The sequence below is a fragment of the Schistocerca nitens genome, chromosome 4 (genome assembly GCF_023898315.1).
Source record: "Schistocerca nitens isolate TAMUIC-IGC-003100 chromosome 4, iqSchNite1.1, whole genome shotgun sequence".
NCBI lineage: Eukaryota > Metazoa > Arthropoda > Insecta > Orthoptera > Acrididae > Schistocerca > Schistocerca nitens.
Genome location: NC_064617.1, coordinates 711,748,546 through 712,325,261, shown reverse-complemented (window position 1 = coordinate 712,325,261; position 576,716 = coordinate 711,748,546). Strand labels below are relative to the sequence as shown.

General features: G+C 42.4%; 1 protein-coding gene and 1 pseudogene across 1 annotated transcript; both read right to left on the bottom strand.

Annotated features, from left to right (window-relative positions):
- Positions 1 to 158,606: 158,606 nt before the first annotated feature.
- Positions 158,607 to 517,546, bottom strand: LOC126252759 (uncharacterized). The gene is made up of 7 exons (XM_049953681.1): positions 517,433 to 517,546; positions 285,459 to 285,611; positions 204,941 to 205,098; positions 185,814 to 185,970; positions 181,398 to 181,544; positions 172,785 to 172,931; positions 158,607 to 160,809 (listed from the first exon to the last, which is right to left on the bottom strand). The coding sequence occupies exons 2-7, from the start codon at positions 285,604 to 285,606 to the stop codon at positions 159,068 to 159,070; spliced, it is 2,499 nt and encodes an 832-aa protein (XP_049809638.1). The 5' UTR covers positions 285,607 to 285,611; positions 517,433 to 517,546; the 3' UTR covers positions 158,607 to 159,067.
- LOC126254162 (5S ribosomal RNA) lies at positions 324,647 to 324,764 on the bottom strand (annotated as a pseudogene).
- Positions 517,547 to 576,716: the final 59,170 nt, after the last annotated feature.

The following is a 576,716-nucleotide window of genomic DNA, read 5'->3' as shown; positions in this document are numbered from 1 at the left end:
TTGGTGGGAGGATTGGGGGTGTGAGAGGAAATGCCATGGGAGATCTGTTTGCAGGCTAGGTCTGGGTGATAGTGCCTGTCAGCGAAGGCCTCTCAGCATTCTGAGCAAGGTAGTTTCTGTCACTACAGATATGCCATTCCTGGGTGGCCAGGCTGTGTGGGAGGGATTTTTTGCTGTGAAAGAGATGACAGCTATCAAAATGCAAAATGATGACAGCTGTCAAAATGCAAAATGTGGACAGAGGTGTCAATCGAGTCAATCGAGAGGAGGAGGTTAATATCTAAGAAGGTGGCATGCTGGAATGAGGAGGACCACGTGAAGTGGATGGGAGAGAAGGTATTGAGGTTGTGAAGGAATGAAGATAAGGTGTTTTGGCCCTGAGCCCAGATCATGAAGATATCATTAATAAACCTGAACCAGACTAGGGGTTTGGTGTTTTGGGAGGCTAAGAAGTTTTTCTCTACATGGACCATAAAATGTTGGCAATGGAGGGATCCATGTGGGTGCCCATGGCTGTGCTGTGGATTTTTTTATTTACCTTCTCTTCAAAGGAGAAATAGTTTCGGGTTAGGATAAAGTTAATAAGATGTGTGAGGCAGTGGCTTTGGAGTCTGAAGGATGTTGGGAAAGGTAGAATCAATAGCAGTAAGACCTTGGACATGAATGTATGGGGATGTGGCATCAACAGTGATAAGTAGGGATCCAGGAGGTAATGAGATGGGGATGGTGGAGAGTTGGTGAAGGAAGTGGTTTTTGTGTTTGATGTGGGAGGCTAGTTTTGGAGGTGTTGGTCAATGAGGGCCGAAATTCTTTCAGTGGGGGCACAATAACCAGCAACAATGGGGCATCCAGGATTGCTGGATTTGTGGATTCTGGGGAGCTTGTAGGAGGTGCGTGTGTGGGGTCTCATAGGGGTGAGGAGGGAAATGGATTCAGGGGAGATATTCTGGGAAGGGCCTAAGGCTTTAAACAAGGATTGGAGGTTGTGTTGGACTTCTGGAATGGGATCACTCTGGCAGAGTTAATAGGTAGAGGAGTCAGATAATAGGAGGCCTTCTGCCAGGCAATCACTGCGAACCATAACAACAATGGTGGAACCTTGGTCTACAGGAAGCATAATTAGGCCAGGATTTGTTTTGAGGTTGTGTATGGCTGTTCTTTCTTCTACTGAAAGGATTGTATTCTGAGGAAGGGACCTGGGGAAGGATGGTGATACTAAGTTGGAGGCAAGGAATTCCTGGAACATGACCAGTGGGTGGTTAGGTGGGAAGGGAGGTGGAAGGATGATGGTTGTATGGTGGTATGAACTGGAAGAGGCAGTGTTCAATGTTGTGATTAGGGCTGTTTTGGGTAGAGGGATTAGTGGCAAAGAAGTTCTTCCATTGCAGGAATCAGGAGAAGGAGAGTGGGTCTTTGACAGGTCCTGCGAGGTCAAATTTGTGCATAGGGCTAAAGATGAGGTCTTTGGACAGGACTGAAACTTCTGCAAAGCTAAAGGTTTTGATGGAAAGGTTAATAACAGTGTTGTGGGAATGGTTTAGCTCTGGATTTGGATTTGGTGCAGGGTTGGTAGGGAGTTTTTGGGGGTATGGCAAGGTGAAAAGATCAGCTAGGCAGGATGTAGCTGCTATGAGGGGTGGACGGGGAGAAATACTGTGAATAAGATAGGAGGTGGACAGTGGGGTGGTGAGGTGGCAACAGGATGTCAGAAGGTTGGATAAACTGGAATGCTCCTACAGGTGCTGGAGAGCAAGGGATGTTCCTACCTGTGGCTTCCATTGCTCAAGTTTTTAATAAGATATTTTAAACAGTTACTAACCATCAAACTCCTTCTTCCATGTTACTCGTGTTTATTTTCTGAACTCTTAGGGAAGTCGGAATTGTATGTAACCCTGATGGGCTAGGAACGTCTTCATCATCATTCATCACTAAATGCTTTATTAATTACTGGGTGTCAGGAGAAAGTTTTCCAGGGGCAGGGGTGAGGGGGGGGGGTGCTGGGAGGGTAAAACTCTAAAACTGCCATTATTATATTTCTGAGAACTAATGCTTATCCACTCCATATTTGTTATAGATAAATAATTGTTATAGATAGATTATTGCTTAAAATTTGAAAATGGCTCATGATTACAGTACCTTCAAAGAAAACCTTTTCGTATTATTAAAATGATTATAGATGTAATACATTTTCGAAACTGATGGTCCTATATTATATCCTTTTGCGATTATATTTGACTTGTTTCCAACAAAATGATCAATAAGCTAGGAAATAAAGCAGCAAAATATTTAGAAGAGATTTTTTTTCAAATAACAATAATGTTTATTGATACTGAATGTCAAAAATATGAAATAGGAAGCGAGAATATTGTTGGATTGTTGCTAACAAACAAAAATAACCAGTCAAACAGGTCCTTTGACTAATTTTCTTCAAAAGTGATAATGCTACAGTCAGCTGTTGTTGCTTACGTTAAGAATACTGTGATGGGGAATTATTCCATAACAGTTGGGAAACGCCTTCCAGCCAACACAACTACAATACTTCGAAGAAATCATTAAAGTAATTCGGCACAGTACACAAGACCAGCTTTTCTTTCGCCTTATTTTTATCCGCGTGCTCACCGTTACGGAAAGCAGAGCGGCTTACAACCGACTGATGCCAGTGCTCCATAATCAAATGTCTGACGGCACATTTTCTAAAGAGAAGATAGTGATGTGGAGGAGGCCCTGCCAGCGACTATTGAGCGCGCTGGGTGCAACCGGCTGCGTATAGTGGTACATGTCGGCACGAATCACGCCTGGCACTTGGGTTCGGAGGGCATCCACGGCTCCTTTCGGCGGCTGGATGATTTGCTGAAGGCAAATAGCAACGTACGCGGGGTGGAGGCTAAGCTGTCTATTTGTAGCATTGTACCCAAAGTTGATCATGGTCCTCTGGTTTGGAGCAGAGTGGAAGGTCTAAACGCCGGCCGAAGTGGCCGTGCGGTTAAAGGCTCTGCAGTCTGGAACCGCAAGACCGCTACGGTCGCAGTTTCGAATCCTGCCTCGGTCATGGATGTTTGTGATGTCCTAGGGTTAGTTAGGTTTAACTAGTTCTAAGTTCTAGTGGACTAATGACCTCAGCAGTTGAGTCCCATAGTGCTCAGAGCCATTTGATTTTGAAGGTCTAAACCAGAGGTTCAGACGACTCTGCGACGGTATCGGATGAGAATTTCTCGACCTCCGCTATCGAGTGCAGATAGAGGGTTCTCCTTAACAGGTCAGGCGTGCACTACACACAGGAAGTGGCTACCAGGGTAGCAGAGTACGTGTGGCATGCATATGTAGCTTTTTTAGGTTAGAGAACCCCTCCCTTGGGATCAAAGACGATTTCCGTGTTAAATCAGCCACAGTGACCTCAGAGAATCTTGGCCCTCGCAGATTACAGATAGAAAAGAGTAATGATACGTGGGGAGGCGCTGGAGCCAGTCGCTTTCTCCGTTCAATTCACCCGGATCGATTGTTTCCCTCTGGCATTACTTATCTTTGCGTCGTTGGCCGGTGGTGGTGCTGGTGGGCTGGCGGGCAGACAGGGTTTTGGCTTCGGAACGGCCGGTACGTGTCGCTGCTCAGAGAGTGAAACATGTGTTTCCGTGGAGTTAGCTGGATTTGACCGGTGTGTATGGCTCGGAGTGCGGATGCGGGCCTGTTATTGCAAGTTCTTGAGGTGTGACTAGGCCATGGTCTTGTACACAGGACGCTGAGCAATGTGGTATTCATTTTGGCTAGTGGAGTTGAACTATGTACCACGCACCTGTCTATTGAAGAAGTAGACATTCAAGCTTTCTAGTTTTGCACTTGGGCCTACCCGTGTTATCACTAGCTTCTACCTTTTCTTATGAGTGCCAATATTGTATTGGAACTGCGACGTACTGGTCTAATAATATTATGCTTTGTCTTATTGTTGCCCTTTTAAAACTAGTCTGTTTGTATTGGGGCAGTTTTACATATTTTGAAATTTGAGGTCTGCAGTTAATTCTTTTAACCATTTTTAATTTGCCTTTGTCTTGATGTGATCTATCTTTGCAGAATTTTATCTGACTGTATTCTGGGGCTGTTAACATTGTTTCTTTTGGCTGTTGCTGTGTGTTTGTGCTTTTCTGTTGCAGCACTGCAGCGGGCACTTAGTCCATGTCTAAATCGATGTCCTGGGTGCGGCACCTTGGCCGACCAGTACCAGAGGGATCGGGAGCTTCTTTTGGCCGTGGGGAAAATGGCAGCTGATAGGGTGGCCACTGAGTTCTTCGGGTTGAAGTGAGTGGGCATCTTGCATTAAGTCAAGTTTCCTCTGCATTGGGATGCCAAGGTGTCTGTTCCGTTTGCTATACTGCTTATATATTTACCTTCAAAACCATAAAGGAAGGAGACTAGTGTTCTGAATTATACCTTACGTGCAGCAGGAGTTGAACTTATGTACATGTTAAAGAGAAATACTTGATGGGTAGCGGAAATTGGAAATTATGTGAATTGTCCTATTGTGCTTGGCCAAGTGACCTATTTAAAAGAAACTTATTTTACCTTTATTATTCAAGTGCCCTTGTTAAATGAAACTGTTTGCACCTAATTCATTTAGAAAGGTATTGCGTAATGTATTTTTCTGCCTTGTGAATAAGAGACACTTGTAGAAAATTTTGGGTAAATACTGTGCCTTTGGGTTAAACTGTTGATCAGTTATAAATTAGTTGTATCTTGCAAGTCCTCTGTACTTGTTATTATTTCACTTGTCACCGGTTTGCACGTAAACACCACGTTGCAATTAATATGATTTTAGAAAACTGCAGGAACATCCAAGGAAAGGTCCCAGATTTAGTATCACTTGCTGAAGGTTATAATGCACAGATAGTGTTGGGAACAGACAGCTGGTTGAAACCAGACGTCAGTGACAACGAAATACGAAGTTCAGACGGGAATGTTTATCGTAAGGATAGGTTAGCCACAAACGGTGGAAAATCTAGCGAAGTTAACACGGATTCCGAATGTGAATTAATCTGGGTAAACCTGAGTGTCAAAGAATGGTCAAAAATGGCGATCAGATGCTTTTATAGACCATCTGGGTCAGGATCTGTAGTTGTAGAGCACTCCTGACAGAACTTACAGAATATCATTACATACACACATACATACATACATTAATCCTTGTTCCATAGATCATGAATACGACATTTCGTAATGATGTGGGGTGTGTTACTTTAACATAAGTGTTCTTTACACAAAATAATTAATTAATTTTTTAAAAGTTACTACTTTATATGTAAAAATTCATCTACTGCGTAGGAGTTGTCATTCAGAAACTTTTTTAATTTGCTTTTAACTGTTGGTTGGCTATCTGTCAGATTTTTAATGCTATTTGGCAAATGACCAAATATTTTTGTGGTAGCACAATTCATCCCTTTCTGGGCCAAAGTGACATTTAATCCAGAACGGTGACGATCATGCTTTCTTCTTGTGTTGTAGCTATGCACTTCGCTGTTATTATTGAACTGGGATTGGTTATTAATGACAAATTTCATAAGTGAATATACGTATTGCGAAGGTACTGTGGATATCCCGAGTTCCTTAAATGAATGTCTGCAAGATGATCTTGGGTGGGCTCCAGTTATTATTCTGATTACACACTTTTGTGCACTGAATAGTTTCTCTCTTAATGACGAATTGCCCCAAAATATGATGCCATATGAAAGCAGTGAATAAAAATAGGCATAGTGGGCTAAGTTACTGATATGTTTATCAGCAAAGTTTGTAAATACCCTAATAGCATAAGTAGCTGAACCTAACGGTTTCAGCAGATCATCGATGTGTTTTTTCCAATTCAATTTCTCATCAATGCACACAAACACAGAAATTTTGCATATTCTGCCTTAGCAACAGACTTGTGTTCATAGTCTACATTTATCAGTGGTGTTATGCCATTTACTGTACAGAATTGTATAAACTGTATTTTCTCAAAATTTAGTGAGAGTCCATTTGCAGAGAACCATTTAATAATTTCTGAAAGACATTATTTACAATTTCCTCAGCTGATTCTTGTTTGTTGGGTGTGATTATTATGCTTGTATCAGCTGCAAAAAGAACTAGTTTTGCATCTTCATGAATACAGAGAGGCAAGTCATTAATATATATTAATAACAATAAGGGACACATTCTTGATACCTCCCCAGTTAGAGGACTCTGCTGATTTTTGCAAACTATTGGTACTGTTAATTTCAACCTTCTGCATTCTTCCAGTTAAAAATGAATTAAGCCATTTGTGCACTGTCCCACTCATGCCACAATACTTAAGCTTATCTAGAAGAATTTAATGATTCACACAATCAAAAGCCTTTGAGAGATCACAAAATGTCGAAATGGGTGATGTTTGGTTGTTAAATGCATTTAATATTTTATCAGTGAAAGCAAATTTAGAATTTTCTGTTGAAAAGCCTTTCTGAAAACCAAACTGACATTTTGTTAGTACTTCATTTTTACAAACATGTGATGCTACTCCTGAATAAATTACTTTTTCAAGAATTTTGGATGAAGCTGTCAGAAGTTAGATTGGCCGGTAGTTGTTAGCATCAGATCTATCCCCTGGTTTAACTTTAGTGTACTTCAGCACATCTGAAAAAATGCCCAGTTTCAGTGAGCTACTACATATGTAGCTGAAAATCCTATTTATCTGTTAGGAACAAGCATTTAGTACTCTGTTAGAAATTCCATCAATTCCATTTGAAATGCCATCAAATCCATGTTGGCTTTTACTTTTCAGTAGGAACGCTGGATTGAATTACAGTTTTATCAAATTACATAGGTATTGCCTCTTCCATTTACCACCTTGTATTTTCTAATGAATAACTGGACCATATTTTCTCTACAGCACTTAAAAACTGATAATTAAAAATGTTTTCTACTTCTGACTTCTTGTTAAAAATCTTTTCATTGATTTTGATATAAATACAATCTTTCTGTGCTCTCAGTTGCCCTGCTTCCCTTTTAACAATATTCCAAATTGTTTTAATTTTTTTAGCAGATGTGCTAATTTCTGACATAATGCACATACTGATGGACTTTCATAACTTTTCTTAATACAATGCAGTAGTTTTTATGATGTTTCACTGTTTCAGGATCATTACTCCTCCTAGCTATAAGATACATTTCCCTTTTCTGTTTACAAGATATTTTTATCCCTTTAGTATGGCTTTTTACATTGTTTCTCACAATTATATTACGCTGTTTTCTTAGGGAAACTGTTTTCAAATATGCTCACAAAGGTATCATGAAATAGGTTAAATTTTAAATTAGCATGAGGTTCCCTGTACACCTCATCCCAGTCTGTTGCAAGCTTTCCCTAAAATTTTCAATTCTTAAATCGTTAATTGAACGCACTATTTTGGAGGACTGTTTTGCATTACTGTATGGATCTGTATCACATACTGTAACTAGCTGTGCATCATGATCAGACAGACCATTCTTAACTGGAAAATTTTTTATTTGATTAAATTTATCTTGGTCTATGAAAACATTACCTATCAGTGTGCTGCTTTCCTGTACCACCCGAGTAGGAAAATCAATAACTGACATCAAATTGAAAGAACGAAGTAATACTTCAAGGTCAAGCTTTCTATTGGACTCTTTCAGAACATCAACATTGAAATCCCGCCGGCCGCTGTGGCCGAGAGGTTCTGGAAACGCGCGACCGCTACGGTCGCAGGTTCGAATTCTGCCTCGGGCATGGATGTGTGTGATGTCCTTAGGTTAGTTAGGTTTAAGTAGTTCTAAGTTCTAGACGACTGATGACCTCAGCAGTTAAGTCCCATAGTGCTCAGAGCCATTTGAAACCCCACAAACAATAATCTGCTTCCCTTTGTCTGACAGATAGCACAACAAAGAATCGAAGTTTTTCAAAAATAGTTGAAAATTTCCCAATGGGGACCTATACATAGCTACAGTTATATCATTAGTAATTTTCCTGATCATGTTGTTGTAATAGAGGGTGACTTTAATTTGCCAGGTATAGATTCGGAGTGTTATGCCATCAAAACTGGTGCCAGAGACAGGGATTTGTGTGGCATTGTTCGGGATGTATTATCCGAAAATTACCTTGAGGAGATAGTTAGAGAACCAACTCGTGAGGTCAAGGTCTTACACCTCCTGACAACAAACAGACCTGAACTTACCGAATCAGTTAACTTAGAGGAAGGTATCACTGATCGTAATACTGTGACAGAATCTATGACGACGGGTCCTACAAGGAATATTAAGGCAAGAAGATATATTTCCACAGCAAGGGCCATAAGATACAAATTTCAGAATATCTCAGCAGTCAGCGTCAAATATTCGGTGATGAGGACAAAGATGTGGAGAACAAATGGAAAAAAAATTCAAAGGCTTCGTTCAATATGCCCTAGACAAATATGTTCCGAGCAAGGTTTTAAGGGATGGGAAAGATCCACCATGGTTTAATAACCGTGTTAAAAAAGCGCTACGTAAACAAAGAGCACTTCATCTCAGATTCAAGAGAAGTAAAAACCTAGCAGACAAACAAAAACTGAACAAAACGAAAATGAGCGTGAGGAGAACAATGAGAGAAGTGTTCAATGATTTTGCAAATAAGACGTTGTCAACCGACCTGAGTAAAAATCCTAAGAGATTGCGGTCATACGTAAAATCAATAAGTGGGTCAGAATCATCTATTCATATTCAACAGAGTGAAGGCCGAAATACTGAATTCGGTCTTCAGAAGTTGTTTCACCGCAGAAGATCGTAACACTGCCCCTCCTTTAAATCGCCGTCCGAACGTCGGAATGGCAGATATTGAGATAACCGATCGCGGAATTGAAAAGCAGCTACAATCGCTTAGTAGTGGAAAGGCTCAGGACCAGATGAGATACCTGTAAGATTATATACAGATTATGGTAAAGAACTTGCTCCCCTTCTAGCAGCAATTTATCGTAAATCGCTTCAGCAACGAAAGGTACCTAACGACTGGAAAAAGGCGCAGGTCATTCCCGTTTTTAAGAAAGGCTTTAAGACAGATCCACACAATTATAGACCTATATCGTTGACGTTAATTACGGAACATGTATTATGCTCAAGAATTATAATGTTTATGGAAAATGAACATCTCCGGTATAAAAATCGACATGGATTCCGCAAACAGAGATCCTGCAAAACTCAGCTCGCTCTGTTCCTCCAAGAGATCCGCAGCGCATTGGACAATAGCGCTCTGGCTATTAACTTCAGTTTGTTTTAATGTTTCTAGTTTGTCTTTGTGTGGTATACCATTTTTAGCAGGTTTTTATTCAAAGGATTTAATTCTTGAAATGGTTTGTTTAAGATGAATTAATTGTTTGATTTTTTTCTTTATTTCTTTTCTACTGGTTCAACTGCTTCTTATTCTTTTCGTCTTTTTTATTATTCAATATCTGGTGATAATAATTTTTATTCTAGATTTTATTTTGATGATAAGGGTTATTATATTTCTTTTGGTATAATTGGTTTATTGTTTGTTGCTGTTTTTGGTGGTAGTCTTTTGTCTTGGTTAATTTTTCCTGTTCCTCATGTGATTGCCTTGCCTTATTATTTAAAGTTTTTAACTATTACTGTAGTTGTTTTGGGTGGTTATTTGGGTTATCTTATTTCTAATTTTGATTTTTCTCAAAATTTATTTTCTTTAAGTATACTTTCTTTTGTCAGATTTGCTGGTTCTATGTGGTTTATACCTTTCATTTCAACTAAGTTTATTAGATATGTTCCTTTAAAATTAGGTTATTATTCATCTAAATCATTTGATTATGGTTGAGTTGAGTTATTTGGTGGCCAAGGTTTATATAGACTATTTATTTATTTAATTAGTTATATACAAGGTTGATATGATTCTAATTTTAAGATTTATCTTTTAACTTTTATTTTTTGAATATTTATTTTGGTGGTATTATTTTTCGTTTACTTAAATAGCTTATAATTAGAGCGTGACACTGAAGATGTTAAGGAAGTATTTTTACTTTTAGGTATTTATAAATATACATATATTATTTTTACAGTGAAAATGTAATGTTTTATTTAAACTATATAAATTTTAGAAATGTTAATGGAGTTTAACCGCTAATATAAAAAGTTAGCAGCTTTCATATTGGCTTTACATTTCCTTCATTGGAACTTTATAGTTCAATTATATTATTAACAGTAATACGCCTCTTTTTGGCTTCAATTAATAAGAATAAGGGTACTTTATTTACCAACCTTCCAGGTCGAAACTGACTGCAATATTTCGCTTCTTATTCTATTTAAGGTTGATTGATTATATCAATACTTTTTGAATGCAACCCAAATGTTATAGTTAACTACAACCATTTATTCTGCTCATTGTAAGGCTCCTTGATTTCATTCATGGTATAGTCCACCTAGTAATACTATAATAAAAAATATTGTTGATACTGTTCAGATTATAATGTCTGAAGTTTTAAAAATAATTACAATTGGGAGGATTAGTGCGATTTCCACATCAAAAATTAAGAAAATTACTGCAATTAAGAAAAATCGAAGTGAGAATGGTATTCGTGCTGATCTTTTTGGGTCAAATCCACACTCAAATGGTGATCTTTTTTCTCGGTCATTAATTAATTTTTTTGATAATGTTGTTGCAAGGATTATAACAATTATTGGAATAATAAATCTAATAAGAATTCTTGTAGATAAAATTAGGATTGTTTTTCTTGATTTATATCAAGCTTTTTGATTGGAAGTCAAATGTACTATTTATACTAGAAAAACAATTATCTACCTCATCAATAAATAGAGATGTATAACATTAATCATACTACGTCTACAAAGTGTCAGTATCATGCTGCTGCTTCAAATCCAAAGTGGTGTCTTGGTGAGAATTGATTTATTGAATGTCGAAGTAGACATGTTGATAAGAAAATTGTTCCGATAATTACATGTAGACCATGAAATCCTGTTGCAACAAAGAATGTTGATCCATAAACTGCGTCTGCAATGGTGAATGGTGCTTCTCAATATTCATATGCTTGAAGTATAGTGAAGTATAGTCCTAGTAGTACTGTGAAGAATAGTCCTTGTAATGCCTGAGTATGATTAGATTCTATTAAACTATGATGTGCTCATGTTACTGTTACTCCTGATGCCAAAAGAATAGCTGTATTAAGTAATGGAATTTGTATAGGATTAAAAGGTTGAATTCCTATTGGGGGTCATAATATCCCTAGTTCAATAGTAGGTGCTAGTCTTCTTCTAAAAAAATGCTCAGAAAAATGAAACAAAGAATAGTACTTCTGATGCAATAAATAAAATTATTCCTCATCGTAATCCAATTGATACAAATCCCGTATGTAGTCCTTGGTATGTTCCTTCTCGTACTACATCTCGTCATCATTGGATTATAGTTAATAAGGTAATTCCAAATCCGATTATAAATAAGTTAATGTTAAATAGGTGAAATCATTTTGCTAATCCTGATACTGGAACTATTGCTCCAATTGCTCCTGTTAATGGTCAAGGTCTGTAATCTACTAAGTGGAATGGGTGGTTTGAGTGAGTTGTTAACATAAGTTTAGTAAACTTCTCTAGAATATAAAGTTCTTAAAAGTGAGAAAACATAAGCTTGAATTATTGCTACTGCTGATTCTAGAATTAACAGAAGTATTTGTCCAATAATTAGTAGTGAAATAAAGTTTATTGCTATAGATGGTCCTGTATTTCCTAGTAATGTTAATAGTAAGTGTCCTGCAATTATATTTGCTGCTAGTCATACTGCTAGCGTACCTGGTCGAATGACATTTCTAATTGTTTCAATTAATACTATAAATGATATTAATGCAGGTGGTGTTCCTTGAGGAACAAGGTGTGTAAATATGTGATTTGTATGATTAATTCATCCAAATAACATAAATCTTAATCATATAGGTAGAGCGATTGCAAATGTTAATGCTAAATGTCTTGTTCTAGTAAAGATGTAAGGAAATAACCCTATGAAATTATTAAATAGTATTATAATAAAGATTGAAATGAAGATGAATGTTGTTCCATTAAATGATTTCGGTCCTAGTAATGTCTTAAATTCATTATGTAAGGTTAAGTTTAGTTTATTTCAAATAATATTAATTCGTGATGGTGTAAGTCAAAACATTGATGGGATTAATAATAATCCTAAGAATGTTCTAGTTCAATTTAATGATAAATTGAAGATATTAGTTGATGGATCAAATGTCGAAAATAAGTTTGTTATCATTTTCAATTTAAGTTTTTTATATCAATTGTTCTTTTTTCTGCTCTTTTAATAAGATTTGGTTTAAATGAGAAAAAGTTCATTTGGTTAAATAAAATTAATGTAGTCGAAAATATAATGAATAGGGAGAATCATATGAGAGGGGATATTTGAGGGATTTAGATTAAATTTCCCCATCAGAAGTAGTCGTTAATTTACTATTTTTTGGTTTAAGAGACCATTACTTTCAGTCATCTGATGTATTTCAAGGTGTACTAATTATTTAGTTATTTTAGATTGACACTCTAATGTTAAACATTTTAACTAACTCCTTAGATTAACTTAGATAATCATTTGATAAATAAGTTTACTGAAGTTCTTTCAATTACAATTGGTATGAATCTGTGGTTTGCTACACAGATTTCTGAGCATTGTCCAAAGAACAGTCCAGGCCGGTTTATTGTAAATGTTCCTTGGTTTAGTCGACCTGGCGTTGCGTCAATTTTAACTCCTAATGCAGGTACTGCTCATGAGTGTAGGACGTCTGATGCTCTTGTTAATACTCGTACTTCCGTATTTATTGGTAGAATTGTTCGGTTATCTACATCTAGAAGTCGAAATCCGTCGTTTTCTATTTCTTGTTCTGGTGTTATATAAGTGTCAAATTCTACGTCTATAAAGTCTGAATATTCATATCTTCAGTATCATTGTTGTCCAATTGTTTTAATTGTGATTATTGCGTCTACTGAATCTTCAAGTAAATATAGTAGTCGTAATGATGGGAGGGCAATAAAAATTAGTGTAATTGCTAGTAGTGCTGTTCAGATTGTTTCAATTAAATGTCCATGAAGTATGTTTCGGTTTGTATAGGCAATGAATAATATATAACTTAGGGCATAACCTACAATTACTGTAATTAATAATAATACGACCATAGTATGATCATGGAAGAACGATAGTTGCTCCATTAATGGTGAAGCTCCATCTTGAAGGGATAAATTTGATCATGTTGCCATTAATGATTTTTTCTAATAAAAGGTCAAACCTTTATTTGTAGAGCTTAAATCTACTGCACTAATCTGCCATATTAGAATCTAGAAATTAATGGTAGTTCTGAGTAACTGTGTTCTGCAGGCGGGTTATTTTGTAGTCATTCTGTTGATCTTCTTATATTAGCTCTAAATATGATTGCCCGGTTTGTAACCATTCTTTCTCATATAATTACAATGAATATAATGATTCCTACAATAGAAATTGTGGACCCAATTCTTGACACTACATTTCATGATGTACATGCATCCGGATAGTCTGAATATCGCCGTGGTATTCCTGCTAGTCCTAGGAAGTGTTGAGGGAAGAATGTTAAGTTTACTCCAATAAATATAATTGTAAATTGGATTTTTAATCATGTATTATTTATAGTTAATCCTGTAAATAATGGGTATCATTGAATAACACCTCCTATGATTGCAAATACTGCTCCTATGGATAATACATAATGGAAGTGGGCTACTACATAATATGTATCATGTAATACGATGTCAAGTGATGAATTTGCTAATACTAATCCTGTTAGTCCACCAATTGTGAATAAAAAAATAAATCCTAAAGCTCATAATAGCGGTGGATTGAATTTGAATTTAGTTCCATATAGTGTAGCTAATCATCTGAATACCTTAATTCCTGTAGGTACAGCAATAATTATTGTTGCTGATGTAAAATATGCTCATGTGTCAACATCTATTCCTACTGTGAATATGTGGTGTGCTCATACAATAAATCCTATTAGTCCAATTGATAATATAGCATAAATTATACCTGATGTTCCAAATGATTCAGTTTTTCCTCTTTCTTGACATACAATGTGAGAAATAATTCCAAATCCTGGTAGAATTAGAATGTAAACTTCTGGGTGCCCAAAGAATCAAAATAGGTGTTGATATAGAAATGGGTCACCTCCTCCTGCAGGGTCAAAGAATGATGTATTTAAATTTCGATCTGTTAATAGTATAGTAATAGCCCCTGCTAATACTGGAAGTGATAAAAGGAGGAGAAGGGCTGTAATAGCTACAGATCATACAAATAAAGGTGTTTGATCTAGAGTTATACTTTCTGATCGTATATTAATTGCTGTTGTAATGAAGTTTACTGCACCAAGAATAGATGATACACCTGCTAAGTGAAGTGAAAAAATAGCTAGGTCTACAGATGCCCCTCCATGTGCGATAGCTCCTGCAAGAGGAGGGTAAACTGTTCATCCTGTACCAGCACCGTTATCTACTATAGAAGATGTAAGAAGAAGGGTTAATGAAGGTGGTAGTAATCAAAAACTTATATTATTTATTCGTGGGAACGCTATATCTGGTGCACCAATTATTAATGGTACAAGTCAATTACCAAATCCACCAATTATAATAGGTATTACTATAAAAAAATTATTACAAATGCGTGGGCTGTAATAATAACATTATAAATTTGGTCATCTCCAATTAGAGATCCTGGTTGACCAAGTTCAGCACGAATAAGTATTCTTATTGATGTTCCTACTATTCCTGCCCACGCTCCAAATAAGAAGTATAAAGTACCAATATCCTTATGGTTTGTTGAGAATAATCATTTTTGTGGTAAGATGGCTGAATTTAAGGTGGTAGACTGTAAATCTACTTATGAGATGTTTCTCTCTTACCATGGGTTAGGCCTTATATTCAATCATGATTCTAGACTGCAATTCTAGAGGTGTAAAATTTACTAAGGCCTAAAAGATTATTCTTTTAATTATAACTTTGAAGGTTATTAGTTTTGTAAACTTAAGTAGTTAGTATAATGAGATTAAGGTTGATGTTGAGATTAATCCTATTGTTGAAATTATTACTGTTATAGGAAGAATAATTCTTGATTTTTGAGACTTTATTTTTATAGATCATGAATTTTCTTTGTATGACATAATTAGGGCTGAGAATCTAATACGTATATAATAATAAAGTGTAATTGTAGTTAATACAACCATAATGGTCATAATAGTTGTTATGTTATTTTCTATTAATGATTGTATTACAATTCATTTTGGTAGAAATCCAAGGAATGGTGGTAAACCACCTAGGGATGAAAGAGATAAAAATATTATGAATTTAATTTCAGTTTTTATCTTTCTGGCTGAATAAATTTGGTTTATAAAAAATAGATTTATTTGCTTGAATAATAAGACCATAATTAATCTTAATAGTGAGTAAATAATAAAGTATAGTTCTCAAATGTTTTCTCTAACTGTTAGGGATCTAATTATTCAACCTAAATGTCTAATTGATGAATATGGTAGAAGTTGTCGTAGAGATGTTTGATTTAAACCACCTATTGCCCCAATAATAATTCTTAAAATGAAAATTGTTCAAATGAAAGTTCTTAGTTGAATACAATAAGATAATACCATTATTGGGGCAATTTTTTGCCATGTTATTAGTGTTAAACAGTTATTTCATCTTGAAGCTCCTATTACTTCTGGAAATCAGAAATGAATGGGTGCAGCCCCGATCTTTAATAATAATCTAGATCTAATTATTATTGATGGAATAAATTCTGTTTCTCATCCTATTGGATGCTTTATTTGAATCAGAAAAATTGAAAATAATAGTATTGTCGATGCTATTGCTTGGACAATAAAATATTTCATTGATGAGTCATTTATTATTATATTTATATTTCTTGTTAGGAGCGGAATAAATGAAAGTAAGTTGATCTCAAGTCCTATTCAAACTCCAAATCAGGAGTTTGATGAAATGGACAGGATCGTTCCTATCATTAATGTTGATAGGAAGAGAAGTTTTGTAGAGCTGTTGGTCATTAAAAAGGAGAGGATTGATACCTCTATAAATGGGTTATGAACCCATTAGCTTGTTTAGCTTACCTTTTTACATTAAGGTGTATGATGCACGTTAGTTTTTGATACTAAAGGAGGTAGTTTAATTCTGTCTTATGTAATTTTTAATGAAGGTAATTTTATTTACTTGATTTACCCTATCAAGGTAACCCTTTAATCAGGCACATCATTTATATTTAATATATAAATTAAAAATTTTTTTAAAAATTTGTTTATGTATTATTTTGGTTATTTCTAATTAATTTATCTCGGTTAGGATAACTTAAATATATATATTATATATAATAAATAATTTATATTAATATATACATTTAATTAAATTTAAATACCTATAATGTTATTTTATTATTATTAAATGATTATTTTAATACATTTATTTACCTAGGATTATAGCTACTTATGTTTTTGTTTTAGAATAGGTTATTATATTATAAATTATATAATAATATGTAAATTAATATTAAATATTATTATAATTGGATATAATAAATATAATTAATATTATTATATATAAATTATTATATTAATATAAATAATTGTATTAATTATAATTATATAATTAAATATATTTTCTATAATTAGATCATTTAACAAATAGATATTTAAGTTAACTTAATATAAAGTTAATTTTATATTAATAACATATTACATTAATTTACATAATTGTATAAAGTATATTTATTATATTATTTAATCTTTCTTTATTATTACTGAAAAGTTAGATTAAATAAGAAAGAATATAATATATTTATCGGTATACATGTTCCATATTAATCTTTATTTATATATAATAGAGAAATTGTTGTGGTCATTCGAGGGTGCGTTTCTTTTTTTGTCATTTTGTGTGTTTTTTTCTTTTTTTCTTTAAATATTTGAATCTTCTATTTTTTTCTTAGTTTTTTTAATTTTTTAATTTCTTATTTTGTTTCCAAAAGTTTTATTCTTGCTTATTTATTTACTTTTTCTTTGTATTATATGTAAGTTTTGTTAAACTAAATGTTCTATTTTGCAGTAATTTGATTTAGAGTATCAAGTGATTTTGGATTTAGCAATTGATTTAGTATCGGCATAATTCGTGCCAGCAGCCGCGGTTATACGATTGCTACAAGTGAATATTATTGGTTAAACAGTTGTTTATATTTTTAGGGTTAAAATGTAAATTTGTAAGGTGAAATGTTAAAATTTATTTATAGCTCTTTTTATGAATCTGTGAAATTTAAATAATAAACTAGGATTAGATACCCTATTATTTTAAATGTTAATTATATTTATCAGGGTACTTTTAGTTAAGGTCTTTAAACCCAAAGAATTTGGCGGTATCTCATTCCATTCAGAGGAACCTACCCCATGATTGATAATACACGATTTACTCTACTTAATTTATTCGTTTGTATATCTCCGTTATCAGAGAATCTTTTTAGAGTTATAATTCTCAAGATTTATAATTATAAAATATTTCAGGTCAAGGTGCAGCTTATAGTTAAGAGGAGGTGGGTTACAATAGATTTTTGTTTATAACGGATTTGATGGTGAAATACTATTAATGAAGGTGGATTTGATAGTAATTTAATTTATTTAATTTAACTGATATTGGCTGAGGTGTGTACACATCGCCCGTCGCTCTCATTATTGATTATTATATTTTATTATTTTAATTTAGCTTCAATTTAGATGAGATAAGTCGTAACATAGTAGATGTACTGGAAAGTGTATCTAGTAAGAGTTTCAAGATATAACTTATTAGTAAAGTGTTTCATTTACACTGAAAATTTTTCTGTGCAAATCAGGATATCATGATTATTTATTTTATTATACTTATTTTTTGTTTATTTAATTATTTAATAAAAATAATTTTGTCGAATTTTGTCTTAGTATATTTTGTAGAATTGATTTTTTAGATTATAGTTTATTAGTAATGTAATTGTTTTATGAAATATTGTTTTAAATTTTTAAAAGTAAATTTTATTTATTGTACCTTTTGTATCAGGGTTTATCAAAATTTTAGTATTTACTTTACTTGTCTCGATTTGGGTTGATTTATAAGTAATTTATAGTTAATGTATCATAATTATTATTAAATTATTTATGGAAATGAGATGTTAGCCGTTTCCTAAGATATCTAGTTTCTTAAGAAAAAATTTAATTTTTTGAAGTTAATTGTTTTTATTTAATTTTTTAGATATAAATATTAACTTATTTATTCTTTAAGGGATAAGCTTTGAAGTTAATAACCTATAATTTGTTTTATAAAATATAATAGTAAGCTTTAAACCACCTATCTCTAAGATTACATTTTAGTTCATTATTTTTTATTTTGATTTTATAAGTATTTTAGATATTTTATTAACATTATTTATTTAATTTTAAAATTTTTGTAATAATGATAGAATTAGTATATTTATTTGTATATAATTTTTACCTTGTGAATTTATTATAAGGAACTAGGCAAAATTGATTTCCGCCTGTTTATCAAAAACATGTCCTCTTGAAAATACTTTGAGGTCTGCCTGCTCACTGAGCAGATTTTTAAAGAGCCGTGGTATTTTGACCGTGCAAAGGTAGCATATTCATTAGTCTCTTAATTAGTGGCTGGAATGAATGGCTTGACGAGAAATCAACTGTCTCTTAATAAATTTTTGAATTTCACTTTTGAGTCAAAAGGCTTAAATTTTTCTTTAGGACGAGAAGACCCTATAGGGCTTAACATTTATATTTTATATAGTTTTTTGTTTGTCTTTCTATATTTAATGATGATGTTTTGTTGGGGTGACATGAAGAATAAATAAACTCTTCATTATTATATCATTTATTTATGTTTGTTGTTTTGATCCATAATTTATGATCATAAGATTAAGTTACCTTAGGGATAACAGCGAATTGTTTTTGAGAGCTCATATCGACAAAGCAGATTGCGACCTCGATGTTGGATTAAGAAAAATGTTGGATGCAGTAGCTCAGTAATTAGGCCTGTTCGACCTTTAAATTCTTACATGATCTGAGTTCAGACCAGCGTGAGCCAGGTCGGTTTCTATCCTAAGATTATTAATTCATATTAGTACGAAAGGACCATATGGTTGAAATATTTTTTATTTTATTGATTAATACTAATTAAATTACTATTTTGCAGATTAATGTGTTGAATTTATATTTCATTTATGTAGATTTTTTCTACAAATAGTATTGATACTTTATGATTTATTTATGTTTATTTTGAATTTTTTTATTAGTTATTTGTGTTTTAATTAGTGTTGTTTTTTAACTTTATTGGAGCGTAAGGTTTTAGGTTACATCCAAATTCGAAAGGGTCCAAATAAAGTAGGTATTGTTGGAATTCCTCAACCCTTTAGTGATGCTATCAAGTTAATTTGTAAGGAGCAGCCAATTCCTATCATATCTAATTATTTACTTTATTATTTTTCTCCTGTTTTTAATTTAATAATTTCCTTGGCTGTTTGAGTGATTTTCCCTTACTGAACTTATATATGTTCTTTTTCTTATGGGTTTTTGTTTTTTTATGTTGTACTAGATTAGGTGTTTATACTGTTATAATTGCTGGCTGGTCTTCTAATTCAAATTATTCTTTACTAGGTTCTCTTCGTTCTGTTGCTCAAACAATTTCATATGAAGTTAGTTTGGCTTTAATTTTATTATCTTTAATTATTTTAATTGGTAGTTTTAACATATTTGATTTTATAAATTATCAGCTTTATTGTTGATTTATTATTATTTCTTTTCCTTTAGCTTTAGCTTGTTTTGCTTCTTATTTAGCTGAAACTAATCGTACCCCTTTTGACTTTGCCGAGGGTGAATCTGAGTTAGTTTCAGGTTTTAATATTGAATATGGTGCAGGCGGGTTTACTTTAATTTTTTTAGCTGAGTATACTAGAATTGTTTTTATAAGAATGTTACTAGCTTTAATTTTTTTAGGTGGTGACTTTTATTCTTTTATATTTTTTATTAAGCTTGCTGTTATGTCCTTTGGTTTTATTTGAGTTCGGGGGACATTGCCATGTTTTCGTTATGATAAGTTAATGTACTTAGCTTTAAAAAGTTTTTTCCCTTTATCTTTAATTTTTTTTATTTTCTTTGTTGGTTTAAAGATTTTATTTATTTCATTTATTTAGTGAAATTTTTTAAGAAAAGTAAATAGAAGAGTTAAACTTCTAGTTTTATATTTTCAAAACATATACTTTTCTTAAGCTAATAAACTTATTATTCCTTAATTAGTTTATCTCATGCGTTTGCAACATGAACATTAATTAAGAAGTATGTAAAGTAGATGATTGTTAAGATTTGTCCTGTTATAATGTAAGGTTCTTCAACAGGTCGTTTACCAATTCATGTTAATAAGCATACAACAACTACTATAATTCAGAATAAAATCTGATTAATAGGATAGAATTGAATACCTCGGAATGGTGTTTTATTATAAAATGGTAAAATTATTAAGATTCTAATTGGTAAGAATAATGCAATAACACCTCCTAGCTTATTGGGAATTGATCGTAGAATTGCGTATACAAATAAGAAGTATCATTCTGGTTGAATATGTTCAGGGGTTACTAATGGGTTAAGAGGTACAAAATTATCTGGATCTCCTAGTAGGTAAGGATTAATCAAGCACAGTATAATTAATAATGATGTTATTAATACAAATGTAATAGAGTCCTTGAAAGTAAAGTATGGGTGAAATGGGATTTTTTCAATATCTCCGTTTAGGCCTAAGGGGTTATTAGATCCTGTTTGGTGAAGAAAAAAATAAATGAATTGCTGCTATTGCAGCAATAATAAACGGTAGTACAAAATGGAATGTAAAGAATCGATTTAATGTTGCATTATCAACAGCAAACCCCCCTGATACTCATTGAACTAAATCTGTTCCTAAATATGGAATTGCTGATAATAAATTAGTAATTACTGTCGCACCTCAGAATGATATTTGACCTCAAGGTAAAACAGATCCTATAAATGCAGTTGCTATAACTAAGAATAGGATTAATGTACCAATTATTCAGGTGTGTATGTATATATAAGACCCATAGTAAATTCCTCGTCCGGCATGTAAATAAATACAAATAAAAAATATAGAAGCTCCATTTGCATGTAAGGTTCGAATAATTCAGCCATTATTTACGTCTCGGCAGATGTGAACTACACTACTAAATGCTATTTGAATATTTGATGTATAATGTATAGCTAAAAATAGTCCAGTTACAATTTGAATTACCAAACATAATCCTAGTAGGGACCCAAAATTCCATCAAAACGAAATATTTGTTGGTGCAGGTAAATCAACTAAAGAGTTATTAATGATTTTAATTAAAGGATGTCTCAATTGTAAGGGTTTATTCATTAGTAAATTATCTTATTTTACGAATAGGCCCCTGGTTAATATTGGTGATATTAACAACTGCTAATAGTGCTAAAAATAAATAAATAATTATTATTATTGTGATAATGAATGTTGTTCTATTATATAGTTTTTCTAAAGATATTGTTATTTCTTGATAATTGATTGAATTATCAATATTTATAGTTTCAGTAGTTTTGAAAAAGTCTATAAATATTGTTATATCTAAAATAATTAATGTTAATACGATAAATATTCATATTGTTAAGCTAATAATTATCGTAGTTGATTTAGGCTGAAATATTTCGTTTGATGCAATTCTCGTAATATAAATAAATAGAACTAATATACCACCAAGAAACGTTAAAAATAAAATATATGATAATCAATATCTTTCCATTATTTTTCCTGTTATTAGTCCAACTAGAAAAGTTAGAAGGATAATGAAAAGTATTATTGATATTGGGTGTCTTAATTTAATAAAATTAATATTTATTACGTTAGATAGCGATATAATTATTATTTTGATCATTTCAGGGGTTAGTTTTATTAAAAATATCGGTTTTGGGGACCGATGATGGAAAGCTTTTCCACCTCTGAAGTTTTAAAAGTGGGGCTGAACTTACTTCCGGTTTACAAGACCGGCGTTTTTTTTAAACTATTAAAACTAATGTTTATATTCTCTGTCTTTACTTCTTTATTGATTTATTTTGCTGGTGTTTATGTTTTTTCTTCTAAACGTAAGCATTTATTAATGGTTCTTTTGAGATTAGAATATATTGTTATTTCTTTATTTATATTGGTTAATGTTTTTCTTATTGAGTTTGATTATGATTATATTTTTCCTGTTATTTTTTGGTTTTTTCTGTTTGTGAAGGTGCTTTAGGTCTTTCTATGTTAGTTTCAATAATTCGTTCTCATGGGAATGATTTTTTTAATTCTTTTGGTTTATCTTTATGTTAAAGTATTTATTTATAACTATTTTTTGATCCCTCTTTGTTTGGTTAATAATTGTTGATGGTTGGTTCATTCTTTAATGTTTTTATCTAGTTTTGTTTTTATGATTTGTGTTTATTCATATGCAGATTTAAATATGATTAGATATTATTTTGGTATTGATTATTTTTCTTTTAGTTTGATTTTGCTTAGTTTTTGAATTTGTTATTTAATAATTACTGCTAGAGGTTCAGTTTATTTAAGTTCTTATCATTCTAAATTTTTTTTTCTTTATAGTCTTAATTTTAATGGTTATGCTTTATTGTTCATTTGCTAGATTGAGTCTTCTTTCTTTTTATATTTTTTTGAGGGTAGATTGGTTCCTACTTTACTTTTAATTTTGGGTTGAGGTTATCAACCTGAACGTTTACAGGCTGGTGTTTATTTAATTTTTTATACTCTGGTTGCTAGATTGCCTTTATTGTTAGTGTTATTTAGGGTTTATGATTTTTCTAATACTTTGTATTTTCCTTTATTGGTTGATTTTGGTTCTTATTATTTTATATTTTATGTGTTTATAATTCTTGCTTTTTTAGTTAAGATGCCGATATTTTTGGTTCATTTATGGCTTCCTAAGGCTCATGTTGAGGCCCCTATTTCAGGTAGAATGATTCTTGCTGGTGTTTTATTAAAGTTAGGTAGTTCAGACTTAGTAAATTTTACACCTCTAGAATTGCAGTCTAGAATCATAATTGAATATAAGGCCTAACCCATGGTAAGAGAGAAACATCTCATAAGTAGATTTACAGTCTACCACCTTAAATTCAGCCATCTTACCACAAAAATGATTATTCTCAACAAACCATAAGGATATTGGTACTTTATACTTCTTATTTGGAGCGTGGGCAGGAATAGTAGGAACATCAATAAGAATACTTATTCGTGCTGAACTTGGTCAACCAGGATCTCTAATTGGAGATGACCAAATTTATAATGTTATTATTACAGCCCACGCATTTGTAATAATTTTTTTATAGTAATACCTATTATAATTGGTGGATTTGGTAATTGACTTGTACCATTAATAATTGGTGCACCAGATATAGCGTTCCCACGAATAAATAATATAAGTTTTTGATTACTACCACCTTCATTAACCCTTCTTCTTACATCTTCTATAGTAGATAACGGTGCTGGTACAGGATGAACAGTTTACCCTCCTCTTGCAGGAGCTATCGCACATGGAGGGGCATCTGTAGACCTAGCTATTTTTTCACTTCACTTAGCAGGTGTATCATCTATTCTTGGTGCAGTAAACTTCATTACAACAGCAATTAATATACGATCAGAAAGTATAACTCTAGATCAAACACCTTTATTTGTATGATCTGTAGCTATTACAGCCCTTCTCCTCCTTTTATCACTTCCAGTATTAGCAGGGGCTATTACTATACTATTAACAGATCGAAATTTAAATACATCATTCTTTGACCCTGCAGGAGGAGGTGACCCATTTCTATATCAACACCTATTTTGATTCTTTGGGCACCCAGAAGTTTACATTCTAATTCTACCAGGATTTGGAATTATTTCTCACATTGTATGTCAAGAAAGAGGAAAAATTGAATCATTTGGAACATTAGGTATAATTTGTGCTATATTATCAATTGGACTAATAGGATTTATTGTATGAGCACACCACATATTCACAGTAGGAATAGATGTTGACACACGAGCATATTTTACATCAGCAACAATAATTATTGCTGTACCTACAGGAATTAAGGTATTCAGATGATTAGCTGCACTATATGGAACTAAATTCAAATTCAATCCACCGCTATTATGAGCTTTAGGATTTATTTTTTTATTCACAATTGGTGGACTAACAGGATTAGTATTAGCAAATTCATCACTTGACATCGTATTACATGATACATATTATGTAGTAGCCCACTTCCATTATGTATTATCCATAGGAGCAGTATTTGCAATCATAGGAGGTGTTATTCAATGATACCCATTATTTACAGGATTAACTATAAATAATACATGATTAAAAATCCAATTTACAATTATATTTATTGGAGTAAACTTAACATTCTTCCCTCAACACTTCCTAGGACTAGCAGGAATACCACGGCGATATTCAGACTATCCGGATGCATGTACATCATGAAATGTAGTGTCAAGAATTGGGTCCACAATTTCTATTGTAGGAATCATTATATTCATTGTAATTATATGAGAAAGAATGGTTACAAACCGGGCAATCATATTTAGAGCTAATATAAGAAGATCAACAGAATGACTACAAAATAACCCGCCTGCAGAACACAGTTACTCAGAACTACTATTAATTTCTAGATTCTAATATGGCAGATTAGTGCAGTAGATTTAAGCTCTACAAATAAAGGTTTGACCTTTTATTAGAAAAAATCATTAATGGCAACATGATCAAATTTATCCCTTCAAGATGGAGCGTCACCATTAATGGAGCAACTATCATTCTTCCATGATCATACTATGGTCGTATTATTATTAATTACAGTAATTGTAGGTTATGCCCTAAGTTATATATTATTCATTGCCTATACAAACCGAAACATACTTCACGGACATTTAATTGAAACAATCTGAACAGCACTACTAGCAATTACACTAATTTTTATTGCCCTCCCATCATTACGACTACTATATTTACTTGATGATTCAGTAGACGCAATAATCACAATTAAAACAATTGGACGACAATGATACTGAAGATATGAATATTCTGAATGATATGAATATCCTGGATTTCAGTAAGGTACACTACTGGCCATTAAAATTGCCACACCAAGAAGAAATGCAGAAGATAAACGGGTATTCATTGGACAAATATATTATACTAGAACTGACATGTGATTACATTTTCACGCAATTTGGGTGCATAGATCCTGACAAATCAGTACCCAGAACAACCACCTCTGGCCATAACAACGGCCGTGATACGCCTGGGCATTGAGTCAAACAGAGCTTGGATGGCGTGTACATTAAGAGTAGTGACTGGTGTATTGTGACGAGCCAGTTGCTCGGCCACCATTGACGAGACGTTTTCAATTGGTGAGAGATCTGGAGAATGCGCTGGCCAGGGCAGCAGTCGAACATTTTCTGTATCCAGAAAGGCCCGTACACGACCTGCAACATGCGGTCATGCATTATCCTGCTGAAATGTAGGGTTTCGAAGGGAGTGAATGAAGGGTAGAGCCACGGGTCGTAACACATCTGAAATGTAACGTCCACTGTTCAAAGTGCCGTCAATGCGAACAAGAAGTGACCGAGACGCGTAACCAATGGCACCCCATACCATCACGCCGGGTGATACTCCAGTATGGCGATGACGAATACACGCTTCCAATGTGCGTTCACCGCGATGTCGCCAAACACGTTTGCGGCCATCATGGTGCTGTAAACAGAACCTGTATTCATCCGAAAAATGACGTTTTGCCATTCGTGCACCCAGCTTCGTTGTTGAATACACCATCGCAGGGGCTCCTGTCTGTGATGCAAAGCTAATCATTTGCATATCACAGCATCTTCTTCCTGTCGGTTAAATTTCGCGTCTGTATTACGTCATCTTCATGGTGTAGCAATTTTAATGGCTAGTAGTGTATTTAACACCGTCCCACATTGCCGTTTAATGAAAAATATACGAGCTTGCGGGGTATCAGAGCAGACCTGCGATTGGATTTAAGACTTTCTTGCAGATGGAATTCAAGAAGTCGCTCGTAACGGAACTAAATCGGCAGATGTAACGGTAATATCAGGAGTACCACAGGGAAGTGGGATAGGACCGTTGCTGTTTACAGTATATATAAATGATCTAGCAGAAAGCGTCGGATACTCTTTAAAGCTATTCGCAGATGATAAAATTGTCTATACCAAAGTAGCAACACCAGAATATAGTAAGAACTTGCAGAACGACATGCAGAGAATTGATGAATGGTGCAGACTCTGGCAGTTGACCCTGAACGTAAATAAATGTAACATATTGCGCATACACAGGAAAAGAAATGTGTACTGTATAGCTACACTATTGATGACAAACAGCTAGAGACAGCGTCTGCCGTAAAATATCTAGGCATAACTATCCAGAGCGACCTTAAGTGGAATGACCACATAAAACAAACAGTAGGAAAAGCAGATACCAGACTCAGATTATCGGAAGAACCTTAAGGAAATGTAACTCATCCACCAAAGAAGTGGCTCATAAGGCGCTTGGTCGCCCGATTCTTGAGTACTGTTCATCTATCTGGGATCCCTATCAGATAGGACTGATAGAGGAGATAGAGAAGATCCAACGAAGAGTGGTGCGTTTCCTCACGGGATCGTTTACCAGGCGAGAGAGCGTTACGGAGATGCTAAACGAATTACACTTTCAGACGTTACAAGAGAGGTGTTGAGCATCACGGAGAGATTTACTATTGAAATTTTGGGACAGCACTTTTCGGGAGGAGTCAGACAACATATTACTTCGCCCCACATACATCTCTCGTATTGCCCACGAGGAAGAAATGCGAGAAATTAGAGCCAATACAGAGCCTTACCGACAATCATTCTTCCCACGCACTATTCGCAAGTGGAATAGGGTTGGAGGGATCAAATAGTGGTACCGAAAGTACCTACGCCACACACCATTAGGTGGCTTGTGGAGTATGATTTAGATGTAGATCTCACTGCGATCAGCCACAGAATGCTACAACTAGATAAACAGAAGTTTTGCGGAATCACGGAAATTACTTCTAGAAGGTTTTGGAAGTTCCGTGATGAATAAAAAACTCTGTACCTTTGATTCTGGGGGGCGGGAGGGATGACGTGTTAAGAGCCCCGTCTCGCCTTTTCCCCCGCTCCTTGTGGACGCCTATTTTGGTAATAACTGTCCGTGAAAATCTACATCTACATCAATACTCCGCAAACTGACGATTTGTGGCGGAGGGTACTTTTGATACCATTAACTGATGCCCCCTTCCCTGCTCCTCTTGCCAACAGTGCGTGGGAAGAATGATGGTAAGTAAGCCTATGTACGAGGGTCACTCCAAAAGAAATGGACACTATTTTTTTAAATCCATCTTTTATTCTACAAAAAATGATTCAATTGGCTCTGAGCACTATGGGACTCAACTGCTGTGGTCATCAGTCCCCTAGAACTTAGAACTACTTAAACCTAACTAACCTAAGGACATCACACACATCCATGCCCGAGGCAGGATTCGAACCTGCGACCGTTTTATTCTACATGTATGAAAGTTTTATAAATTGTAGATACATCTTTTAGGAACAATATTTTCATTTCTCCACATAATTTCCATCCCTCTCAACTGCCTTACTCCATCTTGGAACCAGCGCCTGTATCCCCGAACGGTAAAATTATGGACCAACCTGTTGGAGCTACAGTTTGGCAGCGTGCACAAGGGAGTCATCATGTTCAAACCTTGTTCCACGAAGAGAGTCTTTCAGTTTCCCAAAGAGATGATAATCACATGGAGCCAGGTCAGGACTGTAAGGCGGGTGTTTCAGTGTTGTCCATCCGAGTTTTGTGATCGCCTCCACGGTTTTTTGACTGACATGTGGCCGAGCATTGTTGTGCAACAGCAAAACATCCTGCTTTAGCCGATGTGGTCGAACACGACTTGTCGAGCTCGAAGTTTCTTCAGTGTCGTCACATATGCATCAGAATTTATGGTGGTTCCATTTGGCATGATGTCCACAAGCAAGAGTCCTTCGGAATCGAAAACACCGTAGCCATAACTTTTCCAGCAACAGGTTTGGTTTTGAATTTTTTTTTCTTGGGTGAATTTGCGTGATGCCACTCCATTGATTGCCTCTTCGTCTCTGGTTAAAATTAATGGAGCCATGTTTCATCACCTGTCACAATTCTTCCAAGAAATTCATCTCCACCCTTCTCGTACTGTTCCAAAAGTTCGCTGAACACCGTTTTTCTTGTTTCTTTGTGAGTCCTCAATATCGCTGTGCCCGCTTTCATCACGTAACCTGCTTGCCCACCGACTAACTGCACTGTGATCGACAGCAGCATCTCCATACACCTTTTTCAACCTCTTGTGGATGTTTCCCACTGTCTCGTTTTCACAGCACAGGAATTCTATGACAGCACGTTGCTTCTGACGAACTTCAAGTATAGCAGCCATCTTGAAGACATGCTGTGACGGTGCCACTCACGGGAACAGGTTGAACTAAGTTTGAAAACAAGCGGGAAGGATGTATCTACACTCTGTAAAACTTTCACACATGCAAAATGAAAACTGTATTTTTACGAAAATAGTGTGCATTTCTTTTGGAGTGACCCTCATATTATCTCTTATTTATCGAATTTTCTCATTTTTTTGCAAACGAAAAAATCATATATATAGTGATCGCCATAGGAATAGTATTTCCCGTCGGGCTAGCAATGCTAAACCTACAGGACAGTAGAGTCATTGATGACCATTGAGAGAATTACTAATGAACAAAAATCGTCTTTCCAGATTCCATGAGGGGACAAGTATATACTCTTGCCACGTCACCCTCCCCATCTGCTTGATGATGTATATGTACTGGACACCACTCACCTAGCTGCTATAATGCAACTATCTGAATGTTGCGTCTGGCAGCAGTTGCAAACATGACGTCGCAGTAGTCCCGGATTATAGTGGAGCGGATCAACAGCGCAGAGCGGAGTAGCGCGTCGGGCTGCTGCCGAGCTGCCGCTCCGCACCCGAGTTCAGTGTGGCGCATGAAATTATTCTTTAAACTTACACCCAAACCTCCAGATGTCAGACACTCAGATCGGCACCAAACGTTCTATGTCGATAGAGTATCAACTGAAACACAGATTTGGTTCATGCTATGTGCTGTAGTCCAGTAGAACACGCGTAAACGGTAATTAAAAGTGACACCAGAACTACGGAGCACAGGAAAGGGGTGTCTGGAAACAACGGTTTCTTCATCCAGCGTGGGTGAGTTGGTAGCGCGTAAGGTCGTGATAACGAAGGTCTCGCGTTCAAACCTCACTGATGACAGTCTTTTATCTGTTTACGCGTGAAACTATTATATGGGAGCGTTTTTCTGACATGTAAAGGGACTTTTCGGAATTTGTAGCAATGTTCTTTTGGCAGTCTGCCTTCGCTTCGTTAGCTCGAAGTAGCAAACCTGTTGAGTACATTTGCATTGATGGATGTGGTGTCTGTTCTGTCGCACACGTCTGACAGAACAGACACCATTCGTGATGAAGCAGCTGTAGTTTCACAGAATAAACAAACAGTCGGAATAGTAGAATAAAGAAACAATTGCATCAGACTTACGGAAGTATTAATAGTTCAAATGGCTCTGAGCACTATGGGACTTAACATCGAGGTCATCAGTCCCCTAGAACTTAGAACTACTTAAACCTAACTAACCTATGGACATCACACACATCCATGCCCGAAGCAGGATTCGAAGCTGCGACCGCAGCGGTCGCGCGGTTCCAGACTGAAGCGCCTAGAACCGCTCGGCCACACCGGCCGGCGTATTAATAGTGCCATATAACACTTTCTCGCATAACAAAGTATAAAAAAACTGTCATTATTGAGATATGAACTACGGGACCTTTGATACGACGATTTAACGCTCTTCCAACTTCCCCACGGAAGCTATACATATTAGTTACAGTTATGCTTTTCCTGTCTCCCGTAGTTCTGCCGTCATTTTTAATTAACGTTTACACTCGTTCTGCTGGACGACAGCACATAGTAGAACTAAAGCGGAGTTTTGGTTGATACTCTATCGATACAACATTTGTTACCGATCTGAGTGCCTGGCATCTGGAGGTTTGGGTGTTAGAAGGATATCGCTATCTATCATCAATCTCGCGAGACAGCGGATAAGCCAGAATGAATATTTGTAATATTCCTCATATCTCATTAAGGATTTGAGATATCGTAACAAAATTTTAATATACAAAGGAAAGAATATTTTGCCATGTGATTAATAAGTGTAACTTCCGTATTGTGGCGTGCGAGTATTGTGGTTTGATTGCGTGTGGTACAATTTCAGCAAAATTACGATAAAACTAGTTACTTATTATCATTGTAACATAAGGTTTTATTTAAACACCGCTTTTCCCGGGTAATAATCGTTATTTTGTTAAAGAAATCTCCACCTGGGAACGTGTAGCAATGTTGTCTGTCAAGCAGTGTAAATGGCACTAAGTTGCAGATCGTTTATCGAATTTAACGCTACTGTTATTCGAGGTGGCAGCACTTTTCTTTAAGCAAAATGAACAGTTTTGTCACGCATTACTACACGCACACAACACTTATGTATTTTTTCTGTCGAAATGTGTCATAAAAGTTATGAAATTACCAGGCTTCTTACATTAGCAATTAAGAATTTATATAACTTAAGATGCTATATGCACTATATTTAAATATTATTCACACTCTAAGTAGAATTTATTTCCTCAAAGTGGATTCTGGGCCACTAATACACGGTTATTATCACAATTATGACCAACAACATTTATGTCCGAATAGAAAATCAATTTAAAGCTGTCGCTGCAATATTTCACTAAGATGGCTGCTTCAGGCCCTAACAAATAATATACACTACTGGCCATTAAAATTGCTACACCACGAACATGGCGTGCTACAGACGCGAAATTTAACCGACAGGAAGAAGATGCTGTGACATGCAAATGATTAGCTTTTCAGAGCATTCACACAAGGTTGGCGCCGTTGGCGACACCTGCAACGTGCTGACATGAGGAAAGTTTCCAACCGATTTCTCATACACAAACAGCAGTCGACCGGCGTTGCCTGGTGAAACGTTGTTGTGATGCCTCGCGTAAGGAGGAGAAATACGTACCATCACGTTTCCGACTTTGATAAAGGTCAGATTGTAGCCTATCGCGATTGCGGTTTATCGTATCGCGACATTGCTGCTCGCGTTGGTCGAGATCCAATGACTGTTAGCAGAATATGCACTCGGTGGGTTCAGGAGGGTAATACGGAACGCTGTGCTGGATCCCAACGGCCTCGTATCACTAGCAGTAGAGATGACAGGCATCTTATCCGCATGGCTGTAACGGATCGTGCAGCCACGTCTCGATCCCTGAGTCAACAGATGGGGACGTTTGCAAGACAACAACCATCTGCACGAACAGTTCGACGACGTTTGCAGCAGCATGGACTATCAGCTCGGAGGCCATGGCTGCGGTTACCCTTGACGCTGCATCAGAGACAGGAGCGCCTGCGATGGTTTACTCAACGACGAAGCTGGGTGCGCGAATGGAAAACGTCATTTTTTCGGATGAATCCAGGTTCTGTTTACAGCATCATGATGGTCGCATCCGTGTTTGGCGACATCGCGGTGAACGCACATTGGAAGCGTGTATTCGTCATCGACATACTGGTGTATCACCTGGCGTGATGGTATGGGGTGCCATTAGTTACACGTCTCGGTCACCTCTTGTTCGCATTGACGGCACTTTGAACAGTGGACGTTACATTTCAGATGTGTTACGACCCGTGGCTCTACCCTTCAATCGATACCCGCGAAACCTGCATGGGGGCTTAATTAAAATACAATGAAAATAATTTTCATTTTTTGATTTAGTAGCTGTCTGTTCGGTTACGAAGTCTCGTAACGGTTGGCCCTGACTAGTATTATTACGCTATCTCACTGCATAGAACAATAACAAAGAATGAAATGGAAATTATCATTAACACAATTAATTAATTAAGTCCCCAGCAACTATAAAACCTACGAAACCAAAGCACAAGTGTAACTGTTCTGTGTGTGGAAGTATGACTCAACGTACGCATCTGGCACGGTTCTTCTTCAATAACACAAGAAATTTTAAATATCATTTATACTGAATTAATTAAAGAAAATAAAAATACCATAATTACTCAAGAAAACCAGAATTACACTCTAATACAAGAACACAAGCCAGATGCTTTGTTGACTGAACCTGTAATGACGCATTATTTAAAACATGGAAATAATGAAAAATAAATCAAGTTTCGTTACCTTCATATATTGACCAAAATCACTCTAATCATTACAATATATCTCCACACCGACTCGCTATTACCACATCTCAACAAGAACTTTTCAGTATCACATCTCAGCAAGCACTCCCTACTAGCACATCTCAACACGAACTGACTACTACGAGTCCTCGACAAGCACTGCCCACTACGAGTTCTCAATAATCACTGCCAGTGGAGGCGGCGGAACAATGCTCTCTAGCGATCTCTGGCGCTGTGGCTCAGTGTAGCCACCTTTCAAACCCTACATTTCAGCAGGATAATGCACGACTGCATGTTGCAGGTCCTGTACTGGCCTTTCTGCATACAGAAAATGTTCGACTGCTGCCCTGGCCAGCACATTCTCCAGATCTCTCACCAACTGAAAACGTCTGGTCAATGGTGGCTGAGCAACTGGTTCGTCACAATACGCCAGTGACTAATCTTGATGAACTGTGGTGTCGTGTTGAAGCTGCATGGGCAACTGTACCTGTACACGCCATCCAAGCTCTGGTTGACTCAATGCCCAGGCGTATCAAGGCCGTTATTACGGCCAGATGTGGTTGTTCTGGGTACTGATTTCTCAGGATCTATGCACTTAAATTGCGTGAAAATGTAATCACATGTCAGTTCTAGTATAATATATTTGTCCAATGAATACCCGCTTATCATCTGCATTTATTCTTGGTGTAGCAATTTTAATGGCCAGTAGTGTATATTTAATCTTTTTGTACCTTCACTATATGCATTAACATTTAAATATATTTCTTTATGTTAATCGCTTGTTATTCAGCATTTACCAGTAAACTCCGCTGTAGATCAATAGCGCTAATGGCTGGGCTCCTTTGTAGCTGATGAGAATTACAATAAAAAAACCTTAAACAAATAAAATTCATTTCAATCTCATAGAAACTCTATTTTTCGAATACTAATTAACAACATAAAACAGTTTTTACAGACCTCTGTTACGTGACATCAATCACTTCCGATCACTACAACAGTTCGAACAAGAAGAAAGATTATTCTAGAAGAATCATAGATAAGAAAAGATGAAGATTTCCATTATCTTTTTCCATGAGTATTGTCTAAGATATTATTTTCACATAAAATGAAATTACGTCACTGACAATAATTATTTATTATTATTTTAGTAGCGATGAAATCCTTTTTTATTAATATCACGAGAATGTTCGCTCAAATTCCACACACAATGCTGTCGTGAATATTGTCCTGAAAAAATTCAGTCGCGTATATTACATTGCCCCTAGGGCTGAGAAAAAAAAAATAGTTTTTGTGTATTATATTTTTTTATCAGACCATCATATCCATGTTGCTTATTGTTCACTTTCACATGATTAACATATTCTTCTCATCATGCAAGTGTTCAGATACAACATTGAGTACCGCATGACACAGGTAGCGTTGACGTGATTGTGTAAATGGCTGTAGTAACTGTACAGTCTTGGAAAATGCGACGGAGACTTCCCGGATTAACTTATCTCTCCCCCCCCCCCCCCCCCCATTTCGGTTCACTGGATCCGGAACACTCGGATCAAAACCGTCCGTATGGCTTCAAGAAAATACAGTTACCTACTCTTATTTGTCAGGCTTAACGTGAATACAAGATAATATTTTCAACACGCGAATATATATTTCTGTTTAGTCGCATCTGAGGTCAAGAGTCTTTTACGGAGGCTTAACATGAAGATTAAAAGTTCATGTAACTCAAATATCAAATTTCATATAATGATTCTCCGACGACGTCGCGTAGCCACCCCCGCGTCGAGCCGCTGGATCGCAGGCAGGTAGAGACCGCTGCTGGAACGCCCTCGACCGCGTGGATGGTCCGTCGTCTGCCGCACCTTGGTCTAGATCTGTTGCTGTCTGAAAGTATTACTGCAGCAGGTCCGTATTCTCTCTTTCCACGTCCCTCTCGTACAAGATGGGTACATGAAATGTCGAAAAGAATACGGCATCATTAACAACATAATTACGAGTATTATATTTATCCTGCGGAAGAAGTTCTAGCCTCAAATTCACTTTCATTCACACGGATTCATACAGATTGTTTTTGGACGATGTCCTGCGTCTTGACACTATTCATTTGAATTTAGTGATTCATAGTTAACTGTAGTTAACTATGCACATGTATGACACTGCACCGTTTTTCATTCTGGTGTCCATTGTGTGCTTTGTTTATCTCTTGCGGTAAGCAAACATTTCCGCGAGGCGCTGCGTAGCCAGCGTTGCATTATATTGTTCAAAAAAAAATTTCAAATGTGTGTGAAAACTTATGGGACTTAACTGCTAAGGTCATCAGTACCTAAGCTTACACCCTACTTTACCTAAATTATCCTAAGGAGAAACACACACACCCATGCCCGAGGGAGGACTCAAACCTCCGCCGGGATCAGTCCATGACTGCAGCGCCTTAGACCGCTCGGCTAATCTAGCACGGCCATTATATTGGTGCCATGCGGCTGGCTGTACAATCTGTCTCATAACATTTGGCACGCGAAGATGACTCATAACACCTTTCTTTGAGGTCAACAGTTTTAATCGATTTTAATACTTCGTGAGCGTGGGGTTGGTCTGAGATTCTGTTATTCTGCGCAACGGATTAATCTGAGATGTACCCTATACCCTGTGGCTCCTGCAAGATGCAATTCCCACCCCCACACTACTACAGAAGTCAGACAGACGCTCCTAACGTTCTAAAGAGAAATGCCTGAAAAACTTGCAGCAATAAATATTTTCTGGAGTCGTCCCCTGTAAGGAAATGACACAAAAATTCACAAAATTTCTTATGTTACTAGTGGGATACTTGGGTACTGGAGTAGCGCTAGTTAGTGTAAGAAAAAAATGAAACTAACGAAAGTTATTATTTATTTTGCAAAAATTCTGAGATTCACAATGGCACTTTTAGTTATGAATTGAACAAGTTATATCGTGGTTCTCAAATGGCTCTGAGCACTATGGGACTTAACATCTATGGTCATCAGTCCCCTAGAACTTAGAACTACTTAAACCTAACTAACCTAAGGACAGCACACAACACCCAGTCATCACGAGGCAGGGAAAATCCCTGACCCCGCCGGGAATCGAACCCGGGAACCCGGGCGTGGGAAGCGAGAACGCTACCGCACGACCACGAGATGCGGACATATCGTGGTTCTCTTCGGAATGTGAAGTTACCTCTCAAGGGTAGGATTCACTAATGAAATTTCTATACAAAGTTTAAGATGGTTGTTGACTTGGCAGAATGGCTGAGAGGCGCACCTACTGAACTTGAATAATTATTCTTTAGAATGTTGCTAGGTACGATCGAGACTGTCGCGTGTGAAATGCAGTGAAGTGTACTGTTGTGGAGGAAACATGGGGCTCGCAATAGCTGTAGCGCACAATACCGTAAGCTGCGATGACTGCTGTCTGCGCCGCTCGCTGCTGACAAATAAGATAACTCTCGTTCTATCTGGATTGACCTTCGCCAATCAAACTCTCCCTACGCCTTGATGAAGTCAAGGATTCCCATTCGCCCCTAGTCTGACTATTGGCGTGGTACACCGGTCAGATAACCAGTCCACCGCGATGCCACTCAAAAATTCGCTCACAGGCTTTTAACTATAACTGTGTCCGTTCACACCACACAATAAGTGTGTCGGCCAACACAGTGAACACTGCTTAATCGCAAGGACTCAATATAGAGTCGCCCTTTGATTCACTCTCGACAGAGGTGCTCTCCCAGTGAAGTACTGAGGAGAAACTTGTTCCTCGCTCCAAGAGCGACAACGGAACAGCGCCTCTCCACGCCAGACGTGAAGGGGTATATATTTCGGTCTCTTCCATTACTCCTTCAGCTCAAGGCATCAGAAATATCGTCTGCCAATCAGCATTGCTCTTCTAAAACGGGAGAATGACGTTTCGTTTAAGGCGACCAATCCGGAAAACTGTAGCATTAGTGTTTGGCGTTTGCTGTCTCCCTGTGAAAATCTCTGAAACTGCATGCTATGTGTAAAGAATGTGTTGGCTGGCCACTCCCACACAATGTAGCGGAATTTGCTTTTAAACCGAACACGGGGTCGTTCCCCCTTTTCACTCGGGCCCACGCTGTCCGCTCCACGGGCGGTCACCGGCCGACATAGACTGGGTCATCCTCTGAAGGGACCGGCGTCCCGTTGTGCAGTTTCTCTCCCGAACTAAAAGCTCCTGTGACCGTCGTGTCTGGAATGTATGTGTGTACACCAGCCTAGAGTATTTCAACCTCGGTGCGCTTACTTATTTGCATATTGTTTACATGAATTCATACAACATTGACTTTATTAAATCTTTTTGTACCTTCACTATATGCATCAACATTTGAAAATATTTCTTAATGTTAATAACTTATTATTCAGCATTTACCAATAAACCGCGATGTAGATCAATAGCGCTACAGCTGACGACAATCACAATAAAATAAAACTTTAAACAAAGAAAATTTATTTCAATCACACAGAAACTCTATTTTTCGAATATTCTGCTTCTTTGAAATCGATAACTCTGTTTACCTTCTTATCAAATGCCTTTTTTCGGAGGTTAGCATACATTGTCAATGATATGAGAGCTTGCCTGATTTTTGCGTCTAGGACCAATTCCTTGTCTTGTAACTTTGGAAGGGGGTCTATCCACTCATTCCTTTCTTTTGATCTTGACATTAACTCATGTGGCATGAATCCGGTCGACAGATGAGGAAGGTGGTTTACAATCTGTTCGAAAGGTGTTAGGAAGTCTACCCACTTAGATTGCTTTTTCGGAATGTACGTCCTTATAAATCTGTTAATTTCTTTGAAGATTCTTACTGTCGGATTCGATTGCGGTCGAAACCGGGATATCAAAATTTGTTTGATTCCATGGCGAGCAAGAAATGCACGCCACGGGCTTGATGTGAAATTTGAAGTGTTATTGGACAAGATTCATTCAGGAACCCCGAATCGTGGAAAATAATCATTTTCAATGCGACAAATTATCGGATTTGCACAAGAAGATTTCACTGTGTACAGTCTTATGTGCTTAGAAAAATTGTCCAGGATTGCTACTAAGTATTTAGCGCCTCCCATGCCGGTGGGTAGTGGACCTGCCAAATCAATACTAAGAAGCTGGTTTGGCCTTTCAGCAATTATTGGATTTAGTGGGACTGAAGTGGAAATGTTTAAGGATTTTGCCATTAGCCAGATGACACAGTTTCTCAATAATTTGTGGATTCTCTAATGTAGATTCGGAACATAACAGTAAGTCGAGATTTTCCTTTTACATTTCTCTGGTCCGTAGTGACCCCATGAAATGTGAGTCTACGACAGAAAAAGTTCAATGAAATTTCGAGGGATGCAAACACACCAGCTCTCAGATGACTGACGTCTTATCAAATAGCACTTGGTTATGAACTTTATAAAACTTTGACAACTTGTTGTTGTTGTGGTCTTCAGTTCTGAGACTGGTTTGATGCAGCTCTCCATGCTACTCCATCCTGTCCAAGCTTCTTCAGCTCCCAGTACCTACTGCAGCCTACATCCTTCTGAATCTTCTTAGTGTATTCATCTCTTGGTCTCCCTCTACAATTTTTACCCTCCACGCTGCCCTCCAATGCTAAATTTATCATCCCTTGATGCCTCAGAACATGTCCTACCAACCGATCCTTTCTTCTAGTCAATTTGTGCCACAAACTCCTCTTCTCCCCAATTCTATTCAATACCTCCTCATTAGTTATGTGATCTACCCATCTAATCTTCAGCATTCTTCTGTAGCACCACATTTCGAAAGCTTCTATTCTCCTCCTGTCTAAACTATTTATCGTCCATGTTTCACCTCCATACATGGCTACACTCCATACAAATACTTTCAGAAACGACTTCCTGACACTTAAATCTATACTCGATGTTAACAAATTTCTCTTCTTCACAAACGCTATCCTTGCCATTGCCAGTCTACATTTTATATCTTCTCTACTTCGACCATCATCAGTTATTTTGCTCCCCAAATAGCAAAACTCCTTTACTACTTTAAGTGTCACATTTCCTAATCTAATTCGCTCAGCATCACCCGAATTAATTCGACTACATTCCATTATCTTCGTTTTGCTTTTGTTGTTTTTCATCTTATACCCTCCATTCAAGACACTGTCTATTCCGTTCAACTGCTCTTCCAAGTCCTTTGCTGTCTCTAACAGAATTACAATGTCATCGGCGAACCTCAAAGTTTTTATTTCTTCTCCATGGATTTTAATACCTACTCCGAACTTTTCTTTTGTTTCCTTTATAGCTTGCTCAATATACAGATTGAATAGCATCAGGGAGAGGCTACAACCCTGTCTCACTCCCTTCCCAACCACTGCTTCCCTTTCATGTCCCTCGACTCTTGTAACTGCCATCTGCTTTCTGTAGAAATTGTGAATAGCCTTTCGCTCCCTGTATTTTAACCCAGCCACCTTTAGAATTTGAAAGAGAGTATTCCAGTCAACGTTGTCAAAAGATTTCACTAAGTCTATAAATGCTAGAAACGTAGGTTTGCCTTTCCTTAATCTTTCTTCTAAGATAAGTCGTAAGGTCAGTATTGCTTCACGTGTTCCAACATTTCTACGGAATACAAACTGATCTTCCCCGAGGTCGGCTTCTACCAGTTTTTCCATTCGTCTGTAATGAATTCGCATTAGTATTTTGCAGCTGTGACTTATTAAACTGATAGTTCGGTAATCTGTCAACACCTGCTTTCTTTGGGATTGGAATTATTATATTCTTCTTGAAGTCTGAGGAAATTTCGCCTGTCTCATACATCTGTCAACGCCTGCTTTCATTGGGATTGGAATTATTATATTCTTCTTGAAGTCTGAGGGAATTTCGCCTGTCTCATAGATCTCGCTCACCAGATGGTAGAGATGTGTCAGGACTGGCTCTCCCAAGGCTGTCAGTAGTTCTAATGGAATGTTGTCTACTCCCAGGGCCTTGTTTCGACGTAGGTCTTTCAGTGCTCTGTCAAACTCTTCACACAGTATAATATCTCCCATTTCATCTTCATCTACATCCTCTTCCATTTCCTTAATATTGTCCTCAAGAACATCGCCCCTGTATAGACCCTCTATATACTCCTTCCACCTTTCTGCTTTCCCTTCTTTGCTTAGAACTGGGTTTCCATCTGAGTTCTTGATATTCATGCAAGAGGTTCTCTGTTCTCCAAAGGTCTCTTTAATTTTCCTGTAGCAGTATCTATCTTACCCCTAGTGAGATAAGCCTCTACATCCTTACATTTGTCTTCTAGCCATCCTTGCTTAGCCATTTTGCACTTCCTGTCGATCTCATTTCTGAGACTTTTGTATTCCTTTTTGCCTGCTTCATTTACTGCATTTTTGTATTTTCTCCTTTCATCAATTAAATTCAGTATCTCTTCTGTTACCCATGGATTTCTACTAGCCCTCGTCTTTTTACCTACTTGACCCTCTGCTGTCTTCACTATTTCATACCTCAAAGCTACCCATTCTTCTTCTACTGTACTTCTTTCCCCCATTCCTGTCAATTGTTCCCTTATGCTCTCCCTGAAACTCTGTACAACCTCTGGTTCTTTTAGTTTATCCAGGTCCCATCTCCTCAAATTCCCAACTTTTTGCAGTTTCTTCAGTTTTAATCTACAGTTCATAACCAATAGATTGTGGTCAGAGTCCACATCTACCCCTGGAAATGTCTTGCAATTTAAAACCTGGTGCCTAAATCTCTGTCTTACCATTATATAATCTATCTGAAACCTTCTAGTATCTCCAGGGTTCTTCCATGTATACAACCTTCTTTCATGATTCTTGAACCAAGTGTTAGCTATGATTAAGTTATGCTCCGTGCAAAATTCTACCAGACGGCTTCCTCTTTCATTTCTAAGCCCCAATCCGTATTCACCTACTACGTTTGCTTCTCTTCCTTTTCCTACTGTCGAATTCCAGTCACCAATGACTATTAAATTTTCGTCTCCCTTCACTACCTGAATAATTTCTTTTATCTCATCATACATTTCATCAATTTCTTCATCATCTGCAGAGCTAGCTTGATTTTGTATTTATAACCCTGTATTCAGCTGACCAAAAGTCTTGTTCCTCCTGCCACCGAACTTCACTAATTCCCACTATATCTACCTTTAACCTATCCATTTCCCTTTTTAAATTTTCTAACCTACCTGCCCGATTACGGGATCTGACATTCCACGCTCCGATCCGTAGGACGCCAGTTTTCTTTCTCCTGATAACGACGTCCTCCTGAGTAGTCCCCGCCCGGAGATCCGAATGGGGGACTATTTTACCTCCGGAATATTTTACCCAAGAGGACGCCATCATCATTTAATCATACAGTAAAGTTGCATGCCCTTGGGAATAATGACGGCTGTAGTTTCTCCTTGCTTTCAGCCGTTCGCAGTACCACAACAGCAAGGCCGTTTTGGTTAGTGTTACAGGGCCAGATCAGTCAATCATCCAGACTTTTGCCCCTGCAACTACTGAAAAGACTGCTACCCCTCTTCAGGAACCACACGTTTGTGTGGCCTCTCAACAGATACCCCTCTGTTGTGGTTGCACCTACCGTACGGCTATCTGTATCGTTGAGGCACGCAAGGCTCCCCACCAACAGCAAGGGCCATGCTTCATGGGGGGGTTTGACAACTTGTGAGCTGGATTTTCTTGTCTAAGCTTTTTCCATTTTTGATCTGTATTTTGAAGAATCTGAATCTGCCTACATAACTGAAGAAAATACTTTCTGTGAAATGGATCTTTCATTAACAAAATTTTATAATTAATCATTTGTTCCACCAGTTCGCTGGTTTCTCGTAAGCCCTCAGGTGAGCGAGAAAGTGCGTGTGCTATAACATTATCTTTACCTTTTATATATACAATGTCAAAGTCATATTCCTGTAGGAATAAGCACCATCGAATAAGACAGGGATGTTGCAACTTGCATGTAAGGAGAAATGATAAGGCTTGATGGTCTGAATAGACTTTAATTTTTCTTCCATATATATAATAGTCAAATCGCCTAAAAGCCCATACAACGGCGAGTGCCTCCAACTCCGAAACCGAATAAGACTTTTCAGACTCAGATAACACTCGACTCGCAAAGCTAATCACGTGGATTTGCTCGTGTCCATCTACTAATTGAATCTGGAAAAAACAAGGGCCGATACCCACAAAGGAAGCGTCTACAGTAATGCAAAATTCCTTATTCATCTGAGGATGATGGAGAATGTTACTGTTAAGCAAACTGTCTTTAATTTTCTGAAATCCGTCTTGGCATTCCGGCGTCCAATTCCAATGTGAATTCTTTTTTAAAAGGTTGTGAAGAGCGGGATTGTTCAATACCTGATTGGGAACAAAACGTCTGAAGAATGACGTAAGACCGATAAATCCTTTCAGTTGCATTTTTGTAACAGGGGTTGGAAAGTTTTTTACAGCAGACAGTTTTTCGGGGTCAGGTTTAATTCCTTCAGGGGTGATGATGTGTCCTAAAAATTTTTTTCACTTTTTCCAAACTTGGATTTCTTAAGATTTGCTGTAACACCATACTCTTTGAATCGCTGAAATACCTTTTCTACATCTACATCTACATCCATACTCCGCAAGCCACCTGACGGTGTGTGGCGGAGGGTACCTTGAGTACCTCTAACGGTTCTCCCTTCTATTCCAGTCTCGTATTGTTCGTGGAAAGAAGGATTGTCGGTATGCTTCTGTGTGGGCTCTAATCTCTCTGATTTTATCCGCATGGTCTCTTCGCGAGATATACGTAGGAGGGAGCAATATACTGCTTGACTCTTCGGTGAAGGTATGTTCTCTAAACTTTAACAAAAGCCCATACCGAGCTACTGAGCGTCTCTCCTGCAGAGTCTTCCACTGGAATTTATCTATCATCTCCGTGACGCTTTCGTGATTACTAAATGATCCTCTAACGAAGCGCGCTGCTCTCCGTTGGATCTTCTCTATCTCTTCTATCAACCCTATCTGGTACGGATCCCACACCGGTGAACAGTATTCAAGCAGTGGGCGAACAAGCGTACTGTAACCTACTTCCTTTGTTTTCGGATTGCATTTCCTTAGGATTCTTCCAATGAATCTCAGTCTGGCATCTGCTTTACCAACGATCAACATTATATGATCATTCCATTTTAAATCACTGCTAATGCGTACTCCCAGATAATTTATGGAATTAACTGTTTCCAGTTGCTGACCTGCTATTTTGTAGCTAAATGATATGGGATCTTTCTTTCTATGTATTCGCAGCACAATACATTTGTCTGCATTGAGATTCAATTGCCATTCGCTGCACCATGCGTCAATTCGCTGCAGATCCTCCTGCATTTCAGTACAATTTTCCATTGTTACAACCTCTCGATACACCACAGCATCATCTGCAAAAAGCCTCAGTGAACTTCCGATGTCATCCACATGGTCATGTATGTATATTGTGAATAGCAACGGTCCTACGACACTCCCCTTCGGCACACCTGAAATCGCTCTTACTTCGTAAGACTTCTCTCCATTGAGAATGACATGCTGCGTTCTGTTATCTAGGAACTCTTCAATCCAATCAAAAAATTGGTCTGACAGTCCATATGCTCTTAATTTGTTCATTAAACGACTGTGGGGAACTGTATCGAACGCCTTGCGGAAGTCAAGAAACACGGCATCTACCTGTGAACCCGTGTCTATGGCCCTCTGAGTCTCGTGGACGAATAGCGCGAGCTGGGTTTCACACGACCGTCTTTTTCGAAACCCATGCTGATTCCTACAGAGTAGATTTCTAGTCTCCATTAAAGTCATTATACTCGAACATAATACGTGTTCCAAAATTCTACAACTGATCGACGTTAGAGACATAGGTCTATAGTTTTGCACATCTGTTCGACGTCCCTTCTTGAAAACGGGGCTGACCTGTGCCCTTTTCCAATCCTTTGGAACGCTACGCTCTTCTAGAGACCTACGGTACACCGCTGCAAGAAGGGGGCAAGTTCCTTCGCGTACTCTGTGTAAAATCGAACTGGTATCCCATCGGGTCCAGCGGCCTTTCCTCTTTTGAGCGATTTTAATTCTTTCTCTATCCCTCTGTCGTCTATTTCGATATCTACCATTTTGTCATCTGTGCGACAGTCTAGAGAAGGAACTACAGTGCAGTCTTCCTCTGTGAAACAGCTTTGGAAAAAGACATTTAGTATTTCGGCCTTTAGTCTGTCATCCTCTAATTCAGTACCATTTTGGTCACTGAGTGGACATTTTATTTTGATCCACCCACCGCTTTGACAGAAGGGCCACATGATCTTCCCAATTTTTCGATGCTACAAGAACGTCATCCACATAGACCGTTACCTCATCTAAAAGGTCAGGACCTAGTACATAGTCAAGGGCTGAAATAAAAATTCCGGAATTCACACTTAGTCCAAACGGTACAACTTTGAAATGGTAAGATCTACCTGCAAATACAGTGTAAACGCAGTGTACTTCCTAGACTCCTGTGCAAGTTTTACTTGCCAGTAACTGCTTTTCAAATCAAGGGTGCTCAAATACTTAACTCCATGAAACTTCTGCAGATGCTCTTCAAGAGCCACTGATCTCGTTCTTACGGGTACTATAATTTTATTGATTAATTTTGCATCTAGGACTAGACTTACGCGACCATCTGATTTTAGTACAGACAATAAAGGACTCGAATAAGGTGAATGAGATACTTCTATCACATTCCAGCGTAAAATTTTCATGATCTCGCACTTGATAGCTTCGCGTCTCGTATATGGAATGGAATAGCTTGTTCTACAGTAGGTTGAATGGGGCAGGACATCCATTCGGTATTCAAAGCCTTTTATTAGTCCAGGTTTCTTAGAAAATACTTGAACGTAATCTGTTAACAAATTGTAAAGCTCATTCTTCTGTTGTTTAGATAATTCAGTGGACTCACTAGCTTTACCGTATAATTCATTCTGACCGGGAATTAGGTCTTTATACTCATCGTCATTAACACTTTCAAGATCTGTCATGTCTTCTGTCTGACTGTACTGTTGTCTTTTAGCCCATGGCCGTACTGATAATTGAAACACACCAAAGTTTGTCTTCACCACACTTCTTAACAAATTTACTGTTACTTGTTGCTGCCCCGCTACTAGAGTACAGATTCCACACTCGATGTCAATTTTTAGCTTTCGTCTGTCTCAAGAATTCCATACTGATAGATTTTTAACAATAAGAAAAATGCATGTTACTGAAATAGACTCTATCTGGATTTGAAGCCGAGTCTGAAGATTTACACGTTGTGTTAAAAGGACCAATTGCTCCCGAAACGGTGCAACCTTGAATTGGAAGTGATAAAACTTTGCGTACAGAGGATATTTGCTTAAATAAACATAAAGATAAGACATTTATATTATCTCCTGTATCTACAATGGCTGTTACTGGTATGTTGGCCAATGATACTCTTATGGAAGCTTGAACTTGTTCGTCCCATGCACCATCATTGTCTTTCGTCTCAGCGTCTGCTACTAGGTCATCCCGTAAGTTTGTCTCTTTGTCATACCTAATTGTTTTAATTTCGTGTGGACTAAGGGACAGGGTGCCCCCATTCAAACCTGCAGCATCCTCTAGGAGGCTCAAAGGTGCTGCTTTTAATTTTCCGCTCGATGCTTACTTTCCTGCTGATTTATATTTATTAAAGTTTATATTTCTTAAAGTTTCCAATCCCAAAGAAAGCAGGTGTTGACAGATGTGAAAATTACCGAACCATCAGTTTAATAAATCACAGCTGCAAAATACTAACGCGAATTCTTTACAGACGAATGGAAAAACTAGTAGAAGCCGACCTCGGGGAAGATCAGTTTGGATTCCGTAGAAATATTGGAACACGTGAGGCAATACCGACCTTACGACTTATCTTAGAAGAAAGATTAAGGGAAGGTAAACCTACGTTTCTAGCATTTGTAGACTTAGATAAAGCTTTTGACAATGTTGACTGGAATACTCTCTTTCAAATTCTAAAGGTGGCAGGGGTAAAATACAGGGAGCGAAAGGCTATTTACAATTTGCACAGTAACCAGATGGTGGTTATAAGAGTCGAGGGGCATGAAAAGGAAGCAGTGGTTGGGAAGAGAGTGAGACAGGGTTGTAGCCTATCCCCGATGTTATTCAATCTGTATATTGAGCAAGCAGTAAAGGAAAGAAAAGAAATATGCGGAGTAGGTATTAAAATCCATGGAGAAGAATTAAAAACTTCGAGGTTCGCCGATGACATTGTAATTCTATCAGAGACAGCAAAGGACTTGGAAGAGCAGTTGAACGGAATGGACAGTGTCTTGAAAGGAGGGTATAAGATGAACAGCAACAAAAGCAAAACGAGGATAATGGAATGTAGTCCAATTAAGTTGGGTGATGCTGAGGGAAGTAGATTAGGAAATGAGGCACTTAAACTAGTAAAGGAGTTTCGCTATTTGAGGAGCAAAATAACTGATGATGGTCGAAGTAGAGAAGATATAAAATGTAGACTGGCAATGGCAAGGAAAGCGTTTGTGAAGAAGAGAAATTTGTTAACATCGAGTATAGATTTAAGTGTCAGGAAGTCTTTTCTGAAAGTATTTGTATGGAATGTAGCCATGTATGGAAGTGAAACATGGACGATAAATAGTTTGGACAAGAAGAGAATAGAAGCTTTCGAAATGTGGTGCTACAGATGAATGCTGAAGATTAGATGGGTAGATCACATAACTAATGATGAAGTATTGAATAGAATTGGGGAGAAGAGGAGTATGTGGCACAACTTGACAAAAAGAAGGGACCGGTTAGTAGGACATGTTCTGAGGCATCAAGGGATCACAAATTTAGCATTGGAGGGCAGCGTGGAGGATAAAAATCGTAGAGGGAGACCAAGAGATGAATACACTACGCAGATTCAGAAGGATGTGGGTTGCAGTAAGTACTGGGAGATGAAGAAGCTTGCACAGGATAGGGTAGCATGGAGAGCTGCATCAAACCAGTCTCAAGACTGAAGACCACAACAAAGTTTCTTCCGTCTCGAACTGGTGTTGGTTTTGTGGTACGAAGTCGGGTGGAAATGTATCTTGTTGTCCTGGCGTATTCGCTCGCGCATAATAAATTTCCGTATTATGCGGGCGTTTAGGCTTCAGACTTCTCAAAGGTCCGTTCGCTTGTTGCGTGAAGTGTATATTATGAGGCTGAAAAGTATTTTGCTGTGGCTTATGTTGACTGTAACCGTTACTGAAAGGTGTACGTTGGTCTCCACCTTGATTATGCCATTTATTTCCTTTCCACTGACGATGTGAATCGTAAGACTGATCGTTTTGATAATTACCGTTGGTCGGTTGCGTGTTTCCATATTGCTGGGGCTGTGTATTGTAATGTACATTTCCATACTGATGTGGTGACGAATTATATATTGGATTGTATCTCTGGCCGTTGTTGTACTTATTTTTGTATTTGCCGTTGGAGTACGTAGTGTGTTTATTTTTGAAACCGTTGTAGGGTTGGTACTGACCGTCATTGTGACGCGCTTTCGCTCGGCCATTGTTACCTGCGTATTCTGTATTGTGCTGGCCGCCTGCACTGAAGAGCCAACATCAAATCTAGCGTCCTCGTAAATCTGATCTAATGAGTCTAACACAGATACGAAGGTGTCCGCATCGTCCTCAGACACGTTTAGTAACTTTTCTCTGATAGCAATCGGTAGCTTAGTTTTTAGAATCATAATAACGTCTTTGGCGGTGATCGCCGAATCCCAGAACTTGATTTTCGCTAAATAATGGCTGAAAGCAAGGGGAAACTACAGCCGTAATTTTTCCAGAGGGCATGCAGCTTTACTGTATGATTAAATGATGATCGCGTCCTCTTGGGTAAAATATTCCGGAGGTAAAATAGTCCCCCATTCGGGTCTCTGGGCGGGGACTACTCAGGAGGACGGAGCGTGGAATGTCAGATCCCTTAATCGGGCAGGTAGGTTAGAAAATTTAAAAAGGGAAATGGATAGGTTAAAGTTAGATATAGTGGGAATTAGTGACGTTCGGTGGCAGGAGGAACAAGACTTTTTGTCAGGTGAATACAGGGTTATAAATACAAAATCAAATAGGGGTAATGCAGGAGTAGGTTTAATAATGAATAAAAAAATAGGAGTGCGGGTTAGCTACTACAAACAGCATAGTGAACGCATTATTGTGGCCAAGGTAGACACGAAGCCCACGCCTACTACAGCAGTACAAGTTTATATGCCAACTAGCTCTGCAGATAATGAAGAAATTGATGAAATGTATGATGAGATAAAAGAAATTACTCAGGTAGTGAAGGGAGACGAAAATTTAATAGTCATGGGTGACTGGAATTCGAGAGTAGGAAAAGGGAGAGAACGAAACATAGTAGGTGAATATGGATTGGCGGTAAGAAATGAAAGAGGAAGCCGTCTGGTAGAATTTTGCACAGAGCACAACTTAATCATAGTTAACACTTGGTTCAAGAATCATAAAAGAAGGTTGTATACCTGGAAGAAGCCTGGAGATACTAAAAGGTATCAGATAGATTATATAATGGTAAGACAGAGATTTAGGAACCAGATTTTAAATTGCAACACATTTCCAGGGGCAGATGTGGACTCTGACCACAATCTATTGGTTATGAACTGTAGATTAAAACTGAAGAAACTGCAAAAAGGTGGGAATTAAGGAGATGGGACCTGGATAAACTGAAAGAACCAGAGCTTGTACAGAGTTTCAGGGAGAGCATAAGGGAACAATTGACAGAAATGGGGGAAAGAAGTACAGTAGAAGAAGAATGGGTAGCTTTGAGGAATGAAATAGTGAAGGCACCAGAGGATCAAGTAGGTAAAAAAACGAGGGCTAGTAGAAATCCATGGGTAACAGAAGAGATGCTGAATTTAATTGATGAAAGGAGAAAATACAAAATTGCAGTAAATGAAGCAGGCAAAAAGGAATACAAACGTGTCAGAAATGAGATCGACAGGAAGTGCAAAATGGCTAAGCAAGGATGGCTAGAAGACAAATGTAAGGATGTAGAGGCTTATCTCACTAGGGGTAAGATAGATACTGCTACAGGAAAATTAAAGAGACCTTTGGAGAACAGAGAACCTCTTGCATGAATATCAAGAACTCAGATGGAAACCCAGTTCTAAGCAAAGAAGGGAAAGCAGAAAGGTGGAAGGAGTATATAGAGGGTCTATACAGGGGCGATGTTCTTGAGGACAATATTAAGGAAATGGAAGAGGATGTAGATGAAGATGAAATGGGAGATATTATACTGTGTGAAGAGTTTGACAGAGCACTGAAAGACCTACGTCGAAACAAGGCCCTGGGAGTAGACAACATTCCATTAGAACTACTGACAGCCTTGGGAGAGCCAGTCCTGACAAAACTCTACCATCTGGTGAGCAAGATGTATGAGACAGGCGAAATTCCCTCAGACTTCAAGAAGAATATAATAATTCCAATCCCAAAGAAAGCAGGTGTTGACAGATGTGAAAATTACCGAACTATCAGTTTAATAAGTCACAGCTGCAAAATACTAACATGAATTCTTTACAGACGAATGGAAAAACTGGTAGAAACCGACCTCGGGGAAGATGGATTCCGTAGAAATGTTGGAACACGTGAGGCAATACTGACCCTACGGCTTATCTTAGAAGCTAGATTAATAAATGGCAAACCTACGTTTCTAGCATTTGTAGACTTAGAGAAAGCTTTTGACAATGTTGACTGGAATACTCTTTTTCAAATTCTGAAGGTGGCAGGGGTAAAATACAGGGAGAGAAAAGCTATTTACAATTTGTACAGAAAATAGATGGCAGTTGCAAGAGTCGAGGGACATGAAACGGAAGCAGTGGTTGGGAAGGGACTGAGACAGGGTTGTAGCCTCTCCCCGATGCTATTCAATCTGTATATTGAGCAAGCAGCAAAGGAAACAAAAGAAAATTCTGAGTAGGAATTAAAATCCATGGAGAAGAAATAAAAACTTTGAGGTTCGCCGATGACATTGTAATTCTGTCAGAGACAGCAAATGACTTGGAAGAGCAGTTGAACGGAATGGACAGTGTTTTGAAAGGAGGGTATAAGATGAACATCAACAAAAGCAAAACGAGGATCATGGAATGTAGTCGGGTGATGCTGAGGGAATTAGATTAGGAAATGAGGCACTTAAAGTAGTAAAAGAGTTTTGCTATTTGGGGAGCAAAATAACTGATGATGGTCGAAGTAGGGAAGATATAAAATGTAGACTGGCAATGGCAAGGAAAGCGTTTGTGAAGAAGAGAAATTTGTTAACATCGAGTATAGATTTAAGTGTCAGGAAGTCGTTTCTGGAAGTATTTGTATGGAGTGTAGCCATGTATGGACGTGAAACATGGACGATAAATAGTTTAGACAAGAAGAGAATAGAAGCTTTCGAAATGTGGTGCTACAGAAGAATGTGAAGATTAGATGGGTAGATCACGTAACTAATGAGGAGGTATTGAATAGAATTTGGGAGTAGAGGAGTTTGTGGCACAACTTGACTACAAGAAGGGATCGGTTGGTAGGACATGTTCTGAGGCATCAAGGGGATCACCAATTTAGTACTGGACGGCAGCGTGGAGGGTAAAAATCGTAGAGGGAGACCAAGAGATGAATACACTAAGCAGATTCAGAAGGATGTAGGTTGCAGTAAGTACAGGGAGATGAAGAAGCTTGCACAGGATAGAGTAGCATGGAGAGCTGCAACAAACCAGTCTCAGGACTGAAGACCACAACAACAACAACTTTTCAAAATATCTCCTGACTACCGCGCTTACTGTTAAACACTTCGGCGTTGTAAATCTCTTTTCTCAGGCGCAGCTGCACACCAGAATTCCAGACTTTAGCTAAAAACATCTGTTCAAATTCTTTGTAAATTTTACAAGAGTCGACCATTTCAGTTACCCATAGGGCGGCATCGCCTATGATAAATGCAGTAATGAATTGAATTCGCTGGCGGTCACTCCAGCTATTCGGAAAAATTCCTGAAAAATGTCGGAAGAATACTATAGGACGAATTTCTCTTTTCTGTGGGTGAAAGGTCGAAAAACACGATGTTTGATCACGCTTTCCTCCTGCATCAAACTGACAAAAGTGGGTGGGCTGGTACTCTGGTTAAATTGTGCTTCTATAGAACTATGAATTTGAACGTTATCAAGTGGTGAACGGTAATATACCTGCTGTTGTTCATTACATCGTGGTGAATTATTCCACTCTCCTGACACGGGATGTGGGGATTTTTCAACGTGACATTTTAGTGTACGAACTTAATTAACTATCTGTTGACGCCAGTCAGGTAAATCTTGAGCTAACGTTCGTCTTATCTGGCCTAATTCTGACATGACCGTGTCTCCTGTTTTTCCAGGGGCTGCCAATATTTCAAAGGTTACATTTTTGACAAGTTCCCTGAGTTCGTTCTTGACCTTGTTTTCTATGAATCCGTCTTTGTTTTTAATCCACTCTTGGTAGTGGTCGGACAATGCTTCAGAACGTGCCTTAACAGTATTCTTTATTTGATTCTCTACATTAAGAAAATGGTTCAAATGGCTCTGAGCACTATGGGACTCAACTGCTGAGGTCATTAGTCCCCTAGAACTTAGAACTAGTTAAACCTAACTAACCTAAGGACATCACAAACAGCCATGCCCGAGGCAGGATTCGAACCTGCGACCGTAGCGGTCTTGCGGTTCCAGACTGCAGCGCCTTTAACCGCACGGCCACTTCGGCCGGCTCTACATTAAGAGTCTCAGTCTGTTTGTAAAGATCATCAACAACATTCTCGATCGTGTCTACTGCGGTTTTAACTCCCTTGACCTCATCAGAGATTGCATTATAATCTTCTTTTAAGGTCGCAGCTTGTTGATGATATCCCATCACTTTTGAATTTATCTCTTCCTTGGCTGCTTCGACTTTTTCATCTAACCGTTTTGTGATATCCTCTATTTTTGTCTCTACTTGTGTATCAATTTTTAACCTCATGGTCGTGATCTGACTACTGATTTGGTTTTGGACATTACCCAATTTAAATCAGTTGTTATGTCTGCCTTTATTTCGGCCTTTACCGAATTTAACCGTGTATTTAGGTCATTTATCTCCGTTTGCAGATCTGTTATTACTGAATTTATGTCTGCTTTTACTGAATTTATGTCTGCTTTTACTGAATTACACAGATTTGTAAGGACCTGATTTTTATTATGCCGTCTTTCGGCCTTCTCTTTTTCTTCGCGGGCCTTTTCATCTAATTTTTCCTGCTTTTCACGTTCCTGTCTGTGCGCTTCTCTTTGTCTTTGACTTTCGAACTTGCGTTCCATTATTGCTTCGATCATTGCGGCCAAGTCATTTTTTTCAAAAGTGGGAATAGTTTGCACACTAGGACCGGCTTCTAAAACTTCGGGCGAGGCTGCTTCTGCCTCCGCTCGTGTACCTATCGCGCGTGATCGTAATGGATAGTGAGGTCCATTCGCATCACCGCTGTCATCTGCTTTTGTCTGTGTCCGCTATTTACCGTCAGCCACCGAGCGAGGTGGCGCAGTGGTTAGCACACTGGACTCGCATTCGGAAGGACGACGGTTCAATCCCGCGTCTGGCCATGCTGATCTAGGTTATCCGTGATTTCCCTAAATCTCTTCAGGCAAATGCCGGGATGGTTCCGTTGAAAAGGGCGCGGCCGACTTCCTTTCCGATGACCTCGCAGTTTGGTCTCCTCCCCCAACACAACCCAACCCAACCGTCAGCCATGTTCATGAATTATTTGTCAAACGTCAAAATGCTACAGATATTGTTTGTCACTGCCGTCAGTCGTTTGTCTGTGACGTAGTACTATGGCTTACTGGGACCAAAGATCAAATTTTAACTCTGGGTAACAACTGACGTTCACGTACGCCAAGAAGACAAGATGGTTCCAACTAATTACAGACAAATGAAATATCACACGATTTTACCAGTTTTGAGCGTAATTATCCGCCATATTGTAAAAAAAATTTTTGAGGCACTGACAACAATGGGGTACACTTTCACTGAGTTTAACTACATACGAACGGACTACGGACAAATTGAAATAAAGCTGTTTCAAGGCAAGGAAAGACAGGTTTACGTTCTGATCGACTCGAAAAATGCAACGTCACTACGAAAGCTTGGCTACTGCGTATGAAAATTTCATTTACTATGGCTGTCTGATGGTGATACGGCTGTATAGTCGCGTTTTATGGTAATTGCATCAATCGTTCTTCTGAATTAATTAAAAGGTTTTCCCACTTCTCTTTCTCGGTTGAATTGCATCCTCATGAAAAATGAAACAATTATTAGAACAAGCACTGAAAAATTTTTAAACACATTCATTAAATGATTTTTTTGATCAAGTCCCTGTTCGGGCGCCAAGTGTAGCGTTGTTATTGGGGGCCAAAAAGAAAAAGAGTTGTTATTTTATATTTTTTTTTTTTAATGTCGAAGAAGTGAATATTTTGGTGGGCCAATTGGCAACAGAATCAGGGATTGATTACACTATTATAATAACATACGTTGAGCATTAAATACCCGAATAAGAGAAGCATTATCATTTCTGTGCATTTTTATATTCGCGATCTAGTCATACCCGGAACAACACTAAGGGACCAGAATATTTATAGACTTTAAAAGAAATGCAACACTACACAATTAACAAAAAAGTTGGTTCAGAGATACTAGGAAAACGATAATGTTCCTTCTGCCTCATGCTGCGTTCGGCCTATCAGCGTGATCGTAATTTCTGGTGATGAACTAACACAAAATAATTATCAATTCAGTAAATGGGGAGATGAAAACATCAAGGTTAATTTACTAAAATAATCACACTATCTTTAACACATTTTTTAATGCTACGTACCTTTTCATATTAAATTACAATAGATAACCATTGTGGTTAAATACTTTGTACATAACAGTCAAAATGTCCTCTTGATGCTGTCTGTTTGTAATCGATAACAAGAAACTACATGTTTTCTGATTGGAAAAATAACAATTAGCATATTCACTCAATATATTCACATGAAATATAAAATACCGTTGCGGAACGCAGCAAGTCCGCGTTCGCCTTTCATGGAGTACAAACAGTAAAAGGTGAGGCGCCAAATGCTTCATTTGTCTTGAAACAACAGAATTCTTTTTTATGTCATTAATCGATACATGTACATAGAGATTTACAGGCACCACGCAAGAACGGCAAAGATAAAGAATAATACACTCCTGGAAATGGAAAAAAGAACACATTGACACCGGTGTGTCAGACCCACCATACTTGCTCCGGACACTGCGAGAGGGCTGTACAAGCAATGATCACACGCACGGCACAGCGGACACACCAGGAACCGCGGTGTTGGCCGTCGAATGGCGCTAGCTGCGCAGCATTTGTGCACCGCCGCCGTCAGTGTCAGCGTTTGCCGTGGCATACGGAGCTCCATCGCAGTATTTAACACTGGTAGCATGCCGCGACAGCGTGGACGTGAACCGTATGTGCAGTTGACGGACTTTGAGCGAGGGCGTATAGTGGGCATGCGGGAGGCCGGGTGGACGTACCGCCGAATTGCTCAACACGTGGGGCGTGAGGTCTCCACAGTACATCGATGTTGTCGCCAGTGGTCGGCGGAAGGTGCACGTGCCCGTCGACCTGGGACCGGACCGCAGCGACGCACGGATGCACGCCAAGACCGTAGGATCCTACGCAGTGCCGTAGGGGACCGCACCGCCACTTCCCAGCAAATTAGGGACACTGTTGCTCCTGGGGTATCGGCGAGGACCAATCGCAACCGTCTCCATGAAGCTAGGCTACGGTCCCGCACACCGTTAGGCCGTCTTCCGCTCACGCCCCAACATCGTGCAGCCCGCCTCCAGTGGTGTCGCGACAGGCGTGAATGGAGGGACGAATGGAGACGTGTCGTCTTCAGCGATGAGAGTCGCTTCTGCCTTGGTGCCAATGTTGGTCGTATGCGTGTTTGGCGCCGTGAAGGTGAGCGCCACATCAGGACTGCATACGACCGAGGCATACAGGGCCAACACCCGGCATCATGGTGTGGGGAGCGATCTCCTACACTGGCCGTACACCACTGGTGATCGTCGAGGGGACACTGAATAGTGCACGGTACATCCAAACCGTCATCGAACCCATCGTTCTACCATTCCTAGACCGGCAAGGGAACTTGCTGTTCCAACAGGACAATGCACGTCCGCATGTATCCCGTGCCACCCAACGTGCTCTAGAAGGTGTAAGTCAACTACCCTGGCCAGCAAGATCTCCGGATCTGTCCCCCATTGAGCATGTTTGGGACTGGATGAAGCGTCGTCTCACGCGGTCTGCACGTCCAGTACGAACGCTGGTCCAACTGAGGCGCCAGGTGGAAATGGCATGGCAAGCCGTTCCACAGGACTACATCCAGCATCTCTACGATCGTCTCCATGGGAGAATAGCAGCCTGCATTGCTGCGAAAGGTGGATATACACTGTACTAGTGCCGACATTGTGCATGCTCTGTTGCCTGTGTCTATGTGCCTGTGGTTCTGTCAGTGTGATCGTGTGATGTATCTGACCCCAGGAATGTGTCAATAAAGTTTCCCCTTCCTGGGACAATGAATTCACGGTGTTCTTATTTCAATTTCCAGGAGTGTAGATTCTGTCGCTGCTATGCAGTGGTTCATTTCTTTTACTTTACAATTGTTCGATAACTTCAAGCCATCAGGCGTGTACTATTGAGCGTATATTAATGTTTGTGAGGCGAAAATTACTAATATTACATACAACAAAATAAATACAAGCGCCAGCAACAGTAGTGACGCTGCTACCCGCAGCGACAACACAACATGCTCATATCCGCTCTGCGCCGGGCTGTGCCGCACCGCTTGCTGCGTCACACTTGAATCACGCGTACTGCACAGTACTGGTTTGTTTAGCCATCGCTGCTCTGCTCGCCGCTCCACTCTACTATAAACGCAGCCTTAAGCCTAGTTTTACACGACGACATTGCGTTGCGCCACTCATTGCGTGGAATAAAAAAAGAAACGTCTTTAGATTCGTGACTGGATGAAGAAAAGACGTCAGCTCGGTTGCTCAGCATCCTTGCTGAAATAATTTATAATGGAAGACCCAAGAAGTTCTTTTAATTATCTTACAATGTTACCAGAACCGTTCACGTTTCTTCTAAATAGAGTTAATTATGCGATAAGGAATAAAGATACTGTAATGCATGAACCACTGCCACCAGAACTGAAATTACATATCGCATTGCGTGCATTGTAATCGAGAACACTCGGCATGCTATAAGATGCGGTTTTATTGCTGATGACGCTTTTTCGTTAACACCAATAATTATTAACATTAACAGTAACAATTATTAACATAGACAGCAGTAATTATTCGAAGCAGGCCGCATTAAGAAGAGAATGGTTTGCAAACTACTCTCTTGGAGATCTGTTCAGTGGAAATATTTCAAAATTCAAACATATGTCAATGGGGAGCACTGCTGCGACGTTTTAAATAGATAAATACTGAATAAAGAATGCAGCTTCTTGATTTTTGTAGCCTTCCCTCCTGGCAACAATTTCCCTTAAAAAACAAAAAAAAGTCGGCCAACTCCAACGATGGGATTTCCACATCTAGAACTACATTTGCTTGTATTTTTCGTAGTTCGGCTGTATATGTGCTCCTGATTCAATAAATTTTGCCCTGCAGCTCAGATACTGTGTTCTCATCGCACGTGATAGTCTCAGGAGCAGCAATATGTTGCTTATTTTTGTAATCAGCGTCACTGAAATAGCACAAACACCTATGCAAAGCATAGACCTCTATAAAGTGATCATTATTCTCCGTTCCCCACTTCATATTTCAGTTTGTCTACACTCTGGGAACACTTGTAACCTCAAAACTCACTAGACTCTAGCGACAGCGAAACACGGGAAGTGACGTAGCTCACAGAAGTTACCACATCCATTTGAAGGCGTTGCGAGTATTATCTTAGAAGACGAAATTATTGGTGGGCAGAAAGATCTGTGTTTGTTATTGTTTGCGTCGAGGTGGTGGATGCCGTGTGGAACTTTTTTAGTAACTCAGTAATAGGCTTTGTGGTATTGTGATTTCTAAGAGACGAAAAGCGGAACGCGAAATTCTTGGAGAGACAACAGGAAACGTAATATACATTCGCATTCTGGGAGGCAAACAAGCTGATCGGTTAAAATGATTGTGGTTAGAATATCGTATTTTCTCATAGAATATAAATGTATAAGATTTATTTAATACTGTGACGTATGTACTCAAGCTGCACGTGTAGTGCTGTACTCATGAATGTTATAAACGGCAGATTTAGTTGCATAGCTGTGTTGTATGCAACTTACTACTGTTGTAGTGGCTGTTGGAAGGCTTCTTCAAATGTAATTCTCGTTTAAACATGTTGAGATGTTAATTAATGGAGTTGTTGGACTTTATTTTTAGTCACTGAAGTATATAGCGATGAAACTCGCTAAAAACAGAGAAATGCAGCAAAACTGGAGATACTGTGGGAAATTCGCATTTACAAAATATGATGCTGAAATAGCAGGTAAGGGTTCAAATGAATGTCTCGTCTGACATTCAGAAAATTCGTAAATCAAATAAGTGTCTAATAAATTCACTCTTCATTATTAATCATAAGGACAATTAGGGAGTAAATGGTTTAGGATGTAAGTATTAGAATTTCAATGTTAGAATGGACAATTTTTAGATCTTAGCTGCGCTGCTTAGAAAGAAAGTGCTGTAGGACAGATTGAACAGAAGTATTCTGTTTGTGGGCCAGTACAGTGAGAAAGATCTCCTAAGTGCAAAGCAGGCAGTACTGGCCTTTTTGGGTTGTTCCAAAAAGATGTAAACTCTTAACAAATGTTCTGACAGTAATTGAGTTTCATTCTTGATAATTTAATCCTGTTTTCTTGTCAATTGGCAGTCATTGCCTCATCACCATTTCCTACCTGAGGCTAACGTGAGGTTATTTGCACAAGGTCAGATGCTGATGCTACAACCATCTGCTTTGACCTGTAATGTCATGGTGGGCCTTGATGTTTTTGAGTCTTTGTATTTGTAGATTGTGTGTTGTAGTATTTGGTGGCTCTCTGTTGTGCTGTATGTTGGTTAGTGAGTAGTGTGACATGAACTGAATGTTTCATGTTGGTACTGAAATAATTTGTGCTGGCTTTCTGGTGAGTTACTATGAATTTGCATATTTTAGCTGATGGATTCATTTTTATGTTTGGAAATATTAGTGCTGTGTGTTATGGTTGGAGATTTAATATTTGTCTTCTGTGGTGAAGAAAATATAGATATTTATGAGTAGCTCATTGCTTGTTGGGCGAAATTGTTTGTGTATATTGAAATTGGTGGTGGTGAAAGTTTTCATGAATTTTCGGGATTTCCTTGTTAGTGTTCGGTAATTGTTGGATTGTTATTGGTAGGTATCATGGGTACTGATGTACCATCGTTGTTTAGGATATTAGTCATGTGAACATGGTTTGGTTTGTTGTACTGAGAACTTTGGTTTAGACAGAGTAAGTGAAAGTGTTGTATCTAGGGCTTTGCTTGAGCTTTGTGGGTGAAGTGAAGTTTGCAACACCATGTTTTAGAGTGGTTGGTTTGTGGTATCGAGGGCTTTGTTGGAGCTGTGTAGCTCAAGTGAAAGTTGTGTTGAGTTTTTGAGTTCTGTAAGGGTTACTGGTATTGAGGTCTTCATTTGAGATGTATAAGTCACGTGAAATTTACAACACCAATAGTTTTCATATTTGTAACTTTTTTGTTAAATTTTGAGTATTTTGTGAGCTCGATTTTTGCGTGAATACTTGTGTGGCGCCGATGAAATCGACACCAACATCGATATGCATTCATCTTTGGACACTAAGCATTATCGTTGGCTGTTCTGCCATGTTCAAAAAATGGCTCTGAGCACTATGGGACTCAACTGCTGTGGTCATTAGTCCCCTAGAACTTAGAACTACTTAAACCTAACTAACCTAAGGACATCACACACATCCATGCCCGAGGCAGGATTCGAACCTGCCGTGTTCAGTTCAGTTCTTTGTGATACTTGTATGTGTGAAGGTTAATAAATGAACTACTGTTAAAGGGATGTGATTATTGGTGCGACCAACCCGAACACACCCGTCACTGGTGACCCCGAGTTGTAACGTCTTCTGTTTTTGCCGTTTTACTGTGTCTGCGACCTCCGCATCGGTTATTTTCGCGTGTATTACATCGACACAGAATTCGAACAATGACTGCGGCCCAGCGCCTAACGCCGGATTTTGTGATCAACATGCATCGTGTTGCGGGCGATGTACATCTGCCAGGACTGCAATACGATGCCTCTCACTCTATGATTCCGCCGATTTCGCCGGACGTATTCGAGCCTGCAACAATAAGTGACGTTAGAGTATGCATGACTCCGGCTATCAAACGCCTTTGTTCCCGCCACATCCGCCCTCCCTCAGCGACTGTGCAGTTACCTGTTACGGATCTCCGTGCAGTGCGGGACCAATGCCGATTTCTGCAACTGCTTCGTCGGACAACCTACTACCGCCAGGACAACGATTCGCCATTCTGAAATCTGTGCAGTACCATGCTGATACCTGCCACATGGCCAGAACTGCTTTGTTCACAGGTCAACCTCCTCAGCATCCAACCACACCCGCGCCAGCATCAGCACATGCCTTCCTACTTCGATACCTCAGCCTGCAACAGGAACAATAACTTGTCATCTGTGCCTGACCTCCACCTCCGTCCCACTGCTATGCCTCAGTGTTTTGTGCCACGACATTCTCCTTATTCGCACACCGTTTTGAGTGGAGTGACTATGAACAGTGAACATTCACACATTCCGTCCCACGTTGGACATCATTTCCCACACTGTGCTTCTGGACAGCCCGCATCTCCGCACCCTCCCTGCAACACAGGTGCCCATGGCTCTGATCATACGTCGAGCTTTCCGCGGATTAACACGCGTTCTCAAACTTTGAACTTTCTCTCACCTGTCGCCCCTGCCCCGGCTCCAGTTGAGCTTCCGCTGCAATTCTCGGCACTTCTCGGTGCCTCATCCGTGTCGGTCATCCGCGACACGTAAATCCGAACACACCTGCAACGTGTTGAGCTTCTGCAACTACAATCGACACATTACGGTGTCTCACCCGTGTTGGCCTTCTATGTTGTGACAGATCGCGCTCAACCACAACGTGTCACCTTCATGCTGCCACCCAAACAGCTGTCGTTGCCACATCCCCTGGAGGCACACTCTCCTGGAATACTACAGCAACAACAGCTCGATTCAGGCAGTGCCCCGGCGAACTCAACTCAACCTGTTCTTCCGAACATTCCACAATGCTTAGCGACGCTGCAGCCTTTTAATCCTGACAGAGCTACAACCTGGTTCAAAACTGTGGACGAAGTGTTCAACTATTACAAACCCAACGAGTCAACCAGGTTTCTGTGCCTCATCACCCACCTGCACGACCAGGACTTGATTGCTGACCTGGTTGACGCCCCGGACTCATCTACCCGGTACACTCTAGCCAAAAAGACAGTTCTACATCAGCTTGCATGCTCAACTGAGGCAGCAATATGGCAAGTGCTCCATGTCCAGCAACTAGGCAACGACAAACCTTCCCAGCTCTGGAGACGACTATGTGCCCTGGTCAGCGCCCATCTACTGTCTGACACAGCTCTCCTCGACATTTGGTCAGATAAACTATCTCCTCACATCCGCTTTGCTCTGGCTCAAAGGTCTCCCAAACCTGTCGAGCAAAGAATGACAATTGCTGACAAGCTACACGATGCATCACTGCTCTATTTCGCCAGCCACTGCCCCCTGACTAGTCTCAGGTTCAGGCTCATCATCCTGCGGGCGGGGCCGTACTGTGCCGATCATTCATCTCGCTCCAGGAAACAGTAAACAAGCAACTGGGACGTCATCGGCTCCGCCCACAGTCACACCCCCTCCTGCAACCGAACCTGCTGCGGCCACCGAACCTCGGCCACCGCCAACGGCAATGAATGTTCTGCAGGAAATGCAACCGCACTACCCGTGCTGTTACTTCCACACACGGTTTTGTGAGGTGGCACAGAACTGCAGACCACCCTGCTACTTTCCAAACACCAATCACAGGTAGGTCCGGGTGCCGCCTCCTGCGCACAACATGACAGGCACCCCCCAGTGCTTCATTCTGTTCGGGAACGACCGGATAATTGCGGACGACTTTACATGAAAGACATTTCGTCGGGAAACCTTTTCCTAGTGGACACAGGCGGCAATGTTTCACTGCTGCCTACCTCCTTAGCGTTGTCTAACATCCGCCCTCATCATACTTCACTGCAAACCGTGAATTCAACTAAACTACAATGCTCAGGTTCAACTTCCCACGTCGTCTCACTCTCTGCAAACTCGAGTGGACTTTTTTGGTGTGCGAAATTGACCAACATATACTAGGCATTGACTTCTTGTGACACCACAAACTTTCACAGGACCTAGTGCGAAACACCGTGTTTCATCATCCGTCCAAGACTCACTTCCCCTGTGCTCCGTTGAGCAACCCCCCCGTGACACATCAGTCAAATGCTTTGTTGAGCTTGAACATGTCGCTCACCTACACAAGGAAAACCCTGAACTCTCCCTCTGGCTCCACGAAACACAGCTCCAGCTCTCCGATGCAACAAAGGAATTACAGTCTCTACAGCAAGGACAAAGCAAGGTCAGTAAGTGCGCCGAATCTGCTTGCAGTCCCAGCAATCAAGCCTCCGTGTGTTTACCTCCTGCTACCACTCGCAACTGTGCTATCACGACTGCCATAACGTGTATTGACAGTTCCGCAGGGCCACACCCTCCTAAAACGGCAGCGTTTGACACTCGGCTGGACACAAGTGCTAATGCGCGATGAGCGTCACGTGTTCCCGAACTGACGGCTCCTACCCTGCCCCTCGCAGACAGCACCTCAAACTATGCAACTTCGGCTCCTGCGCGTCGCCGTGCAACTGTCACTGACAACACAAACAGTGCACTCGCGCCAAGCGTTTCGCCCGCGATCGTGCTGCCACACCCCGCGCCCTCGGACAGTGGACTCACTAACGGCTCATGAGCACTACTGAGCTCATCCGGCCACAGTGCCACTGCTTTGGGCCAGCGGCCATCTTGTCACGTTGACTCCTGGGATGCTTTGCCACCTCGGCTCCCGTCGGATCCGCCGAGTGGCTCCGAACACCACGACCACGCCTCGCCTGCCCTGCCTGCCACACATTGTAAATAAACCACCTCCCGTGCCGCCGGCAACATTTCCGTCATCATCAACGGCACGGTTCACAAGCTTCACCTCACACCAGGTCCCTCGATCTCCAGTAAACCATGTCGACTTTGTCCCAAGTGACTCTCCGACCTCAAAAATCATATTTCTGAACTACTAAGTTCCAGCGTTATTGAACCCTCTGCCAGTAGCTGGTCTATGCCCATACACATGACACCCAACAAAGACGGGTCGTGGCGCATGCACGGAGACTACCGTCGACTAAACGCATGAACAGTTATGGACACCCATCCCATAACCAACATTGCCAACTTTACCAGTTCCTTCGCAGGTGCGACCACGTTCTCTGTCATTGATTGCAAACAGGCCTACCACCAGATCCCCATGGCACCTGAAGACATCGAGCAGACAGCAATCACCACCCCGATCGTGTTATTTCAGTTTCGATTCATGCCCTTCGGTATCAAAAACGCATCCCAGACCTGGCAACGCTTCGTCAACCAAGTGCTATTCGAACTAAAATTCTGCTTTGCATATCTTGATGACATTCTTGTGTTCAGCTCCTCCGTCAAGGACAACATTCGACATGTGCAAACTGTTATGAACACTCTCGCGGCAGCAGCCATCGGGGCCAACCAGGACAAATTGCAGCTACATCAACCTACTGTCACTTTTCTTGTTTTTTTTGGGTCTCTGGCGACAGCATTTCATCACCCCCTGAGAAAGTACAAACAATACTAAACCTACCCACACCTTCGTCATTCAAAGAGCTTCAGTGCTTTCTGGGGACAGTTAATTATTATTGCCGACATCTACCTCGGGCTGTGGCGATTCAGGTTCCACTGATTGACGCCTTGGCAGGCACTAACACTCCTGGATCTTGACCCGTTCCATGGACCCCTGCTATGACTGACTATTTCACTGCCCTCAAAAATCTTCTTGCCGAGGCCTGCACCATCATGCATCCTCATCCCAATGTGCAGCTTTTCATCACCACAGATGCGAGCGATACTGCTATCAGCGCTGTCTTTGGCTAGACAATCGACAACCAAATTTCACCTCCGCAGTTCTTCTCGCGCAAGCTCACCAATGCACAACGGAAATATTCCGCGTTTGACAGGGAGTTGCTCATGGTCTAAGAAGCGATCAAGCATTTTAAGACTGATGTTGAGGGACGCCCTTTCTATGTTTTAATGGACCACAAACCTCTGGCTGCGGCCATTGCAAACTCGCCAGCTGACCCGCCTCCTCACCGCTTCAGCTACATGGACTTTATATCTCAGTTCACCACTGATGAAAGACACATAAAGGGTGCTGACAATATAGTTGCTGATTTCGTTTCATGAGTCGACGCCGTCCATTCGCTGTTAGATCTCTCTGAACTGCCTAACCTCCAACCCGCCAACGAGGAAACACAAAGCCTGATTTCACACTCTACTTCACTACACTTCATCTGCACCACCTTCCCTGGCATTTCTGGTGAGATCTGGTGCGACGACAGTACGGGCACGTTACGCCCCCTCATCCCAACCACACTCCGTCGAGCTGTCTTCAACGCATTGCATAATTTAGCCCACCCCGGTGTTCGTACGTCCGCCCGCCATGTAGTAGAGTGCTTTGTGTGGAGAAATGTCAACAAGGACTGCCAACAATGGGCATGCTCCTGCGTCGCATGCCAACGCTTCAGAGTACACAAGCACACTTCACCCCCTTCCCTCGGTGCCTTTTCGATCCCTCATGGGCGTTTCCAGCATATCCATAGTGACATTGTCAGTCCTCTCTCCCCCTCTAATGGCTTTCGTTATGTTCTCTCGTCTATCGACCAAACAACTTGCTGGGTCGAGGCTGTCCCCCTCCCCAATATTACGGCAGAATTTGTTGCTCGAGCTTACGTCGAGTCATGGGTATCGCGTTTCGGATGTCCAGCTATCTTCATGCTGACCAGGGCAGACAATTTGAGTTGGCCCTGTTCAACGGGATTTGTAACATTTGCGGCATCTGGTGCATCCATACCACAGCATATCACCCACAAAGTAACGGGCCAGTCGAGCACTGGCACCGCACTTTCAAGGCGGTTCTTCGATGCTACGACTCTCTATGGATGGAGGCCCTTCCCCTTGTGCTACTCAGTATTCGTGAGATCTATAAGGAAGACCTCAAAGGCACAAAAGCCGAGTTCGTATACGGCCAGAACATTGTTCTCCCTGCCGAACTTGTGAGCCCTTCCGCTTCTCTCCTTCAGTCTGACTTACCTTCCTTCGTGGACCGCGTCAGACGCCACTTCATCAACCTCCATATCCCTCCGCCTGCCAGCCATTCCCGCCCTAAGGTTTACATCATGAAATCTCTGGACAACTGCGAGTACGTCATGCTCCGAGCTGACACTGTCCGTGCTCCCCTCCAACCTCCGTATGCCGGCCTGTACCAAGTTCTCCACCGCTCAGCCAATATCTTTGACATCCAAATGAAAGATTCAAATGTTACGGTCTCTCTCAACAGACTTAAGCCTGCTCATGTCGAGCCTTCTTCTACCCCCTTTCAGGCCACAACCACGCCACTCACTATCGCGGCTCACAACACTCCAACCACTCCCTCCATGTCAGACTTACATACTCGATCGAGTGACTTCGAGCGCCAATCATTGAACCCTCCTCCGACCTTGCCCTCTACTCTGGTCTCATGCACTCCATCAAGTGACCACATGCTCCCTACATCAAGCTTACCTACGATCACGCCCTCGCCGCCGGCCCCTTCGACCTCTCCAACATTGCCTGCCTCACCCTGTCGAGGTTTCTCACCCCCCCCCCCCCCCCCATCTCGAACATGCCCTCACTCGAGGTGTTTGTGCCTGTCCACCCAGACATAATCCACAACATCTCAATAATACTGCACGATTATACACTGTTCGTCGTGTGTTTCTCTTCATCCAGTGGTCATGACACAACCTCCGCCATTCCCTGCCACCTGGTGAAATGTGTTCCCCCTCCTGCCCGACATCGACCTGAACATGCTTTGTGTGTTTGCCACGCCCTCCAGAGACACCATCGTTGTCGCTCCGTTCCACCCGCAAACCGCTGGTCTACCTGTCGCCGCACAACCAGTACACCCAGTACGACGCCCAGCTCCCTTCAACGACGTCCAGGTTCAGTGGCCGAAACTTCCTCCACGACATCTACCCACACAGCTCCCCGATGACGCTGTCGAGCTGACCGTGGTCCGTCTCCCGTGGACTACCCGTTGATGCCATAGTCACCCCCCCCCCCATCCCCGGCCTCTCAAGAGTACTGTACTGTGTACTGCGGTACTGCGGAGGAGGGGGGGGGGGGGCTATGTGGCGCCGATGAAATCGACACCAACATCGATATGCATTTATCTTTGGACTCTAAGCATTATCTTTGGCTGTTCTGCCATGTTCAGTTCAGTTCTTTGTGATCCTTGGATGTGTTAAGTTTAATAAATGAACTACTGCTAAAGGGGTGTGATTATTGGTGCAATCAACCCGAACACACCCCTCACTTGTTTTGCAGTGATGTCATTATTGCCAGTGTGTGGAAGACATTACTATTCTTTTGAAATTGTGGTTGTTTATTTATGTCATGCCACATTAGTAAATGTATATATTGTGGAGGTGCTGTGAGAATGCTTAATGCCTTGAAGATGCACCCAAAAAATGACAGTTGTTAAACATTAAAGTGCGCGTCATTTATGTTGGCGGCCGAGTTTAGGTTCGTTCTGCGCATCTGACGTCACAAAATACAGTCAGCCAATGAACAGAGAACGACGTTGCCAGATCTCGACTGCAGAGCAGAGCACGGACGAGTGTCTTCAGTTTTAGAAACGTACAGTCATAAATGAAGTAATAGAACAAAAGCAATGTCTTGATAGCAGACTTTGTTTTTTGAAAGTTTGGAAAAAGCATTCTTTATACCAATTGCTTCATTTTCTATTAATTAATTAAACCAAATAAGCAATGAGACTCTTAATTCAGGCGATAGCAAGGAAAAGTGTTTGTATCAATTTCATGAACCGCTTTTTCGCAATAAAGAACAGCGGTAATTGTTTATTTCCTATTGTACTTCGACGAAGTGCGAGTAATTCATAGGCATACTAAGTGTTTGTCAGAATTTTGTGTCACCTGTTAGAGTCCTTATGGAGTGACATTGTAGGACGAGCTGCGCTAGCGTAACGGTTAAGGCGTTGGGTTAGTGAGCGAAAGGTAAAGAGTTCATACCTTGTGCGATGCTAAATATTTTCTTTATTTAAAAACAATATCGAAGTGTCTTACTTCACGAATTTTATTCATTTGAATGCAATTTTTTGAAATTTCTACTGCTTTGTCTCTTCATTAATCCTTTCGCTGCTGCAGTCACGTGCTCCCCACATTCCGCGCTGTGCCCGATTTTGTCATCACTGCACTGCTCGCCTGTGCAGACACATGGTGTTCCCACTGCTTTGACACACTTATCATTCGATTTCACAAAAACTATTTGGCCCAAAAATTAGATTTTTACACATCTTCTTGACTGATACCTTCCCTCCATAAATGACTTAATTTTGTTTCGATGTTCAACCCAGTTATTGTGCAGCATTAAATGTAGTAAACCATTGCACGAAATTTTGAAGAGTTTGCAGAGGTAAAAGTCCATAGCGTATACTTTCCGTATGGTCGATTTTAGTTGCCACAATGTTGAGAATGAAATGTGGACAAGGTACCTAAATTTCATATAAAATTTACTGTATAACAATATCTCATTTAATTTAAGTACCACATAGGTGTCGTATGTAATATTGAGAAATATTCCGTCTTTCACGACTGTAATAAAAGTTTTATTTACACCGGGCGCGTTGGCTTTATTTTAAAGCACTTCAATCAGTCAAAGGAAGTGGGGGGGAAGGTATCCGTCAAGAAGATGTGTAAAAATCTAATTTTTGGGCCAAATAGTTTTTGTGGAATCGAACGATAAGTGTGTCAAAGCAGTCGGAAACACCATGTGTCAGCACAGGCGAGCAGTGCAGTGACAAAATCGTGCACAGCGCGTAATGCGGGGAGCACGTCTCTGTAGCAGCGAAAGGGTTAATGCGGCCGTGGTGGCTTTACTTCATAAACTGCGCGCTCCCCCCTAAACGTAAGCTTGCGAACTATATATACTATGGCGTTGCTTCTCTTGGCGCGTGCGTCGTGTGCAACTGGCAACGCAACAAACTCCCGCGTCTGGGCGGGCATGCGTGAGCTGCCAAGATAAAAAAATTCAACTATAGTATCTATCTCCAGCTTCTCACTTACAATTTTTATGCAATGTGTGATCAGATTAGCTGGATATGTGCTTCACCATTTGACAACTTAATATTTGTTCAGATGTAGAAGATTTTACTCATGGGTATCTCATTGGATGTTGATTTGTATATCACTGGCGGCAGCGTGGTGTACTCTACATACAAAATTCATGTTACCAATCAGTACGTACGTAATACTTTTCTAATTTGACATGTAGTGATGATATTCTACTTATGTTTGATGTTTTCTATACTGCCAGGTTCTACCAAAAAGTATTAGATAATTCAATCAGTATACCTTTGATTTATTTTCAGGAACACATCACAAATCCAGTACCACACCAGAACTACAGGATTGTACAACCAAATGTTCTCTGCCATAACCCTATATTTTTTGGGATGGTTACTAAGGATAGGCCACGGCGTATCCCGAAGATCATTATTTTATATTTTACCATCTGTGCCAAATTAATGTTATGGCACTGTCAATAGTAATATCAGAGATACACCTTAATAAAATAGAACAGTTTACATTCCACTGTGAAAATCCACTGTCATATAATTTTATTGAAGTGGATGACACTTGTATCTCTTGCGTTGGAGTTACTGTTGCAATGAATGTGATTTTTTTGGTATGACATGTTAAAAACAACTGCAGTAAAATAAGTTTGTTTATTGCAAGATGAGTTAGGTCTTTGACATATGTTGTATTGTCCCATTTTATATGTGTGTTGTTGACAATCCCTGCTCCCATCCCCACCCAGAGAAAGTAATTACAGAATCATTGCATAATGTTATATCATTTGTGTGTACCGGTCAGCCATCACTCCAGGGTGAATGGCGGACAGTGGTGGGCTCGCGCGTGCCTGGCCGAAAGGCGAAGGTGGGATCTGGCCGCGTGGCAGCTGCCTTACCCCTTTCCAACAGGTACGGGGTGCTTCCTAGTGGTGATGACATCGTTTCCGAGCCACCACAGGATGCCTCGCCTGTTGGGCCAGTGGCCGATTCTCCGGCAAGGTCCCGACAGTCACAGAGGGCGGGCCTATTAGTTATAGGGAGCTCCAACGTTAGGCGGGTTATGGAGCCCCTCAGGAAAATAGCGGGTAGGTCGGGGAAGAATGCCAGTGTGCACTCGGTGTGCTTGCCGGGGGGTCTCGTCCGTAATGTGGAGGAGGCCCTTCCGGCAGCTATTGAACGCACTGGGTGTGACCGGCTGCAGATAGTAGCACATGTCGGAACGAATGACGCCTGCCGCTTGGGTTCTGAGGCCATCCTTGGTTCCTTCCGGCGGCTGGCTGATTTGGTGAAGACAACCAGCATCGCACGCGGAGTGCAAGCTGAGCTTAATATCTGCAGCATAGTGCCCAGAGTCGATCGCGGTCCTCTGGTTTGGAGCCGTGTGGAGGGTCTAAACCAGAGGCTCAGACGACTCTGCGACTATAATGGTTGCAAATTCATCGACCTCCGTTATTGGGTGGAGAACTGTAGGGCCCCCCTAGACAGGTCAGGCGTGCACTACACACCGGAAGCAGCTACTAGGGTAGCAGAGTACGTGTGGCGTGCACACGAGGGTTTTTTAGGTTAGAGGGACCCCCCCTTGGGCGAAACGATAAAATACCTGACGGCTTACCAGAGAGAACATCAGCATCGTTGATAAAGAACGTCCGTCCTCAGAGACCAAAAACAGGAAAAGTTAACGTAATATTGGTAAACTGCAGGAGTATCCAGGGCAAGGTTCCTGAATTAGTATCGCTTATTGAAGGAAATAGTGCGCATATAGTATTAGGAACGGAAAGTTGGTTAAAACCGGAAGTGAACAGTAACGAAATCCTAGACACAGAATGGAATATATACCGCAAGGATAGGATAAACGCCAATGGTGGAGGAGTATTTATAGCAGTAAAGAATTCAATAATATCCAGTGAAGTTATTAGCGAATGCGAATGTGAAATAATCTGGGTTAAGTTAAGTATCAAAGGTGGGTCAGATATGATAGTCGGATGCTTCTATAGACCACCTGCATCAGCAACCGTAGTAGTTGAGCGCCTCAGAGAGAACCTGCAGAACGTCGTGAAGAAGTTTCGTGATCATACTATTGTAATAGGGGGAGACTTCAATCTACCAGGTATAGAATGGGATAGTCACACAATCAGAACTGAAGCCAGGGACAGAGACTCTTGTGACATTATCCTGACTGCCTTGTCCGAGAATTACTTCGAGCAGATAGTTAGAGAACCAACTCGTGAAGCTAACGTTTTAGACCTCATAGCAACAAATAGACCGGAACTTTTCGACTCCGTGAATGTAGAAGAGGGTATCAGTGATCATAAGTCAGTGGTTGCATCAATGACTACAAGTGTAATAAGAAATGCCAAGAAAGGAAGGAAAATATATTTGCTTAACAAGAGTGATAGGGCACAAATCGCAGAATATCTGAGTGACCACCATCAAACGTTCATTTCTGAGGAAGAGGATGTGGAACAAAAATGGAGAAAATTCAGAAACATCGTCCAGTACGCCTTAGATAAGTTCGTACCGACTAAGGTCCAAAGCGAGGGGAAAGATCCACCGTGGTATAACAATCATGTACGAAAGGTACTACGGAAACAAAGAAAGCTTCATCATAGGTTTAAGAGTAGTCGAATCATAGCTGATAAGGAAAAGCTGAACGAAGCGAAAAAGAGCGTAAAGAGAGCAATGAGAGAAGCATTCAACGAATTCGAACATAAAACATTGGCAAACAATCTAAACAAGAACCCTAAAAAGTTTTGGTCATATGTAAAATCGGTAAGCGGATCTAAATCCCCTATTCAGTCACTCGTTGACCACGATGGCACCGAAACAGAGGACGACCGAAGAAAGGCAGAAATACTGAATTCAGTGTTCCGAAACTGTTTCACTGCGGAAAATCGTAACACGGTCCCTGACTTCAGCCGTCGCACGGACGCCAAAATGGAAAATATTGAAATAAACGATATCGGAATTGAAAAACAACTGCTATCACTTAGTAGCGGAAAAGCATCCGGACCAGACGAGATACCCGTAAGATTCTACAGTGATTATGCTAAAGAACTTGCCCCCTTTCTATCAGCAATTTATCGTAGATCTCTGGAAGAACGTAAAGTACCTAGCGACTGGAAGAAAGCGCAGGTCGTTCCCATTTTCAAGAAGGGTCATAAATCAGATGCGAATAATTATAGGCCTATTTCGCTTACGTCAATCTGTTGTAGAATAATGGAACATGTTTTATGTTCTCGTATTATGACGTTCTTAGATAATACAAATCTCCTTCATCATAACCAACATGGATTCCGCAAACAGAGATCATGTGAAACTCAGCTCGCCCTATTTGTCCAAGAAATTCACAGTGCCGTAGACACTGGCGAGCAGATTGATGCCGTATTCCTGGACTTCAGGAAGGCATTTGATACGGTTCCGCACTTACGTTTAGTGAAAAAAATACGAGCTTACGGAATATCGGACCAGGTTTGTGATTGGATTCAGGATTTCCTAGAAGAAAGAACACAACATGTCATTCTTAACGGTTCAAAATCTGCAGATGTAGAGGTAATTTCGGGAGTACCGCAAGGAAGCGTGATAGGACCTTTATTGTTTACAATATACATAAATGACTTAGTTGACAACATCGGTAGCTCCGTGAGGCTATTTGCAGATGACACGGTTGTCTACAAGAAAGTAGCAACATCAGAAGACTCGTACGTACTCCAGGAAGACCTGCAGAGGATTAATGAATGGTGCGACAGCTGGCAGCTTTCCCTAAACGTAGATAAATGTAATATAATGCGCATACATAGGGGCAGAAATCCATTCCAGTACGATTATGCCATAGGTGGTAAATCATTGGAAGCGGTAACGACCGTAAAATACTTAGGAGTTACTATCCGGAGCGATCTGAAGTGGAATGATCACATAAAACAAATAGTGGGAAAAGCAGGCGCCAGGTTGAGATTCATAGGAAGAATTCTAAGAAAATGTGACTCATCGACGAAAGAAGTAGCTTACAAAACGCTTGTTCGTCCGATTCTTGAGTATTGCTCATCAGTATGGGACCCTTACCAGGTTGGATTAATAGAAGAGATAGACATGATCCAGCGAAAAGCAGCGCGATTCGTCATGGGGACATTTAGTCAGCGCGAGAGCGTTACGGAGATGCTGAACAAGCTCCAGTGGCGGACACTTCAAGAAAGGCGTTACGCAATACGGAGAGGTTTATTATCGAAATTACGAGAGAGCACATTCCGGGAAGAGATGGACAACATATTACTACCGCCCACATATATCTCGCGTAATGATCACAACGAAAAGATCCGAGAAATTAGAGCAAATACGGAGACTTACAAGCAGTCGTTCTTCCCACGCACAATTCGTGAATGGAACAGGGAAGGGGGGATCAGATAGTGGTACAATAAGTACCCTCCGCCACACACCGTAAGGTGGCTCGCGGAGTATAGATGTAGATGTAGATGTATGGTGAAAAATATGAATTTAAAATATTTTGTGATTGGCTCTGCATGGAATGTTGAATGTTTTGTTGTAATATGTTCAATTACTCTACATTCATTTGCTTACTGTGAACTGTTAGACATCAGCAGTATTAGGTACAAATGTAATACCTATTACTGACATGAAAATTTCTGCCAGACTGCGACTTGAACCTACATTTCTCTCTTGTTGTGAGGAAATATTCCATGAAGTTCTAGGTATGCAGTCAGATCTTACTGAACCAGTCCTTTGACTGCAAAACTTCCAGCAACGTGAATGGGATGAAAAAATACTGAATATTCATCTGTCCTAGAAACCTCAGCAAAGATTCACTGTATATGTTTAGAATAAGGTATAATGAGCCAATTGTAACACACTCAGCCAATGATACACAGCTTCTTATTTGTCATGTGTTCAGTTCTTTTCCTTTGATTCTTTCCACACATCACCTCTCCTCTGCTTGTAACTTCAGATTGATCAGCCTGTGAGAGTACATAATGGGCTCTGAAAATGAACACTTAGTTCTTCTAGATATGTTGTTTGGTTTGTCATTTTGGATATGACATGATCTTGAAGAAATAGAACAAGCAGAAGTAGCAACCATTATGACTAGTGCTTGATTTGTAAAAAGGTAGTAGTACCAGTACTGTGACCTACCATGGACTGTTTTTTTATTTATGTATTAAAACATCATTTTAATGGTTTTGTATCAGACGTATCAGTACGGTAATCCATCACAAATCAAGCACTTGTTATACTAATAAAAGCAATTGTCTGGTTTAAAATAGTCACACTGACTGAATCTGGATTGCTTTGTCATCTCACAGCAATAAAATAAGGAAGATTGTTTGACAATATTATAAAAAGGATAGGTGCTACCCATTATATAGGGTGTCCCAGCTATCTTGTCCACCCAAAATACACTCCTGGAAATTGAAATAAGAACACCGTGAATTCATTGTCCCAGGAAGGGGAAACTTTATTGACACATTCCTGGGGTCAGATACATCACATGATCACACTGACAGAACCACAGGCACATAGACACAGGCAACAGAGCATGCACAATGTCGGCACTAGTACAGTGTATATCCACCTTTCGCAGCAATGCAGGCTGCTATTCTCCCATGGAGACGATCGTAGAGATGCTGGATGTAGTCCTGTGGAACGGCTTGCCATGCCATTTCCACCTGGCGCCTCAGTTGGACCAGCGTTCGTGCTGGACGTGCAGACCGCGTGAGACGACGCTTCATCCAGTCCCAAACATGCTCAATGGGGGACAGATCCGGAGATCTTGCTGGCCAGGGTAGTTGACTTACACCTTCTGGAGCACGTTGGGTGGCACGGGATACATGCGGACGTGCATTGTCCTGTTGGAACAGCAAGTTCCCTTGCCGGTCTAGGAATGGTAGAACGATGGGTTCGATGACGGTTTGGATGTACCGTGCACTATTCAGTGTCCCCTCGACGATCACCAGTGGTGTACGGCCAGTGTAGGAGATCGCTCCCCACACCATGATGCCGGGTGTTGGCCCTGTGTGCCTCGGTCGTATGCAGTCCTGATTGTGGCGCTCACCTGCACGGCGCCAAACACGCATACGACCAACATTGGCACCAAGGCAGAAGCGACTCTCATCGCTGAAGACGACACGTCTCCATTCGTCCCTCCATTCACGCCTGTCGCGACACCACTGGAGGCGGGCTGCACGATGTTGGGGCGTGAGCGGAAGACGGCCTAACGGTGTGCGGGACCGTAGCCCAGCTTCATGGAGATGGTTGCGAATGGTCCTCGCCGATACCCCAGGAGCAACAGTGTCCCTAATTTGCTGGGAAGTGGCGGTGCGGTCCCCTACGGCACTGCGTAGGATCCTACGCTCTTGGCGAGCATCCGTGCGTCGCTGCGGTCCGGTCCCAGGTCGACGGGCACGTGCACCTTCCGCCGACCACTGGCGACAACATCGATGTACTATGGAGACCTCACGCCCCACGTGTTGAGCAATTCGGCGGTACGTCCACCCGGCCTCCCGCATGCCCACTATACGCCCTCGCTCAAAGTCCGTCAACTGCACATACGGTTCACGTCCACGCTGTCGCGGCATGCTACCAGTGTTAAAGACTGCGATGGAGCACCGTATGCCACGGCAAACTGGCTGACACTGACGGCGGCGGTGCACAAATGCTGCGCAGCTAGCGCCATTCGACGGCCAACACCGCGGTTCCTGGTGTGTCCGCTGTGCCGTGCGTGTGATCATTGCTTGTACAGCTCTCTCGCAGTGTCCGGAGCAAGTATGGTGGGTCTGACACACCGGTGTCAATGTGTTGTTTTTTCCATTTCCAGGAGTGTATAACTGACTGAAGTGGTTAATAAGAAAATCACCCCATTAACAATTAATGCAACTGCTGATAGTGTACTAAGCACACTGCTCAGCAGATTACTGAATACTGAGATGGTCACTCCTTTGTAACAAAAAGGTAGACACACCTGGGGCTGTGTGGCTGCCAAGCTGTTTGGGGCTAGATGTAATACATTGATCTGTAGAGCAGCATGATGTCTATGTTCATGCGATATTAAGTGAACTTTTTGTTATAAAAATGAACTGCGAGGTAAATTCAGAAAGCACATACAGGATAACGAACAAGTATTTCATGAGTGCACAACATACATTGTACGTAATCTACAAAAAAGTGCACTGGAGGAATGTCATACTGTCTTTTAACCACATACAATAAATAGTTCTAGTTTATTTCATGATAAATAGTTGAGAAGCCCTAACTGGTATTATTACATGACTTCAGTTTATCACTGTTTGTTTATATTCCATGCAATGACTAAAAATTTAAATATTACATTGATTGGTCATGTTTTCATATTTACTGTTACTGCTACAAATGCATAGACAGATCCATGAAAAAGAGAACAATTACATTTCTTTCATAGGACAGTATTACAAATGTTCAATTTTATTAGTAGAACACTGCAAAAAACAAATACGCAGAATTTGGGTGAAAACAAAGAAGTCATTGTATGAGAGTCTGCCAGAACAGTGATTTTTTATGGGTGGTTCTGAACAAATTACTTTGCTGGGAGCATCTGGATTCAATGCAATCAAGGAGCTAGCTGCTGTTGTATGAACGCAATGTCCTTATAACAGAAGAGTATGTATAAAATGAAGACAATGATGTGCTGCTGCCTAAGAATCCACCTTTACCCCTTTGTGGTGATGACTCATGACTACTCTTATATATAAGTGCCAGGTAATTAAAAAATAAAATTGGTATTCTTAGTATTTTGTTAGGTGTAAACAAGAAGACATAGTGTTAATAAACACTGGCAGTGACAATAAGCTACAACTGTACATATCACAGAGGATGGTCCTGGCATATTGCGGCATATCGAGCTGGCATCCACCACCTGCTCTAATTACACCGCAACTATTACCAATAATTTTTTCTCTCTTTTCTGTCTCTGGGTGTCTTCTAGTTCTGATTTGCAGTAATATTTGTATGTGATGTGGGCATAAATCTGCCCATGTATTATTTATTTCAGGTTTCATTGGTACAGTTGTAGTCTCCGTATCCGACAGCAAAAATACAATTAGTTTTGAAACTTCCTGGCAGATTAAAACTGTGTGCCAGACCAAGACTCGCACTCAGGACCTTTGCCTTTTGTGGGCAAGTGCTCTACCAACTGAGATGCTTGGGTAGCTTGCCCGCGAAAGGCAAGGTTCCCGAGTTTGAGTCTCGGTCCAGCACACAGTTTTAATCTGCCAGGAAGTTCCACATCAGCGCACACTCTGCTGCAGAGTGAAATTCTCATTCTGGAAACAATTCTATATACTATTCCAAAGTCCCAGATGACTACACATTTTACTAACCAAATTATTGTTAGTAATTATAGTCTATCCTGAGTAGTATTTTTTACATATGACGTTAAGAAATCTCTCTCTCTCTCTCTCTGATGATCCTCTGCGGAAAGAAATATGTATTCGAAAGAATTGTTTTTGTTGCCATCTCTGCTGCTGTATTTGTCACCGGCCTATCATTTGAAAAATGACTTATATGGTGTGAGACAAAACTTTAATACGAGATAGCAGTAAATCAATACTGTATCATCCCTAGTGTGACTGTGGCTCCCCTTACAGTATCTGCTAGTAGAGGAGCTAACTTACCTTTCCCCTTCCTGTTTAGGTTCAGGCCATGTGTAGTGTATCACCACTTAGCAATAGCATCAGCTGGAACAGCACTTATGTGAGGTTTTGCCGTTGTCTGGAGCATCCTGTTCAGCTCAGTGTTAACATGCCTTACAGCAGTGTTTACTCAGGGCCAATCATGGTGCTGAAAGAGCTCCACAAAGCCCACATTTGTGTGCCCATTTTCCAGTTACCAGTAACTTTCACTAATCCTTCCACATATATCATACCAATTTGTGTTAACACAGTATTCATTGCAGTACATTGCTTTAATAATACTATTCAAGTTGTGGTGTTTCCATCTGCTTTATTTACTTCGTCGTTTGTTGATGTTTGTCCTTGGTGTCAACATACTGCATTGCTACACTGGCAGGCTGAAAAATGGGTTGTGGATTCCGACACTGACTACTTTAAATGGTTTAGCCGATAGATGCACAGTTACGTTTTACAGTACTTTAATTTTCACTTTGCACAACCCCCAATATTACACAGTTATTTGGCCAGTGCACTATTATTTAGCTTTCGATAAGCCTTAATAATATTTAGCAGGCGAAACTCCACATACTACTACAATAGTTTACTGTTGAACATCTACGAGCAGGAAAACCAGGGTGTATATGTGGATGAGGAAAAAAAAATTCCCGGATTTTTCCCAGAATTCCCTGTTAAAAGTACACTTCCTCCTGGGTGAAAATACCCTTTTTCCGTGTTAAGTGAGAGTATACTTTTCCTCGGAACTGTAAAACTTATCAGTATTTTGAATGGTTATGGTTTTATACACAGGCGTAGAATTTCCCGGCACTTTAGAAAACGAAACTCAGGGAACAAAACACGTTTTCGGAAGATGTCTGACGTGCAGCAACATGTACATTGCATATTTTCATATTACGAAAGTATAAATTCTAATTCCATCAAACACCACATGTTACTTGCTGAAACATTGAAATCATGATTGCGATGCCCTTTAGTAAGCCTGTCACAGCTCACATCACGTGATCTCGCCAGTCGACGACAGCGGTTATTCAGAACATAGGACATGTGATGCAGCCAGCCAATAGATATATGTTCCTTGCCAATAGCAACATCACTGTTAAGTAATGAGAACACACAAATAGGAAAAGTTAAAGGTTTAAATTAATATGCCTAGTGCTGCTACAAGAAAAGAAAAGCTTTCACATATAATGTTGCCCCTTTTTGCGCGTGTTATACTTTAAGCTACACCACACAAATGTGTGCTTCACTAAACCGTAAATGAAACACCGGATACAAATTAAAAGCTCATTCGAAGTGTACAGTACGGAATAGGAGTTTGTCGTAAGTCGATTTCTTCGTTTTCACTAGCATTACTGTCCTGTTCTTCACTTGAACGATGTATCCTCCGCTTCAGTAAACCCTAAGTGGAACAAGGGATACAAATTGTAGATGTGTTGTTTATTTCGTCTCCGCTATTACTAACAGTACTACTGATGACAGAAGGACCTATGTATGTAATATATGTATACCAGACTTCCGTTGACCTCTATATATGTACACTGGTAACGAAAAGGTGGAAATAGACTTTAGTTACATTTGCAACCTGTACCTCAATTGAACTACACGGAGACAAGACGACGACACATGTACAATTTGTATCCCGTACTTCGCCGGCCGAAGTGGCCGTGCGGTTAAAGGCGCTGCAGTCTGGAACCGCAAGACCGCTACGGTCGCAGGTTCGAATCCTGCCTCGGGCATGGATGTTTGTGATGTCCTTAGGTTAGTTAGATTTAACTAGTTCTAAGTTCTAGGGGACTAATGACCTCAGCAGTTGAGTCCCATAGTGCTCAGAGCCATTTGAACCATTTTTTGTATCCCGTACTTCACTATGGGGTACAGTTTTCTTGTTGCCTTGGACGCTGCTAGTATCCCATTCGTTACTTGAGCTATATAGCTATATGCAACATTTGTATCTTGCTCGTCAATTGACATATATAGTGTCAGTGTAAAGGTGAAGTGAAGGACGGGATACAAATTTTAGTTGTGTCGTCAGTGTAAAGGCGAAGTGAAGGATGGGATACTAGTTGTAGTTGTGTCAGGGGTTTCACCCGTAATATAGCAAGTACACATTCGAAAATGTCGCGCCCAAAATTTTTAAGAACGACATAAATGTCAGGTCTTCTGAGCTCGAAATTATTCTGTATCATCGTAGTCAAAGAGTTGATTTTTAAGTGAGAGTCAAAAGCTGTGTGATTTAAGAAATTCATCGTACATTCTCGCACATAGTTCATCTTGCGTAAAAGGAAATTTACTTTGAAAGTAACGCTTTTCAAACCACCATTCGCAATGTTTTCCCGCGACCTGTTAGGAATAGGTTCGTTTCAGTAGTTGCCAGAGAGCGCCAGATAACAAGCGTCTTACATAATGTCACAAAAGAAACAAGATATTAAGAGGATACTCCAAGAGCACGGGAATTTCGTGAACCATACTAAAATGCATAATTCGGCTTAAAGTGCACATTCCTATGTCCAGATACGGATGTAAGTTTTCTTGGAGTACCAGTACTGTATTATTACATGTCTGGTTCTTTATTATGGCGTAATGCCATACGTTCTATAAGATGAAAAAATGGACCTGAAATTCAGCGATCAATTGAAATTAGCCAATAGTCTGGAACTAAACACTCCGTTTCAAATAAATTGGCTGGTTCAGCGGAAAAGGTTAATAAAAGCCAAATTTCTCTAGCAAATCGACAAAAATAAGTTCATTGTTCTGCAATGCGATAATGCTTGACTGTCAGAAAGGGAAAATAAAATAACATCTGAAACTAATAACATATTTTAGCCTTCCGTAATTATGTGAATGTATTTTAATTCACTTAATAACTCCCAGTCACAAAAATCAGTTTTGTTTTCATTTGACGTGAGAGCAATATACGAAAAGGAAACAGCAAAATTACTAAACGTAAAGAAGGGTCACGTGAGGCTACCCACCTCCCTATTACAACTTAAGACTGCTCTGTAGATCTGTCCCGCATCTACGATATTTCCGAACCGGAACAATACTAGAGAGTGGCGCCCCTCCTCCCTCGAGTGTTAGAGGTAGGACGCCAAAAATTAAAAAAAAAAAAAAAATCAACTTTTCAAAAGTATGTCCATTTTGCAGCGCACATCTTTCTCAAGAGTCTGGTACATAAAACATATGTGTTTGAGGAAATGTAATACATATTATTTGGTCTTAATTGTGCCAAAATGTAGTGCCGCGCCTCTTCACACAGCATTCTTCTATCACACGTCACTGTATTTTGTTCTGTGGAACTCAACCACGTAACATTTTGTAATGCTTTTGTGTGACATAAAATTAAATATAGTATACATAAAACCAGTAAAGACATTAGACAAGCAAGACAGTACACATTTCTTCAGTCCCTAAGTCCTTGCATTGCTTTTCTCACTAACCTTAGTGCAGCTTTACATGGCGTGCTTTCCTTTTGGGCAAGAATCTATTAGCTCATCAAAATTCGTCAAACGTTTTGCTACATGAAAAAAACAAATGTCGTTGTCTAATACAGAAAAAGGTATTAATACTAATAGTAACGAGGACAGGTGTGCTTTCTCGATCTGATTACGTGTAATTTGTCAGTGGGTGGATAAGGGACATTCTCTGTCATATTTTCAATGCTTCCCCTCAGAAATGTGTTGTTCCCAGTAGACTTAAGTATGCCTTGTGAAGCCCCTGTACAAAAAGGGCGATAAAGCTGGACTAACTAACTATCGACCTATCTCTTTGCTGACAGCTTTCTCCAAAATTCTAGAAAAGCTAATACATGCAAGAATTACTGATCATCTCATGAAGAATGGAGTTCTCAGCAAGAGCCAATTTGGCTTTCAAAAGGGCCATTCAACAGAAGACGCAGCCTATGCATTTGCAAATGAAGTCCTAGAAACCCTCAATGAAAAAATACTAGCACTTGGTGTCTTCTGTGATTTATCCAAAGCGTTTGACTGTGTTGATCACCAGATTCTCTTGCAAAAAGCAAAATTAGTAGGAATAAGTGGTGTTGCAGGCAATTGGCTAGTCATACCTCCAAGACAGAAAACAAAAGGTTATCTTTAATAGCTCGGGTGGAGTATGTGATGCTTCCTCAGATTCTGAATGGAGTTCCATTATATGTGGAGTGCCTCAGGGCTCAATTCTTGGGCCATTTATTCCTGATTTTTATAAATGGTCTACCATCATGTACAAGCCTGCCATGTAAATTTACATTATTTGCTGATGATACCACAATTTTTATGAGCAGTAGAACAGATAACAATCTTGAGGAACTCATTAATCACATACTTAAAGATGTGGTTAATTGGCTCAAGGTGAATGGTCGCTCATTAAATTCCAGTAAGAGTAGCTTTATTCAATTCTGTACAAAAACAGAAAAAGAGAGAGAGATAAGTGTGATATGGGGTAATCAACCAATAGAACGAATGGAAACAACAAAATTTCTTGGAGTGCACATTGACAAGAAAATGAACTGGTCCTCACATATTATTGATCTCTGTAAGAGGCTTAGCTCTGCTACCTACGCTTTACGGGTTGTCACTACAAGTGTTGAACCTAACACTGCAAAAGTGGCGTACTATGGCTATTTTCATTCTCTCATCGAGTACAGAATTATTTTTTGGGGCAACCAGCCATTAGCAAGGAAAGCGAGCTTTAAGAATTATATGTGGATTGCGTCCAAGAGACTCTTGTAGAAACAGCTTTCGAAACCTTAAAATATACACAACTACACTCCTGGAAATGGAAAAAAGAACACATTGACACCGGTGTGTCAGACCCACCATACTTGCTCCGGACACTGCGAAAGGGCTGTACAAGCAATGATCACACGCACGGCACAGCGGACACACCAGGAACCGCGGTGTTGGCCGTCGAATGGCGCTAGCTGCGCAGCATTTGTGCACCGCCGCCGTCAGTGTCAGCCAGTTTGCCGTGGCATAAGGAGCTCCATCGCAGTCTTTAACACTGGTAGCATGCCGCGACAGCGTGGACGTGAACCGTATGTGCAGTTGACGGACTTTGAGCGAGGGCGTATAGTGGGCATGCGGGAGGCCGGGTGAACGTACCGCCGAATTGCTCAACACGTGGGGCGTGAGGTCTCCACAGTACATCGATGTTGTCGCCAGTGGTCGGCGGAAGGTGCACGTGCCCGTCGACCTGGGACCGGACCGCAGCGACGCACGGATGCACGCCAAGACCGTAGGATCCTACGCAGTGCCGTAGGGGACCGCACCGCCACTTCCCAGCATATTAGGGACACTGTTGCTCCTGGGGTATCGGCGAGGACCATTCGCAACCGTCTCCATGAAGCTGGGCTACGGTCCCGCACACCGTTAGGCCGTCTTCCGCTCACGCCCCAACATCGTGCAGCCCGCCTCCAGTGGTGTCGCGACAGGCGTGAATGGAGGGACGAATGGAGACGTGTCGTCTTCAGCGATGAGAGTCGCTTCTGCCTTGGTGCCAATGATGGTCGTATGCGTGTTTGGCGCCGTGCAGGTGAGCGCCACAATCAGGACTGCATACGACCGAGGCACACAGGGCCAACACCCGGCATCATGGTGTGGGGAGCGATCTCCTACACTGGCCGTACACCACTGGTGATCGTCGAGGGGACACTGAATAGTGCACGGTACATCCAAACCGTCATCGAACCCATCGTTCTACCATTCCTAGACCGGCAAGGGAACTTGCTGTTCCAACAGGACAATGCACGTCCGCATGTATCCCGTGCCACCCAACGTGCTCTAGAAGGTGTAAGTCAACTACCCTGGCCAGCAAGATCTCCGGATCTGTCCCCCATTGAGCATGTTTGGGACTGGATGAAGCGTCGTCTCACGCGGTTCTGCATGTCCAGCACGAACGCTGGTCTAACTGAGGCGCCAGGTGGAAATGGCATGGCAAGCCGTTCCACAGGACTACATCCAGCATCTCTACGATCGTCTCCATGGGAGAATAGCAGCCTGCATTGCTGCGAAAGGAGGATATACACTGTACTAGTGCCGACATTGTGCATGCTCTGTTGCCTGTGTCTATGTGCCTGTGGTTCTGTCAGTGTGATCATGTGATGTATCTGACCCCAGGAATGTGTCAATAAAGTTTCCCCTTCCTGGGACAATGAATTCACGGTGTTCTTATTTCAATTTCCAGGAGTGTACATGCCAATATATTTTTTCTCTCATGTGTTTTGTTTGTAAAACTATAGAGATATTTCAACCAAACAGTAATTATCATGAGCATAACACAAACAAGAGTAAGTTTAAGAAAGCACTAAAAATATTTCTGCTAGAAAAAGCTTTTTACAGTTTAGATGAATTTTTAACTAAATAAATTGTAAAATTTTAATATTATATAATACAAGTTGACATAATGCCACTAAGAATGTTATTTATCCTGAGCTCTGTATCTGTGTGTGCTCTGTATCTGTTTTCTTTAGTGCTTTAATGATTCTAAGAAAATATGTATTTTCTTTTTCTGTATTGCTGCCCAAAGAATTTACTGTATAAATTTTTATATAATTATGTACTCAAATTTCTGTATATGCTATAAGAGTATCAGATTGTATTTGTAAAAAACTGACTTGTTCCATGTCCTTGTGAATCCAACACAGTTGGACCTATGGAACACGAAATAAATCAAATCAAATCAAATCAAATCAACAAACACCCTACTGATCAGCTGAACTGTGCTTACTGGCATCTATTTCGATAAGGCATCAGCAGTGAGAACTTCACAGTTATGTATGTGTTTGCTACAGCACAGCCATCCTATTTCTGAATAAGAAAAATATCCCTTTGAATCATATCAAACAGAAAGGTAGCTTTGAATGTCTAGATTGGTAAGTCTGATGTCAGCTGGCATTCCTGTCATCCAGACATGGCACGGTGACCACCATGCCATGAACTTGGCACGTTTTGCAAATGTTGGACATTTAGTGGGCTTTGCACCCAAAGACTACATGCAGTTAGCAGCTTTAGCAACCAAACACAATTTTCTACAGCCAATTTCAACGTTTATAGTGGGTTTTGCACCTGGAAACCTGTTCCACTGTGTCGACACTGAAAAAAATCTGTATAGTAGTGTGCTCAATTCAAAATTGACAAAAAATGCATTTAGCAGCTTTTGCATCTGGGTTACTCGATTTGTTTGTACTGACATTCATTAATAATGCTTTGTAATTCACGTAACTCAGGAATTATACAGTAATAATTCTATTCTTATTATATGTATGAGTTAATATTGTCACAGTAGCTTACATTTGATTATTTGTTTCCTAATTCTCACATGCTCATTGCTCCCTGCTTGTTACACTACATAACACAAAATGTATTTTGATGTGAGTTTCTGTGTTCCATTTTTCACAATTTGCCAGTACGCCCTTTTTTTGTATCACCAGTCTTTTGACTGGTTTGATGCAGTCCATCACAAATTCCTCTCTTGTGCCAACATTTTCATCTCGTAATAGCACTTCCACCAAACATTCTTACTTGCTTGTTGGATGTACAGGGTATTCCAAAGTCTGTCTTCCCCTGAAGTTTTTATCCTACACAGCTCCCTCTAGTACTACTGAAGATGTTCTTTGATGTCTTAACAGATGTCCTGTCATCCAGTCATTTGTTGTTGTCAGTGTTTTTCAAATCTTTCTCTCTTTGTCAAATCTGCAGAGAAGCACCTCGTTCCTTATCTTATCAGTCCATCTAATTTTCAACAGCCTTCTGTAGCACCAATTCTCAAATGCTCTGATTTACTTCTTGAACTATTTTCCCACAGTCTATGATTAACTACCACACAATGCTATGTGCAAATGTACCTTATGAGATATATCTTCTATAAATTAAGACCTATGTTTGATATCAGTAGTCTTCTTTTGGCCAGGATATGCTCTTCACTAGTGCTAGTCTGCCTTTTATGTCCTCTTTGCTTTGTCCATCGTGTGTTATTTTGCTTCCAAGGAAGCAGAATTCCTTTACTTTGCTTACTTCACGGTGTGGTGTTACACATCATTCTGGAATAGTGAAGCGTAGCTCTACATCTGCCTTGCAAAAAAATTATGCTCACAAACTATATAAATGGTGTAATAATTTAATATTTAAGAGACAGTAAATGTTGTGCAGTTTTTGGTATATGGAAATTAATCTGGAGCATGCTGCATGTCTTCCGGGGGGGGGATGACAACAGCATTAACTATGCGAGTGCCAATACCTGTTGGGCACATTTAATGATGCTCCATGAATCATTATTCCATGCTGGAGAAGTGCATTGGCCCTGAAGCAAGAGCCACTGACGATAATAGGGAAAGCAACTAATGTGAACAAAATGATTAGAAATATGTATTCATTCTGTTGTTGTATTTCAATCTGTCAACTTGACACTCACATTGCCATTGAGAGTTAATCAATTATTGTAATGTTCCACCTAAAGAAGTATTTTTTTTATGAAGAGTTAATTTATTTTACTTTAAGAGTATGTGGCACACAGATGTGAGAAGTGTTGTATTTATTTATGCATTTGGATATTGTGTTACATTCTGGGCTTCCAGCATTTATTGCTGGACCTGAAGACAAAGTCTGAGTTTTGTCCATGGTGATCTAATTCATAATCAGCAGTCACCACTCAAGAGAAGCCAAACTTCTACAAAATAAATCATTAACATCAAGTGTACACAACATTTATTACCAGATACCCAGAATTAAAATTTTTAACAAAACAACGACTAGCTGATCAGATCCGTGTAATAATCAAAAATAACAGGATACCCCAGTCAGAATTAGAAAACATCAAACAACAAGTACAACAAATACTGGAACAAAATAATGTGCAATCAGAAGAAGAAGAAAATACAGTAATGGACTCAAACATCCCAGAGCAAACAAACAAAGAACAACACGCATCAATTAAACAATCAGAGGAAAACGAAATCTTAAGACAGCCACCAGAACAAGTAAAAATAGAATACGAAGTGACACACATGTTAGATATAGAAGAAAAATTTCAGCTGACATATATAGAATACAAAGACACAAGTACAGACATTAGACCATTCTTGCATAGACCGCCAAATAACCCACAAGTCGAAACAACAATAAAAACTATCAACACAATCATACACAACAAAATAAATGAAAACACAACTATGGACGAGTTACAACTACTGGTTTATATAGGAGCACTCACTACACTAAATATACACACTAGGCAGAGATCAGAACCAACCAACACACAGAAGAAACCCACAAAACCAGTATGGCAACACAGGCTACAGATCAGAATAGAAAAACTGAGAAAAGACATCGGACAGCTAACAATTTATAAGAAATGAAATGTCGGAAAAAAACGAAAAAGGTTAGGTAAAATCTCACAACAAGAAGCGATAGAGCAATTAGATGAAAAGAAGCAGAAATTACAAGCATTGACCAAACGACTTAGAAGATACAAAAAAATTGAAAATAGAAGGAAACAACCAAACATTCAACACAAACCAAAAGAAATTTTACCAGACAATAGATAAGACACACATTAAAATAGACAACCCATCAAACATAACAGACATGGAACACTTCTGGAGCAACATATGGTCAAACCCAGTACAACATAACAGACATGCACGGTGGATACAAGCAGAAACAGACACATACAAGATGATACCACAAATGCCTGAAGTGATAATTTTGCAACATGAAGTCACCCAAGCAATTAATTCTACTCACAATTGGAAAGCCCCTGGAAAAGATAAAATAGCAAATTTCTGGCTAAAGAAGTTCACCTCAACACATTCACATCTAACTAAATTATTTAACAGTTACATTGCAGACCCATACACATTCCCTGATACAGTTATACAACGAATAACTTATCTGAAACCTAAAGATCAAGCAGACACAGCAAACCCAGATAAATATCGCCCCATAACATGCCTACCAACAATATACAAAATATTAACTTCAGTCATTACACAGAAATTAATGACATATACAACACAGAACAAAATTATAAATGAAGAACAAAAAATCTGTTGCAAAAGAGCACGAGGATGTAAAGAGCAACTGATAATAGATGCAGAGGTGACATATCAAGCTAAAACTTAACAAAGGTAGCTACACTACGCATACATTGATTACCAAAAAGCTTTAGATAGTGTACCCCACTCATGGTTACTACAAATATTGGAAATATACAAAGTAGATCCTAAACTGATACAGTTCCTAAACATAGTAATGAAAAATTGGAAAACCACACATAATATCCAAACAAATTCAAATAATATCACATCACAGCCAATACAGATTAAGTGTGGAATATACCAAGGAGACTCATTAAGTCCTTTCTGGTTCTGCCTTGCTCTGAACCCACTATCCAACATGCTAAATAATACAAATTATGGATACAATATTACTGGAACATACCCACACAAAATCACACATTTGCTATACATGGATGATCTAAAACTACTGGCAGCAACAAATCAGCAACTCAACCAATTACTAAAGATAACAGAAGTATTCAGCAATGACATAAATATGGCTTTTGGAACAGACAAATGTAAGAAAAATAGCATAGTCAAGGGAAAACACACTAAACAAGAAGATTACATATTGGATAACCACAGCGACTGCATAGAAGCGATGGAAAAAACAGATGCCTATAAATATCTAGGATACAGACAAAAAATAGGAATAGATAATACAAATATTAAAGAAGAACTAAAAGAAAAATGTAAACAAAGACTAACAAAAATACTGAAAACAGAATTGACAGCAAGAAACAAGACAAAAGCTATAAATACTTATGCTATACCAATATTGACCTACTCATTTGGAGTAGTGAAATGGAGTAACACAGACCTAGAAGCACTCAATACACTTACACGATCACAATGCCACAGATATAGAATACATCACATACATTCAGCAACAGAAAGATTCGCATTAAGCAGAAAGGAAGGAGGAAGGGGATTTATCGACATAAAAAACCTACATTATGGACAGGTAGACAATTTAAGAAAATTCTTTATAGAACGAGCAGAAACTAGCAAAATACACAAAGCAATCACGCATATAAATACACCAGCTACACCACTACAATTTCATAACCACCTCTACAACCCTTTAGATCACATAACTTCAACAGATACGAAGAAAGGAAATTGGAAAAAGAAAACACTAGAGGCAAGCACCCGTATCATCTAACACAGCCACACATCGATCAAGACGCATCCAACACATGGCTAAGAAAAGGCAATATATACAGTGAGACGGAAGGATTCATGATTGCAATACAGGATCAAACAATAAACACCAGATATTACAGCAAGCATATTATTAAAGATCCCAATACTACAACAGATAAATGCAGACTTTGCAAACAACAAATAGAAACAGTAGATCACATCACAAGCGGATGTACAATACTAGCACATACAGAATACCCCAAAAGACATGACAATGTAGCAAAAATAATACATCAACAGCTTGCCTTACAACATAAACTTATAAAACAACACGTTCCCACATACAAGTATGCACCACAAAATGTACTGGAAAATGATGAATACAAATTATACTGGAACAGAACCATTATAACAGATAAAACAACACCTTATAACAAACCTGACATCATACTCACCAATAAAAAGAAGAAATTAACACAACTAATCGAAATATCCATAGTCAATACAACAAATATACAAAAGAAAACAGGAGAAAAAATTGAAAAATACATCCAACTGGCTGAGGAAGTCAAGGACATGTGGCATCAGGATAAAGTTGACATTATACCAATTATACTATGAACTACAGGAGTCATACCACACAATATCCACCAGTACATCAATGCAATACAGCTACATCCAAACTTATACATACAACTACAGAAATCCGTAATTATTGATACATGTTCAACTACCCGAAAGTTCCTAAATGCAATATAACATATACCGTACAGTTAAAAGGAAGTCATGCTTGATCAAGGTCCACGTCACTTTCCATTTTCGACCAGGCATAACGTCTGAGAAAAGAAAGAAATAATAATAGTAATAATAATAATAATGATACATAGATCTTGCTGTTGGTGGGGAGGCTTGCCTGCCTCAGAGATACAGATAGCCGACCAGTAGGTGCAACCACAACGGAGGGGTATCTGTTGAGAGGCCAGACAAACATCTGGTTCCTAAAGAGAGGCAGCAGCCTTTTCAGTAGTTGCAGGAGCAACAGTCTTGATGATTGACTGATCTGGCCTTGTAACACTAATCAAAACGGACTTGCAGTGCTGGTACTGCGAATGGCTGAAAGCAAGGGGAAACTACGGCCATAATTTTTACCGAGGGCATGCAGCTTTACTGTATGGTTAAATGATGATGGCGTCCTCTTGGGTAAAATATTCCGGAGGTAAAATAGTCCCCCATTTGGATCTCCGGGCGGGGACTACTCAGGAGGACGTCGTTATCAGGAGAAAGAAAACTGGCGTTCTACATATCAGAGCATGGAATGTCAGATCCCTTAATCGGGCAGGTAGGTTAGAAAATCTAAATATGGAAATGGATAGGTTTAAAGTTAGATATAGTGGGAATTAGTGAAGTTCGGTGGCAGGAGGAACAAGAATTTTGGTCAGGTGAATACAGGGTTATAAATACAAATTCAAATAGGGGTAATGCAGGAGTAGGTTTAATAATGAATAAAAACATAGGATTGCGGGTAAGCTACTACAAACAGCATAGTGAATGTATTATAGTGGCCAAGATAGACACGAAGCCCACGCCTACTACAGTAGTACAAGTTTATATGCCAACTAGCTCTGCAGATGACGAAGAAATTGAAGAAATGTATGATGAGATAAAAGAAATTATACAGGTAGCGAAGGGAGACGAAAATTTAATAGTCATGGGTGACTGGAATTCGATAGTAGGAAAAGGGAGAGAACGAAACATAGTAGGTGAATATGGATTGGCGGTAAGAAATGAAAGAGGAAGCCATCTGGTAGAATTTTGCACAGAGCATAACTTAATCATAGCTAACACTTGGTTCAAGAATCATAAAAGAAGGTTGTATACCTGGAAGAATCCTGGAGATACTAAAAGTTATCAGATAGATTTTAAATTACAAGACATTTCCAGGGGCAGATGTGGACTCTGACCACAATCTATTGGTTCTGAACTGTAGATTAAAACTGAAGAAACTGCAAAAAGGTGGGAATTAAGGAGATGGGACCTGGATAAACTGAAAGAACCAGAGGTTGTACAGAGTTTCAGGGAGAGCATAAGGAAACAATTGACAGGACTGGGGGAAAGAAATACAGTAGAAGAAGAATGGGTAGCTCTGAGGGATGAAGTAGTGAAGGCAGCAGAGGATCAAGTAGGTAAAAAGACGAGGGCTATTAGAAATCCTTGGGTAACAGATGAAATATTGAATTTAATTGATGAAAGGAGAAAATATAAAAATGCAGTAAATGAAGCAGGCAAAAAGGAATACAAACGTCTCAAAAATGAGATCGACAGGTAGCGCAAAATTGCTAAGCAGGGATGACTAGAGGACAAATGTAAGGATGTAGAGGCTTATCTCTGCCCACAGGAAAGTTAAAGAGACCTTTGGAGAAAAGAGAACCACTTGTATGAATATCAAGAGCTCAGATGGAAACCCAGTTCTAAGCAAAGAAGGGAAAGCAGAAAGGTGGAAGGAGTATATAGTAGGTCTATACAAGGGCGATGTACTTGAGGGGAATATTATGGAAATGAAAGAGAATGTAGAAGAAGATGAAATGGGAGATACGATACTGTGTGAAGAGTTTGACAGAACACTGAAAGACCTGAGTCGAAACGAGGCCCCAGGAGTAGACAACATTCCATTAGAGCTACTGACGGCCTTGGGAAAGCCAGTCCTGACAAAACTCTACCATCTGGTGAGCAAGATGTATGAGACAGGCGAAATTCCCTCAGACTTCAAGAAGAATATAATAATTCCAATCCCAAAGAAAGCAGTTGTTGACAGATGTGAATATTACTGAACTATCAGTTTAATAAGTCACAGCTGCAAAATTCTAACACGAATTCCTTACAGATGAATGGAAAAACTGGGAGAAGCCATCCTCGGGGAAGGTCAGTTTGGATTCCGTAGAAATGTTGGAACACGTGAGGCAATACTGACCCTACGGCTTATCTTAGAAGCTAGATTAAGAAATGGCTAACCTACGTTTCTAGCATTTGTAGACTTAGAGAAAGCTTTTGACAATGTTGACTGGAATACTCTCTTTCAAATTCTAAAGGTGGCAGGGGTACAATACAAGAGCGAAGGGGTATCTAAATCTGTACAGAAACCAGGTGGCAGTTATAAGGGTTGAGGGACATGAAAGGGAAGCAGTGGTTGGGAAGGGAGTGAGACAGGGTTGTAGCCTCTCCCCGATCTTATTCAATCTGTATATTGAGCAAGCAGTAAAGGAAACATAAGAAAAATTCGGAGTAGGTATTAAAATCCATGGAGAAGAAATAAAAACTTTGATGTTTGCTGATCACATTGTAATTCTGTCAGAGACAGCAAAGGACTTGGAAGAGCAGTTGAACGGAATGGACAAGGTCTTGAAAGGAGGATGTAAAATGAACATCAACAAAAGCAAAGCTTGGATAATAGAATGTAGTTGAATTAAGTCGGGTGATGCTGAGGGAATTAGATTAGGAAATGAGACACTTAAAGTAGAAAAGGAGTTTTGCTATTTGGGGAGCAAAGTAACTGATGATGGTCGAAGTAGAGAGGATATAAAATGTAGACTGGCAATGGCAAGGAAAGCGTTTCTGAAGAAGAGGAATTTGTTAACATCAAGTATAGATTTAAGAGTCAGGAAGTCGTTTCTGAAAGTATTTGTATGGAGTGTAGCCATGTATAGAAGTGAAACATGGACGATAAATAGTTTGGACAAGAGAATAGAAATGTGGTGCTACAGAAGAATGCTGAAGATTAGATGGGTAGATCACATAACTAATGAGGAGGTATTGAATAGCATTGGGGAGAAGAGGAGTTTGTGGCAGAACCTGACTAGAAGAAGGGATCGGTTGGTAGGACATGTTCTGAGGCATCAAGGCATCACCCATTTAGCATTGGAGGGCAGCGTGGAGGATAAAAATCGTAGAGGGAGACCAGGAGATGTATACACTAAGCACATTCAGAAGGATGTAGGCTGCAGTACGTACTGGGAGATGAAGCAGCTTGCACAGGATAGAGTAGCATGGAGAGCTGCATCAAACCAGTCTCAGGACTGAAGACCACAACAACAACAACAAATTAAACAATTAATATTTAACAAAATAGGTTTTTTTGTACTGAAATCTAACATTTAGTGAATAATTCTCTGTTTTGAACATAACAAAGAATTTTTCCGTATTTCGGCGAAATACTTGGAAATTACAATAATCTTAGATCAACTCTGGAGCGAAAGAATGAAGTATTCATAATAAGATCCTACCAGTAGTTGCAATTGGTGATGATAATGGAATGATTAAATAAATTCCTAACAGGAATACAATTGTAGTTCATTTGAACAAAATGGAAGAAAATAGTTGCTTCATAGCGTAAGATGCTGTCGGAAAGGCGCACCATTAAAGAAGAAGAAGAGGAGAGAAAAAAATACAGGCGTGTACTCTTATATGGAAAAAACACAGATAATAATGATACACCACTCACATTATTGTGGGCTTACATATTTGCTGACTTAAGCGCAGTTCATTGACCTAGTGCTTAAATTATACCGTTAAATCTTAATATTTCGATAGAGAAAGAAAATAGTATGTTATTACGTCGCAGGCAGGGTACAATATTATAGATGCTAAATGCTTCATACAAACATGGTCCAAAGTTATGTGACTTCTATAACTTTCCTATCACCATTAACACACAACATATTTACAGTGTCCAATCATTCTTGAGCATGTATTCTGATGTTTCACCTAGTTGTGTGTTACAGGTGACATGCTTTTTATCTGAATTGCAACTAGACGTGGATTACTTTTGATAATGTACCCCTCTTTATGTGTCAGTTTGATTCCTCACATCAGCTTTAGATCTTCTTTTGTCTGAGGGAGGACAAAGCTATCCAAACAAGTCAGCCAAGAAGTGCAGCACTATTGCCATATACCACATGTGGGCTACAATAACATGATGTTCACGCTTTTTGTTATGATATAGCTCTCCATCTTTCACATCAGAGTAAGATGATGATGATTAGTGTCCTCAGTGTTACATATCTAACACACATCATTATTAAGAGCTTTTGCTATGAGCATGCCTCTCACCAGAACTGTATGGGATTCCTGAAATATACAAGTCAAAGCTTTCCTCTAACAGCAATGGTTAGTAATATCAGTGAACCTGTGAATCCAAATAATATTTGTGTGTGTGTGTGGGGGGGGGGGTAATCAGTTGGTGGAGAGTTCACAGAGTGTCACGGAATTCCTTACATGTTCCACTGTTTCACCCAAAGACACTCACTGGACAGTAAGAGAGAGCCTGTTTTCAGCTACAGTGGCAAAAACATACATAGAATGTTTTGACAAGAACACACAATAATCTGCCAAGTTCAAGTCAGCATGTATTTCTGGTATGGATCAACAAAAAAGGTGAAGTACTCAGAAGACATGGTCAAATGTAGATATAACTTCATACATACACACACCACTGGCAGGAATGTAAATGTTTAGAGTTGCAATTCTGGCCACCACAGTGCACTAGTGCCATTCATGTTAAGTGTTTTTACCAGGCCTAGTAGGACATATAAGGAATGTGAAAGTGTCAAATGTTGAGTGGTCAGTGAGAAGGACATGGAGATGCCATGATTTATGGGAAACATATTTTGAAATAAGCCTCACCGTGAGTCTTCATTTCGCTGGCTAATGAAATTTTGCAATATTCAGCTTTGGATGTGACAGTGGCCTGATGTTGCACTGGATTGGAACGTGAGAGCAGGCATACTTGTTGTCAAGGCTGCATTTAAACACATCTGATTATTATAAGAGATGATGATCATATTTTACACCAAGCACATCTAATACCTTCACGTGTGCCTGCCATTTGAGAGCAAGTTATGGTCTCCGTGCGACATTCTGTATCATCCTACACCATTTGTCATTGGCTAGCAGCAGCCAGACAAGGAAATTACCAACCAAAGTGCAGGTTGCTGTTAACATTTACAAAATTTCATCCATAAAGAAGAGTTTCTTAATACTCTGTGTGCGGATATGACTATAGATATGGACTCTGACCTGCAAGAACTGCCACGTACACAAGCAGTACGAGGTGGCATGTCAGCGAACACTATCAGAAATCAGTTCGCTAATTACTTTGTTTCTGAAAATAGGAAAATTTCGTGGCAAGATAAGTTCACCTAATGTATTCATATTTTATGTGAAACAAACACTAGTATAGAGAGAAGGAATGTAGTGTGTAATGAAAATGAAACAAAATAAATTTGAGATGAAGTTAAACAACATACCTATACAATTTCTTTCCTTATCTCCAAGCGTTTTAAAATCTTCTTTAAGTTGTGTACACATCCTTCCACGCTTCCAAAGTCCGTTGTCTATCCTTATATTCTTCGGTTGTCCTATCCCACAGGACTGGTCGTTCATCCACCAACGCAATAAAAACTTCACAATCAATATTCAGTTCAGCATTTTTCTTGAAACTCAACAGGTAGCACGTATGATGCCTCCCGGTGCGACCAAACTCTCCCGGTACCTGGCGAGCTGGACATGCAGACATGTTCCAACATGTCCAACTGAGAACCCAGCGCACAGTCCAGCTGCCAGCTTTGCAGTGGGCAACTGTAGGTGCATCCGGCAGCCGGGCTGGTTGTTTTGCCATGTCGTCCCGTGGACAAGCCCTCATAAGAAACAAAGTGTCACTACAAACCCGGCAAATCTGCCGGACTGGCGACCGGCGAGTGTTCTTGTCGTGGACAAGGGTCCTCATTGTAAAAACAACTCACTAGGAGTGTGACTATTAGATTAAGCCTAAAGCTCTATATATGGAGCTTTAGTTAAGCTACATATTGATTGACTGCAGCTGCCTAGGCCTCAAACACAGTTGCTACATAAGGCAGTTAAACATGCAACTACATGGCTTTAAATGACTGCATTTTTGGTTGATATGATGGAACATCTGTGCGGTAATATGGAGACAACAGCTTATATAAAAAAAGAAATGACAAAGAACCTTAGCCATTTTTTATGGCACTGAAAAAGCAAGAATTTTTCATTTTCTATTAAATAAAATTTTCTCTCTCTTCCATTAAAGTAGCAAATGGTTTGTCTGGGGTTCAAACTTTGTATTCAAAATCATAAATGCTTAAACAAGAAAAAAGAAACAGAAAGACGAACCGAACACTCTGCTCTATGGTTACTGTTGTTGTGGTCTTCAATCCAAAGACCGGTTTGATGCAGCTCTCCATACTACTCTATCCTGTGCAAGCCTCTTCACCTCTGAGTAACTACTGCAACCTACATCCTTCTGAATCTGCTTAGTGTATTCATCTCTTGGTCTCCCTCTATGATTTTTACCCTCCATGCTTCCCGCCAATACTAAATTCGTGATCCCTTGATGCCTCAAACTGTGTCCTACCAACCAATCCCTTCTTCTAGTCAACTTGTGCCACAAATACCTCATCTCCCCAATTCTATTCAGCATCTCCTCATTAGTTACATGATCTACCAATTTAATCTTCCATTCTTCTGTAACACCACATTTCAAAAGCTTCTATTCTCTTCTTGTCTAAATTGTTTTATCATCCATGTTTCACTTCCGTGCAGGGCTACAATCCATACAAATATTTTCAGAAACGACTTACTGACACTTAAATCTGTACTCAGTGTTAACAAATTTCTCTTCTTCAGAAATGCTTCCCTTGTCATCACCAGTCTACATTTTATAACCCCTCTACTTCGACCATCATCAGTTATTTTGCTGCCCAAACAGCAAAACTAATTTACTACTTTAAGTGTCTCATTTCCCAGTCTAATTCCCTCAGCATCACCTGATTTCATTTGATGTTGATCTTATATCCTCCTTTCAAGAGACGTCCATTCCGTTCAACTGCTCTTCCAAGTCCTTTGCCGCCTCTGACAGAATTTCAATGTCGTCAGCAAACCTCGAAGTTTTTATTTCTTCTCCCTGGATTTTATTTCCTACTCCAAATTTTTCTTTTGTTTCCTTTATTGCTTGCTTAATATACAGATTGAATAACATTTGGGGTGGGCTACAACCCTGTCTCACTCCCTTCCCAACCACTGCTTCCCTTTCATGTCCCTCGACCCTTATAAAAGCCTCTGGTTTCTGTACAAATTGAAAATAGTCTTTTGCTCCCTGTATTTTACCTCTACCAGCTCCAGAATTTGAAAGAGTATTCTAGTCATCATTGTCAAGAGCTTTCTCCAAGTCTACAAATGTTATAAACATAGGTTTGCCTTCCCTTAAACTATCTTCTGAGATAAGTCATAGAATCAGTATTGCCTCTTTTGTTCCTATATTTGTATGGCATCCAAACTGATCTTCCCTAAGGTTGGTATCTACCAGTTTTTCAATTTGTCTGTGAAGAATTCATGTCAGTATTTTGCATCCATAACTTTTTAAACTGATAGTTTTACACTTGTCGGCACCTGCTTTCTTTCGAATTGGAATAATTTATTCTTCTTGAAGTCTGAGGATATTTCAACTGTCTCGTATTCCTTGATCACCAGATGGAAGAATTTTATCATGGCTGGCTCTCCTAAGGCTATCAGTAGTTCTAAAGGAGCGTTGTCTTCTCCTGGAGCCTTGTTTTGACTTAGGTCTTTCAGTGCTGTGTATATTCCTCATGCAGTATTGCATCTCCAACTTCATCTTTATCTATGTCCTCTTCCATTTCCACAATTTTTCCCTCAAGTACATCACCCTAATATGGACCCTCTATATAATTCTTCCAGCTTTCTGCTTTTCCTTCTTTGCTTAGGACTGGTTTTCCATCTGAGCTCTTGGTATTCATATGGGTGGTTCTCTTTCTCCAAATGTCTTTTTAATATTCCTGTAGGCATCTATTATGCTCCTAGTGATATAACTTTCTACATCCTTAAATTTGTCCTCTAGCCATCCCTGCTTAGCCATTTTGCACTTCTTGCCGATCTCATTTTTGAGGTTAATAAGACCAAATAAAGTAAATAATGTTAAGACATAAATTTATTCAGTTCTAAATAATTTTTTCTTTTTAAAAGATTTTATTTGATTATTTTTAGTTTTTCAGCCAGCATTTAGAGAGATTTTCGAGCAATGTCAATCATAAAAGACAGAGGTAAGTCACTGCTTGCTTGAGCCTGCAAAATAAATTGCACTGGAATTGGAAGTCTGAATGTTATTTACAGAATAATGGGAAACACAACATGGTGGTATATAACAGGCAACCACATGCGAGTGGAAAAACTAGGCTGGGGATGGAAATGGTGTTCCTGAAATACTCTCTGCTGCATCCTGTACCATGTGTTAATGCTGTGAGGCTTTGTCAGCACTCTGATCAAACCCTGACCAATATGGCTGTGTATTCCTGTTGTTGCAATTCCAAACATTTTTGGCTTTCCAGCTGCTGTTGCAGTAAATTTTGAAGCACTATCTGCATAGACCTGTCTACTGTCATTGCGTGTTGGCAATGTTCACATGTGAAAGTCCAACTGCCCTCATAATCACTTGTGTAGTACCAGTAACTCGACACACAAATAAGAACATGCACAAAGTTCTAACCATATTACTGTGAATACAAATTTTCTGTTATTCCCTACAAGTCCAAGTTCAAGCCAGTCAGAGCCCAAGACACAATTCATCACGAGAGTGGAGTTATAATGTTCCTCTGCTTCTGGGAATAAACTTGAATATTTAAGTTTCATAGCTGTTTTTTGTCAGACAGGTGGTATCATGTTTCAGAAAATGAAACATGCCTAGTATCCAAATACTTGTGACTTTTGTGATACATTAAATATTAAAATGTTGCAGTCAACATAATGGAGTTAGTCCTTGACCAATTTATTTCTACAAAGGCATACAACAAATATTATCCACAACTAGCACAATACTGGTCTAATACTGCACCAAAACTGACGAAAAACTAACACATAACTAACTTACAATGGCTACTGCTGCTGCTCCTTATATAACATCCAACAATCACAGAATGTTCTACATATTGTTCAAACTGAACATAATTAAACTTACAAATGAAATTTATGTGTCATAAAACTGGTTACAGCTTTTAGCTTGACAAATTGCAACATTCTTGATGAAATTACTATGTTGAAATGATTCAGTTCTTGTATTGAAATTTCATGAAGCATACATTGGTAACAATACAGTGACTATTTGCATTAATTATTTCATAATTATGCCATTATGTTTGATGTTAACAGGATTTGGTGTCTTTACATTGGGTTCTATTGTTATTACTACTGGTCTTTTGTACACTGCTGGCCACCGTAAATGCAACACCAAGAAAGACAAGAGGTAGCACAACAAAATTTATTTTGTAGGTAACATGTTGACCAAGTATCAAATGATTACGTTTACAGACGTCTGTGACATGTGGTTCCTGCCAGAATCAGTAGCCAGAGTAGCCGCCATTGTTGGAGATCACAGCTGCCACACGTATCGGCATTGAGTCAAAGAGACGTTGGATGTGTTCCTGGGGTACAGCAGCCCAAGCAGCTTCCACACGTTGCCAAAGATCATCTGGTGTGGCAGCTGGGGATGTAATCTGGGTCACTCGTTGAGCAACCATGGACCACATGTTTTCTATCGGCGAAAGATCCGGAGAGCGAGCCGGCCAGGGAAGCACTTCAATCTGGTTATTGACGAAGAACCTTTGGACAATGCGTGCCATGTGTGGTCGTGCATTATCCTGTTGAAATATGGCTGTGGCCGAGCCCTGAAGGTAAGGAAGGACAACTGGCTCCAGCACCTCGGATATGTAGCGCCGGCTATTTAAAGTACCGGCAATGCGTACTAGAGGTGTGCGAGAGTAATATCCAATACCGCCCCATACCATAATACCCGGTGTAAGACCAGTGTGGCAGTGCATAATGCAGCTGTCCAGCATCCTCTCTCCACGGTGTCTCCACACTCGAATCCGACCATCGTGGTGCTGCAGACAGAAGCGTGCCTCGTCAGTAAAGACAATGTCATTCCATTCTGCCGTCCACATCCGTCTGTCATCACACCATTGACGACGGAGTGGTCTGTGGTTCTGCGTCAATGGTAGACGAAGCAACGGACGTCTTGCGGACAGACCACTCTGCTGTAAACGGCGTCGAATGGTACGCGCAGACACTGGATGATGCGTTACAGACGCAATGTGCTGTGCTATGGTTCGGGATGTCACTGAGCGATCCGTCACTGCCATGCGCACAATTTGCCTATCAGCGCGTGCAGTGGTGCACCGAGGTGAATGCGATCGACCACGTCGGTCCGTCGTACCCTCCTGCATCCAACGGTCACATATCCGCATTACAGTTGTTTGGTTTCGTCCAACACGACTAGCGATTTCTCTGTATGATAATCCACAATCTCGGTAAGCCACTATCCTTCCTCTGTCGAACTCTAATACTTGATCAAACGATGTTCGCTGTTGTCTACGAGGCATAAGTGATTGTCTTGTGAAACAACCACAATGTAAACACAAGTGCCGAACGTACACTCGTCGAAATCACCAAGCCTTAAATGGCGCTGTGAGGTGGCGCCACAGGCGCGCGTGATGTGCGTCTGCACTGAAATTCTAATCAGTTGCATATCTCATCGCTGCAAACCCATGGTGTAAATTTCACTTGATTCGGATGCTTCCTTCAGGGTGTTGCATTTACGGTGGCCAGCAGTGTATATTATTCTTTTAAAGAAGGTTCTCAGTTTTTTTCACACACTGGAACTCCATGGCGTACAGACTTGAACTAACTGGCTAAACTGGCCCTCTGGTCCGCAGCGGTGGTTGAGAGGGCATTGGCGGCGTGTTTCCAGTGAGTCTTGTCATTGGCCTCTATCGATTCTCTCATAATCTCTATATCACATGGTGCGCTGGCACCAGTGTACGCCAGCAGTGTTAATAAACACACTGCATTTTTATGTCCTTGACTTAGTTGTAACATTCAGTGAAGGAAATCTTACAATGTGTGAAGTCCAGAAAATACTGCTACAAACTGTTGGTTGTTTCACAATGAAACACAATTAATAAGCTATGCTGTGGTACAAGCTCTCTTCTGTATATTCCTCATAGCCTCAATGCTGCAGAAGTCTGCTACGTCCACTATAAGATTTCTATGTGCTGCGGCTCCAACTTGGTGACATGCTGGAACTCCACACAATACAGACTTGAACTAGGCGGTGTAGCAGGCTCTAACTGTTTAAACTGGCCTTCCAGTCTGCGACAGCGATTTAGGATCGTGGTGGCTGAGAAGGCATTGGCGGCATGTTTCTTGTGAGTATTGTCATTGGCCTCTATCGATACTCTTGTAACTTCTATGCCGCATGGTCTGCTGGCACCAGCACATTTCACCCCACCCCCCACGAAATGCCACACTGTTGTCGTGTAGTGAGGCTCCGAACAACAATGGGGAGGAGGGAGGCAGGATGCTGGACACTGTGATGCGCCAGGAGCCGTGACGGTGGAGGACAGCGGAATCCCGAACATACCCCACCATCCGGAAAACTGCTGCCAGGACACACGTCCAGACCCGAGGGCACGTGCTGGGGCGCTGACGGCGATGGCGATGGTGGGTCCAGGTCCACAGGGTCGGCAAGTGGGGACGGCGGAGGCAAGGATGCATCGTCCTCCTGGGGTGCCCTGGTGGCACCAGAGGCCAGCTGCAAAGGCTGCGTGCTCCCATTAGCCGTGAATCTGGGGGAAGAAAAGCAGCAGAGTTATGGGGCAAATGACACGTGCGAATTGGTTCTGGTGGTGGTGCAGCAAATGATCAGGACTCGCAATTAAGTACATGTATGAGCCAATGCGTTCCTGGATTACGCCTCTTTCCCAGTGCCCACGATTGCCATACACCCTGAAAAGAACAAGATCGTGTGACACAAAGCAATATTTATGGACCATTGTTGGCACTGTCCGCTGCTGTGGTAGTAGCAAGTGTTGCAGCGTCGAATGGCAGCAGCCATACAGAAGTTCCGCTGGTAATGGTCCATCTCGTGGGTGGGAGCGATAAGAGGTGAGAAAGAGTTGCAGCACCTGTTCCCGTGTGTGGGAGGTGCAAAGCTTGGCCATCTATTGCTTGAAAGTGTGTACAAATCGTTCTCCTTCTCTGCTGGACTGCACGTTTAATGGAGCACCCATTAAATGACGAATGCCATTGCATTGACAAAACTATTCAGAGTCATGTGAAGTGAACTGTGGTCCGTTGTCTGATACTTCTGGCAAACCTTCTATGCAAAATATTAAGGACAAAACTTGAATGGTGCTACGTGATGTGGTAGTGTTCATAGGCACCAAACATAGGAACTTGCTGAAAGAGTCTACTATGTTCCAAAACGGTCCTGCAAAGTCTATGTACATTTGCTGCCATGGTGATTAAGTCTTAGGCCAAGCTGCAAACGTCTGTGATGGAGCCGATTGGTTCTCTGCACATGCACGACACTGTGACATCATCTGTTCAATGTGTGGGCATCTAAGCCCTGCCAAGTACAGAGCCAGCGTGCTAATTGTTTAGTGCAAACAATTCCCCAATTTCCTTGATGGAGCAATCGCACCACATCCTTTTGCAACACTTTGGGAATAAGCACACGGGATTGTTCACTGTCATTCTGAATTATAATCATGCACTGTTCAACTGAAAGACTATGCCGATGTGCAAAATATGGGATTACAACTGAGTTCTGGGCACTGTTCAATGAACAAGGCCAAGATGTGCAAATATAATGCAACAAAATCTTGAGCTCTGGGCTGCTTCCATCGCCTGTGCTATTTTTCTGTAGTGCAAGGAAAGTGCAAGATGCGGCAGATGCATCAAAATCAGAGTGTGGGCCAATTGGAAGGGTAGATAGGGTGTCTGCATTGCCATGCTTTGCCATTGGTCTTTAAACAATTGCATACCGATACTGAGGAAGCAACAAAGCCCATCATTGCAATTTCTGAGCAGTGCCTGTAGGAACCGGCTATGATGGATGAAACAAGGACTGCAAAGGCTTGTGATCCGTCATTAAATAGAACTTGCGACCATACAAATAGACGGAATTTTTTCACGCCAAACACAATAGCAAGAGCTTCTTTCTCAATTTGAGAATAACTGCACTGAAATTGAGTTAACAACTTTGAGGCAAAAGCAATAGGTTTGTCTTGTGCACCAATTATGTGTGAATGCATAGTGCCGATTCCATGGGAAGAAGTGTCGATTTGCAAAACTACTGGAAATGCACTAAACATCTGTCACTAAGCAAAGATTTTTGAGTTTCTGAAACGCATCTTGACAATCTTTACACCACACAAAAGTCACATCTTTGCAACACGAACGACGCAATGGAGCCGCGGTCTGAGTGGCGTTCCGTATGAACTGAGTGTAGTATGTCATCTTGCCTAGTACTGACTGCAATTCAGACACATTGTGAGAACAGGCAGGTCACGGATTGCAAGCAAATGAGATTGGAGGGGATACACACCCTGACTGTTTATCACATGACCTAAGTATTGTTGTTCACTTTGAAAAAAGTCATACTTTTCGAGACGACACTTGAGTCCTGCTTCTGACAATACTCTCAAAGGAGCAAACAAATTGGCAATGCGTTCCTCTGGTGTACGACCTGAGACAACAATATCATCAAGATGATTGAGCAAAATGACACTTTTGCAGTCAGCTGTTCCAAGTAACATTGAAAAATGGCAGATGCGGAAGCACTGCTGAAGGGCAAATGCAAATACTTGAACAGTCCTAAGTGTGTTTTTACAACAAACACTTTTTGTGACTCTTCATCCAATGGAATTTGCAAATAGATATCATGCAAATCTATCTCAGAGAAGTAACATCCTGCACCAAGCCTGTCCACGAGTTCCTTAGGGTTAGGTAATGGATAATTGCGAACTACTGTCTGTGGGTTTTAGACTTGAGGTCAACACAAATGCAAATGTGACCAGAAGGCTTAGGCTGAATGGGAGCTATTGATCATTATCTTGCAATTCTTTCAATTCAGTGGAACCTTGTCTCAAAGCAATTTGAACGGGGTGGGCCCGAAAAAACTTAGGCTGTGCATTGTCTTTCAATGTAAGATGTACTACAAAGTTATTAGCTTTTCCCATTCCTTTGGAAAATAGTTCAGGAAATTCTGTAAGCAAGCTATCTACATTGGCTTTCGGATCAAAAGCCCGTAAGGAAAGTACATTGTCCTGGATGCTAGGGCCAAAGAAATCAAAGGCATATGAACCGAAAGTGTTCTCACTGTTTTTGACTTCGACACAGTAAAATTCACTGTCCTAATGTGAGATTTGTAAGAGGCAGGTAAACTACACTGTCCAAGCACTGGAATTTCCTGTCCATTGTAAGCAGTGAAGTGTTTACTGGATTTGTGTTTACATTTTGCGGTGTGCAGTTGCAGGTGTAACAGTTATAAAGCTAAGCACTGACAAAGTTATTTGTGCCCTGTTATACAGCCACTAAATTTTAATAGTTTTCAGCAGTGTTTCATGCTGTTTGTGGTGAAATAACGATTTAATAAACTTTTGGAAACGTTCGCTCACTGTGTGTGTGTGTGTGTGTGTGTGTGTGTGTGTGTGTGTGTGTGTGTGTGTGTGTGTGTGTGTGTTTTGAAGTCCTTTAGTAAATATTGTGTTTTAGTTTTCAGCTGACATTTCTTACAGTTTCTAGTGAAATGTTCCAGTAAAATTTTCATTCAGTGTTTTTACTTTGTTGAGTGTTCCAGTGGCTGCTTGAATTTTTGGTTTTAGCTAATAATTTTGTGAAGTTCAGTTGGTATTGGTATTAACTGTGGTGAAGTAGTATTAAAACAAGTAGTTGCTTTCTTAGTAGACAGAATTTTGAGAGCGCTATTGTTAGTTCTATAAATAGTTCTAGTGGTGTAACTGAACTCAGATAACATAGATTTACAGTTTTTTCTCCAGTAACTGTAAAATTTTACCATGAGTGAGAAGTGTGGACTCTGTCATAGGTTTGTGAATAGTGTAACCCAGTGTGGGATTTGTTCACAGTATTTTCATTGGGGGGGAATGCAGTGAGGAAGCCAGTGGGCATTCTAGTGAGATCCTCTCCTGGGAATGCAGCATCTGTAGTAGAAATAAGTTGATAGAGGAGCAGGAGCATAAGATCTGTGCCCTTCAGGTGCAGTTACAATGCGCAAAGGAGCAACTAAATAGGTTGAGGGTGAAGGGTGGTGGGAAATGGGAACTGGCAGTTGGCAAGAAGGCAGCTAGGAGGAGGAGGTATTCAGACAGTTATACTTTCTGTACGTGCAATAGATTAGACCAATTGTCAGAGCTGAGTGGAGAGGAGCCTCCTGTAGCTGTAGATGTAGGAAACATGCAGCAGTCCTCAGCAGTTAGGAGGCTTAGGTCAGTTACAAAGTCTAACAGAAAGAAGAAGGTTCTGCTGCTAGGTAGTTCGCACAGTAGAGGTGTGGGCCAGCAGTTGCAGGAAGTTTCGGGGAATGGTTACCAGGTCACCAGCATTGTGAAGCCTAGTGCAGGGTTGTCTCAGGTGACTGACAGCATAGGGGAATTATGTAGGAATTTTACGGAGGAAGGAGCAGTGAACAGTCTTGATAGGAATGGGGAATATGATGTAGATGGTGACCTGGTAAAGATAGCTACTCAAACTGGTGGCACTAACATGCATTTCGTGCAACTGTTTCAGCGCCATGATCAGCCGCATCTTAATGCAGCTGTTGGGCATGTTAACATGGGGCTGGAGAAGGCACTGGTGGCAGATGACATGGGTTACATTTCAGTGGTGCCAGTTGAGTTTATCAGTAGATCAAGTTTCACTTGGCATGGGCTGCACCTCAATAGGTATCAGAAGGGAAGGCTGGCAAAGCTTATAGGTGACAAGGTAGTGGGTGATGGTGGGATCACTAATGGAAAAATTCCTGTGGTAGTTGGTGTTAGAGCAACACCATTTTTAGATTGAAGTCAGCTGGTAGGTATGCCTGCTTCAAGGAAGTGCCTCTAACTAAGGGCTCATCTTCAGAGGACACCATCTTTCCAAGCAGAGAAGGAATTGGCATATTTCATCAAAATATAAGAGGTATTAAAGTTAGTGAACTGCTTACAGATGTTGACCCCCAAAATTATTAGTATATTGAAGCACCACGTAAATTATTTGACAGTTCAGAGGGTTCCTTTACCAGGATTCAGATTAGCTGGCTGTTTTTTCAAGGAGTTCCTTGCAGGGTGGGGGAGTGGTTATGCATAAAAAAGTATTCCATTTAAGCCTATAGACGTATCATGGCACTGCACTGAACAGATATTTAAATGTTGTGCAGGAGCAGTTGAATTTAGTGAAACTAAACCTCTTATTGTTGTTTATAGGTTCCTAACTCTGATTTCAAAGCATTTTTGCTCAAGCTAGAGAAGGTTCTTGATTCACGTTGTAGGAAGTACCAGAAATTAGTTATATGTGGTGACTTCAGTATAAATTTTATATATTATGGTGCAAGAAAAAGGATGTTGGTAGTCCTCCTAAATTCATATGATCTGATGCAGATTGTGTTTTTTCCAACTAGGGTGCGGGGGAACAACAGCACATCCATAGACAATAATTTTATTCATTCTTCATTACTAGGTGGGCATTCAGTTAGTAAAATGGTGAATGGCCCTTCAGACCATGGTGTACTTATATTAACACTAAAAGACTTTTGTACTCAAACAAGTGTCACATGTAATTACAAACTATGTAGGAAAGTTAATCCAGCATCAATAAAGTGTTTTTTAATCCTTGTCAAGGAACAAGAGTGGCAGGATGTTTATAGTGCCGATAAAATAGATGATAAATATAATGTTTCCCTTAACACATTTCTCATGCTCTTTCAGAGTTGCTTTCCAACAGAACATTCTAAATTGGGTACTAGCAGTAAAAGGCAACCCGGGTGGCTGACTAGTGGGATAAGGATATCATGTAGAACAAAGCGGGAGTTACATCAAAACGTTAGAAGTAGGGCCTAGTCACAATCAAGCTACAGTAGCCCATTGCAAACAGTATTGTAACGTGCTTAAAAATGTTATTAGGAAGGCAAAGAGTATGTGGTATACAAATTGAATAGCTAATTCACAGGGTAAAATTAAAACCATTTGGTCAGTTGTGAAGGAAGTGTGTGATCAGCAGCACAAGGTTGATGATATAAAGTGAGTTCGTAGTAAAAATATTTCAGTTACTGATACATCAGATATATGTACAGTATTTAACAATCATTTTCTGAGCATTGCTGTTGAATTAAATAAAAATTTGGTTTCTACAGAGGGTGATTGAGTCAATAATTAAATCACTGAAGAGTAAGGACTCTCATGGATCTGATGGTGTCCCTATCAGACTATTAAAGTACTGTGCTGCACATGTTAGCCCTGTATTTAGCCATATTTGTGATTTTTCCTTTAGGAATGGTCAGTTTCCTCAACGATTAAAGTACTAAGTAGTAAAGCTGCTTTATAAAAAGGGAGAAAAATATAATGGAGACAATTTTATACCTATTTCTATGCCATCAGTGTTTGCTAAAGTTATTGAAAAGGCTGTGTACAGAAGGATAATTGATCATTTTATATAACATAATTTGTTACCAAATGTACAGTTCAGCTTTAGAAGTCATTTAAGAACTGAAAATGCTGTATTCTCTTTCCTCTGTGAGGTACTGGATGGATTAAACAAACGTTTTTGAACACTAGACATATTTTTTGATTTAACTAAGGTGTTTGATTGGGTTGCTCACAAAACATTGCTCCAGTAGTTTGACCATTATGGAATATGGGGAGTAGCTCACAATTGGTTCACCTCTTCCTTTAGCAACAGACTGCAAAAGGTCATTATTCATAAGAGAGGTTTGATATGGAGTCTGAGTGGGGTACTGTCAAGTGGGGGTTGACACAGGGATCTTATTTATATAAATGATATGCCCTCTAGTATTATGGGTAACTAAAATATTTCTGTTTCCTGATTACACTAACTTGGTAGTAAAGGATTTGTGTACAACATTGGCTCAATTTCAAATAGTGGAGCTCATGACCTAAGTTGATGGCTTGTAGAAAATATACTAAAGCTAAATCAGAATAAGACTCAGTTTTTACAGCTTCCAACACATAATTCAACAAAACCTGGCATTTTAATTTCACAGAATGGGCATATGATTAGTGAAACTGAACAGTTCAGATTTCTAGGTGTTCAGATACATAGTAAACTGTCATGGAATGCCCATGTTCAGGATCTTGTTCAAAGACTTAATGCTGCCGTTTTTACTATTCGAACGGTATCTGAAACGAGTGATTGTTCAACACGAAAATTAGTCTACTTTGCTTATTTTCATTGGGTCATATGGTATTATTTTTTGTGGTTCCCATTCTAAAAGGATATTTTTGGCTCAAACTGGTGGTTCGGGCGATAAGTGGTGTAAGTTCACAAACCTCTTGTCAACCCCTGTTGATAGGGTTGCCATAATCCAAAGACAAAAATCAAGGACAAAATTCGGTGATTATAAAGATGTGGTTGAAACACAGACCGATATGTTGTGAGGGTGACCATTGGTATGCATTTCAGTTGAATCTTCATCATTAATTTACAGTGATAATTATGAAGATGTGGTTGAAACCTGGATCACACAATGTCCATTCACCTTTCTGCACGTCACCCAAATCTTCATAATTACCATAATTCAAACAGTAATTGTCACCAAAGAAGTTGTAATTAACAAGGAAAATTAATCCAAGCATTAATGGTGTCTATAAAGGAGTGGTCAATGATGAAGAAATTTAATTGCAATTGACATTAAATAAGTTTTTGATTAAAGCACTGAAAAGCACTGAACACAAATTATTAACATGTACACAATCATGCTGCTACAATTGATATATATTTTTCACTTTATGCTTTAAACCAGTCATAAGCCTATTTCTCTGAGCCTGGACAGAAGAAAGAAACTCGCTCTGTTTCTGAATCACTCTATGAAAATCTGTGCAATTTGTGTTTTTCACGTTATATTGGATTTGGAGCATTGCACTGACTGATGTTAAAGCTAGCCTGTTTCTTTCTTCTGTCCATTGTGCATTCACTAGTGAAAACACTCCCATTGGCATTATGCCCTGGAATGGAGAAATAGTACTGCACAATAGCAAGCAGTTCTGAATATGGCTCTTTACAAACACATTCCTCAAAAAATTTAACCCACTTTTTATGATGCATCATCACAAAATTCATTGTGATTCTTGAGTTTCTCCGGGCGTATTTGATAATCAAAATATCCACAGGTGTACTGCCGGTCTACAGTGTCCAACGGGCACAATATTTCGGCGATCATACATGTCGCCATCATCAGGTGAACTGACGGACTGAGCTCCTGTGAACGTGCCGGCACGGAGATCCGTACACTATGGCTGCTCAGGGGGAACTGGGTTCGGTCGCGGCGACCGAACCCAGTTCCCCCTGAGCAGCCATAGTGTACGGTAGAGGTGGGCCAAACGGTTATTCTGGAGTAACCGTTATCACAGTTCCAGTTATTCTTTGGTAACCATTACTTTTAACGGTTATTAATAACTGTCAAGTTATTTTTCGCTAGCGAATACCGATAACTCCGGCAGTTAAATAACGACATAGTTGGAATCCATCAGTTTAGTTATCAGTATAACTGCGAGTAGTGTGAAATAGCAGGAATGTCGTATGAATCGTGTCATAACCTTAGCTTATTAACTCCGGGTACATTTTAGTTGATGTTAGAACGATTATTAGTGTTTCATATTATATGTTTGTAGGTTATCGGTCGCTATTAGAAATATTATCTTCGCAGCTGCGACAGAAAGTACGTGGAACTTCGCCAAAGCACTGTTTAAGTAAAATGTTAACAACGTGCGTTTTTAAGTATGAAGTAATACGTAAACTGAGTACTGTAGGTTAAATTCGAAGCTTAATTTCTTGTGCTGCTCACATAATAGAATAAAGTGTACAACCTTGTAATACAACAAAAAATATACGTAATGTGACAGATTCGTTTACTCCTGTGCTGTAAAAGCTAGTCCTACTGGGGAAAGTGTGAGTACGCTAATCCAAGTTTTATGTCAGATTTGCAAACTGCTCGATTTCTCCAGCGACAGCATGTTTATAACATACAGGGTGTTTCAAAAATGACCGGTATATTTGAAACGGCAATAAAAACTAAACGAGCAGCGATAGAAATACACCGTTTGTTGCAATATGCTTGGGACAGCAGTACATTTTCTGGCAGACAAACTTTCGAAATTACAGTAGTTACAATTTTCAACAACAGATGGCGCTGCGGTCTGGGAACCTCTATAGTACGATATTTTCCACATATCCACCATGCGTAGCAATAATATGGCGTAGTCTCTGAATGAAATTACCCGAAACCTTTGACAACGTGTCTGGCGGAATGGCTTCACATGCAGATGAGATGTACTGCTTCAGCTGTTCAATTGTTTCTGGATTCTGGCGGTACACCTGGTCTTTCAAGTGTCCCCACAGAAAGAAGTCACAGGGGTTCATGTCTGGCGAATAGGGAGGCCAATCCACGCTGCCTCCTGTATGTTTCGGATAGCCCAAAGCAATCACACGATCATCGAAATATTCATTCTGGAAATTAAATACGTCGGCCGTGCGATGTGGCCGGGCACCATCTTGCATAAACCACGAGGTGTTCGCAGTGTCGTCTAAGGCAGTTTGTACCGCCACAAATTCACGAAGAATGTCCAGATAGCGTGATGCAGTAATTGTTTCGGATCTGAAAAATGGGCCAATGATTCCTTTGGAAGAAATGGCGGCCCAGACCAGTTCTTTTTGAGGATGCAGGGACGATGGGACTGCAACATGGGGCTTTTCGGTTCCCCATATGCTCCAGTTCTGTTTATTGACGAAGCTGTCCAGGTAAAAATAAGCTTCGTCAGTAAACCAAATGCTGCCCACATGCATATCACCGTCATCAATCCTGTGCACTATATCGTTAGCGAATGTCTCTCGTGCAGCAATGGTAGCGGCGCTGAGGGGTTGCCGCGTTTGAATTTTGTATGGATAGAGGTGTAAACTGTGGTGCATGAGACGATACGTGGACGTTGGCGTCATTTGGACCGCAGCTGCAACATGGCGAACGGAAACCCGAGGCCGCTGTTGGATCACCTGCTGCACTAGCTGCGCGTTGCCCTCTGTGGTTGCTGTACGCGGTCGCCCTACCTTTCCAGCACGTTCATCCGTCACGTTCCCAGTCCGTTGAAATTTTTCAAACAGATCCTTTATTGTATCGCTTTTCGGTCCTTTGGTTACATTAAACCTCCGTTGAAAACTTCGTCTTGTTGCAACAACACTGTGTTCTAGGTGGTGGAATTCCAACACCAGAAAAATCCTCTGTTCTAAGGAATAAACCATGTTGTCTACAGCACACTTGCACGTTGTGAACAGCACACGCTTACAGCAGAAAGACGACGTACAGAATGGCGCACCCACAGACTGCGTTGTCTTCTATATCTTTCACATCACTTGCAGCGCCTGTAATTTCGAAAGTTTGTCCGCCTGAAAATGTACTGTTGTCCCAAGCATATTGCAACAAACGGTGTATTTCTATCGCTGCTCGTTTATTTTTTATTGCCGTTTCAAATATACCGGTCATGTTTGAAACACCCTGTATGAAGACATGCAGATCGAAAAGGTTGACAGTGTTACATTCCTGGGACTACAACTCGATAATAAATTCAGTTGGGAAGGGCATACCACATTTTTTCATTCTATTATTTCATAAGGGAGCATATTCTGTGGTAACTTATCAAACGTGGCAAAGGTTTTTCGCATGTAAAAGCGTGTAATAAAAATCGTTTGTGGTATCAATTCAAGAACATCATGTAGGAACCTATTCAAGGAACTTTGTATTCTAACCACTGCTTCCTAGTATATTTATTCCTTAATGAAATTTGTTACAAGTATTTCCAACCAATAGCTTAATACATAATATCAGTACTAGAAATGGGAACAGCAATCTACATAAAAACCTAAAATTACTTACCTTGGTCCAAAAGGGGTCCAATATTCAGGAACATGAATTTTCAATAAACTGCCAGCAAGTCAGCAACCATTAAAAACTTGGTTTCAGAAAAGGCACGGTTTACAGTGTGTTTGAAAGACTATTTGATACAGAAGTGTCTGATTCCACCCGTCATCAATATGCCGAAAGTGTGTCTATGACGTCACTACATACACATGGCAACAAACCCGAAGATACATATAAATAATACAATAACATTTCCCACCAAAAATACAATCAAACCAATGGGACAACTGCGGGAAGTTGGGGGTTTTAGGGTGAGGACAAGCTAGTAAAAAAAACACACCATGATCCCAAAACACAAAATGAAGAACAAAAAGAAAAAAAATACAGCATTCTGCTACACCAACAAAAATCTGCAGGAATCGGGCACTTCCCTTAAACAATATAGGTCAACTATAGGTGACCATACCAAAACACCAATACCCGCAACTAAAAGTACGAAAATTGGAATCAGACATTTCCCTTGACCTACATAGGTCAACCTCAGATGACGATACTAAAACATCAACACACACAACTATGAAAATGGGAATCGGTCATTTCCGGTGATCTATATAGGTCCACCACAGCTACTGATGCCAAAAAACCAACACCTACAACTGCGAAAAATAAAACCACAATCCCAAAAGTCCACAAATCAATCATCCCTACATAAATTAAATCACATTCAATACTTCATAAATACACAAAACATCACAGCTAGAAAAAAAAAATTAATTACCACCAGCAAATTCCGGCACTGCAACCTAGATCGACAGCCCCCCCCCCCCCCACACACACACACAAAACAACTCATAAACACCGTGCCGTAATGACATTCACACACCACAACACCTTTACGTCGAAGCAGACGGGTGGAATCAGACGCTTCCATTGACCCCTCCTTCTACTCTGTAGATGAATATCGTAACAGAGACTGATAGACCAGCTTAGGTAAAAATTCTGCTATATTTCAATTTTGACAGAACTTGGTTGCAAAAGTCAAGATCGGGTATTCTGTGTACGATAAATTTATTAAAAGTACGTAACTGTGTTTTATTCTGTCAGTGTACCAATTCTGTAAATATTAGCAGTTACTGTGATATATTCACATATTTTGACAATCTCCTGACAAATGATGAGGATAATAATTATTATATTCCACTGTATTATGTTATACTTTCTGACATGTTATTTGTCATTCGCGATGGCCAGCGGCTATTTCCGTAGCAGTACGAAAATATTTGTTCGCTCCAGTTACTATCCTCTCTGGAAATATCACCTGGAACTACGACCTTTAACTGGGGTCACCGAGTCAGGAACGTCTAGACACACAGTTATTCCGTTACCAGCTTCCAGGTTATCTGTGGTGGTAGCCCGATAACTACCAGAGAACTAGAACTACGAGCCAATAACGATAACTGCCAGAGGAGAATACCGGTCTCTGACAGTTATTTCCATAGTCGCTCGAATTCCTTAGTAACTTTCCTTGTACTACCCGTCCAAGCTAAATTAACACGTAAGGCGGTGGCTTAAAGGAACGACCGTACTTGTTAATGCCTGTACTGCAGCTCCTATCAGCCACGGCTCGGACATTAACTTTATTTAATTGTTTATGCTAAAAGTAACGAAGGCCCACGAAATAGTACACAGTTCTTATCAACAGATGGCGCGCAGTCTCACAGTTATTCCCATGGTCTATAGAACGCCTTCCAAATGTGCAGTACGATCTTCGGTCAACAGATGGCGCGAGGCACTGTTGACACTAAACAGTTATTGAAATAACTGCCAGAATCAGAGGAACGGTTATCGCAGTAACCGTTACTTCTCAGTAACCGGTTATTTCTATCAGTTACGTTATTTTTTGCCACCTCTAGTGTACGGATCTCCGTGCTGGCACGTTTACAGGAGCTCAGTCCGTCAGTTCACCTGATGAGGGCGACATGTATGATTGCCGAAATATTGTGCCCGTTGGACACTGTAGACCGGCAGTACACCTGTGGATATTTTGATTACGAAATTCATTCACACACTCATTCAAATGTAATAAATTACTTTGAACACCTTGTGTAATTTCAAAGTATTGGATCAGAACAGGAAACATTTTTGTGATTACTGGCATCTGTACTGATCCCAACATAGTTAACTTTTGAGAGACTATTTTTAACATTGTCTTTCATGAAAGGTGCTATAACATTATTAACAATTGCTTCAGTTTTAGTTTTTGCACTTTAAAACTGAACTGCTACATTTGAATCACTAAAAATTTCACTAGGCCTACTGATTTTTTATGTACAAGGCAAAGAATTGTATGAAACGCGAATGTTGCTTCTGCTGCAGCAACCTTTTTAGATTCTGTCTGATTAGCACTTAAAAAAAAAAACTGGTCAACTGCTTGGAAGTTGAAGCAGAATTCACAGCTCTTGTGTGTTTCTTGCTTGTCATATGGTCATTGAAAGCTCGTTTCACTACGTTGGAGATTAAATTGTAGCAAAAAGCACGCAAATTAACATTTTAGTTTATGTACAGTATTGTGTAAACGTGCACAATCTATTAAGCTTTGTTTCGAAGTGTCACAACTACTAAATTCTTACGCCTCAATACACGATTTTCACAGCTCACCACGAAAACTAAATTTGATGGCACAGTGAAAATATTTTTTTCAATAACTGAAAACTATCGCCAGAAAATGAAATTGCGGGAGACTTAGTTCTTAAACAAGTACAGTTGAGTAATCTGATCAATTATAACACTCATTTGTATGCTTTCTACAAATGATCGGCATTGTTTAATGTTACATACCTACATTGCATTGTACTTACCCACACACTTTGCAAATAGCCTCATGTTCGTTTCTTCCACGTTTAATACTTGGAAACGCATCAATATATTTTTCTCGAAAAATCTACTTTTCGTTTCGACATAAGGTGCGTTTAGACTGATTTCGCAACACCGTTGGCGGACTACCGCAACCCAAAATCAATAATCAATGTTCCACAGAGACAGCGAAACACGGGAAGTAACGTAGTTCACAGAAGTTACCACATCCATTTGAACGTAGAGATGGGTCGAACTCGTTCATTCCCGTGAACTACTTCATTCATTTCACTCCTTGCCGTGAAGCGTTCAAATGAAGTAGTTCATTCATGAAGTACGGAAGCCTGGCGAAGTTGCCCAGTTCGCCGCTCAGCGGCGGCTGCGCTCGCTTCGCCTCGCTCGTACAATAAAGCTTCGTAATACTTCATAATTTTACCAACAGATGGCCGAACTATGCAGTAACGAGCACGCAACGTTTTACGCTTTTACAGCGTCTGAGTTAACTTAAATAGAGCATGGTCGAGGGGGACAAAGGAAAGGTACAGATGAGCCTGTCACATATGAAGAAGACATTACATTTAATCTTGCTCGACATTTTCTCATGAAGCGCCCAAAAAAGTCTTTATCTGCCAAATTAAACATTATTTGTTGTATTCATGGACTGAAAACTAGGGCTACCAACGAAATGCAGTCCAATTTTATGTTCCTTTTAAAACTTAATCCAAAATAGAATGAGTATGTTTACCACTGTCACAAAGTCTATATACCTACGTTAAGTAATTATTCAGAAGTTTTCCTGTAGATTTTATTTTTGTTGAGAATAATAACCCTCCAGATTCAAAACGTAAACTGTCACCTGTAGTCATTGGTACGATTTCACGTAAAATCTCTCTTTCAGTGTTACTAACAAACCTCTTATTTTCATGTTGGCTGTACATGCTCACACAGCCAGCCTCTTCGTTTGTATCTTTAATATTCATTTGTCTACAAGCGCTGCCAACGGTAGGCTACCCGTAGACGCGAAGTTTAACTGCACAAATAGTCACGGGTAATGATGTCAGCACTGCAGGAAGCAGCTTACGCTCCCTTCCTCTCGCCCCTCACCATCGCCACCCCACTTAAACCTATCGTTCCCCACAAACACCGCGCGATTCGTCGACAGGCAGTAGAGGGAGGACTGAAGTGAAGGGAGAATGAGTGACGTAGCGCCGATGTAGTGGGAGAGGGGGAGAGAGTGAGTGAACTAGAAAAAAGTGTGGAGTGTGCTATCTGTGAAGAGTTTGAAGTACCAGTTCATTGAAATTGAGTGGTTAGTTCAAGCTTCACTGGAGTGAAGCGTTCATTTGAACGACTCATTTACGAGCTCCCCATCACTAATTTGAAGGCGTTGCGAGTATTATCTTTGAGGACAAAATTTTTGGCGCGCAGAAAGATCTGTGTTTGTTATTGTTTTCGTCAAGGTGGTATATGCCGCATGGAACCTTTGTATGTAGTAATTCAGTAATATGCTTTGTGGTATTGTGATTTCTAAGAGACGAAAAGCAGAACGCAAAATTCTTGGAGAGACAACAGGAAACGTAATCTACATTCGCATTCTGGGAGGCAAACAAGCTGATCGGTTAAAATGATTGTAGTTAGAATATCGTATTTTCCCATAGAATATAAATGTATCTGTGGGAAATTCGCATTTGCAAAATAAGATGCTGAAATAGCAGGTAAGGGTTCATATGAATGTCTCGCCTGACATTCAGAAAATTCGTAAATCAAATCAGTGTCTAGTAAATTCACCCTTCATTATTAATCATAAGGACCACTAGGGAGTAAATGGTTTAGGATGTAAGTATTGAATTTTAATGTTAGAATGGACAATTTCTGGATCTTAACTGCGCTGCTTAGGAACGAAATGCTGTAGGACAGATTGAATAAAAGTATTGTGTTTGTGGGCCAGTACAGTGAGAAAGATCTCCTAAGTGCAAAGAATGCAGTACTGGCCTTTTTGGGTTGAACCAAAAAGATGCAGACTCTGAACAAATGTTCCAACAGTAATTAAGTTTCATTCTTGATAATTTAGTCCAGTTTTCTTATCAATTGACAGTCATTGCCTCATCACCTGAGGCTAACGTGAGGTTATTCGCACAAGGGCAGGTGGAAATACGGAAGCGTCCGATCCCGCCCATCTGCTTTGACCAATGACGTCACAAATATGGCGGAAACGACCATAAACCACGATTCCAATATGGCGCATATAAAGTCGTTACGTACACATTATGAAGACGAAAATACATCGAAAAACAAACACTCAAACGTTCCACAGAAAGCCTAATGACACTAACGGGACAAGCGCAGGAAATTGGGGGTTTTTGGGTGGGACAAACTAAATATAAATAAATTTAGACACCCACCCCCATACAAAACCACACAAAACGACGAAAATAACCGACATCACAAAACTACCCAAATACCACTAAACACAATATCATCTGGAATCGGACACTTCCCTTGACCTGTATAGCTCAACAGCAGCTCCCGATCCCATAAATTGGGATCGAACACTTTCCTTGACATATACAGCTCAACAGCAGCTCCAGATCACATAAATTAGTATCAAACATTTCCCTTGACCTATATAGCGCAAAAACATCTCCCGATACCAACATTCACAGCCACACATTGGGATCGAACACTTCCCTTGACCTATATAGCTCAGCAGCAGCTCCCGATCCCATAAATTAGGATCAAGCACTTCCCTTCACCTTTATAGCTCAAAAACATTTCCCGATTCCAATACCAACATTCCAGTCACACAAGTGAATAAAACACTTTCCTCGACCCCAACACACAACATACACTAAAAACAAAAAAATAAAAACTTACCACAAAACAGTTCCGGCACCACAAACTAGGTTGGCCACCACAATCACACACACAAACCAACGAAAAACACTCAACCAAAAGAAAGACCCGACCCATCCACACCTCACCCCCCCCCAACCAACCCAACCTCCCCCTCACCCCAAAATTAAAAACCCATAAATAAAAACCAAATGCAACATATAAAAATCTCAATCACACACTACAACTCTACAAAAACTTCAACAAAATAGATCCTCCACAAATAAAACACAAACCAACACCCCCCCCCCCACCTCACAAACACTCTAACACTAAATAAACCACCCACCCCACCCTGAGCCACAGCCACCCACCCACGTACCCAAACCACCCTAACCAACCACTTTCGGCCTATACATTTTACTAACAGTCCTTAAAAAAAAACCGAAAAACACAATAGCCCTCAGGGAAACTCTTCTGCCAACAGTACTCATTTAAATGAGACTGAAGGCTGGAAGAGCGCCTCTTACCCCTTCCAAGAACTGACTTAACAGCCCCCCACATCCCCTTTATTGTATTTGTGCAAGCCCCCTTCTCATAGTTTTTGAACTCTTAGCTATGGTTAACAACTAAATGATTGAATCCACTCTCACCCAACCCCCTATAAAAAGAAAATGCATCTGAAACTACTGTGGACCCCAGTTCTATGTACTCCTCAATTAACCCCACTAATTCCGCCTTAGACCTCCCTTCCACAACCCTAAAAACGCATTCAGAACACCCACCCCCCGGAACAATAGCCCCCCACACCCAGACACCAACCACAGACTTACCCCTTCCATACTTCCTTTTTCCAAACTGTGACTCGTCCACCTCCACAACAACCCCATGCCCCCCCCCCCCAGCTTACCCCTGTACTTAATAAACTCGGAACACACTTCATGGCAAAAAGAAAACCAATCAAGCACACTCCTCTCACTCACACCAGTCTCATGCGTGCAAAAACTGTGTGGGGATCTATAACAAAAATAATAAGTCACCAGTACAATCTCGCAATTGCCCAGCCTAGACTTCTCGAACCAGGAACCATGCCGAATGGAACGCCAATTGTCATCCTTTCGACAGCGCCACATATAACCTTCCCTGGTCTCAGACGCCGGAACATTAGCCAACTTCATTTCTTCGCCACAAATAGAGCTCTTCACGACCTCGGCAATTAAATCAAACAGCTGCAAAAACTTTATCAACTCCAAAGCAGTGTTCCCCATCATTTCCCTCAGACGCACGATATTAATTTTATCCGTCATATCCATTCCTGAACAAAAACAACAACTGATTAATTTACTAAAATTTCCACACGACCTACAGCGAACAATACTAAATTAACCTTCACACAAAACCACTAAATGGTTATCTCATTGAAATGAATTCCACTACAAACACACCCAACACTCGAACAATTCTGTATAATGAGCCAGAGCAAACTGAGCCAATTACACCACACACACGAAAGCCCTGAACATACCACCAGAGGGCACAACAAACCACAACATGACGACATCTACAAACACGCCACACTCACAAACCAAACTTCGCTATGTCATGACGTCACACACCACCACACTTACGTCAGGGGTCAAAGCCAACGCATGGGATCGGACGCTTCTGTCGACCTGGGCAGGTGCTGATGCAACACCCATCTGCTTTGACCTGTAATGGCATGTTGATCCTTGTGTTTCTGAGTCTTTGTGTTTGTAGATTGTGTGTTGTAGTATTTGGTGGTTCTCTGTTGTGCTGTATGTTTGTTAGTGAGTAGTTTGACATGAACTGAATGTTTCATGATGGTATTGAAAGAATTTGTGCTGGCTGTCTGGTGAGTTACTTTGAATTTGCATACTTTGGCTGATGGATTCGTTTTTATGTATGGAAATATTAGTGCGTGTGTTTCTTGTGGTCGGAGATTTAATATATTTTTTTTTTCTTCTGTGGTGAAGAAGACATAGATATTTATGAGTAGCTCATTGCTTGTTGCAACGTTCGAAGTTGTTAGTGTATATTGTAATTGGTGGTGGTGAAAGTTTACATGAATTTTCGGGAATTCCATGTTAGTGTTAGGTAATTGTTGGAATGTTATTGGTAGGTATCATGGGTACTGATGTGCCATCGTTGTTTAGGATACATTTCTGATATTAGTCAAGTGAACATGGTTTGGTTTGTTGCACTGAAAACTTTGGTTTAGATAGAGTAAGTGAAAGTGTTGTATCTAGGGCTTTGAGCCATGTGGGTGAAGTGAAATTTGCAAGACCATGTTTTAAAGGTGTTGGTTCGTGGTATCAAGGGCTTTGTTGGAGCTGTGTAGCTCAAGTGAAAATAGTGTTGAGTTTTTGAGTTCTGTATGGGTTATTGGTGTTGAGGTCTTCATTTGAGATGTATAGGTCACGTGAAATTTACAAAACCAATAGTTTTCATTTTTGTAATTTTTTTGTTAAATTTTGAGTATTTCGTGTGCTTGATTTTTGGGTGAATACTTGTTTTGCAGTGATGTCATTACTGCCAGTGAGTGGAAGAAATCACGATTCTTTTGAAATTGTGATTGTTTATTTATGTCATGCCACATTGGTAAATGTATATATTGTGAAGGTGCTGTGAGAATTCTTAATGCCATGAAGGTGCACCCACAAAATGACAATTGTTAAACACAAGTGTCTGTCTCCAGCTTCTCACTTACAATTTGATGCAATATGTGATCAGATTAGCTGGATATGTGCTTCAGCATTTGACAACTTAATATTTGTTCAGATGTAGAAGGTTTTACTCGTGGGTACTTCATTGGATGTTGATTTGTATCTCATTGGCGACAGAGTGGTGTACTCTACATACAAAATTCATGTTACTAATCAGTACATACTTAATACCAGTCTGTGCCCCCCCCCCCCCCCCCCCACTGGATGGGGGACTATACCACCGCTAGTCCACCATGCACAGACAGCATGGACTCTTTGCACACGCTGCTATCAAACAGCGAGCATCCCACAATACCACAACACAGGAAGATGCCCACGTTCCCCAGCGCTCCGCACTCGGAGGGAGGGCCTCTGTGGCAACCATCGACCAGACTGCCAGTAACTGCCAGCGGCAAAGTGCAGAGTAATGGTCCTTGTGGACTCGTTGTTCTTTGGCTCGGTCTCATGGACTGAGGTTACGAAGTGCGTGTTGTGAGTTTCTGTATTGTTTTTCTTGTGTTTTGTGTAATTATACAAACCTTAATAAAAGTGCCTGATTGTAATAAGTTGTAGTTTTCTGTGTGTGGTCAGTCGCTATAGCCAGAATATCCACAAACAGTTTTGTCCAAAGTATTGTTTGTGTAACTATATTTGTTAATTCCATGATTTAAACAAATAATTTGGCATAACCCTCATAGTAGAAGAAACTGCTAAAAAGAACCAATTTTTCGATGTATTCAGTTAATTTAATGAGTTAAGTTTTAATTGTAAGTTCTGTAAATTTAACTTTGAACAATGTGTAGTTTCAGAACCGATTATAGTAATGATATATAAGGGCCCAATTTTAGGTCACAAGACAGTCAGTCCACAGCCGAGTTTCAGATGAGTAACTTGTGCTGGTTAGAACAACAACAATGCTTCAAATTAACTGGGAACAAGTATTAAACAATTAGGCAGTGTGTAAAAACAGTGACAGTGTCTGCTCCATATGTAACTGATTATTCCTCAAGAACTGTGAACTTTGTGGTTAGGTTTTACTGCACGTTGATGTTCAACAAGAAACTATTGTATCAGTATGTGGAGTTTTGCTTGCAAACTATTAATGAGGCTTGTGGAAATTTTAAACAATAGTGCTCTGGCTGTATAACTGTGTAATGTTGGAGGTTGTGCAAAGTGAAATTAAAGTACTGTAAAACGTAATTGTGCATCTATTGGCTACATCATTTAAAGTAGTCAGTGTCGGAATCCACAACCCCTTTTTCAGCCAATGCAATATGAAGACACCGAGGACAACAATCAACAAACAATAACCGAATAAAAATAAAAGCATGTGGAACCGCCACAATGGGGAAGTGAAAATCTGCCCCCTGCAGCTGTGGTATTTATTGGGATTTATAAGATGAACCAAAAGATATTGGAGCCTCTGAGATGGCCGTCACTATACCATGGTGTGAGGAAATTGGTTAGCCAGTGTCAGCCTGTAAGGTGGCAAAACCCAATCCTGATGGCCGCAGAGGGGTGCTGCAGTCTGCCCAGGCTGAGGAACCCATGGCACATTTGTTCATCGATTACATAGGGCCTCTCCCTCACTACCAGGGTGGGCATCGGTATATTTTTATTGCGGTGAATGGGTTCCTGCAGTTAGTGCCTAGTGGAGGAGTAATGGTGGGACAAAGCATCCAACAGCATACCAAGATATTTTCCTTGTCTGGTCCTCCTAGGATGATGATTACAGACAATGTGCCTGCCTTCGTGTTGAGTGAATTTTGAATGTTTTGCTTTCAGAATGAAGTCATACATGCAACCACACCCCCTTATTACTCTCAATCCTTCTTCACAGAGTGTGTTAATACACTCCTGGAAATTGAAATAAGAACACCGTGAATTCATTGTCCCAGGAAGGGGAAACTTTATTGACACATTCCTGGGGTCAGATACATCACATGATCACACTGACAGAACCACAGGCACATAGACACAGGCAACAGAGCATGCACAATGTCGGCACTAGTACAGTGTATATCCACCTTTCGCAGCAATGCAGGCTGCTATTCTCCCATGGAGACGATCGTAGAGATGCTGGATGTAGTCCTGTGGAACGGCTTGCCATGCCATTTCCACCTGGCGCCTCAGTTGGACCAGCGTTCGTGCTGGACGTGCAGACCGCGTGAGACGACGCTTCATCCAGTCCCAAACATGCTCAATGGGGGACAGATCCGGAGATCTTGCTGGCCAGGGTAGTTGACTTACACCTTCTAGAGCACGTTGGGTGGCACGGGATACATGCGGATGTGCATTGTCCTGTTGGAACAGCAAGTTCCCTTGCCGGTCTAGGAATGGTAGAACGATGGGTTCGATGACGGTTTGGATGTACCGTGCACTATTCAGTGTCCCCTCGACGATCACCAGTGGTGTACGGCCAGTGTAGGAGATCGCTCCCCACACCATGATGCCGGGTGTTGGCCCTGTGTGCCTCGGTCGTATGCAGTCCTGATTGTGGCGCTCACCTGCACGGCGCCAAATACGCATACGACCATCATTGGCACCAAGGCAGAAGCGACTCTCATCGCTGAAGACGACACGTCTCCATTCGTCCCTCCATTCACACCTGTCGCGACACCACTGGAGGCGGGCTGCACGATGTTGGGGCGTGAGCGGAAGACGGCCTAACGGTGTGCGGGACCGTAGCCCAGCTTCATGGAGACGGTTGCGAATGGTCCTCGCCGATACCCCAGGAGCAACAGTGTCCCTAATTTGCTGGGAAGTGGCGGTGCGGTCCCCTACGGCACTGCGTAGGATCCTACGGTCTTGGCGTGCATCCGTGCGTCGCTGCGGTCCGGTCCCAGGTCGACGGGCACGTGCACCTTCCGCCGACCACTGGCGACAACATCGATGTACTGTGGAGACCTCACGCCCCACGTGTTGAGCAATTCGGCGGTACGTCCACCCGGCCTCCCGCATGCCCACTATACGCCCTCGCTCAAAGTCCGTCAACTGCACATACGGTTCACGTCCACGCTGTCGCGGCATGCTACCAGTGTTAAAGACTGTGATGGAGCTCCGTATGCCACGGCAAACTGGCTGACACTGACGGCGGCGGTGCACAAATGCTGCGCAGCTAGCGCCATTCGACGGCCAACACCGTGGTTCCTGGTGTGTCCGCTGTGCCGTGCGTGTGATCATTGCTTGTACAGCCCTCTCGCAGTGTCCAGAGCAAGTATGGTGGGTCTGACACACCGGTGTCAATGTGTTCTTTTTTCCATTTCCAGGAGTGTAGAAACCTAATGTTGGCCTTAGTCAGTTTTCATGCTGAGTCCCAGATGAAGTGGAATCATTCCTTCCCCTGGTTAAAACTCACATTTAACACTGCTAACCATGAGACATGTAATGGGACCCCACCTTTTATAACGTTGCATAACATGTCAAATCTCTGTTATCTAACACCTGGTCTATCCAAGATCTATTGCCTGAGAAAATCACTCTGAAGTCCCTGAGGGACGAATAAAGAGTGGGCTCATAAAACGGATGCAACACAGCATAACTGTGGCAGGCGTGATGGTAATTATAAGGTCAGTGGTTTGGTATACATAAAGGAATGTGGTGAGTGGGGGTAGGGAAGTTGACTCCAAGTTTTGTATGGTTCTGTGATGTGCTCCAGGTGCCCACTCCAATCCTGCTACAGGTTCGCCAAGAAGAGACCGAGTGTGATTGCTGAATTCACCTGAGGTAAATTACAGCTGGCATTTCTGGGTAATACACCTAGTGTTAGTGAACCCTTGCCCATGGAGTTGGAGTTTTGGGGAGGGGATGCTCAGCAGTTCTGCATTTGATATCTAACGTCATGCTCTTGCATCGTTATCTATTCCAAGAGAAGAGGGCATGATTCATGATGTGAGCCACAAGTGTGGCTGATATGATGCGCACAGAGAGAGAGAGAGAGAGGGGGGGGGAGAGGAAGTGGCTTAATGGAGACAGTAACTGTCGAGTTGGTCAGCATTGTGCCCACATCACACTCTTCTATCAATCCATGGTTTCGTTGTGTTGGCCCAAGTACGGAGGTTATGCTTCATTAGTGATTAATGAAAGCAACATAAATGTATTCAGTTGGGGCCATCCAGTCAGCAGGAGCGCATCTGCTGTTAGTCTGCAAAATTCTGGTGTGGGACATTGTTTTGAAAAGCAGTTTAATTCTGAGCAAATGGGAGCGTGTTTGACCTCTTCAAGCATCTTCATCTTTGTCATCACCTTTTTGCCTTATGGTTGGTGAGCAGCTTCAAGAACATTCTTCCTTATAAATATTCATGTTCAGCATTAAGCCATCTGACACTGTATCATTGTGTTTGTATTCTTTTGCAAGTGGTCATTTGCAGTACTATTATCATGGCCTCATTCCATTTAATTTTGAAACTGTTGATATCATGTTACCTGGAGTTTGAGAGTAACAACATCAATAGTCAAGTTCCAATCATTACTCAGCCTTCCTAAGTTGAAGTGGTATTGATATACATATTTACAGTGTGTTAGGTTTAGAGCTTCCTTTTTTAAAAGAGGAACCGTTGATATGTGGATTGCATATTTTGGCCAATTGTTTGATCTCAGGAGGTGTTTCCATTGTACCTTAAGTTTTGTGAGACCTAGCCGGCAATTATATTTTGGGAACAGTTCCATAAACATAACTCGGTCTTAATAATGAGTTGAGTGTGGCTACTTGAGTTCTGTTTGCTCATGTGAGAGCCCAAGTTTTGTAACTCTTTAATTGTCAAGCATGCCACCTTACACACATTTTATTAGATACTGACTCTAATTAGTCCTCTGTGAGATTATAAAGTTGACCTTTTAATCAAATACGCAATATCCATATTGCCAGGAACACACATTTTTAGAGACCATTTATTCAGCGATGTACATAACGAAGATCAAGGAGAAAACATAAACTACCATACGTATAACACATCAAAGAGTAAAATATGTAGGTTCCCAACACCTCCACAAGTTCTTGAGATGTCAATTCGTGAACTGAAAGTCCCAAAGCTTGACAGCACCACTGATGTTTACCTTTAGGCAGTGCCTTTGCGAAAAAATCAGCTTGCTGCTTATTGGTATTTACAGGTTTCACATTGAATTTTCCTGTTTTAATTAAATCACAAATATAGTGGTGCCTCACGTCAATGTGTTTTGTTTGAGCGTGATGCACACCTTTGTGACTCAGTGCAATGGCACCTCTATTATCACAGCATACACTTACTGGTTTTTCACTATGTGTAACATACAATCCACAAAGCAATTCTTGAAGGTGTACCGCTTCTTGCGCTGCTGCTGACAGAGCCATATACTCAGCTTCTGTAGTTAATAGAGCGACGGTTTGTTGTCGTTTTGAAGTCCAGGAAACTGCTGTCCCAACGAACTTGAAGATATAGCCGGTCGTTGATAGCCGCTGATGGAGGTCTGATGCATAATCAGCATCACAGAAACCTTCAATTTCAGTTGTTCCACTTTTTCGGAAAGTTAGTTATACATTGACTGTGTCTTTAATGCATCGCATAATTAGTTTGACCACTTCCCAGTGGATTTTCCGATAATTAGAACTGAATCTCCTTAGAACCCCCACAGCATATGCAATGTCCGGTCTTGTGCTTTGAGCTAAATACAATAGTGATCCTATGGCTTGCTGATAAGGAATGCGATGTAACACAAGGTTTTCCTCATCTGTCAATTTATTTTCACATTTTTGCAACTTTGAACCAGGTTCAAATGGATATGCAACCGGATTACAATGTTCCATACCAAATTTCTTGAGTATGTTTGCTGCATATTTGCTTTGATCAATACTAATCGTCCCTTGTTTCCTGTTTCATTTTATTCTCATGCCAAGACACCAACTATGTTCACCAAGATCTCTCATCTTAAACTGATTCATTAATCCTTTCTTCAATTCTTTCTTCCACCTATTATTTCTATTAGAGAAAATGATCAAGTAGTCTACATAAACAGCTATAATGAGCATATTTTGTTTCTCAATTCTGAAGTAAATGCAATAATCATATTCTGAATTCTTTAGGTTCATTTTATGTAATGTCACATCTAATTTCATATTCCAAATGCGTGACTCCTGTTTTAGACCATAAATTGCCTTCTTCAGCTTGCAAACCTTCATCTCCTCCCCCTTCTTCACGTAGACTTCCGGTTGACGAATGTAAACTTCTTCATTGAGATCACCATAAATTCAGCTGATAAAGCTAACAGGATGCGAAGTGAGAACGTTTCATCAAAGTCTATTACCGGTATTTGGGAATAGCCTTTCGCTACAAAACGAGCCTTATAACATTCAATTTCACCATTTGACGTTTCTTTCACCTTGAACAGCCATTTCGAATTAATTACCTTCCTGCCTGGTGGTAAATCAGTCAAAATCCATGTTTGATTTTCAAGTAAAGATTTATATTCATTATCTAAGGCTTCCTTCCATTTTTCACAGTCATCACAATTCCTTTGTTCTTCATACGAATTTAGTTCAAAAATACAAGAAAGAGAAGCAAAATCATCATTAAACTATTTAGTATTTGGTTTTCTTTCACCTGATGATTTTCTAATTTCTGGTTGCATTTGTGGCTGTGCAATTTCCGTGTGACTATGTACATTGCTATTTACTGTTTTCTCAGTCTCACTTTGTGCTAATTCAGGATAAACTGCATTTCTGTCAACTTCAGCAGGTTGTGTCAGTTCAGTTGCCTCTTCAATGATGTTAGGTGCTGGCGCTAGTTGACGACTGTCTACACGATTATCGTCAATTGGGTTACTGTTTGGAATACTGTTTCCACAAGTGCACTTTGAGTTCTCGATGAATTGCACATCATGGGCTTTCACAATTGTCTTTGGTGAATTTGGATCAATTAGACGATATGCTTTAGAATCTTCGCAATATCCAACAAAGATAAGTTCCTTAGATATGTCTTCTAATTTCGTCCTTGTTTTCTTTTGGTATATGTACAAATGCTCGACATCCAAAGATTCGTAAATGACTCAGATTTATTCGACGACCACTCCATAATTCCTCAGGAGTGACATTCTTAACAGCTTTTGTTGGAGATCGATTCTTCAAGTAAATTGCTGTGTTTACTGCTTCAGCCCAAAATTGTCTATTTAGACCTGCATCTGTTAACATTGATCTTGCTTTTTCAATGATTGTCCGATTTAAGCGTTCTGCAACACCATTCTGTTCTGGCGTGTAAGGAGTTGTTGTTTCATGTTGAATTCCGTTCGTCTTTAAAAATTACTTCATGCGCCGCTTGACGAACTCTTTTCCATTATCTGTTCGAAGTATTTTGATTTTTCGACCAGTTTCATTTTCTTCTCGTGCTTTGAATTCGATGAATGTGCCACAGACTTCTGTTGTTGATTTTAGCATATAACCAAAAGATTTTCTTGACAGATCATCCGTAAAAATGAGAAGATATCGTGATCCTCCCCACGAAGCCATGCTCATTGGTCCACAAACATCAGAATGCACAATGTCAAGTAGATATTTTGCTTTTCTACTTGATGTTTTAGGAAAAGGTTGTCGAGACTGTTTACCTTTTATGCACGGAATACACGGATCTAAATTGACGTTCGTCCAGTTCAGTCCATCAGCCATTTTTTCTTTTAATAAATGCATACTTACACGATTCCAATGTCCCAGTCTTCGATGCCACAATTCATAACTGTCATTTTCTGCAACATTTGCATAATGATGCACTTCATCTAATCGATACATACAATTTATTTGAGTTGCAGTTGCTACTGGTGTTCCAGAAACCGCAGTGCACATTGTCAAACAATACATACTATCCACGTCTTGTCATCTGACTAACCGACAGTAGGTTGTAAGCAAGGCTTGGAACATACGCAACATCATTAGCAGTTATCTGTTTATTCTTGTCGTCACAAGTAACTCGAAGATGAACATCGCCTTCTCCAATAGCCTGAAGATTGCTATTATCTGCTACTACAAGTCACTTTAGTAGCTGTGGTCGATTGGAAAGTTTTGAACGAGTCTCTTTCATCCGTCATGTGTCGTGAACACCCGGAATACACATACCAGCCATCACTATGATGCGAAGATGCAGTTAGAGTCATTAACACAGTTTTGTTTTCAGTTCTCGCTGCATGCGCAGCATTTGAAAATTTATTTGGTTTCTTCTTTGTTCTTCACTCATGCGCCTTGTGACCAGGTTTCTGACATTTGTAGCACTTAAAAGGCTTGATATTTCGCACATCACGTTGGATATTCGTCTTCTAGTGTTTACTGCCCTGCTTACTAGCCGCCAGCGCCGAATCTGTGGTCTCATTTGTGGATGCAAACTGACGTTTCGTCGATTCTTGAATTAATCGCTGACTTACTAAATCACTAATAATCTTGACACCCGAATTCTCAATTGCTAATGTGAAAGTAATTGATGTCAATTTATTCTTGCAAAGGCCTGATTACACTAATCATGGACTACACCTGAACAAAACAGGAAAGCTCAGACTGTGCAGGAACATTGCTTCATCAGTATCAAACCCATGGAAACGGTGTGATGTAGTAAAAACACTTACAACCAGCTCTGCAAGAAAGGTCAGATTTTGTACCGGTACTGTAGAAACCAATTCATGCCAAGATAGACAGGGAACCAATGTGAATACAAGAAACAGATGTATAGCTGTGTCTCACCCTGTCACTGCCAATGACATATTAATACCATATGATGAAGTTCCACCCAAAGAACCTCAAGGACTGGAAAATAATTCCGATGCAGTATCTCCAAGGATAAAAGGTAATCCCCGATTTTCTAAGAGAGAAAGAAGAATTCCAAAAAGAAACAGTGATTTTTTATGGCCAGCACCCACCCGACCTCGCCAACGACATCTAGTGAACAAATCTCCAGCTGCGACATAGGTCTTAATGTATCCAACACAGTTTTGAGTGCAACGGGGACTAACGGTGTTAATGGACAAGCAGACCAGCAGAAGGACAGTAGAGGTAGCTATAAGAATCTTATTATTCTTCATCAAAATATCAGAAGTCTCAAAAGTAAATTAGAGTTTTTATCTGTAAATTTAGGGGACATGGACACTGTTGACCGTCCTCATGTTTTATGCCTTACTGAGCATCATGTAACAGTTGGAATTGATGGGCTGCAGCTTGATGGGTATGATCTAGCTACTCATTACTGCAGAACAAGTAAGGAGAAAGGTGGTGCTGTAATTTATATAGACAGTAAAATCATTTATAAATCTTTAGATCTAAGTAAGTATTGTGTAGATCAACATTTTGAAGTTTGCGGGACTGAAATTTCTGCAAAGGACATGTTACTTACTGTGCTTGCAATTTACAGAGCTCCAGCAGGGAAGTTTTGCATCTTTATGAATAAGTTAGAATCTCTTTTGACCAAATTGTTCTCTAAAACTAGAAATTTAATAATTGTAGGTGACTTTAATGTCAACTTCTTAACTGATAACAACCTCAAAACTGACCTGGACCACTTAATGAATTCTTACAACTTGGCTGCGATGGTTACCTGGCCCACTAGAGTTACAGAAAATTGCAAGAGCCTTCTAGATAATATTTTCATTGACAAGAATAGAGTCAACAGTGCTAGTGTGAGCAAAGTAATTTATGGCCTGTCTGACCATGATGGACAACTTCTGAAAGTAAATAACATCAGTTTGTGCAATAAAATCTCCCACACCTATAGGTCCTATAGATGTATAAACACTGAAACTTTGTCTGCCTTTAACGACTATTTGTCACAGATAGATTGGGAGCCAGTGTACAGCACATCAGATGTTAATGATAAATTTAACCTTTTTTTAAATGAATTTATATCTGTATTTGAAATGGCTTTCCCAAAAAAAAACTGTCAGAAAGAACAATGAGGTTTCTTCCAGTAAACCATGGATTACTGGAGGTATAAAAATTTCTTGCAGGACTAAGAGGGAGTTACATGCCTCACTAAGAGTATCAAATGATCCCCTTGAAAGGTCTCATTTTAAGTTATATTGTAAAATTTTAAAAAGGGTGATAAACAAATCCAAGAGCCTGTATATTAAGTCTGAAATTGATAAATCTGAGAACAAAATAAAAGCAGTTTGGAATGTTATAAAGAGAGAGTGTGGCAAGAGTAACAAGAATGTTAATACCACAGAGATAAGCTATAAGGATGAGGTTATTCATAATCCTGTAACAGTTTCCAACATATTCAACAATCACTTCATAACTGCAGCAGAACAAGTAGGTTGTAACGGTTCCTTAAATGCTGCTACGCATTTATTACATAGAGCTAACCCTAACACGTATGACCCAATTTGTATTGCCCCAGTTACTATTACTGAAGTTAAAAATACCATCAAGGCCTTAAAAAATAAAAATTCCACTGGTATTGACAACATTTCACCAAAAATACTGAAGCATTGTAGTGACCACATATGTCAAGTCCTGTGTCACATTTTTAATGAGTCTATCCAGCAAGGTGTTGTCCCAGAGAGACTAAATCTTGCCGTTGTGAAACCACTTTTCAAGAAGGGTGACAAAACTAATTTATCTAACTACTGTCCAATATCACTACTAAGTAGTTTCTCAAAAGTATTAGAGAAACTAATGTATACAAGAATTGTAGAACATCTTAACAGCCACAACATACTCAACAGAAACCAGTTTGGTTTCCAAAAAGGTAGATCAACTGAGCAGGCTATTTTTTCTCTCACAAATGAAATTTTAGAGTCAATAAATAATAAAATGTCACCTATTGGAATTTTTTGTGACTTGTCTAAGGCCTTTGACTGTGTGGACCACAACATTCTCTTACATAAGGCTAATTTTTATGGCTTGCGAGGTAGCATTGGTAGATGGATAGAATCATATCTGCAAAACAGAAAACAGAAGGTGATAATTAATGGTGCCAATGATAGTCCCATTTCTTCTGATTGGGGCACATTAAAGTGTGGTGTGCCTCAGGGGTCCATCCTAGGACCTTTGCTTTTCCTTATCTTCATCAATGATCTCCCACTTTGCACAGACACCGAGTGTAAATTTATTCTTTTTGCCGATGACACCACTATTCTGCTTGAAAGTCGAACTAACAGTGACCTAGAAAATAAATGTAATGCTGTACTCGTTGACATCCTACACTGGTTTAAGTGCAATGGACTAACTCTAAACATTCAGAAAACTCAGTATATGCAATTTCACACATCTCAACAAGAAAATGAAGTATGCCACTTAAACTGTGGTAACCAAAATATACTACACTGTGAATCATCTAAGTTCTTGGGCATTCTAATTGATGGCAAGCTGAACTGGTCTGAGCATATCTTAGACCTACATAGAAGGCTCAGTGTGGCAACTTATGCTCTGCGTGTAATCACCCCCATTGGTGATGAGGACGCTACTAAAGCTGCCTACTTTGGTTATTTTCATTCTATCATGTCGTATGGCATAATATTTTGGGGCAACAAACCTTTAGCCAAAAAAATATTTACTGCACAGAAGAGAGCTGTTAGAATCATGAGTGGTGTTCATCCAAGATATTCTTGCAGAAGTCTGTTTCATAAGTTACAAATATTAACACTTACCTCTCAATTCATATTTTCTTTGATGATTTTTGTTTCTAACAACCTATCTCTTTTTAAAACTAATAGTGAATGTCATGATCATAATACTAGGTCTAAAAATGATCTACACAGGGATCTGAAACATTTAAGTCTTGTTCAGAAAGGTGTTCATTATTCAGCCACAAAAATTTTCAACTCCCTTCCATCAGGTATTAAAGATCACATTAATGTCTTACCTACTTTTAAATGTAAATTGAGAGAATACCTAATGGTAAATTCCTTCTATTCTCTTGATGAGTATCTACAGATAAAGCAATGATTTTTTATACTGATAAAAATTTGTTTGCTATAGATCACATTAACTGTTTAATTTGGAAAATGTACTATATTTCCTTTTTAGGTATTGTTTTATATTACTTGAGCTATACCTTTGATTTGATTTTAACCTACAAACTTATTCACAATCTTATGGTACATTTTTGTCATTTTATATATGTGTATTATTTGTTTAATTTGGAAAATGTACTATATTTCCTTTTTAGGTATTGTTTTATATTACTTGAGCTATACCTTTGATTTGATTTTAACCTACAAACTTATTCATAATCTTATGGTACATTTTTGTCATTTTATATATGTGTATTATATCTGTTGTATGTAATCATGACTCATTCCACATCCTTGTGATTTATCACAATACGGATTAATGGAATACGAAATAAATAAATAAAAAAAAAATAATGCTATAATCAAGGGTTGGAAATCTTCTGGAAGTCCACTTAGCGTAATTGCAGCTACGAAATAATCGTCCATTTTCTTACCAATGCTTCGAATTTGTTGATCAAGTGACGTAATTTTCGGAAAATGCGCCTCGATATTTTTCTCATTAGCCAATCGTACATTCATTAAGCTTTGTAACAGCCCAGTATAACTAGAAAAACTCTTATCTTAAAATGCAGATTGTAAATTTTGCCATGCTTCTTTAGCTGTCATTGCTCCACTAAGTTTTGGATACACAGATGAATTTACAGATAAACATAATTTCGATAATGCTTTCTGTACATTCTTCTCACCTTCGTCAGTGCCAGCAATTGTGTCCCATAGTCCTTCATGTTTCAGGTACATTTCCATCCTGAATTTCCAGTCGTTGTAGTTTGTCATACCCGTCAACTTTTAAAAATTAAACAGTGATTGTCCACCCAAAACCATCTTGAATACGTTCAGATAGTTAAACAAATAAATCTTGAAAGTTTCTCTGAAAAAAAAAAACGATAACAACACCTTGAACACACGCAAAAATTATGTAACCTTGATTTATCAGTTTATTTCTTTGGTATGGAAAGTTCACTAATCTCTCCTGGGCCTATAACCTGTTAGATATTGACTCTAATTAGTCGTCTGTGAGATTATAAAGTTGACCTTTTAATCAAACACGCAATACACCATTTTGCTAGGAACACACATTTTTAGAGATCATTTATTCAGCGATGTGCATAACGAAGATCAAGGAAAAAACATAAACTACCATACATATAACACATCAAAGAGTAAAATATGAATGTCCCCAATACATTTATACAAAGTAGTTATTAGATGCTTTAAGCATTTGGATGAACTATTTTCTTGTGTTGCCTTGTTGGTTGGGCAGTGCTTATATTACCACTTAAGATTGTAAACATTGACAAGTATTAATAATGGTTTCTGGCTGTAATGCAATTCTCAGCTGTTAAAATTGTGAAACGAACTGTTCCATCCCCAGGCTTAAGTTAATTATTAATGATGTGATGTCTACTTTTGGGTGCATGTGTCACCGATCTTTAAACTGGCCTTTGTTTAATGAGTTACAACATTTTGAAACAGTTATTATTCTCTTTTGCTTTTATCTTGGGTGAGTGTTATGTTAATACTGCCATTGTGGGGTCCCATAATGTTTAAAATCAAAGCACTGTTGTTGTAAATACCTTCAATTCATTTAATTGGGTTGGAAGTTATTGTTTTGTTTTGGTCTGGAGCTTAAGAAAACTTGCCAACCTTTGGGCTTTCCTGCTTGTTGTGTAACTCAAGTGATGAAAACTTTGAGAAATTCATAAACAGTTTTCTTAGTGTCTTTAATGAAACATTTCCACCTAGACTCTCCAGCAATAAAAGAACAAATAAATTAAAGTGGATTACCCAGGACATAAAAAATTCCCAGTGGACGGAAAAGACAACTGCACAGAGAACTAAAATATAATAAAAATATTGATTTCATGAAATATGTTAGACTCCTTAAAACCATATTTAAAAGAGTTGTCAGGGCAGCAAAACAACTGGCAAATAACAGGCTAATTTTAAACCATAAAAATAAGACAAAGGCTGTGTGGTCAGTCATTAAGTTTGAGTTAGGTGTAACCAAGAAATTTCAAAAATTGCATTGTGGGAAATACTATTGTAAGTCCGACTCAAATACCAGAGTACTTTAATTAATTCTTTATAAATGTAGCAAAGTCTGATGTAGATGTAACAGATTATCACAACAATGTAAATCCCTTTGGCCTAGGCGAAAACTCAGAAAACTTAACGAAGTTCTTTAAAGTTTATGTGGAGGATGTAGAAAATGCTAGTCTAACATTACGAAACAAAAAAATCTGCACGTTGGGATGGAATACCCACCAAAGTTATTAAAGTGGTACACAATAGAAGTGCAAACTCACAAAGTCAAATAATAAATCAATTTTTTGAAGAGGAGTGTTTCCCAGAGGTACTGAAATATGCTGAGGTCAAACCACTCTTCAAGACGGGATCAAGAGAGATCATGGGAAATTATTGTCCTATCTTGATTCTCCCAGTCCTATCTAAAATATATGAAAAAATTGCTGTTGCACAAATCCGAAACCTCACTGCAAAATATTCTGTTATTCTAAACAATCAATTTGGTTTTCAGCAGGGGAAAAACGCCATAGATGCAGTAAGCAGTGAGGAAATAAGTACATCATTAGACAAAAGGAATAAGGTGGCAGGGATTTTCTGCGACCTCACAAAGGCATTTGATTCTGTAGACCATGCATTTCTTGTTTACAAACTGGAAAAATATGGAATTAGCTGCAGTGCCCTACAATGGCTTGAATCCTGCTTATCCAACAGAAAGCAAAGAGTTAGCATCTCTTCAAATGGTGCGTATTATTTTTCTGACTGGAAAAATATATCTCAGAATGTTCCACAAGGCTCCATATTAGGCCCAGTCCTATTTCTCTTCTATGTTAATGACTTACCATGAAATATACGCTCCCCAAAAGTTCTGTTTGCAGATGATACTTTTGTCTTAGTTAAAGATCAGGATTTGGAAAAAATTCCCAAATCTGTGATCAGAACCCTCAGTACTGTAGAAACTTGGTTTCAGCTAAATGGGTTGAATCTAAACGTATATAAGACCCACTTGATGCAGTTCAAAACCAAGGTATAGAAGAAGTTGACTCAGCCAAATACTTAGGTTTGGGATTGTAATCCTATGCTCTTCTTGAAGTATGAGGGTATTTCGCCTGTCTCATACATCTTGCTCATCAGATGGTAGAGTTTTGTCAGGGCTGGCTCTCCCAAGGCTATCAGTAGTTCTAATGGAATGTTGTCTACTCCTGGGGCCTTGTTTTGACTTAGGTCTTTCAGTGCAGGCACACATTGAATACCTAGCAAACAAAGTGAACAGCTTTGCATTTGCAATGCAAATATTATCAACTGCAACTGACATGTACGCATGAAAAGTAGGATATACAAGCTACTTTGAATTCATTATTAGGTATGGTTATGTTTTTTAGGGTAACTCGACAAACATAGTGCGGATGCTAAAAATACAGAAAAAAAATAATTCAAAATATGTGCACTGCAAATCACAAAGAACCATGTCGACCATTATTTAGAAAACTTAAAATATTAACTCTGCCATCCTTATACATATATGAGATTAGTATATTTTTGTACACCAGACATGAATTATTTGAGGGCAACCATTTTGTCCATTCACATGAGACCAGAAACCAAGAAAATTGTATGCTCCCCACCCACCGACTCAGACTGTATGCCCGGGGACCTCAATACATGGGAATGAAAATTTGTAATACATTAAAAGGGAACAAGTTGATGAGATGAATTTAGGTTCACTTTAAAAAAAAGCCATATGAGGTACTGACAATGAAGTGTTATTACTCAGTGAATGAATTCATGCAGGACAAACTGGAAATTTGAACTGGATACAGTGCATTACATATTCCAAGAAATATCCTTATACTGTTATTATTCATTGTACTGATATTATTTATTAACATAAAATCATTTTAACTGTATTAAAAATTTTTGACATGTTTCCTATCCACAAACCAAATGGATTGCAAATGTACATCATGAGATGAATGAAACACAATTCACAATAGAGAGGGAGCCTGGGAACTGGTGGTGACTGTGTTGTTGTTGTGGTCTTCAGTCCAGACTGGTTTGATGCAGCTCTCCATGTTGCTCTATCCTGTACAAGCTTCTTCATCTCCCAGTACTGACTGCAACCTACATCCTTCTGAATCTGCTTAGGGTATTCATCTCTTGGTCTCCCTCTACGATTTTTATGCTCCACACTGCCCTCCAATACTAAACTGGTCATCCCAGAAAATGTCCTACCAACTGATCCCTTCTTCTGCTCAAGTTGTGCCACAAACTCCTCTTCTCCCCAATTCTATTCAGTACCTCCTCATTAGTTATGTGATCTATCTATCTAATCTTCAGCATTCTTCTGTAGCACCACATTTTGAAAGCTTTTCTTCTCTTCTTGTCCAAAAAATTTATCGTCCACGTTTCACTTCCATACATGGCTACACTCCATACAAATACTTTCAGAAACGACTTCCTGACACTTAAATCTATACTCAATGTTAAAAAAACTCTCTTTTTCAGAAACGCTTTCCTTGCCATTGCCAGTCTATCGTTCATATCCTCTCTACTTCGACTATCATCAGTTATTTTGCTCCCCAAATAGCAAAACTCCTTTACTACTTTAAGTGTCTCATTTCCTAATCTAATACCCTCAGCATCACCCGATTTAATTCGACTACATTCCATTATCCTTGTTTTGCTTTTGTTGATGTTCATCTTATATCTTCCCTTCAAGACACTGTCCATTCCGTTCAGCTGCTCTTCCAGGTCCTTTGCTGTCTCTGACAGAATTACAATGTCATCAGCAAACCTCAAAGTTTTTATTTCTTCTCCATGGATTTTAATTCCTACTTAGAATTTTTCTTTTGTTTCCTTTACTTCTTGCTCAATATACAAACTGAATAACATCAGGGATAGGCTACAACCCTGTCTTACTCCCTTCCCAACCACTGCTCCCCTTTCATGCCCTTGTGACTCTTATAACTACCATCTGGTTTCTGTACAAATTGTAAATAGCCTTTCGCTCCCTGTATTTTACCCCTACCACCTTCAGAATTTGAAAGAGAGTATTCCAGTCAACATTGTCAAAAGTTTTCTCTAAGTTTACAAATTCTAGAAACGTAGGTTTGCCTTTCCTTAATCTATTTTCTAAGATAAGTTGTAGGGTCAGTATTGCCTCGTGTGTTCCAACATTTCTACGGAATACAAACTGATCTTCCCTGAGGTCGGCTTCTACCAGTTTTTCCAGTCGTCTGTAAAGAATTCGTGTTAGTATTTTGCAGCCGTGGCTTATTAAATTGATATTTCAGTAATTTTCACGTCTGTCAACACCTGCTTTCTTTGGGATTGGAATTATTATATTCTTCTTGAAGTCTGAGGGTATTTCGCCTGTTTCATACATCTTGCTCACCAGATGGTAGAGTTTTGTCAGGGCTGGCTTTCCCAATGCTATCAGCAGTTCTAATAAAATGTTGTCTACTCCTGGGGCCTTGTTTCAACTTAGGTCTTTCAGTGCTCTGTCAAACTCTTCATGCAGTATCATATCTTCCATATCTTCATCTAAATCCTCTTCCATTTCCATAATATTGTCCTCAAGAACATCGCCCTTGTATATATCCTCTATATACTCCTTCCACCTTTCTGCTTTCCCTTCTTTGCTGAGAACTGGGTTTCCATCTTAGCTCTTGATATTTGTGCGAGTGGTTCTCTTTTCCCCAAAGGTCTCTTTAATTTTCCTGTAGGCAGTATCTATCTTACCCCTAGTGATATGCACTTCTACATCCTTACATTTGTCCTCTAGCCATCCCTGCTTAGCCATTTTGCACTTCCTGTCGATCTCATTTTTGAGACGTTTGTATTCCTTTTTGCCTGCTTCATTTACTGCATTTTTGTATTTTCTCCTTTCATCAATTAAATTCAATATTTCTTCTGTTACTTAAGGTTTTCTATTAGCCCTTGTCTTTTTAACCTACTTGATCCTCTGCTGCCTTCACTATTTCATCTCTCAAATTTACCCATTCTTCTTCTATTGTGTTTCTTTCCCCCATTCTTGTCGATCATTCCCTAATGCTCTCCCTGAAACTATCTACAACCTCTGTTTCTGTCAGTTTATCCAGGTCCCATCTCCTTAAATTTCTACCTTTTTGCAGTTTCTTCAGTTTTAATCTAGATAAGATAAGAGTCCACATCTGCCCCTGGAAATGTCTTACAATTTAAAACCTGGTTCCTAAATCTTTGTCTTACCATTATATAATCTATCTGAAACCTTCCAGTCACTCCAGGCTTCTACCATGTATATAACCTTCTTTCATGATTCTTGAACCAAGTGTTAGCTATGATTAAGTTATGCTCTGTGCAAAATTCTACCAGGCAGCTTCCTCTTTCCTTCCTTACCCCTATTCCATATTCACCTACTACATTTCCTTCTCTTCCTTTTCCTACTATTGAATTCCAATCACCCATGACTATTAAATTTTCGTCTCCCTTCACTATCTGGTGACTGTAAGATGTCCCAAAAGTTTGGGTGGCATCAACCCATGTTAATAGCCACTGACTGACTTACTTGCAACCAGAGTTTACTTATGTACATATTTTTCCTGCTGTTGCCATGTGCTTTGCTAAATTTGACAGTTTGTCCCAGAATGTTTTCAGTGATTTTCCTTAAGCAAATGTCAAGAATACTAGATGTTCACACAAGTGCTAACATATAATAATTGTTTTATGTCAAAGCATTGGTTTTATGTGAAACACACTTTCATTATTCTGCATTTTAGATCCTCATTTTGTCAGTCCTTAAAATAATTGAGGAGGGAAGCCTAGTGTCTTAACTGATTTGATTGGTGTATGTTCAATAAATGTATTTTAAAACTTGTTGGTGCCACGACTGATGGTCAATAACTCTTTGGATCACAAAGCAACCAATCATGGCACCCCAAGTTTAATTGTATTCAGGTATATGTTGTGCTACTGGTTGGTTAACTTGGTTCTTGACAACAGTTTAATGGTGGGCAATCATTGTGGTGGACAGCTGGTTGGTAGTCATACCGACATAAAAAGTTGCGCAATGCTTGCAGCAGAGTTAGTGTATGACATGGCTGCTTTCACAGCTGGTCTGGGCTTTCATGGGGTAGTATAACCTGGTGAGAAGACTGAAGTAGGGGGTACTGGGTGGGGGCAGGGCAAGTCTTGCACCTGGTTCTGCCACAGGCATATGATCTCTGCGGCAAGGGATTGGGAGTGGAGTGTCATAGAGTGGACTAGGTTGTTGTGAAGATGAGATGGATGATGGAACTTGGCAGGATCTTGTGTAGGATTTCAGGCCAGGATGAGAGATAATCAAAGACTGTCGAAGGATATGTTTCAGTTGTTCCATTCCAGGGCAGGGTGGTAATGTGTGACAAGGGGGAACTCCTTTGTAGCCGATTCTTGGGGGTTGTGGGAAGACTAGGGCTGTGGAAGATGTGGCGGGAAATCTGTTTGTGGATTAAGTTTGGGGTACTGCCCACCTGTGAGGGCGTTTGTGAGGCCTTCAGCACACTGAGCAAGGGAATTCTTCTCACTGCAGATAAGTCATACACAGGTGGCTGGGCTTTATGGGAGAGATTTTTTTGGTATGGAAATACAGGTACTGTTGAACCTTTTGGCAGAACAAAGGGCAACCTTACACAAGCTGAAAACAGATCCACACCTAATCATCTTCCTGCAGAAAGGCTCCACTACTGTCACAATGAGTCGCAGTGACTATCTGACAGAAGACCTCCACTAACTGTCTGACTTCCACCTACAAGGTCTGCAAGAATGATCTCATCCCAGAAGCCAAACACAACCTCTGATCCCTACTGAAATCCATAGACACTTTCCAGAACCTCTCACCTGATACCATCTTCCTTCTCACTGCAACAAGCTCCCCCCCCCCCCCCCCCCCCCCGCACACACACACCTCCTGCATGCATGCTCTCCACAATCCACAAAAGCAACAATCTGGGACATGTCATTACAGCTGGCTATTGTGATAACACTCAAACAATTTCCACCCTTGTTGAACAACATCTCCAACCAGTTGCCTGAACCCTAGCCTCCCAAATCAAAGATACGAACCACCTACTTCACTGATTTTCCACCTTTACCTTCTGGATCCCTGCTCATCACTGTTGATACCACCTCCCTATGCACCAACATTAGTCATGCCCTTAACATTGCCAATGTTCATTGGCCTCCAAACACAACCCCTCATTCCTTATACACCTTTCCAACTATATCCTGACCCATGACTATTTTTCCAAACAAATCTGTGGCACAACCATGGGCTTCTGCATGGCCCCCTCCTATGTCAACCTGTTTATGGGCCGTCTAGAGGAAATCTTTCTAGGCTCCCAAAACTCCCACCCTCTAGTCTGGTTCAGGTTCATTGATTATATCTTCATGATCTAGACTCAGGGCCAAGACACCCTATCCACATTCCTTCACAACCTTAACACCTTTTCTCCTCTAACTAATGCAGCCCCCCTCCCCCCCCCCCCCCCCACCCAATGGCTCCATCCACACCTCTGTCTATCCCACATCCCACTAACCAGCAACAGTACCTGCATTTCAAAACCTGCCATCCCTTCTGCATCGAAAAATACATCCCATACAGTCTAGACACCAGTGGATTATGTATCAGCAGTGATGAGAGCTCTCTTGTCCGTATGCTAAAGGCCTCAGAAAAGTCATCACAGGCAGGACCCCCCCCCCCCCCACCACCACCAAAAAAAAAATCTAGTCCACAAACAGATGTCCAATGCTATATCCTCACACACCCCCAATCCTCTCACAACACCCAAGAATCAGCTATAAAGGAGCACTGCCACCATCACCCAGTATCATCATGGACTGGAACAACTGAACCATATCCTTCACCAGAGCTTTAATTATCCCTCATCCTGCCCTGAGATGTGGGACATCCTATCCAAGATCCATTCCACCACTCCTAAAATAGTGTTCTTTCACCCGACCAACCTACACAACATCCTAGTCCGTCCCTATGCCACACCCACTCCCAATCCATTGCCACAGGGGTTATATCCCCCTGACCAAGGTGCAAGACCTGCCCATTCCCCTCCACCCAGTACCTCCTTCACTAGTCCTTCCATGGGCTTATCCTACCCCATCGGAGAAAGCAGCCATTTCATACACAAACTCTGCTGCAAACACTGCACAGCTTTTTATGTTAGTATGACTACCAATCAGCCGTCCATCAGGATGAATGGCCATTGCCAAACTGTTGCCAAGAACCAAGTTGACCAATTGGTGGCATAACATGCAGCTGAGCACAACAGGCACAATTTCAATGGCCACTTCACTACCCAAGTCATCTGGAAACTTTCCCCCACCACCAGCTTCTCTGAACTACTCAGATGGGCATTATCCTTACAACACATTCTCTGCTCATTTAAAAACCATAATCTCAGTCTCAGGTAACCCATTGTTCCTGCACCCTCCATCCAACAGTTTACCCTTCCTCTGTCCTGTCATCCTCTTCCAATTCACATCCCCACATCACCTTCAGCGAATGCTGCTTCCCACTGGGCACTACAATAGTGCCAGTCCATGTATCTGCTACCCCTTCATAGCCAGTAAAGCAATTGCCTCCATCTGACCCATCAGCCATTCACCTCCATTCCCTCTCTCAATCTCTTTACCTCCTCCTCCCTCTACTTACCCCATCTGACATTACCCCAACACAACCAGTCTGCCTGCTGGAAAATATCATTGTCACTATTAGTCCAGATGGCACCATGTAGGGGCATAGACATGTATAGACGTGTGTGTGCAAGTGTTTGTGTGTGCGTGGGGGGGGGGGGAGGGGGTTAAACATTGAAAATCTTTATACTGAGTGAAACTAATTATGAAAGATATGTGAATTTTTTGTGCATAGTGTAATGTTATGCTTAAATAATTTTGTACAAATTTTTCTAATTATAACCATATTGTAAGTAACAAGCATTGTCGAGTTTATAAAAGGGGATTGTGGCTTAATTGTGAAGAATCAGTCAGCCAGAAAGGAGTGAGTGAATCTATCAGTAATAGTGCTGTAGAATTCATCACAGTTTTGTGTGAGTAAATGAATATCCTTTAAGAAAGGAAATGAATTGTTTCAAGACTTTTCATTAAGCAAAATCCTTGCAACAACATCAGAATATGAAAAAAAAAAATCAGGAAATCACATCAGGATTTCTACAGCAAACATAAACCTCCAATTCAATCATAAAACTAACAAATTATCTCTGTATCATTTTCCAACAAACATGCTTCATTTTACAAAAATCATGATGATATGATGTGGACACTGCAAATAATTAATATTTTTGAACTGAAATTTTGACTTAATACTCATCTATATTATGTTTAGAAATATTCCAGTGCTCATTATGACTTTACGAAGCATGGGTATGGCATTTGGTTTCAAACTGCTTGTTACCCAGAATACCCAGATCCTAAATTTTCTGCAGCTGTTGCCATTAGTACTGCCTAACAGTGTGACTTTTCTTTTCCTTTCTATTTATACTTATGGTCTTGACTGAAATATTCTTTCCACCAGTCTGCTCTGCACCGTTTTCTTTTGTAGCTGGGTGAGGCAAGCACTAAGGGTGCCATAGTTACTGTTGCGAAATAGAAGTGGAGTTACACCGGAAATAGGGACATACAAATTAACAGAGTATGCATTAAAAATTTCGTTGCTGGCATCCTAACAATGACTTAGATGGAGACATAATGAAAGATTATTTATGTTATCTTCTTCTTCATGTGCCGTCTCCTCTAAGAAGGTTGGCTGTCATCATGGCAATTTATGATCTTGATTTGGCCGATCTAAGGAGTTCTGACGTTGAACAGTTGTACCAATTTTTTAGATTGTCAATCCAGGATGTCCGTCTTCTACCCCTCGTTCTCTTCCCACAAATTTTCCCTTCTAGTATTATTCGCAATATTTTGTAATTTACTCCCCTAATAACATGGCCTAAATATTGTAGCTTCCTTACTTTAATAGTTTTAATTAATTCTTTTTCCTTTCCCATTCTTCATAGGACATCTTGATTAGTAATCCTCGACACCCAACTAATTCTAAGTATTCTTCTATATGCCCACAGTTCAAAAGCTTCTAAACTGTTCATGTCCTTCTTTTTCAATGTCCACGCTTCCATTCCGTATAATAATTTTGAGAATACATAGCATCTTAGCAACCTCATTTTTGTGTTTAAACAAATGTCTCTCGAACAGAATGCATTTTTCATCTTATTAAAGATACTTCTGGCCTGTCCTATTCTCGATTTAATTTCTTCTGAGCTTTCAATCTCCTCATTTACAATTGTTCCGAGATATTTAAATTTACATACTTGATCGACTCTTTCCCTATTGCTTGTAAGATTTTCTTGTTGGTGTGTTTTAGATATCACCATGAACTTAGTCTTGCTTACGTTAAGAGTCAAGCCAAATTCTTCACTTTTTTCTGCGACTTTGTCAAGAAGTAATTGTAGATCTTTGAGGTTTCCAGCTAGTAGTACAGTGTCATCAGCAAACCTAACATTGTTAATGTTTAGCCCATTCACTTTAATGCCAGCTATTTCATCTGATAGAGCTGCCTGGATTATATCTTCTGAATACATATTAAACAATAAGGGTGAGAGAACGCAACCTTGTCTCACACCCCTCTTTATTTCTATATCATTCGATAATTCATTTTCTACCTTCACGGTTGCGGTTTGATTGTAGTAGAGGTTGTATATAATGCGGATGTCTTTCTTATCAAGTGTTTTCTTTTCTAACAATTCTATGAGATGATCATGACGAACTTTGTCAAATGCTTTATTATAATCCAGAAAGCACACATATAGTGGCTGGTTAACCTCCATACATCGTTGCGCTAATATGTTAAAAGCAAACAATGCTTCTCTTGTACCGAGGGAACTTCTAAAACCGAATTGTGTTTCACTTATACCTTCTTCTACTTTTTTGTATATTCGTTGGTGTATAACTTTTAGAAATATCTTTAAGGTGTGACTCATTAAGCTTATTGTACGGTGATCATTACAAGTTTTGGCATTAGCCTTTTTGGGTAATGTAACAAAGGTAGATGTCAACCAATCCCTAGGAATAATTCCCGAATTATAAATATCATTAAACAATTGTACAAATATATCTATATGGTCTATTCCTATGAGTTTCAGGATGTCATTTGGTATCTTATCTGGTCCAGGGGCTTTTCCTGTCTTCGATTTGTTGATAACATGTAATATTTCTTCTTTCGATATGCTTGGTCCTCGTTCTCCAATCATGTTATCATAAAATTTTTGATCTTTTCTTGTGTCTTCAAATAGTTCTTTGACATATTCTGTCCACCTGTCCAGTTTAACTTTAACATCAGGAATTATTTTGTCATTTTTATCTAACAATAAACTTGTACTTTTCTTTTTATTAAGTCCAGCTAAATCTTTAACTTTTTTGTGTAAGTTGAAACTATCATGTCTTTTTTTCATAACTCTCAATTTCAGAGCATTGTTCCTTGTACCATTCTTCTTTTGCTCGCCGTGTTTCTTTTCGTATTTCTGCATGTAATCTTTTATACTCACTTTCATCTCTATTTTTAAGTATTCTTCTTTGTTCCATCAATTGTAATATCTTCTCTGTCATCCACTTCTTTTTATGTTATCAGGAAGTCCATATTTGATGTATAAAATGAATATTATTGTGTGTGTCTGAAATAAACTTTCACATAATAGTGAATAAAAACTGCTGCATATAATATCATCATATGTTGTGTCACACCATCTTACCATACTTTCCTTCTACAGGAGTTGTCTGATCTGTTAAATGTGCACTTATCATTACAACAAGTGATACAGGAAATTTACAAATTTGTCTTACATTTGATAAAAATCACTGAAATCAATGTTTATGAACTTTTAAATTCTTAATAAAGCACAGCAGACTTTTATAATGGTTTTTGACATTTGTAGGGCTTCACAATGGTTTATTAATATAGGAAAGTCATAAATATTTCACCAGGACAAAGCCTGAATGAACATATCTACAAAGGATCTATTGCACTTAGATTTTTCATTTTTTGTTGTTTGTATTACATAACTGCTTTCAAGCATTTATTCATAACAAACACTACTTTGGCAGTACTTGTATTAGCTTCATGGATGGAATTTCAACATCCTGCATTTCTTGACATCATGTCGAGTTCATAGTATGATTTTAGATTTACAAATGGAGTACTTAGTCTGCCATATATCACATACAGTTTCAAAAACATCACACTTTGAGAGTAAATCCACAGATACAACACAAATGTGCCACATGTCAATTATTTAACATTTATTAACAGCATGTAATGTTAAAATATATCTTCTTGACTTTAAAGTGTCTCTTCACGGTGGAAAGTGTGCACTCATTTTAACATGAGATCAGTAACAAAATTTTACACATTTACAAAATGGTAGCACACTTACAGGGAAAAGCGATTATTATTCTAACATGTCACATTATTCCACTACTCTACAACAAGGAGAAATATCAAAAAAATTGAAATGTTCATTTACAAGAACCAAATATTTGAACATTTTCTTGTTTTGAAATCATGATCACAATGATTAAGTAAATAATAACATTCTCAATAACAAAAATTAACTGAGTAAACTCTCAGTATAACAATAAACTGACTAACATCAACTATGAACAGTAACCATAAGCAGTGTTCACATTTCCTTTTTCAACTTATATTCCCCATGCAAAGAGATTTGCTACAAAGCACAGTTATTGGATACAAATCCTTATTTACTTTACTGTCAGTAAAATACATTTACAAATTTGTTAAGAATGAAGGGCAATGTAGTTCTAATAGTAATGAGAGGAACAGAGGGGCATGATTTTTTTCCTTGTAAAAGTGGACTCCCAGGCAATGAACTAAAAAACACCTGAGTTGCTGAGTGGTTGACAGGCACAATTACAAGATCAAACATTTTACTACACTTTCAGACAATTTCCTCCCTCAGAGTTAGAAGACTAAAAAAAACACACACACACACACACACTCAGACTGATTTCTATTGTACCATTGCTGCACCTCATTGCGTGTGTGTGTGTGTGTGTGTGTGTGTGTGTGTGTGTGGTGTGTGCGTGCGCGCGCGCTCTTTTAAGTTGTTAGAACTGAGAAAGGGCATTGTCTGAAAGTTTAAGCAATGATTTAAATGTTGTTTATATGCCTGTGAGCCACTCAATGTTTCAGCTATACCGTGATCAGTTACGTTTCCTCTTTCAACTATTTATATTCCACCCACGACTTTCCAGTTTTGAAAACATTATTCAGTTTGCTTTCGGCATGCTTGGATTGATTAAATATGAAGATGTTTGCCCACTAGAAAGTAAACTTCCACAAATCACTTACTGAACTTGCCAGTTGCTGGAAGTTTCACACAAACTTGCAGGAGTTATGGGTGTTCAGTACCCATATGAAAATGTTGGTATTGAAAAGGAGAATGTTGCAGATACACATGAGCCAAAACAAATTTACCATTGGAACCTCTAAACATATATAACTTGCCACTGTCAGCCAAGGAAATATGAAACAAATCTACTGATTTTCACCAGAAGGGGAAGTAGAATGGCAGTAAAGACATCTTTAAATTTTAGCTGATTTTTTAGTGTTAGTTACAAGGTGACTGGTGATATAGCTTGCTACATTTTTATGTCCTATTTTCGAATATTGGATTGTACAATAGACAAGAAATGTTCAAAACTTGTGTATGACATTCTCTGAAAGTTTTGAATCTGAGCAAAGTACTCAGATTTTAATTCATTCAGTAGCGTCTCTTGATAACTTAAATATGTATCCCTCTGTACCCACTTCTTCAGCCAAACACCTTTTTTCTTAAGTTTTTGTTTTTCATCACAGTTTTTATTCAGTAACAAGAATGCAACAATGGTGGCAATGTGATTTTGATGGAAACACTCCTGCAAGTACTTGTAGCATGTTTTGAAACAAACTTGCCCAAGTGACTTGCAGATGTAAACTTTCTCAGGTTTTTGTTATAATGTAAGCACGTCAGCAAGTTCTTGCAGATGTTTTACTTGTGGAAGTTGCTTGCTAGTGGACATACACCTTATTAGTTTTGTAAACACATCTTATTCATTTTGTAAAATGACTGGATTCATTATTATAGATGCAGGTACAAAATTTTAATTCTAATTCGTCTATAAAATTAATAAAATAATCACTAAAACGAAAAATAAGAATAGTTAAAAGCCAAAAGGTACTTCTCAGTTCAGAGGTTATATGATCAAATGTTCCATCTGCAGAAAATATACAGAAAATTGGTAAATGCACTGACAGGCAAGATTTATGATCCAACACAAAATAGGAAAGACAGGGAAAGATAGAATTACAATGACAGAGAATCACAAATACACATAATAACAAATACTCACACTGTCAGATAACTGATGACATGGCTTGTAATTACATTTGCATGTCTAATATTTCTTATTAAATTTTTTTAAAATTAAATATAACTTTTACATTAAATGCTAAAATTAGTTCTCATTTTTATTGTAACACACACACACACACACACACACACACACACAAACAATAAAAACACACAAGGTGTCAAATCAAGTACTTTATTGCTGTGTACTTTTTTTACACATTTGAACACTTCACTTGTTTTTTCAGTTTCTCGAGGTCCAGAGTTTGTAAATGGGAATTTTGATTTTAAACGGGAAAATGAAAATTATGGAATGAAGAGCGCAAATTATAATGGTTACATTGTTATTGTTCGATTGCCAGTACAACCATATGGACCAAAAGTAGAGGAACTGGCAACAGGTTACCATCAGACATCCTGTACAAGCTATTATATTTGGATTTTTGGTCACAGAAACAGTAGATCACAGATATAATTGGAAAGCACAATTTCACAGGTAGCACTGTTTATCAAATGGAATACTTCTGTAAAACATGAGCCCCAAAATTGGAAGAGATTCAATATTTCATATCAACTGAATATTTTAATTCTCACTCAGAATGGTGGATGCTAAAAAATGTTAATATTGCCAATAAACAATTTAAACATGAAGGACCGGTGTCACCCATGACAGTGTTAGGATTTTATAGTAATTTTTTTCAGGGTTAAGGAGACTGAAATTATGCTGTAAAATAGGAATTAAATGTTTGCTCTGCAAACTAAGAAAGCTTTCCGCTGTTGCATTGAACTTTTCAGTCATTTTACCACATTATGATCAAGACTGAATGTACTCCAGAATGTTCTGTTACTAGCTGTGGAGGTTTGCTTTTATGGCATGATCTGTTTATACAACTTAACAACACTGGTTTAGAAATAACAATTGTATCAATTGACAATTTCACAGCAATGAAGGCGTTTAAGATCCTTGCCAATCACTCAGCCAGAATACAGTGCATAGAGCAATTCAATATTTTTTGTTTCTGCTGATATGTTATAAAAATAGCTGTAATATTGAAAAATAGCTCCACTTCAAAATGTCTGGAAAGGGACCCAGAGAAAAGTGATGGGAGCATTAGTGGGCTTTAGGTGTACATTAACAAATTTAATGTTACAGCAACTAATTATATCATATATTCACATTTTTGAATATTTTCTTTTATCTTTACATTGTCAATAAGTTAAATGTTTGGAAGGGATTCATTATTTATTAAGAACCAAGTGATTTCTGAAGAGAGCATTTCATTAAAAATACGAGTTAATTTTATTTAGTTCACTATTACTATCATTTTTAAATTTTACTGTAATGCTTATAATTTGTTAGAAGGTGTTTACACATTTCTGACATTCTTCTGACAGCTTGTTATTGACTTCATCCATTTCTATTTACAATATTTTCTTTTGATACAAGTGACTTGTAAAGCCCTTATTTTTTCTTCCTCAGAAACTATCTGAGATGTGCTAAATTCTCAGCAGTTAGTTTCAAAATTCATTTTGATAACAGAAGTGCAAACAGACTGCTCTCATGTAACCATTTAAAATTGTAAAAATATAGACCTACATTTGTACACAAGGAAATAAGCTCTTTGTACAAAATGTTATACAGAATAGTTTCACAGTTAAATTAGAACTACAGTATATTCAATGTAATTGTCTTTTCCATTCTGTATGGCTACACATGTAAGGAGAGTGTCCACATTCACCACATATTCCATACTTCTGTGTAAAATAAGTCCTTGTACTTTTTCATGCTTACTAGCAGTTTCAATAGTTTTAAAAATATAATTTTCTCACTGAATTCATCACTAAAATAGCCATAAGTTCCTCATAACCATGGCCAGGTACATTCTAGTCTCAGTCTACCATATTAGTAAGTTAGATTCAGACTATCATATAATTTTCCAGGCAAGAAATTAAAGTTCTGCTACTAACAATAATACATACTGCTGCATTAACAAAATAATTAGCTTAAATGCTTTGAATAAATGAAGATTAATTCAGAAATTCACAATTACCATCTGTGTTCTGATACTACAGTCTGAAAGATTGCTTTTGGTTTGAATCTCCAAATGCCATTTCCATAGTTAACCACTATGCTTAGCTTAACATATTTTACTACTCATAACTTCATTTGGGATTGTAAGAGGGCATATACCACACTCATATAAACCAATTTTTTAAACAAGTAGAATAAAACTTAAAACACACCCTTTTTTTAATGAGTTCATGTGGGTAGGGAAGCTGTAGCATCTCTGAAACATCTATTGGGGAATTTCATGAGTCTTTAAATTTCAACTGAGAACAAAATCACTTTAAAACACTTCTGCTTTAGATGTTCAGTAATTAGTTATACAAGACTCATCCAAACATATTTGTGTGTTCGGCTCTGGTGTGACTTAATATAATGTGTTAATGCCCCATAATATTAAGACATACTTTTTAGTTAGAAAGCTGTCATCTGTCATCATAAGACACTGTGGTGTCCAAATTATTGTGTTCAGAATTATTTAAGAGAGATATTCCCAAGTTTAATCTGTTATCAGTAATTTATGGCTAATAAAAGGAATCTCAAGTACAAATTATGCAATCAATTATACCTAATTTTTCATCTCTCTGATTAGTACGCAATTTCACTGCTACAGATTCCTGGGATTCAAGTTTAATAGAAAAACAATAAGATTCCCAACTGGTTCTAGTCATTAAAGCTTAAGAAATCTCACCCATATGTAATTATTTTAATTACGGCACAGGGTGAAAAAGAAAGAACAAAGTTAACTATCCACATATGACAATAAAAACTGTTGAACAGGAATGACCTTTAACACACTTTTTACAGAACAAATGTGAAAGAAAATTATCAAAATAGTTGCAAAAATTAAATATGGTGTCACATTATAAATAAGATGCCACATATAGTTACTCCTTTATTGTTTCTTATTCTGAATTTCCTTATCTACTTTATCCTGAAGAAGAACTAATTGACTGTAAATTTCCATACATAACAATAGTAAAAAAGTTGTTTCTTTCAGTTGATCAGTCACTCTCTCACTATTTTCTTCATTTTACCACATTCCAGTCCATTAAAAGTTCAGTATTTACGTTACAACGTTCACATTAACAGCATTACTATCTAGTTTCAGTCAGTATACAGCTTTACGATTGAAATGTTGGAAAGTGAAAAACACTGCAAGCCTCATACTCAAAATTAACTTATCACTCCAACATTGAAGGGTTTCTGACAAGGATTCTTAGGCTATGTCCCATAAAAAGTTATTTATTTCAGTTTTTATTACTTTTTTCATTTGCTGCACATAGTATGACAGTCTGAGCATTACATTCAGACACAAGAGCAAGATCAAGCTATAAAGTTCTACTGTACCGCTTGACATTTATTTAATATTCTATGCAGTCTGCAGTAGATATTTCTCTCACAGATATCTGAACAGAGAAAGGCAGAGGCAGGATCAAGGATATAAACACATCTCTCACTAACAAGATTAAAAAAATTGTCATTCATAGTTAGCAAAGGTAGTTTTGCTTTGCCTACATAAACTCCTTAAAGTCATAAAAAGTCCACCTTCTCAAATTTCTATATTTTACCTTATACAGAATCTTTTACCTGACTCTTTAGCTGTTGTTTGTTAATGTATTATTATGATAGAAATAATCATAGATTGACTTATGTTGTTCTAGTAATCAATTATTACACAATATTTCAAATTTAAGAATAGGGACATACTATTTTAACATAAATTGATTAAAATTGTATTGTGTCTGGGTGCTGGTTTGCATTAAAAATACACCATGTTATGTAACAATCACCAGAAAAAAATTCTGGACAAGATAGTGTCAGAGAAATAATCAAACTGCCAAGGTTTTGATGTATTTCCCAGTTACATCAAAGGTATGCCATTTATTAGATTTACCTACATTGTTTACATCATATCACAGTTGGCATTTCCTCTACCAGCATGGTGACTTGTCCGGGAAACCTGGAAAACTGGGAATCCTCAGGTACATTGAATTTATTGGAACAGCTAAAGAAATCTAAAAATATTCTGAAAGTTTTAGAGAACTCTGAGAAACTCCAAGTGGAGTTGAAATGTTTGTTAATGGAAAGAAAGTCACTGTTATGAGTCACTCTGATTTTGCTTCAAAAACAATTGTTGCAGAGTCACATAAGGAAAGAGGAAGATGCACATTGAATTTTTGTAATGTTCGTTGTTCAGTCACAGCTACCTCTAGTGCACTCACTGATATCTTGCACCATTGTTATCCTCTATGGGTTCTTGGGCTCCTTGTCTGGTTTCCATTGCATGGTTATGGGTGAGGTGTAATGTGTGCATTGCAATTTGCTGCAAAACCAAAGTTGGGTTTTCTTAATTTTGAACAACAATTAGGGAATCATATTTGAACATACATGTTTTGCAGATCAGCACTGAATATTCAGGCATCAGTTCTTTATTGATTAGATTCAAGTAGTATTTTACCAACTTCCTTGCAGTGTAATGCTTAAAATCAACAATGAAGGGGGGAAGATTACAGTTTAACAGCCCATTGACAGCACGGTCATTAGAGATAGGCCACATGCTCAGTTTATGAAATGATGCCCAGGGAAATCTGTCACGCACTTTTCAAAGAAACCATTCCAGCATTTTCCTGGAACAATGTATAGAAATGGTAGAAAACCAAAATTTGGATGGCCAAACAGGGATCTGAATTGTTGTCTATTTGAATGCAAGTCCGTTGTGGTAACTACAAGTCAACAATGTACAGAAATCGTAGAAAACCTAAATTTGGATGGCCAGATGGGGATATGAATTGTTGTCCATCTGAATGCAAGTCCATTGTGCTAACCACAAGTGAACAATGACCACAATGCGAAGAGTACCCGGTTTCAAACAAACATGATGAATCATTGTTATCAAGTCTACTGATACTACATTCTTGTGACAACAGTTCAGAGCATGTTCCGCAGGAACAGGACTACATATCTAGTTGAGGTTATCACAAAATGACATGGCCTGGTATGGAATGGTGTGAGACAAAGATAAAAAACATATCCAGGGGTGGTAAGAACTTATAATTTATGTAATTGTTGACTAAACTGTAAATAAATTGTTGTTTCTTTACTCTGTTTCCATGTCTAGCCAGTAATTTTGCCACAAAACTCTCCATCAGAAAATGTAGGTCACAGGATTCACAGCTGTGTAACTAGTGTCATCAGTTTTGGCAACGAGACTGAAAAGCTTCGGCAGCTGAACCAGAAGCAGCCACTATGGTATTTTCATAAACGCATATTTTCAAGTGGTCACTCCACTATTTCAGCTGCAGAAAGTATTTCATTTTGGAAATTGCATATGGTTCTTCATTTTCCTCTTTTCTGTAAAAAAGATGATCTACTGTTGGTCATTTTTTTACACAGTAGAATGAGTGGAGTTTTTCATCAGTAAATTTATCATCAGAAGGGTTACCTTCACTTCATTTAACAAGAAATAAATCTAAATTATATTCAGAACAGGTTAGCTACTGCTGTGCCTCACGCAGCTATTTAGAAACAGTTAACATCAGATGTCGGCTTTGTTTCAAGCACCATGGTGGCAGACTGTAAGTCACCAGTTTGAATCAGGCTTGGGTATTGATTCTTATTGTCTAGCATTCTTTGTGGACAATGGAGAAGAAGATTTTATGAGGGTCATTTTTAAAGTAAGAACCGATAGCTGTGAAGTGCGCACTGTTATTTGGTTCTTAAATGCAAAATAAGTTCGTCCTGCTGAAATTCACCACCAGCATGTTGAAGTTTATGGAGCAGGTGTAATGAATTATGGCAATGTGCATAAACAATATAGGCTGTTTATTGAAGGAGGGACAAATTTTCATGATGAAGAATGATCTGGATGGCCTACCATTGTGATTGAAGACTTGACACAAAAAGGTGATAAGGAAATTCATCAAAATGAATGCTTCACTACTGATAGGCTTCATCAGAAATTTCCACAAGTTTGAAGATCAGTAGGTTTTCACATTGTTACTGACAAACTTCACTACAAAAAAATGTGTGTGAGATGGGTGCCAAAAATTTTGACAGAAGAACACAAAACAAAGCAAGTGTCACATTCAATGTCCATTTTGTAGTGCTATCACAAGGATGGTCATGAGTTCTTGAGTCGCATTGTGACAGGTGATGAAACATGGATTATGCACTACACTTCTGAGAATAAACACCAATCCAGTGAGTGGCAACCATTCAAACTCCCTGATGAAACCACAAAAATTCAAGCAAGACCCTTCAACAAAGAAAATCATAGCCAAAGTTTTTTGGGACCAAAACGGCATTCTTCTGTTAGACTTTTTTCCAAGACGAATAGCAATAATTGCTGAGAATTACTAAGAAACAGTATTAAAACTTAAGCGTGCTATTCAAAATCGCCGGCGGGGACTGCTCTCTAGCAGCATCATTCTGCTTCACAACAATGCTTGACCTCATGTTACGGCAAGAACAAATATGCAACTGGACAAGTTTCATTGGGAATTACTGGAGCTTCCACCATACAGCACTGACTTAGCACCATCAGACTTTCAGTGGCTTGAAAATTGAAGCAGTTTCTTGGCAGAAAGTGCTTGGAAAATGATGACATTTTGAAAGAAATTGTTACTAACTGGTTTAATGGTCAGGTGGCAGATTTTTTTGATACTGGGATCCAAAATCTGGTGCCAAGACTAGACCAATGTTTAAATGTTCATGTTCATGGTGACTATGCTGAAAAGTGAAAAAATGTGCATATTGTAGTCTGTGATGCAATTATGCTCATAAATAAAGTCCCTCTTACTCCATTAAAAATTGGTTCTTACTTTAAAAATGACCCTCATACTAATGTAACTGTGTCACAAAATATTATGATTCAGCAGTGTTCCTTGAACAACAATAAAATCATCAGTTTTGCATGTATCTTGTTTCAGTACTAAATAAACTTGAAATAATCACCAATAAGTGATGCGCAAACTCAAAAACTAATAAGGCAATACTTGCTCTCATGTGAAACAAAAGCTGGTTCAGCAAAATTTCGAATTTTAACATGAGAAACTTGGATATCTTTTGATGACACAAAGTCAACACCCTGTTCACACATTTCTCCTAAAATATTTACCAGCTCAAGAAATTAGTATTCTATAAAGAAAGGACACAGAACATCCAAAGTTTGACAGAAATTATCATCTCTAGAAGGAAGAAGAGGGAAACGGAAAACTGCATCTTTCTGACTTGGTCAGAGATGAAAGAAAGATGTGTTGAAATGAAAAAGATTATTTGATATTCTCCTGCCCCGCATTCTTTAGATTAAGTTCAGACATAGTGTGGGCAACTTCTTTGCCCTTCTCTCTTTCATACTTTTGAAGTGATCTTCTTTCATTTAAATCTGACCCAAAAACCATACAAACAAAGTTCTTTCACTGATTGCGTTCTTTCACGGATTGCATATGTCAGTCTAGTTACTGCTTCTTCTTTGAGTTCAGTTCAGCTTTCTACCTCATACAACCTCTACTGAAATTGTGAGATTTGTCATTTAATGTTTCTTCTTCAAATGAATGGTACCAAACACTTTTCTGTGATATGTCAGCTATAATGTGCAACTGGATCTACATGCAAGACTGCAATAGAAATCTCAAGTCACCTCCCTAATCATGGCAATTTGCTCAGTGAATTCACTGAATAAAAGTAGCACTGAAAATATTTTGGAAAGATGTTACACGATGAAACATAATTGAAAAAAACTAGCTGTGTTTCCATATGTGTCAAACTATATTTCATACAAAGCTGCTTCCAGGCAACATTTATACACGTAACTCTATGGGAAATGCCTTAATCATTAAAGAAACTAATAATAATAACAGAGAGTTACAACTATAATAATAACACTAAAACTAATACCAGTATAAAATAAGATACCGATTTTTTAATCATGAAATCCATTAATTAATGTATGCACACAACATATCTGATGTGCAGAATAGGAACTAGGACACTGCTTTGGCTTTTGTTATCATTGTCTCTTAATTATGAAGGTTACTTTCCAGTTTTTTGGAGATCACAGATGAAAACCTCTGGCAAACATGAAATAAACTTTTCCAGAGGGCACAAAAACTACTCTCTAAACATTTCTTAGAGGTCCAAGACACTTTTGAGCTGCTTGTGCGAACCCCTAGCTCAAATGATTGTAAGTTTTGATTGTGATTATCATACCATTCTGATTTTAGCACAATTGTACCCTGCAGGTTCTCCAGAGCATTAAAAGCAAAATTTCTAAAAATATTTTTGTATAGTACTTCATATTTTTGTTCGGGAGGATTCTTGTGCCCTAATGAAATAAAAGACATGGAATCTCAACATGGTGACTAATTTTTAATTAGGTATTCTTGTTCTGCTGAATAATAATCTCTTTACCACAAACTATATCCAATTACGATATAAATTTCTGTTTACTGTATCAAAAGGAAAATTTAAATGAGAAAACTGTAAAATTTTGGACAAAATTACTGACCGGTATATGCCATCAGGATATTAAATTGTTAGTACTGCCAATGAAACATGCAAAAGTACATGAAATTTCCTAGCTTTTGGAACTATTAGTATCTTCCTTGTAGGCACAATAGATAGGTCTCTCTTATCCTGGGGTGTATATTGTTCACTGTCCTTAATCAAGAGGAAGCAGGATTCTAGATTTCTCCACATTTTGCATTTTTCCCAGTAACAGTGATAATGTTAACCTTGGTTTCAAATGCAGGCATCATCTTTCTTTATGTCTTTTCAGGCCTTTTTCAGGAGAAAGAAGCTAGAACATCAGTTAAAAAACGAATCATGTAAGAAATGTAGGTATGTGTTGTTACTTAACCTCAGTTTGAGAGAAAGATAAGTTTTGTAATTAATGAGACCATGTCTCTCTCTTTTACAGAATCCTGAGGGCTATTTGAATTGCAACACTACATGAACACCTTTTCATTTTACTTATTACAGTTCTGCTCCATATTAATTTCAAGAGCTTGAAATTTAATATGTCACCAAGATGCCCAGTAGTTTTAACTTTAACAATTGCTTACTGGTTGCCTTTTAGATCTATGTATTTTTTGATACTCGTTTCTTGCCATCGGCTTTGGAATGTACATATATTCCAAAGTTTATTGAAGGAAATATTTCATTGATAAAGAGTCTATGACCAGCTCAAAGCCACTGATAGCTGATTCAAACTTTTACTTTCCTAGCACTGTAAAACGAAATCCTGAAGTCCAATGTGAATTAAGATCCCTGGATTTCATGATCTGTGTTCTACAAAAGGGCTCCACAAAATACCTCATGGTGGTTCTAAGAATATTCATTACTCTTAATCTATCAGGCTGAAGAGAACTGTCTTCATACATTCATTCCACAATAGAGATCAGAAAGGAGTGGCTCCAGGAAAAAAGTATGTGCGTCCCTGAAGAGTATATTTTACCTATACGGGGGTTGTTTGCTGATATGAATATTGACTGTTAATTAAAACTCCATTCAGAATTGAGACTGAAATAAAGACTTTTGGCTTGAATATTGATGAGACTAGCTTCAGTGGGCATGCTGTTATTCGTAAGCACTCCAGTTACAATTTACGTGAATCGCAAGCCAAACAAATACTACACAGATCAAGAGAGCATGCCAATGATATACTAGGAGATACTTTACATACAACAGATGTGTTCTGAAAGAAATTATTGCGAAATGCACTGACACCCAAAAACAAGGAATGTGGGTTTGATTTGCTTTCCATAACAGAAAATACATTTATCATGAGAAATTCATGTTATGAAAAAGTCTTTGAGCATTTAGTTAGACTTTTTTCTGTGATTTAGTTAAACAATTCTTTTTGTGTGAACTAATATATTAAACAGAGTAACCAATTTTTAAAAATATAACATAACTGAATAGATAAAAAATCTACTCACCATGCAGCAACAGGAGGAAACACACAAAGGTTTAGGAAAGTGCAAACTTTTGGGCCACTGGCTCCTTCTTCCGGAAGGACTATTGAAGGGGAACAAAGAGGAATGAAGGAAAAGAACTGCTGAGGTTTAGGAAAGTGGGAGAGTTTGAAAAATTTGCCCAGGTCCCCAGGTCAAGGGAGACTTACTGGACGGAATGAGAAGGAAAGGCTGATTATTGGGGATTGCACCATGAGATCTGAAAAACTGAGAGCTTAAAGGTGGAAGGTAGGATAATAAGCGAGATTGAGATTATGGAATGGACAAAACATCATGTGAGAGTTTAAAAGAGTGGAAATCTAAGTGTGCTACTTGTGGTAGAGGTGTTTTGGGGGAGTGTGTGTGTGTGTGTGTGTGTGGTGTGTGTGTGTGTGTGTGTGTGTGTGTGTGTGTGTGTGTGTGTGTAGACAGGTCAGAAAATAGAAGCTATATAAAACTAAAAGAGAGCGTACTATTCCTTTCTCCACTCCCTTTCAGTTTTTTATGTCTTTTATTTTCTGCCTTGTCTATTCCCCCCCCCCTCCCCCCTCTCTACCAAATACAGTACACTTAGCGTTCCACTCTTATTAACTCTAGCATATGTCATGGTGCAGTCCCCAACAATCAGTTTTTTCTTCTCATCCTGTCCAGTTAGTCTCCCCTGGGCAAGTTTTTTGAACTCTCGCCATTTTCTAAACCTCACTAGCCCTTTTCCTTTATCACTTTTCATTCCCCTCCAACCCTTCCACCAGAAGAAGGAGCCAATCGTTCTGAAAGTTTGCACTTTTCTTTAACCTTTATGTTTTCTCCTGCCGCTGCTTTCAGTGGGAACTATACGATCTGATTACTTCTGCAGACAGTCTCCATCATGATAACTAGGTGTTGTAGAAGTGGAGCTGTATATGTATTTGGGCAAATAACAACTAGATTGAAAACTTTTATCAATAATGTTCTTTAACTCCCTACTCCTTAATTCTGTTGCCCAATCAACAAATGATATGTCAAAAAGATCCCATCACATGACTACTTGGAGGGAGGTGTGTATGTGTGTGGGGGGGGAGAATAGATGAAATGTTCATTACTATTTAATTTTACATCATGATGTAGTCATGTATACCTGACTGGGTTCTGCTATATCTTCTAAGTATTAGACATGAAATAAATATGAAAGAAAGATTAAACGAATTCTTTGATCACAAGTAGTGTGAATGGAAAAGAATCTTTACTACTGCTTTCACAAATATTACATTTTATCTTAGGAAATGAAGGAATCACCACAAGATAGTTACCAGACTTTCCTTAACTGCCTGCATGTGTGTCATGTGACTCACTTTCGTGTGTAAATCGTTTCATCTAATGTAACTTATGTGACCTGCATTTCAATTACGATGCTCCATTTATTCACGGTGTTCATAAATCCTCAGTAGTCTAAGAATATCTTGTTCCTGGCTTCATACCTCAGCAAAATATGAGGTAGTCACCAGGAATGAAATTTTGGTGTTTTATGTTAACAGTACTGCAACTGTACTACTAGGCTTTGCAGCTAGCTGCTTTCTGTGAGTGCTTGCTTTTGGTCCAAAAGCTCAAACTGTCATTTGGCATGGTACATACACATATACCACAGCATTGCGATGTGGCTAGATGATATGCTGTACCTAGCCTCACCTACTTTCACAGTTTTAAGTAGATTTTATAGCATATTTAAAAATTATGGGCATGTGACATATGTCATTTTAAAATTATTAAGTGCCAGGTGATGGTTTACTGTCAAAACTAGTTTCAGAAGATTACAGATTTTGGTAGCTTTATGTTGATTATACATAAAAATGTCATATACTGCAGTTTCTTATTATGATGAGGGCTTCAAGACACAGTGCGGGCATTCTGAAATGTCTTCTTTGTTGAACTTTGTTTTTGCTGGCCTCAATGAGAGTTACAGTGCTTAATGGACTTTTGTGGAACAGCCAGGTTTGTCTATCTAAGACATGTGGTTTATTGAAATTGATGCTTCTCCAAAATTGTCCAAGATGCTCAGGCACTGCTGATGACTTTTGATGGAAGACTCCAGAAAGGCCCCAGAAATGTGGCAAAGATGGAAAGCACTGGATCCAACTGAACATAGACTTGAAGTAACTGAAACATCCTCAATACGTCATACAAATTCTCAACAAAGTATTGTGTCGTTTCAGATGCTGTGTTCAACAGAACATTCAAGGATCTGCACAGTATTTAATGTGTCGTGAAATATTTAAACAGTAGAAAGAATAAAACATTTGGGAGAGAATTTACAATGACAGTTACAAATATCAGGTGGACTGGATTTACAAACAGCAGTATTCTAGACAAGAGTCTTTGCAGGATGCACGTGCACAACCTGTTTTCTCACAAAAAATTCTCATTTGTTTTTGACAGTCAACATTTATAATTTTCACACATTTTTGTTCCCCCAGAAAATTAATTTTCAGCATTACAAAAGATGTAATTAATTAGGGGACTTACTTGAAACAAACATATTAAGGACTCCCCACTTACATTTGCCATATTTTTTTAACTTGAATGGCACCTTCCATTTTAGTTTGATAGTTCATTTCCTATTTTGTACATGACTTAGATTCTTTACACCACTCATCATGTTAGATAGACTACTTTAAAAAAAAGAAAAGAATAGCTAACACACAATGATGGCAGGTAACTACCAAAGCAGTGTCACCTCGTGGATGAATTGATGGGAAACACAACTATCCAGATGTTACAACCAGCGATATTAACAATCACACTCCAACTTGACTGAAAAATGAAGCAAATGCTATGCTAAAAACGGTGCTGTTGGCTTGCCATCCATGTTTTCAAATTTACTTGCAAATTTTTATTTACTTTTTTTGTGACCAAGATTGCCAAAAACACAAGTGTTGATTGAGGTCTCTTGGTGCTCTTACCTGTAATTTGTTCACAGATTCCTGAACAAATGGAGAGAATGGAAGAACCAAGCCACTCATTTATCATGTACAGTTAACACCTACACATGTGCTTACTTATTTGGCATGGCATGGTATGAAAATTACTTTATAAAGGTCATGGTACACAGGGGTAATGCCTTGTTAGATTGCCAACTGTAGAAAATTACTGTGAGAACTAGGGAGCCCTGGTTCAAAAAGTTGTGAACAAACAGTAGCTTATGTGTAAACCCAGACTTTTATCAAGTGTAATAATGGAACATGCTCCTTGTCGTGTAAGAGACTCTTTGGACTCCACACACAGGGCGAGGTTTTCTTTGAGATTATTGCAGAAAGCACAATGTCAATGTTCAAAAAATGTCCGGTGTGAGATGCAGTCTCCAGACGGACATGGGCCGTTTGAAGACTGTGACCTGGCCTTGCTCCTTGCCTCCAAGCACAAAGACTGAGAGTGGGACATGGGGCTCTGGTGTACAGAAGCCACTGGTTTGCTGCTGGGCACGACTTGCACTACTGGCTCGCGGTGCCTGAAGTCGGCGCTTCTCTGTAGTGGCCAGTGCAGGGGGCGGTGACAGGCTGCGCATCTCCAGTGCCTCGTGGCCACTGCTGTTGGCAGCAGATGTGGTGGTAGCAGTGGCAGTAGAGGTGGCTGCGGGGCAGCAGGGTGATGTCGATGCCTCCTCCAGCAGGCTGTCATGGGGACTGTTGAGGAGCCGCGCATAAGAAGTTCCCGAACCATTCCCAGTTCCATCATGCCATGACTTGCGCTGTGCCAGTATTGTCTGGATGTCTGGGCCAAGGTAGTTTGGATTACAGAAACCAAAAGGCCCGTCATGCACTGGGGTTTTGGCCTTTCCAGTCTTGGCACTGGCTGGACGTGGATACTCACTTGGTGGGGAGTCTCCCTGCTGGGAACAGCATGGGTGGTGACCCTCAGCAGGACTGGGCCGGTTGGTGTAGACACTGTAGCTGCTGCGGTTCACAGTCTCCAGACTGGCATAGTCAGATGTTGACAGCAGAGCACCTGTATCATCATCTGTGGTGCTCCCATTGGGCCCTGTGTTGAAGCGCACGGATGCTGACTTTGGTATTGGACCACATACGCCACCAAACCTTGTTGCACCATCCACTGCAGTAGGTGTGGCACCTGTATCGGGAGTCTGTGGCTGGAACTGACGGTGCAGTCTTGGAAAGTCACCTGTGGGAGTTGCCACTGTTGGTGGCACCGGTCTCACGTGCTTAACAATCGCAGCAGGCTCCTTTGGCGATACACAGTCAGCATCAAACTCATCTTCTGGGTCGATGAAGACAAGTTTAGTGACCTCCACGGGTGTGAGTGCTGGGGTAGGGACAGCAGTCAGCGCACCAAAGTTGGGGACGGACACAGGATCTCTGGTCATGGAATAGCCACCATTGCCACCATTCCCCCAGGAAGACGTGATGCAGGATCTGCCCTCATCATAGTTGGCAGTCAAGTAGTCTCCACATATGGTCTCCATGGCAGTATCTTGGCAGTCCTCCTTTTCAGGTGAGTCACTGTAGCCATTGCTGGCTGGCTCACTTTTGCGTGCGATCACATTAGCGCTCTGCGACTTCACCATGGCGGTGCGGCGGTCATCAGTGGCAGATGAGGAGGCACTCGATAGCAGCAGGCTCTCAGTGCTGTCCTCATGGCTGAGTACACTGTAGCTGCATTTGTGGTGGCTTAGCCGTGAAAGGTTGATCTGTGACAGCTTGGAGATCTCGCGCAGAAAGCTGCCCGCTCCTCCGGCACTCGTGTCAGCTGCCGCATAGCTCACTGTTGTAGGCCGGAAGGCATATTTGCGTGCCTCTGAAGGTGCTACACGGTTGTGGCGCACACTGCGGTCCACAGAGCCACCACGCTGGTGATGCACCATTGCTGCTGTTGCTGCTGTCAGTGGAGCAGTCTGCTGCTGCTGTTGCTGCTGCTGGGATGTATGCTGAGTATGGTTGTGGTGGCCATCACTAGGTGGCAGTAGCAGCAGGTCAGACACTGCCAGAGCAACACTCTCTGCCCTTGGTTGTGGTTTAGGTCCTGAAAGAACGGTGAGTCGTTCCCACGTTTCGGTTCCTAGAAAAAACCAACATGAGATGTTATCAGTTATCTTTGCAATACAAGGAATTTCAAAAACAAAGTGCAGATATTAAAGCACACACATTACTCAATGCTCTACAATTTGTAATAGTACACAAATTGCATTAGACCACACTCTACAGGAGAATTAATCAGTACTTTCTTTAATTATGCTTTTTATTTCATCTGTGGGCCAAGAGCACACCCAAGACTTGAGCTAAGGGCACTGTCAATGATTTAAAATAACAAGCGATAAACATTTTCAAATTGTTGAATATCTGTTGTGGTACATTAAGTAAAGTTCCACTCACACTGAATGCATTTAATAAAACACATTAGTTACTATACTATTCACACATTTCCCTCACAGCCACGGGGGAAGAGATGGTCATGCTGCTACTTTTGTCAAAATCTTCCTGCAGCCATTGATTGAACCATCTGCCTATGAAAGAGGGTGCACTCACTAGCCTACTGAAGCTTAAAATTTATCTATGATCACAGATTAAACTATTGATTATACTTAAATAAAGGCTGTGACTTGTATCGATTTTTTTTTTGGGGTGGGGGTGGGGGTGGGGGTGGGTGGGGGGGGGTGTTGAGGTGCAGCATATCAGTGTCTTTGGGAGTGATAAAATAATTTTTCTATTTCGTGATAAATTAATGTTCAGGGTACCATATACTTGCTACTTATGAGTATCCGTTTTATGTTCTGCCTCTGTCTGTGTACACTGGGTATGCCCAAGTTTGTTGGTGCTGTTCAACTCGTGAACAAGGTGCCCTGTGTTCTGCACATTATTCAGTGGCCAGTTGCATTTACAAAAAAGTTGAAGCACTTCCCTTTTTCTCTCTCTCATTCTCCCCCCCTCCCTCCCCCCCCCCCCCCCCCCAAAAAAAAAAGAAAGAAAAAAACTGTCAAAAGATAAAGGAAATGCCTCTGTCTTCTCAGAGTTATGCTTTCTTCTCCTAATATGAACTCTGCTTTCTTCTACTATAGGTGCTACTGATTCCCACTATTTATGTTACAGTTACTTCTAAGTGTTGTATCCTTTACTAAATCTTAGTTTTTTCATACCACCCATGTCATTATGTCAGCATAAAGTAAAGTATGGTGAATGTCTTGTTAGGCGTAAGAGAGTGCTTGGTGGCTCCACTCTTTTCAGTATAAATAAATCAACAAACAACAATAAATAAATAAAATGACTCCATAGCCTCAAGCATCATCAGATATTTCAGCTAATAATCATTAAATTCTAGCAATCAGTAAAATAAATGATAATGTAAATCTGGATGGGATCCAGTTTTACTCACCACAAGGTTCATGCCTTTTCATGCAATCACATCATTTTGTCCATGATGATTAGAAAAAATGAATGATGGAAGACCAGAGCATAATATATTATCACAATTAAGATCAGTGGAGATAAAACACTAGTTCACTTGTTCAAGAAAGGGGGGGATGGGGAGCCTCTTTCAGTGAGAAGTGAAACGTCCATGAATTTTGAAAAAGATCACAGTATCTAGTCTGTCTCAGTGAATTTCCAGTAATCTAAAGCCCACTGATAAAGTGAAGTATTGAGTGGTAATTTGTTTTCAGAGGTTGAAGGGAAAAAACGCACAGCAACAATCCATTCTGAGTTAGTGGAAATGTATGACTACAAATGACCATGCCATGGTTAGGTAATGCAGATGCTTTCAGTTTGGTTAGACAAGTCTGAATGGCACAGAATGAAATGGCAGGCCCTCTTTCTATGAAGAACTCGAAATTGCAAGAGAAGTGAAGGGTCTCGTGTTCACAATTGAGGTAATCGTGGAAAAACTGAAAATAAGTCATGGATCAGTTTTCTGCATCTTCTGCAACATTTGGAACATAACAAAGGTTACCATACATTGGAGTCTAAATGCTCACATCCATTGAAAACGTCCACCAAACCAAGGCAGCAGAGGAAATGTTGCAGATGTGTCAGGTCAATCCAGAAGACTTCTTCAGCCATGTAATTGCCATGGATGAGTGTTGGTGTCACTATGACCCCCAAGACAAAGGAGAGTTGCAGGCAGTGAAGATATGTTTATTCAGCACTGCTGAAAAATGGGAAAGCCTAACACCTTCCGATATGGCGATCCTGAATGCTTCTTCAGAATGCCAGGGGTGCTTGTAGGTTATGCCTATAAGGGGCAAATTGACACAGGAGAACCACAGAAATCTCCTGGCAGCAATCAAATGCGAAGACCTCTCAGGAGGTCTTTTTGCTCTATGACAATGTGTCAGCTCATTCTACACAGGACACAGTAACACATGCTTCTCTGTGTTCACGGTCTTTCACAAGATGTACATCGGTGGAAATAATCTACTGGTAGACTCTTCCATGAAAGCACACTCTTGCAATTTTAATAGTAAATCACACCATATGGAACCTTGTACCATAAAGTATAAATGATGACATTCATTGTAAGTATAACAGTATTATTTTGATTAGCATTAAATGAAAGATTCATTTTAATAATTACTGTGATTTACAGAATGTACAGTACCATTAAGTGTGTTTATTACTTAAGAGTGCACTGTTGAAATTCAAAGTAAGTGTATTGAAGAAGTAGGTTAAAAGAATTTGGAACATTGTGAGCTTCCATGAGACATTACGAAAAGTGGTAAATTGCTACTAGACATTTTGAGTGTGTACTACTGATGGATTCAGCAATATATGTGGTACAACATAGGAAGGAAGGAAGGAAGGAAGATTAGACACCGTAGGAGGTGGTGCCTTCACTGCAGTTGACAAAAATATTGTGTCTACTGAGGTCGAAGTAGAGAGTGATTGTGAAGTTATCTGGACACGTTTAACGGGGCTAGGGGAAATGAAGTTAATTGTGGGGTGTTATTACTGGCCACCAGGTTCCGCCGTGACAGTTCTAGAATCATTCAAAGGGAGTCTACATTCTGTATCGCAGAAGTACCCGGATCATGCTATATTAGTCGGAGGTGACTTCAACCTACCTATTACAGACTGGGATGTCTATGGATTCATTACAGGTGGTACAGACAAGCCATCGTGTGAATTAATTTTGAACACATTATCCGAAAACTGTCTTGAGCAGCTAAATCAACAGCCAATGGGTAATGGAAATATTTTAGATCAGACCTCATCGATGGTGTCAGTGTTGAGACAGGAATTAGTGATCATGATGTTGTCATTATGACTATGGTTGTGAAAGTTAAAAAGTCAGTCAAGAAGGCTAGGAGAGTATTCTTACTAGACAGAGCAGATAAGCAGTTGTTAGCATCCCACTTAGTAAATGAATTGCCTTCATTTACTTCCGGTATGGTGGATGTGGAAGAATTATGGGCAAATTTTAAACATTTTGTAAATCACGCATTGGACAAGTATGTGCCGAAAAAATGGGTTACAGACAGAAAAGACCCACCGTGGTTTAACAGCGCAATTTAGAGAATGCTCAGGAAGCAAAGGCAGTTGCACTCGTGGTACAAGAAAGATCGGGAGAATGAGGACAGGCAAAAGTTAGTAGAGATTTGTGCTGCTGTAAAAAGAGCGATGCGCGAAGCATTCAACCACTACCACCATCACACCTTAGCAAAAGATCTTGCTGAAAACCCAAGTAAATTCTGGTCTTACATAAAATCGGTGAGCGGGTCGAAGGCTTCCATCCAGTCACTCACTGGCCTGGCAACAGAAGACAGCAAAACGAAAGCTGAAATTTTAAATTTAGCATTTGAGAAATCTTTCACGCAGGAGGATCGTACAAACATACCACCGTTTGAGTCTCATACAGATTCCTGTATGGAGGACATAGTGATAGACATCCCTGGGATTGTGAAGCAGCTGAATGGGTTGAAAATAAATAAATCACCAGGTCCTGATGGGATTCCAATTTGGTTTTACAGAGAGTACTCTACTGCATTGGCTCCTTACTTAGCTTGCATTTATCGCGAATCTCTTGCCCAACGTAAAGTCCCGAGCGACTGGAAAAAAGCACAGGTGACGCCTGTATATAAGAAGGGTAGAAGGACGGATCCTCAAAATTACAGACCGATATGCTTAACATCGGTTTGTTGCAGTATTCTCGAACATATTCTCAGTTCGAATATAATGAGTTTCCTTGAGACAGAGAAGTTGCTTTCCATGCATCAGCACGGCTTTAGAAAGCATCGCTCCTGCGAAATGCAACTTGCCCTTTATTCACATGATATCTTGTGAGCCATGGGTGAAGGGTATCAGACGGATGCCACATTCCTTGACTTCCGGAAAGCGTTTGACTCTGTGCCCCATTGCAGACTCCTAACTAAGGTACGAGCATATGGGATTGGTTCCCAAGTATGTGAGTGGCTCGAAGACTTCTTAAGTAATAGAACCCAGTATGTTGTCCTCAATGGTGAGTGTTCATCGGAGGTGAGGGTATCATCTGGAGTGCCCCAGGGAAGTGTAGTAGGTCCACTGTTGTTTTCTATCTACATAAATGATCTTTTGGATAGGGTGGATAGCAATGTGCAGCTGTTTGCTGATGATGCTGTGGTGTACGGGAAGGTGTTATCGTTGAGTGACTGTAAGAGGATACAAGATGACTTGGACAGGACTTGTGATTGGTCTAAAGAATGGCAGCTAACTCTAAATACAGATAAATGTAAATTAATGCAGATGAATAGGAAAAAGAATCCTGTAATGTTTGAATACTCCATTAGTAGTGTAGTGCTTAACACAGTAACGTTGATTAAATATTTGGGCGTAACATTGCAGGGCGATATGACGTGGGACAAGCATGTAATGGCAGTTGTGGGGAAGGCGGATAGTCATCTTCGGTTCATTGGTAGAATTTTGGGAAGATGGGGTTCATCTGTAAAGGAGACCGCTTATAAAACACTAATACGACCTATTCTTGAGTACTGCTCGAGCATTTGGAATCCCTATCAGGTCGGATTGAGGGAGGACATAGAAGCAATTCAGAGGAGGGCTGCTAGATTTGTTACTTGTAGGTTTGATCATCATGCGAGTGTTACGGAAATGCTTCAGGAACTCGGGTGGTAGTCTCTAGAGGAAAGGAGGCATTCTTTTCGTGAATTGCTACTGAGGAAATTTAGAGAACCAGCATTTGAGGCTGACTGCAGTACAATTTTACTGCCGCCAACTTACATTTCGCGGAAAGACCACAAAGATAAGATAAGAGAGATTAGGGATCGAACAGAGGCATATAGGCAGTCATTTTTCCCTCATTCTGTTTGTGAGTGGAACAGGGAGAGAAGATGCTAGTTGTGGTATGAGGTACCCTCCACCACACACCGTATGGTGGATTGCGGAGTATGTATGTAGATGTAGATGTAGAGGTTAGAGTTCAATCCTTTCAGTCATGGCATCCTCATATAAGGACATACACTATGTGATGAAAAGTATCTGGACGCCCCTAAAAACATATGTTTTTCATATTAGGTGCATTGTGCTGCCACCTGCTGACAGGTACTCGATATCAGCAACCTCAGTAGTCATTAGACATCATTAGAGAGCAGAATCAGGTGCTCTGCAGAACTCAAGAACTTCGAACATGGTCAGGTGATTGGGTGTCACTTGTGTCATACCTCTGTACATGAGATTTCCACACTCCTAAACATCCCTAGGTCCACTGTATCCAATATGATAGTGAAGTGGAAACATGAAGGGACATGTACAGCACAAAAGTGTACAGGCCGACTTCATCTGTTGACTGACAGAGACCGCCAACATTTGAAGAGGGACATAATGTGTAATAGGCAGACATCTATCCAGACCATCACACAGGAATTCCAAACTGCATCAGTATCCACTGCAAGTACTAGGACAGTTAGGTGGGAGGTGAGAAAGCTTTGATTTCATGGTCGAGCGGCTGCTCATAAGCCACACATCACACTGGTAAATGCCAAACGATGCCTCGCTTGGTGTAAGGAGCATAAACATTGGACAACTGAACAGTGGAAAAACGTTGAGTAGAGTGATGAATCACAGTACACAATGTGGTGATCCGACGGCAGGGTGTGGATATGGCGAATGCCTGGTGAACGTCATCTGCCAGGGTGTGAAGTGCCAACAGTAAAATTCGGAGGTGGTGGTGTTTTGGTGTGGTCATATTTTTCATGGAGGTGGCTTGCAGCCCTTGTTGTTTTGGATGGGTCTATCACAGCACTGGCCTACATTGATGTTTTAAGCACCTTCTTGCTTCCCACTGTTGAAGAGCAATTCAGGGATGGTGATTGCATCTTTCAACATGGTTGAGTACCTGTCCATAATGCACAGCCTGTGGCGGAGTGGTTTCATAACAATAACATCCTGTAATGGACTGGCCTGCACAGAGTCCTGACCTGAATCCTATAGAACACCTTTGGGATGTTTTGGAATGCCGACTTCATGCCAGGCCTCACCGACGGTCATGTATACCTCTCTTCAGTGCAGCACTCCATGAAGAATGAGCGCCATTCCCCAAGAAATCTTCCAGCACCTGATTGAATGTATGCCTCTGAGAGTGGAAGCTGTCATCGAGGCTAAGTGTGGACCAACACCATACTGAATTCCACCATTACCAATGGAGGGTGCCATGAACTTGTAAGTAATTTTCAGCCAAGTGTCCAGATACTTTTGATCACATAGTGTGCCAAATAAATGGTGAATATTTTAATATTATTTAAATTTTGTCATTTGTAATTGTTGTCCTCATATTATCACAAGCAGAGAGTACATTTGAAAACAGTGTTGACGTCTCCTGTCAATCTGTTGTACCACAAAACAAAACTGAATGTGCACAGTCACATGGATACTTCCCAGTAATCTTTGTACCTCCCATTACCAAGGTAATATCTTCTGAGTTTAGGTAAAAAAATTTATTTGTGTGTAGAGAGGTGCATTGTTGAAGATGAAAACTAAAGGTGTCTTTCAGAATGAAAGGTAAGTATCATATTTATAGCTTTATACACGTCTCCAAGTGAGGACATTGTGATTGAAAGGTTGTAATAGCATAGAAATTTAGGACATTATTTCGCTGTCTTATTGTGATTTCACAATGTCCTGTGTCCAAGACAGACAAAGGCCACTTACAGAAGAAATTATACAGCTCTTTAATTCATCTGAAATTTATGATCTATCCGATGATCCTGGCAATCATTTTGAACAAGAGGACAATGACAGAAGTAAAGTTAGACGTTTTATATCATATGGTATATTGTAAGCTGAGTAGCTGGACACAAAGCCCGATAACTGCATGATATGTGACAGAGAGATAATCACGAAACTCTCGTTCCATCCAAACAACAATGCATTGACAGCAAGAATGTTATTGTTGCATATGAATTTGTTACATTGCAGCCAACCTAAAGCTGAATAAGAAAAATATCCATGCTAATCATAACAGACTGAAAGGTAGCTTTGAATGTCCAGATCGGTAAGTCTGTTCAGGTGCTTTGTATCTGGACATTGCAGGGCCCCAGCCACACCTATTGGGCATTTAGCAGGATTTGCACAAAAAAAAACAAGATGCAGTTAGCTGCTTTTGAAACTGAACATGATCTTCAACAGCCCTTTTTGACAGTTTATAGCTGATTTTGCAATGTGAAAGTGGATGCATGTTTGCTCATGCAACTGATATTGCGTATGTAAATGCATGGATTGAGAACCAGAAAAATGCATCAGAATTAGGTGCTCCTAAAAATAAGACCCTTGATTTGCTTCACTTTAGGGCAAGTGTGGCCAAAGTACTGACAATAATAGATAAGCCAGCTGCCAGGAAAAGGGGCGTCACACTAGTGAGAGTTCAAGTACTTAAAAATGAGCTGATGCAGAAGTTCATCCAGAAGCTGAAGTTTGCTTGGACGAAGTTGGACATCTTCCAATGGTCAGTGACCAAAAACCATTTGACAGGTGCAAGAAACCGTGTTGCAAAGGCCAAATCAAATATTACTGCATAAAATCTAACATTCACTTATGTCTGGATAGAAAAAAAAATTATTTCTTTGATTATCGTTCTTCACAAGCGTAAAACCATAGTTTATGTATATCATCATTAAGTAAACTTTGTGTAATATATGTAATTTGGTGAAACAAAATCAAATAAAATACTTTGACTTTTCGACTTATACTGCACCCACTTGAACACAATGTCCTCATTTGGGGATGCGTTGTATCTCTCCCTTGGGGGGCACCTTAGAATATTTTATATATCTGAAAAATCATAATTTAATTCAAAGAACAGGATAGCAAAGCCACAATTTTCATTTTTTCAGGAAAAAAGTAATTCCTGACCGAAAGGGTTAATGTCCCATCAACAGCATGGTTATTAGAGACAGTTCTACATAGTCTTCCAGTATTGTATAACACATAAGTTTAGGAAGGAAAGATTATCATAGAAAGTTAGCCAGAGTTTTTTAACACAGAAAATGATGATAATTATTTATAAAGATGGAGTGCTGAGGATTCTATTGCAATTTGCATGTGGATAGAAGGCTGCAGAATGATACAGTGATTGAGAAGACAATGACCGTAGAGAGGCAAAAGTAGTTCGTGGTCTTGGCTGGATCTACAGTGGGAGAAAGTGAGAGTGGAGGTTGCAGACAAAAACACAACAGTAGTGAGAACAAAGGGTGGGTCTCTGTGACGTACCATAGGAAAGAATTCATTGTGAAAGCCTGTAGTGCCCAATTGCCATTGTCAAAACTACATCTCAGTTTAGGAGTAGGTCAATGAATGATAGAAGGGTTAAACATCAAACAGTGTCATAACACAATTTTCATTGAAAATTTGTAAATTACTTACATTTAGGTTTTCTATGATTAAGTAGACATAATATAATGAAAATAATTGTTAAAATAAGTTTCATACTATCAATATCTTTTCATGCAGCAGTATACCCCAGAAATTTTTAGTATAGCAATTTACTAACATTTGTGACTCCTTGAGGTGAAGACTCATTCTAATGGTATGAGACACTTGAACTTATAAAATTCAATAAATACCATTGCACAAAATTAAACCAAATGAAACTGTAGAATTCTTCACCTTTTTTGTTACTGTTTCTTGTAGAAAATATCAAATGTACAAACACAATTCATTAATTTATAATGAGTAAAGAAAAAAGTAGGTAGTGCTAGAATACAAAATATTCAGTACTCTCACTGTCATCAGTGTTCTGATGACATTTTGAAGAATATTTGTTCAAACTATAAATTAGCTGACTATTTCCATTTAATTTGTAGCTTATAAGTTACAACTAGAGTACCCCAACAATAGCCCAGCAATAGTTTGTCAAAAACTGCTTCTCCATGTGTGCAACACACTGATGAAATCGCTAGCCATGTTCATGAAATCGCTAGCCATGTTCATCAGAAACCGGTCTGCAAACTTTAGGGGAGAAATTGAAGTGTATGAGAGAGACATTACATCTAATGTTTTCATAACATGACAACAGTTCCCCAAGAGACTCTTTAATCTACAGGGTGTTACAAAAAGGTACGGCCAAACTTTCAGGAAACATTCCTCACACACAAAGAAAGAAAATATGTTATGTGGACATGTGTTCGGAAACGCTTACTTTCCATATTAGAGCTAATTTTATTACTTCTCTTCAAATCATATTAATCATGGAATGGAAACACACAGCAACAGAACATACCAGCGTGACTTCAAACACTTTGTTACAGGAAATGTTCAAAATGTCCTCCGTTAGCGAGGATACATGCATCCATCCTCCGTCGCATGGAATCCCTGATGTGCTGATGCAGCCCTGGAGAATGGCGTATTGTATCACAGCCGTCCACAATACGAGCACGAAGAGTCTCTACATTTGGTACTGGGGTTGCGTAGACAAGAGCTTTCAAATGCCCCCATAAATGAAAGTCAAGAGGGTTGAGGTCAGGAGAGCGTGAAGGCCATGGAATTGGTCTGCCTCTATCAATCCATCAGTCACCAAATCTGTTGTTGAGAAGCGTATGAACACTTCGACTGAAATGTGCAGGAGCTCCATCGTGCATGAACCACATGTTGTGTCGTACTTGTAAAGGCACATGTTCTAGCAGCACAGGTAGAGTATCCCGTATGAAATCATGATAACGTGCTCCATTGAGCGTAGGTGGAAGAACATGGGGCCCAATCAAGACATCACCAACAATGCCTGCCGAAACGTTCACAGAAAATCAGTGTTGATGACGTGATTGCACAATTGCGTGCGGATTCTCGTCAGCCCGCCCACACATGTTAATTGTGAAAATTTACAATTTGATCGCGTTGGAATGAAGCCTCATCCGTAAAGAGAACATTTGCACTGAAATGAGGATTGACACATTGTTGGAATAACCATTCGCAGAAGTGTACCCGTGGAGGCCAATCAGCTGCTGATAGTGCCTGCACACGCTGTACATGGTACAGAAACAACTGGTTCTCCCGTAGCACTCTCCATACATGGACGTGGTCAACGTTACCTCGTACAGCAGCAACTTCTCTGATGCTGACATTAGGGTTATCGTCAACTGCACGAAGAATTGCCTCGTCCATTGCTGGTGTCCTCGTCGTTCTAGGTCTTCCCCAGTCGCGAGTCATAGGCTGCAATGTTCCGTGCTCCCTAAGATGCCGATTAATTGCTTCGAACGTCTTCCTGTCGGGACACCTTCGTTCTGGAAATCTGCCTCGATACAAATGTACCGCACCACGGCTATTGCCCCGTGCTAATCCATACATCAAATGGGCATCTGCCAACTCCGCATTTGTAAACATTGCACTGACTGCAAAACCACGTTCGTGATGAACACTGACCTGTTGATGCTATGTACTGATGTGCTTGATGCTAGTACTGTAGAGCAGTGAGTCATATGTCAACACAAGCACTGAAGTCAACATTACCTTCCTTCAATTGGGCCAACTGGTGGTGAATCGAGGAAGTACAGTACATACTGACGAAACTAAAATGAGCTGTAACATGGAAATTAAGCGTTTCCGGACACATGCCCACATAACATCTTTTCTTTATTTGTATGTGAGGAATGTTTCCTGAAAGTTTGGCCGTACCTTTTTGTAACACCCTGTATATGAAACTTTCCCAGGCAACCTTCTCATCGCCACGTAAAATGTCATCCATTGCCATCTAAAATGTCATCAAACTGCTTACCTGCAGCTTGTGACACAATAGTTGTTGGCTTCACTGCCCCTAGATTTCTAAGTCCTGCGCTTGATTCCCAGATGGTCAGAGAGTTTCAGGGACTTGGTACTTGTGTTGTTCTGATCATTTCATCTCACTTTTATCGATGCACAAGTTGCTGAAGTGGCATCAAATAGAAAGACTTTCAGCACATGGCTGACCAACCCTAGAAGGGCCTTCCTGCCATACGATCATTTAATTTGGATCAGACTGCTTATTTCTGAAAACCTCTCATATCTGTGGGACAATGAAGATATCCTGTTTGACTTTTGATTCTCAGTTTTTCAATTTTTTGATAATGTTCTTTAAGACCTCACCTTGGTCATTCGTTTTCTTTAAAAAAAATTCCAAGAATAATATCAAAAAGCTCTTTACAACAAAAACATGCACTACACTCACTACCACTTATAGTACTAATTGGTGTATGGTGCTGAACTGGTATGATGTATGCACTGAATAATATGTTTATTATACTGTTTCAGTCGTAATGTATGTAGCTATTATACATATACATTGGAAATAAAATTCTTCTTTTTTACTTTATGGATGAAAATCTTTGTAAAACAAAAAAACAGTGATGAGTTTTAATTTTTCTGTGATGGCTGTAATCAACACAATGGAATTCATGAAAATTAGCTAGTTTTATGCAATTTGAATTTTTACTCTTATATGGTGTGGTCACTATGTGGAAGACAATTGGACAAGTTACCACCAGCATTGCGCATTGCAATTTGCTAACACAATTGTCCCCGTGAGTAGAGCTGCTAAAGGCTGGCATAGTGGATAATATGGCACTGAGTGTACAGGCAGCACTTCCCTACCAAAGTGGAACCTCCAGAGGTCGCTGGTGGGATGTCCGTCCCGCTCTCCACCAAACAGTAGCATGGACGAGGGCAGCCGGCAGGCAGCATGCGAGTGAAGTGGCCCGGGGCCTGGCTTGGCACGCACCAGGCTCCATGCATGCGACACTGTTGGCATGACACAGGCAGGCATTAGGCTGCACATAGTAATAACTTGTGAGATGCTTGGCAACTGGTTCCTGAGAGCCCTTACTCAAATTTTGTAAGTGTGCTATAAATTAATAAAACATGTTATATGAGAACAGTTTTCTACAAAACACACACACACACACACACACACACACACACACACGCAAAACCACATAAACTTTTACCCCTTGAAGGGGGTATTTTTTGTTGTTGATAATTTTTCTGGGTTATAAGGCCGTGGTCCATGGAATACTTCTATTCCTAATGTTTCGTCCGATACTATGTTGGACATCCTCAGAGGTATGGCTGGTCATGTTGAGTCCAACGTAGTATTGGACATAATGTTAGGAATAGAAGTATTCCATGGACCACGGCCTTATAACCCGGAAGAATTATCAACAACAGTACCATCCGGTCGTGAAAGCCTTCATTGTATGGTATTTTTTGTGCCTGCTCCTCTGCCTCAGTGGCTAATTTCCATTCGTACCATGTTTTCGCTTGCTTATAAAGATTACAACATTAGTTTATTGACCAACACACACACACACTCACTCACACACACACACACACACACACACACACACACACAGTATGAACAATTAACCATTGCAGGGGTTATTTTTTGTGCCTGCTCCTCTGCCTCAGTGGTTAATTTCCACTCACACCATGTATTTGTTCACTCATAAAGATTACAACATTAGTTTATTGACCAAAACTAAAGTGGATTATGATGAAGCAAAATGTATTAAAGGAAAGAATGAAATTTTATTTTCGTATAATTACAATTCTGTTTCTGAGTGAAATAGTTTAAAATATGGTGCTGCATGGAGAGGAACTTTACATTCTACATAAAAATAAGATGCCTCTTCTTGAAGCCTCTGCTTTTACCCGACATCTTGTTATTGGTCTTTGCTGCACTAGTAAAAAATACAGGAAAATGGGTGGCTATGAGCCAATTTTGCTATTCGGGGTGGGTATTCAAATTGATGATCTTTGTTGTGGAAATCATACAGTGAAGGTCACATTTGTGGAGAGGATATGCCTAACTCTTCCCCCGAGACTAATAATGAATTGAAATCTGCTCTCATTGCTGCCATGTGTTTCATACAGTACAACATGCGCAAACTAAGTTGACACGTGGGGAGGATTTCCCATTTACAGTCGTTCCCACCAGCCACTGGCCGAGTGTCAACTTAGTTTGCCCGTTTGATACATATGCACTGAAGCAAGTAATGTCCTGCGAAAGGTGAAAACTATTCCAATAATATTTTTTCGGCCTGCTCCTGGACATTGTTGGTTTCCAACAGTGAATCGCTCCATCTGCTTCTTCTGCATTCTTATTGTAACCCATGACAATGCTTGGATTTGGCATGATACTTTTCTGTGAATTTCCCTCTTCAAATGTGTCAACATCGAACATGCTCTCTTGTCTTCCCATTTCATAAACAACTGCTAGTTTCTGTAGAAAGTTACTTATTAGCCCTTCTTCAGTTTTCCATTTTTCATGCAGTCAGGAAACTCCTTCCTGTTTTGTCGCATGGTGTCATCAGCATTGGTGTTCTTACATCCTAGTTTGTCAGTCAAATCTGGAACAGTGAGGTAAACACAATAACTGTTGCTGAATAAATCAAGAGCAAACTCCAAAACAATTCGAGAAGTTATCCGCTCTTCCAGATAATAACAGCCATAAATTGTGTCTTTATCAGTATAAACAACGAAAAATGTTGTATGAGGTGTGCTGAAAGTAGTGGCTCCAATTCTTTATGTAAAAACTCTTAAAGCTTTTTAAATAAAACAAACTTTATTAACGTTCTACGTCTTTATTCTCCATATCAATTTAGTTGCAGCCATCTACTGCAAGAGGGCTCTAAATTGTAGTGTGTAATGAGGCGGTGTGTAACGTAATTACGTTGGGGCGTGAGAAACAGCGTGTTGTAATCGAGTTTCGAATTCAAAGAGTTTGTCCTCACATGCAGCACCCTCTCCTTCAGCATCAAAATGCCAGACCACTAGAGATGGGCAAACTGAAACACGTAACTGTTTCGAAACAAATGAAACAGTACAATGTAATGTTTCGATACGCTGTTTCGAAATAGTGAAACAGTTTGTGTTTTGTAATCTAATATCACTACACATTTTATCATCTTGAATGTCTACTGTATAAGTATGTCCATATAAACACAAATGAGGTGCGAGAGCGCTAATCATATCGCAGAAAGTATGAAACTATCACTTAGGCGTCTTGGCAGTTTCGTATTTCCTGAAGCAAATGCGCTGCTTTCGTGTCGTGTGACTTTCATACTTTTCAATTGGCTGAGGATAGCCGTAGCTGAAGATAGAAGAACCACCACGAACGGAACTGGAGGTGGGAGCAAACTGCAGAAACAACGGATATGCTACTGGGATTCCCACATTCCCTTAGTATGGGTAATATACCCATCCTGCTAATTTCCATGCACACAAAGGGAATCATTGTGGATAATAGGCACAGTGATTATAGACTTACAAATAACGCCAAATAATTCGAATAAATAACAACATATAACAGAAAAAATTTTTGTCTTTCAAGGTGTTTCGAACCGTTACTATAAATTCACCATGCTTCCCAGTCCTTCCCGTTCACCATTACACTATCAGTGATATGTCAAACAGATTGCTTGCAATTATACCCTCATCAAATTTATGTATATGTCTAATAACTGTCACTCTACCCTTATTTTATTCAAAATGTTGTAGGCTTACTTGCGTTTCTTAATATGATTCTTGCACATGAACAGAGAAGCGTATGTTATAAAAAAAGTGTAATTTAACTAAATAATTTTCATATATTTATTATTATGAATGTGAATAGTATGCGTTGTTTTATTGTTTTGTTAGTGTTTATAAAGCAGATGTTACGCCATTTCGGAATAGGACAGTCAGCTAGAAACGAAGCTTTATTTTCGGATATCTTAAGCTTCATGCTATTTCTTGTCAAAAAGATTTCGACACTCTTGAAAGTGTTTCATGAAGTGGTATGTTGTGTTTCAGTACCTGTGCCGAGTCCGAATCTCGCCCGACACAGAGCGGAACGAAACATCCCTGTTTCGATACAATTAGTCCGTCCCAAGCACAGGTGGACTGAAACAGCCTTATTTTGAAACAACGATACTGTTTCTGTGTCTGGCTCGAGATCGTATCTGGTCCGGTTATACGAGACAGGGGCGGAATGAAACACCACTGTTTCGAAACAGTGAACCACAGCCGTTCCGAAACACTGAAACAGTTCCACGTATCGATACACTGTATCGAAACATAGAAAACAGTGGCCAAGTCTACAGACCACACTGGCACACTCAATTCTATGTTCCTTGCCACACACGAGCGCTGCGACATTTGCAACAATCCGACACCTTGGTTTCACTGTGATCGATCGTCATCCATACATTTCCGACTTGGCCTCATCCGTTTTTCATCTGTTTTCAATATTTAATGAACACCTTCGAGGACTTCACTTTGACAGTGATGAAACGCTGAAATCGGAGATGAGGTTGTGGCTCCGCGAAGAAAGTCGAACATTCTACACTGATGGTATCAACAAACTGGTCTCTCTTTGGGAGAAATCTGTTTGTCGCCAGGATGACTATGTTGATAAATAAATGAAGATGTACTCGTAGAATGTTAATAACGTTTGTTTTATCTAAAAAGGTTTAAGAGTTTTCACATAAATAGTTTGGAGTCACTACCTTTCAGCACGGTTCGTGAATGAACGAGAATGCTTTATCGTGACTTGAGAGTCTATTCTTTCTGGAGCTGGATTATTGTTTTGAAGTTTTTTGGAAAACTGTTTCCGTCTATAGCATACGGCGTCTACAAATTCCTTGCACTGGGGAGAAATCAGCTGACTTCCAAAATTTCTGGGCACTAATAGCATTTTGTTTGCCCGTCGCGACGTTGCATGTAGTTCTGAATCATTCAAGATTATAAACGGTGCTGTCGCCAGTTTGATTCTCTGTCACCAGATTATATTCTTAACTTTTATTTGAATTCCATTTCTCGAACTGAAATGTCAATAAATACTGGGTTGCAATCTTTTTATGTGTAGTCACTAATCGCATTAAAATTCGAATATCTGTAACAACAGAAGTTTCATTTTCGAAAATCAGCTACTGTGAAATTGTTTCACCATGATTTAGCTATCATAACGCCATCCCTTCTGGATTTTTCGGTATAAAACATATTAGCTGGGGAGGAAATAACTGTATGAGGCTTACAGCCTACTAACTTCAACAATGAATAACAAAACTGGAAACAGTGAAATCGCTTCAGTATGTCTAAAATATTACAAATGAAACTTTTTTCCCTGCTCGATTCCCATTTTTCAGGAATGTTATAATAAGTGGCTGGTACACAGTGGAATTCACAACACTGCTCTTTTGGCTCTGAGCACTATGGGACTTAACTTCTGAGGTCATCAGTCCCCTAGAACTTAGAACCACTTAAACCTAACTAACCTAAGGACATCACACACATCCATGCCCGAGGCAGGATTCGAACCTGCGACCGTAGCTGTCGCGCGGTTCCAGACTGTAGCGCCTAGAACCGCTCGGCCACTCCGGCCGGCACTACTCTTTTATCCACATTGAATGCACAGTAGTGATATACTAAATAACAACTTAGAATTTCTGCTATAATGTATCAAACTTATGCTTTGTAATAATCAACAGGCGACAGTATTTTCCGTGCGAATTCTGACAAAAAATGGCGGTCACCTGTCCATATTATCTATGGTCTAACGAGCATTGGCTACTCTCTCTCTCTTTTTCTAATCTTGACTGGCGAGAGGTGTCATCTAGTGGAGAAAGCATTGACTACCAGCATTGTAACACCTGCCGACCTGAAACTCGTCATTCCCATTAGATACAAGCCCCAGAAAGCAGCGGACTGCTATATTCACTGCTTGATAACGCTATTCTGAGTACTTTAAAGTACGAATACAACATTTGTACTGATAAAAAATAAAGTTCTACCGTACCACATTTCAAAACCTGCAGTTCTCATTTTTTCTCGTCAAGAGTATCAGTTCGGAATACCAGTGCATTCCGTCACAAATCAAGCACTGGATATATCCGTCGAACACACGAGAACAAGCAGACCATCGCGCCCAATGAAAGGGTTTAACATTTACTAAGCTTTTGAATTCTCATTCTGAGCGATACAGATAGCCGTACCGTAGGTACAACCACAACGGAGGGGTATCTGTTGAGAGGCCAGACAAACGTGTGGTTCCTGAAGAGGGGCAGCAGCCTTTCCAGTAGTTGCAAGGGCACCAGTCTGGATGATTGACTGATCTGGCCTTGTAACAATAACCAAAACGGCCTTGCTGTGCTGGTACTGCGAACGGCTGAAAGCAAGGGGAAACTACGGCCGTAATTTGTCCCGAGGGCATGCAGCTTTACTGTATGGTTAAATGATGATGGCGTCCTCTTGGGTAAAATATTCCGGAGGTAAAATAGTCCCCCATTCGGATCTCCTGGCGGGGACTACTCAAGAGGATGTCGTTATCAGGAGAAAGAAAACTGGCGTTCTACGGATCGGAGCGTGGAATGTCACGTCCCTTAATCTGGCAGGTAGGTTAGAAAATTTGAAAAGGGAAATGGATAGGTTAAAGTTAGATATAGTGGGAATTAGTGAAGTTCGGTGGCAGGAGGAACAAGACTTCTGGTCAGGTGACTACAGGGTTATAAACACAAAGTCAAATAGGGGTAATGCAGGAGTAGGTTTAATAATGAATAGGAAAATAGGAAGGCGGGTAAGCTACTACAAACAGCTTAGTGAACGCATTATTGTGGCCAAGATAGATACGAAGCCCACACCTACTACAGTAGTACAAGTTTATATGCCAACTAGCTCTGCAGATGACGAAGAAATTGAAGAAATGTATGATGAAATAAAAGAAATTATTCAGATAGTGAAGGGAGACGAAAATTTAATAGTCATGGGTGACTGGAATTCGAGTGTAGGAAAAGGGAGAGAAGGAAATGTAGTAGGTGAATATGGATTGGGGCTAAGAAATGAAAGAGGAAGCCGCCTGGTAGAATTTTGCACAGAGCACAACTTAATCATAGCTAACACTTGGTTTAAGAATCATGATAGAAGGTTGTATACATGGAAGAACCCTGGAGATACTAAAAGGTATCAGATAGATTATATAATGGTAAGACAGAGATTTAGGAACCAGGTTTTAAATTGTAAGACATTTCCAGGGGCAGATGTGAACTCTGACCACAATCTATTGGTTATGACCTGTGGATTAAAACTGAAGAAACTGCAAAAAGGTGGGAATTTAAGGAGATGGGACCTGGATAAACTGAAAGAAACAGATGTTGTAGAGAGTTTCAGGGAGAGCATAAGGGAACAATTGACAGGAATGGGGGAAAGAAATACAGTAGAAGAAGAATGGGTAGCTTTGAGGGATGAAGTAGTGAAGGCAGCAGAGGATCAAGTAGGTAAAAAGACGAGGGCTAGTAGAAATCCTTGGGTAACAGAAGAAATATTGAATTTAATTGATGAAAGGAGAAAATATAAAAATGCAGTAAATGAAGCAGGCAAAAAGGAATACAAACGTCTCAAAAATGAGATCGACAGGAAGTGCAAAATGGCTAAGCAGGGATGGCTAGAGGACAAATGTAAGGATGTAGAGGCTTATCTCACTAGGGGTAAGATAGATACTGCCTACAGGAAAATTAAAGAGACCTTTGGAGATAAGAGAACCACTTGTATGAATATCAAGAGCTCAGATGGAAACCCAGTTCTAAGCAAAGAAGGGAAAGCAGAAAGGTGGAAGGAGTATATAGAGGGTCTATACAAGGGCGATGTACTTGAGGACAATATTATGGAAATGGAAGAGGATGTAGATGAAGATTAAATGGGAGATACGATACTGCGTGAAAGACCTGAGTCGAAACAAGGCCCCCGGAGCAGACAACATTCCATTGGAACTACTGACGGCCTTGGGAGAGCCAGTCCTGACAAAACTCTACCATCTGGTGAGCAAGATGTATGAAACAGGCGAAATACCCTCAGACTTCAAGAAGAATATAATAATTCCAATCCCAAAGAAAGCAGGTGTTGACAGATGTGAGAATTACCGAACAATCAGTTTAATAAGCCACAGCTGCAAAATACTAACACGAATTCTTTACAGACGAATGGAAAAACTAGTAGAAGCCGACCTCGGGGAAGATCAGTTTGGATTCCGTAGTAATACTGGAACACGTGAGGCAATACTGACCTTACGACTTATCTTAGAAGAAAGATTAAGGAAAGGCAAACCTACGTTTCTAGCATTTGTAGATTTAGAGAAAGCCTTTGACAATGTTGACTGGAATACTCTCTTTCAAATCCTAATGGTGGCTGGGGTAAAATACAAGGAGCGAAAGGCTATTTACAATTTGTACAGAAAACAGATGGCAGTTATAAGAGTCGAGGGGCATGAAAGGGAAGCAGTGATTGGGAAGGGAGTAAGACAGGGTTGTAGCCTCTCCCCGATGTTATTCAATCTGTATATTGAGCAAGCAGTAAAGGAAACAAAAGAAAAATTCGGAATAGGTATTAAAATCCATGGAGAAGAAATAAAAACCTTGAGGTTCGCCGATGACATTGTAATTCTATCAGAGACAGCAAAGGACTTGGAAGAGCAGTTGAACGGAATGGATGGTGTCTTGAAGGGAGGATATAAGATGAACATCAACAAAAGCAAAACGAGGATAATGGAATGTAGTCGAATTAAGTCGGGTGATGTTGAGGGTATTAGATTAGGAAATGAGACACTTAAAGTAGTAAAGGAGTTTTGCTATTTGGGGAGCAAAATAACTGATGATGGTAGAAGTAGAGAGGATATAAAATGTAGACTGGCAATGGCAAGGAAAGCGTTTCTGAAGAAGAGAAATTTGTTAACATCGAATACAGATTTAAGTGTCAGGAAGTCATTTCTGAAAGTATTTGTATGGAGTGTAGCCATGTATGGAAGTGAAACATGGACGGTAAATAGTTTGGACAAGAAGAGAATAGAAGCTTTCGAAATGTGGTGCTACAGAAGAATGCTGAAGATTAGATGGGTAGATCACATAACTAATGAGGAGGTATTGAATAGAATTGGGGAGAAGAGGAGTTTGTGGCACAACTTGACCAGAAGAAGGGATCGGTTGGTAGGACATGTTCTGAGGCATCAAGGGATCACCAATTTAGTATTGGAGGGCAGCGTGGAGGGTAAAAATCGTAGGGGGAGACCAAGAGATGAATACACTAAGCAGATTCAGAAGGATGTAGGTTGCAGTAGGTACTGGGAGATGAAGAAGCTTGCACAGGATAGAGTAGTATGGAGAGCTGCATCAAACCAGTCTCAGGACTGAAGACCACAACAACAACAACAAGAGCCAAAGCACTTGAGGAAGAGCAGCTAACCTGTGTCCCAGCGCCACAGGTCGGCGCGCTCGTTGAGGTCCGTCATGCCGCCGTACACCCACATGGCGTCGTCGTGCAGCACGGCGGAATGCTTGTGGCGCGCGGGAGGCGACTCGCCGGGGCTCAACAGGGACCACGTCTCGCTGTCTGCGGCAAACACACTACACTGTTCTTATACGCCATACACTGCTACATCCAAAATTACACGCTTTTGATGTTCCCCAGGGGAAAGTGGTAGACAAACAAAAAAATGGTTCAAATGTCTCTGAGCAGTATGGGACTTAACTTCTTAGGTAATCAGTCCCCTAGAACTTAGAACTACTTAAACCTAACTAACCTAAGGACATCACACGCATCCATGCCCGAGGCAGGATTCGAACCTGCGACCGAAGCGGTCGCGCGGTTCCAGACTGTAGCGCCTAGAACCGCTCGGCCACTCCGGCCGGCGGTAGACAAACACAACAATCGATTACTCAATAGTGGTTTCTTGACAGGATGCCTAAGGGCCCACTAACGAACGACGGATTGCAGCGATCCGTCACATGCGATATCGGCTGTGATCGGTCGCTCGCCTCGACACCCCACACACGAGCGATTTGCCAAACAATTTCAGTAGTGTTATTACGGTCACTGTGATAAGAAGTTCTGCTATTGAAAAATGAACTACTATGTTTAAATATAAATAAATTGTTTATTTGTCCATAATAACCTAACAGTCGTGGACATAGTCAGTTTACATACACAAGAACATTGGTTCAAATGGCTCTGAGCACTATGGGACTTAACTTCTGAGGTCATCAGTCCCCTAGAACTTAGAACTACTTAAACCTAACTAACCTACGGACATCCATGCCCGAGGCAGGATTCGAACCTGCGACCGTAGTGGTCGCGCGGTCCCAGACTGTAGCGCCTAGAACCGCTCGGTCACTCCGGCCGGCCACAAGAACATTAAAAAAAGTTTAGAAGTGAAGATAAATTATAAACAATAACATTAAAAATCCTCGATGGAGTACAAACATTTATGAGCTGACAGTTGCTTTAATTTTGTCTTAAATATATTTCCTTTTTACAATTTTATATTGTTAATAATGTGGTGTGGCTAGGGCCTCCCGTCGGGTAGACCGTTCGCCGGGTGCAAGTCTTTCGATTTGACGCCACTTCGGCGACTTGCGCGTCGATGGGGATGAAATGATGATGAGTAGGATAACACAACACCCAGTCCCTGAGCGGAGAAAATCTCCGACCCAGCCGGGAATCGAACCCGGGCCCTTAGGATCGACATTCTGTCGCGCTGACCACTTTTTTTTTTTAATTTTCATTTTGTTCGCTTTAGTTCGTTGCATCTGCTCGGGGCGAACGTCGTAAGACATCCATTTAAGTTCGTTGTTGATCTGTTAACTCAGTTTTTTTTATTACAGAGTGCACGTTACCCTCTGACCGAACACGCTGAGCTACCGTCCCGGCACCACTCACCTATCGGGGGCGGACAATTTTATATTACTTGGCAGTCTGTTATAAAAATACCTTTCAGCAGAAAACGTACTGTGATCTGTTGCCCTTTTATTACAAAGTTTTATGTGATTTTTCTTGTATTATAATTATGGTTTTTACTATTGATTACACTACCTGCATATTTTCTTTTAGAAACAGTGTAGTTCTGAGAACAGACAATGAATACACTGTTAGTATATTACATTTAATGAAATATTCTCTTCATGACTGACGCTTACTAATATTAGCTATTAACGGTCTACCCGACGGGAGGCCCTAGCCACACGACATTTCCATTTATCCTAATGGGTCTTTTCTGAGCTCTAAAAGCCCTATCCGTGTATACCGTTGGTGCCCCACCCCAAATCTCGATACTACTCGTATATTGCAGGAGGGAGTGTATAATTCCAAAATAGATTTGTCTTAAAACAAGTCGCGCTATTGTGACAGAAAGGCGTTTTAGCAGGTAGGTGTTACAGGAGACCTTTTTACACATGTAAGATGTTCGTCTACTATAATACCCAGGAATCTACGTTTATCAATTGTTTCAACTGACAACTCTGGTTCTGTATCCACTTGTCTTGATTTATAATTTATCAGAAACTCAATCAGAATTGTTTTGTCCATATTTAGTACCAGTTTGTTTTTGTTGAGATATTCTGTGATGAGGCTAATGTTCTCTGCATCATTTTGCACTGCTAACTGTTTTGTATAACCCCAACTTATGAAGGAGATATTATCAGCATAATTTACTAGGTTTGAATTTTGTGGAATTGTTATATCATTGATGTACACAATGAACAAAAAATGCCCGATAATGCTTCCCTGAGGGACTCGACAGTTAAGAATTTGTGTATTTGTATATGTCTCCCAGTTGTGTAATACAGCTTTACACATTTTCTCCTGTCAGCAAGGTAGGATCTTAACAAATCTAATGCTACTCCTCTGACCTCAAAAGTTTCTCTTTTATGTATAACAACAGAATGAGTTATAGAGTCAAAAGCGTTGGATAGGTCTAAAAAGGTGCCAATAACGTTGTCTCCATCTTCAGGTTTATTCAGTATCGCTCGCAAAAATGTATCTACAGCTGTTATTGTAGACCGGCCCTTCCTGTAACCATTCTGACAGTTTTTTAATAGATTGTACTTACAGAAAAATGAATCAAGTTGATCAAGAAGCTTAGCTTACTAAGTATTAATGACAATGAAATAGACCTATAATTTTGTGTATCTGTAATTATTCCTTTTTTATGCACCCATCTTATTTCAGTGACTTTTAACGCGTCAGGAAATGACCCCTGACTGAAAGAGTTGTTTGTTAAAGGTTCTAGTGGCTATATTAATTCATTTCTACATTCTTTCAGAAATTTCGCTGAGATGTCATCGCAGCCAATGGATGTATTTGCTTTTAAGTTGGAAATAGTTTTCAGGATTTCCAGTTCTATAACCCACCTCATGAAGAAAGAATTACTGACATTACAGGGATTTAGCACCTGTGGGGGTCGATCACGTCCTCTCTACTCATCTTACTACACTGGTCTATGGATATCTCCCATACTTCCTTTGGGTCACTTATTATTATATTATAGCACACTGCATTGTCGCTCCCTCCTCTTTCAAATGGTTCAAATGGCTCTGAGCACTATGGGAGTTAACATCTGTGGTCATCAGTCCCCTAGAACTTAGAACTACCTAAACATAACTAACCTAAGGACATCACACACATCCATGCCCGAGGCAGGATTCGAACCTGCGACCGTAGCAGTCGCGCGGTTCCGAACTGAGCGCCTAGAACCGCTAGACCACCGCGGCCGGCCCTCCTCTTTCCTTATTTACTATGCTCCGCACTGTTTTGGTAACATTACTAGATTGCCTCATCTGCTCAGCATACATCTGCGCTTTTAGTGTTGCAATTGATTTCTTCATCCCCAAGGTTACTTGCAAAAAATAAATTTAAAAGAGACGAGAAATATAATTTATTAAACTGTTTTGAAACCCATTTCTCGGGAATCGTAGAGTATTTTACAGAATATATTACATTTTTCAATGACGCCAAATAGCTTGTGTACATCTTTCCAATGTGCCAATAAAATTCGTTTTACGTTTATTAGCCCTCATTTCCTTTCTTATTCATTAGTCTTATAGCTGAACTGCAAGTATTTACACAATTTACTCCATGTGTCTATGGAGATGTTGTCAGTAGTGGTGCTACTGATAACCATAACTGTTGTTATAAATTATGTGAAGGAGAATTAGATTATACACTACTGGCCATTAAAATTGCTACACCAAAGAAATGCAGATGATAAACGGGTATTCATTGGACAAATATATTATACTAGAACTGACATGTGATTACATTTTCACGCAATTTGGGTGCATAGATCCTGAGAAATCAGTACCCAGAACAACCACCTCTGGCCGTAATAACGGCCTTGATACGCCTTTACACGCCATCCAAGCTCTGTTTGACTCAATGCCCAGACGTATCAAGGCCGTTATTACTGCCAGAGGTGGTTGTTCTCAGTACTGATTTCTCAGGATCTATGCACCTAAATTGCGCGAAAATTGTAATCATATGTCGGTTCTAGTTAATATATTTGTCCAATGAATATCCGTTTATCATCTGCATTTCTTCTTGGTGTAGCAATTTTAATGTCCAGTAGTGTATTTTCAGAAGGAAAGCGTTAAATTTAGGAGATTTCCAAGGCAGAAGCGGTAAGAGAACAGGAACGAGGGGGTGTGGAAGGAGGAGGAGATGAAGAAGAAGAACAAATAAAAGACGTGGTGAAAAATGGAGGAAAAGGGCAAATAAGAAGGAATTTAAATTGTCACGTGGCCCTCGTTGCCTAAAACTACGTCCCATAACAGACGCAGAACCCTGCGGAGCACCCCGCAGAGTGCGGGCAGTGGAGAGGCGCCTTACCGAAGTGGAAGGCCCAGAGCTCCGGCGACGAGCCGCGCAGGTCGCGGTAGCCGCCGTAGACGAGCATGTGGTCGCGCTGCACCAGCGCCGTGTGGCCGCGCCGTCCCCGGGGCGCCGCCTGGCCCTTGGCCGCGCGCACCTTCCGCCAAGTGTTCGTCTGCAACACGAGAACACGTCTCACATCACCTGCCTCTGCAACACCAGACACTAGGGACATTCTGCTCCACGAGTCAACTTGGTCGACCTTCGACAAAGTCAACCTCGTCGATCCCCGACAACATCGCTCTACACTGAGGTAACAAAACTCATGGGATAGCGATACCGCGTACACATGGCATAAAAGGACCGTGCATTAGCGGAGCTGTCATTTGTACTCAAGTAATTCAAGTGGAAAGGTTTATGACGTGATCATGGCTGCACGATGGAAATAGCAGATTTTGAACGCGGATTGGTAGTTGGAGCTAATGGGACATTCCATTTCGGAAATCGTTAGTGAATTCAACATTCCCCGATCCACAGCTCAAGAGTGGGCCGAGAATACCAAATTTCACGCATTACCCTTCACAAGGGACAACGCAGTGGCCGACAGCCTTCGCGTAAAGACCGAGAGCAGCTGTGCTTCACATAGAGTTGTCAGTGCTAACAGACAAGCAGCATCACATAAATCTGTGTGGCACGTACTACGAACGTATCCGTTAGGACAGTGCGGCGAAATCTGGCGTTATTGGGCTATGGCAACAGACGACCGACGCGAGTGCCTTTGATAACAAGAGAAACTCCCGATTGCACCCCCCCCCCCCCCCCCCCCCCCAGTTTTAGTGGTAAGATGGCCCAGTGATTGGCCCGTCCAAAACTGAACACAAATCAAGTATGAAAACAGCAAGACGGTGTACTCAACTGTAAAAAAAGCAAAATAGAAACAGTGAACAGTCTAAGAACAAGAAGTGCAATATAAAGAGCAGCCCGAAACAGCAACGGCGTCATGGGTAAGTGGTCATGGTGTTGGACTACCAAGCGGACGAGCCGTTTTCAAAACTCTCTCGTGCCATATATAAAAAGGGTGGTCCATTGATCGTGACCGGGCCAAATATCTCACGAAATAAGCGTCAAACGAAAAAACTACAAAGAACGAAACTTGTCTAGCTTGAAGGGGGAAACCAGATGGCACTATGGTTGGCCCGCTAGATGGGGGCTGCCATATGTTCAGATGGTTCAAATGGCTCTGAGCACTATGGGACTTAACATCTGAGGTCAAAAAATCAAATGGCTCTGAACACTATGGGACTCAACATCTTAGGTCATAAGTCCCCTAGAACTTAGAACTACTTAAACCTAACTAACCTAAGGACATCACACACACCCATGCCCGAGGCAGGATTCGAACCTGCGACCGCAGCAGTCCCGCGGTTCCGGACTGCAGCGCCAGAACCGCTAGACCACCGCGGCCGGCATCTGAGGTCATCAGTCTCCTAAAACTTAGAACTACGTAAACCTAACTAACATAAGGACATCACCCACATCCATGCTCGAGGCAGGATTCGAACCTGCGACCGTAGCGGTCTCGCGGTTCCAGACTGTAGCGCCTTTAACCGCTTGGCCACTCGGGCCGGCCGACCAATCCACCTGTCATGAAATATTCTATTCAATACCGCTTCCATCACACGCGAGCTATGTGCCGGACATCCATCGTGTGGAAGTTGTAACATTATGTGATTGCCTTATCATTTTAAATCATTCATTAATCGAGCAGTCGCTCGGCAACAGCTACAGTTAGCAAATAATGTTGCGAAAATGTAAAAGGTGAACGACCTGTGATGTAACTTGTTTATTGTCGAAGCGCCGTCAGAGATGCTGTGAGTTATTGACTTTGAAAACCGCGGCGCGAAAAACGGACAGAAGAAGAACATTTTTACACATTTTGTTTAGATGTACGAGATATTCTCGATGAACAGTTACTCATTCTTCTCTTGTCTCCTGTAACTTGTGTCGGACGCGCATGTCTTGCCGCCGTATTATTATTGTCAAAATTAATATTGTTCTAGTGTAAAGTAAATGTGTAATACTAAAAGTGCCTAGCAGTAGATTTATTGTGCGACGTGTATGTGAAAACGTCAAAGGAATTGTTTTCATTAAGAGAAGTGCCAGTCAAAACGGCCTCCATGTTAAATCCGTCATTGCAGTGTAAGTTTGTCTATTACTTGCCATAAATTCAGAGTTAAATGGAACTTGTGTATGGACTATTCATTTACTATAGAATCTATGTCTCACTTCTTCATGAAATTATTTAATTTTCTATATGTTTCTGCCAAATAGAGAGTTCACAGTCACGAATTCTTTCGTCGAGTTCGGACGGAAGTTGCATGCGGCGAAATATTTTCTCCGCGCCATATTCTACTGGTGAATGCATGATAAACTACGGTCCCTTAGGAAATTCATGTTGAGCTATCCAAAATAATTATATTTTGAATAGGCATTTACTCTCTACTCTCCTCTGCAATGCAACTTCCGACTGATCAGACGATCCAACAAGAAACAGCCGCACACGGTCGGCGCTCGCAAATATGTTTCCACCGCTGATTATAGCTATATGTTACAGCACAAAAGTAACATATTGTTATAATTAGAGACTACGAACGGGGACATTTATAACTGTATGTTTATGTATACACATTACGTAAACATATCGTTATAATTACATCGCCATTCCGTCATGCAGTGAAACATCTTGTAGTAACATCGGTAGAACATTACGTAGGAAATCAGCATATATTGCACCACTTAGATTGCCACTGATAAAATGGGGGCCAATTACCTTTCCTCCCATAAATTAACCCGCCAAGGTCGCTGATGTTCCACTTGTCGCAGCCATCGTGGATTTTCCGTTGTCCACTAGTGCTTATTATGCCGGTTTACGTTACCGCTGTTGGTGAATGACGCGTCGTCGCTAAATAGAACGCGTGCAAAAAATCTGTCATCGTCCCGTAATTTCTCTTGCGCCCAGTGGCATAACTGTACACGACGTTCAAAGTCGTCGCCATGCAATTCCTGATGCATAGAAACATGGTACGGGTGCAATCGATGTTGATGTAGCATTCTCAACACCGACGTTTTTGAGATTCCCGATTCTCGCGCAATTTGTCTGCTACTGATGTGCGGATTAGCAGCGACAGCAGCTGAAACACGTACTTGGGCATCATCATTTGTTGCAGGTCGTGGCTGACGTTTCACATGTGGCTGAACACTTCCTGTTTCCTTAAATAACGTAACTATTCGGCGAACGGTCCGGACACTTGGGTGATGTCGTCCAGGATACCGAGCAGCATACATAGCACAGGCCCGTTGGGCATTTTGAACGCAATAGCCATACATCAACGCGATATCGACCTATTCCGCAATTCGTAAACGGTCCATTTTAACACGGGTAATGTATCACGAAGCAAATACCGTCCGCACTGGCGGAATGTTACGTGATACCACGTACTTATACGTTTGTGACTATTACAGAGCTATCTATCACAAAGCGAAAAAAGTGGTCCAACTAAAACATTCATATTTCTTTACGTACTACACAAATATGTAATAAAAATGGGGGTTCCTAGTTTAAGAAAAAACGCAGTTGATATCCGTTTCACCTATGGCAGCGCCATCTAGCGGGCCAGCCGTAGCGCCATCTGGTTTTCCCATTCAAGCTAGACAAGTTTCGTTCTTTGTAGTTTTTTTCGTTTGATGCTTATTTCGTGAGATGTTTTGGCCCGGTCAATATCAATGGACCACCCTGTATACTGTCCGTTCTGTACTGAAATGTTTGTTCTCTTTCTGTAGTGTTGGCAGTTGTCATACTATTCTTTGGATATAGAATATAAGTCATGTGGTAAGAATACCGTCACATCTAAATGTGATGAATAGTGAGAGCAGGCGAGATAACACACAGACGTCTCACAGGAATGAAAACAGCCAATAAACGGGTGTGAACTACATTACAACAAAGGAATTCAAGAGTCAAAACTTCCAAAACGAAACGCAACTCCAAAAACGTTAAAAACAAATGTTTTGACAGAGCACAAAGAAACTGCTTTATGTGAAATTGTTGCGTTCATTTGTTGCAGCTCAAAATCGCCCAACATGAATCCCATCAAACATTTATGGGACATAATCTAGAGGTCAGTTCGCGCGCAAAATCCTGCACCGGCAACACTTTCGCAGTTATGGATGGCTATGGCTCAATATTTCTTCCAACGAGTTCTTGAGTCCACGCCACGTGGAGTTGCTGCTCTAATCCAGGCAGAAGGAGGTCCGACATGATATTATGAGGTATTCCATGACTTTTCTCACCTCAGTGCATATTATTCCATTCTACCACAGTCACAACACTCAAGGGGATGGTCCAGTCCGACTTGTCGAAACGTACCCTGGAAATTTTTCAACAGGGTGAATGAACCGAAAAAAAGGCACTGTGAAAAGTTTAGCTGCTAAGGCGCGCAGCAAGCATTTAAAAAAAAGCCAAAAATTGCCAAAATTCGCCAGGTGGCTGGAGAGTTGTACATCCCTACCATAGTTATAACAGACAGGGCATTCGCAACACTGAGGGGACACATCTGTGACTGACGGAACATCGGTAAGCAGATAAAACAGCACAACGCGATTGTAATTTGTAAAGAGAATTTCATTTTCCGTTGATAGCTTCGTTGACATAGTCGTTCACAGTTACTATTAGCTCAATTAGCAACTCATTTAATATCTGTAATAATTAGCAGCTGCTTCTGCGTTATTGCTAAGTGTTGACAAAGGAGATGAAACTGAATTAATTGGATTTGTATTTTCTTCGTATGTGCTTGCCAATAGCATCTGTATTTCTGCAGGTTCCAGAGTTTCACAGTAATGTGGAATCCGGTTAATGTTTTCAACTTTTTGGCCTGGTCAGAACATGAAGAACATGGTACGCAGTGCCGGCCGGTGTGGCCGTGCGGTTCTAGGCGCTTCAGTCTGGAACCGCGTGACCGCTACGGTCGCAGGTTCGAATCCTGCCTCGGGCATGGATGTGTGTGATGTCCTTAGGTTAGTTAGGTTTAAGTAGTTCTAAGTTCTGGGGGACTGATGACCACAGATGTTAAGTCCCATAGTGCTCAGAGCCAGCCATGGTACGCAGTCTGAATCACCTACTTCTGCTGAAGACCTACTTATGTGTTGTTTGCTAATTAATTTCTTGGACAGTCATTCAAATGATGTCGGTATTTCTTTAGAAAATGTGGAAACATTGAAGAAACAGGAAATGACTCTGGCAATTCTGTGAACTGTGGCTCAGATGATGATTGTAGTTCTAATTAAATACAGTACCTTCCTAGTGCAAAAAAAAAAAAAAAAAAAAAAAAAAGAAGTTCAGTAATAGCCTCCGGTGACAAAGAAAACGCTGTAAATTTTTTGATTAAACGAACGAGGAAGAAAACAAAACGGGTTTCGTTTCGTAACATCTGAACGTGAATTGTATAAATGGAAGAAAGACTTACACGAAGTACGAAATACGCATCAAAATGAAACTCGTAGAAGTGTGACAGAAAAATTATTCCAAAAATTTAGAACTTCTCGTGAGAGTCAGTGCTCCGTTACCGAGGGAGATCTCCGAGACTGGACCATCTGAATTGCGTTTGACTGACTTCCAGGCTTCTTCGGCCTGTTTAAACAGAGTCAGGAAATTATACGGAAAAGGGAGTGGTAAAATGACGAAATTTACTTCAATAAAACGTGCAGAAGTGATGTCAAAAATGGTTCAAATGGCTCTGAGCACTATGTGACTTAACATCTGAGGTCATCAGTCCCCTAGAACTTAGAACTACTTAAACCTAACCAACCTAAGGACATCACACACATCCATGCCCGAGGCAGGACTCGAACCTGCGACCGTAGCGGTAGCGTGGTTCCAGACTGAAGCGCCTAGAACCGCTCAGCCACTCCGGCCGGCAGATGTGATGTCATTAATAGGTAATACTACAGAGAAATTTGTTGCTGAGGTGAAGTAAAACCTCTTGTTGCCCCCTAAAATACTGTGTTTAAAGCCAATCAATCACGTTTCGTGCAAGAACTGCGTGGAAACCGCACTTTATCATTTCGAGCGAAAAAAGACTGTGGCGCTTGTGCAGTCGATGAATACTATGACACATTCGTGTACAACAATGCCAGTGATAATCGTCTGTGGATTATTGTTTCGGCAGCTGTATATCTGTCTTCAAGCAACTTTACGACCAAAAATTTAAAATTTGACTGTCGAATTGTAAAAACCTAGTATTCGACGCAGCAAAATCAGAAAAAGATGGGAGAGAATAATGTCCAACATTACAACCAAAAGGTCTTCTTACCAATTGCGGAACCGACCACTGTGACCGAGCGGTTCTAGGCGATTCAGTCGAAATATGTGCTGCTGCTACGGTCGCAGGCTCGAATCCTGCCCCGGACATGAATGTGTGTTGTCCTTAGGTTAGTTCGGTTTAAGTAGTTCTAAGTCTAGGGGACTGATGACCTCAGATGTTAAGTCCCGCCGGCCGGGGTGGCCGAGCGGTTCTAGGCGCTAGAGTCTGGTACCGCGCGACCGCTACGGCCGCAGGTTCGAATCCTACCTCGGGTATGGATGTGTGTGATGTCCTTAGGTTAGTTAGGTTTAAGTAGTTCTAAGTTCTAGGGGACTGACGACCACAGCAGTTAAGTCCCATAGTGCTCAGAGCCATTTGAACCATTTGTTAAATTCCATAGTGCTTAGAGCCATTTGATTTGAACAAACTGCAGAAAAATTTACTGTTTTTGTTGGGCTGTTGGCCTGGTCAGAACATCCGTGTTTAGGAAGACGATCAAAATTCTGTTAATATAATTAGGATTCCACCCGTAACTAATTCTGTGATTCAGCCTCTCAATAAACCAGTACTACACTTCACATTTTTGTTATTGCTGTATGGTCCGAACAAGACACAAGAAATCTTTTAACTCATTTGTGTGACTTTGTTATTAATTTGTTGGAGTGTTGGTAGAACCTTCGTTCACCTAACCTGTTACTTTCACGAACTCACCTACCGTAACAACAGTAGCAGCTCGACCTCCTGGACAGGAGGATTTACAAAAGTGATGACTACAGCGAATAACCAAGGAAACGTTTCATTGTTAGTAAAACATACTGTATTCAAAAATTATCATAAGAACTGTGCTACAGGAATTGTTTTAAAATATTTCATAGCACAAAGTTAAAGTCACCTGTAAGATCATACACTACCCCGATTTTCTCACCTCTGCCAGTCACTTGTGTAATAATTACATCTGCAACAGTTTATGGACTGCAGGTTATTCAAAAAAATAATGACCTGAGACATTTTTGATTCGGTTTAAGTGCTTAAAATTTGCGTGGTTGCACTTTGGACTTCGCGCCATATTCTCTGCGTCTGCTTATACGCCAAATCGCGCGCTAGGCATGAAGGGCTGCTCAAATTGCTTTTAAAAGTGGTTCTTCGCGCGACAAAATTGAGTAACTGTAACATAAAAAAATACTTGCAGTGCTCTTTAGCAACAAAAATTTTGACATCGCATTTCTTTCGGTGTATTCTTCCTGTGTGAAAACTTTCAGGGTATGTTTCGATATGTCGGAGTGGACCATTCCTTTGTCAGTGTGCCTGACAGAAAGACACTAGCGTCCCTAACGGCGACAGAACGACCCGTGAGATTTATGTTTGTTTTTAATTTAAAAAAAATGGTTCAAATGGCTCTGAGCACTAAGGGACTTAACTTCTGAGGTCATCAGTCCCCTAGAACTTAGAACTACTTAAACCTAACTAACCTAAGGACATCACACACACCCACGCCCGAGGCAGGATTCGAACCTGCGACCGTAGCGGTCGCTCGGTTCCAGGCAGTAGCGCCTAGAACAGCTCGGCCTCCCCTGTTTTTAATTGCGTTTCTAAGTAACGAAAGAAGTAGCTATTGTATTTTTGCGTTCAAAACACCAGAAAATTATGAAGAGCCATAAACGATCGTGAAATAAATGTAAGAAGAGCCAAATCTCTCCGTTTCAGTGACATAAACTACAACTGACTCATGAAGAAATACTTTCGAATATTTGTATAATTGCAGTTTACTCTGCTGAATGCGAGAGCTTGTAAACACAGTAGTTCACTTATGAAAAGCATATATAAGAATTTTTAACATATTGCAGCCCCGTCAGCAACTGTGATAGACTAATATATTGAAAAATCCGAATCAGTTGCGAAAATTTCCTGGTATCTAGGTACCATGCTTAAAATCGCAAAAATTAGTATGGCAATTTCATTTATTAACTAGTGTAAACGCCGGGGCTGGACTTCAGTTAAGTAGTTTTAATTCGACATGGTACCACGGTACTCTAGGTTTTAATTTTTAATGTTGACTGTGCCTTACTCTGGCATTTTATAATAATTTTATGCTTCTGAAGAAGGCAAGGTACAGGGACACAGTACTAGAAGTGGCTAAAGAATGTCTTGGAACAGTAGTGTGTAAAAGTAGGATGAAGCAAACAGCTTGGTGGAATGACACAGTCAAGGCAGCCTGTAAAAGGAAAAAGGAGGCGTATCAAAAATGGCTACATACTAGAACTCAGGTAGACAGAGAAAGTTATGTTGAAGAAAGAAACAAATCCAAACAGATAATTGCAGCATCCAAGAAGAATTCTTGGGACGACTTTGGAAACAGGTTGGAGACTATGGGTCAAGCTGCTGGAAAACCATTCTGGAGTGTAATTAGCAGTCTTCGAAAGGGAGGTAAGAAAGAAATGACAAGTATTTTGGACAGGTCAGGAAAACTGCTGGTGAATCCTGTTGATGCCTTGGGCAGATGGAGGGAATATTTTGAAGAGCTGCTCAATGCAGGTGAAAATACGATCAGTAATGTTTCAGATTTCGATGTACAATGGGATAGGAATGATGATGGAAATAGGATCACATTTGAGGAAGTGGAGAAAATGGTCAATAGATTGCAGTGCAATAAAGCGGCTGGGGTGGATGAAATTAAGTCGGAACTCATCAAATACAGTGGAATGTCAGGTCTTAAATGGCTACACAGGATAATAAAATGGCCTGGGAGTCGGGAGAGGTTCCATCAGACTGGACAAAAGCAGTAATCACACCAATCTTTAAACATGGAAACAGAAAAGATTGTAACAACTACAGAGGTATCTCTTTAATCAGCGTTGCGGGTAAAATCTTCTCAGGTATTGTTGAAAGGAAAGTGCGAGTATTAGTTGAGGACCAATTGGATGAAAATCAGTGTGGGTTTAGGCCTCTTAGAGGTTGTCAGGACCAGATCTTTAGCTTACGGCAAATAATGGAGAAGTGTTATGAGTGGAACAGGGAATTGTATCTATGCTTTATAGATCTAGAAAAGGCATATGACCGGGTTCCTAGGAGGAAGTTATTGTCTGTTCTACGAGATTATGGAATAGGAGGGAAACTTTTGCAAGCAATTAAAGGTCTTTACATGGATAGTCAGGCAGCAGTTAGAGTTGACGGTAAATTGAGTTCATGGTTCAGAGTAGTTTCAGGGGTAAGACAAGGCTGCAACCTGTCTCCACTGTTGTTCATATTATTTATGGATCATATGTTGAAAAATATAGACTGGCTGGGTAAGATTAAGATTTGTGAACACAAAATAAGCAGTCTTGCATATGCGGATGACTTAGTTGTGATGGCAGATTCGATTGAAAGTTTGCAAAGTAATATTTCAGAGCTAGATCAGAAATGTAAGGACTATGGTATGAAGATTAGCATCTCCAAAACGAAAGTAATGTCAGTGGGAAAGAAATATAAACGGATTGAGTGCCAAATAGGAGGAACAAAGTTAGAACAGGTGGACGGTTTCAAGTACTTAGGATGCATATTCTCACAGGATGGCAACATAGTGAAAGAACTGGAAGCGAGGTGTAGCAAAGCTAATGCAGTGAGCGCTCAGCTACGATCTACTCTCTTCTGCAAGAAGGAAGTCAGTACCAAGACTGAGTTATCTGTGCACCGTTCAATCTTTCGACCAACTTTGTTGTATGGGAGCAAAAGCTGGGTGGATTCAGGTTACCTTATCAACAAGGTTGAGGTTACGGATATGAAAGTAGCTAGGATGATTGCAGGTACTAGTAGATGGGAACAATGGCAGGAGGGTGTCCACAATGAGGAAATCAAAGAAAAACTGGGAATGAACTCTATAGATGTAGCAGTCAGGGCGAACAGGCTTAGATGGTGGGGTCATGTTACACGCATGGGAGAAGCAAGGTTACCCAAGAGACTCATGGATTCAGCAGTAGAGGGTAGGAGGAGTCGGGGCAGACCGAGGAGAAGGTACCTGGATTCGGTTAAGAATGATTTTGAAGTAATAGGTTTAACATCAGAAGAGGCACCAACGTTAGCACTGAATAGGGGATCATGGAGGAACTGTATAAGAGGGGCTATGCTCCAGACTGAACGCTGAAAGGCATAATTCAGTCTTAAATGATGATGATGATGATGATTCTGAAGAAGGCTAGGTTATTCTAGCCGAAACCTGGGTAAAGACCAGAAATTTTTCGCAGCTGAGGCGGATTTTTCAATATAAAAGCATATATTTCTTTAGCGGACTGTTCTTATTATGAGGGGCAGTTTTTTTGACACCTAATAATTTTGTATGGAGTCTAATGTTTCGTAAATTCTTACTTTCAAATACAGGAATATTTTTGTTAATGGAATTACTTTTTCTTCGATAGACGATTGTATTGATGATTCGTGTCATTTGTGGCTCAGACGTAGTAACAATTGCAGAGTTGGTTTCATCTGTGTTCTGAAACAGTTTTATTGCTTTAGACGCTTGACACTGAGGTGACAACAGTCATGGGACACCTCCTAACATTGTGTCGGACCTCCTTTTGCCCGGCATAGTGCAACAACTGCTCGTGGCATTGACTCAAGAAGTCGTTGGAAGAAATATTGAGCCATAGCCGTCCATAACTGCGAAAGTGTTGCCGGTGCAGGATTTTGTGAACGAACTGACCTCTCGATTACGTTGCATAAATTTTCGACGGAATTTACGTCGGGCGTTCTGGGTGCCCGAATCATTCGCTCGAACTGTCGATAATGTTCTTTAAGCCAATTGCGAACATCTGTGGTCTGGTGACACGGCCCATTGTCATCCACAAAAATTCCGTCGTTATTTGGGAAAATGAAGTCCACGAACGGCTGCATATGCCCTCCATGTCGCGGAAAATAACCATTTCCAGTCAATATTCGGTTAATTTGGAACAAATGACCCAGTCCATTCCCTGTAATCACAGCCCTCACCATTATGGAGCCACCACCAGCTTGCACAGTGCCTTGTTGGGCTTGTGTGGCTTCGTGGGGTGTGCGTCACACTCAAACCCTACCAACAGCTCTTAACCTACTGAAATCGGGACTTATCTGATCAGGCCACGGTTTTCCAGTCGTCTAGGATACAACCGATATGATCACAAGCCCAAGAGAGTTACTGCAGGCGATGTCGTGCTGTTAGCAAAGGCACTCGCCTTGTTCGTCTGCTGCCATAGCCCATTAAAGCCAAATCTCACCGCATTGTCCTAACGGATACGTTCGTCGTACGCCCCGCATTGATTTCTGCTGTTATTTCACGCATGTCGCTTGTCTGTTAGCACTGACAACTCTATGCAAACGCCGCTGCCCTCGTTCGTTAAGTGAAAGCCGTCGCCACTGTGTTGTCTGTGGTGAGAGGAGATAGCTGCAATATGATATTCTTGACACTCTCTTGAACTGTGGATCCCGGAATAGTTAATTCCCTAACGATTTCCGAAACGGAGTGGCTCAAATGGTTCAAATGGCTCTAAGCACTATGGGACTTAACATCTGAAGTCATCAGTCCCCGAGACTTAGAACATCTTAAAGCTAACTAACCTAAGGACATCACACACATCCATGCCCGAGGCAGGATTCGAACCTGCGACCGTAGCAGCAGCGCGGTTCCGGACTGAAGCGCCTAGAACAGCTCGGCCACAACGGCCGGCTTAGAAACGGAGTGTCCCATGCGTCTAGATCCAACTACCATTCCGCATTCGAAGTCCGTGAATTCCCGTCGCGTGTCCATAATCTAGTCGGGAACCTTATGAGATGAATCACCTGAGAAGAAATGACAGCTCCGACAATGAACTGACCTTTTATACCTTGTGTATGCGATACTACCGCCACGTGTATATGTGCCTATCAGTATAGCATGAATTTTTGTCGCCTCCGTGTATTATCATGTGTGTATGGTTTTTACTCCACTACAAGCGTTTTGGCTTATTTGAGAGGCGGCCAAGATTTCGTCTCGCGGGCCGTGCCCGGACCCGAGTGCCAAAGTGCTCAGCCTGGCTGGCATGGTTCCCCCACCGCCACGCCGCACTTTCCGTGCCCGAGGAGGGGAAGAGGGCGCATTTAAAAGGCAGTGCAGTCGCACTGCATGCGACTTTTTTTATATTTCACATTTCGCAACAAGATAGGTCACAAAAAACAAATTTTCAGTGTTATTTAATTACTTTTGATGTGCCGAAGACATAGTGTTTATTTGGTACGAACTGTCGGCATATGAACTGACACACAAAATTTCCCAGAGTTTCGCACTCAATTTGCACGTAATCGTGACTTATTGAGTTTTGTAATAGAAAAAAAGGTCTTTCACACAAATATGTTGATCGCAATACTGTAGCACTTTTGTAACCTCATTATGCAGACTACCTGAGGAAAGCGATGTAGCCGTCCTGGACAGTTCTGCTGTAAAAATATTTGTCATTAAAACTGGAATTATCTTTCAGGTCAGTCGGTTACATTTGCTTGCGCACAGGGGCACATTCAATTGAAATGGCAAACGGTCTCTAAAACAGCTTGAAAACAGATGCAAGACTACAGTGTCCTCAAAATCTTTATAAAACTATCCTTGTAATTCTTTCAAGGCCACAATGATTTCTTCAAACCTTGTATTTCTTTAACGCCAGTGAAGTTAGGGAACTGAAATGCCTTTGTCAGAACGTGTCCTTTGTACAACACGATTTTCCTTTTAAATGCACCCCTATAAAATCAGAGAAAAGTTACCTTGCAATGTTTATTGTGGGCAGTGTGCTGGCAAGCCCACTTAAAATGCGAAGTGTGTTATCCATTCCGGATGTTTTAATTATCGTTTCTGCACTCCTTTTTCCTTTATGAACTCAAAAATAGCGAGTTTTAGATCGAAAAATCGTTTCAGTCCCTTGACGTAACAAATGTACTTTGCAGTAATACATGAAGTCTCCTTACTCTTCGTTCCACTGAAAACTGTTAGAAATGACAATGGAATAATGCTTGCAACTTCAGAAATTTTGCTGTTAGTATCACCAATTTCTGCACGTGCTCCATACCAGCAAATGTAGCACGAAGTACTTTTTGATGTGCAGAACAATGAGTCCCGACTGTCGATCGGTGTAATTTTTGGCTCTTTCATTTCCATCTAAATCCTCAAATTCTTTCTGCGTGGTACTGCAACGTCTTTTCATAGCAAATATGCAGTACCCGCCCATTATGCGGATTGAGAAATCTCACCCCTCTCTTCTATCATTCCCATTCATTTTAAAGGATTGTGACGATGTCACTTCTTCTTAGTTCCTGTCGTTACCTCTGGAACTTAGGGCCGTGAGGAAATTCGTCCCCCAGGTACGATTTCTAGCAAGTCTCTTCAGTTCACTCTGGGTTTTTCCCATCCTCTGCAGCTTCTCTCTCGATCGTCCTTTTCCACGTCTGTTTGGGACGACCACGTTTTCTATCACCTTGAGGGTTCCAATCCAATGCCATCCTTTCAACAGCTCCATCTGGTTTCCTCATTATATGCCCAATCCAGTTCCATTTTCTTTCTTTGATTTGTATATTGATTGGTTGCTGATTTGTCTCCCTCCAAAGATCTTCATTTGTCATTATATCTGGCCATCTCACATTTAAAATACGCCGGAGACAGCGGCTAATAAAAACTTGGAGCTGGTTTTTGATGTGGTTAGTCACCTTCCAAGTTTCGCAACCATACAACATAACAGCCTTCACATTGCTTTTGAAAAGCCGGAGTTTGGTCTTCTTTGAGATGTTCCTATCTCTCCTGACAGGGTACAGTTGTACAAATTCACCATTTACTTTGCGGATGCGACTACGGACGTCCTCCTCAGCGCCTCCTGTAGTCGTGACTATACTTCCGAGACAGAGGAAAGATTGGACCTCTTCTACGTCCTCTCCATTAATGGCCAGCCTATTCGTGATGGTCGAATTTATCCGCATTTCTTTGGTTTTGCGAACATTTAGCTTGAGGCCTGCAACTTCCGCCTGTCTCTGTAACCTGGCCAGTTTCTCTTCGATGTCTCGATGTCGTTGTGCCATTAAGCAAATGTCGTCTGCGAAATGTAGATCTTCGAGCCTGTCCCGCATCCCCTCTCTTCCGTCCCCCCATCACTCTCTTCATCACATGGTCCAACTCCAAAAGAAATAATGTTGGCGAAAGAATACACCTTTGTCATACTCCTGAATTAACCCGGAAAGGCTCTGTTAATTCTCCATTATGTAGTACTTGGCATTCATAGTCTTCATACATTTCTTTGATGATATTAATAATCTTCGTTGGAATGCCATATTTTGCAAGAGTATCCCACATGACTCTTCGACTGACAAGAGTCGAAAACCTTTTCAAAGTCAATGAAGGTAAGGGAGAGGGTGCGTTGCCACTCCACACTTCGTTCCAGAATAATTCTAAGAGTATAGATAAGGTCCACATAGCTTCGATGTCTTATAAAACCCGCCTGCTCTCTCCTCAGTTGTGCTTCAACAGAATCCTTAATGCGGTTTGAAATGACCCTCGAAAGTACCTTACTCGGTACTGACACTAGGGTAATGCCCCGCCAGTTGTTGCAGTTAGTAACATCTCCTTTTTTTTGTATTTTCACAATAATACCTCGTTTCCAATCTCTTGGCAGTTTCTCCTCTCTCCATATCTTCTCTAAGAGGGTGTGCAATAACTCGACAGTGGTGTCCAAGTCTGTTTTCGGCATCTCAGATGTTATATTATCTGGTCCTAGTGCCTTCCCATTCTTGGTCTGCTTCAGTGATCGTAGTCCCAGCATTGGTGTAAATGCACCCACGAAAGCAGAAATTCTCGGATAGCACTGAAGCAGTTTTGACACTAGACTGCTTCTTTTTGTGCCAACAGCCACTGGAACGTTGTCCACACCACGAACAAACAGCGATGGGTAAACAGCGATGATACGACGATTCTTCCGAACTCAGAATTTTACCAACCGAAACATGCCGCACTGCAAAACTAATTGAAACGTCGCGCTGTTCCGAGTACTTCCGACAAGGACCGAGTAAAGCCGAGTGACAGGACGGGGCTTGGCCCGCACATGCTGCACGCGTGAAGTTCGGCACGCCGTGGTCGGCGCTGGCTTATTTAGTAAGTTAACCATAGAGCACTAAAAGGGGGAAAATGTTACATTGCTACCAAACCATCGTAAATTTTACTACTCCAAATTTTGTCCAAAGGAAGTCTTCATTTGTAGGATACGCACAAGTTAATTACAATTATTAGATCTCCAATAAGTACAAAATGTTTTGTTCTGTGCCCTATAATAACAATTTTACTGCTCAGAATGTTATTGGAAAAGAAGTCATAATTTATATTATGTACTAGTACAAGTTATTACAGTATAATTATTATAACTCAGAGAATACCGTATTCTACACGAAAAAGGAGTATATTCTTCTGCTTTAGACAATATTATAATCTACGCGAGATCTAGCTGTGTTCTGCACAAATTGCTTTTGAGCAGTGGTTAAAAATGTTGTCGTTCTTCACTTGCTTAGACAGAATGAGGTAGTTGTAGGTTCTGTTGCTGCTACGAAGGAGACATTCCCCAAGCAATTCACCTAACATCTTAGTGTCAAAATCAAACTCAGCTCCATCCATATTGTGCTAACTTCAGTAGCAAAAGGCGAGCTTAGCACTGAGGGGCCTTGTGATATAAAGTAATACTATTCTAACCTTGATTCTTGATATTTCACCTAAGATGCCACAGCAAGATAAATTTTAAGCAAAAAACCAAATATGCCTACTATTAGAAAACAGACACACTATTTGTAAACATTCATAATATTTACAAGAGCATCAGTGTCAGCAAACTGCTGGGGACAGGCAATGAATAATACAGCCATTGTTAACAACAATGTTTGCCATAAATGTACTCAACAGCATGTGTCACTCATGTGCCCAGACTGGCGGGATCTGCGGTGAGGTACCAACTATAATCATAATTTTACGAGGGTTTAGTAATCTAGGGTTTACTAATGTAGGTATTGTGTTCCAAAAACGTTTCGCACTTGTCACATTCACTGATTTGTTTGGAAGTGTAACGATCAAAAATTCGCTTTTTTGTGTAGATATACGACGTCTTTCTGCAGAAGCTGAGGTTTTCCGCTTTCGATAGGTGGAGATCCTATACGTAGCCTTCAAAATGGCGTCTGTAATGGAGGTGCGTTCCAAGCAAAGAGCTCTCATTAACTTACTTTCGGCGGAAAATCAGAGCATCGCTTATATTCATAGGCGCCTGGAGAATGATTACAGAAACCAGACTGTGAACTGAAGCATGATGGACTGTTGAGTGAGGCGTGTCTCATCATCGCAACAAGGTCGCGCAAACCTCTCCGAGTTCCTACGTGCCGGCCGGTCGCACCCAAGTGTGACTTCTGCAGCGTGCCCGTCGTCGCAAGAATGCAAACAAACTTCACATTCTCCATGACAACACAAGACCTCATGCAAGTCTGCGCACCCGTGTGGAGCTCACAAAACTTCACTGTACTGTTCTTCCTCATCAGCCCTACAGCTCAGATCTCGTACATTGCGACTTCCACTCGTTTGGCACAATGAAGGATGCAATCCGCAGGAAGCAGTACGTGCATGATGGGTACGTTACTGAAGCTCCGGCGTCGACCAGTAGACTGGTACCACGCGGGCATACAGGCAGTCGCATTGAGCGGAGGTGAGGTTGAAAAACGGGATTTTGTAGGAACAGGGTCCTCGTACTAGAGAAGCTACGCCAACGGCGACCGAAGAAAGTTTTGTGCTGTTTTAGAAAGCAGTTTGTAAGCGACGCAGGCCTGGCTCTCGTGCGTCCGGCAGACTTGTGATGCTACAACGCAGTCCTTGCTATGAACTTTTTCGCTTACTTAAATGTGGTGCTACAGAAGAATGCTGAAGATAAGGTGGGTAGATCACGTAACTAATGAGGAGGTATTGAATAGGATTGGAGAGAAGAGAAGTTTGTGGCACAACTTGACTAGAAGAAGGGATCGGTTGGTAGGACATGTTTTGAGGCATCAAGGGATTACAAATTTAGCATTGGAGGGCAGCGTGGAGGGTAAAAATCGTAGAGGGAGACCAAGAGATCAATACACTAAGCAGATTCAGAACGATGTAGGTTGCAGTAGGTACTGGGAGATGAAGAAGCTTGCACAGGATAGAGTAGCATGGAGAGCTGCATCAAACCAGTCTCAGGACTGAAGACCACAACAACAACAAACAACACATGAAACTGTTTGTATACGATGTATTGTCTAGTGTAAATATGTATTGTAAATACCATGTTTAAAATAGGTAATATTTAACACTGGCAAGTCAGGGCATATTTAGTTAAAGTCAGAGAGATTGTTTTGTCGTGTCGGGCAGTAGTAGCAGTGACGCCGTGCTCGGAGTAAGACGTACAGTCGAGTGCTGCTATTCCTAGCTGTGTTACATCTACCGGCTAGTGTGTGGATCTAAGTACGACGGGAAAGTAATGGTCGGCATATCTGGAAGCATAGCCGGGCAAGTTGTTATGGATTAATGGGCATAGTGCTGCAGAAACGAGGGCTTAAATGTGAAGCGCACTGTGGGCCCAAGTCGCAACAGTAAAAGCCCGCTGCCACATTGTGTCGCCGCCGTGGACTTCCGTCGATCCACCGACAACGAGGGAAGTAAGATCTACGTAATTTTCGCAGGATAAAATTTGGATGGCTTGCCAGTGACTGTGCTTTTCTCTGAAGTTGAACAATTAATACCAAGCACTTTATAATCGAAGTGTTGCAGTTACATTCCACCCGACAATATCACCAAGTAGGTTCCTTCCAATCCTCACCTTATTGAACCAAGTGTGTCACGCCATTATCAAGAGAAAATATGTTAATTATCAAATTATTTGCATAGACGCTGAAGAGTAAATTTCAGACTGTTTTGAACGATTGGTTATCGTAGTTAATTGTTGCACTTAATAAGCTTACGCCAACCGTAGTAACTTCATAATAAACTGAAGTAATAAATTTGATTATTAAGATTTATTTCAATGCATATTCAGCTGAAGTTAGTTCAAGGATATTCATGAATCTATAAAGCTTATTCCACCTGACAATCGCCCAATTAATGAATTATTATCATTCAAAACATAGTTAATCAATTATTGGCAACATATTTCATTACCAGTAGATTAAACTGTGCAAAGTATGTAATTTTAAACACAGAACGACAGTCCATTATTCAAAATCTCGATAGATAATTATCTATGTTGTCTGCATTGCACTTAGCTGACGAATTATGAACAAAATAACTATCAAAATACTTATTGAAAGTTAACCATTAATGTTTAAGTGTAGTTGGATTGTTATGACATTATTTTATATGACTACTGAGACTGACACAGCACTTACGTAAAAGTTCCCGTTCCACCTGCTGCGCTACAAACAGGTAAACTTTATTTTTGACACAATTATTCACGTACTTAACAGTACTATCGCTCATCAGCTGAGCTGGCGACCGATTTTTTAATTACTTTTACAACTTAATCATTTCTTTCGGCAAAATTACCGCTGGCAAAATATATTTCCAAATTAATTCCATTATTTCATTTACCGATCGTTATTGAATGAAATTACTCAATCAATAACGATCAAGTTATAACGTCTCCTGTTTCCCGCGGAATAATCATTATTTACTTCGGATTCGGATGCCTTATCCCGACACGGGTCAAAATTCATAATTCACGGGCATTGTTAACTTGTAACTTCGCAATCCCGGGAAGCAGGGGGGGGGGGGGGTTATAGACTGACCTTGACGTGGTAGACCCAGAGTGGCGTCTCGGTGCCCCCTGAGAAGCCCAACTCGCCGCCGAAGACGTAGAGCGAGTCGCGGTGCGCCACGGCCGTGTGCTCCTGCAGGCACGGCGGGCATTCCCCGCGCGGGCTCAGCTGCGTCCACCGGCCCTCTGCTGCACACCACACACACAGACAAAACTCATAATGCTGGCCATCAAAACTGAGACATTAGAGAGGATAACAAACTACCAAATTTTATTTATTGTTCATATACAGTATTCTAGGAAGAAGACGAGCTTAAATCTGTAGGTGATATGCTAAGGGGGACATATGAGAAAATACATGACTGTATATACAGGGTGGTCCATTGATCGTGACCGGACACAATATCTCATGAAATAAGCGTCAAACGAAAAAACTACAAAGTACAAAACTTGTCTAGCTTGAAGGAGGAAACCAGATGGCACTATGGTTCCCCCGCTAGATGGCGCTGCCGTAGGTCAAACGGATATCAACTGCGTTTTTTTTAAAATAGGAACTCCCATTTTTTGTTACATATTCGTGTAGTACGTAAAGAAATATGAATGTTTTAGTTGGACCACTTTTTTCGCTTTGTGATGGATGGCGCTGTAATAGTGACAAACATATGGCTCATAATTTTAGACGAACAGTTGGTAACAGGTAGGTTTTTTTAAATTAAACTACAGAACGTAGGTACGTTTGAACATTTTATTTCGGTTGTTCCAATGTGATACATGTACCTTTGTGAACTTATCATTTCTGAGAACGCATGCTGTTACAGCGTGATTACCTTTAAATAACACATTAATGCAATAAATGCTCAAAATGATGTCCGTCAACCTCAATGCATTTGGCAATACGTGTAACGACATTCCTCTCAACAGCGAGTAGTTCGCCTTGCATAATGTTCGCACATGCATTGACAATGCACTGATGCATGTTGTCAGGTGTTGTCAGTGGATCACGATAGCAAATATCCTTCAACTTTCCCCACAGAAAGAAATCCGGGGACGTCAGATCCGGTGAACGTGCGGACCATGGTATGGTGCTTCGACGACCAATCCACCTCTCATGAAATATGCTATTCAATACCGCTTCAACCGCACGCGAGCTATGTGCTGGACATCCATCATGTTGGAAAAACATCGCCATTCTGTCATGCAGTGAAACATCTTGTAGTAACATCGGTAGAACATTACGTAGGAAATCAGCATAAACTGCACTATTTAGATTGCCATCGATAAAACGGGGGCCAATTATCCTTCCTCCCATAATGCCACCCCATACATTAAACCGCCAAGGTCGCTGATGTTCCACTTGTCGCAGCCATTGTGGATTTTCCGTTGCCCAATAGTGTATATTATGCCGGTTTACTTTACCACTGTTAGTGAATGACGCTTCGTCGCTAAATAGAATGCGTGCAAAAAACCTGTTATCGTCCCGTAATTTCTCTTGTGCCCAGTGGCAGAACTGTACATGTCGTTCAAAGTCGTCGCCATGCAATTCCTGGTGCATAGAAACATGGTACGGGTGCAATCGATGTTGATGTAGCATTCTCAACACCGACGTTTTTGAGATTCCCTATTCTCGCGCAGTTTGTCTGCTACTGATGTTCAGATTAGCCGCAGCAGCAGCTAAAACACCTACTTGGGCATCATCATTTGTTGCAGGTCGTGGTTGACGTTTCACATGTGGCTGAACACCTCCTGTTTCCTTAAATAACGTAACTATTCGCCGAACGGTCCGGACACATGGATGATGTCGTCCAGGATACCGAGCAGCATACATAGCACACGCCCGTTGGGCATTTTGATCACAATAGCCATACATCAACACGATATCGACCTTTTCCGCAATTGGTAAACGGTCCATTTTAACATGGGTAATGTATCACGAAGCAAATACCGTCCGCACTGGCGGAATGTTACGTGATACCACGTACTTATACGTTTGTGACTATTACAGCGCCCTCTATCACAAAGCGAAAAAAGTGGTACAACTAAAACATTCATATTTCTTTACGTACTACACGAATATGTAATAAAAATGGCTGTCCCTATATAAAAAAAATAGGCAGTTGATATCCGTTTCACCTATGGCAGCGCCATCTAGCGGGCCAACCATAGCGCTATCTGGTTTCCCCCTTCAAGCTAGACGAGTTTCGTTCTTTGTAGTTTTTTCGTTTGATGCTTATTTCGTGAGATATTTGGCCCGGTCACTATCAATGGACCACCCTGTATATAACGTAATGTAGCTTTCCCTGTTTGAGAGAAAACTGAATCAAATTTTGTGCGTGTTGTCATTATTTTATTGGCCATAATCTGGATTATTTTTTCAATTTTTTGTCAAATTATTTGGTCACGACGTTGCTGGATACTTTTAGAACACATACTATCACATGAGGAACATTTTCTCAAATTTTGCTTTACTTTTCGCTTTCAAAACGTGGTAAGCTATTCTTAGTAATTAGATAAACAAATCTGTGGACCAGTTTCTTAGTATCAGTGTTAGAACTCTCGAATAATTTTTAAAAATTTATATGTGTGATACGTAGCAACTTTTATTTCACAAGAGTTTAAATAAATTTGACAATAACGCACTTTCAAACTTTTGTACCACAGGAAGTTGTGTTTGAGTTTGTACAAAGTTTGCAGCAAATTTGGCCTTTCAAATGTTCAAATGGCTCTGAGCATTATTGGACTTCACATCTAAGGTCATCAGTCCCCTAGAACTTAGAACTACTTAAACCTAACTAACCTAAGGACATCACACACATCCATGTCCGACGCAGGATTCGAACCTGCACCCGTAGCGGTCGCGCGGTTCCAGACTGAAGCGCCGGCATTTGGCCTTTTTGTCTGCAGTGGTTAAACGGACAGTGTTCCTTATACACTTAAAATTTAAAGTTGCGGCAAATGCAGTAAAAATATTGTACTGGCATTTATGACAGATAGGCATCTAAATGTTGGTCACAACCACACATATGGTCTTTCTGGTCTCCATGTAGCTCTTTATTCATGTAGCTTTTCTCTTCTAGTCTGACAATTCTGACGTGCCCCTTTGGCAATATCCCTTACTGGCATTTCAGAACTAGTAATACGCACATCATCTGTCTTCTTCAATAGGTTTTCAGTGAAGCGATATGCATCAAATCCTAGTCTCATAAGAGTCCCGATTCTTCCAGTCTTACCAACACTGAACACGAGAAAAGCATCATATGAGCAAATTTAAACAACAGCAGATGAGCAAAATATTTTCTTTGGGCGTCTCTTCTAAATGTGGTTATTAAAGTTTTCGTTCAGGTTTTGCTCTCCATCGTGTGTGCGTTTCTTTAACAAATCGTAATTAATCGCACGGTAAACGGGTTCACAGCCTACTATCCTATACAGCTGTCTTCTCTGATGGCAGAAAATAATTAAATACCGCAAACAAGGACAGGGTCGCGTAGAAGAGTGTCATGACACTGCGTATGGTTGAAACTGCATTTCTTTTATATCATTTGCAGCATGAACTATATTCTGAAAATTAGACACAATGTTTGTAACATGCTACGGAGCTATTTGGTGGCAAAGAATTTCAACATCTATGACCAGTTTTAGATACGTTCCTCCCTAAGGCTACAAGGTGTAAAATTTAGTACACAGTTCTGTCACGTCTGGTAACAATAATGATTTTAACCTGTGTGGACAATGAGTCGAACAGAGTTTGGATGAAAGATACAAGTACGCCATTGAATGTTACTCCATTCCAGATTTCTTCAATAGTGTTGGTTTTCCGTGCCACTCTCTCGACAAATAATGATCAGATGTAATCTCTCACGATGTCTCTTGCTACCGCAATATAAAATTCACGTTGGAATATGAAAAACAGGATTAGTTATTTTTCCTCGAGGTGTTTGTTAGGAACGGACGGATCCCGGGGTCACAGCGTGTATAGAAAATCTACGTACGCTGACCGCTATCACCTCATCTCGCAGCATCACCAACCGCCAGAAATAAATTCATTGCTAAAGACTGTGATCCATAGAACTCTTTACACCTTTAGACAAGGAGAGTCTCGCCGAAGAATGTCGGCACACCTACGAATACTGTTACGAAGTGATGGATACTCAGCTGAGCAAACTGAACAGGCGATGCAGCCAAATTTAAGAACGCCTGAGAAAGAGGCTGAGACTAAGACCGATGAAGGGGAGCCAAAAATGTATCTACTTTATGCTGGCCCAATATGCGTAATAAACGGTAGATTTCTACGGAAACATGGCAGTGTATTTCGCTCCCTTTAACTAAAATGTAAAGCATACTTTATAATATTAAAGGCGATGTAGGCCTCCGAAATCCGAGTGTTTATCGCATTCCATGCGAATGCGACATTCTTACGTGGGGCAGACTATCAGAGCACTTGAGGACGGATGCAAGAAACATCAGCTACACACCTGACTAAAACAACCTAGCAAACCAGCTGTCTCTGAACACTGCCTCATGAAATGAAGTGAAATACGATGAGACCAGTATCGTGGTGCAAACGCCAAGTTTGTGGGACAGCATAAGTAAGGAACCCATGGTAATAAAGATGTCAGGAAACCTATTAACAGGGATGGAAGTTTCAGGTTAGATAACACTTGTAGTCCGGCACTTGATTGATTAAAATCTTGCCGTTTATCACGTTCACCAGAACTAGAAAACGGTGAGAGAATTTGCATTTCGCTGATTACCAGTGCGAGGTCTGAAAAACAAAAGAGCATCAAAGGGCGCAGTTGTGTCGAGAATCGAAATCGGCTATAAATAGCGGCGTGAGAATAACAATAGTTCATATTCTGATTGGAGTCCAGGCAGCGAGTACAAGTAATGGTAGAACCCGCAGCGCATGGAGAGACGGGTGCACCTGCCGTCGAAATATTCTGCATGAAATGGAAACAACTCGGCAGCACAGCCGTGGGCGTTATTTAAATGAACAGACTTCAGTGGGCGAGAGGTCTGGAGAACGAGCTGGCCAAGGCAACAGCCGAAGACCTTCTGCATCGAAGCAGGTCAGAACAGAACGGGCAGCATGACATCTCGTGTTAGCATTTCACGCAGGCCACGAAGGGAGGTCACAGGCACCTGCGTTTACATAGCAGAAATGTATTGCATATTGTCCAAAAGACTGGCTTTACGAACCAGAGGTGAGGGTCTGTGAACCTAATGACTACAATAAAATCATGCCATGTAAAGAGCCAGTACAATGATGAGGAATGCCGCCTGGCAATGTTCATTCTCTTTGGAGCCTCTACAGACGGATACTCCCGCCTGGGGTCTGCAGAACATGGTGCCACTCCTGTGTCCAGTGTTGTTGGGCGCCCAACTTTCGGGACACATCTCTCTGTTGCCGCGTGAAGGACAGCTGCACCTTGTATGTAGCTAGTTACATTTCCGTCAACCAGCCCGTTTGCTAACTCAAAGTGCGTGTAGTGGCTAGATGATCCTGCACGGCTGACGGAACATTGATATGTACTCTCGAGCGCTAGATGTGTGGCCCTATTGAGACCCTGTGTGGAACCCACTGACTCCATATTCGCATGGCAGTCATTGACCCCAACCAATGTGATCAGCAATACCGTAGTCTGATAAACCACAGTCTGAGACCACGATCCTGCCACTGCAGAATTCCTTTACGTGCTGGTTGACATATCCCCTTCTTGAATGAGGTATAGCCAGATCTCATAATCATTCAAATGTGATTTTTGAATAAGAAGACCGTTGTGTAATCTTTGCTGCTTACATACAAAAAGTAGATGACAGAACTATCTACTTTATGAGCACCCTCAGGACGATATGAGTCTTGGTGGATCAGTGATTAAATGACAGACTACCAATCCAAAATTCTGCGGTTTGATCCCTAGTTGCTTCTTTTAGCTCTGGCTCGGTATGCCAGCTCGAAAATCGGAGGAAGGCACAAGCATACCACCTCGAATAGAACCATGCCCACTAAAGCACGGAGGTGTTTAAACCAATCTTCGGTTGGTGCCAGCTTTACCTTCTACATTAAGATGACGGGCACACCTCAAAAAACGAACGTACGGCATTTAGATTTAGAGCTTCTATCTTAACGGAATTGTAACTTCAATCTACAGAACCATTTACATTTAGAATTCTTCTTATTGGGCAGCTGCAACTGAGTGAGTCCATTTTGTAAAATGAAGAAACTGCTCAACAATTGCTTAATCCACAGATTGACGGAGCCTTACCATATGTCGACTTTAGGATCACCTTAAATGGCGGCAAGGTGGAGTTTGACATCTGCAGAAAAGATTCTATTACTGATTTAGTTCTGAATTCAGTGGGTGCTGATAACCTTGCCGTTGAACATCTAAACACCCTCAAAAAACATGAACTGAATGTAGCATCGAATCACCCTTTTAAATATAAAACTGCTACCCTCCGGTCCTTCCTGAACAGATAAAATACGTCCAGAAAGAAATTTCCACTCTGCAGCGGAGTGTGCGCCGATACGAAACTTCCTGGCAGATTAAAACTGTGTGCCAGGACCGAGACTCGAGCTCGGGACGTTTGCCTCTTGCAGCCAAGTGCTCTACCGACCCGCGAGAGGCAAACGTCACGAGATCGAGTATCGGCCCGGCACACAGTTTTAATCTGCCAGGAAGTTAGATAAAATATATAACCACGCGTAATGGGTACCCAGGATTTATAATTGAGAAACTGAATAAACGAACACTAGGGGAGCATGGAAGGGAATCGTTCTGAAGCCAGCAAAGAAAAAGAAAGAGAACAAGTTTTGTGATATTCCTTATCATCGATACGTATCAGAAAGGAGTGGAATGAAAATGATGTAAGCCAACATAGCTCTGGCGTGTTCTTTTCACTAATTCTGGCTGCAGTTTGACGTAAAAAACGAAAACAATGGTGCTTCGACTTTCTAAAATATGTATAAAATGCAGATTCCTCTTCTTCGATCTCCTTGTACAGTGTATGAAATTCCCCTTCTGTACCACGTAATGGCATTTTCCGGACCCACACTCGTTTTTTGCGTTGTTTTGTACTTCTGTCTTCCTTCTCTAGTAAACAAACTATCCCTGCAAGCTGCAAACCATTTGAGTCCAATAAATGCCATCTTCATACAAATGTCGACTCCAGCGTCCACGTATACAAGCAACCGCGTTGTGTATGTGAACTTCACGCGTAAAAACTGTTGAAAATCCTCCTGCGAAGATCACAGTCCCCGCGGAAAAAAAAGGGTTGAGGACATCCAGGCGAGTAGATACCACGTGACCCGAATTGACTTGACGGGCCGTGACGTTACGACAGTGTGATGGTGGCGTGAGTGACGGTGGCGTGACGACCAGAGCGAATTGGCCTTAAGCTGATCGGTATGCCTGTGTTCTGGTCGGTAGTAATGTGTTGGACACCATGCCTTCCCAACGCTTTCTATGTCTTACAAAATTCATGATACGGCTTGACGTTGTCGTTCAAATGACGGAAAGGCACGATGTCGAATTCAATTTCCTATTTTTGTAATATCCATACAGAGCTCACAATTTATTCTGGGTGGCGGTTCTTATGGCGTTGCAGTACGTAGTGACTGCAACATACTAGTAACTTCATTCTTAGGGAAGCTGAACGGAAATGAACGGGGTGCAACACGTCTGTGTCCCTCTACCAGAAATTCGCTTTTCCGTCTACCTTCGTGTTCAGAATTTCTTCGACGGCCGGTAACAGAGCTAAATAGACATTTTACGCTTATCCATTCTCGTAAACGAACTATGCGATTTGACCACCAGACATAGTTGAAAATTGCTGCAGGAAAGCGCTGCGGTTGCAAATCACGCTGAGGATCATGTTCTGTATGGATATACTAATGCGTTTCTGAGCGTGCGCCAACTGTGCTGGCGACCATGTTTGAGGTGCTTGACGGGGAGAAACCGCTTCTACGTGGGGACAGCATTATGGGGACTTGGAAGGTGCGATGTTAACAGATGGTGACACGTGCACAGGGGGGGGGAGGGGGAGGGGGAGGGGGTGGGGGGATGGGATGCAGAGGGTCGGAAACTTCTGGAGAGAAGTGCTATTACGTGAATAACAAGTAACGCTCGGAAGGGCGGACCGCCCTTTGCTGAGGCCCCTGTGCTCCAGAGCGCTATCAGGGGCGTTTCATCTCCTTCAGTTTCATCTACATCTACATAGATACTCCGCAAGCCATCGCACGGTGCTTCGAATTGGGTACCCTGTACCACTACTAGCCACTTCCTTTCGTGTTCCACTTGCAAATAGAACGAGGGAAAAACGACTGTCTATATGCCTCCGTATGAGCCCTAATTTCTCGTATCTTATTTTTGTCGTCCTTACACATAATTTATGTTGGCGGCGTACAATCATCCTGCAGTCCGCTTCAAATGACGGTTCTCTAATTTTGTCAATAGTGTTTCTCGAAAAGAACGCTGCCTTCTCTCCAGGGATTCCCATTTGAGTCCCTGAAGCCTCTCCGTAACACATACGTGTTGTTCGAACAAATCTAGCAGCCCGCCTCTGAACTGCTTCGATGTCTTCCTTTAATCCGACCTGGTACGGATCCCAAACACTCGAGCAGTACTCAAGAACAGGTCGCATCAGCGCCCTATATGCGGTCGCCTTTACAGGTGAACCACTCTTTCCTAAAATTCTCCCAATAAACCAGAGTCGACCATTCGCCTTCGCTACCATAGTTCTCATATGCTCGTTCCATTTCATATCGCTTTGCAGCGCTACGCCCAGATATTTAAACGACTTGACTGTGTCAAGCAGGACACTAGTCTATCTGAACATTACAGGTTTATTTTTCCTACTCATCCGCATTACCTTATATTTTTTCACATTTAGAGCTAGATGTCATTCGTCATAGCTACTAGATATATTGTCTAAGTCGTATCTTTCTACAGTCACTCAACTTCGACACCTTACCGAACGCCACAGCATCATCAGCAAAAAACCGCAGATTGCTGCACACCCTATCAGCCAAATCATTTATGTATATAGAAAACAACAGCGGTCCTGCCACACTTCTCTTGTACACTCCTGACGATACCCTTGTCTCTGACGAACACTTGCTGTCAAGGACAACATACTGGGTTCTATTACTACGACTCACTCACGTATATGTGAACTTATTCCATATGCTCGTCCCTTCGTTAATAGCCTGCTATGGGGCACCGTGTCACATGCTTTCCGGAATCTAGAAATATGGAATCTGACTGTTGCCTTTCATCCATAGTTCGCAGTATATCGTGTGAGAAAAGGGCAAGGTGAGTGTCGCACAAGGAGTGCTTTCTAATACCATGCTGATTCGTGAACAAACGCTTTTCAGTCTCAAGAAAGTTTAATATATTCGAACTGAGAATATGTTCAAGGATTCTGCAGCAAACCGAAGTTAGGAATATAGGTCTATAATTTTGTGGGTCCGTTCTTTTACCCTGCTTATGTGCTTATTTCCCGTCACTTGAGACTTTGTGCTGGGCTTCTGCATGTTTGCTTGGCACACATGAATGCGATTAACCTTTCTTCTTTTTAATTTTTTTTCTGCCGCACTCTAACAGAAAAAGAAATGGAACAATATGAAGAAATCGTTGAAACAGAATGAAGGTGATCGAATCAATAATGAGGGTAAAAATAACTGGAATACGACAGGGTAACGCAAGTTTCTCGTCTCGTTAACAGTCCGTCATTTTCGAGGCACAGATGAAACGAAAGATCGCTGTCGGTGGCAATTTAATCCCTCGTTAAGTGCCGGCCGGAGTGGCCGAGCGGTTCTATGCGCTACAGTCTAGAGTCGCGCGGCTGCTACGATCGCAGGTTCGAATCCTGCCTCGGGCATGGATGTGTGGTTTAGTTAGGTTTAAGTAGTTCTAAGTTCTAGGGGACTGATGACCTCAGCAGTTAAGTCCTCTAGTGCTCAGAGCCATTTGAACCCTCGTTAAGTGGGGCTACACTAGCCAGGAAACCCAAAGGCGACGTTTGCAGTAAGACCAAACGTACAATAAACCACCGACAATACCACACCAACAAATGGAAACAATGTCAGGCGTCATCGATAACGCAATATTAATCAACAACTTGTGATACGTGTTGCTGAACCAGATAGAGAGAGGGTTCAAAGCTGAATTTAATCAAAAACCTTCATCTCTATTTATAAGGTGACTTGTTATTTCAGTTTCACAAGTTTCCTTAATAGCGTTATCCCAATAAATGAAAGTGCCTAGCAGAATCACTGTGTTGGTATATTCCATCAGATGATTGGTACCAAGGCAATATTTGTAATAGCAGATTTACCCAGCTGTTATAAGAGTGCCTGAAGGTTTGTTCTGAACACCAGTCATCTTCAGTTTTGATGGTTTGACCGATGTATGGCCCGCATCTCGTGGTCGTGCGGTAGCGTTCACGCTTCCCACGCCCGGGTTCCCGGGTTCGATTCCCGGCGGGGTCAGGGATTTTCTCTGTCTCGTGATGGCTGGGTGTTGTGTGATGTCCTTAGGTTAGTTAGGTTTACGTAGTTCTAAGTTCTGGGGGACTGATGACCATAGATGTTAAGTCCCATAGTGCTCAGAGCCATTTGAACCATTTTTGAACCGATGTATGGCATGCCACAAATGCATGGGATAAGGTAGGCACCTGCCTTACGCATCAAAGACCGCCCTCTTTAGCCCTTAAAAGGACATTAATCATAAACGGTCGGAAAACGCATTTCATACCGAGTTTCCTCAGAATAAGTCCAATCCTATTTTAAATACTACACTGTGTAAGGCAAAAAAATCTGTAGACTTGGGCGCTACCTCATTATTCTCCTAACTCACCCGACCCACGTTTGGTCGAAAGCGCAACGTGCGTCTGATCTGCCTCTCACTATACCACCTCAGGGGACAGATAACCTCAAAGTAGGCTAACTTAAGTACATAAACTTTACTGAGATAAACTGCGTCGTACTGACCAAGGAACGAAGCACCTCTCCAAGCTGAGTCGGGAGGTGAAAACCATGTGCCTGAAGATACAAATCAGTGTGAGCTGGCTTCCAATAAACAGCATATCCCAATGCGCCATCATCCTTCATCATGACCATCGCATCAAGACGCAGCCATCCTCCTTCACCTCCATAGTAAAACGAATATTCAAATGGGTTCAACCGAGATTCTCTAAAAAGCTGCACAAATTTTCAGTTCCAGGGGGTTAATATCTAGCAACACATGCAGAGTTCTACGCCGACGACTCCGAGGCACTTTCCTCCTCGTTTCGAGGCCGTCTTTGCTTGAGTGGTGGTGTAAGTTGTGTATGTTTATGTGTGTTGTCCTTCTGGTTTCCTTGTTAGCGTATCTCCGTCCAACAATGGTTTAAACTGCCGTGTACAGCCATCACTCGCTTCAGTCATTTAATTGCGAACCCCGTGCCTCACTCCAGCTACTGCGAATTTACTGCAAAGAAAACAGTTGTACTACATCCCACACAGCTCTCGTGAGTAGGGAATAATATCCGCGGTTGTTAACTGGCTGCATTTCCGTAAGTTATTTGAAGATAAAATACTCGGGAGAAGAACAGGTTCCACAATAATGGTACACGTGAACGATTATCAAAACAGTACAACCTAATCACTGATACAGAGACGAGGAAGCGAGATGAAATCTAAGATAATTTCGTCAGAGACGGAGCATAAGTTCGGAACAGGGAAGAATGGGGAAGGAAACCAACCGCATCCAATTCAAAGAAACCATCCAGGCATTTTCCTCGAGCGATTTAGAGAAATCACGGAAAACCTGAATCTGACAACCCGGACAGGGACCTGAACCGCTGTCCTCCCGTCTACGAAACTACTGTCTTAGCGACTAAGCTACCTCCTCCTTTTAAAGAAACCATATTCTCTACAACTACGAAAAGTTGACGTAAGACCATAAGCAAATGGCAAAGAAACAGAGAGATCTTGATTCGTTTCTGAGGTACAGACTGCGTATTACTTCGATAGAAGTCCAAGTTTTGTGGATAGTTGGTGGCTTCAAATCTGATAAGATATCATAAAGAAGAGTTGTTGTCTGACACGAAAAATATATGAGGCTTCTGGATAATTACTATTTTCATTTATTTTTATTTTATTTGCTGCCAATTACAAGTGATCTGCCACCTAGTTACTAAGACAGGCCGTGTTTTCACATTATTAAATTGTATATACGATATGATGCGTATACATTACTGGTCATTAAAATTGCTACACCACGAAGATGAAGTGCTACAGACGCGAAGTTTAACCGACAGGAAGAAGATGCTGTGATATGCAAATGATTAGCTTTTCAGAGCATTCACACAACGTTGGCGCCGGTGGCGACACCTACAACGCGCTGATATGAGGAAAGTTTCCAACCGATTTCTCATACACAAACAACAGTTGACCGGCGTTGCCTGGTGAAACGTTGTTGTGATGCCTCGTGTAAGGAGGAGAAACGCGTATCATCACGTTTCCGACTTTGATAAGGGTCGGATTGTAGCCTATCGTGATTGCGGTTTATCGTATCGCGACATTGCTGCTCGCGTTGGTCGACATACAATGATTGTTAGCAGAATATGGAATCGATGGGTTCGGGAGGGTAATACGGAACGCCGTGCTGGATCCCAACGGCCACTTTTCACTAGCAGTCGAGATGACAGGCATCTTATCCGCATGGCTGTAACGGATCGTACAGCCACGTCTCGATCCCTGAGTCAACAGATGGGTACGTTTGCAAGACAACAACCATCTGCACGAACAGTTTGACGACGTTTGCAGCAGCATGGACGATCAGCTCGGAGACCATGGCTGTGGTTACCATTGACGCTGCGCCTGCGATGGTGTTCTCGACGACGAACCTGGGAGCACGAATGGATGAATCCAGGTTCTGTTTACAGCACTATGATGGTCGCATCCGTGTTTGGCGATATCGCGGTGAACTCACATTGGAAGCGTGTATTCGTCATCCCCATACTGGCGTATCACCCGGCGTGATAGTATGGGGTGCCATTGGTTACACGTCTCGGTCACCTCTTGTTCGCATTGACGGCACTTTGAACAGTGGACGTTACATTTCAGATGTGTTACGACCCGTGGCTCTACCCTTCATTCGATCCCTGCGAAACCCTACATTTCAGCAGGATAATGCACGACCGCATGTTGCAGGTCTTGTACGGGCTTTTCTGGATAGAGAAAATGTTCGACTGCTGCCCTGGCCAGCACATTCTCCTGATCTCTCACCAATTGACAACGTCTGGTCAATGGTGGCCGAGCAACTGGCTCGTCACAATACGCCAGTCACTGCTCTTGATGAACTGTGCTATCGTGTTGAAGCTGCATGGGCAGCTGTACCTGTACACGCCATCGAAGCTCTGTTTGACTCAATGCCCAGGCGTATGAAAGCCGTTATTACGGCCAGAGGTGGTTGTTCTGGGTACTGATTTCTCAGGATCTACCCACCCAAACTGCGTGAAAATGTAATCACATGTCCAGTGAATACCCGTTTATCACCTGCATTTCTTCTTGGTGTAGCAATTTTAATGGCCTGTAGTGTATTATTTCTTATTTTTTAACAATGTTTAAAAATGTTGTAGCTTTTAATGCTTGTAAACTTAGTGCTAAATAGGGAACGAAGATGCTTAAAATTAATATTTTATGTTTTAAGACGATAGGAAGTTAGGAAAGAGTTTAGGTTCACAGAATGCCACCACGGATGTTGTCCAGGAGCGAGTACCTCACGAGAACATTGATCCTCTCTCTCTCCTAGGCAATCATCACCCAAACTACCAATATTCACCATCCGAGGGCTGAGGACCTCACGAAAACTTTGAGCCCCTCGCCCACACATGGCGTGATCTTACATTTACGTTAGGCTACTCTACATGGCAGCGTATGTTTACCTTTGTCTTTGAATTTAATATTACTGACTAATGAATAGCTATTTTTGTCACATTCTGGTGACTATACATTTTGTCCCTACTCTGTACTTGTCTCCTGTGCTGCTGTCGTTTGTCTCGCTAGTATTGTCTGTGGAGGCATCATTTGCAGCCGGTGCTGATTGCCGCGTGTACTCTAGTCGCTGCAAGTACTCTTTATACAGCGCTCCAGATATTCTGCCTGCACACCCATTAAGATCGGCCCCCAGGGCCAGGTCTCCAAGTGGTTGTGTTACGTTGTTGTGCGACCAACAGTCACAGTGCAACAGCATGCGTTCCGAGGTTCCTCTCTCTCCGCAGGCACTATTAGCCTCCTGACCGAGGTTTACATGTAGCAAATGCGTGTGGGGTATGACCCACAGCCGTTAATAAATGAAATGTGCGCAGGCTGGGATTGACATGTTTCATCCTCAACCTACGGGCCTTTTCATAGTTGTCCTATATACTTTGTCACAAATCACTTTCTAGGTTCATAGCTCATGTCTGCATCACTCTGTCTGGTCTGCCCGTTTCGGCCAATATGTTGCCATATGATATTTAATACTTATATCTATCGGGTTATCCTGAGCACTACGCATAGCGCCTCCACCGACGTAGAGAGAATGCCCCAATAGGCGTTTCTGGAGATTACGCAGCTGAATGTAAATTATTGTAGGACTTGGCAACCGTCAGAATAACTTAATTAAATCTGTGGTGGGTACAATGGAAACGAATACCAAAGAAAAAAGCACGGAATGTGGAAGTTGAAAGAATTTGAAGGTAGGAGTTAGGGACGTTAGAGTAATTATCATTCTGTAATATTACAGGTCTAATTTTATTTCATTTTTGCTTATTTCGCCCTTAATACTGGGCTCTGTAACGCTTTGGTAGAGAGTTGGTTCTCCGTAAGTCGTGCAGCGGGCGGGTCGCTACTGGAACTATGCTCTGGGGAACATTCCTAGCGGCCGAGGTGGCAAGAGAGACGAGTCCGGAAGTCCAGAATTTTTAGAATAAGTGGGACCATAATTTTCTGAGACTGATGAAGGCACTGTCGCTGTCTCAGAGCGACAGTGGGCGGACGTCTTACTGGCGTTGCGCTGGGGCGTTCGCATCTCCCGCATACATTTTATTAGTTATAACGCAGCTATTGTCATATCGCGAAGTGAAACTTTAATCGTGGCCGCTTTTGTTTGAGAAAGTTAATCATGTCAAGTAAATAGGTTGAAGACGTAGCCTCAGTGACATTTTTCGTGACGGAAAAGGTAAAAATGAGCTGCTATAAAATTTTAATTCCAATATCAGGAAGACGTCACGCAACAAAAGCCGACCATTTCTAGTATAGTGCGTGAAGTTTCTTGTTTTATTTCCATAAGTAATAAAATTAACCGTAGAGAACTTTTTTTTTTGTCATCAGTCTACTGACTGGTTTGATGCGGCCCGCCACGAATTCCTTTCCTGTGCTAACCTCTTCATCTCAGAGGTAGCACTTGCAACCTACGTCCTCAATTATTTGCTTGACGTATTCCAATCTGTGTCTTCCTCTGCAGTTTTTGGCCTCTACAGCTCCCTCTAGTACCATGGGAGTCATTCCCTCATGTCTTAGCAGATGTCCTATCATCCTGTCCCTTCTCCTTATCAGTGTTTTCCACATATTCCTTTCCTCTCCGATTCTACGTAGAACCTCCTCATTCCTTACCTTATCATTCCACCTAATTTTCAACATTCGTCTATAGCACCACATCTCAAATGCTTCGATTCTCTTCTGTTCCGGTTTTCCCACAGTCCATGTTTCACTACCATACAATGCTGTACTCCAGACGTACATCCTCAGAAATTTCTTCCTCAAATTAAGGCCGGTATTTGATATTAGTAGACTTCTCTTGGCCAGAAATGTCTTTTTTGCCATAGCGAGTCTGCTTTTGATGTCCTCCTTGCTCCGTCCGTCATTGTTTATTTTACTGCCTAGGTAGCAGAATTCCTTAACTTCGTTGACTTCGTGACCATCAATCCTGATGTTAAGTTTCTCGCTGTTCTCATTTCTACTACTTCTCATTACCTTCGTCTTTCTCCGATTTACTCTCAAACCATACTTTGTACTCATTAGACTGTTCATTCCGTTCAGCAGATCATTTAACTCTTCTTCACTTTCACTCAGGATAGCAATGTCATCAGCGAATCTTATCATTGATATCCTTTCACCTTGTATTTTAATTCCACTCCTGAACCTTTCTTTTATTTCCATCATTGCTTCCTCGGTGTACAGATTGAAGAGTAGGGGCGAAAGGCTACAGCCTTGTCTTACACCCTTCTTAATACGAGCACTTCGTTCTTGATCGTCCACTCTTATTATTCCCTCTTGGTTGTTGTACATATTGTATATGACCCGTCTCTCCCTATAGCTTACCCCTACTTTTTTCAGAATCTCGAACAGCTTGCACCGTTTTATATTGTCGAACGCTTTTTCCAGGTCGACAAATCCTATGAAAGTGTCTTGATTTTTCTTTAGCCTTGCTTCCATTATTAGCCGTAACGTCAAAATTGCCTGTCTCGTTCCTTTACTTTTCCTAAAGCCAAACTGATCGTCACCTAGCGCATTCTCAATTTTCTTTTCCATTCTTCTGTATATTATTCTTGTAAGCAGCTTCGATGCATGAGCTGTTAAGTTGATTGTGCGATAATTCTCGCACTTGTCAGCTCTTGCCGTCTTCGGAATTGTGTGGATGATGCTTTTCCGAAAGTCAGATGGTATGTCGCCAGACTCATATATTCTACACACCAACGTGAATAGTCGTTTTGTTGCCACTTCCCCCAATGATTTTAGAAATTCTGATGGAATGTTATCTATCCCTTCTGCCTTATTTGACCGTAAGTCCTCCAAAGCTCTTTTAAATTCCGATTCTAATACTGGATCCCCTATCTCTTCTAAATCGACTCCTGTTTCTTCTTCTATCACATCAGACAAATCTTCACCCTCATAGAGGCTTTCAATGTATTCTTTCCACCTATCTGCTCTCTCCTCTGCATTTAACAGTGGAATTCCCGTTGCACTCTTAATGTTACCACCGTTGCTTTTAATGTCACCAAAGGTTGTTTTGACTTTCCTGTATGCTGAGTCTGTCCTTCCGACAATCATATCTTTTTCGATGTCTTCACATTTTTCCTGCAGCCATTTCGTCTTAGCTTCCCTGCACTTCAAAAAAATGGTTCAAATGGCTCTGAGCACTATGGGACTCAACATCTTAGGTCATAAGTCCCCTAGAACTTAGAACTACTTAAACCTAACTAACCTAAGGACATCACACACACCCATGCCCGAGGCAGGATTCGAACCTGCGACCGTAGCAGTCCCACGGTTCCGGACTGCAGCGCCAGAATCGCTAGACCACCGCGGCCGGCGCCCTGCACTTCCTATTTATTTCATTCCCCAGCGACTTGTATTTCTGTATTCCTGATTTTCCCGGAACATGTTTGTACTTCCTCCTTTCATCAATCAACTGAAGTATTTCTTCTGTTATTCATGGTTTCTTCGCAGCTACCTTCTTTGTACCTATGTTTTCCTTCCCAACTTCTGTGATGGCCCTTTTTAGAGATGTCCATTCCTCTTCAACTGTACTGCCTACTGCGCTATTCCTTATTGCTGTATCTATAGGGTTAGAGAACTTCAAACGTATCTCGTCATTCCTTAGTACTTCCGTATCCCACTTCTTTGCGTATTGATTCTTCCTGACTAATGTCTTGAACTTCAGCCTACTCTTCATCACTACTATATTGTGATCTGAGTCTATATCTGCTCCTGGGTACGCTTTACAATCCAGTATCTGATTTCGGAATCTCTGTCTGACCATGATGTAATCTAATTGAAATCTTCCCGTATCTCCCGGCCTTTTCCAAGTATACCTCCTTCTCCTGTGATTCTTGAACAGGGTATTCGCTATTACTAGCTGCAACTTGTTACAATTAGTCTTTCTCCTCTTTCATTCCTTGTCCCAAGCCCATATTCTCCTGTAACCTTTTCTTCTACTCCTTCCCTACAACTGTAGTCCAGTCGCCCATGACTATTAGATTTTCGTCCCCCTTTACATACTGCATTACCCTTTCAATATCCTCATACACTTTCTCTATCTGTTCATCCTCAGCTTGCGACGTCGGCATGTATACCTGAACTATCGTTGTCGGTGTTGGTCTGCTGTCGATTCTGATTAGAACAACCCGGTCACTGAACTGTTCACAGTAACACACCCTCTGCTCTACCTTCCTATTCATAACGAATCCTACACCTGTTATACCATTTTCTGCTGCTGTTGATATTACCAGATACTCATCTGACCAGAAATCCTTGTCTTCTTTCCACTTCACTTCACTGACCCCTACTATATCTAGATTGAGCCTTTGCATTTCCCTTTTCAGATTTTCTAGTTTCCCTACCACGTTCAAGCTTCTGACATTCCACGCCCCGACTCGTAGAACGTTATCCTTTCGTTGATTATTCAATATTTTTCTCATGGTAACCTCCCCCTTGGCAGTCCCCTCCCGGAGATCCGAATGGGGGACTATTCCGGAATCTTTTGCCAATGGAGAGATCATAATGACACTTCTTGAATTACAGGCCACATGTCCTGTGGATACACGTTACGTGTCTTTAATGCAGTGGTTTCCATTGCCTTCTGCATCGTCAGAATTCATGTTTTATTTTTTGAGTACATATCTGCATTTGTGGTACACATTAAAATCTCACCTCCACAGTACCGTAGCACGCCGCGAGAGTGGTCAGAATAAAATGGCGTATCCCTTTGATGAAGTGAAGATGGACTGCGCACCATACCGAGAAATTGCACAGACAGCTGACTGACGTGCAATCACTGCAGAACGAGTGGCGACGAGATTGACCAAGGACAGCTCTGAGTCAAGAAGAGAAGACAAGGGTCCTTGCAAAAGAAAACAGTGCAGAAAGATCGTAGGCTTGTTCGACTGGCTCTGACCAATAGATGGATGACAGCAGCCAAAATACAGCCAGAGGCTACAGGCTGTCACCACGATGATAATGATGATGATGTTTGGATTGTGGGGCGCTTAACTGCGCGGTTATCAGCGCCCGTACAAATTCCCAAACTTTGCTCAGTCCAATATCGCCACTTGCATGAATGAAGATGAAGTGATGAGGACAACACAAACATCCAATCATCTCGAGACAGGTGAAAAATCCCTGAACCCGCCGGGATTCGAACCCGGGACCCTGTGCTCGGGAAGCGAGAACGCGACCGCGAGACTACGGGCTGCGGACTGTCACCACAATCGTCGGGAACAGGTTACTGGGAGATAAGATCTCGAGTTGGCATACTTCGTCTCTCGACAACATACAACGAACAGAAATGAATTCCATGGTGGAGAAGCAAAATCAGCTGGGCCATTGAACTGCGTTATATAGTGTTCACCTATCGGTGACTTAGCTTCTTTCTGTAGAGGTCAGATCGATGCGAACGGGTTTGTAGACGTCCTCGTGGAAATGCTCGATATTTATGCCTCTGCAATTGCTGCAATCGTGGTGTGTGGGGCTTTTGGATACGACAAGAGAACTCCTTTGGTAATTGTTGAAGGGCGGAGGAATGTTCGCCAGTATGTGGTAAGATCGGTAAACCCTGTAGGCAAACATGGTATCAAATGGTCAATTTCAGCAGAATACTGTAAGACCCTACACTACAGTTAAAACCACATACGCCTTGACGATTGTACAAATCTTTGACTGGTCAGCTTGGTTCCTTGATTTTACAACCGTAGAGCAAGTGGAAGAGGCGAGGAAAAGACATGCATCTTCCCATATCAGCCTCTATCCCGAAATCTTGATGAAGTGACACAGCACGTATTTCGGACATGACAAGAAATTGCTCCCAATAACATTCGGGTCTGTCTGCTTCCACGCCACAGCGAATATATGTGTGCATTCATGTCTATGGGGGTGTAAGCTGGCAGGTCGTTTTGACCATTTTATACACCGTCCATTGGCGCAGTAATATTGCTCTTTGCTGCTGTTTTGTTGCTGAAGTGCTGCTGGCAAATAATGCAACACCCTCAAGGAGTCATTATATTGACAAGTGAGGTGACAGGAAGTCGTCATTGTATGTGTATGTGATAACAAATTCAGACCATATGAAATACACATGTCGCAGTAAAGAATGTCCAGCCCTTCGCATGAATACACAAGGTACTCGTGCATCCACCTGGCGGCAACGCAGGTGTGTATCCTTTAATGAAAACGATCATAAAGGTGTCTAACAAATTATTTCAAGAACCTCGCGCCTTTTGTTGCAATTCGTTAACGGTTCTTGCAGGCCCTGGAGAACGAATAAGTTCCAGCTTCATTATGTCTCATGTCCCATACGTGTTCAACTGGGGAGACATGAGGGGATCTTGGGCCAGTGCAGATGTCCACCATGAAGAGCACGTTGTGCCACAGCAGCCGTATGTGGACGTGTTTTGTCCAGCTGAAAAAAAAGTCACCTTCCTGTTGAAGAAATGGCAGTAGTGCTGAATAACTAACTGTGCAGTGCAGGGGTAGTGGTTACTTTACCCTGCAGAAAGATCAAGCTGTAACTGAAGGCCCCCGATGCCATGGATCTGAATGTCATGTGCGAATACACTCTGCAATGGGCAGCTCACCAGGTCTACGGCAAACACTTTTACGTCCATCACTCGCACATAGAATCTACTACTGGACTATTGGCCTGTCTGCTCTTCTTTACCCTGACCGTCTTTTACCAGCGGGAAAGGTCCCCGGCGCTCATTTGGTGGCAGGGTGAGTCGAACTGCAGCGGTCCTGGACGGACTGGGACGAGGAGAAATCCATCCACTGTCATGAATTGCACCCGGGGCCTAGCGCTCTACCCGCTATATAACGACGCTGCATTTACTACGTCTTGAGTTCACATTAAGATCCGCACGTCGATATAAAATCCACCGAGGTTATATGGATAAGCACACTATTCACATTTTCATTTGAGCCATTCATTACCGTTTTTGGTTCCGCCCGGTCGCCGTAAAGAAAAATATGCTGTTCAATATTGTACTGTACTCATCACAGAATAACTACTTCGCGCCACTATTCGCGGAAACATCTTTCGAACCCCGACTCGTACTTGTTCACTTCGTGAGCCGACTCCTAATTGCCTGTGCGCCTTTTCCACAGACGCCGAAAGCTCGCCCCAGTCCCTAAGTCATGGGGCTTCCTGCGCCACATGTGATTCTTTCTTTCTTTTTTTTTTTTAATTTGTTGGCTTTCGGAACGCACCCATACGGCCATCTCAACATTGGAAATGTTGTACTATAATTTATTTTGACAATTCAGAGTATACGTTAGTTAAGACATACTCTGGTACGAAGTTACATGAACTTAAGGAAGGACAGATTTCGATATAAAACAAATTTTTGAGTTCCAGTACACCACTCGTGGTTGCCGCATCGACGTCACGAAGTGGGGCCGAGGCAGTTTCAGATAAATTTTTCCAGTCTGACGATAATTTATGGATTTGTAGTTTTAGCTTGACGATGTCCACTATGGACAAACGGCAGTTACTGTTATTCTGAAGAAGGTTGCGTTATCCCGACTGAAACCTAGATAAATTCTAGGTAAACGGTGCAACGGAGGCTGTTGGTTATTAAAATTAATATTTATACAGTGGCTGACAGGGCCGCGAAATGTTGAAGATATTTAAATTTTACATCCACAGTATATAGAAACGAGTAAACAAGACGAAAACGTAGGTTTTGTTCAGTGAGTACCGTTAGTGTCAAGTATATTACGTATGGTCCAAAAATACCCGTCTTCTTCCAGTGTGGTCCACAGAAGCTAAAGGGTGAGACACCCATGATCTACGCAGAACTTGAGAACAGTACACAAGAACCAGATTTGGGTGTTACAGCCATACGTATAGATACACCAGTATTCAGCCACATACTTATAGGAGGCACATACAAATAGTGACATACATTTCTAGGCTGAGCGTTCCGTACCCTGCTGAGTAGCACGTGGGAATATTGTCAGTCTTGTGCTTTGGTCTTCCCCTAGCGCTCCAATTACCAAGAGCTTTAGAGTAGCAGTGCAGTGAGCTATATCGGGATGTTGGCACTGTTGACGGACTCGTACAATATTTTTAAACATTGCTCTATTGTTGGATACTAACAAGTTTTGGAGGCTACTTGGGAACTGATGACCAAGAGCCCGAAGATTATTTGTAATAACGTTGATGTGATACATGCTCCGAGGACACAGCAGGGATATATGGTTTGGATCTTATTTTTCTCCGTAAACACTTTGAGGGGTGGCGCTTAGGTTGAGGTGTTTGTCGAACTCCCAATGATTACATTTCAACCGTGCTATAACTGTCGTGAAGCTCCTTGATGTTTGTGGCTTATCATACCAAGACACTTTGGTATCTTGAGATGAATTAGTGCGTAGTGGCTGCCATTGATTTGAGATATCCTTGGCCATTCCACTTGCCAATCCGACGACAACTGCTTTCTGAACATGGGTATCATATTTGTGAAAGGGAGGTTATCATATTTAATAGATCTGTGCAGAGATGCTTGCTTTTTTGAACATCTACACACACCTGTGATCTTGGATGCAGCACAGATAAGTATGGGTAAGATTCGATATACCTTCAGCTTTATGAGTGTATCTTTATAGGGGTCATACTTCATACAGACGTTGATGGTGGACATTAGTTAGCAATGGAATGAAGGTTTTAGCGTTTATTGTCCGTTATGTGATGAACATGTCAACGAAGTTTGATAAATATGTGACAGGAACATAGTGTAACACTTTCCATTTCTAACAGTGACAACTCGCATTTTTCTCGCTTACTGCTTTGAGACGCAGTGGAGAAGAGTGGACAGAATAGAGTGTTGGTTGAACCAAGTCTGGCGAGGACAATGGGGCGCGCGACGTCCGCCGGGCTCTCCAGCTGGAACAATAGCAGCGCCGGTGGTCTCCGAGACGGCGCCTCCTCTGCAGACAGGTCAAGCACCTCCTGCCGAGGGCGCGACGCGCGCTATCTGACATCGCCGGTCCGCCGTTCCTCGGAGTCAGCGCACACACTGATTACGGGCGACGGCTTTGTCGGCGGCCTCGTTCATTACGCGCAGCTGACAGTTTCCGCCTCCTTGGCCTCGTAGAACTTACGTCGACACAACACCACCATAAAAAATTCCAGCGCTGGACGCACATGCAATACCGTGCCAACGCACTTGCCACAAAAGCAGTATCAGAAACTAGGACAAGAAAGTTAAAGAACTCAAGAATTAATTAAAAATATGATTAGGCCAGGGAAACGGGTTTTTCGACAGTTGCACTAAACCCTATGGAGTAATAAGGTTATAAACGAGAATTGTCAGACCATTTTCTCTCGTATTTAGGCAGATATTGGCGGTTTCTTTATTGCAATGTGTAGATGGAGTCGGTCAAAATAAATACTACTGATCACGCACACAGACCAGTCATATTAATGTTCAAATGGTTCAAATGGCTCTGAGCACTATGGGACTCAACTGCTGAGGTCATTAGTCCCCTAGAACTTAGAACTTAGAACTAGAACTGCTAACCTAAGGACATCACACACATCCATGCCCGAGGCAGGATTCGAACCTGCGACCGTAGCGGTCACGCAGTTCCAGACTGCAGCGCCTAGAACCGCACGGCCACTTCGGCCGGCCATATTAATGTATGAAAACGTGCAGTAACCACTCACAGATGGCCATTCTAAAACGTCAGCTTTCTCGAAATTTGTGTTGGGAAATTTTTCGTTAAGCATGAAATGACAGCATGTATGGTCCATGACTATCGCACATCCTTCTTCCAGGCTTCGAAGGAGATCGGTAAACCATTCCCTAAACACATTATTCAGCTCTTGATGATAATCAAAACCGCTTTTAGATTGAAACACCAATTCTTCCCTCTCTATGAAACACTTTTTGACCGATCAGGTATGGCAGGTTATGAGACGTGATCCTTTACGGCCTAGCGGTTCTAAGCGCTTCAGTCCGGAACCGCGCGACTGCTACGGTCACAGGTTCGAATCCTGCCTCGGGCATGGATGTGTGTAATGTCCTTTAGGTTAGTTAGGTTTAAGTAGTTCTAAGTTCTAGGGGACTGATGACCTTAGATGTTAAGTCCCATAGTGCTCAGAGCCATTTGAACCTTTACCAAATAGGACGTTTAGACCATCGTTTCTTTCAGAATCCTGGCGGATAAAATTTTGTGAATGTTTTTGATTGACAAAAGTTTCATCGACGCGAATCCTTATTTCATGCATTATTCTTAAGAACGAGGCACTTGAGGCTACAATATAATTTCCCTCTATCAAAAATCTCCAACTGTCATTAGATTTTCGATATCTAAAGCCAAGTTTTCTTAAAACCGTGTACAAGGAAGTAGCACCTCCCGCACAGTCTATTTTAGCTTTTAAAACAGCTGTAAGTTTTTAAGTGCTGAGTATTCTCCCTTATCGTAAAATTCCTGAACTGAGCGACGAATTACGTCTTTCTGGAAATCATTTAACGCTCTAACAGGTTTTTGGGGTGTGAGAAGTAATACGTCCTGCGCAGTCTATTTTTTGCTTTTAAAACTGCTTCAAGTTTTCTAAGCGTTGGGTAATAGCCATTATCACAAAATTTCATGAACTGAGCGACGAATTATGCCTTTCTGGAAACCATCAAACGGTGTGACGGGTTTCTGGCGTGTAATGTTTTCTGTTGGACAGGCAAAGCTTGTCCCTAGTGCACCTTTAGTTTCGGTTACACTTTTATTGGCTTCCTCACAGATGCGTTGCATTGTTCTTATCGAGACATGACATGCTTCTGCGTTTTATTTTATTTTATTTTTTTCCCCCAGAGGAAAGAATCACAAACCTTTTCCTGGCAGTTTTCCAGCGCTTTGAAGGAATTACACACTTTCTACATGCTGTCCTTAGACTGTCGCCTCGTACCACTCAGATTCGACATTATGCACAATTTAAACGTAAACGCATAGACTCACTCCCGCACTTTTGTTGAGAAGGGTACGCCCCGGTAGCAGAGTGGACAGCGCGAGAGAATGTCAATCCTAAGGGCCTGGGTTCGATTCTCGGCTGGGTCGGTGATTTTCTCCGCTCAGGGAATGGGTGTTGTGTTGTCCTAATCATCATTTCATCCCCATCGACGCGCAAGTCACCGAAGTAGCGTCAAATCGAAAGACTTGCACCCGGCGAACGGTCTACCCGACCCGAGGCCCTAATGTTCTAATGTGTGTGAAATCTTATCGGACGTAACTGCTAAGGTCATCAGTCCCTACGCTTACACACTAATTAACCTAAATTATCCTAAGGACAAACACACACACACCCATGCCCGAGGAAGGACTCGAACCTCCGCCGGCACCAACCGCATAGTCCATTACTGCAGCGCCTGAGACCGCTCAGCTAATCCCGCGCAGCGCGAGGCCTAGTCACACGACATATACCGGGAGATCAAAAATTCAGTATAAATTTAGAAATTATTGAATAAATCACGGAATAATGTAGATAGAGAGGTACAAATTGACACACATGCTTGGAATGACATGGGGTTTTATTAGAAAAAAAAATACAAAAGTTCAAAAAATGTCCGACAGATGGCGCTTCATCTGATCAGAATAGCAATAATTAGCATAACAAAGTAAGACAAAGCAAAGATGATGTTCTTTACAGGAAATGCTCAATATGTCTACCATCATTCCTCAACAATAGCTGTAGTCGAGGAATAATGTTGTGAACAGCACTGTAAAGCATGCCCGGAGTTATGGTGAGGCATTGGCGTCGGATGTTGTCTTTCAGCATCCCTAGGGATGTCGGTCGATCACGATACACTTGCGACTTCAGGTAACCCCAAAGCCAATAATTGCACGGACTGAGGTCTGGGGACCTGGGAGGCCAAGCATGACGAAAGTGGCGGCTGAGCACACGATCATCACCAAACGACGCGCGCAAGAGATCTTTCACGCGTCTAGCAATATGGGGTGGTTCTAATAAAACCCCATGTCATTCGAAGCATGTGTGTCAATTTTTACCTCTCTATCTACATTATTCCATGGTTTATTAAGTTTTCAAATTTATACTGACTTTTTGATCATCTGGTATATGCTGCAGAAGGGATGGATATTGCACTGGGAGAGAGCGGAAAAGCCATTGCAGAGGGAGTGATCACGTGAGGTGCAGAGTGCGGGACGAATAACCTTGAACTGCTGGCCAGAGTGAAAAGAGTATTGTAGTCTAGGGTATATGAAGCGTGTTAGGTAGACGCGAAAAGCAGTGTAGTCGTTGTCGCAATACGGGAATGGAGCGATTTATCTGACGTCCACAACGGCATGATCATTAGCTTTCTGCCCAAGGGTGGAAGAATTTCCGAAATGGCGAAAGTTGTAAACTGTGCCCGTGCTGCCATGGTTAAAGTATACCGTGCTTGGCAAAACCGGCGCCGAGGCACTGTGGTGCACCACGGAGCGTATATGTCAGAGGTTAACGATGGCTGCGGAGATGTTTACGGGCGAATAATTGTGCAATTGTTGAACAATTGACCACCCAGATAAACAAAGGGGCTGCCAACGGTGTCTCCTCAACGATCGTTCAGCGAACGTTACTGCATATGGGCCTCTACAGGAGGCGCCTGGTTCATGCACTCATGCTGACTGCTGTTCATCAGCGACGAAGGCTGGAATCTGTATACTAATAACGCAACTGGACGTCCTCTGAGTGGGGGCAGGTGACCTTTCAAGATGACAGATAACCGTTGGCGAGTACAGCGTGAAACGTCTGAGACCAGACACGCTGCGACAATCGTATGAAGGGTCCAGGCCGCAGGAGGGAGTGTTTTGATCTAGGGAATGTCTTTGTGGCATTCCCTGCGTGATCTCGTCATTCTGGAGGGCACAGTGGATCAACTCAAGTACGCACCTGTCCTTGGGGACCATGCTTCTTCTGCGATACCGACTTGCGAGATGGATCGTGCTTAAGCTTCACTACAGCACTGGCGCCGACTGTGTCGATTAATTAGCACTTTTTTTCTTTATTGTCATTTTACACCTGTACGCCGCTCTTCAGCCACAGGTAGTACAAAGAGAGAAAAACAATGAAGGCACAGAAGTAACATAACATAACGGTGGACAAAAAACAGTAGACACAGTAATGAAAAAACACGAAGACGTTCACACGAGAAGAAACACAAAGAAATTGTCAACACTGTACACAAACACTGATGAGTGAGATGACACACGTGAACGATGGAGCGTGGGCGGCGAAAACACTGAACCACAAACACGACGGCACACACACAAAACCGATGGCTATGATCTTCCTGCGCGCTAATGTTCACGTGACGTGTGCGAGTCTGGGGACCTGCCAAAACGGGAAAAAGGTAGGGGAGGAGGGAGAGGGGAGAGTGGAGATGCCAGTGGCAGAGGAGATGGGGGGAGGAAAGAAGGTATGGGGGGTAGGAGAAGCCCAGGGAGAGGAGGGGGGAGGAAGGGAGGAGGGAGAGAAGGGAGACAGGGTGCCCTAAGGAAAAAAGGAAGTGGAAGGGGAGGATCAAAGTTAATAGGAAGGGAAGATGGACGGGATGAGGGCATCATCAGGGAGGGGAAGCTGGTGGAAGTCACCTTGGGAGAGGGTAAGGAGAGTGGAATACAGGTGCGGCAGCGGACGGGGGTGGGAGAGGATGGGAGAGACAAGCGGGTGAGGGGGATCAAGTTTACGGGAGGTGTAGAGGATCTGTATTCATTCGAGGAAAAGGAGGTGGTGTGGGAACGGAATAAGGTCGTACAAGATCTGCTTGGGGGAGGGGAGACGGATGCGATAGGCGAGGCGGAGAGCATGGCGTTCGAGGATTTTAAGGGATTTGTAAAAGGTAGGAGGGGTGGAGATCCAGGCAGGGTCGGCGTAGCAGAGGATAGGGCGGATGACTGGCTTATATGTGTGGAGGATGGTGGAGGGGTCCAGACCCCATGTGTGCAGAGAGGGGCTTGAGGAGACAGAGTCGGGAGTGTACCTTGGCTTGGATTGTCCGCAGATGGGGGGTCCAGGAGAGGCGATGGTAAGGGTGACGCAACGGTACTTAACGGTGGGGGTGAGGGCGATAGGACGGCCATAAATGGTGACATAGAAGTCGAGGAGGCGGAAGGAAGGTGTGGTTTTGCCTACAATGATCGCCTGATTAATTAGCACAAATATTCAGAAGTATTATACGATAAAGGTTCAACTTCTCATTGTGAGCGCATTTACGCAGAAGACATTCTGTGCCAATGTGAATCAATAAAGAAATCATTAGTGCTGGATTATTTACACTACTGGCCATTAAAATTGCTACACTACGAAGATGACGTGCTACAGACGCGAAATTTAACCAACAGGAAGAAGATGCTGTGATATGCGAATGATTAGATTTTCAGAGCATTCACACAAAGTTGGCGCTGGTGGCGACACCTACAACGTGCTGACATGAGGAAAGTTTCCAACTGATTTCTCATAAACAAACAGTAGTTGACCGGCGTTGCCTGGTAAAACGTTTTGTGATGTCTCGTGTAAGGAGGAGAAATGAGTACCATCCAGTTTCCGACTTTGATAAACGTCGGATTGTAGCCTAACGCGATTGCAGTTTATCGTATCGCGACATTGCTGCTCGCGTTGGTCGACATACAATGACTGTTAGTAGAATATGGAATCAGTGGGTTCAGGAGGTTAATACGGAACGCCGTGCTGGATCCCAACGGCCTCGTATCAGTAGCAGTCGAGATGAGAGGCATCTTATCCCCATGCCTGTAACGGATCGTACAGCCACGTCTCGATCCCTGAGTCAACAGATGGGGACGTTTGCAAGACAACAACCATCTGCACGAACAGTTTGACGACGTGTGCAGCAGCATGGGCTATCAGCTCGGTGACCATGGCTGCGGTTACCCTTGACTCTGCATCACAGACAGGAGTGCCTGCGATGGTGTACTCGACGACGAACCTGGGTGCACGAATGGCAAAACGTCATTTTTTCGGATGAATCCAAGTTCTTTTTATAGCATCATGATGGTCGCATCCGAGTTTGGCGACATCGCGGTGAGCGCACATTGGAAGCGTGTATTCGTCATCGCCATACTGGCGTATCACCCGGCGTGATGGTATGGGGTGCCATTTGTTACACGTCTCGGTCACCTCTTGTTCGCATTGACGGCACTTTGAACAGTGGACGTTACATTTCAGATGTGTTACGACCCATGGCTCTACTCTTCATTCGATCCCTGCAAAACCCTACATTTCAGCAGGACAATGCACGACCGCATGTTGCAGGTACTGTACGGGCCTTTCTGGATACAGAAAATGTTCGACTGCTGTCCTGGCCAGCACATTCTCAATATCTCTCACCAATTGAAAACTTCTGGTCAATGGTGGCCGGGCAACGGGCTCGTCACAATACGCCAGTCACTACTCTTGGTGAACTGTGGTATCGTGTTGAAGCTGCATGGGCAGCTGTACCTGTACACGCCATCCAAGCTCTGTTTGACTCAATGCCCAGGCGTATCAAGGCCGTTATTACGGCCAGAGGTTGTTGTTCTGGGTACTGATTTCTCAGGATCTATACTCCCAAATTGCGTGAAAATGTAATCACATGTCAGTTCTAGTATAATATATTTGTCCAATGAACACCCGTTTATCATCTGCATTTCTTCTTGGTGTAGCAATTTTAATCGACAGTAGTATATTTTGCTGACTGATGAAATTGGTAGACGTGTGAAATCAAAAAGTTCAAATCCTATAATAATTAGACACCTTGTCCTCTGCCAGGTGCCGCCAGAGAAGACGGGTGGTATTGTCATATTGGATATTGTTTTCGCTACTTTCGTAGTAGTCGAAATTTTATAATAGTCTCTGGCAAGCTTTGTTATACAGTGTCAATACATGACGATTCAATAAAAATAATTCTGCCTGTGACGGGAAATCGGCACAGTGCGTCTCATGATAAACGTGACGACCAGCATTTGTTCGGCTCGACTCCATCCACATATTGGAAAAAGTAAATTTCAAATATCTGCCGAAATACCTGAGAAAAGGCATCTGACGACTCTTAGGAGAGACATCCACTATCTTTATAGTCTCGGGAAATAAAAGGAGAGAAAAAACTGAACTATAAAAATATCAATTGCTATCCATTGAAATGGGTTACCTGAGAGGAAGGTTAGACCACATCAGAAACCGAGAAAGACGAAATCCTAAAAACGATGGAAGGTGGAATGGAACATAAGTGACACTATTGAGAGGAAGAGATTACTATGGGATGGGCGTTTAGAACAAGTAACAAAGAAAACTGCAAACTTCTTGCACACTATTTTCAAATCTCACTAAGTCCCAAAGACCAACAAAGTTCTGAGAAACACAGCCCAAATCCGGTCTCAGCCTGCAACCCGCCCCTCCCCCTCACACTGCAAGAAATCAAACAAATAATCCTCAGCTTGAAAAAAATAAGGCATTGGGAGATTGCCGACATGTTCAAAATTGGTGACAGTAAACAGTCTCATATTTTTCGAGAAATATTGAAGGACATCTGGTGTAATGAAGAAATCCTCAAACAACAGAAGTGTGAATTAGCTCACCCACTTTATTAGAACGAGAACAAGTTAAACAAGTACAGAGGAATCTCATTACTTTCAATCGTCTACGAAATCTTTTATATAGCTCTTCTTAATAGTTTAGAAAAAGTAACAGGCCAGTTCACGGAGACTAATGGGCATGTCACGTATAGAGCAAATCCTAAATCATTCTCCAAATTCAGGAAGCTAAATAAATAGGTAACCATATCTGTCAATTAAAAAAAAGCTTATGATACCGGACACTGTTCAGCGTTTTAGACGAATTCCAAGTTGACAAAAAACAAGGTAACTGACTAAATAGACTATGTCCAACATAAAATAAGAAGTTTAATTACTGGGAGAACTTAATAAACCCTTAGAAATAAAACAAGAGCCAGAAGGGGAACGCATTATTGCCATTACTGTTCATTTTGGCTCTGGAGAAAATGACCAGGAAACGTAAAAATGAAACTAAAGACATAAATATTGGCAGAAGTTACCAAAACAAAGTTCAGCTTCATTGTCTAGCATTTGATAACGACACTGTAAATTTGCTCCAATAAGAGAGAAAAAGAAATAAAATCTTTAGAGAAACTCCACAAAATAAAGGCATAAAACTAAGCTCCAGATTCCATACGAGAAGACGCTCTGTACGGAAAAGTCCAGATCAAGATTCAACAAACTTAATTAACCTAATTTAGGAAAATATCCCAAGTACACTAAGTCATGTACCTAAGTCAGTCCGCAACTCGTGGTCGTGCGGTAGCGTTCTCGCTTCCCGCGCCCGGGTTCGATTCCCGGCGGGGTCAAGGATTTTCTCAGCCTCGTGATGACTGGGTGTTGTGTGGTGTCCTTAGGTTAGTTAGGTTTAAGTAGTTCTAAGTTCTAGGGGACTGATGACCATAGATGTTAAGTCCCATAGTGCTCAGAGCCATTTTTTTTACCTAGGTCATATTATTAAACCGGCGGGGCTAAATCAGGAAGCTAACAAACAAAAATCTGCAAAACTACAGAGAGCACGATTTTATAACACATTTGTTAAAATAGAACCTCATTACGTATTTGAAACCATGATATTTCTTGACAGAGCCCAAACAAAAATCTTTGAAAAGCCAAGAAAGGAAATTTCTCAGAAAAATGTTAGGAAAAAAAGATGAAAACGTAATTTGGATGACAAAAATTGCAGTAGAAGAAAAATGTAGATACCATGAAGAAAGGGTGGTTATATTTTTACAGCCATATAAAATGGATAACAACAGGCTCACTAAGAAATTCTGTCTTTAGTCTTTAGACGAGCGGTCTAGGGCGCTGCAGTCATGGACTGTGCGGCTGGTCCCGGCGGAGGTTCGAGTACTCCCTCGGTGTGTGTGTGTGTGTGTGTGTGTGTGTGTGTGTGTGTGTGTGTGTTTGTCCTTAGGATAATTTAGGTTAAGTAGTGCGTAAGCTTAGGGACTGATGACCTTACCAGTTACGTCCCATAAGATTTCACACACGTTTGAACATTTTGTCTTAGTCTTATCAACGAGAAACCAAAATGGTTGACAGAAAATAAAGACGTCCTAAGAGAAATGGACATTCACGAAGAAATCGTTCACAATAAAACGAAATATGGGACCCAAATTCACAAATACAAATTTGCTTAGAAGCCTATCCGACGTATTTCAGGATTGACAGGAGACCGTAAAACAAAACATAGTGAACGAAGGAAAAGATAGGAGGAGGAAAAGAAGAAAAAAGTGTTAACTTAGTTTAAACGTGCTCCTTAGTTCGGCACAACAAATAAGAAATTTGTTAATATCATCTGCAAAGTTACGTCGCTGATTGCATGGTTCAGAACGTTTCTTGGATCGTTCTCACCATGTTTTAGTGAGCTGATGTATATAATGGAAGCTCTAAGTACAACGACACGGAAGGGATTTTACGATGGAAGCTACTTCATGTACGAAATGGGAGAATTTGTAATAGGCGTTGCACATGTTCGAAACTAGGTAGAAGAACTAAATAAAGAACTCATTTGCAACAACATATTGGTGGAAACAATGTCATCCTTTAAATGTCTGGGTAGTTTACCACTTTTAAAAGAGACTATAGAATGAAACATGGGTGTAAATTAAAACTGTGTGTATCGCACTGGCACCTGAACCCGGGACGGAGCCTTTGCGAGATGGGGGAGGAGGAAATGGACACCGAGATGAGAGTAAGCGATGAATTTTTTGCCTTTCACTATTTTGTGTGTGTGTGGGGGGGGGGGGGGAGGGTGTCAGCGGGAAAAGTGTTGTAAAGGTTTGCAATTATGTGTAAAGTTGAAACTTCCTGGCAGATTAAAACTGTGTGCCGGACCGAGACTCCAACTCGGGACCTTTGCCTTCTCGGGCAAGTGCTCTACCCAAGCACGACTCACGGCCCATCCTCACAGCTTTAATTCTGCCAGTACCTCGTCTCCTACCTTCCAAACTTTTCAGAAGCTCTCCTGCGAACCTTGCAGAACTAGCACTCCTGAAAGAAAGGATATTGCGGAGACATGGCTTAGCCACAGCCTGGGGGATGTTCCCAGAATGAGATTTTTCACTCTGCAGGGGAGTGTGCGCTGATATGAAACTTCCTGGCAGATTAAAACTGTGTGCCGGACCGAGACTCCAACTCGGGACCTTTACCTTTCTCGGGCAAGTGCTCTACCACTGAGCTACCCAAGCACGACTCACGCCCCGTCCTCACAGCTTTACTTCTGCCAGTACCTCGTCTCCTACCTTCCGAACTTTTCAGAAGCTCTCCTGTGTACCTTGCAGAACTAGAACTCCTGAAACTCTCAAGAGCACTTGCCCGTGAAAGGCAAAGGTCCCGTGTTCGAGTCTCGGTCCGACACACAGTTTTAATCTGCCAGCAAGTTTCATATCAGCGCACACTCCGCTGCAGAGTGAAAATCTCATTCTGGAAGCATGTGTAAAGTTTGTTGCAAATCACCAAGTACTTTCATTCTCAGATACTGGATGAATATAATGTGGCTGCTACCACACAGTGAACTACACTCCTTTCTACCCACACCCCTTTGGACGTTGGGTGGTCCTTAACCTCCCCCTCCCACCCCCAGTGCTTCTTTCTAAGCTGTATTTTATATGTGAGTCAAATTTGGTTGAAATCGATTGAGTGATTTAGGAAGAGATTTGGAACAAACATACATCTATTTTTATTAGGATATGTATGGATTTGGTCATGTCTGGCTTCTACTTCTTTTGGTCTACGGCCTATAAATTTTGAGGTCCAATTTCAACAGACAAAAATTCAGATCATGTGCCAGCCTGCTGTCAGACCTGTAGCGTATCGAACGGCTTACAATGCTTTAGAAAATTATAATATCCACGGTTGCAGGCAAACATGTTGGAGATGCTGATGCAGATAAGGGACTTGCGGACAGCATTTCTCTTATCCACAGAGACCTGCGGTGGCGCGCCACCCTGTGTTGACACGTGAAGCAGCCGGAAACGGCGCTGGCGCCGGCTCGCCGCCCTTTGGATGCGCCTGGCTGCTGCCGTCAGCCAGCAGTCGGCCCCTTATTTATTCTGCAGCGCCGTCCCCCATTCCGTGTTCCATTAGCTGGGGACCCTCTCCGCTGTGGCGAACACGCCGCGGCGTGTCCTCGCAAAGAATTGACTGGCAACGCGGTGGCTGATTGGCGCGACTTGTCAAATTACCGCAGCTGCGGAAGGAAAACAAGGGGAGGCTCGGCGGACCCCAGCACCGCTCCTTGCCCCAGATATATCTGTGTTCATTCGTCGCGTTCCCGGCTTCCCCCTACAGAGTGATTACAGTTCCGTGAAATAATAAATATACTCCAAATTAGAAGAAAATTTCCTGGAAATTACATCATTAATTCGGAAGCACTTAATTTACCTGAAGCAGATAATTTTTTAGTGTAGTAGTGGATGCCAACAAGCTCAGTTTTCATATGGTTGTAGTACATACACTACTGGCCATTAAAATTGCTACACCAAGAAGAAATGCAGATGATAAACGGGTATTCATTGGACAAATATATTATACTAGAACTGACATGTGATTACATTTTCACGCAATTTGGGTGCATAGATCCTGAGAAATTCAGAACAACCACCTCTGGACGTAATAACGGCCTTGATACGCCTGGGCATTGAGTCAAACATAGCTTGGATAGCGTGTACAGGTACAGCTGCCCATGTACCTTCAACACGATACCACAGTTCATCAGGAGTAGTGACTGGCGTATTGTGACGAGCCAGTTGCTAGGCCACCATTGACCAGACGTTATCAATTGGTGAGAGATCTGGAGAATGTGCTGGCCAGGGCAGCAGTCGAACATTTTCTGTATCCAGAAAGGCCCGTACAGGACCTGCAACATGCGGTCGTGCATTATCCTGCTGAAATGTAGGGTTTCGCAGGGATCGAATGAAGGGTAGAGCCACGGGTGTTAATACATCTGAAATGTAACGTCCACTGTTCAAAGTGCCGTCAATGCGAACAAGAGGTGACCGAGACGTGTAACCAATGGCACCCCATACCATCACGCCGTGTGATACGCCAGTATGGCGATGACGAATACACGCTTCCAATGTGCGTTCACTGTCATGTCGCCAAACACGGATGCGACCATCATGATGATGTAAACAGAACCTGGATTCATCCGAAAAACTGACGTTTTGCCATTCGTGCACCCAGGTTCGTCGTTGAGTACACCATCGCAGGCTCTCCTGTCTGTGATGCAGCGACAAGGGTAACCGCAGCCATGGTCTCCGACCTGATAGTCCATGCTGCTGCAACTGTTCGTGCAGATGGTTGTTGTCTTGCAAACGTCCCCATCTGTTGACTCAGGGATCGAGAAGCGGCTGCACGATCCGTTATGCCATGCGGGTAAGATGCCTGTCATCTCGACTGCTAGTGATACGAGGCCGTTGGGATCCAGCACGACGTTCCGTATTACCCTCCTGAACCCACCGAGTCCATATTCTGCTAACAGTCATTGGATCTCGACCAACGCGAGCAGCAATGTCGTGATACGATAAACTGCAGTCGCCATAGGCCACAATCCGCCCTTATCAAAGTCGGAAACGTGATTGTACGCATTTCTCCTGCTTACACGAGGCACCACAACAACGTTTCACCAGCAACGCCGGTCAACTGCTGTTTGTGTATGAGAAATCGGTTGGAAACTTAACAGCTCATGTATCCAACTTGCTCCCAAAAATAACGCACAGTCCAGTCACATTAATGTGACCAACATCTGTGATCCCTGTCAACATGCAGTAACAACTCATAACCGGAAGGTGGCAGCTGCCTGAAAACGAAACTGCATGGCGAAATTCGCTAGAGATGCAGGTGAAATGCGTGTACAAATCTGTGTGAAATATCTTAAATATACATGAAGTATATGTGACGTATGTGTACATGGACAAAGCCATCAAAGCCAAGAGTAAAAAGCTCATCCTAAACCCCTCGCTCGATTTCAGCTAAGCTTGATTCACATATTACTCACTATTTGGAAAGAAATGCTGTGGGGGTAAGAACCAATAACCTCGTATTGAGGTGGTGGTGATAACGTGAAGAGAGAATAGCGGAGTAGGAGGTGAACAGGTAGAAATGGGGAAGGAGAAGATGGAGACAGATAGGTGGGAGGAGATGGACTGAGAAAGGGGCAGGAGGAGGTGGCTAGAGAGAGGGGAAAGGGTGGAGAGAGTAGATGGATAGTGAGAGGGGGAGCTGGGAGTTGAGTTTACGGAACTGAAATAAACACATACCTGGGCAACACTGGGTACTAAGCTAGTTTTCATAAAAAGAAGCCTGTCACAATACTGTTACATTCCTCAACTGACAATGATGTGTCGTAATTACTGAAACGGGTTTTGTGAAATTTTATTGGAACGTTTCCATAGCATTGGGAAATCGTATGAAGTCATCTTACAAGCTGTCGTCACATTCTGTATACCATTAAATTTTATCTGTGATACAGGCTTAATAACAGTCTAATGTTAAAAGAGTAAAGGACACACACAAAAACACCGCAAGTTTCCACTGAAACGAATGGAATTCAATGTCTTCTATAAGGCCTAACCAAGTCTGGATCTTGCTATCAAACACTACCTCCAGTTATCTGACATCTCCACATTTATTACGCTTTTCATGGCCTGACACCTTACCATTCCCAGCTCATTGCTTTCAAACCTGTTTCAGTGGTATCAGAGTACGGTCACAGGGACGTATGTGACGTGTAATATCAGAAAAGGCATTAAAATGCAAAACTCTATTAGTAAAGTTTTTTGTGTACTGTGTACCATTCAGGTGTTTTTGTTCCCAGGTGATTCCATGTTCAACTATAGCTGTAAGAGATGAGGTCAGTACAGGGCATCTGAAGGAAAACAGATTGATGCATTAATTATAAATCTACAGCCAGGTGGTCAAGGGCAGCGTGAGTGAATTGGCGCAGCACTCTCGCATTCCTCAGTGACCCAAGTCAAACCATTGCTGTTAGTCTCAAGTCTGTCGCCAGTGTGCAACGCATTATAAACCTACTTCAGGATAGTTATTTGTCACAATCTCATTTATTTCGGGTGCATGCCCATGCCAGTCATTTAACTATTTGGATACAGGATTTGTGTAAAATTAATACTGAACTAAAGCAATGCGCAGAACTCCGAGAGTTGCAAGAGAAGATTAGGTAACTAACATCGAGCCAACCTGTTGCAGCGAGAAGAAATTTCTGACGATCACATAATGGTAGAGGATGACTGGGAGTCAAAATATTTTGCAGAGTGGTGCTGGTATGGAGATATGGAAGCATTTTAATCTTTACTTAACCTTATTACGGTTGTTATACAAGAGGTTACTACCTTGTCAATGAAACTAGTGTAGAATTTTTGTATTTGCCATTTAAATTACAACAGCAAGCCAGTGCCCTTCAAATTCTCTATCTTGTATTTATTCGGATTATTTACCTATTAAATAATGGGCGGTTGGCTAGTATTGATGATTAGGTTACTCGAAAAGGCGGTATCTTGAGTGGTTTGCATTGTAGGATTGTTAACCAAGTTGGTCAGACAGGTCGAGAAATAAATTAAGAAACAAACATTATTTTTGGGTACAAGGTCAACAAGGAACCTATGTGAGATATGTTGTGAATATTAGATGGGATCAGTTACCATTGTTTTGAGGTCAGTGAAAATCAGTTTTTTAGTAAGGAATGCAGCTGGAAGACCGTTCATGGGTGCTTTTTGCTAATAAACCCAGTAGCTAATAAACCCAGTAGTTTCCTTGACTTGGATGAAGTTGAACGAAATATAGAGAGCATTAGTTTTACTGGTCAGAAAAGGAGGGTTACTGAGGAGATGAGTATCATCTGTATCTCCGGCTTGCTGGGGTCGAAACAGATTGCAACTTTTATGTGATTACAATAATGCAACTTAAGGTGGTTCCTCTAGCAGTTATCCTAAAAGAGTATCTTGTCTGGAATCTCTTCCCCTCAATGTCGTTGGGATAGCCAACGTGGACAAGATAGTGGAAATTGTTTTATATGTAATCAACTGGAATCTTTTGCTCGAGACTATCCAGATAAACGTGAAAAAAAAAATTAATAACTGATGACGTTTTCAGAAATGCATTTGGGGAAAGTGAACAGGGTTGCCACTCAAGGGGTGGAGACAGTAAGTGGAATCAGTAAGTTCACCCTACACTTTGTCTCTGCCACCAGGGGAAATTTAAGTTATATTTGGAGCATAGACATTTATCAAGATCAGACAACCAGGTATTAAGCTGGATAATGGCAAGGCTCCCATAAAAGTGACAGGAAAGCACACCGTGCAGTTAGAATTTTATCAAATGATAATCATCAACATAGTGCAGTTATTGTAATCGAGATTCCATCACTTTTCAGAAATTTGAAGCGAAGCGGGAGCAAGCAATCAAGAGTATTAACCATAAGCTCCTGGTAAATTAAAGATTTGTCTTCCAAAAGAGTTAATCACGCCGGTATTTACTTCCATCACTACTTGTGTGGGAGTAATTTGCGTACTTTTAAGACCATAATGAAAACTAAAGAGCACGTTACTTGGTCCTCTCGTAATTCAGACGTCAGAAAGTTAGTCCAGGAATGTCAGCCTGCTTAGCCCAATCACAGTTATCGTTGTGGTTTGTTGCACTCTAGTAGGGGAAAGGGGCTGATGAAAAAAATTGTTTGTAGATTATCTACGATCGCTTCCAAGTACCGAGAGTGGTAATAAGTATATTTTTGTTGTGATGGATGTTTACGCACACTTTGTGTGGCTTGTATCAAGTGGGGTGATGACTGTGGATTTGAAAGTTCAGCATTTCGACAAAATATTTTCTCATTTTGGCCCTCCCAACATATTACTTAATGCACCTACATTCACTTCTAGGGAATTTAGGAAATTCTGCTATGGTAGCGCCAATCGCGCATTGTAAGCATCCTATAGCATACTGAAACATCGTTCGCTGAACGTAGTAATCAGAACCTTAAATCAGCGCTAATTATTTCTCGTAGCCAGTCTCAGAATAATTTGCATGAATCAATCAATTGGCTTAATTTTGTTTTCAATTTCGCTGTGCATGGGGCACAAAAGACCACCCCTGCAAAATTAATGCTTGTGTACTCGATTAACTCTCAGATATCCAAGCATTGGTCTACAAGTAACCTACTCCCCACGGAAATTAATTCTGACGCCATTAAAAGAAGTTGAAGTAAGGCGGATAATACCATTCGTTTTGCACGCATGCACGAAGTCCACTAACAACCGCAAACGGCATACCTCATAAAGTATTGGAGTTCTTGTTTTTGTAAAAAAAATTTAAGACCAGAGCAAGGGAGCAAACAAAATTTCCGCCAACCTATTGCCGCGTTTTCTTGGACTATGTTGGATTCTAAGGATGCTCATACCGATTAGTTTCGTAGTTAAAAATTTGGCTAGCAGTAAACTGCATAGGATTCAGCTTACTCAGGACAATGTTTTTACTCCTTCTAATGACTGTGAGACCAGCGAAGCTCAATAAAGGTTAGAGTAAGCCACTCAGGCCATCTCTCCCCCCTGCCCCGCAGGTTTCTCTATTAGGGTAGGAGGATTAACCCGTGAGGTGTTACGACATCGTATGGAAATAGTGAAGTAATCTGTTTGGCTGTGTGCTGACACTCGATCACAGAGCCCGAGGTTCGATTCCTGGCTGGGTCACTGATATTCTCCGCTTGAGACTGGGGCCTTACGACCAATAACGCCACATCATCATTTCACTTCATTTTCGCTGTATAGTTATGCAAGCCACCTCCTTCGCATCCCACTAGGTGTCATGCGCTCTCCCTACCGCGCCGACCTAATGGCGATGAACTTGAACTTGCCCTCAATCGTCTCCCACAGAGAACTGGAGGTCGTTCATCCAAGGGAAAGTCCTGCCAATCGCTTGGGGCATTGACGCTATGAGCAACGGCCCAAACTATCATTTTGGGTGAGTGTGTGTCGCTATTCTATCAATTTAATTATGCTCAAGAAGCATGTCGCTCACAGTTGGTGGAAGACAGTCCTCAGACTTAGACTGCTATTTGTGGCTACAGATTTCGAGGATCAAATGGGAGTACTGTGCAGTAGCCATTGGCACTTGTTGGACTTGTTTGTTGAGCGCCTTAGTGTGCAGACAGTATGAACAATTATTCAGTGCTATCCGCTGTGACAGAGGGTTCCTTATATTTTGTAGTTTAGGTCTGAGTTAATACCGAATTTATCCATAGAAATTACCGGTTCCAGCTTAGTTAACTTACATTGCTAAAGATTTCTGTCTGCCTACACCGCAGTAATTCCTGCCCATTGTGTTGGAGACTGATTTGTAATTTACGAACGTTACTTCTGTTGGCTTGAGTAATTTATTTTTATAGTCAGAATTAATTTTACTGCTTGCTGTTTTAGTTGAAGCCTTGTGGGCGTTATTTTTAAAAATTATTTATTCATTTTTTTATAGAAGTAGGTTGAGATCTGCGGTCTACTTAAGGAGTTCACATAATATTTCTCTGATCTAGGTAAATCCTATATTTCGTATTATTCTATAATTGTCCATTGTAGTTTGATTTTGTGGGCTTACAGGTATCAACTGAAGTGTTGCCTGACTGCTTAGTGATGGCTTTGTGCTTTCCTTTAGAGCGTATGTTAACTGAAATCTTTTTGTGTCTGTTCTAATAATGTCTGAATTTTATAATGTGCTTTGTTGAAATTATTTTATCCGAAGCTCTATGCAAGTCAGTCTTTCAAATCTTAACTGTAAATTATGTAAATTCCAAATATCAATGATTTATTGATAATGTTTTTGCATTTGCTTGCGTTTGCCAAAATGCATTTCTTATAAGAAATTCACTAACAGTTTGAAATTATTAAAAAGAAATTTGTCTTTTTTGGATGAAGTATGATTTTTTGTGGCGTAGCACCTTATCACTTCCAGTTCATCGCTTGCGAACCTATTTCAAGATTCTAATAAGAGGCTCTGTGCACCAATGGAGTTATCGACGATTAAGTTGGTACCTTTGTCATAAAAACTGTAAAAGAGCTATACTGATCACTGAAGATCGTTCACTCGTGACTTCATACACACAAAACTTTTAGAACCTCAGCTCCGCTCCATAGGAACCCACTCCCTTCCTACCCTTGCGAGTGACCGTCTGCTGACTCTTCCGTTTCTCGAGCTACCAAATCGCTTCATAAAACTATTTTAACGTGGAGACTTTTCTGGTAATTAGATAGGCACTTATTCCTACTACTACTCACAGTATTTACTGTAAGGAGTACCCTCGCCGACGGCCTTCGTTTCCGTATAGTTTCGTAAGCCTGAGCCGCTTGAGTTCTGTACACTGCCAGTAATGGAAATAATTATAGCAAGAAATTGGAAACCGTGTCTTAAGATGGTCATTGTTACCAGGTGCGCAAAAAAATGTGAAGTGCATACGAGCTAGTTGTGCTCGAATGCCGAGGCCGTTTAAAAATTGGAAATGTCAGAGTCATGAGGGACATTCTTACCCCCCCCCCCCCCCCGACGAAGCGGATGTGCAGATTAACAAATGAATGTACAACTGCAGGAAAAAGAGTCCGCGAAGAAAAGACAGCGCCTTTTTCTCCATATTTTTAAGGAGGGATTTCAAGATTTGGGATGTATAGGTTTAGATTTTGTCGAAAATACGCCAAATTATGAGAACTGCGAGGATGGATTGTGAATAGCAAGAAGGGGGGGCTATTCGGACGATCCAGAACAATAGCTTTAGTTCTCAGATTCAAGTGAATAAAGACATTTTGAAATTTACTGAAGGGAAAAGTTTTGGAAAACTGACGATGGGGCTCTTCGCAAAAAATGAATCCTGCTATTCAGTTGTGAAGTAGCGGAGAAAATCCCGGGTGACAATGGAACCCTTCTTGTAACGGGACGTTTGACAGTTGTTCGTATCAATCCAAACAACTGTACACTATACACGTTAACATCGGAAGCATGGAAAAAGAGAGGAAGATATTTCCTGTTTTATTTGCTTTGTTTCCAGCCAAAAGTCAAAATACGTATGAAAAGCTTTTTTCCGGATTGAAAAATAAGATGCTTGGGTGGTCACCGAAAACGCTTTGAAATTGCTGCAGTTTAAGCTATGAAAACGGCATTCCCCAAAACATCCCTTTCCGGTTGCAGTTTTCACTTCAGTCTAAGTCTGTGGAAGAAAAAACAGGAACTGGGACTAATGAAGGACTAAAAGGACATAGAAGTCCGATTGTTTTGCCGCATGCGTGCTGCAGTGGCATATCCTCCACGAAACAGTGTTGATGAAGCGTGGGTGGTAATAATGGAGGGAATACGTAATGGAGAAAATGTCATGACATTGGCGGGCTATATGGTCAATCAGTGGATCGTAAATCCTAGTATACCAATTGAGACGTGGAATGTTTTCAACAAGCGGCACAAGACCTCGAATGCTGTCGAAGGTTGGCATATGAAACTAAAATACTCAATAAATCAGAAACACCAGAACTTATACTCCCTGGTAAGTAAGCTAATAGACAGTCAGATGTACAAAGCAGACGTCAGGCTGCGATTTAGTGGGAGAATTCTAACGAACTGTAATACAGAAGGTCGCTGGGAAGACTATCAGCCGATTGGGTATTGTTCGCTAGGTATGGATCTGCACAGATTATATGACCAAATAGAGTTAGGGGAGGGGGGAGGATTTGAGAGAAGATATGGGCAATAGAGCGAAAGCATCAGAGAAATACAGAATACGCTAAAAAGGTGCTGCGTATCATTCTTAAAATGCGAAGGGCGGACGTCCCAAGAACAATATTACTCCTCCACCGCTCCCCCTCCACTCAAAGAGGTATTTTGAGCAGGTTTGTAAAACTAGAAAAAAGTCGGACATATACGGAGACGTATCGCTAGCGGCACATTGGCGTGAGCTGTCTGCTATTTGCGTAGCGGACAAAATGGTTGTGGCTCTCTGTACAGAATCACCACTATCAGCACGGTGGCCTGCGGGTTATAGATGTACTAACTTTCCACTTTGTTCCTAACTAGAGACGTTTATTTCCGAAAATTAAACCCAGCATTTTTGGCTACTGTGGAAAGCCAGCAATGCAATACTGAGTCCAGATCCGTGACCGTAAATAAAGCCGTTGAATGGAATTTCAATTAAAGTCCTTAATAATTTCGTTCCTTTCCCTTTCAGGCCCTACTCCCCAACAGTAGAACGTTTCTCCCCCACAATGGTTCTCTCGCAAGGGGTGCCTGGAATTTTTCCACCATAAATTGCCCCGACTTTAACACTGGCGCTGCGAAGGGGAATCCCCAAAACGCGCGGTGGCTGACGTCAGCTACTGAGCTCACACTGTCCCTTCCATTGAGAAAACTGTCAGCAGGCACAATTTGGTGAATCGAAACTCGCTGTTGACCGCATCCGTGCATGCACCTATCACACTGGAAATCCGTAAATATTGTATATATATATATATATATATATATATATATATATATATATATATATATATATGTGTGTGTGTGTGTGTGTGCGCGCTCCACATCTCCTTTTAAACTACTGGACCGATCTCAACCGAACTTGGTACACATATCCCTTACTGTCTGGCGAGTATCAATGCTCGTGTAAGAACCACCTATCTATCATAATTCAACAGATATGATGTCGTGAACAAGTAGACGCGTGAAAAACTGCAGCATCATGTATGACGTTAAAATTTATTAATTCTTTGTTACTAATTCTATTCGCAAAATATTTCGCAGACAGTATCCATATATGCCACTGAATGTACCTACAGAAATATACCATTGTACAACATGTAGTTCAAGAGATGTGACGTCATAAACCCTGAGATACGTGAAAGAATGGCTCATCATGCATGAAGTTTTAATACATTTAATCTTTACTGCAGTATACTCCTACAGTCGAGTCAAGAAAATTCCTGACATCTGGCAGCGCTTTTGACAGCGTTCAACTGCGAAGCGCAAACGGCTGTAGAGATAACAATTGCCATCTATAGTTATGAAGAGAGGTTGCTATAGAGACGTTTACAAAATCGCGTTGTAGACTGGTGAAGCAGGTGCGTGCAGCGTATAGAAACTGTCCAACTGTCCGGGATATTGATAAACAGAGTTCATTTTTTTATTTTCGTTTCTAATAAAAATGGTTCAAATGGCTCTGAGCACTATGGTCTGATTGAAGCGCCTAGAACCGCTTGGCCACACCGGCCGGCCGTTTCTAATAGAAACTGACAAAGTTAACACCCGGGAAATGCCGGGTTTGTCAGCGGGTGCGGTATACAGGGTGATTTTTTCCGCCGATACAAACTCAGGGGATTGATAGATTAGAGGACACGGAACAAAAAAAGGTGTAATGAACTTATGTCAGGAAACACATGGTTTCCATGCTAGAGACCATTTATTCAGTCATACTTTGTTACAGAGACTGCGGTGTACCATGCAGCCACAGTTACTGTACGTATACTTTCCTACTTGAGGGTGGTACTGTTCCTCATACGTCATGCCCTCTTCTCCCATAGTAACTGGTAACGATGTGTCCGATTCATTTCTGTTACTGACTCATATTGTAGTGGATGTGATACAGCGTTGTGCACTACAGCTCCACATTCGAATCGAGAGCTTGCTGAAACGGAGCTTACTTACGTAGAGGCAAATGGCAAGGGGCGGCGGGCAGCAAGGTTCCACCGGGAGACCTATCGCCGCCGACAACAACCACAGCATTCAATGTCTGCTACAGTGTTTCGCTGTTTGTCTCAGATAAGGTCGTTGCAGGAAGCAGGAAATCGTGAAGGACGTAGCCGAAATGTTCGAACAACAGACTTGTAGGAAAATGTCGTTAGCACTGAGGAGCCAGCCGCGATGACCGAGCGGTTCTAGGCGCTGCAGTCCGGAACCGCGCGACTGCTACGGTCGCAGGTTCGAATCCTGCCTCGGGCATGGATGTGCGTGCTGTCCGTAGGTTAGTTAAGTTTAAGTAGTTCTAAGTTCTAGGGACTGATGACCTAAGATGTTAAGTCCCATAGTGCTCAGAGCCTTTTTTTAGCACTGAGGAAGGCGACCGCTGTGTCAGTACCAGGCAGTTGACCCGCCAGTACAGGGTAAGCCGGACGACCGTATGGAAATTTCTCCATGACAATTTACTACCCTTACAGCGTGTGCACAGGGCTTACAGACTGTCCTCCACATCGGAGGGGGGGGGGGGGGGGCGTTATGTCACTGGTTTCTTCACCAGGCAACACGATTCCGGGATTTATGTAATCCTTGCTATTCACAGATGAAGCCACCTTCACGCGCACTCGTATCTTCAGCTTTCATAACAGTCATCTATAGGACAGTATGCAGAACCCCCATGGTATGGTGACAGCGAATTATCAGCATCGGTGCAGCCGGAATGTGTAGGCTGGGGTAGTTGGCGACCGTATTTTGAGACCAGTTTTCCTTGAATGTCGCCTAACATGCCGGACCTACGCGCGTTTTCGCGAGTGACTTTGCCTCCCCTAATGGAAGATGTGCCATTGATTATTCGAAGGGGTATGTGGCTGCTACATGATGGTAGTCCAGCCCACTTGCCATTAACGTCTGGATGCATCTGAACCGTGTCTTCACTGGTCTATGGATCAGGCGAGAAGGTCCAGTTGCATGGCCTGCTCGTTCACCGGATCTCAACCCGTGCGATTTCTGGTTATGAGGCCGTCTCAAAAGCATCGCGTATGCTTGTGGAGACAACGGAGCAGCGTGTTCATGCTGCTTCTGACACTGTTCGGATGCAGCCTGGCCGATGTGAACATGTGAGACAGAATTTGCTATGGCGCGCACACGCATGCATTGATGCACATGGAAACCATTTTCAACACATACTGTAACTGTGGTTTCACGGTACAACGAGTATTAGAACCAGGCTCTGTCACAGTGTATGACTGAATAAATGGTCTCTAGCACGGAAACATGCATTTCCAGACTAAGTTCATTAGTCCTTTTTTGTTCCGTATCCTCTCAGCGATCAGTCCCTATAGTCTGTACACAGTGGAAAAAATTACTCTGTATACTAACGTGGCTAATCATCTAATTGCACGTTTCGTACATCATTTTGCACGTACTGTATGGCGATTATGAGAGTAAAATCGAATACCAGTATACCTGTAAATAATTCATTCACGCCGAGGCCGTTCACAGATTAGTGAATACCATAATGAAAACACCATAGAGGAAACAAACATATCATGCCTCTGCTTTAAACACAGAAAAATATTTTACAGAACATGGGTTAATCAGAAAAATCGATTGGAGTTTAATTTTAAAGTTGAATTTTTATCTACGTATTTTATGTTACTAAATAAACAACTATTCTGATGGCTATGCAACGCATATCCCGGAAGGCAAGGAGGCATTTTGCGAACAGTAATGGAGCCTATTTTTTGCGGTATCGTATTTTCGAAGACTGCTATTCCTTCCGAATTGTGATTAACTACAACAAGACTATTAATTACGACACTTGTATCGTCCGCGAAAAGCACTAATTCTGCTCCACCTGTGTTCGCGTATATGTGACGGGTAATCATAAATTTGTTATTTAGACCTTGGAAAAATAAAGCTACGTAACTAAAGTTTTGTTTATTTTCAGGTACGTCACAGTACCGCAACACGACGCTAAAAGACGCGCCATACTGATAATGTGAAGTAGGTATCGTGCGACAATTCGTTTTCTCTATTTGAAGGAAAGCAACGCTGTAACAATTCATGGTGAGTTGGTAAAAGTCTAGGAGGTCAGTGTACCATCATATGACACAGTGTAACGTGCTGCAGACGCATGTAATGTGGTCAAACAAATCTGAATGACGAAAAAACGAAGTAGCAGACCATGGCTCTGTGAAGAGGCGGGAATCCCAATATAAAAACCATGGTGCTCGAAGACCGGCATACTATAGTCAAGATGTTGATGGAAATAATGAAAATCTGTCATGGATTATTTTTCAACATCTTGCGCGACATTTTGAACACGAGGAAACTTGCCGACAGCTGCGTTCTGCGACTGATCGCAGTACTGCAAAAAGCCTGGCGAACTGAGGCGCCAGCGGAAATGTAGCTCAGGCCAATTCAGATGACTTCTACAGCCACCTAACACCGCAAATTTATGCAGTAGAAAGTGTTATGTTGATATATTCTTGTAGGAAAGCAAACCCTCGTAATAATGAGATTAATCCTTTGATGCGCAACGTATTTTTTGTACTGTTACTGGAGTATATTGAGCACTTACTTCTATGACGCTATCGCGCTGACTAGACGAACCCAACCCGTCACTAAACACATTTTTGGAACACAACCTACACAACCTACGACAGAAGTGATGACACTTTCTGCAGGACATGACCATCATTTTGCAGGATAATGCTCAAGCACATACAGTGCAAGCTGTTACTGATTTGTTTGACTGATGGGGCTGCTAAGTGTTATACCTACTGAACTCCCCTGACTTAAGGTCTCGTGAGTTCAACTCGATTTCTAAACTGAAGGAAACACTTCACGGCATTCGCTTTAGAATTGCTACAAATTCGTTGGGCAATAGACCGTGCCGCTCGAACTGTCAACACACTGGCAGTGTTAAAGAGTATCCTTCGACTTCCACATCGCTGACAACGGGTTATATACAATGCTGGTGACTACTTTGAAGGTCAGTAAAACTTTGAAATACACATCTATTTTTTACGAGCTGTAGATAAATAGTTGCCATTATTAAAGTTCCAACTCTCGTATGTAGTTTCGGCAGATATTTACAATTTCATTTTTGGATGGTATAGCTTGAGTCAGTCCTGAAAATATTGCGCCTCGCGTGTTCCATGGGACGCCCATTGTTAATGGAAAGTGTCGATTTGTTTCTGGTTACAAACAAAGCGTCACTGAGAGTGCAATTTTAAAATATCATTTGATAAGGCGGTTCCAAAAGAGCCTGTTGCAACATTCGCCACCTGCCTCTCTGCTACCGCAATTCAGCAGTGGTAGTCACTAGCTTCTGTATCATAAGTTATTCTTCGTATGATGCTGTTCCTGTTCACATATATACTTATAGTTACACTGAATATTACTCTACACTCATTTTGGAACATAGCGATGCAAGTAGCCTTGTGTTGGTAACAAGTAATAAAAACACATGTTGAGCAGTCTTTTAATTTTTTGAGCTGATTCCAAATACACACTGCCATTATCAGAGTGAATGTTCCTGATGACTTAAGAGATCGATTGTTTGAAGGAGAACGTCATGGGGTAACATCAGAAGCATGGAACGAAGTTGTGGCGCTCTTGAAGAAGTGATCTTTCAATTGACCTTGAGGAAAATAACGGGAAAAATCTCACCGTGGAGGGTGGACGGGAATTGGAGATCCACTCTTACCGAACGCGTCTTAACCGTCCAAACAGCTGACAGGCGAAGTCTCTTTAGGTTGCTTGTGATACAGGCGAAACTGAGCAGAGTGAAAGAAGGGCGGAGGTAAAGTGACACCTGTTTTAGATTAGGTGCCGACACTCAATAGTTTCCGGGTAAATGATGGTTAAAGTTGCGATGCGACTTTGTCTGTCCGCTTGTGCAACGGAAAACGAAGTGGATCTGTAGTGTAGTACTTAAGAGCGAAGTTTCGAAATATTGCACGCAGTGTTGAAATCCAATCTTATGTTGGTTTTATCTTTATATTTTGTTGTTACGAAAGTGTGTGACATCAATATTTTTTGTAATAGTCTGAGGCCGGCCGTTGTGGCCGAGCGGTTCTAGGCGCTTTAGTCTGGAACCTGCGACCGCTACGGTCGCAGGTTCGAATCCTGCCTCTGGCATGGATGTGTGTGATGTCCTTAGGTTAGTTAGGTTTAAGTAGTTCTGAGTTCTAGGGGACTGATGACCTCAGATGTTAAGTCCCATAGTGCTCAGAATCATTTGAATCATTTGTAATAGTCTGAAACACAGTGGAACTATTGTCAAAAGAAATGAGTTATTTATATGAATGAGTGGTGCCTGTCTTTTTCGGACGTGTCCAATAACTCGCCTCGATGGGCAAGAAATCCACAGTCTTCAGTGCGGATGCACACTTCGTTCGATCTCTGGAAGGAATCTAAAAATCAGAGAGCATGGAGGGCTTGGGTTGGGGACTGTGGATAGATGGCGCTGATTGGGGTTATTAGTCGGCCGGGGAGCGTGACGAGATAGTCCACGTATTTGCGATAAACACTGTGCCCCAATGGACTGCCTAGTAAGCACACATTTTCACTTGTCACCGTCGATTCCGTGCATAGTCCCGATGTACGTAGCTGACACCGTCAGTTCCTTCCCTTCCCTTGCTTTTCCTTTCCTCCCCCCCCCCCTCCCACCTCCAGCTACATAAAAGATATAAGCTTGTCAAATCTCATTAAAAATAGATTTTAGGTTCATAAATCTCATATAATTAACAGTAATTGGAAATGAAAACCATATAAATTCTACTATCTCAATTTCCTTATACGAAGGGGTGTTCCTGGCTGAACTCAGAATACCGACATGTTCCACAAAAGTAATTCCGTTACAGTGTACGCCGTTTTGCCAACCTTGCGACGTATCCTTTCCCTGACAACTGATGAATTACATTCGCTGTTTACATAAGTGCCCTATTCTCTTCGCACAGCAAAGGGAAATCACTCGTCACCATCGATTCTGTACATAGTCCCGATGTACGTAGCTGATACCGTCAGTTCCTTCCCTTTCCTTTCCTTTCTCTCCCCTCCAACTTCAGCTACATAAAAGATATAAGCATGTCAAATCTCATTAAAAATAGATAGTTAAAATACACGCTTCTGTATCTCCAGGATGCTGGGGCTGAAAAGGTCAGCAACTTTTCTGTGATTACAATAACTGTTAAACGAACCGTCTTCAGTTTCGTAGGTAGTCTTATTTATTCAGTGATGACTAGTTTCGGACGTCTCGTCCTTATCAACTAATTCATATACGTAAATATTGCAATAGAAACAGACACCCGTTACAAGTCACAAAACATGTGAACGTGGGGACGGTACAACGTAGCGTCAACACATGTATAGCACTGTATGTCAAAACGTAATTCACTTTATCGTAAAAAATCTAATGCCTTCTTCAAAATTATTTTTTGTTATTTGCAGAAGATCGATCACTCGCTTAACCTACCAACTTCTAAAACCGTATCCACAATTAGAATGATCCTTTTAGAATGGCTACCTCCATAAATTCTTCACAGTATAGCAGAATTTTTTCTATTGCAGCTTGAGGTCTATACCGAATAGAATACCGAAGAGTATGTATTACTAAAATATCGATCAACCGAAACATCGGTAAAGTGAAGACTTTTCAGACGGCAGTTTCAAATTTGATCGTGCACCATGGAGAAATTCCGCTGCCGGTTTTCCCTCACACTGTTGCTATTGCTTCTTGACGTCTGAACACTCCCTTGTGACAGATTATTTTAAGGGTGGATGCAAAATGCCATTCTTAAGGCGAGTAAACGCGAACACCTTGTCCTTAGCGTTTACGATGCACTTAAAATAATAGACCAATTAAGGGAAGGTGCTAGAAGAAACAAAAAAAAAAAAGACTGACTTGGATGATGCTGTGTATATGGAAGCAGAAACTTGGGCTACTGTCAGAGATATTACGCTAGCAAAAGACTGGAATACACTACTTTCTTCAGATGAGTTATAACTACATATGAAGAGTAACTAGGAAGTTTGTATTCGAAGTGGCTGAGTTGATTACTCTCCAGATTTAGAAGAAGGCGATCAGGAAAATATGCAGGCCTGGCGCGAATGTGATGTACAGGTGGACGATGAAATAATTGCCAGTGATGACTCAGACCCTCGCGACGGCAAAATAGAGCCTAGTGACAACCACTATGCTGGACCATCAAGTACGGAAGCTTTTCACTCTTAAAATGGCTATGAACCACTCAGAAAAAGTAGAATGAGATGCTGTACAGTAGCTGCCTTTAAAGCCTTTGTGAAACTTGGTGCCAAAAAAAGTGTTTCAGCACTAAGAAAAAATAAATTTTGGTATTTTTTTCTAAACTTGAATTGCTCTTTTGAACTTTTCAAAATAGTGTACGCAGTCAGTTTGCTGTATTATTTCTAAGACTTTTATATAAAGTTAGAAGCTGTTTCAGATAAGGTCATCTCTCTGTCGCTCACAAAACAAGTTAAATGAATATTTATTTCTATAAGTTGACGAAATAAACACTACTGTTTTTGGGGATCTATGAACATTGCTTATTTAGTTCTTTTCTAGAGTTACAGCAACGAAATGAAGCAATCCAAAAGCGGAGCCGAAGCAAGTATGGTGCACCGGGGGCCATAGAGGATAGGGGTGAAAGACGGCACTGGAGATGTGTACGGGGTCGCGCGTGATTAGCCGAGCGGTCTAGGGCGCTGCAGTCATGTACTGTGCGGCTGGTCCCGGCGGAGGTTCCAGTCCTCCCTCGGGCATGGGTGTGTGTGTTTGTCCTTAGGATAACTTAGGTTGAGTAGTGTGTAACCTTAGGGACTGATGACCCTAGCAGTTAAGTCCCATAAGATTTCACACTACATTTGAACTTTTGAACTTTGATGTGTACGGGCGAATAGACGTGCATATGCTGAGCGACTGACCATCCAGATGAACCAAGGGGCTACCGTTTAGCAACCGTAGTCGCGTCTGGGCCTCCATAGCGGGCGCCCGGTTCATGCACCCGTGCTGACTTCTGTTCATCGGCGACGAAGGCTCGAATTTGCACAGCATTACCGCATCTGGACGTCCACTGACGTTGCGACAGGTAGTCTTTTCAGATGAGTCACCGTCGGGTGGCTTGCGGAGTATAGATGTAGATTTAGAAGAGTACGCGAAGGAACTTGCCCCCCTTCTTGCAGCGGTGTACCGTAGGTCTCTAGAAGAGCGTAGCGTTCCAAAGGATTGGAAAAGGGCACAGGTCATCCCCGTTTTCAAGAAGGGACGTCGAACAGCTGTACAGAACTATAGACCTATATCTCTAACGTCGATCAGTTGTAGAATTTTGGACACGTATTATGTTCGAGTATAATGACTTTTCTGGAGACTAGAAATCTACTCTGTGGGAATCAGCATGGGTTTCGAAAAAGAAAATCATGTGAAACTCAGCTCCCGCTATTCGTCCACGAGACTCAGAGGGCCATAGACACGAGTTCCCAGGTAGATGCCGTTTTTCTTGACTTCCACAAGGTGTTTGATAGAGTTCTCCAGTCATTTAATGAACAAAGTAAGAGCATATGGACTGTCAGACCAATTGTGTGATTGGATTAAAGAATTCCTAGATAACAGAACGCAGCATGTCATTCTCAATGGAGAGAAGTCTTCCGAAGTAAGAGTGATTTCAGGTGTGCCGCAGGGGAGTGTCGTAGGACCGTTGCTGTTCACAATATACATAAATGACCTTGTGGATGACATCGGAAGTTCACTGAGGCTTTTTGCGGGTGATGCTGTGGTATATCGAGAGGTTGTAACAATGGAAAATTGTACTCAAATGCAGGAGGATCTGCAGCGAATTGACGCATGGTGCAGCGAATGGCAATTGAATCTCAATGTAGACAAGTGTAATGTGCTGCGAATACATAGAAAGAAAGATCCTTTATCATTTAGCTACAAAATAGCAGGTCAGCAACTGGAAGCAGTTAATTCCATAAATTATCTGAGAGTAGGCATTAGGAGTGATTTAAAATGGAATGACCATATAAAATTAAACGTCGGTAAAGCAGATGCCAGACTGAGATTCATTGGAAGAATCCTAAGGAAATGCAGTCCGTAAACAAAGGAAGTAGGTTACAGTACACTTGTTCGCCCACTGCTTGAAAACTGCTCAGCAGTGCGGGATCCGTACCATATAGGGTTGATAGAAGAGATAGAGAAGATCCAACGGAGAGCAGCGCGATTCGTTACAGAATCATTTAGTAATCGCGAAAACATTACGGAGATGATAGATAAATTCCAGTGGAAGACTCTGCAGGAGAGACGCTCAGTAGCTCGGTACGGGCTTTTGTTGATGTTTCGAGAAGATACCTTCACCGAGGAGTCAAGCAGTATATTGCTCCCTCCTACATATATCTCGCAAAGAGACCATGAGGATAAAATCAGAGAGATTGGAGCCCTCACGGAGGCATACCGACAATCATTCTTTCCACGAACAATACGAGACTGGAATAGAAGGGAGAACCGATAGAGGCACTCAAGGTACCCTCCGCCACACACCGTCAGGTGGCTTGCGGAGTATGGATGTAGATGTAGATGTAGAAAATAAACACCCCGCTACAGTCACTGCAAGGGTTCGGTCCGGAGGAGGAGTGGACGAGGGGGAGAGCGTTATGTTCTGGGGAATGTTTTCGTGGAATAACCTGTTTGATCTCGTCATTCTGGAAGTCTTAGTGAATCAGCACAAGTATTCATTTATCCTTGGGGGCCACGTCCACACGCAGTTTGTTTCTCCTTGGCACGATAGAATTTACCGGCAGAACAATGTAAAGTGTCACGTAGCTCGGCTTGTACGCGCATGGTTCGAAGACCACCAGGATGAGTTGACTGTAGTCCCCTGGCCACAAACCCCCCCTCCCAGTATTTAAACCCAACCGAGAATTTGTGGGATCACCGCGATAGGACTGTACCAAGAAACCTAATGCAGCTGGCCACTACGCTGGTATCGGCATGGCCCCACATCTCTGTCAGTACCGTACAGAATCTCATTGACTCTGAGCCGTTACCAACTGAAGCCACTCAGTGATGACTAGATCCTGTAGAGCTATCGAACTACGGGGGTTTAGATTGCTGTTCCAAATAGTCACGTGCTTCCTTTCTGTATGGGTTCGTCTTTCCAAGGACACTGTTCTAACGCCGTGTTAAACGACTGCGAGTGGTATACCATTCTTTCTAGACACATTGGCTCAGTCTGCGATAATATACCAACAAATCGGGCAACTTCATTCAGGGTTTGATCGTAGCTTCTTTCTGACATCCTGTTCCGCCTCATCTTACTGCGCTGGTTCCGTACAAGAGACTGGCACATACAGATCACTCAATGCCATTAATGACGCAAGCAGTGGAGGGTCGCATGACTGCCTGGTACCAAAGTTATTACCAGTCTGCAGCGCTCCGACACGACCAACGTGCTATTTTAATTGTGTGACTAATATTTCGTCGGGTGAATTTATAATAAAGCATGAATTGTAAGCTTATAATTATATGATGTGTGATAGACGTATGATAACTTATTTTCCAGTACAGACATGTTTTGCGCACAAGCTGATGAAGTTGGGAAGTCGAACAGTTGTAGCGAGAAATCAGCGGAGAGCCAGCGGAGGAGTGGCTCACTTTGACAAGGAGGTCTTATTTGATAGAGGACGGATATTTGATTCCCGCCGTAATCACATCAAAGGACACAACGGTGTGGCAAGTGGATTACAGAGCAGATCAGAGAACGGGCAGGGAGCAGAGCATGCATGGGGTCCCCTGACAACGCCGCTAACGCCGCTGTGTGCGGCAGAGACCCGTGCAATGCGACACAGGGGGAGGCAGTTCCGAAGAAGCCAAAATAGCGTGCCTGCAAAATGTTAAAGCTGCTTCCGTAGATGCCGCGCGTAAGGGGACACGATCCCGAGGTGGCTGGTATTCGTCGATATCTACTTGAAAAACTACAGTCCTCATTACAAGTACTGCACAACACAGGTTATGAGAAATAGTTGGGGATGGAAGTGTTCGGGTAACTAATTTTTCGGATAATCGATCATTTGCAAAACCGTATTCTACCAGTGTACGTAAGAATACGAAACGTTGAATTAAACACTGAACTGTGCATATACAGGGTATTTCAGATAACGCACTTATCTCTAAAAACTTGAATACATTGTACTGATGTTCCAAAATAATATTTATTAAATAGTTTCTTATGGACCGGTTTTTTTCACCCTTACTGATGTAGGAGCAGCCGGTTAGGTAATGTGTGTGTTATAACTGTTCCACACCCACGTTCCATAGACCCCTTCCTCCCCTCTGCTCCCTCCCGACACCTCCCACACCCCGCCCTTTTTTCGGCCTCTTCATCACATACACCAGTTTGTCCATGTACGCTACTGGCCATTAAAATTGCTACACCACGAAGATGATGTGCTGCAGACGCGAAATTTAACCGAGAGGAAGAAGATGCTGTGGTATGCAAATGATTAGCTTTTCAGAGCATTCACACAAGGTCGGCGCCAGTGGCGACACCTACAACTTGCTGACATGAGGAAAATTTCCAAAAGATTTCTCATACACAAACATCAGTTGACCGGCGTTGACTGGCGAAACGTTGTTGTGATGCCTCTTGTAAGGAGGAGAAATGCGTACCATCACGTTTCCGACTTTGATAAAGGTCGGATTGTAGCCTATCGCGATTGCGGTTTATCGTATCGCGACATTGCTGCTCGCATTGGTCGAGATCCAATGACTGTTAGCAGAATATGGAATCGGTGGGTTCAAGAGGGTAATAAGGAACGCCGTGCTGGATCCCAACGGCCTCGTATCACTAGTAGTCGAGATGACAGGCATCTTATCCGCATGGCTGTAACGGATCGTGCAGCCACGTCTCGATCCCTGAATCAACAGATGGGGATGTTTGCAAGACAACAACCATCTGCACGAACAGTTAGACGACGTTTGCAGCAGCATGGACTATCAGCTCGGAGACCATGGCTGCGGTTACCTTTGACGCTCCAGGTTCTGTTTACAGCATCATGATGGTTGCATCCGTGTTTGGCGACAGCGCGGTGAACGCACATTGGAAGCGTGTATTCGTCATCGCCATACTGGCGTATCACCCGGCGTGATGGTATGGGGTGCCATTGGTTACACGTCTCGGTCACCTCTTGTTCGCATTGACGGCACTTTGAACATTGGACGTTACATTTCAGATGTGTTACGACCCGTGGCTCTATCCTTCATTCGATCCCTGGGAATGTTGCAGGTCCTGTACGGGCCTTTCTGGATACAGAAAATGTTCGACTGCTGCCCTGGCCAGCACATTCTCCAGATCTCTCACCAATTGAAAACGTCTGGTTAATGGTGGTCGAGCAACTGGTTCGTCTCAATACGTCAGTCATTACTCTTGATGAACTGTGGTATCGTGTTGAAGCTGCATGGGCAGCTGTACCTGTACACGCCATCCAAGCTCTGTTTGTCTCAATGCCCAGGCGTATTATGGTCAGAGGTGGTTGTTCTGAGTACTGATTTCTCAGGCTCTATGCACCAAAACTGCGGGAAAATGTAATCTCATGTCAGTTCTAGTATAATATATTTGTCCAATGAATACCCGTTTATCATCTGCTTTTCTTCTTGGTGTAGCAATTTTAATGGCCAGTAGTGCAGTCTCTGTCATTACTTACGTATACAACTTTATGGCTTAGAAATTCCTATACTTTAATCTTAGAGCGTAAAATAACATCTAACTTTTTTCCGAGTTTCTTTGTGAACTGCGTTATGCTTGTTTATTTTTATCTATATGCAGACGTAACCTGCAATATATCTTTGAGAAACAATCTTTTTTACAGCTCTGAACTCTGGCTGATGGTGTGTGAATTATCTCGTTAGTATTAAGTTATCTGATGTTGGCCTAGAAAGTCGAAATCCGGTTGCTAACGAACGGTCAAATAAATACCATTGTGGAACATCCAACACTGTGTATTCAAGTTTTTAATATGTCTATATTCCCCCTAGTACGATGGAATATTCCATAAATAGTAATGAACGCTATATTTACTCTGGAGGTATGAACGTAGTTTATTTAGATACTTTCCAGAGAGTTACAGTAGCGAATTATAACTTTTTAAATAGAACAATATTTTTTTCTTTCGAATACCTGTTGTATTTAAACCAGCTGGTACAAATCAGTTTCAATTAGGGAGCTAGAGGTGGATGCAAAATGCTTTACATAAGGTGGCGGAATATTCATTCAGTTTAAATATTCAAATCGGTGCCCATTTTTCTGGATGCACAACCTTATTGCACATTCTAAATGACATGCGGACGAGCTGCTGGCACTACGAAGAAACAAGCTTCCTCGGAGCGCTATATATGGTGAATCAAAAAAGGCTTAAAAATTGTAAATTCATAGAAACATATCGATATGACTAACAGACTTAGTCTTGGAGTCGTCTTAAAGAAAAATAGGTTACGTCCGAGATTTCCTAAATGTCCGCTTTCCACATAAGCATATGAGTCGAGGAGTGCCAATTGCATAGCCCCCACGCTCACCAGACCTGACACCTTTTCACGTTTTCTTTCGGGGAATCATCAAGAGCATCTAGTTTGTTCCACCCTAATCCGCGTCTCTGTCAGAGCTCAGAACTAGAATCTACTCACAACTGAAAATTTACGCCTGACATGCTCCACTGAGTTTAGCAAGAAATCGACTTCAGATGAGATGTGTGTCACATAACCAATCCAAGTCACTTTTAATCTTTTTAGGTATATCGTAAAAAACGTAATGTACCTTGCTATAAAATGACACCGAAACCATGTCTGTTGGATACAATCTATACTGTCTCAGGTTTGTTGCTTCCACGTCGTTATCTCTGGCAGACCGAACTTAGTTCGTTTGCGCATACCTATCTGTCTTGTATACGGCTGTTTAAAATACATTCTGCAATATAACCGAGGCTTGTGGCTCGTTTAGAAGGCACCTTAAGTTGAGCATTCAAGAAAATAGGCAGTGATTTGAACACCGCTCTTGAACGAACATTCCGCCGCCAGAATATCCCTATGAACGTCCACATTTATGTACAGTACGTTGCATCCACCCTTAAGACTTTGAACGTTTTTACGTCCCTAACGAAAATTGATAGAAATTATATTTAAATTGTTTTGTATACGGTTATTTTAAAAACATCAGCTACTTAGCAGAAGAAATGGTATCATTAAAAATTTTTGGATTGCTTCATTTTGCCATGCGCAGTATACTTCAACCACGGCAGCACGCCAAGTTTACAGACTTCGTCGTTATGGAAAGCTTCCACCATTGGCCCGAAAGCAAATGGTCGTGCCCTTTTGGAGATCGGAATGCACTGTTTCTCCGCATCCCTCCGACACGCTGCCACCTGCCGTCTGTGAGTGGTTGTTGCACGTCGTCGTCGAACATAGGCGGTGGTCACATTTATGTGACTAGATGTGACCCTACGACTTATCTTAGAAGAAAGAATAGGAAAGGCAAACCTACGGTTCTAGCATTTGTAGACTTAGAGAAAGCTTTTGACAATGTTGACTGGAATACTCTCTTCCAAATTCTGAAGGTGGCAAAGGTAAAATACAGGAAGCGAAAGGCTATTTACAATTTGTACAGAAACCAGATGGCAGTTATAAGAGTCGAGGGACATGAAAGGGAGGCAGTGGTTGGGAAGGGAGTGAGACAGGGTTGTAGCCTCTCCCCGATGTTATTCAATCTGTATATTGAGCAAGCAGTGAAGGAAACAAAAGAAAAATTCGGAGTGGGAATTAAATTCCATGGAGAAGAAATAAAAACTTTGAGGTTCGCCGATGACATTGTAATTCTGTCAGAGACAGCAAAGGACTTGGAAGAGCAGTTGAACGGAATGGATGGTGTCTTGAAGGGAGGATATAAGATGAACATCAACAAAAGCAAAACGAGGATAATGGAATGTAGTCGAATTAATTCGGGTGATGCTGAGGGAATTAGATTAGGAAATGAGGCACTTAACGTAGTAAAGGAGTTTTGCTATTTGGGGAACAAAATAACTGATGATGGTCGAAGTAGAGAGGATATAAAATGTAGACTGGCAATGGCAAGGAAAGCATTTCTGAAGAAGTGAAATTTGTTAACATAGAGTGTAGATTTACGTGTCAGGAAGTCATTTCTGAAAGTATTTGTATGGAGTGTAGCCATGTATGGAAGTGAAACGTGGACGATAAATAGTTTAGACAAGAAGAAAATAGAAGCTTTCGAAATGTGGTGGTACAGAAGAATGCTGAAGATTAGATGGGCAGATCACATAACTAATGAGGAGGTATTGAATAGAATTGGGGAGAAGAGGAGTTTGTGGCACAACTTGACTAGAAGAAGGGATCGGTTGGTAGGACATGTTCTGAGGCATCAAGGGATCAGCAATTTAGTACTGGAGGGCAGCGTGGAGGGTAAAAATCGTAGAGGGAGATCAAGAGATGAATACCCTAAGCAGATTCAGAAGGATGTAGGTTGCAGTAGGTACTGGGAGATGAAGAACCTTGCACAGGATAGAGTAGCTTGGAGAGCTGCATCAAACCAGTCTCAGGACTGAAGACCACAACAACAACAACAACAACAACAACAGATGTGAAAGCAGATGCTCGTCAAGCCTGCATTTGACGCTGTTCTATTCTCCCAAGAACGGCACGTGTGCAGTGTCTTGAATACCTTGCAAGTCTCAGCGGTGGTCTAGTTGTGAGTGCCTTATATCGGAGCTAAGTGATTTCTAACGTGGCCACACTGTTGCTACCCGTATAGTGGGTACTTCCGTAACCACGGAAGCCCAAGTGTTTGGTGTTTCAAGAGGCACCATATCGAAAATCTATACGGCGTAGCTCTGCTAAGTCACAACGCGGACGAATGTGTGTGTTGAGTGAACGTTATAGATTGTGACGAAAAAAAGAGGCGACAGCAGCAAAAATCTCTGCGGAAGTGAATGTTGCACACACGAACCCTTTCACTATCAAAACAACACGAAGGGAGCTCCATAAGCAGGGAACTGCAGGACGAACTGGAATTTCAAACTCACTAATCAGTGATGCAAGTGCCCATAACAGGAAAACATAGTGCTGAAGAGATCAAACCTGGCCTCTGGAAAAATGGACGTCGTTTGGTGGGATGAGACTGTACTTCCACTACCTGACCTTTAATAACAAAGTTTTATGATATTGTGGATGGAAGACAGTATTAGCCGTGTAGAATGGAAGGTTTGCGCTCTTCCACGTGTACTGGCACATTTCCTTCGAAACGTATGTTTTCTGAGTTCAGATAACAGAGTTGACCGCGTCTGCAGTGGAATGCAGTGTTACTGATGAAGACGATGCACAGGGGTCAAAACGAGACCAAGTGTTGGGACAGAGTGGACGTCTTTGTTTGATATCCAGGTGTGAACATTTTTTCAGATGGATGGGTCACTATTAGACCCTCCCCCCCCCTCCCGCCCTTCTCCTATTGCCCCTTCAACTACACGAACGATCGCGAAAAGCGTTGGAAATTAATCCGGGACATAAAGATCATGTGTCCACTCACTGTCGGCCAGTTGTTGCTGACGAAATTTCTACCACCATCAGAACTTGAACGGGTTTCATGCAACTCAAGTGCAACCCAATTAGCAATGCGTTCGTGACCTCCTCAAAGCAAGAGAGCAAGTACTGAACCGGTTAGTTTTTATACCGCAAGAGTGAAGAACAGAATAAGATCAAGAGAAAGTTAGTGAAATAAACAATTTTGAAGTTTTCGAACAAGCTCGCTCCATTCGATAACTATGTCGTAACGTTACAGCAGCTTCTGAAAGCAGGAAATACGCACAAAGAACAATTAAAATGAGAACGAAGGAGACTTTGAATGGCAAAAATGATATGAGAAGTCGCTAAATACCACGTTTTAGAAATATTACGGAATCTGGAAATGTAGGAAGCAAGTAGTCTGGTCGCACTAAGCAATACAGGGTAAGACGCGACATTTGGTTTTGCTGTCAAACAGCTGTCTGAAAATTATATATTTGTGGCAGAACATTAGTTAGAACACACTAAATAGTGAATGTAACTAAAAAACTCTATGCCTTTTTAAATATAACTAACTACGGCAGGATGTTAGAAATCTCGAACATGACTCAAGATAGACTCATACTTCAAATGTCACAGCTCCATCGCTTACTCGGCACGACGAACGTCTTCATGATAACGAAAATTCATTCTCTCTCTCTCCGGGGGACCTACTACGAGGTCGTCGATTTCCTTTGGACGAAGAGGTGCAATCCTGGGACAAATATGACTGACTTTTTATCGATCTGTCTGGTTTTGATTTGACTGTCCCTTGCTGTTTGACGATAATCGCCCACGATCTCCCATCAATCGGGTACTGTTGAGAGGGATGTGCATTCTTGAACTATACCTAGACCAAGAGTTAAGCTTTTCTGTTTAGGGTTCGTGAATTCACATTGCTCATACATTGTATGATCCAAAACTCATCATCTAAAACTTACAAGGTGTGCTAAGAAGTCTCATAGCACAGAAAATATAGTCAATCATATCACATGAGAATCCACTCAGTTTGTGTATTTTCGTATTTTCCCTACTTTTCGTACTATAATTTCAAACAGAATTATTTACTCAGTTAGGTTGAAAGCTATAACCACTGTGCAGTATATGGACCAGTCAAAAATCAGAATCACAACTAGGCATATAAACGTAATACGAGCTTTATTTCGGAATAAATTTACGGTGGGTATAAAAAGGGAGACAGTAACTCGGGTAGCCGTGGGCCTGTCGTATGACAGAGTGAGTATTTTGTTGTACCAATGTATGAAATAGCCTGAGGGAGAAAACCCTGTCGTTTGAGATGTATTTAATAATGAAGATGCTATTTTAGGAGACATGAATATTACTAGGGCGTCCTGGAAAGTAATGCCTCCGAATTTTTTATTCTGTTGTCAATATCGGTTGAGGTATTTCATGTCCTGCGTATTACTCGGTCGATTTCCCTGTGCTGGTAGGGAGCTGCGAACTGTACGTGTAACGCGGCGGTATTTAATGTAACGATGTCGGTGCGTCAGAGGCCCTCAGATAACTGAAAGCACGTATGCGAAGAGTTCGTCTCCTTCAGCACCATAGTGCCATACCACATACGACCGTTGCGACATCTGCAACAATCCGACCCCTTGGGTTCTGTGTCATTCATCACCCTCCATACAGTCGAGACTTGACCCCATCAAATTTTCATCCTTTTCCAAAACTTAAAGAAGGCCTTCGAGGACTTAACTTTGATAATGATGAAGCGGTGCAAGCAGAGGTGAGGTTGTGGCCCCATCAACAAAGTCAAACATTCTGCACTGACGGTATCAACAAATTGATCTCTCGTCGGGAGAAATGTGTTCACCGCCAGTGTGACTGTGTTGATAAATTAATATGCAGACATGAAGACTAATGATGTAGAACATTAATAAAGTTTGTTTTATTTAAAATACTTTAAGAGTTTTCACATAACGGAAGGCCTCTCCAGTTTGTCTGACGAACCGGTTTCAGGTTCTGTCTCAGGCTGATACTGATCTTCGGCCTGACATGGCTGCTTGTCCTGTTCCAGAGGTTGCCCCTCAGTCTGCAAGATCCGGGCGGTCGCAGAGGGTGGGCTTACTGGTAGTTGGGAGCTCCAACGTCAGGCGCGTAATGGGGCCCCTTAGAGAAATGGCAGCAAGAGAGGGGAAGAAAACCAATGTGCACTCCGTGTGCATACCGGGGGGAGTCATTCCAGATGTGGAAAGGGTCCTTCCGGATGCCATGAAGGGTACAGGGTGCACCCATCTGCAGGTGGTCGCTCATGTCGGCACCAATGATGTGTGTCGCTATGGATCGGAGGTAATCCTCTCTGGCTTCCGACGGCTATCTGATTTGGTGAAGACTGCCAGTCTCGCTAGCGGGATGAAAGCAGAGCTCACCATCTGCAGCATCGTCGACAGGACTGACTGCGGACCTTTGGTACAGAGCCGAGTGGAGGGTCTGAATCAGAGGCTGAGACGGTTCTGCGACCATGTGGGCTGCAGATTCCTCGACTTGCGCCATAGGGTGGTGGGGTTTCGGGTTCCGCTGGATAGGTCAGGAGTCCACTAAACGCAGCAAGCGGCTACACGGGTAGCAGGGGTTGTGTGGCGTGGACTGGGCGGTTTTTTTAGGTTAGATGGCCTCGGGCAAGTACAGAAAGGGCAACAGCCTCAAAGGGTGCGGAGCAAAGTCAGGACATGCGGGGACCAAGCAGCAATCGGTATTGTAATTGTAAACTGTCGAAGCTGCGTTGGTAAAGTACCGGAACTTCAAGCGCTGATAGAAAGCACCGAAGCTGAAATCGTTATAGGTACAGAGAGCTGGCTTAAGCCAGAGATAAATTCTGCCGAAATTTTTACAGAGGTACAGACGGTGTTTAGGAAGGATAGATTGCATGCAACCGGTGGTGGAGTGTTTGTCGCTGTTAGTATTAGTTTATCCTGTAGTGAAGTAGAAGTGGATAGTTCCTGTGAATTATTATGGGTGGAGGTTACACTCAACAACCGAGCTGGGTTAATAATTGGCTCCTTTTACCGACCTCCCGACTCAGCAGCGTTAGTGGCAGAACAACTGAGAGAAAATTTGGAATACATTTCGCATAAATTTCCTCAGCATGTTATAGTCTTAGGTGGAGATTTCAATTTACCAGATATAGACTGGGACACTCAGATGTTTAGGACGGGTGGTAGGGAGAGAGCATCGAGTGACATTATACTGAGTGCACTATCCGAAAATTACCTCGAGCAATTAAACAGAGAACCGACTCGTGGAGATAACATCTTGGACCTACTGATAACAAACAGACCCGAACTTTTCGACTCTGTAAGTGCAGAACAGGGAATCAGTGATCATAAGGCCGTTGTAGCATCCCTGAATATGGAAGTTAATAGGAATATAAAAAAAGGGAGGAAGGTTTATCTGTTTAGCAAGAGTAATAGAAGGCAGATTTCAGACCACCTAACAGATCAAAACGAAAATTTCTGTTCCGACACTGACAATGTTGAGTGTTTATGGAAAAAGTTCAAGGCAATCGTAAAATGCGTTTTAGACAGGTACGTGCCGAGTAAAACTGTGAGGGACGGGAAAAACCCACCGTGGTACAACAACAAAGTTAGGAAACTATTGCGAAAGCAAAGAGAGCTTCACTCCAAGTTTAAACGCAGCCAAAACCTCTCAGACAAACAGAAGCTAAGCGATGTCAAAGTTAGCGTAAGGAGAGCTATGCGAGAAGCGTTCAGTGAATTCGAAAGTAAAATTCTATGTACAGACTTGACAGAAAATCCTAGGAAGTTCTGGTCTTACGTTAAATCAGTAAGTGGCTCGAAACAGCATATCCAGACACTCCGGGATGATGATGGCATTGAAACAGAGGATGACACGCGTAAAGCTGAAATACTAAACACCTTTTTCCAAAGCTGTTTCACAGAGGAAGACCGCGCTGCAGTTCCTTCTCTAAATCCTCGCACAAACGAAAAAATGGCTGACATCGAAATAAGTGTCCAAGGAATAGAAAAGCAACAGGAATCACTCAACAGAGGAAAGTCCACTGGACCTGACGGGATACCAATTCGATTCTACACAGAGTACGCGAAAGAACTTGCCCCTCTTCTAACAGCCGTGTACCGCAAGTCTCTAGAGGAACGGAGGGTTCCAAATGATTGGAAAAGAGCACAGGTAGTCCCAGTCTTCAAGAAGGGTCGTCGAGCAGATGCGCAAAACTATAGACCTATATCTCTGACGTCGATCTGTTGTAGAATTTTAGAACATGTTTTTTGCTCGAGTATCATGTCGTGTTTGGAAACCCAGAATCTACTATGTAGGAATCAACATGGATTCCGGAAACAGCGATCGTGTGAGACCCAACTCGCGTTATTTGTTCATGAGACCCAGAAAATATTAGATACAGGCTCCCAGGTAGATGCTATTTTTCTTGACTTCCGGAAGGCGTTCGATACAGTTCCGCACTGTCGCCTGATAAACAAAGTAAGAGCATACGGAATATCAGACCAGCTGTGTGGCTGGATTGAAGATTTTTTAGCAAACAGAACACAGCATGTTGTTATCAATGGAGAGACGTCTACAGACGTTAAGGTAACCTCTGGCGTGCCACAGGGGAGTGTTATGGGACCATTGCTTTTCACAATATATATAAATGACCTAGTAGATAGTGTCGGAAGTTCCATGCGGCTTTTCGCGGATGATGCTGTAGTATACAGAGAAGTTGCAGCATTAGAAAATTGTAGCGAAATGCAGGAAGATCTGCAGCGGATAGGCACTTGGTGCAGGGAGTGGCAACTGTCCCTTAACATAGACAAATGTAATGTATTGCGAATACATAGAAAGAAGGATCCTTTATTGTATGATTATATGATAGCGGAACAAACACTGGTAGCAGTTACTTCTGTAAAATATCTGGGAGTATGCGTGCGGAACGATTTGAAGTGGAATGATCATATAAAATTAATTGTTGGTAAGGCGGGTACCAGGTTGAGATTCATTGGAGAGTGCTCAGAAAATGTAGTCCATCAACAAAGGAGGTGGCTTACAAAATACTCGTTCGACCTATACTTGAGTATTGCTCATCAGTGTGGGATCCGTACCAGATCGGGTTGACGGAGGAGATAGAGAAGATCCAAAGAAGAGCGGCGCGTTTCGTCACAGGGTTATTTGGTAACCGCGATAGCGTTACGGAGATGTTTAATAAACTCAAGTGGCAGACTCTGCAAGAGAGGCGCTCTGCATCGCGGTGTAGCTTGCTCGCCAGGTTTCGAGAGGGTGCGTTTCTGGATGAGGTATCGAGTATATTGCTTCCCCCTACTTATACCTCCCGAGGAGATCACGAATGTAAAATTAGAGAGATTAGAGCGCGCACGGAGGCTTTCAGACAGTCGTTCTTCCCGCGAACCATACGCGACTGGAACAGGAAAGGGAGGTAATGACAGTGGCACGTAAAGTGCCCTCCGCCACACACCGTTGGGTGGCTTGCGGAGTATGAATGTAGATGTAGATGTAGATAAATTCGGAGGCATTACTTTTCAGCGCGCCCTCGTATGAATATAAAGCATGCAAACTATAATGTCGAATGAATAGCGGAGGAATTTGAAGTCTGCTCCTCGCATGCTGCGACGGAAATTGTTGCCATGGCGACAGTGACGTCAGCGTCACCATCAGGCGCAGCTCGTTCACGCTCGGAGCATTTCCGGTTTGGTGCGTTGCGAAAACGACAACTCTAATTCCGTGAGTACCCCGCTCTCGCTCTACAAACTCTGCCATTTTTCTGGCCGCATTCTGCATATTACTTCCTTAACGCAGTTACAACAGTACATTCTTTGTTCGCTACCGAGTATTTAAATATAAGCACTTCAGTTTGTTGTTGTTGACGAATCCTTGATGCTTCTGGATGTTTCAAATCAACACACCCATTTTTTTCGTCATGTTGTGATATAAATGTCTCTTTTTATTGTTCGATTCAGCACCTCTTCATTAATTATTCAATCTGCCCACCAGTAGCTTAGATTATATTCTTCTCTTAATTGTTTATCGCCCACTGCTACACACCAGATAAATACCTTCACAAAGTATTTTTCAATACTTAATTTTATTTCAGCCTTAACAAATTTCTGTTTTCAGGAATGTTTTTCTCGTTGTTGACATTGTGAATCTTCTATCCTTCTTTCGTCGCCCATCGTTAGTTATTTTGGGAGTCTGTTTCCCGTTGTAGTTGAGTGCTTCATGAATAAAGCCCTATTTGAATTACTTTGGACCGATCTTGTGTACTGCGTAGTTACGACACAACTGGCGACGAGTTTGGAATAGTTTCCACGTGTGCATTCTTTAAGGCTGTTTCATCACGTTTTTTCATCATGGATGCCTGCTACCGGCCTTGACTGAGCAGCTTACTTCGGCTGTGTCCACCTCGTCGGCTCCCGTTAACAGAAAGAGTACCAAGAAACTTCCTGGCAGATTAAAACTGTGTGCCGGACCGATACTCGGGACCTTTGCCTTTCGCGGACAAGTGCTCTACCAACTGAGCTACCCAAGCACGACTCACGGCCCATCCTCACAGCTTTACTTCTGCCAGTACCTCGTCTCCTACCTTCCAAACTTTACAGAAGCTCTCCTGTGAACCTTGCAGAACTAGAACTCCTGAAACTCTCAAGAGCACTTGCCCGCGAAAGGCAAAGGTCCCGAGTTCGAGTCTCGGTCCGGCACACAGTTTTAATCTGCCAGGAAGTTTCATATCAGCGCACACTCCGCTGTAGAGTGAAAATTTCATTCTAGAAACATCCCCCAGGCTGTGGCTAAGCCATGTCTCCGCTATATCCTTTCTTCCAGGAGTGCTAGTTCTGCAAGGTTCGCAGGAGAGCTTCTGTGAAGTTTGGAAGGTAGGAGACGAAGTACTGGCGGAATTAAAAGCTGTGAGAACGGAGCGTGAGTCATGCTTGGGTGGCTCAGTCGGTAGGCACTTGCCCGCGAAAGGCAAAGGTCCCGAGTTCGAGTCTCGGTCCGGCACGCAGTTTTAATCTGCCAGGAAGTTTCAGCCTAAGGACATCACACACATCCATGCCCAAGGCAAGATTCGAACCTGCGACCATAGCGGTCGCGCGGTTCCAGACTTTAGCGCCTAGAACCGCTCGGCCACTCCGGCCGGCCTCGAATTTGTGTAAAGACTTCTACCTCTCGTGGATTCTATCTAAGGTGCATATGTGTCAACTTGCCTCTTTACAAGAACCGGCACCCTTACTTTTGATCACATGTGCCATTTGTCCAACTATTATCGCAAACAAACGAATGTCATAGCGACGCGAGTTGAACTCTACTGATACCGCAAGAAACAAAACCCGTTATACGGGGCCTGGCGGTTGACCAAACTGAAGCCTGGTGCGATCTGGCAGTCGTGTGACAAGATGTGCCCACTAGGGCGACAAATAGCTTGCACGAGGTAGCGGAAGTGGCGGCGGCAAACACGCAGGCCCAGCGCTGAACTGACCGAGGCCAGGCAAAGCAGCCGCAGCTGCAGCCGCGACGACAACCACCACAAATCCAGCGTCAGAGTTATCTCTTTCCGTCTTATCCTTTCTGTTTTGTCCAGCACGAACATTCGGCGTGCCCTAAGCGGCGAGTTACCTGGAATGCTTGCTGCAAGAAAGGCCACATCGCTTCTGTGTGTCGTTCATCGACGATTACCTAGGATATGGAAATTGATGTAAATAGTGAGACTCCAATGCTCATGATTTCTCCCAAATTGTTTATCGAGTTAAGTAATTCGGTTCAAATGGCTCTGAGCACTATGGGACTCAACTGCTGTGGTTATCAGTCCCCTAGAACTTAGAACTACTTAAACCTAACTAACCTAAGGACATCACACACATCCATGCCCGAGGCAGGATTCGAACCTGCGACCGTAGCAGTCCCACGGTTCCGGACAGCGCGCCTAGAACCGCGAGACCACCGCGGCCGGCAAGTAATTCGGCTACAGGTCGATACAGGAGCTACAGCGACGTTAAAGAATTCTCAAACCTATGTGAGTTTAGGCTCTCCGCTGTTGACACTGGTCACGTGGAAGGCGGCCAGTTCTAGTAAACAGAACGTTGCGCTGTTGGGACAAATTACGGCATCTGTCTCTTACATGTCAGTGAGTCGCTCAGTCACAACTTCGGTGCTTGCTGATCCCAGTGTTGAGAACTTCTTCGGGATGGACGCATTTCAGGCGTTTGGATTTTCTGTCACCGACACCGTTCATCTTGCGTCCGATCAGGAACGTATTCCCAGTTGGAAACACTGTGTGAGGAGTTTTCAGAAGGTACATGGTGCGCAACGAATTTTTCCGATCATATTTCTTTCAAATCCACGCCTCAGCCTCGTTTTTGACGTGCACTTCCTATTCCTGTCGCCGTAAAAGATTAAATGAAAACGGAACTAACATACACTAATCTCTAGGGGTGGAGCAACTGTTGTGGCTAGTGAATGGTCGTCTCCGCTGGCTGTAGTTCGGAAACCGTAGGGGAAACTTCGCCTCTGTGGCGACTTCACTACTACTGTCAATGCACAGTCAATCGTTGATATGTATCCTCGGCCATGCCAGCAGGAACTGTTGGCGAAATTATCGGGTGGCCAGTACTTTCCAAAACTGATTTGTCTAAAGAGTATTTGCAGGTTCCTACGGACGAAGTATCTAAGCGAGTTCTGGTTCCTAATACTCCTTTTGATCTCTATCAATATTTGCGCCCTTCTTTTGGTGTGGTTTGCGCTCCTGCTATTTTCCAACCATTTTTAGAGCCTGTCCCGTGTTGAATTAATTGTCTGCATGATAATGTTGTCACGGGCTCCTCCAAGGCTTATCACTTGCAAATTTTCGCACATTGTTTTCTGTCTAGCAGTCCGCGAGCTTACGGTATAATCTCCCGAAATCTCAATTTTTTCAGCCTTCTCTTATTTATTTAGTGTTCGAGGTCTCGCGGGCTGAGTGTCGCTCTGTGCCAGAACACATCTCCGCTTTTACGTCTATGCCTCATCCCTCGTCCGTGAAGGAGCCTCAGGCCTTACTAGGGGTGACTGCCTACCACCATAAATTCCTGCTGAAGGCGGCCCGCCCGTTGCGTGCCTTGTTAAGAAAGAATGTACGTTTTTGCTGGAGCCTGGATTGAGAACGTGTTGCCGGCCGCGGTGGCCGTGCGGTTCTAGGCGCTGCAGTCCGGAACCGCGGGACTTCTACGGTCAAAGGTTCGAATCCTGCCTCGGGCATGGATGTGTGTGATGTCCTTAGGTTAGTTAGCTTTAATTAGTTCTAAATTCTAGGGGACTGATGACCTAAGATGTTAAGTCCCATAGTGCTCAGAGCCATTTGAACCATTTTTTTGAGAACGTGTTTTGCAAATAGTGAAATCCAAACTACTCTCGGCTCTTTGTGTAGCTACTTCTCTTCAGACCAACATATAGTTTTGGCGACTGACACCGCACAGTATGGCCCCATCGCTGTCCTAATGCACCGATATGCCAAGGGCTCTGAACGACCTGTTGCTTTTACCTCTAAATCTCTCACTGCGGCCCAGCAGCGTTACTCTCAGGCGGATAAAGAGGTTATTGCCATCATATATGCTCTCAAGAAATTTCAGGTTTTCTTGTATGGCTCCAAGTCTTACCTTATTACTAACCATAAACTCTTGGTTTCCCTGTTTAACCCTCGCACTCCCTTGCCTGACACGGTAGCACATCGTCTCCAATGCTCGGCGCTCTTCCGGTCTAGCTACAATTATGAAATCCATTTTCGACCCACGTCTAAACATCTCATGCGGACGCCTTGTCCCATCTTCCTTTGAGACCTGATCCCTTTGATCGTGAAGAACTACTTTGCTTTCATCTTGACACTGAAACGCAGGCCACGGTCGAGGGTTTCCCAAGCACGAGCACGGGCATAGGAGCTGCCATTGCCGCCAACCCCGTTCCCCACCGGGTAGTTCGGTTTGTTCAACAGGGCTGGCCAGATAAACCGCCGGATCAGGCTTCGAGCCCTTTGTGAAACTAATTTTCCTTACGACACTGCCTTTCTGTTGTCTACGGAAGGCCTGTCTTCCCGGGCATTCTCACTGCGTCACGGCACGTGGTTCTACGCCTACACCACCACGACCATTGAGGAGTTTCGCTCACTGAACTGTTACCTGGGCGACATGTTTTTTGGCCAGGGATTGATGGCGAAATTGCCCGTTTTTTCGCGGCTTGTGAGCAGTGTGCCCGACAACAACGCGTTCCCAGGGACTCTCTGTCCCCCTGGCCTGCCCTACGCCGGCCATGGGAACGCATTCACGTAGACGTTGCAGGTCCCTTCTTGAATTCCTGCTGGCTCTTGCTTGTGAATGCAATTTCCTGATTTCCTTACATTCTCCAGTGTGTGTCGACATCAACTGGGGTCGAAATTCGTATGCTTCTGAGGGTGTTTTCTATTGCGAGTTTGCCTTGCACCTCAGTTTCCGATAATGATCCAGTTAGTTTCTCACACTTCTCAACTATTTTGTTCTTGTCATGGCATTCGTCATGTTACGACTCTGCCATTCAATCCTCAATCAAATGGTGAGGCAGAATGACTAGTGCCTACATTCAAGACCCAAATGAAAAAGTCTGTTGTGGGTTCTTTTCCGGTCGACCCCTTTCTCAGTTTTCTGAGCACCTATCACTTCACGCCTATGGGGGAGCGGTGCTGCGCTGAGATGCTTCACGGCGGACAGCCATACATGTTCCTCCACCTTCTACCGCGATCAGGTTCGTCCAGCCGCTTCGCACCAGGGTCGCCAGTATGGGCGCGAGGTTTGGTCGCTGGCCCAAGTGGATAGTGGCTGCTGTTGTCTGCTGCCGGGGTTGCCGCCTGTGTGATGTCCGTATGGACGATGGGCTGGTTGCGTGCCACCTTGATCAATCGTGCACCCACTGTCACAGGAAGCTACCGGTTTCCATCACCGCGGCCTGCCCCACTGTCCTTTGCCTCGAGCCAGTCGTCGCCTGCTGTGGAGGCGCCGCCCTCCCACTGGCTGCCTCCTGCAGGTGTGGCATTCTGGGTTCCAGCTTCCCGGCGCCAAGCACCAGTCTGTCTCTGGCCTTGGGTCAGTTGCTGCAGCTTGGAGTTCTGGTCTGGCCGCCTCCACCGGCCCCCTGTCCATCGTATCAGCCATCGTCGCTGGTGGGTCCAGCCTTGCCTTCCCCCTCCCCCCCCCCCCCCAAACGCCGCCTCCGCACTGGGACCCGCCTGCTGATGACGACGTCGAGCTGGCGTTAGCACGCTGCTCTTCAGTGCTGTCGTCGGGCGCCACGTGGGCCCATCGATCTCGGGAGAGCCCGCGTTTCTGTGTGTTATGGTCTTTTGCTCCTGTGCCCGCCCGGCACATCGTCCAGCCCCCTCCGTCGGCACCAGCTGCCGCTGCTCCGGACTCGATGGATGTGTCTCTTGTCAAGCCGCCAGAGTCCCCTCCGTCACCTGAGCGTCCACTTCGCACGTGGGAGAGGTGTGCTATATCCTGCAACTAGTGCGTACGCGCCGAATGTGGTGTCGCCGGGCGTGCATGTTTGAATCGGCCGCGAATTGTATCAGCGCGGGACGGTCACTGGAGGCCGCTTGTGGGAGCCGTGCGCGCGACGATGTCTCCATCGCGCTGTCTGTTGGTGTTTCACACATATACTGCGTGATTAAAAAGTCAGTACAAATTTGAAAACTGAGTAAATCACAGAATAATGTAGATAGAGAGATACGAATTGACACACATGCATGGAATGACATGGGGTTTTATTAGAACCAAAAAAATACAAACGGTCAAAAAATGTCCGACAGATGGCGATTCATCTGATCAGAATTAGCATAACAAAGTAAGAAAAAGCAAAGATGATGTTCTTTAAAGGAAATGCTCAATATGTCCACCATCATTCCTCAACAATAGCTACAGTCGACGAATAATGTTGTGAACAGCACTGTAAAGCATGTCCGGAGTTATGGCGAGGCATTGGCGTCGGATGTTGTCTTTCAGCATCCCTAGAGATGTCGGTCGATCACGATACACTTGCGACTTCAGATAACCCCAAAGCCAATAATCGCACGGAGTAGCATAGTCTGGGGACTTGGGAGGCCAAGCAGGACGAAAGTGGTGGCTGAGCACACGATCATCACCAAACGACGCGCGCAAGAGATCTTTCACGCGTCTAGCAATAAGGTTTTTTTATTTTTTTTTCTAATAAAACCCCATGTCATTCCAAGCATGTGTGTCAATTTTGACCTCTTTATGTACATTATTCCGTGGTTTATTAAGTTTTCCAATTTGTACTGACTTTTTGATCACCCGGTATATGCGCGGAGCAACAGTAACTGGCTCCTCTTCTGTGTCTTTCCAAGGTGCCGTTCACATCAATATACTGTGTCCTGTTATGCGTGGACTCGCGGGAGTCTTCACTTAAAGCTTCCGGGTCGAGATGCCGTGGTCCATTCATAAGACTCTCCCCTGACGTTTCGCCTTCGAATGCGGAAGGCATCCTCCGAGGACAATCGGCGAACTGCAACGAGAGCGCGAATGATCGCCGTATATATAAGCCATCCAGAGGGCGCCGCTGAAACGAGCAATGGGGACAGAAACTCGCTGGGCTGGATACCGACGTCCTGGCGTGTGGCAGCTGGCCAGGCACTTCACCAGGAAGAAACATTACATTCCCACGTTACAAGGACCAGACGGCCCGGCCTACTCCGCGGCGGAAAAGGCAGAGCTTATGGCCACAACACTTGCAGCGTCCTTCATGCCGAATCTGGTTCCTTCAGACCCAGCATTCACACTTGAAACGGACCAGGAGGTTACACGACTTGTAGCCCAGCTCTCGCGCAACGAAATAAGACGTACTAGCACAAATGAAATCACATGGGCTATCAAGCACACCAACGCTAGAAAAGCCCCTGGGCCTGATGGCATTCAAAACCGTGTCCTCCAGGAGTTCACGGATAAAGCCGTAGAATACCTCACACACTTAACGAATGCCATCCTGACACACCAACACTTCCCTGACTTTTGGAAGGCGGCCAAGGTCCTGATGTTCAGGAAGCCAGGGAAAGACCACTCCCTCCCACAAAATTACCGACCCATCAGTCTGCTGTGTTCGTTCAGCAAGATTGTTGAGAAGGTAATACTAAAACGTATCACTAGGCATTGCATCGCCAACGACACCCTAAGACCGGAGCAATTCGGCTTTAGGAATCACCACTCGACAACACAACAACTCCTCCGCGTAGTCGAACATATAACACACGACTACAACATGAACAAAGCCCCAGGGGCCGTGTTCCTAGACATCGAAAAGGCTTTCGATCGTCTCTGGCACAACGGACTCATACGCAAACTAAGCGAAGCTGGTTTCCCGGACGGACTCATACGTCTCATACACTCATATCTCACGAACAGATGTTTCAACACTAACGTGCACGATAAACAATCAACACAACACGGTATCCAAGCTGGAGTTCCCCAAGGGAGCATCCTAGGGCCCATCTTGTTTAACCTGTACATTAATGACTTCCCAGCGACACAAAACACGACGTTAGCCGTCTACGCGGATGACACAGCCATCCTCGCGCAAGACTGGAAACCGTCGAACATCAATTCACGAATACAGACAGCACTCAGAACAGCTGAGCCTTGGTTGGAGCGATGGCGTATTAAAGTAAACGTCGACAAGTGCGAAGCAGTTCTGTTCACACGCAGACCGAAACTACTGCGCAAACACCAACACTGTAGACCAATAACACTACATACACGCCCAATACGTTTCCGAGAGAAAGTCAGGTACCTTGGTGTCTGGCTGGACCGGAAACTTACAATCGGGGACCACATCGAATACTTTGCCAACCGAGCGCACGCGAGGCTCAAACAGCTCTACCCAATGCTCAAAAGGGAAAGCACACTGAATAGGAGGGTGTCGAGGTCCTTATACATGACACTGATTAGACCTCTGATGACGTACGCAGCTCCCGTCTGGGGATATGCAGCTCCTACACGACTGCGCCGCCTGCAGATCATACAGAACAAGGTGCTACAAATCATTAGCAACGCTCCACGCTACACACGCACCGTGGATCTTCACCATGAATACCGCCTTGATACCCTCAAGGAAGTATTCAAAAAACACGCCACACGACTATACAGGAACTCGACACACTCGAACAATCCTTTCATCCTCATTCTGGGAAACTACGATCACAACCACAGGTGGAAGCACAAGCGGCCAAAGACACTGATAGCTAGGGCATAGCCACCTATGGTTAACTAACATACGCAAACAGCGACAAACGTCGGCAAGCCCCTGCATATCAGTAACACTGACTGGCAACTACCAGCTGCTATTAGTGCCGACCAACAGGCCACAGCAGGGACACCGACGAGCTCGCCCACAGACGCACAAACAATCTGCCAACATTCCCTCACACTGTGCCCCCGGTATATGACCTATCGGACACAAGATCGATAACAAACCTAACTGTTGCAGGTTGCTGACGCTGAACGAGGACTCTGTACCAGCACCCAGCGCCAGCCGCCGAGCAGCACAAACGCACAACGTCAAGGTATCGACATGCATGATACCCACTACTAACAAAGCCTATCCTTGCACAACCTATCGCAGGCAGCAAGACTGCTCTTACCGCCCGACCTAACTTTCGCAGAGGTTTTTTTCCCTTGGCTCTTGCCTTGGCACTTTTTTTCCTCTGCCCTTCAAACCGCTACCCTTCGTCAGATTTCGACCAATCTATCTCCAGATGAGCGCGTATTAATGGTTAATCCTAACCAGACGTACGCAAACATCGCAGTACCCACATCCTGCGACACCTCACTTTAGTGAATACTAACCCTTATGCAGAGATGGCAGTAGACCTTTTGTGTTGGCCATCATGCCGGTGTGGGCGTGGAGGGGCTCCACCTCTTATTAAAAAAAAAAAAAAAAAAAAAAAAAAAAACGCTGTCAATCACGTGATGTCGGCTGTGCTGTGATCTCTGATATTGCCAACTTTCTCAATTGAAATTAATCTATTGTCACGCTGTTGCTGCATTGTTGACGTCCATATCTTATCCAGCTTAATGCCTTCATCTTTTCTATTAAAATTATTGCAGTGTTTGGCAATCTCAATGGCCTCTCTGTACATTCGCGCATAATAATGCGACGTCTATAGGTCTATATAGGCACAAAAAAAAAGAAGCGTCAACACCCGTCTGGGTGAACATAAAAGGAACTGCCGCCTTGGAACATGTGTTTCAGGAAGATGATCATGAAATAAAGTTTAGTGAGACGACCGTCATAGCGAATTTTAATAGAAAAGATGAAGGCATTAAGCTGGATAATATATGGACGTCAACATTGCAGCAACAGCGTGACAATAGATTAATTTCAATTGAGAAAGTTGGCAGTATCAGAGATCATAGCACAGTCGACGTCACGTGATTGACAGCGGCGCCCTCTGGATGGCTTGTATATACGGCGCTCACTCGCGCTCTCGTTGCAGTTCGCCGCTTGTCCTCGGAGGATGCATTCCGCAGTGGAAGGCGAAACGTCAGGGGAGAGTCTTATGTATGGACCACGGCATCTCAGACCGTAAGTGTTAAGTGATGGCAACACCTGCCGTGAAAGCCTTCATTCTATGATCACGGGAGTCTATTTTCCATTGTATTTGAGAGCTTCGAGAAGCAAGCGATATTTGGTTTTACTGTGTACCCGTCTCACGTACTACACAGTTACAACAATTATGTCACAGAAAGCACAGCACTGGTTCACTGGCTTGTTGAATGAACAATTCTTCATCCAAGTACTCCTGCCGAAAGAGAATATGCACAGAAGCCATCGCCCGTACGTCTACGAGCGATAATGGCCTACATACGAGGTGTCAGCTTCATCACAGGTAAATGCGATTATACGAATATCCCTACACCAGACTGACCTGTACCTACTTTACTACAAAGAGAGACCCAATCAGTCACTAGCGTTTCAAAATGGTTCAAATGACTCTGAGCACTATGGGACTTAACTTCTAAGGTTATTAGTCCCCTAGAACTTAGAACTACTTAATCCTAACTAACTTAAGGACATCACACACATCCATGCCCGAGGCAGGATTCGAACCTGCCACCGTAGCGATCGCATGGTTTCAGACTGTAGCGCCTACAACCGCTCGACCACCCCGGCCGGCCACTAGCGTTTCGATGCATCATTTCTTGAGAGAGCTGTGCGTCAATACTTACCGTGAGTCATTAGCCTAAGCGACTAGTTCCAACATGCATCTTTCTGTGCCCGTTGTAATATCAGTGACCTGTTATGATGGTAGTAGATAATAGAGGAGCTCGTGAATCAAGCCTGCCCTCTGTAACCCCCAATTTTTTTCTTCAACATTGACTGACTGGTCGTAGGCACTGCCACCTCTGTATCGTTTGATACGAACCAAACCCGCATCTGCCTCATGCTAACCACGACAGTTTACCTTAGCGGTGACGATTCCCCCGGATTATGGGTACTTACGCTCTGGCGCTTGTGGAAACTCGTGCCTGCACGATTTTCTGAATGCAGCGTTTCATTCGATCTGCCCACGATGAAACGTGATATGATCTCGTGACTTCGTCGCCTTGTGGGTGATTATCGCTGTAGCGATCAGATCACGTTCTGGCAAGATCAACGCAGTTACCACGTTAAACTGTTATATTTGTCGAAGCAGCAGAGGTCCTGTTTTAGTAACGTGACAGGTACAACTATTTAGGTTGCCTGTCACTGTAAATTCTAAAGAACCGAAACCAATAAACCATTTTATATTTTTTTTTATCTCTGAACATACGTCGAAATACGTTAAAAACTAGGTGCTAAACTTTCGAAATGATATTTTTTTTACAAAAGTAGGATGTATGTTATGTTGAATGGTGCTCTCTGTATAATTATTCTGTTACGGTATCAAGTTACGAGTCAAAACCATACCACCAATATACTCACACTCTGTCTCACTGTTGTCGAAGTTACGTTTTCAAACATGCTTACAAGTACAAATAAGGGGAACATTTCAATGAAAGCGTGAATAAATGAGGAAACCGCGGCACTGTCACACTGAAATATCATAGGAATTTTATTCTAACCGGAAAAAATAACAAGAAAAAGATAAATGAGGGGATGATTCCCGGCGGGGTCAGAGATTTTCTCTGCCTCGTGATGGCTGGGTGTTGTGTGCTGTCCTTAGGTTAGTTAGGTTTAAGTAGTTCTAAGTTCTAGGGGACTTATGACCACAGCAGTTGAGTCCCATAGTGCTCAGAGCCATTTGAACCATTTGAACCAAATGAGGGGATGTACGGAAACTGCAGAATTAGAGCAGTTTTTCCAATACGGATTTCGGGAAACATATGTGAATAAATTTGTGGAGCATCCGCATCCTATCTCGATACAAAGAGCGAGTAAAGCGAAGTCTTAGAACACTAAAAGCCATTTATCGACCTAGAAAAGAATGTAACGAGTTTAATGTCCTATTAACGATGAGGCCATTAGAGGCGGGTCACAGTATCCGAAGGAGCAAGAATGGTGTAGGACATAAGCTTTGCCTTATCCTAAGGAAAGATCCGTGCAGTCCCTTAAATAATTTATGGAAACCCCGGAACACACATATACAAGACTGATACTAATTAAGTAAGTAACTTTAAAAATTATTGTAGCTGAGAAGATTCAGAATATAGTGTAGTTTAGTTTAACTTTGAAAATATTAGTGATGATGTCTCACAGTCTGCATTTACGTTCTAGTTATTCACTAATTTCATATTCTAGAGATAATGAAGTACAACCAAAGTCAGTATTCATAGACCAACTTTCCCCGTTTTCATTATCATTTTTAATCCTGAGGGACGTACTGCTGATGGTTACGACTCTCTCTCCCTCTTGGCACCATTAAAGCTTAGTAACTAATAAGAGAGATTTCTGCTGAGCCTTTGACATTTACATCCCCACTCACGAAACTGACATTCTTGCGTGCCTAGGTTATTGCTAAACTTGCTATGCCGCGCCGAGTGGCCGCGCGGTTAGAGGCGCCGTGTCACTGATTGCGCGGCCCCTCCCGCCGGAGGTTCGAGTCCTGTCTCGGACATGGGTGTCTGTGTTGTCCTTAGCATAAGTTAGTTTAAGTAGTGTAAGTCTATGGACCGATGACCTCCGCAGTTTGTTATGTTTAAAAGAACACCTTTATCCTAATACAAAAATGACATGACTGATCATGGATATTTTCTTTCTATCATAAGATGAGTGGAAACTTAATGTAAACAGTATGGCTATCATCACAATGTTATGGAAGCGGAATTGTCACAGTAGATAACGCAGACTTGTGTAAGGTGTTCGACCAGTGATGCTGGTCTGATGAATAGTGGCGCTGATCTGGTGGCGAATGGAGAGTGATTGCGCTGGCCTGGTGGCAAACTGACGAATGTTGTGGTGTTAGTGATGGGCAGTTCTGATCTAACTGCTCACACAGAGCTGATGGCGTATCAGTGTCCTGTGCTATGGAGGCGTGTGGTTTTCTGTGACACTGGCGTTCAGAAAGTGTTTGTGTCGTTAGTATTGACTTGATTTTACGTTTGGAAACTGCTGTTGGACTCGTTGACCAGAAATGTTGATGGCAATTATGCTGTTGACTGCCTGCCAGGATGGCTGATGGAATTGAACTTACATGACTGATATTGACAGCTGGTAAATGTAGCCCGATTTCAGGCTGATTGTAGGTGATATGCCGATGTTATGTTATTGTCTTGCATGATGTGCTAACATGATGTTGACAACTGTCAGAGATATTACAGTATCAGAACGGCTACTGGCAATGATGGAATGGTGCTTTCTTTCAGCTTGGACTCACAAGCCTGAGTGAATATTCTGAACTTTCCCATTCGAGAAAAAAATCGGAAATATGCTGATGATGCTGTTTTGATGTTGGGTTGGTGACTGGAGTCAATGACATTTTAATTTTGAGTATGTGAATGGTGATAACGCCATTTTGATGCTATGGTGGATGATGATGCTATTTTGGTGTCGAGTTGGTGACTGGTGATGATGCTGTTTTGGTTTTGAGTTGGTGACTGGTGATGTTGTCATTTTGATGCTGGATTAATGACTGATGACCGTATCATTTTGATGCTGGATTGGTTATGGGTGGCCATACCACTCTGATGTTAGATTGGTGGCTGGTGATCATACCATTTTGATACTGGATTGGTAGATGGTGACCATATCATTTTTATATTGAACTAATTGCTGGTGATCGCATTTTGATGGTGGGTTGGTGGTTAGTGGTGATACTACTTTGATGACTGGTTACTGGCTGGGGTCATACTATTTTGATGTTGCTTTGGGGACTGGTGACCGTACCATTTTGATGATATATTCGTAGTGGTACCCATACCATTTTGATCCTAGGTTGGAGGCTGGTGACTAATTTTGACGTTGGACTGGTGCTTGGTGACAATACCATTCAGATGCTGGATTGGTATAAGGTAGCCACACAATTTGAATGCTGGGGTTGGTGGTTGGTAAAACATATAGTTTTCATGCCGGGCTGGCGACTGGTGGTGATGCGCTTGGACTCACTGTGGCTGTGGCGCCAGGGGTCCTCGAGCGGCAGGTTTCCGTTGCGGTGGTGGATGATGATGCTATTGTGGTGTCGAGTCACTGACTGGTGATGATGCTGTTTTGATTTTGAGTTAGTGACTGGTGATGTTGTCATTTTGATGCTGGATTGGTTATGGGTGGCCATACCAGTCTGATATTAGATTGGTGGCTGGTGATCATACCATTTTGATGTTGGATTGGTGGAAGGTGACCATACCATTTTTATACTGGATTGATTGCTGGTTATCACATTTTGATGTTGGGGTGGTGGTTGGTGATGATATTATTTTGATGACTGGTTGCTGGCTGGGGTCATACTACTTTGATGTTGCTTTGGTGACTGGTGACCGTACCATTTTGATGATATATTGGTAATGGTACCCATACCATTTTGATCCTGGGTTGGAGGCTGGTGACTATATAGTTTTGACGTTGGACTGGTGTTTGGCGACAATACCATTGTGGTGCTTGATTGGTATCAGGTAGCGACACAATTTTAATGCTGGGATTGGTGATTGGTAAACCGTACAGTTTTGACGCCGGGCTGGCGACTGGACTCACCGAGGCTGTAGCGCCAGAGGTCCTTGAGCGGCAGATTGCCGTTGCGGCCGCCCAGCAGGTAGACGTGGGCGCCCAGCAGCGTGGCGCTGTGCTTGGCGCGGGACGCGGGCGCCGAGCCGTCAGCCGCCGCCGTCACCGCGCTCCACATGCCTCCTGCAGCGACAGCAACCAACACAACTCGTCTCAGACACAGCCGCAGTCCCATCGTGTACAAGCGCAAGACGCTGCTTAGCAAAATACACTACTGGTCATTAAAATTGCTACAACACGAAGATGACGTGCTACAGACGCGAAATTTAACCGACAGGAAGAAGATGCTGTGATATGCAAATGATTTTTTTCAGAGCATTCACACAAGGTTGGCGCCGGTGGCGGCACTTACAACGTGCTGACATGAGGAAAGTTTCCAACCGATTTCTCATACACAAACGGCAGTTGACCGGCGTTGCCTGGTGAAACGTTGTTGTGATGCCTCGTGTAAGGAGGAAAAATGCGTACCATCACGTTTCCGACTTTGATAAAGGTCGGATTGTAGCCTAACGGGATTGCGGCTTATCGTATCGCGACATTGCTGCTCGCGTTGGTCGAGATCCAATGACTGTTAGCAGAATATGGAATCGGTGGGTTCAGGAAGGTAATACGGAACGCCGTGCTGGATCCCAACGCCTCGTATTACAAGCAGTCGAGATGACAGGCATCTTATCCGCATGGCTGTACAGATCGTGCAGCCACGTCTCGATCCCTGAGTCGACAGATGGGGATGTTTGCAAGACAACAACCATCTGCACGAACAGTTCGACGACGTTTGCAGCAGCTTGGACTATCAGCTCGGAGACCGTGGCTGCGGTTACCCTTGACGCTGCATCAGAGACAGGAGCGCCTGCGATGGTGTACTCAACGACGAACCTGGGTGCACGAATGGCAAAACGTCAGTTTTTCGGATGAATCTAGGTTCTGTTTACAACATCATGATGGTCGCATCTGTGTTTGGCGACATCGCGGTGAACGCACATTGGAAGCGTGTATTTGTCATCGCCGTACTGGCGTATCATCCGGCGTGATAGTATGGGGTGCCATGGGTTACACGTCTTGGCTCTTGTTCGCATTGACGGCACTTTGAACAGTGGACGTTACATTTCAGATGCGTTACGACCCGTGGCTCTACCCTTCTTTGGATCCCTGCGAAACCCTACATTTCAGCAAGATAATGCACGACCGCATGTTGCAGGTCCTGTACGGGCCTTTCTGGATACAGAAAATGTTCGTCTGCTGCCCTGGCCAGCACATTCTCCAGATCTCTCACCAACTGAAAACGTCTGGTCAATGGTGGGCGAGCAACTGGCTCGTCACAATACACCAGTCACTACTCTTGCTGAACTGGGGTATCGTGTTGAAGCTGTATGGGCAGCTGTACCTGTACACGCCATCCAAGATCTGTTTGACTAAATGCCCAGGCGTATCAAGGCCGTTATTACGGCCAGAGGTGGTTGTTCTGGGTACTGATTTCTCAGCATCTATGCACCCAAACTGCGTGAAAATGTGATCTCATGTCAGTTCTAGTATAATATATTTGTCCAATGAATATCCGTTTATCATCTGCATTTCTTGTTGGTGTAGCAATTTTAATAGCCAGTAGTGTATGAATGATACTCTCTTCTCTACCACTTGTGATTAGCGCAGGCTGCTGATGTACACTTATACACAGGACAAATAAGGGAACTTAAAGTAAATTGTTTTAAAGCTACTGGGATCTTAATTACTGCCGAATGATCAGCGCGTTCCTATTTTATATGATTGAACTGCATGAAAGGAGTTTGATGAGGTGAAAATAAGTAAGCAGCTCACAGAATAAACGGATATAATTTTATGCAGTTCCAGCATTTTTTTGGGGAAGGACAGACAACTTAGATTTGATAATTCTATAAATTTCTGTCACAACTGCGTGTTAATAACGCTGGTGACTATTTCATTTACTGACCAGACCTGCACTAAAAATGCTTACCAAAGCAGAACTCCTCTGTCATATTTGGGCAACGTCCACACACCACAGAGTCATACAACAGGTTTGGAGCGATCTCGTCACATGCGTGAGGCATTCAACAGATGAAATTTCACTGGATGCCTGGATGCAGTACAGGTATTGAGTGCTGTTTCATCTGTCCAACGTATCACTCAATATCTGTTGTATGACTGTGTGGTGGGTGGACGTTTCCGAAATAAGGCAGTGTAATTTTGCTTTGGTAAGCACTTTTAATGTAGGTTTAGTTTGAAAATGAATGTCTACGCTCTAAACTAGTTATCAGTATAAATTACGCGCAACGAGGACAGAAATTTAAATAAAGAGATATGACTTAGAATTCTAAACGTAGTCGAACTTCATTTTCTGTCTTGGGCGGTCACCATGCGTTAAATGTCAGCTACAATCTGGAAAGATCACTGTACGATTATCCTTGGCCTGAAGTAGAAAAGCTGGTTCAGGATTTGTAGGGGGAGAAATCTACTGACGACATGTATGCATGACTGGTTCACCGAACCACCCACACATTACGAAATGTAAGATCGAGTACCATAATACTGTTTCCTTTTTCACGATGTTCCCCCTTCAGAACGAAAGAGGAGGCTAGAGGCACTGCTACTCACCTCCTGTGAATAAAGTATGTAATTTGCAGTCAATGGAAGCTGGTGGTCTTTTTATTCCAGCTGGGAGTTTTGTCGGTGGAATTCCTATCAAAAGGAATCACCAACATAGTGCATTTCACTGCTACACAAACCGCGTGAGACCAACATAACAGATACGTGTTATGATAAAATTTATATGACAGTATACAGCTTACCTGTTGGTCAATCACAGGCTTATAGTTGTGGCATTCTTTACTGTCCGCATATTGCTTTATATGACTTCCCCGCCTTTAGCACCGTTACTTCAGCTCTTGATGACAAGTAAATGAAAGACGGTGGAGCACTAGCTGTCTGAATGACCTCGTGGCCTCTGGTGTAAAATGCATCTTTTGCACAGCTCCATAATTTAGAAGTGTCAGTCTTGATGTGAGCTACGTAATGAAGCTTAACAGTACGTAGGAACCATTGCTCTTCATTTGTGTGGAGAGAAATGAGGGGAAACATCTAAATCTTTAACAACCTTCGCATTTTTTTGTGTCGCTAGTGTCGTCGACTAGCCAGACAGAAAATATAATTACATACGCTTATAAATATCGTAGAAAGAATTCGCGAACGTGGACCACAATGCGAGTGGATTATAGGAGATGTTACACTTCTTTAAAGATATATGCACGATTTCTTCTTGTTCTGTTTTCAGTTAACATTTCGCACAAACGTAATTTAAGACATCACTTTTATCCCTCCCAAACAGCATCTAGTGCGGGGTAAAAAATATCTCTGCCATATTTTTGCTGCCTAATATCTCCATGCATTTCTTGACTTATTCGCCTCTCCTCATGACTAACTTCATCATATTCTTACTAGGACAGTCTGTATCCCTTCCATGTGTTCATAACACATCAGGTCCTCCAGATGTATTTTTCTTGTAATTGTTGTTGTTGTGGTCTTCAGTCCTGAGACTGGTTTGATGCAGCTCTCCATGCTACTCTATCCTGTGCAAGCTTCCTCATCTCCCAGTACCTACTGCAGCCTACATCCTTCTGAATCTGCTTAGTGTATTCATCTGTTGGTCTCCCTCTACGATTTTTACCCTCCACACTGCCCTCCAATACTAAATTTGTGATCCCTTGATGCCTCAGAACATGTCCTACCAACCGATCCCTTCTTCTGGTCAAGCTGTGCCACAAACTTCTCTTCTCCCCAATCCTATTCAATACTTCCTCATTAGTTACGTGATCTACCCATCTAATCTTCAGCATTCTTCTGTAGCACCACATTTCGAAAGCTTCTATTCTCTTTTTGTCCAAACCATTTATCGTCCATGTTTCACTTCCATACATGGCTACACTCCATACAAATACTTTCAGAAATGACTTCCTGACACTTAAATCTATATTCGATGTTAACAAAATTCTCTTCTTCAGAAACGCTTTCCTTGCCATTGCCAGTCTACATTTTATATCCTCTCTACTTCGACCATCATCAGTTATTTTGCTCCCCAAATAGCAAAACTCCTTTACTACTTTAAGTGTCTCATTTCGTAATCTAATTCCCTCAGCATCACCCGACTTAATTCGACTACATTCCATTATCCTCGTTTTGCTTTTGTTGATGTTCATCTTATACCCTCCTTTCAAGATACTGTCCATTCCGTTCAACTGCTCTTCCAAGTCCTTTGCTGTCTCTGACAGAATTACAATGTCATCGGTGAACCTCAAAGTTTTTATTTATTCTCCATTGATTTTAATACCTACTCCGAACTTTTCCTTTGTTTCCTTTATTGCTTGCTCAATATACAGATTGAATAACATCGGGGATAGGCTACAACCCTGTCTCACTCCCTTCCCAACCACTGCTTCCCTTTCATACCCCTAGACTCGTATGACTGCCATCTGGTTTCTGTACAAATTGTAAATAGCCTTTCGCTCCCTGTATTTTACCCCTGCCACCTTCAGAATTTGAAAGAGCATATTCCAATCAACATTGTCAATTAATCCACTTAAATTTTGTTTAAACTCGACTCTAACATTCATCTCAGGTGCCAATATACATTCTCCTCAGGCAAGGAATGCACTTTTATTGACTATACATCAGAATATTGGACGTCGTTGCGCCCAAGCTTTTATTAATTTGCTCTTCGATAAAGCCATGTTTCCTCACATGGGAAACTCTATCGCAACCCCTCAGATTTTGTGGTAAAATGCGCCAGTGGATAGCCCGTCAAAAACTGAACGCAGATCAAGCATGAAAACAGGAAGAAGGTGTACTGAATTGTGGAAAAAGAAGCAAAATAGAAACAGTTAACTGTCCAAGGTCACGATGTGCAACATCGAATGAACTGCAAGAACCCCGGCGTCGTGGCTGTGTGGTCACGGTGTAGGACAGCAAGCGTGAGATCCGTGTTCAAACTTCCCTCGTGCCCCATATATACAATTTTTTCATACAATTATGAATTTCCCGTTCGGTCACTGACGAATATGTTCTCCTTCTGAAGTCTTGGCAATTGTTATACTATACGCTGGTTACAGAATACGAGTCATGTGGTATGAATATATACACATCAAAAAATGTTTTGCATCACCTTGGTTCCTGGAGTTCCAGAACCTGTACAGAAAACTGGAATAGAGATCAACATAAACATCATTTCCGTCCTTTTTATTGTTCATGAAAATCACACATTGCATGTTGTACCACCATACAGCGAGACCTTCAGAGGTGGTGGTCCAGATTGCTGTACACACCGGTACCTCTAACACCCAGTAGCATGTCCTCTTGCATTGTTGCATGCCTGTATTCGTCGTGTCATACTATCCACAAGTTCATCAAGGCACTGCTGGTCCAGATTGTCCCACTCCACAACGGCGATTCGGCGTAGATCCTCAGAGTGGTTGATGGGTCACGTCGTCCATAAACAGCCCTTTCCAGTCTATCCCAGGCATGTTCAATAGGGTTCATGTCTGGAGAACAAGCTGGCCACTCTATGCCAGCGATGTCGTTATCCTGAAGGAAGTCATTCAGAAGATGTGCACGATGGGGGTGCGAATTATCGTCCATGAAGACGAATGCCTCGCCAATATGCTGCCGATATGGTTGCACTATCGATGGGAGGATGGCATTCCACGTATCGTAGAGCCATTACGGCGCCTTTCATGACCACCAGCGGCGTAAGTCGGCCCCATAAATATCGTATTAGCTTAGGTGACATCTATTTTTTCGTATAATTTAGGTTAGGTTGTACACTTACTAGTTTCGTAGTACATGCAAAATACGTTTGCCGATAACAGGTACACTGTCAGTATAAAAATTAAGATATTGCGTAAATATCAATGGAGGTGTGCATTATATCCAAAGATAATGATTGCGTTGTGTGCATCATAGGTTATGTAAATCACATCGGCATTAAAAATTACGCAATATCCACATTTATAATTTTATTTCCAGTATCATATACCGCAGTGATATAATTACAGTATGAATGTCAATGGCAAACGTCTTTCGCTTTTGCTGAGAAACCGGTATGTATAAGAGAAGTTAGATTGCGAGGGGTGTTCAATAAGTAATGCAACCCTTTTTTCCTGAGAGCAGAGTAGTTTTATTCAGGATTCCAATACAACATATTATTCTCCATTATTTTGACTACAAAACCCTATCTTTTAGCATAATTTCCGTTCAATGCAGTGTCCTTATGCCACCTTTCTGGGGGAAACCCCGTGGTCTGAGGCGCCTTGTCACGGTCCGTGTAGCTCCCCACTGTCGGAGGGTCGAGTCCTCCCTCGGGCATGGGTGTGTGTGTTGTCCACAGCGTAAGTTAGTTTAAGTTAGATTAAGTACTACGTAGGCTTAGGGACCGATGACGTCAGCAGTTTAGTCCCTTAAGACCTTACCACAAAATTTCCACCTTTCTGGGAGGGCCTGTGTACCCACATGGCAACGCTGTACTGGTCGACGTCGGAGCCAACGACTTTTTGCATCAGTAACCTCCTCACCATCCACGTACTGCTTGCTGCGGATTGCATTCTTCAGTGGGCCAAACAGAAGGAAGTCGGAACGTGTGCGATTTGGGCTGTAGGGTGGCTGAGGAAGGACAGTCCAATGAAGGCTTGTGTGGTCCTCCCGGGTGCGCAGACTTTTGTGAAGCCTTGCGTTTTCATGGGGAAGGAGCAATTCGTCTACAGCTTTAAGGCGTTGAAGACGCTGCGATGGTTCTTCAATTTCCTGAGTGTAGCACAATACACTTCAGAGTTGGTCATTGTACCTTGAGGGAGGAAGTCGAACAGAATAGCCCCTTCAGAGTCTCAGGAGACCGTCACCATGACTTTACGGCTGAGACTACGGCTTGGAACTTTTTCTTCGGAGGAGAAATGGTGCGGCATCACTCCATGGATTACCGCTTTGTTTCGGTTCGAAGCAATAAACAAATGTTCCTGTCACGACATTCGACAAAAACTATCACTGTCAGCCTTGTAACACGCAATCAACTGCCCTAATGATCTTCTGTTGCTCTTTATTATTTTCTGTTAGGCGGCAAGGAACCCACGGGCACACACCTTTGAGTAATCTGCGGATGAGTGTGTCAGCGCTACCAACAGAGACGTCCAGTTGTGGTGCGAAGTGCTTGATGATGATCAGTCGATCACCTCGAATGAGTGTGTCCAGACGTTCAAACACTGCAGGAGTCATACCTCTGGGCGGCCGGCCGGCACGCGGGAAATCGGACAGGTTTGCGCGACCTTGTCGCGATGATGAGAGACGCCTCGCCTCACGACTCACCGTGCTTTTGTTCACTGTCAGGTAACCGTAGATATTCCCCAAGCACCTACGAATATCTGCGATGCTCTGGTTTTCCGCTAAAAGTAACTCAATGACAGCTCTCTGGTTGGAATGCACCTCCGTTAAAGACGCCGTTTTGGAAGGGTACGTATAGCGCCGCCACCTGTAGGAAATTCACGAAACTTTAGTGGCTGGAGCGGGGATATTCCACGATTTCGCACAAAAAAATCCGCGTTTTTTCAGCGGTAACTGGCCGCGGAGAAATGTGTTGCATTAGTTATTGAACGCCACTCGTATATGAAAAAAAACTCATAGTAGTTAGACATAACACTATAGGTTAGAGATAAATCTATTTTCAAAACCATCCTGTATTTTGTAACGCCGGTACTGCTGAGAATGGGCAAGTGCGCCCGATACTAATCATTCAGTAAATAAAAGATAATACTCACTACTGGGCGCGCTTACGCCTAAATACACTATGTCCCATTTATCTCGATCACCTCAAATAACAAATTTTGTTTATCTTCCTGAGGGACACTAACCAGCATGGTTACCGTGCTTGGAACTTTGTTACGAAGATCTGATCAGCAGTACACCTTCTTTAAATAGCACTCTATATTTTTTTATTCGATAAGACATTTCCTCTCTTCAAGACCTGTTCAGAAATGTGTCAATGTGCACCATTCACAGAAACATGACGTTATTGAAAACGTGATACAAAACTGACTTTGGCTCTCGTCTATTAGCACACAGTGTAGGTATCAGTTGTAACATAACTCATCTACTCGCTTCAGTTGACAGTAAACTAATGGACACAAAGGAAAATGCAGAGTTACATTCTCTATACATGAGTGGCATTTGTACATTCTCTTCGTTGGTGTACATTCTACTCAAACAAACGTTCAACTGAGGACGGTTAACCGAGAGACTGATGTGCGTTTTCCTTTGTTGTCAACTTCAGCAAGAAGACGGTTGACGATATCCCGAGTACCTGAACTGTGTACTAACACAGGAGACTCAAAGTTAATTTTGTGTTACCTTTTTAATACCGTCTTGTTTACGTTATTGCTACACTGCGACAAGTCTCTGAACAGGTCTTGTTCATCTTCGATACTGCGAAATACATCTCTTACATTACAAGCTCTTTGCTCTCCATATTTTGCAAGGAGGTAATAAGGACCATAACAAGAAATTAATGTCCAGTAAACACGGGCTCTCAAATGCGTACCTTAAAGGCTATGAGAACATCAGTAGAAGAGATTTTAATATTTCTGACATTACAGCCATTATATCTGGCATCAATAAGTTCTCCTTAGAGCAGATGAAAAAGCAGCAATGGGAAGATGACGTAATGTGGTGTGAAGTACCGAGGACAGATGATTTGTCCGCTCCTTGCCCGCGACTGGTTGCTCCGTTCGTGAGTAGCGCGCCAAAATGATAATCTTCTGCTATTAATGTTAGAAAAACTAAACAGTGTATTTACTTGGATTTCATGTAAAAGCATCTCTCATTAGCAGGCTATCACTCCATTATTTCAAAACTATTAATTACCAGCAGAATAATAAACATTTGCTAAACGAAGAGGCAGACAAAGCACTTCGGAGATCTTCGGACCGCACCTAACTTGGATGACGGGTGGAGCAATCGCTGGTTATTTGGACGTGTAATTGAGAACTATTTGATGGTATCTTCGCTGATACGGAATTCATTATTTTGTTTATTTTTTATGAACGCGTGAAGAATGGAAGTTATTCGTGACTCATAAAGAGGAATATAATTGTGCAGTTTCTCGTATTCTGCTAATAAAAAGCTAAGAATTTATTGCGCCTCAAGGTAATGGATTCACGACCTACGTGCTATTTTTCTACGCAAAGGACAACAACTATAGAAGACTGCAGGTTGTCGAGCATTAATTAGAACTTATGCATTTCACTCAGGGCGGTGGAAGCAAATGGGCACCTCGCATGTACTGAAACCTTAGTACAAATGAGATCAGTGACATGTCATCTGTGGTGACACAGATGAGAGAAATTTCCAAGGGAAAGGGTTTATCCTACGCACTTGTATATCTCCCTTTCTCTCGCTAACTCTCTTTTTCATCTTGCGGTGAGATGTGTTTCACAGTATCGCAGATCGCAGATGAACAAATGGTCATAGTTCTTAAGGGGGGGTAGGACGTCAAACGAGCCGACTTGGAGCAGGAGAGACACCACAGGACATTTTAATTTCTACTGTCTATACTTTTACAAATAAATTCATAAAACTTTGTCAGCATGACCAGGAAGGATTGAGGACTCACACTCATAGCAGTGGAAGTTCAAAAACGTAGCAAAATACATTTTTTTACATGTGAAATTTCATCATTTTTTTCACTTACTACTGGCTGCATTTGTTTCTGTAGGTATACTTTTCTTCCTAAGTAAGAGAGATTCTTCGATGAATTTTGCACAGCATACAAGCAGTACTTACAGGTGTATGAAACTCTAGAATTTTCCAAATCTATTGAAAACTATGGTAAAAATTGAGATAATTAACTATAAAATTAGCGTTTTTTTAAAACAAGAAGTTTAAAATGTAACAGTTCATTCATTTTATCTCTTACTTAGGAAGAAAAGTGCACCTATAGCAACAAATGCAGCCGGTAGTAAGTGAAAAAAAATGATGAAATTTCACATGTAAAAAAAATTTATTTTGTTACGTTTTTGAGCTTCCACTACTATGAGTATGAATTCTGAATTCTTCCTGATCATGCTTTCAAAGTTTTATGAATTTAACTGTAAAAGTATAGACAGTGGAAATTAAAATGTTCTGTGGTGCCTCTCCTGCTCCAAGTCGGCCCGTTTGACGTCCAACCCTCTTAAGGTATGCGCTTCATAGCCCATGGTTACTGGACAGTTTTTTCTTGTTTTGGTCCATACTATCATCTCGCAAAATATGGAAAACAAAGAGCTTTCAGTAGAAGAGATGTTCCACAGTTACGAAGATGAAAAAGAGCTCATGGTGTTACGGTATGCATTTTACTTGTTTTGGTCTATACTACCACGTGTGAAAGTTTGTCGGTGCAATTCTGATTCACTCTTTATACCTATACTAGCTTAGTGCCCGCTGTTTTGCTCGCTTTGATTGTATGCACAGATTTATTTTGTTTTTCTCTAATCGAATTTTTAAGTTCTTCCCAAATTGCATCATATTCTAAACTTCGCACGCTAATTAAGGCCATAGAAATATGTTTTTTTGCGAATTTACTTCTCACAAAAAAGCGATTCTGGCTGCTAGAGCCGGAGAGGATTGCTAATCCTTGCGGTCTAAGTTCTTGTGGTGATATTTCTACAGAAACTTTCATCCACTAACACATATTTATTCAGAAGTGAAATACAAATTTTCATAGATTTAGCTTTAAAAATGTTTTAGTATAACGAAATATTTTCATAAAAGTTTTCGTCCCCCATCTCACCCCCTTACGCGTTGAGTTTCCAAACACGTATTTTGTTTCCTAACCAAAAAGTCAAGCAGAAATTTTCTTAACTTTAGCTTAAATAACTCTTTCATACTGAAATATTACATATAAAATTTCATCCCATATTTCACCATCTTAGCGGCTGAACTTCCAGAAATCCTGAAGCATATACTCTAATTTCTGACAGAGAATTCAGACTTTTGTTACTCTATCTTCAAAATTGCCCTAATAGCGATATATTCTCAAAAAAACCTTCCATCCCCTAGTTCGTCTCTTTAGGAGTGGAACTTCGAACAATCCCTTATCAAACGATGCCTACAGTACATGATCAACACCCTATCCAAATCCGACTTTTCTATCCTTAATGGTTTGGCTGGACGATGATGAATGCGTGTGAGTGAATCGGGTAATTGCCTTTTATATGCAGAGATAGCAACACATCAACAGGGCAGAGTTGTTAAGACAAGCAAAACAAAACTGCGGTTTGCATTGTGAGTTGCGTTCATTTTGACGTACGGAGAAATAGACCAGAGCTTCCTTGTGGAAGAGCAAGCAACTCTCCTTACGAAATCAGGTCAGCAGTGCGGGGCGGGTTAGCACGTGCGTGGCGGGTTGCAGCGCGGGGGTCGGCAGGCGTCAAGCGTCAGGCGCTGGGGGCGGAGCAGCGAGGCTGAGGAGCGAGCAGCCACTTGACCCAGAGGCGAGGTGCCGACTCACACGGCCCACGCCGTCTAATGAAGCCGCCGCTGCCGCCCCCGCCGCCGCCCCCGGGGACCACCGGCTAATTACGCGGACACGCACTTGCCAACACGCAGCTTTTCGGCACGCGCACCCGGCACCGTCTTTGAAAGCAACGCTGCCGAAAAACATGCGTTTTCCTGTTTTCACTGCGTCTCTTTCAATAAAACCTCTCGCCGCCGAAGGGTTCTCCAGGGCCAGAACACACACTTGTCATTTCTACCCACGAGAGGTAGTTATAAAGTTTCCTTTTTTGTTCATTAGTCTTCTGACTCGTTTGAATTCGGCTCCCTCGACTTCCTCTCCTTGTTTAATATTTATTACCTCTGAGTAACACATACACACAACTTCTTCAGTTTTCGTTGGATCTTCCCCTATAGTTGAAGCCCTCCATTGCTCCCGCCAATACTACTCCTGATGTCTCAACACGTGTCCTGTCATTCTGTCCCTTCTTCTAGTCTGTGTTTCTCATATTCCTCCCTTCACCAATTCCTCGTTTGGTTGTCACTCCATATAATTTTCAACATCCTTCTGTTATACCCCACCGCTTCGCTTCTCTGCTCTCCTGTTTTTCCCACAACCCGAGATACATGGTAGCCCGTTCTACACGAGTGACTTTCAGATCAAAATATACTCGTGGTTTGGGTCAACTGCTTAGGCGTAAATCAGCCGCCAGTTACGCCAGTGAGTCAGTGAGCAAATGTCTGTGCTGAGTGCGTATTTGCTAGGTCTTGAGTAGGCTGCAGACTGCGGAGGCACTGAAACATGGAATTACGACGTTGTCTGCTAAAATCGAAAATTCGCCTATTCTCGACGAATTCACGCCTATTACAGTAATGGATTTTGTGATCTTGGGTCTGCTTAATCTTTAATGTGTTGTTTCCTCTGTTTTCGTGACACACTGCAAACGTGGTATTTTTACTACTAGCTTTCTCTCGCAAGAGAGACAAGTTGTCTCAAAACCAGAAAGTATTTAGATTTTACTACTCTTGAGCAAAGAAAAAGCCTACACTATGCATAAATAAGAAAGTAACATATAATTGTTTCTTAGCGAGAATTGGTTCAACAATGAAAAATCTATCATCATTATCATCATCTGCCTCATCGTATAATTCGTTCCCCATGTACTGTTAATAAGTCTCTTCCATTTTCTTCTGTCCATGCACAAGCAGTCACAGAAAATATCACCATTATTCTTCCTCTGAAGGTGAGATATTCCTGGATCATATCCAACTAATGTGTTCTAGGTCTTCCTATTGGACGTTTTCCTTCCCCCTCTCTTTCCAAGTTTATTTGGACTCTTATTGTAGTCTGCAACCTCATTACATGCCCGTTCCGTTGTAGTTGGATATGCTTATTCGGTCTAAAAAGGACGTCTTGAATCAGAATTATTCCTCACCTCCCCTTTCCTTAATTTATCCATTTTGTTCTTCCGGACAGTGGATCTATTTAGCTATCTATTTATCTAGAAAAATTATTTTCGATGTTATTCAGCATTTGACAGAAAAAATTATAGAAAGAATAAAGGAGCTATTTACTACCCTCTTTTTTAAAAATTTATTTTATTTGGTATTCAGTTTACTACCCTCTAAATATTGTTCGATATGTTCAGGCACATACTTACTTACAAGCACATATTTGAAATTTATGATAAACACACAATAACTAACACACTCATATACCAAACCTCGAACCATCCAAACTAACGAAAACAAGCAGCACTTCAGCACATGATCCACAGATACAAAGACAGCGCCACTGTCCAAAGAAAATTGTAAAAAAAAAACTAGTTATCATAATGCAAACAAGGGATACAATAGCAACATCTCAAAGCTAAACAACCAAATTAAAACTCAAACAACAGTCAACACAAAATGACAAACAACAACACAACGTAATCCAACACAAACACAGTCTCTGTACCATAACAACAACAGAGAACGATCAGGAAGATGTAAGGGATGGTGCAAGATGCTACACAATGACATACCAACACAAACACACACATAAGGTCGTCAATATTTTAAAAAGCAAGGCATAAACATAGCACACACAACAGAAAAAACTGACAAGAGACTCAGACTTATACCAGAAAGTAGGTGTATAATAATTACAATGTACATGTTATAGGAGGTTTGTGAGGCAAACAGGTAGGACTTTCGAAGTCCGAAACAAATAATACATGAGAGCTTGGAAGTATAGGAGAAATCACTCCACATTCGTGGAGCTTGTCAGAGGACACAATCACAAGCTAAGCTCTGGAGAAGAAGACATGAAAATAATCATAATAAAATATCAAAGTCCCTTCTAACCTTGCTAGAAATTGTATACAAAAACAAGGCTAAAAAAACTCTTTCGAAGTTATGGACAGCAGCATGGCTCAATATTTCTGGAAGGGACTTCCAACGACTTGTTGAGTCCATGTCACGTCGAGTTGCTGCACTTTTCTGGGCAAAAGGTGGTCCGACACGATATTAGGAGGTACCCCATGAATTCTGTCACCTTAGTGTGGGTGACTGGTCTGCATATGCCTCGGCTGGTTACGACGGTCTGTACGAAGCCGATATCGCAGTGCTACCGAGATATTGAAGCAAATAATGTTTTTCTAAATGTATCGACGGACTTTTTTAACGTCATCCAAAAGCCGCAGGTAGTACGAGTACATTGTTACAATGGTTTGCGTCGAAACTTTTTGCTGAAGATGAATGGCATGGAGGCCTCAATCGGCTACCGTGCGACTGCTACGGTCGCAGGTTCGAATCCTGCCTCGGGCATGGATGTGTGTGATGTCCTTAGGTTAGTTAGGTTTAAGTAGTTCTAAGTTCTAGGGGACTGATAACCACAGCAGTTGAGTCCCATAGTGCTCAGAGCCATTTGAACCTCAATCGGCTATTGTGATGAAAACTGTGCCAGGGATGGCTTTCTTGCTAGTCTTCATGGTGGTATCAATCCTTTCGACTGTTTACTTCATAGCGACACAAGCAAGGCAACGACTCTTTGTCATAGTCGTGATGTTTTACGTAGCCATTTGGCGCAACATTTCGTCCCCCGCTTGTGTCACAAGCGACCCCTTGAGTGCGAGATCGCAAAGAACCAATGATGTTCACGGCATTCGACGCCCCACATATTTACTACCATGCAACCGCAATATTGGCGCTAATGGAAACAGGGGTTGGGAAAGGAGGTATCCAATTGTGAGAAAAGTGTGAGGTTGTGGAGCGTACTTGAACTGCTTAGTCGACGTTTGACTCCCTACAATGCTAGTGGTGTTGATAACCCGCCAGGTTAGCCAAGAGCGCTAATGCGCTGCTTCCTGGACTCGAGTAGGCGCACCGGCCCCGGATCGAATCCGCCCGGCGGATTACCGACGTCAGTCGGTGTGCCGGCCAGCCTGGATGTGGTTTTTAGGCGGTTTTCCACATCCCGCTATGTGAATAGCGGACTGGTCCCCATGTTCCGCCTCAGTTAGACAACTCGCAGACGTCTGAACACGTTCGCAGTATTCCATTAATTACACTAGACGCAGACAGCAGGCGTACACTGATTCCGTCCCGGGGTGTGGGCCGGAAGGGCATCCGGCCACCCCTTTACATTCACCTTGCCACATCCGGTCCTAACAATTCCGACCCTGCGTCAGCGCGGGACATGGCACCAGTGAAAAAGAAAGACGGAATGCTAGTGGTGTTGATACAAAGCAGAGCGTTTCTGCAGGATGAGTCAGTGGAATGTGTGGCGTCGTATACGTTCGAATGAGCGGACAATCTACGTGAGGGTTACACTGACGATGGTACGTGCTTAACAAGCGGGAAAGATTGAAATAGAAGTCGAGCGATGTAGTTCATCATCTCTGTCGTACAGGGAGTCCCAAATGCCGTTTCCAGAGCAACGTAGTAAAGAACAATCGTTGTCTAAGGAGCGGGTACTAGACATGATTGCATACATTGAAAGATCATCCGCAAAACAGTAAAAAAAAGTTATGAACAGACTTCTAATAAATCCGGAGCAATATGACCGTGTGTACTTAACAGTGTGTATATTCAAGGGACAACAAGGCGCACTTATAACAAAAACTGGTAGGCTAGTTGCCCGTTTCAAGGATCCTCGATACAATTTATGGCATGTATATGATAGTGATCTACTACGTTATGCATATCAAATTGCACGCTACATAGATTGCACTGATTTCAAGGGAAGCAGTGGATGGTTGCGTAACTTCAACCAGTGCTACAGAACTGGAAGAGGTACAGTTACGAAATGTCAAAGTAAGCGACAACTTGACGAACTGCAGAATTTGGCCGAAAATTTGTAGATGAGATAAGAAACGTGTCCCACCGTTCTTTAAATCCGATCAATCAGGGTTTGGAGAGGAAACGTCCGCAGGTCGTGGTCGTGCGGTAGCGTTCTCGCTTCCCACGCCCGGGTTCCCGGGTTCGATTCCCGGCGGGGTCAGGGATTTTCTCTGCCTCGTGATGACTGGGTGTTGTGTTATGTCCTTAGGTTTGTTATGTTTAAGTATTTCTAAGTTCTAGGGGACTGATGACCATAGATGTTAAATCCCATAGTGCTCAGAGCCATTTTTTTTTGTATATGAAACGAACGCTGGAAATTGGAGGTACCAACAGAGTTGTATCAAGATCAACTAACATCAGTGCTTTAACGCATTCTTATACAATTATGCCGAATGTTAATTTGCATGGTAATTTGGCTGTAAAATTATTTACTGTGCTACGATAAGTTGGAGGTGGTCTGCCACCTTCGATTCTTCCTCGTGTGCGTGATTTTGCAAGGGTAGTAGGGAAAAGTGGGAAAATGTGCGTAAGAGAACAACTATGGCATGAGCATTGCTTTTGGCCAAAAAATGGTCAAAATAACTTACTTTTGCTTGATTCCTCGTCTGTGTTTAAAACTTATTCTCCTTTAGAGCTAACTGCCCCTCCCGAAAAGTGTGCGACATCGCAGTTCATACCACTTGGAACCACTGGACAAATTTAGCCTCTGAATGTTTGTTTTTCTTAGCCTATAAAACTTAATATCGCATTATCTGCAGCTATGCCTTAAAGGATAGCCAGTTTCATGATAAGCTCCACGACAGACTGTTTCGCATTCGGTTGCATGCCATCACATTCCATCAGTTCTCATACCTCGTTACTCCAACATGGTTCAGTATGCGCTCCTTAAGAGTTGGTGCCTAGCCGAACGTCCTGCACGGTTTGTGGCTTTTAGGGACTTCACCTTCGATTTTGATGGTGCGAACCTTCGTGAACACTGTGGTGCGCCATTTCTCATTCGGCGTTCTTGGTAAAGTTAATCGTTCTGAACATTTCGTGAATGTCGACGACGCCCATTTTGTGAAATGTAGTCCGTACATCCCGTAGACGGTGATTTTTGTACATTCCCGACAAACTTTCTGTCTCCCTCCTGATGCACATGGCGAGTCATTAGCATCTAATATTTTTTTCTCTCATTAATGTTAACACAAGACTTTCAAAAGAGGTTTACTAAAGATTGAACTTCCGACCTCAAAGTCAAGAGGTTCCTTGTCAAAAACCTTCACTACGTTCAGTCAATTACTAATGTTATTATCGTCACCTGGAATGCTTCGACGGTGTTGCGGCTAGTGGTGTACGTGACAACTGGGGTGGCTGCCGAACAGCAAGCCAGCCCTGGCATGTATACAGCTATGACCGCCTAGCGAGGGTGGGGATCGAATCAACAAATCGAGTCGGCGTTCGCTAGAGAGTGCGCTTTCGCTGCGACGTCTTCATCACTTAGCCGCCATCCTGACAGCGGCGCATGCCTGTGGGTCCAGCCACAGCACCGATGGGCTGAGGTTCGAACTGAGGCCTTCCCAGCAACTAGTCCACCGAGTGGCCGCCATACGCCGAGGCAGGTCGCAAGCCAATCATACCTAAAGCCTAGCCGAGATATTTCGCCAACAACTGATCCAGCACAGTACGTGGTAACTGGGCATACACAACCGTCTGTGATGTTGTCAGGGCATAAAGACTGCGCATACACAGTTAATAATAGTAATGGAATACTCTCTGAGTTAGAATTGGTAATGGAACAGTGAGAATGCGTAGCTGAGTTGCTTGTGAGATCCGATATTCTGATGTTGAACCGAAATAGATTGTCTTCAATAAAAAAAAATAGTGGTACATATGTGTACTTTATAATGCAGTTTTTTGCTTTCCTAAAAGCTGTTCTGCACCACCTACACAAAACACTGGAAACACTTTTCCTAAGACTTTTCTGATATGTTAGGAATTAGCACAGTTTCATTTACAAAAAAGCCTTAGCTGAGCCTGCATCTATGTTTTATAAGTAAGACAGAGTGGAATGACGTTTTATCTTAGTAGCGTTGTTCTATCTTCTTGCTATAAGTGACGGATCCCCGCATGGAAGCCCTACTTGGCGAAGTTGACACAGTACTAGCCGATTTCCGCCGCCTCGCCATTCAAGTTTAACATTTTTCGGATACATTTGCAAAAAGTTTCAGTGAAAACATTAACGAAATTTGTATCACTGTACTCGTCCTTAAAAGACATTCCGAATGCAATTACAAAAAAAAAAAAAAGGTTCAAATGGCGTTGAGGACTATGGGACTTAACTTCTGAGGTCATCAGTCGCCTAGAACTTAGAACTACTTAAACCTAACTAACCTAAGGACATCACACAGAGCCGGCCAGTGTGGCCGAACGGTTCTAGGCACTTCAGTCTGGAACAGCGCGACCGCTACGGTCGCAGATTCGAATCCTGCCTTGGGCATGAATGTGTGTGATGTCCTTAGGTTAGTTAGGTTTAAGTAATTCTAAGTTCAAGGGGACTGATGACCTAAGACGTTAAGTCCCATAGTGCTCAGAGCCATTTGAACCATCACATACATCCATGCCCGAGGCAGGATTCGAACCTGCGGTCGTAGCGGTCGCGCGATTCCAGATTGTAGTGCCTAGAACCGCCCGGCCACCCCGGCCGGCGCAGTTACAAACAGTAAGCATACGTCGTTCCATTATAGAAACCACGTTTTCTTTAATATATATCAGTTGATATAAGAGTTAAGGGTATTAGCCATCCAAACATATTTCGTGTTCCTGCTGTCTCGTACCGTTCAGGAAGTAAAACGGGTGCGTGGTTTACGTCACGTGCTGGCAACTGAAGGCCCGCGGGCCGCAATCGGTACGTGTTAGCTTTCAAACCGGCCCGCTGAAGAACATAAAAATGCGAGTTTTAAGGCATAATTTGCTGACGTAGCGTGTCGGGAAAGGGGTACCATTCGTGTCGCTGCGTTACCGATGAACATTAACGTCACGGATGCTATACTTTTGATTTTATACAGTAGGAGCGCTGTTCTCGCTTCACATCACGCTACGAGGCGACCCGTGAGCTTCAGTAAATATGTGAATTAGACCTGTCGGTCACCTAAGGTTGCCCAATCCTAGTTTACATGTTTCACCGTATTTTACGTCGTCGCACCGTACAAGTAAGGAAAAGCAGTGAGGGTTGGAAGCGTGCGCTGACCTGGCGAGCCGCCGGCGGGGTGTCGCTGCCGTCGTTAGTGTCTGCTGGCGCCAGTGTTTTGTGCGGCGGTCGCTTTCTTTGTCTCAGGCCAGCCGGACTGGTGCCGTCGCCACCTCCACAAGGCTTCCGCCGAGCCCATTAGGCGGGCGTCTAACCTACTTCCGAAACGTCAATCTTTGTGTTTTCTGCTTTGGCATCTCTCGGTTGCAATTTTCCTTCTCAGATATCTTCTTACAAGGACCCTCTTATGTTCTGTTCGGCCAAATAGACAACTTACGAGCTACGGGACGAGCAAATAAGCCTTGACCAGCAAACCCGAAAATCTCCTCGGGAACGAACCAGCATTGTTGCAAGATACTAGAGTGGATCAGTAAATGTTACCAGTATACACAAATTGTTGTTGACGGACTGTGCTATACTGTCAAACGTTCAGTGGCTTCTCCGATGTGTTTTTTTGAGCGGTACAGTGAGTTTACAGCTTATGATCAGGCCAAACACTGGGATCTATCAGACGACTCGTGGCATGGCAATACTGCCAATTTCCTTCTGTCAAACAAAAAAGTAAAGACGGGGATTTTCTCCCAGTTACTCTTCTCTTTCTTTTTACATTTGTTAGTCACCTGACTTTACGGGCTCACAGCCAAGTAAACTTTTTTTTAAAGGGCATTATGATAAATTTTGACTGTAAAGGCTAATAATTCACGAAAAAAACAATTTGATTTTTCAGTCTTGTGTCCAATGTGGAGTACTGCAAAATTGTGCTGCAGGATGCCAAAACTTTTGTTAAGTTGAATATTGCGAAAATATTTTTGTGGTGCATGACTGTAAATGAAATAGTGATTCAATGCATAAATGGTTTTTATGGTAGAAGACGACCGTAACGTTCCTCAAAAAATTTCTGAAGCAGTCACCTCCCCCCCCCCCTTTTCTTTCCTGTGTCCTCATTATTTGCATTCTATCACATTGTTCTTTCTTTCCTTCTCCCATTCCTTTTCTAACGTCTATTTGCTCCCATAGCTCATACATTAAACCGATCTGCCTGTAATTTTCCATTCTGGTCCTACTTTTGGTGAACGAATATAAACAGTGATTTTTGTGCTATAGCTACTATGATTTCCATTTTTTATGTCATAAATATTTCTAACGTAAGCCTCTATTCAATACGTAAAACCTCTTATAACATACTTGTTCGACACGACCGGCACTGTTAGTGCCAAGCACAAATGATCTGAACCGATCAAATGCACCGAAGAAAAATTAACTGCTGATCTAAAATATACTGATAAATCAAAACATTACCACCAGCTACTTAAGAGCGTGTCGACTCACCTATCGGAAGCAATACAGCTGCGACTCTGGACTCAACACGTTCTTGGTGGGTTTACAGAGATGTGGCGCGAGATGTCTGCGCCCAGATCACCCGATTCCCGTAAATTGCGGGCCCTCCAAATAATCTAAACTCACTCTATCTGATTGTACACAAACTTTTCGCCATGTGCTTTCAGTAATATCTTGCAGCATCTCTCTTTTTCTTTCTTCCTTTTTTTTTAACCTATTTATCACAGTGTCAGCATGTCTTCAGGTCCAAATGGTCCAAATGGCTCTGAGCACTATGGGACTCAACATCTTAGGTCATAAGTCCCCTAGAACTTAGAACTACTTAAACCTAACTAACCTAAGGACATCACACACACCCATGCCCGAGGCAGGATTCGAACCTGCGACCGTAGCAGTCCCGCGGTTCCGGACTGTAGCGCCAGAACCGCTAGACCACCGCGGCCGTCATGTCTTCAGGAAATAAAGCTTATTTGTTTGTTTTTACTAATTTTGAGCTAGAATGTATTTACTCATATGGTAATACACCCTACGTTATTGAATAAATTCGTAATTTCATAACAAAAATACGTGGATAATTTTTTCGATGTAGCACTGTTTTCATAATTTTTAGGTGTTTGATAAAGAGTTTTCTGAACATATTTCAGTTTTTTTATGGTATACACTGCCAGAAAGATTAGTACATCATTTTAAATGTTTCCAGTTCACTCAAGATTTATTGTTGCAACAATATATATGGAGTACATCAAATGATTACATTTACAGATCAATAGCACAAGTGGCTCTGTGGTATCACGAATAGACCCATGCTGAAACACGCAGTGCAAGTGCTCACTCTGGCATCTAGTTGCTTGAACAGATCGCGAATATTTCCCTGGGAAATAGTGGGGTAAGGCAGGTATGCAGCTCTTGATATCAAGTTGGTATACCAATCAATTAAATTGTGATAGTTAACATAATGCTCTGTCATGTACATTTGACCCCTTGGGGTTGCTTTATGATCCCTTGGGGATAATCTGGCCTCCTGAGAAACCCACCACCCCTCCCATCCCCATCCTCTCCCCCACTCTGGAAAAAGGGACATTATTTTTTGTCATCCTCACCCCAGATCAGTTTTGAGCCACATTTCCTCCAGGGAAATCCCTCAGTCCCACTTACCCCCTCCTGTCCCTCACTTTTCCTCCAGTCCTCCACTTGTGAATTGGTGGGAAAAAGGCTCAGTCTGCGCTGTGCTGCTGGAGAGGAAGGATCTCAAAACATGAAATTCAAATTATTGTCAGTTGCATTGGAGACGACACTATAATATATTGTTCAATTCACTTTACATTTCATTTATTGAATCAGTGTGCAGGAGATAGTGCTCCCCTCTCCTCCCCACTTGGATAGAGCGTATGTCAGCATTCCCCCACTGCCCACACTTTCCATGACGTAATAACCGCAAGCAACAAGAAATGGAATGAAGTGCAATATATTAGCAGCAAGTTTGGTTACATGTGTGTTTGTCTGTCGACCGGGTGCCGCTAGGCACCAGGCATGCTGTCATTTGTGTCTGCCAGCCACACGCCGCGCACAGTGGGCATGCTGTCATCTTTGTCTGTTGCCTGAACACTGCTGAGCATCAAGCATGCTGGCATCTGAGTCTAATGGCAATGTGCCATCGGCCATTGGGCACACTATCATCCATGTCTGCTGGCCTGTTGCCGCCAGGCACCAGATGCACTATCATCCATGTCTGCTGGCCTAGAATGCCAGGCACTGTGTGCACTGTCATTTGAATCTGCTGGCTAGGTGCCACCAGGCTCTTGGCATGCTGTCATCCACATCTGCAGGCCACACACCACTGGTCACTGGGCACGCTCTTCATCTATGTCTACACAGGGCATAATATGTGTCTGCTGGCCAGGTGCCACATGCTGTCACCTGTGTCTGCCAGCCAGGTGCCGATGGGCACCGGGTGCACTGTCATACACATCTGCCAGCTGGGTGTTGCCAACCACTAGGCCTGCTGTCATCTCTGTCTACCAGTTGGGCACTGCGACACACCAGATGCCCTGTCATCCGCATCTGCTGCCCTGTCATCCGCATCTGCCAGCCTGGTACTGCTGGGCAGCAGGCATGTTGTCATCCACATTTGTTGGCTGGGCACTGTTGAGCATCAGGCGTGCTGTCATCCACAATGTTGGCCAGGCAGCACTGGACACCTGGTGTGCTGTCATTCACAACTGTTGGCCAGGCTCTGTGAGGCACCAGGCACACTGTCATCCACAACTGTTGGCCGGGCACCAGTGGGCCCTGGGCATGCTGTCATCCAAAACTGTTGGCTGGGCACCACCAGACATTGGGAATGCTGTCATCCCCATCTGCTGGCCAGGCAACAATTTCACTGCCTTTCAAACGCACTCATTTGGCTGTAGGAAGCATGAGTGCATCACTGTGCCATGGGTTCCGCCTTGCTTCGCATATTTGCACTGCACTGGGCCTCCTGGTTGTGGGCATCCCCTATTAAAGAGTAGCCAGAGATGGCGTTCTAGCAGCTATGCCACTATGCTATCTGTTGGCGGACAATGTTGAAACCAACCTCAGTACGTCTACTCTCCTGCAGTGGACATATGCTGTCGTTGGATCAAAATCGACATTGTCTTTGCACGTGTACTAATTTTTTTCCTGGAATAGTGAATTATATAGGTCTTTTATATACTAAGATGGTATCTGTTCTTTCGGTCATGTCCGAAAGAACAGATACCATCGGTGACCATGCAGCTCGTTAGAATGAAATTACAATGAAATGAACACCCTTAGCTGCTTACAAGCGTTGACATACGTCAACGGGGACAGATGAAAATGTGTGCCCCGACCGGGACTCGAACCCAGGATCTCCTGCTTACATGGCAGACGCTCTATCCATCTGAGCCACAGAGGATAGCGCGACTGCAGGGATTTATCTCTGGCACGCCTCCCGCGAAACCCACATTCTCAACGTATTGTCCCGCACTACATTCGTAGTGCCCCCGCCCATTATACTCATTACTCGCGGCCCGTTGCCGATTCCCGTAAGAGTTCGGGCACTGTTTGTGCATTCGCACAGAAGAAAAAGATGGTCAAGTGGCCGGTGAGCCTTAACTATATACAAAATAAGAACTCTTACGGGAATCGGCAACGCGCCGCGAATAATGAGTATAATGGACGGGGGCACTACGAATGTAGTGCGGGACATTACGTTGAGAATGTGGGTTTCGCGGGAGGCGTGCCAGAGATAAATCCCTTCAGTCGCGCTGTCCTCTGTGTCCTCGGTGGCTCAGATGTGGTACATGGTACATCACAGTCAATGGTAAACAGATCACCCGATCACGCCTCCACAAGATAAACGTGGCGGAATCGCCTCTCTGAGTAGACTGCGGGATACCAGACACGGACGAACACCGTCTCACATGTGGCGCGGCAGAAGACGTATGGCGCTTGGTGCGACAAATTTTGTCGTATTTTCTACGAGTGACTCCGGAACACATTACACCTCGGTTTCTACTATTTCCGGATCAACAGTATTTCCCGCGCGCCAAGACCACGTGGATCCGTGCGCATGCGGTACACTACTTATTTCACGATGGACCTAAAGATGAGCCGTGCGGTTAAAGGCGCTGCAGTCTGGAACCGCAAGACCGCTACGGTCGCAGGTTCGAATCCTGCCTCGGGCATGGATGTTTGTGATGTCCTTAGGTTAGTTAGGTTTAACTAGTTCTAAGTTCTAGGGGACTAATGACCTCAGCAGTTGAGTCCCATAGTGCTCAGAGCCAGAGCCCTAAAGATGTATTCGACTTTTGGAACTACCTACAAGAACGTCATTGCAAGATCGTACGGAACCCAAAATACAGACAGTATTTTTCTAATTACTTAGGGAGTGCCCTACGCGACCCTCCACGCAGCTGGAGCATCAACAGGTAGGAGAAGATACCCATTGAGTGAGCTGACAAGACTAAGTTCGATTCTCGGTGGAACAACATGATATACGTGAAGACGTACCTGGATGATGAAGCGTAAGGAGAGTAGCGACACACCCTTCTGCACCCTGTATGAAGCACTTTTTTTTCGTTTTCCCCATTTACTTTACCTCGGTGTAGGAACGTGCCGAGATATTGTTTTCTTTTTCTCAGAGCACGATGCGGTGTTAGATACATTTATTTTTGTTGTGGTATAAAGTAAAACCACATTAAGAATGTATTAAAAACAGTACATAAAAATAAAATAATAATAATAATTCCCACAAAAGATTTCCCCTTCCCATCCCTGATTCCTTGATTCCTTGACGGACGAGGGGGACACTGTGACCAGGCCTCGGGTTACGACCCCTGATCGCTCTGCCTTCCCCGCCCTCCCCCACCTCCTTAAAAAAACAATACAAAAAAATAAAATAAAAAAAAGTGAAAAGTTAAAAAAAAGATGGATAGAGCGTGTGCCATGTAAGCAGAAGATCCCGGGTTCGAGTCCCGGTCGGGGCACACATTTTCATCTGTCCCCGTTGACGTATGTCAACGCCTGTAAGCAGCTAAGGGTGTTCATTTCATTGAAATTTCATATATAGGTCTTACCTGCGCCAGTGCTCAATGGACCTGTTGTGCTGTGCACAGCTGATACTGTCTTTAGACTTATGTAAGCGTGGACCTGTGCTGTGCTGCTTTGGCGTAGTTCGCTGGTGTGATTAAGGTTCACCTCTAAATCTATATGACTCTATGATGCATCGAGTTCCTTTTATACAAACTCATGACGCCCAAAAAGAGTGAAATGTGTTGTTGAGATAAATAAGTTTGCATCGCAAACTGTTTGTCAGTCTGATGTAATTCCAAATGTTTGGTGTACCAACGAGCCAGAAGTGTATGAAATAAATTCTACATTAAATAGTATTCAGTTTGCACGTGTTCTACAATTTTGGTGACTTTTGCAAATTTTTCTTATTTTCATCTTACTTTGTCCCAGAACAATGCATTGACCACCAATAACAACTTTTCATTCATGAAATCTAATCACAGGATTAAGGAGGAAAATCATATCACTTATATCACGTGTAGGTGATTTTGCCACTTCACCATTTTCAGATGCTACTCCTATCGTAGTAGTAACTTTACACCATCACCCTGTGGGGGTGTATACTAGAGATCAGAAATGAGCTTCGTATCCTCGCTTTAAAATCGCCAACGGATCCTGTGATCTAATCTGCTGAATCACCATCTCCACACCAGCCAATTAGAACCGTACACTCGTCACCTGTCTGCTGTCGGGTGCAAGTGAACGCTACTAGCATAGAAAGAAGAGCGAGTATACAAGTTTGCAAGAACGATCGAGAATTGTCAGCATTAGCAACTGTTCGTCATGGCGATTATTGTACATCTATACAGTGACTGACTGGTTGATGCAAAGCTTTTACAGTTTAATCTTCGGAGTGGTACGCAGTACCCGAGTCAAGGTGTCTGTGGTAAGAAGGACAGGGCCAAAGGGAGACTACACATCATTCGTCTTGTGAACTTTCTCTTGATTTATTAAACATCTACTGGAAAAACACCTCCCGTGCTATTGAGTACTAGGAAACAGAATAATTTACAATTACAATCATAAAATTGTACCAAACTGATTAATAGCAAAAAGATTAAATACAATAATGAAAACTGTAGCAATGCAATGAAAGACGTAAAAATTCTTTCTTGAAAGAAACTTTAGAATTTACAATCCAGAATGGAGGTATACTCCGCAGATAATCACCATATGAGAAAATTACCATACCGTAGGATAGCGTAGGTGGGAAAGGCACGCAAGACAAATATCTAGACAAAACTGATGTTAAATATAGTGTCCTGAATGGTACGAATAGTCAGTGTGAATCTTCATGAAATTAACAGGTTTTAATCTTCTAGCGCTTGGCCAGTTTAAAAACCAACACTGCATACAAGGAGGAAAATTAATAACCATTCACTTGGCCGAGCCGCACTTGCATAAATACGTTCAAGTTCAAAATGGCTATGAGCACTATGGGACTTCACTTCTGAGGTCATCAGTCCCCTAGAACTTAGAACTACTTAAACCTAACTAACCTAAGGACATCACACACATCCATGCCCGAGGCAGGATTCGAACCTGCGACCGTAGCGACTGAAGCGCCTAGAACCGTTGGGCCACTCCGGCCGGCAAACGTTTAAGTAAATAAAGCTAGTAATTACTCAACTGGCAGCTGATTAACACTTAAACAATTTACATAAGCAAGAAATAAAAAAATTAAAAGGAGAGTTGCAGTAGGCACGGAGTTATTAAGACACAACTAAATACATCGACGTGCTATACAACCCTGTCTTGGCAAGGCGTAGTGGTCTCGGAAAGATTAAGTAGTGCAGGCGATCCGGCTGGCCATTCGGTCAGGGGCGAACTTGGCTCCGCTTTCGGGTGCTGCGCCTGTTCTATGAACCAGTCAGATTTCACCCAAGTCCCACGGGAAGAAACACTAATGGTAGCCTAATTAACATTACAGAATTTAGTGTAGGAATTGGGTCAGGCGTCTACTACGGAGCGAACAGCGCCGCACGACAGGCAAAAATACAGCAACAAGAGAAACAAGTAAATAATTTTTCAGTGAGTTAACAGAGTCGTCGGCCGGGGTGGCCGAGCGGTTCTAGGCGTTACAGTCTGGAACCGCGCGACCACTACGGTCGCAGGTTCGAATCCTGCCTCGGACATGGATGTGTGTGATGTTCTTAGGTTAGTTAGGTTTAAGTAGTTCTAAGTTCTAGGGGACTGATGACCTCAGAAGTTGAGTCCCATAGTGCTCAGAGCCATTTGAACCATTTTTTTAGTTAACAGAGTCAAATAAGTGAATCTTGTAAGTTGGCAAAAGTCTTAACAGCGTGCCAAATACAGTTACCAGGCAGGAAGTTCGAGCAAACAAGTAACAAGGGGTAAAAAAGTAACCGCCAGGCGTAGCGGAGCGCTAAACCCCAAGCAAACGCATTCGGTTGACTAATGAATCCCTGACGGACAGTAGATAGAACAAAACATTTCGAACGACGTTACAATCACGTATAAGATATCATCAAACGAAGTCCTGACTGAGAGAGACTTAATAATTAAGATAAAGAGGCCCCACCTTCACAAACAACAAAAAAACACAGTCAATCTTAGTAGTATAAACACCCAATACGACACTAAATGAAATTGTTCGCTGCAGTGATGGTACCTGCAGGGCGTAGCATATGAAATGAACTCACTTAACATACAAATGCGCGCCGCCACAAACCCGACGTCCTACGCCGGCCGGTGTGGCCGTGCGGTTAAAGGCGCTTCAGTCTGGAACCGCGTGACCGCTACGGTCGCAGGTTCGAATCCTGCCTCGGGCATGGATGCGTGTGATGTCCTTAGGTTAATTAGGTTTAATTAGTTCTAAGTTCTAGGCGACTGATGACCTCAGAAGTTAAGTCGCATAGTGCTCAGAGCCATTTGAACCGACGTCCTACAGCAGCCAACTAGGAAGTTGAAACCGAACTTCGCAAATAACACTCAGATTGGAGCAGTAAATAAACAAACAAATTCGATAGTTTTATAGGAGCGCACACGCAACTTCCCTGCAGAGAGACCGAAGCAGGGTCAATAACCAGAAGTTGGATATGTTAACGGACGTGAACCTCGAAGAAGCAACCAGAAAACTACCGAACAAAGCACTCACATTACTGGTACAGGAAATTGCAATTATAGCTATGGTTACGCTCGATGTTCGGCTCACTCGCATCCGACAAACCAGATCCGAAGCTCGCTAGACATATCCGTATAGCAATCCAGGAAGGAGAGTGTGGAGTGAACACACAACTTCGACACAGCGTCAGTTCGCCGTTCGCCTCCAGGTCCGGCCGGTCACCGAAGCATACAACACACACCTTCCCACGGTACGTGCCTCACCGTACAAAGGTTTGCAATCGGCCACAACCGAGGTAACAATTTTCAAATAACTTCCGGGAACTCAGCCAGGTAACACTTTCAGCGGTCGCTGAAAGTGTTACCTCGCTGAATTCCCGGAAGTTATTTGAAAGTTGTATACGCCAGGAGAAACTCAGGTCTCACGAGGTAATAATTGTTCATAATACAGGAAACCTATGTAAGACAAGAAGTGTCTGGTGCATTTGTTAGATTGGTTACTGCTGCTACAACGGCAGGCTATCAGGATTTAAGTGAGTTTGAATCTGGTATTATAGTCGGAGCACGAGCGACGGGACACAGCATATCCGAGGTAGCGATGAACTGGGGATTTTCCCGTAAGACCATTTCACGAGTGTAACGTGAATATCAAATCTCCAAAATCGCTGCCACCGGAAAAGGATCCTGCAAGAACGGGGCCAATGACGACTGAAAAGAATCGTTCAACGTGATAGAAGTGCAACTCTTCCACAAATTGCTGCTGGTTTCAATGCTGGGCCATCAACAAGTGTCAGCATGCGAACCATTCAACGAAACATAATAGATATGAGCTTTTGGAGCCGAAGGCCACTCGTGTACCCTTGATGACTGATGACACAAAGCTTTACGCCTCGCCTGGGCCCATCAACATCGAGATCGGATTGTTGATGAGTGGAGACATGTTGCCTGGTCGGCTGAGTCTCGTTTCAAATTGTATAGAGCGGATGAATCCATGGATGGCTCTGAGCACTATGGGACTCAACTGCTGAGGTCATTAGTCCCCTAGAACTTAGAACTAGTTAAACCTAACTAACCTAAGGACATCACAAACATCCATGCCCGAGGCAGGATTCGAACCTGCGACCGTAGCGGTCTTGCGGTTCCAGACTGCAGCGCCTTTAACCGCACGGCCACTTCGGCCGGCGATGAATCCATGGACCCTGCATGTCAGCAGGGGACTGTTCAATGCGGGGAAGGCTCTTTAATGGTATGGGACCCCTGATACGCCTAGATGCAGCTTAGACACGTGACACTTACGTAAGAATCCTGTCTGATCACCTGCATCCATCCATGTCTATTGTGGATTCCGATGGACTTGGGCAATTATAGCAAAACAATATGAGGCCCCACACGTCCAGGAACACTCTGCTGCGTTTAAACACTTCCGCTGGCCACCAAACTCCCCCGACATGAACATTATTGAGCATGCCTTGCAACGTGCTGTTCAGAGGAGATCTCCACCCCTCGTACTCTTATGGATTTATGGACAGCCCTGCAGGATTCATGGTATCAACTCCCTCCAGCACTACTTGAGACATTAGTCGAGCACGTGCCACGTCGTGCTCGCGGCTACACGGTATTAGCCAGGTGTACCATTTTCTTTGGCTCTTCAGTGTATGTCTGTGTATATGTTTTGAGGAACTGTTGTAATGTTGTTTTATTATTTAATCTCTCTTCAGTCTACTCTAACAATAATGTACATTGTTCCACACGCACTTCTGAGATGTTACCGAGTCTGTGGCGACTATATAAGGCAAAAACATAGAAGGATTAAATGTATTCTCTAAATGGTGATTAATTATTAAAATAAATTTTCATCAATCTTCGATAACGTTACAGAAATAAATGATAAGCTACCAACTCGCTATTAGTGCATAAACGCATGCTGACATGACTGAAAGAATACACAAAGAGCGTGGTTTTCGGTCGCACATTTGAAATTGTACGCTCTGCATCACTTAATTTTCGTTTTGCACCCTCCACAGCCTCACAAAACACTACTTCGTTAGAGCCCACGTGACCATGACAAGCGATCATTTAGTCCTGTCAATCCCACATCAAAAAAGCGACAGCGCCTTGAATTTTAGGGCATGCAACCCTCGACATCGCATCTCTAGTTATTGCAAAAATGGGAATTGCTGCTGATGTGCGGTTGTCGCAGAATGAATTTGTACTCAGGAGTTCGTATCGTTAGTCAATAAACAGATTGTAATAATACTTAGAAAATGTATATTTTGTGCAAACATACACTTGTTAAATGGAAGACTACCTAACGACATTAACAAATTGAAAGTAGGGTAAATTAGAATGTCAGGGGTGTTTGTTGCAGGATTCTAATACGAGCCGTTTACGAGATGTCATGTTTTGAAACGTTTTCTCACCGACACTTGTTTGAGCCTTTCAATCTGCGTAGTTGCAAGGTACGATGTTGTCATGTTTGCTTACAGCGTGCTTGAATGTTCTTTGAGGGCACTGTGACTTGCTAGTCAGTTATTGTGTGACAGTCCAGGCAGTAGGTCGTCAGTGGACGATGGGATTTATCAATGCAGAAAAAGCCGACATGTTCATGGAGTATGGAGTGTAGGGAGAAAGCAGTTAGTTCTTGCACGGTGTTTGCGGCAAGATATTGCAATATACCTCAGCCATCTCGTCAATTGTTTATCGGTCTCCTCAAACAGTTAAGTGAAAGTGGTTGTGTAACACCTGGACAGCTTAACAGGAGACAAGTGAGTGCAGAAGAGGGGTGAAATTAATGTCCTCGCTGCTGTTGCAGTTTATCCGCACGTTAGCTCCCGCACAATTGCACGGGAAAGGGGACATGAATCACGCAAGTGTCCTACGCATTCTCCAGCGACGTAGGTTCCGTTCTTATCACATCTTCGTCCAACAAGACCGGCGTGAAAACGAGTATCAGAATCGCATTATCTTCTGTACATGGGCACTGAGACAGTTTACTCCATATGTATCACGTATCTTGTTTGGTGATGAAGCCACATTTACCAATCACGGCCAGGTAAACCACCGGGACATGCACTGTTGGTCTCTTGACAATGCCCGTTGGCTTCGTCAGGTGGAACTTCAGCGTCCATAGAGTGTAAACGTGTGGTGTGGGATAGTGAATCATCAGCTCAATAGGCCCGTTTTTCAAAGACAGAACACTGGATGCGTACGAGTATCGCAGCATCCTAACAGACCGCCTTCCGCGGATGCAGACTGGGAAGAACCTGTGGCACCAGCAGGATGGCTGTCCAGCCCATAGTGCGCGAAGTACTATTGCATGTCTTCACGAACTGTTTCCAAAAGCAATTTTTTCATAATGTGGGGCCACAGTCATACTATATTTCTTTACAGTCACTACCGCCATTATACTGTTTTTTATTTGCGGTGTTACATTTACACGATCATGACTTCGGCTTCAAAGTGCCATTATCAAGTGTTTTAAGTGTTATACAGTGCCTAAGATGGCAGAAATATCGAGCCTTAGACAATGTGTCTTATAGTGTATTTTAAATACGACGGTATGCCATCTTGGGCACTGTATAACACTTAAAACACTTGGTAATGGCACTTTAAAGCCGAAATCATGATCGTGTAAATGTAATACTACAAATAAAAAACACTCTAATGGCGGTACTGACTTTAAAGAAATGTTTCCAAAAAGTTGGACTGGACGCAGAGGACTTGTACCTTGGTCGGCCCGTTCCCCCGGATTTGACGCCTGTAGACTTTTTTCTGTGCGGGAAGCTGAAAGACGCTGTCTACAACAACAAAACAACAACGCCCGGTGCTACACAACGGCGTATTACTGCAGTCTGCACGGACATTTCCCCTGAAATGTGTACAGCAGTCGTTCCATACCAGACTGGAAGCGTGCATTGGCGCTGCCGGTGGTCATTTTTAACACAACCTGTGATCGTCAGTTGCCTCGTTCCTGGTCAGAATCAACATAATTAGTGTGTGCACTTGTGCTGTTCTTTAGTGTATGCAGGTGTTGTACAGGTGTCGGCATGGGAACTTTTCAACAAACGATAACTCGTGAATAGCTCGCACTACAATCCTGCAAACAACAGCAATGGCTTCTAATTTACCCTACTTTTTGTTTGTTAATATCGTTAGGCATTGTTCCGTTTAAAGAGTCTATGTTTGCACAAAAAATACACTTTCTAGGTGTTATTACAATCTGTTGATTGGTTAACAATACGAGCATCTGAGTGCGAAATCATTCTGCAAAAACTGCCCATCAATAGCACTGTCCATTTCGGTAATATTTATGTTGTAAATTTTAGCTCATTCGTTCTGTACATCGGCGACGATGGAAAATGGAATTATCTTTTAATAGCTGTGTAATTAATTTTTTGTTCGTAAGCAGATGCACTTTCTCTTTTGCTACACACTGAAATCTCCATGCAACAGTACCGTAGGATGCCGCTAGTGGAGCCAAAACAAAATGACGTAACCTTTTCATTCTTTTCAGGTAATACTGAAAACTTTTTGGCAAACTGTCTATTGACATCTGTCTCTGGTTCTTCTGCCGACGTTTGTCTGATGATTTTACTGACGTTTCGCCAGCACGAGTGGCTGGCATTGTCAAAGCTTCACCCTCCATTGCTGGTGGTGAAGCTTTGACAATGCCAGCCACTCGTGCTAGGGAAACGTCAGTAAAATCATCAGCCGAACGTCGACCGAAGAACCCGAGACATAAGCCAATAGGCAGTTTGTCAACAAGTGGCCACGAAAGCCTTAACAATTTTGTAAAACTTCTTGGCTTCCTCCATACTTTGCTAGATTGCAAGAGGTAGGAAAAGATTACAGGAGCACCAATACTAAAGACCCTAATGCGTTGGAAAAGCTTAGAGGAGACATTTATCCAGCAGTAGATGACGATTATGTGATGACACTGATGGTGATGACTGACGTTAAATACAAGCGGTTTCCTTAAGGTCATCCTGTAGAGAGCAGTGTTGTTATCGTCTGATCCCAGCGTGTCCTCAGCATCAGGCACCTAGCGCCCACCTGCAGGCCTCAAAGCTCGTCAGAGATGCCAGCAAGAAAGACATCGCCGGTCAGCACTAAGGGCGTTGTTTTACCCGCCGCTCAGCCGGGTATCAGCGTGGCCAGAGCCGCTTTGTGCTGTCGCGTCGCCTCGTGCCAATTAGCGTCTTGGCTTTGCGGGCTCCTGATGCCGCGCCGGTTACAGCGAAATCCAGTCGATGCCCGCCGGGGAAATAACTCTGCAAGCGACACCCCGGGGTTATCGGTTTTCCGCTAACGAGTGTCGGCTCACTAATTTTCTTTCCGAAGGTCGCGTTACGTGAGCCTAATTGGAGCGAACTGGGCGACCCCGTAACTCTTTAGTGCACTCCACAAGCCGTCGACCACGGAAATGTTAACATCATACACGTTTCCCTTCAAGAAGCAGCAGGGGAGTGCTTTGGAACCGTAAGGTGGAGGTGAGAGGACGGGGTGGGGGTGAGGTTGCGACAGTAATGAAAATTAATGATGGAACCCTTTTTGAGCTTGGGTAAAAAGTTGAGAACGATTCTAAAAGGCAAAATTCCGGCACATATCCATTTTTTTCCGCTTCACATCATCAGGCCGACTGACTGACGTGGTCATACTGCTTCTTCAATTTGCCAAATCCACCTACTGAGAGAGGCCGTCTTTTCTTGACGCTATACGTTCAAGAATATTTCCGGTGTTCGTAATTCTGTCTACTTTTTTATGTCTCTATCGTTGCTGTTTCATCCGGTAGGTGGGGAGGGAGGCGTGTTGCTTATCTGGAAGATGAACTGAAATTTGCCTGTATTGAAGTGGACTGAAGACTGATCACTTACTGCTGCGTTGGGATGTCCAGATGTTTTTCTTCTTTTTCTTCTGTGGTTACAGTTTCTCAATCGATGCCTTTTCCATTATACATGTATCTGTTAAAACGTGGCATGTTCCTGCATAATTCAAAATCACCATTTTGAGACCATACTTTCTAGGCTTTTTCGACATGTAAATTCTAAATCTACATCTTCCTCGAAATCCATTTTGCATTCCATCTATGCATGGTGATGAAATATGTTTCCTGGCAGTTCTCACAGTCTTCTGGAACATCCATGAAATGGCTGCTGTTCTATCAAATTCTTCAATTTCTGGCATCACCGAAACGAAAGCAAACTAAAATTACATTTATACGTTTCAAGGACGTTATACACTTCAGTATCTCCTGAATTTTATCATCTATTGCAAACAATGCTTATCAACTTTCATGATTTAATTCAAGTATAGCTAAAACGAACAAAAGCTAATAAACGCTTTCAATTCTTCAAGATTTAATTCTTTATATTCAGTCTGGTTTGTCTATTTCACTCTGCCTCACACTTCTTGCAACTTACTGTTGGTATGCACCTTGTTAGTATTTCATTTGTGAAAATTGCTTTCTAAAGAATTGCCTCTGTACTATATGGAGAAATCCTTCTGCCTGCACCAGTTATCCCTGGCAAATGTGTAATGATGTGTCTTCTTGTTCGGATGTTGCCGATTCCATCTTACACGATTTGTGAATTCTGAAAGGCGTGATAAATTTGATTGAGTCTAGAGCAGTTCTGCTTAAAACATATGAAACGATGGCTGTTCTCTGTTTCGACGAAATGAACATTGACGGAAGAATTAGTTACGATTCATCTGATGATGTGATACTCGGTCCATACAAGAATATTCGGGTGGTGATGGTCGGCTGCTTAGTTTCAACATGGAAGCAGCCTGTATATTACGATTTTGACGTAACGATGACAAAGGAGCTTCCGCAGACGATAATGAAAGATGTGATTCTTCAATTTCTCCAGGCGTATTTTATGACGAAATACATCTTGGGAGAACAGCCTGGTATGAGTGTGCATAGGACAGAATATTTCGGCAATCGACCACGTTGCCTTCATCAGGTGCGCTGATGTACTGACCGGCGGTGGGCCGGCGCCAAGTATATATAAGACAATCCCCCTCCCGCTCCTCCCTCAGGCGCTTCCTATGAGTCGGTGCGGTCCGCGCCCCGCGCGCGGTCCAAGTGCAGCGTCTGTTCTCCCGCCGTCTGGGCGCTGCGTCCTAGGTCTTCTCGTTCAGGAGGGTCTGCCGGCACCGCTCTCGTTATTCTTCCCTCCTGCCCCGAAGTCGGTGCACTCTGGGAAATATCCTTTTTCTTCTTAATCCGGGTGATCGCGGGTTCCCAAGCCTTGCTAAGGATGTAACCGCTGTCACGATTTAGTTGTGGCTCCCTTACTCTGATGTCTATGGCTTCTCTGATGGCACAGTCCCAGTATTTGGAAGTCTATGTCAGGAATTTGGTTTGGTCATAATCCATGCTGTGGAGTTCCGACAGGCAATGCCCAGCGACTGCCGACTTACTGGGCTGTTACAGTCTGGTGTGCCGTTGATGTTCTCGGCATCGGTCCTCAGTGGTACGAATGGTCTGCCCTATGTATACATTACCGCACTGGCAAGGTATCTGATAAACCCCAGATTTACGTAGACCAAGGTTGTCCTTGACACTACCAAGAAGGCTCTTGAGTTTGCTTGGAGGACGGAAGATGGTTTTCACTTGGTCGATTGCCGAAATATTGTGTCCTATGCACAGTCGTACCAGGCTGTTCACCCGAGATTTATTTCGTAATAATTAAAGACTTTTTAAAAGCTAGACTGCGGATTTTTATCGTTACTTGAGACATAGGAACCACAATTCTATGGGTGTGGAAACTGCTAAACATAACAATAGACTAAACATATTTCTCAAATCGTGTGGACAGTGATCGGAAAATATGCGTATGCAATGACGTGCGTTATTCATTGAAGCTACTCCAAAACCATTTTCTCGATGAAGGATTTTCGCTCTCCGATGAAACAATTGTTGATAAGCATCTAATAGAGGAAAAATTTGGAGTCGTGACGCTTGTCGTCTATCAATTGCACATAACATATTGAGAACGTATGTGAATGTCATTGGACGTATTCGTCAAAATGCCGGAATTGCTGCTCAATTATTTTCAAGGCGTATTGCAGAAGCTGTACGTTTTGTTCTCAAGAGCGGGAGGCTGATCTTGTAGAATCAGTAAATGATGTTTTCAATGTGCTAACCCGAGATTCCGTAAGGATGAAAAGACTCTTCTGAAGTGCTTATGGACTCAGTCTTGAAATTCAAGAAGGTACACACTACATCTTTGAAATCTGTTCAACTGTGCGAGCAGGAAAAAGGTGCAGTCTTATTCCGCTTCAGAAATGATTTTTAATATCAATAGCGGTTTATAATAATATCAGTATCAGTGGCAAGAAAATTCATCCGAATTAGATATCTGAACAGTCGATCTAAATTGGAGACAGTTAAAAAAAAAGAAAAAAAAAGAAAAACAGCACAGAAGAACAAGCTTCGATGACGGCACATTCAGCAACCACAGGTTAACTTTGCAGAGCGACTGTTGTATGGTAAGGAATACGCCATCCTCATATTTTCTAATATCTGTGTAATGAACAAACTGTAATAGTGAAAACATATTTTCTTCAAGCAGACAATATTCGGAATTCACGAGAGAAGGGCAAAGTAAAGCCATGCGTTTTCAATTCGCCTGCGATTATTTAATGTAGATTTATTATCCAAGAGGAAAATAAATATATTACATGTATTCGTAGTTGCGAATAATGACAAAATAAACGGTATTTTGCGAGCCGAGTTGCAGAAATATGCGTGTAAATAATGTGACGAGTGCGCGCACATACGCGAGATTCGAAGTCGGCACCACCGCAGTCCGCGTTGTGATGCCATGCTCAGTAAGCAATGGTGCTATACCCACGGAAAGGCCTACCTCTCGTGTATTCGACGTACCCTGGTATTTGTCTTCCGTTCGCACACTGTTACTGTCACCGATGGCTTTCTTCACCGCTTTGAAAGTTACTGAAACCCGTAAAATGGTCAATATCTTTTGAAGAGGACGGAAGATAGCCTAAAAAGAACGGAACACTGGCGTTGCCGCCGTTTCAAACGATTGTTGAGCCATGTAATCCAAAGTAGAACACAAACATAGACCAACAATACACGTTCTGCTATTACAGCCTACTTCTGCAACAAAAGATTGAGATGATAAACGAGCCTTTTTGAGGTCCAAGGTCCAAATTCCCATTCCGGTCACCTTGAATCGGGTCTTTCGTGATTTACCTATTTCGTTTCAGATGAAAGCTTGGATAGCTCCTTACAAAATGCTACCATCACTTTCCTTCCTTATCGTCATCCATTCACAGCTGGACTAGATGTTGTAAGGAGTGTGTCAGAACACTCCTTTGCATAAAACTATACGCCCAACTTAACGCTATTCTTTGCATTGTGTAAGCACTCAGATATCGATAGTAACAATCTGAGGGCGAAACATGGGAGCGCGATTCTAAGCATTGTTGTGAGACGAAGTCTGTCTGCGAGAGTGGAAGTAGTAGTGTCGGTCGAGAGCTCGGAGACAAAAGACGTGTCACGCTGCCCTCACGTCGGTGATGGCAGATCTTACCACACTCAAGGCCTCATTTCATTTATATAGGAGAGATTTAGATGGCTTAACTACGCTTGAAGATGGAATTCAAGGTACAATTCGCAAGCATAGCGCAAAAGCAATTACAGGGCTAGGCTCGCGATTGTTAGTCCGAGTTTGCAATAATCCCATGTTTTGCTTGTCAGTGAAAGAAGCCTCCTTATCCTCCAAATAATAACAATTATTCTCCACATCTAAATAATATGCTGTGGTTAATAAATGTTAATGCAGTTTTGAAATTGAAATAATTTGTTAACCTGGCACTCAGCCATTACTGACACATATGTCATTGTCATTATTAATATTTGTCCATGATGATTCTGAACTTTTAAATAGACTTAATTAATGAAATCCCTTCTCAAAAGTTATTTGGTGGTTAACAGGACCCAAGCAAACTCCTTTTTATTAAATTCATTCTAAGTAACAATAAGCTTTAGTCGCTGCTGCTGCATGCTGCTGCGCATTGAGAGCAAAAGTTAAAGCCAAAACAGACACACACACACACACACACACACACACACACACACACACACCACATGTCATGTACTCTAGTCCAGTAGATTCCGTTGCATAATTCAGATTCTGTATCACTTGAAAATTCTTATTCAAATACGCAATCAGAGAGCTTATCCCAATGTTAGTTTTAAATTTTTCATGTAACTATCTGTTGAGGGCTTAAATGACAGTGAAACTGACAGTCATACAACACACACAAAGTGTTATGCAGGTTAGATTCCGATTACTGATAGCTCAGGTTGCTTATCGAGTCCATTTTCACAGACGAACATAAGCAATATTGGTTATAGCTACGTTACAAATTTGTAGCATATATGTTACAATGTCCCGATATATTATCCACTGAAGTCATCGAGACGACAGGCGACATACACACACCTGTAAAATCCGCAAAGACATCTTGTATATAACAGTGCCTTAGTAACGCCGAGGAAACATTAGTAATTTTACAATTCTGGCATTTGCCTATCTTATTCAGTGTATTAAGATATTTTGTATAATCATGGAATGGCATCATGGAACCACCAAAAGATACTGTGGTTTGCACTTATGCACAGACCACCTGTTCGCTGAAGCGGCAAGTCACGTGTTAACTCTACATGGAGTTAAAGACTTTTCCTCAGGGTCCAATAAAGTTGCAGCTTCTGTCACACACAGACGCAGGTGTATGTGACAGATGCTGCAACTGAAAATAAATATGTTTTTGACGCCAAGGAAGCTTCCTTTAACTTGATGTAGTGTTAATCCGTGACTTGTCACTTCACCGAAACTTACAACATAAACTCTGTCCACAGGCCCTGGCGAACCCAGCGGTACCGACTGGCCGCCGAATCATCCTCAGCCCACAGGCCTCACGGGACGCGTATATGGAGGGACACGTGGTCAGCACACCGCTCTCCCGGCCGTATGTCAGTTTTCGAGACCGGAGCCGCTACTTCTCAAACAAGTAGCACTAAAGTTTGTCTCACAAGGGCTGAGGGCAAACCGCTTGCCAACAGCGCCCGGTAGACCGGATGGTCACCCATCCAAGTGCTACCCCAGCCCCACAGCGCTTATCTTCGGTTATCTGAGGGGAACCGGTGTTACCACTGCGGCAGGGCCGTTGGCTACCGAAACTTATGGTCTGTGAATAATGTTAAGTGATCTTATTCTTTTTTTTCTAAAGTGTCCTGCAACTTATGTAAAACCCGTCAGAAAGAGTCAAATCAAGCCTTCTTCCTCTTCTCCTCCTCCTCCTCCTACTTCTTCTTCTTCTTCTTCTAAGCGTTATAGCCCTTGGTGAGCTTTGGCTTCTTCAACTATTTTCCTCCTTGCATCTCGGATTTTTGCAGTTCTTTTCGAACCCCGGACTCCAATGCTAGTGACATCTTCTATTATAGCATCTGTCCATCTTGTTCAAGGCCTTCCTTTCCATCTAGCAGCAGGGATCATACCTTTCATCGTTTTCTTTCTTACTGTATCCACCGTCATTCTCTCCAGTGACCTGGCCCTCGTATTGGTTGTGATTAACAAATTTTACTTTATCTCTTCCTCGTATTAATGCTTGTTTCTCGGTGTTATAGTGTATTGTCCAGCCGTCTTCCTCACTTTTTGGGCCACAGATTTTGTGTTCTACTTTTCGTTCAAAGGTTTTCAGAGCGTTTTTTCATTTTCTGTCAGTGTCCATACTTCTGAACCAAATGTGACAACTGGTCGGAGTAGGGAGCTATATCGGAATAAATTAATCTCCACCGGATAATGTGATGTGACTTAGACGCAGATAGTGTGGATTTTATGAAGCAATGCACGGTCCGTAGTAAGCTATATTGGTATTATTGTTTTTTTCTATCAGTTGTGCTATTGGCCGATTTCACAATTACGTCATTATCAAGCGCATGTGGGTGAGCATTACATGGTGCATTACGTAATATGTGGCACGTAATTAAAATTTCTATACCGCACGTGAGGCCACATTTTACACGGTTCATATCCAACACTACACGTGAATGAAAGCATATCATTACATCTGCATGAACAGTATGTGTAAGATACGTGCCTCGTACATTCTGAGTGGCTACAGCTTACATGTACTGTCATGCGTCTATGTCGATGTAATAACATGCTTTCATTCACGTGTAATATTGGATACAAACTGCGAAAAATGTGGCCTCAAGTATGGTGCAGATGTTTTAATTACATGCCACGTCTTAAGTGCTGCATCATTTAATGTTCATCCACATGTGCTTGATAATGTCATAATTGTCTAAATCGGTCGACAGCACAATCAATAAAAAAATAATAACAATACAGCGTACTAGGAACCATGCTTCCCTTCATAAAATTTCTAGAGGCTGTGGCCCCACACAGAAGCAAAATTATAGAAAGGTATTGTTGTCACCGAGCCAGTCACCAACTTTATAGCCAATTCAGGTGCCACTTACAGATTATAAGTATGATGAGATCCAACCACAATAGCGAAACGAACTGTAGGGAAAACCGAATCATTTGTACCGATGGTCAGTAACTTCAGTCCTCCCTCCGAATACTTGTTTCCAGATAGCGGTTCAACATGGTTGCAACTCCGGCAATAGATGCACAGACACACATACCCTTCTGTAGTGTTTTCCATTTCTATGCACTAACTTTCGGCGATCACAGTACGACTTCCGCAAAACGTAAAGGTTTTGTCCTGATGTGAGTTCACGTGAAACTCATTCCAGATCTCCTATCCAAGTTTGCCAAGGTATTAATTCACTCATTTCAATGATCGTTCAATTTGTTTCTTGTAAATCTGAGTACGTACGTGTAATACACTTAGTTCATTGAGAGCATTCTTTAATTTCGTAGTCATATGAATTTCTTTATCATTCATTTGGATGGTGATGATTAATTTGTGTCAGATGTTACAGGGCCAAATTAATATATTTAATTAAAGATTCCAATTAAAGTACTCCATCCAGTGTTCGACAAGGACTAAAAACAAACCGTAATCTAACTACAAGTATACACTACAGCATCTCTGGTTGTTCCATTACGCCGTTGTTTAGTATCTTGTTACATAGTCGATACAAATGATACTGGACACATAAATATTGAGAATCGCATCGTAGTTGAATTAGTCACTAACTCTGAACTTTTTCCGGACAATAGCGCCAGACAAAAGTATTTCCGGTGAAAATAAGAATGCTGGGCATTGACTGTTACAAGGGGTGTGTGTGTGTGTGTGTGTGTGTGTGTGTGTGTGTGTTTTCCTTCTTCAAAAAGAGACGCGTCCTCACAATGCTTTCGTGAATACCAATGAAGAGCACACGCATGGCGCTTTGTCCAATGTGTATTTGTCGTTTTTGTTCGGCTCACGACTACCTTCTCATTCATTTCTCCTCTTCTAACCCACCACTGCATTCTGCTTTTTACCCACACAGCAGTTATTTCAGTCGCCCCATTCCCTTTTTTATCTGTGTCGGCGAACGGAGTATCTTCAGCAGAAGAGATCCTTCCACAGTAGAACATTGTCCCTGGCCGCTTCCCTCGGGATGTGTAATAAAGCAGGAACTATGTGACATCACCTAAATTCTGGCCAGATTTGGATCCATTTTCATTCGTAAATTATATAATCCGTAACTGTGGATGTTCATAGAGTTTTTTAGTCATCGGGCGCAATTTTGCAGTAAATATAATTTTCCTTTTTGTGTCGATATGGTCACACACTGCGAGGATACACTGTGAAAATTAATTTGTAAATACATGACAGCAATTATAATAAAACAAAACTATATCAGTTATTATTATTTTACCGTGTAATTTTTGATATGAGACGAGCCATACTTTCATGTTCGTATTTTTACTGCAGTTCTATCCACACTCAGCTAACGTTCCATTACAACATAAAGTCAACAGCATTAAGAATATTTTTCAGTTGTTCAAATGTGTGTGAAATCTTATGGGACTTAACTGCTAAGGTCATCAGTCCCTAAGCTGACACACTACTTAACCTAAATTATCCTAAGGACAAACACACACACCCATGCCCGAGGGAGGACTCGAACCTCCGCCGGGAGCAGCCGCACAGTCCATGACTGCAACCCTCAGACCGCTCGGCTAATCCCGCGCGGCTATTTTCAGTATTCTGAAAACTTTAACATCAGATTTTCCTCTCAAAAATCCTCAGAGGAATCGACACTCTTGATACTCATAAAATAAAATTATATTATAACATAAAATCGGAGGTCATACTAACACTGTTTTGACTCATAGAATGTTCTGGAAGGTTCGAGAATAATTAGCAGAGCTTGTATTATCATCGCTTGACGTTTTTTGCGTCAGAGTCGTCTAAACGCGTTTTGTTGTTGAAAGAATTATCATCAAGTAAAGCTCTGTGGAGATGGTGGTTTTGAGTTCGTTTATGTGACATGGAACAGTGATTGTGACTGTGGGTTGGTTTACGTATAATGAAAATAAAATCACATATTGCTAAATATATATGACTGCTTCTTGCCTGTCGCAATAGCAACCCAGGAATTATCGTTGGAATTCATACGATGCAGACCCCTTGATGAACTGAAGCCATCTTGTATTTCAGTAACCCTTTTTTTCCATTTTGTGTGATGTAACCTTCCTTAAACATGAAAAGATGTGCCTGTTTAGGGGTTTACATTATTTTGCAATGTTATCTTGAAGAAAAAGAACTTATTTCTAATTGCTGTATCAAGGGAGGGGCGTTACAGATGGGACGCAACACACTGTCTTGACATACTGACTAACGAAGTTTTTTTTTAGTGATTTGATAGATTATAAGCAATTTCAGGTGAAGTAGGTATTATTAATTTACTTTTAAACCACAACTGTGAAGAATTTTGTAATCTACACTATATCTCACATTTGTTTCCTACGTGTCATCGTGTAATTTAAAGACACATCGTGTATTTCAACATTGAACAAGACAGGGGACTATCGAAGAAATTGGAGTTGCTTTCGACAGGGGGAGCGCGGGTGGGTGGGTGGGGGGGGGGGGGGAAGGTAGAGGGAAGATTCAAATCGTCGTTTGATCACAGAAACGCAGCTGTTTGGATTCCGTATTCCGTAAACAATAGTATGGCTTTTGTAAAAGGATAAATGGTGTGCCAAATCCACTTACCTCCACTCCACCTATTGTCGGTGCAACTCTATGTAAGGCCGAACTTCCCTAACGTTTCCCTCGTGGGAAATGCGTACTCTAACCAATAAGAGTGCGGCTTCCCGCAGTCGCCTGCCGTTTGACGTCTGCCAGTGGAGTTTGTTGATCATCTCTGCGACACTCCCACATCAAATAAACTGATCTGTCACGTACTGTGCAGCTCATCTTTAATTCTGTTTTTTATTTTGAGACACCAGCTTTCTTACTGATTTGATCCAGCCCGCAACGATTTTCTCTCTTGTGCCAACGTCTTCATCTCTGAGTAGCACTCGCACCCTACATCTTCAATGTGTTCCGATTCCTGCCTTCCTCTATAGTTTTTACCCTCTAAAGCTCTCTCTAGTACCACGGAAGTTATTCCGTGTTGTCTTAACATATGTCCTATCATCCTGTCCCTTCTTCTTGTCAGTGTATTCCATACATTCCTTTCCTCGCCGATTCTCCAGAGAACCTCCTCATTACTTACCTTATTAGTCCACCTAATTTTCAACATTCTTCCGTAGCGTCACATCTCAGATGCTTCGATTTTCTTCTTCTCCGGTTTTCCACAGTCCATGTTCCACTACCATTCGATGCTGTGCTCCAAAAGTACATTCTCAGAAATTTCTTCGTCAAGTTGAGGCGTTTGTCTGATACTAGTAGACTTCTCTTGGCCACGAATGCCTTTTTGCCAGTGCTAGTGTCTTCCTTGCTACGTCTGTCATGTTTATTTTGCTGCCTAGGTAGCAGACTTCCTTAACTTCATCTAATTCGTGATCACCAATTCTGATTTTAAGTTTATCACTGTTGTCATTCGTGCTACTTCTCATTACTTGCATCTGTCTTCGATTTACTATTAATCTGTATTCTGTACTCAATAGACTGTCCATTCCATTCAGGTGATCCCGTAATTCTTCTTCACTTTCACTGAGGATGTCAATGTCACCACCAAATCTTTTCATTGATATCCTTTCACCACGAATTTTAATTCCTCTCTTGAATCTTTCTTTTATTTCTGTCATTCTTTCTTCGATGCGTAGATTGAACAGTAGGGCGAAATGCTACATCCCTATCTTACACCCTTTGTAATCCGAGCACTTCGTTCTTGGTCTTCCACTAATTGTTCCCTCTCTGTTCTTGTACATACTGCATATCACCCGACTTCCATGTAGCTTACCCCTATTTTTCCGCGACTGCTACGGTCGCAGGTTCGAATCCTGCCTCGGGCATGGATGTATGTGATATCTTTAGGTTAAGTTAGGTTTGAGTAGTTGTAAGTTCTAGGGGACTGATGACCACAGATGTTAAGTCCCCTAGTGCTCAGAGCCATTTGAACCATTTGAACCCTATTTTTCCTCAGAATTTCCATTATCTTGTACCACTTGACATTGTAGAGGTCGACAAATCCTATGAGGGTGTGCTGATTTTTCTTTAGCCTTGCTTCCATTATAAACGCAACGTCATCGACGTCTAACACACTTTGAGTTTTCTTTTCCATTCTTCTGTATATTATCCATGTTGTTGTTGTTGTGGTCTTCAGTCCTGAGACTGGTTTGATGCAGCTCTCCATGCTACTCTATCCTGTGCAAGCTTCTTCATCTCCCAGTACCTACTGCAACCTACATCCTTCTGAATCTGCTTAGTGTATGCATCTCTTGGTCTCCCCCTACGATTTTTACCCTCCACGCTGCCCTCCAATACTAAATTGGTGATCCCTTGATGCCTCAGAACATGTCCTACCAACCGATCCCTTCTTCTGGTCAAGTTGTGCCACAAACTCCTCTTCTCCCCAATCCGATTCAGTACCTCCTCATTAATTATGTGATCTACCCATCTAATCTTCAGCATTCTTCTGTAGCACCACATTTCGAAAGCTTCTATTCTCTTCTTGTCCAAACTATTTATCGTCCATGTTTCACTTCCATACATGGCTACACTCCATACAAATACTTTCAGAAAAGACTTCCTGACACTTAAATCTATACTCGATATTAACAAATTTCTCTTCTTCAGATACGCTTTCCTTGCCATTGCCAGTCTACATTTTATATCCTCTCTACTTCGACCATCATCGGTTATTTTGCTCCCCAAATAGCAAAACTACTTTAAGTGTCTCATTTCCTAATCTAATACCCTCAACATCACCCGACTTACTTCGACTACATTCCATTATCCTCGTTTTGCTTTTGTTGATGTTCATCTTATATCCTCCCTTCAAGACACCATCCATTCCGTTCAACTGCTCTTCCAAGTCCTTTGCTGTCTCTGACAGAATTACAATGTCATCGGCGAACCTCAAAGTTTTTATTTCTTCTCCATGGATTTTAATACCTACTCCAAATTTTTCTTTTGTTTCCTTCACTGCTTGCTCAATATACAGATTGAATAACATCGGGGAGAGGCTACAACCCTGTCTCACTCCCTTCCCAACCACTGCTTCCCTTTCATGCCCCTCGACTCTCATAACTGCCATCTGGTTTCTGTACAAATTGTAAATAGCCTTTCGCTCCCTGTATTTTACCCCTGCCACCTTTAGAATTTGAAAGAGAGTATTCCAGTCAACATTGTCAAAAGCTTTCTCTAAGTCTACAAATGCTAGAAACGTAGGTTTGCCTTTCCTTAATCTTTCTTCTAAGATAAGTCGTAAGGTCAGTATTGCCTCACGTGTTCCAGTATTTCTACGGAATCCAAACTGATCTTCCCCGAGGTCGGCTTCTACCAGTTTTTCCATCCGTCTGTAAAGAATTCGTGTTAGTATTTTGCAGCTGTGGCTTATTAAACTGATTGTTCGGTAATTCTCACATCTGTCAACACCTGCTTTCTTTGGGATTGGAATTATTATATTCTTCTTGAAGTCTGAGGGTATTTCGCCTGTTTCATACATCTTGCTCACCAGATGGTAGAGTTTTGTCAGGACTGGCTCTCCCAAGGCCGTCAGTAGTTCCAATGGAATGTTGTCTACTCCGGGGGCCTTGTTTCGACTCAGGTCTTTCAGTGCTCTGTCAAACTCTTCACGCAGTATAGTATCTCCCATTTGATCTTCATCTACATCCTCTTCCATTTCCATAATATTGTCCTCAAGTACATCGCCCTTGTATAGACCCTCTGTATACTCCTTCCACCTTTCTGCTTTCCCTTCTTTGCTTAGAACTGGGTTTCCATCAAAGCTCTTGATATTCATGCAAGTGGTTCTCCTTTCTCCAAAGGTTTCTTTAATTTTCCTGTAGGCAGTATCTATCTTACCCCTAGTGAGATAAGCCTCTACATCCTTACATTTGTCCTCTAGCCATCCCTGCTTAGCCATTTTGCACTTCCTGTCTGTCTCATTTTTGAGACGTTTGTATTCCTTTTTGCCTGCTTCATTTACTGCATTTTTATATTTTCTCCTTTCATCAATTAAACTCAATATTTCTTCTGTTACCCAAGGATTTCTACTAGCCCTCGTCTTTTTACCTACTTTATCGTCTGCTGCCTTCACTACTTCATCCCTCAAAGCTACCCATTCTTCTTCTACTGTATTTCTTTCCCCCATTCCTGTCAATTGTTCCCTTATGCTCTCCCTGAAACTCTGTACAACCTCTGGTTCTTTCAGTTTATCCAGGTCCCATCTCCTTAAATTCCCACCTTTTTGCAGTTTCTTCAGTTTTAATCTACAGGTCATAACCAATAGATTGTGGTCAGAGTCCACATCTGCCCCTGGAAATGTCTTACAATTTAAAACCCGGTTCCTAAATCTCTGTCTTACCATTATATAATCTATCTGATACCTTTTAGTATCTCCAGGGTTCTTCCATGTATACAACCTTCTATCATGATTCTTAAACCAAGTGTTAGCTATGATTAAGTTGTGCTCTGTGCAAAATTCTACCAGGCGGCTTCCTCTTTCATTTCTTAGCCCCAATCCATATTCACCTACTACGTTTCCTTCTCTCCCTTTTCCTACACTCGAATTCCAGTCACCCATGACTATTAAATTTTCGTCTCCCTTCACTATCTGAATAATTTCTTTTATTTCATCATACATTTCTTCAATTTCTTCGTCATCTGCAGAGCTAGTTGGCATATAAACTTGTACTACTGTAGTACGTGTGGGCTTCGTATCTATCTTGGCCACAATAATGCGTTCACTAAGCTGTTTGTAGTAGCTTACCCGCGTTGCTATTTTCCTATTCATTATTAAACCTACTCCTGCATTACCCCTATTTGACTTTGTGTTTATAACCCTGTAGTCACCTGACCAGAAGTCTTGTTCCTCCCGCCACCGAACTTCACTAATTCCCACTATATCTAACTTTAACCTATCCATTTCCCTTTTCAAATTTTCTAACCTACCTGCCCGATTAAGGGACCTGACATTCCACGCTCCGATCCGTAGAACGCCAGTTTTCTTTCTCCTGATAACGACATCCTCTTGAGTAGTCCCCGCCCGGAGATCCGAATGGGGGACTATTTTACCTCCGGAATATTTTACCCAAGAGGACGCCATCATCATTTAATCATACAGTAAAGCTGCATGCCCTCGGGAAAAATTACGGCCGTAGTTTCCCCTTGCTTTCAGCCGTTCGCAGTACCAGCACAGCAAGGCCGTTTTGGTTATTGTTACAAGGCCAGATCAGTCAATCATCCAGACTGTTGCCCTTGCAACTACTGAAAAGGCTGCTGCCCCTCTTCAGGAACCACACGTTTGTCTGGCCTCTCAACAGATATCCCTCCGTTGTGGTTGTACCTACGGTACGGCTATCTGTATCGCTGAGGCACGCAAGCCTCCCCACCAACGGCAAGGTCCATGGTTCATGGGGGGGATATTATCCATGTCAGCAACTTAAATGCATGAGCTGTTAACCTGACTCTGCGACAATTCTCGCACTTGTTGGCTCTTACAGTCTTGGGAATTGTGTGAATGATGTTTTTCCGAAACTCAGATTGTCTATTGTCAGATACATAAATTCTACACACCAGCATGAATAGTCGTTTCGGTGTCACCTTCCAATGATACTAGGAATTCTGATGAAATGTTATCTACACCTACTGACTTATTCAGTCTTAATCCTTCCAAAGCTCTTTTGAATTCTGATTCTAATACTGGGTCCTCCATCTCTTCTACATTGACTAGTGTTTCTTCTTCTATAACGTCATCAGACGAGTCTTCGTCCTCATATCGGCCTTGAATGTACTCTTTCCATCTCTCCGATTCTCATCTGTATTCCAGTGGATCTCCCATTGCACTCTTAATGGTACCAACATTGGTTTTATATTCACCTAAGATTGTTTCGACTTTCCTGTATGCTGAGTCAGCCCATCGATAATGATATCTTTTTCGATTTTTTCACTTTTTCATGCAGCCATTTTCTCTTAGTTTCCCTGCTCTTCTTATTTATTTCATTTCTAAGTGACTTGAATTTCTGTATTTTCCTGCACATTTTTGTGCTTGCTTCTTCCGTCAATCAGCTGATATATTTCTTCCGTTACCCATGGTTTCTTTGCAATTATCTTCTTTGTATCTATGTTTTTCTTTCCAACTTATGTGACTGTCCATTTTAGAGATGTCCATTCCTCTTCAGCTGCACTGTCTACTGAGCTATTCCTTATTGCAGTATCTATGGTATTAGAGAACGTCAAGCGTATGTCTTCATTTCTTAGAACTTCGTATCCATTTCTTTGCGTACTACTTCTTTCTGACTAGTCTCTTAAACTTCAGCCTACTCTTCATCACTTCTACATTGTTATTTGAGCCTGTATCTGCTCCTGAGTACGCCTTACAGACCAATATCTGATATCGGAATCTCTGTCTGACCACGTTGTAATCCAAATGAAGTCTTTCCGTATCTCCCGGCCTTTTCCAAGTATACCTCCTTTCTTTTCTGATTCTTGAACATAGTATTCGCTGCCACTAACTGAAATTTATTGAAGAACTCACTTAGGCTTTCTCCTGTCTCAGTCCTTGTCCCAAGCCCATATTCTCCCATAGCCCTTTCGTCTACTCCTTGCCCTACAACCGCACTCCAATCCCTCATGACTGTTAGGTTTTCGTCTCCCTTTACGTGCTGAATTACCCGTTCAATATCCTCATATACTTTCTCTACCTCTTCATCTTCGGCTTGCGACGTCGACATGTATACCTGAACTACCGTTGTCGGTGATGGTTTTCTGTCTATACCGATGAGAACGACCTTATCACTGAACTATTCACAGTAACTCACTCTCTGTCCTGCTTTAGTATACATAACGAAAGCTACTCCTACTATATTATTTTCTGCTGCTGTTGATATTACCCTATACTGACCTGACAAGAAATCTTTATCCTCTTTCCATTCCATTTCACTGACCACTATTGTATCTAGACTGAGACTTGGTTTTTTCCTTTTCAGATTTTCTAGCTCCCCTATCACGTTCAAACTCCTGACATTGCTCGCCCCGACTGATAGAACGTTATCCTTTCGTTGGTTATTAAGTATTATTCTCATGGTCAACTCCCCCTTGGCAGGCCCCTCCGGGATATCCGAATGGGGGACTATTCCGGAGTCGTTTGCCAATGGAGAGAATATCATGACACTTTTCAATTGCAGGCCATATGTTCTGTGTCTACACATTATGTTTTAATGCAGTAGTTTCCATTGCCTGCTGTGTCCTCATGTCGTTGATTATTGCTGATTCATCCGTCTTTGAGGGCATTTTCCCACCCCAAGGGCAAGAGAGAACCCTGAACCTCTGTAAGGGAGATGTTTAAGAGTACAGGTAAAGTATGGATAGTGGAGATCATATCTGTTCCTAGGAATGTATTCCAAATTCTGGAATTGAATGGCACAGTTATTAGGTGACCGATTACGGAGTCAAAATTCTGGAGATCGATTCTCGGTCAACTGTAGGATCTTAAACTGTCAGTCATCACTCTTCTAACTTCGGTAGCCGGCCGCTGTGGATGAGCGGTTCTAGGCGCTTCAGTCCGGAACTGCGCTTCTGCTACGGCCGCAAATTCGAATCCTGCCACGGGCATGGATACGTGTGATGTCCTTAGTTTAGTTAGGTTTAAGTATTTCTAAGTTCTACGGGACTGATGTCCTCAGATGTTAAGTCCCATAGTGCTCTGAGCCATTTGAACCATTAACTTCGGCAACGTTTGTTCATTTGAAAAAATGCTGTTTTGCACCATAATTTGGAGTCCATATTAAACCTCATGGCTAATTCAGGAAAAGATCGGAGAGAGGCAAAGCATACCACTTTCGATAGGACCATACCTAGTAAAACGTAGTAGTGTTCAACCAACCTTCAGGCTGATGACAGCTTTCCTTGTACCTTACTATTATTTTCTAACGGTGAGTAGATCTTCACAGCTTTCTTCAAAAGAAAGGTTGATTTCAGCGCGTCTTGTTTATTAAGAAGTTGCCTACGCAGGCGCGCTGAAGAATGGAAACCATATATCCGCACAGCACGTTTCAGTACAATTAATACACTGTTCAGTCACATTAATGAGACCACGTGTCTCAGCACAAGGCACGGTGTCATCCGCATCTGCCTGCACAATGAAACGCCTGGTCAGAACGCTACGCGCCTGTGTTCCCGCCGGTCCTTGCTCCGCCCTGTTGAGAAGTGTAGGCGGCCGCTGACCCCAGAGTTGACTCTCATTACGCCGCTCATCCCACGCTCGCTGAGCCGCACTGATGGGAGGACAACAGACCGCGGCGCGGGCCAGATTACGGGCTGGCTCTGCTTGCACGAGCTATTTGTCAGGTACACGTCTCGGGAACAGCCGAGCCCCAGCTTCGGAACGCGACGACAGGCAATCTGCTCCCACCGACACCGGAATAGCCTGTTAGGGGCGCCGGTCCGGAACGCTCGCTCGGCGTTGATGGTGCGAGAAAATATTACTTTGAGGAGAAATGCAGTGCGCACTGTGGGAGGAGAAAAAGGGGGGGGGGGGAAGTGTGAGAGGTAGTCACTAGAAGGAATGGTCGTACCGTCTACTTTATGGCACTTAAACAATGAAAGAAAACTGACATGTTACTTATAAAATTAATCGTGTCCGACTTCAAGAGAGTGCTGAAAAATACACTACTGGCCATTAAAATTGCTACACCACGAAGATGAACTGCTACAGACGCGAAATTTAACCGACAGGAAGAAGATGCTGAGATGTGCAATTGATTAGCTTTTCAGAGCATTCACACAAGGTTGGAGCCGGTGACGACACCTACAACGTGCTGACATGAGGAAAGTTTACAACCGATTTCTCGTACACAAACAGCAGTTGACCGGCGTTCCCTGTTGAAACGTTGTTGTGATGCCTCGTGTAAGGAGGAGAAATGCGTACCATCACGTTTCCGACTTTGATAAATGTCGGATTGTAGCCTATCGCGATTGCGGTTTATCGTATCGCGACACTGCTGCTCGCGTTGGTCGAGATCCAATGACTGTTAGCAGAATATGGAATCGATGGGTTCACGAGGATAATACGGAACGCCGTGTTGGATCCCAACGGCCTCGCATCACTAGCAATCGAGATGTCAGGCATCTTATCCGCATGGCTGTAACGGGTCGTGCAGCCACGTCTCGATCCCTGAGTCAACAGGTGGGGACGTTTGCAAGACAACAACCATCTGCACGAACAGTTGGACGACGTTTGCAGCAGCATGGACTATCAGCTCGGACACCGTGGCTGCGGTTACCCTTGACGCTGGATCACAGACAGGAGCGCCTGCGATGGTGTACTCAACGACGAACCTGGGTGCACGAATGGCAAAACGTCATTGTTTCGGATGAATCCAGGTTCTCTTTACAGCATCGTGATGGTCGCATCCATGTTTGGCGACATCGCAGTGAATACACATTGGAAGCGTGTATTCATCATCGCCATACTGGCGTATCACCCGGCGTGATGGTATGGGATGCCATTGGTTACACGTCTCGGTCACCTCTTGTTCGCATTGACGGCACTTTGAACAGTGGACTTTACATTTCAGATGTGTTACGACCCGTGGCTCTACCATTCATTCGATCCCTGCGAAACCCTACATTTCAGCAGGATAATGTACGTCCTGTACGGGCCTTTCTGGATACAGAAAATGTTCGACTGCTGTCCTGGCTAGCACATTCTCCAGATCTCTCACCAATTGAAAACGTCTGGTCAATGGTGGCCGAGCAACTGGCTCGTCACAATACGCCACTCACTACTCTTGATGAACTGTGGTATCGTGTTGAAGCTGCATGGGCAGCTGAACCTGTACACGCCATCCAAGCTCTGTTTGACTCAATGCCCAGGCGTGTCAAGGCCGTTATTACTGCCAGAGGTGGTTGTTCTGGGTACTGATTTCTCAGGATCTATGCACCCAAATTGCGTGAAAATATAATCACATGTCAGTTCTAGTATAATATATCTGTCCAATGAATGCCCGTTTATCATTTGCATTTCTTCTTGGTGTAGCAATTTTAATGGCCAGTAGTGTATCAAACGCCGAAGGGCGAATAAAGCAACCATTAGTTATATTTTAGATGTGGTATTGGGATGTATTCGCTGTTGGTGGAGAGGGCAGACAATTATCTTGCGATGGGTGCATTCCCACACTTGCATCCGCTATAACGAGGAAGTTGATGTTTTAGCAAGCTGTATCTACAAGAGTTGTTGTCGATGTGAAATTACCCTATTCAGACTACTTACGTAAAATAAGGCAATGGCAAGAGATGTATGTGTCCCACAAAAGAGAGGTGGAGAGTATGCGTCATTACAATCTCAAATTCCTACAGGGCCGTGATTTATGAGGCATTTGGAGCGATCTACGATTTCCACCATTATTTGACTCCGCTTTAACCGTGTCTTATTTGCTAGACATCTGTATAGAATCAACATTTAACATCGCCCTGCACGTGAGTGTGATTCTGAGTCAGACGCTGATGTAAACTTTCGTGTTTCAAATCTGATAATGAACGATCTAATTATTGAAGACTTTGATTAATATGGTTTACCTCGTCCCTCGATCACCATCTTCTCATTTCGTTTCCAAGAAAAAAGCGTATAAAGCGATTGTCAGTTTTTTATGATTATGGGAAAAAACTTATAGATTTCAATAGGACTCATATTTTCATTATCCTTATCACTTGCTATTAAATTTGAGAAGTAATGTTAACTGACAGGGAACAAATGACGGCTTGAGCTTTCAATTATGTAATTATGCATTTCTGTGTTTTCCCTGTACAATTATCCAGTGTATGTAAACACTTGTTTTCGATCACTACATGGAGTGCATACTCTGGGAGCCAAATAAGACAAACAAACAAACAAACAAACAAATGTAAAATTCTACGTATCGTCTTAAGCTTCTATTATCACCAAAACTCATTACGAAGTAAACTTCATCAAATAACTTCAAATGATGGTATTTCAGGGTGTACCACAAGTAAGATGACAAATACTAGTGAATAGTGAAATATTGGTGAAATTAGACATTTTAAATACCTAGGACGAGAGATCACGTATGAATATGAACCTGGACATTACCTAAAACTAAATTTACTTCTATATGTGGAGCGATCCTAGAAATGAACCTTCCTTCGTGGGGGACAACAGTCATATAGAACGTTTTGAAAGAAATTTCCGCCATTTGACTGTTAATTTGCTCATTTATTTTACAGAATCATCATTTTGGCTTTATAGCTATTCTCAAAAGAACGCTGAAATGTTAAAATATGTGTGACCTGTCTGTGTCACGTTATATCGTCGAAAGTAACATTTTTGGTCTAATAGACCAGCTGTACTATATTATGAGTACATATCGAAGGCACATGACATTGTGCACAGTGACAAGTCGTTAACACACAGTATGGCGTATTAAACACCTAATATATTCCTGTGACATGCATTTGTGACTTCTGTTCGTGAAAAGTTGATGAACAGAATTGAAAAATACAGGTAACAGGAATATATTAGCTGTAAAATACGCCATACTGTGTGTTAACGGTTTTTCACTGTGCACAGTGTCACCCATATTATGTACCTTCGATATGTACTCGTACACTGTAGTACAACTGTTGTATAAGAGGAATAATATGTTTTTTTGACGATAAGGTAACATGTCGCTGACAGGTCAGACAGATTTTAACGTTCCTCCATGCACTTGAGAATGGCTACAATACCGAAATCATGATGGTGTAAAATAAATGAACAATTAACAATAAAAAATCTTAACAAAAGAAAACGATACACCAAGAGAGCAGAAAACAGGCTAGAGAAATGAATAATAATGTAAAAGAGAAAATCGTGAAAGAAATGAAGATGTAAGGAAGGATTTAGACATTTATATACTAAACGAAAAAATAAAGCAAAATAGTACAAACTGGAAGAAACGTTCAGACCGTATTGGCGGTGAAAGACTCCCGGTTAAGACTCTCAATTATGAATGCACTGGAAGAAGAAATCTACGAAGACCATACAAGAGATCTCTGTTGATCCATCACGTATATGGGAGAGCGCCCAATCAGATATATAGTAAAGAAAAACCACCAAACAGTCGTATGTTTTCAGAAGTTATTTATTTTAATCATCAGTTTCTACATCTCATTAATGCCATCTTCAGGCTCCATATGTATAGAGAATCAGATACATCGATGCATGCATAACCGGAGTCATCGATACCTGGATTCCGTGAATTTTTTGTGGGGTGTGTACTTCGAACAGCTGTGTGCGGGTCTAAATCTGTCTCCCTAGCATGCGTTGGAGACGACAACTAGAGGGCAGGTAGTAAAAAGAGTACCGTAAAAAATCGAAAGCGAAAATTTCACTGAAGCGTTGCGCTGAAATGCGGTACGAGCGCCAGCAGACCCGTGCACACATACAGAATTTTCTGGAAAACGGTCCGTTTGCCGATACCTGCGTGCAGCCGCTCTTCTCCCCTCCACTCCTCTCTGGCATTGACTTTCTCCCTTTTTTAGCGCAGCCCGTCTTGCCCCGCAGCCTTTGTCTTGTGGCAGAGATAACGAAGGCGTTTTGTACGGGTGCTGCCGTGTAAACGCCGTGTTTAAAATGCATGAGTTTAATAAGCGCGAGGGTGGCGCCTCGGTAGGGGTAGTGGACGAGGGTGGGCTGAAGAGGGCGAGGGGAGGGGGTGGTGCAAACAGCGCCGGCTGCGGTGGAGCCAGGGGTAGCGGCGGGGGAGTCGGAGATACCGCTGAGTGAGGGGGGCGGGGAGATACGTCACGGGACCCTGTTTTGCGCGAATCCGATGACAGCTCAAACAGCGCGCTGGTGACACAAAGAGGTGACACCTCCATTTTCCTGAGAGAAAGCAAGACACACGAACAAGATTACTTGCAGTGAGCAAGAAGCTGCTGTCATCTGTAGAAATGCCACAGGCAATATCATCTGCACTGTTAATGCATAATTACGTCGAATGATGAATGATCGACGTAGACTATTTTGTAAATGAAATACTACTGCTGCCTTTAGCAACACCATGGAGAAGGCATGCAAACAAGTCAAGTGTATTAAATGCTGAAGTGTTACTCAGTCCTATCACGGAACTGAGACAGACTGAAGTGTCCGTGTTTGAGAATACGTGTGTTTCGATTACGATCGTCATTACTTTTTAATTCTGAACTGTTGATTATTGATTCAACGTCCAGAATAACCGTGTGCTACTTCTTAACTGTCGGCTGCTTCTCCGCTATAACTTCTTTTGTGCTGTCCTTACCCACTTCAACTTTTTACCAGTAATAGAAAATACACCTTCAAAAATGAGATTAAATTTATCTTTCCGTTGCAAGAATGTAACGCTTCATACGAGGGCGAGCTGAAAATTAACATTCTATATCTTTAATCTTCATGTCTACATATTTGAACTCTTCAACCGCGAGAGGGATCCGAATTGCAGCGTGTAACATGGCGGTGTGTTACGTAGTTATGTCGCTGCGTGATAAACAGTGTGTTGTAATAAAGTTTCAAATTCGAAGAGCTCGCCCACGCATGGAAAACCCTCTCCTTCATCATGACAGTGCCAGAGCACACACGAGCGCTGCGACATCTGCAACAATCCGACGCCTTGGATTCACTGTCGTCGATCAGCCTCCATAAAGTCCCGACTTGGCCTCATCGGATTTTCATCTGTTTCCAAAACTTACAAACACCTTCGAGGACTAGTGACGAAGCGGTGCAAACAGAGGTGAGCTCGCGACTCCGTCTACAAAATCAAACATGATTTTGCCCATAGCTGTAGCGGCAGCAGCAGAATATTTCAACAAAGGTAAACGGTCGTCAGCGCACAAGAAAACCTTTATATGATTAATGGAGAGGGGTGCCTTCAATAACTGCTTACACAACATTACTAATTTGCGTAATGTATTAGTAATAGTTCACCAAAAACAACAAATCTTAAAACACTTCATACAAGACTGTTAAATAACTGTTCCTTTGGGTAATAAATTCTCAACCAATAACAGTAGCAAACATCACTTCCAAATAAAAACTTACAGAATCCTAATGGTAGAAAGGTACCTTTAAAACTTCAAAATTAACACGTAGATATTAAAACATATACAAAACTCACAGTTAGCAGATATGGTAAATTGCAGTATTTATAACCTGCTGAACTACAGCGCAGAACTGAATTTCAGATCTATCCAATGAGTAATCCTGATGACAAAATTATGTTCACAAATAAGAAATATAATAACTTCATGACAACGCCCAGCCGGCATTGGCCACACCTTTACACACTCGTCAGTTCCTTTTGGTAAGTGGCAGTTACTGCTCAATCTCCACACAGTGAAGCAAAATAACACCGCAGAAGTCACTGAAGGTTAATACACGTACCGTATTCCACTGATTTCTTCTCAAATATCATGACATCCTTATTGTGGGCGAACATGCTACTGCACAGCGTGTTCAGGTTGGGCCCACGCTGTCTTGATTATCTGCCGTGGCAAAATACTCAAAACGACATCGGCCACAGCTCGCCGTAATTGCGTCCATGCAATTGCAGAGCCCAGGGCTTATCGTTCCACAGCAGCGTTGAATTCCCAAGCGTCTCGGTTTCACCACCAGTGCACAACCACAGAGTGCCAAAATTATTAAATGCACAATTCGGACCCCAACACTCTGCCGTTCTGTCCTTCTCGCTCGGTACTGTCTAAACGCCTGAGGGCCACTCGCCGCCAACTCGGCGCACCAGTGTCTCTGGCGAGGCCAATATCGATCCTAACACTTGCGGCCGGAACACAATCGTGCCGAAAATCGGCACACATCTCAGGGCAGAACTTGCGCCTACACTTATTTGTTGGATATATTTGCCTTCTGCTATAGTTTTTACCCTCTACGCTCCCTCAAGTACCACGGAAGTTACTGCTTCGTATCTTAACTATTGTTCTGTCAACCTGCCCCTACTTCTTGGCAATGATTTCGACAAGTACTTCTCCTCGCCGACACTGCAGAGAAACCCATTTCTTATCTTATCTGTTCATCTCATTTTCAACACCACGCCACAACACCACATTTCTAACGCTTCGAAACTGTTCTTTTATGGGTTTCCCACAGTCCACGATTCACTATCATACACTACTGTGGCACACTGGACTCGCATTCGTATGGATGACGGTTCATAGCCGCGTCCGGCCATCCATATTTAGGCTTCACGTGATTTCCCTAAATCGCTCCTGGCAGATACCGGGATGGTTCCTTTGGAAGGGAACGCCCGGTTTCGTTCCCTGTCTTTGACACAATCCGAGTTTGTGCTCAGTATCTGATGACCTCGATGTCGACGGGACGTTAAACCTAATCCTTCTTCCTTCCTTCTGTTTTACACTTCTGTGCCCCAAAATTTCTCAGAAAATTTTTCCTCAAATGAAGGCTAGCGTTTGCTGTTAGTAGAAACGACCTCTTAACATGTGCTAGTCTGCTTCTTTCATCTTGCCTTACCTTAGTTCCAAGGTAGAAGAATTCCTTCATTTCATCTGCTCCATGACACTGAATTTTGATATTAATTAGATCAATAATCTCATTTCTGCTGTTCCACACTACTCTGCTATTTATTCCGTTTACTCACAATCCCTAGTGTGTACTCATTATAACTTTCCTTTCGGCAGGCCCTGCAGTTCTTCCTCACTTTCACTGATGATTTCTGTTTAACATGCAGTTTAGTGACACGTATGGCAGGCGTCTCATTGGAAGACAGTTCATGCAGAGAGAGCTAGATGTAAAGTCGAAGACAAGTAAAAGCAACGATAAGCGTATACTATCTACAACCAACTCGGTCGAATACAGCTGACAGTCGGATGGATCACAGTGCAGTGGGATTAGTCGCATACAGCCGGTCCTAACGGGACTACGTTCCTGACGCTGCTACTCTCTGACTCTATTTAATATCTGGTTATCTATCATGCATCCTGAGAAATGGTTCAAATGGCTCTGAGCACTATGGGACTTCACATCTGAGGTCATCAGTCCGCTAGACTAAGTACTACTTAAACCTCTAACCTAAGGACATCACACACATCCATGCCCGAAGCAGGATTCGAACCTGCGGCCGCAGCAGCAGCGCGGTTCCGGACTGAAGCGCGTACATCCGCTCGGCCACGTCGGCCGGCGCATGCTGTGAAGCTGGCAAGACTTCTGAGTGTGGACGTGCTGCTTTGGGACAGTCCCATGATATTTCTGGAGAACTAACGAATATTGGTAACTCCCTGCCACGATATTTTCGCGCAGATCTACTGGTCATCTTCAGATGTGCGTCACACTTTGGACTATACAATATCAGACACATCAAAACTCCGATATTATGAAAATGCCGTTGTCGAACATCAGCGTGAAAAATAAGTCGAGACGCTAGACATAAGCTATTGATAATAATATTGCGCAATGAAATGTATTGCATATGTGTCAGAATTTTACTAGAATCAAGTGCAAACAAACTTGAAATAGTGTATGTTTTAAACAAATAAACAGATACAAACCGTGTTCGAAACTGAGACCTACACACCTCACGGGCAAGTATTCTACCGACTGAGCTATCCAAGCAGGAGTCGCGGCCCACCCTCACATCTCTACTTCCACCAGAACTTCCTCTCCTACCTCCCAAACTCTACAGAAGTTCTCCCGAAAAAAAGGATAACGTGGGGAAATGACTTTGTGGCAGCCTAGGAAGTTGTTTCCAGAATGAATTTTCACCTTTTAACGGAGTGTGCGCTGATTTAGTCCCGCAAAGTTTGCAAGAGAACTTCTGAGAAATTTGGAAGAATGCAGATGAGGTATTAGCGGACGCAAAGCTGTGAGTCGTGCTCCGGGAGCTTATCTGGTAGAACACTTGCCCGCGGAAGACAAAGGTTCCAAGTTCGAGTCCCGGATTGGCATATCGATTTAGTCCCTCAGGTAGTTTATATGTGCAACAGTGTCATAAATTTCTCTCGAATAGACTACGCTGCATTGACATCACGAATTCCGCTGACAGATGCATATGTTACTGTTCACTAAATATTTTGTAGCTAACCATATCTGCAGCTAATAATGTTAAAGCCATACATTCCATAGGTGGTATCGTTACTCTAGAATTCGATCATTACGTAACTGGGTGATAGATGTCACATTGTACTGAAATGTTCCTGTGGCCAACCTGTAGTAGGCTTTTCAGTTTTTCATATAGGTCATGAATGTATCCTATTCTGAATAAAATCTTCCGCACTGGCTGTAAAAATACTTTTAATAAAAAATCACGACTTGTTTCGCATCAGTGTAGATGCAGCTTCAGGTGATATGGGCAAGAAATTGAAACTTTGCCCATAAAGAATTACAGTGGGTTTAAAAATATGTGTGTCCTGCCATAAAGCGTCATATATCAATGAGATCTGACTGCTCACAGGATTATTTCTTAAAGCATCTTAGCATCCAATGGGGAAGATTTTACTCACCAAGTGCAATTTTGGCAGCAGCTTCCAGACCTCTGAAATAATATGTTTCCTCTTCTGCTTCGTTTGGTTGTTATGCAATTGAATCACTTCGATTTAGCTGGAGTCTTTCGATGATGAGCTATGATTTGCTAGAAAGTACAAGTAGCCGTACATGGTCTAATGAAGCAGCCGTGGCGACCGACTCCGCGTCGGCTGTTACTCATCTGAATTTCCACAGTTCAAGCGAAAATGAAGTGACTTTCAAAGTATGTAAGAGGATCCAGTTCCTGAAAGAAAGAGCTCATAAATCACAAAGGGAACTTTTGTTCACGGTCATTGTGTTAAAAGGCATGATCCACGTCGTAAACGTATCTTCAACCAGCAGGAAGAGGATTATAAAGTTTGCCTTTCCGTGAACTGCAGTGACTGTTTAGCGGTGCTCATGAAGCCGTTACGGGTCAGTTTTGTCCTCTGAATGAAACTCCAGCAGGAACTACACTTCGCGAATAAAACGTAAGTAGCCGTTAAGTTTGCTTGTAGGAACCAACTCAAGGTCATTATTTTACGGCTGCCGGTTAACGGATCGTTTTCCAGTTACCTGTGCCATTTGTATAAACCTGGTGCGAGTTTTGGTAAGCAGCTGACTACGTACAGATTAACGACCTCTGTCGTCATGACGCCCACAATATATTGCAAACAACCACAGCCGCCATTCAATATCATTTTTCATCAATCCTTCTGATATTGGTATATACATTCCGTAACGCATAGTGTGACGAGAGCAGAATATTATTTTCTTACAGTTGGCCACCAAAGTCTTCAGTCAGTTCAGTTGGAATAATTATTTTTGGTTTATTCTGCACTATCGATCGGATCTAGTAATTGCGACATAGTGAAATGCACTTATAACCTAACACCGAGCGCAGACAGAACACTGTTAGAAAATACAGAATTTTTACAATTAAATCGTCATTAGCTTCGCAAGATAATAGCAGTGAGGGACAATACTTAGTTCCTTACATAGATTACAACATCCTTACACGAAATATGTGTCAAAAATAAAATTATGTATGGCGACTCTTTAGCTCCTTCAGTGAATCTGTTGAATATATGGTTCTTGCGAGAGGTGAAACAGTTGTGGTCAGAGAGTGGATTTCGTGAAATTAGTACTAAAACGATAGGTATTGAAGGAGCAGAGTTGGAGATACTTCCCAAAGATGTCTGTATTGCTTGAATGATTACTTTTTAACGGAATAGATTTCACTCTGAATAATTTCATTATCTTACCATAACTCTTCTCGTGGTCTCTAGGCTGGATTGCTAAGCAACCACAAATGTTACGAACAGTTCGGAGAAAGATAGAACGTAATGGTCACGGAACAAGCTGCCTTACCACGACACACAATTACACATTCGTGTCTCGTGCTCAGCCCCCAACACACTTCCAGGCAGGGACGTGGGGTGACTGCAAACGAGGCCAGTGCGAGCTATCACAGCGGGCGTTCCGCGCTACGGACAAAGTGCCTGCGAGATGGTGTGGAGGTCTTGTGTTCAAAGCCTGCTGGATACCGATATCAAAAACCAACTGGTAGCAGGCTCATTCGGACATTAATGATCGTTTTTGCAAATACCGAGTGCAGCTACTCTGTTGTTGCCGATAATTATCGTTTCAAGTGGAAAAGAGTACAGCTTTACCCCTCTGCACATCTTTTTCCACATGGAATCAAACCTGATAAAACTTCTATTTGTTACAAAACAGATTTCTCTGGGCGAAGACGGTGTCGCTTCCAGGCCACGGTGGTTTAGATGGAGTACGATGCGACCGTTGACGGAGAAATCCAAAAAAATTGTTGACACGCGATGAAACATGACCTTCCAAATAGGGTGGCTGTTTGCCGCCGCTGACATGAACATAATTCCTAACTGTACATTGCTTCATAGTTTGCGCTTTATGTAGTCGCAAATTATGAGGTAAACTTTAGTACTATAGTAAGGAACTGTTGTGGTGTTGTATACCACAATACATTTTGTTACCTCAGCCTCAGAGGCGTCTGTGTTCCTGAGACGAGGCTAAACACGGTGAGTAACTAGACTAGTTACTCATTCAGGGCGGATGGATAACAATAATAAGATTCGATGATGACTTTGCTACCCCCAGTGAAAGTGCGGAAGAATTACAGGAGATGTTGAACAGAATGAACAATCTAATGAGTGTACACTTTGCTTTGAGAATAAACCGAAGAGAGACATAAGCAATGAGTAGTACTGGAAACGAGAGTAGAGATAAACTTGATATCAAAACTGCGGACCAGGAAGTAGACATGATGAGTGGACTTGTATGACGACATCACCGAATAACTTCGATGGTACGGGAGAGAGTTCAAAAAATGGTTCAAATGGCTCTGAGCACTGTGGGACTTAACAGATGAGGTCATCAGTCCCCTAGAACTTAGAACTACTTAAACCTAACTAACCTAACGACATCACACAACATCCAGTCAAAAGATCTAAGAAATGGTTTTTCTGCACTACATTCATACTAGTCAAAATATTAGTAGTGTATCTCTGCACTTGTAGTATGATAAATAAAACGTAGTGCCTCAGTATTAACGGCACTGAAACAAAAACTTTCGTACTAGTTCTCTGGTATGGCACATATAACGTTCTTTACAGATTATTAATTTTCTAATTTGTTTCATTATTTTTTGCAATGATGAGGTGAGCATCATAATTCTATATTATTATCTGAATTGTTTAGATATAAATAACCAATGTACATAAAGGTATATACTGTATTTGCATTTTCCTGACAAATGCGAGATTAGGCACCTACATGTCCAGTCACGTTAATGTGACTACCTGTCAAAAGCCTGAATAACCACCTTTTACTGCGACACTTGCACAAAGAAAGTCGGTGAGGTCCTGGAAGATACCGACAGGGATGTGGAGTCATGCCGACTCCACTGCCGTGGCCAGATGTGCTGGGTTTCTCTGCTGAGGATCCATGGCGAGAACAGCCCGATCGAGGTGGTCCTATAGATTTTCGATTGGGTTTCGATCAGGGGAGTTTGGTGAGCAGGGGTGTACGGTAAACTCTGCCTGGTGCTCTTCGAACCACGCACGTACACTGCGAGCTGTGTGACACCTTGCATTGTCCTGATGGTAGATGCCATTATGCTAAAGCCGGCCTGTGTGGCCGAGCGGTTCTAGGCGCTTCAGTCCGGAACCGCGCTGCTGCTACGGTTGCAGGATCGAATCCTGCTTCGGGCATGGATGTGTGTGATGTCCTTAGGTTAGTTAGGTTTAATTAGTTCTAAGTTCTAGGGGACTGATGACCTCAGAAGTTAAGTCCCATAGTGCTCAGAGCCATTTGAACCATTATGCTAAGGAAAAACAAACAGCATGAAAGGCTGGACATAGTCTGCAAGGATAGACATACTTATGTTGCTCCACTGTGCCTTCCAGAATGACGGTACCACCATGGGAATGCCACGAAAACATTCCACAGACCATAATGCTCCTTTCTTGTTCGCTTTCAGATGTTTCACGCCGTTCACCCCCAAAGTCGATCTGTTCGATGGAGCATAAAACGCGATTCATTTAATAAGACTGCGTGTTGCCATTCAGTGGACGTCTAGTTGTGGCACCACCATGCAAATTCCAGCCTTCGTCGCCGATGAACAGCAGTCAGGGTGGGTGCATGAACCAGGCACCTTCTGCGGAGGCCCATACGCAGCAACGTTCGCTGAACCGTCGTTGAGGAGATGCAATTGGTAATCCCTTGGTTCATCTGGGTGGTCAGTTGCTCGGAAGTTGCAAGTCTCTTCACTCGTACACATCTCTGCAGCCGTCATTCACCCCTGTCATCTACGGCCCATAGTGCGTCACAATTGCCACGGCGTCGAATTTGGACAGCGTTATTTTGCCATGCACGGTATCCTTTAACCACGGTCGCACGTGGACAGTTTACAGATTTAGCCGTTTCAGAATTTCTCCCACCACTGCCCGAAAGCCAATGATCATGCCCTTTTGGACGTCCGATAAATCGCTGCATTTCCGCATTACGACAACGGCTGCACTGTTTGCCGCCTCTCCTGGATGCCTATTCTGTATCTTTGCGCTATTGTGCCGATCGTTTCGGTACTCAAGAGCACTGAACGGTCTATTACTCGAATTAAGCCGCTGTGTTATTCAGTATGCATTTCGGAAGCGATACCGTTCGAGTCTAGAGAAGCGAAGCGCTGTTGTCGGTTCGTGTCGCGCAAGCCAATCAAAAGCAAGCGGCCGCAGATCCGCGCATGCGCACTGCAGCGCGCACAGCGCCACGAACACAAAGCGGCTAGCAGACGACACAGGCGCGCTATTCCTCGAAGTACCGAAGAGATGGCGTATTTGACTGTATTCTGCAGATTGTCGTAAATTCCGCATTATGTCATCTTATTCTCATTCACACTGACATCGTGTTTTGGATTTTGCGTTTCGGAAAATGAGTTAGGAATAGTGTGTAGTACTACATTGCGCTAATACATCTATTACAACACCCGAAAAATTGATTCTGAGAGTTTCAAAGAATTAGAAGATAAACAGAATGTGGTTATAACTCGCACCTAGAGATCCAAATGATTAAGTAGCCCACTTCCCTATATGATACGTCAACGATTTGGGTCTTACAAATAATATTGAAAAAACGCGTTTTCGAGAGCTCCTGCAGTTCGTCGAACTTTATAACATGCATCTCATGAATGAAAATGTTTCGCATATGGTGCTACAGTCTAAAAATATTACGGCGGAGATCTTTCACCTCTGTCTACTGTTGTTGAGTATTCGATCGCAGATAAATACTTGTGACAAGCAAGATTTTGAAGATGACTGCTACTAGTTACATTCCCAGTAATTGCAGTTGTGCTGTTAAATTCCTGTCTAACCGCATACTCGAAAATCGCTACATATTCGGAAAAAATGGTGAATTATTTCTGACAAGAAAAAATATAAAGGTCACTGTCGGTTGTTTCACTCACAGCAGTTTCATCTCCAGCATTTTCATATTTCGTTTTTTAAACACATTATTGAGGAAGCGCTCTTACATGTAAGTAATAACGAATATTGCAGAAAAATCTTAACTTACACGAATAACAATGTCTCAGAACGTGTTGAATATATGAAGAAAAAAAAATTTTTTTTTGCACTTATCCGTTCGTGAACACGTGTCCTTACATATAGCACTCCCAGGCGCTAACCACTTAGCCACGCTAATGAACAGCTACCCACTCCTCAGTTCCTATACTACTGTGGAGAGGAATGTAGGAAGCTTCGTTGCCAAATGATGCTGTGTAAGTCAGAAATGCGTAATAGTTTGGAGGTTTCCAATATCAGGCTTCACATAATTGCTTTCCATTGTTACTTGAAAGTTTTAAACACGTTTCAATAATTACTAAATAAACCATTTGTGGGAAAAAGTACACAAAGTTACTAGTGACGTTAGTTCACACTCATGTAATATATACGTAAGCAGACCGATGTCTTGATATTTAATGTTCTTTAAACTCTTATTTGCATTAAAATAACACATATTTTGAGAGAATATTGACTGACAACGTTTTCTTTTTGGACGTAATCATTCACAGTAACAACCTAACCTAACCATATTTCTAAGAAAGGAAAATAGTCTATTATGAATTCACTTTCCAACCGGATGCGTCCTCTGGTGATTCCTTAGTAACGCAATCACTAAATCCAAAGCTAAAACCGCTAAATATGTTTAAAATAACAAATTATAGGTGTACATAAACCACAGCTCACCGATCGACAGGGCCACACCGGAATCGAAAACCTCTCGGTACAATTGTAAAATCGGTGGGAGGACCGTTCGGTAACAGGTCTCAGAAGCTTACTGAATAGGATATTTCGGTACAGAACCGAAAATGACGTCACTACCGAGACAAACCTACTACACCGATCGGTATGAACGATACAGAATAGGGCCCCTGGACTCGCTTTATATACCTTATTCTGCTAGTGCTGCCATCTGCCGTCTGCGAGAGATTATTGCACATTGTCGTCGAACGGAGGCGGTGGTCACATCAATGTCAGTGGACCGTCTAGAACGCTTCGCATTTCCACTCATCAGATTTGCGGCGTGTCGCTTCAAACCAGTCAGAACAATCGCGACTGACGTTCCGTATGTTTGAACTTTCCCGGCCTTTTCTCCTCGTTATAAGTGCGCCGCGAGCAGAACGCTGATGCGAATGAGTGCTAGCGGCGCTGCGAGATGCAGGAGCACAAGCGCGAGAGAGAATTATTAACGCCCGGCAGCGCCAGCGGATTTGCCGGCGGCGGCGTCGTTACTGGCGCTGCTCATGAATAAAAAGCGACGCCGGTGCTGGCGCCAGCTCGCCGCCAGACGACGCATTGTCCGGGGGCGGAGACGCCCGCTCGGCTGGCGTTGGATCTGCTCCGCGCCCTTCAGAGCCTGCGGGCCAGACAGCTAGCGGCGGTGCGTGCTCGGAGCGGGCTCACGGTGAGACAGGGCGACGCCGGCCACCAGGGGTGCGCCGGAATGGGAACAATGGAAGTCTCATCGGTTTTCAAGCCACGTTATTTCGAATAAAATTCTAGTGACTTGGACAGCTCTCCCCTTCACCACCATCAGGAGTAAAAGCAATCGCTGCCGCGATTTGCGCTGTTATGCAGGGTTATCCAGCTAAGACAGACCAAACGAAATACGAGGGCCCATCAAAAAGTTGTAATTATTACCTCGAAAAACTGAGTTAGGTAATTAACGATTTTTTCTTGGAGGTACAGCTCCGAACACGCATTGAAATCCTCGCAACAAGGTACCGTAACACGCCGCAAGGAAAATTTGGAAATTTAAGATAAGTTCGTATGGCACCAAACTGCTGAGATCATCGTCCCTAGGCTTATACACTACTTAATGTAACTTAAACAAACTTACGCTAAGGACAACACACACACACACACACACACACACACACACACACACACACACACACACACACACACACACGCACACGCACACGCACACGCACGCTCAAGGGAGGACTCGAACCTCCGGCGGACCGTGGCAAGGTGCCTTAGATTGCGCGGCTACTCCGCTCGGTACGCCGCAAGGGCAACCAAAATAAAATGGCGCAACACATTTATAATGTGGAATATCGTTTTTTTTGCATTTGAAAGGAACATCGCTGCATCTGTCCATGCTGAGCTGGTGTAAGCGTACCGCAACAAGGCACCTACACGGATTGGACAAAAATATGGAAACGCAGCGAGAATTTCGTGCTCGAAGAAAACCGCAGATGCTATCCAAGCCTGCAGGTTGCACAGTAGTGTTAAACCACGAACAGCACCTGTAGAATATCAATAAGCTGCAATTGTCAGTCGTGGTCAGAACTATGTTCAGGGTAACTGTGAAGTCATTCGGTCAGAGTTTAGTGCTTCTGAAGGTGGGCAAGCTGTTGGTCCTCGTTTGGTCAGTGCTTCAGTATCCAAGGTAGCCGAAGTGTTCAGTGTTTCAAGAGGCACCGTATTGAAGAGTTTTTCACGTATAGGGAACGTAGAAAATCAACTCCCTCTAAGACGCCCCCTCCCTCCCCCGCCCCTCCTCCCCCCGCAGTTTCGGTAACATTCTTGGTGCCATCCACGCTCCTTTGTTGAGCACATTACAAATGTATATGTCAGAAACTTCCGCACACGATTTCATCCTCGCGGCTGCTGTAGCGTCTCAAAAATGGTTCAAATGGCTCTGAGCACTATGGGATTTAACATCTGAGGTCATCAGTCCCCTAGACTAAGAACTACTTAAACCTAACTACTTAAACCTAAGGACATCACACATATCCATGCCCGAGGCAGCATTAGAACCTGCGACCGCCTGTCCTGATTTATCAGTCTGCCCAGCCTACGACAAATGTTCAAATGTGTGTGAAATCTTGTGGGACTTAACTGCTAAGGTCATCAGTCCCTAAGCTTACACGGTACTTAACCTAAATAATTCTAAGGACAAACACACACACCCATGCCCGAGGGGGGACTCGAACCTCCGCCGGGACCAGCCGCACAGTCCATGACTGCAGCGCCCTAGACCGCTTGGCTAATCCCGCGCGGCACTTAAACATAAATAACCTAAGGACATCACACACATCCATGCCCGAGGCAGGATTCGAACCTGCTACCGTAGCAGTTACGTGGTTCCGGACTGAAGCGCCTAGAACCGCTCGGTCGCAGCGGCCGGCCTGTGGTGTTTCAATGATTTTGTGAGCACCTTGTAGGACAAGGTGGAGGAGACGCCTCCAGTGTGCTCAGACAAGTCTTAATGATGAAGAACAAAGTGATAAACCACCTAACTGAGATATAACCAGATATCAAGATACGTCGAGATCCTTGTATTCGAAGACTACCATGTCATAACCGAGGCGATAGTGGAAAAAGTGAAAATCGGTCGTGCATTAGTTTTCAACATCTTGCACGACATGATAATCGTCGCCATCCACTGAAAAGGCCTCCGAACTGCGACAGCATCTGTGTTACCGCTGTGTAAAGTCAACCCAGAACACTTAAAAAATGTTCAAATGTGTGTGAAATCTAATGGGACTTAACTGCTAAGGTCATCAGTCCCTAAGCTTACACACTACTTAAACTAAATTATCCTAAGGACAAACACACACACACACACATGTCCGAGAGAGGACTCCAACCTCCGCCGGGACCAGCCGCACTAGAAGACTTCTTCAGCCACCTAAACAACATGGACAACTGCAGTATTTAATTTACCACTATAATCCCGATACAACGGAACAAAACAAGCAGTGAAAACATTTGGGTTCACCACCGCCGAAAAATGCGAATACCCAATTGTCATCGGGCAAGGTGATATTGAGTGTTTTTGGTACTGGCCTGTTGTGATGATACGAGGCAAGATCGGAAAGTAACGCACAAAAATTTTATCACCATAAAGTTTAATAGGTAACAAAATAACAAAATCACAAATGAACTTACATCTTTCACCAACTGTTCTACATGGGGACCAACGTTCTCAAACCACTTCTCTCACCGTGGTACCAGTCTCAATATTCCCTGCTCGTAGAAGCCCGTTTGGTTGGAATATAACCATCTGCGGATACTGATTTTACTTCCGCATCTGCGCAAAGCGTTGGCCGGCCAGTAGTTTCTTCGTGAAACCAAACAGATGCAAGTCCGACGGTGCAAGGTTCGGATGTATGGTGGATGCTGCAGCACCTTCGACCAAAATTCGGCGCTTTTCTCACGATTAGGAGGAGCCACATGAGGTAGTTGTTTGGCTGGTCCTATGCACCCATCACTAACTTAACGAAATTTCACGTGTCGTGAACAAATCGTACAAGGTATCTTAGGAAATGCTGAACTGCTGCGATAAAGTTCGTAGCTGCACACGCTGGCGGACCAAAATTGCTGCCTCAGTGGCTCCGACGTACTGCGGGGTTGCAGCTGTTACCGGCCGCCCAGAAAGAGGCGTATTACTGATGTTCACAGGGCCCTCTTCGAAGAATGCTCACCACCTAGAGACATACGGTCGTTCCCATACACACCATGCATGTTGTTGTTGTTGTTGTGGTCTTCAGTCCTGAGACTGGTTTGATGCAGCTCTCCATGCTACTCTATCCTGTGCAAGCTTCTTCATCTCCCAGTACCTACTGCAACCTACATCCTTCTGAATCTGCTTAGTGTATTGATCTCTTGGTCTCCCTCTACGATTTTTACCCCCCACGCTGCCCTCCAATGCTAAATTTGTGATCCCTTGATGCCTCAAAACATGTCCTACCAACCGATCCCTTCTTCTAGTCAAGTTGTGCCACAAACTTCTCTTCTCCCCAATCCTATTCAATACCTCCTCATTAGTTACGTGATCTACCCACCTTATCTTCAGCATTCTTCTGTAGCACCACATTTCGAAAACCTCTATTCTGTTCTTGTCCAAACTGGTTATCGACCATGTTTCACTTCCATACATGGCTACACTCCTTACAAATACTTTCAGAAACGACTTCCTGACACTTAAATCTATACTAGATGTTAACAAATTTCTCTTCTTCAGAAACGATTTCTTTGCCATTGCCAGTCTACATTTTGTATCCTCTCTACTTCGACCATCATCAGTTATTTTACTCCCTAAATAGCAAAACTCCTTTACTACTTGAAGTGTCTCATTTCCTAATCTAATTCCCTCAGCATCACCCGATTTAATTTGACTACATTCCATTATCCTCGTTTTGCTTTTGTTGATGTTCATCTTATATCCTCCTTTAAAGACACTGTCCATTCCGTTCAACTGCTCTTCCAAGTCCTTTGCTGTCTCTGACAGAATTACAATGTCATCGGCGAACCTCAAAGTTTTTACTTCTTCTCCATGAATTTTAATACCTACTCCGAATTTTTCTTTTGTTTCCTTTACTGCTTGCTCAACATACAGATTGAATAATATCGGGGAGAGGCTACAACCCTGTCTCACTCCTTTCCCAACCACTGCTTCCCTTTCATGCCCCTCGACTCTTATAACTGCCATCTGGTTTCTGTACAAATTGTAAATAGCCTTTCGCGCCCTGTATTTTACCCCTGCCACCTTTAGAATGTGAAAGAGAGTATTCCAGTCAACATTGTCAAAAGCTTTCTCTTAGTCTACAAATGCTAGAAACGTAGGTTTGCCTTTTCTTAATCTTTCTTCTAAGATAAGTCGTAAGGTTAGTATTGCCTCACGTGTTCCAACATTTCTACGGAATCCAAACTGATCTTCCCCGAGGTCCGCTTCTACCAGTTTTTCCATTCGTCTGTAAAGAATTCGCGTTAGTATTTTGCAGCCATGACTTATTAAACTGATAGTTCGGTAATTTTCACATCTGTCAACACCTGCTTTCTTTGGGATTGGAATTATTATATTCTTCTTGAAGTCTGAGGGTATTTCGCCTGTCTCATACATCTTGCTCACCAGATGGTAGAGTTTTGTCATGACTGGCTCTCCCAAGGCCATCAGTAGTTCTAACAGAATGTTGTCTACTCCCGGGGCCTTGTTTCGACTCAGGTCTTTCAAGGCTCTGTCAAACTCTTCACGCAGTATCTTATCTCCCATTTCGTCTTTATCTACATCCTCGTCCATTTCCATAATATTGTCTTCAAGTACATCGCCCATGTATAAACCCTCTATATACTCCTTCCACCTTTCTGCCTTCCCTTCTTTGCTTAGAACTGGATTGCCATCTGAGCTCTTGATATTCATACAAGTCGTTCTCTTATCTCCAAAGGTCTCTTTAATTTTCCTGTAGGCAGTATCTATCTTACCCCTAGTGAGATAAGCCTCTACATCCTTACATTTGTCCTCTAGCCATCCCTGCTTAGCCATTTTGCACTTCCTGTCGATCTCATTTCTGAGACGTTTGTATTCCTTTTTGCCTGCTTCATTTACTGCATTTTTATATTTTCTCCTTTCAACAATTAAATTCAATATTTCTTCTGTTACCCAAGGATTTCTATTAGCCCTTGTCTTTTTACCTACTTGATCGTCTGCGGCCTTCACTACTTCATCCCTCAGAGCTACCCATTCTTCTTCTACTGTATTTCTTTCCCCCATTCCTGTCAATTGTTCCCTTATGCTCTCCCTGAAACTCTCTACAACCTCTGGTTCTTTCAGTTTATCCAGGTCCCATCTCCTTAAATTCCCACCTTTTTGCAGTTTCTTCAGTTTCAATCTGCAGTTCATAACCAATAGATTGTGGTCAGAGTCCACATCTGCCCCTGGAAATGTCTTACAATTTAAAACCTGACACCATGCATATCCCTGTGAATTTCACTATGGCTTACAAATATCGAACTACTCTTCGCTGCTCTTCACAAGTTGACGATAGTAACATGCGCGCCATGTTTGTTTTGTAGATCACGCGTCTCTCGCTAGAGCTGCTCATGCAAACAAAATGCCCTTAATAGCAAAAACTTCGAACTATATTGTGAAATTTCAACATTCCAGTTGCAGTACCAGGGGAGGAAAAAAATTGTGCGTTACTTTCCGATCCTCCCTCGTATTATGGTCGTAAGGTGAATAAGAATCGTACTACGGAATCTCCCGAGGAGGTCACTAGATCCTATCACGACGAAGCGTCGCGGAAAGCTATCCAGGGAGATGTATTTGCTCAAAGACAACGACCCAGCTCATTGTTCAAGGGGCACAGTCACACACGATGCTTCTTTGAGATGTCAAAGTTTCCCTCTCATGCCCGTATTCTCTTGATGGCACCAACTGACATCCTCCTCTTTCCTATGATAAAATCATTGAGTGGTAGGTATTTCCGGATGTTGCCGAGGTAATTCTTGTTGTGGAAAGATTCCTGAACACACCAAGTGCAGACTCGAGGTCTCCGCCAGGTCATTTCATCGTTGGGAAAAATGTGTCACATTGAAAGGTTAACATGCAGAGGAGGACAATTTAAACAGTATTTGTAGTAACTGCAGTGTTTCTTTCTCAGCGTACTAAAACAGCAAGAAAAATGGAAACTTGAACGGCAAATTCCGTCGAGGTTAGATCCAAAATTATCAAGTACTATTCAGTTACACACACAAAAAAAAAAAGGTCAAATGGCTCTGAGCACTATGGGACTTAACATCTATGGTCATCAGTCCCCTAGAACTTAGAACTACTTAAACCTAACTAACCTAAGGACATCACACAACACCCAGTCATCACGAGGCAGAGAAAATGCCTGACCCCGCCGGGAATCGAACCCGGGACCCCGGGCGTGGGAAGCGAGAACGCTACCGCACGACCACGAGCTGCGGACCATTCCACAACACATTTACAAAAATGATACCACCTAATGTATGAACATTTCGTCCGTTGAATGAAATAGTTTTTAAAGTAAATCAAAGTTGTGCCGCTTATTAAATAGACTCATTTTTCTTTCATCTCTGTGTCTCTTGTAGGTTTCATTTGACTCAGAGCTGTGATGGTGGGGGAGTCGATTCCGTGTAAAAAGGAGGAAGAGAAATGAGGTGGTGGGCGGGGAGAAAAAAGCAAACCTGTTTTCAGTTCGTTTTTGATCACAAAACTGCTCGACATTCGCTCTATGACTTCGATTGTCGTACTGTTAGGGACCCAGTCGAATGCACGCCCATTTTTCCGCATTTTACTGACAGAAGTGATTTTCAATTTGAAGATAGTAATGCTGGGCAACTGTGGTGCTTGGGAAAGCAAATTCACTACAGTCTATTACCTTGATGCCACAAAAACAAACTACTATTGTTTTCACTTTGGTTTTCACATGTTTTATCGCATTTAAGTCATGGTATATAATTAAAAAGCTGAACATTTTTCCCCACCCGCCTGCAAGAGAAAGCGGCAATTTCTCTGTTGATTTCCTGAACGGAAAACGGGACTCGACATTAATCCAAAATGGGTCTAAGCACTATGGGACTTAACATCTTAGGTCATCAGTCCCCTAGATTTACAAACTACTTAAAACTAACTAACCTAAGGACATCACAGACATCCATGCCCGAGGCAGGATTCGAACCTACGACCGTAGCAGCAGCGTGGTTCCGGACTGAAGCGTCTAGAACCGCTTGACCACAACAGCCGGCGACATTAATCCTGTGGTGCACTTTTCCACTGCAATGACTAACTGTTAATGTCACTTATTTGGCGTGTTCAGTCAGTCGTGAGGGTGCAAATGCACGTAGTCCACTGCAGTGGGCGCTCCCTAATGGTGCTGTGCCCTGTGTGCATTTGCGTCCACTGGGCTGAAAACACTAAAGATGCGACTATGCACAGCTTTCCACAGCATGGACTTACGCACCACGGGGTTAAACTTTGTCATGTCTGCAGCAGCAAAATCTCCGAACACGTGGAATAGCAATTATGAAAAACAAAAGCAGCTCAACCTATAACTGACTCTTCTCCGTGAGTGACGGTTCCTCAACTAATTCAGAACTGTGTGTAGTAAAAGTACCTAAAGCGGTCACTTCGCACTATCACCCTTCCTATTTACGCCCATCATTCTAATGACTGCTGTGTGTTTCCAAGCATTAAATGACAAATTTCTTTAGATGTCCAGAAACAGGCTGTATTCTTTATCATAAATGCAAATTTAGAAGCTCCAGCATCATTGTGTCAATTTACTACTGAAGGAGCTCCATTGCCAAGTCAACGCAATGGGAACCTATGTATACAGAAGGTGAAAGCGACTAAACTAACCAACGATTCATCTGGTTCCAGGAAGGCATGACTGTGAGAACTGCGCTGCTTTCAGACAAGACAAGACTCCACTGTACCAAACTATCGGGTAACAGATGCCACAGCCACGTAATGAAAGTAATGAAGTTCAGAATAAACGTTGTGTAAGCCTGACAGAATTATATACGTATTCATTTTTCATTAAGACATATCTTCTATTTGACAACGTGGGGCTTGGTAAATGTCTGTTCAATGAAAGTGGGTTGCTGCTGATTCGATATACTAATAATAAAAATAAATAAACAAAGTCATATAGATCTAGATATTCGCCTGTCTAACCTGACTCAGCCTTACATAAGAAATGTATCCTGCATAGTTAACTACAGTCGGTGCATAACTCAGAAATAACGCAAAATAACGAAAGTTAAGGGTGATTTGAGATAACTATACTCTCTCTGTGATCTGTGGGATCTCCTGGTATTCAGCTTAGGTCAATATACCTAATGTATAGTGAACCAGTATATACTACCTACGTCCCTAGTCCTCTGTGAACAGCATTCTTTGATGCCATACAAGCTATATACCTTAGGTTCCCCGTATTTCACCTGTCACAAAGGAATTATGTGTGGGAACCACGACAGACTTCTGTGGACGAAGGAATTACTCAGTGACAGGAATCGTTGATCGATCTAAATACTGCAGTGGAGCTTTCGCACATGCTCGGTATCGACTATGTTAACACCGAGTGTAGCTCTCTCCCCCTAGCGCGAGCTGGAGGCAAGGAAGCATCGCAGGTTGCGATCTCATGTTTCCCGAGGGAACCCTACATCGCTGCTGCTTTATTTACGCAGTAGCGGCAGAACGCTAATCGAGTGCGAATCGACCGTTTACCTCTACACCCTGCCTCGAGATTTCTGAGTTTACTGGAGCTCTATAACTTAATACCATTCGTTAGACGCAAAGCAATTTTAAATTATAGTATACGTATAACGTCCAAGATGCTACGCTAGGAGGGTCTAAAATGAATGTGCGCAACGGAAAATAATAAACGCTAAAATGATGATTTGACCCTGTCTGATACCTCCTGAAGCAGATCTTAGTGTTTCTTAATTCTATAAATTACAATATAAACATAAATCAATGATTAAGGCAACAATACTACTAAATGATAAACGTTGTTATTGAATATATTCATTTATTATAGATTAAAATCAACCCTTTAAGTACAATTGTCTATATTTCCTAACTAAAATTATTAATCAATTGCCCAACTCTGCCCCTTATTAGACTGCACGATCTAATATCAATAACGCGAAATGACAGACATCATCTACGTACCAACAGCTGTTTAGCTTTATAGCTCTAATAAGCCAAAGCAAGTTGCGATATGATTGTATGTACTGCGTCCGGTGCGTCGAAGTGATGGTTCTCATAATCGTCTGAGACGACGGAAGAACTCCAGCCACAAATAAACTCTTTCAAACACTAGGACGGCAGAAGGCGGGTTCTCTGACTAATGTAACCTAATACTGTTCCCTCCTCTCTGTATTCTACAGACGAGAAACGCGAACTCCCAGCTACAAGGACGGAGTTCAGATAACGTCTCAACGTAAGTATAGGCAGAAGAGGTGCTCTCAATTACTGAACGCTGCGTACTCAACGACGACTTCCAACCCGGAGGTGAAGTCCGGAATCGTATGGGTTCGCAACAGTACAGTGCCTAACTGTTCTAACTATAAACTCTCCTGAGAGCAAAGATAGCAAGTCCGTCTGTACCAACAAAGCTGATACCGAGCGACCGTCACACACGGGCGCTCACAGTGGAAGACTTCGTCTCTCCACCGCTGGATTCCCAGCAAGGTTCGGCTGCCCGCCCTTTTATTTCCGAAAACGAATCATTTTCCCGAAACGACGGAATATTCTCTCTCTCTCCCGAAACCACGGAATATTCTCCCTCTTTAGAGATTCTTCCGAACGCCGACCAACCATATTTTAGTCTTTTGTCGTCCAGCGCGAAAAGTTTGCGAGGAAAAACGTATACTCGTACAACGGTACGCTTATGAGTAAAAATCTTTTGGAAATAACCCACCGTACGTGGTTTCTGAGGTGCCACTTCTTCGTTCCTCTCACCCACGTCCAAGATTTGCAGAGTTCAGAAGTATTATCCGGTTATCCTTCCGGCCCTACTACAATAGCGGCCGGCCGTCACCCTACTGTGCTCCAGAGCTCAGGTGACACGACGTCCGTCTAGCTACTTCCTGTTTTAAAGCAGGACCAACACCTGTGCAGGCCTTCCACTCAGAGCTTGAGTTCTCCCTGCCGTTTCATCTCCACTGGCGTTCCAACCGCTACTAATATAGGCAATTATTCATTACGCCGTTCTGATAATAAAGACTCTCCGTCACCTTTCATGCAATAAGCGTTAACAATTATTTACAAGGCGAACGTTAGAATATCAGTCTTCTTTATATATTCATATATACGATGTACAACCTATCACATGATACCTAATTGTATTTGTAGATCACGGCAAAGTACATGGATGAGTGCTCGTAAGGTGCGAAATTATAGCCACCTTACAAGCGATTAAAGAGCCTTGCTTTATTTTCAAAATCCATGACTCTGGTACCCCAGATTATATGTCTAAGTTCTCTGATTTATTTCCTTCTTTATGACCATTCTGGATACGTAGCCTTATGTTATGATGCGAGTCGGTAATCGTTAGAGGCAAAGGTGTAAAAATGGACCCCTGCTGGTATTATGGGCCCCCTACATATTTGGAAGTACAGGTCATGAATTCTAGCGGAGAGCACATGAGCTACTAGAACTAGTTGCCAAACTTCACTGTAGAGTGTGCAGACGTAGTAGCTGTCATGGTTTGTGAGTAGTTGTGCTGCGAATTTTTTCGCTGTCATCAAAAGTTTGAAAGGTTAGTGTTTATTTGAATAAAACTCAAATTTGTAACATGTTATTACTAAAACTAAGGTAAGGTACGTATTTGGTTTGTTGTTGGGATGCCGTTTTACATTAATTAACGTCGGTTGCGAACCAAATTAACCGTAGGCAAAATCGTTTTTCCCAAGATGTCGAGGGTGGATATATGGGCCCCTTTTGCTGCTGGTATTATGGTCCCCGTAAAATCAATCAGATTTTATGGGACCATTTACAAATATTGCTACTCTTTATGTTTCAGATGCCTCGAAGACATCTTGTACCACCAAAAAAATCGAAACGGCAATCGTGGGACAAAGCAAATATGTCAAATGCTATTGTAGCTATTAAAGAGAAAAAATTGGGTTAAAAAAAGCGGTTAAAGTGTACTCTGTCCCTCGTTCTACGCTCCAAAGGCTTTCACGAATCGATAAACCGGTCGAAGAAATAGTTAATATTAAACTGGGCCGTCCACCGGTTTTACCACAGGGACTTGAGGACGAACTGGTTAAATATCTTCTCATTATGGAATCCAAATTCTACAGCCTTACCAGAAATGATGTCAGGCGCATGGCCTACCAGTTTTGCACAAGAAATAAAATCCCTCATCCATTTGTAAAGGGCGAAGTTTCTGGTCGAACTTGGTTTGACCATTTTATGTCACGCCACAAAAATATTCTGTCTATTTTGAAGCCATCCGCAACTTCGATTTCACGTGCTAATGAGTTTAATAAACAAGCTGTCGACAATTTCTTCAGTTTACTTGAAGCTGCGTTCAGTAACTACAAATATCCTGCAAACAGAGTTTTTAATGTAGACGAATCAAAAACTGGCTCTGAGCACTATGGGACTTAACTGCTGAGGTCATCAGTCCCCTAGAACTTAGAACTACTTAAACCTAACTAACCTAAGGACATCACACACATCCATGCCCGAGGCAGGATTCGAACCTGCGACCGTAGCGGTCGCGCAGTTCCAGACTGTAGCGCCTATAACCGCTCGACCACCCCAGCCGGCAGACGAGTCAGGTCTTAGTGTCATTCAAAGAAAAATTTCTCGTGTCATCGGCCTGAGGGGAAAAAGGCAAGTTGGTGCATTATCTGCAGCTGTAACAGGATCACTTGATACTTATGTGTGTGACTTTTGTGAATAGACTAGGCGTAGGCTGTGAAAATCATCCCACCAGTAGACTAATTAACAATGTTCAGAGTGAATCTTTCTTTCATTATACACAAAAATTAAATAAAATTATTTTTTCAAATTTTTGTTTCTTTTTATTTCAAACTACCTCGGAGCCCATATTACCAGCACAAATTCTTGACGCAACAAAATGCAGACTACCAGGAAAAATAAAATTTTGTTTTAACTGTTAAAAAGTTGAACCAAAACATGTCGTAACTATTTGCAGGACATACTAGAGAAATGCTTTATGTTAATTTCAGGTGATTATACTAAAAATAGAAGGTGTTACATAAAAAAAACAAAGTAGGGGCCCATTTATCCACCTTTACCTATATATGTTACGTCCTCGCTGCTAATGATAAATGTGAGGAAGGTAGCCAAAGAATCTGTCGCTGCAGGAATGTTGACAGGCAAGCAAAATATTAGTTGACATTAGTGCACTTCAAATCAATGTAATGTACTCAATTTCTGGGCGAAGAAACGCAACAGTTGACAACTTGAGTCATCCGTGGCAAGCTATACGCAGATGCCCGACACTTGGATGCGTCTATGCCCATCGAGTGTTGGCAGTAGAGCTAACTAGCAACACCTTGGTGTAAAATTGGCACCAACTAGCAACACGCAAGTAAACTGGACTAGAAGACTGGTGGTCAGGTATCCGACACCTTGGTTGGTGACCAGGAGATTCTTCATTGGCCGCTCGCGGCCACCATCAGGAATCTTTGAGGTACCGGCTCCGGCAGTATCGATACGCTACGATACTACACCTGAGATGTCCTTAAGGATTTTCAACCCGATGGTTTCTCCCTGTCTTCTGCATTCTCCTAAAATCGATCTTCATGAGCCTTCGGAGTAACTTCTCAACCACAGGACAAGAGATTGTCCTTTCTTATGGTGTTCATGAGGAAGGAGAATTCTTGTACCGGCAATCGTTCGGTTCTCGCATACGTTATACGTTGGCCGCCAATGGCCTCTTGCCCCCTCCCCCCTTTCACTATGATGATGTGTAAGTAAGGAGCAGCACTTCATCGGAAATAGGAACTAGTGGCATTTCCAATTTCCTTCGCTCATTAGTAGAGACCGGATTGTATGCACATGCATATTTGGCTCCTTTTCACCGGTTACTGCATGTTTTAAATAAAAACTAGTGACGATGCATATTTTCGTTCTACGTTTACCAAACATTTAGACGGGCGGTCTCTCGCTCGATCTAGTTTTGATATCTCACAGAGTGACCGCGACCTATGTAACTGAGGCCACTGCCTAGCGAAATCATTACAGAAAGCAACGCGGTGTGGCCGCGCGGTTTGAGGCGCCATGTCACAGATTGCACGGCCCCTCCCGCCGGAGGTTCGAGTCCTCCCTCGGGCATGGGTGTGTGTGTTGTTCTTAGCATAAGTTAGTTTAAGTCGTGTGTAAGTCTAGGGACCGATGTCCTCAGCAGTTTGGTCCCTTAGGAATTTACACACACATTACAGAAGAGGAGCAGGAGCAGGCAGACAGTCAATGTTCCTGCGCCGGCGCCCCCGGTTAATCCCCTCCGCAGTCATACCGTAGGCGTCGGAAACAATTAAATTGTACTACGCAAGCTTTTAGTTGCACGTCCAAGGTTTCAGTAGCTTTCTATTTACTTGTACTTAGTTGAACATGTTTGCGACATGTAGGATGTGACGTGTTGTGCGCCAAGCCGCCCGAAAAATGAAACGTCGCTTCCTGCATAGATGACCATCCTGGAACATTTAAATATCACGGAACTTTTTATATTGTCGAGTTTGCGAGATAAACGTTTCGTGCAAAAAAAAAAAAAGTTTCAAATAGACCAGCATGTCAGGACAAGTCTTCATATCGCAGGAGTGCACAACAAAGGACCACGACAACAACCTCTGTAGCGGGTATTTGTCCAAACGTAACCAAAAAAGTGGGTTTAACATGGATCTACGAGAAGCATTCATTGTAAGCAATATTCCTCTTCATAAACTTACAAACCCTGTCCTCAAAGATTTCCTGCGCAAATATTGCTTAAATCAAAATATACCAAATGAATCAACATTGCGTAAAAATTACGTACGTAATTTACGTAAATGTTCTGGAAGCAATACGCAGTGAACTCGAGGACAGCGTTATTTTCATGTCAGTTGATGAAACCACAGACTCTTGTGGCCGTTACAATCCAAATTTAATTGTTGGTGCTTTAAAAGAAGAGCATTCTTCTTCCATTTTAGCGACCTGCAAAGAAATTGACCAAGTAAATCATTTACAATAGCCAGATTTGTGAATGATGGTATTAGAAAAATATTTCCTGAATCTTCTGCAGATGAAAAGGTGTTGGTGTTTATTTCAGATGCTTCGCCCTGTATGATCAAAGCAGGAAAAGCCCTCCGAGTATTTTATCCCAATTTGATTCATGGACATGCTTTGCTCATGGAGTACATCGCCTTGCTGAAGAAGTACGTTCCACGTTTGTGAATTTAAATATACTGATTTCATCTACAAAGAAGGTGTTTCCAAAGGCTCCTACTCGCATGAAGACCTAAAAAGAAAAACTACCAAGCGTATCTTTACCTCCCGAACCAGTGGTAACTCGTTGGAGTACGTGAGTCGAAATTGTGTTGTTTTACAATGAACATTTCGAGGCCATTAGAGGGATAGTAAACGACTTCAATAGTGCAGAGGCTTTGGAAGTTTGCCAGTGTAAGAAAGCTTTTAATGATTTCGGTATTAAAACAGACATTTCTGTGATTAGCACTCATTTTTTCCATACACCTGCAAGTATTAAAAAGCTTGAAGCTCAAAGTTTGGCGTTGAATGAGTCTATTCAGTTGATGAATAAAATTGTTCTAGTAAATTCCTCATTGCCGGAGGTATTCCCAAGAAAAGTTTGAAAACATTTTATACAATAACCCAGGCTTTGAGACCTTGTGCCAAATTGATAGTTTCATTAATGGGACGGGGCAAATAGTGCCCAGTTACCTCAGTTGATGCTGAACGATCCTTGTCTGCTTGTGAAAATGCTTTGAGTGATCGAAGACACAATTTTATTACGGAACACTTGGAATAGTACTTGGTCGTTTATGTTTACAATAGTAGAAAAATGTAAGATAAATTGTAAATTATTCTTTGGTCCAATAGTATTAATTAAAAGTTAATGCTGTTCAAAGAAATTCATGATTGTATGTTGTTTTGTAAATAAAACGTTACGGAGTTTTTGAGCGAGCCTCTATGCGTGTGATATATATCGAAGTTGGTCCTGTACATATCGATTGTTTCGCTACGACTCACTCGCATTGCATTGTTACCGACAACAATAGCAAACAAGGAACAATTCTTGGAACAGGGTATGCGTCCCTATTTTGCAAATTTTTAGAAAGTAATCCCAGAAAGGCCCCCTTCCTAACCTCTCCCAGAAAGTATTCAGAAAGTGATATCAGCTTTTTCAATGTACCGATTTTTCGCTTGGCCGTCACCCTTCCTCGTAACAGATATGCACAGGTTCGACTTTCAGATATAATACACGCAGTAACTAGCATGTATTTTTATTATCTTGCATATTTCGACACTTTCACTTTTAAGTATTTTTCATGAATATTTGCTTGCATATTTTAAGGTTTTTATGTTGCATATAATCAGGTCTCTACTCATTAGTATAGAAACAGGAAAGGAGTTCATCAAAACATTTATCTGGAGTATATATTAGGTATTTTGTGTATGGATGTATCTAGTTTTATCCATTACCTTCCTCTTACTTCAATACTCATTACAATACAAATTTCGCAATCACTCATCACAGCTGGCATCAGACGTAAAAGTTTGACACTTTTTCAACAGGTCAGCTTACGACAATGGCAAACCACCAACTCTAGCTCCAGAACGTTCCTGTTAAGACAGTTAAGAGTTTTGCGCATTGTCACTTAAATCAGGCAGTCAGTATGCAAGTTTATTAGGCTACAAAACGATGTCTGTACTCCATACGCCACCTTCTGAGATACGGCGGAACATACTTGGGACAATACAGTTTGTTTCATGATACACGGGAAGAACAATTTCCGGGAAAACACAGTACGAGGTATAACTTGATTTTCTGGTTTTTGTCATCTGGTGAGACGTAAGTCAGATTAAATAACATGTTTCCCGACGCTTCACTGAACGTATGCTCTCTGAATTTCAACCGAATAACGCCCTGTGATGAAGGAGCCTCTCTTGGAGTGTCATCCACTGGACTTTGTTGAGCACATCCGTAACCTCTAGCGCCGACTAAAGGATCTCGTGACCAGACATGCGGCACTTGGTTGGATCTTCTCTGTCTGTTCTACTAATATCACTTGGTAAGGATACCTGACAGAAGAAAAATATTCAATAGTCGGCCGAATAACTGTTTTGTAAGCAACTTCTTTTGCAGGTGCCAAATACATTATATTTATTTACGTTCGGGGTCAATTTCTTTTCTACGCATCAATCATCGATCCAGTGCAGATCTTCCTGCATTTCACTATAGTGTTTTAGCGTCGCAACCAGCCTACAGACGACAGTATCTTATGCCGTGAATTTTAAAATTTTCTCGGCGAACTGTATGTTCAAACAAATTCGGGGCTTGCAATCAGTCGTCATTTAATTCATTGCACCATTGGTGCAATGAATTAAATGACGACCGGCTGCAAGCCCGAAATTTGTTTGAAAAGTATCTTATGTCAATAACCTGGCGGAGTCTACAACGTTATCCAGTAGGCCATTAACACAAATTGTACACACTCCCATGTGGTACTCCGGAAGCTACCTTTACATGTGTTGATTTTATTTCGGTAACTACGATGTGCTACGTTCTGTCTGCAGAAAAGTTCTGAATAAGGTCAAAAATCTAGGACGTTACTCCGTAAGATCGTATTTTCTCACTAAACTACTGTACGGTTGCGTGGCGAATGCCTTCCGGAACTCAACGTCAACCTGAGTACCAATTTGCGCGACCTTTTGCGTCTCATGGACGAACAGAGCAAGCCGAGTTTCGCACGACCTCTGTTTGTGGTATTCACGTTGATTTATACATAGAAGATTTTGGTACTCGAAAAAATAATAATCCCTGAGCAGAAAATACGTACCATAATTTTACACCATATTGACGTCGGTGATATATGTCTTTAATTATGTAGATTTCTGAATTTAGCGCTACTTTGAAATCTTATTGAGAGCTGGCTAGATATCTCTGCAAATGCACACTAATCATAAAAAAAAGAGAGAAAGAAAGGTGCTACGAAGGAATTATCCGAATGAGACGGAAATCGGTAGATGTGATGGACGAGTACAAACAAACAAATGATTACAAGTTCAGAAAAAAATGGATAGTTTATTCAAGAGAATGAGCTTCACAAATTGAGCAAGTCAGTAACGCATTGGTCCACCTCTGGCCCGAATGCAAGCAGTTTTTCGGCTTGGCATTGATTGGTAGAGCCCTTGGAAGTCATTCTGGGGATATCGTGCCCAATTCTCTCCAATAGTAAAAATCTTGAGATGGTTGGAGGGCCTTACCCCTGATACTCCAAGCCTTCGCAGTTTGGTAGAGATTCGGCAATCTTGATGGCCAAGGTAGGGTTTTGCAAGCACGAAGACAAGCAACAGAAACGCTCGCTGTGTGCGGTCGGGCATTGTCTTGCTGAAGTGAGAGCCCAGGCCGGATTCCTGTGAAGAGCAACAAAACAGGGCATATAAAATCGTGTACGTATCGCTGTGTTGTAAGGGTGCCGCGAATGACAACCAAAGCGGTACTGCTATGAACGGAAATGGCACCCCCGGCCACACTTCTGCTTGTCGGGCCGAAAGCCAGAATGGTATCCCATCACTCCCCACGGCGACTACAGACACTGGAACTCATCACTGAGAATAATTTCACTCCAGTCAACGAGATTCCAAGCCGAGTGTGCCCGAAACCACTGCAAAAGGGTTTGTTGGTGTACCGAGGTCAATGGCACTCGGCACAAAGGTGCTTCGTGAGCTCAGCCTCCTTTCTGAGAGCCGCCTATTAGTGGTCCTTGTGCTCACTGAAGCACCAGTTGCACAGCAGTTGGGTGATAATGATGAATCAAGGGATTCAAGCGCCTCTCTGACGACTGCTCGGTCCTCATGGTCTGTTGTCTCTTTATGTCGATCGCTTCCTTCCTGACGCTGTATTCGGCCATGGTTCACCCGTTCCTGCCTACATCGTCGAATAGTGGCACCGCTCTTATTGAAATATTGAGCGATTCGCCGATTACTCCTTTCGATTTCTTGAGCCCATCTACGCGTCCTGTCTCAAATGCTGATATCTGTGTATGTTGTTCAAGCACTTGTCTACGAGGGATAGTTACTGTCCAACTAAGCTCACGGAATGGAATTCGCAAAGACTTAATGCCCTGGTATCGACGTGCGCCCTGTGTACTATCCTTGCCAGTTGCGCGGTGAAATTCCGCTGCAGCGTCACACATTTTTCCAACGACCGCCAAAGTTCTGAGTTTTGGATTTTACGTCGATACCTGTATAAATATCAATTAGTAACCAAGTTGCACAACTCTCTCTTTCTTTTTGTCTTAGAATGTATTTTCAGATGGTACTTAATTGCAGATAACTGCATCACCTCCAAAGAATCTGAAAATATTATTAAGGTTGTCGCATAGTGGTTAACATAGACGAACAACGAGAGTCTCACTGACATTTCCTGGGGCACGCCAGATATTAACTCTACTTCAGTCGATTACACCCATCCACGATAACATGTGTTCGTTATATCGTAAAATCTAACAATACTTTTATTAATAAAAGTTTATGCGGTACCGAGTTACATGCTTTTCAGACGTGAAGAACTACTGTTCCAAACTGATTACACTGATCTAACGACCGCCATAATTTTCAATTTTGGATTTTACGTCGATACTTGTACGAACACCAATTAGTAACAAATTTGTACAACTCTCTCGTTCTTTTTGTCTTCCTCATGGGTCAATCCTTCTATTCTGTTGAGGAGTTACTTGAAAAAGTAAGCTGATTCTTATGTTATATTTTTGATTGCGTTTACTTAAACTCGTGGCTTGACTTTTTTTGGATTCATAAACATTTTCTAGGTTATTACTTTTAAGTTGTAATTTCCATAACCTTGGAGACTTGCTCCTCGAATTGGTCCTACGAAAATAGGCGTTTAAAGAAAATAAAATAAAATCCACGAGGTTACTGGATGTCACGTAAAAAAACCGCAATTTATTTCACATGATGATTGTTTTCAGAAAGCATGCTGGCCGGCCGCGGTGGTCTCGCGGTTCTAGGCGCGCAGTCCGGAACCGCGCGACTGCTACGGTCGCAGGTTCGACTCCTGCCTCGGGCATGGGTGTGTGTGATGTCCTTAGGTTAGTTAGGTTTAAGTAGTTCTAAGTTCTAGGGGACTTATAACCTAAGATGTTGAGTCCCATAGTGCTCAGAGCCATTTGAACCATTTGAAAGCATGCTGGTTAGCACGGAGGAGATCATTCTGTTAGAGATATCATATTATGTCTGAGTTTAGAATGTGTACTAGGATGTGAAGGTGGATGTCAATGAGACTGAGTGGTAGTTTTCGTGGACTATTTCTACTATCTTAAATATCTTCAACATTTCGCGGCCCTGTCAGCAACTGTATAAATATTAATTTTAATTTTAATAATGAACAGCCTCAGTTGCACCGTTTATCTAGAATTTACCTAGGTTTCAGTCAGGATAACCCAACCTTCTTCAGAATAACAGTATCTATCGTTTGTCCATAGTGGACATCATCAAGTTATGGATTTGTAGTTTTAGCTTGACGATGTCCACTATCGACAAACGATAGATACTGTTATTCTGAAGAAGGTTGGGTTATCCTGACTGAAACCTAGGTAAATTCTAGATAAACGGTGCAACTGAGGCTGTTCATTATTAAAATTAAAATTAATTTCTACTATCCTTCTTGTAGATGGATGTGACCTCCTCTTTCTTCCAGTCACTGCGCACAGTATTTTGTCCAAGGGATCTACTGTGTATTATGGTTAAAGTGAAACGCTGCAAACTCTGTAAAAGGATACGACAAACAGAGTTCAACATTTATACCTTTCCAGAATGAGATTTTCACTCTGGCAGAAGTAAAGCTGTGAGTACCGGGCGTGAGTCGTGCTTCGGTAGCTCAGTTGGTAGAGCACTTGCCCGCTAAAGGCAAAGGTCCCGAGTTCGAGTCTCGGTCGGGCACACAGTTTTAATCTGCCAGGAAGTTTCATTTATACCTTTGCTCCGCTACCCCAAATTTGAGATCGTATGTCATCCATGAGTGTCTGCCACTAAGTGCAGTCCCACAGTCTCTATACAGAAAAAAAAGATTTCTTTGAGTTTTGTGAGAGATGTCTCGATAAGATTATGTGATGGTAGTCATTGGCGGCTTCGCACATTACCCTCTCGATAACAAAACGCGGTTCGTTTAGAATTTCATTTTTTTATCAATACGTCTATGCCTTGCTTTACATCTATTATTCAAAGCTAAATGCTCAATGCGTTCTCCGGAGCGCACTAGACTGAGGCGCTACTGTTAGATTACTGGCATCTCATCCCCCTCACCGCCCTGCTTTTTATGAGCACAGAACTGTAACACCGTTTGTAACCTCAGGTTAAAACGCCTTTAAATTTATGATTTAAAGTCTTTTGGAAGGAAATTAAAGCGTGAGTAATGTGAATATTATGTGTTGTTGTTGTGGTCTTCAGTCCTGAGACTGGTTTGATGCAGCTCTCCATGCTACTCTATCCTGTGCAAGCTTCTTCATCTCCCAGTACCTACTGCAGCCTACATCCTTGTGAATCTGCTTAGTGGATTCATCTCTTGGTCTCCCTCTACGATTTTTACCCTCCACGCTGCCCCCCAATACTAAATTGGTGATCCCTCGATGTCTCAGAACATGTCCTACCAATCGCAATCGATCCCTTCTTCTAGTCAAGTTGTGCCACAAGCTCCTCTTCTCCCCAATTATATTCAATACCTCCTCATTAGTTATGTGATCTACCCATCTAATCTTCAGCATTCTTCTGTAGCACCACATTTCGAAAGCTTCTATTCTCTTCTTGTCTAAACTATTTGTCGTCCACGTTTCACTTCCATACATGGCTACACTCCATACAAATACTTTCAGAAACGACTTCCTGATACTTAAATCTATACTCGATGTTAACAAATTTCTCTTCTTCAGAAACGATTTCCTTGCCATTGCCAGTCTACATTTTATATCCTCTCTACTTCGACCATCATCAGTTGTTTTGCTCCCCAAATAGCAAAACTCCTTTACTACTTTAAGTGTCTCATTTCCTAACCTAATTTCCTCAGCATCACCCTACTTAATTCGACTACATTCCATTATCCTCGTTTTGCTTTTGTTGATGTTCATCTTATATCCTCCTTTCGAGACACCATCCATTCCGTTCAACTGCTCTTCCAAGTCCTTTGCTGTCTCTGACAGAATTACAATGTCATCGGCGAACCACAAAGTTTTTACTTCTTCTCCATGAATTTTAATACCTACTCCGAATTTTTCTTTTGTTTCCTTTACTGCTTGCTCAATATACAGATTGAATAACATCGGGGAGAGGCTACAACCCTGTCTCACTCCTTTCCCAACCACTGCTTCCCTTTCATGTCCCTCGACTCTTATAACTGCCATCTGGTTTCTGTACAAATTGTAAATAGCCTTTCGCTCCTTGTATTTTACCCCTGCCACCTTCAGAATTTGAAAGAGAGTATTCCAGTCAACGTTGTCAAAAGCTTTCTCTAAGTCTACAAATGCTAGAAACGTAGGTTTGCCTTTCCTTAATCTTTCTTCTAAGATACGTCGTAAGGTCAGTATTGCCTCACGTGTTCCAACATTTCTACGGAATCCAAACTGATCTTCCCCGAGGTCCGCTTCTACCAGTTTTTCCATTCGTCTGTAAAGAATTCGCGTTAGTATTTTGCAGCTGTGACTTATTAAACTTATAGTTCTGTAAATTTCACATCTGTCAACACCTGCTTTCTTTGGGATTGGAATTATTATATTCTTCTTGAAGTCTGAGGGTATTTCGCCTGTCTCATACATCTTGCTCACCAGATGGTAGAGTTTTATCATGACTGGCTCTCCCAAGGCCATCAGTAGTTCTAATGGAATGTTGTCTACTCCCGGAGCCTTGTTTCGACTCAGGTCTTTCAGTGCTCTGTCAAACTCTTCACGCAGTATCGTATCTCCCATTCCATCTTCATCTACATCCTCTTCCATTTCCATAATATTGTCCTCAAGTACATCGCCCTTGTATAAACCCTCTATATACTCCTTCCACCTTTCTGCCTTCCCTTCTTTGCTTAGAACTGGGTTGCCATCTGAGCTCTTGATATTCATACAAGTGGGTCTCTTCTCTCCAAAGGTCTCATTAATTTTCCTGTAGGCAGTATCTATCTTACCCCTAGTGAGACAAGCCTCTACATCCTTACATTTGTCCTCTAGCCATCCCTGCTTAGCCATTTTGCACTTCCTGTCGATCTCATTTTTGAGACGTTTGTATTCCTTTTTGCCTGCTTCATTTACTGCATTTTTATATTTTCTCCTTTCATCAATTAAATTCAATATTTCTTCTGTTACCCAAGGATTTCTATTAGCCCTCGTCTTTTTACCTACTTGATCCTATGCTGCCTTCACTACTTCATCCCTCAGAGCTACCCATTCTTCTTCTACTGTATTTCTTTCCTGAAACTCTAGGATACAAATCCTGCTATCACCTCACGTGTGATTACCATTCCGTCTTATCTGTTTCCCGTAGAAAGTTCCTTCCCGCTGAGTGCGAGTGATGTCTGTGGCGCTAGGAAGCGTTGCTGGAGACACGGGCACGGAGCTTTCTGCAGTACGTATACGGCCCCAGGGAGCGGTCCGTCGTTGCTGCATTATTTAGGCGTGAGCAACGGCGCCGGAAGGTGGCTAATCGAGTGAGAACCACAGGTGGTGTGGCTGGACCTGCACGCTGCGGCTCAGCGGTCACTGGTGGCCACACTCTGCTTGATACCACATCCGAGAAACTGAGGACATAAATTTTTACTGCCAGCAGGTTCACTATTAAAAAAATGGAACATCGCAGTCAGTGACCAATTAGCAACGACATTGCAGATTGGGCACAAGTTCGGACTCCTCAAGGATGAGGGACGAAAAGCCTGTATCCTTTTGAACAATCGAGGCATTCCAGTTAACAAAAACCTATACGTGTTTGCCTCACAACTCCCCACTCTAGCCTCCATGTCTTTAATGAAACTACGAATGTGTTTCACCTCTAAATAAAGAGAGGTATTGTTTAGCGATCGAGAATTTAATTAAAAGACAATCGGATATTATATGGTTGCGGGTGATAAACACGGATACAGTCAGACAAGGACAGGTTGAGAGCTGTGAGCGTATGTGTAGTACCAAACCCATGTCTCTATTTCAATTTAAATACAAGTTCTTTATATTCCAGTTTCATAAATGGTAGGATGCATAAGGTTTACATGCAATACTTGTGATGAACGACACTTGTAGTCAGTTTCATTAGATAGTTTCAACCTAATAATACTTCTGTCAGTAGTTACTAATTCACTCAGGTTAGAGCGCTCAGGAAATTTCTTCATAAATATTTCTAAAGTTTGGATTAAATTTCGTATAGGATCACTTTTCCTGATCATGCGCACGCGTTTGATAATCATAAACACATGGAACCACTTCAATCCGAACGCAGCTTGCTTAATGACTTCTTGTCCGCTAAATTATTTAATTAATCTACTTTCTCTTACCGCTCTTCCACTTTTATACCTCTTGTCGGCATTTATCCCGCCTTTACATTCTCTAGTCTTCAATATAACTTTGCTACACTTTGGTTCTGCTTACCACCTCTCGCGACGCCGCCATCTGGCTCACTTTTCCTTTCCGTCCTAGAATCCCGACTCTCAGCTGAACTGAAAACCACTCGGACCGAAAAACTCTCATTGTCATCACAAAAATACCAAATGCAGCTAATTGTAGCTTCTTCTCTAGGATATATTGCCCTGTACTTATCGTGCAGTATTTAGCAGCAGTGTATTGTCTGCTGTTCTGCGTTTTTATTTGTTTAATCGCGTGCTTTGTGTCTGCGTGGTGCTATGGTTTAAAGTAAGGACTGATTTTTCAGCTTCTTGTGGTCCAACTGTCTGTCCGCTTCTAGCGGATTAATTCAAATGGTTCAAATGGCTCTGAGCACTATGGGACTTAACATCTGTGGTCATCAGTCCCCTAGAACTTAGAACTACTTAAACCTAACTAACCTAAGGACATCACACACATCCATACCCGAGGCAGGATTCGAACCTGCGACCGTAGCAGTCCCGCGGTTCCGGACTGAGCGCCTAGAACCACTAGACGCGGATTAATTCCCCTCCCCAAGGCGATAAATGAAGGAATTTTCGGAGTTCTTCGCCTTGTCATAAATTTTGTTTGCTTTCTCCTTGAACCTGTCGAACACGAGTGTTTCTTCTACTGCGTCATGAAGATCTTTATGGTAATAAGGATGTGACGTTAAGTCAAGGAGGAGGCTAGCGATCATTCTAGTAAATATGCGCAGTTTAGCAGGCTAGACCGCGAAAAAGTCATACAGTAGGTGAAGAATGACTTTATCGATCACGAAGTATGCATGACTCGTATTGGAATTATTTCCATCTTCAGAAATCCAAGTGCGAAGGTAGCACATGGACAAGAGCGTTACCAGTTGGGTACGTAACATGCGATGTTACTCTGCAGCAAATTTCCTCGGTACGTGATGTACCCGTCTAAGTGTCTTGTTCTAGAGTTTGGTGAGATGGGCTGCTGTTCCTCAGCCAGGACAAGCATGGTCCGTAATAGGTCGCATGTAATACCTAAAAATCTGGAATCCATTCAAAATAATCTGTGTTTAATTGATGAGCGGATAGAAGGCGCCCGGGGTGTTGTTCTAGACGTCGTTGACGTGATGGTTAGGTAGGCGGCGGTCACTGCAATGTATTTCATCGTTGGTGTCCACGGGATCGTCATGTTGAGGAGTAGATTGTTGTTGTTTGGCGGATGTCTCAAGGTCAGCAGCATTGCCTGGCATTTGGCGGCATTAAAACCAATGCGCCAATCAGCTGCCCTGCGCTCGAGATCGGTGCAGGCGCCTTGCAGTTGTCGTTGAATGGCTTCCACCCACCGACTCTGGCAAATTAACGTCGCTTCATCGGCGAAAACAAATTTCGTGAGCCGTGGCTGCCTAGGGAGATTGGCGCTATAGGTACTGTACAAGAGAGGGCCTATAACCGACGTGGGTGGTACTCCTGCGAGCACTTCTCTGATGGTAGATTCGCCGTTGCTGATCGTGACGACGGAGGTTCTGCCGTGAAAGCTAATCTAATAAAATCAGGCCACCGTATTCTTTGTAGATGAAGGACTGCTCGAAGCACTGAAGTGGCGTGGAATGTCCAGCCCAGGAGCCAAATTGTTCTCCAGGTAGAACGGCTTTTTGTGTTAGATGGTAACTCAGCCGTTGGAGGAAGACGCGCTTGCTCGGCGTCAGTACCTAACGCATGTCCGTCAGTCATAGAATTTGGCCTCTGTATGTAGAGTATCCTTACAAATGACATGAACGCTACGTCCAGAAACAGTGCATGATTGCGTTAAAAATTTAAGTCTAGCTTGGGATGTAGGAGATCGCTTCCACTTCGAGCAGATTTTCGACAAATCATTGAATAACTCTGCAGATTTTCTGTTAGTTGTCATTGATAGTAAAATCTTCCGGATCGTTAAACCGCTTCATGTTCCTCTTCAAACGACTTCCATGATCGACGTTTCGACCTCTCTGCTAGGATTTTCTTCAGGATATCACAGATACCGCTGGATGGCTGAACACCATCGAAAGACAGTGTCGCATTCATTTATAAAAGACAATTTTTTCTCGCTTTTCCGAAGAAGTGGAGTTACTAGGTAAAAATCTTCACGCTGATATCGGTAGTCATTGCGTATATACTGAAAGATAGGGGACATACAGTACAAAATAATATTATTGCTGTGGCTCCTCGATGATTTCTTGACAGCTGTTTATGTTTCTCGGTCGCCTTGGTTGGGTGTTTACGTATTTGATAGCGGGTAGAAACGAAACCGGAAGCCTGTAGCCGATATATCTAGTGCATATCTAGTACAAAATAATATTATTGCTGTGGCTCCTCGATGATTTCTTGACAGCTGTTTATGTTTCTCGGTCGCCTTGGTTGGGTGTTTACGTATTTGATAGCGGGTAGAAACGAAACCGGAAGCCTGTAGCCGATATATCTAGTGCAGTTGCACACATATTTCGATATTTGAACTACTTCACGGATTTTCGTACTATGAATATTATTTTCTTTCACTAGTACATCCTTAAAATCCATTAAGAATTCACATTATTCTTGGCCTCCGCCAACAATGATTTTACATTTGATCTTAAACATGTGTGGTGTTCGTCATTTTTAAGGCGTGCTTTTATTGTCTTGCCAGTTTCGACGATTTTTTTTTCCGCAACCACACGCCACTTCATAGACAGCTGCTGTGTGAAGGAGGTGAGGCATGTCCATTGTAGGGCTGTGTTGATCGAAAAATGTGATCCTTATACCATTCTTCCGAAGGTTTCTGTCTACGCGATCGGTTTCTCTAGTCGCCGGCCGGAGTGGCCGAACGGTTCTAGGCGCTACAGTCCGGTACCGCGCGACCGCTACGGTCGCACGTTTGAATCCTGCCTCGGGCATGGATGTGTGTGATGCCCTTAGGTTAATTTGGTTTAAGTAGTTCTAAGTTCTAGGGGACTAGAACTTAGAGCTCAGAGCCATTTGGTTTCTCTAGTCACAAACGGTAACTTTAAATGAAAGGATAAGATCTTTCGAGACCGCTTCCAGTTACAAATTTTTGTTGTCTTACCTAATTATTTAATAAAACAATGTGCACTGAGGCACAAACCTCATCTTATGGTTACAATGGCAATATAAAACCATTAAAAAAAGGCTACACAGATATTTACAGTCCCAGCATATCCTGTGGCTCTTCGGGCGGCGGAAGAGAAGGAAAACCTACTATGAGGGAATATTTACTTGTTTTTTGGACTGCTGCTCACATAAAAAATTTACATAATTAGTCACTTTGTGCATATGAAATGGCTACATTCTTGTGGTGTGTTCAGTACATCCATTGCTCTGGTTCCAGGGATCTCGTTAACTACTGTTCATAAACTTGCAAAGGACACTTAAAACAAGTCATCACATTCAACTTTACTGTGCAGCAGAAACAAGATGGCAGTCGAAACAAAGCCCGTTTCGATATAACAATCGATGTGTCAGTTCTGGTATAGCCTGTCACTTGCATTGTCTTCTGGACATCTTACTTACGCATCTCTGATGTCGGTCGGCGAAGTATATTACAATAAGAGGGAGACTATGACAATTTGATGTTGATAGTGATAGCATAAATATCATTCTAAGTAGTTACAAATATATTTTTATTGGAACACAGATTCATACATATTCTTAATCGCTATGTATTGTTTCATTTTAACAGTAGTGAAGTGATGTTGGTGAAGAAATGTAATTCCGTTTAAGACCTCGTTTATCCGTTTTTGCTCATGGCTGAATATTTCTGTCTACTCTAAGATGTCCATTTTCCAGGTCTTCTCTAAAGTGTAGAGTACTTTAAGATCTACTATAATACTGTGTCCTGTCTGGTCTACATGCTTCACTACAGGTGACTTCTAGCTCTGTCCAAGTTGAAACAGTCAATATGTTCCTTAACAAAGGTTTTAAAATTTCTGAGCGTTTGGTTAGTGTAGTAATTGCTGCAATGACAGTGCGTCACTATATTATACATTCTTGAAATTTGTTCACCAACTTCGTTTCCATTCTTGAAATTGAATCACGAAAGACTTCTAAACTGTAATATGAGGTGAAATAATTCCAAGTAACGTATCGAAACTGATTCTGATGTATCCCTTGCATTTTAAATGATCTGATCTAGTTCTTCATATTACGTTCTGAATTGATTGTATGCCGTTACTTCTTAATCCACTTTTGCAAACACTTGCAACTAATTCAAACTGCCACGCGGGATTAGCCGAGCGGTCTCAGGCGCTGCAGTCATGGACTGTGCTGCTGATCCCGGCGGAGGTTCGAGTCCTCCCTCGGGCATGGATGTGTGTGTGTTTGTCCTTAGGATAATTTAGGTTAAGTAGAGTGTAAACTTAGGGACTGATGACCTTAGCAGTTAAGTTCCATAAGATTTCACACACATTTGAACATTTTTTAAATTTAAACTCCATATTTTTGTCTACTGCTGACCTGTCAATAAATCGGTCGTGTCTCGATTTATAAAGGCACGATGCTTCTTATCAGCCAATTAAAATGGCTCTGGGCACTATGGGACTTAACATCTGAGGTCATCAGTCCCCTAGAACGTAGAACTACTTAAACCTAACTAAGGACATCGCACACATCCATGCCCGAGGTAGGATTCGAAACTGCGACCGTAGCGGTCGCGCGGTTCCAGACTGAGGCGCCTAGAACCGCTCGGCCACAGCGGCCGGCGCCAAGTAAAATCGGCCGATCGAAAAATTGTTCGTGCGCATTCGCGCAAGCGGCTGAGAACTTCGCAGCCTTATAAGATTTAAGGAAACCTCTAAGGAACAACAAAATCTTGATGGTTAAAAATAGTACTCTTCCCGCGTGTGAGTCCAGTCTCTGGACCGCTACGCCATCTCACTCTGTTCACTGCGATCTGTTCACACAGGCTAATACAAAGATCGTAATAAGGAGCCTGTCAGAACTTTAATTGGCGCTTAACATACGCCAAACAATGACGAAAGTACACGTACACCAATGAGAACATTATGACCACTTGATTAAAAACGTATGGGTCCACCTTTGGAACGCAGTACAGCAAAGAAACTGCGTAGTGTAGATTCGACAAGTCGTTGGTAGGTTTCCGGAGGCATGAGATATGAGATGTCTACACACGGATCACGCAATTCCCGTAAATTACGGTCCCATGGTTTGTTGACACGGAGCTGGCCAAGACATCAGTGTGACTTGGCTATCACGCTTTTGGCCTTTCCTGCCAGAAGACGTCTTCGCTGTCGAGGAGAACAACATACATGAAGGGATGCGAGTGATCCGCAGTTATGTTCACGTAATCCATAGCTGTCATGGTGCCTTCGGATACTACCACAGGTCGCATGGAAATCCATACGAATGTCTGCCATAACATGACGCTGCCCCCATCGTCCTGCATCTGTAGCACGGTGCATGTTCCGAACAGCCGTTCGCCGGTATCACAAAGGCTTATCTGGGCAAGAACCATCGACCTAGTGTAATAAGAAACGTGATACGTCCGAAAAGGAGTCATGTTTCCATTGATCCGTGGTCAAATTTCGATAATCCAGTTCCCACTACCATTGTAATTGATGACGTCGTTGATTCGACAAAGGCCCACGTAGAGGTCATCAGCTGCAGCGGAAAAATGTGCAGCGAAACACTTACGCATGCACCAGCGTTGTATTCCCCGCCGGATCTGCTACAGAACGCCGCCTATCCTGCTTTACAGAGCGAGAAAGTCTTCGACCTCGGCGTTCTGTAATGAGGCGTGGACGTCTAGACGTCTAGCGCCTTTTCGTCTACTGGTACGTTCGCCTTCCTTAACAAGCGAACATCCGAGTAGCTTCACCGTTTCCGAGATGCGTACCCAGGAGCCGGACCATCACAATCTGCTCATTGTCAGAGTCGCTTATGGCAGCGGATTTCCGCATTTGCAGGACGTATTGTCGCTTCAGTGATTCCACATTCATGTCTGCTGTCACTATGTACTTCCTTTACCGCGGCATCAAGTGTCGTGTTGAACAATGCTCAAAATGTTTTGATTCATCAGTGTGAATACCAGTTTCAGTCACATGTAATTTTATTTCTATCAAGGACGGTATGATAATATTTCTGACCATGTGATCCATCTTCAAATGTTTTGATTTATCTACACACAGGGATTCCTTGCATCATCTCACACGAAATCCTGTATTTGTTATTAATAAAACGATGTATTATACTAAACATACCCAATTATTTTACACAAAACAGATGAAGTATTTTGACGATGCGATGGTTTACGCCTTTAAGAAAACTGGATATGAAAGCATGTTTCATCACAACGTTTTGAAAAAAAAGGAAAAAACTAATGGAAGAATGTGGAATAAAAAAAGATTAAAAACTAACTGAATGACGAGACGTTTTGTAAAAAAGGGAAATTTAAGGCCAAATCTCGTCGGGACAGTGCAGTTATATTTTTGTTGTCTGCGAAACGCTACACAATGTGGCCGAGCAGTACATTAAAGTCCGAACGCACTGCAGTGCACGTTCACCTAGCTCGGCCGCCGTAACGTTATTTTTATAGAAAAAATTTCTCGCATGATAGGAAATATCAAGTTTTGTTAAGAGAATTTCTGTGTGTGGTACTCTCTGCGAGAACATTCGAAATTCGTTAAAAAATAGTTCGTTCTTCGATGCCCGTTTACCCAAATTGTGTTGTCATCGACTTCATTTTGATATTTTCCGCTTTCTACAGTCTGTGAAGGATGTGAAGATAAGTAGTTCTGTTTCTCGCCAAGCGATCTTTAGGGTAACACACACATTGTAACAGCACTCCAAAATGACCTATTTGTTAGTAACAACAAAAAAACATTAAATAAAAGATATGTAACAATTCTATCCGCTCCCATTGAACAGAACATTCAGTGACGAGTTTCATCCTCTCAGATTACTACTCCCCGCCAAAACTTTTTCTTCCCTCTCTACGTACTGCAGCGCTCGCAAGAGGATACGTTTGGGGACTGGATCTGCAGAATAAAAGGCGAGTAGTACATTATTCAAGACGTGAGTCGGGATGTTTTAAGTGCAAGGGAAACTGTCGGCACAGCATTTTGAGCTGCATGACAAGACCATTTACGGTCTGATAGAGAGATGGCAGTTCGTCCACGGTGTTCAAGAAGTTCCCGAGTATTGAAAGCGCACTGCTGGCCACTAAAATTGTATCTCTAAGAGGGACAACAAATGACGAAACTTTACTCATTCTGCCTACGCAATATACAGGGTGATTCAGTTGCCGATTTATGCAACCTACAATGTTATAACTGGCCTTGAAAACCCACGCGCATGGTTTTCATATTCTCTTGCTCGCTGCACGCAAACTGTTAGTCCCACAGAACAAATGAACAGCTTGTAGGAAATTTAATGTAGTTGTCAATTTTTTTACAGTGGTAGGAGGGAGAGCCACGAAAAACATACGAGGAATCCTCCCAGATGGGAGCTGTGTGGGAATGGAGGTGCGTTTCAGGATAATTTTTCTACGTTGTTCTTGAGTAGCTCGAAAACTACGCCCTCTAGCGAAAAGGTATCCCACTACAAAATTTAACTCCATTAAATTTCCTACAGAAAGGTCGTGTAGGACTAATACACTCCTGGAAATTGAAATAAGAACACCGTGAATTCATTGTCCCAGGAAGGGGAAACTTTATTGACACATTCCTGGGATCAGATACATCACATGATCACACTGACAGAACCACAGGCACATAGACACAGGCAACAGAGCATGCACAATGTCGGCACTAGTACAGTGTATATCCACCTTTCGCAGCAATGCAGGCTGCTATTCTCCCGTGGAGACGATCGTAGAGATGCTGGATGTAGTCCTGTGGAACGGCTTGCCATGCCATTTCCACCTGGCGCCTCAGTTGGACCAGCGTTCGTGCTGAACGTGCAGACCGCGTGAGACGACGCTTCATCCAGTCCCAAACATGCTCAATGGGGGACAGATCCGGAGATCTTGCTGGCCAGGGTAGACTTACACCTTCTACAGCACGTTGGGTGGCACGGGATACATGCGGACGTGCATTGTCCTGTTGGAACAGCAAGTTCCCTTGCCGGTCTAGGAATGGTAGAACGATGGGTTCGATGACGGTTTGGATGTACCGTGCACTATTCAGTGTCCCCTCGACGATCACCAGTGGTGTACGGCCAGTGTAGGAGATCGCTCCCCACACCATGATGCCGGGTGTTGGCCCTGTGTGCCTCGGTCGTATGCAGTCCTGATTGTGGCGCTCACCTGCACGGCGCCAAACACGCATACGACCATCATTGGCACCAAGGCAGAAGCGACTCTCATCGCTGAAGACGACACGTCTCCATTCGTCCCTCCATTCACGCCTGTCGCGACACCACTGGAGGCGGGCTGCACGATGTTGGGGCGTGAGCGGAAGACGGCCTAACGGTGTGCGGGACCGTAGCCCAGCTTCATGGAGACGGTTGCGAATGGTCCTCGCCGATACCCCAGGAGCAACAGTGTCCCTAATTTGCTGGGAAGTGGCGGTGCGGTCCCCTACGGCACTGCGTAGGATCCTACGGTCTTGGCGTGCATCCGTGCGTCGCTGCGGTCCGGTCCCAGGTCGACGGGCACGTGCACCTTCCGCCGACCACTGGCGACAACATCGATGTACTGTGGAGACCTCACGCCCCACGTGTTGAGCAATTCGGCGGTACGTCCACCCGGCCTCCCGCATGCCCACTATACGCCCTCGCTCAAAGTCCGTCAACTGCACATACGGTTCACGTCCACGCTGTCGCGGCATGCTACCAGTGTTAAAGACTGCGATGGAGCTCCGTATGCCACGGCAAACTGGCTGACACTGACGGCGGCGGTGCACAAATGCTGCGCAGCTAGCGCCATTCGACGGCAAACACCGCGGTTCCTGGTGTGTCCGCTGTGCCGTGCGTGTGATCATTGCTTGTACAGCCCTCTCACAGTGTCCGGAGCAAGTATGGTGGGTCTGACACACCGGTGTCAATGTGTTCTTTTTTCCATTTCCAGGAGTGTAGTTGAAACTTAGCGAGCGAGAGAATATAAAGACCCCACACGTGGTTTTTGAAGGCCGGATGTAGCACTGCGGGTTGCATAAAACAACATCGGTAGGGGCTGCTCAATCACCCTGTACAAGAAACATTTGGCAGTGTGTTGTTGTAGTGGTCTTGCAGCTAGTGGCTGAGCACGGCTCTTCATCTCCAAATTACTATCGGAACTTTATCCATCTGAACACGCTTGCTGTACTCATTCCATGGTCGCGAAAATTTTTGCTCCCCTCACTTGCCTCCAGTACCAAACTGACGAGTCCTTAATGCCCCAGAATGTGTCTTATCAACCGATCTCTTCTTTTTGTCGAGTTGTGTCATAAATTTCCTTTCTCCCCAATTAGATTCATTATGGCCTCATTAGTTACACAATAAACCCCTCTCATCTTCTGCAGCATCACATTTCAAAAGCTTCTGTTCTCTTGTTGTCTGAACTGCTGATAGTCCACGTTTCACCTCCGCACGAGGCTACGCTCCTGACAAAAACCTCAAGAAAAAGACTTCTTGACAAATCTATGTTAGATATTAACAAATTCCTCTTTTCCAGAAACACTGTCTTTGCGAAAATCTGTATTTTATGTCCTCTGTGCATTGGGGTATGCAAGGTGTGATATTTAGTACACACGACTGCCACTTCTGCAGCAACAATGTGTCTAACCAAGCTGGGTATCGAGTCGAACTGCGCTTGCATGGCAGATACGGGCACATCATTCCACGCTACTTCAGCTCTGTGCCAGAGCTCATTAGCTATAGTCGCCGACAAATAGTGGCGTGTCAGTCTCGGCAGCCCCTGGCCAGTTGTATCCGGCGGCTGAGAGATCTAGAAACTACCAGAACTGTCGATCGCCCTCTGTTTGGAGGTCAAATAGGCGCAGTTAACATTTGGTCTGGCGTTATCCTGTTGACGGATAATGTTACGGAGACCTCGGTGGTACGATACGGCCTTCGGCTTGGCCTTTATACGTCAGAAATATAGCGACTGCTGTCCTAATTACTGGCTATTGTGAACCAGAGCTGATGTTGTTGTGTGCCTAAAGATACACCATACTATCGTGCTATGTGTTGGGCCTGTATGATAATAGCAAATGGAATCTAGCAACATGCATTCTCCTCAGACGCCCCACACATGGAACCTTGTGGTGGTGTTTGCTAAATATGGAGTCGTCTGAAAGGAGCGTGTGGGTTCAATCACTTCTGTATCCAGTATTTCAACTGGATGCACCACTGTCATTGCGCTTCTCTATGCCACAGCATCAAGGGAAGATGCGTGTTGAGTGAGCAGTAGTGCCTCAGACCACGCCACAGTGCCGCGTGGACACTTGCTTGCTGCAAACTAACCCTATTCAGAATATGCGACGTGGTCGTATGACCCAGCATAGCCAAGCGCATAATATATCTGTCCTCTCGGGTATTATGCATGTGGGCCTTTTGAGATTCTGCATGGAGTTAAACATGGTCTTCGTGAACCCATCACTTCCATATGCGCAGGACAGTCGGGGGATCCCGACCAATGCTCGCAGCAATATCGCGAAATATGTAGCACCTGCTGGCCAAGTGACTGGTCATGCGAACCATAGGTTACAGCTCGTGCCAAGACCTACGCTCTACCGAAACTCCAGTTCGGAAGTAGGATTACTGGTAGCATTGGTAGGAAAAGAAACACTAATGAATGTGTAAGACAGAAACTGACAGCGAACGACTTCTCTATGCCTCTCTATTTTTTTTTTCCACAAAATTAGAATCACACATCATTCAGTGTTAGCCCAGTGTGTATTTTATATCGTCACAGAATATAAATTCCATTTTACAAGTAACAAAAATCAGTTGATCGCATTACTTCCGCACTTATTGTAACCAAAGCAATTACTTTTGCTGTAAGTGCAGTTTCCATGCACATGCGCGCACACACACACACACACACACACACACACACACACACACACACACACACACACACACACACACAATAAATAAATAAATAAATAAATAAATAAATAAATATATGGTGGTCCATTAATCGTGACCGGGCCAAATATCTCGCGAAATAAGCGTCAAACGAAAAAACTACAAAGAACGAAACTCGTCTAGCTTGAAGGGGGAAACCAGATGGCGCTGCCATAGGTCAAACGGATATCAAATGCGTTTTTTTTAAATAGGAACCCCCATTTTTATTACATATTCGTGTAGTACGTAAAGAAATATGAATGTTTTAGTTTGACCACTTTTTTCGCTTTGTGATAGATGGCGCTCTAATATTCACAAACATATGGCTCACAATTTTAGACGAACAGTTGGTAACAGGTAGGTTTTTTAAATTAAAACACAGAACGTAGGTACGTTTGAACATTTTATTGCGGTTTTTCCAATGTGATACATGTACCTTTGTGAACTTATCGTTTCTGAGAACGCATGCTGTTACAGAGTGATTATCTTCAAATGCCACATTGATGCAATAAATGCTCAAAATGATGTCCGTCAACCTCAGTGCATTTGGCAATACGTGTAACGACATTCATCTCAACAGCGAGTAGTTCGTCTTCCGTAATGTTCGCACATGCATTGACAATGCGCTGACACATGGTGTCAGGCGTTGTCGGTGGATCACGATAGCAAATATCCTTCAACTTTCCCCACAGAAAGAAATCCGGGGACGTCAGATCCGGTGAACGTGCGGGCCATGGTATGGTGTTTCGACGACCAGTCCACCTGTCATGAAATATGCTATTCAATACCGCTTCAACGCACGCGAGCTATGTGCCGGACATCCATCAGGTTGGAAGTACATCGCCATTCTGTCAAGCAGTGAAACATCTTGCAGTAACATCGGTAGAACATTACGTAGGAAATCAGCATACGCTGCACCATTTAGATTGCCATCGATAAAATGGGGGCGCATTATCCTTACTCTCATAATGCCGCACCATACATTAACCGGCCAAGGTCGCTGATGTTACACTTGTCGCAACCATCGTGGATTTTCCGTTGCCCAATAGTGCACATTACGCCGGTTTACGTTACCGCTGTTGGTGAATGATGCTTCGTCGCTAAATAAAACGCGTGCAAAAAATCTGTCATCGCCCCATAATTTCTCTTGTGCCCAGTGGCAGAACTGAACACGACGTTCAAAGTCGTCGCCATGCAATTCCTGGTGCATAGAAATATGGTATGGGTGCAATTGATGTTGATGCAGCATTCTCAACACCGACGTTTTTGAGATTCCCGATTCTCGCGCAATTTGTCTGCTACTGATGTGCGGATTAGCCGCGACAGCAGCTAAGACACCTACTTGGACATCATTTGTTGCAGGTCATGGTTGACGTTCCACATGTGTCTGAACACTTCCTGTTTTCTTAAATAGCGTAACTATCCGGCGAACAGTCCGGACACTTGGATGATGTCGTCCAGGATACCGAGCAGCATACATAGCACACGCCCGTTGGGCACTTTCATCACAGTAGCCATATATCAAAACGATATCGACCTTTTCCGCAATTGGTAAACGCTCCATTTTAACACGGGTAATGTATCACGAAGCAAATACCGTCCGCACTGGCGGAATGTTACGTGATACCACGTACTTATACGTTTGTGACTATTACAGCGCCCTCTATCACAAAGCGAAAAAAGTGGTACAACTAAAACATTTATATTTCTTTACGTACGACACGAATATGTAATAAAAAATGGGGGTTCCTATTTTAAAAAACGCAGTTGATATCCGTTTGACCTATGGCAGCGCCATCTAGCGGGCCAACCATAGCGCCATTTGGTTTCCCCCTTCAAGCTAGACAAGTTTCGTTCTTTGTAGTTTTTTCGTTTGATGCTTATTTCGTGAGATATTTGGCCCGGTCACTAGCAACGGACCACCCTGTATACATATATGTATCTCGAACGCTATCCATCGTCATCAATGGCAAGATTTTCCTGTTATTGACAAGTGTGAAAGTTCTTATGAATAACAGAAAGTTGGACGAAGTATTGAAGCGATGTTTAATATATTTTTGTTTTGCGTTTCTTTTATTTCACCATTTTATGATGGAATTGCGTTTTCTAGTACTGTATGATAAATATCTAGTGCTTCCTTTATTTTTACTACAACGTCCTTCTGTTTCAGTTACAGTTTTCGAATAAAACCTGAATTAAACGTTGACAGTTCAATTTTGCTACAAATACTATTTATTTTTACGTAAGAGACTAGAGGGTAACTACGTACAAGAAAAATATTCAATGAGTTAAAGGCACTTCATATATTCTCACACAGTTTATAGCCGGTTCACCGCTCAGCGTTTCTAAGCGAATCTAGTAAGACACTGATTGCATAAATAAAGAAAGCGACCGTTATAAGGTAACGCTCGATAGGTATGCAACACACTTAACGTACAGGTAATGGGGGTACGACCTTAACTGACGAAAGTTACAGTTGAAACTGCGGTAGCCTACGCTTACTTGTGACAGTTAATTGTGGTCTTAGAACTCCACGTGTGTCTAGTGGCACTCGATGTCATCACGCCTGCTGCTGGGCTACACCCGGGCACAGCTGTGGTTTTTGGTGATACAGCACGAGATAATCCACTCTGACACCGTGCTATACACAGTCGCACATGCCACACGATCTTTCATTGACGAGGATGATTCGTCCACGTCTGTTACAGATCCACTTGAAAATGGACACGCTCGAAACTAGTAGTGCTTAATAACGTAAAATTTTAAAATGCAGCCTGGTGGAACAATGTCTTCTTTATATTTATTAGGGCTGTGGTAGCCACAGAGAAGAGATTGAACAACGTTAAGATTCGTTGCCCTCCGAGACTTTTCGTGGGTGACGTAGACTGGTAAAACAAGTGCTGTGACAGGAGGATCTCAGGTAAGCATCTGACCTCGACACAACTAAGTACAACATTATGTTCGTAAATCGACTAATAGCTCGATATTCTTTGATTATCGGTACTCCATCGCCGACAACTCACTGTAATCTGTCACGGTGATAAAAAACCTAGGGGTCCTCAACGGGATGATTGGGGTTCAAATGTTCAAATGTGTTTGAATATCTAATGGACCAAACTGCTGAAGTTATCGGTCCCTAGACTTACACACCACTTAAACTAACTTAAACTACCTTATGCTAACCCACGCCCGAGAGAGGACTCGAACCTCCGGAGGGGGAGGCCGCGCAATCCGTGACATGGCGCCTCAAACCACGCGGCCACTCCGCGCGGCGATGATTGAGGTGGATGGCGAAAGGTAGAAGTGAGATTCACAGAAAACCTGCGTATCATTAAAATTTTAGCGAATGAGATCAGTGCACATATAACTCCAACATTTGACTGTCCCGTATTTATTTGAACATATATTCCAAATCTCTGTTAATGCGTCTTCACACAATCACGTGACACAAATGAAAACTTGTTATCTGCTATCACATACGTGTCGTTTACAAAAAGAATTGAAATGAAAGGAACCATACTGCGAATTACAGAACATAAAACATGTGTTACCTTTATCAAATACAGACCAAACAACAATTAGTAAACCGAAAAATTCAGGAAATAGCCTGCCTGTCTGTTAAAAACTATCGTATACAGAACAAAACTCATACTTAGTTTTAAATTTGTTTTTACCTCTTAAGGACTTAATATTACTGGGAGGCAAGTTATACGTTTTTGTAGTAATGAGCCACTAGGGGTGGCCGCGCAGTCTGGGTCGCCTTGCCACGGTTCGTGCAGCTCCCCCCGTCGGAGGTTAGAGTCCTCCCTTGGGCATGAGTGTGTGTGTTGTCTTTAGTGTAAGTTAAGTTAGATTAAGTAGTGTGTAAGCCTAGGGACCGATGACATCAGCAGTTTGGTCCCATAGAACTTACCACAAATTTCCAATTTTTCTAGTAATGAATTTATATACATTGTCCAACCGACAAATTTCTCAGCTCATACGACTTACCACATTATTTTATTGCGTTGTGATAGTGATGTAATTCCACTTTTTTCGTAGTGGGAAGGACTGTCGCTTGTAAAAATCATTATTGAGAACATATACCGCTAGCGTTCATTACATCTACTTCTTCATTAGAATAGGAGGGTTTCTTGGAGATATTGCATTTCGTAAAACATTTCCCTGAACGGTAACGATTTTCCTCGTGTCGGTGAATTGCTTCAGAGGGTAGTTCCACAGCTTACAAGCGGACAGAAATAACCGGAAGAGGTAGAAGTTGAAAGAATGATACACTACTGGCCATTAAAATTGCTACACCACGAAGATGTACTACGGACGCGAAATTTAACCGACAGGAAGAAGATGCTGTGATATGCAAATGATTAGCTTTTCAGAGCATTCACACAAGTTTAGCGCCGGTGGCGACACCTACAACGTGCTGACATGAGGAAAGTTTTCAACCGATTTCTCATACACAAACAGTAGTTGACCGGCTTTGCCTGGTGAAACGTTGTTGTGATGCCTCGTGTAAGGAGGAGAAATGCGTACCATCACGTTTCCGACTTTGATAAAGGTCGGATTCTAGCCTATCGCGATTGCGGTTTATCGTATCGCGACATTGCTGCTCGCGTTGGTCGAAATCCAATGACTGTTAACAGAATATAGAATCGGTGGCTTCAGGAGGGAATTACGGAACGCCGTGCTGGATCCCAACGGCCTCGTATCACTAGCAGTCGAGATAACAGGCATGTTATCCGCGTGGCTGTAACGGATCTTTGCAGCAGCATGGACTATCAGCTCGGAGACCATGGTGGCGGTTACCCTTGACGCTGCATCACAGACAGGAGCGCCTGCGGTGGTGTACTCAACGACGAATGGCGAAACGTCATTTTTTCGCATGAATCCAGGTTCTGCTTACAGCATCATGATGCATCCGTGTTTGGCGACATCGCGGTGAACGCACATTGGAAACGTGTATTCGTCATCGCCATACTGGCGTATCACCCGGCGTGATGGTGTGAGGTGCCATTGGTTACACGTCTCGGTCACCTCTTGTTCGCATTGACAGCACTTTGAACAGTGGACGTTATATTTCAGATTTGTTGCGACCCGTGGTTCTACCCTTCATTCGATCCCTACGAAACCGTACTTTTCGGCAGGATAATGCACGACCTCATGTTGCAGGTCCTGTACGGGCCTTTCTGGATACAGAAAATGTTCGACTGCTGCCCTGGCCAGCACATTCTCCAGATGTCTCCCCAATTGAAAACGTCTGGTCAATGGTGGCCGAGCAACTGGCTCGTCACAATACGTCAGTCACTACTGTTGATGAGCTGTGGTACCGTGTTGAAGCTGTATGGGCAGCTGTACCTGTACACGCCATCGAAGCTCTGTTTGACTCAATGCCCAGGCGTATCAGGGTCGTTATTACGGCCAGAGGTGGTTGTTCTGGGTAGTCATTTCTCAGGATCTATTCACCCAAATGCGTGAAAATGTAAACAGATGTCAGATCTAGTATAACAGATTTGTCCAATGAATACCCGTTTATCATCTGCATTTCTTCTTGGTGTAGCGATTTTAATGGCCAGTAGTGTACGTCTGATGCGAATGTTATCTAGATTGCAAATGTTCAATATAAGATCGCATTAGATTTGGAGGATGTGATACCCCAGCTTATCCTGCTGTCTAGGTGGACACACAACATTGTCGAACAATATACCTCTTGTTTATGAAGATACCATACAGTAAAAATCTCTTGGCGGTTTTTGTGTTCAGAACAGAATTGGAAATAATTGATTTTGTAAAGAACTGCTTGAAATGTTTTGTTGTATGCCTCCATCAACAGCAACCATTGTGAAGCTGGTCGGTTTCTCAATGACACGGGTATGTTACTAACGTACATTTGAAATATTAGGGAACCAAGCACAAAAGATTACGGGACTGCATAATGTATTGGGATCTGTCCTTGGCCTGCTGTTGAATTGCCGGAAAAAAAGTTAATACACCCTTTTAGAGGTTTCCACGGCACTCAAGATTTATTGTTGCAGCAGTGCATATGGAGTACATGAAATGATTACATTTACAGATCAGTAGCACACGCGGTTATGAGGTGCCACGTACAGACCCATGCTGAAATACCATAGGCGGCAATGTAGGCCCTCATGCTGACATCCAGTCAGTCGTACAGATGGCGAATGCTGTTATAGGATTGGCTATTTCTCGCCTGCTCGACCTGTGTACTTAGTTCTGTAACGGGTAGCACGAATTACTTCTCGTCCCATCATAACCCACACGTGCTCGATTGGAGACAATTTCGGGGATCGTATTGGTCAGGGAAGCTGGTGCACGTTTTGCGGAACACGTTCAGTTTCACGGGTGGTGTGACGGTGAGCATTATCCGGTTGCAACAACAAATCACCTTCTTGTTGTAAGAACGGCAAAGTAACAGTTCTAACAATATTCTTCACGTACTGAGCGCTGGTTAGCGTCCCCTCCAGAAAGACAAAAGGTGAACAAGAGTTGTATCTTATCGCATCCCAGACCATGAGGCCTAAGGTGGGGCAAGTCTGTCTTGGGTGAATGCACTCTACGAGAGAGCTCTCACCAGGTCAACGTCGTGCGCATGAACGACCATCACTCGCCTGCAGGCAGAATCTGCTGTCGTCGCTGAAGACCACAGCGTGCCGTTCCAAATGATGAAACGAGATATCGTGTGGCTAGGGCCTCCCGTCAGGTGGATAGGTCGCCTGGTACAAGTCTTTTTTTAATTAACGCCACTTCGGCGACTTGCGTGTCGATGGGGATGAGATCATGATGAAGACAACACAACACCCAGTCTCTGAGCGGAGAAAATCTCCTACTCAACCGGCAATCGAACCCGGACCTCTTAGCATGGCACGTCGCCACGCTGACCGCTCAGCTGTCGAGGTGGACGTTCCAAATGATAATCTGAGGGTACTAGTGGAGCCATGCACGTCGATGCTGTGACATGAGTGGAAGACTGGCTAGAGGTTGTAACGTCCCCCTTCCCTTCTACCGACAATGTTAGAAATATATGACCGTGTAAGCATGTGCCTAAACAATTGGAATAAAATTTTGAAAAGGCTATCGTTCCGAAGATTCAATATAAAGTCGATAAATGAGGGGAAGGTTAACAACAAGATGCCTTCTAGGACGACTTATTCCGCCTACTTAATTACTGTAAAATTTAGTATGGTTTTTCGAAAGATTTGTGCTATCATTTACGTACTGAGCCAACGAGAAGGGGTACCACGTGGATCGGAACAGCATAATAAGAGTTACTGAAATAATTATAGCTAAAAGAAATACGGTCGCCAGCCCAATTGGGCAAAATTTCAGTTCGGTAGGTGAATTAATGAGTCGAACAGTCGATGTCAAAAATTACTCGAACACTTGCACCAAACGACATCCTGGTCAGCTCTGATGTTGTTTCGTTATTTACGAAAGTGCCACTCAGTGACGCTCAGGAGCACATCGGCTCCATTTTCCCGCAAGACATCAGAAAGCTCTTCCATGCATGTCTCACCACGTGCTGTTTCATGTGGAATTGCGATTTCTACGAACAGCTGGAAGGCGTCGCCATGGGTAGTCCTCTCAGTCCAGTGGTGGCCAACTTCTTCATGGAACAATTCGAAGCACAGGCACTGGACTCGGCGACTTGCAAACCTAAGGTGTGGAACAGGTACGTCGATGATACGTTCGTGGTGTGGAGCCATGGTGAAGAACAGCTCGGTGACTTCCTAAGACACTAGAACAGGCTCCAGGCCAACATAACATTTACCATGGAAGTAGAAAAGGACAAGAAACTGCAATTTCTAGATGTGCTGGTCACAAGGGACGGCGAAAACCTGGGACACAGCGTGTATCGAAAACAGACACACACGGACCGATACCTGCACAAACTGTCAAACCACCACCCGAGCCAGAGAAGAGGCATGATTAGTACGCTCGTAACGAGAGCAGGACGAGTATGTGAGCCGCAACACCTCAAACGAGAAATGCAACACCTGGAAACTGTCCTGAGGAGCAATGGGTACTCCACAAATTATATTAGAAGCGTAACAGAGCCAAACACTCGGCGAAGTAAGGAACCAGAAAAAGAAATGTCGGGTACGGCCTTTCTGCCATACATTCCCAGAGTGACGGACAGAATCGGCCGTATACTGCGCAAACATGGCGTAAAGACGATTTTCAAACCGACAAGGAAGATCAAAGAGTGTCTTAGACGGGGAAGGAGAAAAGAGACCCACTTGCAATGTCGGGAATATACCGTATACCATGCACATGCGGAAAAGTTTATGTCGGAATGACTGGACGATCCATTAACACCAGGATCAAAGAGCATAAGCGACATTGCAGGTTGGGGCAGGCGGAGAAATCGGACGTGGCAGAGCACGCACTGAATGAGACCGACCACGTAATAAAATTCGCCGACACAGAAGTTCTGGCTGTAGAGAAGCACTATCACACGCGCTTGTTCAGAGAAGCTGTAGAAATACAACAACACGCGAACAGTTTGAACAAGAAAGAGGAAAGCCTTAAGGTAGACGGATCCTAGCTTCCCGTACTGCAGCGAACGACCGTCGCAGGTAGCAAGAGGAGAACCGCACCGGAAATGACCGCGGAGAAGCCCTCGGACGTTGGCGCGCCAGGTACATATAGTCTGCGGCCGCGAGCTCGGCTCCAGTTCACCACCGGCAATGGAGGGTGAAGCTTTGACAATGCCAGCCACTCGTGCTGGCGAAACGCCAGAAAAATCATTAGATGAACGTCGGCCGAAGAACCCGAGACAGAAGCCAATAGGCAGTTTGATACCAGCATAGTTGCCCAACGGTCGCAGTACGTCTAAATTGTGTGGTAAGTCTCCGAAAGGACTACCCCGCCACTCAGAAGACCACATTTTGATCCCTTTCAACCTCGCTTAGCTGACTGTAGGAAGCACGAGTGCGTCTGTGTGGCATGGTTGCCTGCTGGCTTCACTTGTCTGCACCCCATACTGAGCCTTCTGGCTGTGAGCATTCTGTATTACACGGTAGACGTTTATGGCGCCCTGATAGCTAGCTATATCACTACGCTGTCTGTTGGCGGACGACACTGAAAACCGAGCGAGGTGGTGCAGTGGTTAACACACTGGACTCGTATTCGGGAGGAACGTCTCCGGCCATCCTGAGGTTTACCGTGATTTCCCTAAATCGCTTCAGACAAATCCCGGGATGGTTCCTTTAAAAGGTAATGGAGATTTTCTTCCCCATCCTTACCTAATCCTATGGGATTGATGACCTTGTTACTTGGTCCCCCTCCCCCCAAACCAACCAACCGATCAATGACGTCATCGGATCAAAATTTACTTCGTCTTCCTAGGCGTACTATTTATTCTTTATTTTTCTTTTGCCGTCAGTGTGCATCTCTCATGACAGCCACGATAGCAAAATTAGAAAAACTAGGAACCGATAGTAATTCTCGTGTCTTAATTCGCAAATGGACCACAAACGGGGTTGGAATGGTAACAGAAGATCATATATCTACCACTGCAAAATGTAAGGCAGCCAGCGGGTTGGAGATGTGAAGTAGCTACGTGAGCACAATAACTCGCACAACCACAGAGGAATGGCACCCGAGATCAGAGGCGTACTTTTACGGAGGGGAAGAAGAGAGGAGTGCTAGCTGGTTAAGAGTCGCGGTGTCCCATTAATTGCCGATAACTGAGCGCGTATCGCACGATACGCATGTGAGACCGGCTTTCGACACTCATTAGTTCCGTGGTTACGCTGTAGGTAGGCTGGCGAGGGTTCCCCAACGCGCCAGTAGCTGCTCGCGTTCCCTCTGGCGGCCTGCGCCATAATTAATTTTAATTCCCGGTAGAGCTGTTAGCAGGGGGCGGCATGCGAACGCTCTTACACACTGAACGCCCTCGCACGCGGCGAGGGAGCCGCCGTAACAGCTGTCCGAACGCCATGATGTGCAGCGTTACAGTGTAATGGCGCTGCAGGAACCGGGTACACACCTACGAGGTGCATTCAAGTTCTAAGGCCTCCGATTTTTTTTTTCTAATTAACTACTCACCCGAAATAGATGAAGCTGGCGTTACTTCTCGACGTAATCGCCCTGCAGACGTACACATTTTTCACAACGCTGACGCCATGATTCCATCGCAGCGGCGAAGGCTTCTTTAGGAGTCTGTTTTGACCACTGGAAAATCGCTGAGGCAATAGCAGCACGGCTGGTGAATGTGCGGCCAAGCAAAGTGTCTTTCATTGTTGGAAAAAGCCAAAAGTCACTAGGAGCCAGGTCACTTCAAAGTTGTTATCACGAAGAAACTGTTGCGTAACGTTAGCTCGATGTGCGGGTGCGTTGTCTTGGTGAAACAGCACACGCGCAGCCCTTCCCGGACGTTTTTGTTGCAGTGCAGGAAGGAATTTGTTCTTCAAAACATTTTCGTAGGATGCACCTGTTACCGTAGTGTCCTTTGGAACGCAATGGGTAAGGATTACGCCCTCGCTGTCCCAGAACATGGACACCATCATTTTTTCAGCACTGGCGGTTACCCAAAATTTTTTTGGTGGCGGTGAAATTGTTTGCTTCCACTGAGCTGACTGGCGCTTTGTTTCTGGATTGAAAAATGGCATCCACGTCTCATCCATTGTCACAACCGACGAAAAGAAAGTCCCATTCATGCTGTTGTTGCACGTAAACATTGCTTGGCAACATGCCACACGGGCAGCCATGTGGTCGTCCGTCAGCATTCGTGGCACCCACCTGGATGACACTTTTCGCATTTTCAGGTCGTCATCCAGGATTGTGTGCACAGAACCCATAGAAATGCCAACTCTGGAGGCGATCTGTTCAACAAATTCGGCGATCCCCCAAAACAATTCTCTCCACTTTCTCGATCATGTCGGCAGACCGGCTTGTGCGAGCCCGAGGTTGTTTCGGTTTGTTGTCACATGATGTTCTGCCTTCATTAAACTGTCGCACCCACGAATACACTTTCGACACATCCATAACTGCATCACCACATGTCTCCTTCAACTGTCGATGAATTTCAATTGGTTTCACACCACGCAAATTCAGAAAACGAATGATTGCACGCTGTTCAAGTACGGAAAACATCGCCATTTTAAGTATTTAAAACAGTTCTCATTCTCGCCGCTGGCGGTAAAATTCCATCTGCCGTACGGTGCTGCCATCTCTGGGACATATTGACAATGAACGCGGCCTCATTTTAAAACAAAGCGCATGTTTCTATCTCTTTCCAGTCCGGAGAAAAAAAATCGGAGGCCTTAGAACTTGAATGCACCTCATAATTCAGTCCTTAGATGTCGTCAGGTTAAGGAATCGAAGAACTGAAAAGAAAACAGCGGCTCTGCTGGTTGACGGTCAGTCTGGCTTTAGGAAGTTGAATGGTATCATCTGTCAATGTAACAACGCTTCGAAGCACATCAGTTCGTTTGTGATTTGACACGGCTTCTAATAAGAAGTGTCTAATTTTTAATTACCTCTGTGCTTTCTAGTTTATGCTCTTATTTCCTGCGTGTTTGTGTATTTATTTGCCGCAATTCCGTGTTTTAACAAATGTATAGTGCATAGTACCGCTGTATGCATCGCGACGGGCGTTCGTTTTTGTTTGACGAGCTAGTAAAAGTTGCTAGATACTTTAGTTCAGTGGTAGCTTCCGTCCCTGCAGCAGCGCGTGGAGTGAGTTGACACAACTTATAATAAGAAGCGACTTATTTTATTTTCAAATGGCTCTGAGCACTATGGGACTCAACATCTTAGGTCATAAGTCCCCTATTTTATTTTCCTGTGTCCTCTCTAGTTTAAACTCTTTCATTTATAGTTAGTGAGAACTCTGCAAAGCGGACTTCAGTAGCACCACAGCCCGGTATTTTTCTCATTTTCGGGGATCTCTTTGTAGTTTCTCAGTTACTTCTGAATGTTTTTGTTTGTATTTTTGAGATTTTATTCAGTCTTTTACACAGTATGACATGGATAGTGCGACGTTGCCTAACGGTTACTCTGCTGAGCAACTGCTCTCTAACCAGCAGTCCATACGAGCAAACCAATTGCAAATTCAACTGATGTTGCTTGCACCTTAGATAATTGGGCTATGCACGGTTCTGTTTAAAAGGAATAGCTCCACAATTGATAGGATCCAGCCGCACACGTTTGCTTTCATGCCCAGCTGCTACCTCGCTGCAGATAACAACCTGAAGCTGTGATCCTTCAGTCAAATTGTCTATGCACTGGCTACAATTGCGAATTAATAAAATACACAAAAATATACAGTAACATAAAAAAATTGATACGAATGTAGCGACGCCAGAATCCAGTATGGATTGGCACAATGACCTGCAGAAGATTGATGAATGTTGGAGGCTCTGGCAGTTAGTCCCGAATGTGAATGAATGTAACATATTGCGCATACATAGGAAAAGAAATCGACTGCAGTACAACGACACTATTGATGAGAAATTGCTGGAAAGATCATCTACTGTAAAATATCTCAGAGTAACTATCCAGAGCGACCATAAATGGAATGACCATTTGAAAAAAAAATATCAGAAAAAGCAGGATTCATAGAAATAATCTTAAGAAAATGTAACTCAAGCACGAAAGAAGTGGCTTACAAGGCGCTTGTTCGACCGAATCTTGAGTATTGTTCATCAATATGGAACCCTTACCAAACAGGTCTGACAGAAGAAATAGAGAAGATCCAACGAAGAGCGACGCATCTCGTCTCGGCATGGTTTGTTCAGCGCGACAGAGTCAAAGAAATACTCAACGAACTGCAGTGACAGACGCTACAAGAGGTTTGCTATTGAAGTTTCGAGAGAGCGCTTTCCGTGAAGAGTCGAACAACATATTGCTTCCTCCTACATACATCTCGTGAAATGAGCATGCGAGAAAATCCGAGAAATTAGAGCAGTAGCTGACCATTGACAGGTCAACTGGAGTAACAGTTTCGGTATTAGGATTAGCAAAATGATTCCACTTATTTAATGTTAACCTCTTGGGGAATCAGTTAATGGTACTAGAAGAATCCTTCGCGACACACCGTCTGGCGGCTTGCGGAGTATTGATGTAGATGTAGATGCCAGGGCACTAGGGAGTCAAATCTGACTTCGCATTTTATAATGAAACAAGACCTAGGAAAAATCAGGACACAGTCATAGAATTTGTTGGTCTCGAAAAAGCGGTCGACTATGTAAAATTGTGCAAGAAATTCGAAATTGTGAGAAAATAGGAAAAAACGATGGGGAAAAGCCAGGTAATATACTGTATGTACAAGAACCAAGAGGCAAAACCAAGAATGAAAAAAAAAAAGAAGTGCTCGCATTAAAAAGGGTGTAAGCATGGAAGCAGTCTTCCGCTCCTACTGATCGGTCTATACATCGAAGAAGCAATGACAGAAATAAAAGGTTCAAGAGCGGTTCAAATAAAATTGTTCAAATGGCTCTGAACACTATGGGACTTAACTTCTGAGGTATCAGACCCCTAGAACTTAGAACTACTTAAACCTAACTAACCTAAGGACATCACACACATCCATGCCCGAGGCAAGATTCGAACCTGCGACCGTAGCGGTCGCGCGGTTCCAGACTGTAGTGCCTAGAACCGCTCGGCCAACCGGCCGGCTTCAAGAGTGGGATTGAAATTCAAGATGAAAGGGTATCAATGATTCGGTGATGACCTTTGTATCCTCAGTGAAAGCGAGGAAGAATTAAAGGGCATAATAAATGGAATGAACAATCTATGGGCACTAGTATGGAGTGAGAGGAAATCGAAGAAAGACGAAAGTAACGAGGAGCAGGAGAGAGGAGATAATGGTAATCGAAGAAGACGAAGTGAAGGAATTCTGCTACCTTGGAAGCAAAATAACTAATGACGGTCGAAGCAAAGAGGACTGAAAAGTAAACTAACACGGCTGGAGGAGAGCGTTCTTGCCCCAAAGAAGCATGCTGCTATAAAATCTTGGCCTTAATTTGAGAAATAAATTTTTGAGACTGGGCGTTTGTAACACAGAATTGTATGGAAGTGAACCACGGACTGTGGGAACAATCGAAAGGAACAGACTCGAAGCATTTGAAATATATGTTGAATATGAGGTGGTCTTAAATGAGGTTTTCCGCGGAAGCGGAGAGGAGAAAAACACGTGGAGAATAATGAAAATAAGTGGGAGGATGATGGAACACGTGTCAAGACATCAAAGAGTAACTGCCATGTTACTTTCAGAAACTTTAGAGGGTGAAAATTGTAGCGGCAGACAGAGACAGGAACCTTTTTACTTTTATTAATACCGTTTCTGGCCTTCACGTGCGGCTTTCAGCAGCCCGCAGCCCGAAGTCTAGTGTGCATCGGCCGCAGGCCTCATCGTTCTTGTTTCACCTGAAAATGGGCTTCTAATCGCGTGAAACTAGTCGTTATTGACAAATAAAACGTTTAAAACTGAAGCGGCTTGATATCTGTTTCCACGATGCTAAGTTGAGGTTGCCCCGTCAACCAATATTTTTATTATTATTATTATTATTTTTTAATCGGCAATCTGCTGACTGGTTTGATGTGGCCCACCCCGAATTCCTCTCCTGTGCCAATCTCTTCATCTTAGAGTAGCACATCTCTGTCTTCCTCTACAGTTTTTACCCTCCATAGCTCCCTCTGATACCATGAAAGTTATTCCCTGATATCCTACCATCGTATTTGACAAGGCCGTTTGCTGAAAGACGGTGAGTTCTTATGCCGGAGGTCCTCGGACGCCAATGCTGATGATTTTCATTCAAAATTTATCGGTGGCGGTGTTCGAATCCGTGACCGAGGAGGTTTTGATTACTAATCAGAGACGCTAACCCTGGATAAATAATTGAGGATATTAGTTGCAAGTGCTTCTATGAAACGAATTTTGAAAGGAAGAGGACTTCATGGTAGGCCGCATCAAACCAGTCGGAAAACGTTTTAAAAAATTCGAAAAAAGGACTTGTACCGTTTCTCTCGCTGCAAAATCTTACAGGAATAATATAGTCTTCGTGGAAGCTCTCCGAAGCGTCATGAAAACAAAATAAACAAAGACTTTTAAGAAGGCGTAGAAACACTAAAATATGAGTCAACGTGGCGACCTCGCTCTCTCATCAAGTAAAACTTTCTTCCCGAGAAACGTTGACGTCATTTAGTCGTATGAACAAATACTCATACATTAACTCATAGAGTAGGCTATCATATTGTTGAATGGTGCATTTTCACCTGTAATTAAAATAATTATAGTTCTCATCAAGGTTTTCGGAATGTTCCCCATGACTGTAAAGGAAATGATGGAACTGGAAATCGCCTCCCACGTATTGCCAGATGGAGCTCCTCCTGCTCTCTACCTGGCCTGGTATTTAGCCGAAAAAAAATTAATAAACCCACTAACTCTGCAATGCGTTTATTACTGCTGTCACCGTTCTGCAAACTTAACGTGAACATTTTAGCAGGTTTAAATAAAGAGAAGCGGTGTTTGCAACTACCGCATGGGCGCACGCTTGTATTATTGTTTGCAAGCCACTTAAATTAATTACTACGTACCGATAAATAAAATATTGGTAAAGGCATGATATAAATCGATCACTGAACGGGATTAATATCAGACATGTTTTCCTGTATATTCTGCTTTAAATAATTACTAAATTACTGAACTAATTGCGATAGCAGTACGGTTCGATAAATTTTAACCAGTACACAGAGACTCCGTCGTCGAGCAAAGCTGTTTACTGTGTCCTGTAATTAATAAGTACCACGGAACGTATTTCAGAGATGGAAAATATACGTCTCACGTATGGTTGAACGCTACTGAAATCATGAGGGCTACGGTAACTTTTTGAGACGCCGTTGCGAAGGTTTATTAAGCTACAGTTCCTTATGCTGAATCTGTATTATATTATACTAATATAGCCACGAAATGTACACTGACGGAAAAAAGAAATGCAGCAGCAAGAAGAAGTTGAGTGACAAAAACGAAAGTTGAAATGACCATGAAATACAGATCATTGGCTGCTTACAGGTGTTGATAAATATCAACGGGGACAGTTGAAAATGTGAATAGATACCATTTTCACATAGATAAGGCTTACCGGCTAATGATCTTCAGTGCGGATGCACTCACATTGCTCAAACTCTTACGGGAATCGGTACATTGATTGCAGCGAGTAATGAGTATAGTGGGCAGGTGCACTACAAATGTAGTGTGTGGACATTACGCTGGAAATGTGGGTCTCACGGGAAGGGTGCCAGAGATAAGTCCCTGCAGTCGTACTATCCTGTGTGTCCTCAATGGCTTAGTCGGATATGCGTCTGCCATGTAAGCAGGAGATCCCAGGTTCGAGTCCCGGTCGGGGCACACATTTTCAACTGTCCCCGTTGATATTTATCAACGCCTGTAAGTAGCTAATCTCTGGATTTCATGGTCATTTCATTCTTCGAGAGCTCCAACATCACAAAAGGTATCTGTTCTTTCGGACATATCTTCATATAAAAGAAAGTTGGTAGGCGTTTTTGTACATCTAAAAGATGATGTCTGTTCAGATCTCGCGGCAGTCTCATAGGAGTGGCGCTAGTAGCGCCATTATGAGGATGCAAAACACATTTACTTTAAATACACACTGTAACAGTCGTGAGCGTTAGTTACCCATGAGAGCGGACACGGAGAGTCGAAGACAGTCAAGAATGCCTTTAAGGCGAGGTAGTGTAATAGGGCTACGAGAAGCTGAATGTTCCTTCTACGATATTGCAGATAGACTTGGCTGGAATGCAGCCACTGTACATGACTGAAGACAGCGGTGGTCACGAGAGTGTAGAGTTGCAAGAAGACAGGACTCTGGACGGCCACGTGACACGGAAGACCATCGTATCCGGCGAATGGCTCTGGCATCGTATTGCATGTCAGCTTGCCAGCCGCACTGGACCTACACCTGGTGTAATGGTCTGGGGTGCGATTTCGTATGACAGCAGGGTCACTCTCGTGGTTGTCCCACGTAGCCTGGCTGCAAATTTGTCCCTGTATAGACAGACCAAGTGCAACAGGCATGGAAGTCGATCCCACAAACTGACATCCAGCACCTGTACAACACAACACATGCTCGTTAGAATGCTTACATTCAACACTCTGGTGGTCACGCCCGTTATTAATGTACCAGCATTTCACATTTGCAGTGGCTTATTCCGCGCTTACTTTACCTGTGATCTTCCAATCTTACCACATAAATATGTTACCTAGAAAAATGTATGCCCGAAATTGCATCACTCTACATTAATTATTTTCTTGTTTTGCAGTTTTTTTCGTTAGTGTATCTACATCTACATCTACATCTACACCCATACTCCGCAAGCCACCTGACGGTGTGTGGCGGAGGGTACCCTGAGTACCTCTATCGGTTCCCCCTTCTATTCCAGTCTTGTATTGTTCGTGGAAAGAAAGATTGTCGGTAAGCCTCTGTGTGGGCTCTAATCTCTCTGATTTTAGCCTCATGGTCTCTTCGCGAGATATACGTAGGAGGGAACAATATACTGCTTGACTCCTCGGTGAAGGTATGTTCTCGGAACTTCAACAAATTCCCGTACCGAGCTACTGGGCGTCTCTCTTGCAGAGTCTTCCACTGGAGTTTATCTATCATCTCCGTAATGCTTTCACGATAACTAAATGATCCTGTAACGAAGCGCGCTGCTCTCCGCTGGATCTTCTCTATCTCTTCTATCAACCCTATCTGGTACGGATCGCACACTGGTGAGCAATATTCAAGCAGTGGGCGAACAAGTGTATTGTAACCTACTTCCTTTGTTTTCGGATCGCATTTCCTTAGGATTCTTCCAATGAATCTGTCTGACATCTGCTTTACCGACGATTAATTTTATATGGTCATTCCATTTTAAATCACTCCTAATGCCTACTCCCAGGTAATTTATGGAATTAACTGTTTCCAGTTGCTGTCTTGTATTGTTCGTGGAAAGAAAGATTGTCGGTAAGCCTCTGTGTGGGCTCTAATCTCTCTGATTTTAGCCTCATGGTCTCTTCGCGAGATATACGTAGGAGGGAACAATATACTGCTTGACTCCTCGGTGAAGGTATGTTCTCGGAACTTCAACAACTAAACTAAATGATAAAGGATCTTTCTTTCTGTGTACTCGCAGCACATTACACTTGTCTACAATGAGATTCAATTGCCATTCCTTGCACCATGTGTCAATTCGTTGCAGATCCTCCTGCATTTCAGAACTATTTTCCATTGTGACAACCTCTCGATATACTACAGCATCATCCGCAAAAAGCCTCAGTGAACTTCCGATGTTATCCACAACGTCATTTATATATATTGTGAATAGCAACGGTCCTACGACACTCCCCTGCGGCAGATCACTACTGTTTGCTGGTTTTAAAACTGATGGTCGTTACACGGACGATACCTTTGAAACAGATTTGCCCTTGCCTTTTTTCGGACTCATGAACTGACTTATGTATACTGTTTTCACTGATTCGAGAACGATATTTTGACTCGACAGTGGAGTGTGCGATGATGTGAAACGTCGTGGCAGATTAAAACTGTATGGAGGACCGAGACTCGAACTCGGAACGTTTGCTTTTAGTGGCTAAGTGTTCCCTATCGACTGTGCTATCCGAGCATGAATCTCGACCTGTCTTCACAGCGTTACTTCCTCCAGTGCCTCATTTACTTCGATCCAAACTTCGCAGTTGTCCACGAAATTTGGAGGACTATCAGTCGTGGAAGAAAGGATGTTACTGAGACGTGATCGGACTGACACTCCAATTCAGGACATTTGCCTTTTGCGTGAGGACGGACCATCATCTCATCACCACTGCCGCTAGAGCCTGAGCACATCGCACTGTTCTACTGGACTCTGCCATACCAGTCTTCTCTGTTGTATTGTTGCAGCAGTTTGTCAGCAATGTTGGACCACATGTGGTGGAAACAGGACACCTGTACTGCCGTGACCTATGTGCTGCGGAACACTGTAACTTGCTCACGTTATTGATCACTGATCGTATCAAGCGATCAATACTGATCTTCTGGTACTTCTGTTTCATCTGTGTTGTTGTGGACTTTACTTTCTTCTGGATTAAAGGACCCGACGATTTAAGTAGAATTGTATTAGTGCTTGAAGACCAATAAATATATCAACGATAAAAGTGTTTACTTACTGTTGTACGTTACAGCGCAGACAAGCAGTTGAATGTATACTTACGAAATATACTATTAACGTACGACAAGGTCATTAGCTACGATTTATACACTGCCGGAAAAAAATTAGAACATATTTTTAGAGGTTTCCAATTCACTGAAGACTTATTGTTGCAACAGTGCATATGGAGTACATAAAATGATTACATTTATAGATCAACAGCACAAGCGGTTCTGCGGTACCACGTATCTCCCCCTGCTGAAACACCCGTATTAGTATGTAGTGTAGCTTTTACGGGCGGAAATGCAGGCGCTGACTCTGGTATCCAGTCGATCGTACAGATGGCGAATACTGCCTTGGGGTGAGTCATTCCACACCTGCTGAACATGTTCACGCAGTTCTGCAAGAGGTATTGGTTGACGAGTCGGATGAATTGCTTCTCGTTCCATCGTATCCCACACTTGCTGGATTGGAGATAAGTCTGGATATTGTACTGGCCAGAAAACTTGCTGGACGTCTTGCATGGCACATTGAGTTTTTACACGAATTCATGGGTGAGTATTATCCTGTTGCAACAACACATCACCTTCCTGTTGGAAAAATGGCAACAGAGTGGATCTAACAACATTCTGCAGATGCCGAGCACTGGTTAGTGTTCTCTCCAGAACGAGCAAAGATGAACGCGTGTCGTAGCTTATCGCACCCTAGACCATAAGGCCTGTGGTGTCGCCAGTGTGTCTTGGACAAACTCTAAGCAACAGGGCTCATCAATTTTATGTCGTACGCAAGAACGACCATCACTTCATCACTGAAGACCACAGCGCGTCATTCCAAATGATCCTCTGATGGCACACGTCGAGCCGTGCACATAGATGCTGCATCGCGAGTGGAAGACAGGCTAGAGGTTGTGTGTGCATGTAGTGCCTCTGCTAATGACCAGTTCACGAAAAAAAAAAAAAAAAAAAAAAAAAAAAAAAAAAAAAAAAAAAAAAAAAAAGAAAAGCTCTGGGCACTATGGGAGTTAACATCTGAGGTCATCAGTCCCCTAGAACTTAGAACTACTTAAGCCTAACTAACCTAAGGACATGACACACATCCATGCCCGAGGCAGGATTCGAACCTGAGACCGTAGCGGTCGCGCGGTTCCAGACTGAAGCGCCTAGAACCGCTCGGCCACTGGGGCCGGCAGTTCGCAACAGGTCTGGGTTCTCGAGCCGTCTTACCGAGCTGTGGTAGCTGTATGATCTGCAACTGCTGCCCATACAGTACGACCATCCTGGAGGCCGTCTGTGATGCATGGTCGTCCAGAATGATAACAGAACAAAGCATGTCATTCTCAATGTCTTCCGAAGTAAGAGTGATTTCAGGCGTGCGGCAGAGGAGTGTCGTAGGACCGTTGTTATTCACAATATACATAAATGACGTTGTGGATAACATCGAAAGTTCACTGAGGCTTCTTGAGGATGATTCTGTAGTATATCGAGAGGTTGTAACAATGGAAAATTGTACCGAAATGCAGGAGGATCTGCAACGAATTGACGCATGGTGCAGGGAATGGCAATTGAATCTCAATGTAGACAAGTGTAATGTGCTGCGGATACATAGAAAGAAAGATCCTTTATCATTTAGCTATAATATAGCAGGTCAGCAACTGGAAGCAGTTAATTCCATAAATTATCTGGGAGTAGGCATTAGGAGTGATTTAAAATGGATGATCATATAAAGTTGATCGTCGGTAAAGCAGTTGCCAGACAGATTCATTGGAAGAATCCTAAGGAAATGCAATCCGAAAACAAAGGAAGTAGGTTACAGTACGCTTGTTCGCCCACTGCTTGAATACTGCTCAGCAGTGTGGGATCTGTACCAGATAGGGTTGATAGAGGAGATAGAGAAGATCCAGCGGAGAGCAGCGCGCTTCGTCACAGGATCATTTAGTAATAGCGAAAGCGTTATGGAGATGATAGATAATCTCCAGTAGAAGACTCTGCAAGAGAGACGCTCAGTAGCTCAGTATCGGAATTTGTTGAAGTTTCGAGAACATACCTTCACCGAAGAGTCAAGCAGTATATTGTTCCCTCCTACGTATATCTCGCGAAGAGACCATGAGGATAAAATCAGAGAGATTAGAGCCCACACAGAGGCATACCGACAATCTTTCTTTCCACGAACAATACGAGACTGGAATACAAGGGAGAACCGATAGAGGTACTCAAAGTACACTCCGCCACACACCGTCAGGTGGCTTGCGGAGTATGGCTGTAGATGTATGGGTGTGAGAATGTTCACGTGATCACTGATAGCAACATCATTGTACAACTAAGGTAGCACGTCCAGCTTGTGTGGCAGTTCTCTGAAAGGACCATCATACCACTTTCCAAGTGTACTAATTTATTTCCAGCCGTTTAGATATCTTCTAAGCATTATGCCTACTTTACACTAGGTTCCAGTCCTAAAGGATAGACTGCACAACGACCAGCGCAGCTCCGCGGTACGGCATCAAGAGGGCGCTGTCCTGCGCACCAATGGAAAGAGAGAGCAGAGCCACACCTCCAGTTCAGTGCCCCCCTGTCAACGCTGAGTTAGCCAGACGCCCATCGTTGGGCGGCCCAGTTCGGCCGCTGACTTCGAGAGAATCAGTAGTAATAGGAAGACGTTACTTAGCCTGTGTGTAGGACACACAGAAATCGCACGAGTCAAGTTATGTTTCTTTCCTTAATAGAAATAGTTTTATATTAATTAGAAAGTGTTTTGTAGATATGGCTACCAAAACTTCTGTTCTTCCTTGTTCGTGTCGGTGCTGACTCCCGCATTAGCACATTTAAGAGACTGTAATACTAGTAACTATGATTTGGAGGAAGTGTTTATATGGTTAATATTACACTTTCCACAAGGATGAGTGATGATCAAACGTGTGGCATTAGAAAAAAGAAAGGGAAGGCTTGCGTCCCTAAAAGTATTTCAGTGTGTCATAAATCGCTAATTAGCTGCACGTTATAGGCACACATTAGACAGTTTTCACGATGCTTTCACTGCAGCGCCATTACAACTTATTAAACAATGACTTAGCAATACGATTAAGTGCAATACGAAACCTAAAAAAAAGATGATGGTGGCCATCTCGCTTTTACCTACAGGAAGAAAATATAGCAACAGCTGACCTGTGACACCTAATGCAAAAAAGGAAGTGCCTTGGAATTTCTCTCTCCAAAGAAATCAAGTTAATTCTAAATAGGAAATACGAATAATAATGCCTTTGAAATTCTTGTAAGAAACCCATAGTATTTTCGATTGGTTCAAATGGCTCCGAGCACTATGGGACGTAACATCTGAGATCATCAGTCCCCTGCTGGCCATTAAAATTGCTACAACAAGAAGAAATGCAGATGATAAACGGGTATTCATTGGACAAATATATTATACTAGAACTGACATGTGATTACATTTTCACGCAATTTAGGTGCATAGATCCTGAGAAATTAGTACCCAGAACAACCACTTCTGGCCGTAGTAACGGCCACGATACGCATGGGCATTGAGTCAAACAGAGCTTGGATGGCATGTACAGGTACAGCTGCTCATGAAGCTTCAACACGATCCCACAGTTCATCAATAGTAGTGACTGGCGTATTGTGACGAGCCAGTTGCTCTGCCACCATTGACCAGACGTTTTCAATTGGTGAGAGATCTGGAGAATGTGCTGGCCAGGGCAGCAGTCGAGCATTTTCTGTATCCGTAAAGGCCCGTACATGACCTGCAACATGCGGTCGTGCATTATCCTGATGAAATGTAGGGTTTCGTAGGCATCGAATGAAGGGTAGAGCCACGGGTCGTAACACATCTGAAATGTAACGTCCACTCTTCAATGTGCCGTCAATGTGAACAAGAGGTGACCGAGACGTCTAAACAATTGTACCCCATACCATCACGCAGGGTGATACGCCAGTATGGCGACGACGAATATACGCTTCCAATGTCCGTTCACCATGATGTCGCCAAACACGTATGCGAGCATGACGATGCTGTAAACAGATCCTGATTCGTCCGAAAAAATGACGTTTTGCCATTCGTGCACCCAGGTTCGTCGTTGAGTACACCATCGCAGGCGCTCCTGTCTGTGATGCAGCGTCAAGGGTAATCGCAGCCATGGTCTCCGAGATGATTGTTCATGCTGCTGCAAACGTCGTCCAACTGTTCGTGCAGACGGTTGTTGTCTTGCAAACGTCCCCATCTGTTGACTCGGGGATCGAGACGTGGCTGCACGATCCGTTACAGCCACGCGGATAAGATGCATGTCATCTCGACAGACAGTGATACGATGTCGTTGGGATCTAGCACGGCGTTCCGTATTACCCTCCTGAACCCACCGATACCATATTCTGCTAACAGTCATTGGATCTCGACCAACGCGAACAGCAGTGTCGCGATACGATAAACCGCAATCGCGATAGGTTACAATCCGACCCTTATCAAAGTCAGAAACGTGATGGTACGGATTTCTCCTCCTTACACGGTGCTTCACAACAACGTTTCACCAGGCAATCGGTTGGGAACTTTCCTTATGTCAGCACGTTGTAGGTGTCGCCACCGGCGCCAACCTTGTGTGAATGCTCTGAAAAGCTTGTCATTTGCATATCGCAGCATCTTCTTCCTCTCGGTTAAATTTCGCGTCTGTAGCACGTCATCTTCATGGTGTAGCAATTTTAATGGCCAGCAGTGTAGAACTACTTAAACCTAACTAACCTAAGGACATCACACACATCCATGCCCGAGGCAGGATTCGAACCTGCGACCGTAGCGGTAGCGCGGTTCCAGACTGAAGCGCCTAGAAGCGGTCGGCCACACGGGCCGGCTATAGTATTTTCGCGTAAGATTTAACTATATTTGCGATGTAATGACATTACACATTTGCAGAAAACTTGCGGGTAAACCTTACGTCGTTGATGACTTAACTTTGCAGGCAATGTACGTTGGCTAAAAAAATTCCGTTCTGCGCAAGTGTATCCTCTCGCTATTCCTGCACGATGGTCATGTGCTGTTTTCGCGTGAAATGTGAACAAGTGAAAGTCAGTATCTGAATTCGTGTAACACGAGTAGAACCGACAACTAGTAGCTGCGTTGGTTCTCGAAAACACTGAGAAAACGTTGGAATCTAGAGCATCATAGTCCTCTGCTTTTTTGATTGCCCGATACTAGGAACACTCCGTACGCTGCGAAACTGTGGCGTGTGTTGTACAATCGGCTTTACACTCCGGTGAGCACGAGCACAACGACAACGAAAGATAAAAAAGATAAATAAAGCGAGCTCAAATAAATTTGTAACGAATGCACGTGGAGCGCCCGTCGCCGTGGGTCGGCAGGCTGTCACGCACCGCGGCTCCGCTCCGGCGCGCTTTAATCACGTACAGCGCGGGATAGGCGGGTCGGCCGCGAACGGCTGGGCGCCTTTTGTACGACGGCGGCGTTTTTCGGATCACTGTGCAATTCCTGCTTTCGTGCTCGAGAGAGCGGAAACTGGATGGCGAGTGCTGGGCCACGTCACAGCGGCACAATGCCCGCACAGCTTATCTGACTGTGTAGTGCTGCCGAGTTAAGATAACACACACGCGAAACATCAGCGTCGTCTGTAGCGTGATGCTCTATTTATCACGCTAACAGTCCCATTTGTCTTCACAGTACAAAGTAACTTATTGTCCAGGAGAAAAAAAGTCAAGTAAATACTGCTTATCTGCTAGGAGGACAAGAATAGCATGAAGACGGTTCCTCTAAAGATGTTCCATAACGTATCACTATGTACCATTCACGTAAACATGGCGTTATTGAAAACTTGATATAAAAGTGACTGTGACTCTTCCGTTCAAGCACACACTGCAGGAACCCCGGGTTACGAAACTTGTCCATTTGCTGGCGTTGACAGTAAGAGAATGCAAACAAAGGAAAATGCACACCGATCATTCAGTCAAACGTTTTCCGCTGAAGGTTTGTGACAGAAGTCACACAAACCTCCAAGTAAGTGTGTGTCATCTCGCACAAGCGATGTATTTACTACGCGAGCTATACCGCTTACGATAGCCGTGTGGGTATCTGTTGTAATTTGCCCAACAGAATGTCCCGAAATCCTCGGAAATTCAGGGTCGCTTGTAAATCCTAATCATTTCGCTTCTATTGTCAACTTACCGAGGTGTATAATGAATATCACGATATTCGAATCAAATATACCCACAGTTGTCATTCGTTTATGGATCTATATAGCTGGTCCATCACCGATATAGTAATATGGACCATACGCTTTTAAAGCAAACTATTTTCGACGCTGCAACCGAATGAGCAATTGGGTCGCTTAAGATAAGTTCGACGGTCATTGTATTAATACCTACTAATCTGAGTTTTTTCATACTCAAGTATCTAGTATTCCAAAGAAAAATAAAACTATATATATATATATATATATATATATATATATATATATATATATATATATATATATATATATATAGGCGTTGAAATAAGTCAACGGGGACAGATGTTGTTGTTGATCGTTGTGTTTAGTCATTGCGAACGTCGCATGACAACCGTTCAAGTTCGTTTGTTGATCCTTCCACTCAGTTTTTTATCACACAGAGGCCAACCAGCTCTCTGACCGGACACGCTGAGCTACCATGCCGGCTGACAGATGGAAATGTGTGCCCCGACTGGGACTCGAACCCGGGATCTCCTGCTTACATAGCAGACGCTCTATCCATATGAGCCACCGAGGACACAGAGGATAGTGAGACAGCAGGGACTTATCTCTTGCACGCCTCCCGTGAGACCCACATTCGCAACTTATTGTCCCGCACTATATTCATAGTGTCCCTGCCCAGTATATTCATTACTCGCGACTTTACCGCCGATTCCCGTTAGAGTTCGGGCACTGTTTCTGCATCCGCACAGAATAATATAGTCAAATGGCCGGTGAGCCTTCACTATATATATATATATATATATATATATATATATATATATATATATATATATATATATATATATATATATATATGAAAATAGTATCTGTTCTTCTGTTCTTTCGGACATGATGATGATGTTTCGTTTGTGGGGTGCTCAAATGCGCGGCAATCAGCACCCGCACAAATTCCCAATCTTTACTCAGTCCAATCTCGCCCTTTCCATGAATGAAGATGAGATGATGATGTAAACACAAACACCGAGTCCCCGGTCTGAGAAAATCCCCAACCCGGCCGGGAATCGAACCCGGAACCCCGTGATCCAGAGACAGCAACGCTAGCCATTAGATCACGAGCTTCGGACGCCAGGTTATGTGGGAGTGGTGGTACATAAATGTTGTCTTTAACGAAACCCCACAGGAAGAAGTCAGAGGGTGTCAAATCCGTTGACCATAGAGCCCTGCTGAGACATGCTAGGTCTTTACACTGTTATCATGGAATTGCACTTCGAAAACTCGAGAACACAATCTGCTGCGGAGTAGGCATTTTAAACAATTGACGGTTACCAAGCAAACCAGAATACAATTGACATCTAGCGGCTATTAATATACACTAGGCTATGTATTTGTTTCTCCAATAGCCAAGCCGCGGCGCAACGATCGGTAGTTTGGACAAAATAATACTTTGTAGTTCGTATATTTTTTTAAACACTCTGTATTTTGATGGAGCGGTAGTCTGAGATCTTCGCTTTTAATGTACGAGTATGCAACAATTAGTCATTGGCTATCTATTGGCTAGTCACGTATGACAGTATCAGGTGAGCCCTCAGAAGGAAAATACTGGCGTCCCCGCGTTCTCTAGTAAGGTACGCAGACGTCAGTTGTCATTTGTGGACGTTTTATTTAAGCAAACAACTGTGATGCGACGTCTTAATGCTGTGAAAGTTTGAAGGGCAGTCTGTTAGATCCTAGAAGGATGGACTTACCGTCGTGTTGCTGCAGATGCCAATGTCTCTACATCTGTCAATAGGTCAGGGACACACTACAAGAAGACAGGTCAGTACAACACAAGGCGAGTTGGAAAAGATCGGCGACGCATTACAGCCCCAAGGGAAGACCGATATCTGACCACCCTTGTGTTGCGGCGGCGTACGACTACCGCCAGAGCACTGAAAGACGATCTGAGAAAGGTAGGTGGAGCTGCTGTATCCGACTGAACTGTAAAGAACAGATATGAGAATAGACCTTACGACCCAGACGTCCTGTTCGAGTAGGCTGCTTGACACAAAATCTCGCAGCTCGCCTGCAATTGTGCCGCTCCCATCAATTGGTACATCACTGGCGAAACGTCTTATTCAATGACTTGTTCAGATTTCGTTCGACGCAAGGTGAGGACCATGTTCGTGCGTGGAGACGTCACGGTGAGCGGTACCTGCCAAATGTTGTACAGGAAATGGACAGATTCGGTCAAGGTTCTGTGGGGTGTGGGGAGGCATCAGTGTTGACAGCTGTTGTCCATGGTCGCCTTACCGTCAGGCAGTGCGTCGGACAGATCCTGCTGTACCATGTGGTGGCTGCTGCATACGTTGGTGGCCCCGAATTCCTTCTCGTAAACGATTTTGGAAAGGTCTATGTCACTGGCATCACTAGGGATTGAATTAACGTAATTGTCAGCGATTATTGCCGACCTAAAGCCCATCGAGCATGTATGGGACGTGGTTGACAGACGCGTTCGTGTTCGTCGTCTTCCACCAAAGACTCTCCAAGAACTCTCAAGAGCTGTTTCTGAACAATGAGAACGGATATCAAAGGGTGACCTTCGTAGACTTACACGGAGGTATCACGCGGTGACGAACGTCCACGGAAGTCATAAAAGTTTCTGGAGCTCTCAAAGTCTAATTACAAGCGCTCAGGATGACGGGATGAATGATGGATTCCACTTTGGTTTGGACGCCTGTTGGACACTTCAGTTCTTGTCACGTAAATGAACGAGGATGTAATGATATTTGCTTGGGTACTTAATTTGGAAAGATGAAGATACTAACACAGTCCATTCCCAAGTGTTGCTCCATGTAGTATACCAGATAACCGAACTCATATTCCCGTGATTCCTGTGAGCAGTAAATAAAACACAGAGAAAGGCGTAAACTGAAAGAATATGTCAGAATTATGCTATTTTATTAATGGAGGCGACAACTTACATTCTTAACACTGTCAGTTCTCAAGTACGGTATCCGTGGCGGTGGTACCCTATATCCAATAGTTTCTTTCGTACTCGCTCTAGCCACCACATCTTAAGGTAAGTGGACTGTGTAATGGAATATTTCCTGTATCACTAGCTGCGTGACTAGACGACCTACATCTGGGTCTCCTTTTTTGACACTCAACTTGAAGTCCATATACTAGTTGAGGATATACTAGAGCTATTTTCCCACATTAGTTCACAGTTTCTATCTTATGATCGAGCTGTCCTCTTCCTTCACGAGACATATCTTTTGGCATGCATTAACTGGTCATCAAGCTCTCACTTGAATGTATCTACAACAATTGTGGCAGTAGCTTCCATGAGGCTAAATTCCCTAAGGCGCTGCAGTCATGGACTGTGCGGCTGGTCCCGGCGGATCTTCGAGTCTCCCCTCGGGCAGGGCTGTGTGTGTTTGTCCTTAGGATAATTTACACTACTTGCCATTAAAATTGCTACACCACAAAGATGACGTGCTACAGACGCGAAATTTAACCGACAGGAAGAAGGTGCTGTGATACGTAAATGATTAGCTTTTCAGAGCATTCACACAAGGTTGGCGCCGGTGGCGACACCTACAACGTGCTGACATGAGGAAAGTTTCCAACCGATTTCTCATATAAAAACAGCAGTTGACCGGCGTTGCCTGGTGAAACGTTGTTGTGATGCCTCGTGTAAGGAGGAGAAATGCGTACCATCACGTTTCCGACTTTGATAAAGATCGGATTGTAGCCTATCGCGATTGCGGTTTATCGTATCGCGACATTGCTGCTCGCGTTGGTCGAGATCCAATGACTGTTAGCAGAATATGGAATCGGTGGGTTCAGGAGGGTAATACGGAACGCCGTGCTGGATCCCAACGGCCTCGTATCACTAGCAGCCGAGATGACAGGCAAGGCATCTTATCCGCATGGCTGTAACGGATCGTGCAGCCACGTCTCGATCCCTGAGTGAACAGATGGGGACGTTTGCAAGACAACAACCATTTGCACGAACAGTTGGACGACATTTGGAGCAGCATGGTCTATCAGCTCGGAGACCATGGCTGCTGTTACCCTCCACGCTGCATCAGAGACAGGAGCGCCTGCGATGGTGTACTCAACGACGAGCCTGTGTGCACGAATGGCAAAACGTCATTTTTTTCGGACGAATCCAGGTTTTGTTTACAGCATCATGATGGTCGCATCCGTGTTTAGCGACATCGCGGTGAACGCACATTGGAAGCGTGTATTCGTCATCGCCATACTGGCGTATGACCCGGCGTGATGGTAAGGGGAGCCATTGGTTACACGTCTCGGTCACCTCTGGTTCGCATTGACGGCACTTTGAACAGTGGACGTTACATTTCAGATGTGTTACGACCCGTGGCTCTACCCTTCATTCGATCCCTGCGAAACCCTACATTTCAGCAGTATAATGCACGACTGCATGTTGCAGGTCCTGTACGGGCCTTTCTGGATACAGAAAAGTTCGACTGCTGCCCTGGCCAATACATTCTCCAGATCTCTCACCAATTGAAAACGTCTGGTCAATGGTGGCCGAGCAACTGGCTCGTCACAATACGCCAGTCACTACTCTTGATGGACTATGGAATCGTGTTGAAGCTGCATGGGCAGCTGTACCTGTACACGCCATCCATGCTGTGTTTGACTCAATGCCCAGGCGTATCAAGGCCGTTATTACGGCCAGAAGTGGTTGCTCTGGGTACTTATTTCTCAGGATATATGCACCCAAATTGCGTGAAAATGTAACCACATGTGAGTTCTAGTATAATATATTTGTCCAATGAAGACCCGTCTATCATCTGCATTTCTTCTTGGTGTAGCAATTTTAATGGCCAGTAGTGTAGGTTAATTAGTATGTAAGCTTAGGGACTGACGACCTTAGCTGTTGAGTCCCGTAAGATTTCAGACACATGTGAATTTTTTTTTTTTTTTTTTTTTTTTTGCTAAATTCCACCTCACCGCGCAAAACAGAGTGACACATCGTATCTAAGCAATACTGAATGTGACAGTATTTCCAGCCACGCACTGTCATCTGCCTAGGCGACAGGATATGTATCTTTGCAACATAGCAGTTATTTCTTTCATGCATTCTTCTGCTTTATGATTCTATTCTGCAAAATGAATCCTAGTTCTTTTCTGTTAAATATAGTCCTACGGAAAATGCTTGACGCTTTCAGTCAACTCCCATGCTGCACAGCGTGACCGTAGGGCAGAGTGCAGGTAACAGCGTGATAGGTCTCGGCGGCCCCAAGCAAACACGAAGGCGTCGCTCCGCCGGCCGTCTGATCGATGCCTCTGCGTGGGCTCGGGCTCCGCTTGTGGCGGCCACACGTCTCCAGCGGACGACTTGCCTCGCGCGCCGCTGCCCACACCGCACAGCTCCACTTTGTACCAAAGTAGGGGCCGGAGGCCGCCTTTGCGTATTCATCCACGCATAGGAACAGGGAGGTGCTCAAAGTTTGAGGTACAGTCAGCTTCGACATCTTCAAGGGCGTGCGTGATGGGGAAGGGTGAGAAGCGGAGCCAGATTTCCTCTTGTTGCGCTGCCTCAGTCCTCTACTCAACGCAAGGCGTGGCACTTCCACAACGAAGTTAGGCAGAGCCGCTATAAATACTCACCACTCACACGCTAGCAGTGTCTTGTCTCCGACTACTACCGATACAGAGACATTCTCCACGCCATTTGGTTCCACATGGGTCAATCATCTTCGTCTGTGTCTAGCCGCTTCATCTGCTAGCTGCTGGTGAACGAGCCACAGCTAGCCAGAGACACTAACAAGGGGATTTTGATGCGCTTCAAATATGTTGTAGAGGCACTTACCCTGAGGACCTGACTATCCGTTTTTTTAGCGACACGCCTTGGTTTTAGAAAAAATCGATTTTGAAGATTACTTGCTTTGTATTCCGTAACATTACAATTATTCCGAGAAAGTCAGCGTAGCGCAGTGTGAAAGGTTCACGGCTGCCGTGTTGGAGGTACCGTGTTAGAATTTTGCTCGTGTAGTTTTCTTTTTTTCTCAAAATCGTCCGAATTTTACAATTTTGTTTCAAAAAATATCAACAAACAGTGTAAGGTGTGTGAAATTATAAAGATATATGTAGTTATTAATTTTTTCCGTCATACAATACTACAAAATCTTATTTTTCATCGTCCACATTGCTTAATGTGCCAGAACAATATCGTGGGTGATACTTATCATAGAAACAACCGAAACACACATTTTCGCAGCACCACGTCCATTTTATGAAAGCAACCGTCTTGCAGGCGCACGGTTTCTTCATGAACGATACCGGAAAACACAATTCTTTTGGTAATTTCGATGCGAACCACGCGTATCTATCTAATCATGTTTTCAAAATTAGGTGCGTTGAATTGATGTAGGATTAGCGAATGTAATTTTGTCGAATCTTCCCTAGAAGCGATCTCTCTATTATCTTTCATCAAGTCGGGAGCATTCTGAATAATTTTCGTGAAGATTTTCACCTGTCGGTAAAAATAAACATCGCAGGGCTGGCAATAAGGAGTGCACTTTGGTGGGACCACTTTTAGGGTGCAGGTGCTCGCTTTCCTTTCATCAGTGAATAGGTGATCGTATAAAGGTGAATCGGTTTGCCCTCCCCACGAATCGATAATGTACAAAAAAAATTTCTGACCCACGTACGGAAGTATTACAGAACGCAAAAATTCTTCGTACTCCAGTTTCGTGAACTTCCCGGATTTCGTGCAGGACACGACTACATTTCTGTATTTCCCAGTTAATTCGTCTACTCGTTTTTGAACGTTAGGACCAAATTTTCCGGACGGTTCTTGCATACATAAAAAAGATATGAGATCACCTTCCCTGAGGCTGTTATAGTATACTGGGCCGTATAAGAATGAGTAGTTTTGTTTAAATCTTTTTTCGGACGAGAACGGTTTTGGTTCCTTTTTCCGAAAGTGATCCTGAAACTGGCAGCTAGTTTGATCAGTGTTGATCACGAAGTCAAGATCGAAATTCTCCATAAGTATTCACGTTTGTATGCGGAATTGTCCGGCAGCTGCTAAAACTTCGTCTATCGTCGCAAATTCTTTAGAGCTGACGAACTTTGTAATCTTGAAAAAGAAGAAAAAAAAAAAGGTTCACGAGCATGATTCGAAAACGGAATCTCCAGCGCGGAAACAATTAACCTTAACCGCTGCGCTACGCTGATTTGCTCGTAATATATGTAATGTTACGGGTATACAAAGCACGCAATGAACTTCAAAATCGATTTTCTGAAAAACCAAGGCCCGTCGCTAAAAAAACCGGATAGTCAGGTATTCAGGTTAAGTGCCTCTATAACATATTTGAAGCTCATCAAAATCCGTGATCTACAGTATGGAGGGTCCCCTTGTAAGAGGAAGACCCTCTGAGCAACGCACCACACACTGACTGATGCCGGCCGGGGTGGCCGATCGGTTCTAGGCGCTACAGTCTGGAACCGCGCGACCGCTACGGTCGTAGGTTCGAATCCAGCCTCGGGAATGAATGTGTGTGATGTCCTTAGGTTAGTTAGGTTTAAGTAGTTCTAAGTTATAGGGGACTGATGACCTTAGACGTTGGGTCCCATAGTGCTCAGAGACATTTGAACTGACTGATGGCCGGAACAGCCAACTGACAGGCGCACGTGCGCCTACTGCCTGCCGACGTCTGACTCCAGGCTCACAATCATTTGCGAGACCACCACCAGCCGCCACTACGCTGAGCCACCGATTCTGTCAAGAGTCCACACGCTGCCACGGCCAAGCACTTTGCCTTCCTCTACGCTGAAGCAGACACTACCCCAGGGTGTTAACACACGCCATCGACTTGCCGCCATCTGCCACTGCACGAGTGTCTTACTGAATAAGGAATGTATTTGGCAATTTAGCTCTTCTGATTCCACGACCACCGTGTTGCTGGAGCTACGCGACCCATCGATGCTGTACACGCCATTCCTGAGTTAGAGGTGACCAACATGGCAACAATAATACACTACTGGCCACTAAAATTGCTACAGCAAGAAGATGACGTGCTACAGACGCGAAATTTAACCGACAGGAAGAAGATGCTGTGATATGCAAATGATTAGCTTTTCAGAGCATTCACACAAGGTAGGCGCCGATGGCGACACCTACAACCTGCTGACATGAGGAAAGTTTCCAACCGATTTCTCATACACAAACAGTAGTTGACCGGCGTTGCCTGGTGAAACGTTGTTGTAATGCATCGTGTAAGGGAGACAAATGCGTACCATCACGTTTCCGACTTAGATAAAGGTCGGATTGTAGCCTATCGCTCGCGTTGGTCGAGATCCAATGACCGTTAGCAGAATATGGAATCGGTCGTTTCAGGAGGGTAATACGGAACGCCAAGCTGGATCCCAACGGCCTCGTATCACTAGCAGTCGAGATGACAGGCATCTTATCCGCATGGCTGTAACGGATCGTGCAGCCACGTGTCGATCCCTGAGTCAACAGATGGGGACGATTGCAAGACAACAACCATCTGCGCGAACAATTCGACGACGTTTGCAGCAGCATGGAGCGTCAGCTCGGAGACCATGTCTGCGGTTACCCTTGACGCTGCATCACAGACAGGAGCGCCTGCGATGGTGTACTCAACGACGAACCTGGGTGCAAGAATGGCAAAACGTCATTTTTTCGGATGAATCCAAGATCTGTTTAGAGCATCATGACGGTCGCATCCGTGTTTGGCAACATCGCGGTGAACGCACATTGGAAGCGTGTATTCGTCATCGCCATACTGGCGTATCACCCGGCGTGATGGTATGGGGTGCCATTGGTTACACGTCTCGGTCACCTCTTGTTCGCATTGACGGCACTTTGAACAGTGGACGTTACATTTCAGATATGTTACGATCCATGGCTCTACCCTTCATTCGATCGCTGCGAAACCCTACATTTCAGCAGGATAATGCACGACCGCATGTTGCAGGTCCTGGATACAGAAAATGTTCGACTGCTGCCCTGGCCAGCACATTCTCCAGATCTCTCACCAACTGAAAACGTCTGGTCAATGGTGGCCGATCAACTGGCTCATCACAATACGCCAGTCACTACTCGTAATGAACTGTGTTGTTGAAGCTGCATGGGCACCTGTACCAGTACACGCCATCCAAGCTCTGTTTGACTCAATACCTAAGCGTATCAAGGCCGTTATTACGGCCAGAGGTGGTTGTTCTGAGCCGGCCGAGGTGGCCGAGCGGTTCTAGGCGCTACAGTCTGGACCCGCGCGACCGCTGCGGTCGCAGGTTCGAATCCTGCTTCGGGCATGGGTGTGTGTGATGTCCTTAGGTTTAAGTAGTTCTAAGTTCTAGGGGACTGATGACCTTAGAAGTTAAGTCCCATAGTGCTCAGAGCCATTTTTTTGTGGTTGTTCTGGGTACTGATTTGTCAGGATCTATGCACCCAAATTGCGTGAAAATGTAATCAGATGTGAGTTCTAGTATAATATATTTGTCCAATGAATACCCGTTTATCATCCGCATTTATTCTTGGTGTAGCAATTTTAATGGCCAGAAGTGTATAATAGCCTCAGAGCACAAGAAAGGAGAATATTCTCCTGTGTAAATTCGACAGAAAAGTCTTTTTAACATGCAACTCACCTCTCACTCCCACAAGCTCCCCTAACTGTAACTCGTCCACAGCCACTCACCCATCGCTGTAAGTCGCTCATACCCATCCACTCCCACTTACCCATTCTCACTCACTCATTCAGCCCAACTTAGTGTCATTATTTCTTAGTGTCTCTCTAACTGTCAATGTCCTGTCTCGCACTCACAGACTCCTTCGTTCTGAGCTACTACTACTACTGTCGCCTCTCACTGTCATTGTCTGTCTCTTATTACAGCATCTCGTCCAATCCTTCCCACTGTTGCTTGTCTCTTCTCACAGTCACTACCTCTGTCTTGCTGTCTCCCTGGCTCTGACTCACGTCTTCATACCTCTCCCATTGGCACTGTCTGCTTCATTCTTTCCCTAGCACTTTCCGCCAAGTCACTGTCAACTACGTTCCATTGCCACTCCGTCCTTCTCTTTTTCTCGCACTGCCATTGTCTCCTTCGCTCTTTCTATACAACAACCACCGTCTACTATCTTCCAGTATTTATTATTCTTCCATCTCTTTCCCATTGCCTCTCTCTCCTTCTCTCTCATTACAAAAAAGCGCGAATATGTTCGCACGCCAAATCCCTGGAAAATTTATTAAAGGTACCGAGGAAGGTAAGATGAGGCAGCTGGTACCCCAGTTTCGAGACCTCTAATAAACAGGAGCATATTCGCCTTTTTTGTGCTCCTACAGAGACATTTTCCGCTTGTTCCCTCCTTTTCCCTGTTGCAGATGGCATGCCAGTCATACGAAAATAAATTTATGGGTCCATAAAATTTTGGTACGTAACTTACGAGAAATTGAAATAGCGCAGAAGTATATAATTTTACACCCCAGACCGGATTTTATGTTCACAAAAATTTTGCATTTGGTTCAGTACTACAACGACATGGCTTTCCCAGGACCTTTCTGATGATAACGCGGACACTCTACAGCTTATTTCTCTGTGCTATGTCAGTTTATAAACTACATTTTCGCCTCGCACCACCTATTTCACATGTACACTAAGGGTAACTTTGAACCTCTGTATCTCGGAAATGGAAAAAGAAATCAAGAAAATTTCCAAGGTTGTTCGTGATCGGGATCTTGAAAATATATCATAAAAATTTCAGCCATTTGCTGTGCATAGCCATCTTGGAATCCGCGGCTATCCAAAAACCATGTTTTCTAGTTTTTTTAGGAACCGCTCATGAGCTAAGTGGTCATCCTGTGGGGCAGCGGGTGGAATAATAGAATAAATGTTTTGTATGTATGCTGTTTGCCGTACTCAACACTGGCTCTCTAACTACAATATTGGCAACCAGAATGTGATTAGCAAAACGTGAAGCCTGTAATTAGAATTCCTAGTGCCCACTTCATCTGAGAAATACATTTATAGCTACAGCTTATAGCTCTGAGGAATTAGGAGATTGTCTGGGATTCATAATCAGAAACCATTCTCTCTAAAATGTTCACTATATTCTGAAAGTCACAGACCAAAAAGAATCCACACAATCCAACTACCAGAGCAGTTCAGAGTCTAATGCGCTTATGCCACTATAACTGTTCAAATTAAATGTTTAAGTTAATACTCGCCATAATTTGATGATAATGTTCATCAAACGCCACGCTAAATAATGGTAGAATGTCTGTACTGCGGCGGCACGTGAAAATACGACATACGCAAACTGAGGATAGATCATTAAAGTCATTGCAGAATTAACACTTCACTCGAAAACGATTTCATGGTTACGCGTATCCCGAGTAACTTATTACTGCATCCGAGGCTGTTTACATCAACGATACCGACGCGACGCGACTCCCAGCACAGGTGGTGCGCTAACCAGCGTCTGGAGAGAACTGGGGCCTTTTTTTCTCGTGCAGCGTTCTTACATATAAAGCCACGGTGCGGACGGCTAAGGGAACGCCTGCCGATGAAGCTTTAAATTTAATTGTGCAATCAGCACACAAGTATGTAATCATAATAAAAGTCTGACATGGCTAAGTCAAATATTTTGGGCGGGAGAATTAATTTAATTACACTACATGCAGTAGACGAGCTCAGAACTTGCTCAATACGCTACAGCTATAGTTTTATAGTTATTCTGTCGAAACTTCTCACATTTTTATGATTATAGCGGATCTTCCTTCTACTTAAATTTAAACATCCTAGCTTTATTTATTCGCCTACTTAATCTATCTTGCTTCCTTAGTTTATAAGACAAAAACCAGAAAATCATGAATTTCAACTAAAATTTTAATTTGTGAGATCCAGAATACTGTTTCTACTAAATTATTATGCAAAAGGAATCCAAATATAAATTTTTAAGTTTCTAGCTCTTTTCTGTTGCGCCAATGATTTTTACAGAAAAACATCCAAATTTCGAAAATGGTTAAAGTTATTGAACTGATATCCGACACACATTGATTTTGTATTACTCCTTACATGCTAGAAACGTTTCAGGTTATTTACTTCATTTTAAAGTATTGCTCAATATTTATGACGTCAGAGCTAGTTACAGCGGGCTAGGCTAGCACACAATGGAAAGAGTGATGCGAATTTTATAAGGCGTGAGTAGGCTGCTTCCCTACAATCCCTAAGCCCCATAAGGCGCACCGTAGTCCACATCTTATGCAAAAAGAACCAACCGATATGCTCTATTTGTCTAAGCTGGAGGGAATGTGAAATATTCCAACTTTGGCGCTCTAATGTAGGATGGTTACAGTGCGACGATACTTCTGTCGGGCATGCAAATAGCCCCAAGCCAAAGGGATATCCAAGACACTTGACTACGTTTCTAGCATCAATATAACGTAGGACCTTCGGAAAATCCCGCTTTTATGCGCGGCGTTTTGGAGCATATTAGGTAGCCCATACTGTCACATGCGAACCGATATCATCAACCTAGAAGCAGACAATACAAAAGTAAATACAGCATGGAAAGCAATCAAAGGAATGCGAGCGCAACATAAAGACGATGCGAGAATGAGTTTCATCTCTATGAAGGAATGGAAAACAATTACGAAAATCTCCTGACGGAAAAAAGGGCAGAATTCGCAGCCGATTATATAAGCCATCCTGCCACTCAACACATACCGAAAAACAAACACTAGTAGAGTATGCATGTCAACAGACCTAGCGAAAATAATAGCACTTGTTCCAGGTCGCAATAAAAGCTTTTCTTACCTCTATTGTAGAATCTGAAGATCACCATAATAGGCCGAAACCGGTTATGATTGTATTAGAAGAAAAGAGATTGTGCCAAAAATAAAAAGAATAATACCTTACAGTAAGTTAGTCACCATCTCCGCAAACGGACTGTCGTTCTTTCCGAAATTTAGACATGCCATTGTAAGCACCCCCAGCAGAATTCAAGCAGTCATAAAGGCGAAGGATTGAGAGAACCCATATTAATGATCACAAATAGTTGTCTGGGTACTTCAGACCATGTAGATGTAGAAAGTGTACATCTCGGAATATCGTCGAACTCAAAATCTGCTGTTGCGGAACTTCCAGTATAGTGTTGCTCAACCCTAAGCATTATAGCAAACTTGGATTATCCATGATATGGTCGAGACGTTACTGCGTCAGCCTGTCTCATCTACGGCGGCTGTCGTCCTGAGGCCATCCACAGTGTGAAGAGGGTTCTTGCAACAACTTGCTGCAAGTTTCAGCTGGCCGTATTCATGCCACGTTCATGCCAGTAGGTACCACTCGGTAAATTCCTGCATTCTAGAGAAAGTTATTAGCGAGGTGGGTGCAGTGTGCTCTTAACTTCTTAAAAGAAAAACCCGTCGCCAAATATTGACTTTACGACTGACAACAGATTGCTGCTTCCTATCCCGATACTGCACAACCCTCAAATTACCCTTCATAGCGTCGAGAGGCGTCTGACAGCCGTACATGATCCTGGACCCAAACATGACTGACAGTTCTGTTGAACCCGTGGGACTGTGTACTGGAGACGTGCACTACTATATGGCTGCCTCACACGCTCCTGTGACGATCGTCAGACAAATTCTGCCGACTCAGAGGGGCCAGGAGCGTCTCTGAAGACGTCCAACGCAGCTCTTGGCAAAACGCTAAGAACGAAAAGGATTTTGGATCACGACCATACAACCCGGAAGAGTCCCCTGTTGCTGCTACTGGTATTTTAGCGTTTATGTTTGAGTGAGGAAAGTAACAATACGCTTAGATAAGGATTCCTCGGAACGTGCGTTGGAAGCTCTTCTTTTATGTGTTAGAAATATTTATTCAAGTATATCAGACTAAACATTGTGTTAAACATTTTTTGAAGCCGATTTCCAACAGCTGTTAAGTATTTTATGAAATGCATGACGCGCAGCTGTCTGTTTGTACCTTATTATCACTACCAGTACTCATGCCTTGCAAATTAAACAAAAAATCAGGGATTTAAATACATAGAATCAAGTATACTTTTCCTTCCCTGTTCTTTACACTAGGCCCTCTACAAGACAATCTTCACTCGTAAAAATCATAAAACTGACAAATATTAAAGTAATATTTCAATCAGTTATTCATAAAATGTGAAGAATACAGATAGTTAAAACTGTAAAACCTATTTAAAACAGAATGAGGTCTTTGCAATAAAAGAGAGAGAGAGTAGCAATCTTAATAATATATCTTCCGGTGTCGGATGTTTTCGCAGGAAGGTCCCATCATCAACTGCAGCATATATGCAGGAAGCAGCGACTAACTCAGCTAGCTAAATCGTAAATATTAAAACATGCATTAGTTGCAACCTCATTATGCTCACTGAGGATTTTATCCAGTTCCTTGCGTTTTGCGACGTGAATCTTCCGTTCTTCTAAAATGTCGATATTTTTCTTTAATGTAGCTTTTTCTGTCATCAGCTGCTCTCCTTGAACCTAAGCCCAGACACGGTTGCTGATACAAAAACGTGTCAGAATTATTTTGTGCAGTTTCATTCGTCTATTTCAGCAAGTATTGAACAGCTGTACGGGACCTGAACCGACGTGCTCATCCGGTCATATCTGACGTGTTGACTGTATCATGGGGCTGACGTATGGCCGGTCGCATTTATCTGTTGAGCGATGACGCGACCTTCGAGCAGAGAGAAGCAGATAACAGAGGCGGCGCCGCCATATTGATTTGCGTCCTGTAGGCGCCATCCGGACGGCGCAATCACAGGCAGCTTCCGCTCCTGCAGAACCGTTTGCCCAGCAGGTTACGTCCTCTCCAGACGTCACTCGTGACTTATCCACTGTTGAAGCAACGCTTCAAATGTAATATCACTAACACTGGTAATAAACATCCCTGTGTATGAGTGCTTATATGTTTCGGCATAGCTCTGGAACGCCTGGAGCAGTTACAAACAAACTTAGTACGAATGGTTTGAAACTTGGTGATAATAATATATGCTCTACATACTCGGCGAAGATTGGATTTAGGAATTTAGGGAGCAGCCACTTCTGTTTAGCGCGTCGTCTATCTGTATGTGTGCCCCACTTCAAACTTTCTATGAGATTTGTAACGCTCTCGTGATGGCTAAATGTACCAGTCACGAATCTTGCCACTCTTCTTTGGACCTTCTCAATCTCTTGAATGAGACCCAACTGGTAAGGGTCCCATACAGACGAACAATACTCTAATACTGGACCAACTAACGTATTGTAAGGAATTTCCTTTGTTGAAGGACTGCATCGCTTCAGGATTCTACCAATGAAGCGCAATCTAGGGTTCGCCTTGCCCGTTACTTGTGTAATCTGATCATTCCATTTGAGATCATTTCGAATAGTCACACCCAGATACTTGACGCATGTTACATTTTCCAAAGACTGGGCATTTATTTTGTACTCGTACATTAATGGGAATTTTCGTCTTGTTATACGCAGTAGGTTACACTTATTAATATTGAGAGATAACTGCCAGTCATTACACCACGCATTTATTTTCTGGAAATCCTCATTGATTCGTTCACAACTTTCGTGTGATCCTGCTTTCCTGTAGACTACAGCATCACCGGCAAAAAGTCTAATGCCGCTGTCAATACCATCAACCAGATCGTTTATGTAAATCGTAAAAAGCAGTCGACCTATTACGCTGCCCTGGGGCACACCTGAAGTTACGCTTGTTTCTGTTGAAGCCACCCCATTCAGGACGACATACTGCTCTCTGTCTGTTAGAAAACTTTCTACCCAACCGCATAGGTCATGGGACAGACCGTAAGCGCGCACTTTTTGGAGCAAGCGAAAGTGCGGAACGCCTTTCGAAAGTCGTGAAATATGGCATCAGCCTGGGAGCCGGTATCTAGCCGGTATATCATGGACAAAGAGGGCCAGCTGTGTCTCGCATGACCGCTGTTTCCTAAAACCGTGCTGGTTTCTGCAGATGAGTCTAGAAAGGTCATTATGTCTGAACACAAAATATGTTCCATGATTCTACAACAAATCGATGTCCGATGACACTTCAGCCCAAGGGGTTAGTGTGGGTTTGGATAGGCGTGGAGATGTTAGTGGGGAGGAAATAACAGAAAAGTAGTCAAAATCAATGAATGTCAGTGTCGGATTCGTAATATTCGCGGTTGCCAGGCTGAACAAAAATAGTCCTGATGAAGAGTGAGCCGTAGCGGTAGAAGTGGCTGTGCGTAATGGGAAGGGTGGACAAGATATTTAATCGGGTAATAGTAATCCGACTGTATTAGGTAGAGGTCTCCATCAGCCATCCATAAAGTGAGTCCGTTAATGAAATAACAACAGCGATTCAGGTTTCTTAAGCCATCGTATACTCAGAGTTTTAAAAAATACCATAGCAGTTTTATGGAGCGAACTACGACAATGTGAAGTTAGATTTTTGAAAAATCGTGATTTGAGCCAAGCATGATTTATCAAAAAATATCTAAAAGTTGTTGGTTGGTCCCGGCGGAGGTTCGAGTCCTTCCTCGGGCATGTGTGTGTGTTTGTCCTTAGGATAATTTAGGTTAAGTAGCAGTGTGTAAGCTTAGGGACTGATGACCTTAGCAGTTAAGTCCCATAAGATTTCACATACATCTGAACATTTTTTTCTAAAAGTTGTAAATAACTGCCTCCTTAACACAGTGTGAATAATCGATATGTTGTCCAGCGTTCAAAATCAAAATTTCAGCGTCTACAATCTGCTCAAGCAAACTTACACGGTACAAACAACCTGATCAAAAGCACCCAGGTACCCCTATGTAAGGCGCAGCTGACGACTGGATGATACTACAGGTGGATCCGCCAGTATAAAAGGAGGCAGCGAGTATTGTGTTATCAGTACAGAGGCAGCAGCAGCACAAGTAGTCGACCTGGAAAACTGAGTGATTTCAAACGTGGATTAGTCGTTGGATGTCGCCTGAGTTAAAGATACATCGGGGACTTTTCAACTCTGAGGGTGTGATCTCGAAGTGAAAATGCGAAGGTACAAGCACGGCGAAACCACGACTACGCAGGCCTCATTTACTGACGGACAGGGACCGTCGAGAATCGTGGAGGGTAGTTGTGAAAAACTGCAAGAAATCCACAGTACGAATCACTCCGAAGAGCTTTTAGCTGTCCACGTCGCAGAATGGAAGGGTACAATGACTGTTTCCTCATAAGCCACACATTTCTGTAGCCGTTCTAAGCAACGCCTGAGGTGATGTAAAGAGCGGCGTGACTTGTCAGTAGACGAGTGGAACCGAGTGATTTGGAGAGGTGAATCACACCATATCTTGTGGCAGTCCGATGGAGGGGTTTGGACGGCCGGAGTGGCCGAGCGGTTCTAGGCGCTGCAGTCTGGTTCGAATCCTGCCTCGGGCATGGATGTGTATGATGTCCTTAGGTTAGGTTAGTTAGGTTTATGTACACTGCTGGCCACCGTAAATGCAACACCCTGAAGGAAGCATCCGAATCAAGTGAAAATTACGCCATGAGTTTGCAGCGATGAGATATGCAACTGATTAGAATTTCAGCGCAGACGCACATCACGCGCGCCTGTGGCGCCACCTCATAGTGCCATTTAAGGCTTGGCGATTTCGACGAGTGTACGTTCGGCACGTGTGTTTACCTTGTGGTTGTTTCACAAGACGATCAGTTATGCCTCGTAGACAACAGCGAACATCTTTTGATCAAGTATCCGAGTTCGACAGAGGAAGGATAGTGGCTTACCGAGATTGTGGATTATCGTACAGAGAAATCGCTAGTCGTGTTGGACGAAACCAAACAACTGTAATGCGGATATGTGACAGTTGGATGCAGGAGGGTACGACGGACCGACGTGGTCGATCGCATTCACCTCGGTGCACCACTGCACGTGCTGATAGGCAAATTGTGCGCATGGCAGTGACGGATCGCTCAGTGACATCCCGAACCATAGCACAGCACATTGCATCTGTAACACATCATCCAGTGTCTGCGCGTACCATTCGACGCCGTTTACAGCAGAGTGGTCTGTCCGCAAGACGTCCGTTGCTTCGTCTACCATTGACGCAGAACCACAGACGTCTCCGTCGCCAATGGTGTGATGACAGACGGATGTGGACGGCAGAATGGAATGACGTTGTCTTTACTGACGAGGCACGCTTCTGTCTGCTGCAGCACCACGATGGTCGGATTCGAGTGTGGAGACACCGTGGAGAGAGGATGCTGGACAGCTGCATTATGCACCGCCACACTGGTCTTACACCGGGTATTATGGTATGGGGCGGTATTGGATATTACTCTCGCACACCTCTAGTACGCATTGCCGGTACTTTAAATAGCCGGCGCTACATATCCGAGGTGCTGGAGCCAGTTGTCCTTCCTTACCTTCAGGGCTCGGCCACAGCCATATTTCAACAGGATAATGCGCGACCACACGTGGCACGCATTGTCCAAAGGTTCTTCGTCAATAACCAGATTGAATTGCTTCCCTGGCCGGCTCGCTCTCCGGATCTTTTGCCGTTAGAAAACATGTGGTCCATGGTTGCTCAACGAGTGACCCAGATTACATCCCCAGCTGCCACACCAGATGATCTTTGGCAACGTGTGGAAGCTGCTTGGGCTGCTGTACCCCAGGAACACATCCAACGTCTCTTTGACTCAATGCCGAGACGTGTGGCAGCGGTGATCTCCAACAATGGCGGCTACTCTGGCTACTGATTCTGGCAGGAACCACATGTCACAGACGTCTGTAAACGTAATCATTTGATACTTGGTCAACATGTTATCTACAAAATAAATTTTGTTGTGCTACCTCTTGTCTTTCTTGGTGTTGCATTTACGGTGGCCAGCAGTGTAGTTCTAAGTCTAGGGGACTGATGACCTCAGACGTTCAGTCCCATAGTGCTTAGAGCCATTTGAACCCCATATTAATGTCACTAATGGGTATCCTGCTACTTCCGATCAGGTACTGTACAAATCGATACATATTTGAGTTTTTTCGGTCTTCTAAGAAAAGAGGCCTCTTCGCGGCCTACGGCATTCCGGGCGGTCAATAGTTACAATGTTATTCTCCTTTGTGACTCAGCGCTCCCCGTTACAAGAAAATCCATAACATTTGCTTTTACAATATTTAAATACACACACTCAGAGCAAACTGCGGCAAGCAAATACGTGTTGATGGACAGCCGCGCTCCATTTGACCTCCGTAACATCTTCACTTCATGTGAAACCCCATGAATCAACAGTTTTTTCCGAACATGACCTATTGGTACCACAGAAAGCAGCGTATGCAGACGCCCTACTTCGTATTATAACAATACGAGTCTGAATTGCGTATATACTAAAATGTATTGAATTCACAGTAAACCTAAGTTAGTAATGAACGCAGATGTTTTTACGCTCACCGAACGGTCTAAGTGTGGAAATATGAGTAATTGTAGCGGAGATTGTTCTGTAAACTCAGTGGAGATTACAAAACGCAGGAAAGAATTTGTTAAGAACGGGTCTGGAAAAGAGACAATGAAGTATTATAAAGTAAAATATCTCCAAGGAAATAAAGATATTCGTGCATATAAGTAATTTACTTTTAGGTCGTACTGTATTGGTCATGAAGCTGTCATTGTAATTCTGAATATTTTTTATATGGGGTACATAAGGCTTGTACCAATGAACGACATATTTTCCAATGAAATGCGAGACTTAAAGATCCCTGCTTGCATTTAGTACCACAAAGAAAGAAATAACTGTTTCAGGTATTTTTTGCTAACGAAAACAAACGCATGCCAGTTTATGGAAAAGACTGAAATCAGTCTTCATGGAGTCACTGTTTTCCCTGTATGCTGTTTGTGCAACGTCATTCACAATGGAGGGCTTCCCGTGGACAAGCGTGGGAAACTTCTTGTTCACGAACAATCGACGGAGAGACTTGTCTGTTTTTAAGGGAACGTTAGAGCCATTACCGACAAAGGAAGCTCGGTATGGTAGTTGAGCTATTACTTGCCCGCATGAAAGACTTGCCGACGCATTACAAGAAAGTAAATACCCACCTATCATTATTAGCTATACGTTGTACCTGGAATATTTCATGGAAAAGTTTTTCAGCCAGCCTCTGAAGAACTAGGTCACAAAATAGTAATTATACATTTTAATGGCATCAGAATAAGCCTAGCGGGTTCGAATCCCAGTACGGCACAAATTTTCAGCTTTCCCATTCATGTAGATCAATAGGCAATAGCAGCTAAATGTCATTAATTTCTTCGCATCTTGATCAAACAAATAATCGCAGCAACAGAACATATAGTATGCAGGAGAATGACTAAAAAGTTCTACACAGGCGTGAAAAGTATCCGAGAAGTTTGTAACAACAGTCATGAAATCATGGAACTTTCATTCCATTATATGAAAAAGCTGTAAATTCCTGATGTGAAGATATGGGAAATACTATACTAACGATAATTACGAGTGGTAATTTTCGTGAGCACAGCTTCAACACAACAACATAATTTTACTCCGTCCTTCAGGTGATTGAAAAAAGAGTTCAGCTGATGTTTGTCCAGTTTCTATGACGTACAGTAATGGTGAGAATCCACACAGAAAGAACTTTATGCCTTCGCAGTTGGGTCTAGTAGGCAGAAGAGAAACTATGCAGATGTGATTTTTCTTGTTACTTTAGACCTGTTAAACGATTCATAAATGCTGCATTATTATACAGCACCTCTTCGTTCCCCAGACGACGTTTTTCGCTACGCGGCTCTGATTTTAAAACCAAAGAAGAAAAATAAATTTATGTGAATGTAAGTGTACTTTGAATATGTTTAAAATTTCAGACATGAGTGACCCCCGTATTGCATACAATGATTCTATTATTTCTTTGTTTGTATCGAAAGACGTGAAGAAACAGTACGAAACTAAAGTAGATCAGGGAAATTTTAGCTTGAAACCTCGTAGAAGCAACCTTGTTTAATGGAATGTCTGAGTGTACGTGTAATATTGTTGTAAATGTAATACTGCTGTGTTATCAACACCGAATTTCTACATGGAAAATATATCTTGGTGAGACATAATTGTACTTTTTTATCTCTTCTTCGGATGCATTATACAGGGTCGTCAGAAAATGTCTGAAACGCTCATAGGGACGTTGCAGGGCAGGTTGCACTGAGACACGAATGTCAAGAAAAAAATTCGATAACATTGAAGTTAGCCAATCGGGGCGTCAGCGTCCACATTCAAGCGGCCTGCCGGGGACGGTGTTGTCCAATCGGGTGCTTTGTTTGGTTATCTGAAACTTTAATTTGTGCGCGCAACAACCCGATTGGTTAATTTCAGTGTTAAATGACTCGGAAACGGCGCAACGTGTCGAATTTTGTTTCTGAATATTTATGTCTCAGTATAACCTGCCCTGCACCATCCCTATGAGCGTTTCACACATTTTCTGACCAACCTGTGTATCAGTTACGTATGATAATCCATTGTAGAACTTGAAATTGAAATGCTATATGTGCTTAATGGTTTAGTATTCTAAACATCCAGCACTTGCTAATACAGCGAAAGACAGAAGTTTATGAAATATATAGAAAAAAAATCAGAAGAGATATTATGTATTTAATGCTTCTCAAATGAATGGTTCAAATGGCTCTGAGCACTATGGGACTCAATTTCGGAGGTCATTAGTCCCCTAGAACTTAGAACTAGTTACACCTAACTAACCTAAGGACATCACATACATCCATGCCCGAGACAGGATTTGAACCTGCGACCGTAGCGGTCTCGCGGTTCCCGACTGCAGCGCCTAGAACCGCACGGCCACTTCGGCCGGCAATGCTTCTCATGTAAAAGGTTTTATTCTATTTTTCTTTTTTGTTTTTACTATGGCAAGCATTAAAAAAACTGTACTCTACGTAGATCTTCCAAGTATCTCAAATTCATAGGTTTTTACGTCAGGGTTATTCATAAGGATCCCCGGGGTTTCAGTAGACGACTGCACGAATAGTTCAAGACACATAAAAATAGCACGTATCAGTGTACAGGGCAATTCTGCAAGTTTCTATCCGTAATATGCCTCGTGGCACTGTTGCAAAGTGCTTCACTACGGGGAAGATGTGCCAGAACATAGCGTCTAATGAAGTGTGCATTTCGTATCATGAATGTGAGTCAGCTGTGACGGTTCAGCAACGATTTCATACCAGGTCTCAAGTGAAAGGTGTGTAGAAAGGTGGAGGGAATACATACAAGGGCGACGTACGTACTTGAGGGCAATGTTATGGAAATGGAAGAGGACGTGGCTGTAGATGAGATGGGAGATATGATTACGCGTGAAGAAACTGATAGAGCACGAAAGACGTTAGTCGAAACAAAGCCCCGGGAGTAGAAATCATTCCCTTAGAGCTACTGATAGTCTTGGGAGAGCCAGCCATGACAAAACTCTTCCATCTGGTGAGCAAGATGTATGAGACAAGCGAAATGCCCTCAGACTTCAAGAAGAGCACAATAATTCCAATTCCAAGGAGGTGCTGACAGGTGTGAAAATTACCGAACTATCACTTTAATAAGTCACGGTTGCAAAAAACTAACACGAATTCTATACAGACGAGGGGAAAACTGGTAGAAGCCGACCTTGGGGAAGATCAGTTTGGATTCCGTAGAAATGTAGGAACACCCGAGGCAGTACTGACCCAGTGCCTTATCCTAGAAGAGAGGTTAAGGATAGGTAAATCTACGTTCACAGCATTTGCAGACGTAGAGAAAGCGTTTGACAAATGTTGACTGGAATACTCACTTTCAAATCCTGAAGGTTTCAGGGTAAAATACAGGGAACGAAAGGGTATTTATAATTTGCACAGAAACCAGATGGCAGTTATAAGAGTAGAAGGGACGAAAGGAAAGCAATGATTGGGAAGGTAGTAAGACAGGGTTGTAGCCTATCCCCGATGTTATTCAATCTCTATATTGCGCAAGGAGTAAAGGAAACAAAAGAAAAATTTGGAGTAGGAATTAAAATCCAAGGAGAAGAAATAAAAACCTTGAGGTTTGCATATGACATTATAATTCTGTCAGAGACAGCATAGGACTTGGAAGAGCAATTGAACGGAATGGACAGTGTCGTGAAAGAACGATATAAGATGAACACCAACAAAAGCAACACAAGGATAATGGAATGTAGTCGACTTAAATCAGGTGATGCTGAGGGAATTTGGTTACGAACTGAGACATTTAAAGTATCAGATTGATTTTGCTATTTGGGCAGTAAAATAACTGATGATGGTCGAAGTAGAGAGGATATAAAATTTGGACTGGCGATGGCAAGAAAAGCGTTTCTGAAGAGAAATTTGTTAACAACGAGTATAGATTTAGTGTCAGGAAGTATTTTCTGAAAGTGTTTATGTGGAGTGTAGCGATGTATGGAAGTTAAACCGTGAATTTACTTTCAAAATCTTTTCTTAAAGAACTTACTTTATTTACTAACAATTCATCAAGAACGTTAATACATTTAATCACACTATGTGAGCGTGGAAGTAGTTGCCAGTGGGTAACTGATGAAAACAAATTAAATTTCAACTAATGGAAATTTTATTCTTAAAAACACTTTCCTTTTTTTTAAAAAAAAAAAACAGATTTAAAAATTATAATCAGAAAGCACCTTCTAAATATAAAGTTACAATTTATTCAGAGACAGAAATAATTTTTTTTTGACAGTATGAGCTTTCGGGCTGAGAAGCTTGTCACCCCCCTTTAATACGGCCGTAGTCACGACCGCTCACAACAACCTCTGAAAGACTACACTAGTGCAAATCTGCAACACAGCAGATTACTTTAAACTAAAAATTTTAACGACTCACACAAACACATAAACTATGCACCCCGTAGGAGAGATGGAAATGGTACAAACACTCACATTAAAAAAAAAAATTGCTTGCCACCGAAAGTGCAACTTGTTTTTAAAAGAAAACTCTTACGGTGGAAGGGTGGCAACTTTATATACTAAAATGACCATTTAAATAAAAACCCATGAAATGCAGTCTTACATAAAAAGTATAAACATGCTCTACATTACACATATACCGCCTGTCAAGATGATAGGCAAGATAAAAATATATTTCAGGAATTCGGTCATTCTCTCTAATCCGTCCGGGAACCTGTGAATTTCAGTGTAAATCAGTAATACACCATATTAAGATCACCTATGATTTGTTACTTAATGGAACCGAAGTCATGACCGTATCACGCGAAAAGCACGGACCTTACTTTGTATTTTGAACTAGCTGAGTACCCGGCATTGTACGGATATGTATTTATTCCAATCCTCCGTTAGTTATCTTCTGCTTCCCCCCCTCTCTGCCCATCTCGTCCTCCCCTCTCTGTTCTTCTCCTCTTTCCTCTCTCTGTCTATCTCCTCCTCTCCCCCTCTATTTCCATCTCCTCTTCTTCTGTCTGTCCATTCAGCATTTCATCCCCTCCCTCTCTTCATCTCCTCCTTTTCCCTCTCTCTATCTCTTCTTCCCCACGACTCTATCCATCTCTTCCTTTCCCTTTCTCTGTCCATCTCCTTTTCTCACCTTCTCTCTCTACATTATGACGCTCACCACAATTGGAGGCTGGTGGTTTTTAGTATTTCTTTCCAGATCGAAATTTATATTTTACAAAATTCGGTAGATCATTCCAGGGGTTTAGGCTTAGCTTTTTACCCGTTGTTGTTCCCGCGTACGCACATATAAAATATATCTGATATGAATTTAACACATGTATTTGTACGCACACTTCCCGTGTATCTCTCGCGAATTTTGGCCTGCAGTTTCGTCTTCACGCAGCTAAATGTTTATCACGTGTCACCTGAAGTGTAGAATCATATAATTTTACAGCTACATCTTGTGGATGTGTGGCTATTGTGCACGAAATGTCTGAACAGAGTTAGTAGTAAATAAGCAATAAATTAAAACGTCATACATGATACCGCAGTTGTCTCACTGCTCAGTATTTTAAATCATATCGCGCGAAATATGTGTCGTACAATGATATAAATTAGCTAGTACACTCAGCGGTATGTGTGAGTACTGTCCGCTGAATGTTTTGCGAATAGGGTTAGTAGTAAGGAAGTAATAAATTAAAACGTCATGCTTCTTGAGGCAGTTTTACTGCACGAACAGCGAAAATGTGTTAAGCGTTGAACATTTTCGTTTCGTCACTTTGTAGGGGCTTCTCAGTAAGAAAAATTTTCTTAAGGGTTTGAAATTTAAACTTTGTTACAAGTCAGTAAGTGATCTCGTCCTTAAATACTGGATGAGTAAAGCAAGCATGGATACTCGCGCGTCATGGGCTACACTGCTTCTTCACCTCCACGCGCACCCCTTTGATGGGTAGGTGGTTCTTATCCCCACAGATATTCTTTCCGGACAGTAAGTGATACGTGCATCAAGTTTGGTTGAAATAGGTGCAGGAGCTGTGGATTGTATGTATAGAGTCATATATACGTGAATACATTTTTATAATATTATGGATACAAAGAAGGGAAAGCAGAAAGGTGGAAGGAATATATAGAGGGTCTGTACAAGGGCGATGAACTTGAGGACAATATTATGGAAATGGAAGAGGATGTAGATGAAGATGAAATGGGAGACATGATACTGCGTGAAGAGTTTGTCAGAGCACTGAAAGACCTAAGCCTAAACAAGGTCCCCAGAGTAGACAACATTCCATTAGAACTACTGATGGCCTTGGGAGAGCCAGTCATGACAAAACTCTACCATCTGGTGAGCAAGATATATGAGACAGGTGAAATACCCTCAGACTTAAAGAAGAATATAATAATTCCAATCCCAAAGAAAGCAAGTGTTGACAAATGTGAAAATTACCGAACTATGAGTTTAATAAGACACATCTACAAAATACTAACGCGAATTATTTACAGACGAATGGAAAAACTGATAGAAGCCGACCTCGGGGAAGATCAGTTTGGATTCCGTAGAAATGTTGGAACACGTGAGGCAATACTGACCCTATGACTTATCTTAGAAGAAAGATTAAGGAAAGGCAAACCTACATTTCTAGCATTTGTGGACTTAGAGAAAGATTTTTACAATGTTGATTGGAATACTCTCTTTCAAATTCTGAAGGTGGCAGGGGTAAAATGCAGGGAGCGAAAGGCTATTTACAATTTGTACAGAAACTAGATGGCAGTTATAAGAGTCGAGGGGCATGAAAGGGAAGCAGTGGTTGGGAAGGGAGTGAGACAGGGTTGTGGCCTCTCTCCGATGGTATTCAATCTGTATATTGAGCAAGCAATAAAGGAAACAAAAGAAGAGTGCGGAGCAGGTATTAAAATCCATGGAGAAGAAATAAAAACTTTGAGGTTCGCCGATGACATCGTAATTCTGTCAGAGACAGCAAAGGACCTGGAAGAGCAGTTGAACGGAATGGACAGTGTCTTGAAAGGAGGGTATAAGATGGACATCAACAAAAACAAAACGAGGATAATGGAATGTAGTCGAATTAAGTCGGGTGATGCTGAGGGAATTAGATTAGGAAATGAGACACTTAAAGTAGTAAAGGAGTTTTGCTATTTGGGTAGCAAAATAACTGATGATGGTCGAAGTAGAGAGGATATAAAATGTAGACTGGCAATGGCAAGGAAAGCGTTTCTGAAGAAGAAAAATTTGTTAATATCGAGTATAGATTTGTCAGGAAGTCGTTTCTGAAAGTATTTTTATGGAGTGTAGCCATGTATGGAAGTGAAACGTGGACGATAAATAGTTTAGACAAGAAGAGAATAGAAGCTTTCGAAATGTGGTGCTACAGAAGAATGCTGAAGATTAGATGGGTAGATCACATAACTAATGAGGAGGTATTGAATAGAATTGGGGAGAAGAGGAGCTTGTGGCACAACTTGACTAGAAGAAGGGGTCGGTTGGTAGGACATGTTCTGAGACATCGAGGGATCACCAATTTAGTATTGGAGGGCAGCGTGGAGGGTAAAAATTGTAGAGGGAGACCGAGAGATGAATACACGAAGCAGATTCAGAAGGATGTAGGCTGCAGTAGGTACTGGGAGATGAAGAAGCTTGCACAGGATAGGACTGAAGACCACAACAACAACAACAACATGGATACAAAGAAGAAGGTCTGGCGGGCTTGTGCTGCAGTGTGTGCGTAGTGTGTGTGTGGGGGGGGGGGGGGGAGAGGGGGGATGTATACCATATGAAAATTGACCGCACTGCTGAGTGTGTGTGTGTGTGTGTGTGTGTGTGTGTGTGTGTGTGTGTGTGTGTGTGTGTGTGGAGGTATAAACTATGCAAATTGATCGCACTACCTCTTAATATGAAATACGAAGCTCTGTGCAAGGCTCGTCTTACTGCTTCCCGAATACGAATCTCATCAAAACGTAAATTTTCGTGTAACAGCACCTGTCAGCAGACGGCCACCACAGGCGGTTCTCCTCGATGCAGGAAATGGAACGCGCCGAAGCGGCCGATGGTGCTACATGTCGCTTCGCTGCCTCCGCTCGTCCCCTCACACGGCCATCTTCCCGAGCATCGACACGTAATCCGGCAGCAGCCGCAGCCCTGTCGCCCGACGCCCGAGTTATGTACGTATCATATCGCCGCCCTCCAGCAGCTCAACCTCCCTCAGGCGGCGGTCTGCGTGCGTTGATCCCTGCAGGAGCCGCCACAGCTAAAGGGGATCTGCCGATACAGCTGGGATATCAACCTATAATGCTGTGTCTGTATACTTTGTCGCAACGACATGTCGATAGCTATAAAAATCTGTGGGGCAGTCTCACCAAACGGGGGGATAGTTGGGAAGAAGGGATATTGTGAGTTCCGTCGAAATGAAAGCAAACAACAGGTTATGTGAAGAGCTACGGGGAAATCACACCATCACGTTGATGCTATACAGCTATACAGATCTTCGTCACGTAGGGGCAATGGGAGTACTGTCTGTAACAATCAGAAATCTCAACTGTACAATATCCGACTACTGTGGTCCCCAGACGCGGTAATGAAGTAGTAAGCGCACAGGATAACATGTTAGTCACTCCCAGGCGACGACACACTAACGTGGAGTAGTACCACCTCTAGATTTGATAATGGCCTCAGTTCGCCAAGGAAGAGACTCCGCAACTTTTTCTGGTGTATCATATCCAGGTAAAGCCACTCACAGGTGATTAGAACCTGTAGAGGTAACAAACTGCGGATATGTTATTGCTACGTTTCATGTGTAGTCGCCGATTACCCCTCCCATTTTAAGTGGTGTTTTAAAGAATTGGCATATTATCAGATGGAAGTAAAGGACCTTTTAATCATCAATCAATAATTTAATATGTCAAGATTGCCACTAATTACTATTAACACTCACATTATCGCTTTCGACATATTAATTGTCTTCTTTAGATCTGAGAATAATACACGAGTGCACTGAAATTTCCTGAACAGATTAAAACTGTGTGCCGGACCGAGACTCGAAGTCGGGACCTTTGCCTTTCGCGGGCAAGTGCTCTACCAACTGAGCTACCCATGCACGACTGACGACACGTCCTCACAGCTTCAATTCTGACAGTACCTCGTCTCCTACCTTCCAAACTTCCACAGAAGCTCTTCTGCGAACCTTGCAGAACTAGCAATCCTGGAAGAAAGGACCCTTTCTGTGAAGTTTGGAAGGTAGGAGACGAGGTACTGGCAGAATTGAAGCTGTGAGGACAGGTCGTGAGTCGTGCTTGGGTAACTCAGTTGGTAGAGCACTTGCCCGGAAAGGCAAAGGTCCCGAGTTCGAGTCTCGGTCCGGCACAGAGTTTTAATCTGTTCAGGAAGTTTCATATCAGCGCACACTCCGCTGCAGAGTGAAAATCTCATTCTGGCACAAATGCACTGCCGAAAAAAACCAACACAATCAAGGACTGTGCTCTGTGGCACCAGGACGAGGGATTAAGTTGTTAACGATTAGTCTGTCACAGGCAGCTGACGCTTGGCAGGCCTGTGTTTTCACCTTCTGCTTTGACTCTGCAGGCAATAGCTGTGCTGAATTTAGAGGTGAACAGTGGTTGCAACATTCATTGTAGGATACAACCATGTCCCACTGATGTGTGTTCTCCTGTTAAACAGCTTCGGTCTTCTGAACGGGATCGCACTGTTTCCCTACGAGAAGCTGGATGGACGTACCGACCGCTTACTGCACATCGGTTATGCGTCGCTGGTTCCAGCGGAGACCTGTCGAACGTTCCCACTCCTGTAGACCAGGTTCTGGACGTCCGCCTAGTACAGAGGCACGTCACGATCGAAGCGTTATGCGAGCAGCGGTGGTCGGTCGACATCATCCGGGGACAAAATCCGGGCACAAGTTGCACCTACTGTGTCATCAGGGATCATTGGGAACCGTGTGCTTGCAGCAGGATTAAGATCACGTGTGGCTCCGGCGAGGCTACCAGACATCACGACACGGCAAAGCGTGGTTACACTGGTGTTATGAAAGAGTTTACTGGAGAGTGGAATGACGTTCGCTTGATGAGAGTAGGTTCTGTCTATACACGAGTGATGGACGTACACGTCTATAGTGTAGACCTAGTGAACTATCTCTTCCAGAGTGTATTAGCCGACGACACACAGGTCCCGTCCCAGCCATCATGGCGTGGGGGGTATCACTTACAATTCGCGGGTATGTTTGGTGCTTCTGCAGGGTAAATTAACCAGTGCGCGCTACATTGTTAGTTCCGAGTTACAGCCATTTCTTCGTCAAGAAGGCGATGTGGTTTCTCAGCAAGACAACGCCTGTCCACATACGACTGCTGCACGCAACGTGCTCTTCGTGGTGTACCATAACTGCCCTGGACAGCAAGATTTCCAGATGTCTCGGCAATTGAACACATATGGGACATGGTCAAACAGAAACTTACTCGTTCTCCAGGGCATGGAAGAACCATTACCGAAGTGCAAGGAAAGGTGCAATATGTTTGGGACATTATCGCAGGATGTCTTTTCAATCGTTTCGATGTGAGAATACAAGAATGCTTTGCTGCCAGAGGGGAGTACGTTGTGTATCGATGCGACTGTTGGGCATCTTTTACTGTGACGTGTATGTTTCATGTGGTCTAAAAGTGTTATCGTATAACGCTACAACGATAAACTGTATACCTACCACCTCACTTGACAGCAAAATGCCCTTGTTTGAGGGTGTTTCATTATTTTCTGGCGGCGTAGTTTCGTCATAATGTGTGAAGACCAGCTACTTGTATGGCTGTCCGCAGAAATGTATGCAGGGGTTGGGGGTGGGGGGAACAAGGCGATTAAGTTGCCATCTTTTGTATAAATGAACTGGTGAATTTCGAGACGAACTAAATTTTATAGGTGACACAAAAAACATTATGTGCTGCAGAACAGAACGTTAACCATAGTGTCTGAGAATTAAGTAATAAATTAAAACCGTATATTCCAGAAACTCGTGGGGGGGCGGAGGGGGGGGGGGGGGTGGGGGCAAGGGATACAAAATGTGTCAATAAAATTAGACGGAAGAGTGACGGTTCATTTGGACATTCTTGAGCCGTGGCGGCGTTGTGCTATCTTTGGATCCTCTGACTGACTGGCTTCCCGGTAGGAGGCGCGAGTGCCACACTCATTCGCTCGGTTTTTCGTTGTCTGCGATACTTTTTTCGGATATTACAGCTCTTAAGTCACTATGATTCAGGTCTTGCAAAACACATTAGTAAGGTCAGAGACGGGGAATAAGCTCGAAAACGTTTACCAATGCATTACCAGTCTAGTGATAGAATGAATTTATTTCTAACTGTCCTCACGTCAGGAGTGTCATCTTGGAACAGAGAGAAAATGCGAACTGTTATTCAATCACTGTTGATACAACTCTTCAGTCACATCATGTTGAGCAGATACTATTCAGCCACAGTTACGTTTACTTCAATACTGAAATTGAGGAATACGAAATAAATGAACGGTTTTTGGAATTCTTAGTTGCTAATGCATATTAAATTTGATCAACACTTGTGAAATATTAAATTCCTATCAGTGAATGGCGTGGACAAGGTTGTGATAACGGAAGTAATATGAATGGGGCTCTAAAGGAGCTCAGATACATTTTCTTCAGTGGAATCCTCTTGCGAAATTTTCGCTTGTCATAGCCTTACCTTATGTGGCGGACATGCAGCCGAGAGTTGCCACAAAGCTAACACTCTTGTCGGAGTGGTTCAACAGCTTTACAGCCCGTTCAGCTGCAGCCTGTCATCTGTATACGCGCATGTCGCCGTCCCACGACTTTTGTCACCTCGGTGCACAATGCAGTGACACGTTACAGTCCGTATAATTTCCTCCAATGTTTACAGGTTCTGTAATACACTGCATCCAACATCCAACCGAACTTGCGCTATTAACAGTGGCTCAATGACACACGTGTGTGTAGTACTGTGTGATCTGATTCAGCCTATTCTGTCATAAAAATAATAACTTACTTTGCTCAGATACCGCTAGCAAAATCTCATGCAACGTCTAGTACCATAGTATAAATTTCATTTGTGAACAAATGTCCGCCCCATTAGCTGAATGGTTCCACGACCCTCCACGTAGCTGGAGCATCACGGGTAAGAGAAGCTAAAATTACAAGACGACGATAGAACACTACACGGTACAACGTGGGATCTACCTTGGTCATTACGAGAAGTCATACCTGGATGATACAGCAGATGGAGAGTTTCGTCGTGAACCCTCGCACTCTATGGCTTATAAATGGCTCTGAGCACTATGGGACTTAACATCTATGTGGTAATCAGTCCCCTAGAACTTAGAACTACTTAAACCTAACTAACCTAAGGACAGCACACAACACCCAGTCATCACGAGGCAGAGAAAATCCCTGACCCCGCCGGGAATCGAAGCCGGGAACCCGGGCGTGGGAAGCGAGAACGCTACCGCACGACCACGAGCTGGGGACAACTCTATGGCTTATAGCAGTATTTGCCCCATTTCCTCTTTTAGTCCCCAGAGCGAAAAGGTCTTCGCAGTTTTTGATTCCCATCCGGTGCAAAATGTAGCACCGGTTAATGGTGGTACGGATTCCACCCTTAGGTTTTGTTTCATTGCTTCCTTAACCCCGCACTTTGCTCTCTTTCTTTATGCCTTTTGTTACAAATATAAGCATGTTTTTAGTTATGTGCGTCCCCAACTCGACGCAACTAGTGTACTTACTGGTTTTCAGTTACTTACTGTTAAAAAAATACAAGAAAAATAAAATTTAAAAATAAATAAATAAAATAGAAAACCATTCACAATAATACACCAACTGCATCCTTTGTACCACATTCCCAGGATGGGAGGGAGGAGACATCGTGGCCAGGCCTCGGGTCGCGACCCCTGCCCATCTTGCCTCCGCCACCCCACTACCACTACCTGACCCATCTCCCCCCCCCCCCCCCCCAAAAAAAAGGTCAGCTTGTAGGAATGAGGAATGTCACGCGTGGGGGCCCAGGTTCGATTCCCGGCTGGGGAGGGAGATTTTCTCCTCTCAGGGACTGGGTGCTGTCATCATCATTTCAGTCCCATTGTCGACGCTCAAGTCGCCCAATGTGGCGTCGCACTCAGTAAGAGTTGCACTTGGCCGCCGAACTTCCCGACTGGGAACTCCCGGACACTGGCGGCATACGCTCATTTCCATTTTTTGTGAACAAATGTTTACTGTTTAATTAGAAATTATATTTATTCAATATTTCACTGTAATAAGTATTTTTTACGATTTCCAATGTTCTCCAATTATGTTACGTTTAACCATGTCAAATCTTCTTCAAAATAGCAATAAAATTGGGCCGCTATATTTGGAGGTGGGACCCAGTCGCACATCCTACCCCTGGCACAGTGCTGGCTCTTAGCGGCCCTGCATAGACCAAGTGATACATTCAGAGTAACTTTATAATTTTTCCGTACCGCAGGTGTTAAAATTTGCTGGAAATCTGGCTGAGAGTTGCAAACCATGCGCCACCATTTAATAATGTTTCCGTTGCGTAACTGAAATGTATTTCATGTATGCACGTGTGTCAATACAAAATTTTAATTACCAGATTACTACTCCATTTCAGCTGGTTTCACTACTCTTGCCCTCAGGTTCAAATGGTTCAAATGGCTCTGAGCACTATGGGATTTAACATCTGAGGTCATCAGTCCCCTAGAACTTAGAGCTACTTAAACCTAACTAACCTAAGGACATCACACACAGCCAAGACCAGACTGAAGCGCCTAGAACCGCTCGGCCACACCGGCCGGCTTGCCCTCTGGCACAAGACAGTTCTGATACGTCAAGAAACGTAGGGAGAGTATTTGGTGCACGCAACATTATTAAGCTGTGGATTAAGAACTTGCGTGGGTACACTTTTCTGTTTTCCCCTGGCGCAGGAAGCCAGTGAACTGAGAAAAATAAATCTTTAAGCCGCGCTACGGCATATACACGAGCGAGGGTAGCGGAAGAGACGAAAAGGGCGTGACGCAGCGCCGCTACACAAGGCCGGCCCTCCAGTTTGGAGTGACGTGGGTGGAGCAGGTGCGGCGAAGTGGGGAGCAGCGCTATCGCTCACACCTGTCGTCACGAGATGATGGCGGAGCAGCAGGGGCAGCGAAACAATAACACCCCCACCCTTTCACTTTTCCTGAGAGCTGTTCACCCGCGACCATAACTGCTGATGAACAACTCTATCTCCAATACAGTGGCATAAAGGAAAAGCCGAAAATGAAGCTTAACCTTCAGAAAATCTGCAATGGTGGCAAAGGAACAAAACATAAAAACGAACTTTGCTTTTCTCAATGTACGTCATAGATATTTTGTCTATGCTACATTCTTGTTTCTAGCAAAAGCTCACGGCGCCTGGAACTGTTAATGAACACCTGTGTTCGTTATATCTATGATGTTCGACTCACTGATCACATTTCACCATCATATGCACAGCCATTCTGGCTGCCAGCACGCAACAGTAGAGATTTCCATGCTCTTTGTATTCTCTACTCTCTTACCAACGTACGCAGTTCCTCGTCTCTCTCCTCGACCTTAACGGCCTTCTCTGAACAATACGGCAGAATCACCCGTTCCCATCAAATACAATCCTTTCTGTCCCGCTCCATAGTTCAGCCACATTCTCGATGTCCTTGTCGGTAGCGGGGACCCGACTATGGAATAACCTCTCGCATTATATTAAAGAAATGAATAACATCTCCAGCTTCAGAAGATAGATAATGACATATCTACTAAAGCAACAATAATGACTGCAGTTGACCCTGTATGCACTCGTTACTCCCGTACATCCCTCTTTCCAACCAGATCTTTCTCAATTTCCAGTGTTGTCAGCTGGTGCAGTATCCTTAAATTTCCTTTTCTCCAGGACTCGCTATATCACAAAACATCTATTTTGTACACCTATAAATAATTGTTATATCCCCCACTGTCAATATTGTTATAATTTTCATTATAATTATTAGTACTGGCAGCAGCAGCGGCAGCAGCAGCAGCAGCAGCAGCAAGAGAAGTACTGCCAATATTGACCTTATTAATTCATAGTCGGTATTATTTACGCACACTGTGAATATATAGACACTGAAATCATTTTAATACTATTTGTCATGCGAAAATTGTTATTTCTTAGGTAACTACACTACACTGCACTGTATGTATGAAACCCCGGTTTGATGTAAGAGATAGCCTGGTGGCCCTAATGAGATGAGGTTAAATAAATAAAAAAATCATATTCTGACGACATCCAATTGTAGTTAGGCGCCCGTCCTAAGAACATCGCTGCTGCTGCTGCTGCTGGAAATGAGACACTCAAAGTAATAGATGAGTTTTGCTATTTGGGCTCCAAAATAACTTTAAATTTTACGAAGTCCTTCCTGAATGTATTTGTCAGGAGTATAGCCTTGTACGAGAGTGAAATGTGGATGACAAACAATTCAGGCAAGAAAACAATACAAGTTTTGAAATGTACTGCTACAAAAGAATGCTAATGATTAGAAGGGTAGAATGGATAACTAATGAGAGAAGAAATCTATGGCACAGCTTGACTAAAAGAGAGGATTGGTTGATAGGACACATTCTGAGCATCAACATTGGTTATAGAGGGAAGTGTTGAGGTAAAAACTGTAGAGGGAAACCAAGGCTTAACTACAGTAAGAAGGTTCAAATGGCCGTAGGTTGCAGAGGCGAAGAGACTTGCACAATATAGACTAGCATACGGAGATGCGTCCCGCTGAGTACCACAACCACAACGACGACAACAACAACAACAACAACTACTACTACTATTACAACTATTAATACTACTACTATTTCTGCTGCTACTGGTGCTCCTGCTACTTCTAAACTGTATGAACAGCGTGACTCATTGTGTCGCAAGACCAGAGGAGTCACATACAGAATGGGAGAAGAGCGCGCTACTGCCACCGGAGATGAGAACAGCCGTCCACTGATTTCGGCGGAGATGAGCCACTGTGGCCGCAGAGAGGAGCGGATGTGCACTCCCGCTGGCTCCATAAATGGGTGGCCACTCTTGACCTACCGGCGCAGTCGATTTCCCTGCGAAACGAATGCTCGATAAGTCTCTGGCTTCGAGCAGTTTGATGGTATCCCGATGGAAATCATGCACAAGAAACTGTTAACGGCTAGCTTGGGTGTTCCTCGATCACGTTATTTGCATGAAGGAAAAAAGTTCTCGGTTTCCAATCGCCCCTCCGGAACTGGTGTGATTTTAAATCTTTATGCATCTCGTATGTGCCCTGCGTCTTCTAAAAATTATGCTGATCATATTACTACAGCTTTCAGCTCTTATGCAGGTGTGGCTATTTCAAGTCCCCCGAAGTATCTCACAACAATCGGAGATCGTAATGACCCTGCATCAATATAAAAGGACTCTTATGCGTTTATGGTGTGCCAGTTTTTTCCGCTGCTTTTGACAATTTGTTTCCGTATATTGCGAAGCGGGTGGCAGCATACTGCAGCCAATGGGAATCTCTGAATCTATAGGTTCCTTTCTGCTGATTATGTGAACCGATTAATATCCGATATAGAGACTGGAAAAAGCACTAGGTGTGCCGGCAGACTGTCCTGCAGCGTAAGCCCGAGACCTAATAGGAATGTGACAGTTTGGTTGAGACGAAGTTAACGAATGTGAACGTAGGAAAAGTAGATGTTCTGACAGACTGATCTGTAGCGAAGCCCGTAGCCTAGGCTAGGTTGTAACGCGACAATTTTGTTGACAGTTGGCGAACCCAAAAAATCTCTACACGAAAATACATTGATCAGCCAGAACATTATGACCACCAAACTAATAGTCGGCAAGTCCACCTTTGGCACGGATAACAGCGGCGGTGCGCAGTTGTGTAGAAGCAATGACGCCTTAATAGGTCGCTGGAGGGGGCTACCACCACATCTGCACAAAGTCACTTAATTCCCGTACATTCCCGGGTATTGGGGCGATGAACTCTGACGCCACGTTCAATCACATGCCAGATGAGTTCGATCGAGTGCAGATCCGTCGAGTTGGGAGCCAACGCATCAATTGGAACTCGCCACTGTGTTCCTCGAACCACTCCATCACACTCCTGGGCTTGTGATATGGCGTATTATCTTGTTGAAAAATGCCACTGTCTTCGGGAACATGGTCGTCACGAAAGGGTGTACGTGGTCTGCAACCAGTGTACGATACTCCTTGGCCGTCATGATGCCTTGCACGAGCTCCACTGAGCCCATGGATGTCCATGTGGATGTTCCCCAGAGCACAATGGAGTCGTTGCCATCTTGTATACGTCCAGCAGTACAGCTGTAAGGCAGATGTTCCTCTGGAAGACGACGGATTGGTGCCCTTCCATCGACCTGGTGAAGAAGGTACAGGGATTCATCAGACCATGCAACGATCTGCCACTGCACCCACGTGCAGTGTCGATGGGCATGTGCCCATTTCAGTCGTAGTTGCCGATGTCGTGGTGTAAACATTGGCGTATGCATGTGTCGGCGGCGGCAAAGGCCCCGTCGTTAGGAGTGTTGGGTGCACTGCGTGCTGAGAGACACTTTTACTCTGCCCAGCACTTAAGTTTGATGTTAGTTCCGTCACATTTCGCAGCCTGTCCTTTTTTACCAGTCTGCCCGGCCTACGACGTCCAACACCTGTAATGAGGGGTAGCCGCTCAACCCCACGACGTCTGGACGTGGTTTCATATTGGTTTCGCCCCCTGTTGAAGACGCTCACCACAGCACTTCTCGAGCACCCGACAAGTCGTGCAGTTTTCGAAATGCTCTTGCCGAGCCTCTGGGCCGTCACAATCTGCTCTGGGTCACATTCAGATAGATCGTGCGCCTTTCCCGTTCTACTCACGGACAGAACGATCACTGATAGTACATGGACCATGCGTGTACCTAATATTCATTCCTCACCAGGTGACGCTGCTATCGCCTGGTAAGGTTTATATCGATAGTAGGTCGGTGGTCAAAGTTCTGGCTGATCGGTGTACAATTGCCGTAATAGATCCATGGACGCACAACCGACTCACAATTCCTCGTGTTCAATTCACGTCATTCAGCGCATCAACAGTTACCAAAAGCAAGCATACAGTGGAAAGGCCACGATACACAGTAGGCGCATTTCTCCCCCCCCCCCCCCCCCCATGAGAGAACGTTTACTTCGTTTACTAATTTGGTACTAACACACAGAACGTAAATAATCACTCACTCTGTTCATATGGAATGGCCTATGTCCTTCTTCTCGTGGCGTATTCAGTTTCATACATTTCTTTGTTTATTGCGGTCAGCACAACTTTGCAGCAGAAACAAGATTCGGCCAAAACGAAGCTATGGTTTGACTGCACTATCGATGGATCGACCCTGGTGTTATGAGTCGCTTTTTAATTTCTTCTGCAGTATTTGGCGAAGTTTCATTGATGTTAATAGACGGAACTTGTTACGAATAGGAGAGAACGTATCTGACGTTTATAGTGACAACGTAAAACTACTGTAAAAATTACAGATATTTAGCTATTGAACGTACAGATTTATACATGTTATTGATCATTGCGGATTTTATAATTTAACAGTATTGAGAATAAGTTGGTGAAGAACATTGAGTTCTTAAAATCTTTCATTTCGTTCAGGATTTCATTTTTCCTACTTTCGCTATTAATGATTTTTTTCATTTCCTTCAATATGCCCATTTTCCAGCTCATTTGTAATGTAGTACTTGAGGATTCAAATGGTTCAAATGGCTCTGAGCACTATGGGACTTTTGCAAAGTCTGAAACACACAATGTGCTCTTGGAACACCTCACAGACAACAGAGAAACTTCTCTAGTCAGACATTTATAAAGTGGCAATCAATAATTGCAACAAATATCACATGAGTCAAACGGGAAGGAATTTTGACTCCCATTTCCAAGACCATAGTAACCGTTTTAGACTTAGCAAATGCAACAAATCAGCTATAGCTAAAGATACAGACGAAACAGGACACATTTTTACAACAGATAGCGATTTTCAAGTACTACATGCTTTAGAGCAAAGCGGGAAGATTGACATCTCCGAGAAAATGGAAATATTCAGTCACGGTCAAACGTGGAGAAACGAAATACTGAACAAATGACAGATTTCAGGAAATCACAATGGATCATTGCAAGGTTTCGTACGCCTTTGCGTTTGCTATGTCAAAGCTTCGGAAAACGATTCTTTTTTACACTGTTGCCATTACTTAACTCGTAAAAGGAAAATAGTTTAAAGTCTACAAAAATAGCGTAAAATCCTGAAAGTCGCAAACGCTAGAGAGGTGAATGTCTTTAAGAATGCCAAACATCTGGTTTTTAGCTTTAATCACGGCATGTTTGTTCTCGGAACAGTTGAAATTTTCGTGTCTACTGGAGAAGTATCCTACTTGAGAACTGGCACGCACAGTGCCTTGAGCAGGGGTAGTGCCTATACTTCGGTATCTTGCTGGCGGGGCAGTCCAGCACGCTCGCTGTGATATGCCAACTAATTTGAATATGATTATAGCCGTGACCTCCGACCTTCGGTAAAAACGTTCCACGTCTACTTTGTTGGACTTCAAATGACTTATTGCGAAGATCTCACTGTATGTTCACAGAACACAACCCTTCGTCAAATTGTTCTGTACTATTCTCTCATAAAGTTTGAAAACCACGCAATCAATACCACTAACGAAAGTCAAAAACCACACAGAAATTTATGCTTGGCTCTAAGCTAATGTCGTAATTACATACATGGAGAAAAGATTTTCTACACGGCTCCAAAAAAAGGGGAAACGGCACAGTCGAAATAAAAAAAATTTTCATGACCCAAGGAACAATCAAATGGAAAGTAAACGAAATTACAGGCTTTTGACACCAATCAAAGCTCAACACATTCGGTTCAGTAACGACACGGAGTCTTTATGGATGGCACAAATGAAGTAACCTAAACAAAATTTCTTTCCTATCATTGATGTAGGTACCATCCGCATATCTCGCTACTGAAATTGCTTGCCGAAGGAGTATAGTCTCACATATGTGACTGGATTCGTGGTTTTCTGTCAGAAAGGTCACAGTTCGTAATAACTGCTGGAAAGTTATCGAGTAAACAGAGGTAATATCTGGCGTCCCCATGGAAGTTTATAGGCCCTTTGCAGTTCCTAATGTATATGAACGATATAGGAGACAATGTAAGCAAACCTCCTAGATTGTTGCAGGTGGCGCTGTCATTCCCCGTCATATAAAGTTATCATATGATCAAAACGAAGTGGAAAACGATTTAGACAATACATCTGTATGGTGCAAAAGTGGGAATTGACTGTAAACCGTGAAAAGTGTGAAGTAATCCTCATGAGAACTAAAAAGAATCGGCTAAATTTCAGTTACCCGATGTTGTTGTTGTTGTTGTTATTGTTGTGGTCTTCAGTCCTGAGACTGGTTTGATGCAGCTCTCCATGCTACTCTATCCTGTGCAAGCTTCTTCACCTCCCAGTACCTACTGCAACCTACATCCTTCTGAATCTGCTTAGTGTATTCATCTCTTGGTCTCCCTCTACGATTTTTACCCTCCACGCTGCCCTCCAATACCAAATTGGTGATCCCTTGATGCCTCAGAACATGTCCCACCAACCGATCCCGTCTTCTGGTCAAGTTGTGCCACAAACTTCTCTTCTCCCCAATCCTATTCAGTACTTCCTCATTAGTTATGTGATCTACCCATCTAATCTTCAGCATTCTTCTGTAGCACCACATTTCGAAAGCTTCTATTCTCTTCTTGTCCAAACTATTTATCGTCCATGTTTCACTTCCATACATGGCTACACTCCATACAAATACTTTCAGAAATGACTTCCTGACACTTAAATCTATACTCGTTGTTAACAAATTTCTCTTCTTCAGAAACGATTTCCTTGCCATTGCCAGTCTACATTTTATATCCTCTCTACTTCGACCATCATCAGTTATTTTGCTCCCCAAATAGCAAAACTCCTTTACTACTTTAAGTGTCTCATTTCCTAATCTAATTCCCTCAGCATCACCCGACTTAATTCGACTACATTCCATTATCCTCCTTTTGCTTTTGTTGATGTTCATCTTATATCCTCCTTTCAAGAGACTGTCCATTCCATTCAACTGCTCTTCCAAGTCCTTTGCTGTCTCCGACAGAATTACAATGTCATCAAAATGGTTCAAATGGCTCTGAGCACTATGGGACTCAACTGCTGAGGTCATTAGTCCCCTAGAACTTAGAACTAGTTAAACCTAACTAACCTAAGGACATCACAAACATCCATGCCCGAGGCAGAATTCGAACCTGCGACCGTAGCGGTCTTGCGGTTCCAGACTGCAGCGCCTTTAACCGCACGGCCACTTCGGCCGGCTACAATGTCATCGGCGAACCTCAAAGTTTTTATTTCTTCTCCATGGATCTTAATACCTACTCCGAATTTTTCTTTTGTTTCCTTCACTGCTTGCTCAATATACAGATTGAATAACATCGGGGAGAGGCTACAACCCTGTCTTACTCCCTTCCCAACCACTGCTTCCCTTTCATGTCCCTCGACTCTTATAACTGCCATCTGGTTTCTGTACAAATTGTAAATAGCCTTTCGCTCCCTGTATTTTACCCCTGCCACCTCCAGAATTTGAAAGAGTATTCCAGTCAACATTGTCAAAAGCTTTCTCTAAGTCTACAAATGCTAGAAACGTAGGTTTGCCTTTCCTTAATCTTTCTTCTAAGATAAGTCGTAAGGTCAGTATTGCCTCACGTGTTCCAGTGTTTGTACGGAATCCAAACTGATCTTTCCCGAGGTTGGCTTCTATTAGTTTTTCCATTCGTCTGTAAAGAATTCGTGTTAGTATTTTGCAGCTGTGACTTATTAAACTGATAGTTCGGTAATTTTCACATCTGTCAACACCTGCTTTCTTTGGGATTGGAATTATTAAATTCTTCTTGAAGTCTAAGGGTATTTCGCCTGTTTCATACATCTTGTTCATCAGATGGTAGAGTTTTGTCAGGACTGGCTCTCCCAAGGCCGTCAGTAGTTCCAATGGAATGTTGTCTACTCCGGGGGCCTTGTTTCGACTCAGGTCTTTGAGTGCTCTGTCAAACTCTTCACGCAGTATCGTATCTCCCATTTCATCTTCATCTACATCCTCTTCCATTTCCATAATATTGTCCTCAAGTACATCGCCCTTGTATAGACCCTCTATATACTCCTTCCACCTTTCTGCTTTCCCTTCCTTTCTTAGAACTGGGTTTCCATCTGAGCTCTTGATATTCATACAAGTCGTTCTCTTATCTCCAAAGGTCTCTTTAATTTTCCTGTAGGCAGTATCTATCTTACCCCTAGTGAGATAAGCCTCTACATCCTTACATTTGTCCTCTAGCCATCCCTGCTTAGCCATTTTGCACTTCCTGTCGATCTCATTTTTGAGACGTTTGTATTCCTTTTTGCCTGCTTCATTTACTGCATTTTTATATTTTCTCCTTTCATCAATTAAATTCAATATTTCTTCTGTTACCCAAGGATTTCTACTAGCCCTCGTCTTTTTACCTATTTGATCCTCTGCTGCCTTCACTACTTCATCCCTCAAAGCTACCCATTCTTCTTCTACTGTATTTCTTTCCCCCATTCCTGTCAATTGTTCCCTTATGCTCTCCCTGAAACTCTGTACAACTTCTGGTTCTTTCAGTTTATCCAGGTCCCATCTCATTAAATTCCCACCTTTTTGCAGTTTCTTCAGTTTTAATCTACAGGTCATAGCCAATAGATTGTGGTCAGAGTCCACATCTGCCCCTGGAAATGTCTTACAATTTAAAACCTGGTTCCTAAATCTCTGTCTTACCATTATAAAATCTATATGATACCTTTTAGTATCTCCAGGGTTCTTCCATGTATACAACCTTCTTTCATGATTCTTAAACCAAGTGTTAGCTATGATTAAGTTGTGCTCTGTGCAAAATTCTACCAGGCGGCTTCCTCTTTCATTTCTTAACCCCAATCCATATTCACCTACTATGTTTCCTTCTCTCCCTTTTCCTACACTCGAATTCCAGTCACCCATGATTATTAAATTTTCGTCTCCCTTCACTATCTGAATAATTTCTTTTATTTCATCATACATTTCTTCACTTTCTTCGTCATCTGCAGAGCTAGTTGGCATATAAACTTGTACTACTGTAGTAGGTGTGGGCTTCGTATCTATCTTGGCCACAATAATGCGTTCACTATGCTGTTTGTAGTAGCTTACCCGCATTCCTATTTTCCTATTCATTATTAAACCTACTCATGCATTACCCCTATTTGATTTTGTGTTTATAACCCTGTAGTCACCTGACCAGAAGTCTTGTTCCTCCTGCCACCGAACTTCACTAATTCCCACTATATCTAACTTTAACCTATCCATTTCCCTTTTTAAATTTTCTAACCTACCTGCCCGATTAAGGGATCTGAAATTCCACGCTCCGACCCGTAGAACGCCAGTTTTCTTTCTCCTGATAACGACATCCTCTTGAGTAGTCCCCGCCCGGAGATCCGAATGGGGGACTATTTTACCTCCGGAATATTTTACCCAAGAGGACGCCATCATCATTTAATCATACAGTAAAGCTGCATGCCCTCGGGAAAAATTACGGCTTTCAGCCGTTCGCAGTACCAGCACAGCAAGGCCGTTTTGGTTATTGTTACAAGGCCAGATCAGTCAATCATCCAGACTGTTGCCCTTGCAACTACTGAAAAGGCTGCTGCCCCTCTTCAGGAACCACACGTTTGTCTGGCCTCTCAACAGATACCCCTCCGTTGTGGTTACACCTACGGTACGGCTATCTGTATCGCTGAGGCACGCAAGCCTCCCCACCAACAGCAAGGTCCATGGTTCATGGGGGGGGGGGGGGGGGAGTTACCCGATAAATCGCGCAAATCTAAAGACTGTAAACTCAACTAAACTCTTAGGGATTATAATTACGATAGCTTACATTCGAGCGATCACATAGATAGATAATGTTGTGGGGAAAGCAAATCAAAGACTGCGAGTTTTTGGCAGAACACTTAGAAAATGTAACAGGGCTACTAAAGAGACTGCTTACTCTACGCTTACCCGCCCTCCTCTTGAGCACTGGTGTGCAGTGTGTGATCCGCATCAGAAAGGATCGACGGAGGTCATCCAAAAAGTTCAAAGAAAGGCAGCTTGTTTTGAATTATTGCGAAATAAGGGAGAGAGTGCCACGGATATGATACACGAATTGGGGTGGCCGTCATTGAAACTAAGACGCTTTTGCTGCGGCAGGACCTTCTCATGAAATTTCAATCACAAACTGAAAATACTTTGTTGGTACCCACGTATATATAGAGAAGTGATCATAATAATAAAATAAGAGAAATCAGAGCTCGCACGGAAAGTTTTAACTGTTCGTTTTTCCCGCGCGCTATTCTGGAGCAGAACGATATAGAAGTAGCCGAAATGTGATTGGATGAACCCACTGACAAGCACTTAATTGTGAATTGTAGAGTAATAACGTATATGTAGATGAGTATCTATTCAAGAGAAAGCGAGTATCGCTTTACTGAGTAATAACATCATTCGTACGCTTATAGTAACGTAATATTTAAATTTTTTTGGAGGTCCAAAAGGAATTCGTTACTTACACCTTTGAGCTTCTTGTTATTGCTTTTTTTCTTGGTTGTTTCCTAGTTACGTAGGGTCAGTGCGGGCAAAAATTATTAAGCTATTTCCATATTTGACGCTGATTTTCTTGCTTACTTTGTATGTGGAGGGACGATGGTGTTAACGTTTGGATTTTATGTTACTTTTTAATTATCCGTGCTCATTTTTCTGTTCTGTCTTTTTAGTTTTGGATTAACTTCCATCGATTTTTTTTTTTTTTTTTTTTTGCATGTTCAACTGCAACCTGCGTCTATTCATTCATAAGATATACAGTGTGTCCTCAACACGAAAAGGATTGTAATTTAAGTTTAAATCTTTTATTTTATATTCTAAGTAGGAATTATGGAATTGCAAGATAATTACTGTTTCTCTGTTTTTTCCCCTAAGAGAGAAGAGAACGATGTCGATGCCAATGCAATCTGGTCGTGACCGACGGAAACTTGAGGTACGGTGAAGATTTTCAGCGACCGTTTAATTCTGCGGCTTCGCTGACTTCGTAGTAAAGTAAGCTTCAGCTATACTAATTAATATGATATTTGCTAGCTGTATACAGGGGTTGTGAGCAGCGAAAATCTTTTTTTTTCCAGAAATGCTCAAGGTAAAATCAAAACAAAATTTATTGTCTACGTCATTAATGGTGAAGAAAAACAGTGAAAGTCTACTAAGATACGTGGTCATAAAGTGTGACGTGAGTTGTAATTTCTGTGCCGTAATACACTGTAAGTTGCTGAAAAGGGCCGTTATTTGTTCACCAGATTGCAACTTGCTATTTTGAAAGACTTCATTTATAGCTTTCTTAAGGATTGTGTTTCCTGGAGCTGACGATTGTGTATAGTATCTTGGGTTTGGTGTAACTGCAACAGATTAATTTTAGAACCAAACGGTCTCTGGCAGAACGGTTCTGGAAGTGCTGTTGTTGGAAAGATTTGTTTTAAGGAGTGACCGTGAAAGTGGATGTAGTTTCGAGTCGGAGCACCACATTGCACTTACGCGGGTTAATTAGTCTTTTCCAGATATTAGCGTAGGTTGTCATTTTGTCACGTAAATAAAGAAAAAAAACGAAGTTCACGAGATTTGGCTGGAACTATATTCCGTGTCGAGACAGGAGTGATACAATATTCGCTTGCACCTATGTGTAAGTTTGCTAGTCGGGTACTTTCTCTTAAAAAAGATATCCGCATGCTTTCCTGCAACCTGATTATTTGCGGAAGTGCCGGCCGCGGTGGTCTAGCGGTTCTAGGCGCTCAGTCCGGACTCGCGCTACTGCTACGGTCGCAGGTTCGAATCCTGCCTCGGGCATGGATGTGTGTGATGTCCTTAGGTTAGTTAGGTTTAAGTAGTTCTAAGTTCTAGGGGACTGATGACCACAGATGTTAAGTCCCATAGTGCTCAGAGCCATTTTGAACTTGCGGAAGTAGTTAACTCTTATGATGGTGAAATATTACTCAAACATGAATGCATTTTATGAACTTTGTTACTAGCAGATTGCTTCTCTTTTAAGCAACCGCATAAATACTACTAGTGAAACCCGTATCACAATAGCTAAATATTTAATTACGTTGAATACGTCACGACAATCTCAGTTCAGCTGATCGTTTCAACACACTCACATTATTTCTGATACAGGTCTGTTGGCCACTTGTGCTCTGACGAGCGCATTGTTTATTTCAGTGTTTCGTTTATTTAAAACGGTTCTTCGCTTCACGGTTGAAGTTCGATTTGGGCGATTACCATTGTTCATTTCTTCTGACGCTGTGGACATTGATACTTGGCGTCAACAAAAAAAAAAAAAAAAAAAAAAGGTTCAAATGGCTCTTGAGCACTATGGGACTTAACTGGTGAGGTCATCAGTCCCCTAGAACTTAGAACTACTTAAACCTAACTAACCTAAGGACATCACACACATGCATGCCCGAGGCAGGATTCGAACCTGCGACCGTAGCGGTCACGCGATTCCAGACTGCAGCGCCTAGAACCGCTCAGCCACTTCGACCGGCTTGGCGTCAGCAGCTCGTGCTCTTGTGGCCAACTCTGCTGACTCACGGTCGCGAAGGTCAGGGTTCGATTCCCGGCCGGGCGGGACATTTTTGTCCCCACGGGACTGTGTGTGTGTTGTCTTCATCATGATTAACGCGTAAGTCGTCGAAGTGGCGTCAAATAAACAGACTTGTATCGGGCGGCCCAAGGACATTTCATTACATAGTAGTTGTTATCTGCCGGTATCTGAACTCATTCAATACTCGTACGGAAGCAGTAAATTTTAAACATACCTCACTCTTCGAATAAGTGGCCATTGTCGATCATCTTTGGAAGCACAGTCACTGAAGCGTTGTATTGCCCTAATGCACCATCACCGCAGAACAGGGACGATCGACAGCCCCGTCTGTGGGGAAGAGATTGGGAACCGCAGCTGCGAGGGCGCAGCGGTGGGTACGCTTCTGGAACCTTGAGTAACACGTTCGCCAAGCAGGTTACATTTCCCCAGGGAACAACGCCTTATGCCACAGCAGTAAGGGGAACGGGGCAGAGTCATGAAAGGCAAGGCCGCCCCCAGCCAGAGGGGAGGCTTTCCCGGGGAGAAAAATCAGGAGGAATGAGCAGAGAGATAGCGCGGGGTGGGCAGGAGCGGGGCGCGCTGCGCTGCAGTTGGCTGCCGCTGCGAAATGCGCGGCTGGCGCTGCCACTGCAGTGGTCGTCCGTAGCAGCACACACCACTCAGTCTGACCGTTCTATGAGCGAACGACGAGTACACGCTAGTATTATCTGAAAAAGTATGAGGGGTAGTCATAAAGTTTTACCACCAACTCGAAAAAATGAATTTACGAATTTAATTTTTTGTTTATCCATAAAACTCTTCATCGTATGTGATCGTATTGTCAATATACAGATATCTCTGACGTTTCGGCTACTTTTGCAAAAATGTCCAAATGTGTGTGAAATCTTATGGGAATTAACGGCTAAGGTCATCAGTCCCTAAGCTTACACACTACTAAACCTAAATTAACCTAAGGCCAATCACACACACCCATGCCCGAGGGAGGACTCGAACCTCCGCCGGGACCAGCCGCACTGTCCATAACTGCAGCACCTTAGACCGCTCGGCTAATCCCGCGCAGCCCACTTTTGCAAATGGCTCTCCTCGAGGTATTCTGATCAAGGCCGTTTGTAACGGTGGCCTAAACGTCGGAGAATTTTACATGTTCACAATGCTATCACACACACTGAAGAATTTTATGGACAGTGAGAACTTAAGCGGAAGCCTACACTTACAGTTTTGTTTGTTTGCACGTGCATGTCTACAGTCCTCCTACACAATGCCACGGTAACGTAGCATTCCGCTAGAGGAGACAAAATGGCGCAGACATTTGATACAGTCGAGTATCGTATGTTACTTCTTTTTTCCTGCATTTCAAGCGGAACAACTTTGCAATATCATGTTGATTAATAGGGTTTCAGCCGGCTATTCGCGTCTTTCCTGCACTATATTTCAACTACGTGACTCGCAGTTTTCTTCAGGTGCCGTCTGATACTACACTACTGGCCATCAAAATTGCTACACCACGAAGATGACGTTGCTACAGACGCGAAATTTAACCGACAGGAAGAAGATGCTGTGATATGCAAATGATTAGCTTTTCAGAGCATTCTCAGAAGGTTGGCGCCGGTGGTCACACCTACAACGTGCTGACATAAGGAAAGTTTCCAACCGATGTCTTATACACAAACAGCAGTTGACCGGCGTTGCCTGGTGAAACGTTGTTGTGATGCCTCGTATAAGGAGGAGAAATGTGTACCATCACGTTGCCGACTTTGATACAGGTCGGATTGTAGCCTATCGCATTTGCCGTTTATCGTATCGCGACATTGCTGCTCGTGTTGGTCGAGATCCAATGACTGTTAGCAGAATATGGAATCGCTGGGTTCAGGAGGGTAATACGGAACGCCGTGCTGGATCCCAACGGACTCGTATCAATAGCAGTGGAGAAGACAGGCATGTTATCCACGTGGCTGTAACGGATCGTGCAGCCACGCCTCGATCCCTGAGTCAACAGATGGGGACGTTTGCAAGACAACAACCATCTGCACGAACAGTTCGAGGACGTTTGCAGCAGCATGAACTATCAGCTCAGAGACCACGGCTGCGGTTACCCTTGACGCTGCATCACAGACAGGAACGCCTGCGATGGTGTACTCAACGACGAACAGGGTGCACGAATGGCAAAACGTCATTTTTTCGGATGAATCCAGGTTCTGTTTACAGCATCGTCATGGTCGCATCCGTGTTTGGCGACATCACGGTGAACGCACATTGGAAACGTATATTCGTCATCGCCATACTGGCGTATCACCCTGCGTGATGGTATGGGGTGCCATTGTTTAGACGTCTCTGTCACCTCTTGTTTGCATTGACGGCACTTTGAACAGTGGACATCACATTTCAGATGTGTTACGACCCGTGGCTCTACCCTTCATTCGGTCCCTACGAAACCCTACATTTCAGCAGGATAATGCACGACCGCGTGTTGCAGGTCCTGTACGGGCCTTTCTGGATACAGAAAATGTTCGACTGCTGCCCTGGCCAGCACATTCTCCAGATATCTCACCAATTGAAAACGTCTGGTCAATGATGGCCGAGCAACTGGCTCCTCACAATACGCCTCTTGATGAACTGTGGTATCGTGTTCCATGGGCAGCTGTACCTGTACACGCCATCCAAGCTCTGTTTGACTCAACGCCCAGGCGTATCAAGGCCGTTATTACGGCCAGAGGTGGTTGTTCTGGGTACTGATTTCTCAGGATCTATGCACCCAAATTGCGTGAAAATGTAATCACATGTCAGTTCTAGTATAATATATTTGTCCAATGAATACCCGTTTATCATCTGCATTTCTTCTTGGTGTGGCAATTTTAATGGTCAGTTGTGTAATTCCAGTGTGGAACGAGCCCGGTATTTACGCCTACGTTGTGCTAGGCGTTCCCTCTGCGGTCCGCGCCGCGTCTGGCGCTCTGCCCGTGGTGTGTTTCGCCCAATAGCAACGGCTGTAGCGTTGTCTTCTAGCCGCGGCTGTTCCGAACGCTCTGCGCGTAGTTTGCGGTTATTATACGTTATCAGTATAGCTGAATTAAGTTCTGAATGGCGTCCAAGCTGTGCTAGACGTTTCATCTTCCGATTGTCGTGCCGGCCGGTGTGGCCGAGCGGTTCTAGGCGCTTCAGTCTGGAAGCAGGTTCGATTCCTGTGTCGGGCATGGATGGGTGTGATGTCCTTAGTTAGGTTTAAGTAATTCTAAGTTCTAGGGGACTGATGACCTCAGATGTTAAGTCCCATAGTGTTCCGAGCCATTTGAACCATTTGAACCGATTGTCGTCATTTGAGTCTGTGAATAAGGACGTTCTGTTACCGAACTGCGTCGTGTTAGGCGTTTCGTTCGAAGTTCTTGCCCCTAGGAGCGGATGCAATGTTATTTTCAGGCCAATTGTGTTCAAATTGTTTCTCGAGACTCGGAAGAGCGTGCTCAGATACGGTGTCTGAGAGAAAGCATTTTATTCATCACGACACATCTGGCGACATCAGACGTTTATTTTTAGCGCGGCGACCACGCTTTCCGACAAAGGGAGGACATGTAGTTTCACATTTATGCATGCGCCTGGGCATAACAGATGGAACAGTATTTGCAGGAAGCGCGGATTTCGATAGAGGACGTTCCTGTGAAGGCTGCCAATGCGCATGCGTCTCAGCGCCAATATTTGCCGACACCGTGAACTAGCAGTCTCCTTCGGCGGACACTCAGCTGAAGATGGCTGAACGGTTGCCAGTCGAAATATAGTGGCAAGAAGTCAAGATGGTCCTACTGCGATCTCGAAACCTTATAGAAAATTTTGGCTATTGTTAATTTATTTTGGACTCTCTTATGTCCATGGAGATGGAAAATGGTGGAAAACCATATCAAACTGAATAGCGGATATCATCTGCGTAAGGCATGGAATCCCTGTATTTAGACGATTTGCTCCGAGCGAAGACGCCAGAGTACATTGAGAGCCATAGCTATCAGGAACCAACCTGACATCCGAGTGTCGCGTACCACTGCTATCAGTCTGGTCGCTCTCGTTATTATAATCACGACGCAAGCGCGAATCTCATACAGCCATCTAATAAGCTGTACGTCGCGGGTAGCCGATGTCAGTCTTCGGCGGCTCCCCTGAGCGTGCTTAGCAGGTGCCCGGACCTTACAGCTGGAAGTACGAGACAACAACCAGCCGGATACCCGAAACAGGACGCCGGGAAAATGTCAAGAGTCATACAAAAAAAAGGCTGTATGTTTTTGGTGATCGCTAGCGCTATCTAATCTGGACGAGGATGGAAATACGAGGTCCTAATTACGTTTTAAGGAAAAGCGGACGACAAGTTTCTGTTATTTGCCGGATCCCCTGCTACTACTATCAGCGTAACGTGGCGTGTTCTGAAGTTCTTTGTGTAACAGGTCAGGTGCTATCCATCCTCGTGATGACTTCGCTTCCCTGGGGTAGCAGAGAGACCGGAGGGGTCTAACCGACTGCGTCCCTATATCACATCTGCGCCCACTGATCCTCCCACGTTACCGACACAGTCATCTGCTACAGCTTTATTTACGCTCCTTTTTCGCTCCAAGTATCTTAATGTGGTATTAAAGCGACGATGTCGTGTGGTATTAGCTTGGATATCTCATAGGGCTTCATATGTCCACATCGAAAAAGCCCTCTTTATTAGCATTCACTGGGCTACTTTCCTCCAAGAAACGCTGCGATCTGTTATGTGAGTGGTGTAAGGGGATTGGTGTGTGTGTGTGTGTGTGTGTGTGTGTGTGTGTGTGTGTGTGTGTGTGTGTGTGTGTCTGATGGCGTTGGTGAAGGAGAAGCGGAAGGGTGAAGACCATTGCCGACACGTAGAACAATCCTTTCAGTCAGCACCAAGGAGGCAGCCTAACTTCATCGTTCGACGGACGGATAAAATGAGCTCCGTCGAATTAACCCACACCGTAACACAATGAACAGAGGTTTAGAATTTAATGCAGGACGTTGAGGCTAAGTCCAATGATGAGATAATTTACGTACCTCTTCCCCAGCTGACGGTCAATACCTGACGAAGAAAAAACAATTATTCCACGTTGTGATTTGAATGACTATCTCTCGTTTGGTCACCTGGGCTAAGGTCAAGACACTGTAGTATTGGCTGTGTAAATTAAGACTACCTATAACTGCACTCTATTCACTACAGCATCATTTCCCATACCTATTAGGTGGCGCGACATTGAAGACAACACCTGTGCGTTAACAGTATTCGAATTGTGTCTTAGGCCTAGTGTCATTGACTGCCGAAGTGTGAGCCAACAGCCGGCTGGAGTGGCTGAGCGATTCTAGGCGCTATAGTCGGAGCTGCGCGACCGCTACGGGTCGCAGATTCGAATCCTGCCTCGGGCATGGATGTGTGTGATGTCCTTAGGTTAGTTAGGTTTAAGTAGTTCTAAGTTCTAGGGGACTGATGACCTTCAGAAGTTAAGTCCCATAGTGCTCAGAGCCATTTTTGATGAGCCAACAGTTACAATGCATGCACTTATTCTAATCATAAGCAATCATCAGTAGACGAAATTGCAGTTCTCGCGTAATATTGCCGCTAAAACCTTAAATACCCGTAGCTGTGACTACGATACAAAGCATTGCTCAAAGAAAAAAAATTAATTCACACGGAAAGACATTGTGTCTGAACAAAATTAATTACACACTGTTGCGTTAGCATTGTTACTGTGCTCCAGGATCGCAAGTCCAATCCTTTTATAAGATTAACAGTTTAGTTGCATTTCAGAAACCATCATCACCTTCAAAAAAATGAAGTTACGTAACTACACTACTACCCATTAAAATTGCTACACCACGAAGACGACGTGCTACAGACGCGAAATTTAACCGACAGGAAGAAGATGCTGTGATATGCCAATGATTAGCTTTTCAGAGCATTCACACAAGGTTGGCGCCGGTGGTGACACCTACAACGTGCTGACATGAAGAAAGTTTCCAACCGATTTCTCATACGCAAAAAGCAGTTGACCGGCGTTGCTTGGTGAAACGTTGTTTTGATGCCTCGTGTAAGGAGGAGAAATGCGTACCATCACGTTGCCGGCTTTGATAAAGGTCCGATTGTAGCCTATCGCGATTGCCGTTTATCGTATCGCGACATTGCTGTTCGCGTTGGTTGAGATCCAATGACTGTTAGAAGAATATGGAATCGGTGGGTTCACGAGAGTAATACGGAACGCCGTGCTGGATCCCAACGGCCTCGTATCACTAGCAGTCGAGATGAAAGGCATCTTATCCGCATGGCTGTAACGGATCGTGCAGCTCCTTCTCGATCCCTGAGTCAACAGATGTGGACGTTTTCAAGACAACAACCATCTGCACCAACAGTTCGACGACGTTTGCAGCAGTATGGACTATGAGCTCGGAGACCATGGTTGCGGTTACTCTTGACGCTGCATCACAGACAGGAACGCCTGCGATGGTGTACTCAACGACGAACAAGGTGCACGAATGGCAAAACTTCAGTTTTTCGGATGAATCCAGGTTCTGTTTACAGCATCATGATGCTCCCATCTGTGTTTGGCGACATCGCGGTGAACGCACATTGGAAGCGTGTATTCGTCATCGCCATACTGGCGTATCACCCGGCGTGACGATATGGGGCTCTGAGCACTGTGGGACTTAACATCTGTGGTCATCAGTCCCCTAGAACTTAGAACTACTTAAACCTAACTAATCTAAGGACATCACACACATCCATGCCCCAGGCAGGATTCGAACCTGCTACCGTAGCAGTCGCGCGGTTCCGGACTGAGCGCCTAGAACCGCTAGACCACCGCGACCGGCGACGGTATGCGGTGCCACTGGTTACACGTCTCGGTCACCCCTTGTCCGCATTGACGGCACTATGAACAGTGGACGTTACATTTCAGATGTGCTACAACCCGTGGCTCTACCCTTCATTCGATCCCTGCGAAACCCTACATTTCAGCAGGATAATGCACGACCGCATGTTGCAGGTCCTGTACGGGCCTTCCTGGATACACAAAATATTCGACTGCTGCCCTGGTCAGCACAGCCTCCAGATCTCTCACCAATTGAAAACGTCTGGTCAATGGTGGCCGAGCAACTGGCTCGTCACAATACGCCAGTCACTACTCTTGATGAACTGTGGTATCGTGTTGAAGCTGCATGGGCAGCTGTACCTGTACACGCCATCCAAGCTCTGTTTGACTCAACGCCCAGGCGTATCAAGGCCGTTATTACGGCCAGAGGTGGTTGTTATGGGTACTAATTTCTCAGGATCTATGCACTCAAATTGCGTGAAAATATAATCACATGTCAGTTCTAGTATAATACAGGGTGATTCAAAAAGAATACCACAACTTTAGGAATTTAAAACTCTGCAACGACAAAAGGCAGAGCTAAGCACTATCTGTCGACGAATTAAGGGAGCTATAAAGTTTCATTTAGTTGTACATTTGTTCGCTTGAGGCGCTGTTGACTAGGCGTCAGTGTCAGTTGATGTTAAGATGGCGACCGCTCAACAGAAAGCTTTTTGTGTTATTGAATACGGCAGAAGTGAATCGACGACAGTTGTTCAGCGTGCATTTCGAACGAAGTATGGTGTTAAACATCCTGATAGGTGGTGTATTAAACGTTGGTATAAACAGTTGACAGAGGATGGGTGTTTGTGCAAGGGAAGCCCGTGACAGAGCACTTCATCACTGTCCTCCAAGAAGCCCTGATCTTACCCCCTGCGATTTTTTCTTATGGGGGTATGTTAAGGATATGGTGTTTCGGCCACCTCTCCCAGCCACCATTGATGATTTGAAACGAGAAATAACAGCAGCTATCCAAACTGTTTCGCCTGATATGCTACAGAGAGTGTGTAACGTGTTGGAGTATCGGGTTGATAGTGCTCGAGTGTCTGGAGGGGGCCATATTGAACATCTCTGAACTTGTTTTTGAGTGAAAAAAAACCTTTTTAAATACTCTTTGTAATGATGTACAACAGAAGGTTATATTATGTTTCTTTCATTAAATACACATTTTTAAAGTTGTGGTATTCTTTTTGAATCACCCTGTATATTTGTCCAATGAATACCCGTTTATCATCTACATTTCTTCTTGGTGCAGCAATTTTAATGGCCAGTAGTGTAGTTTTTGTTTGTTCGCAGGTTGGTTTGCAGTCTTAGTACGCAACTAAATTCTTGCACCGCAGGACAGTAATACGCTGCTACAGAAGCCAAAACCACATGACGCTGATTGTTGACGACGTGGAGTATGTAGCGTATATTCGCCTATTTCATTTGAAGGGGAATAACGCTGCAGCAATGCATGGCGATTTGGTGGAAGTGTACAACGGAGTACCAACCTGTGACACTGTGGTTGGTTGTGCAGGTGCCAGACATTTCTGAACGAAGAAACATACGGCAGAACATCTCTCACTGAAGAGACGGGAGTCGCAAGAGAAATAGGGCCCCTAGTGCTCGAAGACTGGATTATCACAGTCTAGGTAATAGTGGAAAAACTGAAAATCACTCGTGGATCAGTTTTTAACTTCTTTCAAAAATACTTAACATCGCGAAGTTCGTTCTTGCTGGATTCCCAGCCTGTTCAAACCCATTCCAAAAAAACCACCGAACCGAGGCAGCAGTGGAAATCTTGCTGCTATGTCACGCCAATCCAGATGATTCCTCTAACCTCCTAATCCCCATGGACGATTTCCTAGTGTATCACTGACTCTGAGGTGAAGTAGCAGATTAAGAGGCAGAAACAAGTGAGTTTAGTAAAGCTCAAGAAAGACCAATATCCAGACGTCATCGGGTAAGGAGACGCTAAGTAGTTTTGGCACTGCCATGGCGTGGTGCAAACACATTACGACCGTAACAGAGCAAACTCACACAACATCACACTATCGAAATATTCTGATGAAGTTAGGGAAGGCGGTCAAGACGAAGTGACCCACAAAGCTGAATCAGGGTGTATTTCCCTCTACGAAAGACGTCGCCCTCAAATTAACGTCGGAACCGAGAGCTCTCTAAAACACGGAGCATAAAGCTCTGAAATATTTTGCAAGACATGGGCGTATAACGAAATATCGAAAAGATCGATTAAAAGCCGCAGGAAGGCCAGTGTTCATTGCAGTTGACAAAAACATTGTGTCTATCGAGGTCGAAACTGAATCTGACTGAACTTTTCTGGACGCGTGTAATACGTCTAGGTGAAATGAAGTTAACTGTTGGATGTTGTTACCGGTCACCCGATTCCATAGTGACCGTTTTACAACCATTCAATGAAAATCAACTCTCGGTATCGCTGAAATACCCAGGTCGTGCAATATTAGTCGGTAACGATTTTAACCTATCGACGCTGTGACATTTATGGATTCATTGCAGGTGTACGGAAAGGCAGTCTTATGTTATACTTTTGAACACGATTGTAGAAAACTGTATTGAGCAAGTAGTTCGACAGCCTACACTAAACGGAAATATTTTACAGATTGAGACTAAACAGGCCTGACCTTGTCGACGGTGTCACCGTAGAGAAAGGGATTTGTGATCATGATATGATAGCGACGATTGTTACTAAAGTTAATAAATCCATCACGAATGCTAGGAAAGTATTTCTGCCAGAATGAACAAACAAGCATTTATTAGCATCCCACTTAGAAGATGAATGGATACGATTTAGTTCCAATATGGTGGACTTAGACGAATTAGGGCAAAGTTTAAACAATCAGTAAATCGCGCTCTGGAGTATGGGTTGAGTAAGCAGATTAAAGACGGAGAAGGCTCACGGTGGTTTAATAACAAAATTCTGAGGAAGCAGAGACTGTAGCACTCCCAGTTCAAAAAAGAACGCGCAAATCACGACAGACAAAAGTTAATATCTGGGCGTCTGTAAAAAGATAGATACGCGAAGCATACAATGACTACATAAAAGACCTTAGCAAAAGAGCTTGCCAAGAACCCGGCAAAATTCCGTTCCTACGTAAAATCACTAAGTGGATCGAAGGCTTCTGCCCAGTCACTTGTTGACGAGGCCGGTGTAGTAACAGAAGACAGCAAAAGAGACAAAGAACTCATTCATGCAGGAGGACCATACAAACATAAGGTGGTTTGACCGTCGCACGCACTCCATATCGAGGGCGTAGTAAAAGGCATCCATGGTGTAGAGAACTGAAAACAAACAAGGGCCCAGGTGAGGCTGGACAACAGTTCGGTTTTACACAGAGAAGTCTACTGCACTGGCTCCTTACTTGGCTTGCATTTATCGCGAATCTCTCGTCGGGCCCTATCCCAAGCGACTGGAAAACAGCGCAAGTGACTCCTGTACATAAAAAAGGCGAAGGAACGGACCAGAAAAATTGCAGGCCAATATCGTTAACATTCATTTGCCACAGCATTCTTGTACATATTCTCATATTCTCAGTTCCAATACAATAAATTTCCTTGAGGTGGAAAAGTTTGTCTACAGATCAGGAGAATTTAGAACGCATCGCTCATGTGAAACTCGGCGTGCCGTTTTTTCACATGATATACTACTAACGTCGGATGAACGGCAACAGGCATATTCCATAGTCCTTCATTTCCACAGTGCAGACTGTTACCGAATTTTTGAGTACACGTAAAAGGTTCCAAGGTATGAGAGTGGCTCGAAGAGTGTTTATCAGAGACAAGGCTATCGTCAGCAGTATTCCAGGGAAGTGTGATAAGATAACTATCACTCTCTACGCATAAATATCTGATGCACAGTGTGAGCGGCAATCTGCAGCTGTTTGCTGATGACACTGTGGTGCACGAGAAGATGTCGTCGTTGAGTGACTGTAGGAGGATAGAAGACGAGTTAGACAAGATTTTTAGTTGGTACGATGAATGGCTGCTTGCTGTAAATGTAGAAAAATGTATGTTAATGCAGTTGAGTAAGAAAATGAATCCGAAAATTTTCTAACACGGCGTCAGTAGTGGGTTTCTTCATACAATGAGGTCGATTAAATGTCTAGACGTAGTCGCGGAGCGATACGAAAGGATGTGAGACCTGAGTTTCTCCTGGCATATACAACTTTCAAATAACTTCCGGGAATTCAGCCAGGTAACACTTTCAGCGACCGCCGATATTTCAGCGGGAGAACACCCTGCAATTTGCTTGAAAATGGCGGGGTTTGCTCCCGCCGAAATATCGGCGGTCGCTGAAAGTGTTACCTGGCTGAATTCCCGAAAGTTATTTGATACGAAAGGATGTTAACAGGCAAGGCGAGTGGTCAACTTTGCTTTATTGGGAGAATTTTATGAAAGTGTTGTTCATCCGTAAACGAGACCGTGTGTAAATACTAATGCAATCCATTATTGAGTACTGCTCGAGTGTTTGGATCCGCCACCAGATCGGACTGAAGGAAGATACCGCAGCAATGCAGACGCGGGCTGCAGTATTTATTACCGGGAGAGTCGGTCAGCACGCGAGTATTACGGAGATGCTTCGTGAACTCAAACGGGAATTCCTGGACGGAAGACTTTGTTCTTTTCGCGAGGCATTTGAAGTAGGTTGCAAAACGACTCTACTGTCGCCAACGTACATTTCGCCTAAGGACCACGAATATAAAATAAGAGAAATAAGACATACCTCGCTCTATTTGCGAGTGGAAAACGAAAGGAGCAGTCGTGGAACAGCCTACCCCCTGCCATGCACCGTACCGTGGCTTGGGGAGTATGTTTGTAGATGTACATGTATTGTGGCTCAAGATCAGCAGCTCAGCTCATTCTACACAAAAAAAAGTTCAAATGTGTGTGAAATCTTATGGGACTTAACTGCTTAGGTCATCAGTCCCTAAGCTTACACAATACTTAACCTAAATTATCCTAATGACAGACACACACACCCATGCCCGAGGGAGGACTCGAACCTCCGCCGGGACCAGCTGCACAGTCCATGACTGCAGCGCCTCGGACCGCTCGGCTAATCCCGCGCGGCCGTTCTACACAGAATACACACATGCTGCTTCTTTCAGATATCTAAGTTTAGCTTCCAGCCTATTCTCCTGGCACCGGGCCCACAGATTGCTTCCTCTTTTCACGGATGATGATAGGATTGGGAAGAAGCACTTCCGGAATGAAGACGACATAATTTTCAAGATGAACCTTTTGACGAACAAAAATTCAACCTACAACCACGGCTCCCGCCAAGTCATCTAAAGTTGGGAAAAATTGTGGAATTATTGGAAGAGTAATACCATCAGCAAGTTTAGTGGTACAAAATTTTTAGATGATTTTCAAAGACCCGCCCCGTATAGGGGAACGTCGTGTCGAAACCCGTAGGGTGTTATTTCTATTTTACACACACTGAATGCAAACTTCATTAAAGATTGGCTTATACTGTTTTCAATGCGGGTCGCTCAGTACGGAACACGAATGTAAGCCAAAATCTTGTCTGTGCATGCCAAACAATGAAAGCAGTTGCTCGTTACCTTTTTGTCTTCGAAGGACCGCAACGTCAGCATAGATGAAGCCACTGAGAATTTTCATCTTTTTCAAAGCGGACACTGTGAACGGAGGCTAATTACGTCTTGCAGGCGGCGAACGCGTGGCTAATTACAGGTTCGCTTTCGCGCGCACCCAGCGCTACGAGTCGCCTCCTCCCTTCAGAATGCACGGCAGGAGACGGCTAGCGGAGCGTGGAGCCGCCGCTCCCGTGTGCCGTGTACTCCGAGCTTTCTGGTGCGTAAAGATGTGCCTGCTCTTACGCTGGCGTAGGATCTGGAGGAAAGAGCACACTCCACTGTCGAGCAACTGCGTGCGGGTGGCAGTTCCGAGGGACGCGAGAGCATGCCACGGGAAGACCTTCAGCCAGGCGGTGAACCGTAGCCGCTCTGCGGAAGACACCCCTTTGTTAACCAGTTGGCGGTTCTGGCTGCCTCGAGCTGCCGTGTCAAAAAAAAGGAACGTTACAATTAGAGGCTGAACAGATAAGAGAAATGCTAGCCACAGCCTCAACATCCGCGTGTCCCGTATCTGCATACGTAGTTTTTCATCCGCATCCGAGGATTGTTCAATTATTGTAAACTACGTTAACCCGCCCTGAGTGTATTGCTCGCCCCTCGTAATTTACTGACAAGGAGACGGCACGACCGTGGGGTCGGGGATTTGTCCGAAATTGTGTGTGGTGAAAGAGGACCCCTAACACCTCAAATGGTTAAAATATTAGGACGCACTACTCGGAAAATCCCGGGAAAAATCAATCCGAAGTTTCTTAGGTGCCTTATGAGTATAAAATGTTAGTCCATTGCCGACCCGCCGTCTGGCCTACATGGTTAGCGCTCTGACCCTTACGCCAGAGGTCTTGGGTTCGATTCCTCCTGCGGCACTTTTTTTTCTTCTGTTGCTTGCAAAATTGCAGCGCATTGTTACAAAAGAATCGTGAAATTAATTCCCGGGAAGATTGTATAAAAATTCATTCTATAATTCACCGTCAAATATCGTCACCAATATTCCGAGACATGATTCAATATGCCTGGTTTGCCTCAAAATTTTCAAAAACTCAAGACATTTTCGTAAATGTTAATGGGGCATGTTTTTGTAAAGATTTATTGCAAACGCCCTGTGATTGAAAAATATCCGCCTTTATATGTTGCGCAAGATGTCGAAAAAATTATTGCTTTGTTTGTTTTTACGATAATTATCACTGCGGTTCTTGTTTATAATTATTATATGTATAAAAACTAAATGTTTCCCAATCGACTTTGTTATTCTGATTCAAAAGCCAATGTTTCCCCTCATATAATTTACAATTAAAAATGGAAAACACACCACCATGAATTGCGTTGTTGGACAAAAAGAAAATAATTTTTATTCAATTATGTAACTAATTTGTTAAAGATAATGTAGGTTCGCAAAACTTTCTGAATAATTGGTGAAATAACAAAAGAAAATGAAAGAGATGAAAAAAAGTGCAAGAGGAGGAATCGAACCCGAGACCTCTGGCGTAAGACTCCGAGGCCTAAACATCTACGCCAGACGGCGGCTCGGCAATGGACTAACACACCGAGCGAGGTGGCGCAGTGGTTAGACACTGGACTCGCATTCGGGAGTGCGACGGTTCAATCCCGCGTCCGGCCATCCTGATTTAGGTTTTCCGTGATTTCCCTAAATCGCTCCAGGCAAATACCGGGATGGTTCCTTTCAAAGGGCACGGCCGACTTCCTTCCCCGTCCTTCCCTAATTCGATGAGACCGATGACCTCACTGTCTGGTCTCCTTCCCCAAAACAACCAATGGACTAACATTTTATACTTATAAGGCACGTAAGAAACTTTGGATCGATTTTTCCCGGGATTTTCCGGGTAGTGCGTCCTAATATTTTAAGCACGTGAGTTGTTAGGGGTCCTCTTTCACCACACAAAATTTCGGACAAATCCCGGACCCCACGGTCGTGCCGTCTCCTTGTGAGTGGTGAACCATCCATATGCAGCGTGAACCAGAACTCCAACGACAAACTTTCAGACGTTGCTCAGTGATACCTCGTGAGTGTTTTGGTATAAGGGAACTACGGTCACCGGCTGCTCGTTACTGATTTATTGCATATCGTTTAGTTTTTTCATCACAATTACCTTTGTATCTATTCTGCACAGAACATAGTGGCAGCATAGTATGCTTGTGTACAGGAGAAATCAAAACATGTACGCTGTGAAACAGCCGAGAGCCAAGTTTTCACTTTTCATCGAAAATCATTGTGTAGGCTTGCAGTCCTTGAGAAGTTACCCCGGATCCTGTAACGAGCGTCCTACACGAAGCGATTGCTACCACTCCCCCTCTGCTGCCCCTGCAGTATGCGTTTTCGCCCCACCCTCTGCCCCGTTTCGCCCTGTCAGACGCAGACGAGGCCGGGCTCTCTGCGGAGGCTGCTATCGACAGCGGTGCGCGCGGTCTCAATACGTGGAGGCCAGCAGTGGCATGGGAGTGGAGACCGCGCGTGTTGCTTTTCATCTATACATGGAGTGGTCTGGACGTAAATCCCTGTTGAAATCTACTGTGGTACTTGCCGTTCCACGCTAAGACCGCTGCGCAACAGGAGTGGCGCACTGTCAGAAGAGAGCACGTATTCTGGCTTTACTGCAGAGACATTTCTGCTGCGCTGCGGACTGTAGATGTGTCACAGTGCGGGGGTGAAACGGCGCCGTAACTGGAAACGTACTCCGAAGCTAAAGTACGCGGAACCGTGCGATTATTGTGCGCAAAGCGTCTAAATTTCCAACACATTCGCCGTGAAATTCTGCTGGCGTACGGACTAAATGCAACGTCACGTCTAGGTGTAGTGAAATGGCGTTAACAATTTTGCAAAGGCGGCACAGACGTGGGTCACGCTGATCGGTAAGGAAGGCTATCGACATCGGCCGCATACGACAATGTCCAGGCAGTCGACGAACTGATTCGCAGCAACCGCAGATTATCCAGCGATTAGGAGATCACACAGCGGTTCTCCAAAACCTCCGTGATGGGGGAGCGGATTTCTGTCGTCGAACTAAATGACTGGTAGCGCGTTCCGACCGTTGTTTACAGGGTTTAATAACTGCCGAAAAATAGTGTCATGTAGCTGTGTCACTTTGAAGTGTAGTGCAGAGTTCAAGAAAAGATACTAGGTCCGCCATAATAATTTATGACCCAATTTTTTTGAGCAGCCTCGTACTTTTGGCTTTTGTGTATAGCAAGGATTTTGAGCACAACAAGAAAAATCACCGAGAAAGGTGGCGCAGTTGTTAGCACACTGGACTCGCATTCGGGAGGACGACCGTTCAAACCCGCGTCCGGCCATCCTGATTTAGGTTTTCCGTGATTTCCCTAAATCGCTTCAGGCAGAGCTCGGGATGGTTCCTTTGAAAGGGCACGGCCGACTTTCTTCTCCATCTTTCCCTAACGATTGGACCGATGGCCTCGCTGTTTGGCCCCCTCCCCCAAATCAACCAACCAATCAAGAAAAATCTCAATAAAATGATAAATACTGCAGTATACCAAAGAATGCTCTCTAGTTGTAGCACGTTTTGCTTTACTTATTGTTTCCGTGTCCTAATGGACGTGTCTGGAATTAATACACAGGGCGCTCACATATTTTATCTCTTAAAAAGATCGAAACAATGTTACTAGCGAGCTATACGACGTGAGGAAGCGGTATGTCGTTACAGAGCCGACAAGCGTAGCCTCTCATTTACATAAATTTCAAGCAGTAATGGTTCTTTTAAAAAATGGCTCTGAGCGCTATGGGACTTAACTTCTGAGGTCATCAGTCCCCTAGAACTTAGAACTACTTAAACATAATCAACCGAAGGACATCACAAATATCCATACCCGAGACAGGATTCGAACCTGCGACCGTAGCGGTCGCTCGGTTCCAGACTGTAGCGCCTAGGACCGCTCGGCCACACCAGCCGGCAGGTTCTTTTAATGCTACTACTTGAAATACTTTAGACAAATAATGTAAATGGACCAACGCTTGTTGCGTGTCGAGTAAAACGATTTGGCAAAACTGAATATCAGGGCTAGAAGTGCACAACGGTTTAATACGCTGTGCTTCGTAAACGCCAGTCTGAAACCTTACTGTGTCTACGGCGTTCAGGGTCACATTGCGAGTATGACAGATATTCCTGGAAAAATAAACATGGACAGCCACTATTAACGTGAAATGAAATAACACTGTACCAACAGCCGTTATTTTGATATTGTTTTATTAGGCAACCAGTTACGACGCTCCAGTCACGTCGTTTTCAGGCCTATAGCGTGAATGGCACGAAATATCACTAGTGCACGTATAAGACGAGGCACAAATATTGGTATTTAGTTCCATAGATATCCGAACTTCATGAATACTTGTGTTGTCACATGTGTGAAGAGCACATACGCTCATGAAGTTCGAAGACGTCGTGATTGTAACGTCGAAACTGGTTGCCTAGTAAAACAATATCAAAATAACGGCTGTTGGCACAGTATTATCACATTTCATCGACCAGCCGCTGTCCCACACTCTCTAGATGGGGCTCTATTTTCTGGTCACTAACGTGTGACATCCCAACGTATTTCTTTCGAAATCCTTAGTAGACGTTAAAAATGTGCATTGTAGTATTTAAAATGTCACAGCTGCTTTAGTTACAGGTTTAAGCAATACAGCAACACAATACCGTCGACAGATATTTTGAATCTTTTGTAAAACGTAAGGGGTATGTACGACTGCGCGTTATGTAGGTATCACTGTAAACAATAGGTATGTGAAATGTAGGTTTGAAGCACTTACGTTTAGTTTTTACAGATACATTTCTTTTTAGGCTTTTAATAACTGCTGGCGTATAAATTTCTCTTTCTGTAAACTCTTATTTAATTCTCCTACATTTTCTGTAGCCTGGGCACTACAGAAATAAATTAGTTGAATGGAGGCAATATTTTTCCACTCAGACTGTTAATACTTGCTGATTAGCTCTTCGTGGTCCCGTCACACACACACACACACACACACACGTCTCTATTGGTAAATTGTCTATTAGATTTATATAGTAACTGCACCAACATTCCACTCCTTATACGATGAATATTCGGAAAGTAACTTCTTTTCTTGTAGCTTCGTAAGTAGTGGAGGTGGTAGTGTAAGAGAGGGGTGTGTGGAGCAGTCGCTGCGGTCACTCATGGATTAGGTCAGTGTGCTAAGAGCTGCGACCGTGAAAAAGCCACTTGGCTTCTCTTTCGCCGCCGCGCGGGGTAGCCGTGTGGTATGGTGCGCCTTGCTACGGTTCGCGCGGCTCTCCCCGTCGGAGGTTCGAATCCTCCCTCGGGCATGGGTGCGTGTCTAGTACATAACGTAAGTTAGTTGAAGTTAGGTTAAGTAATGTGTAGGCTTAGGGACCGACGACCTCAGCAGTTTGGTCCCATAAGACCTTACCACAAATTTCCAGTTTCTCTTTCGCCTACAGTAGACCCTCGGAATGAAGGTTACAACTGAAAATTTCGCCAAATGTGAAATCTATTTTCTAATATGGTTTCTGGTATCATAAATATCAGAATTCTTATTAATCACGAAATTTGAGCTATATAGGGGTCCTTCCCACGCCCGGGTTCCCGGGTTCGATTCCCGGCGGGGTCAGGGATTTTCTCTGCCTCGTGATGGCTGGGTGTTGTGTGTTGTCCTTAGGTTAGTTAGGTTTAAGTAGTTCTAAGTTCTAGGGGACTGATGACCGTAGATGTTAAGTCCCATAGTGCTCAGAGCCATTTGAACCATATAGGGGTCAAATTTGATGAATGAAGGTGATATGTGTCAACGATATAGTTCAGGAATGGAAGGACGAATGTTCATAATGATCACGAAAGTGGTCGTCGATCTGCAGTCAGTAACGAACTGGCATAGGAATTTTGCGTAAAAAAATCTTGAAAATCGGCGATTAATGATATCTCATCTGTCGGACAACAACCGCAGATTTCTCCGTTTTGTATGAAACAGTGACTAAGCAGTTAGTTCGATTTTATTGTGTTTTCATTGGGTTCTAAAATTCGTTTCCGAGAACTACAGAGCTCAACGAGTAACTGGAATTATTGATTTAAGAGGGAAAGCCGTGAGACATCGAAAACAGAGAAGAGACGTTCAAAACGAAAGATGAGGTCCTGTGATAACCGGAAACACAAGAATTGCTGCCTCATTTCAAATGGGACGTTTATGAACATCCGTCCTACAGCGCAAAGTTGGTTCCAGTTTATTCCCACCTCTTTGGTTGCTGTATGGAAATGTGGCGCAACTCTCAATGGTTTGATTCTGACGAGGATCTTCATAGTGATATCACGGCTTGGCTGCAATCTTATGCAGAGGCTATTTGACAACTGTTAATGAAACCTAGGTAAAGTTTCTTTGCTTATGCAACTGAAGGCTGAAGATTAACAATTAGATTTTGAATCTTTATGGTAAATATGTAGAGAAATAACAAAGTTTTTGATTTACTATTTTTCTAATCTGCTTTAACTATTCCATTGAGTAACAGAGCATTTTCCGTACAGCCCTCGTGATAAACCTCTCCTAACACACACATACACGCATACATGCATACGAGTACATGCATACTGTACACACATGCAGGCTAATGACAGCAGAGGATCAACTGCGCCTTCTGACACCAAACAAACAAAAAGACACCACAAAAGCTCAATACGACAATGAGTGACATCACTGCGTTTTAAGTAAACAGAAAACAGACCATTGTATAGGAGTTAATGTGTTAGTAAACATTACGAAACCTAACTAAAACTACTACCAGCTCAGGAACAGAGATCCCACACAGAAAATGTCACATGTGATTGTTGTAGTCTTCAGTCCTAAACTAGTTGGATGCAGCTCTCCACGCTAATCTATTCTTTTGAAGACTCTTCATCTATGCGTAGCTGTCGTTAGCCTCATCCCTCTGAAACAAATTTCTGTCGTCAAGTCTTACTCTCCCTCCACTACTTTTACCCCCACACTTTCCTCACATACGTCCTCTCAAAAGAACTATTCCTTGATGCCTTAGGATGTGTCCTATCAACCCATTTCTTTCAGCAAAATCGTAAATGAGAGCCATAAAACATGAAAAAATCTATAATAATTAACATCAGAACGGAACAATCATTTAAAGTGTAACCTGGTGTAAGGAAGGTGTTGCTGACGGAAATTCTTCGTTGAATATAGAGCAACTGTAACAGACTACAGATAACACCCACCTATTTTATACAAAGACTATCCTATAGAGCCCACCTATATCTATAGCCTTTTGTGAGGTCAAACATGATCACATGCCCCGGATAAAACGGCTTCTCTATAGCAACGGACGATTCCTGTCCGTCAGTATATGAGATCTGCATCGTCTAATTTTCCCTGTAGTTGTTCCTTCGTGTTTCCACTTCACGAGAACATCAACAGTCGACTAGAGCAGCTTTAGAAGGTTTGAAACGTCTCTGATTGATTTGTCACTCAGGTGACATCCAACAACCATATCATGCTCAAAATCACTGACCTCTCCTGACCGAAACACTGTATAGATACCGCTTGTCTACTAACAAAAGAGTAATCCATTCTCCTTTTATGCTGGAGTATCGACCTCTCTTGACGGTCAATTCCGCAATACACAGGGCTGTCCGGAATCTTCCTCTGCGACCAGTGTGCTCGTTTAAGCGGTTGACTTATTTTGTTCTGTGCACAGCGTTCTGTGTCGCACGCCTTATTGTGTTCCCTATATTGCAAGTATCATCTCAGTAGCTGCGTAGAATCTTAACTGTAGGCTGGACAACGTTTGCCTCGTGTAAATTCTGCTGACTGCTCCATAGGCCAACTTTTGCGAAGCAGCTGAGTATGTGGCAGGTCCAGTTACATGTTCCAGTCCAAGGCAAAAAGTGAGGACTATTGCAATTTCTATGCCTGTGCTTTCTGCAGTCTAGCTTGGAGCGGCCCCAGGCCATCCCACGATAGTGGTGACTTACGGCGGTCAGGCAGCACTTGTAAACACTGCGGCGCGATAAGACACCCGTTGTTCGGATCGGTCATTCTTTTCAGCTAACAAAGCTACCGCAGCCGTCGTGACGGGTGTATATATTTCAGCTGTTTCCAGCTTGCACATTCCGTCACGAATCTTTATACAAAAGGAGCCAACCAATCTATTTAGAGGAAAAGAATTTACAGAATGCGGTACTGCCATGCAGTGACTTTATCTACCTTAAAACGATTGTATTTGTCTTTATTAACGCCCTGTATTTATCACCACGATCACAATTACAAATACTTAGTTTGACTCTTGAAAATGAAGAAAGGGGAAACCGGTATGCCATTTAAATTACGTATGCTGAACTTACTTTTAATGAAAGAACTTAATTTTAAGACAGTAAGTAAAGGCTGAGTGCAATACAAGTAGTGTCTCTGTTATGATTGGATCCTTTAAACGAAAATTGTGCATTTGCAATGTAACTCGCGTTGTTTTTATTGTGTCGAACAAAATAACATTCGTCGGCAGAGTGATGGGTTCTCAGATTACTTCTGTAGGAGGCCGAGTTGATACGATAACGCATACAAAATCTTAGATCACTTTATTAGAACAAGATAAAGCACTTAATTTTGTAACAACTCAAGACCGCAGGAATGTCATGTGTATCACTGAACACGAACGCATCAACCGATAAAGTACAAGATAACAGACTCTTCTCTCAGCTTGCAATTGAATATAAGGTGTGCTACATAGTTCTGCCTCATACAAGTGTCGCCTTGCTGGCTCTGTAGTGAGACTATGCTGTCGCCTTCGGGATGATTGCAGACTGGGCAGACAAGGGGCCGTACGAACTTCCTCTCACCGATTTAATTCATATTGACAGGATGTGTAGGGAACGACTAGGACTTACACTTGCATACACAGAATGACGCAGCTCCCAACCGTTTTAGAGAAAATCGAGTTTGTAAATTTTGAGCGTGCTTATAGACTTTCTATTACCGCTAGTGTTCAAGGAGTCCGCAGCTGAGCGAGGAAGAGCTAGTTACATAAGCACGAGGTCTCTGGATTGAATCTCACTGCCGGTACTTTCTTTTCATTCCCACGTAATTCTAACAACTGATTTAGCGTGATTGGGCAGATTAGCTATATTTAATTATCCACTTATTACTTTTGTAGTGTCGGCAGACTTGCCAACACTACGCACACTAATTGAAAGAGGCGGCCAAGATGCACGCGCTAACTCACGAAGGATGGAGTGAGGTCTGAAACAGGAGACTTAATGAATGCTATAAAGAAAAGTACGTAGCTCCTTGAATACTTAACTTTTAATACATCCTTGTATACATCGTTCTTGATGAGACATCTGGAGATTGTGGCGATACAAGTGAGACTCTTTAGATACAAGCAATCTAAGGCTAATGGCGCCTTGCTAGGTCGTAGACATGAACTTAGCTGAAGGCTATTCTAACTGTCTCTCGGCAAATGAGAGAAAGGCTTCGTCAGCGTAGTCGCTAGCAAAGTCGTCGTACAACTGGGGCGAGTGCTAGTCAGTCTCTCGAGACCTGCCGTGTGGTGGCGCTCGGTCTGCGATCACTACCAGTGGCGACACGCGGGTCCGACATGTACTAATGGACCGCGGCCGATTTAAGCTACCACCTAGGAAGTGTGGTGTCTGGCGGTGACACTACAACTTTCGTAATCTTTATCCTGAAAAATGGCGAAAATTTACTTCGTAAGAAGACTGGAAATAAAAAAGAATACAGAAGAATTGCAATCAAATCAGTTCAGTCATGTTATTTAAATTATTATATCTACAATTGTAACAAGTATAGTTTGTAACCTATGGAGCACTGCGTGAATCAGGATAATACTGATAGTGGAAACATAGAAAACAATAGTTATTGCTACATAGACAGCTGTGCTTCGGAATCCAAGTTAAACTGTAGGTTCCGCTGTAACCGGCTGGGTAAGTCAGTTCGAAGGTCAGAGTAAAGCAATGGCTTACCATCTCAAACAGAACAGTGCGTAGTAAAGCATTGTAGTGTTCAAAGCCATCTTCGGAATTTTAGCATGCGCTTGGTTTTCTCAGTGTGTATATTGCAAAACAAACTCGTTTTACATTCATAAACGGTTTTCGATCATCGCATAATTTCGGGGCGTACCATACAAATCTGTTGTTAGAATTATGTGGGAATGAAAAAAATGTACCAGCAGAGACATTATATCCAGAAAACTAGCGCTCATGAAACTAAGTGCTTACTTTCTCTTTTGCAAATTCGTTGAAAACCAGCGACCATACAAAGTACATTAGTACGCCTAAAATTTTCGAATTCGATTTTCTCGAAAGCAGTTGAGAGTTGTGTTTTCTTGTTTGTATGTGGTGCAGTCCTAGTCGCGCAGTACACAGCCTGTCATTATGAATCAAATTGGTGAGGGGAAGTTCGTAAGGTCCCTCATAAGCGACATTCCGCTGTGACGTAAGCAAGCATGTTGGAGCGGTGATATATGGAACTCTTGAGGTGTGTCTACGCCGAAGTCTCTCATTCGTCGTTGCGTCTGGCAGCGAATGTGCTTACTTGTGGTTCCGTAACGAAGTACCAACCTTATGCCAACTAAAATGAGTCTCAAAATTGAAATTTCGTGTAAACCAGCAACATTCTTCCCCTTTCGGCACCGCAATACGCTCATGTGCAACTGGATTTAATATAGTTCCTTTGTTGGGGAAAGAGAGGTCAGTAAGGAAAAAAGAAGTGTGGAGGGAGAGGGGTGGGGGAGGGAGTGTCACGCTCGCTCTGAGCTATTCACGTGCCGTTTGTCAAGGGGCCCCACCAGGTTCAGGTTTATTTATCGCGTTCCGTATGGCCATGCTAGCTCAAGCTGCATGCTTATGGAACACGTCAATGTTTACAGAAAGCTGTTTACAAAATTTATAAACAGAAGAACTAACAAAACACGAAAAGAAATAGTTAAAGAATATACGAATTAATAACACATTACAGACAAAAGCTGGAACTACTGCGGGGAACTCTTGTACAGAACGGAAGGAGAGTGGAACAGGGAAACCTTTCATCTACAATTTGTGGGCTTCGGGCTTATCACTCATTTTTTTTCTGTATTCTACAGAAAATGGGTCCTACTGAAAAGCGCAAGCCTTTCTATATAATTCTTAAGCAGTTTTTTCCGTCTAGTGTTCAATGAATGAATGTTGCAGCTTCTTTTGAATAAGTGAGTATCGTCAAGAATTTATTTCTTAGTGGTTGCTTGCCTGGTTGATTGACTGGGGAAGGGGACCGAACAGCGAGGTTATCGCTCCCATCGGATGAGGGAAGGATGGGGAAGGAAACCGGCCGTGCCCTTTAAAGAAACCATCCCGGAATTTGCCTGAAGCGATTTAGGGAAATCACGGAAAATCTAAATCAGGATGGCCGAACGCCGGTTTGAACCGTCGTCCTCCCGAATGCGACTCCAGTGTACTAACCACTGCGCCGCCTCGCTCGGTCATATCCCTTGATGGAATGTGTGTACACGGATGGCTGAGTCAAAATTCCGCGGGCAACGAAGTGTTTGCGATAGGCTATACGTCTACTATAGTAGATATCAACAGATTTTAATAGTGGTTATGCACCCAACAATTTAACAGTGGACAGCAACAAGGAAGGTAAGTCACTTCCATACAATCCTGTCAGAAGCTGATCGAGGATTGATTATGAGGGGAGTGGGGGGGGGGGGGGTTGGAGGCGGCGGTAACAGGTTTTTACTGTCACCTTCTATTACTTTCCCCCACCCGCCAACCCTCGGATATACACTCCTGGAAATTGAAATAAGAACACCTTGAATTCATTGTCCCAGGAAGGGGAAACTTTATTGACACATTCCTGGGGTCAGATACATCACATGATCACACTGACAGAACCACAGGCACATAGACACAGGCAACAGAGCATGCACAATGTCGGCACTAGTACAGTGTATATCCACCTTTCGCAGCAATGCAGGCTGCTATTCTCCCATGGAGACGATCGTAGAGATGCTGGATGTAGTCCTGTGGAACGGCTTGCCATGCCATTTCCACCTGGCGCCTCAGTTGGACCAGCGTTCGTGCTAGACGTGCAGACCGCGTGAGACGACGCTTCATCCAGTCCCAAACATGCTCAATGGGGGACAGATCCGGAGATCTTGCTGGCCAGGGTAGTTGACTTACACCTTCTAGAGCACGTTGGATGGCACGGGATACATGCGGACGTGCATTGTCCTGTTGGAACAGCAAGTTCCCTTGCCGGTCTAGGAATGGTAGAACGATGGGTTCGATGACGGTTTGGATGTACCGTGCACTATTCAGTGTCCCCTCGACGATCACCAGTGGTGTACGGCCAGTGTAGGAGATAGCTCCCCACACCATGATGCCGGGTGTTGGCCCTGTGTGCCTCGGTCGTATGCAGTCCTGATTCTGGCGCTCACCTGCAAGGCGCCAAACACGCATACGACCATCATTGGCACCAAGGCAGAAGCGACTCTCATCGCTGAAGACGACACGTCTCCATTCGTCCCTCCATTCACGGCTGTCGCGACACCACTGGAGGCGGGCTGCACGATGTTGGGGCGTGAGCGGAAGACGGCCTAACGGTGTGCGGGACCGTAGCCCAGCTTCATGGAGACGGTTGCGAATGGTCCTCGCCGATACCCCAGGAGCAACAGTGTCCCTAATTTGCTGGGAAGTGGCGGTGCGGTCCCCTACGGCACTGCGTAGGATCCTACGGTCTTGGCGTGCATCCGTGCGTCGCTGCGGTCCGGTCCCAGGTCGACGAGCACGTGCACCTTCCGCCGACCACTGGCGACAACATCGATGTACTGTGGAGACCTCACGCCCCACGTGTTGAGCAATTCGGCGGTACGTCCACCCGGCCTCCCGCATGCCCTCTATACGCCCTCGCCCAAAGTCCGTCAACTGCACATACGGTTCACGTCCACGCTGTCGCGGCATGCTACCAGTGTTAAAGACTGCGATGGAGCTCCGTATGCCACGGCAAACTGGCTGACACTGACGGCGGCGGTGCACAAATGCTGCGCAGCTAGCGCCATTCGACGGCCAACACCGCGGTTCCTGGTGTGTCCGCTGTGCCGTGCGTGTGATCATTGCTTGTACAGCCCTCTCGCAGTGTCCGGAGCAAGTATGGTGGGTCTGACACACCGGTGTCAATGTGTTCTTTTTTCCATTTCCAGGAGTGTATTAATTGCAGTCACTCAAACTTTTAATATGCATCTGCTTTTAAAAATAACAATAAAATATTTAAAGTGTATTATTAAAACAATAATAATATATCTTATCTACATTAGTAGTTAGTATATCGCTTTAGTATAACTAAGTAGGCACCGTAGGAGACAGGCTATGGCTGGCTGAATCTATGAGTTTGCTCACGAGGAGTTCGCGCTTTGCCAGATAGCTGAAGTTACGAAGCGGTGGGGCTGATACACAAGAACCTAAATGGGTTAGATTCGAAGTAATTGCGCTACTATCTGCACAGTATTTCTAATCACAGTGTTTTATTAAACGTGACTTCAATTAACAGTGTTTCACATTTTTCTCTTTCATGTAAGATACATAGGCAACTTCGATCTTGTAGGATAAGTCTCCTCAATTTTGAGGCTAAAAATCTAAAATGAGTATAGCAACGAGCTATTGCCAAATCTTTAATGAAAAGAGGGTATTTACGAAACACCCCAAATAAGAAACCCCAGAACTATCTACGTTCAAATATATACCGCTTCTCCATTCATAAAACTCAAGCAGCACTATTTTTTTTGTATTTTTATTTAAGTTAATACGCGTTCCGAGGTTTCACCCATCTTCAATTAGCGTAGTACATATTTGGCCTTCAGTCAGCAAATAGTTGCAAAATCGTCAGCAAATTGGATGCTACAGCTGACCTGTGAATAATAATAATAATAATAATAATAATAATAATAATAATAAACCCCGTGGAGGCCCGGGAAAAGAATAGGCCTCCGGTATGTTCTGCCAGTCGTAAAAGGCGACGAAAAGAACAAACCACTAATAGGGCTAACCCCCCTTTTAGTGTGATTACTTGGTTCAGGACAGAACTAAAGAAGCCTCGGACAAGCGCCGTCATGGTCGGGGACGGCGCTTGAACCGTATGCCCGCCCACAATGGTAATGACACTGCTAGCCAACTGGAAAATGATTTAAATCCAAATAGAGGTGTTTTGCAGGATATGCTTCCTGCAACCACCCTAGAAGGAAAACAAAGACAGAGGATGAGATGGTCAGATGAAGTTAATCGACACCTCATGTTCTGTTATTACCAAGCAACAAACCTAGGAACCAACACAACTGGATACAGATCACAAGTATACACAACATTTATTACCAGATACCCAGAATTAAAATTTTTAACAGAACAACGTCTAGCTGATCAGATTCGTGTAATAATAAAAAATAACAGGATACCCCAGTCAGAATTAGAAAACATCAAACAACAAGTACAACAAATACTGGAACAAAATAATGTGCAATTAGAAGAAGAAGAAAATACAGTAATGGACTCAAACATCCCAGAGCAAACAAACAAAGAACAACACGCATCAATTAAACAATCAGAGGAAAATGAAATTTTAAGACAGCCACCAGCACAAGCACAAATAGAACACGAAGTGACACACATGTTAGATATAGAAGAAAAATTTCAGTTGACATATGTAGAATACAAAGACACAAGTACAGACATTAGACCATTCTTGCATAGACCACCAAATAGCCCACAAGTCGAAACAACAATAAAAACTATCAACACAATCATACACAACAAAATAAATGAATACACAACTATGGAAGAGTTACAACTACTGGTTTATGTAGGAGCACTCACTACACTAAATATACACACTAGGCAGAGATCAGAACCAACCAACACACAGAAGAAACCCACAAAACCAGCATGGCAACACAGGCTACAGATCAGAATAGAAAAACTGAGAAAAGACATCGGACAGCTAACACAATTTATAAGAAATGAAATATCAGACAAAAAACGAAAAAGGTTAGGTAAAATCTCACAACAAGAAGCAATAGAGCAATTAGATGAAAAGAAGCAGAAATTACAAGCATTGGCCAAACGACTTAGAAGATACAAAAAAAGTGAAAATAGAAGGAAACAAAACCAAACATTCAACACAAACCAAAAGAAATTTTACCAGACAATAGATAACACACACATTAAAATAGACAAGCCACCAAACATAACAGACATGGAACACTTCTGGAGCAACATATGGTCAAACCCGGTACAACATAACAGGCATGCATGGTGGATACAAGCAGAAACAGACTCATACAAGATACCACAAATGCCTGAAGTGATAATTTTACAACATGAAGTCACCCGAGCAATTAATTCTACGCACAATTGGAAAGCCCCTGGAAATGATAAAATAGCAAATTTCTGGCTAAAGAAGTTCACCTCAACACATTCACATCTAACTAAATTATTTAACAGTTACATTGCAGACCCATACAAATTCCCTGATACACTTACACATGGAATAACCTATCTGAAACCTAAAGATCAAGCAGACACAGCAAACCCAGCTAAATATCGCCCCATAACATGCCTACCAACAATCTACAAAATATTAACTTCAGTCATTACACAGAAATTAATGACACATACAACACAGAACAAAATTATAAATGAAGAACAAAAAGGCTGCTGCAAAGGAGCACGAGGATGTAAAGAGCAACTGATAATAGATGCAGAGGTGACATATCAAGCTAAAACTAAACAAAGGTCGCTACACTACGCATACATTGATTACCAAAAAGCTTTTGATAGTGTACCCCACTCATGGTTACTACAGATATTGGAAATATACAAAGTAGATCCTAAGTTGATACAGTTCCTAAACATAGTTATGAAAAACTGGAAAACCACACTTAATATCCAAACTAACTCTAATAATATCACATCACAGCCAATACAGATTAAGCGTGGAATATACCAAGGAGACTCATTAAGTTCTTTCTGGTTCTGTCTTGCTCTGAACCCACTATCCAACATGCTAAATAATACAAATTATGGATATAATATTACTGGAACATACCCACACAAAATCACACATTTGCTATACATGGATGATCTAAAACTACTGGCAGCAACCAATCAACAACTCAACCAATTACTAAAGATAACAGAAGTATTCAGCAATGATATAAATATGGCTTTTGGAACAGACAAATGTAAGAAAAACAGTATAGTCAAGGGAAAACACACTAAACAAGAAGATTACATATTGAATAACCACAGTGACTCCATAGAAGCGATGGAAAAAACAGATGCCTATAAATATCTAGGATACAGACAAAAAATAGGAATAGATAATACAAATATTAAAGAAGAACTAAAAGAAAAATATAGACAAAGACTAACAAAAATACTGAAAACAGAATTGACAGCAAGAAACAAGACAAAAGCTATAAATACTTACGCTATACCAGTATTGACCTACTCATTTGGAGTAGTGAAATGGAGTAACACAGACCTAGGAGCACTCAATACACTTACACGTTCACAATGCCACAAATATAGAATACATCACATACATTCAGCAACTGAAAGATTCACATTAAGCAGAAAGGAAGGAGGAAGGGGATTCATCGACATAAAAGACCTACATTATGGACAGGTAGACAATTTAAGAAAATTCTTTCTAGAACGAGCAGAAACTAGCAAAATACACAAAGCAATCACTCATATAAATACATCGGCTACACCACTGCAATTTCATAACCACTTCTACAACCCTTTAGATCACATAACATCAACAGATACGAAGAAAGTAAATTGGAAAAAGAAAACACTACATGGCAAGCACCCGTATCATCTAACACAACCACACATCGATCAAGACGCATCCAACACATGGCTAAGAAAAGGCAATATATACAGTGAGACGGAAGGATTCATGATTGCAATACAGGATCAAACAATAAACACCAGATATTACAGCAAGCATATTATTAAAGATCCCAATACCACAACAGATAAATGCAGACTTTGCAAACAACAAATAGAAACGGTAGATCACATCACAAGTGGATGTACAATACTAGCAAATACAGAATACCCCAGAAGACATGACAATGTAGCAAAAATAATACATCAACAACTTGCCTTACAACATAAACTTATAAAACAACACGTTCCCACATACAAGTATGAACCACAAAATGTACTGGAGAATGATGAATACAAATTATACTGGAACAGAACCATTATAACAGATAAAACAACACCACATAACAAACCTGACATCATACTCACCAATAAAAAGAAGAAATTAACACAACTAATCGAAATATCCATACCCAATACAACAAATATACAAAAGAAAACCGGAGAAAAAATTGAAAAATACATCCAACTGGCTGAGGAAGTCAAAGACATGTGGCATCAGGATAAAGTTGACATTATACCAATTATACTATCAACTACAGGAGTCATACCACACAATATCCACCAGTACATCAATGCAATACAGCTACATCCAAACTTATATATACAGTTACAGAAATCCGTAATTATTGATACATGTTCAATTACCCGAAAGTTCCTAAATGCAATATAACATATACCGTACAGTTAAAAGGAAGTGACGCTTGATCAAGGTCCGCGTCACTTTCCATTTTTAACCAGACGGGTAATGCAGGAGTAGGTTTAATAATGAATAAAAGAATAGGAGTGCGGGTTAGCTACTACAAACAGCATAGTGAACGCATTATTGTGGCCAAGATAGACACAAAGCCCATGCCTACTACAGTAGTACAAGTTTATATGCCAACTAGCTCTGCAGATGATGAAGAAATAGATGAAATGTATGACGAGATAAAAGAAATTATTCAGGTAGTGAAGGGAGACGAAAATTTAATAGTCATGGGTGACTGGAATTCGTCAGTAGGAAAAGGGAGAGAAGGAAACATAGTAGGTGAATATGGATTGGGGGGAAGGAATGAAAGAGGAAGCCGCCTTGTAGAATTTTGCACAGAGCATAACTTAATCATAGCTAACACTTGGTTCAAGAATCATGAAAGGAGGCTCTATACATGGAAGAAGCCTGGAGATACTAAAAGGTATCAGATAGATTATATAATGGTAAGACAGAGATTTAGGAACCAGGTTTTAAATTGTAAGACATTTCCAGGGGCAGATGTGGATTCTGACCACAATCTATTGGTTATGAACTGCAGATTGAAACTGAAGAAACTGCAAAAAGGTGGGAATTTAAGGAGATGGGATCTGGATAAACTGAAAGAACCAGAGGTTGTAGAGAGTTTCAGGGAGAGCATAAGGGAACAATTGACAGGAATGGGGGAAAGAAATACAGTAGAAGAAGAATGGGTAGCTCTGAGGGATGAAGTGGTGAAGGCAGCAGACGATCAAGTAGGTAAAAAGACGAGGGCTAATAGAAATCCTTGGGTAACAGAAGAAATATTGAATTTAATTGATGAAAGGAGAAAATATAAAAATGCAGTAAATGAAGCAGGCAAAAAGGAATACAAACGTCTCAAAAATGAAATCGACAGGAAGTGCAAAATGGCTAAGCAGGGATGGCTAGAGGACAAATGTAAGGATGTAGAGGCTTGTCTCACTAGGGGTAAGATAGATACTGCCTACAGGAAAATTAAAGAGACCTTTGGAGAGAAGAGAACCACTTGTATGAATATCAAGAGCTCAGATGGAAACCCAGTTCTAAGCAAAGAAGGGAAGGCAGAAAGGTGGAAGGAGTATATAGAGGGTTTATACAAGGGAGATGTACTTGAGGAAAATATTATGGAAATGGAAGAGGAGGTAGATGAAGATGAAATGGGAGATAAGATACTGCGTGAAGAGTTTGACAGAGCACTGAAAGACCTGAGTCGAAACAAGGCCCCGGGAGTAGACAACATTCCATTAGAACTACTGACAGCCTTGGGAGAGCCAGTCCTGACAAAACTCTACCATCTGGTGAGCAAGATGTATGAGACAGGCGAAATACCCTCAGACTTCAAGAAGAATATAATAATTCCAATCCCAAAGAAAGCAGGTGTTGACAGATGTGAAAATTACCGAACTATCAGTTTAATAAGTCACAGCTGCAAAATACTAACGCGAATTCTTTACAGACGAATGGAAAAACTGGTAGAAGCCGACCTCGGGGATGATCAGTTTGGATTCCGTAGAAATGTTGGAACACGTGAGGCAATACTGACCTTACGACTTATCTTGGAAGAAAGATTAAGAAAAGGCAAACCTACGTTTCTAGCATTTGTAGACTTAGAGAAAGCTTTTGACAACGTTGACTGGAATACTCTCTTTCAAATTCTGAAGGTGGCAGGGGTAAAATACAGGGAGCGAAAGGCTATTTACAATTTGTACAGAAACCAGATGGCAGTTATAAGAGTCGAGGGGCATGAAAGGGAAGCAGTGGTTGGGAAAGGAGTGAGACAGGGTTGTAGCCTCTCCCCGATGTTATTCAATCTGTATATTGAGCAAGCAGTAAAGGAAACAAAAGAAAAATTCGGAGTAGGTATTAAAATTCATGGAGAAGAAGTAAAAACTTTGAGGTTCGCCGATGACATTGTAATTCTGTCAGAGACAGCAAAGGACTTGGAAGAGCAGTTGAACGGAATGGACAGTGTCTTGAAAGGAGGATATAAGATGAACATCAACAAAAGCAAAACGAGGATAATGGAATGTAGTCAAATTAAGTCGGGTGATGCTGAGGGAATTAGATTAGGAAATGAGACACTTAAAGTAGTAAAGGAGTTTTGCTATTTAGGGAGTAAAATAACCGATGATGGTCGAAGTAGAGAGGATATAAAATGTAGACTGGCAATGGCAAGGAAAGCGTTTCTCAAGAAGAGAAATTTGTTAACATCGAGTATAGATTTAGGTGTCAGGAAGTCGTTTCTGAAAGTATTTGTATGGAGTGTAGCCATGTATGGAAGTGAAACATGGACGATAACCAGTTTGGACAAGAATCGAATAGAAGCTTTCGAAATGTGGTGCTACAGAAGAATGCTGAAGATAAGGTGGGTAGATCACATAACTAATGAGGAGGTATTGAATAGGATTGGGGAGAAGAGAAGTTTGTGGCACAACTTGACTAGAAGAAGGGATCGGTTGGTAGGACATGTTTTGCGGCATCAAGGGATCACAAATTTAGCATTGGAGGGCAGCGTGGAGGGTAAAAATCGTAGAGGGAGACCAAGAGATCAATACACTAAGCAGATTCAGAAGGATGTAGGTTGCAGTAGGTACTGGGAGATGAAGAAGCTTGCACAGGATAGAGTAGCATGGAGAGCTGCATCAAACCAGTCTCAGGACTGAAGACCACAACAACAACAACAACGTCTGAGAAAGTAAAGAAATAATAATAAAATAGCATAGTCTAGGGAAAACACCCTAAACAAGAAGATTACATATTGGATAACCACAGCGACTGCATAGAAGCGATGGAAAAAACGGATGCCTATAAATATCTAGGATAGAGACAAAAAATAGGAATAGATAATACAAATATTAAAGAAGAACTAAAAGAAAAATATAGACAAAGACTAACAAAAATACTGAAAACAGAATTGACAGCAAGAAACAAGACAAAAGCTATAAATACTTATGCCATACCAATATTGACCTACTCATTTGGAGTAGTGAAATGGAGTAACACAGACCTAGAAGCACTCAATACACTTACACGATCACAATGCCACAAATATAGAATACATCACATACATTCAGCAACAGAAAGATTCACATTAAGCAGAAAGGAAGGAGGAAGGGGATTTATCGACATAAAAAACCTACACTATGAACAGGTAGACAATTTAAGAAAATTCTTTCTAGAACGAGCAGAAACTAGCAAAATACACAAGGCAATCACTCATATAAATACATCGGCTACACCACTGCAACTTCATAACCACTTCTACAACCCTTTAGATCACATAACATCAACAGATACGAAGAAAGTAAATTGGAAAAAGAAAACACTACATGGCAAGCACCCGTATCATCTAACACAGCCACACATCGATCAAGACGCATCCAACACATGGCTAAGAAAAGGCAATATATACAGTGAGACAGAAGGATTCATGATTGCAATACAGGATCAAACAATAAACACCAGGTAATACAGCAAGCATATTATTAAAGATCCCAATACCACAACAGATAAATGCAGACTTTGTAAACAACAAATAGAAACAGTAGATCACATCACAAGCGGATGTACAATACTAGCAAATACAGAATACCCCAGAAGACATGACAATGTCGCAAAAATAATACATCAACAGCTTGCCTTACAACATAAACTTATAAAACAACACGTTCCTACATACAAGTATGCACCACAAAATGTACTGGAGAATGATGAATACAAATTATACTGGAACAGAACCATTATAACAGATAAAACAACGCCACATAACAAACCTGACATCATACTCACCAATAAAAAGAAGAAATTAACACAATTAATCGAAATATCCATACCCAATACAACAAATATACAAAAGAAAACAGGAGAAAAAATTGAAAAATACATCCAACTGGCTGAGGAAGTCAAAGACATGTGGCATCAGGATAAAGTTGACATCATACCAATTATACTATCAACTACAGGAGTCATACCACACAATATCCACCAATACATCAAAGCAATACAGCTACATCCAAACATATATATACAATTACAGAAATCCGTAATTATTGATACATGTTCAATTACCCGAAAGTTCCTAAATGCAATATAACATGTACCGTACAGCAAAAAGGAAGTGACGCTTGATAAAGGTCCGCGTCACTCCATTCTTAACCAGACTTCTAAAAAGTCTGAGAAAGTAAAGAAATAATAATAATAATATAATCCACAGCCAAGGAATACAACAGCCAGTGAAATCGATAAATACGACACAATGCGCCAAAGGCCCTGCAGTAAAACGTCGCCTCCGCTTACAGACCAGTGGCTCATGATTAAGGGGCTTAAGACTAGGTGCACGTTGTGACGCAAATGTCGCAGGGTCGTTTTTGTTATCCAGATGCCACTCGTGTAATACCGCGCTTCGGGGCACTGGGCAGTGCAGCGGCTTCGGCCTGCTCAACGCAGTGTCCGAGAAACCGTTTGTTGTGCGAGTGTCACGTATTTTCGCAAACTGAAGCACCTCTCCTCGGCAATCAGTCTCCTCGACCTCAAGGTTCGAAAATACCTCAGCTGCACGATGTTACTGTTCCTTGTTGCTCTACAGAAGACAATGGTTTATCGTTGATACTTCTCAGTAACTCCATGGACGTGGCTCCAACTTCAGTTGCTTAAGTCACGCTCACCTAGAAAAAATTTTCTACAATTTCTTTCATTTCCTTACGTAGTTCCTTTTTTTGCGAGCTACAAAATTACGGATAAGTAGACTGATATATACGTCATTTTTTTAAGAAATTTAAATGAAACTTTTCTCAAGAACAGAGTCAGCTTTTCTTCTTGCCTTGGTATTCGGGCACTACAGTATTCAGAAAATATATATTTCTGCACAAGCTCGAGAACTTCGTGGAACTGACACCGATCTTATCAAATGTAGTTAGTGAACCCTTTATCACATACCTCAGGCGTTAAAACGAATTCTCAGCAAGTTTTTATGTTGATGTTTCCGATTTCCCGTTCCGATATATTCCATTTTCAAGTGTCATAATAACATGTCCATTTCCTCACCAAAATCCCACTGTGAACTGGAATTCATCATTTTTAGATGAAATCATTGTCCCTGCTTGACTCAAAGTTTTTATTGATTATTTATTTCACTTTCGCGATATCGGCTGTAGATCCCTTTTCAAGTAAAAACTGAAAACTGAAACCAATAAAACGTCTGTATGACGAAGTGCAAGACATAATATGTCAACATTTGATAAACACAATTTAAGGAGCGTTACGTACAAAATGAGGAAATATCAGACATGTCTGAATGGCATGTCGTTGTCGAAATATTACGAAACATATGTGGACACATTTAATAGTCATTTCATCATGCGATCTAAGTGCTAATTAAAAAACCGGGACTACAGCTAATATTAGGCACGACAGACACACTTTAACGTCGTGTGCTGTGATAATGTTGGTCAACGAAGTGTTCGGGTGAGCACAAATCACATCGAGACAGGAAATGACACTGATATTCGTCTGTACCATTTCAGAGATTATTATTTAGGTAACAAGCGCTGTATAAGCTATATAATCTATGGAGAGCTAGAGCCGTATTGAGGAAGGGAAACAGGTTATTTATTCTATTGTACCTGGCGTTCGACTGACTCTTTTAAATTCATAATCATACTAGCTTCTCACATAAGCTCGTGCCATAAACGCGTCCCTTATCCTTACAGATAACCATTGTAAATTAAACAAATCATAGTCCCACAACAATATGTTTACATGTCACAGTATAAAATCCTGATTCATTCCGCTCCGGTTCACGTATTTTTAACTGGCACTCATATAATATGATGAAACGACTGGTATATATCCGTATGTTTTATAATCCACGACGACATGTTATTCAGACATGTCTGATATTGTAAGAACGCAGCGTTTCGCGGCAGTGACGTTGAATAATATACATTCTCGTGTTTCCAATTGCACAATGTGATTAAAATTACACGAGCTTTCTGCCAGGCATTCCTTGGCCATTATCAAGCGACAGGACTGTTAGTGGGCTGTTGGTACGTCCTTATATGCATTAGATGCCGGCTGTGAAGTCACTAGTCCTAAGGTGACTCGACGTTCGATATGCCCGCTTCAACAGCACGCTCGCTGGATCTCACGCCGCGCTGAACCTCAGGCACCCACCTCTATTAACGGTGTTACTGGTTGACAGCGTCATCGAGAATCTCTCTCTATCCCGCGTCCGGCCATCCTGATTTAGGTTTTCCGTGATTTCCCTAAATCGCTCCTGGCAAATGCTGGGATGGTTCCTTTCAAAGGGCACGGCCGACTTCCTTCCCCATCCTTCCCTAATCCGATGAGACCGATGACCTCGCTGTATGGTCTTCTCCCCCCAAAAACAACAACAACAACAACAACAATCTCTCAGGCACCTAGACTGCCTACTACTTGTGTTTTACGGAAGATCGGCAAGGCTGGGACGCCATTCTGTCTCACTTCTAAATTGTTAACTATCATTATGGCAAGTTTTGATATGGTAGCGCTGTTTATGAACGTACCTGTCGAAGTCTTTGCACCTAGTGTCCCAGTTCTTTGTGAGTTACGTAATCGAACTTTTTAGGCACAGTCTTACGTCTTCTTGTTTTCTATACTATCCATTATTACGATCAGACGCACGGCGTTGCTATGGGAAGGCCATTAGCTCCAGCTGTTGCAAACCTCTTCCTGGAGAATTTAGAGGGTATTGCCCTAGACACGGCGCCATTAACGTCTAGTTTTTCTTTCAGTACGTTGATAATACTTTCATCATTTGGTCCCAAGGACGTGAGAAACTTGACGAGTTCTTGAAACACCTCAACAGAATTAACAGCAACATCCTGTTCACCATGGAGATAGAGAAAGACAGTGCATTGCCCTTTCTCGACGTCCTCGTCCGCCGAAAACGAAATGGATGGCTTGACCAGAGCGTCTATAGAAAACCTGCTCACACCGATCCGTACCTGCACGATATCAGCCATTGTCACTCGGCACTGTGTTACAAACATTGGTGCGTAATGCTATAATGATATCAAACGTTGGTCAACTGCCCCACGAGTTGAGCCACTTACGCAAGATCTTCAGGAAAAACGGCTTAAACCTTCATCAAATGAATGAATTTGGTTCAATCAAGAATCACAATAAGACCACCGCCGAGGAGCAAGAAAAGAAACTTGCTTTCGTGTCGTTCTGCGACTCAGTGTCGGGCAAGATAAGCCTCCTACTGAAAATATACAAGATCAAATCGAACTTCAGATCTCCAACGAAAGTCCGAGGGTTTCTGTAACCTGTTAAAGATGCAGCAAGTCTCAGAACACTTGGGGCCTATAAGATAACTTGCGAGAGTAGCCAGTCTTACGTCGAACAAACAGTACGCACTGTAGAACAACTCAGGAAGAATTATGAGATGCTTTACCGTCTAAGCTAGCCCGAGAAATCCGCTTTAGCTGAGCGTGCTTTAGGAAACGGATACCAGATAAAATTTGACAAAACCTCTGTCGTGGCTCGCACTAACGGCTTATGCGTCTGTGTAATTAAAGAATCCACTGAAATAAAAATCACCGATAACAGTCTTAGTAGAAGCAGCAGTCCGCCGTTCATTGCGGCCTGTGATCCACCTGCGGTTGCATGGCAGAAGCGGACACATCGATCGCAGATACCCATATATGACGATGCCATGAGCACTAGTGACGTCACAGTCGGCAGTTAGTGCATGTAAGGGGGCGTACTAGCATATGGTTCAAATGGCTCTGAGCACTATGGGACTTAACTGCAGTGATAATCAGTCCCCTAGAACTTAGAACTACTTAAACCTAACTAACCTAAGGACATCCATGCCCGAGGCAGGATTCGAACCTGCGACCGTAGCGGTCACGCGGTTCCAGACTGTAGCACCTAGAACCGCTTGGCCACTCCGGCCGGCGGGCTTACTAGCAGCCCACTGGCAGTCATACCACTTGACAATGGCCAAGGAGTGCTTGGCCGGAAGCTCGTGCAATTTTAATCACCTGATTCGGCTGGAAAACAGAGAAATTTTTGTGACTTCTGAAATTTTCCCGGCGTATTTCTTCTTCTAATAATTTCCGGGTATGCAGCCGGATCCCGTCTACATTCTGCCACGATATTTCGGCCCAGAGACGTCCGGAGATTCGGCATAAATACCGCGACTGCACCAGGGCTCTTCAGTAGTTGTGTACTCACCTGATGATGGCCGGACGTCTCTGGGCCGAAATATCGTGGCAGAATGTAGACGGGATCCGGCTGCATACCCGGAAATTATTAGAAAAAGAGAAATTTTTATTTAATATCTGATGCACCCGTGGTCTAGGGGTAGCGTCTTTGATTCATTTTCAAAACGTCTTCGGTTCTGGGTTCGAATCCCGCCGCTACTTAAATTTTGATTGCTAATCAGCATTGACGGCCGAAAACTTCCTGCATAAGAAGTCACTTCTCATTCTGCCAACAGCCTTGTCAAAGAGGGCGGAGGAGCGGACAGGGGATCAGGGGAAACTGCCCCTAAAGGCGGAAGAATGAGCAATGACCAATGGCATGAAGATGCAGAAGGCAATGGAAACCACTGCATTAAAGACACGTAACGTGTATCCACAGCACTTGTGGCCTGCAGTTGAAGAAGTGTCATGATGATCTGTCCAGTGGCAAAAGATTCCGCTATAGTCCTCCATCCGGATCTCCAGGAGGGGACTGCCAAGGGGGAGGTTACGATGAGAAAAAGAGTGAATAATCAATGGAAGGATAACGTTCTTAGAGTAGCGGCCTGGAATGTCAGAAGCTTGAACGTGGTAGGGAAACTAGAAAATCTGAAAAGGGAAATGCAAAGGCTCAATCTAGATATAGTAGGGGTCTGTGAAGTGACGTGGAAAGATGACCAGGACTTCTGGTCAGATGGTTATAGGTTGATGGCAACAGCAGCAGAAAATGGTATAACGGGAGTAGGATTCGTTATGAATAGGAAGGTAGGGCAGAGGGTGTGTTACTGTGAACAGTTCAGTGACCAGGTTGTTCTTATCAGAATCGACAGCGAACCAACACCAATAACGGTAGTTCAGGTATACATGCCGACGTCGCAAGCTGAAGATGAAGTGGTAAAGAATATGAGGAGATTGAAAGGGTAATACAGTATGTATAGGGATATGAAAATCTAATAGTCATGCGAGTCTGGAATGCAGCTGTAGGGGAAAGAGTAAAAGAAAAGGTTACAGGAGATTATGGGATTGGGACGAGAGACGAGAAACACTAATTTGAGTTCTGTATCAAGTTTCAGCTAGTAGCAGAGAATGCTGTGTTCAAGAATCACAAGAAGAGGAGGTATACTTGGAAAAGGCCTGGTGATACGGGAAGATTTCATTTAGATTACATCATGGTCAGACAGAGATTCAGAAATCAGATACTGCATTGTAAGGCGTATCCAGGAGCAGTCATAGACTCAGATCACAATACATTAGTGATGAAGAGTAGGCTGAAGTTTAAGGCATTATTCAGGGAGAAGAAATACGCAAAGAAGTGGGAGACGGAAGTACTAAGGAATGACGAGATACACTTGAAGTTCTGGAAGGCTATAGATACAGCAATAAGGAATAGCTCAGTAGGCAGTACAGTTGAAGAGGAATCGACATCTCTAAAAAAAGGCCATCACAGAAGTTGGGGGGGGGGGGGGGGGGGAACACAGGTACAAAGAAGGTAACTGCGAGGAAAACGTGGGTAACAGAAGAAATACTTCAATTGATTGATGAAAGGTGGAAGTATAAAAATGTTCCGGGAAACACAGGAATAGAGAAATACAAGTCGCTGAGGAATGAAATAAATAGGAAGTGCAGGGAAACTAAGACGAAATGGCTGCAGGAAAAATTTGAAGACATCGAAAAAGAAATGATTGTCAGAAGGACAGACTCAGCATGCAGGAAAGTCAAAACAACCTTCGGTGACATTAAAAGCAAGGGTAATAACATTAAGAGCGCAACGCGAATTCCACTGTTAAATGCAGTGGAGAGAGCGCATAGGTGGAAATAATATATTGAAAGCCTCTATGAGGCAGAAGATTTGTCTGATATGACAGAAGAAGAAACAGGAGTAGATTTAGAAGCGATAGGGTATCCAGTATTAGAATCAGAATTTAAAAGAGCTTTGGAGGACTTAAGATCAAATAAGGCAGAAGGGATAGATAATATTCCATCAGAATTTCTAAAATCATTGGGGGAAGTGGCAACAAATAGACTATTCACGGTCGTGTGTAGAATGCAGGAGTCTAGCGCCATACCATCTGACAATCAGATGCATCCAAGTTGCTTACAAGAATAATATACGGACGAATGGAAAAGAAAATTGAGGATGCGCTAGATCACTGTCGGTTTCGCTTTAGGAAAGGTAAAGGCACGAGAGAGGCAATTCCGACGTTGCGGTTAATAATGGAAGCAAGACTAAAGAAAAATCAAGACACGTTCATAGGATTTGTCGACATGGAAAAAGCTTTCGACAATTTTAAAATTGTGCAAGATGTTCAAAATTCTGAGAAAAGTAGGGATAAGCTATAGAGAGAGACGGGCCATATACAATATTTACCACAAGCAAGAGGGAATAATAAGAGTGAACGACCAAGATCGAAGTGCTTGTATTCAAAGGGCGTAAGACAAGGATGTAGTATTTTGCCTCTACTGTTCAATCTGCACATCGAGGAAGCAATGATGGAAATAAAAGAAAGGTTCAGGAGTGGAATTAAAATTCAAGGAGAAAGGATATCAAAGATACGATTCGCTGATGACATTGTTATCCTGAGTGAAAGTGAAGAAGAATTACATGCTCTGCTGAATGGAATGAATAGTCTAATAAGTACACAATATGGATTGAGAGTAAATCGAAGAAAGACGAAGGTAGTGAGAATAGTAGAAATGAGAACAGCGAGGAACTTACCAGGACTGATGGTCACGAAGTAGATGAAGGTAAGGAATTTTGCTACCTAGGCAGTAAAATAACCAATGACGGACGGAGCAAGGAGGACATCAAAAGCAGAATCGCTATGGCAAAAAAGGCATTTCTGGCCAAGAGAGGTCTACTAATATCAAATACCGGTCTTAATTTGAGGAAGAAATTTCTGAGAATGTACGTCTGGAGTACAGCATTGTATGGTAGTGAAACATGGACTGTGGGAAACCGGAAAGCAAGAGAATCTAAGCATTTGAGATGTTGTGCTATAGACGAATGTTGAAACTTAGGTGGACTGATAAGGTAACGAATGAGGAGGTTCTGCGCAGAACCAGAGAGGAAAGGGATATGTGGAAAACACTGATAAGGAGAAGGGACAGGATGATAGGACATGTGTTAAAGACATGAGGGAATGACTTCCATGGTACTAGAGGGAGCTGTAGAGGGGAAAAACTGTAGAGGAAGACAGAGATTAGAAAACATCCAGCAAATAATTGAGGATGTAGGTTGCAAGTGCTACTTTGAGATGAAGGGGTTGGCACAGCAGAGGAATTCGTGGCGGGGCGCATCAAAGCAGTCAGAAGACTGATGAGCCCAAAAAAACTGATATTTACTGACTTTATAAGTTATACTCTTTAAATTGTGTTTGCCAGATGTTGTTACATTGTAACGTGCTCTTCTTTATGCATATGTTTTATTGCTTTCAGTTTTCATCTTGCTCTTGAAAATGGCTCTGCAGCCGAAAAAGCGATAGTGAAACAAATAATAAAAGCTACAGTCACAAGTCGGCAATGATTTAGTTTAAAAACTATCGTTAGCATTCATCAGTCCGATCATTGCTTCAAAAGGAAATCCTGATCCTTACGTGTATGGCTCGGCGGCACAGTGACACAGGACGGATCTAAAGATCTTGGATTCGATCCCCGGACAGTACTAGAATTTTTATCTCTCATCTCTGGCAAGGCCTGTTGAGCTGAAAAATGGGGAGGAAGGCATGCCACCTCCAATAGGAGCCTAACTTCTGTCCGCTTTGACTTTTACTGCCTAAAAGAACTGTCCTCCCAATGCGCGCTCACACTGTGTCTCTAGTTTTTCCTCCACTCCGCTGCCGTACCGCAGACTTAATGTGTACCTGGCCAACACCTGTTGACTGCGACGGAATCGTAGCCATCCGTAAGAGGAAGTCGCGCGTGCACAGCAGACTGCACTTCGCGCGCGTAGCGTGACGTAACTCGGCCAGTTCGTCATACAGAACGTGAGCATTCTCAGGGTCAGCAAGCGCCAATTGTACTTACAAGGGAACCTCCCCATCGCACCCCCCTCAGATTTAGTTATAAGTTGGCACAGTGGATAGGCCTTGAAAAACTGAACACATATCAATCGAGAAAATAGGAAGAACTTGTGTGGAACAATGAAAAAAATTAGTAAAATATACAAACCGAGTAGTCCATGCACAAGATAGGCAACATCAAGGAGAATGTGAGCTGAGGAGCGCCGTGGTCCCGTGGTTAGCGTGAGTAGGTGCAGAACGAGAGGTCCTTGGTTCAAGTCTTCCCTCGACAGAAAATTTTACTTTCTTTATTTTCGTAAAGTTATGATCTGTCCGTTCGCCGGCCGAAGTGGCCGTGCGGTTAAAGGCGCTGCAGTCTGGAACCGCAAGACCGCTACAGTCGCAGGTTCGAATCCTGCCTCGGGCATGGATGTTTGTGATGTCCTTAGGTTAGTTAGGTTTAACTAGTTCTAAGTTGTAGGGGACTAATGACCTCAGCAGCTGAGTCCCATAGTGCTCAGAGCCATTTGAACCATCTGTCCGTTCGTTCATTGAGGTCTCTGTTCACTGCAATAAGTTTAGTGTATGTGTTTTGAGACCGCACCGCAAAACCGTGCGATTAGTAGACGAAAGTACGTGCCGCTCCAATGGGAACCGAAAACATTTGGTCGCAAGGTCATAGGTCAACCGATTCCTCCACGGGAAAACACGTCTGATATATTCTATACGACACTGGTGACGGCATGTGCGTCACATGACAGAAATATGTTGTCGACCCACCTAACTTGTACACTTGGCGAATGGGTAAAAAGATTCTTCTACCTTGCCCGATTTAGGTTTTCTTGTGGATGTGATAATAACTCCCAAAAAAGTGATGAAAACATAAGAGTTTGTCACATAAACTGAAAATAAAAAATTCAACTTTTCACTCGAGGGAAGACTTGAACCTCGGACCTCTCGTTCCGCAGCTACTCTCGCTAACCACGGGACCACGGCGCTCCCTGACTCCCAGTGTCCTTGATGTTGCCTGTCTTAGCATGGACTACTCAGTTTGTATATTTTACTATTTTTTTCATAGTTCCACACAACTTCTTCCTGTTTTCTCGATTGATCTGTGTTCAGTTTTTCAAGGCCTATCCACTGTGCCAACTTATAACTAAATCTGAGGGGGGTGCGATGGGGAGGTTCCCTAGTTAGTAAGGCAGCTAACGTCTGCCTCAATCACCTTAGGTATGAAGAGAAGAGGCTAACGTGTATAACGCCGCGTACTGTCTTCGAGGGTACAAAGCTGTTTCGGGCACGGGTATTCTAGCAAGGCGTGTAGTGCTCTCACTGGTTCGCTGTGAACACAGCTACCATACTGTGAATCGCAGAGAGTACACTGGTGCGCAAAACTCCAGGGCGAAAGGAACGTCCGCGTGATGTGTCGCTTCCGAGCTCGATGAAACCATAAATAAGACGAACTGCTGCAGTATAGTGCAGCTAACTGAAAGAAATACGCAATGAGACGAACAGAAATGATACTTTCATCCAAAGACAATAATTATACCGAAGTCGCCGCGATTTATGATGGTCGCTTTCACACTCAAAAAGGTTGGACGTGGTTCTTAATACGATGCCTGATAACGATGGACGGCAGTGCTCCGAAACGTCCTTCCATGCTGGCCACAAAGTTGGCAAGCAGTTCTTGTGCCAGGACGTTCCATTCCTCCATCAGAGCGGTTGAAAACTGCTGGATGGATGTTGGTGCTTATGGACGAGCTGCAAAACGTCGCCCCAATGCGTCCCACACGTGATCGATGCGATATACACTATTGGCCATTAAAATTGCTACACCAAGAAGAAATGCAGATGATAAACGGGTATTCATTGGACAAATATATTATACTAGAAATGACATGTGATTACATTTTCTTGCAATTTGGGTGCATAGATCCTGAGAAATCAGTGCCCAGAACTACCACCTTGATACGCCTGGGCATTGAGTCAAACAGAGCTTGGATGGCGTGTACAGGTACAGCTGCCCATGCAGCTTCAACACAATACCACCGTTCATCAAGAGTATGGCGTATTGTGACGAGCCAGTTGCTCGGCCACCATTGACCAGACGTTTTCAGTTGGTGAGAGATCTGGAGAATGTGCTGGCCAGGGCAGCAGTCGAACATTTTCTGTATCCAGAAAGGCCCGTACAGGACCTGCAACATGCCGTCGTGCATTATCCTGCTGAAATGTAGGGTTTCGCGGGGATCGAATGACGGGTAGAGCCACGGGTCGTAACACATCTGAAATGTAACGTCCACTGTTCAAAGTGCCGTCAATGCGAACAAGAGGTGACCGAGACGTGTAACCAATGGCACCCCATACCATCACGCCTGGTGATATGCCAGTATGGCGATGACGAATACACGCTTCCAATGTGCGTTCACCGTGATGTCGCCAAAACACGTATGCGACCATCATGATCAACAGATCCTGGATTCATCCGAAAAAATGACGTTTTGCCATTCGTGCACCTTGTTCGTCGTTGAGTACACCATCTCAGGCGCTCCTGTCTGCGATACAGCGTCAAGGGTAGCCGCAGCCATGGTTTCCGAGCTGATAGCCCATGCTGCTGCAAACTTTGTCGCATTGTTCGTGCAGATGGTTGTTGTCTTGTAAACGTTCCCATCTGCGGACTCAGGGATCGAGACGTGGCTGAACGATCCGTTACAGCCATGCGGATAAGATGCCTGTCATCTCGACTGCTAGTGATACGAGGCCGTTGGGACCCAGCACGGCGTTCCGTATTACCCTCGTGAACCCACCGATTCCACATTCTGCTAACAGTCATTGGATCTCGACCAACGCGAGCAGCAATGTCGCGATACGATAAACCGCAATCGCGATAGGCTACAATCCGACCTTTATCAAAGTCGGAAACGTGATGGTACGCATTTCTCCTCCTTACACGAGGCATCACAACAACGTTTCGCCAGGCAACGCCGGTCAACTGCTGTTTGTGTATGAGAAATCGGTTGGAAGCTTTCCTCATGTCAGCACGTTGTAGGTGTCGCCACCGGTGCCAATCTTGTGTCAATGCTCTGAAAAGCTAATCATTTGCATATCACAGCATCTTCTTCCTGTCGGTTAAATTTCGCGTCTGTAGCACGTCATCTTCGTGGTGTAGCAATTTTAATGGCCAGTAGTGTAATTCGGGGGAACGGACAAAAGAGCCCATTCACAAAATATCCTCTCGTTCAGAGAGCTCCTCCAGCTGCACTGTTTGATGCGGTGGCGATCTGCCGTCCATAAAAGTGAAGTGAAAGCCGAATGCATCCCCGAGAAGACGCACAGGGGGAAGGGAGTGCAGCGTCACAATAAAGTTGATCGGTTTGAAAATCAGTACGCCCATCTAACATTTTGCCTGCCCACACCCAAGATCTGGACCACCAAAACCATCATGTTCGACAAGTTCCCTGGGAGCATTACGTGTCACAGTCTCCCGTCATACGAGATTACGTCCAACACTGTCGAACACGTTCTTTTCGGTGGTCCAAGTGTTATGGTTTGGGAAATATAAGACGTAACTAAGGGAAATTGTGAACTGATTCTTTCTTTGCTGCTTCGTAGAACGGCTCCTTAATTATAAATGAGAAGCATCTATTGTGAATTTTGTAATTAATTTACTTCGTTAACAGGTTTTCAGGCTGCAACATTGTAGTTTGATGATGGCCTTGTAAGCTAAAAAAGCAGGTTAAATACGACGGTGAGTCAAATGAAAACCTTAAATTTGTAATAACAAACCGAAATTTCTCGCCGTTATCCTGTAAGTTGGTAAGTGTGCTACAAACAGCCTGCAGAATGGCCTGTAGGTGGCAACATAGTGCAAATGCACACATACCGTCGCAGTATCAGTATAAAGATGACCGCCCCATTTGCGACTTGCACCAGGGAAGAACAGCGTTCTGTTATTCGGTTTTTGCGTAGTGAAGGTGTGAAACCTATTGAAATTCATCGACGAATGAAGGTTCAGTACGGCGATGCATGTTTGTCACAGCAGCAAGTCTGCGAATGGAGTAGGAAGTTCGCAAATGGTGTGACTTCAGTGGAAGATGCTCCTCGTCCAGGTCAGGCACAACGAGTTGTGACTCCATAGAACATTGTAGCAGTTGAAGCCATAGCGAAGGAAAACCGCCGAGTGACACTGAACGACATTGCAGCATGTTTACAGCATGGGTCAGCACACCACAATGTGCATGATGTGCTCCAGTTTCACAAAGTGTCTCCAAGATTGGTGCCACGGCAGCTGACTCCCGAAACGAGAGAACGACGTGTTGATGCTTGTGAAGAATTTCTTCGACGTTTTGAACGAGAAGGTGATGGCTTCCTTGCAAGAGTCGTTACTGGGGACGAAACCTGGGTTCACTTCCACCAATCGGAAACGAAGAGAGCGAGGAAGGAATGGCGCCATTCCTCATCACCAAAACCAAAGAAATTTCGAATAGAACCATCAGCATGCTGACTCTCTTTTGGGACGAAAAGGACGCCATTTTGGAGCATTACACGCCTACAGGGACCACTGTCACCAGTGCATCATACACAGATCTCCTAAAAAATCATCTGCGGCCTGCAATCAAATCAAAGCGACGTGCATTGCTGTTAGCTGGTGTCCTTTTACAACATGACAATGCAAGGCCCCACAATGCCCGTACAACAGTTGCAACAATCACATACCTGCATTTTGAGTGTCTTCCTCATCCACCATTCTCACCAGACCTTGCCCCATGTGATTTCCATATGTTTGGACCACTCAAAGACGCAATGGAGGATAGAAGTTCCGTTCTGATGAAGAGGTACGCCACGCAGTGCATGAGTGGTTGCGCGGACTACCAAAAGAATTTTTTTCGAAAGGAATTTATGCACTTTGTAACCGCTGGAGGAGTTGCATTGAGCGTGGAGGAGATTATGTTGAAAAATGATACAGCTTTGTAACACTTCTGCACAATAAATAATATTTAGAAAAATATTTAAGGTTTTCATTTGACCCACCCTCGTAAAGACATTAATATTACAGAAGATCCACCATACATATTTCTCATTTACAAATAACAGAAATGACCCGCAGCAGGACCCAGATACTGTACATTTCCCTCCATAGTATCCCATGTCTACTCAGTGTCTGTGTACTCGATATTAGTTCAGCAGGGAATACTTTTAGTCTTCGTGTCGGGCGGCGATAGTACACTGATTCTTAGGATTATCGAGCAGCAGAACGCTGGAAAGCTTTGTAAACAGCTACTACACTGGCCGAGAAACTGAAGTTTTATAGACAGAATATTTGGTAAGCATAATAGAAGGTCGGAGAAGACATAATTGTTTCTTGTACTTACATAATTACAGGTAAATTTTTGAAAGTTCTGTTTTCGGTACAGTCTCTTACTACATGCTAATAATATATTGATTTCATTCATATTACCTGTTTGTACTCCGCAGCGCGCAGCGTGATAGATTGCTAGACAGGGAGATGGGGCACAGCCGGGTCGAATTCACGCGGCGGATTAACGAGCGTGGTCTGGCACACCGACCAACGTAAGTGGGGTGTTTGTGCGGTTTTCCCCATCTCGTTTAAGAAGTGCTAGGCTGGTCCCCAACTTCCGCCTGAGAGAATATCGTACGCTGACAGTTAAAGTAACACATAGAACAAGGACTACACAATTCACAGACAGACGGCAAATACGACTTTTCTACCCTAGGTTACCTTGACGAGTGTGGCGTCAGGAAGCGCATCCAGCCACCAAGTCAAATAATAAAATGAAATTTGAAATGTGAAGAATCGGATCCCGTGCTAGACGGGATGAAAAGGAAAAGATAGAATGTGTAAGTGTGGGATACTAGTGGCCAGTAATACTACTATTCGTTGAGTTTTACGTAACCGCTACATCCTCTGGTTCTGAATCTGTACTACACGGAAGACTATAGACTAAAATTGTTTTGCATCAGCCACTGACAACTTAACAGGTCTTTATGTAGCATTTTACGAGCCACTGAAGTAGTAAATGATATATTGCACTGCCTGATTTATTTGTTTAAAAATGTGTGGAGCATCAGTTCCAAGCCTATACAAGAAGCTACCTAAGACTTCACGGAGAAGCTTTTATAGATGCAAGGTAATTTGGTCAGTGATTTGTTAGTGTGAAAGTACCTAACTGCACCATGGTTGGCGGTCTGCATTAAACTGCAGGTCCCCCACAACTGGCCTGGTAAGTCAGTTCGAAGTTCGGGAGATGGCAGGGGTGTACCATCTACTATGGAAGCACTGTGGTCCAAAGGAGGAAGATTGTCTCGTACGAATGTTTACCGACAGTAACTGCAGTTTCATATACACTTCGGTTCGACAGTACTGCTTGTACGCTGTCGCTTTGGCTGCGATTATACACACTGCTTTGTTTCTGAAACCACATTCAAATTATAGGGTGATGATGACTAAAATTCCAGTTTTAAAACGCTGTAACAAAAGAACCGCAACTCAGAATCATGTCAAATTTGAACGGAATATTATCCAAGAAGGGAAAAACGTTACGGAAACGGAAACATTTCAAGAAAATTTTACGACTAGGTGATGCTGGGTTAGGCTACAGCTGACAGATGAATCGCTGTGTGACGGCTATGGTGTGCGTTGCTCATTAAATCAACCGTGCTGTGCAATGTACGTGACCGCAAAAATTTGGCATTCAACAGTCGTGGAACTTTTAGTTAGGAAAGACCATTCAGCACCACATCGGAGGGGAAAAAATCAGTTTTTAATTATTATGAGGTCAAAAACCGCATAAAAAGCAACAATGAAATTGGTTTTTGACTGTCATGGGACAGACGCAAGACATGTTCACATATTCAGTATGCTGTAATTTTCTGCCACAAAAGGGGGGTGGGGGATGGTATGGTCTCGGGAGTCACGTTCAGAATATGTTGCGCAGCTGACTCTCATAGCGTTTACCAGGGACGGTACAGGTAACGGGACCCGAAGGTCCCAGCAGATCGCAAAAATATGGCCCTACGATAAACGATGCCGTCAACCCGCACCATCCAGTTACCTTTGCAGAATAAAACGGTACAAGTTGATGAGCGAGCTGATTTTCCGTTGCTTACATTCTGCAACTCTCTGCACTGACGCGTCCTTGAAGATAGAAATGGGCTTCATCTGTCCACAGAATGTCGCATGGTCATTCATTGCCCGCTTCCATGCGAGCAAGAAATTCTAGAGCAAGCGTTTGTTTCACGGGCAGGTCAGCATGACTCGACTCCTGGACGTGGGTGATTTTATATTGATAGCAATGCAGGATGATTCGTAGAATTACGTGGTCCGTGCTGAAAGGCATGTCCAAAGTTCAGGTAATTCGCACTGCATGATTGCACGCCACCGCTCGATCCCTCCTGCAATGCTGAAGTCACATCTGCTACTGGTATCGGATCAGCTGGTTTCCTCCGTCTTACACACTGCGCTTCAAAAGAACCTGTTCTTTCGAACTGGGTAATTGTTCTCTCCAGACCCTTGGCAGATATCGGAACAACGCGTTTTTTTAAAATTTTATTATATATATATATATATATATATATATATATATATATATATATATATATATCCCCTTGAGTGTCCGGAAATTCTGCAGAACTACTGACGCACAGTCACAGTTCTTGTAAAAGCGCTTTGCCAGCAGCAGGCGATCTTGCATTGAAACAATCATGGCGAGTGTCTGACACGCAAAATGAAGAACAGTTGTGTACTCGTGTCTTTTATTTTGCATATTCTGCCGATTACAGCATCTAGTGCAAAAATTTTCGTTAATTTTTTTGTTTCCATAACGTTACCCGTTTCTTCGAAAATATTCCATTCAGTTTTGACGTCATCCTGAGCAAGGGTTCCGTTTTTACAGCGTCCTGAAATTGGGACTATAATTACAATCACCCTATACATCAGTTACTAACGTAAGTGAATAGTGAGCTTCACTTTTCCGTATCAAGACAACGTTTGTGAACGAGACTGTATCAAGCGTTAAGAAAACCCGATTAAAAGCGCCTGTCAGAATACGAAAGTACATACAACCTTCCCACATCATTAGCAAATGGGGTAATTTGCTGAAAGCTGCAGTGTTTGTATGTAGATTTTTAAATTCTTTGACTGGCTGTTCTTCATCTGCAATAAAGAGCTATTAGCTAAACAAGCATTGCGAGATGGACTGTGTCGTGTACAGGAAACCCTTCCTCATAGCAGCCATGAGCAAACTGGAGGAGCTTGTTTTGGGATAACACACCATTTTGGCAGACGAAAAGGATGCACTTGAAGTTATTAGAAAACCGCTGTTCTGGCAGAGTTTAGGCAGAACCCCTGATGCGAAGGTCGTGAGAGCATACAGGGATATTGATTACCATTTAAAAACAAAGCCCGCAGCTCTTGTGTGTGTTGTTACAGGGTGCACACTGTAACGAGCGTAAACAAACGAGAACTTTGTCTGGCCCAGGGGAAAGGAGGGGTGAGGTGGGGAGTGGTGGGGAGTGGTGGGGTGGGACGGGCTGGGGAGGGGTGGGAGGGGAGTGGTGCAGAGGAAGGCGCCTCCCTGCCCTCTAACACTGACGTGAGGCCATGCGGACTACTGATACCTTCTGGTGTTATGAGTGTTGTAATTAGCGTTGCTAAGTGGCCGGATTTTTACGGTCGTACCCGTCCAGTTATATACAAGTCTGGTCTGTCCGACTTTTGTTAGGCTTTTTAGCGATGAAGTAGATAACGCATACATAAAAGAAACCATTAACCTCCATCCAAGCTAGCGACTTAAGCGCGACCAACACGTATAACGGCAAAAGGAGTAATAAGGAGATAGGTTAATAGAAATGACCAAAGTTACTTAATATCTTTTCGTTTACCATCCCGAAAGAATAGATAACTCTTCATTTTATTTCACGAAAAAATTTCGATTAACTACAACGCCGAATCCGGATTTTCTATTTTTGGACATGGCAACCCTAGGTGCACTCGAACCCCTTTATGAACCAGAATTACTCTCTTCACTTCACTTTCACAATCAGATAAGAAAGCAATGAGCAACGCTCAGCATTAAACAAAGCGAAATACAGGGTGTTTATAAATGAATATCGGGGTTTTAACGCTTTATAATATTTATTACATTAAACTTAAAGTTATAAACGATATGTCAAATGAAAGAACATCTAAAACAGTTGTGTTTGGCACCAGTGTGCATGTGCAGCGCGCAATGTTTCCACCGCAATCCGCTAGACAGCGGTAGTAGCGAAGATGGCGAATAGTGAACAGAAAGTGTTTTGTATTTTGCAGTTTGCAAAGACCGAAGCTGCAGTTACTGTGCAACGTGTGTTCCAGCTGAAGTTCAGTTGTGATCCTCCAAGTGATAATAACATTTGTAGATGTTATCATCAATTTGAAGATATCAGCTGCCTTTGTAAAGGGAAGAGCACAGGACGACCAAGAGTGTGTGAAGAGACTGTTGAATGAGTGAGAGAGTCATTCACTCGTAACCCAAAAAAATCAGTCCGGAAGGCTAGTCGTGAATTACAAGTTCCCATGTCAACTGTTTGGAAAGTTTTAAGAAAACGCATACAACTACATCCTTACCATTTAAAGTTATTACAGGCTCTAAAGCCGGCAGACCATGGATTACGTGCCAAGTTTGTAAACGAAATATTGTTTCATGACGATGAAGATTTTCTGGATCATGTTGTCATCATTGATGAATCGACCTTTCATCGTAGTGGACATGTTAACATGTGCTTATCTGGGGCTCAGAAAATCCTCACGAGATGGTACAAATACAACAAGATTTCCCTAAAGTGACAGTTTTTTGTTCTGTATCCCAGTGGAAAGTTTATGGGCGTTTCTTTTTTGGTGAACCTACTGTAACTGACACTTCTTACCTTGATACACTACAGCAATGTCTCTTCCCTCAGTTGGAAGAAGATGAGCCAGAGAACTTCATTTTCCAGCAAGATGGTGCGGCATCTCACTGGCATAGCGAAGTATGCGATTGGTTGAACTTCACTGTACCCAAGTGCTGGATAGGCCGCAAGGGGCAGAGTGACAGGGCTTGCTTTGCATGGTCTCCACATTCACCTGACCTAACGCCATGCGATTTTTTCCTTTGGGACTTCATCAAGGATCGTGTGTACGTCCCTCCGCTACCAGCAGACCTCCCTGAATTAAGAAACCGGTTTGAAGCAGCTGTTGCTATAATCACTGAAGACACACTTATCGGGCTATAGACTTGATGTGTACCGTGTGACAAATGGTGCTAACATTGAACATTTATGAGGTTCTTGGTAAAACTGTTTGAGTTGCTCTTTCATTTGACATATCATTTATAACTGTGAGTTTAATATAATAAATATTATAAAGCGTTAAAACCCCGATATTCATTTATTAACACCCTGTATATCCGGTCCGGTACCAAAAATGTCACCACTGCCTGTGTTCGACACCAATGTGCAATTACCTTCCACAGAATGCAGGTGCCAGTAGTGGCAGTGGAGGGTATATAAAACGTATCGGGCAGGGTGTGGTGAGAGGATGTGGGTAGGGACGCGACGAACAGTTTTGTCGCTGTTCAAACAAATTTCGGGCTTGCAGCCGGTCGTCGTTCAATACTTCGCACGATATTTCAACTGGGCACCTGCCAGTCATCTTTAGGTGAGCCGTCGCAGACTGGCGAGAACGTCCTCCGTTCCGCAATATATAGCGTACTGTAACTATTCTGCGCATGCGTCGAAAACTTGATAGTTGAACCACACTGCCCACCGGCAGCACCCTCGCTGGTGGAATAGCGGAACTCAAGTCGCCCCCTGCGTTGCTGTTTGCCACGGCCGTCGACGCACTCTGTCGTCTTCGATTTGAGCAAATCGTGGAGATGATGGGATTCCATGCACTGTCCAGCTGGTAGCTGCTGTCTCAATGCGGAAACGGAACGAATTATCTGACGTCCAAAAGGGCACAATCATTGGCTTTCGGGCCAAGGGTTCTGCCGTGGTTAAAGTATACCGTGCTTGGCAAAAAGGGTGTCATCGACAACTGGCGCCGAGGCAACTGTGGTGCAACACAGGCCGTAGACTGCAGGGTGGACGACGGCTGCGGAGCTGTGTGCAGGCGAGCAGACGTACAACTACAGAGCAACTGACAGCCCAGATGAACAGTCTCCTCAACGACCGTTCAGCGAAAGTTGCTGCGACTGGGCCTCTGCAACAGACGCCTGGTTCATGCACACACGCTGACAGCTGTTCGTCGGCAATAAAGGATGGAATTTGGATGTCCGTACACTACTGGAAATAAAAGAAAGGTTCAGGAGTGAAATTAAAATACAAGGTCAAGAAGAATTAAATGATCTGCTGAACGGAATGAACAGTCTAATGAGTACACAGTATGGTTTGAGAGTAAATCGGAGAAAGACGAAGGTAATGAGAAGTAGTAGAAATGAGAACAGCGAGAAACTTAACATCAGGATTGATGGTCACGAAGTCAATGAAGTTAAGGAATTCTGCTACCTAGGCAGTAAAATAACCAATGACGGACGGAGCAAGGAGGACATCAAAAGCAGACTCGCTATGGCAAAAAAGGCATTTCTGGCCAAGAGAAGTCTACTAATATCAAATACCGGCCTTAATTTGAGGAAGAAATTTCTGAGGATTTACGTCTGGAGTACAGCATTGTATGGTAGTGAAACATGGACTGTGGGAAAACCGGAATAGAAGAGAATCGAAGCATTTGAGATGTGGTGCTATAGACGAATGTTGAAAATTAGGTGGACTGATAAGGTAAGGAATGAGGAGGTTCTACGCAGAATCGGAGAGGAAAGGAATATGTGGAAAACACTGATAAGGAGAAGGGACAGGATGATAGGACATCTGCTAGACATGAGGGAATGACTTCCATGGTACTAGAGGGAGCTGTAGAGGGCAAAAGCTGTAGAGGAAGACAGAGATTGGAATACGTCAAGCAAATAATTGAGGACGTAGGTTGTAAGTGCTACTCTGAGATGAAGAGGTTAGCACAGGAAAGGAATTCGTGGTGGGCCGCATCAAACCAGTCAGTAGACTGATGACAAAAAAAAAAAAAAAAAAAAAAAAAAAAAATACACTACTGGACATCCACTGAGTGGCCACAGAGAAATAACGTTGTATGCTCCATCAGACAATTGGCCGTTAGCGTGCAAGGCGTGAAAAGTCCGAAAGCAAAACACCCTGCAACAATCGTCAGAAAGGTGCAGGTCAGAGGATGGAGGTGTATGCTGTGGGGAATGTTCTCGTGGCATTCCCTGCGTGATCTCATTATGGAAGCCACAATGAATCAGCACAAATATGCATCTGCCCTTGGAGACCACAGCCACCCCTACGTACATATTGTTTTTCCTCGCATGGTGACACCTACCAGCAGGAGAATACAACACGTCACTCAGTCTGTCTTAGTCTCAGTCTCTTCCCGCACGTCTCACTGCGGTCCGTGCTGCAAAAGATGGTTATTCAGGCTGTTGACTGGTGGTTACATGTATACGACTGGACCGTCTTGTTACAGTCCACTGAGACCTTTTGCGGATGATGCTGTGGTATATCGAGAGGTTGTAAAAATTGTACTGAAATGCAGGAGAATCTGCAACAAATTGACGCATGGTTCAGGGAATAGCACTTGAACCTCAATGTAGACAAGTGTAATGTGCTGCGAATACATAGAAAGAAAGATCCTTTATCATTTAGCTACAATATAGCAGGTCAGCAACTGGAAGCAGTTAATTCCATAAATTATCTGGGAGTAGGCATTAGGGGTGATTTAAAATGGAATGATCACATAAAATTAATCGTCGGTAAAGCACATGCCAGACTGAGATTCATTGGAAGAACCCTAAGGAAATGCAGTCTGAAAACAAAGGAAGTATGTTACAGTACACCTGTTCGCCCACTGCTTGAATACTGCTCACCAGTGTGGGATCCGTACCAGATAGGGTTGATAAAGAGATAGAGAAGATCCAACGGAGAGCAGCGCTCTTCGTTACAGGATCATTTAGCAATCGCGAGAACGTTACGGTGATGATAGATAAACTACAGTCGAAGACTGCAAGAGAGACGCTCAGTAGCTCGGTACAGGCTTTTGTTGCAGTTTCGAGAACATACCTTCACCGAGGAGTCAAGCAGTATATTGCTCCCTCCTACGTATATCTCGCAAAGAGACCATGAGGATAAAATCAGAGAGATCAGAGCCCACACGGAGGCATACCGACAATCTTTTTTTCCTCGAACAATACGAGACTGGAATAGAAGGGCGAACCGATAGATGTACTCAAGGTACACTCCGCCACGCACCGTCAGGTGCTTGCGGAGTATGGATGTAGATGTAGATGTAGACAGTATTCGAAGCATATGGTAACAGCTATCACGCAATTGCTAGCTGAGTTTGGCACTCGTAAATGGAGTAGTTCAATCATGACCTCTACCAACATTATATGAACGATAGCTGGAAACATCCCCACCTGATACTGTCACGTTAAAGTGCTGCAAAATGTATGAAATATTCCTTTTCCATTTACAATTGAAGACTGGAAACTGAAAACGTTCTAAGTGCTACTTTTGTCACAAAACTCATTTTCAGTGCCACTATATTCTCTGTACTCTACAGCATGCCACTACAATTCATTCAGATGCCAAATCATGGTAAAAGTTTTCCAAACAAGTGTTAGAGCATAGCGTACTGTCTATTTGGCAAGTCTCCTTCCTTCTGGAGTTCCAGGTACCATTCACCAATGTGTCCTCCATTAGCCTGGGATGGTATGAAGAGATAACACACAAGTTTTCTCGCGTGGTCACAATTTTCTGAGCTGCGACAGAGATTTTTCAACTTCAAAGAAACGAAGAAAGTTAACGAAGGCCATTGTTGCCGTAGATTTATACAAGACGGTTTGTCAGCTAAAGCTAAGTTCCCATTTTAAGGGACACAACTGACTGCTTTTAAAGAGCTGCGTCAACAATGTGGCCACTGCAAGAGTGTAAAACCCCCAAAGGCAGTATGATCAAAGTGTCTCATATTCATCCATCTCAAATAGATTCTGAAAATTCTTACTCTGAAATAGAGTGATGGAAACATATCAAAAGAGGAAAGACCATGTCTGATGTGTACCATGCCGTACTTCATTTGAAAGACGAGCCAGATTTATCAGTTGCAAAACTGAAAGATCTGTTGACAATGTTGCATTTCTTCCTCAGGCATGTTGATGCCGTTTCTTCTTCAACAGCACAGCAGCTTTACAGTAAGTTTTGCAACATCTGACCATCGGGTATGAAACAAAGGTCCGTATTCAGAGATTTTTCTTAACAAAGCATTTCCTTTCCAATATGTCTCATTTTTTGCAGTGACTTGAGCTGCATAATTCTGTGGTATCGAAATAGGTTCTCAGTTATTTCGGTACAAATAAATACTGTACAAAGACATACATTGTGTTTTGTTTCTCCTGACAAATATAAGATTTGGCACTTCGAACATTTTCAATTTCCTCTCTTCAAATGCTTTCTGAATGATTGAAAATGCAGTCTCACTAACAAAAAAGTTGGATATTATTTCTATCAACAGTCTTATGAATGACTGAAGTAGATCAGTGTGTTTAATGGTGTGTGTCACTACATTTTACAACGCTTGGGTGATTTCGTTTGCTATGTCTGCGCTTTTTGACTTATAGGCACTCCGCATAATATTTTCGCATTTGGAACTGGCACCTTATAAGCACATTTCCTGCACCATTTCCGTCACACTTTTCATCTTAAAAATCATAGGTGTTATAACATGAAATGTAATGATAAAGCTACCTATTACACTTAAATTGTCGCATTCCAACCGAGCCTCGGCCTCTGGCTTCGCTATAGGTCAGTCTGTCAACATATCTAGTTATCTTCCCTCTCTCTATATACAAAACAAACGCAATCAATCACTTTCCATCACTTACCACGCAGTTACCAACTGCACGCAGCCCGCAAAGGAAGAGCCGGGTACATTGTAACTACGGTTTAGCCCCAAAACTACGTAAAATTACAGCAAAGAAGACTGTAATGTCGTTTATAGAGCGACAGGAAGCTTGTCGTAAGAGAATGGAGAACGTCAAACAAAGCGACATCAACTCCCAACGAAGTGACATTGATTGACGTGTGCTGAACGCATGTTTTTAAATCGAAGTAAAAATACAGCTACACAGAATAACAGACAACACAGGGAACAAACAGACCAGTCTGAATGTTCCTTTCAAAGCCAATAATCGATAACTGGCATGTAAGCGCCTGCTAAATGTACATAGGTTGTGAGCATTAGTAAATAACGCAACAATGCACCAACGGTCCGATGGCAACATTAACAAAGACGGGATACGAAAGAGCCTCAAGAAACAACCAATGGACAATCTCATTAACATCACGAAAACATTACTAAAGCAAAAACCGACAGAGTAATGGGACCTCGACGGGAATAATATAGACGGTGTCAAACAGATTTAAAACGGTGGGAAAATAGACACCTTCATTAAGGATGCATATGTAACTATGAAATGCGCAGTTGTGTAAAAAAAAATTGTCATGACTCATTCATTGACTACGATTACTCACAACCCACCTAACCTAGACTAACAGAACGGCCGGCCGCTGTGGTCAAGCGGTTCTAGGCGCTTCAGTCCGGAACCACGCGGCTGCTACGGTCGCAGGTTCGAATCCTGCAGCCTTCATTAAAATAAAGTGAGTACCAACAATACGTCAGTAAACGTAACAGATCTGCAGCATCGAAATATTTAAGACTTTCGCTACCTCAGTTAAACATATATAGATTTAGTATGCTACATGATACAAACCATTGTTTCCTCCATCACTGGATCGTCATTCCACTATAAATATGTAGATCTAGTAAACAAGACTAAGTTCACATCTCCAAGAACTAAATGGCTACTAAACAGAATATACGAACGACATGTAACATTAAAAAAAAAATACAACATAGACATCCAGGTGCCATCTACATTACACATGTCACACTACAAAATGTATACCGACCGCTCGCACTGTGACTAGACCTGACGTTTTATTTGGCGCAGATATTCCCACTCCTCTTGGTACTGTGTCCAACCGCAATGAGTTGTTTAACTGTGCCGCGTTCTCTGTTGGAAAAGTCACTCCTGTTAATAGCAAGTTGTCTCACTTATCTACGAAAATATTTTTAGCAATCACTTTCCCCGTTCACTCTTGCGCTGCTAGGTGACAAGGTGTACTTAATCGGTATCGTCGTCACCGGACATCTTCAAGTGACTAAGCTACTTTCCTCTACTGCAGGGACACTAACAGTTCTGTGTGGCACGTTACGGCCATTTTCAAACATCAGAGAAATGAAACACGTACTAAGCGAAAACGAAAGTGTTATTCCAGACGCAGAGCAGTCAGACAACAAAACGAAAACAGCGGGCTGTTAGCCACATTGTCATCAGCCAGCGCGCACAGTGACGTAAGACGCAGTCTGCTCCCGCGCCGGAACCAGACAGAACACAGCTGAGAACGACTTGCACGTAACTCGAGCGAAACTGCTGGCGCGGCGGTCAGCTGACGCTGCGCTGGCTCACCTTGAGGCGGGGCCCCTTCAACTCCGGTACCTCGCGAGGCGCCACACCCACGTAAACTGCCGCTACACTAGATTCTGGCACGCAAGTCACTACACCGCAAACATTGCACAGTGTATCACGACACCACACTAACGTAAACAAATGGAACCACAACATCCGCTGCGCCGGCGTGCGTCTGCGCACTGGCCCGCGACACGTGGAGACTGCCGTTGACGGTGCTGCTGCGGGCGGACGACCGGCGAACTACTAGTGCCGGCCACTTTCGAGCTGTGCTTTCACTGCGCTGTCACTGGGGCCGCACTCACTGCATTTATTTTTTTTCTCTTTTAGAACGCTACTCCACATGGAAAGCAAAAGTCACTTGTTTCTCTATGTTCTATAGTTCGAGACCTCACGTGGAAAACTAGACAGACGCAATTTCAATAATGTGGCTTGATATGACTGATAATGAAGGAAAAAATTCTCCGGGTATCACGCCGGATGTGTCAAAGTGGCGCGATATTTCGACGTCAAGCCGAGACGCAACTATCAGGTGATCTGACGTTCTGAGATGCTGTAGCGATGTATAGTGAAACGTGATGCCACTTGATACACATCCTGCGTGATATCTGAGAAATTTCCGCGCAAAACATCCGCCAGAAAAGGCTGCAATCTTTATAAGTATTGCTGTAGGACGTTATCATCATCATCATCATCATCATCATCAACCATCTGACATCTACTGCTGGGTAAAGATTGCTTCCAGACTTCTCGACGTATTACTTTCTCCAACCACTCCTCTGGCCTACTATCTGCCTTTGGAACAAGCTACTCTGCACTCTCCGAACTATTCATTACCGTGTTGCATTTAATACCAAGCTGAAGTACTTACTTCCATCAAAAAGTAAAGCAAATGCTCGCATATTCTCCCATATATCCTTCTTTCTTTTTTATTTATCAATTAATCGAGGCCCACTTTCTTTTGAACCATCTTCATTACTTCTGTTTTTTCATGTTCATTGTCTCTCCTTCTTTCACATCTTCTCTCACAGTTTAATCTACATGTCTGTAATTTGTCTACACTGTTGTTCTTATCATGGACAACTGTGTATTTTTGCTCTATGTATGGCTTAGTAACATCTATATGACGGATTCTACGTTATAGTCAATTTATAACGTATTGCATTGTATGTATTGTATGTTAACCGGGGACCTAGAAACGACGGAGAGGCTCCGTCCCCGCCGCAGCCGCAGTGGTCCACAACCCCACGACGACTACCGCAGTCCAGGGTTATTGTGCGGTTCGGCCCCCGGTGAACACCCCCCCCCCCCCCCCCCCCCAGACGAGTGTAGCCCCTAGGCAGGATTCGAACCTGCGACCGTAGCGGTCGCGCGGTTCCAGATGAAGCGCCTAGAAACGCTCGGCCACCACGGCCGGCCCCCCACACCGAACCCAGGGTTATTGTGCGGTTCGGCCCCCGGTGGACCCCCCCAGGGAACGTCTCACACCAGACGAGTGTAACCTCTATGTTTGCGTGGTAGAGTAATGGTGGTGTACGCATACGTGAAGAACTTGTTTGCGCAGCAATCGCCGACATAGTTAACTGAGGTGGAATAAGGGGAACCAGCCCGCATTCGCCGAGGAAGATGGAAAACCGCCTAAAAACCATCCAACACAAATCCGCCGGGCGGATGCGTGCCGGGGACCAGGCCTCCTTCCCACCCGGAAAGCCGTGCGTTAGACCGCATGGCCAACTGGGCGGGCCAATTTATAACGTACTCAGGGGAAGGCCGGGTAGTATCCGAAAGCCGATTGTGCCTGACACGATCTTTATCCACTCCCTAGCGATAGTGGGAGCAACTAAAGCACCACTGCAATGTGAACTATAGAGGGACAAGACGCTTAACAGTGTTAAGTGACAGACTTAGGGCTTTACAGGAAAACAACAAGTGACCATGAAATCTGGTTTACGAAAGGGCAAGTTTTTTCTCCAAGAACATCCAGTGACGAAGAGGAAACAATATTGTTCTATCGATGAAACCTTTTCGAGAAGATATGATTCAGTGCCACATTTTTGGGGTTGTCCCCATGACAACTGTGCCCTTACAGAGATGAACAGTCTTTGCTTCGCATGTGATAAATGTTTTACTAAAAGTTAGACAAACGTTTTGATTTAGGCCTGCTCTAACCATATCTTTAATTTAACAGCATGTTCTTCCAAAATCGTTATATTACCAATTGGAAATATTCTACCTTTCTAAATGTTTGTATAACAATTATTCTAACTTTGTATTCGAACGTTCTTCGCGCTAAACAGTTGTATGTATGATATGTTACTAAATTTATGAAAGACTATGTCATAAGGGTATACATCATTCGTCGATCTCTTTTACATTTTCTCCACAGTTCGCATTTTCGTCGCTTATATTTCTGGAGTGTTGTATCGGACACGAAATTGTGGCGTGTTTTTTGTTACAAAAAGCTTCAACTAGAGTGTAAATGAGTATAGACATTATAATAGCGTAATTCAAAGGTATACGTCGTATTGACATTATAATAGTGTAAGTAAAAGTCGTATTGACATTATAATAGTGAAAGTAAAAGTTACGTCTTAGTACTAAGTTTTCACATAGAGAGAAAGTTATATTGCATATGCTTCAGTCTACCTAACAGTAATTAAACGACACAGTTGTCAGTTCTGCAAGAAAACTCTCTCAGGTGGAATTAATGAAAGAAGCAGAGTAGAGAAAAAAAGTATTGTAAGATATAACCTGCGGTTGACCACACAACAATCGTCTTCTCTGTTGGTGAAAAACTTATACGTTTGTACTCAGCCGGCCGCTGTTGCAGTGCGGTTCTAGACGCTTCAGTCCGGAATTGCGCTGCTGCTACGGTCACAGGTTCCAATCCTGCCTCGAACACGGCTATGTGTGATGTCTTTAGGTTAGTTACGTTTAAGTAGTTCTAAGTCTAGGAGACTGATGACCTCAGATGTTAAGTAACATAGTGCTTCGAGCCATTTGAACCTTTTGAATTTGTACTCATATTTTGAACAATTTAGCGTCTTTATGACACTCCTACATGACTCAAACGAGCTATATTTAATCTGTGTTACAGTGATGAGATAGCGTATTTAATTTCGTATTATTTACGTTTACGTAGTTTGGCGAATAAATTAAAACCAGAAACAGGAAAGTGAAAGCTTTTTTTCTCTCTCTTTATTTTCTCCATTCGTATACAGGGTGTCCCAAAAGTGTTGCGACAACCTCTAGGAGCTGTAGAGGGTGTCTTGAGGAACAAATCGAAGATAGGAACACGTGTCCAGAAACGACACCCATCGACGCTACTCAAAGGTGTATATACAGTTAAAATTCTATAAGAAAATTTTATATTCAACCAGATATGATCAAATGTAGTATCGATTGTGTAGAAGCGTCGCTGCTTAACAGCGATTGCTGGTTGTAGGTGTTACGGGTAATGTATTAGAGTAACTTTAGTTAGTAAAATATAGAGAGTAACGTTATATGGAGAGAAGTATGGAGGACTCTCAAGGAAAAGGACGTGTTAGTGTAACATAAGATAGAGAGGTGTATGGAGAACACACGAGTGTAAAGACGTGTTGTATCTTATGTTAGTTAGATATATACTTACTCGCTACGTGCAGTAATTTGTTTTTTAGAATACCATACGGAGATAATGAAAGTAAAGAAAGTAGTTTTGTTACCAATGCGATCCGCATATTTACTAGTGTTGATTGAGACAACGTATAGCACTCACATCCAATGATTTTGTAAACATAACTGTTAATGTATAATCAGTTTATTGTGTGTTAATTGTGAACATTATTAATTTTCAAAGAGACAAAATACAAGTTTTAAAGTTACTGCCATATTGTTACTTACCACTACTCAAAACCAGTTCGCAGATCCAAGTCTTTTTTGATTAACTATTTTTCTCAAGAAGTTATTGTCGCAGTCTTATTCGATTTAATTAAAATGTATGCTAAGCAACAGCCTTGCACAATAGCTGTATGCGAACTATACAGTTTAAAGTACTAAGAGAGAGCAGTGCGAGGAGCGAGGAGCGAGATCATTGCGCAGATAAAGGTAAGAAGTTTTACTATATCGGGGATACCATTCATTAAGCAAAGGGACCATTATTTTGAAATTCATCAAGTTTTGTTTTATTACTGAGCCGTGCATGGCTCGTATTCCCGCCATAATCTATTTTACACCCCGTTTTTAACGTACTTCCACCTCACTACGTTAATTTAAATTACTACTGTCAATGAGTCACTGCTTTGCCTGACCGTGACCGGCGCTAGCAGCACATATCTATATACCGCCTCTCGTAGTATCTTTGCTCGTCTGCTATTACTCCCCGGTCGTTGTCTGTCGTGCAGTCGGGGAGTTGCAATGCGGCACTAGTGCAGTCGGGTTGGAGCAGCAGTGAGGTCTGCGTCGACATGGCTCGCCCGACCATTGCCGTCACACACCACTTGAGCCACGTTCCACGGTCGTCCTGTGTGCATCCACTCCCGATTTGTCTTCATGCGTGCTTAGTTACTGTTGGGTATCGTTCAGGTCTTCGTGCAAAGTGTTTGTCAGGTTGTGTGTGTAGTTGGACGACTATTTTAGATGTTGCCGGCAGTCTGAGGGCGGTCGGTCGGTCGGTTGCTGCGGATCAGGGAAGTTATCTCCGCACGGTGCAGTCGACTGGGTCCGCTGGCGGTATCTGCGTGTGTGGAGCTGTCCGATCGCTACGATCTTCGTGGTTCACCGACCCAGGTCGTCAAATTTGAGTAGCGTTTTCAACTACCCAAGCCACGTCCATTCATGCTGTGGTGGTTCGTTACGGTGGTTTGCTGGTGAGGAGGTTTTCCTGTGAGCAACACCGAGTGTTTCTATTGCTGAAATTTAGCCGCCACGTGGTGGAATTAATTAGTTTGATTGACTACAATTCGAGTGCACCAGCGGAATTTTCTGACTTGTTGCCGTTAGTGTTCCGGTTACCGGCCCTGCCCACTAACGAAATTTCAGGCAGCGTCCTTTCCTCACCTGTTGTCGTTGTCCAACGTAATGTGTAATTTTGACAGCTAATACATAATTGATTGTGGATTATCACGTTTGTAACCTTTTGTGTTTAAGTTCTCATGAAATGATTGATGGGAAGCTAGTCGTTGTGTCGGTCGGTCCGTATATCCCCTGGTTGGGTTCCGACGGATCAAGTGTAGTTGGGCTCACCACCTGTCTCACCTAAGTGAACGAGGGCAGACCGACCTCCCTCGAGGCTTCTGAGTGCCGTCGTCTTTATTGTCTTTCTCACCGGTGTTTAATTATGTTTCCAGCTACTTAAAATTTAAGGCTTGTGCTTATATTTTCTTTTTTTTAAATTTTCCAAAATTAATTGTGGGCTTTTCACCTTGCAACTTATTCTTCAAATTTTCTTTGAAGCTTAAACATTGCTGCCTTCTGCCTTTAAAAGATAATGGTAATATATTTTAAAATTTTTAAACTTAATAGTGGCCTTCAGCCATTTGTATTACACCTTACATATGTTTGTTCTATCTGCTTTGCCTTGAGGCTTTCCACGTAGCTGTGATATGTTTCTTAATTATTTTACTTGCTATTTTAATTGCATTTTTATCTTGTTGATTTTTAAGATTTCTTGTTTGGAGGCCTACAGCCGTGAAAGAGTTGCATTTGGTAAAGGTTCGGCTATGTGCCGCTTTGTGTTGTGTAAATGTGTTATTAAATTAAAATAAATTACAATTAGGTTTAACTGACCCCAACCTTATTTGGTCCTTTCCACAATCCTAATTACCTGTTCTGCCCAGCGGGTTTAGCGGGCGTATCAATTACGAGAGCCAATTTCAAATCAATGGTGTTGCATCAGATTGTTTTTGTGTTACGTAAATTCGTTCGGTTTTGGTTTGGTTTAAAGTTACTGACAGTTTACATTCTTGTAGTCAGAAAAGTTCAGTTCAGGGCAAAGCGCATAGGCGACGAGATAAGATAAGCGTTTACATGCTATTCCTATTTCAAACGTACATGTTTTACTTGACTGTCAGTTACGTAATTTCAATCTTATTACAGACATACATGTTTCACTACACAGCATCGAAGTTATAGGTGTCGGCGCCTGCGACTTGGCCACCGCTCTGGCAGCGAACGTGACTTTCTACGCAGACGAGCCATAGGCGGAAGTCTCGCAATTTTGTTTGTTACGTAGTGATCACAGCTGATTGCCACGATAGCCAGTGGAGTTGGAGCTAGCTGCTGCGTAGAACGAATTTATCTCCTATGACTCTTCCGTTGCTTTCAGAGACGAGTTTCCATCCGCAATGTATTTTTCTCCTGGAACCCTGTAAAATCACCAATTTTCTCGGTACACAAGAGGAAAATAAACAGCGGAAACTCCCTGTTTGAAACAGTCATCCACCAAGGCAACAGAGATTGACATTCAACAGGAGACGAGGCCTCAACTGTCGCCATCTTCTCCACTGGCGACCGTAGCAGTTAGTCGCGAACACTGAACAACAAACATTGCGATGCGTAAAAAGTCACGTTTGCTGCCGCAGGGGTCACCTAGTCGTAGGCTCTGGCGTCTACAACTTCGACGCTCTGAAGCGTCGTTGACTGACATTTTCGGAGACGGGTACCCATACTCGGTTTGTCCTCAAGACACTCTCTACAGCCCCTCGAAGTTTGCCGCAACATTTCTAGGACATTCTGTGTATTCAACAGGGGATTTGACATGCTTATGAACACATGGAGTGGTAAGGCGGCTTGCGGACAATAGATGTAGACTCAGAATAGTCGTTAAAATTCGCTGTTCCTATTGCAGAGTGGTTATCGTCTATTCTGTACTACTGAGATTGCAGCTCAGTAATATAAATTAAATCAAACAGTCTTCAGTAAAGAGCGACAGTGAGTATAATATCGGAGTTAGTGGGGGGGGGGGGGGGGGGCGGAGTGGCTAGTGTGTGGTGAGTGTGTGGGGTTGTTTGAAAGAGGGGTAAGTAAAACGAGTTAATTACCTCTTTAAGTCCATTGTATTAAGAGAAAGTCGTTATTAAACAAGATAGTGTAATCTTCGTTACGACTTATATTCACTATCTACCTATTTCACTGAAATCATGTAGTACTGTCATAAACTTGCTAAATTATTCGAAATGTAAGTGCAAACTTGAAAGTTTTTCACCAGTGCGGAAGAGAATTGTTATGTGATCAAATGCAAGTAATATGTAAAATACTTTATTTCTCTACTTAATTTCTTTCATTAAGCCCGCCTGAGGAAGATTTCTCGTGAAAGTGTGTTGTCATATTAATGTAAGCAAATGTAACATCGATTAAGTCCATTCAACCACTGGAAATTGACTTCTCGCTCAGAAACGGGTTGGACAATAATTAGAAAATGTGAATATTACGTCTGTTTACTTTGCCAAAAGCACTCTACGGCTATTTCACCGCTCAATTTTTCTTCCCGGTCCATCCAGTCGTCTTCAGTTGACCTAAACACAAAAACTCGTCCACTGGTTCTGTAACGTCATTAGTCATTATTTACCTGTACAATTCTCACCGTAGTCATTATACTTGAGTTTAGCCTTATTGATATCGACTTTCAGGGCACTTTCAAACTTTCTCTGCCAAGTTCTTCCTTTAGTGTTGAAACTTATCTGCATTAGAAGGTAGGGAGATCAGAGTTAACGTTTTGTAACCGAAGAGGTCGTTGGGGTACAAACGTGGATAGGGTGAGGATGGAGAAGGAAGTCTGGCGTATCTTTTGTAAGAAACCATCCAGATCTTATCTCATAAATCAAGAATTTAAACGCTGCTCCTTCGAATTCAAACTGTACCTAACAATGGCATCAGCAATCGAAGTTATGTTTAATTAAAGCGAATTTCTCCTTGTCTCTCCGAATTTTAAGATTCGAATATTTCATTTAGGGCTACTGAGAGTGGTTTAGGTGGTGTGGAGACTCTACATCTGATTTCTGTTTCACTTCTGATTTTATCAGTATCCTGATGAGAGCCAAACGGAACTGTAGCATTGTTATACGCGGAGTGGTCGCAAAGTTATAATTATACCTACGAAAAAATTAAATTACCTAAATATTTTTATTTGTTTGCAGGTACATGACTGCAGTTCTGATATACGTTTAAATCTCCGCGCCGCAGTGCCATAGCACGTCTTTAGAGAAACCAAAATCAAACGGTGCGGTCCACTGATAAATCAGAGTATTGTGCCGTAGTCAATTTTATTCATTTGGTGAGGAACAACACTGTAACAGCCCGTGCTGAGTTACTGCAAGTACACGGGAATAGTGCACCAACATATGACACGCCAGTTACGTGCCGCAGGCACTTCCAATGTGTAAAAGAAGTGTGTTATGCCAGAACCAAGGTAGCCCCTGAGGGCCGGCAACCCATATTACATCACAGACGACGGGGTTGTCTACGTCCAAGGTGTGCCAAAAGCACCATGGTAAATACCTGCTGTTTACATACAAGATAATGGAAACAGACATTCTGAGCACTACTTCCTGCAGGGGAAGCTCGAGCCACGGCCTGCAGGAAGTATCACCACGCCAAAATCTGACTGGTTGGAGACAACTATTTAGGGGCTAAAACCAGCCCCGAAGCTCAGTTCACTCCCGATGCCGACCTTGTGGACTTCGACCACTGAAGATTACGTCTTCGTCTCTGAATTGGACTTTTACTAGTGTGTCTCTGTGTGTGTTACCTCGGACCTTTGTGACAAATTAGAAGTGAACTTCAGTTTGCTTCAATTAGGAGCCTTTTACTTAGAATCTTTATTGTTACCTTTCTTTTGTTGTTCCGTCATCAACCTTGTAAACTTACATAAATAAGTGATGTTTGTGAAAAATTGCGAATTGGATGAATGACGAAGAACTAAGTGGCAGAGCATACTTCTGTGAAGAACTGGAAATCGCAAGAGGAGGCCGTGTTGCTCGAATACCGGCGTATTACAATCGAAACGACAATTGAAAAAAATGAAAATCACACATGGATCAGTTTTCAGCATTTCGAAAGACAACTTGAACATCACAGTGCTCACTTTCCTTTGGATTCCGCGACTGCTCGTACAGGCTGTAAACCAGACTGAAGACTAACGGTCACCTCAAAAAACAAGTTATAGAACGCTGTTGGGCAGGATGTCTCTATGATTTCTAAGTCGTTCGACGGTGCTGAGCCTCATTTCATTCCTTGTATACAGGACTCTCACATGCGCGGTCGGTGCCCTGAAGGCAGGATGGTTGCAGCGTCCTACGTATGTGTATTTCCATTTTGGCGTTGGCAGTGTATCGACGTGTATCATGACCCATCGCCTACCTTAATCCGTGGTTCAAACTTCTGGTGGCGAGGTTCTAGCGCCTGTGCTAATGTGTTATCGCTGGCATGCGGTCTGTGTAAGTACAATGCAGGACGGTGACTTTCGCACGACTAATAAAGTTTCAGTTATAACCTCTATAAACTTAAGTTATGTAATTATTTTATGTTTTTTTTCAGGTACAAGCCTGCAGTTTCGGTAAACAATGAAACCTCCGCGTCACAGCTCCGTAGTACGCAGGTATAGAGGCCAAAACAAAATGACACAACCCACTGACGAAGTGGAGAAATGTTCTCTTATAGCAGTGTTCTGCAGTTCTGTGGTGCGGGAATCGCGATTTATATGAGTGGTTTCTGGTGTAGCTCAAAGTGATTCTGGGCCGAACAGTTTTGTTCCCTTGGCTGCCTTATCATAAAACCTAGCCAACTATTCGTTTTGGTATTGCAACAAAGAATTGTTACCGTATTCGCTAAAAGAGTAACGTGTTACACAAATGGTTTCAGACGGTGTAATAATTAACTTACAGACTTTGGACTTGTCGCCACTTTGAGGTCTTGCATGTCAATATCACTGCATTTTCATTCAAACAGTTTCTAAGTTGGCACTATGACCCTGGTGGACATCATCTTACAAATTTCTCAAAGTGCAACATGTGGTTTCCCGACCGCGCCTATAGCATCTTCTTGGTCACTATTGTCGATGCTTAAAACGATCCCCAGTATTCGACGGGACAGCGCTTTTTGTTCAGCCCTGAGATGACGGGTCAGTTTTTTCCTAAATAGGTTGTACACTGAGCTGACTACCTGACTAAGTGAAGCAGTGTTTTCTAAAGACATTCTGCCAGTGGGAATAGGAAGAGCCCAATAAATACACTCCTGGAAATTGAAATAAGAACACAGTGAATTCATTGTCCCAGGAAGGGGAAACTTTATTGACACATTCCTGGGGTCAGATACATCACATGATCACACTGACAGAACCACAGGCACATAGACACAGGCAACAGAGCATGCACAATGTCGGCACTAGTACAGTGTATATCCACCTTTCGCAGCAATGCAGGCTGCTATTCTCCCATGGAGACGATCGTAGAGATGCTGGATGTAGTCCTGTGGAACGGCTTGCCATGCCATTTCCAACTGGCGCCTCAGTTGGACCAGCGTTCGTGCTGGACGTGCAGACCGCGTGAGACGACGCTTCCTCCAGTCCCAAACATGCTCAATGGGCGACAGATCCGGAGATCTTGCTGGCCAGGGTAGTTGACTTACACCTTCTAGAGCACGTTGGGTGGCACGGGATACATGCGGACGTGCATTGTCCTGTTGGAACAGCAAGTTCCCTTGCCGGTCTAGGAATGGTAGAACGATGGGTTCGATGACGGTTTGTATGTACCGTGCACTATTCAGTGTCCCCTCGACGATCACCAGTGGTGTACGGCCAGTGTAGGAGATCGCTCCCCACACCATGATGCCGGGTGTTGGCCCTGTGTGCCTCGGTCGTATGCAGTCCTGATTGTGGCGCTCACCTGCACGGCGCCAAACACGCATACGACCATCATTGGCACCAAGGCAGAAGCGACTCTCATCGCTGAAGACGACACGTCTCCATTCGTCCCTCCATTCACGCCTGTCGCGACACCACTGGAGGCGGGCTGCACGATGTTGGGGCGTGAGCGGAAGACGGCCTAACGGTGTGCGGGACCGTAGCCCAGCTTCATGGAGACGGTTGCGAATGGTCCTCGGCGATACCCCAGGAGCAACAGTGTCCCTAATTTGCTGGGAAGTGGCGGTGCGGTTCCCTACGGCACTGCGTAGGATCCTACGGTCTTGGCGTGCATCCGTGCGTCGCTGCGGTCCGGTCCCAGGTCGACGGGCACGTGCACCGTCCGCCGACCACTGGCGACAACATTGATGTACTGTGGAGACCTCACACCCCACGTGTTGAGCAATTCGGCGGTACGTCCACCCGGCCTCCCGCATGCCCACTATACGCCCTCGCTCAAAGTCCGTCAACTGCACATACGGTTCACGTCCACGCTGTCGCGGCATGCTACCAGTGTTAAAGACTGCGATGGAGCTCCGTATGCCACGGCAAACTGGCTGACACTGACGGCGGCGGTGCACAAATGCTGCGCAGCTAGCGCCATTCGACGGCCAACACCGCGGTTCCTGGTGTGTCCGCTGTGCCGTGCGTGTGATCATTGCTTGTACAGCCCTCTCGCAGTGTCCGGAGCAAGTATGGTGGGTCTGACACACCGGTGTCAATGTGTTCTTTTTTCCATTTCCAGGAGTGTATATCTACGTTACGCTCGTAAGTCTAAACAGCTGAAACTGCTAAATGTTAAATAATTCTTTGGAGGAGTCTGGAGTTTGTGAGAGAGGGAGGTTGAGCGACAGCCTTTGCGGGATTAGGAGGAGTCGTCTTGTGCCCTCTGGACGGAGTTTGTGATAATTTATCTGAAATCGGGAGCTATCCTTCGTGAACAACGAGTTGCTCCTTAATGCGACAGCGAGTTGTGTGATGGTAACTTCAGTGCAGGTTAGCCTTCCCTCTTGCGACGCATGTTACACGGGGTCGTCTAGGCGCCAGGCGGAATGAGCCACTAGCAATTCAAGCGGCCGACGAGAGAAGTCGCAGAATAACAGGAACTATGTAGCACGTCAGCAGTCACGTGGAATTAGCAGTGGCCACTTTCATATGACTGCGCAAACTAGGATATGTCACATTCCGCGGTCTGACAGGAAAGTCTAGTTCAGTCGAGCTCTGCTGTTCCATCACAGCTCATCTCCCAAGGCGCCCCGACCTGCACTCCAAACGAAGCACCACGCGTGCCGACAGGAAATGAGCAGCCCAGCAACAACACAAGACATCGCCAAGGGGCAATGTCTACACCGGGAAGGAGGCAGATGTATTCATCGATTTGGACTTAGTCTCTAGACGGGACATTGGCACAGGCTAGAACTTTGCTACAATCACATGAATGTTGAGTATTTGTGTTGCTGAATAAATCAAAGAAAACACACAGACATTTGTAGTTATTCCGGTAGTTGCCATTTACATGTGTATGCGTGTGTGATGCCGTTTGTTGGGAGTAGCGCCGCTGTCCCCAAGGCATATCAGTGCCTCACGTAGGCTGTCATCAATGTACAGACGTCACAGTAGCGACATCTATTGACGACAAGGGTACGACACTTTTCAATCACGGAAACTACAAGAATCAGAAGTGTGTTCCCATGCGCGAGCGTGGAATTCCTTATAGTCCTTTTTTCCTAGACGAATGTTGCGTTTTAGCGAGTGAGCACATGCCAAGTAGGCAACTGTGTTATATCATTATGGACCTTCTAGCTTGCTGGGGATGGTGTCCAATGAACGAAACGAATTTAGCCATTTAAATTTAAGCCAATAAATTCAGTTCGTTTCCATGGAAATTTGTGTGTTGTTGTTGCGTGATTCTTTTCCTGCTGACTTCAAACTGTATTCCAGTTTGGTTATTGTAGAGACTATAGGCGCAAATTGGCAGGAGTCTGCTGGAGACAGCGTATGCTCTGTTAGTTGTGTTCATTTATCCATCCTGTGGTCGGATGTTCTGAAAGTTGTTTGATAACTACAGGGCTCAATAACTGGAGAAAAGTTAATTCCTTTCTCGCGGCCAAAGCGAGGCTGGCGGCCCTTTTTATACACTGACTAGCTCAGTACGCTACGTTACCCGGCTATGTATTTATTCCACTAGTCAGGTTGCTCCTTCCACCTCTCTTTATCCATTTCTTCCGCCCCCCTCTCTGTCCTTTTCTCCCTGCACCTCCTCCTTCCCCTCCTCTCTGTCCACCACTTACTCTCTGACCGCCTCCTCCTTTCCCCCTCTCCCTCCCCTTTCTCTGTTTATTTCCCCTTCCCCCGCTCACTATCCTTCTCGTTCCTTCTTCCATCCATCTGCCGCTTCCCCCTCTCTCTATCTCCACCTCTTCCCTTTCTCTGCCCATTTCCCCCTCCCTGTCACTGTGTGCATCTCCTCCTCTATCATATCTTTGTCCATATCCTCCTTCCCCCTCTCTGTCTGTGCATCATTCCCTCGTCTGTTCCCCACCCCAATAGAAGGTTGCTGGTTCTTACTCCCTCAATATTTCTTCGTAGCTGTCCGCCTGCTTAGCTGGGTGGTAACGTGCTCGCCTCCCATGCAAGCTTGCCCGGGTTCGATTCCCGGCCGGGTTGGAGATTTTCTCTGCTCGGGGAATGTCCTCATCATCATTTCATCCTCATAATCGGCGCGCAAGTCGCCCAATGCGGCGTCGACTGAAATAGGACTTGCACTTGGCGGCCGAACTTCCCCGAATGGAGCCTCCCGGCCAACGATGACATATGATCACTTCATTTATTCCTAGCTGGTAGTATATATACCAAGTTTGACTGGAGTAGCTTCTTATGAGCGGCTTTGCCAGAGTACGCACATGTTACATATGTTCCACAAATATTTAACATATTTTACACATTTATACCCACATTTCATATGTATCCCTAGCAAATTTCGTCCTGCTGTATCTCTATGACGTTATATATCTTGAACAATATGCCTGATAGTGATATAATTTTTCAGGTACGTTCAGTGATATATTATGATACAGTCTGCGATTTTTTTTTGCCAAAAGAGTTAATAGTAAAGACAATAAATTAAAACGTGATGCATGGTGTGGTAGTTTTTCATGTACCTTGGTGTTTACGACGCAATATCATCTGAAACATGTGTGGTACAATGATGTAATTTTTGCAGCTACATTCAGTGGTAGGTGTAAGTACTGTCTGCAAAATGTGCAGTGAATATAATTAGTGGTAAAGAAGAAATAAATTAGAATGTTGTAGCTGATGTGGCAGTTTTGCTGCATGAACAGCGAAAACGTAGTAAATGATAATCCTTTTTTCCTTTCATCATTTTGTAAGAGCTGTCAGCGAGAAAAGTTAGGTAAGAGTTTGAAATTATGTGTAAAGTGTGTTACAAGTCACTAAGGGGTCTCTTTCACCAAAACTGCACGAATAAATCCTACGAAATCGCCCGTTGTGAGCTACACTACTTTTTCACACCGATGCCTACCCCTTTGACAGGTATATGGCTCTAACCCTCCTCCCCCGAGATTTTCCCCAGATAGTAAGTGATATGTGTACCAAGTCGGGTTGAAGTCGGTCCAGTGTTTTAGGACGAGATGTGGTACATACATACGTATGTACATCTACACACATCGATTTTATAGTATGTGTGGACGTAAAAGTGGAACAGTGCAGAGGATGAATCCGTATTCTCCAAAATAGATTTTGAAGGAAATCCATGGAACAATACGTGGCGACGACATTTGTCTCGCGCGCCCCATATCTCTAAGAGTGTGTGGGTTTTGCCCACGGCCGCGATTGGGTGGTGGTGTGACGTGGAGGTATCTCTCTGATGGATGAAATAAATGGTGAAAGATTAGGAGCAGGCATCTCGCCAGAAACACGCCCTAAACTACCAGAGCAGGGTAATATCCTTTTCGTGGAGTCGAAGCTGCTAACCGTGCGCCACATCGCTGCATCTCATGGCCAGAGAGGCGGTCGAAGCCGCCTAAGGTATCAGGGCAAATAATGGAGCCGTAGCGCTATAGGCGAGGGGGCGTCTCCTGGGGCTGTGTGTGTGGGGGGGGGGGCCTTGGGGGTGCTGGTCTGGAGGCGGCACTTAATGGGGACGGCGGGGGCGACCTTAACTTCATTTGGTTCTCGCCGAACAATAACTCGGCGCCCCCGCGCCTGAGATCTTCACGGTCGATGCGGGGGCATTTAAAAAGCTGGGGGGTGCAGTGAAAACCTGGAAGCCGTCTGGCGTACTCTGTAGCTAAGGTATGGTCGCGCTGATTCTCCCGACTGTCACAAACATTACACTATGACCAGGATCTTGATAATACTCCTTACAGTCTGGATAGACGTTTAATAATCTAAAAGTTTTCTTTTTAATCGTTCCTTCCTCACTGCATGATAAATGTTACAAGAGCAACTGCGAAAGATGGTTTCTCTTGCAAAAAAAAAAAAAAAAAATACCATTCAGTATCCACGAACGCACAAATTAGCCTTTATTACTGACAACAGGTTTCGATAGTTGTAACTGTCATCTTCTGGTCTTCAAAAAAATTTTGTTATAAAACGTGTTCCATTGTGGGATAGTATCTCATGACCTGTTGTCACTATAGTGGATAAAATATAGCACATTATAAAGAGATTTCAGCAATAATACCGTTTACAGTTAAAAAGTGTCTTATACACATGGGCATGTTGTCATACGTAGCGCTCACAGATGCTTACTAATTCTTAAAACGCACGATACACAGTAAGATGCAGATTTGTACATGTGTTTATGTTTGCGTGACATGTTATATATATCGTGGATCCACCTTACACAAAGTATAATACTTCGTCTAAGGTGGATCCACGACGTATATAATATGTCACGCAAACATAAACAGATGTACAAATCTACATTTTACTGTGTATCGTGCACTTTGAGAATTAAGGAGCCTTTTTGAGCGCTACGTATGACAACATGTCCACGTGTATAAGACACTTTTTAACTGTAAACGGTATTATTGCTGAAATCTCTTTATAATGTGCTACATTTTATCCACCATAATGACACAATGGAACACGTTTTATAACAAAAATTTTTTGAAGACTAGAAGATGACAGTTACAACCATCGTAACCGATTGCCAGTAACAAAGATTAATTTGCGCGATCTTGGATGCTGACACTTTTTTTCCGAAGTAAAATACAGATCGCTCCTAGGTTCTCAATATGAGAAAATTCTGACAGATAATTTATCGTTTTTGTTTTCTCCAAAATATTTTTGATTGTTGTAACCTCCCCACAAAATAAAATAAATAATATGAATATGATTCTAATTTAGTGTAACCTCAAAACAAAATTCTTTCTCATTTGTAACCTCAAAACAAAATACGTTATTCCTTTGTAACCTCCCTACAAAATTCTTTTCACATTAACCTCCACACAAAATTCTTTCTGATTTAATCTAAGCTCAAAATTCATTCACATTTAGCGTAACCTCACAACAGAAAAATTCCTAAACCTCTTAACAATAAAAAACTATAATTATGTCGTTCACATTCAGTGTAAGGTCCCAATAAAAAAAAATAAATTCAATAACCTGGTAATAATACAATGTAACTAACCTCACAATTAAATTGTCACTCACTTATGACTTTTCAATAATTCACTGTGAATTTAACCTGGTAAATTTTGGACGACAGCAGTGCTGCGTCATGGCCCTGAAAGATCATTCTGAATAAAAAAGGAAAAATTCTTACCTCAATGAAGTCGCCGGATAACGCATATACACTCCTGGAAATTGAAATAAGAACACCGTGAATTCATTGTCCCAGGAAGGGGAAACTTTATTGACACATTCCTGGGGTCAGATACATCACATGATCACACTGACAGAACCACAGGCACATAGACACAGGCAACGGAGCATGCACAATGTCGGCACTAGTACAGTGTATATCCACCTTTCGCAGCAATGCAGGCTGCTATTCTCCCATGGAGACGATCGTAGAGATGCTGGATGTAGTCCTGTGGAACGGCTTGCCATGCCATTTCCACCTGGCGCCTCAGTTGGACCAGCGTTCGTGCTGGACGTGCAGACCGCGTGAGACGACGCTTCATCCAGTCCCAAACATGCTCAATGGGGGACAGATCCGGAGATCTTGCTGGCCAGGGTAGTTGACTTACACCTTCTATAGCACGTTGGGTGGCACGGGATACATGCGGACGTGCATTGTCCTGTTGGAACAGCAAGTTCCCTTGCCGGTCTAGGAATGGTAGAACGATGGGTTCGATGACGGTTTGGATGTACCGTGCACTATTCAGTGTCCCCTCGACGATCACCAGTGGTGTACGGCCAGTGTAGGAGATCGCTCCCCACACCATGATGCCGGGTGTTGGCCCTGTGTGCCTCGGTCGTATGCAGTCCTGATTGTGACGCTCACCTGCACGGCGCCAAACACGCATACGACCATCATTGGCACCAAGGCAGAAGCGACTCTCATCGCTGAAGACGACACGTCTCCATTCGTCCCTCCATTCACGCCTGTCGCGACACCACTGGAGGCGGGCTGCACGATGTTGGGGCGTGAGCGGAAGACGGCCTAACGGTGTGCGGGACCGGAGCCCAGCTTCATGGAGACGGTTGCGAATGGTCCTCGCCGATACCCCAGGAGCAACAGTGTCCCTAATTTGCTGGGAAGTGGCGGTGCGGTCCCCTACGGCACTGCGTAGGATCCTACGGTCTTGGCGTGCATCCGTGCGTCGCTGCGGTCCGGTCCCAGGTCGACGGGCACGTGCACCTTCCGCCGACCACTGGCGATAACATCGATGTACTGTGGAGACCTCACGCCCCACGTGTTGAGCAATTCGGCGGTACGTCCACCCGGCCTCCCGCATGCCCACTATACGCCCTCGCTCAAAGTCCGTCAACTGCACATACGGTTCACGTCCACGCTGTCTGGGCATGCTACCAGTGTTAAAGACTGCGATGGAGCTCCGTATGCCACGGCAAACTGGCTGACACTGACGGCGGCGGTGCACAAATGCTGCGCAGCTAGCGCCATTCGACGGCCAACACCGCGGTTCCTGGTGTGTCCGCTGTGCCGTGCGTGTGATCATTGCTTGTACAGCCCTCTCGCAGTGTCCGGAGCAAGTATGGTGGGTCTGACACACCGGTGTCAATGTGTTCTTTTTTCCATTTCCAGGAGTGTATATCTGCTCTTACAATAAATTTTTCCGGCACAGCTCTGTGCAATGCTGGCCGATATATCTGTCATTTACGAAAGGAAGCAACTGATTTTTTTGTTTTTTTGCAACAATCGGGATGATCATGGATGGGAGGAATTAGTAAATTCTTTAAATTGAAATGAATGGTTGTTAAAAGTTACTTTTTATGAGGAAGATTATTATTACGAGATTTTTAAAACACAGTAGGAACTGTGTAGCTGTAGCAGTAAGTTGTTGCTAGTCTGGAGTCTGCTCTGGTCTGGTCTGGTGTATCGTGTTGGCTGGCCCGGTCGCGGTGCAGCGATGCCGGAGCCGGAGTATTATTGTATAAGGTAAAACGCAGCCTCGCGGTTATGCAGTAATCTTATCTCAAGTCCCATGTAAATGTTTCAAAACTCTCGTAATAATAATCTTCCTCATAAAAAGAAACTTTTAACAACCATTCATTTCAATTTAAAGAATTTACTAATTTCTCCCATCCATGATCATACCGATTGTTGCAAAAAAAAAAAAAATCAGTTGCTTCCTTTCGTGAATGACAGATATATCGGCCAGCATTGCACAGAGCTGTGCCGGAAAAATTTATTGTAAGAGCAGATATATCCAGCGACTTCATTGAGGTAAGAATTTTTCCTTTTTTATTCAGAATGATCTTTCAGGGCCATGACGCAGCACTGCTGTCGTCCAAAATTTACCAGGTTAAATTCACAGTGAATTACTGAAAAGTCATAAGTGAGTGACAATTTAATTGTGAGGTTATTTACATTATATTATTACCAGGTTACTGAATTTATTTTTTTATTGGGACGTTACACTGAATGTGAACATAATTATAATTTTTTATTGTTGAGAGGTTTAGGAATTTTTCTGTTGTGAGGTTACGCTAAATGTGAATGAATTTTGAGCTTAGATTCAATGAAGTCGCCGGATATATCTGCTCTTACAATAAATTTTTCCGGCACAGCTCTGTGCAATGCTGGCCGATATATCTGTCATTTATGAAAGGAAGCAACGGATTTTTTTTTTTTTTTTTTTTTTTTGCAACAATCGGGATGATCGTGGATGGGAGAAATTAGTAAATTCTTTAAATTGAAAGAAGATTATTTTGAGTATAATTAAACGATTGGCACTTTCTAGATATATAGCATAAGAATATATTCTTTAAACGGTCTTTCAAACTCACAACAATCTCACCGGATCATTCATAAGTTTGCAGACCCAGAAAAGAGGACAACTCAGGCACAACATTAAAACTCCGGATGCTCTAGTTTCATTAGCTTCACGAAGTGTAACATCATGACGTTAGGACTTTGCATGTCATTACACATATGCTTCTTTCAATGTATAAGGAAATTGTTCAAAAATGTACATTTTTACCTGTTGTTACGGACGTAACAGCTTTTCCTTTCTTTGTACACAGTGATAATGGAGATACGGGTTTCCAAAATCTGTCTGAAAATATAGTTAAAGGAAAATATTTAGCTGTTCATTCATCTGTCAACGCTTTTACTATCTTATGATTATTTTGGTAATACTTATCTAAACATGCTAATTGAAATACAGTCATTGATGAGTTCTCTAATGTATTTGTAAGGTACACAAGTTGTGCCGTGGGGCGATGTGTAAGGTTGGAAGTGAAGAATACACTTCTTAAGCCGTGATCGCAGTGTAGACGCTTCTGTTCTTTCAAGATAACCGGTTTCAACAGTCTTACGCTGCCATAATCTGATCTCATCGAACTTAACAGACGTATACGTGTGGAGTGCCTTTTATGCTTTGATTTCACATGTCGTGTAACATGGCAGTTTTATAGCAAGTTCCATAAGATCAGATGATGACAGGATAAGACTATTGAAACCGATCATCGTGGAACAATAAATGTGTCTACACTGCGATCGCGGTGTACGAAGTGTGTTCTTCATTTCTTCGCATATTATTGCCACCGATGGGCGAAAACACATCGACGACAGAGACCGTGGACAACGATGATTTAGTGCCTCCGCCACAAGCGGCGGTAACTGCGGCAATATAGAGCCAGCTGCACTAGTCTGCCGGCTGCGATCTGCAGAGTCGAGAACGCAAGTGTCCGCAGGGCAGCTAGAAGCCAGCTCTATTCGAGCAGCCACCTCAATTACCTCATCACCGGCAACGTTAATCCATCGCTTCTCAATGCCGCTGCCGCTGGAATCGGATTAAGACACGGTTCGGCATCGCTCTGCTCCGTAGGATTCTGCCGAATTCCTCGTCTTGTCCTGCTCTTACGAAGCGCGACTTTGTCAGCAGTTCTCGACTACAGCTGACAGACTCGGAAATATTTCCTCCGGATACCAGTACTACCGTAGTATAAATCGTGTATAAGACTAATACTTCAGTTGATTGATGAAAGGAGGAAGTACAAACATGTTCCGGGAAAATCAGAAATACAGAAATACAAGTCGCTGAGGAATGAAATAAATAGGAAGTGCAGGGAAGCTAAGAAGAAATGGCTGCAGGAAAAATGTGAAGACATCGAAAAAGATATGATCGTCGGAAGGACAGACTCAGCATACAGGAAAGTCAAAACAACCTTTGGTGACATTTAAAGCAAGTGGTAACATTAAGAGTGCAACGGGAATTCCACTGTTAAATGCAGAGGAAAGAGCAGATAGGTGGAAAGAATACATTGAAAGCCTCTATGAGGGTGAAGATTTGTCTGATGTGATAGAAGAAGAAACAGGAGTCGATTTAGAAGAGATAGGGGATCCAGTATTGGAATTTAAAAGAGCTTTGGAGGACTTACGGTCAAATAAGGCACAAGGGATAGATAACATTCCATCAGAATTTCTAAAATCATTGGGGGAAGTGGCAACAAAACGACTATTCGCGTTGGTGTGTAGAATATATGAGTCTGGCGACATACCATCTGACTTTCGGAAAAGCATCATCCACACAATTCCGAAGACGGCAAGAGCTGACAAGTGCGAGAATTATTGCACAATCAGCTTAACAGCTCATGCATCGAAGCTGCTTACAAGAATAATATACAGAAGAATGGAAAAGAAAATTGAGAATGCGCTAGGTGACGATCAGTTTGGCTTTAGGAAAAGTAAAGGGACGAGAGAGGCAATTCTGACGTTACGGCTAATAATGGAAGCAAGGCTAAAGAAAAATCAAGACACTTTCATAGGATTTGTCGACCTGGAAAAAGCGTTCGAAAATATAAAATGGTGCAAGCTGTTCGAGATTCTGAAAAAAGTAGGGGTAAGCTATAGGGAGAGACGGGTCATATACAATATGTACAACAACCAAGAGGGAATAATAAGAGTGGACGATCAAGAACGAAGTGCTCGTATTAAAAAGGGTGTAAGACAAGGCTGTAGCCTTTCGCCCCTGCTCTTCAATCTGTACATCGAAGAAGCAATGATGGAAATAAAAGAAAGGTTCAGGAGTGGAATTAAAATACAAGGTGAAACGATATCAATGATACGATTCGCTGTGACATTGCTATCCTGAGTGAAAGTGAAGAAGAGTTAAATGATCTGCTGAACGGAATGAACAGTCTAATGAGTACACAGTATGGTTTGAGAGTAAATCGGAGAAAGACGAAGGTAATGAGAAGTAGTAGAAATGAGAACAGCGAGAAACTTAACATCAGGATTGATGGTCACGAAGTCAATGAAGTTAAGGAATTCTGCTACCTAAGCAGTAAAATAACCAATGACGGACGGAGCAAGGAGGACATCAAAAGCAGACTCGCTATGGCAAAAAAGGCATTTCTGGCCAAGAGAAGTCTACTAATATCAAATACCGGCCTTAATTTGAGGAAGAAATTTCTGAGGATGTACGTCTGGAGTACAGCATTGTATGGTAGTGAAACATGGACTGTGGGAAAACCGGAACAGATGAGAATCGAAGCATTTGAGATGTGGTGCTATAGACGAATGTTGAAAAGTAGGTGGACTGATAAGGTAAGGAATGAGGAGGTTCTACGCAGAATCGGAGAGGAAAGGAATATGTGGAAAACACTGATAAGGAGAAGGGACAGGACGATAGGACATCTGCTAAGACATGAGGGAATGACTTCCATGGTACTAGAGGGAGCTGTAGAGGGCAAAAACTGTAGAGGAAGACAGAGATTGGAATACATCAAGCATAATAATTGAGGACGTAGGTTGTAAGTGCTACTCTGAGATGAAGAGGTTAGCACAGGAAAGGAATTCGTGGTGGGCCGCATCAAACCAGTCAGTAGACTGACGAAAGAAAAAAAAAAAGAAGGAAAAAAAACCCTAATGAAATTTTCTCGTGTTATTGTGAAGTGTCATTGATTGCATCCTGTGATAAATCCTTGTAATATTATGTGAGCCTCACCGCCTCCTTTTTTTTAGCTAATTTGTGGAAGAGCAGTTGAACGGAATGGACAGTGTCTTGAAAGGAGGGTATAAGATGAACATCAACAAAAGCAAAACGAGGATAATGAAATGCAGTCGAATTAAGTCGGGTGATGCTGAGGGAATTAGATTAGGAAATGAGACACTTAAAGTAGTAAAGGAGTTTTGCTATTTGGGGAGCAAAATAACTGATGATGGTCGAAGTAGAGAGGATATAAAATGTAGACTGGCAATGGTAAGGAAAACGTTTCTGAAGAAGAAAAATTTGTTAACATCGAGTATAGATTATAAGTCAGGAAGTCGTTTCTGGAAGTATTTGTATGGAGTATAGCCATGTATGGAAGTGAAACGTGGACGATAAATGCTTTAGACAAGAAGAGAATAGAATCTTTAGAAATGTGGTGCTACAGAAGATTGCTGAAGATTAGATGTGTGGATCATATAACTAATGAGGAGGTATTGCATAGAATTGGGGAGGAGAGGAGCTTGTGGCACAACTTGACTAGAAGAAGGGATCGGTTGGTAGGGCATATTCTGAGGCATCAAGGACCACCAATTTGGTATTGGAGGGCAGCGTGAAGGGTAAAAATCGAAGAGGGAGACCAAGAGATGTATACACTAAGCAGATTCAGAAAGATGTAGGCTGCATTAGGTACTGGGAGATGAAGAAGCTTGCACAGGATAGAGTAGCAAGGAGAGCTGCATCAAACCAGTCTCAGGACTGAAGACCACAACAAAAACAACAATTTGTGTCCGATTTTATTCTGAGAAGCTCAGTAATGTATGTAAATACCGTAAATGTAAATTTGATTCAGAAATTACTTGTAGTGAAGTGAAGCGCACCTGGACAGCAACAAACTCTTTAGCGCGCAAATCCCGCAACGACAGTAGTTGTGAATCTTTGGACTCTAAAAAAAGACAATTGATTTATTAAAAAAAAGAAAACTATTAATCTGTATCTTGTGGAAAGAGGACGTGTTGCTAGGCCGTCGCTCAGAACGTATTGTTACATTTAATGAAAATTGATATTTTAGTTATAAAACCGAGTAAAGTATGTGTAAGTGCTGCCAAACATTTATGTATACAAATTTTGTTGAAGTGAAGAACAGAAATATCTTGTTTTTGGAAAAGGAGATGAACTTCATTGTCGTCGCCGTCTATCAATCGACAGAATTGTAAGTGTACAAAGTTCACTAAAATACAGGAAAAGAAATGCATTCGCTATAGTTTTCATTCAATAAGTAACAACCTCTCATAATTTCTTAATTACAGTAATTGGATTATGTTCTTGTACAATAGTATGGTGCTGAACTCCACTGACCAATTTTCATGTAGTAGGACGTGTAGTCTGAAGGAAGTTTGTGTGCCAAGCAATCTCCTTTTCTCACCAAAAGCAGATAGCTGTTTGATCTTATTTACTTACAACAGTGGTCCTTTAGGTATGAAAAGTTACGAAAACTTGGGCTCAAAGCTATCCGAAATACGGCCAAGTAACTAACAGAGTCGTATTTTAAACCTTAAAGAACAATAACTTCCTCTAAATTGTATGACGTCACCAACCGGTGCAGAAGCTGATCATTCAAGGAGGCAGCAACCAAAATTCAGGTACCAGTTAAGACTTAAAGTAAAAATCTCAATCAAAAATCAATATCTCTCTCTCTCTCTCTCTCTCCCTCCCTCCCTCCAAACACATATGTAAATATTCATGTTATAAAAAAAAGTCACTTTATATGCTGAAGTACAGGAAGTTTGTGTGTCCGTTCTTTCTACTTCGTTTATTGTCTTGCGAACTTCAGTCTTGTTTTTGGCATGAAGGATATTGTCAGGGCGTGTTTTGTACTGAGATAGTATAATAAATTTTATAAGAAGCCATAACGTACTTTTTTCTTCACTCCTGCGTATTACGTCACGAATGCGAATGATTTGCGAATCTATGTCTTCGAAATAAGATCTTAAAGTAGAAAAGAAATAACATTAGCGTACAACGGCGAAACAACACAGAGAACCGGTATCAAATAATTTTTTTAATACATTGACCTAATTTTCGACACCTTGAAGGATGCCCTTATCAGAATGATGAGGCTGATGTTCATTGCAAGACATAAATACCAAGGACTGGAACATTTTTAATTATTGACGTGAACATGTCTGCTCGAAACTTTGACTATTGCCTTCTCGTAACGTAACTTCACGGTTCTTAAAATTTCATTGGGATGGAGACATCCTTAGAGGTGTCTAAACCTAGGTCATTGTATTAAAAAATTATTTCCAACCGATTGGCTGTGTTATTTCACTGTTGAAACTTATATACGGTTGCTGAAAGACAGCCATGATCAGAACTGTAAAATTAGGTTAGATAAGAGAAAGAGATATAGCGAGAAATCAACTGAAATTTTCTTTTTTTCTTTATTCGTAGATAACTACACATGCACACGATGCTGAGTGAAGCTTTTGGCAGTCGTTGGAAGAGCGCAGTATAATATCAGGAAACAAATTAATAAAAAGATATTGTGGATACCGTCAAGAGGAGGCAGCACCTGTGACAGTGCAAATATTGATTTTAAGCTCTTCACAGAGCAATCTACCAGTCGTGGAACGTGTATTAAAATGATAGTTTTTAATAAGTGAAATAATATGTAATTGGAAGCGTTTCTTAACTGTAGATGTTTCTCGGCCTCTCATGGACATTCAAAAACTATAATGTATAAGGAGAAGTAAAATGAATCGACACTGCTAGGATAATACAGAATTCTGTGTATAAATATAACTGAAGGTTTTTCAAACAAAGTTCTTGTATCTTAGATTTTTTAATTTAATATTCATTTCCAATTATTAATTAATGTGTAACGATACATTAATCCTTGTTTAAATACCGTAGTGGTCATAAACTGAAATTTTATGCATTTTTTAAGAGTGAACGCATTGATGTGTCTTCTGTTACCAAGGCAAGCAAGATATCGTCCTTCGCTGTAAGTGTTAATTACGAACATAAGAAAGAATTTGAGATTTCTTTCAGGTCAATTTGACGCACTGCAGTTTTTTCGCAGTGAGAAATATTACAAGAGTTCTATCACATTGCAGATTCGTGGTCGAGCGTAAGAAGTAAAATTGCAGTGAATATTGGTCAGTGTACATTGCTGGAACAATAACATTCGTCTTACGTATTACAGTAGCGACAGCTTGGAGTCACAGCCAACAGTCATTCTATGGAACATCGGTTAGGAGTACTTTACATTCATGTTGATCACTGGTGCAGCCGAAAGTCTATTCAAGGTGAACATTAATAAAACCGACAAACTGCAGGGAAGAACTCCTAAATGGAAATGGAGGAAAAAAAGTCCTATGAACATGTGTTCGAAAATGCATCGTTGTCACGGTAGATGGCGCTGACGAAATAAAAGTTCCTCTGACCACGTGCATTGTGTTCCTTGTATGGTGCTGGCTGTGTGATTGACGTAGGGCACTGTAAGCAGCAGAATGGTCCGATGTTCATGTTGGGGACAAGCCGAGATGGTGTTTGTGTACGACCAAGCAGATGGAAACGGTCGAGACGCAGCACGGTTATACCAAAAGAAGTACCCTCTCAGACATCAACAACATTGCATAACATTTCAAGTTCTTTTTGGGCGTTTGTGTGATCATGAGTCCTTCCAGACAGACGAATGTGCAGGGGAGTGGCGGACTGTGCGTGCACCAGATTTGGAGAACCGGGTTCTGTCTCTCGTCCGTTTCCATCTGTTTGGCAGTACTCAAGCACCATTTCGGGTTGTTCCTGACACGAATACCGGACGAATCTGCTGCTTATAGTACGCTGCGTCAGTCACACAGTCTGCAACACACAAGGAACTTTCATTCGTCAGCGCCACCTACCGTGGCAGGGATGCACTTTCGGGTGCATTTTTGTAGGACCTTTTTCCTCGATTCACGGTCAGGAATCCCTGTCTGCAGTTGGTAGGTTTTATTATTGTTGACTGTGTTGACTTGGTTTGTATCTCTAGCGAAGGGTATTGCTAAGCTGTGTTATCGCTGTTTCCTTGGCGGTGATGGTCATTCGTACTAGGACAGTTGCCACTTCGTCACTTTTCAGTAGAGAGGCAATAATAATCTGGCGATTCAACTTTTATTAAAGTTTTATTAGTAAATTAGACAGACGAAATATCCTCAGACTTCAAGAAGAATGTAATAATTCCAATCCCAAAGAAAGCAGGTGTTGACAGATGTAAAAATTACCAAACTATTAGTTTAATAAGCCATGGCTGCAAAATGCTAAGCCGAATTCTTTACAGACGAATGGAAAAACTGGTAGAAGCCGACCTCGGGGAAGATCAGTTTGGATTCCGTAGAAATGTTGGAACATGTGAGGCAATACTGACCCCACGACTTATCTTAGAAAATAGATTAAGGAAGCAAACCTATATTTCTAGCATTTGCAGACTTAGAGAAAGCTTTTGACAATGTTGACTGGAATACTCTGAAAGGTGGCTACACTGAGCCACAGCGCCAGAGATTGCGCCAAAGAGTATTATTCCGCCGCCTCCACTGGCAGTGCTTATTGAGAAGTAGCAGTAGGAGTGCTTGTTGAGATGTTGCAGTAGGGAGTCGTTGTTGAGAAGTTGCGGTAGGGAGTGCTTGTTCAGAAGTTGTAGTATTGTTTTGATGGGCTAGACACCAGATGTTGTTGGATTGGGGATGCTGTAATGATCAGAGTGTACCTTTCGTCAATATATATGAAGGTAAAAAAATTCCTTTTTTTTAATTATTTCAATGTCTTAAACAATGATGCCTCTTGGTCACAGGTTCAGTCAACAAAGAATCTGGCTCGTGTTCTTGTATTAGACTGTATTTCTGGTTTCTATGTGCAATTATAGTATTTGTTTATTTTTTTAATTACTTCAATGTAAATGGTATTTAAAATATCTTGTCTTTTTGAGGAAGAACCGTGCCAGATGTGTACGTTGAATCACACTTCCACACACAGGACAGTTACACTTGTGTTTTGTTGTTTCGTAGGGTTTTATAGTTGCTGGGGACTTAATTAATTAATTGTGTTAACGGAAGTTTTGTTTCATTCTTTGTTGTTATTCTATGCAGTCAGATTGCGTACTAATACCAGTCAGGGCCAACCGGTTACGAGACTTCGTAATCGGACAGACAGCTACTAAAAAATTAAAAATATTTGCATTCTATTTAAGTAAGCCCCCATGCACGTGGCGACCCTGCCAAGATCGTCCCTTGGAATTCTTCTGATAGTAAAAATAGCAGACAGTAGTATTGTTGTAGTAATTCGTAGTTTAGTAATTGTAGTCTATATTGAATGTGTAGATTTGGTAATGAACATTTGTAGTTGTTTTGTCATTCTTTTAATGGTATTTTTGCAGAATTTAATTTTTGATGTCTTGTATACGCGTTTTGTGCAATTATGAAGATTTCAATTGTTCGTTAATCGTGTTTGTCGGGAAGCATTTCGTGTGAATGGTATTGTTGGAGATAAAGTGTCATTGTGTGTAATTTTCGTATAGTGACGAGTTTTGTATGTTTTGTAAATGATTACGCGATCGATGAAAAAGGCGAAAATGATGAATAGTGAGAATGACGAAGTTTTTAACATGGCGAACTCGCCAACACAGGAGAACAGTATGATGAATAATGAAGTAGAAAATAATTTAATAAGCAGGGAAAATAGTCCGGAACCAATTAAAAATTTTTCACAATCAAAACATTTTCAGAATACGAGATTAACGACAGAAGACTCTGGAATAGTATCGAACACAGATAGCCTTATGGCTATGCCGAAAGAAGTTGGTTTTGCGGGAAATGTTAGGAGCGAAAAGAATTTTGAACCAGTTAATATGGAGCAGTTGATGGGTGCAATATTAAATTTGGGATCTGAATTAAAAACAGTAGGATCAAAAATAGGAACAATTAAAACAGAGATAGGAACAATTAAAACAGATATGGGAACAATGGAAACACGGTTAGACTCACTGGGATCACAGTTAGGATCTGAATTAAAAACAGAGACGGGAACTTTGGCAACACGGTTAGAAACTGATATGGGAACAATGGAAACACGGTTAGACTCACTGGGATCACAGTTAGGATCTGAATTAAAAACAGAGATGGGAACTTTGGCAACACGGTTAGAAACTGATATGGGAACAATGGAAACACGGTTAGACTCACGAATAGGGACATGTTTCAAAAACATGAAAGATGAATTAAAGAAAGAAATTAGAGAAGAAGTACAACCGATCTTGAATGCTCACAATAATAGATTAATTTCAATAGAAATCAGACAAAAGGAACAGGATAGAGAACAGGAAGAAAGAAATCGCGTGATAGTACAAAAATTTTCAGAGTTAAATTTACAACGTGCACACGATAAAGAAGAAATATTTGAAAGAATCGAGGAATCCGTACCAAATGACAATAAATAACCTAACACAACAGTATGAACAGTTAACTACGAAATGTGTCAATACTGAAACCCGAGTCGCGACACTTACGGAAGACGTAAATAAACAGAAAGAACAAATAGGTGACTTATCGGAAAGAGTTGAGGAGATTGCAGATAAATTGACAAGTCTTAGTTTAAATGGGGACAGAGATTCAGATGATACAGCTCCATTGCCATTTGCAGAAACAGAAGAATTCCAGAACATAAATAAGCATGTTGAAAATCAGGGAAAATTTAATGAACGCGTTAAAAGGGAATTTGAGGCATTACGAAAACAAGTCAAACAAATTGAAGGTGAAATCGTAGAAATAGACAGTAGAAGAAATTTAGAATCACAGATAGCAGAGGGGTTTGAAGAAAATAATTTGTTTCATTTACGGGATGCAACAAGAGAGCGCCAGGCGCGCGAAATTGACAATAATCGACGTTCGGACTGGGACAGACGCGGTAGGTCTTTGTCGCCACGAGGAGAAAACTTTGACTATAAACACTTCTTAACTGTTCGGAAATTTAAGATCTTTCGCAATTCTAAGAACGACATACATCCATGTTCATGGTTAGATCAATTTATGTACGCACTTCCACCAAATTGGCCACTACGTCACAAACTGGAATTTATGTGTGGATATTTAGAAAATGAACCGGCGACGCGGATTGTAATAATTTAAATGATTTTTATCATGCATTTCTATCGGCATATTGGTCCGAAAACACGCAAGACAGAGTCAAACATAGTCTTATTATGCAGCGTAATTTTAAACAGTCTGAGTTCCGCACGCCAGCAGAATACTTTGAAGACATGATTCGAAAGAATCAGTTCCTTTCCAGCCCTTATAGCCCGACTGAATTAATTCGCATTTGTTTAACTAAGCTGCCACAATCCATAAGACAAATTGCTTTAGCCGGAAGATGTAAAGACGACATTGAGACTTTTAAGACTTTGCTACAAGAAATTGAGTATGACAACGAGGACGGGACTTCTAGTAATTTTTTCAGTAATAATCACAATAGATTTTCAGAGAGAAGGGATAATGATCGGAACGGACGTTATATGGGTAATTTTGAGAATGACAGACGAAACAGACAGGACAATAGATACCAGCCTTATGACAATAACAGACGTTCTAACAGAAATTACACAGACAGTTATAATAACGGAAATTCCTACCGGAATGATCAATCATACGGAAACAGTAATCGGTATCATCAAGACAGAAATTATTCATACAATAATAGGAATTCTTACTACAGAAATAACCAGGGTAGTAGATATAACAATAATTTCAGAAGTGACAGTCGAAATTACACAAGAAGTAGTCGTGCAGATAGCCAGGAAAACAGAAATTTTAATAACAGACACAACCAAGAATTTACATGTAACAGACAGGAGGGACCTAATTGGCGTCCTCCGCGTGACAGAAATTCAGAGAGACAAGTGCAAATCGTAGAAATTGATCCGCGAAATGACGGAAATAATCAAAGACGTGACGCCAACAATCGACAATGACTTGTAGCTTCGGCTTCTGGCAGCAATATAGACGGTTCAGAAAGTAATGACACTACGACTTTACACTACGTACGCCTGGAAGACATGAGAGACATTTTGCTAGACGAAAAGGAAGATAATGTAGACGCATTTTTACATCCTGTTATTGAAGTAAGTGTGGGTAAGAATAAGTTCACTGCAGTTTTAGATTCTGGGAGCCCATTGAATGTCATTAGTGAATCAGTTTTTCGTATATGTGTAAGAACTATTGCTTGTCCTGTGTTACCTGTTTCTAAAACTACAATTCGAGGCGCTATTTCTGGAAAAAGTGTGGAAGCCAAACAACAGACCAACTTAAATTTCATTTGTCAAGGATATGAATTTTCTGCTAATTTTGTTATTGTTCCATTACTCAGTACACAAATTATATTAGGTATGGAGTTTCTTAACACACATAAGGCAATTTTGAACTTTAAACAAGGAAGTGTGAATTTGACTGTTGCCGGAATGCCGAAATGTTTGAATTTTTCGAGTGTTTAGCAAGATCTGAATCAGATACAAAATGTTTAAGGTTTCTTACTTCTGATGTTTTCGTTGAGCATTATGACGACAATGTGTTCATTCATGACAACGACAATAGATACAGAGACGCGATGGATGATATAATTAATAGCGAAGAATTAATTAATGAAAAGGTTAAGAAAGCTGAAGTGCCAGATGACGTTGCAAGAGATGAACTGCACCAAATTTTGACTTCACATGCTACAGTATTTAGACATCACACAGGAACTATACAAGGCTTACAATATTTATTTAAAGTAAAAGAACACACACCATTTCGGGGAAAAAAGTACGCTATTCCTTTGGCTTACAGAGACAAGGTTAAGAGTGAACTTCAATACATGTTAGATCAAGGCATTATTGAGCCAGCAGTCAGTCCTTATACCAGCCCATTACATGTCGTTCTTAAAAAGGATGGGTCAATTCGTTTGGTTCTGGATTCCAGACAGATAAGTAATATCATCATTCCTGAAACTGACCGCCCACAAAATTTAGATGAACTTCTTCAACATTTCCATGGAATTAAAGTTTTATCCACGATTGATATGCGCGCAAGTTTTTGGCAAATAGAACTCCACCCTGATTGTAGAAAATACACTGCCTTTTTAGCCTTTTGGTAACTGTTATCAGTTTCGGAAATTACCGTTTGGACTTACTGTATCTTCAGCAGCATTCATTCGTAGTTTAAACGAAATTTTACCTATTTATCTTCGTGACAATATTACTTCATATGTTGACGATATTCTTATTGCTAAACGTTCTTGGAGTGAGCACAACAAAATTTTAGATTCATTATTACGTATTTTTGCAAGAGTTGGCATTACAATGAACTTGGAAAAATCTGAATTTGGTCGTTCTCAGGTGAAATTTCTTGGTCATATTATTTCTACAGAAGGTATTCTTCCTGATCCAGAGAAACTAGACGCTATTCGTAATTATGCTGTTCCTACCACAAAACGTGATGTTCGTAGTTTCCTTGGTGTCTGTAATTTTCTTAGACGCTTTGTTAGATTGGACGATTTGGCCACACCTCGTTTATGTGAACTATCTGGAAAAAATTCTAATTGGTGTTGGGATGAGGAAGCTCAATCAGAATTTGAACAACTTCGTGATGCTTTAGTTGCTGCTCCACTTCTTTCACATCCGGACTTATCTAAAGATTTTTGTTTGGCGACGGACTCATCATACGAAGGCCTAGGTGCACATTTATTTCAAGAGATAGAAGAAAACGGCGTTGTAGTACAGAAAACTATTGCATTTGGAAGTCATGTTCTCTCTAAATCAGAAAAGAATTATTCGATTACGGAACTTAAGACTTTGGCTGTTGTATGGGCTTTCACAAAATTTCGCATATTTTTGTATGGGAGACATACTAAGGTTTACACCGATCATCGAGCTCTGGAATTTCTTACGTCAACAAAATTAACACATGGAAGATTGTCACGATGGGCGCTGTATCTACAGGAATTTGATTTTAGTATTGCTTACATACACGGTTCTTCAAATATTATTGCTGATGCTTTATCACGTGCACCTATGGGTTTGAAACAAAGTGCTGAAGAGGACTGCAAAGAAAGCAATTATTGTTTGATGTATATTCAAGGTGTTGCGTTTGAGAATTTTATTTCGTCTTCGCTCCAGGATATCGCTAAGGAGCAAAATAAGGATCCAATCTGGAAGGACATTAAGGAGAAGTGGAGGAGAAAGGAAAGCGTAGCGATTAGACAGTATTATTTAGTTCGCAATGATATTCTTTTTAAACGAAAATCGGTCGACAACTCTGTTTGGTTAGTTTGTATTCCTGATGAGTGGGTTAATAAACTGATTTGGTATACGCATTTCAGTTATGCACACTTTGGTCCCAGAAAATGCTTTCATAAATTACGAGAAAATTGCTACTTCAGTAATATGGAAAAACGTATTCGATCTGTTCTTGCCAAATGCAAATTATGTCAAAAGGCTAAGCCGCCAACTATTTCTCACAGAGCACCGTTGTTTCCTATCGTTCCAGCGAAATTAAAGGACATGGCTGCAGTCGATTTGTTCGGTCCAGTGGTTCGTTCTACTAATGGTTTTGCGTACATTTTGGTAGCAGTGGAATTGACATCAAAATATGTGTGTTTTACACCTTTACGCAAAGCAACAGCTCGTTCAGTATCTAATGCTTTCATCAAACATTTTCTTAAAGAAGTGGGTCATGTTGATAAGGTTATATCAGATAATGGATCACAGTTTCGCTCTAAAATTTGGCTTCGTACTCTACGGCGTCGTAAGATTAAACCAATTTTCATTTCACTTTTTCACCCTCAATCTAACGCTTCAGAGAGATGGATGAAGGAAATCAATAAATTGTGTCGACTTTATTGTCATCAAAATCACAGAACTTGGGATCAGTATCTTCATATTTTTCAAAACATTCTGAATGAACTCCCTAATGATTCAACTTCTTTACCGCCTATATTGATATTAAAAAATAAAGCACCGACAAATCGCATTTCTGAAATCGTTCCTTTTCCGCCTACACGGAAACTGCGACATCCTGAAGTTGTCAACCTGGTTCTGCAAAATATTGCATCTGCGGCTGCTAGAAGAGAGAAATCAGCTAAACGTCCTGGTCGTTTAAAAACCTTTTCAGTTGGTCAAAAGGTGTTAATTAAGTCTCACCGTTTGTCTCACAAAGGAAAAGGGTTGTGTCGCAAATTTTTTCTGCTTTTTAACGGTCCATATAGAGTTCGCAAAATTATTCATGATAACACTGTCGAAGTAGAAACTCTTAAATCTCGACGCTCTAAGGGAGTACATCATATATCGAACGCTAAAATTTTTGTGGAATGACATACTTATGAGAAACTAACAGTTACATGTAAACATGCAGAGAATACAAGGATACCGCGCCGTGTTCCGGCGGCGGCACATACTCAAAGCAACAATCAAGTCTGCGCGGCGCCCAAGGCAGTCGTTGACCGCAAACAATTACTTCCTATGTCACGCGTGCCTACAGCTGATCGAGCGCTCAGTGCGAATGCACTGACAGTAGTAAACAAATACACAGTCTAATTTCTCCAGATAAATTCAGTATAAAACTATAGTAACTTGATAAATTATGTTATTAACGTTCAGTATTTTTCAGGATACGGTTGTATAAAATATTTAAAACCTTCAGGTAAATTCTGTGTGTGTCCGACGTTAAGAGGACTTGCTATCGAGAAAATTTCAGGAAGAATGTAATTTCGAAGAAGAAAATAATAAACTAAAAAGGTAACTATTAATTGAGTTTATTTTTCAGGTAACATATTTCCACTTAGGTACGTACTTTAGACGTAATTTGCTGCTCGCGATTACGTGATTCATACTTTGTGCTAAATTTCATGTTCTATGAATTTACTTCTGAAGCGACGTGCTTGCGTACATTTGCTGATTTGACAATGATTGATTAATGAACAGGGTTGTTAATTATGTATATTATGCATCGCTTGGCTGCACTGCTTTTTCGCTGATGTCACATTTTTTTTTATTATGTGTCTGCTGTGCTTATTTATTTAAATTATAATTGTCACATGATTAATTGTGCTGATATGGTTATGTATGTAAGTCATACTTTGTGATTTATCTGCTTGCGCCTTCATGTTTACTTGTTAAGATTACATATGAACATTTATTTGCTTATGCTGATATGATGCTAATGACCTGTTTATTACGTAAGATATATATTTGCTGCTTTGCGTATGGATTGCATATTTACACATTTCTGTTTTGTTGTCATAACTACTATTTAATTTGGTATATAGAAATGCTGATGAACTGTGTACGAACATTGAGTTTAGGTCACACTATGGTATTAATTATAGATTGTTTGCTTGGCAGAGCCTCATTGTAGGAATTGTGCTGCATCCACTTGTTGACATTCTGTTCTCTACTGGTATATTTACTCGCTGTTGCATGTTTTGCTTAGGCTCAGTGCCTTATATTTTTAAGATAAGAAAATGAACTGCTATAATTCTACGAACGACGTTGCTACAAGAAACTTCATTGAAGTCACATGAGCTGGAGGTTTTATGGAAGCTGTATAAATTTATGCTAATAGGAAGGAAGCTAACGACATGACATACGAACACTAGGTTTAGACCATTGACAGTTATTACACTGCATTCTTCGTGAGTATCTGAAATAGCAAGTGACACTTGACACAAGAAATACTCCACATGTTTGCTTCTGTTTTGCCATGATTCTTGAAGTGGTGTACACACTGTGAAAAATTATGATCATACACACTCCGTACTCGTACTTACTTACTGAAAGTTATTCGAACTAAAGGCTGTTAGAGGTCATGTATGCATTTCTTTTATTTTATGATGGACAAGGTAACCAAAATGAATTTTATAATTCATAATGAGTAGAAGATTTGGCTCAGGTGGACTACACAGAGGTTGTGTGTGGACATTGTGTCTTCGGATTGTATGGGATGATGAATTGAAGTTTGCACTAGAATTTTATCTGTACTTGTTCGAGAAGACTTACTAGAGGAAAGAGTTGTTATGGAAGTGAAATGATATTGGTGATAAGGTTTATATGTATCGACGCATTGAAGAGGTATTATTGAGGTATTGAGATCGTGTGAAGTTGATGATTATTGGAGTTTTGGTGGACAAGAGGTGAGGTAAATGATATTGATGATAAGGTTTATATGTATCGACGTAAGAGGTATTATTGAAGTATTAAGTTTATGTGATGCTGATGATTATTGGAGTTTTGGTGGATAAGAGGTAAAGTTTTTGTTGGTTTATATGGAACAAGGAGGATGAAGATAGCAGACTAGAACACTCAAGTAGAAAGAAGGTTGTCTACACACACACTTTGTTAAATCAATAAGCAGTACATACTTTTTTTGGAGAGAGGAAGTAATTGCATATCTTGGCACACTGACAGTTGCTCAGCAACCGTACATTTTGATTTGGTTTGGCAAACATTGGTCTTGACATGATGACTATGACGTTGACTAACTATTATTGACTGTTATACATTGCTGCCACTACTACTTGATACACAAGTTGAACATAAAATTTTGGACAGAATTACATTTACACAGTTAACACTATTCATTTACACTGTAGTACTTAATGTGGATGAAAGATGAGTGAGTGTGTTTTGTGTGTTTTCCTTTCCTAATCCCAAATAATTGGTACCGACCTATCTCCTAAATATTATTTTACTTGTTTGTTGTGGCTTGCACTGACACCCATAAATATTATAGGTTTACTGATATTTGTGTACTTGTAATATTTAGTATGACAATTATCTGATATCTTGTTTATTATAATTTGTATGTTTAGTGTAAGAGCATTAATAATAATTTTGTAAAAGCAGTTGTCTGTGCGTTCAAACTGTTGTTCGTGCTTACACATATTAACATTGGTGGGTGCCACTTAGAAATGTTTAATTTATGCTAATGAACTCTGATGAACTGTCTAAATAGTGATAGTGAATATTATGGACTGTTACCTGCACTTGTTCAACATGATGGGTGCCACTAGGAGATGTTTAATTTCTGCTGATAAACTCTGATGAACTGTCTGATTAGTGATAGTGAATATTATGGACTGTTACTTGCACCTGTTCAACATTGCTGGGTGCCACAGATGGAACCGATTCTACTGAAATAATGTCACTTGTTGCTGTCTGCACCTGTTAACATTACTGGGTGCCACCGATGGAACTGCTACTACTGATGATGTCACTTGTTGGTGTCTGAACATGTCAACATTACTGGGTGTCACTGATGGAACTGCTTCTACTGAGATAATGTCACTTGTTGGTGTCTGCACCTGTTCAACATTGCTGGGTGCCACTGATGGAACTGCTTCTACTGAAATGATGTCACTTGTTGGTGTCTGCACCTGTTCAACTTTACTGGGTGCCACTGATGGAACTGCTTCTACTGACATAATGTCACTTGTTGGTGTCTGCACCTGTTCAACATTGCTGGGTGCCACCAAATGGAACTGCTTCTAATGAAATGATGTCACTTGTTGGTGTCTGCGCCTGTTCAACATTACTGGGTGCCACTAATGGAACTGCTTCTACTGAAATGATGTCACTTGTTGCTGTCTGCACCTGCTCAACATTGCTGGGTGTCATTAATGGAACTGCTTCTAGCGAAATGATGTCACTTGTTGCTGTCTGCACCTGCTCAACATTGCTGTATGTCACTAATGGAAATGCTTCTACTGAAATGATGTCACTTGTTGGTGTCGGAACCTGTTCAACATTGCCGGGTGCCACTAATGGAACTGCTTCTACTGACATAATGTCACTTGTTGGTGTCTGCACCTGTCAACATTACTGGGTGCCACTGATGGAACTGCTTCATCTGAAATGATGTCACGTGTTGGTGTCTGCGCCTGCTCGCCATTACTGGGTGCCACTGATGGAACTGCTACTACTGATAATGTCACTTGTTGGTGTCTGCACCTGTTCAACATTATTGGGTGCCACTGATGGACTGCTTCTACTGAAATGATGTCACTTGTTGGTATCTGCACCTCTTCAACATTACTGGGTGCCACTGATGGACTGCATATATTGAAATAATGTCACTTGTTGGTGTCTGCACCTGTTCAACATTACTGGGTGCCACTGCTGGAACTGTTTCTACTGACATAATGTCACTTGTTGGTGTCTGCACCTGCTTAACATTGCTTGGTGCCACTGATGGAACTGCTTCTATTGAAATGATGTCACTTGTTGTTGTCTACACCTGTTCAACATTACTGGGTGCCACTGATGGACTGCTTCTATTGAAATGATGTCGCTTGTTGGTGTCTGCACCTGTTAAACGTTACTGGGTGCCACTAATAGAACTGCTTCTACTGAAATGATGTCACTTGTTGGTGTCTGCACCTGCTCGCCATTGCTGGGTGCCACTGTTGGAGCTGTTTAAATACTGCTGATGAAATGTTATGAGACTGCTATTTGCACCTGTTGATCATTGCTGGGTGCTACTGTTGGAACTGTCAACTACTCTGAGGAGTTCTACTTGTTTATTGAACTATTGAAAGAATTTTATGTGAATATTTGTATAAACTGATTTTTGTGTGTTTACTGTTTATGGGATGTTATGAGACTCTTACCTGTACCTGTTCGTCATTGCTGACGCTATTGATTGAATTGTTTAACCACATGATACTTATGTAAACTATTATGTAAAATCACATGTATGCAAGCATTTGCATTCCTTACTGTATTTTATATATTAGGATATGGAACGGTCAGTGCAAAGCCAAAATTTTATCTAGTTATGTGATATTTAATTATTAATATTATCTTTTAATTTTGTCTGTGTTTTCTTTTGGACGAATTTGGTGGTATTTTCACCACCAATGCTGGCAAAAATACCATCAAATTCTGGCCCGTGGAGGAGGGGCATATGAAAGGTGGCTACACTGAGCCACAGCGCCAGAGATTGCGCCAAAGAGTATTATTCCACCGCCTCCACTGGCAGTGCTTATTGAGAAGTAGCAGTAGGAGTGCTTGTTGAGATGTTGCAGTAGGGAGTCGTTGTTGAGAAGTTGCGGTAGGGAGTGCTTGTTCAGAAGTTGTAGTATTGTTTTGATGGGCTAGACACCAGATGTTGTTGGATTGGGGGTGCTGTAATGATCAGAGTGTACCTTTCGTCAATATATATGAAGGTAAAAAAATTCCTTTTTTTTAATTATTTCAATGTCTTAAACAATAATGCCTCTTGGTCACAGGTTCAGTCAACAAAGTATCTGGCTCGTGTTCTTGTATTAGACTGTATTTCTGGTTTCTATGTGCAATTATAGTATTTGTTTATTTTTTTTAATTACTTCAGTGTAAATGGTATTTAAAATATCTTGTCTTTTTGAGGAAGAACCGTGCCAGATGTGTACGTTGAATCACACTTCCACACACAGGACAGTTACACTTGTGTTTTGTTGTTTCGTAGGTTTTATAGTTGCTGGGGACTTAATTAATTAATTGTGTTAACGGAAGTTTTGTTTCATTCTTTGTTGTTATTCTATGCAGTCAGATTGCGTACTAATACCAGTCAGGGCCAACCGGTTACGAGACTTCGTAATCGGACAGACAGCTACTAAAAAATTAAAAATATTTGCATTCTATTTAAGTAAGCCTCCATGCAATTCTCTTTCAAATTCTGAAGGTGGCAGGGGTGAAATACAGGGAGCGAAAGGCTATTTACGATTTGTACAGAAACCAGATGACAGTTATAAGAGTCGAGGGGTATGAAAGGGAGGCAGTGGTTGGGAAGGGAGTGAGACAGGGTTGTAGCCTCTCCCCGATGTTATTCAATCTGTATATTGAACAAGCAGTAAAGGAAACAAAAGAAAAATTCGGTGTAGGTATTAAAATCCATGGAGAAGAGATAAAAACGTTGAGGTTCGCCGATGACATTGCAATTCTGTCAGAGACAGCATAGGACCTGGAAGAGCAGTTGAACGGCATGGACAGTGTCTTGAAAGGAGGATATAAGCTGAATATCAACAGAACAATCGAGGATAATGGAATGTAGTCGAATTAAATCGGGTGATGCTGCGGGAATTAGATTAGGAAATGAGACACTTAAAGTAGTAAACGAGTTCGCTATTTGGGAAGCAAAATAACTGATGATGGTCGAAGTAGAGAGGATATAAAATGTAGACTGGCAATGGCAAGGAAAGCGTTTCTGAAGAAGAAAAATTTGTTAATATCGAGTATAGATTTGTCAGGAAGTCGTTTCTGAAAGTATTTTTATGGAGTGTAGCCATGTATGGAAGTGAAACGTGGACGATAAATAGTTTAGACAAGAAGAGAATAGAAGCTTTCGAAATGTGGCGCTACAGAAGAATGCTGAAGATTAGATGGGTAGATCATATAACTAATCAGGAGGTATTGAACAGAATTGGGGAGAAGAGGAGTTTGTGGCACAACTTGACTAGAAGAAGGGATCGGTTGTTACGACATATTCTGAGGCATCAAGGGACCACCAATGTAGTACTGGAGGGCAGCGTGGAGGGTAAAAATCGTAGAGGAAGACCAAGAGATGAATACACTAAACAGATTGAGAAGGTTGTAGGTTGCAGAAGGTACTGGGAGATGAAGAATCTTGGAAAGAATGGAGTAGCATGGAGAGCTGCATCAAACCAGTCTCTGGAGTGACGACCACAACAACACCAACATTAGTAAATACTACAAAAAAAGGTTCAAATGGCTCTGAGCACTATGGGACTTATCTTCTAAGGTCATCAGTCCCCTAGAACTCAGAACTCCTTAAACCTAACGAACCTAAAGACAGCACACACATCGATGCCCAAGGCAGGATTCGAACCTGCGACCGTAGCGGTTGCGCGATTCTAGACTGTAGCGCCTAGAACCGCTCGGCCACTCCGGCCGGCAGTAAATACTGCAACTCTCCGGTTTTATCGGCGTGATTGTTTGATGCTGTGCTTCCGGGTGTTCTGCCGATTTGTCGTTTCCCTTTCATACAGTAGCTCGGCAGAACACCCAGAAGCACACCGTTATAACTGTGCAAGCTTTTGTTGTAGCAGATTACAGCAAGTACATTTTTGTTCTACATTTTGAGTAGTGCTACTAGCAACTTGTTTGGCTGCCATTAGTTTTTTATCGATCCATCACATCTAAATAAGAAGAAGGAATCAGCAACGCTGACTTCCTCGGTGACTTAGAATAACTAAGTGACGTATGACGAGTGCAAGCATGCGTTTCGAGGGTGTTTACAGAGACCAGTGCAGGATTCGTCTAAGACGGAAAGTGTGCTTCACGGAGATCCAGCAGCTTCTGAGACAGTCGGCTACGAAGCGAGACGGGCGTGTTTCACACAGTGTGATGGTGCGCAACGCGGGATGTCGGTGCGCAGGCCTAGGCGGTGACGTGGTGACTGTCTCAGTTACCGTGGGCCGCCGCCGCCGCCGCCACCGCCGCCGCTGCCGGTGCGCCGGACCTGGCCTTCTCCTGGGCGCCAGCGGCCAGGCGCGGCGGCTCTGCGCGCGCGCGGCGCTGCCGAGGCTGCGGCTGAGGCTGTAGCTGCCGATGCAGAGCGCGCCGGCGGACCGCGGCCGCCTGCTGCTGTCCGCCGGCGCCGTCGCTCCCGCGTCTGCCCAGCGCAGCGGCCAGGGGGCGACGCGGCTGGGGGCAGCATCACAAGCCGCCGTCAGACGCCCGCCTGCGCTCGACACTCAGCGCTAGAGGTCACAAATGGGCTCCGTATACTCGCTCTACGCTAATCAGCGGGTCCTACGAGGTCCTTTCCGAACTCGCCGTCTTGAGGCGTAGCGCCCTATAACGATCCTGCCTTGGAGGCGGTTAAGGGGGAGATGTGTCTCAGAGCTGGATAGTGACAGATGGTGACGCGAGACTGGACGCGCACGTAGTTTATGCGTCAGCCGATAGAGGACAGTATTGACTACGGGGACTGTGATTTTAGTTTCGATTGTGCCCACTAGAGTGCACTAAAGTAATAGAATATTTTTCATAAACTGTTCTAGTATTTTCATAAAGTGTTATTATGTCTTTTTGTGTATGTAAAATGCTATAAATGTGTTTTAGCAGTATGAATGATGCGTGAGTGCGGTTTAAGGTTAATATGAAGATAGCTGTTTAACGCAGGGCTTCCCAACCTTTTCAGTTGCCGGACCCCTTCTTCAGTCGAAAATCCATGGCGGACCCCTAGTCAGTCAGGAGCACAGTAACTTTAAATTTCAGAGCGAAACCCATGGGAACTGAAACTTACTAGTGGATTTACTCCCTTTGTTCAACACACTATAGCCTTATTAAAATTACTTGGTAATTGCAATTTCACACGATGGAGCTGTCTTCCTCCAAGAGCAATCAACGTCACGTCCAAACTGTTCGCTGTTGACAAGCTGCCGCTAATGGTCTGTTCACTTCCACTATTTGGCTACTGTTGTGTAAGGAGCATGCATATTTCGTAACAGTCGCGTGTGTGTGTGTGTGTGTGTGTGTGTGTGTGTGTGTGTGTGTGTGGTTTTTCGTGAAATCCGAAGAAAAATGTTCAAATGTATGTAAAGTCTTCCTTTGGTCATCCTCCCTCCTCATTCATTTCAACTGGAAACTTCCCTTGTTGTGAAGGCGATGGAGAAACTGCATCCTTCTTCAATGATCCTGACTTCAGCCACCGATCCATGTTAGAAGTAATAAACTGGTCAAAAATCGACTTATGAAATAGGTAGTGCACTTGCAAAGCAAGTTGAACATTTAAAGATGCCTGGAGCCGCATACGTGCCAGCGAGGGCTGTGATTGGTCGACAAAGCTCGCTCCGCTCATGCGTAGAAGGTTTCAGCGCATCTAGCGCCGTGAGCCGGGGCACAAATGACCCCCGTATTGTTGCGAAACAGTCAATCAGAGAAGCCGCACTCTCCGGCACTAAACTGTGTATGCGATCTCACTTAGGAACTGCAAAGGCTGCTTGGGAATACGACCTGAAGTAAAAATACAGATGTTTTTCACACGAAAAAAAAAATGGTTATGAATTTGATTTTCACATTTTTATTCAATAATTTTACTCGTTATTTTACACGATTTGGTGAAAGATGGCCGCGGGCCCCTAGAAAGAGCCGGCGGACCCCTAAGGGGTCCGCAGACCACAGGTTGGGAAGCCTTCGTTTAACGAGTTACGTAGTGCAATTTAGTGTGGGAACATTTCGAAGAAGTATGGATGTGGACAAAGGGGATTTTCGTAGAATAGATTTGTAAAGTAAGTTTATGGTAAAGGGAAAGTTAATTCAGATATAAATAACAATAGTAAACAACTATATGCAAAACCAAAACTTCAGCATATTAGATAATTACGTCGGTAAAAAGTGCAGTCGTTCTGTTTACTATTTTACGATTCGTTATTGATGAAAAGCACGGATTGACGCGGGAGAATCATGTTTTGCTATTGGCTGTTGAGTTAACTGACCAATGGTAAAGCAATATTCTTCGCGCGCCTATTTTCTGCTGACCGAGAAGACTTAGAGTATTCTAGAGAAGAGTGGGAGCCTAGCCATGAAACAGTTCGGACGTATGTAGTAGTAGTTCCGATGGAAACGATAAGTTGCCCGATCTAGCAGTGTTTCATACATCAAAAGTGTGCTAAAGCGACGGCATAATTATTCCGATGGGCGCGTAGAAATTTCGGAATTTTTAAGTGAATTTTGTGACGAGAAAAGACATATATTCCGCGTGGCGTATTGAGCAGGTCGGTGGCTAAAAACTGTGACTGAATTTGGTACCGACAGGCGTAATATTTGGCGAGCATTATCAATTAAAAACTACCAGTATTTTTGTAGCTATTACGTTTTCGGGAAATGCGACACCATAAACTTGCTCACGTGAGTGAAAGGGATTGTCAGTGACTGTGTTAAGACTAGCACGGGCTTGGCAGTGATACTTGTTCACCTAAACTTCAGAACATATTAATTGAGGACAAAATTTCCAACCTTTCATTCCGTGTGAAAACTTCCTCCCGAAACGTACATTAGTGACTTTAATTGCAGCCTGGTTCACGTCGAAGTACAGTAGCTTTCGCTCGTCTTCCCTACTGATGATCTGCTGAGACAATGTTAACAGATAGGTGCAGGTTCGTCGTAATGGGACAGAAAGAACCGCGCCGCCGCAGTCTCCGTGCGCTCGGAGGCACTAGTCCGCTCTACCCACCTAACAGAGAACTCGTCGCTTGAGTCTCGTATTCGATACACGTGGATTAACCATTAGAGAAAGGACAGCGAGTACACGAGTTAGCAACTATAACAGAGGACTCGTGGCATTGCCACTACACATACAACCATTGAGCATGATAAGATACACCAATACAATGACTGACCGATAAGCAGTGAATATTGTTCGGTTTATTCATACATACACTACTGGCCATTAAAATTGCTACCCCACGAAGATGACGTGCTACAGACGCGAAATTTAACCGACAGGAAGAAGATGCTGTGATATGCAAATGATTAGCTTTTCAGAGCATTCACACAAGGTTGGCGCCGGTGGCGACACCTACAACGTGCTGACATGAGGAAAGTTTCCAACCGATTTCTCATAAACAAACAGAAGTTGACCGGCGTTGCCTGGTGAAACGTTGTTGTGATGCCTCGTGTAAGGAGGAGAAATGCGTACCATCACGTTTACGACTTCGATAAAGGTCGGATTGTAGCCTATCACGATTGAGGTTTATCGTATCGCGACATTGCTGCTCCCGTTGGTCGAGATCCAATGACTGTTAGCAGAATATGGAATAGGTGGGTTCACGAGGGTAATACGAAACGCCGTGCTGCATCCCAACGGACTCGTATCACTAGCAGTCGACATGACAGGCATCTTATCCGCATGGCTGTAACGGATCGTGCAGCCACGTCTCGATCCCTGAGTCAACAGATGGGGACGTTTGCAACGCAACAACCATCTGCACGAACAGTTCGACGACGTTTGCAGCAGCATGGACTATCAGCTCGGAGACCATGGCTGCCTCACAGACAGGAGCGCCTGCGATGGTGTACTGAACGACGAACCTGGGTGCACGAATGGCAAAACGTCATTTTCTTGGATGAATCCAGGTTCTGTTTACAGCATCTTGATGGTCGCATCCGTGTTTGGCGACATCGCGGTGAACACACATTGGAAGATATTCGCCATACTGGCGTTCACCCGCCGTAATGGTATGGGGAGCCATTGGTTACACGTCTCGGTCGCCTCTTGTTCGCATTGATGGCACTTTGAAGAGTGGACGTTACATTTCAGATGTGTTACGACCCGTGACTCTACCCTTCATTCGGTCCCTGCGAAACCCTACATTTCAGCAGGCTAATGCACGACCGCATGTTGCAGGTCCTGTACGGGCCTTTCTGGATACAGAAAATGTTCGACTGCTGCCCTGGCCAGCACATTCTCCACATCTCTCACCAATTGAAAACAACTGGTCAATGGTAGCCGTGCAACTGGCTCGTCACAATACGCCAGTCACTACTCTTGATGGACTGTGGTATCGTGTTGAAGCTGCATGGGCAGCTGTACCTGTACACGCCATCGAAGCTCTGTTTGACTCAATGCCCAGGCGTATGAAAGCCGTTATTACGGCCAGAAGTGGTTGTTCTGGGTACTGATTGCTCAGGATCTATGCACCCAAATTGCGTGAAAATGTAATCACATGTCAGTCCTAGTATAATATATTTGTCCAATGAATACCTGTTTATCATTTGCATTTCTTCTTGGTGTAGCAATTTTAATGTCCAGTAGTGTATATATTGTGATCTTTGGAACTGAAGACATTGAAATATCTCGAAAACTATTCAAAGGATCAAAAAAAGTTATCATTAGAATTTGTTCGTCTCGGATGGGGAGAAATAACGATACCATACTCAACCCCCCCCCCCTCTCTCGCCCCCCCCCCCCCCCCCCCGTCCCCCGATCCACACTCCTCCCTGTACATGGTGGCAGCCAGTCAAGGAATATTTTAGGGAATTGGTTTAAAAATTTTTTTTCAAAGGCCCAGTCAAATCTTTACAAGTGTTCTCACCGAATAACTCAAGCCTTGCCTACGTGACACATATCGCTTGTCTTTCAAAACCGAGGCACTTATGTCCAGTTAAAACTGCTGACAAGAGACGTCTTGAGCCCTCTGCTCAAACTGCTAGCGAATTCACTCCACTGCGTATAGCCAAGAGCGTGTGCGGGATACCGATCACGTGTGTCGATGCTGGAGTGTTCTGCGGTGCAGAACACAGTTGCTTCTCTCTCTTGTAATCCAGACCTTGAGCAGAACAGACGTCTTTTTGGAAGGCTGGGCCTCCGGCTCTGCTTTTCACGCCCGGCCACCAACGTAAGTTATCATGAACTGCTTCCCCTTCCGTTGCCCATTTCAGTTAATTGTTCGGCATCCTAGACCGGCATAAACCTGGTAACTTTCGACCCTAGGCGCGCACCTTGTACACCGTACATTGAAATACATCCTCTTTATTGTACCTAATTTCCTGTTCTGTCATTTAACGGCAGCCCTGGATGCCCACTCTCTAATCTTGACCGCTCGACCTCCTGCACCCTGTCGTCACGAGGCATATGTAACAACCGCCTCCCCCCTTTCCCAAAGCCTGTATACACTTACAATTGGCGACCAGAAGTGGGATCATAGACATTAACATTGGTGTCAGGGGTCCTATACGTTTACATCCCCGTGTGTGGGTGGCGTGGGGCATCTTCATTGGAAACCTCCGTTTCTTATTGCAGATCACGATTCTGCGGCAAAATCTACATACGTTTTGTCTGAAGTATTTTCTTTGTTACGCAACAGATGGCGCTGTAAACGGAGGAATAGAAATGCGTACACAGTCATAATTTACGACATGCTACTCAGTAGCTCTTGAATATCTAATGGCGCGTGGGATCCCACCTGCATGCTGTTCGTTAGACGAAATGTGAAAACACACATATAGTGTAAGAGACTTTTTGTCTACTGCCCCTCTCTAAGAGAGGACTAAGCACTATTGATCAACCACAGTGATTTCGTGGGGAGAAGGGAAATTGTTGCAATTGCTATAGACTTATCATTGGTCGGAACTTTATACTGCTACCGGCTACTGAGATCGTGTCGCTGGCCGCTGGCAGTGTCAGCTTTGGGGACGAGAGGAGAAAGACACTTCATCTCAGGGCATGATACAGTACACCACTTTGTCCTAGATCTTCAGACAGAGATGACCACAGTAAAAGTACTGCAATGGGAGGTACCTTCGCTTTAGAGCTGATCACAGATGCTGGTGCTAAACTTAAAATTGGCACCCACTACTGCTGCAGCTCTCCTCTGTACTTGAATATTAGTAGAGTGGTAAGCATGGGCCGCATTTGAGCATGTCGTGACGAGTGGACCGCGAAGTTATTTGTTCCAAGCCAGAGTTTAGTTTTTATAAATTAATCCACACAGGCAGCTAGCTTTACTTAATATTCGTTTAGGCGAGTGAACTGGTGCTTGTATCTACTTCTTTAGGCTGTCAACTTATTCAGGAATCATTGGCGATTTTCATGGACACAGTTTTTATATATTTCTATCTCAAACCCATCCATCTATAATGAGAATTTATAGAATGAGATTTTCACTCTGCAGCGGAGTGCGCGCTGATATAAAACTTCCTGGCGGATTAAAACTGTGTGCCGGACCGAGACTCGAACTCGGGACCTTTGCCTTTCGCGGGCAAGTGCTCTACCATTTGAGCTACCCAAGCACGACTCACGCCACGTCCTCACAGCTTTACTTCTGCCAGTACCTCGTCTCCTACCTTCCAAACTTTACAGAAGCTCTCCTGCGAACCTTGCAGAACTAGCACTCCTGAAAGAAAGGATATTGTGGAGATGTTTCCAGAACGAGATTTTCCGCCAGGAAGTTCCGCCTATCTATGTTTTGTACCCTCTTACCCCTTCGTAATAATTTGGCTAGAATCACATTAATGCATCTATGAATGGATTTTATTTAATGTGACTTTAAGGGTCATTTAGTTGCTTGACGGAAACCTTTGTCAATATGAGTAGTGATGCACATATGTCACATAAGTTGTTCTCTGTTTCATTGAGATATTTCACTAGTTATCCGTTGTGTGACTTTAATTTTTCATTCTACATGGTCTCATGGGGAGTGATCCCTTCACTATATCGGTCACCAGGTTTACATCTAACAGCATTTCATGGGTATGCCAAATGGTGGACCAATACCTCACAATATGTGTAGGTATATCTATGTATGTGTGTAAGTAGTATATTTGTGTATGTATGTATGTACGTAGTATATGTATTTATCTGTTGTATATATGTATGAATATACATAAAACTTTTCATAAGACCGCTGTAAATTTATTTTAATATTTCATCTCTATTCAGAGAATTTGTAACAATTACCTTAATATCCACACACTGTAGACACTTTACCGAGTCTGTGATGCCAGAAAAAGAAAACAGGAGAGAGTGACGTGTATACTCTAAATATTAATTAATTATTAACAGTAATTTACTGCTTTTGTATGTCCATCCTTTTAGCAGGAGGTCTCTGGGACGACGGCCGTTTACTATCGTGACAAGTGAATAAAAACACCTACAGCCGTCCTTATGATTTTATTTTAGTATGTCGCTACCAGTTTCAACGCTTCATTGTGTCATCTTCAGGCTGTTTTTGATGCGATACAGGTTGATATGATCCCCATGCATACCACATCTGTTGCCAGCATTACTGGATACGCATATAGTGTGTCAGCACTCCAACCATCAACTGCCAACTGACTCGAGAACCATTCAAATACGACATCCAAAGATATGTCGCAGCGATTAGCCTAAAGATGACGCAATGAAGCGTTGAAACTGGTAGTGACAAAATAAAATCATAAGGACGGCTGCAGGTGTTTTTATTTACTTGTCACGGTAATTTACTGCAGTCTTCGAAAAAATTGCAGACATGAGTGATGAGCTACACAACTCGCTGCTAGCTCATAAACGCAAGTTGCCATGAACAAAAGACTACACAAAACGCGCGCCTTTTGATGACAAGGTCATAACAGTGACGTTTCTCTGTGCTCTGTTTTTATTTGATGGAGCGCATACGTTTTATGAGGGTGGAGTGGAAGAACGAAGGTTACAACCATGTTTTCGTCTGAAGCGTCGACTACGCAACGAACTTTTTCCAGAAATAATGAAGGACATTTGCAATTGCATACACTGCGTCATTTAATTTTCGTCTTTCAGTCTCCACAGACTCACAAGATAGCTTCGTTAAAGGCCATGGACCCAGGCCTACACTAAAACAGCAAGATCCTACACTCAGCTTCCATATTAATTCACGATTAGACTGCTGCAACTTCACTAAGAGAGAACGAGTCAAGTGGGAAGCAACTACAACGCCGCCGTTCTTAGACTCATCATAGTTGCCGAAATGTAGCGGTAAGGAAGGAAAGCACTGACATAAAAGCGATGCATTGATTTCTAGTGTATTCAGCCCTCACCATCACACTCATATTCGCTTCGTTCCTGATCTCTTGTCAGTACCGGTGAGAGTTGGCTGTGTTTTTCTATGTACGGCAATAAACATTCATCACACTAACGTTCGTCACCGCTGAAACAAAGATATCGCGACAAGATCGATATTCCTGAAACAGGTAACTCTTTTGGAATGAGACACAAATAACTTACATCTTTGTTAAACTGGTCGGGGAATTCGACATAACTTCCGATTGTCTGGAAACGCAGATATGTCGGCGACCGCGAGAAAGAGGTTATTTATTTCGGATGTATTGCGGTGTAATCTGTTAACCTGTGAGTATCGAAACCTCCATCATTCTTAAACATGTTACTTGTAAAACCTCTATTTTTTGTGTCATCAGTAAAGATTAAGCCACTCTGTGGCCATATTACAGTCACAGAACGTCGATTAGTCGTTTTTCACGAAACTTAACATGTGTGACGACTAACTGGTAATTCGACACCTTTTCTGGCCCACAGGGACGTTCTTGATCCCTATATTCTTTCTTTGTGTTCGCTCATTATTATTGTGCTTTTGAGTGCCTTTTTATACTCGCACTTATTGTAAGAGTTTGCGAGGCTTGCAGTTTCAGTGAAACGTAGCCACACATTGTATGCCTTTAGAATTTGGCTATGCGTATGCAATCACCTGTGACTGAAAGCCCCATCGTTTTTGCTATTTTCGACTCATTATGGATTTGTTCGAAGCTGTCGTTACCGATTTCACACACCTTCTGCATTAACTTGCATACGTTCCTAACATACTGACCTATGTGCAGTGCAGTTGGGTACATAAATGTTCTGGTTCAGCGTAGAAGTACATATGTCGCTGCATGAATCTGCAAAACGCGGGACAGGCGCACAGAAAGATTCCATTGCGAAAATTGACTAATCGTGTTGATTCATGTCAGGGCTGTGATCAACGAGATGGTGTTTTAATACACGTAAGTTGAGGGCCTCACTCATTAGTGGAGGTCATGTTATCAGTAAGATGGCCTACTAATTGTCAGAAATTGTAATCTGGACTCCTATAGCTCATCAGTCTTTTGTCTTACATTTAATTTCTCTTTCAGTTGCTGGCAATGTACTTTATATGCTATAGCGCGTTCCAGCTTTGTTAGATACGTCGGGATGTCACATTACGCCATTCTATATTTCGTCTCTTTGCTCTAGGCATAACCTGATTACCGTCAGCTAGTCTCCACTTGCAGGTTCAAATGACTCTGAGCACTATGGGACTTAACATCTATGGTCATCGGTCCCCTAGCCTTAGAACTACTTAAACCTAACTAACCTACGGACATCACACACATCCATGCCCTAGGCAGGATTATAACCTGCGACCGTAGCAGTCGCGCGTTTCCGGACTGAGCGCCTAGAACCGCTCGGCCACCGCCGCCGGCTCCCTTGCAGGACTAGCACTCCTAGAAGAAAGGATATTGCAGAAAAATGGCTTAGCCACAGCCTAAGGAATTGTTTCCAGGAGAAACATTAAGAGTCCCGATATGGCACACATTTTAATCTGCCAGGAAGTTTCAAAAAGCGCACGCCCCGCTACAGTGTGGAAGATTCTTTCTAGAAACAAGTCCCTGGGTTATGAGTAAGTCATTTCTCTGCAATACTCTTTCTGCTAGGAGCGTTACTCGCGTAAAGCGTGCAGGAGAACTATGAACATTGGCATGTAGGAGATGGGTCCCATATGGTGTAAAGCTATAAGGGCGAGCCGTGAACCTGCGAAAGGTGAGGTTCCTGGCTTGAGTTTCGATCCAGCAAACAGTTTTAACTTCTCAGGAAGTTGCAAAAATTGGAGAACTGACATACTATTCAATTCCACCACCTCCTCATAGGGTGCGAAACCGACCGCCTTTCAAATGTACCCGCTCACCACATGTTGCAGGGAATAGAGGCTACGCGTGATAACACGAGAAATCCTGTAGCCTGCATGCTGGCTCCCCGAGTGGGCCAGCTCAGTCATACGGTATGTGCCTGCAGATGCACAAAGAGAATGCTGCTTGCCCCTTTGAAACTACATTATTCTGTAGTTACTTTTATCGCAACAGATACGAATGTTTGGCATATTAATTCCATATTATCATCTGCTGAAAGCTCGTGTTGATATTTTGAGCTGTTGGTGAAATATGAAGGATTCTAAGAATAGTTATCTGTCATCGTATTGTGACATGCGCAGGCAGAAGTCAGTGCGCTACTTAAAATCCGTTTTCTCGAGAATGGAGATAAATACAGGTCTCCTCCCTAGCCAAAAAGTAAATTCAATATATTAGCTACATTTCTTGTCAGAGATGTCTGACCTAACGGGCACCAAACATTAGCTCATAGTGACTCCTTTGTTTCATGTGGTGAATTACTTAATTTCGAAATACTACAATATCTACGACCATTGACGAAATGATCGACAGTGCACAATGAAGCTGCTATATGAGTCCATAATTCACTGACGTAAATAACTGCAACACCAAGAAAGAATCGTGCGACGTGAACGAAAGTTGGTAGTCATGTTTCTACATCTGAAAGCTGATTAGTATTCATATTTCACGCCAATCGCATAAGAGCGCCGCTATGAAGATGCAAATCATGTTTGCTTTAAATAAATGCTGTAACGGTCGTGAGTGTTGGTTACCTTTGAGATTGGACGTGGCGAGTTGATGTTAGTCAACAATGTCTTTAAGGCGACAAAGACGCCACTATCAGCACCTCACTTAGCTTGAATGAGGTCGTGTGAAAGAGCTACGAGGAGCTGGATGTTCCTTCAGCGATATTGCGGAAAGACTTGGCAGGGATGTAGCTGTCGTAGATGATTTCTGGCAGCGGTAGTCACGAGAACGTAAGGTCGCAAGAAGATCGGGCTTCGGACGGCCACATGGCACTACCAAGAGGGAAGATCATCGTGTTTGGCGTATGGCTCTGGTGTATCGTGCTACACGTGCAGGAGAAATCTGAGCAGCAGTTCGCACCACAGTGACACGACGAACTGTTACAAATCCGTTAATTCGAGGACAGCTCCGAGCCAGATGCCCTGTAGCGTGCATTCCACTGACCACAAACCACCACCGTTAGTGACTTCAGTGGTGTCAAGCGAGAGCTCATTAGAGGGCAGGGTGGAAGGTGGTCTGCCTGTGCCCGTGATGGCCTTGTGTTGGTTAGAGGACCTGCAACTAACCTGTCTGCGTGCTAGGCAAACTGGACCTACACCTGGAGTTATGGTCTGGGGTGCAACTCCGTATGACAGCAGGAGCACTCTCGTGGTTATCCCGCGCACCCTGACTGCAAATTTGTACGTTAATCTGCTAGTTAGAGCTGTTGTGCTGGCCGCGCGGGGTAGCCGCGCGGTCTCGGGCGTCTTGTCATGGTTCGCGCGGCTTCCTCCTGTCGGATGATCGAATCCTCCCTCGGGCATGGGTGTGTGTGTTGTCCGTAGCGTAAGTTAGTTCAAATTAGATTAAGTAGTCTGTAAGCTTATGGAGCGGTGACCTCAGCGGTTCTAGGCGCTACAGTCTGGAACCGCGCGACCGCTAAGGTCGCAGGTTCGAATGCTGCCTTGGGCATGGATGTGTGTGTTGTCCTTAGGTTAGTTAGGTTTAAGTAGCTCTAAGTTCTAGGGGACTGATGACCTCAGCAGTTAAGTCCCATAGTGCTCAGAGCCATTTGAACCATTTTGAACAGCATTCCAAGGGTTGTTTTCCAACAGTATAATGTTCACCCACATACCGCTTTATAACCCAACGTGCTCTACAGAGTGTCGACATGTTGCCTTGGCCTGATCGATCAACAGATCTGCTCAAGCGAGCACATATGAGACATCATCGGACGACAAGTCCAGGCCATCCACAATTAGTAGTCTTCGTATATCCATAATTAAAACGACGACTTGGGATGTCAGCTGCTATAATATATGTTAAAAATGACGTAATTCCTCCAGCTGCATTAAGGTGTTGGTTTTAGTGGCAACTACTTTCGATGTTGTTACATCATCTTCAGACCCATACTTGTTGACAGTAACCGTAACAACATCTAAACTAGTTGCCAATAAAACCAACACCTTAATACAGCTGGAGGAATTACGTCATTTTTAACATTTTTAACAATCAGTAGTATCCGTCGTTATATCGACGGACCAAGTGGAACAGGAATTGAAGTCCACCCCACAAAGTGACATCCGGCAAATGTAAAACACAATGCATGCACGTTTGCACGCTTGCATTCAGCATTCTGGCGGTTACACCAGCTATTAATTTCACATTTGAGATGGCTTATCTTGCGCTTACACTAACTTGTGATCTTGCAATGTTGATCACTTGAATAAGTTACGAAGGCAAATGTATTCTCGAAATTTCATTACTCTACGTTAACTATTTTTTGGTGCGGCGTTATTTTACGCTTTGTATATGAAAGAATCAAAAAATTTTAGCAAATAATTTTTATGAAATCATTTGAGAAAGATTGCGGAACAGATAATCTACACTCCTCCATTCTCCTAACACAACACCAGATGCACTGAAAGAGGCAAAGATTGCTATGTTCATTCTAACTTTAGCGGGCTAGTGCTTGTGCACTGCTGACTGCCACCCGGAACCGCATAATATAACACGTAAACTTTCGTCGCGTTGTTTCGAACATCCTTACACTGGCATCCAGTACGTGGGTAACCAACTTTCTCTGTATCCGCACTTAGCATGGGCGCAAAAATACCCCAATTGGACACTCGTGCATGACAATGTTCACCTGGACTGAGGAGTCGCAGTACGCAGGCCGGCCGGGGTGGACGAGCGGTTCTAGGCGCTACAGTCTGGAACCGCGCGACCGCTCGCTCGCAGGTTCGAATCCTGCCTCGGGCATGGATGTGTGTGATGTCCTTAGGTTAGTTTGGTTTAAGGAGTTCTAAGTCTAGGGGACTGATGACCTCAGAAGTTAAGTCCCATAGTGCTCAGAGCCATTTGAACCATTTGAACCTCATTCCAGTTGGTGACTGAGTTTCGTCTGGGGAAGTATTATATGGGATTAAATGAGGTCCCTGGTACATCTGCCAGCATATCTCACGGATGACCAATGCTTGATGACATGGATCCGCTTGCTCGACCACAGAACCCTGCCGCCCACCTACAACTGCAACAAGGCAATGCACCATCTCATCGCTCACAAACTGTGGCTTAGTTACTGGAGGAAGACTCAGCAGACAACAGAGAGCTTCTGTGGCATCGTAGGCAACACGATTTCAGTTTTATTGAGGACGTCTTAGAGGTCACTGAACTAGATGTATGTGTGTTGGATCCTGCTCCAGACCTGTGTGAGGTGGCTGAGCGTCCGTGGATCAGGTTGGTTTTCAAACGGTTTTGGTATCTTCTTTACTAAACTTTAGGCGCCTTCATCAGTACAAGGAGGGTACTGCACGCTACTGTGTTGGTGTCGATCTCAACTGTCAACGAGTGCATTAACAAAGTCAGTCGAAGCCATTCTCTGATTCCTTTTATAACGCTACTTGATACGTCAGGAGAGTGAGATAAATCCGAAATCTGGTCAGTGCCCAGTTTATTCTCCATCGCTTCCTCTGGAACACAGCACACAAAGAGTGTGGGTAAATCAGTCGCAGGCACAAGGCGTACTCGCTTCATATTAGCAGGATTGTGTATGGTCGGTATAGTATCAGACCACAAACATGTCTCAGAGGGATGATTAACAAACATGTACATGCGATGACTCCGAAATAACGTTCAAAAGGAAAGACCATCCTCACGTTGGTCTACGAAAACCACGTAAGCTTCAGCGCAGGTGCGTCGCACGACATCTGTAATATTCTCTCGCTTTCTGCATGCGAGCTATTAGTCCTTCAGAAAAAAATAATGAGGGCATTTTTTTATAGGAAATGTGTTGTAATTTAAGTACTGTAATACGCCTCCCCTACAGGCCGCAATTTTCGAGTTACTCAAGAAAGACGTACAAAAGTGGTCTTCAAAAGAATCCCCATCCCCACTCTCACCCTTTACCGGTCAGGATTTTTACGACTGTACAAAACTTCGGAAGTACACAAAATGTTTCTCATATTTGACTTTTTTGATTTAAGCTGCAGAGCAAACTCATCGTGCGAGATTTTCAGTATTCCCTCACTTACTTTATCCAAACTGTTAGTGCTAATAGGATCTTCTTTGTAGAACATTAAATTTCGTTAAATTTTTTACTGTGATATGTTTCACTTACGGTCGTAGGTTTCGAGTTTTTCAAGGAAAACGTATAAAAGTCGTCTTCAAAAGCACCTCCACATACACACTCGCACTCACCCTCACCGGTCAGGAGTTTTGGTATGTTGTTCATACCAGTACCTCCTGCCATTGCACAAAAATTTGCGGCGATACGAATTATTGCCTATATTCGATCTTTTATTGACTGGAATATTACGCCACTGTCCTAGTTGCCCATTTACACATGGTGAAATTGACGTTTAAGTAAACTTTGCCTCACAGTTTTGTGAATTTTAAACGCATGCAATTAACAATTAAATCGTTTTGTACGTCATGTCCTGTTACAATAAAGTACTATGCTTGTAAGGGTTCAGTTTAGACCGAAATCTGTCTTTGCATAACCTTTGAAAAAGCATTTTTTCTTTAAATTATAGTATTTGTCCCTTAAATTAATAATGTTTAATGAAATAGATACCTATCCTGTGCAATACTTCAGTTCATGAAGACCAATGAATGTCGAATATTGGAAATAATTCGTGCAATCACAGTGGTAGAAGGGGATGTTATGAACAACACATTAAAAATCCTTACAGATGGTGGGTGAGTGTGGGGGTGGCAGTACGTTTGAAGTCACTTTATAAATTTTTCTTAAATAACTCGAAAGCAGCGGCCGCTAGTGAAAACTTATTCCAGTACAAAATTAAACACATTAAATTTCCTACAAGGAACGTTCTCTCCATTTTTTATGTTGGCGTGATAGTTTGATCGAAGAGAAGCAGAGAATTTTGAAAATCTCCCTCGACGCGGATACGCTGGAACTTCGGAGGTTTTTGTACCCCCAATTTGATGTGGTTTCCCAGTTCGATAGATCACAAGTGTCACATTGTTCGTCCCAGCTTTCACTATGATAGGTGGTAAACAGTTATCGTTTGGACCCTGTACATGTTTAGAGGTCAACGTACTTTGAAGTTTGAACCAATTAAAAAAACGGGCGGTAAATCCCAAGCTAAATCGAAATCAAAGAGCATATATTTACTGTAGCTGTTTTTACTGCCGAAAGCCGGATTAACAAGTGGTGCTTTGTTATTGTACTGTTCACAGCAAGTAGATTTTACTAACGCTGTTTAGTGAGAGTGTACCTGAAAAGCGAACAAGCGTGCTGCTTTTGGAACGGCGGTGATTTATTTATATGGCGAACAGGCTGGCTAATTTAACGCTGGCTGCTACAGATCTCATATAGCTCTGTCACTAATTGATTGAAGCGTGTTAGCACATGACGTCACGCACGGGGTAAGGCCCGATGTTCAAACAGGTCAGAATGCTAACAGGTTCTGTTAGCACGAGTTGCGAAACGTGGTAGATGGAAGGGCGTGCCATGTGCGTATCACAGGCTGCAACATACTCGCGAACTGACATGATGGGACATGTTCGCGGGTGCGTGAAATGATGTCCTAGTACAACGTTCGTAATTCGTGTGCACGTTTTTACTAGCAGAAAGCATGTACGAAAATGTGATAGGAGTCTTTGTAATGAGTGTATTAAGATGGTAACACTCGTGAGTGGGCCGAAAATAAAACTAAAGGATGATGACGAAAAACAGGTACTCCAAATAATCTGTGCAACGTGGAAAACATAAAAGGAAAATAGTTGATGAATAACGCAACCAGCCACAAATTACATTTGTACAATTATATACTTGTATCTTAAATTGCAAAGGCAGACTGCTAGCGGTACTTTTATTTTTGATTTATGTGAACAGCCCGAGGAAATTATTAAGAAAATGTTTATTTGCTAGCTCTAGCTGTTGATTTAGAACGTATTGGGTTGAACTGAGGATGTGAATATATATTTATAGTTCCTCTGAAATGTCCGTCTTCTTGCCTTTGTCGGTGGTTTATATGTAAGTTGTCATTAATTTTAGAAACAGCGTGTCCATACTGCATCATGTGAGTGGCTACTGCTGATTTAATTGAATTTTTTAGTCTAAAGGCATACATGTGTTTTCGATATCTTATCCTGATACTTCTGTCGGTCTCTCCAAGATAAAAGCTGGCGCAATTTTCACAAACAATCTTGTAAACTCCTGATTTTTCTAGTCCTGGGCTGGTGGTCTTTGCGCTGTGGATGATATGTTGCACAGCGTTATTGGTGCGGAAACTTATTTGAACTCCTGTCCATCGGAGAAAATTGGCAGTTTGGTATGAGATTGTACCTACAGGGTGAAAAGTATTTAAACCGACAAACTCTGGGAGGTTGTAGGGGACATCAAAACAAATATTTTTCTCTAATGTCATTTTTTCCTATGAGGATTATTTAAACCAGTGGAGGCCATATTACGCTCTTCAGTTGTTAGATGCCGTATTACGATCTTCAGTTGTTAGAGGGCGTATTACGCTCTTCAGTTGTAGGCAACTGCTGTCCACCAGCGTAGTAGTGCATTTTCTCTGTTTACTAATGGATCAATACACCTGGAGTAAGTACACTGATATGGTTGTTGCGTACTACGTAGCACACCACAACGGACGAGCTACACAGCGGGTTTATCAACAACAACATCCTAATCGCCATATCCCGCATCATACGACCTTTGCTGCTGTGTACCAACATCTGCGTGAGACCGGGTCATTTAGCAGATTACCTGGACAGGGACCCGTCGCACGGTAAGAACGCTGCAATTTGGGGAAGCTGTCTTGCAGCATGAGGAGCGGGATCCTTCAATCAGCACTTGTGCAATTGCACGTAACATGAGGACGAATTAGACGAATGTAAGAACAGCCCTTCGAGAGCAACTGTTACGTCCACTTCACTTAGAGCGTGTCCACAACCTGGAACCCGTTGATTATCCACCCAGAGCACAGTTTTCGCAGTGTTACATGGAACAGTGTGAAATGCATCCTACATTTCCATCCTCTGTGTTGTTTACCGATGAAGCAACGTTCGGGCGTGATGGAGTCTTCATGCACAATTCGCATGTTTGGAGTGAGGATAACCCACATGCTACAGTTACTAGCGCTCATCAAGTGCGGTTCTTCGTTATTGTGTGGGTCGGTGATGTTTGGGACTGTTTAATTGGGCCGTATCTGCTACCTAGGCCATTACATGGTAGGCACTATTACAATTTTCTCGCCAGAGCATTGCCAGAATTGCTGGAAGACGTCCCGCTCCCTACAAGACAACACATGTGGTTCCAACAAGACGGGGCGCCGGCACATTTCAGTCGTCGTGTGCGTCGATTCCTGGACCGACGGTTCTCAGAAATGTGGGTTGGCAGAGGTGGTCCTGTACCATGACATGCTCGATCCCCAGATATGTCCCCTCTGGACTTCTTTGTGTGGGGAGAGATGCGCAACCTTGTTTACGCAACTCCTGTTGCATCAGAAAAGGATCTGGTTGCCCAGATAGTAGCAGCAGCAGGAACAATTCAGGATACTCCTGGGGTTTTTGCCCGTGTCAGACAGAACATGATCCGACGGTGTAATCATTGTTTACGTGTCAATGGAGGCATTTTTGAAAATCTACTGTAATTGAAATTGGGTTGTGTTAATGTGTTGTCTGTTGGACATAAAAAAAATGAAAAAGTGTTGGTTGGTTTAATTTATTTGCCGCCAGATAAATCTTCCTCTACCAGTGTAAATACTCCTCATAGGAAAAAATGACTTTAGGGAAAAATATTTGTTTAGATGTCCCCTACAACCTCCCAGAATTTGTCGGTTTAAATACTTTTCACCCTGTAGAAAGGGTTTCGTTGTTGGTTGTGAAGTTTCTGCAGGTTATTTACTATCTTTAATTTTGTTGTGTAAAGTGTCAATTATTTGTGGATTATAGCCATTATTTTTAGCTACAGTTCTGATAATATTTATTTATTTCTCTTTGGCAGATGAACTGAGGGGAATTTTATTTATACGGTTTAACATGGATCTGAAATGAGCCATTTTGTCCTGTGTAGGGTGGAATGAAGAATTATTTATAATTACATCTGTGGTGGTTGTTTCCTATGACTTTCAAAGGGATCCTTTGGATTTAACTTTTTTGTTCTAAGATCAAGAAAACTGATACCCA

What these genes read in the sequence shown, in the direction of transcription:
- LOC126252759 (XM_049953681.1), bottom strand. Translation starts at nt 285,606, where the DNA reads ATGTGGAGCGCGGTGACGGCGGCGGCTGACGGCTCGGCGCCCGCGTCC. An exon ending in TCTGGGTCTACCACGTCAAG is followed by an intron (nt 185,971 to 204,940) that starts GTCAGTCTATAA and finishes CTCGTGTTGCAG; the next exon opens with ACGAACACTTGGCGGAAGGT. An exon ending in CCTCTGGAGGTTCCACTTTG is followed by an intron (nt 160,810 to 172,784) that starts GTAGGGAAGTGC and finishes GGTTTTTTCTAG; the next exon opens with GAACCGAAACGTGGGAACGA.